This window comes from Silurus aristotelis (genome assembly GCF_946808225.1).
Source record: "Silurus aristotelis genome assembly, chromosome: 16".
In the NCBI taxonomy this organism is placed as follows: Eukaryota; Metazoa; Chordata; class Actinopteri; order Siluriformes; family Siluridae; genus Silurus; species Silurus aristotelis.
Window position 1 is genome coordinate 20,758,351 of NC_139589.1, and position 543,435 is coordinate 21,301,785.

Genomic DNA, 543,435 nt, shown 5'->3' on the forward strand with positions numbered 1-543,435 from the left:
TCTTCTACACTTCAATAAGCCTTTTTCCAATAAAGGAACCAGGACAAAAAGTAGCCATGTACAACATACGAGACCAAAACTTACGAAAAATGAAAACAGGCCTGTCCATACGTGCAAAAGTCAGCCCTATCAGTCTAATCTACAACTGTAAGCTTCAAATGAACTGAATATTCAATCCTACGCTTAAAGTAGGGATAATAATCTACCATAATCTCTTTGGCAGGATTTCCAACCAGTTCTCACTCGTGTTAAGGGAAAAAACAGCATCTAGCTTTAGTGCTTTAGTCATCTGTCCAAGTCTTGAGGCATGATTTAAACAAAACTATATTAAAAAAAAAATGGCGCAAACCTCTTTCCAATCCACACCTCCATTAGGTGCGGAGGGAAAACAAGCACCAAGAAAATGCCTCCCTTCTCTTCCTCATAGTTGCAGAAAATATGCAGCCATGCTGGTTAAGATCAGAACGTGTTGTCTCACATCTGACTCTTGCTGACGCAAGAAACCATTACGAAAACCCCTTTTCCCTTTTGAAGCAGGGTCACAGGAAGTGCAAGAAAATATCTGGTAGAGCCTGCAAACAGCCTCTGTCCAACAACTGCAAGAGGAGGAAAGGCCTTCTGATCAGATCCTGTACCCATGCACACATCAACTGAATCGGTCATCTGCAATCAAACAGAAAAGCCACAATCACAATGAAAATGCATTTCAAAAACACAAAGAGAGAAAGAGGGGAAAAAAAAGCAAACCCAGGATAGACCCTTGGCCGATATCTTTTTTTTTTTTTTTTTTTTTTTTGGGATCAAATAAATGATCAGCCATACATATATATATATATATATATATATATATATCTGGCAATGGCTTTCCCAAAAGAGAGAGGCAGCAAAACAGAGAAGCTAATAATCCTGCTGTTTTTATGTTGAGCCCTCCAGCAACATGGCAGTACCTGGCATAGCCTGTGGGTCTCCATTGATGGGGGAAGAGGAGGAAGAGGGCGAGAGTAAAGCTCCACTGACTAAAGTCTAGCTCCCCGCACAAGCACCGTCCCTTCTCAGGTCACATGATCAACTCTCTGTAGAAAGCATTGACATGGCGCTCTCTGGGCATGCTCAGTTGGAGCTTTGCTGGTCTTCACGAAGAAGGAAGAGCAGGAAGGGAAAAAAAAAGAAAAAAAAAAGAAAAAAAACAACACTGCAGCCATTTTCATGGAATGGTGTGTGGATCCAGTGGTGCTAACAGAACAGCATGCTTTATTCCATCTCATACTTTATGCATTTTGAAAATCCGATTTTCTGACTCAAAAGAAAAAAGGCCCAGCATACCAAATAAAGAGTCATGTCTGTGCTTAAGCATGCTGGAGTGCAGAAACACAGGGCTGGCTTCAAACCAAGTTGCTATTGTTAAAAATCCTGCTCTCGTCTGGCAACAGTCAAGAAATGACATAAAAACAAGTTTGATGCTCAATAGTAGATGAATGAATTGTGTATTGGCGTATTCGCTCTCCCAAAAGATCAACAGCAACATATTTTAAATGCTATTTAATTATATTCCTAATTTTAATATATGTTCCAGTACTGATGTGCCAGTATTGAGTTTTTAGCCCATGGTACCCCATGTTAATGGCTCCCTGTACAGTATGTGAAGCTTAACATATCAATGGAGGAAAAAAAATAAAAAATCTGTAGCTCGGTCCCGAATTCGTTTATTAGCTTGGCTACACAGAATAGAAAAGCTTTTATTTGTCAAATATACATACAGCACATACATTCTTTCCTCACAAATCCCAGCTTGCTTAGAAGCTGGGGTCAGAAAGCGGGGTCAGCCGTGATACGGCGCCCCCTGGAGCACAGAGCGTTAAGAGCCTTGCTCAAGGGCCCAAGGGTGGCGATACCGGGGCTTGATCCCAATCAGTAACCCAACACCTTAACCACTGAGCTACCACTCCCTTTAGCAATACAGTTTAGCAAACAGAAAAGATTGCGAACACAAACGCTATAGAACAGAAACTACCGTATTTTTTCCCACGCTTTGAACCCCGCGGCTTAAACAACGACGCGGCTAATTTATGGATTTTTCCTGGGTTTTTCCCGGTTTCACAAGCTACAAGCCAAAAAACTGAGCCCCATAACTTAAGACCAATGAAATTGCGAACGGGTTCAGGTGAACCAATGAAACTCTTTATATTAAATCATATGCGCTTCCACTGATTTGGGCCGCGAATCATTTGTCACGCTGAAAACAACCGGGCATGAAAAAACGCACTTAACCTGTGTTCTGAGCTGCACGGCATCGGGAGAAAAGCTTCACCGATGGTGATTTTTAAACGCACGACGATGCCAAAAGATAAACTCCCGAGAGAAATTGATGTGAAAGGAAGGAGGAAGACAGTGAACAATGACTTTCTTGGTAGGTTACTGTTTAGATACAAGCCGTTGTAACGCGTTGAGTCTGGGTAAAGGGAGAGCTCGCTAACTCCAGTTGCAACAGAAATCATATACGCACAGACAGGTTTCCAAAACTCGTGCTTATTTTTCTTGGCAACAGCGTTACGGGTTAGTCAAAGAAACTTAGAAATGAGCATCAGAAAATAATAAGGACATATTCCTCGGCCCTGCACACATGCAGTAATACCAGAAAAATGCGGCGGCAGGTTATGATTTCAAACTGAAAAGCCTTATTCAATCTATTTATTACAGCCTGCACGGACCATAAATTTCTGTTTATGACAATTAGTCAAAGTTTTGCTTTGGTATCTCTTGCTGATCTCATGAAGCAGCATAACCCAAAACTGTAATTAGCTGTGGCAGGTTTATTAAATTATGACGAAATAAAATTGACAAAACAACTGGCAAAACGACTAGAAATTTTAATAATGTCACTATATTATAAACGGTTTGCAAGATAATGTTTAGCTGAGGAGTCGAACCATGTAGAAAACCTTGCTAGCTAAGGCAGCCATTTTTTTTTGCTAGCCTTTTAAGTATTAAAATAATTGAGTATCACACGTTAAAACGAATTCTGGCTGTCCACAATGCTTCAGCATCATCAGATTATCATCCAAACAAAGAAGAGCACTTGTAAGGACCATCAGACCAATTTAGTCAACAGATTATTTCCACACTGATGTTACAGCGGAAATAGAGCAGATCAGCGCAGTATAAAGATGAGTTTAGTAAATTTGGGTAAAAAAAATACTAAGACAGCTGAAGCATCGTTCATTTGAAATGAATCCATTTCCAAGAGCTGGCCAGATGTGTCAGGGAGGTTTCGATATTAGTCTTCTGCATGAAGTAATGCCTGTATGTAAAATGCACACTACTTTGCATCACCATAGGAAAAAAAAATAAAAATAAAAGCGACAGAGCACTTCCTGACTAACTATAAATGTAGCTAAGGCAGAGGAACTACCAGAACCACACACCATAGCAACATTTGGAACCGGATTTCCAGCACATTTCAGAACATACTGCAATAGTAGAATTAATATTTTTATTTTTATACTATGGCTTATTCCATTCACATTTAAAACATATTAAAGATAAAGACAAAAGCATTCACAGCTTTATTACTTGTGTCCCACATGCAGATTCGCGTAATTTTGGAAGTGGCACGGCACACGCCAACCATGCGTGTTAAACCAGACTTATTTACATGCATGTCAGGTCAGAATATGGCTGATTAGTCTGGGAAGTCAGTGTTACGTTAGCAAAACTACATCATAGTTAAACAGCTATGAACAGATCAAACTAACCAGAACTCACGTTGTTTTTTAACGATTTCAACAGCACAGATTTTCTTGGGTTTATTTATTTATTAATTTTTTTTTTTTTTAGCTGTCTGAATACATAAATTTCTGAATATCGGTGTTAAACTTAGGGCAGAAATTTAAATGTACTACAAAAATGTACCACACAGTTGAATAATCAAAGTCTTATAAAAAAAAAAAAAAAATAATAATAAATAACTAAATAAAAAAATAATAATAATAAATGTGTAGAGACGCCAATGAATAAAGAATTAGTAATAAGATTATATTAGGGCTGCAACTGCAAATAAAATAATAATCGATAATGAAATTCGTCGTCAACGAATGCCGCTATCGAATAGTTGGGCTGCTCAATTTACAGCTAAGCATGCGAAATAGCGAACAGTACAGGGTCAACCGGCAGCAGGAAATAGTATAGTTTAATGAAGTGCTATTGTGTAAACAAGTTGTTTGCTAACGTCTGCTCTGGCGTGACTCGCAAGCACCAGGTTAGTCAAGCAGCTCGCTCGCGACATCGTGGATTCAATTAAAACGGTGCGAACTGATACAATCTAAAAGCATCAAATAACAGCAGCAGAAAACTATTATATGTTGTGGTTTCGGCGAATGCATTTGTACACCAATGCATATTTTTTCTGTTCTTTTTAAGCCGGTTAGCTTCCTTGCGTTTCTCCATTCCGTTCTCTTTTTATAGCGTTTGCTACTAGAGTAACTGATCCGTTTTCAAACGTGATTTACTGCGGCTTTACTACGTTCGAACGCTTGTTTTCAACGTTTGTATAATTTCATTTATTCATTTTAATTACTATACAAAATGTAATTACTTAGATTCCAGGTGCTTATATCGTCACAACTAAACAAAATAAAATTGGTTAAACTGTGGTTGTCAACTTGCCATCTGCAAGTATCATTAAAAACTAGGCAGATGTTGATTTATACGGTTTTTTGAGCGAATTCGTTTAAAGAAGAAATCCCGCATGCACTCCTCAACAAGCAGGCGTTTTAAAATGTCAAAATTAAAAACGTAGGTCAACTCAAAATCTGGCTTTTGCATGTTTTTAAAGTACACTTTTAAACACAAACACCCTGAATATGGTTCCATATAGTTACAATAAACAAAACAGCTCATTTAAAATGCAATCTGATTAACCGATTAATCGAAAAGAAAAACAAACAACCGACTATCGGATTAATCGACTATCGGAATAATCATTGGTTGCAGGCCCAAATGATATAACAAGTATACAAACACTGACTAGATGACAACAGACAATAGAGCAAACATAACAGATTCCTCAAGCTGGCTTAGGAGTCGTCATACAACACAATTTAACAGACAAACCAAGTTAAACAGACTCGAGAAATCCAACTAGACTTTCAATCAGAAAATTTTAATACAAACTTCTCCAAAAAGTCAGAGCATTTTATAATACTGAAGTAAAATGATATAGAATTATATAAAATTACACAACCATAGCAGTAAACTCGCCTAGCATAGCCTTACATTTCTCCGAGGTTATTCCTGTAAAAAACGACCTCCTATTCAGAACTTTGTGAGATCTTTGGAATGATTGAAACCTTTAGTTGATTCAAACTAAATTGGGTTCATCTAGAAAGTTGCCCAAACCTTAAAGGCAAATGTCTGATTAAACCCAACATGGTTTAGTTTGGAAAAATCTGAAATAATTGTTAAAATGAGCAACTGAAATATGCGTTTCGTTTATTTCATTGTTCATGTCAACAATGCTCTATGAAATTTTTTACGACTGAGGCAAGATACAATTCTAACAGACAACTGAGTAACAGAGGGTTCAACATTGGTTTTCTGGAACTGCTGGTCTATTAAGACCTTTAGCATATGCTGATCTTACGAGGTGAGCTACCATTTTCCACAGTTTAACCACATTTGGCTTGACTGAACAGTTCCTGGGATGTTACTCCTCATGTGTGTGTACAATACACCAAATCTACAAATTGCTGACAGAAATATCTGAAATGCGAGCACATGGTAGCTTAAAAGAAGATCTTCATAGCGAGAAGGAAAACGGGAAAACATTTTACCACAGAAACCAAAGCGTTTGCAGAGAAGACCACATTATACTAGCAGCATCAGTTCTGTAAGCACAATCGAGACCTTTTGTTTTCTATGGATGATTCACCAAACAGAGTTTCACAAATTTAGAGGCCAAATATTACTTTACCATATAAACACAAACTTCTTTTTTTTTATATTGGTTTTTTTTAACATTTCATGTCCTTCCCCATTCAGTGAAATGGGTTTTGTGGGAGGGGAATTTTGGGAAATCGTTCCTAGCATAAAACGCTACATCCGATAAATGTAGATGTTTTCACCGCAGACGAATTCACCAAAAAAACAAAAAAATCCTTCTACACTTCAGCTTCCAGTAGATGCGATTTGGGTTGCTTATCAAACTTTATAAATTATGGTACCAATCTTACCTGATTGTGACACAAAACTCTGAATTAACACTGGATTGGGTTTCACATTTATTGAACAAAATCCAGGAGACACAATGCCATGATTGCTGTTTAGCGTAACCTGGAAACAGAATCTAGCAGCTAGTAGAGTAGGTTGCTGAGAACTTTTAAAACGATCCGTATCGAGTATTGCTTGATAATCAATATCTACCACAGTCCTATTTCATTCTTAAACCTGATTGGTCAGAAGGTGTTGACTGATTTTCGATAACAAGAAAATGGATCATTGTAAATTAAACTTTGTGAGGTTATGATTATGTATGCTTATTTTTTAGCATTTATTTTTCGAGGCCCCAGGTTCAGTGACAATTAAGAGGTTTTCCACCACAAGAAAGACACAAGACTTTCCACAGTTCTGTGTTGCATTTTTCTTCTGAGGTTTAACAAAAAAAAAACAAGCAAGTTGTAGCTTTCAATGGTTTTAATGGGCTAGTAATCAGAAAGCCATAAGTTCAAATCGCAGGAGTTCCTGAACTGCTCAACTGTAAATGTATTTAATCTTTGTGTACAAAATTCTGATGGCTGATTGTTAGAAATCGTCGACTGTGATCACTGATTATTTGAAAACACCACCACACTCTCATCTTTTATTCCTTACATATCCATGACACAACCAACCATTAAACAACACAGGAAACCAGTTTCATAATGCAACTGGATACCTTTAGTAAATTTATTCAAATCTTATTTGGGTGTAATGTAGTCTAGAGGCTACATTACACCCTAATAAACTGTATTTCACCAACTGGATAACACAATCCACCACACTAGCATTAGGCCTTTTGCATTACCTCTGAGCAGCAGGAAGCCAATGGCTGCCCATAAACAAAAACTAAATCAATTCTCATTGCTCTCGACCAGAATGGAAAGTCACTTGAGGCTTGTGTATCTTACGAAACACTGACCCCGTCATTCTTCTGATGATGTATAATCCAAACAGACCACAATTGGCCACATGTACACTAAGCAGCATGACTGATCAGTGCATAGACTCCAAAAGCCCCAATGAAATGAACAAATCCAGCGTTATATGCTTTTAATCATAATACTCTTCACTATGACCAGATATTCTGCAGCCAAATGTGCGTGGGTTTGTGTGCAATTGGTTCCTTATAATGGACTGAACACCATGTGCTCCCAGGAAAGACTCTCGATCCACCACAACCCAGACCAGAATGAAGCAGTTATTAAAAAGAAATTCGAAGAAATGTTCTTCAAATGAAGCATCACCTTGGAGCAGGAACCAGGCTCCAGAATAGAATATGGCATGTGAAGTGCGCCCTCTACCGCCCGATTAGTGCAAATAACATCACATGAATGTAGATTTGTAGCACTGAATGGCAATTTCATGAAAGTATATAGCTCTATGATTTTATTTTATTTCTTTGCACGATCATTATTATTATTACAAATAATAAAAGAATAATTAAAGATCAATTTCAGTTACACGGATCACGAAACCGTCAGATAATGAAACCCAGCTTTGGCTTATTCACTCAAGGAATCGTTACAATAGCGAGTTAAATAAAGGCTGTAATAATAATACATTTATAGTATTATAAACTGAAATAGACAGATAGACAATAAAGACAGAAAAATCTTAACAACAGTTTACTTTCAGTTTAGGTGAAGATGAACACTTCTTAGCATCTACATAAGCGAAATCTAGTAATTTACCCACACAACATCGAAACACTGAAGGCAGCAAATATTAATAAAAGATTAACAAGATTAAAATGTATTTCCCCTGACTGATTTTCTAACTATTCAACAAATATACAAATGGTATTATAATGGCAATAAGGCAGCACCAGAAGCCGGAATGGATCAAGCCCCGGAACGAGCATAACACAAGTTTGTTCGTTGACACCATGCTTAAACTGTCGATTTTACAGGTTCCTTGGCGAACTGTTTTATTTTTCAAAACACCGCTTTTCGATCCATCATTATTACACACCTTTTGGAGAGTTTAAGGCTAATAAAATGAGGTCGTAAGTTCAGGAAATGTTTTATAAACCGAAAGAAGAAATCGAACCGCTATAAAAGGCACACTGAAGAACTGAAGTTGTTCATTAATGCGTAAGAAATGCGCATTCGAACCGACCCGTTCATATGAGTGCGACCTACAAACCCGAATTATTGCAAGAAGTGCATTTTACTGACATTGGAAACCTATTGTTGCATGCACTAATCTAAATTAAATAACTGTTTAGAAGATGTCTTACGTTTCAAAAAGCTTGCGAGCCCTTGTTTCCAGGTAATCCTGTGCGAATGTGTATCATGTTGTAGAGCTTTTTGTCCCTCTGTAGGAATGAGAGGGATTTGTCTTCTTCTGAGTTTCTGGCGCGTGGCAAACGACATGCGCAGAGCGCCACCTGCACAATGGAGTTTTTTCCTCCTCTGTGTGCTCAGCAGTCAGAAGTGTTTACAGAACTCAATGGGCATAAAACTAACATTGTTTCATTAGTATTAATTCATGTACTAATGAATAACAGTAATATTCTTGTCAAATGTAGCTTTTTTGGGACAACTTACTAAAGGTTTTGGTGAATTATTTTATAATCCCACATGGAAACTTGGTGTCCTTTTAGAAAACATACTACAGAAGATGTTAGGGTGATAAACAGTACCATTTTAATGTGATGTGTTGAATTGTTATTCCTGTTGCATGGCAGTAATACACACTTACAGTGCCTGTCAAATGTAGGGTAAATAGTGTGAGGAATACTAAACCAATATGGCTACCAGACCATATTTTAACACCATGCAACTCTATCTGGACTGCACTAGCTCAGTGGTTAAAGCTCTGGTTTACTGAAGGAAGGTTGGGTGTTCAAGCCAATCCAGTATTGCCAATCTGCCCCTCTTGGGCCCTTGAGCACAGCCCTTTGTGCTCCAGGGTAGTTGTATCATGGCTGATTCCAGCTTCCTAACATCGCTGGGATATGTGAAGAAAGAATTTCACTATGCTGTAATGTACATGTGATAACTAAAAAGCCCATTTTTACCCCTTTAAAGCCTAGTGGAATTAGCCCACTGCAGCCTTCAATACCACATAGATGTAATTTGCTATCACTTTTGAGTAAAAGGTGACAAATTGCTGGCAAATGACACCAGAAGTTCCAAGGTTTTTTGAGAGACACATGCATGTCCCTTTTGTTTCTATGCAACACCCCAGATCATTTAATGGTATAAAGGTTTACTCTGATATAACAAATATATACATTTACATTTTAAACATTATTTTAATATTAGAAAAAAAAAAAAAAAAAAAAAGAAAAAAGCATGAATAACAGCTTTGTACATTTATAGACAGCCTTGGTCATCCAGACAGTTAATTTCTCCAAACATTCATAAAGATAGAGAAGCTTTTATTTGTTGTTATAGACTATTTGCATAGCTTTTAAATCATTATACATGTCAATTGAAAAGACACAAACAGTAAATAACTTTCGAAAGATTTTTAGGCATTGGTGATCGGTTGTTGGGAATGGTGGGAATCAGAGATTGGTCACTGGGATGCATCACTGGGAATTACCTCTAAAATTGTATAACAAGTTTTAGAGATGTTAAGTAAAGAGTCCTATCACATGCAGGACAATCGTTAGCATCGGCTCTTGTCACTACGTTCTATTTCTTTCTTTATTTTAATTAACACACTAACATGGTCTAAATTTTGATAAAAAGTCACATTGTTTAAAATAATGGGTAGTTTTACATTTCTCTAGAGACACTAATCAACAAAGCATCTTTTATTAGTGCCATCATTAATACAATAGAATTATCTCATACATACAACTGAGCAGTTAAGTTCAAAGGCCTCGCTCAAGGGCGCAGTAGTGGCAGCTCGGTGGAGTTAGGATTAGAATTCACGATTTACATGCTTGATGGATTTGCTGAGCAGAAAATTCAGTGTTTTGAAATTCCTACATATCCCCGTTAAAGGCATTAAATAAAGACTCCAGACGCAACGCAAGAAAATATGAAGCGGTAGAGACAGATGAGATTTTATTAGTACAATGTACCAACAAAACAAAACAAATTTGTATTCGAATGTTTTTTGAAATACAACATTGATCCAAAGTGGTGGTACTGTATCCAATGCCTGCTGAAGAGGTTCAGATGACAGCACTGCTCGAAAGATCGGCAATACGCACATGGTTATCCATACCGACAGAAAAATACAAAAGTACAGACCATGTCAACATAGAAAAACAAAACAAATAAAGGATATTATAAAGCTGTTGAACCTTTGGTGATGGAAAGAGTAAATTAAAGGCTGAACACAGCATTTGAACAAATCTGAAATCCATTTTAAGAACCAGGATGTATTTTTGTCAAATGTAGAGGAGTCCTTTTTGTGAAAATATATGACATGTTTACAATTTATGTTGAATTCTCAAAACAGATTGATCAGGAGGTTTTTAATTCATTTTAAATAACTGTAATGGGTAATATGTTTTTTTTATATAAATTAAAATCTAATTATTGTTTCTAAAGCACCAGCTAATCCGTAGGAATCTTGTTGATGACTTGCTGAGCCAGTTTTAGTAAGGAAACTCCAGTTTTAATGCTTTGTATTGTTCCACAATGGACTTCATTCCTGTCTCATTAACTGTGAAAGGAAAAAGAGATCTTGGAGAAAGGACAACTTGTTTTTTTCGCAGATCTTCCACCACGTTAAAAGTACCAATAAACTGATAAAAAGAACAATGTATTGATTATTAAAAAATAAAATTATAACTGTTGGGAAAAACTGCAAACAGTTGGAAGGAATTAAAAAACAACTGGTTGTCCTGTTATTGGAAAAAAATCAACATCTGGACAGCAATAGCAACTCAATTTCACTTCTGGTTTATTTTTTTGTTTTCCTTTTAAAGTACATCCCCATCGTGATACTGATATATGTTTGAATTTGTCACAGTTACAATTTCGATTGTTTTTAAGGCATGTATTAGAGCAAAGACAGTGACACGTGCATCTCTGAATGAAAGTGAAACTCAGTTGGATGACAATTTGTCTTGTTTTGCTACATCAGGCAATTTAGAGGTTAGCACAGAAATGGAAGAACTGTCAAATGTTGTAGCATACTGAAGCCTAAGAGAGCACCATTATGATTCAAATCTGTTCGCTCCTACTTGAATATCTTCACTTTTTTTAACTCATACTTCATTTACTCTTAAGCTGTAAAAAAAAAAAAAAAAAGAGTTCCAGACATGCAAGAGAAACAGGTCGCTCTCTTGAATGGAATCTATTTAAAATATCTAAAACTATAAAAAGTTTTCCCATGCGTTATTTAATTTTCATTCTTATTCCATAACCAATCATCAAATTTTTTATTTACAATCTCGAGGAGATGTTCCTGTAGCACAGTGATTTCACTTAGACGATCATTGAACAAAGTTTTCAAAAAACGTGAGCGTTTCATTTACGCGATTTTTTTCACTCAGTACTCAAAATTATTCACACGGAAAAAAAGATCAGTGTCTTTCTTGCAATCTTTTTTGTTGGATCCTTAAAAAAAAAAAAAAAAAGGAGTAGCAACGATTAACATTCATGACTGAATAAGCAAGACGAAGGGTCGCTACATACTGTATAATGCCAGAAAATCACAGTAAAGTAAAGCTATAAACGATAGTGATACTACATTTGGGGATTGAAAGATGACGCACACACAAACAGTCAAATAAAATGTTAAAAAGTGCCATTTTGTGCTTCAATATTTTTTAAAAATGACTAAAGAATTAATAAAACATTAATGGAGAAACACCATCAGACCAGAGTTTTACACAGCAATCACAAGATAAGGCCTCGACTGGGAATTCAGGTTAAAACTCCATCGATTGTGGATTAATAAGTCAAGTCAAGAAGACTTAATAAGACAAAAGATCAGACAATAAGACAAAAGATCAGACCAAAATCAGACAAATAAAAAAAGTATCACAAAAAAAAAAAAACATCGTTCACAAACATTGCTATTTCATTCCAGCAAAAAAGAAGCATTTTCCTCATTCAGCACAGATATTCATTTTTTTTGAATACATGCAGAAAACACGTATTATGCCTGACCTACGAAAATGGTGAGGGGAATTTTATGATAAATATTTCTCTTTAAAATTAGGTTGTCTATACTTTATATACTCATTGTAAAGAAACGACATTTTCTAACATCCCAGAAACAGATTCATTCGATTTTAAACAGAGAAAGTCTACAATTTATTTCATACTACATAATCAAATCCAAATGAAACAACACTTAAGGGGTAAGAAAAGGCTTGGTCGAGAAGCAAAAGTAGTCAAAACACAGCAGAGGTGCCAACATTACTAACAAAACAATCCTCACAGGTTTTACCACAGAAAAACAACAACCTTTGTTTCATTGGAAGATGCAGCTTGTTTGTTTGTTTAGTCTCGGATGTGTACTCAGTAGCTCGGTGTTCTTCGTTTCTATTGGCTCATTAGTCAGAGTACAGGCCAATCAAGTCAGCGTTAAGCGAAGAGAATCGCTACCAGTAGGAAATGCGCACCTTTTACACCACGTGTCCTTTCCCCTTCAGTGTATCCCTTTTCGTTTGTTTTCATTAATTTGAAAATGGTTCACATCGGGCTCATGTGTTTCCGTTGCACAAAGTCACAAATTGTGCAATTTACATAGAATCATATTTATCAGGAGAATCTATTTAAAATAACTCAGGGCAGGGGGCAGTTTGATTTTGATATGATTTTCTTTTTACAGACTTAATAATACCATAATAATTGTCATAATAATACCAGCGATATTAAATAACAATAATGACAGCCATTTGCTATCAAACATGGTGGTAAAAGATTTGTCACAAAACCACGGTTATTTAAATTTACTCTTGTTTTAATTTATATTTAAACACTATGTATTTATTAGAATCAGAATTCTGATCGCACAAAGATTACAAATACTTGTAATTTTTTTTGTAAAAGCAGGCCATGTCTCTTTTACTGTCATTAAATTGAGCAGTGAGAATTGTAGACGCTCAGTACTCAGTTCTCGCAGAACTGAACTGCATCCATGCACAAGGGTTTCTGTCCATGCTCCTTTCACCGTGCTATACGTGAAAAAAACCTTGTGTTTTTACATTTACATGCGCTCTTATTCAGAGTCACTTACGATTATCTCATTTACACAACTGTGCAGCTAGGGGTTGAGGGCCATGCTCAGGGGCCCAGGAGAGGGAGGTTGATGTAACTGGGATTTGAACTCACAACCTTCAGATACAAAATCAAATGCCTTAAACACTAAGCTACCACCTCCCCATTGTGGATTTTGGATTAGCCCTATTTATTAAAGATGCTTTTAACAAAGCCTGTGCTCTGCCTACTAACAAAAGTGTGCAGATATTCATTATTTATTAGATTTTCCTAATGATAACTGCGTACCAGAACAGTACACGATGCCCCGTCCCACAAAGTGGCCTTCAACAGTCATGTTTCCAGAACAATCTGCAATACAATTACCATTAATATGTATGCCAACATGTTAAACAAGTCCATGATGTTCATTTTTGGGAATACTAGATTCGTTCTGAAATAAATCACTGAATAATCTTATCGTGAGTGCGTGTTGCTTTTTGCTATGTTGCTATGGCAACAATTAGACCATAGATGTTGGCACCTCTGATGCAGGGTTTCAATGTAACAAAAGCTGCTTCTCCTCGTTGACAAATGCCTTCGATATCGATGAAAACGAGCTACGATTTATATAGATGTAAAAATCGGAGAACAAACTAAGCGACCGCACAAAGTTCTGAATCGGATCAGAAGGCGAGAACAAAAACAAAAAGCCGTATCTTTCTCTGTGCTGATAAAAACCTAACGGGTCCTCCTTGAGCGACATTCCAGCCGCAGACTGACACTGCGAAAGCCTGAGGAAATGTTCACAGATCGACATCGGAGTGACCAGAGATCTTTCAAAGATGGCTCTGATTTGACAGCCTGTGTTCTGGGACAAGCGTGGCAGAAAGGCCAGCCTTGACTAACAAACGCACATCCTGTGTATATCGGCTGTCACTGCAACAAGAGGCAGGTTTACCAAATCTGTAGTAGTTCAGGAGTGCTACAATGATTAGGCACTGATCCAGAGACCCTTTCTCCAACACCAAGGAGTGAGGACTATATAGTTTTATATAAATCAAGTGAGAAGAAAAAATGACAAGATCCCTTTTTAAGTACGTTTGGTCCTATTCGGGGAGAAACGGCAATGCCTGGGAATGTCCAGCAGGGGAAGTTGCAGATTTACTGACAAGTATTATCCAGTGTCTTCATCTACGTCATGCTGGTGTTGAAACTCGAGTTGGTACTGCTGCAGCTTTCCTCATAAGTGGGAGGGGGTTCTGGGAAAAACAAAGCAAGAAAAATAAGAACTCACTTGTATGAATCTTTGAAACGTCAAATAGCTGGAAGTGCAGTACGATGTTAAAGCCATTTTACCTTTGGTCGTTAATTTGGACAATTGGCGAAATGTCCTCTGGATTCGACCGAATCGATAGGAACTACTCTGGAGACTACGGATCCAGCGTTCTCTGATGTGCACGTTTATCTTAAGTACTATTCGAGCGGTAGATTTTCCAGAAAGCGCTCGGTAATGTAATTTCGAAACTGATTGGCTGATTCAAACAGGATAAAGCATCTGTCTATCTAATTTGCCTGGGTCGTAATGAGCCTGAGCTATGCAGGTCAAAATTGTGACAGACATATCAACATATATCAATAACTCAATCAATACATATCAATTACAGTTATTTCATTTGAAGCTGAGCGATACTATTATTACGGGGGGGGGGGGGGGGGTTCTGTTTAGATAATATCATGACTTACACCAATCTTGAATTCTTGATACTGATTGGTCAGAAAGTGTTAATATAACAGGAAAGCTGTTAGTATTTCCAGCTTTGTGGTTTATACTGATGCAGTAGCTTTTAAAGAGCTGCTTTTTTTAAAGCAAAAACAGAAGTTATGGCTATTTCCTACATGACTTTCTATAGTGAGGGGAAAATTATTTTTAATAAATAACTGCACCATCTCCTTGTGTAAAAAAAAGTAACGTCTACAAATATGGCAACTATTGAATGCAACAAATTATTATTTTTTTTATCATGTCTACCATGTAAATCAGTAAAGTCACTCACCATGTGGATATTCCCAGCTGCTGTACTCTGGAGGCAGAATGAGAGGGCAGGTAGTGGGCACTGGCGTGGCGTTACTGTCGGAGAAAAAGGGAATGGTGGCCCCCGTGGAGACGCAGAAAAGTGGTGCAGTGCTTTCAGTTGACTGACCCTGCTGACCCTGAGGGACAGCTTGGGCCGGAGCGTGACTGAACGCCCCAGGGGACATGGAAATAGACTGGCACGAAGGGTCCTGCTGGGAATGACTCTTGGTTGGAATTTCCTCGCTGCTCAGTGCTGCTGCACCCTGCACGTCTTCCTCGTCGTCCTCAGCCGGGGGGGCGCTCGGCATCACCGGTCCAGGGACAGGCATGGGGGCCATCGCAGCTCCGTGCTGAAGTTGTGTCGGTGGATTCAGTCTTGTGGGGCTCAAGTTGACGGCGATGTTTCCAATGTAGATGGGCAGAGTGACCACTGTCTCAGGAGACTTTAATGAAATCTTTCATGAAAGAAGTGAGTTATAGTGATTAAAAGAAAGATTCAACTCTTTAAGCAATTACGTTGAACTTAGTGGATTCTTCAAGCAACAAGTTCCTCAGTTTGAACAGAAATAGTATACAATATATTTAGCATTAAATCACTATTCCTGAATTGGCTTTCAGGTTGCAATACTGCAAACTGTGGGTGCTAAAGGAATATATTTCCATATCCATATTTATTTGCACATTATATATATTGCTAGTAGAGCCTGACTAAAAAGTGAGTTCATTTGGTTTAAATGTGTTTAGTTTCTTCTTTACTTTGTGTTTGAGGTGACTTGCTCCTACCTGGATGAAATATTCAATGTCTATGAGGCTGCAGCCGGCAAGGACAGACTGAGGAAGAGGAGGAACGATGATCTGCTCCTTCCACTCGGCGTGTTTCCCTGCTTTTACGCCTGCTCCCTCTACCTCTGCTATGGTCCGTAAATCGGACAGCGGCCGTTTTGTCTTATAAGTGACTTTCTGCGTAAAAATAAAACAAAAAACAAATCTAATTGGAAAGGAGTTTAAAAAGAACCTACATACAGATATGTAATAACAAGAACTTTTACATCCTTAAGATAAAATTTAACTATCAGACCCACCTGTATAAGACTGGCCAGGATATAGCCTGTGTCTTTTCCTGATTTGTTGTGGATCTCTGTGGAGAGTTTGATGATTTGGCCTGGAGTGTACCCTCTTAGGTCACTGTGAGCCCTTAACACAAGAGTCCCCGTCTTCACCAGGAAGTAGGTAAACTTTTTAGATGTCACAGCGCTGCTCGGTTGCTGACAGAAAAAAAGATAAACTTTTATATATACAAAACTTTGTCTAAATAAATAATACATTATTCCTTGCAATGTAGATCCATTAAGAAACACACTTGGGATGGTAAGATTCGCATCGTTGCCTCGGCATAAAAGTTAACGATGCGTTGCACCGATTTAAAAAAGTGTGCCATATTTGCATTCCCCAAAAAATTTATTTATATAGAATTGTTAATAGATGCGCAATAGTTTTATTTCGAAAGTGACTAATAATTTGTGAAAAATATTTAAAATGTAGATTGTTTTCTCCTCACTAAACTGTTTCTAAAGCCCGTTTTCTGAGCACCGATGCGGCTACATGAATATGACGCAACACTACCGAGACCGAGGCGTGTCCTGAGAGTGACATAGAATGCAGATTAACATGGCAGAGGTAGAGCTGCATCTTCCCGGAGACAGAACAGGAAAAGAACGTCTGGTTTTATTTCATCTTTTTGTTTTGTTTTTAAATTTATAATTTGCTCTGTCTGAACTAAAGGAAAAAAGCAACTATCTGCACGTGAATTGTATCTGTAGCTGTTTCATATGTATCTTTAATTTATCGTAACGCTGGCTATGCATCTCGTTACGGAAATGCACATCCCTAGTATTAACAAATCTTAAATGTGTTGCTTTATTGATTAATGCTCTCTTTCTCAAACTCGTCACAGGTTCAAATGATATGATATAAATACAACTACAAAACAATTTGTTTGCAACTATGTGCTTTTTACATATACTACTAACGTGAGTGTATATATATATATATATATATATATATATATATATATATATATATATATATATATATATATATATTTATATTTATATATTTATATATATGCATAAATGCTTGTCGTTTTTTATTAACGGTTTACTTTTAACATTTGTGAACATCAACAGTTACATTTTTAAAACAATTTTAAAGAAAATGTTAATCATATTTTATAATTTTTTTTCAAATAAAATAGAATTAGTCTAATTAATGCATTACACTTTTTATTTTATTGATTAAACCAAATATTCAGTTAAATTGGCACAAATTAAATAATTAAATAAAATTCAATAAATGGAAAAATTCTATTAAATATGGAAGTCCGTTTCCGCAACACACACACAAAAAAAAAAAAAAGTTATTACAACTCTTTATCTTACAATTCTTTTGCGTGATACAAACTCGCAATTTTGACTTTTTTTTCTTAGAATTGGTAGATATAAACTTGCAAGAAAAAAGGACAGAATTGTGAGATTCCCAATAACCTTTTTTTTTTATTATTCAGTGGTGGAAACAAGCTTCCATAGTTAGACACCATTTGCGTAATACAGATTTACTGTGTGTGTGTGTGTGTGTGTGTGTGTGTGTGTTTTACCTTTATTATTTAATTTTCTAAAAATATATCTACTTAACTGTTTTACTTATTTCAGCATACATTTCATTACAGCATTACCAAATGTCTTCATTCATTCATTTATTCCCTCAATATGTGCAATTGTCAGGATTTTCTCTCTTTAAAATAAATTCTTGAAGCTGGTCATAAAACGCAAAAGAATCCACAGAGCTAACGTTAGCCGCTAGCCACTTCCTGATTCTTTAGCGTTTTCATGCATGCGCAAAACAAATCTTATTTCCGGTACCGAGTGCGCTAACTGTAGTTAATTTTTTTACCCTTGGCAGTGTTGTTGTGCATGTTTTCAAGTTCAATAATAATAATAAAGAAATACGTTCAAAGTGTGTGGCAGAGACTAAACAAACTTGCGGTCCTGAGGTACATTCCTGAGGTAACACAGATTTTAAATATGTTCCGCATGTAAAAAGGATTGCATTCAGAACACGTGTGCACGGAACCAAAAGTTCTGATCTGAAAAACTTTGGTACGAATACGTGCACCACTACACTCCTAATATATATATATATATATCAGTGAGGTGACTGCTGAATAGACTATTTATAACAAGACTAAGTGCTAAGACCTCTCACCTCCACATCAGGCAACTCATTGAGATTCAGGACTTTCAGTAGGTAAAAAGGTCTCTGAGCCTTGTAATCCTTGGAGAAGCGAGGAGTGTCTATTACAGCTCGGATTTTGTATAAGACCTTCCCAAAGGGGCCCTCAAATGAAGTGGGAGCATGTGCTAAAAAAAAAGGGTACAGTTAATTAATTTGAACAGCAGTCATAATTAAGCAACAAATCAAAAACATTCAACATTTTAATTTCACAAAAATACCACAAATACAATTAGTGAATGCAAAAAACTGCTGCCTGGGTCTCTTTTCTCATTTACTGATTCGCTTTAATAAAAAGAGACTGTGGATGTAGAAGACTAGGGTCAGACTAGGGCTAATTTGCCTGAGCTTTAGATTGCACTGTCAGTAAATGAGATCCGTGTGATTTAAGAGCTTTTTCCTCTGCCGTGCTAGGACAGTGACTAGCAGGGGCTCATTTAGTAGGGCTAATAATGGAAGCGGATGACAGAGACAAACAAGGGAAATGGAAAAAAAAAAGCACAGAGCACCAAGACCCGATTAAAATAACGAGGGAATGTGGATTTCATCCTGAATCAAGATTTTTTTCCAAAGATCTTTTTGCCAAAATAACATCCCATTGCAAATTTTGTCCCAATTTGATCTATAATAACCCCCACTCAGAATCAGAACCAGGGTTATTGGCCAAATATTGGACACTCTACTGGGAAGATATAGATAAGTGCATGCCTTCAGTTTCAATTAATCGCAATGGTGTTTAGGTTTGTGTTCAAAGCCCTATAATAGGCCATTTAAGATCTTCTACTCCAATCCATGTATCCTCATGAAGCTCCTTTTGTGTGCAGGGGCATTATCATGGGGGAACAGGTCTGGGTCTCCTAGTTCAAGTGAGGGGAAAAATGTTATGCCATAGCATCCAAAAGCATCCTACACTGTTGTTTGCCTCCTACTGATTGCTAATATTTTGGTCCATATATTCTAGATAGATAGTCCTGCATCCCCAACCATTACCGACATAGAAGGCTGTCTGTTCATTTTCTTACTTTTTTGAGAGAGAGAAAGAGAGAGAGAGAGAGAGAGAGAGAGAGAGAGAGAGAGAAATAAATAAAGACAATAGCATTGACGCACCCTAAATGAATTAAACGCTCTTTACATCAATTATGTCAAATTGACCAAATGATCAAATAAATGGCTAAAGATCTACTGGCTTCAAACAATACTAACTATACAATACATCTGATTACAGATAAAAAGAAACGAGAAGAAAATACATATTCACAACAAATTACCTATTATATAACATTTACAAATAGACCACATTAGAATAACGGTCAATTCTAATCGTTCAAATATTTTGCCATTTCTTGTCTGACTCCTTTTAAAATCCCAGTCTTGAAACATTTTTTTTTTTAATCATTAATCGATCACAGGTCAAAATAAAATTTCGCATTATAGCTCACTCGATCATATAACTTGAACCCATTTACTATGAAATATTTGGAATAGTTCATGACACAGTTTTCGAACACAGAAAGCTGCATCATCCAAATTTCCTGGAAAGGTTATGGGAAGATTAATGTTGAGTCTCTCGCTCATCTTTTTTATTAATAATTAATTTTTTACGTACGAGATATAAAGAAATCTTCCCGTGGGCTCACCACCTGCAGGAGGGACCATAAGGGACGGTGCTGTGAGAAATGGCCAGCAGTCGAAGGCGGGGGCCTGCTTAGACTGCTGCCCCCGCGACCCGAATTACGGATAAGCGGGAGAAAATGAATGAATGAATGAATATAAAGAAATTGTAGATATAACAAATTCTTGTGAGAAGCATTTCGAACAGATTAACTCCTGATGATCGTGCGATTAATCGTGATTAAATATTTTATATATTATATAAGATTTTATAAAAAAACTCCAAGAACACATCAGAAGCTTCAGATTGGTTTCAACTTGTCCACACTGACACACAAACCTAATTTTCTCCTACAAAGTTTAAAAATCTGTGACAATTTATACCAACACTCTGACAGCAGAGGGCACAACGTCCCATCACTAAACATTTTCTCATCATCCAGATCTGTAAAAGCTCAGATGTATTGCTCTAACACACCCAAGCGAAGTACTCGATGAGAACACTCACAGGAACTGAGTTACCACTATCAATCCATATGTCTATAATTCTAACGAATGAATCAAAAAACAAAGTTAAGTAACTACATAAGGTCATACGTGAGGTTTAATGCGACACTGGCACGTGTGTAACCTTTATGTAAACATACCACACCCTTGATGTCAACAGCGAAACCGGTAATCAGCTGACTGCCTGTCCAGAAATGTGTTAGCAAACATTTTTGGAACATAATGACTTTTTTTATGCATTAATTTCCAATGAGATCTCTAATAATGTTCTTAATGGACAGATGTTTTTGATCCCTACAGACTGTGTCCCTGGTTATCATTCAGGAACAAAGTTTCGGACTAATCAGATAACAAATTCCCTAGACTCCCAATAAAGGCCCTGGACTCCCAACAAAATTCCCGTTTATTTAACTACGGGTGCATTTTAAAAAACCCGACATCTCCTGGTGCTATGGAAGGAAAAAGACAGCGGGTACAAATTGTGGTAGGAAGAAACAAAAAGGAGTTTGTAGGAGCTACAATTGAGCTTCCACCTGTACTACACATAGCCATGTAGCAGTTTTAAAATGACACCACCCGTTCTTCAGACAGCAGAGATGCTCATCAGCTTCCGAATATACTCCAACTTATTAAACAGGAAAGCAAAAGAATGGAAGCTGTGCTACTAGCGAGCCATTAATGACCCTTAGACACATTGCAGTAAATCATCAGTAAATTATTACCTACGGTTTCAAACTGTGTGTACATCAACCAGGCTCAGAGATCTAATCAACACAAACTTGTCTAATGAATTGAAAGGATAATTAGCAGGAACAGTGTGAAGCTTACTTGGAATAAGAAACTGAAACGGAAAGCTGTGCTCCCCGGGGGGAAGGGTTCCTGGAAAAAAAAGAGAACAGGAGCGTTAACATCTGGGAAATTTTATGTGACTGAAATATAATGATTATTTATACAGTAATCATACGGCAATAAACGGACGCCACCCCAAAAAAATTATATTTTATGTATACAGTACTGTAAAAAATCTTTTTTACTCTATTTTATCATTAATAATTTAATGTTTATTCATACATTTCATTTTTTCAACATAAAACTCTGTATTTAAATTCAACACATTTCTTGTTATAATAATGTTTCCATCCAGGACAATTCAAAAGTGTGGCAAAATCCAGTCCAACCCGAATGTCACGTTTTTTTTCACGAATTTATGAAACATATTTGTAGAAATGTGTATAACAGTTTTATACACAGAAATAACATTTTGTTTCACAATACAGTGAGCAGTTACAGGACATGAATCGAGGACCAGCTAGACACAAAATGCACAAAATGGGGTAGCTGCTGTAGAGTTGCCATGTTGATTATTTTCCCCTAAAAAACCCCAACACATCCTGAAGATTTGTATTCCTCATATAACTCCTTCTATTTGTCCATTATTTATTTTCATTTTATTATTAAAAAAACTGAATATAGATACATCAGTTGTCATGGAATTTCCATTTTTAGCTTTTACTTATATGTTATAGGAAACATTCTATTACCAGCCTCTCTTGTTGTCTTACTTATTACTTTTCTTAAGGTAATAATGCGAAAATGAAAGGAAATAAGGATCGATCTTGAAAGCATGGCTATACAAACCGTTCTCCAGCTAGATGTGTAAAATGTTTTGCATTTAAGCCCACACATGCACCAAAAGTATGTTAGATTGATCCAGATACATTTGAAAACGCATCGTTTTTTGTATGTGTTGGGTTTCCGTCTACACTGATTGGGTGTTTTTTTCTGGAAAGAGATGAATTTGCACACAAGTTGTACTGAGATGAAAAAAGATGTATTTTTAGTCATGTGACACAGCCATGTGACTCAATCACTGTAGGCTTTTTCAGCTCTTCATCTGTCTATTTTAAAGACACTTCATTTCATCTCGAAAACAACACTTGGATTTAGACAGAGGGACATTTTATGATTCAATTAAATTTTTTCAACAGCTTGTAATGTTTCAGACCAAATTAGAAATAAACCTTTTTTTAATGTGACAATGCGCTGACACTGGAGACTTAAATAACAACGTCTTCCTGAAGTGTTCACCGTATCAATAATTCTTTGTTTAATAACAGCATGTTTTTGCTCGATTCATTAGACTTATATGATGGCGTGTATCTGTTATGCAGATATAGATATAGATATTGATATAAATATAGATATACACCAATCAGGCATAACATTATGACCATCTGCCTAATATTGTGCTGGTCTCTATTTTGCTGTCAATACAGTTCTGACCCATCGATCATTAACAGCATTAACTTCTTCAGCAATTTGTTCTACAGGAGCTCGTCTGTTGGATCGGACCACACGGACCAGACTTTGCTTCCAACGTGCATCAATGAGCCTCGGCCGCCCGTGACCCTGTCGCCGATTCACCACTGTTCCTTCCTTGGAGCACTTTTTATAGATACTGACCACTGCAGACCAGGAACATCCCACAAGAGCTTCAGTTTTGGAGATGCTCTGACCCATCACAACTTGGCCCTTGTCACACTCACTCAAATCCTTACACTTGCCCATTTTACCTGCTTCTAACACGTCAACTTTGAGGACAAAATGTTCCCATTTTCTATATATGCTTATACATAATACATATATATATATATACATATATATATATATATATATATATATATATATATATATATATATATATATATACATATATAAAATATTATAATTATAATTATCATGTATATAATATAATGACTTATACTGTAATGTGCATATAAATGTTATACATAATTGCAATCATTCTAACAACTCCCTCTCAAGAAGGGGACACTGTAAAATATGATATGTATAAAATATGTGTGTTTTGTGTGTGTGTGTGTGTACCTCATGGCATACTAGGACATGTCCTTGAGTTCAGTAGCATGTTCAGGTCAAAGTGATAAGACTATGACCAGGCAAGTGAGCAGTTCATGCTGGAAACTCGCTGCTCAAACGATGACTAACTTCTTGGTCTAGTGCTGCCACGTCATTTTATGCTGTCTAACACGAAGGCATATCTCTTATACTGTTTACATGAAGCTGTCTAACAGACAGGAAGAGGTCTGTTAAAGGAAATGATGAGGAGGAGCAGCTCTTGTCTAAAAAGCTCGGCTGTGAAACGACTCTCTGCTAAAGTCTGCTCACTCTCAATACCCAAATAAAAGCAGAAAAACGCTGTTATATGAAAATACGGGGAGAAATAGTGTTATCGTTTAGGTCATTTGGCCACCTGTTACTGTAATAAAGATCTGAAAATCATGTGAAATTAAAAGCAGTGGCAGCCAGCAGGGTGCATGCTGGGTAAACGGGTGAAAGTGTAAAAGGGAATGCAAACTAAATCAGATAAGAGCAATATGAGGCACGATCTTGCAGGTCTTCTAATTTAATTCAAGGCTGTTTTCAAGCCTTCTAAAAATCTATATGTTTTGTGAAAGACAGACAGTGAATTATTGGATTTGTCTTCTTTCGTAACTATGCATAAAAATACCACTTTGCATTAATGCCCCAAAATTTGAAATAAAATGTAAAAAAATCAATAAAAAAAACTAAATGATATAATGGACTGAATGTACGCTAAAGAATGTCATTAGTAAAGCGGAACCAGTGTCCACCAAAAGGTCTAGCACTTCACGACTCATCCGACCATCACTCAGTACAAGGAAGGAAAATGCCTCAAGAGTCTTCTCTGTTCTGGCACTGAGGTAATGGAGTCAATAGCGGTTTTCAAACAATGTCAAAGACGTACCTTCTCCAGAAATCCCTATTTGAATCGAAAGGTTTTGCGTTTCTAACTCTATTCTCCTCTTTCCTAACAGAGTTTGTAGCCTAATGGTATTCTTAGCCTGTGGCCTCCTAAACCAGTATTAGTATTTATTTATTAAGGGACATCCAAGCACTTCTGTGGGTAAGGGCATCTGCCAAAAGGCGTGAAAGTAAATCGTATCAGAGTAAAGCAAAGCGAAGCAGAAAAAAATGCAAAAGATGGCAATATTCTTTCAGTCGTTTATAAATGTAGTAGGCATCACATTGCCGATTTAACGTGTTCATGTTGATTTCACATTTATACCATCTGGCAAATTCTTCCTTTTACATTTATGGCATTTGGCAGACGCCCTGATCCGGAGCAACTTACAACTAAGCAATTTAAGGTTAAGTGCCTTGCTTGAGGGCCCAGCAGTGGCATTTGGGTGGTGCTGGGATTTGAGCTTGTGACATTCCGATCCAAAGTTCAATGTCTTAACTAGAGGTCGACTGATTCGTTGGTTCTGCTGATTAATCGGCACTGATAGGAAATTGCTGGAACTATTGTCAAAAATCCATACGGATAGTTTTTCTGGGTAGCGTCCCTTGCTGGAGCGGTTGAGAAAGTCCGCTGTCATTACGAGATCGGCCTCTAGAGGCAAATCACTGATGCCACGTGTTGTTTTATTTTTACATTGCTGTACGGTGCCTGAAACCTAATTATATTTATTAATATGATCCATATATTCATGTTTAATTAATTTAGCACATTTTCATGATTTAGTAATTTTTTTTTAAATAATGTTTTTTTTAATCCATTATAAATTTATTAAACTATCCGTTAATTAAATGATTAACGGCAAGTACGATCCAACCTAGCTATAGGTATCGGTAAAATCCACCATATGTCAACCTTCAGTCTTAACCACTGAACTCCCAGTTCCATATTTCTATCCACACTGGCGACTCAAGTACTTGTTCAATCAATCGTCATCTCCAGACAGAACAACTGCAACATTCTACTGGCAGGTCGGCCTCTAAAAGAGATTCAACCTTTGCAACTGAGCCAGCTGGACAACATGTCAACCTTTATGATTTTTACTACACCACCCCACAGCTATGCTCCCTCCACTGGTTTCCTGTAACTGCCCACATCAGACCCCCTCTACCTCACACCAGCTATCCCACCTATCTCTCACTGCACCATGCTCCTGCTGGTCAACCACTGCTTGACTGGTCTCTCAGAGTGCAAGGAAAACATGCTTTGAGAATTTTCTCTGTTCTAGCACCGAGAGGGTAAAACAGCTTCCACTTAATGTCGGAACAGCTGAGTCATTAGAAAACATATACAATGTCTAAAGACGTATTTCTATTAGCATTACTTAAATTAGCACTTCTCCTATTAGAAATAAAAAAATAAAGAGTCTTCTAACTACATTCTACCTCAACATCATTCAAATTTAAACTAAAATATGTAGTCGAAGTGTATGCATATGGGTAAATAGGTAAAAGTAGTGTATATGCTACAGACATTATCAACTGACACGCAATTAAACTCATATCCAACTGATAACCACATCAATGACCCTAGCTTCTCAGGTGAAACCAGTAGAGCTCAATTATACCTGCACCACACCCTACAAGTCATATTCCTGAAATTTACACTCACAGACTTCAATGCCCTTCCCTTACGGATATGACCTTTACATTGTGCTCATTAAGTGCCTTCGACTGACTGCATTTCCACCCGATCTGTTTCTTCCAACCTCTTTTAAACTTTACGTCCTGAAAATCCAGTTCAGTAGGGCTGATAAGATCTTTACACAAACAAAGCTATTAGTACACTGCTGTGTTACCTTGAGTAAGGAGTTTAATGTGATAGGGAGTGCCAATCTACTGTAAGATCGAACGGAAGTGACATATAAAATGCCTGTCGCAGAAAAACCTGAAAAATAATGTCTGAATTTTTCAATGAACATTGTTGTGGTTATAAAAATGGATATTAAAATATCAACCAAACCTTTTAAAGTATTGAACAGCACTGTCGGAATACTCGAATATGGCTGAAAATCTGGCATTCAACCTTATAAACAACTGGAATCACAGTAACATACAGTCACAGTGGCATACAGAGTGAGACAGCAATTTTACACATTTTCTAGTGACCTTAACTCCGTTTTGTTATTTAACTGATATGGTGATTATGGCAGTTTTGATAAATGGGCTAAGGCACAATATTGATTTGATTACCTGAAAAAGAAATGTTAAAATGGGAAATATAGCAAAAATGGCACAAAGTGTTTTCACCAACAGCTTCATTATTAGCAGAGAAGCAGCACAGTCACACAATACTCTCTCTTTCTTGTAACTTGTGGGTTTTTTCAGTTTTCCTTATGTCTGTATTATTTGTCAATGAAGGCTGCTTGGAGGATGATTTACAGAGTAAAAATTTAATTGTATGGTGTAACAGATTGTTTCCTGTACATACGATGATAGATTCTTTGAATCGAATCATCAAAACTTACTCAAAATTAAAATAATTGTAATCTAAAAACCATACTTTACCTCAGTATGTGATTTCCCAACATCACTGGCATCTTTACTACTCATCTATACTGACTAATGACATTTATATTAGCAGGATAATCTATTAGGTGGGGGTTTGTGTAACCCACATATAGCCCTAATTTTACCACAACCAATCCTGGATAGATCTCTTTCCCAATGAACCCATTTAGTTTGTCAATTCCACCACTTCTGGCATCTCATCACAGTTTAAGGAGTAGAATATTTGCATTTTTCACAAGATACCGTTAAGATAATACAGTATATACAATATCACCATGTCTTGCCATGTATTGATTTAGTTTTAGCTGGTTCAGGCTTTCAAACAAATGCAATATATAAGTAATACAAAAGTACTGTATTTTCTGGACTATAAGCTGCTACTTTTTTACCGTGGCTTAAACATCCATCCATCCATCCATCCAATATATGGCTAATATATGGATTTTTCCTGGGTTTTTCCTGGTTTCACCAGCTTCAAGCCAAAAAACTGAGCCCCATAACATTAGACCAATGAAATTGCCGAGCGGGTTCAGGTGAACCAATGAAACTCTTTATATTAAATCAGATGCGCTCCCACTGAATCGGGCCGCACCACATCATAAATATGGATGAGGTTCCTCTGAAGTTTGACCTGCCGCTCACTCGGACTGTCAACAGGAACAGAGTATCATTCGTCACGCTGAAAACAACCGGCATGAAAAAACACACTTCACCTGTGTTCTGAGCTGCACGGCATCGGGAGAAAAGCTTCACCGATGGTGATTTTTAAACGCACGACGATGCCAAAAGATAAACTCCCGAGAGGAATTGTTGTGAAAGGAAGGAGGAAGACAGTGAACAATGACTTTCTTGGTGGGCTACTGTTTAGATACAAGCCGTGTAACAGACACTGTCTTTCATTAAAGCCTGTGTAAAGTTCATTAGTTTCAGTGTAGACACCTGCGGCTTATAGACAGGTGCGGCTTATTTATGTTCAAAATAAAAATCTTTGTCAAATTCAGTGGGTGCAGCTTATATTTGGGTGCGCTAAATAGTCCGGAAATTACGGTACATTTGTGCAATGAGAATTGAATTGCACTGTATTTGAGAAGGCCGGGGCAAAGTTTACCTGATAAGAAGGGCATGTTCTGATAAATGAACCTACTACTCCATGCTTTATTCTAATCTCACAGAGAGAATAATTAAATGCTAATTTTATTGCTCTCTCTTCAACCTACCACTTCATTTAGCCAGTTACTGATGTTACAATGGTCAGGCGGTTTGAATGCATCAGTAAAGTATTTCTTTAAATTCCTACTTAAAAAGGAGGTATAAAAAACAAGAGGCCAACCAATTATCTAGTAAAACAAACAAAGACTCTTTCATTGTCAATACGCTGCAGTTGTTTAACGTAGAAAAAGAAAGGAAACCGCAACAAAACATGAAAGTTAAAAAGCAAGACATGGAGTAATACAGAAAGGAGGCCACAAAGAGAAACCAAGGAAGGAAGGAAAAAAAGAAGACAACAAGGGAAAAAAAAGACAAAGGTTAGCGTGAGAAAAAAGTGATTTGAGACAGTTGCAGTTTGTCTGATTGTGCTGATTATTTTCTACTGATACACATGTGGGGCATTAAATATGACAACAGCGAGTATAAATAAGCAGGACACACCACTCAAATCACTCTAATCTCACACACCTGTCACATTGCCACTGGTATAAGAGCATACAGAGTTTGGGTCTCTCTTTGCCACTATAATGACCTCCATTCTTCTAGGAAAGATTTTAGATAGATCTCGAAACTAGATCTCGAAACATGCCTTTGGGGATTTGTCCATTCAACTATTCAGCCAGATGATCAGCTTTCCAATTCATCCCAAAGCTGGTCACTGGGTCTGCAGCTAGGGTTCTGTTCAGAATACTCAACACACCAACCTTGCCAAACTCTTTCTTTATCGACTTCACTTTGTGGCAATGTATTTATGAGCGGTTACAAACCTGCAAAGTGAGACCACAGACAAAAAAGGATTTGCAGCTGCTTTATCTCTAGGACTCATTCATCCCATTAGGACACTCCTAGGACAAAATTATTTGCCTCTATGAATTTTATTCGAGGAATCGTTACAGCACTAGAGGTGCACAAATGTATCTTATTAGGGCCAAAAATTAAACATGATTGAGGTCCATGAGTCAAAGTTAGATGTTGCATGAAAATCAATGTTCTCGCCACTATACTTTGAAAAATCTAAGTTGCGATATGGCCTAAGCTACTCAGGAGTCTAAAAGAATTATCAGTATGGGGTAGTATACTGTAATTTGTTAATAATTGAACAAATTAAAGTACATAATTTAGTAAAACAGAGCAATTTACAGTACCGTACTGTATAAACTAAACAGTATATAAGTATGTGTCAGCGGTTCGCGAGTGGAGGGTGGAGCACAATTTTTGTACAATTGTGGCGTGACGTTTTCGCCATCGTTGGATCGATAAACGTAAATCGAACCTTCGAAACTCTGGGATCATCTGCATATTCTTTCAAAACTGCAGACAAATTCTTCTTGTCTGTTTGCCTTGTCAACTACCACCAAACATTAAATAAAAAATTTCAAATTCATTTAGATTCTCTACATTTCATTTTGATTTATTTGATTTTTTGTAGCTTCAAAATACAGCAAAATATGTTATGCTAAATTAGAAATGAAAATCTGTGTCAATGGCATTTCATTTTTCTTTGTTCTCACTTCTCATATGTGACATAGCAGACCAAATCAAAAGTCAACATAGGCCAACTTTGCCATAGATCACAGATTAGGGTCTGGGGCTAATGTTGCATCATCCAGGAGGAACCCAGATGTGTTTGTGTTTGGGTTAGAAAAGCAATAGTGGATGAAGTACAGCATCCTTGTAGTTGAGTACAAACATCCTGCTTAAATATTATTCTATTAAAAGTATAAATGTTTAGTTTTCTTTATTAAAATAACGAGCAGAAAATTCTCAAGCAAGCACCAAGTATAAAAAGTCAAAGTATGAGAACTATAGTTTAAAAACTTCTGCAATGCAAGTCAGTATTTACTTCTCCTACACATACGTTTTGAAGAGGAAAGTTTTCTATAGTTACAGTCTATTGACATCTTTACTTTACAACTACTGAGGTGCAGCATGTTTTTCTGAAATCTAGTAAAGTAAAAAGTAAGATATTACACATTCAAATGCAGTGAAGTAAACATTTCCCAAAAAAAAAAAACGTAGTACAGATACCAGAAAATGTACTTAAGTACGATAACAAATAAAAAAGTATTTTGTACAGCAACTGTAGGAAGTCATGTAGGAAAGTTTCCACAACTGTAGGAAAGTCGTGTGGTCATATGCCCCCACCCCCATCCGCCAATGCTTTGAGTTTGCAAGGCATCTCCAAGACGTGTCATACATGTACTTAATGCTGTGCACTAGTGCTGGGAAGATCGGATCATTTTAGTGACTTGGTTCTTTGAACCTCATTCATCAAAATGAACAAATCTTTTTTTGAGTCATTTAATTCCTTTCAATCCTTTGATCAGAAATTGAATAAAATGGTACATTTGCAAAAAGTAGATTCCACGACATGTCTTCAAACACAGACTGTGAGTATAGTTCCAATAATGAAAGTATGATAATGCATCTAAGGACAAATTATGATAAACAGAATGAGTTGCTCAGGTCTGTGCCATTAGTGTCTCGTGACGTCCTTCTGAGTCACATAAAAGACTCACACAAAATGAACGAATCATTCGTGAATGACTCATCACTACTGCGCACTAAGGATTGGATCACTCATGACTTGTACCAGAGATCCAGATAGCTCAGATAGATCTTATTAACCCTCTGAAAAATATTTGACTTTAGACCACACAGAGTCACTCAAAAGTGAGTGATATACAAATAAAACAGAATTTAGCTAAACGTATACGCTTCATATAAATCAGCTGAACCGTCAATAATTCAAGATGCAAAACTCCAGACAAACAAAAAGGGCTACCCAACATCAAATATTTATAAATGCTTCAAGTGAATGTTTCAGGCCCCGGAGCATGCATGAGTGCTTAGATTTTCGGTTTGATGATACATCCACTTGCTTTTTTAGAGAAAACACAGACAGAAAGAAGCCTTCTTCTTTACAGGTCATTTTCTCCAGTTGGAATATATGTCTCAACCTTTGCTTAAATGCACCTAAAGCTCAGCATGTCATTCATTCATCCATTGTCTTGGCTTTTCCTTTCGCAGCTATGCTACATTTCAGGTTCTTCACAAAAAAAAAACGTATTTTTTTAATGCCAGCTGCTTAAAGTCTATCATGAAAAAAATCATTGAACGTTCTTGACTGCGTTATGAGACTCGATGCAGTGTGGAATACATAATTCAAAAACGAGTTCACTCTAAAGCGAGCTGCAACTTAGAAGGCAAATCCTCTTAAATAGATATCTCTTAGATACAGCTGTGAATGTGTAAAAGGGTTGCATTTGTTTTTGCCATAACTCTGGGTAGTATTTAAAAAACTATATATATATGGGTCAATTGCACAAATTGATGAAACAAGTCCATCACGTTACCTTTGTCAGCTACAGAAAGCATGCTGCTGACATATTGCTCCTCCACCATCCACGATGTGTCATTCACCTTGGTCGAGATGCCACAAGAGCCCATGCAGTTCACCTTGATGGCTGAAGAGAGGAAAGAAAAAGACATCAACAGTCACTTGTCAGCTAGTTAAAGACATCCAGTAGACTGGATAAAAAAGATCATGAACAAAATGCCTATGTTGCTCTTAAATTTGTAATATATTTTTTTTACAGGATTATAAAAAAAAAACCTTCAGGCAGTTGCAACAACTCCACTTTGTCTGCTGGTCACATGACACCACACTGTTACTGATTATTTTCCTATGACAGCGTGGCCCATTGTGTTTTATTCAGACCAGCAGAGCCATTTAGATTATTGTGACATTTGAGTTGTGTTTATTAAACACACAGAGTTACTCAACCCGGATGTTCTCTGCTAAGCTCTTGACAAAAGACTATTAGGCCAACCAGGACAATAGTCCAAATATGGACTACTTTTGTCCTAATCATTAACACCATTCAAATCAAGCAGCATGAGAACAATTTTTTATAGTTTGATGGCCTGGAAAATCCACTCTACATAGTGAAGTTTAATTTTTTATCTTGTTTATACCCAGAAACAAAAAAAAACTACATTGAATTTACACTGAAGTGTTTTTATCAACTGGTATCTCATGAAAACCTGAATGTATCAGGCTTAAATCCTTTTTGTTAAATTTCTTGCTACTGTATGACACATTACTTTCCAACAACTTCAATTCTAACATGTAAAGAAAGCTCATTTAGCTAGCAAAACATCTTTATTAGGCATCTGTACATTCAGTTTTTTTAAAGCTGTGTTGTCATACAGAAAAGAAAAAAAACACGCCATTTTGTTTTGTCTGTGTACCAAAAAACCAGAAAGTCTGATGTGGTTTCTCGGATTTCTACACAAATACATAAATATGCAAATCTATTTCACAGCGGCGCAAGATAACGGCATGGCGGATTTCTTAATAAACCGCTGACTTGTTTATTCATAGAATGGTTTGCTGCCTGTTTACTTCAGAAGCAAAATGGTTTCATTCGAGAAAGTAAAAACAAAAAATCTATAATAATAATCTGATTGTCCTGTCGAGTAGTTTATTAGAGGATATTAAACAGGTTCCCACAAACAGTAACAAAGGAAAAGGCCAGTGAATGAAAAGATAGATAGATAGATAGATAGATAGATAGATAGATAGATAGATAGATAGATAGATAGATAGATAGATAGATAGATAGATAGATAGACAGACAGACAGACAGACAGACAGACAGACAGACAGACAGACAGACAGACAGACAGACAGACAGACAGACAGACACATACCTAGTTAGCCTTAACCCCCCAAACTCCCCCACAAATCTTCCCAGAGTTTCATGTTACCCACCCCCAGACACAAAGCAGCACTAAATTCTCCAGAGGAGAAAAAAAAATCTAACAAAGCGATGCCACATTCACAGGTGCTTCATTCTTCATCCATTCTGCTTTCTCAATGAAACCGAAGCTCGCCTGGTCTCGCTCCATAGGACTCTTTGTGGAAACGTGTGGAACACTCGAGTAAATGCATTCCAGTCAAAAAGTCGCAAGACCACAAATGTTCCAAAGTGCCTATTCAACACAATTCCAATCTGCCATACGCCTGTGGAATTTTAATACTTGTGGTGAGCCCAGAGGTTGGCACGGGGTCCTAAACGGCATCCTGTTGACACCACACACAAACACCAGTGGCAGATGGCAGCGCTTGCTGGCACCGAGGGCTCTGCCGCTCCGCTCTACGCAGGAATAATAGCTGAATGCTATGAAAGGGAGAAAAGCAAGAGAGGGTACGCAGGGATTTTTTTCAGCTTGGGGTATCTGCAGCAGTAAATTAACAGTTAGACCATCTGTGGTTTGCCATCTGATTCACCAAGTTTGTACTGAAACATCTGTAAGCATTACGTTAATCTTATCCTGTGGAAACATGCTAACATTTTGTCTAAAAAGGAACAATAAACAGTTGAGGATTTTGCAGTGGTGACAGAAAATAGTATAGAGACACACAAACCGTCCACTTCTTATGCCTGAGGATGTTCCTATGAGCAGGTGGGTGTAACCTGATAGAAGTGCAAATAAAACGTTGAGGTAACATAGAGCGAATTTACCAAGAACTTATATAGTCAACTAGCCATTTTTGCCTGTTAGACTATTTATGTCTGACAGCTGTCTAGATTCAAGTTTTTTTTGTCTGTTTGTCTGCATGTCCATCTATCTGTCTGACTGTTGACTGTTTATTTCTCTGTCAATATTTATTTGCCAGCTTGTCTTTTTATCTGCCGGTCTTTTGTTTGTTTGTCTACTTTTGTGTGTAATTTGTTTATTGACAGTTTGTTAGTCTAGTTGTTTGCCTGCATCTCTTTGTGTGTTTGTCTGTCAACCTTCTCTGTTTTTTTTCTGTCTGTTCAGGTTGTTGGTCTGTTTATTTGATTTCTGAGTTCACTTGTTTGTTAGCTAATGTTTGCTTATTTATCTTTTTGCCTTTCTATCTTTGGTTTGTCTGTTTAATTGTCTGTGTGTGGATGTTTATTACATTGTTTTGGTTTGTTTATTAGCCTTTTTGCCTGTCTCTCTCTGTTTATTTATCTTTTTGTTGGTCTGTATATTTGTCTTTTTGTTTGTTTGGGTTAATTTGTTTATCTGTATGTTGCCTTGTTTATTTATGTGTTTGTCTGAGTTTGGTTTGTTTGTCTGTTTGGCTATTTGTCTGGTATTCTTGTTTGTTTGTTTGTTTGTCTTCTACCAGTTCAGCTAGTTGTTTGCCTGCATGTGAATCTGACTCTGTGTTTGTCTGTTTATTTATGTGGGAAAGTGTCTAAAAAGAGGTTTTTTTCCCTCTAAAAATTTTTTCGACGTCCACACTATTGTTTTCAATCGTTTCCCAAAAGTTGCTCATTCACACCGAATGCATACGTCATGAGCAAATCACAAGACGCTTCGACCCGCTTATTTACGCCTGCCGTTCATTTACATTTTAGTTCTTTGAAACGTTGTGGCAATGACAAAAACATTCAGCATCTTTTTTTGAAAGCATCTGTTTTCACAGTTCACACTTTGATTCGGAAACAGCATTTCCACTTTGGAGAGCGTTTTCAAAAAGTTACATTTTTGTTGACTAAAAACAAAAAAGGTGTGAACAGAAGGCCAAAACGGAGAGAAAATTACTGTATGTGTTTTCAAACAAAAACATATTAGTGTGGACAGTGGGTAAGGCTCTGGGTTACTAATTGGAGGCCCCGAAAGCACAAAGCTGCCATTGTTGGGCCCTTGAGCAAGGCCCTTAACCCTCCAATCTGAGATATTCGAAGAAAGAATTTCTCTATGTTGAAATGTACAAGTCAGTAAATGCCTCTTATTTATCTGTGTGTATATTTCTTTAAAAACCTTTTTGGTTTGACAGTTTTTTTTTTTTATTTGCCCATTGATTTGTCTGATTCTTGGTGTATCTGTTTCTATTATTTGTGTTTGTTTGTCTGTTTATTCATCTGTCTTTTTTTGTCTTTGTCTGTCTATTGTTTGTTTGTCTGTTTATTTGTCAATTTCTTTGCCAGCTTGTGTTTGTCTGTTTATTTAACTGCTTGTCTGTCATTTTATTTGTACATCCTTCTGTGTGCTTGTCTGTGTATTTGTTTGTTTATTGATTTGTTTCTCTGTTTATATTTTCTGTCGGACAATTTTTTTTTATTAATTTGTGTGTGTGTGTGTGTGTGTGGGGGGGGGGGGGTCAGAGATAATAACAAAATCTGTCCTTTTCTAAATTTGAAACAGGTCATTTTGACACACACTGAACACAAAGATTAATTACTGTACTTCTAATGTGACCTTCTATAAATTTAGCTTGAATGGCTTAAAACACTCCCACATTCCAATACAGAAGGTTAACCTTAACCTTGTGTCTATAATCAGACCCTCTTTTCAGATAAGCAAAATAAAAACAGTCACACCCGTGGAGAGGAAGTAAGAACAGTGTATATGTGGTGTTCCTGTTGTCTGTTAGTTAAACAACAACTTCTTGATATAGGAAGAATGAATGATTCACTAAAACAAAAACAAAAAAAGACTGCAAATCCATATGTAAATGAGATGAAGCCTCAGATGAAGCTTAGTACATACCGGATAGAATGTATTCAACAAATCAGTGAAATTGTGGTCTGCATTGAACAGACTGACACGCGAATAAAGTACAAAACAAATTGATGACATTCCACTCTATTCTACACTCCCACCAGTTTCCTTTAAGCATTTCCCTTCTCAGCCCTTTGTCCCTATCGGCCATTGTGTTAAAGTCGCTACACAGGCTCTAAATGCTGAGTAATCCCACATCTTTTACATAACACCTCAATCTCAACAGATGCCGACCTACAAAATGGATTTTACAACAAATAGACCATAACCCAATAAAAAAATGACCAAAACATGAAATAAAACTTGCTGTTATAGAAAGATAATTAACAAAAACAGTTTGTCGCTCTACTAACTAGTGTTAACTAGTGTCTAAAACAGTACACACTTGGTGTTAATTTGTTTGATTTCTTATATATAAAAATGTTATAATGTGAACTGCTTCTTTATTAAAATAATAAAAAAACATTTTTTTCATTTATCCTGAGTTACATTAAAAATCCTTACTTCCCGTTACCACTTGCATTATCGCAACTACAAACAAAAATGTTTCTTCATAATGTGTGTGTGTGTGTGTGTGTGTGTGTGTGTGTGTGTGTGTGTGTGTGTGTGTGTGTGTGTGTGTGTGTATAAAATGTAAAAACTGTGGGTTGTTAATTCAGCACTGAGGATTTACTGTGTATATGTTGTGGTGCTCATCATCTTGCTTTGACATGTTGTATTGTGATGTTTTGTCATATCCCCAACCCCTACTGCAGACTCCTTCTAACATTGCTCAATAACCACGTTCCTCATACAAACCCTGTACACTGTTTCTATAGAAACGAGAACACACTTGACCATGCACATTAATATTAATACACCTTTCAGCATGATATATGGCTGAAGCCATGTTCTTAAAGTTCATTTAATTAATCAACACCATCCCACCAATCAAAATCAGCAACATTGTTTTATTTATTATGTTTCTTTTATTGGAAGTTGTTTGACAGAAGGAAAAACCACTGCTTAGGATTTCTGTCAGCAACAATTTCCTGAACAAAAGAAGTGCATCTGGAATCTCCCTGGCAACAGGCAGGCATCCTGTAGCCAATCAGAAGTGTGTTGTACAGCCATTTCGACAGAATTTGACCCCTGTGACTAGAACGCCATTTGACAATGAGTCAGCATGAAGGCAAGGCCACATCTGGTGGTTCTGATTCGAGGCGATACTTATACTGTATCTCCTTGTTCACCGACTGGCCATGGGAAGTAGTATATACACAGTCTGAAGCTGAAACTAGAATATAACAGATTGCTTTGTCCTCAGGCTAAAACAAGGAGGAGGCAAAGGTCCAGTAAAACAATAGAAAACTTGTTCACCCTAAGGAGAGTGTTTCAGCTGAAGTGGTGAAAGAGAAGGAGGAGAAGGAGAAAGAGGAGAAGGGGGAATCCCCCACCCTAACTCTTATAGAGTGCATAAGAGTGCCTTGTTAGCCACGTGCAGTGACGCAACACACGACTGCCTTGCATTCCAGGGCATTTCTTTAGTATGACGCAAAACATGAAACAGCAAAATGGAAGTTCCCTATGCTTTATCACTTGAGAACGGAACTACAAACAATGAAGCGAACATTAAAAACTGCAAAGCTTTGGAACTTAAAGTAAAAAAAATTGTAATATGTAACATTTTATTTCCTTATCTAGTAAAAAAGAATCTGACCTAATTTTTGAGGTACACATGTTACATGGAAGACTAAATTTATAACAAGAACAGATTCAAATCCCAAGCTAATGTGCTATGGATCCGTATAGGAGAAATTGCCTTTGGACGCAAATCTAAACTATTTGGAAAAACTAAGGCACCTAGCGAGCAAAACATACTGATTCTTTAATGTTAACATCTTAAAAGTCTTTCCAATTCGTACAGTTATTTCTATTCCATAATCTTGTTATTTTGCATAACCACCTGAAATGTTTTGCAGTATCGCTCGTTTGTGTTCTCAAATTCTACTTCCTTCTTCAAAATGGTTGCACCATTATTATCAGCAACATCATTGGCAGACATGTATTTATAGATATATGTAAATATATCTTTAGAAAAATATGAAAATATATGAAAATGAAAACATGTGAAAATATGAACTTCAGATAATGATTAAGTAAGGAAACATTTCCGACCGATTTTTACCAGAAGCATCTTTTTAATGGGAATGTACAAATCACTGACCTACTTCCTATAGCTACAAAAAAGAGAAAAGAAACCATAACTGTCGATTTCACTTTCAGAACTTAAAACCGACAGCTAGGGGAAAACAAGAATGCTTTCAATAATTTCGACTTCCAGTTACTGTGTAGCTCATAGCAAAATGCTTCAAACATCCAGCAAATCATGAAACTGAACCTGTAGACTGTGGTTTGCCCTCTAAGCAGGTTCAGATCAACTGAAACACTTAGCAGATTGTATCATACCAAGTATAGTCTTTCAGCTGAAATAAGGAAGAAAGCTTCACCCAAGGGACTTCCTTCACTCTGCCTCATAAACTACTGTTTCCACTGAGCTAACGCTGACCTATTAAGCGTCTTCTTCTTTTCTACCTGAGCAACTCAAACTTCTGGTCAGCTCAGAAAGAAAGATGTTACTATATAATCTCTAAGATTGAGATTGTTGGGGTTTTTTATGGAATCAACACATCATTACTACTGAGTTACTACATTACTACTAAGTGAGAATCTTTCAGTTCAGTTTTTAAGGTTCTACTGATTATGACTGTTATTCCACAGTAACATGGCTTGAACCAGGGTAAGCAAAAAATAATTGCTCAACCCTAAATGTTTTAAAACGTTGACGTGTTAGATTTAAGTTTACTCACAGAAAACATTATGGTCAAAAGGCAAGCATGAAGTGCACTACAGTCGATGAAGGAAATAAATAAAAAAATCACAAAAGCTGTGGGTTCCAATTACCGAGAGACAAAAACTTCACAGAAACTGTGTGTTCTCTGTGGTTAGCTCTAATGCATTCTCTATTTACTGACTCCACCAAACTAGATTACATGAGCTTCTGCTTCAGCTCAAACAGTTTTACATCAAACTCAAACAAGAGAAAGGTGTTGAGTTTGGAAAAAAGGGATCTGTTAGTCCGATATGAGCTGAAGTGACGCATGGTTAAATACAGCAGATCATTGCTGTAAATGATATGAAGAAAACCGGTTCCAGGTTTTGGTTAAAGTCAGCAATAAACCTGTGTGTATGAGAAGAAAGCATGGTTTCTCTCAGTCATTTCTACTAAAAATGCTGCACTGTTCCATTTTAATGCCGTTCAAAAAATTTCAAGGCTGTAGATTTCAAGTGAGTGAAAATAAAAGATAAAAAAAAAAAAAAGAATAGTTTACAGGTTGGAACAAAATACTCCAGTCACGATTCAATCTAATCTGATTTTGGCTTACGTTTTGATTCAATTTGGTTCTTAAAATTGTTTTAATTAGCATATTTTTAATGAAGAAAAATGCTTGTTTAGAAAAAGAGCTCCAAAGTTAGCTAAAATGACCAAGTTCCCTAAACCACATTCTCAGCCACTGTGGTTCACAGATGCATGAGTCTGGCATATTTTGTAGGGTCTTAAACCCATAACATATTTTAGAACTAATGGGAAGTTCAACATTTCAGATGATTTTCGTTAATCCGACAAACCCTCCACAAAAAATCTGACTACGTGACTGGTGTGGTTTGTATATATTTTAACTCTTGTCCAAATTGGAACCTCCAGTAAAATTAAAATACAACTGCAAGTTTATAACTTCACTTCCATTATGGAAATCACACATTTCCACAGTTCCACCCGCACAACATTGTTACATTCTTGCTAATTTCATCCATAATATTTATATTCTGCCCCTTTTATGAAAAATTTGACAAATAAGGTCAAGTACTAAACATAGTGTGCTATGTTTGGTAAAATAATGATATAATCCGAACCACTGAACTGAACCTATAACCATATACATTGTTAAACTGCAAATCCCCAAAACATTTTCTTGCTTCAGATAGTGATCAGCTCCCTTTTTGTTGGATCTTCTAAATGTCTTAATTTCAGGTTTAGTGTACTAGCTAAATCATTTTTTATTCCTCCATCCATGTCACATTTCTTGCTTATCAACATAAATGGAACTGTGCATATATGAAAATTGTACTCGACCTTTCCAGTATTATTGATCTGGCATTGTTGTCACTGACTAAAGGTGATCTTGACTTACATCTTTCTTTCCCTCTCTTACTATTTTTATAAAAGATTATTCTTTCTTTACAAACAAATTATATAAAGGGTTTATAGGAGATGTCTTCAATTTGCATAATGTCTCAGCAGACCCAACAGAGTACTTTCTAAATCAAGACAGTAAACATAAGGAAAAGAGCGGCCATCTGTCGCAGCTGTTTATTCAAATAAACTCATGCATAGTATGTAAATTATGTAGTTAATGGCAGCTCATCAGACCAAAAAGAAAGTGCAGTGCTAAAGTTTAGAAACGGAACGTTTTGAGACTTTCAATTGCATATCTTGTTTAAAAGAATTTTTGAAGGCGACTGGAAGGAGAAGAATGTACTTATTTTCTCTCTATCTCATTCAAATCAGTTGTCTCATCTGTACAGATTACCAATTTAATGTGTTCTATTTAAAACCATTAATTGTTAAGTATTACAAAGTCACTCGTGTCGCCATTTAGTCATGTTAGCTGCTTATCCATTACAAGGTAACTGGATCTGTGACAATGTATTTGATTCCCATTGCCACATAAATATTTATACTTTCTTTTATAAATTCTGTAAATTTGTGTTTATAATTTAGAAAGCATCACTTTCATTTCATTCATTTCAGCCTATGATAATAGTCATACGCATGCCCTAAAGAGAACAACACGTAATCTGGAGAGAAAATGGAGGAAAACTAAATTGGAGGTATTTAGAATTGCGTATAAAGACAGTATGCTTAGCTACAGACAGGCGCTAAAAGCTGCTAGAGCTAAACACCTGAGCAAACTCATAGAAAATAACAAAAACAATCCCAGGTTCCTTTTCAGTACAGTCGCTAAATTAACAACAAATCAGGGATCTGAAAAATGTGTTCCATCACAGTTTAGTAGTGAAGACTTTATGAATTTCTTCACTGAAAAAATAGATAACATTCGAAAAACAATTGTGGCAGTTCAACCTCTGACAGCATCTCCTGACACAATCGTACTTACAACCCCACAACTACACTGTTTTACATGTATAGGACAGGAAGAGCTGTATGATGCTATTATGAAAGCTAAATCAACAACATGTCAGTTAGATCCAATTCCCACTAAACTACTGAAGGAAGTGTTATATACAGCTGGTGAGCCTCTTTTAAATATTATTAACTCCTCACTATCGTTAGGTCATGTCCCTAAATCCCTCAAGTTAGCAGTTATTAAGCCCCTCATTAAAAAACCTAATCTGGATCCAAACACGCTATCGAATTACAGACCAATTTCAAATCTCCCATTTATGTCTAAGATTTTAGAAAAGATTGTCGCTGCCCAGTTATGTAACCACTTGCAGGAGAACAATATCTTTGAAGAGTTTCAGTCAGGTTTTAGGCCCCATCATAGCACAGAAACTGCTCTAGTTAAAATCACTAACGACCTGTTTTTAGCTTCAGACCAAGGCTACATCTCCCTATTAGTTTTACTAGATCTTAGTGCTGCGTTCGACACTATAGATCATGATCTTCTCCTCGATCGCTTACAGAATTACATCGGTATTCAGGGACAGGCATTAAGCTGGTTTAAATCCTACCTGTCCAATCGTTACCATTTCGTAGATTTAAATGGAGAGCTATCCAGGATAATGCTAGTAAATTATGGCGTGCCACAAGGGTCAGTTCTGGGACCCCTGCTTTTTACAATATACATGCTTCCATTAGGAAATATTATTAGAAGGCATGGAATTAGCTTCCATTGTTATGCTGATGATACCCAGCTATATATTTCATCCAAACCAGGCGATACAGCTCAATTAGCTCGCATAACTGAGTGTGTTGAAGAAATAAGAGATTGGATGACCCATAACTTTCTGCTATTAAATCCTGATAAAACGGAGATTTTGCTCATCGGCCCAAAAAATAGTACACAGAAGCTCCAGCATCTCAGCCTGCATTTAGATGGTTGTTCTGTAACTACTAGTTCAACGGTAAAAGACCTGGGAGTTATTTTAGACAGCAACTTATCTTTTAAAAATCACATCAATCAAGTTACAAAAACAGCCTTCTTTCACCTTAGAAATATTTCTAAGCTAAGAAATATGTTATCTATATCTGATGCAGAGAAGCTCGTCCATGCGTTTATGACCTCTAGAATAGACTACTGTAATGCATTACTAGGTGGATGTCCTGCATCATTAATAAACAAGCTTCAGTTAGTTCAGAATGCCGCAGCAAGAGTTCTTACTAGGTCAAGAAAATACGATCATATAACCCCAATCTTATCGTCCCTACATTGGCTTCCTATTAAGTTTCGAATAGACTACAAACTACTGCTACTCACTTATAAAGCACTAAATGGTTTGGCTCCCATGTATCTATCCAGTCTCTTAACACGCTATAATCCGTCACGCTCCCTGAGATCTCAAAACTCTGGGCTTCTAGTAGTTCCTAGAATAGCAAAGTCCACTAAAGGCGGTAGAGCATTTTCACATTTAGCTCCTAAACTCTGGAATAGTCTTCCTGACAGTGTTCGGGGTTCAGATACACTCTCCCAGTTTAAGTGTAGATTAAAAACATATCTTTTTAGCAAAGCCTACACATAACACACATCACGCACATCACATCACAACCTTGTGCTCCAGAACATCTGATCACATGCACATTATCAACTTGTGCTGTTAATATCATGAACAGCAGCTACGCTAATTCCTCTCCACTGCTTCTCTTTCTCTCCCCATCCCGAGGCTTCCTGAGGTTTGGCCAGCTCCAGTCACGTCCCACCTCGTGAAGATTATGGACCTATGGATGATCATGGAGAAGTAGATGCCGAGTGTTTAAAGGCCCTGGCATGGAGAAGCTGATGCTGGATCTATGATGATCACAAATTGTTCTGTATTGTTGAAAGATTTATGACCAAACTTTTGATGTCACCCATATGAGGATGGGTTCCCCTTTGAGTCTGGTTCCTCTCAAGGTTTCTTCCTCATATCATCTAAGGGAGTTTTTCCTTGCCACTGTCGCCACGGCTGCTCATCAGGGACAAACGCACACCATTCACCTTCACTGTTGTTTTCTGTAAAGCTGCTTTGAGACAATGTCTGTTGTGAAAAGCGCTATACAAATAAACTTGACTTGACTTGACTTGACTATGACTAATATAACGCATCCTAATAAGTCAAAACAATAGTCAGAAGTGTATATATATATATAAAATATTTTCAACTAGAATATTTTGATAACTTATTTTATAACTCATTTGACTGGGGCAAGTCAGTTCTGTTTTTGCACATCATTCTGTGCCATTTTTTGTTGGACATTCACAATAGCGAGAAAAACCTTTTGTCACATGAGCTTTAAAGGACAATGCTATGGGCACACTTTGCACCAAGAGAAATACAAGCTGTGTTAGAATAAAGAAAAAAAGCCAGACGTCAATCTATTAGTCATTGTGGATCTATCGCAGGTCACTAACTAAGAATGCAGGCAATGGAAACAACCCTTTTCCAATTTCCAGCCAGGAGGATTAGCGGGTGGGGATTTCCATAAACCAAAACCAAAAAACAATACAACAATGTAAAGGAATGAATTTTGGCAATTTTGTGTGTAGTCTCACATGCTAAGAGAATAATGAAGGAGAGTGGGAGAGGGCTTGGCATCTGATAACCTTGCTGTGGTTGTGGATCGTTCTCTTGTCTAGTTTTTGTTCAGGTTCTTTTCATATCATGACTGGCTTACTCCTAGTTGTTTCTGGCAGGCCTTCCCCAAACACCAAACCCCCACAACAAATCAAGAAGGCAGCTTCATTAATTTTCTTATTCGTCCGATACAAGAATTTACCAAATACCACCTGCCGAACAAAACTCCTGCATGCTACCTTCTCTACATTATGTCCATTTCAAGTCAAGTCTAAAGAACAGCTTAACTTGGCCCATTATCTCTCAAGACACAGAAACACAGACCTTCACCAAGTTTCTTTTACTGGAATGAGTTTCTCATCACTATCCAAACTTCTCCTTGTTGGTCATCTTCAACAAAAAAGAACGAAGCTCCCAAGTTAATTCCCAAGTCTATTCCCTGTCAAGCAACATTAGACAATCATCTTCGTCTGTAAGCTCATGTATGCGGAACAAGGCAGCTGGTAGTTTCTATAATTAAGCATAAATAGAATTTGTGCTAGCCTTCACTATCTCCATGAAGGTAACTGGAAAATGGGTGCCTAAATTTGTGCTTCTTTATTTTACTGAGCACTTAAATGATCACCAAGTAATATAAAAATGCTTAAAAATTATTAGTATTTTATTATAAGACCAAGTTGCCAGATACAGGTGGGATATTCCAGATTTATTTACTGCACCAAAATCTAGTATTTGTTTATCTGAATCTTGCCATAAACACTTTAAATGCAATTGTTAAAATTTTACTTTAAATAGTATCTGTCACCTTATCAGCTCGGGCAAAAATGCATCAAATATTTTCCTAATTATCACTAAAACTTTCCAGGGTACAACCTTGTCTGTGCATCAGCACTGATGAACAAATCAAAGGACTCTTTGTTCTGTCTGGTTCAGTATCTGTGTAAGTACCTGAACACAAAAGCTGAGAATCATGGCTGGGAAATTCCCATATATCTGTGGCATGGCAACAGCAGTCAGTATGAATCATGCAAAAAAAATGGCCTTGGTTAAATGCCACATTAAAGCCTGAGATTTGCTTCCAGGATCGTTTCTGGAACACTCCTATTATCATATTATTTAAATTATTTTAGCTTAGGCCTACTATTTTGCATCTTATTAAAATTGTACAAAAAAGACTAAGTAGAGCTGAATGAAAATTCTCCCCTGAATCACATTGAAAGTTTTATATGCCATGTGTTTAGGAAATCTGGTGGCAGTTTGTTGATTGGTTTTGCATTTTTCATTAATGACATAATCATATGGGGGTGGCTCCAGCGGTTAAGGCGCTGGGTTGCCGATCGGAAGGTCTGGGGTTCAAGCCCCGGTATCGCCAAGCTGCCACTCTTGGGCCCTTGAGCAAGGCCCTTAACCCTCTATGCTCCGGGGGTCCCTTACGAGGAAAATATCAAGGTCCGTGACGTCGAAGTGACGTGGGGCCACCTTCCCGTGGGCTCACCACCTGCAGGAGGGACCGTAAGGGACGGTGCTGTGAGGATTGGGCAGCAGTCGAAGGCGGGGGCCTGCTTAGACTGCTGCCCCCGCGACCCGAATTACGGATAAGCGGGAAAAAATGAATGAATGACATAATCATAGTGGCAGGTAAACATTTAACTAGGTTAAAATAGACAAATGTCAATAAACCCATGACACAAAAATCCAGATGTTAGTGTGCAGGTCATTCAGGGTAGAGTTTTCCTTTAAGTATCTAATAAACAGGCATGGTGTGAAAGGTCACAAAATTGACAGTGAGGACCAGTGAACCAAGGAAAGTATAAAATTCCAGGTTTCCCTATTTCATTAAGTATTTGCTGTGCAATGCTGCTACATAGTGTTTGGCCTTTTTTTTTTTTTTAAATATGCACCAGAAAAACAGATATGCATGATGTCTTAGGCACAATGGTCAAGACAGTTTCTTACACATTTTTGGTTTAGGGATTGGAAGCCAATGCAGGCAGAATTTTTTTAAGCCATTAAGGGTAGAAAAAAACAGACAGATGGACATAAAGTTCATTAGACTGTTGGTATTAGCAGCAATGATTAGCATCACAACCCAATATTGTATTTGATATAATATAATATATCACAACTCCAGCTGATTTCTAGATTTTCTGATTTTATTTAATTTATATTACAAGCCCAAAAATCCCACATTAAGATGCATAGTGGCCATCAACTGAAATGTTAAATAGTTTTCCTTTTTTTCTATTAACCATTAACTCTGTAACCATGATTAAACTCATGGCAAAATACAGAACAATGCAAAACTAGCACACAGCCCTCCTAATAGCATGCTAAGTGAAAATATAATCAAGACAAGAGCCAATTAAACATCAGCTCTTAGACTCTATAACAATGTACTTAACGCATTTAGCTTGTCGCACTCTGGAGTTCAATTACATTAGATACCACATTTTGACCTAGATAATTAAGTTTCTGGGTAACCTAAACATAGAACTGAGCAACACACTGGAGGTTTCACTTGTGGGCTAGTTAATAAAGTTAGTATTTGTCCATCATTGAGATATCACTTTAAGGCTGTTTTAAATTAACTAGAATCCCTGTGGGTCTCCGGCCAGTGGTCTGTAAAGCACAGTCACAGAACTTTAAATTTTTATAGTGAAAATAGCAACCCACCAGCAATTAATTTTTTTTTTGTTTAAACAAAAAACAAATTTGTATGTTTATACAATTTGTTAAATTGTATGCATCAAATTTAAATAATTAAATTATTTAAATATTACGCTAATTATGTAAATTTGTATAGCCAAAATCTGGTTATACAAATGTACATAATTAGCTTAATATTTAAATAATTTAATTATCTTCATAAATGCATGTTAATGTTTTATCATTAATTAATAAAAATAGAAAGACTAATTAAGTCATGTAATTTACTTTATTGAATGCAAATGGTTTGAATATCTCTGCTCAATTTAGTCATCAAACTGAAAGAAAATAGTGTATATTAGGAGCTCTTTTTTAAAACGCCAGGCTATAATAGGTTGAATGGCTCGTTTTAACCTGCTTTAAGTGAACACATGCACAGCAGCTGTTACTAATACTGATTAAGAAAACAGGCATCAAAATGATCACGTATCAATCCACAATGTCTGTCTGAAGATCACCAAGACAAAGCCGCAGACAGTGAGAAAGTTAAAGTAAAGCAGTGATTGGGAGTCTGGGCGTTTTGCCAGGCCTGCATGCTGAAATCCCCCATAAAGGGCAGCTGGTGGATTGGCAAAGTGGGCACAGTGCAGTAAAGCCAGGTCAAAAGGTGCCAGCGCCTTTGCACATGCCACAATACAATTCCTCTGCATGACTAAACAAGGAGAAAATACAGTAAATAAAGTCACAATAAAAATAATTGGATAAAAGGATATGATCGTCGGTTCAATCAAGTCAGTCTGATCAGATTTGAGAGTTCACTTTTAAATTAATATTATACCCCAATAAAAATAACAGAAACACTCTTTTGAAAAAACTACCATCCCCTCCTTTCTAACTTATATTGTTTTGTTATCATGTTTAATAGCAACACTGCTAACAACATCTGTTTACTGCAAAAGTCAGCTGTCCTGCTATTGTAACTGATTTCTGTTTTTATGTATTTGTGTTTTGTGTAAAGATATTTATCTTTGATATACAGTATATATTATTACTATATATATATATATATATATATATATATATATATATATATATATATATATATATATATATATATAAATTAAATATTTTGCTTTGCTATAACATTGTTTTTAGGATTTTAGGCCCTTGCTAGCCAAGTTAGCACTTTTTTCTGAGGTAAATTAATTGTATTTCCTGAGGTAAACAAACAGTATTTACCGACAAAGAAGGTACTTTTTATTTTTGTACTACTAACACTATCAAACATTCTACAATTACAAAGCTACGCCGCGAATTACCACCTACAGGCTTAACATCCTTTTTGCGATCCCACAATGAGCGTCTATTCTTGGTGCAGTTCTCTTGTGCAATTGTTTTTGCATAATCTTACTATAACCAAGCAATTACATGAATCCAAATTAATTCTGATCACGACAGAATTGACCATGAAGCTTGTGAATAAGCAAGAAGTGCTTTTAACAGTCTACCAATGATAAGGAATCTCAATAATCCCTCTCATGATTTCTGCACTCTAATATTATTTAATAATATCTCTCTATGTCCACCACAAACTGGTGCAATCCCTAGCAAACGTCTTTGTAAAGGTGGGAGAGATGCAGATGATGGTGCAGAATGAGTCGTGGTGCATGTGTTCAGTGTTAGATTGCTGAGGAGAAACATTGCTGCATGGATGTGTCTCAGCACTGCAAAGAAATTCATGATGGCACACTCAATCTATAATTCCCTGCAGCGGTGGCTGAGGCTCTGGGAAGCACTGCAGTGTGCTGCAAGCTGCAAAACAGCATTTATACAGCTTGGAAGCCACACTATGCTGAAGGAGCACCTTTCTCCAATTGCCTTCTTGCACTTTTTCCGACACACACTTCTTGACAATGTGCACTTTTCATTTTGCTTCTAACACTTGCAAAACTCGATAGAAATCCTTCGGTCCTCTTTAACTGAAAAATAAACCTTGATATGTAGAGTCATGATAATAATGAAATACATTAAAGATTCAAATGCAGCAACATTTTTTTTATTCAAGCAAAACCATAATACGGTCTACTTACAAAATACCTCAAATAAAATCATATAATTTGTTCATATTATTGTCCTTTAAAGTATGAAGCGTAAAAAGGTCTATCACATCAATATTTCCATCACAATCTCGGCAGCCTGGAATAGCTATCGATTTGTATTAAAGCCAAAATCATTAACAATGCATAAACCCAAATGAGAACACTGTTCTCTTTTATATATGTGCAAATAAAACAGTAAAAATCAGTAAAAGTAGGCCAAGGAACCGGTTTCCAGCAGCACAAAGCTTGGCCATGGCTAAAGCACATGTCTGGCAACAGTAAAAGCGGTGTCACCTTTCATGATCAAGCCTCTTGAGGCAGCGGCTAATGAAAAGAAGGGCTCCACTTAAGAGATGACAACAGACAATCCCATGAGCTTTTCGCTCATTACTTAGTAGTGTTTTATTCATAGATGCGTTTGCATAGTTCACATGCAAACATCACATGCAAAGAATTCTCTTATTGAATAGCTAATCATAATAAAAATACAACTTATTTATATGGCTTGATCTCAAGAAACCATTTATACTATATATAGAAACAGAAGGCTACGTGAGGTGGGTGGTTTAACAAATGCATTAGTATAAAATAAAAAGAGCAGAAGTAGCTGATTTTAGGTTCCATCCAAACCATATTGTCTACTTATATGTACTGTAAATAGGCTACTTGTTGTTTTTTTTTACACACAGCAGTACCGTAGCTTACTATATTCCTATATACTTCCTAGATTTACATTAGCAATGCGTAAAATAGGTGTTATGCTACATAACATACATATCAGGGAGAAAACTGTTTAAAGCCTGGGATCCGCTTGCTACAAAATTTTTTGCAAATATTTTTCATATCTGTTCATCACTGACGTTCACCTTTGGGAACTCTTGGCTGAACTGGTTATACGAATACAGAAGTGGGAAGTAAACCTGAATGAACCAGAAGCAGCGTTATGAAGAACATGGAAGAATGTGCTTCCCATTCTGCTGTTCTCAGTTACAGTATAAAAAAAATGAAATACCTATATACTTGTTTAGCAATACTGCCTGAGTAACATACAAGTTGACTGATTGGCACCAGTTGAAATGCTGCCAGTGAGGTTTATTAGTTTTTTCGATGATTGGCAGGTGGTTATGCCCCTTTAAGAGATCTCTCTATGATGACATGGAGAAGCCATTTGTAATCTAGACCTTTTGTTCCTTGGTTCTTAATTCTATCCCTCTATCCACAAATAAAGTATGTACTTACTAAAACAAAGCATATTAAAACACCTTTGATACACTCACAAACTCTCAGCAAAACAAAGCACAGACTTTTGCATATTTAAATTCTATATTTTTGGGTAAACACTGGATTTCAAAATGGCAGAATGATCATTTTAGTTTAGCTACATGCAAAAGAGCAAATCTGTTAATGCTCTCTCACTTTCTCTCTTGCTTCAAACTATTATTGTGAGTTCACTTGACAATTTTTTCCTTAAATGGCAGGTGGTTATGAGGTCCAGCCCCTTAGGAAGCAATGAAGAAGCCATGTGACCAGTTACCTTTTTTTTAACCCATAAGATCTTTGTCTCTCAGTTCTCAAATCTATTCCACTGTCCACAAATAAAGGGTGTACATATTAAAGCATATTAAAACATTAAAATGTGATTCTATATTAGTATACTATAATATTCTATATTAGTTGGTAGACACTGAACTTTAAAATGTTGTAATTGTACTTCTGTTTTAATTACCGGAAAAAGTTTTCAAGACTATATATATACTACAAAACGTCAACATTTGTACCTATTGTGAGTTCACTGGGAGCCCGTGGTTATAAAATCACCTACACTATTTGTCCTTGTCCAGTGTCTTTTTCGAACTGACTGAAAAAAGGCACCGTCTCATTAATAATGAAGCTCGGTATATCTCTAAGGGCTAAGGCTAGCTGGGCTCATTTCACTCGACGACCTTAGTTAGTCTGTTAGTAAGTCGATACACAGCCTGTCTAGTGTCCTGTAAATACAGGACAACTTTTCAACGAAAGAGCGTCATCGTATTCAGCCAGGAAAGCCAGCCACATGGACATGCTCACATAAAACAACATCCTCACAGACTCAACAAAACTGACAGGATGATAATGAACGGTTGGAAGGTGTAACCTGAGTGGATGGATTGTATTTCCACTGCACTAATAACATGAAATCAACTTGTCATTTAAAATTAGTGACAAATTACTTCCATGTAGACCGGCAAGCGGAAAAAATTAATAAATGTAATTGTAATGTCATTTAAAAATGGTATCTCTATAAATATATGCATATGAATATACTTTTTCCCCAAATAATATATCTGTATATCTCACTTGGCAAACCTTTATTTTGTATTTAATGTGTCATGCATAAAAAAAATATAAATTGGCATAAAAACTGCTTAAACCAGCAGTGTACTGCTGTGCTATACACTGATAAGAAAATTAATCTTATAATCTTTACATTTAATCTGAACAATTATAGTGTTCTAGTATAGAGTACCAAATCATAACAATTATATAATGATAGAATTATAGTATAGAATAGAGATAAATATAGTATAAGTATTATTCAATAAAATTGAAATGAATGAAGCCGGTACTGAGGTTATCGTGAACAAAGATAAAAATAACAACCCTGAACTTGTTTATTCAGCTCTAGTACAGCAGGAGAGACTGATGTTAATAGATTTGTTGCTTACAATGCTGTGTTCGATTATTTTTCTGCCTGAGTGTGTGTGTACTCTATGTGTATGTGTGCATTTACGCAGCTAAGCCTACCTTATACATTTTACATAGCCAACAGGCTATTTTAATGCAAATCAAGATAGGACCCAATAAGAGAAGTGGTCGCTTAGTGGTTAACATGTTGGACTTCTGGTTGAAAGGTTAAAACCCAGCACCACCAAGTAGCCATTGCTGGGCACTGATGTATAAATGCGTTAACTGCAAGTAGATCTGGATAAGTGCATCTGCCAAATGCTCTAAATGTCAATTAATCAATTGTTGAGCAAGGCAATGCAACTTCCTGCTGTATATAGGCCAGTGTCTTTATGATGCACTATAAAAAAGACAATGAAACCAATCTTTTACATTTACTTAGCAAGTCATCTCCCTGCATCTAATAAAAAAGAGAATATTTCAAAACTGTGGTTAATAAAGCCCAAGAAAATTCCACAAAACAAGATTTTTTCAGAATTGCATGATTTTCTACTCATGTAGGGGCTGCAGCTCTACGCTTAAAAAAAAGTGCAAAACAAATTGAGATTGCGACAACATGAGTCACACGCTTGCAGATACCGCTGGATAATTGCGGTGTTCGGAAGCAGATTTCACTCCACCCTATTCCATCTTTCCCAGATGTCTTTCGACAACTTAACATCTGGATGTACGATTTAAAATCAGACTTCTGTTGAAGATTTTCAAGCCGTTGTTTTACACTGAACTTGCCATGAGAAACTTTGTTAATGCGCTCGATCTTTGCTACTTTACTGTGTCTATAGTAACCAATCAAAACAACATATAATTTGATCCTAATAATACAACAGATTAAGAAATCTTTTGATGATTAAAAGTTTATAAGTTTAAAAGGTTTATAGAAGTATAACTGTAAGTGATACTAAAGCTGTCCTGTAAGTGGGAATGTGTATGTTGGAAAAAAAGTAATTTCCCACCTTGGCACAACTTTGGTTAGATTAACAGCTTCACGCCACACAAAACATATAGAAAGCTACTTAAACCACACTTTCGTAGGTAGAGGCATGTGTTCTGCTATACAGAACTACAAAAGTTCATGCAGCATAAGTAAGCCATCTAATCTAGCGATAAATGTAGATGAAACAGTTATAAGTATATATTAGTATCTATATTATAGATCCAACCACGTACCCTGTCTGTGTAGTAACTGGTCTAAACCGAAGAAAGGATTCTTTACACCGAACAAAAAGTGATTGCTCGTGTTGATGCCACTCTGTAAACAAGACAGAATTTGGTAGTTGAAAAGACTAAACTAAATTGAAATGATGGAGCCGTGTTATCGGATGTAGCAGCAAGTTGCAACTTCAGCTCGAATGCAGAGTATTCATGTATCAGAGTCATTCTTCAGCACTTGAATGGAACTATAAACAATGTCGCAATTGTCGGTACGTCAGCTCAAGACGCATAAAACACTGGGATGTGCTGGTTTAGGAAAATAATCTGCTTTGCTTTGCATTGAGGTCACGTGACATGCAAGAAGAAGAGAATGAGAACATTGTTACGTAACCATAAAGTGCCTTCACAGACAGCGAATCAAATGAGTGATACAGTGCATATTAGGAGAAAATGTGTCTCTTGCTAAGCTTTTTTAAACAAGCACACACACACACACACACACACACACACACACACACACACACACACACACTTCCTCTTGAGCAACTCTCTCTGCAGCTTCTCCCTTTCAGACAGTCAGGATGTGTAACTGAGAAGTGCTGAACGTATCTCATTTTATATAAGGTCATTCTGGGCCTTAGGTTTGTCAGTTTGGGCATAAATGTGAAAGGTGTTACATGAAAAATGATCTGGATGAACCACGGTGCAACGTCAGAGGAACGTTTTTTTCCCACTGGAAAATTCCATTCCCTCCCTTTTATTTATTGTCTCTCTGACCTGGAAGCAGCCGGTGTGCACACGCATCTTTAGCTGACACACTTGATTGCTGCAAAAAAGGTAATTTACCTTTTTGGGGGGATAAACAATAGTCAGAATACCATCTTAATTATTAATAGGGAAAAAAAAGCCTAAGGACTGGACTAGATTGTAGATATGCTATTTTCGGGACATTCAAATTTAATACAAGATGCAAGATATTCAAATTCAGACCACTGAGATAATGCATGCATGCGTGTATATATATGTGAATCAATATATATATATATATATATATATATATATATATATATATATATATATATATATATATATATATATATATATATATATATATATATATATATATATATATATAAGGGCTGTCAAAATTTATTTTAACGGCACAAATTTTATTAACGTTCAATGAATGCAGCTGGAAGTTCTGTTTGACCATTTTTATTACAAATATAAATAAATAAATATAAAACGCATTTATTTGCAACATCCCTCCTTTACTCAGATATAAAAAAAATGAATAAATAAACTCTTTTTAAAACGTATGTATTCATTTAATGTACAATTTGAACAGATAAAAAGTGTGCGATTAGGTTTCGATCAATAAAGCATGACAATCATGCGAATAAACGCAATTAAATATTTTAAATGTTCAACTGCTCTAATACAGACAGACAGACAGACAGACAGACAGACAGACAGACAGACAGACAGACAGACAGACAGACAGACAGACAGACAGACAGACAGACAGATAGATAGATAGATAGATAGATAGATAGATAGATAGATAGATAGATATAGATAGATGTCCTCAACTATTATGTACGTATGCATGTAAAAATACCTAATAATGCATGTCCAGCCCCTACTTTTCAGACCTGCCTAATTCATCCTAACGCCCCAACCTCTGGATGGAGTACTTTTCAAATGTAGACCACTCACTGCTGTTGAAAATGGTATCACATGAACAATCTAAAAATCCATTAGGTAACTAAGCAGGGTTACACTCAAGAACCATGACTGTAACAATGACTGTGTTTAAGGATTAAAGTTGTAATGAACAGTTTTTGCTTTTTAAGCATCCATCAGTAAACAGCAGATAACCTTAACAATGATAGAACTAAAATTGAATAGACATGTGGTTTCACCCAGATAAGGATGAGTTCCCTTCTGCGTCTGCTTCCTCTCAAGGTTTCTTCGTCATGCCACCTCATGTAGTTTATTCCGGCTACTGTTGCCATTGGCTGGTCATCAGGGATAAACTTATAAGGAAAAAACCTATATGGACGGGCTTATTAGTATTTGTGATCAATTTATTAGTATAAAGCTCCTGTTGGACAATGTCCATTGTTAAAAGCGCTATACAAATAATATGTTTGTATACTGTCTATTATTCCCCTCCGTTCTCAAGTCTACTTCTCTTTCCACCATTTAAATGTTAGTAGTCAACAAGCAACACTGTGAGCTTAAAGTAAACATTTCTAAGCGTCTAATTCTGCTGACTCATCATATATCACACAACACAGCACCGGCACTGAAAGGGTAAAGCCCATATCTCAAACTCATGATGTAAACACCACTAGCCACCAGCTAACACTTTCAGCTCAAAGTACATTTTGCTAGTAACAGGCCAACATGGCTACCGTATCGACACTGTTGATGTATTTTTAAAACAACTGCATGTCCCAAAGCCAAACCATAGCAAATCAGCTATTTATTATTAGGAACAGCATGTCGTACTTTTTACTTTTTATTACAGCTATGTTTGTGTACATGCTGCAGAACATCCATGAAATGACTCAGTTCCTGTTATCACTCACGCCATAGCAGATATAAACAGTTGTCCACACCAGCCTCTCTCTCCTCAAGATCAAAACACAACAAATGCAACTTATCTTGCAGCATTACTTTGCTCTGAAACCTCTTAGAAACTTACTTCGAAAAGACTGAATCTTATATTGTAAAATAAATACTGTCTTACAGAAAGCTGCTGTTATAGCAGAATTATCCATGCCAAAATAGCTACTCAGAATAGGTTTGTGTGCAGGTTTGCTTTTGGTTAAAAGACGGGAGTGTACATGGAATATTCAGATCAGGGCGAAGCTCGGATTTACATCAAAGTAAAACAAATATATCACAAAAACTTGTAAGCAAACAGTCCTAAAAGTGAAACCATACAGCAACGATATGGTAAGCTATTTTATAGGCAGAAAATCCATAGCAAAAATAATAATCGTTTCAGGCAATGTCTAAAACAGGACATCACACACACACACACACACACACACACGCGCACTTAAGCGTCCCAACATAAAGAAATTCACCTTAAGCTCAACCTGCTACTACTTTTTCAATGTGTACAGAGTTAGTGTCCATTAGTGCATACATACACAAATGCATTTCTTGCTCTACTGACAAAAAAAAAAAAAAAACAGCTACGCATGAACAATCCCAATGCTGGTAAAGCTGGTATTTATTTCCCTATTTTCACATAGTTCACCATCTAAAACAAAGGGTTGGTTAGGCAGGGTGTGCACTCATGCAAAAAAACTGCACTGAAAAGACAGGCGTTTATCCTGCCCTTTAATAAAATAAAATAAAAAGATTGAACTATTAAGCTGACCGATTGCTTAACATTTGCTTTAGTGGGAAATGGTGAAATTCACCAGTTCCCCTAAATCAATAATCGTCATTGTAATCTAATGCTTTGTCTCTGAACTGCACGATAATTATATTTCCACGAAGCACAACGCTATTTGTAGTTGAAGTTTCCGCTGCTCCACCCTTTTCTGATCATGTCATTTAGGGTTTTTTTTCTTGTTTCTAGGTGAAATGTCTTAAGCTTAGATGTCATGCATCACTTCATTCTCACTTACCTTTTTTTTTTCTTATACAACATGAAAGAAAATGAAAGAAAGAAGTAAGGAAAGAAACAAAGAAATAAAGAAAGAGAAAGAGAGAAGGAAATGAAGACCTGAAGGAATAATTTGAAAGTTAATTTCTCTCTTGTTTTCGGTTTGGAAACAGTTAACACGGGCCTCGTCACAGAATTTATCATGTTCGCCAAACTTGCTGAAACAGGTTTAATTATTCATGAACCGCAGAGCATTAACATCCAAATGAAAGAAGAGATTAATGTTGCTCTGCGATCCTGCGAGTGTTTTTACACTTTTAACTCTATACTGTCTTCATCCATTGGACATAATTATTCCTAAATAAATACACAAATATGAGTGAAATGCTAAATTCACAGTAACATCCCTATAGTAAGCACATTTGTATTTTGTACAACAGGCTAACGACAATAACGTAGTAAATCACTATGATTAACACTTAAAGCGCAACAACAACATGTTAGCATACTCAAGTGAACAATGCTAGTACCAGTCCAACACCGTTAGCTCAAAACAGCATTAAAAACAGGAAAATACTTCCTGCTCAAACAAAACCCTAGCAAATAAAACTGCTAGGTTGAAGCACAACACTAATAACACTAATAACAATCATAAATAAGTCAACAGAAACAGCATTAACAACTAAATAAACAAAACTAGCTAATAACACTACTGCTAGCTTAGGATGAGCTAGTTTACAAAATACATAGATACATTTTACATAGATACAAGAGTAACTTTACAGTTTTTATATACAATATTAAATCATTTAGAGCTAGATTCTTGTTCCAATTGAAATAATTTACAAGTATGTCTTCCGTCCAGTTTATATCTAGCACTTTCTGGTCATTTTACATCCATGCCATGATGATTTGATTTAGAAAAATCTACAAATACACACACTAACACTGGACATCCTTTTAAAAAAAATGTATAGCTTTTATATCTAAAAAAAATAAAAAAACACCAGACTCCTGCTTCATTGAATACATGCGCTTTGTTTGTATTCATGCCCCCAGTTTCCAGGCTTATTTGAGTGTGCACTGTGTATTAATTATGGATAGATCACTACACAGACACTGTGTGCTCACTCGCTCATTTACAAGTCTTTCATGGCGATTGTTCACGTCCTCGTGTTAAAACATGCTTTTACGTTTAAGAAAAGGCTGCTCTGAGTTGTAAAGCAGGGGTTATACATTCCTGTCCTGAGGGGTCAGAGTGATGCACAGCTTGCTGATGTGCCGGCTCAAACACACGTGAATCAACTCTAACAACCTAGAATCGTGTTTCCATAAGCTACAACTGGGAAATCATCACGACAAGAGCTGGCACTGGAACCAGCAATCACTCTTTGAATGTTACTGAGCTATATAACATAATAAATTATCTCTAACACAACACCCATAGGTCTATCTATCTATCTATCTATCTATCTATCTATCTATCTATCTATCTATCTATCTATCTATCTATCTATCTATCTATCTACATAGAATGTTTTTGAGCTATATGATAACAATAAATTATCCTTAACACAAAACCCATAGGTCGGTCGGTCGATCTGTCTGTCTGTCTGTCTGTCTGTCTGTCTGTCTGTCTGTCTGTCTGTCTGTCTATCTATCTACCTAGAATGTTATTGAGCTATATGATATAACATAATAAATTATCCTTAACACAAAACCCATAAGTTTATCTATCTATCTATCTATCTATCTATCTATCTATCTATCTATCTATCTATCATTATTATTATTATTATTATTATTATTATTAATAATTTATTTATATATTTATTTATTTATTTATTTTTTGCAAAGACACATCATGGATTCTATGGCGAAGCATTCTGTGAGGAAATGGCATTTCTAAATGTATAAAAACGAGTCTCCAGTGCAGTTGTCACAGATTTCTAGCAAGTTTTCCAACATGGGAATGTTTTTGAGACTGAGCAATTCACGAAATGTCCCCTTCCTCTTTCTCTCTTTCATCTTGCTCAATTCCAAATAAAGAAAAAAGAGGCTCATTTGATTTCCAAATCACTGTTGATAGCAGCTATTGCACAGCCATAACAGGAAGCCACACATTAACTGTAACTGTAAACAGATTAAAAAAATAAAATAGAAAACGATTAATAGTCAAGGATTTAGTTAGAATGAATAAACTGCTGTTCTATGTCCTGTAAAAAGGAGTAAACCAATAAAAGGAGGAACTGTTACTGGAAACTTTTAGGATAGTAACACTAGCTCTATGATTGTTTTCCTGTAATAGCATGATTCTGGTGGGGTTGCATTCTTTACCAAACACACTCCATTCTTTTTTTGATCTCAGTAGATCTGATAAAAAAAAGTAGAACTAAGCAGAAAGGTCTCCAAAGACAAGGTTAAACATGTTTTTCTTTCTTTTTTTTTTTTAGTATATAGTATTTTAATGGAATCATGTGCATTTGGAGAAGATGGAAACAGAAAGCTGGGCATCCTGCAATACGTGAAGGGCAAATGCATGGAAAGATCTTCAACCCCAAAATCCAGTTTGGAAGAACTCCACCCTGCTTGGTATCTCCTGACCATCGGGAACCGTGAGAACCGAGTAGAGAGAAGCGATCCGCTCACCCTTGTACTGCAACGAGTTGGCGGTGATGATCCTCAGCGTTCCCGAGATCGTCTCTCCAGGGCTGTAGACCACTTTGTTGTGGCTAAAAGAGATGTCAAATTCCTGCAGCTTTCCCATGATCTCGGTCGCGAGCCGAAACGCGTGAGATGCGCGTTTAATCCGAGTGCGGCTTTTGACGGCTGCGTGTGACGTCGCACCTGCAGCGTTCCCACCTCTCTCTCACTCTCTCTCTTCCACATGCACTCTCTTTTCTCTCTCTCTCTCTCTCTTTTTTTGCATGAACTCTCTCTCTATCTCTCTCTCTCTCTCTCTCTCTCACTCTCCACCCCGAGTTGTGACGTCATTCCCGACTACAGGCAAGCGCGTGCAGTGCAGTGCAGTGCAGTGGAGGCCTCACTAACCCATGCAGCATGTCCATGCAGCATTCTCAATTCATCTTTCATTCTGAAAATCTGTTTAGATGTATAATTGCATACGGGTGTTATTTAATAAAAGTAAAAAATGGCTTAATGCATATATATATATATATATATATATATATATATATATATATATATATATATATATATATATATATATATATATATATATGCATCCTGCATATGCTTTCTAGACTCTTCTTCTTCTGGTTTTTTATATTCAAGCAAAAATTAAATCACAGGCACTGTGCCTCGATTGTCCAAAAAAACAAAAACAAGCAAGGGTTATTGAGAGTTCTCACTTTGTTTCCTTTATTCATTTTTGCCTTAGACAAAGTTTTCACTGGATTAGAAGTTCTCAAGCTCTTTTCTTCTGATCAGGGACCTCTTTACGGGTCGAATATTCCTTCAGAATATCCCTGTTAGAACTTATTTCGTAATTTCAAATCAATAGAATAATATCTTTCTCAGAGCCATTCCTTGGTTATTTTTTCACCACCAGAACACATCAGGTTTGGGTAAATAATTATTTATAGATCATTATAAATATGATAGTTCAGTTAGTTGTGAATTGTTGGGGTTTGGATTGAATACATTCAGTCTAGGAAACCCGTCGAAGAGAATGTATTAACTTTTATAATGCAGATTTGTATTTTGTGCCATTGTATAAAAAAAAAAAAAAACACACACATTACAACATTTTCAAGAAATCTAACAATGGATTTGGACTGTAATTAATATCAACAGTCTACTACAATGGCTCAAACCCAAAAGTTGCATGTAATCAGTGCACACCTTAACAATGATGGAGCTGTAGTGAATGGACATTCTGTGCCACGAACGATGGATGACGATGAATTCCCCTTTGAGTCTGGTTCCTCTGAAGCCATCTGCCATCTCAGAGAGTTTAAAAGAACTTATACATTCTTTTATAGCCGTTTTATTAAAAAAAAAAACTATACAAATAAAAATGAATTGAAATTGAATTTAACAATTAAATGTAATAATGTAATTGTCCAATTGAATGTAAATTAAAAATAAAATCAACTTTTTTCTTTTCTGCTAATCTGCTTCTCCTGTGCAAGAAAGCAGAACACTTTACTCAACATGGCAATGGATTAAATCAAATCAACATCACCCATATTTTTCTTAAAAAAAACAAAAAACACACTTCAGTCTCCTGGGCATGTTGACAGCTGCAGTTTGTCTCTGCAGCAGACCTGGCTTATGTAGTCCGATTCAGTTCGGGCCAAGCGAGCACAGAGAGGATAACAAACAGCATCTAATTCATGTCATCTACAGACATTAATAATTCTGAAGTTTGTAATCTCTAGCACCGTTCACCAGCATCCCGTGAAGAAAGGATGAAGCAAAAGGAAGGATGATCATCCATGAGGGGCTCATTTTCTGATTTAACTATGATCCAGACTGCATCATTTCTTCATTATTACAATTTTCATTCTTTTATTTTCATTATTAATAGATAATTCCAAACTTTATTCATCTTGGCATGAGTAAAAGAAAAAGCTTATTGTAGTAACGTCAACGCAACGTCTATTTGTGATGTTTCATTTATAGACAAACACAAGATACAAAACATTTGATAACTATATGGTGTAATAATACAATTATATCATAGTTCAGGCCAAGTTGAAGGCCAGATGAAATATATATACTTTATATAAACACTAAACACTAAAAGTCTACACACATCACAAAAAATTTGATTTGTGACTGTAGAAGATAAAGAAAAAATAAATGCTTATATTACGCTATATTACATAATAAAATCCATATTGTACTTATAAGCTTTAAAATCTGTTTTAGTGTGAGCTGCACATTTTATATATTTAATACAAAGAAAGAAAACATTCTTACAGCCTGATCACTGATATGCACATTACAAGAAATACCAGATGTTTTACATGGCTGTAGTAATTCATTTCTACATAATAATAGCAAATACTATTGGATATCATGTTAAAAACACCAAACAACACTTAGAGATTAATAACTTTATTTTGAGGTTATAAACAGGAATACTCCATACCCCACCCTGCTTTCTGATATCACGCAGGGGCCCCAAAAAAATCTGTGCTTGCATGTGCTGCCCCCTTGTGAAATTTAATGTGAAATGAATTGAATGAATTATATACATGCACCTTTCATTTAATACATTTTTTTTTTTTTACTTTTTCATCCGCAGTGAAATTTTAATCCAAAACGAGATTCATTTATTACATGCCAAACTAAACCACAAAGTTAATAGCAAGCCTCCTGTTCTGTATCCTGTGTTTATACAGTAATTGCTGGCTAAAGCATTGTGTGATTTTTTTTTTTTTAAGCCCAGTCAATGATGTATAAATATAATTCACATTTGTCAGTTGATGTTTATTTACTCTCCCCATTAAGTGCAGCTGATTGTGCCCTGTGAGGCGTTGGCACCCTGTCCAGGGTTTCCACCACCCTGTGCCCCGAGTTCCCTGAGACTCTAGGCTGTTCTGCAAACATGTGTAGTATAAACACTTTAGAAAATAGTTAGATGGATGACTATTCATAAATAACTGCTTTATCGCTTTCGTTGTTGCATTTAATAATATACATACACTTACTCAAAGAGGACATGCTTTGGACAGGTTTTTTTGTATTGAATTCCTTTATAGTGGCTGGCAATGCATTTCACACCAAGGCCTTCATTGGTGTCCCACCTGAATCAACCCTTTTCTTAATACCATCTTTATGACACCATGGCAAGAGAAACCATTTAACACAATTTAACAAGCCACAGCTGCACCACTCACATATTTAATTTCTAGCAGAAGCATCGATATTAACCACATAAAATGCATTTTTTCCACATAAAATGAAAACTAAGTGTGTTTATTGTGCAAATTCTACAGGAAAGAATCTTTCATGAAAATCTTTCATTAAAAGACATTTAAAAAAAAGCTTAGCAACTGTTTTGAAAACAGTTTTTTCCTGAAAATGTGCAGCTTTTCTCGAAAAGTCCGTCTTGAAAACGGACTTATTAGTATATCTGCATCCAAATCAATTTCAGGCATTGTGGAATGAAAAAACAGCTTTTAAATCGACACAAATATGTTTGAGCATTTCAGGATGTGGTTTGAGATCTCTGACGAGTGCACTCTCGGACCATACCAACAAAGGATGTGAAAATGGCGACGTTATTATGTGCCAAGTGCCGTCAACTCGAAATCTGATTGGTTAAAGCTTCAAGCAACATGTAAATTATGCAACAGGCTCCTGCACTGTAGATTCTGAATCCTCATGGCAGATACCATTGACCTTTTTTACAAAACACGATGTGATGGCTGAAATATGATTGGATCAAAACTCCAACGTAAACAGACACTCCTAAAAGCGGTGCAACCGAGAGAAAAGCTATAAAATGAAGACAATAGACAACAGGGAATATTTTAACACATATTCATGTATTGACATAAATATGTTTAAATGTACGACACTTAATCTGATCCTTTTAGGCCAGCAGAGAAGTCCTTGCTGTCCCTGATGACCCCCAATGCTCCTTTTTATTTACTTATCTGGGCAGAATAACAAGAATTTCTGAAAAGCTGATGATATAGAGCAAGCCAAACTTATGCTTTTTTACATTTTCACAAAGTGGAATCGTACAAAGCTAAATAGACAGTGGTATCATTATATGCAAAGAACATCTCACCTAATATCTATCTAGTATTAGGAGTGTTTTACTCCAAATCATTAAAATCAAGCTCATTCAAGATATCCTCGTCCTCTTCCTCCATTAGGCAGGTCCGAGCGATAGCAGCGGTCACAGCATATGGGTCACAGTTGGCGGCAGGCCGGCGATCCTCCAAATATCCACGCTTGTCCTGGCCAACCTGCAGGGGAATGCGGATACTGGCTCCACGATCAGCTACTGCAGCTGAGAATGCATTAATATTGGAGGTCTCATGTAAACCTGTGAGTCTCCTCTGGTTGTCTTGGCCACCATGTGGATCTGAGACTCGGATGTGCTGGACGTGATGTGCTCGTAATTTTTCTATGATCCTCTCGATATGCCTAATATAGAGCAAGGAAGAAGAAGGTCATACATTTGGATATATCTGTTTGTTTTTGCAGATCTGTGTGTATTAGTGTACTCACTCCAGCCCTCCTTCTGCTCTAGTGGCCTCAGTGCTGAAGTTTGTGTGGCAGCCGGCTCCATTCCAGTTTCCTGGGACGGGTTTCGGGTCCAGAGTGGCAATTACACCAAAGTCTTCACAAACCCTGTGCAAAAGGAAACGCGCCATCCAAAGGTGATCTCCTGCTGCAATGCCTTCACATGGACCCACCTGGAACTCCCACTGTAACAGAAAATCAGAAAATGTACAGTCAGTTTAACATGCAGTACTCTGATTTGGTGACTTGATAAATATTGATATTTATATTTATATGAGACAATTTGCACATAATCAGACATGGTTTAAAAATCAGGGATAGAATCATAGAATGAAAAAGAAATGTAATTTCCTTTAAATGAAAATGTAAAAAAAAATTATATATTTACATATAAATAAGCATTAGAATAAATCCTACATTTAATAGTAGAGTATTTGGACAATTTGTTACTACATGGATGTCCTAATTGTAATTACCGCTTATAAAATAGCACTTGATGCAGCACATTATTTTCCATTTATTTGTGTTTGTTTTGTGCTGAACCCAATTCTTCCTCTCACTTGACCCAGTGTAATGCAAAAGGTCTGAACATCGACATCTGCATTGAGGTATTAAATCCTCCCCAAAACCCAGAATACAACCCAAAATCAATGAAATAAATAAAAATTGGAAAAATTACCTGAGACGGCTTCACCTCAGCATTGGAGCCAGAAATTTTAATGCCTGCATAAATGCACGCTTTATAGTGACTCTCTACAATGTCTCTGCCATAGGCCCTATCTGCACCCACACCACAATAATATGGACCTGATAAGGAAAAACACGAAACAACTTCTAAATATGATATTTATATAAACTGCAACATTAATCACAGTTTCAGATTTAAAAGTTATACTTTGTGTGGTAAAACATGCATTAATAGCTGTTAGAATAAATAGGAAAAACACTGCATACAATTTCTCACCCTGTGGTTTGGGGAAACCATTTGACGGCCAGGCATAAGGATGTCTATCTATACCCATTATAGTATACTCCTGCTCTAACCCAAACCATGGGTAGAAGTCCTTCACCTTCTCCATGATCTTCATACAGACATAACGTTGATTAGTGTCTATATTTTAAAACAAATCAAAAGACAGTTTTTAAAATCAATTCCGAAACCAATTAATTATTTAAATAATCTACATTTGGTTATACCTGCAGGTTTGCGGTTGGACTTGAGCACCTCACAAAGTACAAGTTTGTTGGGGTCCAAAGTAAAAGGGTCTCTGAACATACACACCGGGGCCAGGATCATGTCACTGTCAGAGCTCGAAGCCTGATCTGTGCTAGATCCATCAAAGTTCCACTCTGGAATATCTAGCACAAGTTGAAGTAGAGCTTCAGGATCTTTATTTTTATGTACAAAGAACATTAAAAACATCTAAGTCTCAAAACCTCGAAGGTTTCAACAAATAAATGTAACAATAGGTATTGAAGCTATGTGTTAAATTTTTATAAAGAATTATTTAATATATAGTTTAAAGTTTGATTTTTGCTGCAGGAAAAATTAATGTGTTCATTTAAAAAGGCTGATGAAAATGTATATCATTTCTTACGATACCCTTAATGCTGCTGGGTTCAGATTGCAAGGTTCTAGTTTTGCTCCGGAGGCCTTCCCCAGAGCCATCGATCCAAATATAGGTGACCATACAGACACCTTCTTGAGAAAGGCCGAGGTAGTAAGACCGCAGCATCTTATTCAGCTGCGAGCTGACAGACAGGGAGGACGACATGGCAGCACATGTGACAGTTGAGATAGACTGAAAATTAGAAAAGCACAGAGATGCTTTGAAAACAGAACACTGAAAATGCTAAGCAAGAAACGCTCAATGTTAGTATGATGTGGTCCAACACTAATTAGTGCCATTATTAACACCCAAAAGTGATTGAAAATCAACGAGTGCATGTCTTAAAATTTGTGAATCATCTATCATTCTAATGATAACATTAGGTCAAAACCATGTAAAACATTTCAATCGTTAGCAATAGAAATATAAATCCTACATAGCATATTCTTACACTAAATATGTAGATCAGGCAAAAAAACATTCTCAACACAAAGGAGACTTACTTTAGAAAGATATAGATTGTTTGTTTGATTCAAACTCTTGTTAACTGTACTCAAAACAGAGAAACAGCGAAACCTGATTAAGATTCTGAATCCTGCATTTAAATATCGACTGTGATGTAAAAAAAAAAAAACCCACACAAAAAGGCCACGCCTACTGCAGATTAATTACTGCTTATCTAAGTGGCTTAGATTGCTTATTCAAAGTCAACCCAAATGATTTATTCAGGTAGAACATTGTGTACATCTTATCTCTTTTTTTGTTGTTGTTGAAATCTTTGTGTACTATATTTGCTAATTTAAACCTTATGGCACATCCACCTTTACATAACACATAACGCTAGCTGGGTTCTCCAGTCACCATGAATCCATTCGAAGAGCTACGATCACTGATGCATGACTGTCAGCTGAAATACAAATGACTCTAATTTGCTGATGCTGGTTTATCCACCTTACTAAACACACAATTACATGCTATTCCAGGAGCCACTGAGTGTGATGAGAGCACTCAGTGTTATTGCAGAGCGTGGCAAGGACACCCAGTGAGGCCACAAAGGGACAGGACTGTTCATTAAGTCACAAATAAACAAGGCTGAAGTTCTGTAAGAAATGCTCACTAAGTTATGGTTAAGGCAGCAGTGCTCAGCCAATAGGAAAACTTGTGTGTGTGTGTGTGTGTGTGTGTGTGTGTGTGTGTGTGTGTGTGTGTGTGTGTGTGTGTGTGTGTGTGTGTGTGTGTGTGTGTGTGCATATCCATACTGTATGTGTATTACCATATTGTCACTGCTCGGATTGTATTGCATCAGTGTGACCAGCTGCTACTAAGCTAATGGATTATACATTCTATAACAGATTTTAATTATATTTGAAGTGTCAAAAGTTATTGAAAGATGCTGCAAGTGCAAGATTATAAAAGCAAAGTTTTCACAAATGAAATATTTATTTTGTAGAGTTCTTTATTAATACATCCTTAACTGTGAAAAGCGATTAAGTGTGGAACACTAAGGCTTTGTTAAAGACAATAAATTGTACTGAGACTTAAGTTGCATTGAACACACTTGAGTTGTGTTAAACACACTTAAGCTGAACTGGCACTTAAGTTGTACTGAATACGATAAAATTATACTGCCATTTAAATTGTATTGAGTACCCTGTTTGTCATAAACTTGGAATGTAAAATTAAGAGGTGTATTGCAAGTTATGTTTTACTAAGTACAATTGATTTCATTACATTTGGACTTAAGTTATACTAAAGACATTTCAATTTGAATATGTCATATTGACATATTGACATAAGTCATATTGGCTCTTTTGAATACACTTTAGCTGGGATGTATTGCCACTTAAGCTGTACATTTAAATTGAATGCACAAGAGCTGTATTAAATGCATTTGAGTTACATATACTTTACACTTGAGTTGAATTGTCATTTGATTTGTATTAATTAAATTTGAGTTAAATACACTTGGCATGAATTTATATTGTAAATTGGGTTGTATTGAATAGTTTTGGTTGTATTGCCGTTTGAGTTGAATACATTTCAGTAGCATATTCTTACACTAAATATGTAGATCAGACAAAAAAGACAGTTTTTCTTTAAATATATGAAATAATAAGAACATTGTCAACACAGGGGAGATGTAATGTCATTTGAGTTGTATAAATACATTTGAGTTAATTACACTTGCCATGAATTTATATTGTACATTGGGTTGTATTGAATATTTTTGGGTTGTATTGCTGTTTAAGTTGAATACATATGAGTAGCATATTCTTACACATATATTTATATTGTAAATTGGGTTGTATATTGAATAGTTTTGGGTTATATACATTTGAGTAGCATATTCTTACAAATGAATTTATATTATAAATTGGGTTGTATTAAATAGTTTTGGGTTGTATTGACGTTTGAGTTGAATACATTTGAGTAGCATGGGTTGTATTGCCATTTGAGTTGAATACATTTGAGTAGCATATTCTTACAAATGAATTTATATTATAAATTGGGTTGTATTGAATAGTTTTGGGTTGTATTGACGTTTGAGTTGAATACATTTGAGTTGTTGACAGAAAGATTAATACACTTGCCATGCATTTGTATCACATACAGATGAGTATAATTTTATTTAAAACTGAAACTTGTTATTGTTCTATGCTTTATTAAATACACTTAGGTTGAACACACTTAACTAGAAATAAATATTCATAGTTTGTTCAAATAATGTTACATTTTATTGAATCTTGAAACACACTTACAGTGAGGAAAATAAGTATTTGAACACCCTGCTTTTTTGCAAGTTCTTCCACTTAGAAATCATGGAGGGGTCTGAAATTGTCATCGTAGGTGCATGTCCACTGTGAGAGACATAATCTAAAAGAAAAAATCCAGAAATCACAATATATAATTTTTAAACTATTTATTTGTATGATACAGCTGCAAATAAGTATTTGAACACCTGAGAAAGTCAATGTTAATATTTGTTTGTTTGCAATTACAGAGGTCCAAAGTCTCTTTTCAAAGGTGTCTGTTTATTCATTATGCTTTATGCCATTGCTGCACAACTTCAACCCCAGTTAAAGACTATTCTCAAATCAGAGAAGTCTCGCTCATGTTAACCATGTGACTTTATTCTGTCAGCTCATATATCTCATATTTCCATCACTCAGCTCTTTTACTGTTGTGCATCTGTGGATCTGATGATGTGGTGCTTTGCTGATGTGCTTTGCAGTGCTGTTACAGACGAATAGCAGACTCAAGCCGAAGCAGCAGCCTTGGGACAAGAAGGGGTGAAAAGTAATTGTCACCACCTACTCAAAGACATCTGGAAGAGGACAGTGGGAAAGATGGTGGTGGTCATGGAGATGTTTGTTCATTCACTGGCTAAAGTAAAATTTTTAAGTGAAACCAATCAGCACAGATTTTACTGGTAATAACCCAATATTCTAGTGCAGTACTGGCATTGCTAAGGTATTGGCATCAGTTTGATTAATAAAGACGAAACATGTTCTTGCTGAGGTAGCACTTACAAAACACATGCTGTGTGGGTTGGACAGAAAGTGACTTACGATTCTCGTCACTTATGAGTCGACTGTGAATTTTAGGTGAGAAATCACCATTTACTAGAGCAGAAAGGAGTGGGTGGTAGTTGTTTCCGTTTTTTATGAGATATATTTCACAGTCTCACATTGGTTGACTTTTTATCGAAGATATAATATGCAGAGATGATATTACGATCTTAATATACACAGTGACCTTGCAGTTAAATATATAAAAAATAAAGATATTATTCATACCTTTTTTGTGTGAAATGAGGACAGAGGTATGAGTATACATTTACTAACTTAATAACCATAACCTTGGCTAAAGAGTTATTGTCAAGTCAGCAAAAAATACCGTCACATTGGGAACAATGTTATGTTTTTTTAGGAAAACATAATAAAAAAAGTATATTGATTAGCTTTCTTTGGCACTGTAAATATCTGTATCACTGTAGAATTTGATGAACTTTATGCTTCCTTATGTTAGTTTAAGCCTCCAGTAAAAATGCATTGTTTAACTCATTTCTATTGATATTGTTGACTTGTTTTATTGATTGTATATTCAATATAAGTGGCAAACTAGTCATTTTTAACCTAAATAGAACATGTAGTTACATCTACATTTAGTCATTTGGCAGACATTTTCATCAGGATCAACATACAACAACAATGCTGCAATTTTTTACTTAGTATTTAAATTGTATTTAAATAGACCACATTTGTGTAGCAGACAGAAGACATAAATCTAGTATGTACCGCAGAAATCCTTCTGACATTAAAAATAGCACTTCAATCTCTTGTCAAACACTTCAAATACATATTCATTACATATACATTACTCGCAAAACATTTACGTTAACAACATCTAAACATGACTGTTAATAAACAAAAACAATTACAATCATTGTCCCGGTAAAAGGCAGTGTGTGGTATAGTGTAAATTAAATTTACTTAATGTGATAACACAGAGTTCATTATAAAGTCCATAGCCATCCCATTTCATGCCTTCCTGACTATGCGGCATGTTTTCTTCCACCTGAGTCTATCTGACCTCACAGACTTGCTGCTGACTGTCCACTGGCCATGGCAGATGCGAGCGCTGAAAGAGAAGAGAAAAACACCCAAGGATTTAGGAATAGTGCATCATAGTTAAGCCAAAAAGCCTATCCATAGGACAGTAGGCAGACAAATAGCCACACACTCTTTCAAACGTTGAGAAACCAAAGCACCTACCGGAATGATATACCAGAAGGAAACAAGTGGAGGAACTCGGAGGAAACCATTCATAAGGACAAAACAGGACTGAACCAGTGACTCCAACACTGTAAGGTAGCGAGGCTACTTGCCACACCACCATGCTGCACTTGAGTTGTATTTTTCTATGTTTAAATCAATCTATATTTATTGTTTATTGAGTTCAATCAAAGCATTTGAATCTGAGGAATGATGAAATGCAGTGCATAAAATCACTATATACTGGGAGCTAATCATGAGCAACATCAGCACAAGAATGGTTCATCAGGTGCTTAGCAACAGAATTTTCATGGCTTAGCAGCCAGACACAAGCATAAGATCACGATGTGCAATGACAAGTGTTTTCCTAGTGAGGTAGACAAGTTCATCACTGTTAGAGTGAGTCATACTGTGCATCACTGTCTCCCAGTCTATCTGATGAGTCTGGGCTTGATGGATGTTTGGAGAACTCCAAAAGTCATGCAAACTGTTGGAAAGGATTTTTTACATAAATGTTTTGGACTTTGTTGACCCTAAAGAACAACTTTTACTGGAAGAACTTGACTATCCAGCCCAAAGCCTTGCTTTAAATTCCAGTAATTCATACATCTGACAAATGTTCTTACTATTAAACTCATGAACAAATCTAACTAAAGTGTTGTATAGTGAGAAGGAATATGCCAGGGATAAGATCTAATGAAATTGGTAGATGTCTGTTTTGGGTGGATTGAAGGGTTTTAATTTTGCAGTTTTTTTGTTTCTTGATATCTTTTAATAAACATATGACATTTTCCAAAACCAGTTTATTGCCATGGACATGTTTAAAGCATGATAACGGTGGCATGGTTTGAGGGATAATGTAATACACAGACCAGGCATAACATCATTACCAGTGAGTGAATAACACTGATTATCTCTTCATCATGGCACCTGTTAGTGGGTGGAATATATTAGGCAGCAAATGAACATTTTGTCCTCAAAGTTGACGTGTTAGAAGCAGGAAAAATAGGCAAGGGTAAGGATTCCAGCGAATTTGACAAGGGCCACGTTGTGACGGCTAGACGACTAGGTCAGAACATCTCTAAAACTGCAGTTAGTGTGGGATTTTCCCCGTCTGTAGTGGTCAGTAACAAACAGTGGTGAACCGGTGACAGGGTCATGGCCGACTGAGGCGCGAAGTCTGGCCCTTGTGGTCCGATCCAACAGATCCAATCTATCTCTTGGATAGACTTGTCCAAATGAGCAAAAATGAACACAATCATACAGAGCACTGGTTTCTAACTCTGGTCCTGGAGTACCTTCTGTTCTTCATCGTTTTCTACTTTAACTTTAACTCAGGAATGGATATTTTTAGAGCATTAGTTAAAACAGGTGAGTGATAGCAGGGAAAATTTAAATGTGTAGAGTTGCTACACAGGGCTGGGAATCAGTTAGATATGGTTTTGGTCTAGAAAAATGATTTATGTGATAATGCTAACAGAAAAAACAGTTGCTGTTGCATCCTAACATTTGGCTGCATGCAGGACAAGGTGCTTGCATTAAAGGACAAAAAAACTTTACCTGGAACGCCACGTCAGAGCAGCTATCTTGTGCGGTTGTTTGGCTGCCTGTGCCCGGTATTGTATCAGTCCGCACACTAGGTCGTGCGCAATCATCACGTACAGCAAGAAGATGAGCACTGCAGGGTCCATGACAGAGTCCAAGAGGTGCAGAGAGGTTGAAAGCCTCTGCACAGTGGACGATGTGTGCTTACAGGAGCGTGCTTATGGGAGCGTGGGCTGTTTTTGTGCTTGCAGGAAAGTGTCTTTTACTGTCTTCCCATCCCAGCCATTCTGCCTTCTTCTTTTGCTTCTCTCCAACCTGAACATTCCAGCGTGAGCACACACATGCACTTGTGGACCATTCCTGCATTGCTGTAGTGGATTTCCCCTGCTGGGTTCATGGTAGCTACTGATGCTGCTGAGGCGTGCGTGAGGAGGACGGAAGCGCAAAGATGTTGCCAAGGAGACATCACACCGTTGCTAGGGGTGTCGTCATAGAGAACAGTCTGTTTCAGCGTGCAGCACACTCAGACCTACAAATGATTTCTATGCACATTTTTTTTATAGATCATTTCTAGGCATTTGGGTGTCAAACATACAGTTTGGGTTCTGTACAACTGTATTGTTTAAAAATTTATAATCACACTCTTGATGTCACCCAAATGAGGATGAGGTTCCCCTTTTGAGTCTGGTTCTTCTCAAGGTTTCTTCCTCATAACATCTAAGGGAGTTTTTCTTGCCACAGTCACCATGGCTGCTCATAAGGGGTAAATACACATCGTTCACCTTTAACTGTTAAATGTCTGTTGTGAAATAAACTTGACTTGACTTGACTTTGGGTGTAAAATCATTTTATTCTATTTCAAAAACAATAAGAAAATATTAGTTATATTTAAACTTTTTTTTGCAAAAAAGGTAATTCATATTATGTTAAACATAAAGATATGTTTTTTCGACACAAAATGATTCCATATGCACTGTAAAAACTTTCACTTCAACCAGGCTGGGTTAATAATATGTTTGTCGATGAGGACCTGAAAGAGAACAGGCTCGTTGTGTCACAATTACTTGGATATTTAATTAAGATTTATTTAGGATTGATAGAAATTAAAATAAATATATTTCCCTCAATTTGTTTCTTGATTGTGCAATTTCTTTTTTATATTCATGTTTATTAAAAAATAGGTGTTTCATGGTGCATGTGCATTTTTATATATATATATATATTTTTTTTAAGTCAATTAAAAACAATTAGTGTTTATGATGTTTCTTAATATTTCTACAATTTATACATAAATGTCTTTTCTTAATATTTTTTGGTCTTTGTTTTATCATTTGCAACATTTATAGGATACATATAAAATAATATTTATGTTATTTTTCCATTTTCTTTTAAAGTCGTTATACTAAGGTGATGTCAAGGGTCCCCTGGTGGTCTAGTGGTTAAGATGCAGCGCTCCCACCGCTGCGACCCGGGTTCGATTCCCGGTCAGGGAACCATCCCCAGCCACTCTTAGTGCCGGTCCCAAGCCCGGATAAATTGGGGAGGGTTGCGTTAGGAAGGGCATCCAGCGTAAAACATGTGCCAATTCAAACGTGCGGAGGATCCGCTGTGGCGACCCCTAACGGGAGAAGCCGAAAAGACCGTTTTTTATACTAAGGTGATGTCACATTGTGGACTGACTGCATGACCCAGGTTGGGTTAATATTATGTTTGAAGATGCGGACCTGAAAGAGAACAGGCTCGTTGCATCACTATTATTTGGATGCTTATTTAAGGTACTTGTGCAATTAATACAATTAATACATCCTTCCTAAATTCGTTTCTTTACAGTCTTTTTTTGCAATTTTATAAAAAAGATTTTACTCAAAATTTATATTATATTCATTCTGGAATTTTCCACTACGCCTGTGAAGACACAGTAGTAGTCAGAAACAAATGTCTGAAGTAAAAGAAATCAGCTACAAATACAAAAATTAACATTTATATTTACAGTTAATTTAGTAATCAGTCATGGTTCTGTTCTTGAATATTTTGAATACCTTAGACCTCTATTAAAAGAAAAAAAAAAAACTCTATAAACTACTAATAACTACTAATTTTAGTTTTTTTTAATTGACAAAAAAAAAATGCAGTAATAAAAATTCATCTTGTTTCAAGTTAAAACCAATTTCTTCTCCAGAAAATGTTTTTGTAGAATATGGCCTTTAGTTTCTAAAAGTAAACATAGTCTATGAACTAATTCCTTCTTTAATTGAAAATGTTTATGTGAAAAAGTTATTACTGAGCTGAATAATATCTTGTGTGAAAATGAAGACATGCTGTTTCCATGATGCTAAATTGGATGTATCAGCTTCATTATTGCTTAAAAAATATTATATTTAAGATCAATTAGAAATTGTGTAAATTTAATTTATTACCTGAAATACCTGTACAGAAACAGTAAATTGTTTTTTTGTTTTTTAGAAATGCATTGAATTACAAATATAAAAATAAAAGCTACTTTAGTTAAAGTATTTAATTTTGGTATGTTTACAGTCAATTTTGTTGATAGGTAGCAAACAGTGAGGATTATTATCTACAAACAGATCTTTAAGTTTAAACTTGCTTATGCTTTTCCATATCCAGAAGGCTGATGCTCACTTATTGCTTATGGTACTACACTGGTTTCCAGAAACTTTCATTGTCAAAGTCTTGCAGATTATGCACTACAATTAAACTTTTAACATTAGGACTATAATTATTAATAGTAGTAGTAGTAGTAGTAGTAGTAGTAGTAGTAGTAGTAGTAGTAGTAGTAGTAGTAGTAATAATGGCAGCAGCATCAGTAGTAGTACAGTAGTAAAACTAAAAATTTGTTGGACTTTTTAAAATCCTTTTCTATACACTTTTTCCTAATGTTCCACTACTCATATCATAGGAGAATTTGAGGTAACTATATATTACCTTCTTTAGTAATTTATGGCTTTTTAACTTAATTTAATAACTTTTTAAAGTAATGCAGATTGTCATGAATTAAAGAAGGCATCTCCCTTGCAGGCTTTCCCATTAGCAACAACTTCAAAAAGCTCAGACTTTTACCAAGCACCAAAACTAAAGAACCTAAAATAATGTCTAAGCAGAGAAATCTTCTCATATCAACACCTGCAAACTTTTAAACATTTGTTTATACTGTATGGCGCATCAGCAATCAAAGTCTCTGGGTAAGTTGTTACTATAGAATTGGTAACGTATTAGAACGAGTGCATTAAGTTTAAACCTATACATTTGAATTTTAGATTTCAGGTAATCAAAAAAAAAAAAAAAAGAAAAGAATAGAAAATACTAACAGAACAAAGTAGCCTGCTTTATATTTCGACAGATGTGTTTATGAAACAATACAAGAAATTCTTCTAGTGTGGTATTGTATGATTTGCACATATTCCCTTCAGCAAGTTGGGCAATCACAACCACAGGTCATCTTATGCCACTTCCCGTTCATTCTCCTGCAAAACAGACATGTCAAACAGACAGTAAAGTAGGAACCACTTTATTCCAATATAAAAAAACTAAATACTTACCTGACCATAGATGGGAGGTAAAACAATATGAGCCTGTTGGGGTGAAAATAGAGTAATTAGTACACCAAGCATTTGTCTCTAATTGTTTTGTCAGTGTTGATTTTTGTTTTTGAGGGTTCAAACATGAAGTTTTATATAATCATACAGGATTTTTATTTCTCACTCTGTATGAATACACATAACTAGTTACCTATATAACCTACACTGGATTTACTTTTATACTATGTTCTATGAACTATGTTTTCTGTCTTATAAATAGCAGACTGAGAACTTTTTAATAAACGCGTACGTACCGGTTCATACAGATCATTTCCAAAGCCTGGATTAACCACATGATCAACCGAGTCCCTTGTCTGAGATCTGTTATGCTCACGTATCCTCAGGTAGAGGAACAGTATAACAGCCAGTGTCACCATCAACAGAATGGCTACTACCACCGAGGCAGCTATTACTCCTGAGTTGTTAGATGATGTTGGTGCTGAAGGTGAAAAATATTGATTGAAAGAAAAAAAAGAAACATTTGCTGTTATCATTAACAATTTTGATGACAACACTATAGGGCCAAATGTTTGTTGAAACTTGATCATTACATTTGTATGTGCTTGTCTCACTCCACATTTAGTCCCATGATGTTTTAATAACGTCCACTCTTCTGGGAAGGCTTTCTATTAGAATTTGGAGCATGTCTGTGGGGATTTTGCTCATTCAGTCAGTTGAACACTTAAGGGGAGTTGGTAGCTAAGTGGTTTAGCCGTGTGTTGCTAATCTGAAGGTCGGTGGTTCAAGCCTCACCTTTAATTGTCAGTGCACTAGGGGCGCTGTATCGTGGCTAAAGCTGCTCTCTGACCCCAGCTACTAACATCACTGGATTATGGAAAGAAAGAATTTCACTGTGCTGTAACGTACATGTGACAAAAAGAAAGCATCTTTCTTTCTTGAACATTAGGAGATTAGACACTAATGCTGGAAAAGGAGATCTGAAGACAATAAGTGTTCATGTTCATCCCAAGGGTGTCAATTAAAGTTGGGGTCAGGGTTTTTTTCAGCCCAATTTAGTTCTACTTTAGCCATGGCAAACCTTGTCTTTATAGAGCTTGGCATTAATATGCTAAAACATTTTTGCCATATAGTAAATATAAATCTGGGCACTTACTTGTCTGGTCTGTCTGCTCTCCTGCACAGTTTAACCCCACAGTGTAGCCAAAGTCATCCAAAGCAAGAACACCTTTTGTGCCTTTAAATCCCTCAAACACAATCTGTTACATAAATACACACACAATTATTGTGTCATATTGTAACACAACATGTAGGCATTTTACAGCATTTGCATCATTACAAAAACGGTCATGATACAAGGACTAGTAACTTACTTGGTAATCAGTCTCTGAAGTGACATTTAATTGGAAACGCTGCCATGTTTCTTCTGCCCAAGTGATGCTCAAAAGCTCAGTTTTGGCCCCTTTGGAAAGTGTCCACACTGCCAGTTTGCTGTCAGCTTCAGATGGCAAACAAACCAGCCAAGTTATTAAGATCAATAAATGACAGCATATCATGACATCCCAGCTAAACATGTTTAATAATTAATTAATTCGATAAAAATATATGAACTACAACATTATTATATAAGGTAAAATGAATTATCTCTGATTAATGGCCGAATTACAATGCAGAGACGGCTTACAGGCGACAGGTTGATAAACCCAAAAATACAAGCAGGTGCCTTTAGTGGGAGGAAGATAGGGACTCAGCAGCCAGGCATTCTGAGTAACAGAGTCCCGCAGAGTGTGTGGAAGGAAAAGGAAGTGACCTATAATTTAAAACAATAATGTTCACAATGGTGACAAAAACCTCACAGGATGGATTGAACGATGCATAAAAATAGCAAAATAGAAAAAACCTCTCTCGTTGTGCAGTGTGTGGTCGTATGGTGGGGTGGGGTAGTGTGTTTCAGACAGCAGGTTGCTTAGCTCCCAATCTAAATGATCCAGATGGTGGCTCTGAGCGTTGCTCCATCCACACAGGCCTCGTTCCAGATCACATACTTTGTCTGAAATATTAATCCCCCCCGAAAAATAGAAAACAGTTACCCTGCCTTTTCTTATTGATTATTACTTCATTTTTTTATTCAAACAAACCTGTATTCGGACAGCTGTTAGTTGAGAAGCTGATGTCGTCAATAGCGATATAAGTGTGTTTTCCACCTCCTCCTTCCACCACAAACTGCAACTGATGGACAAACAATATAGTTTACATTACATTTACATTTACGGCATTTCGCCCTTATACAGAGCGACGAACAAAAGTGCTTTGAGTCTCTATCAATAAATAAATCAAAGGGGTTTGCTAGATTAAGAATCTGTAAAAAGCTGTTCCCCCAATAATCTCTGTTTTATTTCTTTCTCGTTAATGTTAATAAGAGAAAAAAAATGCAGCTTGTCAGGTTACAGAGAAACTGTCGAGTGCACTGAAGATTTTTCAATGTTGAAAAATTCAACATTGCCTCAGGCTGTTACAAAGCATACAAAACTACTTAGATCAGTTTTATAAAAATTCTAAAATTATATCATCTGCTAAAAACCTCTGGTGCAGTAAACCAACCAAGCAATAAAAAACACAGTACCATTTATCGACCAGGTTACTAAATTAGCTTAAATTTCTTTGGCAGGTATTATTCCTTATGCAAACTTTTAGTGAAGCAGGACTTTTGCAATCTCTATTTGTAATATTATTAAAATATTTTTTTCATGACTACTCAATAGGACTTTTGGATATTGAGATAATTACCTGCCAGTCACCATGCCAGCTAACACTGCCCATGCCAAGGTGCCAGTCGTCTTCCTGATTCAGGTCGCTGGAGTAAATCAGAATCCTTTCCCCATCGACAGGCTTTACATTCACATGCAGAGTACCTGTGTGATATTCATTAGATCAGATATTTTTTCTTTCTGTCATGGGTTTGATTCCTGGTCAAGGAACCGACCCCAGCCATTAGGGTTGAACAAGTTAGTGCACTCTTAGTGCTGGTCCCAAGCCCGGATAAATTGGGGAGGGTTGCGTTAGGAAGGGCATCCAGCGTAAAAACATGTGCCAAATCAAACATGCGGATCATGAATACGGATGATCCACTGTGGCGACCCCTAATGGGAGAAGCCGAAAGAAAGTTTTATATCAGAAAATAATAAATATTTAACTAACCGGGGTTATGTCCTCCCATGTTGTACCAGAAATAAACACACTCATTGTGAGTCACACCATATCGTACAGGGGAGATCAGAGTAGTCACGCTGCCCTGGGGAAGGACATCCACACCGCTGTGGGCCAACATGTAGTAACCTGATGTGACATAAAATATCATTTATTTCACGCCATCAGAAACTAATTATTGTATTACTTTCACTTTTTCACTTTTTTTCTAACCCATTTCTGTCTCGAGACTGTGGTCGGTCTTAGGGCCTATCCTTGTTCCATCCCAAGTCTGGTGGACCCAGAGACCATCTCTATTGTTGGTGTAGCCACAACGCTGACCTTCAAAGGAGCACATAGTAGGCAGAGAGCACGAGCCTTTTACGAATGCCACGTCATCTATAGCCACCTGTCCATCAAAACCTGACCGCACTGCCTCAAAAACCAACTGTATGAGGACACAAAGTTGGAAAACAAAGAAATAAGAAAGAAACTTATTAGAAAATCTTATTTGCCATCGATAATATGCCTACTTATATTAGAGAAAAATTTGTATTCTAATAAAGGCTTAGGAAGATAACACACATCATTAAATATAATGAATATAGCATATAGTATTCTACATAAATACTGCTCTCCAACTTTTACCTGATAGGAAGACAGTTGTTGAGGCACCGGGCAGTGTCCTTCCTGCCACACATTTCCGTGAGCCCCAAACCGAGTCCATAACAACTGCTCCGAACCGTCTTTGAAAAGCAGCTTGACATTGAGCGCACCTAAAATAGAGAGATATACAAAACACTACATGCAGACTACCTTATTTAAAATATAAATTTAGGACTTTATTTCTATACATTTATAGTCAAACATTTAAGTTCAAGTTCTAATGTTACCTGTTTGGGGGCCGTAGAGTTTGTAGAAGAATGAGAGACAGTGCTCATCTAGTGAATTCTGGCTAAGTGAAAGAAGGCGACCAGATAGACCTCGTAGTGTCGAGTTCCACATATTCACTGCCAGACTTTTACCTAGATGGGGGAGTTATTTTATATGAGCAGGGGTTATAAATAATAAAAAAACAAGCAAGTTCAGACTCTGTTATTGTGACACACATCACACTTAACTTTTCTTTATTAATTGGCAACTATTGTTACTCTGTAACATTTATTAGATTTAATGGAGCGCATCAGTATCATTCAATTTAGAGCAGTGATGAAGTAGAACAGAATAGTTTTGATTTCACTTGTTTATACAGCAGCAATTATTACACAGGAAACTTGTGAAAATTGAATGCTTTCCGTACCCTTTCCAATAGTGTGGTCAAGGCCATTCTGGACACTCCAGTCATAGTTGTCCATTTGGTCTTGGTACCATCCACAGAAATCTGTCTCAAAGTTACACGATAGTCCTGTTGAATAATTTACACACACATCAAAACACATAAAACAAAAAGATATCTATGCGATCAGAAATAAAGATAGGAGGCATCAATGATATCTGTATAACTAGAAAATTCTATTAGAGATAGCGATTAGAATGTCTTTTATTCAAAATGTTATGGTTAGAATTTTCTATCCCAATTCAATTATTTCCTCTATGTTTTTGTGAAACAACAAAGCAAAAAAATAAACATCAAAACAACACTTATAATTTAACATTTTTCAATTTGTATCCATTGGAGTGTGGTGGGGGAACAAATGATACATTATTATATTATACATTATACAAATACATTCACTGTGCTCCAGACAAAAAAAATAGCTAGAGCTAGTTAGTTGTTATTACAGATTCATTCATGTTTGCACCCTATGCAAAAAGTCTATTAGATTAGCCTGTGTCTTAGCTACAAGCTGTGGTGTATGTAAAAGATATTACAGACTGGTTTGCATTTTCAGTTTCTTTTTGTAAGCGAAACCATGCAACATCGTCACATGGCATTTCGTTATATAGTATATTCGTGTTCATGGACACAAATCTCCCTCTTTTTTTCGAGGGCATGACTGCCTCCGTCCGTCTCCGTCTCTATAACAATGAAGGAAGAGGATCATGTGTAAAGCTGACAGAAATGCCAATGGTAATCTTTGTTTCCCATTTTTAATCAGAGAATAAGGAAGAAAATATAGGGTTAGGGTATATTGTAATTAATGTTTGTGATTCTAATTAACGTAGTCTCTTTAATTAACCGGGATAATATATTTACTGTACTGAAAGAAAACACTGACGATGGTTTATAATAGCAAATAGCTTAGAGAATATAAAGCAACAAAAACAAGGATTAAAAAAAACATCCTACTGAAATACATTACATAGAAAGTCGTTCTCAGTGACACGGAAAAAGAGAGAAATTCGTGTCCATGAACACGAATCGATAGATTACATTTCGTGACTATATCACTAAATGCCGTGAAACTGGGTTGTCCCATGTGGTGACATACTAAAAGTAAAAAATGCCAAGCAAAAGGAACAATGTACGTTCAGGATCCAGAGTTGTGGTGTGACTGTTTACCACAAAAATACAAATAACAGATGATAGAGAACATCATAATGCAAAAGGATGAAAAATACTAATCATACTACAACCATATTAACAGGAGAATTATTTAATAGATTTGCTCGAAAATTTGCTTGGTTTTACCAGTGTTCCCACGTGTCCCAACGTGTTATTGTTGTTACTGAATCTGCTTAATAAAAATGTTCCATCATCAGACAGATCATACACCAATGCAACAAAATGTTAAATGTAGGTATATAGCTTACATAATGAAAAGTTGCTTTATAAAAGACAGAAGTTATGTTGGTTTCTTGTTATTTTATCTACCTACCACTTATACAAAAAAATCTTGCTTCTAATAAAACCTACATTAAAAGTTTATGAACAGTAGAGATCAACCGATTGTGGATTGTACCAATGCCGATAGCTTGGTTGGATTGTACTTAATAATCGATTAATCAACAGATCATCAGTTGTCAATGGCTTATACTTACCGTCGATTGTAGACGGAATATACTGTGGGTTGCATTCGACATAATGAACATCCTTCACTGCTATTCTTGCGTCTGAGTGAGGATTTAAAGAATGTGCTCTGAACTCCAGCTAACAAGAGGCAAAGAAGAGAACGTATAAAAGTCAAATGCACTTAAACAGAAAAAAAAATGGAGTACTTTAGTTTAAACTATAGAAGTACTAACTAACACCTGAACTCTGTTGCTAAAATACATTAAATGCTAAAATACATTTATGTGATTACTTTCTAATCGCAGTGAGTTGAGCATGTGTGTGTGTGTGTGTGTGTGTGTGTGTGTGTGTGTGTGTGTGTGTGTGTGTGTGTGTGTGTGTGTGTGTGTGTAAGCAGAGAGTAAAAATTGGTGAGTGAAGACATTTATAATGTTTGACATTATTGACAGATGACCATTTCATGTGCATTTGGCTGAAAAGCTCACATGTGCTCTTACACTGGGCCTGCTGTCATAATTACAGTGTAAAATTAGAAATGGTAATACCTGGAAGCGACGATCTCGAGCACCAATATAGACCTCCTCATTAACCCATGATTCTGCCTCGTTTACACCTGTCCTCCCACCAAACTCCCACAGCCGAGGAAGAGTGCCCAAGACACTGTCCACTACAATTACAGACACTTCTCCTGGAAAAAGAGAGAGCGAGCACCCAGTGTGTTAGTGTAGAACATGTCTGTGTGTGAGACTATCAGACAGTTTCAGGGCCACAGTAGTTGATTGTGTGTATGCAGAAAGGTGTATTGTTGTAGTGTAGCTGTATAGGTGTAATGTTCTTGTACCTATGTGTTGGTTGCTGCCTGTGAGGCTGTAGGAGAACTTGAGAGTGCAGGCAAGGCCGGATGGGCCGAGTGGAGGGGTGCGTGTTTGAGCTTCTGTCAGCTGCTGACCAGCAGATTCACCCACATATAAGAACACCTCTGAAAATAAATAAATAAATGAACAGATATGTATATTTGCAGATTTATAGGATCGTACAGCCATCATTCTGTGGTTTCTTAGTGGCTTCCTTGATTACCTAGTCCTTATTTTCCAGTGCATTTTACACCTAGGCCTTCAGTGTTGTCCTACCTGAATCAGTCCAAATCTTAATACCATCGTTGCGATGCCACGCCATTAGAAACCATAAATAAGATAGAGAACGCAGTATAACAGTGCGCTGCATTCTTCTACTCACCTGCAGATGAGGCATTTTCCATAATCTTCCAGTTTTGGCTTCCGACACTGATGTCTGTCCAACCCTTGCTACCCTGCTTATATGAAAAGTCTCCTGTGGAAACCAGAAAATATTCAAAATATTCTAACATCTGTTTATATTCATTACATCACACCAGTAACTGCTCTTATTTGTTATATGTATTGTATTTATGAAACACATTATATACACGCTATTTAAAAACAACCCTCACCACACTGTGCTTCATCGTCTCCCTCTGGACAGTCATTCTTAAAGTCACAAATCTTGCTGGACTCCGCACAAGGTTTTTTTGGTGGCTTGGGAAATTTCTCTGGTGTTACTGACTCTGTTGTTAAAGAAACCAAGCTTAGAAATAAGCAACAAAATGGACAGTTTACCTCTGAGAGAATTGTACGATTGACACTGTTACTTCAAAATTATAAACATGATATTCCATCAAATTCCTACAGCCAAAGTATGGCTTGTGTTAGGAAATATTGGTCGATTTAGGGTAAAAGTTTGTCACTGATGTTTATTTCAATCCTAGTTTACCATTGGACAAACGGCATTCGGGGGAGAGTGAAATATCATCAACCGCAATGCCTCCATATGCTTGGTCTCGAATCGCAGCAACAAACAATATCTGCAGAAAAGCAAGTGTCCCAGGAAGAGATAGGAGCAGAAACGAAAAGGAAAATTAATGAGTGGCTTTAAAGTAAAGCAATTTGAAAGAAAAAATATTTACCTGAAATGTGCTATTGACTACAAATTCAATCTCTGCTTTCACCCACAGATCACCCAGTGAACCACCACGTTCCCACACTGGGTAAATCTGTTTCTCTGCCACCAGCACTGATAGACCCCCTGATATGCCACCAAACTGGTGCGTGTACATCACCATCTGCCAGGAAAAATCATAATTCAAATAGATCCAAATAAAGATAATAATTACAGAATCTGTGGAACATTCATATTTGGCAATATTAAATACATTATAAAGATACAATTCATTAATGTTGAATAAAATTGTGATATCCCAATCACATTATTAGTTTATGACCTGGGTTCGGTATATTGTGTCTTCATAACGTTCTGTACACAATTAACTGGAAAGTAATAGAATTAGCTGGATGAGGCACCAGGGTCATGCACAAACAGGATCATTTGTATTAACAAGCACCCACCCCCTTAATGCGCCTTTTTTCGGTTTGGGCCACTGCCCCTCAAAATGTCTGTGCATGGCCCGGTCAAGCACTATTTTAAAGCTGCCAAATCAAAGAACTTGTATTGTTAAATTAGACCAAATTTTCTTGAATGAATGTGATCATTTCTTAGACTTGGACAAATTATTTACAATATATTTCCAATCTATTAGATTGCTATTAAATGTTTATTTCACTGCTTGCTACTTTATATTTATGTATTTCGTCTGAATTTAATGTATGGTCTTTTTTAGGTATCCGTGCCTCCACTCCACAATTTCTAGCCTTCCATTGAAGATCTGAAATACATGTGTTTGTGTCTTAAACACCTCTAGGCAGAAAAATCTGGTAACTTGGATGGTGTGAACTATATATATATGAATATTATAATCTGAATGGTGAGCTTAATAAATTTCTGAACAAACAGCTTGATTACGATTATCTTTCCCATAATAAATATTGACATAATATTTCAGCGACTTTAAATATGACTATGTCGAATATTGAAATTGATTGAAAAAACAACCTACACGGCAAGGATGCGAGCTATTGGTCGGTTTCAGACGAGGACTTTGAAAAGATGCCCAATCATTCTTAAGCACATTTGGTTTGGTAACATACAGGAAATGTCCTGTGGAAAGAAACATGTCCATATATCAGTATTGCACAACCTGAAAAGGCATTGATGCATAATGACTGTAATTACAAATAACAGTTGCAGTTACCTGAAGCAGAATTGGAGGAATGGTCTCTCCCAGGGCCTCTTAGAGGTTCAGAGTTTGAGATATGCATCTGACTGGTCCTGTTCCAAACCAGTGATGAAAGTGATCTTAGGTCCCACCCACAAAGGTCTTTCTCGAAGTCACAACTCATAAAGCCATCTGTATGACCCAGCAGAACATTGAATATAGTATGAAAATATGGAACACTCTGTGAAAACTATGATCCTTCAAACAAATATTGATACAAAGTTGAAAGCACACATCTGTTTAACATGTTTTTGTATGATACTGAATTTTGATTGCGCTTCACTGGAACTAAGAGGCCAAACATGTTTTAGCTTTACAGTGTCACTGTGCACAAAGCAAGGTCCGTTATATAGACATGTTTTGGCAAGGTTGGTCTGGAATAACTCAAGTTTCCTGCACAAAACCTTGAACTCTTACAAGTATAAACACTGTCCAACTTCACCAATGTTCTTCTAAAATCTAGTAAAAACTCCAAGAAACGCACATCGTTATCAGTTCAGCAAGTTCATATGGGGGTGATGGTCAGGTGTCCACAAACTTTTATCTACTTAGAGTATTTATTTATTTACAGGATTCAAAATCCCAGAATTTTACAGTTTTCTTAATGTTTTAAAATAAGCTTTATTGTCATTATAAACTATTAATATAATATTTTGTGTGTATGCGAAATTCATTACACCTTATATCATCAATAGAAAAGAATCCCAGCTTTGCTTCAGAGAGGACATGATAAGACCTAATTTCATTTTATTCTTTTAGAATAAATTATTCAAGGAAAATTACGATTTGGTAGACATCACAGATTTTCTTTTTACCCACAGGTTACATTTCCTACATGCTTGTAGTAAATGCATCAATTGTTCATAACAAGAATTAGGTAATTATGTATAATATATATATATATATATATATATATATATATATATATATATATATATATATATATATATATATATATATATATATATATATATATATTGATATATTATACATAATATATACAATATATATAATAACTATATTTTATATATTATATATTATGTGTAATATTTAAAATATATCATATATATATAATATATAAAATATAGTTTTTCCACCTCCTTTTGGTATACAGACAAGAAAATGGTATACATAAGCAATATATCACATAGCTCTTGCAAAATATGGCCTTTTTAATGGTGTTTAAATCGCAAAATGTTATGCTTCATAACTAATTCATTCATGTACAAAGTCATTCAAACAATATAAAATGTTATGAATGCATTCATAGGTCATTAAATATACGATCTACATAAAAAAAGATAACTGTCATGGTTTATAGCACTTTATATGGAACATTATACCCATAGCTACCATAAAGTACTGGAGCATAACCATCAAAAGCATTATGATAAGGGCTTAGGGATGAACACACTAACCGCAGTTCTCCTCATCCGTTCTGTCTCCACAATCATCTGTGCCATCACACACTGCACGTTCTTCCACACAGCCTCCCTGTTTGCACTGGAAATGTCCATCCCCACAGCTCCCAGTGGCTACAGGCACCAGTTATAAAGAAAATCATTGCTCCTATTATTCATTGACACCAATCAACAGAAATAACATTATATTTTATTGTCTCGTCTTTTTTTTCTACTTCTTCCGCTGTACCTGGAAGTGCACAGTCCATGAACTCCAGTTGATCGATAGCTACGTCTCCACTCCCACCATCTTGACGCCGTGAGTGTATGTGTATTTGAAAGGGTCCAGGGATGCGTCCTAAGAAGACAATGCCTTTCCTCCATGAACGAACACTTGTGTTCTCAGGCCTCCACACTACAGAAGGTTGTCCCTCAGGAGTCCACACTTCTGCCCAAAGAGGGCTGTTTTCCAGCATGGTGTAACCTAGAAGAGATTATTACTTAGGACAAATATAAAGAATGCAAACAAACTAAACTACATCCCATCCATGTTAGAAAATGACATTTCTGAGATATGTGTGTGTGAGAACATGTGCATACCTGAGTCCCAGATAAAGTAATGGAGATGAAGGCGACAGGTCGGGGAAGACTGATTGATTGTAGGAGATGTCAGGACAGCTATTTTAGGAGATTCTGCATTCACTGCTGTCACGGCCATGAACCAACCTGCACACAACACACTGGAGATCAGATTCAATCCATCTATCTCGGCATCAGTTTCTCCATCTGTGAATCCTTAAATTCCTCTATCTGGCAACCCATTCACAATCAACTCATTAAACATTCTATGAATCCATTATCCATCAATCAATGAATCTATTACTTCAGTCACCAATCCATTTATTCATCCAGTAATCTGAATCCATTTATCCATCAATTAATCCATCATTCATCAACACATCTATTTATACATCAAACGTTTTATTAATTTTACTAGACTTTATTATTTAATAGAATTTTTTGCCATGCAAAGATCTTCATGCATGTTTAAACACTGAATATAATTTAAGAAGTTTCTCCACCTTCTGACCCCTTACAATCATATAATTACATCTGCTGATATTATTATGTTTTTCTAATAATTACGTTATTATAAAAGCATAAAAGTCAACAAAGTGCACAGTGTTAAGTGCATGTACCCGCTGATGTCCCGATTGTGTAATCAGACGAGGGTCCACTGTTGGGCAGAGGGTCTCCCCTCTGACGTCTCTCCCACATGTATCCTTTACCTTCGGTTGCCATATCCTTCCAGCCACACACACCTGCATCCTCGAAATCACATACAAAATCTCTCCCCCGATATCCTGGTTAAAATCCCCAAAAAAGTGCATGAAAACCACAAATAGAAATTCCTTTAAATGCTCTGAGTGTTAAAGAGAATCAAATGCATGTGTATCTCACCACAGTCCTGCTCATCGCTGCAGTCAGAGCAGTCACACACAAAATCACATCGTGACCCTGTGCACTTGCTATCCAGGGAAAACACTACAAAAAATAAATATATGTTCAGGATATAACGTGTAACATATCTTACACTTTTTGAATGTTTTAAAACAGTTTCCCAAAAGCGTTGCACAGTTTCGATCGTTTTAAATAGTAGCAGATGCTCACTCAAAAAATCATCTTTGTGTTGTGATCCAAATTGGAGACTGTGTGTCTGTCTAAGACCTCTATTCAATTATTTGATAATGTCTCTGTTAAAAAGCGCACATAGTTTTCGCTATTGTGGTAGATGATGTGGCACCTGAGGCGACATAGATCTTTCTTTACCCTCAGAATAAAACCCAAACATAAATATGTATCTCTAAATAGCAAAAACAACAATACCTCATCTGAAAGTTTTTCATTAAAAGATTATTTGCAAGCGTCTACTGTAGAAGTGGAAAAAGTCTCCTAATAAGATTGTTTTGAAGGTTACATCACTCATAATCATAACAAGGCCAAATCTTAGGCCAAAGGTCTTGGATATTAAACAGTAGATATCATGGATACATGTGCAAAGGCAAGATGACGTAAAGAAGGAGCGATCTAAAAAACATTTATTTTTTCATTACAGCTGTATATTAGCACTCATTTCTACTAAAAATAGACTTCAAATCGTAAAAAAGATTATTAGAAAATAGAAATATTTATACATACACTATAATCGAACCTACACTGCACCTAAACCTACAATTGTATGCATAATTGAATCATTAGTACATTTACAATATAACAATATAGTATATACCTAATAATAATGAGTTTATAGGATAAGCATAGATATCAGCATAGCCTACAACAACAATACATTTTTTTCTCATTCACTGGTCTCCAATCTTTCTCCTATATGCCCTAATCAACCACTTGATCCAGTTCAGCAATCAGGATATTGCTTAAATATATAAAACAATTAATAATTCTGTTTTGGGAGAGTAACTCTTACCCCACTGGACAGTAAGAAGCACTGTCAGGAGCTGAATGAAGTCCCTCTTCATTCCACAATAGAGAAGAAACAGTGTGCATATACCTGTTTCATCAGTTCTTCCAGCTTCTAAGCGAAGATAATGCTTGGACTTGTCCCTCTGATGTGTCATAAAACTGCAAAAAAAAGCACCAATGTCTGCTGTAGCAGATTACAGAAACTATAAATGTGAGTGCAACAGGAAACTGCAATTAGAAAAGGCGTGAGGACATGGAAGAGTGGAACGGAAAGAAATACACTGATGTGGGACTTAAAATATATTGATGGAAGCGTTCTTTATAAATCGAATGGTTGATTCAATATTTGAAGTCATCCTATATATAGAGAATGTACTGATGATACATTTATTCTGCCCTACATAATATGCAACATATAAAATAAATACAAATAAATAAAACGTGTATTTGATTAAATTCTGTTTATATCTTTTTGAAACTCCCAGTTGATTTCGATATGTTATCAATTCAAGGTTAAGAATGCTATGCAATAAAGCTGTGAACAGAAAATATTGACCTAACGGATATAAGCCATTAAATTCATTAGGCAGTTGAGTTTTTTATGACTTCTACATCATATAGCAATACATTTTTAGGAATATTTCTGTTTTACAACTGACAAGTCAGTGGGTTCATTCATCTTCAGTATCCGCTTTCTCCCCAGTAAGGTTTGAGGTGGATGTGGAGTTTAGTGCTAGTTTAGTCCAGTCTATTGCAGGGCATGTCACATGTACACGCTCATTCACAGGAAGGGGAAACTTAAAATAATGAGTCCACCTACCAATATGTTTTTGGGAGTGTTACAGTCACCACAAGCACTGCGATACTCTGCAGTGACCACTACATACATCTAATGAGTACGTGCAATGCTAATCTCCTAGCAATACAAGCAGAAAGATTCTACTTTTAGAAGTCTTCTGGGACACCACCTCTGGGTGCAAATATAAATCTTCCAGGTGTATGTGATCCACACGTCTGACATTTTCAGTTAATCTAGTTTCACCACATACTCCTATTCTAAATTCACTGTGAGACATAGTGGACATGTCCCAGGTGGCATGTTGCATTGGGGCACATAGTAGGCATCCAAATACGGCTGATTTCTCTGGCTTTCCTTCTTCAATCATGATTCTATCCAAGTGAAAAAAAAACTCTTGGGTCAGAGTAGCAAATTTGATGAAGGCTGGAGTTTGTTTGGACCTGTGTGTGTAGTCGTTGCACAATATGCAATGTTTTCATTGAGATGTAAATTTAATTGATTAATCTCTAATCACTGCATTGTGTGTGTAAAGCTGCTTTGAGACAATGTTCATTGTTAAAAGCGCTATACAAATAAAAATACATTGAATCATCCTGCTAACGCTAACTGCAGCTTTGAACCTTGAACCCCTGGAAACTAAAATATTTAGCAACATACAGTAAAACACAGACGTCAAATGCAATATAATTTTTTTTTCGTTCTTGTTTTCTTGTGATCATGACTTCGTTTTCTAGCGATCTCGACGTAACAAGTCGGTTTTCGTGAGCACAATTTTTTTTTCACATAACAAAAAGTTTGTCTTTCGGCTTCATTTTCTCACGATCTCGACCTACAGATGTTTTCTTAATATTTCAACTCGACAGCCTCCTTCCCAAGTGTCGAACATTTATGTGGAAGTTGTCAATCACTGACAGACACAGAGCTATTTCAGTGTGAGTGAAATCCCTGATCAAATACTGCGACGATGCGGCCTCTAAAACACGCTTTTATGCAGAATCACGGGAAAATTAAGTCGTGATAACAAGAAAACAACTTTTGTAATGTCGAGATCAGTCATGATCAAAGTCATGATCATGAGAAAGATAAAAAAAAAAATATTATAATGCATCTTTTCTGAGCTGTAGAGCTTTGCCATTTCCTTCCCAATGGGCAGTATGCATGGTGCCACACAATGTCCACCCAGGGTGTAATTTCACCTCATGTTCATTATTGGCAGTATCGTAGGTCCATTTATATGAATACTATGACGAATTATATGTTACACATCGTAGAAACAATGATGAATTCATTTCTCAGTTTCACAGATAGCTGGATGCTCCAATATAACCAGACCCATATAACTTAGACTAGCAGATTGGCTTCCTTTTGAAAATAGTATTTTGTGCATCTACAAAGTCACACTTATAATTTCACCACTTGTTATATTTGTAACCTTTCACTCAATTCCTTTCTTAGACACTGCCAGAGCAGTATTCTTTGCAACCGGATGGGTTTTTATGTGCAACCTATAAACATACTGCTGTTCCATAATTAAAGTGAGCATAATAAAAGGTTGTGTGTGTAACCGTGGTTGTAAAACTGAGCAAAAATGTGCAGTGGGATGGCAGTTATAGGTGATGCCTTGAAATATATATAAGATGCTTAAAAATAGAGCAATACTACAAGTGAGACGACTCTATTAAAGTCCTTTAATATACTTTGGACAGTTTCTTGCACCTGACTTACACGTACATATTATACATATACATACAGTTATATACATTTGTATATTTCCAAGTCATTTTGTGAATTTTCTCGTCTCAGGCTTTACTTAACGGACAGAGTGCTGATTCCAATGTCTCACCTTTTTTTTTTTTTTTTTCCACGTTTATAATGAATACAAAAGTAATCATTTATAAGACATACAATTGATTTCTTCTTATAAAGCTCATTGATGTACAGCATAATTCTGGTTTATTTATTTGTTAAACATTCTGCTATCAGTTCATTCAATTAAATTCCATTAGCTTTGTGTTGATTGGTCAAATATCGGGCAGCTCTTCAGTGGAAAGACATAAATAAAGAGCATAAATAAGGTGTAAACATTCATTTATCTGCTGTTAATGACCTTGATTTCAGCTTCTGAGACATCACACTTTGACGAGTCTGATTTTTGACGAGAACAAGCTGTTGTTTTATACAGCTCACGTCTAAAGATTGTGCATGAACAGGCTCTCGTTGGTAAAACCCTGGTCACTGGATCAGTAGCCTTCATTCGCCCATGTGATCTCATAATCTGGGTATCTCTTCTGCAGCTTTTCCGTCGAGGTGGCGTGATTGGCTCGGCCGAAGCCCTGAAACGGGAAATCCGTGAAACACGTGACAAAATATTCCTTTAATTGACCAAATCCCTGAAGCCTGTGATGTTTTTTGAGTAGCACTTACCATGGAATAGCCGTAGACATGGATCTTTTTGTCGGCGCTGTCATGTCTGATCCTGCCTCCTCCTATACACTCGCAGTCCACGCCGCCTTCTCTCTCCAACTCGCCAGAAACCTTGTCATAGATATCGGCTGTACAGGACGACACACAGAACAGCAGCAACAGCAGTCATGTAACTGGAAGACTCTCTATAATAGTCTCTATAAAAATGATAGACTTCGACCAAGTCTTGTCTTGTCATGTAAAAATTATTTTAACATTAGTGGGCGAAAGACATCTTTAAAATAAAAAAGTTTGAAAATCAATGGTTGATGTTTGAGATCTTCTGGCCCTCAGCCAGGACACCATCAGGCCTTAAAAAACAGGCTCCTGTCTGGATCCTGTAATGAAAAATCACAGGATGACCTTCAGAAATCATTGTCTGTGAACACAGCTCACCATTTCCTCTGCAAATGCTTGTTAAAGCTCTATCATGCAAAGAGAAAGCTATACGTGAACATGATTTAGAAACGCTGCCATCTTCTCTGGGCCAAAGCTCATTTAAAATTAAGTCAAAAAAAGAGTCAGTTATATCAGCCTGCGTCTCTGATTGTGTGTTGGTGCGTGAATGTATATTTAATGGACAGCCTTCACATCTGGAAAGGCACCATCCATACAGGGTTTTGTGAAGCGGATACCATTAAGGACCAATAATAAACCTAGGGCTTTGATAGACCACATGTTGGTCTATCAAAGATCTAGGTTTATTATGGGTCCTTAATGGTTTCCACGTCACATAATCGACCACCGACAGAAGTCAGTGTACATTAAAACCAACTCAGTTCCCTTTACAACCATTAAGGTGGAACGGGACCAACATTGGACAAACGCTGTTCACCATGTCATCCACAAACGCTGCTTAAATCTCCATCATGCAAAGAAGAAGCTGTATGTGAACATGATCCAGAACCATCTTCTCTGAGCCGAAGCTTATTTAAAAGTGGTCTGTGTCAGTGCTTAAAATTGTCAGAAGAATGGAAATTTGAAAATGCCGCATGTTTCAGACCAAAATACGAGAAGGATCAACCGGCTTGTTATCAGCGATCAGTTTATCTGTTATTAGCATTAGTACCTATGGAATGGGCAGCTTTCACATCTGGAAAGGAACCACCAAGGAATGCTTTCATCCAGATGTCATCTGCATATCATTGCTAAACTTCATACTGCATCTATTACAACAGCATGGCTTTGTAGTGAAAGAGTTCAGGTATAGCTGCTACAACGTAAGTGATCATGTAGATATTGATTTTCATTAAATAGACTTGATTGCATTGTTGATTAGTTTCCATTCTGCCTGTGCAGTGCATATGCCGTCTACAATAACCTTTATAATACACGTCATATTCCATACAGAGACATTTTGGACTTTACTGTTTGAGATCTGAGTGTATTTGATAGTTTGGTGAGCAGAAATCTGGAGGTAAAGCTCTGAGATCTGTACCGTGATACTCAGCCCACGCGTAGCCGCGCACTATGTCCACGTAAGACTCGTCGGTTTTGCTGTGGACGCGTATAAGCACGTATTTAAACACGCCGTTCGGGTCGATGTCAGCTTCAGGAATCTTGGCCAGATGGTCAGCAGACATGATCAGCTCTCTCTAGTTTCTGCAATGTCCCCTTCCACAACCGGTTTCACTCCTCCAGCCTGTTTTGCAGACGTTTGAATTGGATGGCGCTGTAGCGTTACTGCCACCTACCGGCGCGGAGCTGAAAATCAGCACCCTATAATCAACAAGTTACATTTGATTGTAGTTTTTAAATAATGAGAATATAAATTAATGAATTAGAACTTAATCAATTTAGACCATCTCTGGAGAAAGACACCCTTGTAAAAAAAAAAAAAAAAAAATTCGAATGGTTTCCTGTACAAATACTATTACAAACCATCAGTAATAATTAAAAATGACCAAATGTGTTTGTGTGCATCATTACATCTTAAAGGTGTCCTAATAGTTCCTACAGGTGTCCTGTAGATACCAGCATCAAAGATTAAGGTTTTCTACTGGTCCTTAATGGTAGCCACTAGACATAATGGAAGGCAACTAAATGTTGAGACCCACAGGAAGCATTTCAGGGAACTTTAAAATCATTTCAGTTCCCATCACAAGCATTAAGACCATTACAAATTCTATGATGTTTATTTTATTCCAGCAGTGATGTAAAAACATGTACGCGGTTCTTTGCACAAGTATTCACTTCATCCTGGTAAAAATTGTGATGGATGATTATCATAACATTATTGAAACTATGGCTCAATATAGGGTTGTGCGCAAAGCAGAAAAAGTTTTTATTTTTTTTTAATTATGTTAAAGCTGATATTTTCTATGAAAACAAATTAAATCAGAATAATGTGCTAGCAGGGGAAAAAACAAACAAAAAACCACATACAAGCACATGGCCCTATATTTACAACACACACACACACACACACACACACACACACACACACACACACACACACACACACACACACACACACACACACACACACACACACACACACACACACACACACACACACACACACACACACAAAAAACATATCGCCTAGTAAACATGGGTATTTCAAGATACAAGGATTTCAGAATTTCCTACATTCCACAATTAGACATTATTATAATTATAATTTTTTTCAAGTTTAAGCTAATTAAAGCTCATCTAAGTTAATTATATGAGCACAAATGTCTTACAGATCAACAAATTGGCAGATCCGCCAGAGGGTATAAGCGATTATGCATTATTATAATCACTCAATGTTAAATGTTTTTTTTTGTGCATTTATCAATTTTATAATCGTTTTTCAATGCTTTGACAACACTGTTGCTTCTGTAATGGTTAAACTAATACAGTTTAGAGAATTAAGCTCCATGGTTGTTGTACTGTGTACGGTTGTGTATGTAAGAAATAAACATTTATCACGTTCCCGAAGTTCTTATCAAGACTTTTAGTTGAGATTCAGTCACACATACTTTATATATCATTTTTTTTATTCTATTTCTTTTTCTCAATGTTGGAAAGCTAGTAAATGAAAAGAAAGACAGTGATAATAAAAAAGAGGTATTAGATTCCTATATATTGTATTAGTTACTCCAGAGAGAAGTGGAGCCCCAGCACTTCTCGAGGACTCTGAAGGAGACCGGTGACTGAATCGAACTCCAGTGGCACCGACTGGCTTTGGTTCTTCAGGTCTCGCTCCATCAGCTACAAAAACAGAGGAAACGTTAAACGCAAAATAGGAATCAAACGCCAGGTTATGGTGTGGGTTATAAAACGTGTTATGGCTCTAGGACACACCTCAAAAGTGGACAGTTCGAGCAGTTCGCTGATATCATCCTCCCGCTCGGGGAGAGCTTGGTTTATCGCTTTGGCTGCTTTAGAAACATCTGGATGGAAATGATTCTGTAGAGACTAAAGTAAAAAAATTGAAAAAATTGAAACCAAATAAAAGGGAATGTGGTGGTGTTTCCTAAATACAGGTAGTCCCAGACTTACTATGGAGTCCCAGACTAACTATTATATCGTAACTTGAAAATATCGTAAGTCGAGACATGGCCTACCCTACACAGGAGTCTTAAAGTATGGGGATCAATACAGAGCAATTCACGGTACCATAATATAGAAAATGTTTATATTTATAGTTTACAGTAAATATACACACAGTATATTAACATCCAGTTCACAAGTGGAGGGTGAAGCCGGACACGCTCTGTTCAGTGTCTGGTGACAGATTGAAATAAATTCTATACATTCTGGTAGCGTCCCAAAGTATTGTACAAAAATTTGAAAGGTGCGAGAACATTTTAATATTTTCCGTATCGATATGATAAGATCAGAAAGTCGCAAGTCGGGGACTACCTGTGATAACTTAGAACAAAATTTTATATACAATATTGTAGACAGCTATAAGAACAACAACACAGCAAGCAGTTATAATAAACGGTGAAGTCTTTAACTTCTTAAAATATAAAATCATTGCGGCACTTTTAAATATGAAACTCACCTTAATTTCCCACAGGCTGCTCTCTAGGGCATGGCACTGGGCCGGGTCCTCCTCCTCCAGCACATATGGATCACTACACATCTCTGAAAAACAATAATAAAACACTACAATGAGTTCATATATTTGAAAAGTTGTAAAAAATGATGAAAAGCATCGTCAATTCTTTTTTTATGTCATTCTTCACTCTGTTCTTTCGTCAATAAAAATATATATACATTATATCGCCAAAAGTACTGAATCCAAGTGAGCTCCATGAAGATCTGGTTTACAAGCTTTGGAGAGGAAGATCTTGCTATAGAGCTCTGATCTCATCCCTACTGAACACCTTTGGAATGAATGTGAACGCTGACTGCACCCCAGGCCTCCTCACCTACATCAGTACCTGCCTTTCATAATACCCTTGTGGCTGATAAACACAAATGTCCATAAGCACACACCAAAATCTAGTGGAACATCTTCCCAGAAGAGTGGAGGGAATAATAAGAGCAAATTGGGACTATATGTGGAATGCGATTCTCAAAAATCACATACCGTACTAATGACCAGGTGACCCAATACTTTTGGCGATATAGTGTGTGTGTGTGTGTGTGTGTGTGTGTGTCATTAGTGTCAGCAGGTCAACACAGTACCGCCGTCAGCGCTGGGTCTGTGGATGAGAACTCTGCACGATGGGTGTCTGCGAATCAGGTTGCAAATAAAGGGAAGTACTATGAGCAATCCGGTCGGGGGAGCGGTCAGGGCGAGTCGAGACAGTCGCTTAATAAACGCTGCTATGAGGTAGACTGGGAGATGGCTGCCGAAAGAAGAGACACGTATGAGCCTGTGCTTCAGCGTATTCACAGCAGAGCAGTCATTTGAAAGTGTACCTGGAGGACAGGAAGATGTTGGCCAGGTGAAAGAACCGTGCTCTGTACTTCACGTGGAATATAGAAGGGTCCATCAGGTTGTACAGCTTCTTATAAAAATCAGTGTACTCTCTGTTTCAATAAGAACAGATCTCATGATGAAGTGCGATAAATCGTGTGGTTTTATCTACTTTTTAGAGCACGGAGTTTGTCTGTACTTACAGATTGTGTTCGTGGATGAGGACAAAAAGGCCATTCAGAGCCAGTAAACTGATGGCACCACCTGAGGACCAACATAGTGGAAGATGGTGAGTATTACACTAAAAGGTTTAATTCAAAACCAGTTAAAAAAAAACAACAAAAACAAAAAAGTGAAAAAAGGAAAAGAGAAAAAAACTATAGAAAACAATAGCATGAAAAAGGCTAAAAGAAAGAAAGAAAGAAAGAAAGAAGTAATGAAAAAGTGAAAAAAGAACAAAAAGAAAGGGGAAGAAAAGGAAACAAAGGAAGGAAGTAATGAAAAGGGGAAAGAAAAGAAGGAAATGCGAGAGAGATAGAAAGGTTGGGAATGACAAGAAGGACTGGAAGGAAAAAGGGAAGGACTGGAAGGAAGGAAAAAAGAAAGAATACAAATTTTTGGACTTGTACGAAAAAAAAGAGGAGAAATGGACAAAAAAATAGACAAACACGGACGAAAGAAAAATATAGAGGAAAGGAACAAGGATGTTTTTCTCTAAGACTGTCGCACTCTGCCATAATTCCCTGAAACTCAACAAAATCTTTTCGGAACTACGCCGAGACACTGAGACGTCTGTAATGAAGCCGAACACGGACTCACCGACGTCATACGCTGCAGTCAGGAAGTCGATCATCAGCGTGGGGTCACTCATGTGAGGCAGAATAGAGTCATGCAGGATGACCAGCACCTTCTTATACATGCTCATGGGTAACTGCAGAAAAGCAGAACAACATTCATCCAAAACAAATATACAGGAGGGTCACAGTTCCAGTCTCGGGTCTATTAAGGAGTATTTCTGTTACCTTGTACTTCAGGAACGTCAACCACATCAGTTCAAATGCTCGCTTGTGTTCCTGCAGGAGAGCGTAAATATCATCACTTATTCCATATTCTACATTTAAACACCACACAGCTCTCAGCTTTTATACTCACTTTTAACTTGGCCACTTTCCAGTCCTCATATTTAGCTGGGAAAAGGTATTGATGTGTTAGTGAGTTATAAAGTACACATTAATAAACGACTGATAGAAAAAAAAAAAAAGGAAAAAGTTGGACTCACCCTCCTGCTTGACCAGGAAGTTGGTGATTTCTGAATTCTGGCTTGGCACGGTGATATTCGTGAGCAGCGTGAAGACGTTGGTTTGGTAGACGGACATCTCGGCCTGTCAAAGCCACACAAATCAGTAACCTGTACCCCGAGAGTATTTGTTTTTTACATTAAAACCCACCACAGCTCCCTCTGCAGGAGAGAGCAGGACTTTGTCGGCAGTTTACGAGGCGGTATCAAAACTTTTCGAGACAAACTCTGTTTACAAAAAAGTACTGTTTTTATCTATGTTTACACACTACCACCCTCAAAATAGTCCCCGTGCACAGCAATAGAGCGCTACCAGCGTTCCGGCAACTTCTGGAACGTGTCCTGCGAGTCTTCTTTCTTTTTTCGTAGAGTGTCAAGCATCTTCTGCGATTCGCAACGGATCTCCGCAATAGTGTCAAACCGGCGACCTTTGAGCCGGATTTTCATCTTCGGGAAGAGGGAGAAGTCCACAAAAAAACAAATCTGGTGAAAACGGTGGGTGCGGAAGTGAGATCATGAGAATTGTTCTCCGACGGTCCTCGTACACAAGCTGCCGAATGGTTTCAACTAATTCGTTGGTGGAGCTCGTTGAAGGTCACCGATGATCTTGAAGCGCCCATGTCACTCAAAAACGCCTCGCCTCTGTGGCGGATCTTCCCTGGTTTCGTGCAGGATTTCGCGTTTGCTCTTTTTTGAACTTCCTGTCCGCGATGAAGACGTGATAAAGCACGTGTTCAGAATAGCACCAGTGAGCATCATTAGTCTCAAAGCGTTTCGATAGCACCTTGACTAAGGGGAATAAAATCCACCTCTTCAGAGATAGAGAAAAAAAACAGGATGGGAGAAGAAGGAAAAGGGAAATTATGGTAATGGGAGGGAGGAAGGGAGAGAGGGAGGAGTAAAAAATAAAAATAATAATAAAGGTTGGAGGGAGAAAAAGATTAAAAGAATGCAAAAGGGGAAGAATGAAAGAAAATTAAGGAAGAGACAAAAACCAGCAGAGGAAGAAAAGGAAAGCAAAGTGAAAGGGAGGGAAAAAAAAAAGACAGGCATGCTGTCTACAAATAAAATAAGACTTTACACACCCGTTTGTTTCGCTCCATCACTCTGTGCATGTTGTCCCGCGCCGAATTCATGACGTAGTAGCGCACGTCATCCATTTCTAGGAACTCCTGAAACCTGGAGATCAGCAGAGCCATGTCCTGTTTCTCCGAGAGCAAAGCCCATACCAGTCCCTACACACAAACACACACTCGCTAAATCCAACACTCAGGACATACACTTCAGATAAACCTTACAGATGGAACTACTGCAAATACTGCCACTGTAGAAAATTATTCAACAGTTTCTGACCAGTCAGATGGGAAAATTCAACAGTAATGTACACAGAGATCACTCACCATTATACAGACACAATATTTGCTTTGAGAATGTTGATGGAGAAGTATAGAGAAGGTCAGAAGAAGTTGCATTGCGTGTCTGTGGATTTGGAGAAAGCGTACGACAGGGTGCAGAGAGAGGACTTGTGGTATTGTATGAGGAAGTCTGGTGTGTCAGAGAAGTATGTGAGGGTGGTGCAGGACATGTATGAGGACAGTGTGACAGCAGTGAAGTGTGCGGTAGGAACAACAGACTGGTTTAAGGTGGAGGTTGGACTGCATCAAGGATCGGCTCTGAGCCCTTTCCAGTTTGCAGTGGTGATAGACAGGTTTGAAGAACGAGGTCAGACAGGAGTCTCTGTGGACTATGATGTTTGTTGTTGATATTGTGATTTGTGGTGAGAGTAGGGAGCAGGTTGAGAAGAGCCTGGAAAGGTGGAGGTACACGCTGGAGAGAAGGGGAATGAAAGTCAGTAGGAGTAAGACAGAGTACATGTGTGTGAATGAGAGGGAGGGCAGTGGAGTGGTGCAGTTGCAGGGAGAAGAGGTGGAGAAGGTGGAGGAGTTTACATACCTGGGGTCAACAGTACAAAGTAATGGAGAGTGTGTTAGAGAAGTGAAGAAAAGAGTGCAGGCAGGGTGGAGTGGGTGGAGAAGAGTGATAGCAGGAGAGATTTGTGATAGAAGAGTATCTGCAAGAGTGAAAGAAAAAATTAATAGTACTGTAGTGAGACCTGCGATGTTGTATGGTTTAGAGACAGTGGCGTTGAGTAAAAGACAGGAGGTGGAGCTGGAGGTAGCAGAGCTGAAGATGTTGAGATGGTTATTGGGAGTAACTACGATGGACAGGATTAGAAATGAGTTTATTAGAGGGACAGGGCATGTAGGACGTTTTGGAGACAAGGTGAGGGGGCGAGATTGAGATGGTTTGGACATGTGTAGAGGAGGGACATGGGGTATATCAGTAAAAGAATGTTGAAGATGGAGCCACCAGGAAGGAGGAAAAGAGGAACCCAAGGAGGACATGCAGGTAGTTTGGTTGAAAGAGGCAGATGTAGAGCAGGGGGGTATGGAGACGTATGATCCGCTGTGGCGCCCCCTAATGGGAGCAGCTAAAAGAAGAAGAGGAAGAAGTCTCACTGATATAAGCTCTTTGGGAAAACTGTAATGCTGACTCCAGTCCTGTTTCTGCAAAGGATGCTTCCCCTCGGCTGCTGCAAACTTCATAACAGCACACAGCGAACTCTCCTGCAGTAACAAACACAAACGGTACAGGATACTGAGCACATACTGCATAAACATTGAGCCTGGATTAACAGATATAGACTTTTTTTAAAAAACCCAAGTTTTCTAACCTTTACTTGGTAAGATTCATGGCCGATGTTCTCCAGGAGCAGCTCAATACAGCTGTTATAGCGGTGTCTTATAAACATGTGGTATTTTTGATCTGCATTCCAGGCACCTGAAGGTATAAAGGAAAACTCAGAACGCTGTAATCTCGCTGTTCGATTCGACTGTGATCGTTTATACAATGAATACGACAACCAGAAAGCAGAATTTTTTTTGTGTAGTGAAAGAAACAAAATATACTATTATAAATAATTAAGTTCGGTAAGCACTTTTTTCCGGTCAGGGTTGTGGCGGATCCTGTCCTGAGAACACGAATTCTGCAGGACTTCCCACATGCATGTCGTATTTATCCATGCACATACTTTTGTTTCTTGCATTTTTACTATAGGAACTTTGTATACTTGCAATTTGTCATGCACCTTCTTTTTTTCATCACATGCATCTGGATGGATTCACGTAAGAATTTCACTAAAAGGTGTAACAGATGGTCATCTGTACACATGACAGTTTACTCTTGAATCAATATTGGTCCCTAATTCTAGTATCTTAGCAGGAATTTCCCCAGGATAAATAAACGTCTGTCTGTCTGTCTATCCATCCATCCATCCATCCATCCTGATTGGACAGTGTATGCAGAAAGATTAGGGCTAGATTCTATCTATTATGAGCAACATGTACATGTATTATGTGCTTACTGTGCTTAGTAAATGAAAGATTCTTCACATACCTTGGAGAAGCTCTTCTTCTTTTGGCAGCTGACCAACATACAGCTCTCCTCTCTCCAATAACTCGCAGAATAACCTCTGACAGGCGTTGATAGCACAAACGACCTCTTTCTCTTTTTCAGACTGCATGATAGAACGAATTACATTGAGTATCTCCAGACCAATGACTAGCAGAAGAGCTCATAGTATAGAGAAAGTGGGGAAAAAAACATTACCTGTAGGTACTCCAGCAGGTCGAATATATTGTTTGCATGCTTTCTGCTTTGTAATATGAGCTCTGTTTTCACGTTGATGGTTTGTTTAGGTGAAGTCTGGCTCTTTCCTGTGTCGCTCTTGCTCACGCTGGGCTTCTTGGACGGCGCCATGTTGCCTGTGTATCTGGCGGTGAGGGAGAAGCGCAGCACGCCGAGGTTCAGGGTGCACATATCGCCCCCGTGCGGTCGGAGGATATGAGGTGCTCAGATAGTCACCTCACCTCAAACCTCCTTATACCTTAATTTATTTAGAGATGTATTATATATTTTATAAATGTTTATATATATATATATATATATATATATATATATATATATATATATATATATATATATATATATTTTTTTTTTTTTTTCTTTTCTTTTCTTCTGATTTTAAGGTCAAATTGTCTTGTCTTTCTTTGTAAGTTAAAGACATCATGCACTGGAATGTCAAGATACGTTTGAAGTGTTTCACAGAGTTGAAGACCCTTAGCTTTCCTTCCGTCTTTCAATCCATCCATCAATTCTTTGTATTTATTCAACCCAAAATATCTCATCTATCCATCTCATGTATCTATTCATGTAACACAAAAAGCACAGAAACAGTTCAATAACTGTTTTACCTCTTTATGCTTTGTTTTTCAGCATTATGAAAATGTTTCCATTACCTTTAGCATTATGGTTCAGAAAATATCGATCCGTTCTTCTGGTAACTATTAAATCATTTAAACACCTCAGGAATGTAAAGAATACGTTATCTAAACCATGAGTTTCTATATGATAATGCGTCCATTTTAAAGAGTGGTTCAGACAATTATGTTCTGAGATATTGAAAACGTTCTGCACACAATCACTGGTTCCTACCATACCAATTTTCAGGTATTTAAATGAGAATATGAGAGAATAGAAATAAGACTAATACTAAACTTTTCAGGAACAAAAAAGAAAACACAATGATCTTATTTCATCTACAACGTTGGCTACATTAACCTGGCAGCAAATTGCAGGTATAACTTGGACAACTGAATAGAATTAGGGTTAAAATGTAAATGAGTTCAATGAGGTCAAACTTCAAATGTATTATTTATTATGTACAATTTATAACATGTATGTCAGAATAAAATATGAGGGGAACAAAAGCGGCGAATAAAATTAGAGGTTTATTTCAAAGGTTATATTGGAACATGGAAAAAAAAAAAAATTTAATGAAATGAGGAGAAAAACAAAAAAAAGCATTTGTCTCAGTCTGAAGTGTTTCCATCTTCATCTTCATCCTGGGGAAAAAAAAAAGAGAATATCCACTTTTAAGAAAAAGGTTTGGTACCATTATCACATATTTGTAAAAATGTGTGCAAAATTGAAAACAATGTGTAATCATAAAACACATTCATCATAATCATCGAACACATTATATGTTATGTTGAGATAAAATCGATTGGTCTTAAGGGAATGTAAACTTTGCACAAATTAAAACCTAATTAAAATTAGTTATTAAAAATAAAAAACAAAGACGGGCAGATAGCTGACCCTGAAAGTTTTATGTTGTTATAGAATGTATATGTAAATAAAATGTATGAAGGGGTTCATTCCTCAAAAATGATCATTTTCGTTCATTTTTAGTTACACGTACTTGTGTGGAAGGTTCCTGAGACTCTTACATTACAATATCAGATAAACAGTTGCAAGTGGAAAGAAAAACCTACTGACTGTAACAAAGTGTCATAATACTGGGGACTCCTTCCAAAAATGTAAATCTTTAGCATTATGTTGTTCAATGATGTTTAACAGTTTTGTATTTGCCTTAAATTATACAAACTGTCAGCAAAACAATTAAATGAGGTTGTTGCTACAGAAAGAAGTGACTTTCAGCCAGAACTACTGAAGATTATTAAGCATTTACCCTCTGACCAATGATCAGATTAGAGAATTCATTCATCCAATCCATTCATTTATCTATCTATCCATCCATCCATTGATCCATTCATTTATCTATCCATTCAACTAAACCATTCCAATCCATTTATCCATCCACCCATCTATGTATCCATTCAAATAAATCCTTCCAATCCATCCATCCATCCATCCATCCATCCATCCATCCATCCATCCATCCATTCATACATCTATACATACATCCATCCATGTATCCAATCAACTAAATCCTTCCAATCCATTCATCCATATATCTATGTATCAATTCAACCAAATCATTCCAATCTTTTCAAACCATCCATCTATCCAGTCAACCATTAACCCATATTCTTCCAATCCATCTATCCATCCATTCAACAAAATCCTTCCAATCCCTCCTTCCACTGAAACCAACCAAATCCCTCCAATCCATCCATCTATTTATCTATCCATCCATACATTCAACTCTATCCTTCCAATCCATCCATCCAACTAAATCTTTTCAAACCATATATCCATCCATCCATCCATCCATCCTTGTATCTATTTAACCAATTCTATCCAATCAAGTCCCCCCAATCCATCCGTCCGTCCACAGATTTACCAGACAACATAAACGTTGGGTATTTTTATTTCACGCACCTTGCGTTCTTGTTTGCCGGTTGCCGTGGCGGTAAAGTCATGAATAGGCAGTGTATTCATCCAGCTGACCATGGACTTCTCCTGACACTCCGTCTCCACTATACTGGGGTAAATGTGTGCTTCCTTAAAGGCGGATATAGCGTCCTCTTCTTGCCCCCACTCCAGTGTCTCGTGAAGCCCGTCTCCCCCGAAACGCTTGTTGTACCGGTCAAAGTGCACCCGCTCCAACACCAGGCCAAGCCCAGGAGCCTTGGGGACATCGACCTTCTCCTCGCCCCAGCTCCTTTCAATGATCTCCTCTTGCGCGTATCCTTTAACCACAGCAATCACCAATCCAATCATCTTCCGGATCTGGTGCATCATGAAGCTCTGGCCTCGCACTGTGATCACCGCAAACTCCGCCCCCTCCCTGACGAAGGGCTCGCCGCAGGACATCTGCGTGATGTAGCGCTTAGCGCTTGGGTCCCGAGGGCCCTTCTGTGACGTGAAGTTATGGAAATTATGGGTTCCTTTGTAGAGCGCAAAGAGCTTGTTGACTGTCTGAAGTGTCTCTGTGTTCAAGCGGAAGGACGTATCCTCTTGGTCGGTGTCTTTAGGAGAGAATGAGACTGTGGGAAGCATATACGAGTAGGTCCTGGCGTCGCAGTTGTTTTTGGAGTTGAAGCCGCCTGTGACTCTCTTTAAACCTGTCAAAGATTTTTATTAGATTAGATCAAGCAATTCTGACACACACACACAGAAAACAAATATAAAGATATTCTTTTATATATATATATATATATATATATATATATATATATATATATATATATATATATATATATATATATATATCACCTAAAACTCTAATCTGTGGTGGAAGGTGGGTGTTGATCTTTTCCAGAATGCCCTCGATCAGCCACAGCTTCAGAGATACGACCTGGCCAGCTGCAGACACACCCTGAAATATAATCAGAAAAGATCATGGGTATATATAAAATATAGCTCGGAGAATGACACACAGAATGACACAGATTTTAAGGATGCACAAACACTAGTACATGGCTTTGTTGTGCACAGAATAAACATCTTAGTGTATATTTAGTGTTTTTTTTTTTTTTTATCATTTCAGCACCTCATGTGCAGTCTACTACCCTGAAGACTCTCTTATAGCAAAAAAAACCCATACTAACACTTAAATGCTACCGCTGGAGTCTCCTTCCACACTTTAACTTAAACATCATGATTAGGATGATAGAAATGTCACCAGGTTTTGGTTACATCATCCACCCCTGAGCACTACACTATGATTTCCCGTCCTCACCTTGTCAGTCCTGGCACATCTCTGGAAAGACATCTTCTTCATATCATCTCCGTGATTTTCAGGAATACACCCGGCACTGATGAGCGCACTGACCAGTTCATCTTCAATAGTTTTAAACTGAGAATTTCCAGGATTCCTCTAATGGGAACAGAAAACCAAGTTTCAACAGGCAAGTTGAAACATTTTCAATATCAGCATTCTTTTGAAAGATCTTGCAACATACCTTAGTTGGCAGACGGTTGTTCTGTAACTACTAGTTCAACGGTAAAAGACCTGGGAGTTATTTTAGACAGCAACTTATCTTTTAAAAATCACATCAATCAAGTTACAAAAACAGCCTTCTTTCACCTTAGAAATATTTCTAAGCTAAGAAATATGTTATCTATATCTGATGCAGAGAAGCTCGTCCATGCGTTTATGACCTCTAGAATAGACTACTGTAATGCATTACTAGGTGGATGTCCTGCATCATTAATAAACAAGCTTCAGTTAGTTCAGAATGCCGCAGCAAGAGTTCTTACTAGGTCAAGAAAATACGATCATATAACCCCAATCTTATCGTCCCTACATTGGCTTCCTATTAAGTTTCGAATAGACTACAAACTACTGCTACTCACTTATAAAGCACTAAATGGTTTGGCTCCCATGTATCTATCCAGTCTCTTAACACGCTACAATCCGTCACGCTCCCTGAGATCTCAAAACTCTGGGCTTCTAGTAGTTCCTAGAATAGCAAAGTCCACTAAAGGCGGTAGAGCATTTTCACATTTAGCTCCTAAACTCTGGAATAGTCTTCCTGACAGTGTTCGGGGTTCAGATACACTCTCCCAGTTTAAGTGTAGATTAAAAACATATCTTTTTAGCAAAGCCTACACATAACACACATCACGCACATCACATCACAACCTTGTGCTCCAGAACATCTGATCACATGCACATTATCAACTTGTGCTGTTAATATCATGAACAGCAGCTACGCTAATTCCTCTCCACTGCTTCTCTTTCTCTTCCCATCCCGAGGCTTCCTGAGGTTTGGCCAGCTCCAGTCACGTCCCACCTCGTGAAGATTATGGACCTATGGATGATCATGGAGAAGTAGATGCCGAGTGTTTAAAGGCCCTGGCATGGAGAAGCTGATGCTGGATCTATGATGATCACAAATTGTTCTGTATTGTTGAAAGATTTATGACCAAACTTTTGATGTCACCCATATGAGGATGGGTTCCCCTTTGAGTCTGGTTCCTCTCAAGGTTTCTTCCTCATATCATCTAAGGGAGTTTTTCCTTGCCACTGTCGCCACGGCTGCTCATCAGGGACAAACGCACACCATTCACCTTCACTGTTGTTTTCTGTAAAGCTGCTTTGAGACAATGTCTGTTGTGAAAAGCGCTATACAAATAAACTTGACTTGACTTGACTTGACTTGGCAGAAGTCTGTATTCGGCAAACAAGGAAACCGAAATAGCTAGAATATATAACACAAGCAGCGTTTACTCCTGCCGTGATTCGTGTCGCTTTGTTCAATCATAGAGTAGTATTAAGTAATAAAACTGAATAGAAAAGCTTTTATTTGTCACGTATACATTACAGCACAGTGTTCGTTGCAAAGACAAGAGCAAGAATGACAACAGACGAGCGTCTGCACGTTCCCTCTTTAGTCCGTCTTTGTTTGCTTTCCGTTTTTTTTCTTGTGTGCTCATTCGCTAAGCTGAACGGCCAATCGGAATTCTCTTTCCTGCAGACAAGCTCCGCCACCTGCTGCTTAAAAAAACACCCGATGTGATGTTGCCCAGCGGACTGGCGTATCCTGAGCTTCAAGTTCTTAATCTCCGTTTTTATTCTAGCCTTATATTTTATTAGTTGCATATGATGCTACTTTTGGAGAGAGAATGAGAAGAACATTTGGAGAGTAGAACATTTGGAGAGAGAATGAGAAGAACATTTGGAGAGAGAATAAGAAAAACATTTGGAGAGAGAATGAGAAGAACATTTGGAGAGAGAATGAGAAGAACATTTGGAGAGAGAATGAGAAGAACATTTGGAGAGAAGAACATTTGGAGAGAATGAGAAGAACATTTGGAGAGAGAATGAGAAGAATATTTGGAGAGAGAATAAGAAAAACATTTGGAGAGAGAATGAGAAGAACATTTGGAGAGAGAATGAGAAGAACATTTGGAGAGAGAATGAGAAGAACATTTGGAGAGAGAATGAGAAGAACATTTGGAGAGAGAATGAGAAGAATATTTGGAGAGAGAATGAGAAGAACATTTGGAGAGAGAATGAGAAGAACATTTGGAGAGAGAATGAGAAGAATATTTGGAGAGAGAATGAGAAGAACATTTGGAGAGAGAATGAGAAGTACATTTGGAGAGAGAATGAGAAGTACATTTGGAGAGAGAATGAGAAGAACATTTGGAGAGAGAATGGGAGTAAACTTTTGGAACTGTATTGTTAGCAAGCGTTTAACCAGCTGTAGTTTAGCAACAGGTAGGCACAGGTACCAAAACCTGCTAAGTGCACTGATTGAAGAGGCTTGTGTTGGTCAATAAATGTTTCATTTAAGCAATTTTTTGTCACTTCTTTTTTAATAACTGTTAGATTTTATGAGCTGAAGGGGAGGAAAAAAGAAAATCCGCCAAACATATCGACCCAAATAATCTGTCATATATCGACCATCGGCTGCTCTGATTTCTAAACATCTGCATCGTCCAGAGAAATAATTATTAGGTCGACCTCTAATATGAATGTGGTAAATAGAAAAAAAACGTTGAACTACTCTATCCATAATCCATTTCCTGCATGTCAACATCACCATAATTTAAAAGCACATTCTGCTTCCTGAGAATTTTTAATAGAATCTGATGGAATCCTTGACAATCAGTGACCGTCCTTCAGATATTAAACATTCATGGATTCTACTTGAATACTTTCCCATTACTGTTTCATCATAATTTCAGGGAATTGTGTTAACTTCTGTTCAACCAGAATTGAAATAAGAGCGAGTGCCTCTACTTGATCATCTGTTCGACTGCTGGAACATGGTTTTGAGTGTAACATGATCCAGATGTGAGCGTGTACCAACAGATTACACACACAACCTTCTAACGAACAAATCCGATTTGAATAGGGCTATAAGGGGAAGCTCAGTGGGTACGATGTTGGAATTCTGAAGGTTGTGAGTTCAAATCCCAGCGCTACCAAGCTGCCACTATGTAAGACAGTTAATCCTCATTTGGTGCCATGACCCAGGACAAGAACGAGAGGAGACTAAAACTACATTCTTGATTTTGTATTAATCATCTCCGACTCTATACGTGGTGGAAACGTTTACAAGAAAGTATTTTATATGTTTACTCTTATGCTCGATTGTTATTGCGTATTTCGCTGAATTTGGGTTGATCTATCTATTTTGGGCGATCCCTAATTCTCTGGACATCCTGTCTCATGTTCCAAAGATGTTCTTTTACACTTTATTTACTTCAGTACTCCCAAAAATGTAGTTTCCTAATAGAAAGTCCATATCCATTATATTCCAACATGCAGAGTAGATCAGTGACGTCATCTGGAGACATCAAGCGCCATTTTAAACCTGGCAACACTGAGCATCACCAACTTGCCTGCATTCCATAGTATCCTTTTCCTGAATAAGCCATAAGGAGGACAACTTTTCTTTTGGGGAATCTCTTCTCCTCTTCGATTCTCAGCTTCTTCGTTTCATTTTCCACCTCGCTGCTTTCTGGAGCTCTTTTCAGCTTGGGCATGTTGCTGGGATTCTGGTTTTCCTCCCCAGACATCTTCTGCACAAACAGTCCACAAAACCTTCCGATCCTGCACTGACCTGTTCAAACACACAGAGACGGAAATGAGACGGAAATGAGACGGAAGTGTCCTTCTGCAGCGCTTTTCATGTTGAACGCATTGATCTCACCTCTGGGTTTAACTGCTGACTTGAAACGCTGACTACTAAAAACTCGGACAAAAGGACAGAATTTCAGCATCTCACGAATAATTTAATAAACTCGAGAAGCTCATCCTCTTTTTTTTTTTTCTCCTCACTTTTTATCTTTTCGCTTTTAAACGAACATGTAGCATCAACCGCATAGTTTCCGGGTTGCCTTCACACGAGCACATGGAGCGGTGATCTCTAACCTCTCGGAAAATATCGCGAGATCTCAGAAAGCCTGCAGTTCAGGGTCCTATATATAAGCTAGAAAAATAACACAATATATAATCTAAATATCCTCAATCACCAGTGTATGATCTTATTATGCTAATATCAGACATATCAGTGTATTTTATATGCGATCCATTAAAAAAAAGGAAAAAAAAATAAAAAAAAATATATATATATTGTTTTCTGCATCTAATGTACCTACGAAAGTCCAATGTGGCCACGCATTTTTGTATATTTTTCTTACTTCTTTTCTCTTGATCACGATTTAATCTTCTCATAATCTCGACATGTTGTTTTCTTGTTCTATTGTCGAAAACACAGAAAAACCGAGTACTGATGATCGTCAGGAAACAACGTTTGCTATGTCGAGACTATGAGAAAATTAAGTCGTGATCACGAGAAAACAAAAACAATACTATTAATCATGACCTCTTAGGACTCCTCACAATATACATGCTTCCGTTAGGAAATATTATTAGAAGGCATGGAATTAGCTTCTATTGTTATGCTGATGATAGCTATATATCTCATCTAAACCAGGCGATACAGCTCAATTAACTCGGATAACTGAGTGTGTTAAGGAAATAAGAGATTGGATGACCCATAACTTTCTACTTTTAAATTCTGATAAGACTGAGATTTTGTTCATCGGCCCAAAAACTAGTATACAGAAGCTCCAGCATCTCAACCTGCATTTAGACGGATGTTCTGTAACTACTAGTTCAACGGTAAAAGACCTGGGAGTTATTTTAGACAGCAACTTGTCTTTCAAATATCATATCAACCAAGTTACAAAAACAGCCTTCTTTCACCTTAGAAATATTTCTAAGTTAAGAAACATGGTGTCTATATCCGATGCAGAGAAGCTCATCCATGCGTTTATGACCTCCAGAATAGACTACTGTAATGCATTACTAGGTGGATGTCCTGCATCATTAATAAACAAGCTTCAGTTAGTCCAGAATGCAGCAGCCAGAGTTCTCACAAGGTCAAGAAAATATGATCATATAACCCCAATCCTATCGTCCTGGCTTCCTGTTAAGTTTCGAATAGACTACAAACTATTACTTCTCACTTATAAAGCACTAAATGGTTTGGCTCCTATGTATCTATCCAGTCTTTTAACACGCTACAATCCGCCACGCTCCCTGAGATCTCAAAACTCTGGGCTTCTAGTAGTTCTTAGAATAGCAAAGTCCACTAAAGGTGGTAGAGCATTTTCACATTTAGCTCCTAAACTCTGGAACAGTCTTCCTGACCGTGTTCGGGGCTCAGACACACTCACCCAGTTTAAGTGCAGATTAAAAACATATCTTTTTAGCAAAGCCTACACATAACACACATCACATATCATAACTTTGTGCTCCAGAACATCTGATCACATGCACATTATCAACTTGTGCTGTTAATATCATGAACAGCAGTTACGCTAATTCCTCTCTGCTTCTCTTTCTCTCCCCATCCCGAGACACCCTGAGGTTTGGCCAGCTCCAGTCACCTCCCACCTCGTGATGATTACGGACCTTTGAAGAAGTAGATGCCGAATTCGCAAACATCCCGAACCATCTAGAGACGTACCAGTGCCATTTGGATCCGGCTACATGTGTGGAGTTTGACATTGGACCTCCTGGAGTGTTTAAAGGCTCTGGCATGGAGAAGCTGATGCTGGATCTGTGATGATCACAAATGCTGAGCTTATAAAACTAGGAGCTACTGACCATATAGACTGTATAAGACTGCAGAAAGAACATCAATTATAATCTTATACTCCAGTAATCATGTTAGTTCTCACTCTCCAGTGTTCTGTATTGTTGAAAGATTTATGATCAAACTCTTGATGTCACCCAAATGAGGATGGGTTCCCCTTTTGAGTCTGGTTCCTCTCAAGGTTTCTTCCTCATTACATCTAAGGGAGTTTTTCCTTGCCACAGTCGCCACGGCTGCTCATCAGAGACAAATTCACACCATTCACCTTGACTGTTGATTTGTGTAAAGCTGCTTTGAGACAATGTCTGTTGTGAAAAGCGCTATACAAATAAACTTGACTTGACTCCTGTAGTCTACCACCCTTAAGACCCTCATAGCAGAAAAGAAATCTGACACTTAAATGCTGACACTGGATTCTCTATCTTCTTCATGATAAGGATCGCAGAATGTCAAAAGGTGGTGTTATATATATCTTTTGGTTACAGCATCCACCCCTGAGGACTACACAATATGATTTACTGCCCTCACCTTCACAATTTTCATGAATTTTTTGAAAAGAATGCTGCAATCATTGCATTCTTTGCTCAAGTGTACTCAGTTTACCTACTATGTATGTATGTATATATTTACATTTATATATATATATATATATATATATATATATATATATATATATATATATAATCACAATTAATCCCATGTTTGTCATGAGTTAACTCGTGATTAATCACAACTTTTATCGAACATTTTTATCTGTTCTAAATACCTTAAATTAATACTTTTCCAGTTTTTTTAAATACACTAATCAACCTTGGCATGGACAAATATGGCTGCGTTATGCAAATTATAAGTAAAACCAAATTCAACAGAGCATGAAGACAAAATATTCTTTTTTTTTTAATAATTATAATGTTATAAATTATATAAATCATCAGGATGCCAAACAGAAATTTTGTTATGTTTCCACACGGACGGTTTTAGTTGCCGGATGTGTGCATCCTATGAATTTTGGTGCTTCTTGTTGCATCAGTAAAAGAAATGTTTAGTGATTAAAAAATCTTTCCGGTGGAGTTTATTTAAATTTTTTTTATAACTTTGGGTATTTGCTAATTCCATGACAAAAATGTAATTGTGAATCACTGAAGGGAAAAATATAGCATAGAAACATCATTAAAATAAAAACATTATCATGGGATTAAAATGTAAAAAAAATGTAAAATCACCATTTTTGCTGGACTTCTAGCTGAAGCTGCTAAAAAAAAAAAAGTCGATTGATGGATTTTAAAAAGGCACACAAAAGCAATACCAAATCACTAATTTCTTCTCATTTATTTATGTTGTACCTTCAAAGCAAAAAACAACAACAAAAAAATAAAAATCAATCAATCACACCTTTATATTGACATGGAAACAGTGTGTTGTGTACAATTCCATAACTACAGAGTGGAGAGAGGTTTTGTGACAACTGGGACGTTCAGCATTTCACTCTTTGGTGGGTAAAAGAAAACAAAAAGACCGAAAATAAATCTTCATGCGTCCGCATGTCATATATACATGTTTGGCGCAATAACTTAATTTACAATCTCTATTTACAAGTGGTACTTAAGAGTTCAGGGGAAAGTCAATCACTTTTGTCGGACATATTCGGAGTAGAGAAGCAAACCTTAAAATTTTTTCCTTGAGAATAGACAATAATTCAGGGTTAGTGTCGTGGCAGCAGCAGCACAGGAGATAAAAACACAGCAGACAAAGTTCAATTAAATAAACATGTAATGAATTAGTATTCATATAATAAAAGGGACTGTTAAAGCAAAAAAAAATAAAAATAAAAATAAAAAAAAAATCACCCAAGAGTAGAAAAATTCTCCAAAACCAGCCCAACATCTGTGTAATTGTTGGAATGCAAAAGCAAAATTTGGTTGATACTGTAACTGGCCTTCTGATTGATATCTACAATAAAGCATTCATTAGAAAACATACTTGACTAGTAAATAAAAAATAGTTTAGGACTAAAGTTATGGCATATCCTAACAATCTCACACCCCCAACACACGATCCAAACACACACTAACACACTCGCAAAAAAAAGCCCCTGTCCTTCATCACACAGTCGAAAACACTCAAAAAGGCAAACAAACACGAGTATGAATCTATTAAGCTACTAGAAAATAATGGACAAACACAACAAAACTCTTTTCAGTGTTTCAATTTTTGCTTTTTTTTTAAAGGCACATTATTTAAATAGATTTACGCTTTATCTGACACAAGAAACCAAACCACTCAGCATACGTTAATAAAGTAAAAAAAAAAAAAAGCATTCAGCACAAACACTTAAAAAACAAACAAAAAAGGAACAAAAAAAACCGCGACACGGAAACAGTCGGAGCTCTGATGCGGCGTAGCGAACGCCCGAACGCCGTCGTTCCGTTCCCGTGTTCCAAACTCTCTCGAACGCGTTCAGGCGGCGTAATCAACAAGAAACGACCCCCTTTTACAGATTCTGTACGCAGAACTGGATATCGGTGAAATGGAGATCGAAAAAAGAAAAAAAAAAGGCAGATCATCTTAACTAGGAAATGATATCGCCTTACATCGCAGGGCCTGCTGCACACTAAGCCTAGACTCCTCCATAACGGCTAAAGCAGTAAACAAAAATGCACTGGACAACCTGCCTCCTGATCCAAAAAAAGGTGGTTTTCTCAAGAGCCTGTCCTTCTATCACTCAAACACATTTAAAACGTGAAAAACAATGATTGCTAAACACATTCTATGACGTAAAAATGCCAAAGAGATCACAATAGAGGATTAAAAAAAGGGGGCTCAGATCTCTGAAATATTTTTTTGGGGGGTGGGGTAATTTGGACATCTTGGTGGTCAGCATTCACTAAAGTGCTACACACGGCCTGACTGGTAATAAAAACTACGAAAGAAAAACAGGGAGGTAAGTAGAAGTTCTAAGTAAACTAAGATTACTATAGTCTGGGTTGCGCCAAGAAAGCTTTAACCTGGAATATGTCCATGTCTATTTGTAAATCCGGTTGCACCAAACTTAAAAATCCCTTTTAAAACAATCAAAACTGCATATAATCCTGATTTCAGTACTAAAAGTGTATTGATTTTTGATTGATTTCTTTAAACGAATCTCACACCCGTTTAATAAAAGTGTCTTAAATGTCAAAATACGACAATAATAATATTCCTCATGCTAGTTTTCAGGAAAGAATAATTGAAGTGATGCTGTTTTTGTCTATTAATAATCCCAAGTGAAATGTTGGCTATTCATTAATAACTGTTAAATACATATAACATATTATATTACATCATGATTACAATCTCAATCCATTTTTTATTTATTTTTTTTATGAAATGGTGCAACACAACTTATGAACAAATTTAACTCCAAGTACCTTCTTGATGTAACCCATTGTTTACTCCCTTTCCTGGTTTGTTACATTTATCTAGCGAAAAAAACGTATTCCTCAAACTCGAAAAAAAAAAAACTGGGAGGAAATAAAACTTAAAAAAGAAGATTAAAGTGTCTAGTCAATTCGGAGGTCCGGACGTCGTCCTCCACGAGCGACATTTTGGATTTTGGCGCCAAATTCGCCTTTGCGGCTCGGAACATGCTGATTATTAATATGAATTTCAACTTCTACTGTTGGCGACTGTATTAAACTGTGAGCTCCTTGAGGATGGATCCTTTCGTCCGTGTGGATATTAAGCTATTAAGGTACATCAATGAATCGTAATGCATACTGAAGATGCACCGTTCCCGAGATAAAAATTCAGTTTAATACCTTTTTCTTTAGGATGAATTCCAGCTGCTGATGAATATCAATCACCGGTGATTGCACAAACCCAGTATTAAAGGAAATCCGATCCCGACATAGTGTCACGTCTACGCAAAAACAACAAAAAAATTCTAATGTTTACACAGTGCAGCTTATAGGTTTTAAAAGATATCCACGAGAAGGTCATGGATTCAGCATCGGGGGTGATGCGATTGCCTGCAGCTCGTACGATTTATGATTCAAACACGATGCGATTGGAGGAAACTTCATTTCTCTATGTGCACTGAAGGCGTCATGTGTGTGACCACAAACTCAGGCCTCTCAGTCGTCATTTTCTTAGAAATGAAAAGAAGAAGAAGCGGTGAGAGGGATGAAGAGACGACGTGTTTACGGAATGTAATGGAAGGAACTTGGTTGAATCGCTATACACAAAGGCCTGATTGCAGCGCAGTGAGGCGACGCTTAATACACTCCTTACCTGCAAAAAAAAACCAAAACAAAGAAGTGAATGCCAAGTGAGCACACGTGTATGGAATAAAAAGAGGATAAACGCCGTATGAACGGAAGCACTCACACTTGCTGATGCTGACAATGTCAGACTGCTCAGTGAGGAGAAGCGACAGACCTTCCATTAACAGCAAGGCTTTGCGGTAGCGCTGAACTGAAGCCTCGCCCTGGTGGAACATCTCATCCAGAGCTGCAGCTTGCACCTTCGGGACACGTTTAATACACTTAACAAACATATCTTTCCTCAAGCTATGAAGAATTTAAATCCTAATGGTGATTGGGTTATGGCAGAACTGAATTGTGAGAGTATTATACAATTTTTGGAGGCATAGCAAAGGGGAATTTTCTCCAAGCTGCATAATTCAGGGCCTTATAATTCAGCTGCTAAGATGTATCATCTTCTTTCAGCTGCTCCCTTTAGGGGGCGCCACAGCGGATCATCCGTCTCCATACCCCCTGTCCTCTACATCTGCCTCTTTCAAACCAACTACCTGCATGTCTTTCCTCACCACATCCATAAACCTCCTCGTTGGTCTTCCTCTTTTCCTCCTTCCTGGTGGCTCCATCCTTAGCATTCTCCTACTGATATACCCCGTGTCCCTCCTCTGTACATGTCCAAACCATCTCAATCTCATCTCCCTCACCTTGTCTCCAAAACGTCCTACCTGGGCTGTCCCTCTAATAAACTAATTTCTAATCCTGTCCATCCTCTTTACTCCCAACGAAAACCTCAACATCTTCAGCTCTGCTACCTCCAGCTCCACCTCCTGTCTTTTACTCAATGCCACTGTCTCTAATCCATACAACATCACAGGTCTCACCACAGTCCTATAAACTTTCCCTTTCATTCTTACTCTTCTATCACAAATCACTTCTGCTATCACTCCTTTCCACCCACTCCACCCTGCCTGCACTCTTTTCTTCACTTCTCTAACACACTTTCCATTACTTTGCACTGTTGAGCCCAGGTACCTGAACTCCTCCACCTTCTCCACCTCTTCTCCCTGCAACCGCACCAGTTCACTGCCCTCCCTCTCATTCACACACGTGTACTCTGTCTTACTCCTACTGACTTTCATTCCCCTTCTCTCCAGTGCGTACCTCCACCTCTCCAGGCTCTTCTCAACCTGCTCCCTACTCTCACCACAAATTACAATATCAGACTCCTGTCTGACCTCATCTGTGATAAAATGTGTCTGCCAAATAAAAAAAATTAAACCAAAACTAATTTAAGACTTCACATAGCCGTGTTTTGGATCTGTGCTTTTCTCTGTATGCGAGTTTCAGGGCAAACAGCATAAAGTGATTCATCTTGAAATCACTGAAGGGGTTTGGTTTAACAGCTTTGGTTTATAACATCGTGCTTTCTTCGTACCATCTGCACAGTGTGGCTGAAGATCAGCCTTTCCGCGGTGATGGTGTCGATGTGGTCCATCAGCCGGTGCTTTCGAGAAAAGAACCGCTCCAGGCGTGCGTTCAGGGAGCGGCACGACGTCACGCTCGACTTGTACAGATCGTTTAGCCTCCTGATCACTGCGGGATAGAAGATCAAACCCGGCGTTTTAGTTCGATTCTGTTTACTACTACAAATTTGATGGAGAGACTCAAAAGACCGGGCTGGTATTATTGTGTCATTAAAAAAAAGAAAGAAGAGGAAGTCAGGATGATGCAGCTCACCTTGTTTGACTGTGGTAGAAGGATACAGTTTACCCTGTTTGATGCCCTCCATGGCGGTGTGCAAAGCATTGGACAAGAGCTCTGCAGTCTTCATATACAGCACTAACTGCTCAGCATAACTGAAACACACACATTCCACATGCATCCATCACACTCTGGAGTAGCAGTAAAAACGGGTATGGTACAGTCTTCGAGAAATTCCTTCTTTCAACTGAACTAATGTATAAATAAACAAAATAAATAAGATTTTTTTTTGACCCAAAGGATATTACACTGCAATTATTCTGGTTCGAATCTTACTGCTCAAGTGTCGCAATACATTGTCTCTTTGCTGGCTCTAAAAATAAAAATTGTGTGTGTGTGTGTGTGGGTGTGTGTGGGTGTGTGTGCACCGCAAAACACTCTGCTGAGGAAGCGGAATAGGTTCCAAAATATACTTCTCTTCTACACTCCTGTGTGTGGACTAGAAATGCATAGTGAGTAATGCAAAAACATGGTAAGAAATGCAGCTGAACTCCGTTATATGATTGGCCGGACAGTACTGACTGATCTTCTATGTCAACAGTTATAGCATCAACAACGTGCAGTTATGTAATGTAATTTTATTGTGTGAAAAATAAAGCGGTAAGTCAGTCAATGATTGATTATAACGTACAACCAAAACGGGGCAGTTTGAGTGTGAAATGAAACGTGACATCGTAAGAAAATATCATCACTGGTCACTGATTGGGTTCCTAGAAGAGCACATGTCTTCTGTTTTAACCTCTTACATGGGAGTTTCTCCTACTTTCAGATCAAATCAAATCTTATTTGATTTGAGAGTACATATACATATATATATATATATACACACACATATATATACACACATATTTACACACAGACTTACGAACGAGTTACGTTCCGAACGGCCGTGCGTAGCATGAATTTATTCGACTACGCATATCACCTAATAATGTAAGAGCAATAAATACTATCAAATAAACAATCAAATATACTAAAACAAATCAAAATACTGTATACAATATTTTGTATTAAGTAATAATAATAAAAATAATTATAAAAAAGCTAAATAACCACAAAAAAATTCATCCTTTGCATCGTTTTTTTTAACACATTTGCATTGCTAAAAGACGATTTGTTTATATTTTATTATTAGCAGATGTGCTATAATTGTATTATTTAGAAAGTCACCAATATTTGATATGTAGATCGATTTCTCCCCGCTAAACTGTTTCTCGAGCGCTAATCGATACGGATTAACATGGCAGAGGTAGAGCTGCATCCTCCTCGAAACAAAACAGGAAAAGAACGTCTGTTTTTATTTCATTTGTTTGCAAAACGCAGTCGTGTCTGTGAAAGGGCCACGTGTTAGAAGTCGGAAGGCACGTGAGTAAATCGGCGTTTATCTGCGCAATATCGAATTGCACAGCATCATAGTTTTTCATGGTGTCACGTTGTATTGAATCGAACCGAACTCGGATCACGCTGCATCTGGGGGGTGAATTGTATCGCATCGCACCGCACCGGTAGCTGCTTCATATGTATGTTTAAATGTAGCGTATGGTTGTACGCATCGAGATGCGAATCATATCGGGCTAGTATATGCGTGTATGTATATATTAGTGTGTATGTATTCATGTATATACCTCCACTCACGGCTCAGAGAGCTGATCTGATCAGCCACAACGCTTTCTTGCTGGTGCAGGCAGGTCGAGGACGGTTCCGCTTGCCTGTCCTCGCCCCCTCTCGACGCCGCCATGTCCACCATCCCACGAGCAAAGTTCAGAGTGAACCGGAGCCGCTGCAGAATCTCTGTGTGCTCCTGCTATAGGGGGGAAAAAAACACAACACTAAGCACAAACAACAACAGTTAGGATACTATTTAGTATGCTATATAAATATATGTATTTACAGTACAGTGCTATATACATAAACACATCACCACATATATATAAAACTGCATGCAAATGTAGTTATAACATTTCTTTAGTGAAGGTGAATCAACATGTCAGAGGTGCAGCTGTAATTAAGTTTTCTGACATCTTCAGGAAAGGGGGCTATTGGGGAATCTCAGAATCAAAAAACGGCTTCTCGAGTCGTTTATATAACTTGCTGTATGACGTACAACTGTACTGGTTGCCTCAAGAACTAATGAGAAAGACCTGTATCTTTTTTGTTTTTGAAACACACACATTTACCTCCATTAGTGTTTCTTCTGGGAGTTCAGGGGCCTCGAACATCACAGCTCCCTCCAAGTTGGCCGAAACGGGGTCTGCGAGACTGTAACGGGGGCTGGACGAGCACTCAAACCCATCCAAACACATGCCTGTCTGTGGGTAACGGGTGGTAAGTGACCCCACCGGGCTGATAGAGCTCGAGGAGCAAGCTAGAAGATAAATAACAATGAGTGATTAAAAAAGTTTTATAAACCAATATAGTAATATTAACAATAACATGGCAGAAGGACACAGAATGTCAATTGACTTTTACTCTGTTGTCTTTCACAAAGGGGGACACACACACAAAAAAATTTAGACTAACCGGAGAATTTTCGAGAACGGGAAGCGTGGGGTGGCGTTCCTCCACTAGGTGGCGAACCCACAGTGAACACCACTCGCGCTGGACTGCCTGATCCCACCACCATGGTCCCACCAGCAGAAGGCGCTGAAGAGCAATAGAACAAAAAAAATAAATAAAAAAATAATCATAATCCGGCATGCACACTCCTGCCATGGATTACGTGCCTGCTGTCAGGGTTTTCAGCACTAAAAACAACATGAAGGGAAAAAAAAAGTACAAAATAAATTTTGACCCAATATTTTAAAGTTCTTGCCAATTGCTCATTAATTAAGAAATTAGTTTTACTTTTAGTATAATTCCATTGAGAAATAATAGTTATGATATTTTATATATAAAACCCTTTGTCACGAAATCTTCCGCTGCTCCACCGAACTTCCCCGAAGGCTCACGCACAGCAAATATTCACTTGCGCAACCTACGTCTTGTGCAGTCTGATCAGGGGTTATGCAGCGTTCAGCCAAATGCACCTGCTTTACCGTAAGCGTTGACTGCTTTATCATTTAACCTTCTATTTACTCGTCATGCAGTTTCAACCGCTACATGTTCATCTCCGATAAAACGAAAACAAAAAGTGGAAAGGCGGTGTGCGAGTCCTAACCTGTGATGTCGATCGCTCTGTCGGCACTGAGGTTCTCCGTGCTGCCTCGATCTCCCATCTGTCCGCCGAACGCTGCCTTCAGAAGCATGTCTGACAGGCGGCCAGAGCTCTGAGACCTGAAAACAGAAAGGACAGGAATGAGTAAGGGAAAAGCGAGCTTTAAAAAAAAGACGTTTTCCAAAATTTTCAGTCTCTACCTCCCAAAATTCTTGGTGTCCTCAGACTGAAAAGCGCCAGGCACTCCGGATTCTACGTGGCACGGCCGACCGGCGGATGAGGGGAAAACGAAACCCTTCGGCGTCAGAAATGTCACCATGTTCGGCGAGCTGGGCGGCTTTGTGAATTCGAATGGGGACATAGCCTGGGGGGGAAAAACAAGAACAAAATTTTTAAAAATCCTAGCAGAAAGAAAGATGGAAAAGAACCCTCAGTGTATAAAAGTAAGAAACAGAAAGAAAGAAGGAAATATTACATGGTGACACACTACATATTCTGTCCTGTGCTTTCTTTTCCCTTTTTTTTTTAAAAACTTTCCAACTGGTGATTATGAACTCAAACATGCAAAACACCTTTACTTTTGTTTGGACTAAAATTCTCCAATTTACAGGTCAAAGTCCAAAGTCAGCATGAAGCCAAAGCAGAGCTGATGAGATGTAATAAAAATCTGAAAACATTGCATTATTATGACAGAATTAGAGAAATAAAAATGAACATTAAACAGCAGTAGGTGATTTAAAACATGGTGCTTCACGTTTGGGAGCTTGAGGGAAAACAAAAAAGACATACTCTTGAAGGTGATCCCAGGATGGTGGGTAGGGGACTGCGCTGTATCAGTTCACTGAGTCGGGGAGAGGAATGCAGGGTCCTCAGGGCCATCGCACCACCCTGAGGGTTCACAACGGGGTCCGAGTGCTGCTTCCTGATCGTCTGCCTGCAGCCGCCAGTGGCCTCCAGCAAGCAGGGGGCACTGTGGAGGCGTGAGCCCAACCCTTGCTGCCTGGATCTGGGCTTAGCATCGGGTTGCTGGAGAGCTGGGAAATAGGAGGAAAGAGAGAGAGAGAGAAAGAGGTTGAAATTGTGCTGATGTAAATAACAGCATGACGCATTTTACCATACTTTGGGAAATGCAGACCTTCTGTTTTTGCTTACATGGCAGTTTTTAAAACAACTGAAAAATGTTACAGTGGAGGTATGCAGTGCTTATAAAGAGCTAACGCAGGCATACCATACCAGGATACGGCCTCTCAGCATGACGTTAATATTGCAAAAACAGATGTCCAAAAAAAATAACAGCCCAAGATTAATTATTAAATGAGGAGGAGCTTCTTCACACAGGCAACTCGATCCCTCAACTAGGGGAACTCTATGGACTAGGGGGACAAGCGTCTGGACTTACTGCACAACATCCACCACATCATATCTTTTGCACACGCATACATTTGAAAATTCTTTATTTCATTATTATTTACATGTATAATAAATGATGCTAAATATTTGTATATACACCGAATAGTTTGTTTTTATTGTATCTTTTTCCATTTAATTTGTATTGTATTTCTTCAAATTTTTGATTTTCACCCTTTTTTTTTTTTTTGTTATGGAACAATTTTAAGAAGAATTTATTTTATTAGGTTTTTTTTAAAGAAGAAAAATCTTTTTTTTAAAGATATAGATGACTTTTTGTTGCATATACTGTATACTGCAGCACAGGAAAAATTATTTCTATAATATATATATATATATATATATATATATATATATATATATAGCTATAATAAATAAATGATCAATTATGTAGTGTGCAATATAGGGTTATAACACCTGTAGCTCACATGCGCATCTTAAAAATTGTTATTGTTGCAAAAACACTGGGTTGCCTTTTTAATCAATCAGAAAAAAACCCCACTTTGAATTAAGTTTAAGCGAATCTTTGACCAATTATTGATCAGCATTACTGTTTTACAGCCATATTCCCCAAATTGTTTGGTATGAATTGTAACTAAAGATTTAGAAGAGAGAACTAAAATCTATTCCTAGATTTCCAATCCAAATCTATTATAGTTAGACACTCGAAGGTAGTCCTTACCCTGTGGGGCGGGCTGGATGGGTTTGCTGCCCCCTATCGACAGTCTGCGTGTGTTAATGGCTGAGTGAAGAGGGGGAGATGGTCCTGTCCTGCCACAACCAAGGGGACTGCCACTGCTGCACCGCCGCATTGGAGTGCAGCTACCCAGCGTACACAAAGCACACTAAGCTCAAAAAGTTTATCATACATCACAGAATAATCGCTGTCTTCTAACCTGTCAAAAGGATCTCAAAAACGGAGAACCGTGGGAAACAGGGTACGAATGAAACAAAACTAAACGAGTAAAAGAACCCTTAAACACCCAGTGTGTTCCGTTTGCCTACAAATATTGTGAAACTTTGAAGAGAATTTGTTTGATATTCACCGTGGGGAGCTGTCCTGGCTGGGAGAGTGCAGGTTCTGCTCCAGGCGCTGATAGTTGTGAATCTGTGTGGGCACCGGAATGGGCACGGACTGTCCATAGTTACTACAGTTACTCAACGATTGTTCAGGGGGCCTGCTGAGAGTGAAAGATAAAGAAGGACCGAGAAAACAAATAAAAAAAAAATCAGGGCACAGTAAGACTCATGGGTCTAATCGATACAATCAAAACTCCTTTCAAGTGGCCTCACAGAAACCGGAAACGGTGGTCCATTTAACTACACACAGAGCACTGTGTTTCCACACAGACCATTATTACTGATGCACCACCCGCTAAACTCTGGATCGCTCTGAGATCTCATATGTAAACGTGGTGTATGCACAAAAAACGTGCGTACACCCTGTTTATAAATGAGACCCCTGAACAGGTAACACAGAAAAAAATATACGGAAAAAAAACCGAAATTGACACGGCTTACCCTGGTGGCGCTGCAGAGCCGCTGTAAGAGGGCGAACGTGGAAGAGACTTGGCCTGATTGCCCTGACTTCCAGAAGCGAGAAGAGAACTCCTGGTGAAGGGAGGAAACAAACCGCTTAAACCAATTTGAAGAATTTTCATTAAAGTTGATTGAAAAAATTATTTGATTTCATGTGTCTTGTATGAATTACAAAAAAAAGGTCACTACGTGGTCCTCTGTCAAGCATCGTAAGAGATAAGTTTCTTACCCACTAATTATAAGACTGTCCTGAAGCACCTTTCCTGAGGGCATTTCACACGTGAGCTCACCTAGACAGAGAAAAATAGAGAACATACAGAGAAGAGATGTTAAGATGGAGACAAGAGTCCTGTATTTCCACCTTTCATCCTTAAGGAGGAAAAAAGAGCAAGAGTAGAAGTTCACTTACTGGGGAAATTAGCGGGAACCATCACAAAGTCATCCGTGTCACAAGACGAGTTCTTACTGCTTCCTCCACCACCGGCTGAATCCTTCAGCAAGGAGCCTGGTGAATCCTGGGTAGGGGAGGCCAGCACTTTGGTTCGATTCTGCTGGCTCTCACCAAGAGACTGCTGCGAATTCAAAGAGATTATTAATTACATTGGCTTTTTTTTTTCTTTCTAAAAACAATATTTCTGGTATATTTGTCAATTTTCATATCACAAAAAATACAAATTTTAATACATGAAATAAAAGATCATGAATGCATCATCAGAACCATCTTTAAACTGCTACGAAAAAATGGTTCCCAAATCTTAAAAAAGCAACAACAATATAACGAGAATTTTATATATTAAAACAAAGGAGTTTCTATTTATCCATTATTTTAATTAATCATCATTCAAACACTTGTATATTTTCTGTGTACGTGAGATGAGCGCCTGCAGCGTCACACTGTATTGTGTTATAAAGAAATCGGACAAACGGACTGCTCTGAAACATTGTAAACACACACACACACACACACACACACACACAAACACACACACACTTACAGGAGGAGAAGCGAGGTGTGAGGTGGAGGAGCTGCTACATGAGCTTGCTGAACCTGAGCTGGGAAAGCAGGTCAGGGTCACCGGTGCAGCTGTAAACACACACACACACACACACACACACACACACACACACACACACACACACACACACACACACACACACACACAAGCACACAAACACACAAACACACAAACACACAAACACACAAACACACAAGCACGCACACAGATAGCACTATTACGATATTGCCTGTTTTGAAATAGATAAAAAAAATATATATAATACAAACGATACAAAAGTCTGCATCGAATCTACATTTATTTCCTCTTATTATTATTTTAATATACTATATATTATTATTAACAAATAGCATGTTCGATTAAACAGTAAACTGCAGAGATCTGCATGGACAGCAAAGAGACTCACACTTCTTCATGCTGGAGCTTGCCTCAAGGAAAGGGTGCTTGAAGAACTCATCTAAAAACCACACATCAAACAATAATTTAAATCATTTGGGTCAAAAAGCAGGAAAATATACACACACTTGAATATATGCAAATATCTGCATCGCAACACTGACCAAAGTCCATGCGGTCCTTATGGTTCCTCTGCAGCAGGCCCAGGAGCAAGTGTCTCAGATGGCTGGACGTCTCTCTGGGAATGCTGCACACATAGAAATAAAGAGAAAAAGAGAGAGAGAAGTGGTATAATCAGAGGACTAAACTGAACAAGGAGAAGCATGTTCCAGCCCAGACACTTACTTTGGACTGAGATTCTTATTCTTCTCATAAAACAAGCGGAGGTCCTGAGGACTGCTGGCCTAAAAAGTAGAAAAAAGTGACAGGCTGGTTTGTGTATTTTAGAAAGAGCTGATTGTCTTGGGCTTGTTTTACACACATCTGCACCAAAAACAAACATTCATCCAGTGAGTGGCAGCTCTGAGGCGGAAATTTCGGATGGTGGAGATCAAAGGAGAACAGCCAGACGGGTTCTCAAATTACCACAACCGTGGTGAAGAGAAAAAACATGTCAGAACGCAGAACACGTCAAACCTTGAGGCAGATAAGCAACAACAGTTTCTTCTTTCGGCTGCTCCCGTTAGGTCTCAATACTACTCTGTCCTCTACATCTGCCTCTTTTAAACCAACTACCTGCCTGAGCTAATAAACGTTATCTAAGGCTACATTGGACACCAACTGGCAAACGAAGCAGTTGAAGATTCAATATGCACAATTTTAGTAAGTCTGTTCCTACTGCCCTTCCCGTGGGCTCACCACCTGCAGGAGGGACCGTAAGGGACCGGTGCCGAGAGGATTGGGCAGCAGTCGAAGGCGGGGGCCTTGACAGCCCGATCCCTGGACACAGAGAAGTGTCTGGGAAATCTGCTTAGACTGCTGCCCCCGCGACCTGAATTACGGATAAGCGGGAGAAGATGAAATGAATGAAATGAATGTTTCTACTGTAGCCATAGAGTTCAATATCCTCATAGCTAATAATTGGCCAATGTATATCTGTATGCATTTTAAAATAATAATAAACACCAGCACTCACTTGAAATGGGGCTTTACCAGTCAGGCACTGAAACACAATGGTTCCTATACTCCACAGATCAGCCTTGGCATCATAGTTCTGCGACATGATGACCTCTGGAGCCTGGTGTGAAGAGCGTCCCAGGGTTAGAATATGCACGTGTGAATCAGGAAAACAAGCAGAAGATGGATAAAGGATACTTGCCATATACATGGGGGAGCCGCAAAGGGTGGCGGCCATCATGTTGTTCTGGAGGTGCCGTGCAAAGCCGAAGTCCGCTGCGGAGAGAGAGAGAAGCAAAAAGGCTGTTATTTTTTCGGAGATTCTTTTAAGAAGGCAATGAGTTTTAATTCATATACCAGAGCATAGACACATATCAGCCTATTTAATCACATTTAATAATGGGGGAAGGACCCCCATTCATCGTGGAGATACGATGAAGCTTTATATTTAATGGGGGGGGGGGACTTTATATTAGTGTGTATATAATTATATATATATATATATATATATATATATACACACACTAATATAAAGACTAAATAACCATTGTCAAATGGCCTCTACCTATTTTGATGCAGGTGTTGTTGGTGTGGGACTTGCGGCCAGCTGGGTGGGACAGCAGGATGTTCTGTGGTTTCAGGTCTCGATGTATAATGCCTTTGGTCTGCAGCACTCTCATAGCGCCTGCTATTTGCTGCAAGAACACACGGATGGTGTCCTCGCTCAGCGTGCCCTTGGCTGTGTGCGCCGGAAAAAGAGGATGTCAATAATTAGAGTTTATTTGCAGGGTATATATTTTCCCCCCACTTTTCTAAAAAAATGGGGCACTTGGGGCCAGCTGCACTGACTGGATTAATGTCAAATCAAAAACACAGTCTGGCCACAAAAAAAACCCCAGACGTAAACATGCGCCTAGATGGCAGCAGGTGTCGAGTCGGGTGTTTCTATGTTTAGCTAGTTTTTTACTCCCTCTTGCTTAGACACCTTTATATTGCTTGATTAAGCTTTACTCGTTTATTTTGTTCTGTATTGTATTCAGCGTATTTATGTCATTGTCTATTGCGCACCGCCGTTTGTCGGATTGTGTGCATTGCTGTCTTTGGCTTTGAAGAATGCTATTTTCTTTAGCTACACACTTTATCACTCAAATGAAAATGACAAAAGAACAGAATTTAATCCAATCTAAGGACTGAAGGTTTTCTACATTAAATTACTTTAAGGAATATGAAGTTTTTCATGCATTAAATAAATGCACTTGTGAAGCACACACTGGCTTTGCACAGTCTGTAATGGCTACATGGCTTTCCAACAATTGTTTCTATGCCGAACACTTATTTTCTCCTTTGAAGCTCGTCTTTACATGGAGTGCAATAGAGAGGAAACAAAGTGACGAACGATGCAATGCGTCATCAGCGGAGTTCGGTCAGACTGCACCCTAGTTTAAATGTGCACAGGAAATTGTTTGATTATGTATTATAACAAAATGTCCCCTGAGTGAAAGACCGTTTTTCAATTTTTTTTCATGATGTATTTGTCATTAGCCATGAACAAAGTTGTCATGACAGCAGTTTTATTGTGTATTTGAGAATAGTGTGTGCAAGATAATTAGGGTCTATTTTTTGCAACTTGACTGATAAACCAGACAGCATGTCTCTGTCCTGTCTCGAAAAGCACGATAGGTTTCGACTGTAGACTTCCTTTCGTCTGCAACTAAACAAACACACACACGCACACAGCCACCCACCACCCCCACCCCCAGCTCCACTTCCTGAGACGAGCCCTGAACCTGGTCTATTGAAAAGAAAACCAAATATCTTTTTATAATATACATAATGATACATAATGAGAAACTTTTGCCACTTAAAACTTGTGCTTTAAGAGAACTCAAGGCTTCAAGGCTTCTGTTTTCCCTCATGTATATACTCACAGTGCAGGTAGTCCGCCAGGTCTCCTCCATTACAGTACTGTTGGAAAGGAAACGAGAAACGCCTTTAATCTCGATAATAAAAACATAAAGCAAACACAAAATTCATTCAAATTGAGAATTGAGGATTTAAACAATAAACCGGTACACTGAGGCATTGAAATGCATACTGACTCCATTGCCTCACTTTTTATCACTTGCTCCCCACCGTGTGGTTTTTGAACCAGTCTGTAACCTCTGAAAATCTTAGTGATGTTTCAAAGAGGGCACATTGTATGTCTTAATCAGCTCTCTGGGTTGGGCACTGCTAAAGGCCATGCTTCACCACACTGTGACACTGGTGGCTCAATTTTCATTCATATGATTATTTACTGAAAAACCGGCAAGACAAATATTCCTTCATCAGTCACTGTAAAAACAAACATATCCCAAAGATACCAAATATATAAACTTATTATGTCATATAACCTTGTTAGCTCAATCAAACATGTTTTTCTCATGGCAGCTCAAGCAGGATCATAGGTAGCTAGAGGTTAAAAAGAAATGACCAACTTTAAAGTAGATTTGAACTCAAATAGTACAACAAATCAATGTAAAATATTGTTAATAAAACGAACAATTTGAGTTGTACAAAAAACTACAGTAAAACCCTGTTGTACGAACAACTAATAGTACGAGCAAACGAAGATACGAGGGACCTCGCTTTACAAGCAAATTTCGAAGGCACGAGCAAACCCACGCTGTCGGTTCCCCGTTTTTTTGTGCGTCTCACACTCGCAATCAACCACTACCACATGAGTAAGTGTTAAATTATGTTTACATTACGGTAATTTGCGGTGTATTTGTTTGTTAAAATAAGCTACAAATAGGTTTTAAGTGCAGAAATAAGCGATCGAATGACATCTCGGAACGGATTAAATCGCTTTTACATTAATTCTTATGGGGAAAATCAGTTCGGACCTACAAGCAATTTTCAAGAACTAATTGTGCTCGTACAACGGGGTTTTACTGTACTTACACTTTCCGCATTTTAGGATTATATTAGGATATACATATTATAGTAAAGTTTCACAAACTTTACAGTGCACTGGAAGGATCGGCGATTTCTGTTTAATGCCCTGACTAGTGAACAATAGCTGTTTGAGACGCACCAATGCGAGTTCTATGTACATTTACCATGCAGTTTTAGAGGGACCCACATGCCACACCTATAGGTCTGTTTTCAAGCCTGACAGCTGTCTACATTCCAGTCAATGTCTGGAAAAACTTTGGAGTAAAGGGCAAAAAAAAAAAAAAAGAAAACTTACCTCCATTACCAAATAAACAGAACTTGCTGTTTCCTACAAAAAAAATTAAAACACAAACAGTTTAACTCAAATGCACTTTCATGATGAACTGTATTATAAGAAAATAATCAACAGCTGGGTGCTGTGGCCCAGGCTGAAACAAAGAATTACTGAACAGGCCCAAGGTTGACTATTTTCTAGGGCTGCAGCTAACAATCATTCCATAATAAATTTATCGGACGATTAAGTTTTTCCTCGAATAATCTGTTTATCAAAAACAAAAAAGAAATAAAGATTTTATTCGATTTTGTGCTCATTGTAACTCTAAAATCCTAATGTAGGGTATTTATGTATAAAAGTGTACTTTAGAAAAATGCAAAAGCCACCATTTAAAAAAAAAAAAAAAAAAAAGCGTATAGTAGCTGCTTGTTGAGAAGTACATGGGTTATTTCAAATTCACTCATGCTGGGTTGTTTCCTACGGAAGCGCATTGCATTCACAAAGAAAAAAAAATTACTGAAAGGATCTCCTAATTATGACTTAATATCTCATAATTATGACTCATAATTACATTATCCTGATCTCATAACTATGACTTAGTATCTCAACATTTTAGTATGCAATGTGAAGCAATTTGTGTAAATCAACATGTGTATTGTGTTTACTGATAACAGCAGAGGTGTATACTTAGTATTATGTAACATTCTCAAGAAAGATGCAACTCTGGAAGTTACCAAAGAATTACAAAGTCCTGCCCTTGCTATGATGGAAAAACTACAAAGATTTTACAAAGACTAGATATTAAATATTAGGTCTTCTAAATAAATGAAATTGAAATAAGGGAATGTATTATATTGTATAAAATGTATTTCAATATTGTATTAAAAAATACTCATCATTAATTCTAAATATAATAATATTATATAAAATGTAAATTCTAAATATAATATTATATAAATGTGTTTATATATATATATATATATAGTGTGTGTGTGTGTGTGTGTGTGTGTTTTTATGTAAATTGAAAATTAAAATTATGAAACTGATGTGTACATGAAGGACTCAAACTGAGAGAAGCAAGTTATTTACAAAGAATTTATTACTCAAAATTGCTATATTTGCATTTAAATATTTGACAAAAGACAGACATCATCAGCTAAATAAAATGTATTTCTATTAAGGCTTGTTTTAGAAGTAACCTGTATATAAATAATGAATGAATGAATGATTGTGGTGACCAAAACTCTCATTTGTAATTGTGTTCTCTGTTAACAGGCTTGGCAAGAATCATATCCTATTTCTAATTCAATCATACAACTCTAAGTGTATTTTCCAGAACAAACCCACCCAGTGGACAGAACATCACAAAATCTACTTCTACTTAGCAACAACCAGCAATAAACCTGACTCTTTCTGAGCATTTAATGCAGCCAGCCCCTGCAGAGTCCAATGGCAAACAAAGTCCTTCATAAAAAAACAAAGCCATTCTACCACCATGGCACTTTAGCAACAGCTGACCTCACTTTACTTTTACTGAAGCCAATCAGACGTACCGGATCGGTCTGGTCTACTTCGGCTGACTCAGCGAAGTTTTTGTTTTTTTGTTCTGCTATTGTGGAGATTAGCCACTAACCACTTATCTGCCTCCTGTTCAGCCTGGCTCTATTCATTTGTACCGCAAAACAGATCTAAGAACTTATCTTTTATAGCGGCTAAGCTGTAAAATGATCTGTCCTTTGCTTGGAAAAACACACTGAGTACAGGGTGCCCAAACAGGCCATGTTGACCTGGTGATAAGCCACTAAAGGAGATGCATAAGCTAAACTCAAAATCTCAATTTATAAAAAGTTTCGTATATACAAATTTCCACAAACATAATAAAAGTAGGGTTTTTTTTGTTAATTTATTTAAAGGACACAAAACCTGAGATTGTACTATTTGAATGCCATTTGAATGTTTGTCATATTAAAGGCAAAAATTTACATTTCGAAATATTTTAAAATCTAAAAATGCCTCATGTAGAAAGTAACAGTACACGATATTCATTGTTCGATGTGTACCTCGGTTTTAAAGTCATGAAATGCAACACATTATTAACATTTGTGAATGAACAGTTAACTGTTTTATTTTTATAAAATATTATTTTATATATAATTACAAATATTTAATAAAAAATAAAACAGAACAAATCCAATTAATGCAATATTCTTTTTTTTTATTATATCGATTGCATTCAGTAATCAATTAAACTGCCACAATTAAATAAAATTCAATAAATGGAAAATTTTAATTCAATCGTTTACATTTGTTAGACCAGATTTGCGTAATACGGATGGGTATATAAGTGTGTGCTTTATATTTAATTTTTTTTAAATACATGATCTACTTCACTGTTCTAATTATTTTAGCATACTTTAACAAATGTCATCATTCCTTCCATCATTTATTTATTCACTCAATCGATATGCGAAATTGTCAGGATTTTCTCCTTTTAAGAAAATTTTTTGAAGCTGGATCTAAAACGCTAAAGAATCCATATAGCTAGTGTTAGCTTCTGGCCATTTCCTGGTTAGCAGCTAACGCTATTGCTATGGACTTTGACACATTGACACTGCGCTAACTGTAGTTTCTTTTACTGCATAAAATACAACATTCAAATACTACATGAAAGTACAAGTTTTTCCTCCAATGGTAGACATTTTTAACCTAAACTAGTTTCCTATTAACTCCCTCTCCTATATAGTACATTATATCGAGTGCCACCATTTTGTAGTGGTGTCTGAGTTCTGACTAAACAACTTAATTCCCCACATAATGCACTTTTATTTCAAGCAAACATTCAATTCAGCAGACTATTTCCTATACAACAATGCGACACGTCGCAAAAATTCTTCTCCTCAGGCAAAGAAGGTTTGGCAAAACTTTAAACCCGGCTTGAGAACAGTGACAGGAAACCTGGTGAAAATGCTCTGTGCATAGAGCATGTTTACATACTTATTTATTCTTGTTTTTCATCATTTTCATTTTATCATTTCTTTTACAATTTATGTATTGAATAAACATAACAGTGAATTAACCGGGCAACTAGTTGTTTTCCTCTTGATTATGAGCATATAATAAATATGTGACAGTGAAGAAAACGAATCTATTTTATGATCCACCACACAAGATAGGTGTAACATTTATGATGAAATTGCTTGCGACATCTTCTCTTCTATAAAGCATGACATTTTCGTCAGTGACCAAATTCTCTGACCTATTTTTTTTTTTTTTTTTTTTTTTTTTTTTTTTTTTTTTTTTTTACTTCACTGAATGTGCTTCACTGGTCCCCTGGTGGTCTAGTGGTTAAGATGCAGCGCTCCCACCGCTGCGACCCGGGTTCGATTCCCGGTCCGGGAACCATCCCCAGCCACTCTTAGTGCCGGTCCCAAGCCCGGATAAATTGGGGAGGGTTGCGTTAGGAAGGGCATCCAGCGTAAAACATGTGCCAAATCAAACGTGCGGAGGATCCGCTGTGGCGACCCCTAACGGGAGAAGCCGAAAAGAAACTTAACTGAATGTGCTTCACTGCTACGCACTATCGCACTAGTCGCCATGGCTGCTCATCAGGGATAAATACACATCGTTCACCGTAACTGTTAAATTCTGTAAAGCTGCTTTGAGACAATATCCGTTGTAAAAAAAAAAAAAAAAAAAAAAAGCGCTATAGAAATAAACTTGACTATATAGGGATTACTGAATGTTTTTAGGCACAGCCAGGATTATTGAAAATACAGCGCATTTGGTTAAATATTACAAAACACATGTTATGGGCTGTTATGGGAACTCTACTAATTAAACACCCTCAAGAGAGAGGTTTTCTCTCTTATATACAACTGCAAGTTGGCAACCATTTTTGTTTAGAACTAACATGGACTGGCTTTGGAGCAAGATCGCGTATCACTTACTTTACAATAGCTGGTTATTTTTCAGATTTTCAGATTAGTAAGACAAAAGTTTGTGTAGTTAAAAGGAAATCTAAAAGCTCTCCACTTTAAAGTGTATGTCAGAGGTCCTCAACCTTTTTTACACCACCGAAAATAAAATGATATTACCGGCATAAAAACTGGTATTTTCTAAATATAATTATAAACGTAAATCCACTGTGTTGTATTTTTTTTTGTTCATTTTGCAAGCTTGGGGTTTAAATTTAGCGGTAATGTATTATGTGTTAGCGGCCGGAGCAGCCCCTTTAAGAAGGTAGCGGATGGAGGTAAGACATGTGACCGAGGAAGGCATCTTAACATGCATCAAGTCATAGACAGATGTGGCAGAGAGAATCCGGTAATTTTCCAAAATAAAACAGCGTTCAGAAACAGATAATAAATAAAACTGAAATAATCAAAGTTATGTATTCTTTCTGTGCGGCCCGGTACTAAGTGACGGCCGGGGGTTTGGGACCACTGGTCTATGTCTCGTGTTACCCAAATAAATGAGCTCAAACTTATATATATATATTATAATAGATGTTTCTGTACAACTCCGCAAACACGTCTTACAAGTCTGTTGGCTTTTCAGGGACCTTTCAGTTACACCGGAAAGTTTAGTTTTATGACTCGCAGTGCAATAATATTTGATGCAAATTATTTGATGCTATCAATATGTAAATTCAGTGACAATAGTAAAAACTGTACTCTATGTTTTGTACTTTCTATTACTCTTTACAGCTAAAATGTACCTTCTCCTCTGTCTAGCTATCAGGTCACTTCTTTTCTTTCTTACTCTCTTTTTAAATTTTTTTTTTTTATAAATGTTCAACCTTTGAGATGATTGACAGGGACCTAGAACTTTATAAAACCAAGTTTGGAGATAGATCTTTTTCAAAACTTGGCTTTTCAACCAAAATGCCACATCGAACTTTTTAACCCTGAGGTGACTCAGTGCTTTAAGACCTTTCCAAAATTCAATCTAAAGGATCCACAAAATTAGATGACCTCTCTTAAGGTCATCCCAGTGCTTATATCTAATTCAAGAGGTGTACTTTCACTCCGTTCTCAATGCCTGGCTGCAGAAAGTCAACACACCTCTTTCATTTTCAATCATGTAATGAAGACATATCAGTGACACTACAGTGCTTCATGGTACCTGATACTTACAGTCAGGTCTAATGAACAAAGTCCATATATCCAACTATAAGAGGCAAACCAAATCACCAGTGGGAAAATGGAGGCTAAGAACCTTTGACACACCAAAGTGAAATATCTTGCATGTTTTTTGTTTGATTTTTTTAATAGCAATCGCACAAAATCTAACAGTGGCTGACATTAAATCTAGAAATAAAAATTCCAGTGCCATTAAGCTGAGGCACGTTCAGATCCCGACATCTACACGTTCAGTTACAGGCTTGGAGTTAGAATTACTTCCAGATCAAATTCATGCAAAACATAGAAGAGAGTGGTGTTACTTTCATATCTACGTTTCTGTTAAACAGGTCTGTCCAGACACGCAATTCCCTGAATTTTAATTGTTTCTTGATCATTTATACTCTCGGACTTCTTGTCTCTATGCTGTTCATTTAAAAGAACAGTGTATATCAGTTGAAAATCTTCCCAGATGTGCATCACACAACTCTGAGTTCTGGTGTGATGTTAATAATAAGCAACTACTTTTTTAGCAACCATCAAGACCAAAGCCATCTTCTATTGGCTATTGAATTATTCTATTGAATTCACAAATTATAGTAGATCAAGATAAAAAATTTAAATGCTACAAGAAAACCATTTCCTCCTGGAAATTATTATGAATTAATCTCGTTATGTATGTCAATATGAATGTGGGCAAAAATCTGTAAACACCTCACTTATCCCTTTCCAGATAATTCTGACTTTGCTATTATAAAAACAGCCATTCTTTAGTAAAGGTTTTGAACTATATTTGGAGTGAGGCTGTGTGAATTTTGCTCATTTAGCCACATTATTGAATTCAGGCTCTGATAAGAGATAAGGAGGTCTAGCACAGTGTTAGTTGCAATTTATCCCAAATGAGGTCAGGGCGACAGATTTGGCAACCCATGTGTTTAAGAAACCTCTGTTTGGGCACAGAGGCATTGCCATACTAGAACATGTTTGGACTCCTTATCTCCTGTGAAATTAATCTGTAATCTTTAAAGACATCATATATAACTTCATGCTTTATCCTGCAGCAACTAAATTTTGGCCATTTACTATAAATCAGGAATTAAACCCTGACGTGTGTTCTTGCAGGTGTGAACACAAAATCAAGCAGTATCCATAAAGATCTTGGTGCAGTTCCCTATAAATTCTAGCACATTTTGAATGCTGGGACGAATGCATTTATTAAACTAAATATGAAATGTGATTTTATTTATTTTTTTTTTTTTTTTATTGCGTTCAGCATTTTGCAGTCGTAGCTCTGAAGAACTGTTGCACACCCTGGTTGATGCAACAGAACCAAAAGAAAAAATGCTTCAAAGCAAATATTTAGCTTTGCCTCCATATTTTTAAGTAATATTACTGATTTTTATGCACATTTGACAAAAATGAAAAAAGAGGACCGTAACTTTTTCTTCTAACCAATGCATTTTCCTGAACCCTACACACACCGTTTTGTGCATTTCGACCAATTAAATGAGTATGAAACCGAAATGAAAAACGAAATTAAATTATGAAGTATGAAATCGAACCAAATGACATAGAAAGCCAAAGAATGTATGTAACTCTAATTCAGATATTATTACCATTAAGGTCTTATTCATATTAAAAAAAATGTCAATCTGCCAGAGAGAAAACAGAGACGTAAACAAAAACGTGGTTGTAATGACAGTAGATCATGTTCATTATGGTGAAGGCAGGTCTGTGAAGCATTTGACGTTGGGTAAATTCTTTTCCGTTTCTTCCTTCATGTATGCAAATGTTTATCTCAACTCCTGTCTGCTGTTAAACTGCCATCATTGTGCACCTGTATGGCTGTAGATATGAGCTTGTCAATCAGTTTAACATACTACTGTGTACTACTGGACTATTTTACTTCTGGAATAATAATTTGATGATTAATATCTAACATCCATATAAGTAGGGTTGGTGCTTTCGATTATTTTAGTAATCGGGTGTCCTAACGATTAATCGATTAATCAGATAAGAACTAGTTTTTCCTTTATTAAAGAGCAATCCTAAGTAAGAGAGAGAAAATAAGACAAACCTCTTAAAATGAACAAGTGATTTGTTTCCTTTTTACTGTTTTTTTTTATTATTGCTGACATTGCATAAAAGAATATCTGTGACTCATTAAGTTCATTTAATTGGCATGTTACATCGAAATACAAATACAGTGCGTTAAAAAACTCCCTCCGCAGTGCCCGTGTAGAGCAGGTTATGGATATTTGTTTAATCGAACGCGTTATTATTCTCACTCATGCATTTCTTTTTAAATCTCGAACCGTATCGTGACGTGGTTTTCTTGTCCCCGGAAAAACTGCTTAAAAGTTTCCACGCACCACTGCTGAGGGACTTTTCGATCGCACGGTATATAAATTAAAATATAAAAATCAAATGACTTTCAAATGGTAACCGCACTGTACGGTGTTTTCTTTGTTTTTGTTTAAATTGATCCCAAACTTTGGAAAATTTGTCGTTTTTCTTTCTGCTCGAATCTTCTCACCCCTCGCTGTTTTCTCAACGTTCCTCTATCCGTTTCAGCCCTACATATAACCAACCCAACCCCCCACAAAACTAATAACTCCCATGCTCCCTCTTCAAAAGGGTACAGAGACTCGTTTTTTTTTTCTCATCCTGCGCACATGTCATGTCAACATTAGCCACGTGCCAAAAACTGACCAATGGCAGACCGTTTCCGTTGTGATGTAACAATCATGACATGTGGGTGGAGTTTCAGTCTCCCTTGTATATAAAAATACAAGCTTATTGACTCACCTGAAAGTCGTGCAAGGCTACGATATTTTCATGCTTCAGTTCCTTTAGAAGAAAAAACACACGTGTCAAGTTTTACATGCATTTGTAAAAAAAAAATGAAAAAAACCGGAAACATATCCGCTTCATATCAAACTACATCTTACCTTTAATATTTTGATCTCCTTTCCCAGCAGAGTTTGGGATTTTGCTAGATTCTTTTTATTGATGCATTTCACAGCAACCTCCCAGTCATTCTTCTATTCAAACAAATAATTAGGGCAAATTAAATGTAATTAAAAAATGTTTTCAGATCAATTTTTCTGAAAACAGAGAAATCTGTACACATTATGTATGCATGCCTGGACATATCTATAATGCATTACAGTGCATTGCACATAGATTATAATAAAATTTAAAAAAATACAAAATACAAAAAATGGTTAGAAATCGGCGATTATTCACAAAATAGAAAAGAAATCAATGTAATTGATTGGCACCCATTGTGGTTGCTGTTGACTGTTTCAATGCATGAAAATTAACACTTCATTTTTACACATTAGAGCATATTAAATCATATTTAATGTTACAGGGGACACATGCAACAAACACTGCAATTAAACAAAAACAAACATTATTCTAGTTTATACTGTATTATGAGGCCCGTGTTTAAGGTGGACCGGTGTTCGTGCGCGCTCCCGCGGACGTGCACGAATCCCGGGCCTGCTGCGATTAGCAAATTCAGCATCCCACCGGGAGCGCGCACTAAAAACAAGGCTGTAATTAAGACGAAGGATTGTTTTGTTTTAGAAGATAATCGAAGCGTCGTTACCTCTCGATGCCTGCCTTTAAACACCACGGCGAAAGCCCCATGGCCTATGAGGTCCTTCCGGCTGAACTCAAATTTCCCGACCGTCTCCATCTCCGTCCAAAAATGAGCCCGAACCCGAACCGCCCCCACACCCCCCCGCGCCAATCGATTATTATTCGGGATCTCTTTCGATCCGCGCGATTCCTCCTCGTCCCGTTCGTGTCTCCGCGTCGTCAAGGCAGCTGCAGAGGTGAAGCCCGCGGTCGTGTTCCAGGCGCTGCCTTCGTAAACAGATCCTCCTTGCTTCTTGCATGGTAGCTCGATTAATCGAGAGACCGGCGGCTTTTGAAAATGTGTATTATTTTTTAACTCGCTTCATGACGCGATTATTTGTTGTTGTTCTTGTTGTCCCCGGTGCGCACCCACAAATCGCTGCTGGAACCACCTTAAACCCCAGACTCGGTTTTGTTTGTGTACATGGACGGAAAGCTTAGATTACATCAGTGCGATTTTTTTGCAGCACTTTCAGAAGTCCAGGGCGACTACTTTTTGTTCCTGCGTCGCCACCGTAATCCTTTGCAACGCCTAATTTATATAGACAAAAAAACAAAAACAAAAAAAAGAAGAAGACGCACCAAGCAGGTTCATCAGTTTTGTAGCGACAAAAGACTTCGCACCGTCAATGCGCATGCGCGACAAACAGGGAAAGCGCCTCCCTGTTGTTGCTCCTGATGACGTCGAAGAGCTCGGTCACCATTCCAGCCAATCACATTCCTCCAGGCTGGGCCATGTCTAAAATCATAACAAATATTCAGTGGAAAGGATTTACCTTAACTTACTGCTGATATACTATTTTTTGTCTGTGGAATATACCAGTGGCAGGCTGTGGATTTTACAACCTAGTCCCTTAGTGATGTCTTACCTGATTTAATATGATAACATATGATAAGATATACCTTTATTCGTCCCACAGTGGGGAAATTTCTTTGTTACAGCAGCAAAGGAAAGAAATAAAAATAAATGCAAATATATAAAAAGAATATACACATACTATAATATACAGTATATACACAGTACAATGTATAAATACCATAAGAGAAGAAAAAAGTACACATTGCAGGTAGTATTTCACACAGGTGGTATTGCACGTATTGCAGATAATACACCTCTTAAAACCATCATTATGACGCCACGGCTATAGAAACCATCAATATCAAACAGAAATGCAGTATAACAGAGTGCTGCATCACAGATAGATATCTCATACAGTAAGAATAAATGCCATTACTAAATCAAGAAACCTGATAAACACAATTCAACAAGTCTCCTTTCAATGCAGCCACAGCTGAACAGCCCACATACATCATCTCTAGCTGAAGCATCAATACTGACCTTATTAAACAACCCTGGCTTTTCCATGCGATGTTCATTTTTTCCGTGCAATACGGTTTTCCCAAAGGATTCGAGAATTCAAATAGTATGAAACAAGTAAAAAAAAATTTAAAGTTATAAAAAGTATAAATGGTTAGTACAAAAGTATAAATGTATAAAAGTATAAATGGTTCATTAAAAATCTTAACCACTGTTTTGGCTGACCTTTCCTCACAATGTATAGCAATGTATTTTTTTTTATATTTTTTTTCGAAAAGTTCATCTTGTAAATGTCCTTCTAAGTATATCTGCGGCCAAATCAATTTATTGTTTCTCTTCTGTCAGACATTGTGCAATATTAATAATAATAATAATAATAATAATAAAACAGCTAATAAATCAATTTTAATATGTTTGAGCTTGTGCAGAACCTGAGGGAAATGATATGAAATGAAGACTATTGGGGGTAATTTAACATATATTCATGGACAAAAATATATTAAAATGTAATTCAGTGACTCTGATAGAATTTTGACCAGTAAATAAAGACCTTGCTTGCCCTGACAGCCTGTCACTGTCACTTAATATGCTTTTGCATGAGCTGATAAGCTGTTCCATAAGGCTTTACTGTATGCTGTAAAAATATAATAAACTATACAACCAATATTTGTCAAAATACATGCAGGGCCTGTCAAAAAATGTGGACAAACCTTCTCCTTTAGTGTTTTTTCTTTATTTTTTATTATTTTCAACATTATACATTAATACTATAGATATCCAAACTATTAAAGAACACATAGTGAGTTATGTAGATAAACACAAAAAGTGTTAACCCAGAATATGTTTATATTTTAGATTGCCCTTGTCAAGAGTTCCTTTGAGACATTTCTTGCCTTTTTTAATCTGCTTTAGATCATTAGTTGTTTTGTGCAGAGATTAGACTACTACTAATGTACAAAGCCTTCTTATAGAAAGAAACTCTCAGCTAAGGCAAGATAAGAGAGAGTCCATCATTACTTCAGGAAATGAAGGTCGGTCATAACGAAAATCACAAGAACTTTGAATGTGTCCTCAAATGCAGTCTCTGAAACCATCAAACAGTATTATGAAACAGGCTCTCATGAGGACCATCACAGCAAGGGATGACCAAGAGCTACGTAAAGGATACGTTTATTAGATTCACCAGCCTCAATAATCGCTGAATTACATAATTGTTCTCTAGAGTGGCAGACATCTGCTGTTCAGAGGAGACTGCATGAGGCAGGCCTTCATGGTCAAACTGAGGCAGAAAAAAATTACTTTGAAAGAACAACAAGCAGAAGAGAATGGACATTAGATCAGTGGATGTTTTATTCTTATTGCTGTGTCTTTGTTAGACATTCAAAGGGTGAACTGACTGTTCCTGAATGTGTGGTTCCCACTGTGAAGCATGGAGGAGGAGGTGTGATGATGTGGGGGTGCTTTGCTGGTGACACTGTTGGTCGAGAGCACACTTAATCACCATGACTACCACAGCATTTTGCAGTGACATGCCATCCCATCTGGTTTGCACTTGGTTGGACCATAATTGGTTTTCCAGCAGTACAATGACCCCAAACACACCCTTAGGTTAAGTATGAGCTATTTGTCCAAGAAGGAGAGAGATAGAATGCTCCATCAGATGACTTGGCTTCCACAATCACCCCATCAAAATCCAGTTGAAATGATTTGGGTTGAGTTAGACCAAAGATTGAAGGAAAAGCAGCCAACAAGCACTCAACACTTCTGGGAACTCATCTAGATTGTTAAAAAAAAAAAAACATTCTAGGTGCCATTAGCTGACTGCAAGTATGTAAACATGTATGGAGTGGTTATTTGAGTTACCAGAGCCTTCCTGCCAACTTAAAAACCAGTCTCTTCATTCTCCTCTTACCTTATGTACAGCTGGACAAACTGCTGGACAAACTCTAGTTACTGACACATGTGTAAATACCAGAAGGACAGTAATTGTATTACTCAAATACTCAAGCTAGTACACCAAACACCTATGCCATGATCAAAACCACTAGAATTTGATGTTTATTGTAAACATTAACTGAAGCTCTTGGCCCATGTTTGGGTGATTTGATGCATTGCACAGCTGCCACACAACAATCTAATGGGATAACTGTATGAATACACAGAGCAACATGTGTTTCTATTAAAGTGTCCAGTAAATGCAGATTGCTTTATATTTGTACATATTACTCCTAGTGTTCAGGAAGCTAGTTTTCAATTGTATCTCATCAAGCTACAAACAATCAATTATTCAAAGTAGCCAAGAAAGACTTTTTAAAGGTAAAACAGCTAGCTACACTACAAGCTGCTATGAGCAAGCATACGGATCTAAGCGACTTTGTCAGGCGCCAATTGTGATTGCTCGTCAACGGTGGTTGAATTGCTGAAAAGGTTAATGCTGGATTTGGTAGAAAGATTTAGAACACACAGTCCAAAACAGCTTGCTCTGTATAGACCAGTCAGAATGCCCATGATTATCCCTGTCCATTGCTTAATGCACCTACAATGTGCTTGTGAGCATCAAAACGGGATCATGGAGCGTAGAAGAAAGTGGCATGGCCTGATGAGCCACATTTTCTTTTACATCATTTGGATGACTGAGTATGTGTGTGTCACTTACCCTGGAGAAGAGACAGAACCAGGATGCACTGTGAAAAGAAGGCAAGCCAGTGGACACAGTGTGATGCTCTGGGCAGTGCTCTGCTGGGAAAACATGGGTCCTTAAATTCATGTAAATGTTACTTTGATATGTTTCACCTACCTAAACAGACCAAATTGCAGACTAATCGCACTTTTTGCAGACCATACACCTTTTTTTGAACATCTGTGGGATGTACTGGACAAAACCACTGCTATTAATGAGGCTCTACCTTGCAACATGAAGGACTGGGGCAAACAGCTTGATGCTAGATATCAAAGCACACATTTAGATGTTTTGTGGAATCTATGCCTCGACAGGTCAGAGTTGTTTTGGTGGCACAAGTTTGGTGTAGGTCCCCCTTTTTCCACAAAAACAGCTTAGACTGTTTATTATTAATTTTGATCCACCATTGTTACTATTTTACAAAGGGCTTTGTGTCTTTTTTGTTAACACTGACAAGCTGCATTTAAACATTCACATTTAACATTTTATAATTTTTTTTTTTTTTTTTTTTTTATATTAAAGACATGATTATCTTGTAATTGTTGGCATATGATTTTAGTGTAAGAGGAAACAAAAATTTCGAGATGCTTTTATTGGAAAACATTCAACTTTAAGGGTAACTGTTTCATGTTAAGCCACATCACACCTCCCTGTCACTTATTATTTATCCCATAAGACCACACTCTCACATGTTACGTAATACAATATAATCCATACAAAATTTTTAGATAATACAAAAAAAATGCTTACATTATAATCTATAATAAGTATAAGTATATTTGTGCATGAGCCTCCTAAATGTAATCTATTAGACTTCCACATTCACATATTCACCACAAAACATGAGTGTACCAAAACAGAACAAAAGTTCAAGAGCTAATGTCATGTAATTAGTATAACAATAACATGAACACTGACGTCTTTTTCTCCAAGATTATCTGTGACTATCTGAATAGTACCCATTTTCTTTTCTTTAATTTTTTTCTAATATGGATTATTCCTGCATTATTATAGAAAAATGAAATAGAAACTGGCTATTGCGTTGCCCATTAGAAATAAACAGCATGGAATTATGCATAGTCGACAAAAGCTTCACAGAACGCTGACTTATCCACATATCCACTATGCAGCAATGCACTGTGCACTTCAGCATTAGGAAGTACATTTTTTTAACTATACTTAAAAAAAAAATCAGAGAGGGTTGTAAACATAATGTTTTAATAGGACGTCATGCAGATATGTCTATGTAACTTTAATAAAGTTTCCTCATCACAGATAGATAAGTAGCTAAAGAATACGATTGCTTATAGATTTTTGATCTACTTGTAATCTCCACTTGGAGGTGCTGCAGGTCTGCAGTAGAACTGAGACTTGGCAAAAGAGATGTAGTGTGTGAGTGTGTGTGGCTAATAAAATCAGAAGACGGGAATAGGTTTTAGAAGGAAGCTATCCTGAGAGTGATTAGACACATGTTTTTATAAGCTACTTATAGTGGCAGGTAGTGAAGTAGTGAAGCAGAAGATCAGTTTGTGTACAAAACACTCTGTTCGCTGGTCAATCCATGTCCGTGTACTTAGCTATCGCCAGAAGATGTGGGTAGTGACCGAAAGAATAAGGTCACAAGAACAGGCGGTGTAAATAAGGTCGGGAACGGTTAGGAAACCCCAGGAGATGCTGAAATTTGTGGTGTGGGATAGGCAAGCCTGGACTGACCTTCACAGCCTGTTGCCAGTGCAACCCCCACTGAAAGAAAAAACTAACAAATTATTGTGCTGGCAGATTCCAGATATTGAGTCTCGCCAGATTCCCACCCTGTATAGAGGGATCGGCTCAGCCACAAGATATATCCAATGGAGGGTCTGTGCAATATGTGCAAACCTCAATGGCACTATTCTCATGTGCCAAAACAACTCTATTCTCTCTACAGTGACTTACTATTTTCCACATCTGTCTGTAGTTCTTTGTTCCTTTTTTTTTTTTTTTTTTTTTTTTTTTACCACTCAGCATTTTCTGGAGCTTGCTCCCATGCAGAAACAACCCTTAATTATACATTTGATAAGTACTCAAACCATATTAACTCATAGGCTAATATGGGGTAAATTTTTTAGAGGAACCTAGTTATATGAATTGACAACATAAGGTCATATACATTATCAACTTGTGCTGTTAATATCATGAACAGCAGCTACGCTAATTTCTCTCCACTGCTTCTCTTTCTCTCCCCATCCTGAGGCATCCTGAGGTTTGGCCAGCTCCATTCATGTCCCACCTCATGAAGATTATGGACCTTTGAAGAAGTAGATGCCGAACTCGCAAACATCCCGAACCATCTAAAGACGTACCAGTGCCAATTGGATCCCACTACATGTGTGAAGTTTTGACATTGGACCTTCTGGAGTGTTTAAAGGCTCTGGCATGGAGAAGCTGTTGCTGGATCTGTGATGATCACAAATGTTGAGCTCAGTAGCTCCTAGTTTTATAACCATAAAGACTGTATAAGACTGTAGAAAGAACATTACTTATAATCTTATACTCCAGTACTCATGTTAGTTCTCACTCTCCAGTGTTCTGTATTGTTGAAAGATTTATGATCAAACTCTTGATGTCACCCAAATGAGGATGGGTTCCCCTTTTGAGTCTGGTTCCTCTCAAGGTTTCTTCCTCATTACATCTAAGGGAGTTTTTCCTTGCTACAGTCACCACGGCTACTCATCAGGGATAAATACACACCATTCACCTTCACTGTTGATTTCTGTAAAGCTGCTTTAAGACAATGTCTGCTGTGAAAAGCGCTATAGAAATAAACTTGACTTGACTTGATTTTGCATCTGTATTTAATGCAGCATGTGTTTCTGCAGAATCTCCAGTTCAGCTACTGTACATCTTAAAAAAATCCTGACCCCCACACCAAAATAAGGAATTAGAAAAATAAGATTACCTTTTTTTCCAGCATTTTTATTGGAAACCAGTGGTGCACACGCATTTAACCCACTACTAAACACATCCCCAATCTTTGTGCTACAGTATATAGAACAAGAGACAGTGTTCTGTACATCACACTTACCTGTTTTCATTTTATCTTAGTTTGTGGAAATGTATTAGATGTAATTCTATGTTTTTTAGTAAGATCCTGACAGCCATGCAGCCTTTCAATAAAACCCAATTTGGCCTTGAAATCTATTCTGTTTGCTGTTCTTCCTCTACTGTAAATGTTCATAGAGCAAACAGCACGATGCTTGCTTTCACCGGGATTAGTGTTTGTTGCAGTTCCTGAGGTGCAATGATAGTGCTACTGAACTGAACTGGACAGCACAACATTTACTGACTACAAAAAAAAAAAAAAATCATTTTCTGTAGCAGTTCTCAAGCTGTAGATGCCAGTTTTCAGTATCTCTTGTTTTTTTATGGGGGTTTTCTTTTCACGGTTCATAGACAGTGAAATAGTGCTACAAGTATTCACCAACTGACAAAGCTGGGAGTCACTGGGGTTGATGGGAAAGACAGATCAACGTCAGCCGGAGGATGACACAGGTTGAGCCAGAAGTGCTCATCCTGGAACTAGCGAGGGAAAATGAACTGTCTGCTTATCAACACTGGCTTCTCTCTTCAACTCCATCAGGGTTCATAGGTTATCAGGAGCTGCCAGGGAATCTGCAGCACTGCTTGTTGCCGGCTAAAGGAACATCAGCTGCCTGCCACCATTATCCATCAAACTGTTCAAAAAAAGAGCTGAATGGCAACCATCCCGCTGTATCTTTTTTGCTTTGAAGCACCAGGGTGCATCGTTGAACTCTTCCGCCACACCTCTTGCACTTTCTAACTTGCGTATACCACCAATAAACAACCCAGCCCACACAGGCTAATCATTTCAGCTCGTAATCAGATACTGTCTCGCAAAATGTCTGTGATGCTCCTGGGCTGCCACATCATTAAAACTGAGATGAGTGCTTACACCCCCCTGTACTCTCTGTACAGCCGACAGCGAACACACTTTTAAAGATATTTAAATGACCTGATCAAAAGGCATTAATAAAAAGACAGTGTACCGAATGGGCTGAATTAATCAGCGGCATTTTCCACACCGGAGTTCCCTATAAACAGGGATCAGTGGCACGAGTGACTTCAGGTGAGTTAACAGAAGCTGTTGTGAATGATGCTGCTAACCAGATCATAAACTCATCATAAACCACATTTTAAATGAGATCTTGGCCGTAATATTGTTCTTCCACAAACAAATTGGTTTCTAAATGTAGAAGTAAGACCAATGTTCTTGAATTGTCGTTAGGGGCAGCCTTTGTGCTATATAATAATATCATAACATCATTCATCTTTAGGATATTTAAAGGACGTCCTGAGGACGTTAATTTGTTACCTGAGCTCCCGCTACGCACCACAACCCCTGAGAACATTCACACTCTCCAGTTACTATAAAATATGTCTAGTTATATGGTGGCACAGGCATAACCTTGAAAATCTTCCTTCTAGATCAAACAATCTTAAGACTTTGAAGACACTTGCTTTAGAACAACGTTTGGCTGATTCTGAAAAATTCGATTACTGTACGCAAGCACAATGCTTGACTGTAATTATGAATGTTATTGACTTGGTGAACTTATTTGTGGTTGGAGATGGAATCTGGGTGTGATGACCATTTGAGCAAACCCTGCCAAGAACAAACAGAAGCCTGTGGTCTGGATTGCTGGCTGTATCTTTTGCTTATAGCAGCAATATTTCCTATTATTTACTGGAGTACATTATGGATTGCTACTCTAAGCAGAAGACACTGCCACAACCCAAATGAAATTAAACCTTCTGAGGTTTGGGGAACACTTTCGTATTTCGTATTGTCCAGTAAGTCATAGGCAAGTATGAAGGGTCGTGAGTAGTAACATTAACCACTAGTGTTTAAATAGGACAATTTTTTTTATTAATTATTATCATCGTCATCTTTATTTTTAGCTATTTGTTGTTGCTGAGTTCGTAAAGAAACCATGAATTACAAACCATGCAATACTTTATTATTTTATAAAGAGTAATTACTGGTGGAGGTCCCCTGGTGGTCTAGTGGTTAGGCTCTCACCGCTCGGGTTACAGACCCCAGCCACTCTTAGTGCCGGTCCCAAGCCCGGATAAATGGGGAGGGTTGCGTTAGGAAGGAAATCCATCGTAAAAACATGTGCCAAATCAAACTTGCGGATGATCCGCTGTGGCGACCCCTATTGAGAGATGCTGAAAGAATTACTGGTAGAGGAAAGTTTTGGACTCCATACTGTATACTTGTTTTATATACTGTATACTTTTATTTTAGAAAATAATAAAAAAAATGCCTTTCAGAAAAAACATAAGAAAAAAATAAGGAGCAGCTTCATGTCCTAAAGTTGTATTAGGCATTGAGCTCTACTGTTCAATTAATTAGATTGTTTCTCATTGTACTATATGTTCTACTAAACAAGAATTAAAAAATATATAAGTGCATTAGTTTAAGTAGATTACAAAAATAATGCTTTCTATTTTATTTTTGAAATATTATGCAATCATAAAGTAAAGGAAACCTACATTTGAATATAATGGCGTAATGCAAAGTTAGATTTTTGGCCTTTCACAGAAAAAGTTTGGGCACCACTTATTTATACATATTTATTCGTATTAATTCGATTATATTATATATGCTGGCGATATTTCATTTATGACCCCGATACAGAAACAAATCCAATTAAAAGAAAAAATGTGCTCTATATTTTCCGGCAAAAATTCTACACTTCAGGCACCAAATGCTTAGTCAGCAGCAACAATATCTGATACAGTGGAGCCAGAAAAGCGTCCCAGGCCCAGTTGATCTGTTTATCGGGTATCTTCTGTTTTTAAATGCATCACAATGAAACAGCATGATAATTATGTGCAAATGGTGCTAAGCCAAAAACTTGTGGAGCTTTCAACATTTCACAGCTCAAAATGCAAAAGCATTTACAGGCTAGCTGAGTCAGCTAGGGTAGCTAGCCAGATTTGTTTTTAAAGCTTCACAGTATAAAAGCTGTATAGAAGACTAGCATTAGTTCTTGGTATTAAACCGAAGACGTCGTGTTAATTTTATACATATATAAAGGTACTGCTTTGGTCTATAGGTAATAAATATTTGTAAGGGGCATCATTACTACATATTACATACATATTTTTTTGTACACAGAAACCAACCTAGCAAGCTGAAGCATTGGCTAAGTAAGCTAGCCAGCTAATGTTACTTTTCTTTATATACTGTTGCTAATCAGGGCTTTAGCATAACACAATGCATTCTTTGCATATGAAACATTTTTCGATTATTTGTACCAATACTAGACATAGTTTATAAAATAATGTTTAAAGTAATTACTCGTTTTTTTTTATATTTTTCGTGAAAAATCGTGGAACGATTCCATTTTCATTTACAATTCATTATTTTTTATGATGATTGTTGTTATTTTTTAATGCGTTGTGGATCACAGTATTCTGGTCAGACTTTTACGTGTTTATTACCACAAAAAAGGAGAAAGGTTTTGTGATCAGCCCAAAACAAAAATCCTGTATTTCTCTGGCAGACGTTTGTAACTGAAACTAATTGACTATGACATTTCTTATTTCCCAAATCAAGTTTCAAGAACCAACACTATTAGTAATTCTACTCGTCATGTTAGTATTTTGAACCTTCTACAACTACTTATGAGTACCCATTTGTACCTCATTAGGTGTTAATAAGGCATTTATTACATATTTATTCCTGCTTATTTCCTACATAGGTACCTAATAAAGCATCTCTCATGAACATGAACTAAAGAGCAATACGTTCTACTATTTATTCCTGTGAATGGGCAAGGAATCCAATACGACTATACAACTGAGACCCGTACGCCTGTTTTCATGAGCAGACCTTGTACGAGGTGAAATGGAAGCCCGTTTCCAAGGCGACGGATAGTTCACATACCTTTTGTCAGAAATGTATGCAGCGTGTACCGCCTTGCCGGCGTAGAGAAACTGAAGCGTCTCTGCACCCAAACAAAGTGCTCGTCTTGCAAGACGGGAAAATGTTCAGCCCGAGAACACGCTGTATGACAACAAAAAAACAACCCCCAAAGCAGACGCAGTAGGCAACTTTGATTGCTTGCGCTGTGCGTTTTTATTTGTGCGCTGACGGGAGAGAAACGGCGTAGCTACAGCGCCTGTCTTTCGCCGACAGCATCTGTAAACAACGGGGTGAAAAAATTTGCTTTAGGTTCGGACGCAGAAATCAACGGACAGCATACACATTGTCACGGCTCATACCAATCTTTATTTTTCTATAAAAATATTTCCCCTTTAGAAAAGACAGCTTGGAATTGAAATGTATTATTATTTTTTTTTTGCCATACAACCCTTGAAATTAAATATATCTGTATATATAATCCTACTGTATAGAAGTAAATACTTTTAAGCAATCATAACATGTCAGAGAAAGCTGTGAGTGTCCTCTCTGCTAGGCACGACTCAAATGTTCTCTCCGTCGAATTCCTCGGGAAAAAAATCCTTCTTCCTGGGTAGGATTCGAGCTCGAAAATGCTGAATCCCACAAACGAGGCTGTATGTTTCATGCCTGCAAATGCATACTCCAAAATATTGTTCCTTAGAAAAATACACATAGCTGTTATATTAATTAAGAGTCGTTGGTAACCACAAGTTGTTTGGAGGCTGTGTAAACTCTCAGCGAGGGAAATTTAAAAAATACGACACGAATAAAAAGACTTCCAGAAAGAACAAGCCCGGATCAGTGTTCATGGTCAGTTAAAGCACTTGAGGGTTAAGTATACTATCCATACGATGGTATTGTTATGCCTACCGTTATCATTATTTTCCAGACTATAAGATGCCTCCAATTTTTTCGCATCTTCACAGCTGCTGTGTATGACATGTAAATATTTGTAATTACCCACACAATGCATGAATATCTTTTAAAAATAGAAACCGAGAGAAAACCGACCCATCAGGTGAAGTCACATGCGTCAAGAATTAACACGCTTGCAATTAAACAGTAATAGCTGTTTAGAGCACAGCAGAAATGATGGCGAAATGATAAAAGTAACATTTCGCATGGATGAGAGATGTGCAGCTATGTACAGCCCGTTATCACAGATGGCCATTTAAAGAAGTTCCTTGCCTCGGAAAGCCCTTTGAATTGAACATTTATCGTGTGTGTGTGTGTGTGTGTGTGTGTGTGTGGGGGGGGGGGTCTGGGAAAACCTTTTCAATAGGCATCTTTTTTTCCCTATGTTTTTTTCAGGAATTTTGTCCCTCTTTTTTCTTTTTAAAAACTGAAATACCATTTGGAAACCGTGTTTTCGTGTTGTACTGTGGACTGGTGTTCAGAAATAATGGCGTGTTTTTAGTCATGTGATCCATTCAAACGAACAACTCTTCAGTCGTCTATTCTTCTATCGGTTGAAAATAAATAAATATAAAAAGCTGTTTATTACTGAAGTCTTAAGAGGCCGTGCGTTATAGTATTTATCATCTTACTGGTTTTCTCACGTTCACAACATAATTTTCTCGCCCTGAGAAAACAAACGATCGTGATCTCGAAATAACAAAAGTCATTTTCTCGTTATCGTGACTCAATTCGCTCGTGATCTCGACATATACACCCGTTTATATCTCACAGCATAATTGTATCGTGAGAAAATCTCGCGCCGTGTGAATGTTTCCGGTGAACTCTCTATCGAAGTTACTAATTTCCGCCAGCAAATATGGACTTTATCTCTGCATTGAGAGAGAGCAGTGTTTGAGAGTAGAACCTGACAAGAAAGTAGGAAGATAATGTAGGCCTATTGCTAATATTCTAGATTAAGGTTTGCTGTTCTTGTTTATTTGGTTACTGAAATGGTAACAATGCGTTTTATAGCAACTGTTATGACGTCGTAAGAAAACGGGTTTATACACTGAGGTCACGAGGTCAAGTCGCGATAACGAGAGAACACCTTTTGTTATGTTAAGATCACAAGATACGTTTTGTTATGGTGAGAAAATTGTCATGATGATGGGAAAACAACTCGTCATGTCGAGATCAAGAAAATGAGAAAAAAAACCTATTATAAAGCATGGCCGCTTACGACTTCAAACAGATGGAAATGACCTCAAGTTTTGGTGTGGACAAGCAATCAAACCATAAAGCAGTTTTTTTTTTATCTAACCGAATGTAGGAGTGGCGCATATTTCACCACAAAAAAAGTCCTTAATGATTTTTTTTTATTTAGTTAAAAGACTACATAAAAAAACAAAAGCCTAAAGAATACCATTTTCCATTATAATTCTCTGCTCTGGACGTGATTGTTGTCATGATCTGTTTCTCAAATCACAACCCGTTTTAGTAGTCACAAGATGCTACTGTATACCGTTTCAACCGTTTTCTGTTGGAATTGCGCAAAAACGGAAACGTGACATTAACCTCTGAGGACGAACACAAATGAGGTGCCAAACGAGCTCAGAATATGTGCCTTGGCCACCTTTAGTATGTGCACGTTTGAATAAAAGCTTGTTTAGCAAATGCATTGGTAAAAACAGTCTGTCTGGATACTATATCAAACCAGCTACATGCCGAACAGACTTAAGCCTAAATAACTGAAGCGCAGATAGAAAACCTCAGAGGGACGTTCAGGCTTTAGGGATAGAAAACCTGATCTGAACTAATCACAACTCATTGTGTTCAAGTCAGTCATGGAAACCAAAGTAAGCAACATTTGCAACATTATGGACGAACGGTGATTAAATGCATTTAAAACATCAGAAATTTGATTCCCCATGACATCAGAATTTGACTACGTTTTGGGATCTTGTTACACGTCTGCTGTCGTTATAACCAGCGTCTGACATTTTCCCTATATCAATTTAATTATTTTGGCGTATTGGACCTGCGGGTGACGGCGGCAGCATGCAGTGACTCCAATTCGTTCATTCACAGTACAGCTAAAGTTTTTCATTCCATGCTGCTATCATTTCGTAAAGTCCCTAATGTCAACAACGCTCCCTCTCAGCAGCTCGGAATGAAATCTTTAAATGAAATTTTCTTCTCCTTTAGTTTTCGGGGTAAGCGAGACCTTAAAAAGTCATAACTTTGAACAAGTTGTTATGCAAATGGAAAAATAGGAACACATTTCCTCAGTTCTCAAAACTAAAAAAAAAAAAAAAGGTTTCCCAGTCCCTCCACATGTATGGATCGTGCATGATGGGTCATGTAACAGGGTCTAAGTTGTATTTTTAACATTGGATATTATTCAAACAAGCCATTTCACATTGTTCTTAAAAAAAAAAAAAAAGAATAATGAGGGTTTTGACTTTAATAAACATTGCATCTATCGAATAACCCAACATATGAGTTCTTTTTAAACTTATATTAATGTGGGGGTGAGGCATGTTAAAAAAACTGGTGTGACTTTTTGTCTGGAAAATACAGATAAACATCTTTCGCTCTTTAAATGCTGAATATCCTTCTGATTGCACAAGGAAAGAATAAAGCATATGATATTTGACATGGATTTCACAAAGTGCTTGAAATAAACCTGTTTGGAGGCCCACAAAAGAAAAAAAGGAATTTCAATGCAGTTATAATAATAATAATAATAATAATAATAGTAATTATTCAATATAAAATAGCCCGATGTAAGCAATGATCACTGAATGGAGTGTAAGTTTGCCAAAGCATCACTGATTAGAGTGTAAGTTCGCCCCTCTGCTGTCCTTCCCACAAGCCGCTTGCATACGCACTCTCGGTGTCCATGTCCATGCCAGTGCAGGCCTGTGGTGTCCCCGTCATCAGAGTGCACCACATGTGAGGGTGTGTGTCAGTATTAAAAAGGCGATCAGCGGCCAGGCAGGTGCGAGCTGCAGGCGTGGGCTTGCAGACGAGCCGGAGTCGGAGGTACAGGAACACACCTCGTAACCGTTTTCGGCGTGGTCCGTGTGGTGCTGCCCGGTGAGCTGCGAGCCTGTCTCGTTGTTCCTTGTCTCCGGGGCGTCCGACTGCATGTCTTTGCAGATCAGCCAGTCTATTCCGATGGGGCGAGGATACCCTGCCTCGACCTCCATATCGCTTCCTACTACTCGCCAGTACTCCTTACCCTTGAAGAAGTATGAGGCACCTACAAGGACAAATAAACACAAACAAATGACGAGTCTGATCTTTGTTGTCATTACCTGACATTAGTCAAAAACTGCAATAGGAAAACCCAGTGTCCTATAATTCTACAGTGTAATGCTGTAGCATGAAGGAATTAAAAATAGGATGGTCTGTTATATGAAATACTGTTCAGCCCACTTTATTGTTCTACTTTATTGTCCTTTCCATTTTCCCCATGGTTATACTGTTTGTTATGCATGTTGCTTCATCCTAGGTATTTTTGCCGTGTTTATTTTGTTCTCGTGTCGAGACGCAGTGGCCCTGAATATAGAGATAAAAAGAGATAACAATAAAACAAATATTATTTAAAATGCATTTCGTCTATCAGAATATAAACATTTCTTACTGGTGAAATTGGAGATGACAGAAAAAAAATGGTTAATAAGATTGTGAGATGAAGTAGTTAATGGGCATGAAATCGAGAATTTTGTCATGTAAACATTTTTTTTTTTTTTTATGAGCATGAAATAACTTATTTCCAATAAGTCTATTCTTTTGATTTCATAGCTGAACTTTTTTATTGTTTGCATGTTCAGGTTCTATCCGGTCAGATTTCAGCGAAATCTACCGTGAGCCTTTCAGAATCAGCAGCGTGTGCACCCGTATCGCAAGTACATGTTGCTTGAAGCTGTGCCTTAAACCAATAATATTGTGACTTGGCATTGGGACCATCTAGTAGGTGTACAATACCGTCTGCATTTTCACGGCCTTTGATCGGATGGTCAGAGAGCGCACTAGTCAGAGCTCACAAACCGCATCTGTAGCAAACTGCACAAGCTTAAATACATACGTGTGACTGTTTTTTCATTCAACAATTGCAAACAGAGAAGAAGAAAAGTTTTGTTTTGCAGAAACACTTATAAGAACAGTTTCAAAACGAACTTTTTAATAAAAGCTGGACATCGCAAGGAGAGTTTAGCCAAAACAGTTCAAAGCAGCTGTTTTTTTTTCATGAAATATTTATAATTCAAAGTTTTCTTTCCTGTAGAATTTGCACAAAAACTCACAACTTGCCTTCATTTGAAATCCCCATGAAAATGGTAATGCACAGAAAATCCAGGGTCTTGGGGTTTGGGTGGGGGATTCGGGGGTGTGGACTTTCAGCTGTGGCTGCAGTTAAAGGAGACTTGTTGATTTGTGTTTATTGGTTTTCTTGCTTCAGTAATGGAATTCATTCTCGCTGCATGAGACACCGGTCTGTGATGCAGTGCGCTGTTATACTGCGTTTCACTATAAAATTGGATGTTTCTTTAGCTGTAGTGTCATAATGATGGTATTAATAGGTGGACTGAGGTGTGAAATGCACATCCCACCACTGCATGAATGCAATAAGAAGACAGTCTAGACTTTAGATAGACGTTGCTTCACAGAGAAAACATACAAATATTTGTATTTCTTGTTTTTTTTTCCTCTCTCTATGCAATGTAATTAAGAATAACGATCCGAATTTCCAGACAGAGGATGATGCAACAGGAACAACAGCAGCTAGAATGAAGAATGATAAATGCACATGCATGCAGTTTGTACACAATGGGGGCTAGAAATAAAAAGGCTCAGACAACAATCAGACACGCATATAAGAATTCTAATGAGGTCTATTATGAGGATTAAACGCGATCGATAGGTAAAGCGAAGCAGAGATGCACAGCGAGGCGAGTCTTACGCCGTACAAAATAGAACTGAAATAAAACTTTCTTCAAGTTCATCCAACTAGCTTCTAACGAATTCTCTGAAATATGCTGATACTGGATTTCTTGGTCTACCAACTGTCTCTGTCTGTTCCTGCTTTCACCCTTCTCTTTCAGTCCGGCTCCCTTTCCCCAGCTGTGAAGCCCCAGTGGGGTTTTGTCAGGCCGAAGGACTGTCACTTTTTAGCTCAACCTGGCACACAGTCGCACTTCAAACAGCTGTGTGAAACAACCTCTGGTGCTGGCAGTACCTCAAAGAGGCGTACTTCATAAACACACTTCTACAGTCTGGAAAAGAGGTTCAATATAAGAGTGTGATGCAGAGTGATTGTGTGGATGTGTTTGAGACAAAGTCAAAGACAGGAAGGTAGCAAAAGACAAGGAGTTTCAAGTAGACTGACAGCAAGGAAGACAACAACGTCGTGAAGGATGTGTGGTTGCTGGAGAAGTGATTTTTCTGTTCTGAAGAGAAAGATAAAAATTGAGGAAATGGCATGTTAGTGGAAAAAAATGAGTGAAAGAGAGAGAGAGAGAGAGAGAGAGAAGAGAGAGAGAGAGAGAGAGAGAGAGAGAGAGAGAGAGAGAGAGAGAGAGAGAGTGTTGGTCTGTGATGAACCCTGCAGTGTTATCTGGTCCACTCTGCTGAAATCCAGATTGCTGTTATGATTGAGTGATGGGCATGAGAACATGCTTGCCATATCTTATCAGCCTTGTATTATAACAAACACATATACAGAGGCACGATAATAATAGAAGAAGAATTATCTGAATTTGAAGATGGGCCCATGTGTACACAGGCAACGATTTATTTTTTCACTTACAAAATGTGTGTGTGTGTGTGTGTGTGTGTGTGTGTGTGTGTGTGTGTACTATAAAAACATCTTTCACCAAGTTGTGAAAATATAATCTTAAAACCTTATTCCTTTTTTTTTTTTATATATACTGTAACTCTAGAAGTAGTTTTATTGCTAGTCCTTTTGACTGTTTCTATGGTGACAAATACATTGTCACCATGTATATATATTGCACCAATACATTGTTACTTGACTGTGTTCACCTGTGTCATGTCTGTCCGATGGTATCAGATAATGTGTCTCAATCAGCTCCCTAGCTTCTAAGATTGTGAATTGGTAAAACCTATAACAGGGGTCACCAACATGGCACCAGATTGCCCGCAAGGACCACATGAGTCGCCTGCGGGCCTTTTCTAAAAATAGCTCACCATAGCACCACTTACTAGTGAGCTGCATCTAATTTTTGTTGCTATTCTTTTTAAAATCACACTTGCATTGGTAGAAAGTTATATAGTTATATAAGTTTATATATGTTATATAAATAAAATTTGCATATTGATATTGAACTCCCCTTATTTTAGCATTCGAGGTAACAGATGTGACACTTAATGTTATGTCTGTCAAACAAAATGTCACCTACTGTCTACCTGACACTGAGGCACTGACTGGCAGACTACACACTGTAACAGTGATGACTCTATTTCTGTTGACATGACTACGTAATCGGGTTTTAAAGCGTGACTATGGGAACGTAACAAAAACGTTAATAGCGCAAAACTACAAATTTCCTCATCAGTCACCGTAAAAAAACAAACTATGAAATATTTCAGTTTTCTAATAACATGTAGATTCGTTGGCGCAATCACAATTGTGTTTGTCACGGTACTACAAGTAGGTTGGTAGGCTAGCTAGTAGATTTTTTTTTAACAAACCAATACATATATATATATATATACATACAGTAGATCAAAAATTAATCATAGATGCAATATTATATAATTTGACCTACAATTTATAATCTGAGCTGAAAGGCTTCAGAAAATCTAAAATCATATTTAGAAAGAGAGCATAGGGAGCACTGATGTTCGCTCTGCTCAGTTTCGCACAGATTTTGCAATTTAGAAAGTCCTAAAACTGGATTGCCTCCCTAATGAGTGCCCTGATTAGTGAACGATAGAGCTGAATGAGAAGCACCTAGGAACGTCGCAATGTCTTGAAACCTTGTTTTTCTTGTCTCTTGTTTTCAGCCTGACAGGCTTATTTTCTCAAGCATTTCAATTAAAGGTAGCCGCAGTTATTTTCTGAAGCTGTTAGGATTCTGAAGACTTCAAAAGGTCGGAAAGGATACTGTGGGGAGGATGGTGGTGAGAGAAAAATCTCTCTGAAACTGGATGGATTAAAAGCTGAGTAAAACTGTACAAATAAAACAATCTAGGTTATCTTTAATCAATGGGACTATGCAGTTCCATGGAAAATACGCATTTGTGTAATTATTGGCTGGATGGTTGATGATGGCAGGTTTTTACTTCGCAGGAGAATTTATAATGGAGCTGGAGTGATTAGAAATTCGGTTTAAAACTATGTGAACCATGAGTTCAAGTGAGTTCAAATCATGTATAGTCTATGGAGAATTTCTTGTTAATATGGTTTCAATAAAATGCTTCCTATAAGATGCAATTTTTCATAGATAATATCACACTGAATTATAATTTTTTTTTACCTCAGATGAAGTGCCACCATTTTACCATCAACCAACCGAGGATACCTTTTACTACTTCCTGTTTTCAAATGTAAAACATATGTTTAAAAACTTTCTTGTTGTTCAAGCGGCTATCTGTAGCTTTTCGGTAGCAGAAATCAAACGCTAGTCAGGATATTTTTGTCATTTTTTGGCAAGGTTCCTCTCACAACCCCCACTGTTATTAAATTGTTAATATAAATCCGTTCACAGGAGAAACGCTGGTCTCTGTGGGTCGCCAACTCTCAGTCGTTTGAGGCAAAGCGTTGTCTGTACCGTCTGTCAATCATGTTGTGCGTACGCAGCACATAGCTCAAAAGTCATCGCCTTTCATGGTTTTTGAAAAAGCACCAAAGGGAGGTGCTGTACATGGACTCTGTGTTCCTAAATTGCTAGTTTCAGCCAATTTTCGTCAAATTTGCTGACTCTGCCTTCAACAGCTGCGATGAATGAAACTATGAAGAAAGCTGTTCACTGAGCAGAGGCGGGGCATCTCTAGGGAAGTTATTTTAAAAATGTTAAAAATATAACCTGTGGCCTAACATTTCTGCCTACATAAACAGCACAACCCTACGAAACCCACACAGTAAATGAGGTAGTGTTAATGCTAATGCCAGCTAACTAGACATTAGCCATGCTAGCAATAGACATTAACCATGCTCGCAATCAGCTAGCAAAGTTAACAATTGTGTACATAAATGTGTTAATGCATGACAAACATTTTGTCTATTTGGTTCTATAAGCAGATCTTATTTTTTATTTATTTTTTGTTCAACCACAATGCTCTATAGCGACTCACAAACCAAATACAGGATTTACAGGATATTATTAAACCTGCTGTAATACAAATTAGAAAGATGGAAAGAAATGTAACATGACTGACATGGGAAAACTTTTCTGTAAAAATTATGAAAGGAGTCTTTAGTGTTAGAGCTTTTTTAACTTAAAATCTTCTGTTACAGTAAAGTTTTACAGATCTAGGGCTTTTCAGTATCTCTGTAACATTTCTTGTTTAATGGATGTCAAAAGAGAGAAAGAAAGAAATATTTAATAAGGAACTATAAACAGGTAAAAAAAAAAGGTTCCCTGGTGGTCTAGTGGTTAGGATACGGCGCTCTCACCGATGCGGCCCGGGTTCGATCCCCCGTCAAAGAACTAACCCCAGCCATTAGGGTTGCACAAGCCTTAGTGCCGGTCTCAAGCCCGGATAAATGGGGAGGGTTGCGTTAGGCAGGGCATCCAGCGTAAAAACATGCCAAATCAAACATGCGGATGGTCCCCTAATGGGAGAAGCTGAAAGAAAGTTTAACTATAAAGAGGTAAATATTTTTTTATATTCATTAGTAAATTACTTTAAATGAACTGTAATAATTGGCAAACCAGGTTGTTAAAAGAACGACACGGTCGTTATATTGATTACATCATCACTCCTTCTGAAATGTACACATGGTGCTAAGTTATCGTCCTCTTCTACTGTTGTTGAACCAATGAAACCCACATCAAAACTGAATAAATGCCTTATTTGTCAATGACTAATTTGTTCAGAGTCGGTAAAGCACTAGTTCAGACTCAACAGCAAGTCTCGCCAAATCAGTTATGTACAGTCTTCTACAAGGGTGTGGATGAAATTTTTTCAAGATCATTCACCAGATTCGTACACGAATGAAACAACACTACAAGAATACTAGACATTTTTTCCCTTTTTTAAAAAAATCCTTTTTGTCTTTACGTCCATAATTAAGTTCTTAAAAGAAAGCCAAGTAAGCTCCTCACTATCTTGCCAACCAAAAAACATAATACAGAGAACTTTTTATATATAATCCACTCTCAGGAACTCCTCTTCGGGGCTCTTTGTTGAAATGCACTGTGAGCTGCAGAAAGTCCTGAAGGCTTGACTTTATCTTTATTCATAGTGTGACGAATACAAATTCAAGCGTATAAATATTGAATACTTTCAGTACAGCGTACTGTAAGAATATACAATGACCTCCTTAATGCACCTTCTCAAGCAAAACAAATAGAGCTTATACTGTACGCCTCAGAGTTTTTTTTCTCTCGCTATAATACAAAGAGACATTGGGAAAACCGTGCGTGGTTGTTCCAGAGACATCTAGAGACATGAGAACAAAGGGAGTCTGCTGTGTACTTCAAAGTCGTCATACTGAGAGTAGGCTATAAAAAAAAAAATTACAACACTCACTGTCAGACCAGCGCATGGCATCGTCTAGCTGAGATGGAATCCCTTTCCATAGCGACGTATCCTTTGGGTATCCCTGGTCCATATGCCGCAGATGGTCGTCATAGCGCCAGTAATGGTTGTCCTTAAAGAAGTACGTCTTGTCATTGTGCATCCAGACGAAGGCAGCGTCGACACCCTCTATAGGCAGGCCGAAATCACTGATTAGCCGTGGGTAGCCTTCTTCCACAATGTTGTCCTTGAATACCCAATACTTCATTCCTAATGGAGATACAGAGAACTAGAATACGTTAGCACTAGGACACGTTAAACCTGAGAGTAGACATTGCTCGTTCACAAGTTACAATGGGAAAACAGAGGGATTTTATTTAAAATTAATTCGCAAATTACAACGATCACGGTTGCCAAAAAACTGTCAACATTCTGGCACTTGTCATGTTGCATGTTGGCCACTAGATGCCCCCGTTTTCATGCCTGTTGTCTTTTGTTTTACTGTTTATTATGTCATTGATGCCACCTGTGTCTGACTCCCCTGTGTATATTTAATTCACTGAAGTCCTCACAAACCTCATTTGGTCTTTGATGGGACTTTGTTTTTTTGTTGGTCATGTAAGCTTTTCTGTTTTTTTTTTTTATTCCCATGGCAGTTTTTTGTGTTTGCATTTTTCCTGTGTTTTTTTTTTTGTGCTATTATGCTGTTTGCATTTATGGACATTGGACTTTGCATCCCTCTTCCATAGCTCACTGATAGAGTATCTGACTTTTATAAATTCGAGTCCTGCCAATGGTTACATAGTATAGTTAAATAGTACCATTATATATGACATATTCACATAAATCAGTATTAGATCCAAATCCATGTTTTTTTTTAAAAACTGGAGTCATTACAGTAGTTAATAAAATTCAAAAACCAGACCTTTAAAAAAGACGATCTTATGGTCTCCAGGCCTCTCATACACAGCATCAATGCTATCCAGGTTGGCAGGTAGACCTCTCCAGAAGCGTTGGATTTGGGTTGGCCTCAAAGACACCAAGTGCCTATCCCGAGTCAGCCGCCAAAAATACTTCCCTAAAAAAAAAGAGTGCATGGATTTAACCCATTATTTCTTTATGCGGAGGTCTGTGTTCAGCGATCGGATGAAACAGGAAGTTTATTTGTACCATAAAAAATTTGTACCAATAGTGATTGACTGATTAGTGATTAATTTATCAAAACATCAGTTTATTTTACTAGAGCAACAACTTATCTCGACAGACGCTCCAAATAAATGAACATTCACATTAATAGCATTTGGCAGACGCTCCTATCCAGAGCACTGTACAGTTATCAGAGTTATACAGCTGAGAACTCGAAGGTTACAGGGCTTGTTTAAGAGCCCAGCAGCGCCAGATTGGTGGGATTTAAACTCATGTCCTTCTGATCGGAAGTCCAACATCTTATCCACTGTGCTACCACTTCCTAAATAAAAGTCAATACAGTGTTTATTATTCGAATTTTTTTCAGTCCTCCAAGTCAATGCTTTGCAACAATTAGAAGTAAAGCTGTATTTTTCAGGTTTTCCAATTAAAGTCTAGACGATAGAGGGTTATGTGACATGCCATTTGATTACATTTAAAACAGAGGAAAGAAAAGGGCGCATGAAAAAACGACTTAATAGCTGCTATAACGTAAGTGATAAAAGGATGTTTGATAACATTAAATGTAACTAAAAATGGATAAAATACAATGCGCCTTCATAACAATCGAAAGAAAATTGTTAAAGAAAAATAGGCAGCTATGTAATGGTAACTGTCAAGCATCACAATGACACACTTTCCTTTTTTTCAGTTTCTTTTATCAGCATGCCCTGTCATCTTTTATTCCTTCTATATCGCCTAACAATCGTTTCCAATTCACTGTCTGATCAGGTAAGCAAGAATGCACCGTGTGGCTACGTGTATCGATTGTGCTCCGGTCCCACAGTGCAAGTCTTTACCTTTAAAAAAAAAGGCCTCCCCTCGGATTTGAGCCACTGCATCGAACTGACTGGTACATCTGTCAGGGGCATCACGTGCTGGCCTGAGAGATGGAGAAAAAAAAGAGAATGAACAAATGAGGGAATAAAAATAAAAAAAACAACACACCAAAGAGCCCCCTGCTAGCTATCAGATGACAGTAAAAAATATACAGCTCTTTTTTTTTCTATTGATCTCCTGTACTATAAACAGAGCCCGGTGTGTGTAAGTGTGTGCAACTGTGCAGTCAATTGTGCATTCATTCCAAGCTTAATATATTTGCCCAGATTTGATTGATCAAAACGTAAAGGGAGATGATATCACCTGCTTGCAGAAAAGGGTTTTTGCATTCGTGCATTATCCCGTCGGCTTAATGTTTCGCCGATTCGTCGTGTTTGTTTTGCTAATGACGCGAAGATTTTTTGTCAGACGGCGCTCACTGTGCACCTTATTAACAGCTCTCTTTATTCGCAGCTTATTTCAAAAGCTCTCAGGGATAAAAATATAAAAGCTCTTCGTCCGGATAACTTTATTCACCCACCATCTGTAAAGATGGAGGAAAAAGAAAAAAACGAGGAACTGCAAGCCAGTCTCGACGGGCCGAGCGTCCACGGACGGTGAGACGACGATTAAACCTTGCTTTCGTTCTGGAGATGAAGAAACCTCCCCTCGGGAACACATTACACATGACTGTATTGAAATATTAAGAATGTACTTAGTGATTCTAGTGCTAATTTGTTGACTGGGGTTGTGTTTTGCATCATTCTCATAGGAAATTAATGGTTATCTGTTGCTCTGAACTCACAGAAAGAGATTGGTCGCACATTCACAATGCAGTTTAATAAGAGAAAATAATTAAACGATCGCAAACGGAAGCGATAGCTGCTTGTTTTCGGCTGTTCGCTCCCGATAAGAAAAGAACAAGGATTCATTTTCTTGTCCAACATTTTTCAGAAACCTCATATCAATCCAACATAGGAACAGTTGACCTAAAGGTCCGGAATGCAATGCAGCTATGCAAACCGGTTGTGCTGAATTATGTCTAGTCAGCAAGCTATGAGACGTCCTGGTTGCCAGTGGTGCTACAATAATATGATCATAGGATTTAAAACGGAATGTGAGTAATGTATAAAAAGGGTTCTAAAAATATATATTGCAGAATAAAACAAATGTGTATATCTATGCATATGTATGTAGATTTGTAAAGCTGCAGGTGGACTCACGGCACTGTGGATTTGTTTTCCGGCAGGTCCATTAAAACAGGCGGATCATCTGTATGAGACGAAGCATCAGGACGAGCTGTGTGGGAGACCGAGTCCCTTACACCTGAGAAAAAAGTCCCAAATCGTTTTCAAATTCCATATCCCTTATACTGTTACCTCGAAGGTAACACACACACACACACACACACACACACACACACACACACACACACACACACACACACTATGGACTCTCAGTTACTTGTTTGATAAGCTGCCGATTAATGAAGACATACTGTAACATTAAACCATATTTACTAACATAATAATTAGGACTATGCATGAAGCGATATACTGACGGTGTACTAGACTTCTTTTTAAATGTGTTTTCATGTTTGCCGTCTTCATATGCGTTCTATTTTTAATCTCTCCTATTTTGAATGATCCTGCTTTTATGTTAGACTGTATTATATCTGACAGCAAATAAATCAAACACACACTTTCCTTTTTTTTTACATTTAAAAGTCCTCATGTCGTTCTCATTGTCTGTTTAAAGACATTGTTCTTGATGCTTGTGAAAAACCTTGGAGGCATGAAGAACGTGTAGCAGTGATCTGCATGATATAAATGACCAACTTTGAATACTCTACGTATTGTATATTTTACATAATACATTATATATATTGTACGTATTGTATATTGTACATAATACATTTTATTTATATATATATATATATATATATATATAGTGTAGCTTTTTCTGGTGTTCATCAATCTATCTGTCTAATTTTCTGTTTTATATATATATGTACAGTACAGACCAAAAGTTTGGACACACCTGCTCATTCAAAGAGTTTTCTTTATTTTCATGACTATGAAAATTGTAGAGTCACACTGAAGGCATCAAAACTATGAATTAGCACATGTGGAATTATATACATAACAAAAAATTGAACTGAAAATATGTCATATTGTAGGTTCTTCAAAGTAGGCATCAAGAGAATGTCAAGAGTGTTCAAAGCAGTAATCTAAGCAAAAGGTGGCTACTTTGAAGAACCTACAATATGACATATTTTCAGTTCACTTTTTTGTTATGTATATAATTCCACATGTGTTAATTCATAGTTTTGATGCCTTCAGTGTGACTCTACAATTTTCATAGTCATGAAAATAAAGAGAACTCTTTGAATGAGAAGGTGTGTCCAAACTTTTGGTCTGTACTGTATATATATATATATATATAGACTCTGCCCCACTCTATTTTGTTCTGCCAGTGTTCTGACCCCAGCCATGAACTTTTTATACGCTTATTGGATTTCTCTAAATAAACACATCAGTCTTACTTTCCACAAAATCTGAGCACTCTTATAAACAAACAAACAAAAAAAACCCACACACAACTTCAGCCCCTTATTTAATAGAAAATACATGCACATTTGATTTACAGCTAATTTGATTTAGCTACTCGGCATGCTTTAGGAGCGTGTAATTACGCTTCGCAGAAATGATGAATTCTCTAATAACAAATGAATATCAGGAAAGACTGGACAGCATTATGGAAATCAAATTACACTAACTGATCGCCATTTGATCTCATTTGTTGCTGGCTGTATCAGCGTTTTTCGGTATCTTCGAGGCATTTGCCTAATCGGTGTGACTGATGTGGACAAACTTTTATCCGAAAACAAACTTTATCTGTCACATTCAATTATTTTAAAGAAATACAGAGCCTCAGACAACGGCAGGGGTTAATGGCTTAACCTGAGTTCACTGGAGGTCTCAGGATCTCGCAGCTCATCATCCATCCCAGCCAGTCTTAATGTTTTTTTTCTTACCCTCCCTCTATTTCTCTTCCTCATTTCCTCCCTTTCTCCTCCTGTCTGCCGATGGCTGGGTGCACAGTGGCATACTGAGTTGTGAGAGGTTTGGTCCGGGGCTCCGAGCCGGCCCATTAAATCCCAGAGTTCTCCTTCTGTCACAGCACTGCCATGTAATTACATCAATAATCCCTTAATATAAAGAAATCCGTTCCTCAGTCTTCCTTGCTATTGTCAGTTCTCGCATCTTGGGTCTAAATGTTTACGCATTCTCTGTGTTCTCTGGTGTTGTTCAAAGAACCAATAGACATATTTGTAAATGACAGTGAACAGCAGTTTCTATAGTGTTTGCAGCAGTATAATGGTTGTATCCTTCTTTCATGCTCATGTCTTTTTTAATGGTGAATATTCAACCAGTCTCACTCGGAATCTAGTGCAATGTCTAATAATTACTTTTTGGTCATGTCTTGATTTCAGTATATGAAGAGCGGAAACATTTTTAGGCAGCTCAGTTTGGTTGACTGTCTTTTACTCTCTCACTGATTGGATTACTGATCGGAATGTCGGGGGTTCAAGCCCCAGGTATCGCCAAGATGCCACTCTTGGGGTTTTAAGCATGGCCTTTAACCATCTGTGCTCCAGGGGCACTGTATCATGGGTGACCCTGTGCTCTGACCCCAGCTTCCTAACATTGCTGGGATATACGAAGAAAGAATTTCACAATGCTGTAATGTACATGTGACAAGTATAAAATAGTTCTTTTCTTTTTACTTTCTTTTTCTTTCTTTTATATCCCATGCCTTAGAATTTGGATATGTCTCCAAGATTATGTCTTGGTTTTGCTTTATGACCGATTATGTCGACAAGTTCTCCGCATTTCTGCATGTCTTTCTTTTCAGGGTTTCCCGGCTTTCTCTGTCCTCCCAAAACTATGCGAACAGATGGGTTGTGGACTCAAAAAGGGCAACACATTTACTCCGGCCCTCACCGATTTTACACATTACCTCTGTCACCAGAACAGGTGCAGGTGTTAAATGCTATCGGATGTGCCTGCTGAGAGGCTTCCCACAATACCCACTGATTACTGCAAATACTTATGGAGGACAAAAAGGTTAAAGATATATACAGTTGCAGGTGCAACAGTGTGGGCCTGTTTGAAAATGTTCTTATAACATCCATTTATCCATCAACTATAACAACGTGTGCTTCCCCTCCTGTAATAGCGCTTTGGTCTCTCATCAGTTTCAATGAGATTTAAGATTTATGCAAAGATGGGCACCTGTCTCGTGAGGTTTACTGCACAGTTTTTGAGAAAGGACATTTTGCCTTTGGTTCAAACAAGTTGAGGGAAGAGGGGAAAATGGAAAGGGTCAGAAGAGAGAAGAAAAGGAATGAAGAAAGAAGAGAAAGAATATTTGAGTAGCCGTTTTAGTTATTTTTTGAAGTACTGATTTTTCCTGAGGTAATAAATGCTAATAAATGCTGAGGTAATAAATATGAACGTATTGTATGTTTATATTATAGATTTCTATAAAGGCTTAATAGAAAGTCTTACCAGTTAAAAACCTAGGACCTTTAGCCAATGGAAAGATTTCCTGGTGCAAGTTTTTGTGTATAAATATGAAGAAAAAAGAAATTCAGCAGGGAGTAGGAGCAAGAGAGTTAAAAGGTAGAAGATACTGTATGAGTCAGAAAGAGAAAGAGAGGAAGCAAAACAGTAAAGCAAGTGACTGCTTATTCTCACCATAAAGCTGCCAGACTCGCACTTTGTCCTCATAAGGGAGATCGTACTTCAGCGGGTCTCCCACTGGCCCTTGGTAGTACGGACGCATGATGGACTCAATGGCAGACGTATGCGCGAGTCCAATGGCGTGGCCAAACTCGTGTACCGCCACAGCAAACAGGTCCATGCCGTGCGAATCTACAGAGACAAAGCAATCGCACTGTTTCAAGATTAAGATGTTTCGGTTGGCTGCACTTCAAAATGACCTCCCCGATGAACAAAGGGTAAGTCAGGACCCAGAATGGCCGAAATTGGAATGCAGTGTGCTCGGATTTGATGGCGAGGACACTGCCATGCTCTCGTCTCTCGGAAAATTCTTTATTCTTAAATTAATCTCCATAGTCAGAGCGTTGAGAAAAGTGCAATCAGACATAAATGGCTTTCATTAAGTGGGTTTAGGCATAGCAAGATCATTGGGCTATCAATAAAATGCAAGGGCAGACTAGATAAAAGAGTGTGTATCATATTATATTAACAAAATACCAAACGTTATTTAGATTGAGCAGATAAGGTGCTATAAATGATAAACATTTGTAAAAACACGTACAAATTGGAGGTACTGTTGTGTCCCCCCCCCGAAATTGCTTTCTGTAATTCGGAATGCACCAATGGAAAAACAGATACGAGGCTTGCAGGACAAAAATGTCGCCCAATGCATTTAAACCATTTATTCATTTATCCTTTGTCACTGCCCCCGTCAGGAGAGATGCTGGGCCTCACATCTTGGTCTTATCATAATCTTAGTCAATCATCGTTATCATCCTCATCATAACCAGTTTTCAGTTATCATCTTAGTCTAATGACCTGGAATGATGTAGCTCAGTTTTAGATCAGGTTTAGAGTTTGAATCCATAGAGCATATTTTCAGCATATTTTTTGCCTTTGTTTTTCCCCCTGTTGAGTTTTTCCTCTCACCATAATGGTAGGTTTCATTTAATTCAAGAAAAAAAATAATAAAAAATTTGGGTTTAGACAATGCCCACATCTGCTTCGCATTTAAATACGGATATAGATATGAATATTTGTAACACTAAGCATTAAAAAATGTCTGTTAAAATAAATCTGAAAATATCCTCAACTAAATGTGTATCTCGCATTTTGTTTGAGCTCTGGCATTCACTCAGCACAAAAGAGTAAATTTACCAAAGCTCTGGAAGTCACCTGGATGACTTACGGGCACAATGCAGGCTCTAATCTACAGGCAGGCACACTCCAAAAGGCAAACGCGTGACTGAAGACGTGCACTGACTCGAGAGTTTTATATAATGCTTCTTCTATCGAGACCTTCTGCATCTATTTGTGCGTGTCGGCGGCCCATGCTTCTCAAACGATCACTTGGCAGCGGTAACACTTTCGTCAGGATGATTCTCTGAGGAAGGAGATGCACAACTTGCCAGATGAAGGTGTCTCTGTTGGCAAAGATAGCGTCGTGTATAACAGATGATGATTAGGAAAGAGGTGTTTCACAGCAGCAGAGTTCTGACTGTTGCACTTTGCTATGGGAATTTGATGGAATATGGTAAATGCTTTTGTGTAGAAATTGAACAAAATTTATGAATATTAGCAGGAAGGAAAGAAAGAAAGAAAGAAAGAAAGAAAGAAAGAAAGAAAGAAAGAAAGAAAGAAAGAAAGAAAGGTGTAAAATGATGGATGTGTGTAAAGTGAAGACATGGGGTAATATGGGTAATACTAGAAGGAAGAAGCAAGAAAGCAAGGAAGGAAGGAAGGAAGGAAGGAAGGAAGGAAGGAAGGAAGGAAGGAAGGAAGAGAAATGTTCAGTTTTTTCTACAGAGAACCTGATATATAGTGGATTTTTTTCAAAGCATGGACATGAGGTAATATTTATGATTCCATACAAAAAAAAAAGAAAGAAAGAAAGAAAGAAAGAAAAGAAAAAAAAAGGGTTTACCTTTGCCACAGAGAATCTGATATAACAGTGAATGGATTTTACGTAATATTTATTATAATTATATATGAATGAATAAAATGATTAACAGAGAAAGAAAGAAAGAAAGAAAGAAAGAAAGAAAGAAAGAAAGAAAGAAAGAAAGAAAGAAAGAAAGAAAGAAAGAAAGAAAGAAAGAAAGAAAATCTGGTGTAAAATAATGGATGTGTGTAAAGTGAGAACATGGGGTCATATGGGTAATACTGGAAGGAAGAAGCAAGAAAGCCTAGAAGAAAGGAAGGAAGGAAGGAAGGAAGGAAGGAAGGAAGAAAGGAAGAAAGGAAGAAAGGAAGGAAGGAAGAGAAATGATAATATTTTTTTACAGAGAATCTGATATATAGTGGATGTTTTTCAAAGCATGGACATGTAGTAATATTTATGATTCTATACGAAAGAAAGAAAGAAAGAAAGAAAGAAAGAAAGAAAGAAAGAAAGAAAGAAAGAAAGAAAGAAAGAAAGAAAGAAAGAAAGAAAGAAAGAAAGTGCTACAGAGAATCAGATGTAACATGGTGGAACTTTTTCATGGAGGTCATCTATATTCTCACACTAGCAAATTAATCTGCTGCTCCTTTGTTGTTTATTCAACTATTATCAAAAATTAAACAACCACCTTGTTAACTCTTTGGCTCTTGTTTCACTAAACGCATCATCAATCTGTCCAAATGCATTGTTTCTCATATAACAGCTTGGTTAATGAAGCTTCTTCCGTTTTAAATACTGAAAGATCAAGTAATGTGAGTCCCATCCATTTAAAAGGTGGTCAGAAAAGTAGCCGAAACCCAAGCAGTAGTAGTGACAGCTATGTAATATGAGTGATAATGGATGAGCGTAATTTCTTCTACCCACTCTCTGGCTCAGTGTGCCTCACACACACGCATAGACACAACACAAATGAGCGGCTGGTGCCAAATTGCAAAAGTCATCAAAAAACACACCTGCTTAATGAGGCTTTTCTTTGGGCCGCAATCATCCGTCTGCATTAGTGAGCAACCGGAGAGATAATTAATAAAAGCTATTTGCATGCTGTCAAAAACAGTGCAACCATCCTGCCATTCTGCTTAACTGACCTACCGGAGCACGTCAAACCCGCACCATAGGGCACTCCCAGCTGCCACTCAATCGACGAGAAGCCACCTACCGGCTTAAATGGAGCGTTTAACATTAGGCACTTCTTCTCAAGCTCCTTTTCACTTCAGTAATTACGTACATTAGCAGATGGTCCTCATTGGGGGAAGGTTCTTATGTCCTGCCAAGAACAATATGCCCCAAAGATGTCCCACGAAAAGCACAGTGCTAAAGAAGGAAATGGGACTATTGTTTCAACATAGGTGGCATGGAGAGGCATTGCTGCCTTGCAACACTAATAGTCCCTAGTTGGAGCATGAATTTTGCAGGTTCTAGCCATGTCTGCATGGGCTTCCTCCGGGTTCCCAGGAACTAACTAGAATTCCATCCAGAATATGAGATCATAAAAAGTCGTCTGTGATTTCATTATGGACACATAATATTACAATTGCTGTTGCAATAAAGCGTTCGAGATGTTTTGAGTGGCACGTGGAAGAACATCACTGGAAGACGACGAGAGATCAGGAAGACCTTTAACGAGGTCAGCCCCCTAAAACGTCGAGACCATTCGGCAATTTACATTTGTGGCATTCAGCAGACGCTGAATGGGAATGGGAATGGGAAGTTCATTCCACCACATTGGTGCCAGAACAGAGGAGAGCCTTGAAGTATACTTACCTCTTACCCTGAGAGGTGGCACCAGCCGAGCAGTGCTGGAGGACCTCAGGCAGCGTGTTGCATTGCGAGGAGTGTGAACTTGTTATGAGGTAACTTGTGCACGATAATCGTCGAAGAACAATCCCCATAACCTCACTTCCGCACACACCCTACTCGCCAGATTTAGCTCCTGTAGACCCTGCCCTCTTCCCAAAGATCCAGCCCAAAAATCACTATGTTGACACCATTATGGAGATCCAGCAGGAATGGCAGAAGGTGCTTGACAAGCTTCGAAAAGAAGACTTCCAGGACGTATTTGAGAAGTGGTTAGAACGCTGGGAGCATTTTAATGCTATGTAAGGGGAATATTTTAAGGGGATAGTGTGCAAACTTAGATAAATAAAGTACTTTCTTGGAAAGCAGTGGTAGTCTCGAAACTTTTTGGTATGACCTCTTAACTTCAAGTCCCGAGTCCTGAGTCTTAGAGATTAGTTTATTTATTAGTTACATCACTAGTTTAATCTTTCTAGGGTGACTGTGTATTCTAAATGTTAACTACTCTGTTCTAGTGTATTATACACAACAATAAAGGTTTCAACATACCCCGTATATCATTAGAAATCAATTATGAACCTGAATGAGCCCAAACCAGCATCCGGTCCAGAGTGAATTTCAGAAGTGTCCCAGAGGTTTGTTTTTTAGTGCTGTATTTAAAATGGGGTGATATTTTTTTGTAGCGTTTTACTTAGAACTTTATACGTTTCCTCCAAAAGGCAACATCACTTATGACTCAATTTTTTGCAACATCTCATGCTTGACGTTTTTGGTTTCAGGTATTGTTTAATAACTTAGAACGTTGTGTGAACAACTTTGTAAATACATTTGAAAGCAAGTCATTTATTAAAACAAATGGTTTTCTTTGTTCTTTTTTTTTTTTTTTTTTTTTTTTATATCTAAGGAACATTATTTAATTATATCAACTTTAGAAAAACCTGTCAAATATTTACTGACTGTTCTGATACTATTCTCTATTAGTTCCCAGACTGTTGCGAGATCTCTAATTCACAGTAGGCTCACAACAAACATCCTTTTATCACACGCAGGAACTGCTTGAATTTACAGTTACCAAATATGAGCAGATTATTAGAAATGAACAGATATTGTCTCATCATCACACAAAAACAAACACAATGCTCTTTTTCCTTTAACCCTTTAAGGACAAGGAAAAAAGGCTTGAGGAGGAGGTTTTTAGGTTTACACGGGCACGGCAAAGACCACATTCATTAACGTGCACGTATACCGTTCATTTATTCATTCTTAGTAAATGCCTGGTCAGAATCTTAGCAGTTTAAATTAGACTCCTGGTTTGTTCACTCTTTGGGAAATAGAGCTTTCAAAAGAAGGAAGGAAGGAAGGAAGGAAGGAAGGAAGGAAGGAAGGAAGGAAGGAAGGAAGGAAGGAAGGAAGGAAAGAAAGAAGGAAAGAAAGATAGAAAGAAAGAAAGAAAGAAAGAAAGAAAGAAAGAAAGAAAGAAAGAAAGAAAGAAAGAAAGAAAGAAAGAAAGAAAGAAAGAAAGAAGGAAGCAGACCTTCCAAAGAAAGAAAGGAAAGAAGGAAGAAAGAAAGGAATAATACTTTCCAAGGAATGAAAGAAAGGATGGAATAGAGGAAGGATGGAATTAACAAATTAGACATTCCAAAGGAAGGAAGGAAGGAAGGAAGGAAGGAAGGAAGGAAGGAAGGAAGGAAGGAAGGAAGGAAGGAAGGAAGGGAAAAAAAGGAAGGAATGAACGAAGAAAGGGAGGAAGGAAGGAAGGATGGTAGGAAGGAAGGAAGGAAGGAGTACTTCCAATATAAGGAAGAAAGAAAGGAATAATACTTTAAAAGAAATGGAAGAAAGGATGGAATAGAGAAAGGATGGAATGAAGAAATGAGACATTCCAAAGGCAGGAAGGAAGGAAGGAATAAAGGAAGGAAGGAAGGAAAAAAAGGAAGGAAGGAAGGAAGGAAGGAAGGAAGGAAGGAAGGAAGGAAGGAAGGAAGGAAGGAAGGAAGGAAGGAAGGGGGAAAAAAAAGCCTTTCAGAACTATTAATTTTCAGCCATGCCCACTTCAGGTTATACAGATACAGTATAGTAGCAATATAGTGGAACTATATGATATCTGGTAAAGGGAACAAGTTCTCTTTTCTCCAAGTCTTTTGTTCAGGACGTCCCCCTGCTTTTGTTGCTGGAATGCTAATTAAAAAGCTGAGTATATTTCTGTGGAGCTACTTTCTTACAGCATAAACACTTAAAAAAAAACTTTAAATAAGTTAATCCAAGTCAATCTGCTCTAATGCCATGTTTTAGGCAGAAAACTAATTTTGTCCACCTGCCCATTGAGAATGGCTACGGGTTTACTGACGTCATTTCATGTATGTCATCTGCACAAGATGACACAGCAACCACAAAATTCATTCGGAGAGAATTGAATAGAGAAGTTATTTTAAGGGCCATTAACTGCATTTACTACATTAACACACAGGGATTACTTATAATTTGTTATTTATAAAATTATAAATTTTAGGTACTTGAAAGAGAAGATATGAAGACCAATATATGAGGCATGACAGTGGGAACAAAGGAAGCACGAGGCAGAAATCGGTACTAAAATTTAATTATATTTATTTGACTCTGAGTAAGATTTTTGTAACTACTTACTGTAAAAGACTCCAGTGAAGTAGGATACTGTATTGTACACTGGAGAAACAGAAATGGTACAGGGGTTGTATTTTTCAGATGCAGAAGAGCTGACAAAATCTTTATCCTTTTTACAGACATACTCCTGCTAGCACCCCATGCAAACATAAGCTTTCTTGATCCGAGAAATTATACGTACAGGCCTCACATCTGTTTAGGAGCATATGGCCTCAGGCTGGCCAAAAAATATAATGGAAAGAGGGAGACACAGTTTGCTAAAACCCACAGGAAATCCAAGTGCAAGCTCCTTTTGCCCTACTGAGCCATGTCACACTCGGTTCAGAAAGGTGCAAGCAACAGGGATAAAGTACTCAGATGATAGCGAAGTGCATCTACCGCTCTAGCGATGTCTCCACGGGCCCGTACTAAAATGGCTTCGCCATGAGCGAAATGAGGTTCGAAAGTCAACACCGGCAGACCTGAACCTCTCACATAGTCTGACTCGTACCGCTCCACCTAGAGACCTGAAAATCCAGGCCTTGTTGTTAACATAAAGCACCCGGAATACTGCTTTCAATGGTTTAGTCGCAGCAAAATGGGGTCACAATCTCGAACGCTTCACTTTTCTTTTGCTTTTTGCCTGAAAACTGTTTCACACGTTATTAATGTTGAATAAAAGCTATTCCAAAAAAACGATTTGAGTTTTATTTTATGCAGGAAAGCACATTGGATTCATTTCTTTTGTCGTTTTGGAATAAGTAGCTGCATTTTGAATAACAATTTTGTGACCCCAGTATTGCAGGGCATTTTGGTTTTTGACACATTGACATCCTCAGCCCTCCTTTCTTGTGGTGTTATTATAAGGGGGCCAAGCAGCAACGGTGTGTAGGCACTAGGAGTGTAACGGTACGCAAAGGTCACAGTTCGGTACGTAGCTCGGTTTTCAAGTCAGGGTTCGCAAACATTTCGGTACGGTTAGTGGGAATTAATGCACTACAATTTTTTTTTTATTATATTGATTGTATTGAGCAATCAATGAAATTGATTCAATAAAATTAAGTTACTGGAAAAATATAATAGTTTACATTTGTTAAACCCCATTTAGGTAATACAGATGTGTATGTAAGTGTGTGAGTTCTATCTATCTATCTATCTATCTATCTATCTATCTATCTATCTATCTATCTATCTATCTATCTATCTATCTATCTATCTATCTATCTATCTATCTATCCATCCATCCATCCATCCATCCATCCATCCATCCATCCATCCATCCATCCATCCATCCATCCATCCATCCATCCATCCATCCATCCATCCATCTATCTATCTATCTATCTATCTATCTATCTATCTATCTATCTATCTATCATAAGCTATACATTTGTTAGATCTTAGTTCTCAGTTCTCGCAACTTATATAAAAAAAAAAAAGGATGATTATAATTGATCTTTTTATGCTCTTAATCAATCTTTTCCAGTCAGTTTTCTTTTTTTATATCACATTTATTATTTATTTCATAAAATGAAAAGATACAAGCCCTATAAAACCAAACAGCTTGAGCTTACCAAAATAAAAATTTGCGTTTGGTCACCGTTCCAAAAAAAATGGACTTTATAATTGGCTCAGGATTTTTGACAGGATTCCAATTTGATCTGCGTCGTTTGGACACTAATCGCATTTGCTCGCATGTACAAACAGCTTGTTACAATAAATGACAAAGACTTTTTTTTTCTCAGTGCATCGATTAAAATTCCCTTTGAGGCAAGCACATCAATCTAAGAAAAAAAATGATGTGAAGTGATAAAAAGATGTGATTGTAAAAGCAAAAAAATTCACAATAATTACATTCATTCATCCTTCATTCATTCATTCATTTTCTTCCGCTTATCCGTAATTCGGGTCGCGGGGGCAGCAGTCTAAGCAGGCCCCCGCCTTCGACTGCTGCCCAATCCTCACAGCACCGTCCCTTACGGTCCCTCCTGCAGGTGGTGAGCCCACGGGAAGGCGGCCCCACGTCACTCCGACATCACGGACCTTGACATTTCCCTCGTAAGGGACCCCCGGAGCATAGAGGGTTAAGGGCCTTGCTCAAGAGCCCAAGAGTGGCAGCCTGGCGATACCGTGGCTTGAAACCCAGACCTTCCGATCGGCAACCCAGCGCCTTAACCGCTGGAGCCACCACTCCCCCACAATAATTACAATTAATTGAATATATGAATTTCAACCAAAAACTTTTCCAATGCTGTGTATTACATTATTGTTTTTTAATTTCAGTCGTAATGTATGTGAATCACGGAGGAAAAGCCGAGCGAGCAAACTGTAAATGTGTCAAAGTCAAAGATATAGTCAAGAAATAGTACAACCAAACCGTTAACTGTTTTATGCACATTTTTATCCATGACACACCAGAAATCAGATTTTTTAAATATATATATATATATATATGTAAAAAAAAAAAAAAAACGATAAAAGACCGTGTTCTAATGCTTTCTACAAACTGTGCTATTTTATCTCGCAAAATATATAAAAACCATTCTGTGTGACACAAATCTAATAAACCTAAATAAAACAGCTATGTAGATAGTATGATGATGACACCTATTGAATTGTAGGTTACAAGAAAGTACAGTAATAAAATAAATAAAATAAATAAATAAATAAATAAAATAGTAATAAAATTTCAAAACCGCCCGCGATGAAAGAAAAACCGCGATAAATGGACGCCACCCCAAAAAAGCATTTTTATGTATACAGTACTGACCTGTATCAACATTTTACTTCATTATATAATGAATAATTATATTTTTTATAATACATCTCATTATTTCAACATAAAACTCCATAAAAACAATTCCATATAAGTTTTTTGGTCTATCGTGGTATCTGCGAGAGATCTGGAAAATCAGCGAATCAAAGTAGTTATGTGGCAAATGCAATTCCGCGATAAACCACGGGAGATTCGAACCGAGGTAGAGGGATTACTGTATAGTGCTAAACAAACAAAGCAAAATGAATTGTGCTTTGGCACTTGTGATGTGAACACTGTGGGTTAACAAAAAGGACAGCACTTGTACAGCTTGCTCTTCACCTGCAATTCAACCACTATTTACTTCTGTGCAGTATCCGTCTTGACTAGGTCAGGGTAACAGCTGGAGGACACGTCCTACAAGCAAGACCTCTGCTGCCACAACTCCACAAAATTTTATTTGGTATTCGTGTTTTAGCACCAGGTCACAAGGAGTCTTTTCATGTTGCACATTTGTTGGCTAGTCAGCATTGTTAGATGGTCATCCTAAACTGACACTCTAAGAAAATCTTTGGTTTCAAGACCATGACAATTGCAGAGTTTGAACCCTTTCTCACATTATGACATAAGACCCACTATAAGCCACAACCAAAGATTGCCACAGACGTTTCACGTTAGTTATGTTCCGTCCCATACAATGTATACTGGGTATAAGGGAATACATAACCCAAATTTGAACTCATCCTCAGAACCCACTCACACAGCCTTACCTGGAGACCTAAAAGTCCAAGCCTCATCATCATCAAAGTGCGTATCCCCTGCAGTGAAACGTTCTCCTGGGAAGAAGGCGTGAGCTACAGTCCCACCAGGGCCGTCAAATGGGTATCCGTCATTGTGGTCTGCTTTGGTAAAGTCGATCTGGATGTCCGCCTTGTTGCCCGCCACCTCGTGGAAGTTCAGCGGCGTGATGTCACTCCACACCTTCAGAGCGTAGTACATCAGGGCTCGCACGGTTTCCCTCCCTAGTACAGCTGACTCCTTGGGAAACGTCCGCACCCTTGGGGGCAGAAAGAAGTCCGTAAGGCTACTAGTATAAATCAAGAACTGGATGGTACAATAGTGCAGAGATTTTAGCACTGCTGCTACAAAGCTTTTGAGTTTGGGATGCCAGATTTGCCAGCTTGCATGCATTGTACACAGGGAGTCAGCATTTAAACATTTGAATAATCATTAGGAAATATTCGCAATAAAATGGTAGATGAGCCAATTAACAAATTTAACCGGGAATGTTATATCTGCTTAGCTTGCATATGAAATAAAATCTATCACTGTATAGTCCACTAAAATATACATAGCAAACATTAGATAAACTGCTATTACATCCATGAAGCATTCCCACTTTGTTACCAATGTCCCGAGGATACACCATAAACTTCTACAGAATAAAGTTGGCTACTAAAGGTGAATTTATAAGGCAATTTCCATTTCATGAGCAAACAACAGTACCAAAAAAACCACAAAATTGGGTTTAGCCTAAGCATTTAAAAAGAATTATTGTTAACAATAGTGCGAAATGCACAAAAGCACGGCAAGACTGTCTTCTAAAGCTGCCTCAACGGAGCCAGCCCAAATGTGGATTAGGTCATAATAGGATTTGTTCTTGCTCTCTTCCTCTTTTGCACGAAACGGATTCAGGGTAGTTTAAACACAAAACAGCCACCGTTTTATAGGCCAAGTGCCACTTAGAAACATCTTAATCTCTTTTACCAAGGGCAATTTGAGCCGTGCGACCTGACAGAGAAAGAAAAGAATCAATGGAAAATTCATTTTCAGGTGGCCCACTGAACAAGTGCCAAGGAGAAACCGAACCTTTGAAACAAAAAATAAAAACATATGCGTTAGCATGTCCAGGTTTAAGAATTGCACCGTGTTTGTGGACTTCACAAGATGTGAAGTGTTTGAAGGCTGGTACCTTGCACCTTGCTAGAGGGCACTACATCCCTCAGCAGTGATTTAAAGAGCAGGTCAATTCACAATGGGTCCTGAAGATGCAGAGTTGACATTCAAAGCGGTCTGTAGTGCATTAGAAATGAGCTGAGTAAGCTTGCTATGTTTACAGTGTTAACATTGATGGATCAGCTAGAGATCTATTACCTAGATCGCCTTGCCACTTTTCCGCATGACTTCACCTAGGAGTAGGATTGACATTCATTTAAATATTCCAGTTATATCATCTTACTGCAAGCTCCATGCTAGTATGCTCCATTCAACCCTAAAATGCTTATCTTGAAAAGAAACAGTTTACTCGAATCCACCTTCTTTTTTTTTTTTTTTGTAGAGACATTTTTATAGCGTACGTTTTGCGTTATATCTTTTCCACCACAAAGACCTCAGTAATACTGTATGCAAGTAAAGTTCTTTTAAAGATCAAATAATTAACAAGAGCTTTCAACCATATGCTATTTCTTGTGCCAAGCTGTATTTTGTAGCCCTTTATTGAAGGGGTTCATGAGTTCATATGGGATGTGGAAAATCTCAGTGCAATTATACAGTCCTACCAGTAATCATATAGCAGTTTTATATGTATAGAAAAAAAAACTAGAGACTATAAGAAAAATTGTTAGCCTGCCTGAAAGAAAAATGAAGTATATTCCATATAACTACATATGGTGTTTTGACAGTAGCTGACAGTAGTTCAGCTCACTGTATATAATCATTATACAAAAAGAACAAAATATTTACTGAGTTAATGATTTATAGTTATTCTCCTAATTCAAAATCTAATTAGACTCTTTATGTACATTATAGACTGTAAAACCATTATAGACTGAATAATGTACATATACATATACAGTCTCCTGCTCATGGACACATGCTTTAGTTGTAAAAATTATTTCACATCGTAACTGTTTCCTCCAAGCACTGTTTTACTGAACGAGGTGAAGCAGCTTGACTCAAATGCATGTACTGATTCCTATAACAAATAAAATTTGTTTCTATCGTATTATGTGTTAGTGGCCGGAGCAGCCCCTTTAAGAAGGTAGGGGATGGAGGTAAGACGTGACCAAGGCAAGTATCTTGACATGCATCAAGAGTGAGTCATAGACAGATGTGGCAGAGAGAATCCGGAAATTTTTTCGAAATGAATAAATAAAACGGAAATCATGTAAGTTATGTATTCTTTCTGTGGTCCCCTGGTGGTCTAGTGGTTAGGATGCGGCGCTCTCACTGCTGTGGCCCAGGTTCGATCCCCGGTCAGGGAACCAACCCCAGCCACTCTTAGTGCCGGTCCCAAGCCCGGATAAATGGGGAGGGTTGCGTTAGGAAGGGCATCCAGCATAAAAACATGTGCCAAATCAAACATGCGGATGATCCGCTGTGGCGACCCCTAATGGGAGAAGCCGAAAGAAAGTTTTTATGTATTCTTTTTGTGCGGCCCGGTACCAATTGACCCACAGACCAGTGCCCGGGGAGTTGGGGACCACTGTGTTAGGTGACATCAGTCAACAAAATGTGAATTATCTGCAGCTTCTAGAATGTCCAATCCAGTGTTTCAAGGAATTGTCATCACCAATATGTACGGTGATGTACATCACTGGAGTCCTTACTGGGCAATTTACTGCATTTCATTCTTCTCCAACACATCTCGACCTCACTGACTGAGCCTGAGAGCTCCTTTTCAGTTCACTTACATCCTTACCCTTATGATGTCTTGTTTCGTGATACTTTATAACTTGCTGTCAAATGCTAAGGACTTCATTCAAAGGAACATGTGAATCTCTGTGGCTCACAGCCAGCTGTGAAACTCGGGGCCAAAGGGTTAGAGATTGTATTCTATACTCACTTTCCTCATCCATTTTCTCTCGTGCACTCGCTCTCCACAGGCATTTCATCCCATTGTTCGCACATTTATCACTCTTTTAGTGAAGCTGTGTGAAAAAGGTTTTTGTAGGCCAAACCGATTTGGAAATTCTCACCTGATTTACAAAACAGTGTACCTTATAAAAGCCAAAATAGCTGAAACTCTGAAACAGTGGAAAAGTGCTTCCTAAGCTCAGCATGGGTAAATCTTCCAATAACACAGGTGAGCCACTAAACAGTGTGTATCTATGATAATCCTAACTCTTTTTTTGTTTTTAAAGGGTGCCTGTTCATGTTTTCTAATTGATTAGCAGTCTTATTTATCTTAATTTTTTGGATTTGTTTGATAATAATTCCTTGCAAGTCAATGACTTTTGTAAAACTTTTGTAAAATTTTGACATGAAATAAATACCGTAATTTTCGGACTATTCCGCACCCATATATAAGCCGCACCCACTGACAAATATTTAAATTTTTAACATAAATAAGCCGCACCTGTTTTTAAGCCGCTGTCTACGCTAATGTACTTTACACAGGCTTTAACGAAAGACACGTTACACACGGTGTAACGGGTGAAATATGTTGCGCTTCCTTTAGGAGCAGAGCGGTATTTTGGGAATAGCATGCCACTGCATTTTCCGCTATTACTGCGTGTGTTCAAGACAAGGAATATGTCCTTAACATTTTCTGATGCTGATTTCTAAGTTTCTTTGACTCACCCATAACCCTGATGCCAAGAAAAAAAAAAAAGCACGAGTTTTGGAAACCTGTCTGTGCTTATATGATTTCTGTTGCAAATGGAGTTAGCGAGCTCTCCCTTCACCCAGACTCAACGCGTTACAACGGCTTGTATCTAAACAGTAGCCCACCAAGAAAGTCATTGTTCACTGTCTTCCTCCTTCCTTTCACAACTATTTCTCTCGGGAGTTTTTCTTTTGGCATCGTCGTATGTTTAAAAATAAAAGTTTTTTCTCCTGAAGCCGTGCAGCTCAGAACACAGGCGAGGTGCGTTTTTTAGTTTCCGTTCGGAAATGTCATTGGTCTAATGTTTTGTCGCTCAGTTTTTTGGCTTGAAGTTTGTAAAACCGGGAAAAACCCAGGCAAAATTCATAAATTAGCCGCTTCGTTGTTTAAGCCGCGGGGTTCAAAACGTGGGAAAAAAGTAGCGGCTTATAGTCCGAAAAATACGGTAACCGTATTTGATGCATATCTGAATTTAATAACTTTTAATCAAGGAAATGGCCTGTTACTGCAATAGTTTATACAAATGTCTATATAATTAGCTCGGTTATTTATGTAGTCCTTGTTCTAAGTACATCTCCATTCTTCTACCGGAAGATTCCACTAGATGTAAAACATGGCTCATTCATCACAAAGGTGTTTTGAACAGACTGTACACATTTCTTGTGTAAACATTTGCGTGAACGATTTATGAATAAATTCGATAGTATCCAGCTTGATAAATGAAAGCCACTCATTTTAAAATGCCAGCTTTATCATTTCCAGTCACGGCCCTGTCCTTTGCCACTATGTGACATTGTGCAGATTAAGCAGACATAAGAGCATGTGGATAGGGAATGTACTGCATGCTGTTCTAATCATCCAGAACAGGCTAACCCATCCACAAACAAGCGAAAGACGAAAAAAACAAAAAAACAACAACTCAAAACCAAAACAAAACAAAAGACCCCAAAACAGAAGTATTATTCTATTCATCGTTCCTGTAGCAGCTCATATCGATTATCTTGCTTTGATCACTTCAACAAGAGCATCGAAGCTCTTAAAAACCTGATGGGAAAATCCGGATAGACGACATGCATAACAATCAGCGGCTCGGAGAAAGCCATCATCTGTCAGCCTCAGCCAAACACACCGCCCACATAGGTGTCCCGAAAGTAAATTGTTTGGAATTGTATTGTGCAGAAACCTTCCTGGAGCTCAGAATTGATAAAATCATGACAGATTTTATAGTTTAGTGTAAAAGCGTGTGTCACTTCTTAAAGTTCATGGGTAAAAGTTGGAATGGCTTTTAAAAAGGAAAGAACATTTTTATGTATCTAAGAAAAAAATAATTTCCAAAATGTTAAAAATGAAATCTTAAAGCAACTGAAAAATCTGTAAAAAAAGAATAATACTACTAAGAGATTTCAAGAGGAAAAGGTTTGCTAAGCAAATCTGGAGTTAAACTGGATACATTAGTAGGAATAACCAGGGTGAATATTATGATTTTGAGAAGAGCCAAAAAAATGCTAAAAGCATACCAAACAGGTTGCATGCTATTCTAAATGCATGAGCATATCTTCGGATAGCGCCAACATTTTGTCTTGAATGTGGCTGTAAATAATCAGACACTGCGAGTGGGTCTATATTAAGGATGTGCATCTCCATAACTGGGGCTGATGCGATTCGCATCCGGATGCACAACCATCGATACGTTAAAGATACATATAAAGCAGCTACCGATGCAATGCGATACGGTTCACCCCATTACGATGCGGATCTGATTTCGGTTTGAATGCGATTCAATGCAATACAATGAAAAATAAATATGACGCTATTTAATATGGTACAGATAATTCGCTTATATTTCTTTACTTCAGTCCACAAATCATCAATTTACTTAAGTGCCTTCTGACTTCTAATGCATGGCCCTTTACAGGCCTTTGTAGTTAAAAAAAAGATAAAAGTTATTTTCCTGTCTCCGGAAAGATGCAGCTCTACCTCTGCCATGTTAATCTGTATTCTAATTCTATGTGAATCTTTCTGAGAAGAAATCAACCTACATATGAAATATTGGTCACAAATTATTGGTAACTTTCTAAATAATAAAAAAATATATTACATCTAATAATTATATCTAAATAAATTGTTTTTACTGATGCAAATATGTTTTTTACTGATACAATGCATGGCGATACAAATACAAATACAAACTTGCACTTGATGCACACTGTTTTAAATTGCATCACATTGCACATTGTATATATATATTCATATATTCATGAACAAATGATCCAATCAGGCTGATTATCATCCAAGCGTTACAGAAACCTAAGACCTTAGTAGGCGCATTATATGTACATGCATCACTAACACAAACACACTATATGACCAAATGTTTGTAGACACCTGATCATCATACATGCTTGTTGAATATCCTTTTCCAGATTTAGTCTATGTTATGAATTTCCATTCTTTTGAGAAAACTTTTATAGAATAGCCTTGATTTGTCACATATACATTACAGCACCTTGAAATTCTTTCTTCCCATATCCCAGCTTGCTTGGAAGCTGGGGTCAGAGCGCAGGGTCAGCTACGATACGGCGCCCATGGAGCACAGAGGGTTAAGGGCCTTGCTCAAGGGCCCAAGAGTGGCAGCTTGGCGATACCAGGGCTTGAACCCCTGACCTTCCAATGAGTAACCCAACACCTTAACCACTGAACTACCACTCCCCTAGATAGTTCAATCGGTTTAGGAACAGTACAACAACGGTCACTGGGGTCAAAGTCCATGCTTTTCCACACAACCTTGGCAAACCATGTCTTCATGGATCCCTTAGTTCCAGTGAAGAGAAATTGTAACTATAGAAATACAATTGTGTGCATCCAGATTTGGAGACATATGGACGTGATGATGAAGTCATCACAAACTTTTGGTCATATAGCGTGAATACAATCGCTTGTCATTTCTAAAATGAAAAAAAAAAAGTTAATGGCCCTCTGGCAAAAAATGTTTTACTCTGCTACAAATCATTACACTTTGCTTTCTTTTTAAAGCTTTGTGACTGGAACCGGTACATAACACAGAATCAAATGATGCGCTTAAGACAAAGGCTGCGGAGATAACAAAATGGATGTATTTATTATTTACAGAGATTGAGAATGAGCCTATGGACAGATTTCTGGCTTTTTCTTTGCTTAATGATCTCTCTCATGTCATTACATTTCGAGCCTCTTATCCTAAATGGTGTATAGGTATTCATTCCAACTTTCCTTTCTGCACTATTTACTCAGGTCACCGCTTGAAACAAAAAGCAGCCATAATCTTTTTCCGTTTTTAGGAGGCTGTTCAAGTTAATTTTTATGTTATTGATATTGTGTATTGAGGGTGGAACGTAATAATACTACTGTATCTGTGTACTGTATCTAAAAAAAACGTTTAAAGAATAAATATCCTAGCACAGTATGAATGCATAACTGGGCTCATCTTGTCCATGAATATGTATAAAATTATTTCAAATATTTTAGTCTCTTAATTGCCTAGCGCTCCTTTGTAGATTGGAGTTTCTATCCAAAGGTAACTGCTGTGAGCTTTCACAGTCAGCACGGCAGATGCCTCTGGCAAAAAAATCCATGTTACTTGAAGGATGCTGCTTTAACCAATCAGATTTCATGTTGGTCCATTTAACCGCGTGGCACTGTGCTTCACACGGACCATTATTACTGACGCACCACCTGCTAAACTCTGAAGCGCTCTGGACAGGTAACACAGTAGACGCTGCAGAATGAAAAATGGAGGAATGGGAAGAAAACAGCGAGGGCCGAGGAGAAGATTCGTGCCAAAGAAAAAAGTTTTGAAAGTAATTTTTTATATTTTTATTTATATACCGTGCGATCAACAAGTCCCTCGGCAGTGTTCGTGCAGAGCAGGCAGTGAAACACGTTTTTACAGCTGGCGATTTTAGCTTTTTCGCAGACAAGAAAACCACATCACGATACTGTGCGAGATTTAATAATGTATGAATGGGAATAATTATAAGTTTTATTAAACAAATATTTTCCCATAACCTGCTCTACACGGCCACTGCGGAAATATATATATTGTGATGTAACATGGCTATTAAACTAAATGGGTTGAGTTTTCACAGATATTGTTGTGTGTGATTTCAGCAATAAAAATTTACATAAAAAAAAAGAAAACCAAATGACTTGTTCATTTTAAGAGCCCTGTCTCATTTTCTCTCTCTCATTTAATATTGTGCTTTAATAAAGAAAAAGTATTCCTATACGATTACTCGATTAATAATCGTTAGAATACTCGACTACTAAAATAAAGGACTGCAGCAGCCATCATTCGGGTATATTGTACATTACATTTTTTTTTTCATTCCAAGACACTAACAAGGACATTTTTAAGATGGACTTTAAAAATAAAAAAAAAACTGAAAGGAAATGTCAGCCATTCATGAGCTATTTATACTTCTGTGTACCTACTGAATTTGCATAAAAACACATAAATTGCCTTTCGAATCCCAAGGAAAACCATAATACTTGGAAAAATTCACAACAAAAAAATCGCCCGTGGTTTTTGAGACTTGTCAGAGACATGTTGAATTGTGTTCATTGGGTTTCTTGCTTTAGCAATTGCATTCGTTCTGGCTGTATGAGGTTTACATGATCCCCTGTCTTTGATACAGGGCTCTGTTATATGGTGTTTCTGTTTCTGTTTCTGTCTCGCAAACATCCCGAACCATCTAAAGACGTACCAGTGCCAATTGGATCCCACTACATGTGTGGAGTTTTGACATTGGACCTCCTGGAGTGTTTAAAGGCTCTGGCATGGAGAAGTTGGTGCTGGATCTGTGTTGATCACAAATGTTAAGGTCAGTAGCTCCTAGTTTTATAACCATAAAGACTGTATAAGACTGTTGAAAGAACATTACTTATAATCTTATACTCCAGTACTCATGTTAGTTCTCACTCTCCAGTGTTCTGTATTGTTGAAAGATTTATGATCAAACTCTTGATGTCACCCAAATGAGGATGGGTTCCCCTTTTGAGTCTGGTTCCTCTCAAGGTTTCTTCCTCATAACATCTAAGGGAGTTTTTCCTTGCTACAGTCGCCACGGCTACTCATCAGGGATAAATACACACCATTCACCTTGACTGTTGATTTCTGTAAAGCTGCTTTGAGACAATGTCTGTTGTGAAAAGCGCTACAGAAATAAACTTGACTTGACTTGACTTGTATAACATTGAGTTTTAACCCTACTCATGTAGTTAATATTATTAGAAGTTATTATTAGTGTCTGCACAACTTGCTTCATGTATTAGTACAAGTTCTAAAAAAAAGATATAAATATCAGTAGCCTATTATAAGCCACATTGGCCTGACCAGGCAGTTACTAAGAATAAACGAATGATTAATAAACACTAGCTGTATTACAATTATGTTTAAGGTTGTTAAAGACATTCTTATGGTCATGTTTTTGCCTTCATTTCCAATTGCTTGCGTCTTTAAGACACGAGAAACAAGACACGCGAGACTAAACACTTGCAACAAAACATAAAACAACCAAACATAAAACAACCATGAAGAAGGACCGAATCAGGGAACTGAAACACAGGCAAAACAAACAGTACGGAAAGACAAATGAGAGACAAAAGGTGCCTTGAGCGATGCGTTTAATTACAAGTGCTAATTGCTGTTAACATGAATCAGGTGCACAATCAAACACGTGATGCGGTACATAGAGGTGCAGTGGTCAAGAAACATAGTCCCTGTCCCCCAATCCCAATAAATCCCAGTCCCAATGCATGCCTTTAGTCTCAATTGCATTGCAAACATTTTTTGGAAACAGTTCATGATAACAATCAATCAATAAATCAACAAAAACAAATCGACCAATAAACAGCACCGCAATAAAAAAAAAAAAAAAAAGCTCCATATTCATATCTGTATTTGTATCTGTTTATTCAAAAATATTGTATTTGTCACAGTAATTGACGGCTTTTTTACAGCTCTCTTCCCAGTGCACTAAAACGCTTCTACTTCTTGCTACTTGCCACAATGCTAATAAAAACAACAACAACAACAAAACAAACGAACAAAAAGAACTCGGCTAACTTTGTCTACAAATCTAATTAGCATGTCGTTTTGATACGTATTGTAGAAAGAAAAGAAACACAACTTTCTTTAGCGTTTTTTTCACTTTGACATTCTAAATATGGTGTCTTTCAGTTAGCTTTTAGTGTATAAAAAAGACCCACTAGTACATCCTACAATTTTCGCTAGCTAAAATCCAGCTAGCTGTTGCCATGACACTAACATGCACAATTAAGCTAAACAATTAACATAAAATATCCCACTTTTTATATATATATATATATATATATATATATATATATATATATATATATATATATATATATATATATATATATATATATAGTGAGTGACAAGAAGATTAGAAATAAGTTCTGGGTCCTGTGTGTTGCAATGTGTAATCCAATATCCTTACTTTCTAGGAAGCTGCTTGAGATCCACCCCGAGACTGCGTATAGTCAAAGGGTCACCGTGTGTTTGTGAGTGTATTCAATTTTAAGGAACTGAAGGGTTAAAGTTTGAGCAGGATCTTATAGATAGAAAAATGATAGCGCGTAATGAAGGATAGCAAACAGTGAGATGCATATCGTAACTCCTTTTTATTCCAAACCTCAGTAATCAACAAGGGAAATCAAGAACACAATGGGACTGCAGGGAGAGAAAAAAAAAACACTTGCTTCTATGCAATCACTCCTAATCTATTTGGGTAATTATACTGAGTGTTAACAAGTGGGAGGCTGGTCTCCCGTGTGGTAGGGCACTAATGTGGAGCGATGAGCCTATCCTGAAGCTCTGTATCTGACTGGCACTGCCCGATGTACTGTGTGCCCATGAATCTCGTACACACTCACACGACTCGGAGTCTTGGATGTGGCTTTTCACTGGACAATCAATCAGCGCTCTCTCAATACCCACTGAGTGCCTGAGCACTATTTGAGTGTGCGCACCCACACCCACCCACACACACTCACACCTTCTACAGAGCCATTTCTCTGAACCAATTCGCTTTCTGACACTCTGCAGAGCACATTTTTCACTCATTTGTTTGCACACCCTGCATATTTACGCACTTTACAGGGTGATATACCAGATGCTATACATCATTTTTGTCAGCCTGTGAAGTACAGGCTTCAATACAAGCTTCTGCACATGCTTTCTTTTTTTTCTGTATGCAATATCACCCTTCATCCAGACTGCATGCATTACAGCCGAACCGAAGACACTCTATAGGCTCAAAAACTATTGTCACCTTCGGATCCTGAGTTTGCGTATATTTTGACACGAGACTCAATTAAAGAGGTTTTTAAAAAATCATGAGATTGACACCATTATTGTGCTTATTTAACCCCAAACCTGTTTCCCTTTGCCGGGAGGTTAACACGCGCCTATTGACAGACGTTTACACAGATCTTTAAGATGATTAGAAAAGAAAGATCAACAGAAATGAGAGCAGGAACCAAGAATGGAATCTAGTAATATTAAATATTAAAGCATTTCATTTAGATATCTTGCAGAGCTTTAAATAGTTTCGTTTGAATGGGTGGTCCAGAATCAATCTATGCCACGAACAGTACTACTGCACTACAAAAAAAAGAAAATGTATTGTTGAAAATGATTTTTTTTGTGTTAAAATAGTGTACAGTGGCAGCATTTACACATACAATTGTTAGGATTATTATATAATGTTTAATATAGTAATTTTGGTTTATTTTCATGAAGGAGGTCAATTATGCTGTAACTGTCAGCATGTATTTTCGTAACAGCGTACAATTCTGTCTCACTATTCCAATTCACTATCCTGACTCACTGTTCTGTCTCTCTATTCCACTTAACTGTCCCCCCCCCCCACTATTGTAACCCACTAATCCGACTTACAATTCCCATTTACTATTCTGTCTCACTATTCCGTCTCACTATTACGACTCACTATTCCGTCTCGCTATTCCGTCTCGCTATTCCGACTCACTATTCCGCCTCACTATTCCGTCTCACTATTCCGTCTCACTATTCCGCCTTACTATTCCGACTCACTATTCCGCCTCACTATTCCGTCTCACTATTCCGACTCACTCTTCTGCCTCACAATTCCGATTCACTTTTCTGTCTCACTATTCTGATTCACTATTTTGCCTGACTATTTTGACTCACTATTCTGATTCACAATTCTGCCTCACTATTCCAGCTCACTCCTCTGACTCATTATTCAAACTCATTAATCCAAGTCATAATTCCGATTCACTATTTAGCCTCACTATTCCAGCTCACTCCTCTAACTCATTATTCTGACTCACTATTTTACTTCACTAATCTGCCTCAATATTCTGACTCACTATTTCGAATCCCTAATTTGCCTCACTGTTTAGACTAACCAATCTTCAAGAGTCAGTCTTACTTTTCTGACTCTATTCTGATTCTGATTCTATTCTGATGCACAATTCTGCCTCACTATTCCAACTAACTATTCCAAATCACCATTCCGTCCCACTATTTACGTTCGAACCAAATATGACTTACATTCTAACTCAATAATCCGATTCCTTATTCTGCCTCACTCTTTAGTTCAGTTAATTTTTGATTTCATACAGCACTTTTAACATTGTTCCAAAGCAGCTTTATACAAATAGAGGTTATAAATATGAACTTGTAAGTTTAATGCCTATAAGTTTATCCCTAATGAGTGAGCCAGTGGCGAGATTAGAAAGAAAAAACTCCCTGAGATGGAAGAAACTTTGAGACGAACCAGACTTAAAAGGGAACTCGTCCTCATCTGGGTGACACTGAATGTCTATTCATTTCAGTTTGATCATTTCCGAGGTGTGCTGTTCAGTGATCAGTCCTTAAATGCAGAACTGTTTATGTATATTACAGTCCTAAACCAGTTACAGTCTAAATCCATCCGTATAGTTCTCAAGTTACTCAGTCATGTCTTGCATCTTTAGGCCATTCATGTAGCTCTTCCGACTCTTTCCAGGGGATTTTAAAAGCTTCTACCGTTTGACGTTTTTGGCTCCGGAAATAAACCCCAAAGCCAAGATAACTACAGAAATGAATTTAGCTATCTAGCTACTAGCTATAATACAGAGGCCCAGACAGTGAGCCAGAAGTAACTTTAGCAGGAAGTATAACACTTCAACAAAATAATGTTAACTACAGCCAACTCCTGCCTATATTTCCACCCTGTAATATTGATCTATTGATCCACTGCTCCTCCTGGGTCCGTATAATATATATTTCTTTCGAAGGAATCTGTAGAACAACAATTCACAGTGCTTGGCAGCTTCCAGTCCCTCTCTCTTTCTCTCTCTCTCTCTCTCTCTCTCTCTCTCTCTCTTTCTTCCCCCTCTCTGACTCTCTCTCATTCTCCCTCTTCATGCCTGCTCCATTACTCTATGATCAAATAAGGCTTTTATCATCGCTCCTAAAACAGACCATTACTTGAGTTATTACCGTGCCTGGCCTTTCACCTGGCTCATGTGTACTCCTCTGCTACTTCCTGCAGCCATCACACTCACACACACACACACACACACACACACACACACACACACACACACACACACACACACACACAAAACAGGTGCACCAGGGGATAAGGCTCAGCTGCATTCGGTCTACTGATTTACAATTTATAAGCTTTTGCTACACCATATATGTGCACATATCTGACTTTTAACCTAAATTTAAGAAAAAAACTTAAATTAGAACTAAATTCAATATGAACCCAACCACGACGGACACTTTTAAACATTTATATGAGACATTCAAATATTTATATTAAGCATTTATTAAATTGAACACATAAAATTAGTCATAAATCGTTAGCAGGAACATTTACACCATCTGGATTTATGGAAGTGAGCTTTGATTAAAACGCTTTTAATTCATATCACTGGCATCAGTGACCACACTTTGATTTATAGATTACGGTGTCAGGTTTAAACGGTTTCCAATCCAAATTTCTATTAGATTTTGGTGAACCTCAGTTGCTTCATATCCATGACCTTAAAGATCATTTAAACAAACCTTAAATTACCTTTAAAGTCATTTAAACAAATACAGGACAAACTGATAGGAATGAGGTTATCTACTTAAGTATTACTTGAGTATAAAAGTATTACTCGCTGTATAAAAGGGGGATGAGCCAGTGCCATTCCCAAGAAAAAGGATACTGGTGGAATGGAGATCCCCAAAACCATCCTCAACACCATCCAGAGCTTCAGTGTGGGTGTGTGATTTGATATCATTTTTAAAACTACAAAAAAAAAAAAAAAAATGAGAGAATCAATTTGAAATGTAGAAATTTCTAATTACATAGTTTGAAAAGATGAAGGCTTTCCGTCCTAATTGACTGTTAGAATGAAAATGTATTGAAAGCCAGATTAATCTAAATATGGCCACTTATGCCATCCTAAATTTTTTACATATGAAAGTTTTATTTCATGCAGACCACGAATGTGCCCATGGAACAGCATATGATCCTTCTTTCAATAGGAATGTAACATGTAATTGGTCTAGGGGTGAAGCTGAATAGTTCAAAACATCGATAGGATTTGGCCTTTCTGCGGTTACTTATTTGTTATTTTTTAGGTTACGTTTTCTTCAGTATCTTTGTTTGATGTTCGGTACGTTGTGGCTTTAAAACCTTATGAAAACGTGCCCCTAATTTGGTTTATTTGTTTTTATTTACTATTACGATTTAATTTTCACGGTTCATTGTTTATTTTATTTTGGTGCAGGAGGTAAATCTGGGAGAGTGGAAATAGTTTGGTGGATTATTGGCTGAGTCTTGGGGTAAACATGTACTGTAAGTGTAAAATTTTACTTTTTCAGTTGTTGAAAAACACGGAAAACAAATCTCGCCATTCCTATCATATGTATAAGCACTGAGCTTTTCTGATAACTGATTGTCTTGCTATATAACTTGCATTATCTGAAAATGGATTACAGTTTGGTGTCTCTTTGCCCATTATGAGTCATGAGCTTTACTAGAATTACAACTTTGATTTACATTTACATTTGCGGCATTTAGCAGATGCCCTTATTCAGAGCGACTTACAAAAGTGCTTAGAGTCTCTAGCAATGAATAAATCTACACTGGTACGCAAGATTACAAACTTAATATAATATAACTTTTGAATTCTACAAAGCAAACTTGGAAAGTGCTAACTGAAGTATTTCAGGAAGAGGAAGGTCTTCAATCGTCGCTTGAAGATAGTCAGGGACTCCGCTATACGGACATCTAGGTGAAGTTCATTCCAGCACCTCGGTGCCAGAACAGAGAAGAGCCTTGAAGTATATGTTCAAGTATATGTTATGCATATCATTTGCATGTGGATCTTCAGTTTGCATTAACAAGGAACTACCATGGAAAAACTTTGCCAGCCACCATTCTGTAGGTTGCATGAGATGGGGCTTTATGTACACAAGCATGGCTGGGATGATTCTGTAGTTCTTGTAACAGTTAGATTCCCTAATTCACCCCAAAGCGTTTTTTTTTTTTGGGGCCGTTTAATTACAACATGAATAAGAATGCCGTGTTGGAAATAAAATGGCCTTCCAATAAGCACACCCACTGGTCCTGATAATTCCCTAACAAAGCTTTTCGGTCTTCACACATTTGTCCTTACAGACAAGCACAGAGACCAAATTAACACCAAACCAGTGAGCTGTGAAATAAAGAAAAACAGAAGGAAAAAAAAAAAGTCCAGCAACTGAATTGACTCGTATGTTTGAGGAATCATACTGTGGCCCGAATCTGTTTCACAATAAGGAGGGATGAAGAATTTTGGTTGAGGCAAGACCAGAGCTGTAAGATCGGTACCGATGAATGTGTGAAATCTCAGCGGGATCTGATAATGAGAGAGAAGGAAGGATGAAAGAAAAAAAACACCAAAAAAAAAAAACCTCACAAGCCTGCCCAAAACCTCTACCATCAATAAAAGTGGTACAGCATTCACCGTGCCTATGGGAGACATGCGGAAACGTGCACACGTTTGCTCTCGCTACAGGAGCACAAACTCTCTAAATCAGTCTCCATCAGCACCCATCTGTGTTGATAAATTTGCAAAATCCATATGTTGCTCAGTGCTTTTTAATAAACTTCCCTTTCACGAGAGCAGCGAGACAGACGACTCTTGTTTTGTCACACATATCCGAAGCTCTGTCTCTGTCCCTGTGCAAACTGCAAGGCTATAATGGACAGTCCATGGTAAGTGTTCCACCAACACCCAGGCATGACAGTGTATAGCTTCAGCTACTATACCTCCAGGACAGGTGTCTCTTGGCCCACTTTTTCTGAGGCGTGAGGGCTCGCCTTCTCCTGCTAGACGTTGTCTCCGCCTCCGACATGTCTGGCAGTGAGCAGCGTGGCGTCTTCATTAAACCCAAGGTAGCCTGGTCTAAAAAAAAAGAAAAACATACACAATTGTTAGCATGTATAATACACTTCAATATATAATACAGGACTATTGATCATTTGTTGTAAAAGATTCTTTGTCAACTTTTTCTTTTCTAACAGATCATCTGAGTTTTCTAGAAATCTTAGAAAAAAGAATGTCGTCTTGTTACTTTTTGTTATATTTTTACCGCTGATACCGAGTGATGAATCACTTTAAAAGTGCAACCCTGATACATAGACCCTAGAGGGAAAACATAGATTTAATCATAGACATAATTCATTTATACAATACACACTGTATATCAACATGTATTGGCTAATTATATGGTAAGCACATGCCATTTTCTATCCCAAGACTAAAAAAAATTACCATCAGCTTCACTTTGACATTAGTGCTGAAATGCTAATGTGGGCAGGGAACCTACACGACCGGGGAACATCACTGACGGACATACGACCATCTTTAAAACCTTTACACAATACCAAATGTTTTACTGAGCGTCTCAGCGCTGTACTGATTGATAGTCTTCTAGATATGTGTCAGTTTTACGCTTTCGTTCACGAGAAACATCATCACGCACTATTGTCTGCCATCTTGATCAACAATCATTGGACTGGCCCAGCACAAGTGCGCCACCTATCAGTGATAAGACACTCTAGCCATTTACTACTGCTTGTAGTCCCACCACACTAGCATCTAATTTTATACCTGGTTTGACTTGAACGGCACTTGTATCCCTACGAATAACGCTAGCTTTTCGATTAGAACGGAAAGTTGCCGCTGTATGAAAGGACAAAGACCGAGTATGAACCTATATTTGCGCAATGAGGTGTGTGAATTCTAACACCAATTCCTGGTTCTGGAGTTTGCAAGCTGTAAGCTCGTTGCGAAGTCTTTGCCATTTCTAGCTTTTCTCATTGCCGATTGCCTTGTTGCTTATCTAACCCTTCTATTATCTTTGGATTACTTTTCAATACATTTCATAACTTCCATTTTATTCCACTTTAAATACCTGTGCTCGGCTATCATAAAAGTGGTGTGAAGCAGTCCTCTCAGAGATAATGATTCGAAGACGAGCGAGTCTGCATAACGAACCAGCACGCACACCTGGTGAGTGATATAAATAATAGCACAAGCCAATTTCCCACAGTAAATTAGCAGGCACGTAGAGTTCATAAATGAGTTTCTTGTTCTATGCAAAAAAATAACCGGCGCTCTTTTAACTTCCAAAACACTAGAAGGTGCGATGTTGCAAGCAGACGCTCACCAAACACTCCGGTTTCCTCCAGGCCTCCGAATCGCTGCATGGCTTTAATCGCCTTGGTCAAAGCCTCCTTAGTCTGCAGTTGGCCGGTCACAGGGTCAGCTGGTGGGAGATACCCGAACTTACTCAGCCAATCCTGTATACACAGAGAAGAGGGGGTTCTTAAGGGATTTGCTTTACTCTATAAGAATTTAGGCATGTATAAAGCATACTCAGCAGAAAATGCATCTCAAATACTTCGTATCATTATTTTGCCCTTCGGCTTATCATCGCTCTCGCTGCCGTCCCAGTCTTTCAGAGCAGCATATGCGTGCGCCCAAGCTTCATTGTCTCTCTGTGATATTTAAGTGACAGCCATCTGCTCGATTTTCCTCCACCTCTCAAACACACTCGGATTAACCGCAAAATGGACTTTATACCAATGGCAACAATTTCAACTTCTAAATAAACATTAAATAATAATTGATTTCGGTCTTTCATACACCATGCCGTCGGGGCATCTTTACTCGGCGGGCTGCCGTGTCTCGAATCTCAATGTTGTTTAGACAGGTATGTATAAATGTTGAATTACTCCGATCAATAACACAGGCCATCTTCAATGACACCGTCTCAACAAATCCCATTATTAAAATTGCTTTGTGTTTACACAGCAATCGCAGCAAAGCGTGGAAATGCTAAAGAAGTCAAATCTCTGCCTACGCTCTGAAGCATCTGGGAGGTCTTCTACCCACATCTCAGGCAAAAGTGTGGGCATGATTTCACAATTAATGTGCTTTCTCAAATATAAAAAAAAAAAAATCACTTTTTAATGCTGTGACTGGACCATTCTTCATCCAAAAAATGATTTTGTCTTCCATCCAGGTGTGACATCTCAGCTCAGTGGTTAAGATGCTGGGCTTCTGATTGCAGCACTGAAAAAAACTGCCCTTTGTGGGCTCTTGAGCAAGATGCTAAACCTTCAATGGCCCAGTCGAATAAAATAAAATAACTATAAGTTGCTGTAGATAAGAGTGTCTACCAAATGCACAAATGTGACCCATCTGTACAGTGTGTTTCTGAAATCTAAGCTCACAGTGAAATTTAAATCCAAAGGTTTCAAAAAACTGAAAAAGATTGTAAACAAACGTATCAACATTTTGAATGAACTTCTAGGAAAATTGTAAAATCCTTTATACAAAAAGGTGAGATTTTTCTTCGGTTCAAGTCCATCCATTGATTTAAATGTCAGGCATGTGCAATGTTTGCTTTTGTTAAAAAAAAGACAGGCAGACCGATCCAAAAACAGATCCACAAGAGCATGCTCACCAACAGGAAAATGCCAGGGCAATAAACAAACAGACTCGGCAAGAATAAAACCGATTCTAAGCATCCATGAAAAAAAAGGAACTGTGAGCATATAGTATAAAACAATAAAATTGCAATTTTACTAAAAAGTATAAAAGCCAATCAAGATTCACAAAAGAAAAAGATGTCTGTCACAAATCATACTGGCTTTAATTACTTTAACAGCAAATATGTGCATCTTTTACTCAGGAAATAAAGAAACGCATTATTCCCAATCTTATAAATGTTAGCTAGAATGATGAAATTTTGTGTTTTGATGACACTAAATCCTAATAGCTAGCTGTCACAATGCAAACTGAATACATCATGCATGTGGTAAATACAAAGTGCTTGTAGTCAGAGACATCTTTAGCTTTAGGGCAACAAACAAACAGACTTGGCAAGAATAAAACCGATTCTAAGCATCCATGAAAAAAAAGGAAAAACCAAATGAAGAATACTGTGCAAAAGAAAAAAAACAAAGAAAAAAAAAAAAGGTATGTGTAATATTGGGTAATATAATGGGTAAGTAATATTTCACTTATTTAGTTATTCTTCCAGGAGTCATTTATATCTTTAGTTCTATCTTTATGATAGATGCTTACGTTTGTACAAAGAAATAACCTTCAACAATGTTTTGGTTCGTCGTGTACTAATATGTAACGCAATGTTCTCATAGTCGTCATGGAGGACTTTATATGCATTCTTTCTTTCATAAAACTTTGGATAGCTTTCATACACATCCTGGCGTCTGTGTGACTAATATTCCCAGAGAAACAGAACAAGAACATAATTCACATAGTTTTAAAGATTCAAATTTTTTTATCACTTTTCATTCTAGTTTTAAGATACTACTTTTTCTACTCTTGTTTTTGCTGATATTATCATTTGCAAATAAAATTCAAATACATTATAGACAGAAAGAACACTAGATGTGGTGGAGTTGTTTATTGTTACAATCCTTGCACTGTTTGTAAGAACCAACTGCCCAATTATACAAAACTTTCCATTTTTCCAACCCTCTCCCAGCTGCACGTATATTTTCTGCCAACATGTGCTTTTACGCGTTATTATTTGCTCGTGCTGTTTAAGCTAATTAATGCTTACACCAATCAAAGGCTGGCAACATACTTTTGTAGTGTATAAAAACATCTGTATTTCTGCAAATAAACAAGAGTAAGACTAGTACGAACTGTCTGGTCTGTGCTTTTTTCTTCAAAGAACTGGTCCATTTCAACACACATAGAATTGCTAACAAGGAATGGACTCATACTTCTAAACCTCAGTGTATATAATTATAAGTCCTTTCTTTTTTTTTTTCCAAAAATCTCTGTAGGTTTTGTGTTGGGTTACTTTCTGTCAAAGCCTAATTTTAACATCTTAGCACTGAAGTTACATAGTTTGAGGATATAAGCTCTAGAATCTAATAAGGTTGGAAGTGTTAAAGTTATTACTCCAACCTAGTGGCATTTAATACTCTACTTAAAGTGGTTACCTTTTCAAAATATAATAAAAAGGTTATAAGTTTGAACGCGTGTAACAACCCTTTATTCGCCATAAATAGTAGTTTCAATGTGACCTTAAATTATTTATATTGTAAGGTCATGTTGAATCTCTGCTCCCGACTAACCCTGCTAATTAATATGGTCTTTAAAGAAAAACCTTACGTCGACTAATCTAGCTGCATGAATTGTCGAAAATCATCGACATAAGCGATTAAGAAGATGAGATGGTGATTGACCTCAGGAATTTACAGGGTCTCAAGCAAAGCAGGGACATAAATGATTGTTAAAAATGCTTTTTTTGTTGTTGCAAAGGTCACTTAGAAGCTTGAGGTTACAGATGACAAAACCTAACAGCAACAGTGGTTTAATGCAAGTTTATTTTTCCCCACAGAAATGAGAGGGATTAAAAAAATGCTACATCAGAGCATATAGTATAATACAATAAAATTGCAATTTTACTAAAAAGTATAAAAGCCAATCAAGATTCACAAAAGAAAAAGATGTCTGTCACAAATCATACTTTAATAGCAAATATGTGCATCTTTCACTCAGAAAATAAAGAAACGCATTATTCCCAATCTTTTAAATGTTAGCTAGAATGATGAAATTTTGTGTTTTGATGACACTAAATTCTAATAGCTGGCTGTCACAATGCAAACTAAATTCATCATGCATGTGGTAAATACAAAGTGCTTGTATTATGGCAGTCAGAGACATCTTTAGCTCAAGCTAGCTAACAACAGAGGTGGTCCTAATCTATTGGCTGTTCGCTAGCAGAAAACAAGCTAGCTGAATGGCCTTTGTATTGTAGCAGCTAGCTTTTAGTGTTCAGTTATACACCACATAACCACATTATATAAAATATAATATCAATCCTGCTTGCTAGGTTTACTCAAGCTTTACAGTAATTAGTTAAAACTAACTTTATATATAGTGAACTTCCACAAGTAGCCCTGCTCAGTTTTTTTCACTTAGGCAAATTTTACGCTCCATCCTGCTCATACAGTATATCTAATCTTCTAACTTTCTAACAATATTTAACAATTAAAGGCAAATCATAGGGACTATATTAACACATTTGCCGTATGTTATCGTATCTTTACTACCTGCTTATTCACATAGGAATGTATAGTGGTGTGTAGATGATTAACATTTATGAAAGAAGTCATGAAGGGTAGCTAAATGCATTTCACTAACTTAATTAATGTTTTAACTGTACTTCCACAAGTAGCCCCGTTTTACTTCTCTATGGTTTTCCAGCTCTATTCTTAGTTAAAATTTTACATGACTCCATTAATAAAATTTAATTTAATTTAATATATCTATATAATGTATATTATGATGATGAATATATCTATACATCTTCTGATTGGTCAAATGGGTTTGTTAATTTTCCACCAGTAATTATGATTTAAAGGCAACTTATAGGAATATATTAATGCATTTATCATCATATGCTATCATTTCTCCCTGGTCATTTACATAGGCATGTATAATGGTGTGTAGCATACACAATTCTTTATCATGTATGGATTACATGTAAGTTCACTCGAGCTACATTAATTTAACTCAATTGATGTGTTAACTGACTTCCACAAGTAACCCAGTTTTACTTCAGTGTCTTTTTCAGTTGTGTTTTAGTTTTATGCTCCTTCCATCTTAAATGTCTCCACTAATAGCATGTGGATGATGAACATGTTTATAGAGGAAACTACTGATGGAGTGGGTGGTGGGGGAGGTGTAGAGATGCTGGCTGTGCAGTCAAAATGTACTTTTCTTATAGACTGCTGGGAAATGTTTACATGTATTTGAACCACAACTGCAGCCTGCAGCTGTGGAAAATGAGTCCGTGACTGGTTTTCTACACTTAAAAGGAGTAAAAGAACCCATTTGCAACCCATCAAAACAAACAGTGTAAAGATCAACTTGTGTGTAATTCACACTGATAATGTAATCTGGGGATTTTTCTCTATTTTTGGCCTTTCTTCGTTCACTATTTTACAGATGTGTTTGCCACTGTGTTTGTAGCAGCCTATAGCATCTCTGCTTTTATTTACTTTGCAATGCGAAATAGCTCATTTAAAGCTTACCGTATGCTTAAAGAAGCAGTTTGTTTTCTCAAAGTTGTATATCAACCTGCAACTGCCCAGCATGACCCCTATGATTTGTTTAACCAGAGCTTGCCCAACTTCTGGGCAAAGCCACAACCACATGCTGATACACTTCGGAATTCTTTAGTTTTCCACTTTGAGGAAGTCCTAAAAAACTGAATGTCAACCCTTTTAACAGAGAGTTTCCTTTTCAGAACACGTTCCAAGTAAGACATCTTTAGAAAACTAGAACCATCCAAGCAACCACTGAGGAAAAGTGGTGTTTTAAAGTCAAAACATGATGGCTTGAATTTCGATTCTGAATGGTAAGATGTTGGTTAATATACAGTAGTTAATTATAGGAGCATATGAAGTCACTTTGTGGAATATGTTATAATTTCTATAGTACCAGCTCATTCACAAAGACTTGTATAATGGACATGCTTCATAAACAAAAGCTATGAAAAAAGAAAAGAGAAGTGATGATTATTTACCATTTATGGTCTCCAGCTTTCCACAATGGGAAAGTCTTCAGGAGTTTCACCAGTCATTAACATGCCGAGCTATGTTTTTGGGTTTTACTTCACCCTCAAATTTAGTGAAATTACTGCTTCTTCCCGAAGAAAAACTTTAGCTAATGCTAGCTACAAACAGCTTCATAATCAATGTTAGCTAGCATAATAAAGACCATGTTGACACAAACAATCTGAATGCTAATAGCTCTCTGTCCTAATACAAACTATCTTCATAGATACGAAGTAATCAAAGCAGGGCTGATGGGATATAAGTAAACATTCTCTCAGTCATTTTGTCTTTATAGGAATGTCTTCTGACTTTTTGATCACATTTTTTACTAAAATAACAACCTTTTTGTCTTAAACAAAAATTATAGAGTCTGGAGATGGATGACTGTTTATAGCTACTATAATGTATGTGTGAAAATGGACTAACTTGTTTCCAGGACATTCAGTAATATTTAATGTAATATTTAATGGCTGAAATACTTTAATTATTTTTCTAAATCAGTTTAGTGATCAAGGATTTGGATTTTGGAGCTGAAGGTCATAAGTTTAAATCCCAGCAACACCAAGTTGCCACTGTTGGGCCCCTGATTAAGTCCCTTAATCCCATAGATGCTTAGTTGTATGAATAAAATCTAAATCACTCTGATGTTAGCTCCAGACCATTTTGATTATTTTCCCAAAACAGCATATCCCCCCCATGTGTTTTATTTCATACAAGTTGCTTTAAATCTTATATTCTGTGTAATACGCTTCTTCACAAGACGGATTCTCCTTTTTTCTCAAGTAGCTATTTGGATGGTGACCTTTACTTGACTCATTCTTTAGAATAATAGTGCTCTGAATCGTTCTTCTCTTCTCAGCCTTTGATATACAGTGTAGTGCAGAAGTCTTACATGCAAAAAAAAAATAATAATCCCTATAATGTAAAATTGCCTTCATAAATTATTAAATTAAACATTTGTTCATACAAAGATCCAGTATTAACAACTGAAAAGAGTATTAAACTACAATACAAAATTAAACTAAAATACACCTCAGGTATTGTACAATTTATGGTTCAGTCAAAAAATAAAGAATAATAATAATAATGATAATAATAATAATAATAATAATAATAATAATAATAATAATAATAATAATAATATATTAGTAAATGTATGATTTGCTGTCTGTCTGTACCACAGAAATAAAAGCAAACTCTCAGAACCATAATGAAAATCATAGCATGTTCTCCTGGGTGTCATTTTTTCCCCCTGTAATATATAATTTTTTATTCGGAATGTTTATGTGTCTAATATCTATTTGAGAAATACTGATGCAAAAGTTATAAAATAAACATTTTATTTTAATTTTATTATAGTTATTAAAAGTATAACAAAAAAAAAAATAGAGTGTTTAAAGACTTTTGCACAGTGCTGTATATCTAACTTGAATTTCTTTTTACAAGAGACCATTTTTGGAGACCTTGAGCCAGACATCGCTGAACTCTGTAAGGCCGCGTCGATAATTACAGTAATGCGATTGCACAAAGACCAGTGTTTGACTCCCTGACACAGTGGACACTAAGGAGAAAGAACAGAGCTATTTCTGCCTGTCATTACAAAAGCTCCTTATTGCCTGTCTCTCACCACAAGTGCCGTCACCCAAAGAAATAAAAAAAAAAAAAATAGAGCTGGCATCTTCTTTAACACACTCCAAACCACAGAATGAAGTAAACAACTCCAAAAAGCTGTCTGCTGGCATAACGTGACCCTTGGCTGTGTGCACTGTGGGATTTGGAGCTCGAGCTTCGAGCTAACACAATTTGTGTGTTGACAAACTAGCCAGCTGTGGCAGAACGCAGAGAAAAGGGGCTTAGTGTGTTTGCGTGAGCTGTCCGTCCCGCTGTCATGAAAAATCAATACATGAAAACGAACAGTGCTCACCTCGTGCTTTGTCTGTCGTATTTTAATCTCCGACTTACGCACACACGCACAAATCTCACACATAAAAGGTGACACACCCGTGTTATTCATTTCCCTGATTTCGAAAGCCTTGCTTTTTATGTGGGAATTGAATCAAATGGATTATTGCATCGACCTCTCCAATGAAAAGATTTCCATGACAGATCTTTTACTCAAATTAACATTCCGGGGTTATTTATAGTTAAGTGGGGAGTCATATCTTGAGAAGCTTCATTAGCACCGCATTATAATAACGCAACGTCTCATTCGTGGCATCGTCTGGTAAGATGGAAAATTCGGAGAAAAGGCATGACTACTGCTGTATTTTTGCCTGTGCCTTTATTGTATTATCCAGCCATGGGAAGAGCTAAAATGATTCTGGTGCCTCTAGTGTCAGAGCTTGTCAGGGTGTCCCTGAGACAATATTTTATAAAATATCTCTTCCACCAAGGTGCTGGCTTTGTCCAAAGACTCTACACTCTCTCTCTTGTGCTCTCTCTCTTTTTCTAATGTTCCCAGGAAAGGTGAGTTGACTGCACTGTCAAAAGTCCTGAAGCCTGGCATCTATCTCAGTCCAAACAAGATTTTCCCTACTGATGGGAAAGCTGGCCTTAACTTTCTATGAACCCTTGAATTTATATGAAGCTTCCAATCTCAAATAAAAAAAAAAAAAGACCACGTCTGTGTGAGTGATGGACTCTGCTAACAAGCTGTAAACCACATCCAACGAAAAAAACTAACAAAAGAAATTGGTATTGCTCGAATCCGAACAGGTAGAACAGTGTGTCATGGAATATGAGCAGAAGAGAATAATGCAGGTGTGGTTCAATTTAATAAAGTGCAAACAAAATCCACACTAATGAACAAAATCTCCAAACAAAATGACAAAGAAACAACAACAGACCTGCACAGTGGAAATTGAAGCAAGGAAACATCTAGAAACAATAACCTCGCATGTCAAATGCGAGGCAAAGTGCGGAGGTGAGACGTAAATACACATGCTAATTAAGGCAGACTAGGAACAAGTGGTTGGTGATTACTGACAATGTGATGTGACATGCAAAGGCTGATGGGGGACATCATCTTATTGCTATAGGCCCGATCCTAGCACTTTTCCTTTAAACTTTCCTTCATAGGAACGTCTTCAAAACTTAACATACCCCAAAAGCGTTTAACCATTAAAACCATTGCAAAACAGTTTCCATGATGTACAGAAAATTGCTGAAAATTTGAATCTGGATCCTAGCGACATTCTAAATGTCCCCAAACTGCGATCTACGATTCCCCATTTGAGTACGAATGGTCTTTAAAAGCACTAGACATGACATTCCACCAAGAGAAGGCAATCAATTACTTGTACGGCCCCACATGGAGCGTTGATTGCAATTTTTAATCATCGCAAATACCTGTATTTCCAATAAAAATTTAAACCAACCAGTCTAGCTTAAGAGACGTGACCTGGAATTAAGCTGTGACTAAGAATAAATGACTGCTTTACACAAGCATCTTTACCGTTATGGCTGCACTAGCTCACCATGTAGCTTTGTGAAAATAAATGCCCAATTTGTGTTTGACGGATCAGCAGGAGCGTGCAAAAGTGCTGTCAAAATGGTGTAATCATGGATGTTGTGTAACTACATTCTGGTCACGGGAACTGTGCACTTAGTCCATGGTTGTTAACACAGGAAAGCATAAACACAACTTGAAAAAAAAAGAGAGAGAAAAAAAAAAAAGAAAAACCTTGAACAGGTTTAAGGTGAATAATTCTGCTGCCCCCTGAAGGTCTATTCAACACAGATGGAAACAAATTAGTCACTTGTAGAAATGCTTACCTTCAACTTAATGATTTATTACAAATTAGTGCAAATAAAAGCTGAATAAACCTTTAGGCATACATTAAATATGTACCCTGTTAATTAAATCAGCTGCTTTATTTCCTTTATTACCTTTGAGAGAGTGAGAAAAATGGCTGCTTGGGGAAAGAATGTTAACAGCTGCTGTGAATAAACAATGGCAGTGACGGACACTGTTTTTCTGGACATCCCACATCATCAGGGGCATTCTCACGTCACAAGGAAAATATTTGCACCATTTTTAGTATATTGTTTGTGGAATTACTGAGCCTGTGGTGTTAACAGGAAACACAGTAACACCAGTAACAACCGCCAAATGAACACAAATTCTGACTTTCTCGAAACGGCGGCTGCCAAAAGGATGATTTCAAGATCAACAGACATTTTAAAAATATTAATAAGATTCAAAAATGTAATAAAAAATGTCAGATCTGCAAGTTATCAGCATGACGCAACAGTGGAAAATAAAAGAAATGGTCCTATATTGATATTATTCTTATTATTATCATTATTATTGGCCTGTGGCTCGAACTATGGCGACTTGATGGATGAATATATTATCGATCCCGTGCAAGTCTAGTTAGGTCTGCCAGGGTCTTCTCCACCACCGTTATTGGAATTGTGTCGAGCCATCGAGCTGCTGGTCTTCCTTTTCGCCTTGTTCCTTCTGTTCTTCCAACCATGATGTCCTTATCCAGTGATTGCTCACTTTGTATAATGTGTCCAAAGTAGTCAAGTCGTAGCTTGTTGATCGTTGATTCGAGTGACATGGGAAGCGTGATTTGTTCCAAAATTGATTTGTTTGTTTTTCTGCCCGTCCATGGTATTGATACCATCCTTCTCCAGCACCACATTTCAAAGGCGTCGATTCGTCTTGTCTTGTTTCTTTATAGTCCATGTTTCACATCCGCATGCCACCACAGAAAAGACCAAACTATCTACGAGCCATGTCTTCGTCAAAGACCCTAAACCTCCCAATTTAACATCACCTGCAGTGACTTACAAACAGGAAGCAGTCCGCATAAAATTCCTATCATTTTTTATGATGCAACATCTGTTTCGGTAACCCATAAGGCATAAAAGGACACAGTTATTTTTTTAAACAAAATGTGTAGTAAAAAATATCAAATTGAACATACTTAATAAATTCTATAGTGACAATATGACCACACTAATTAGTGTTCCAGTTACACCCCAAGATGCCTCTTAGTTGTGTATTTTATTTAGCAGGACATTGCCAATTAAATATGCATTTTTAAAACAGAAATATAATTTTAATTTAACGCTGCACAAACTGGTTTCACTCAACAAAATACAAATATACAAAAAAAATGGTATTTTGATATTTAAAGTTTATTTCAACTGCTGCAAATTACATGCCGCATTGCAAATAAATGGCACATTAAATGCAACCATAAATTGACCAAAGGTCAACTGGTAAATACATTGACAACAAGTGAAATTTACCAAGTAACACCAGTAACATGGTAAACAATCAAACACACCGCTCAATCGCATCCAAAATCCTAATGTACAACTACAAAATATTTCAAATGAATAATAATATCGTAAATACGTGAATTTGCTGATTCTGATAAAAAAATAAGGATTATTAACACCCTCATAAACGCAGTGTAAATCTTTTATGAGGTGCTGCTAGAGGCTTAATGAGAGGCTTATTTAAAAATCAGGTGAATGCAATCTTTGTAGTCTTTATATGGAGAAAAAAAATAGAAAATAACCTATAATTATGGGTAAATTATAAAAAAAAATATATCTATAATCTATAATCTATAATTACTTGACCTCTAATTAGTCCCCCATTACCATGCATTTATAAAGCTTTTAGATCATCTGTAAGGTATTGTTTTTACTGGTACAGCTGATAGAATATAATATTTCCTACTTTGGAAGTGGTGGCACAGTGGTTAAGACTCTTGAATGGTTCTAATGGTTGAGAATTCAGATCTGAGCACCACCAGGCTGCCATTTGAAAACATTTTAATTACACAGAACAAATTATAAAAGAGAATGAATGTGTGTCATGAGATTCTAAGATTATGAAGTAAAGCCTAAAGCTATATATATGTCACGTCTTCTCTGTGCTCCACATAAAATACTAGCAGTCACATGATCTGCTACCTCGTTCTAGCCGGCGTAGATTTAGTGAATCTACACAAAGTCTTACCGAGAGCATTCGACTAGTGACGTGTAATTGTTTGCATTGATGCCGTCCCATTGTTGACCCTGTCCTTTTCTTTTTTTTTACTGGGTTCTCTAAAGCCTAGTTAGAGCCATTATCTGATCTAACCTCATACACTGCCAGTTTATTAGTTTTGATTTCTGCTTTGTCCTTTCAGAGCCCTTTTGTCCTGCTTGTGCTTTTGTTGACGTTTCATTTCGATCTCTGCCTCTATACTATCTTGCCGTTGGTTTGTTCTTGTTCTATATTTAGACCGTGATCTGATTGTCTATTTATGTCCCGCTCTTTCTTTGTCTCATTACAAGGTCTTATTGCGCTTTATGTCTGTATGTCTGAGCTCTAGCACTCTCTGCTACCAAGTCATGTTTTCCCAAGTGTCAGGTTTTCTAATTTCCTGGTTTTGTCTCTTAGTTTTGGTTTGGGTTATGATTCCAAGTAATCCTCAATCGCTGCTTCCTGCCTGTGTCTCGGAACCTACTATGTATTCTGACGCTGGTTTACGGATTACCCTAAATAAATATTACGTCAATCATCCTCATTGGATCAACCCCTTGGTGCATTGCATTTTATAATGGCTTTTAATGCAAATCAGCCAGCAAGAGTTTCATGCTCCTATATGGTTCACAAATGGTTTTCCACAGAGGTTTCTCAAAACGCAATGCTTTGTCAGTCAGTGACAGTAAACATATCAAACGTATGTCTCGCAGATATCACTCGCAAAATGCGTTCTCTGACACAACCGACTTCTGTGACAGCTTCTCACAAGCTATAATACTTTGGCAGAGCTTCCTAAAAAAGGATTTACAACCCTGCAAATAATATTAGATTGCATTGATTGTCTTTAGCAACCTAATTTTTTCCCCAAAGTAATAAACAGGTATTGTGATTTTCTCGTTTTAAACATAACTAATGATTTCTTCACACTTAGTACTACCTTAGTACTACACAAGACAAGGATTCGATTGAGCCAGCCATGTTTGAAGATGAAGAAGGCAGAAGGTTCTGAGTTCCATGTAATTCTTATACGACATAAGATGTTGCCTCAGTGGATATTTACTTCATTTACTTCAATTCAATTCATTTTTATTTGTATAGCGCTTTTAACAATGAACATTGTCTCATAGTTCCCGTGGGCTCACCACCTGCAGGAGGGACCGTAAGGGACGGTGCTGTGAGGGTTGGGCAGCAGTCGAAGGCGGGGGCCTGCTTAGACTGCTGCCCCCGCGACCCGAATTACGGATAAGCGGGTGAAAATGAATGAATGAATTGTCTCATAGTAGCTTTACACAGATAATGTGGTGACTAAAAGGGAATATGTTCTTTATAAGTAAGTTTGTCCCTGATGAGCAAGCCGGTGGCGACTGTGGCAAGGAAAAACTCCCTGAGATGGCATAAGGAAGAAACATTGAGAGGAACCCATTCTCATCTGGGTTGCACCGAATGTCCATTTATAGCAGATATAAGATGTTGCGGGGTGCAGTGATGATGATCAGAAGCGAAAAGTAGTCCTGAGTCAATGTAGGAAACTGTTGACATTAACTACTGTCCAATACATCCTCAAAGATTTTCTTTTCTTTGTATATAAATTTTTTCTCTTTGTTTACATACATATCTTTATATATATCCTTTATACCTTATATTTTATTTTATATAGTTTTTATACTTTATTTATCTGCTTTTTTTCTTTCTTCCCACCCTATTCCCCTTTTGCCGGACCGTCGTATAAAGCATTTCACTGCATGTCGTACCCTGTATGTTTGTGTATGTGATGAATAAAATTTGATTTGATTTGATTTGATTTGATTTGAAGCGCCCGTTCTTAGTCCGGAATTTCATGGAACCACCCATGGCGTTGATGAGAAATCGTCCCAAGCTGCAAAGAGTGGCCTCCAGTCGAAGAGAAGACTATCCAGATGCAGGCCTAGACGAATTGGGAAGATCCACGGAGGGGAGGGGAGCTTTTTTTGGTCTTTAGGCTTTAAAAAAAAGCCTGAATCTTGTTTATTTTGTGGACCATCAGCACTGCCTTTACAAAACGTAGCTGAAATCTCAACACTATTCGATATTTTATATATATCTGTAATTTGAACTCGCGATGATATAGCAATTTTTCACACATGTTCTAATTGCTATCAGTAGCAACTGTGTATTCATGTCAACTGTTCTTTTCCCTTTAGTACATTGTATTTTTTATTTGATTTTTTTGCTGCTTGGTCTCATCAGTACTTTTTCTGAAAAGGTAGAATTGCAAAGTTATCACGTGCCTCTTAAATCAAAGAAAATGGGCAAAAGTTATAAAAAGCACAGGCTAAAATGTAGATCTCAAATCCATTTATTTATGATACCTGTAGTTTCTTTCCTTACATACTCATATAAGGTCATATATATACTTCAAGATCTAAATGTATGGCATCTCACACAAACTTTTAATAAATCCTTCAGCAAACGCCATATAAAATATTTATTCGATTCTTATAAATATATTATGAAGGCCCCAATGTAGACACCCTTTAAACAGCAGTGCCCAATTTCTTTTTCTACTTTTTCTTCTCCCCACTTTCTGGAGTATGCTTTGCCGAGACTTGGTTAAAACCCGGCCAATTTGCTTGAACATACATATAATTGCAGATTCCCAACAGTACGCCAATTACACGATATCTTTAAACATTTCATTTGGATGCTGTAATAGGAAGGACTTGTTCAAACGTTCAAAATCTTTTCATGCCAATACAGCCAATTATATCACCCACCAGCATGTGCCTAAAAAAGCGGGTCACAAAGCACAGAACTGCTAAAACGGTTTAATTGACAGGAGTATGGACACAGACTTTGTTTACCACAAGCCACTGCTGAGGTTACATGACTTCAACACCTGTTTTCTCATTCGCATATAATAAACCTTAGTATTTAGATGATTCACAGCGCTTTTTGTCTCTTGTTTGTCTTTCCATATTGTCTGTATTGCCCTTGATCAGGTTTTGTAAATCTTATTTTAAAATATTTTGTTAATGGTTTACCTTTTAGTGTCTGTTGTATTTTTTTTTTTTTTAGATCTGCACCTACATGACAATAAATATAAAAAGAATTAAAGCTATACTTGCTAAAGGTGTCTTTTGGTCTGTTTTTTGAACCATTGATCTACACCATTAAACTTCCGTGAGAAAAGTATGACAGGTGAAGGCATCTAGTGAGGCTGAGAGTCTGAGGTACTGATCTGGCGCTGGCAATAAAAGTGATCATACAGGAAGCGTGGTGTAGAAGGTGAGAGGGCTGGAGTAGCACATCCTTCAAATAGGATTGTTGACTAAACAAAAAATATCATATTTGAAAGGAGAGCTTTTGAGATGGAAATGGGAGAAAAACAGCTTTTCGAGTTCCCCGTCTGGGGAGAGGCATCGCGATGAATCAGGCCCGGAAAAAAAAAAGTATACGAAATATTTAAGGTTTGACCTTTCTCTTTATCTAGTTCAGGTTCTTTTATTTTTTTCTTTGCCGATCTGAGTCGGTGCCTCCTGGAGTTCTATCCTCCGAGGACCATCCGCCCAATCCATCTGCAGCAGCCAGGTTTCCAGAGCAGCAGGACACCCACAGGGTAGACATTAAGACATTATGAGACATTAAAAGAGGCATGTTCTCCTGTTTGTCTACTCCGATCCATTTGCAAATTTCTAAAAGATTGCGCAAATACGCGTCTTTGTGTGAACCTGAGGGCTGTATGTTTGTTTTGGGCTTTTTTTTTTTTTTTTTTTTGCTATAATCCACCAGAGAGTAAGACAAAGTGGGGTATGCAGGAGACACCCATTAAACAAAGTGACAGGCCTGTTCTGCTCTCTGCCCACGTTCAAAACATGAAATGAAGGAGGAAGAGCTGAGTTTACGAGTAAATAGGAAATTCTACAAATTCACATACATGAGATGAAAGTATTGCTGATTTTTTCAGACATATGTAATTCTTCTGCAATATTTTACTATAGCTTTGGAGGAACACTATTAAACAGGATGACTTTGGATGAACTAGCATTAAATCTTTCCTTCAAACCCAAACCTATTTCAGTATGACAGTCTGTACATAGTGAGTTTCACAAAGATATGATTTACATGGGTTGGAATGAAAGTTTCCTTTCAGGAACTCGGGCTGCGTCAACAACGCTTTGGGAACGCTTCTTGCTCTGAATCAAGTGTGTAATCTGTCCAACGGAAAGACAATGAAAGTTCCTCCTCCTTTTCAGGTCCCTGACCAGGAGAAGCTTAACCGGGTGTGCTCATTGCGAGCACTGGACACATACGTCCACAGAACTGCCATGTGGAGAAAGTCAGACCAGTTTGCTATAAAACTGTTTGTCAGAGTGTTTTTGCCTTTGCCCACATTGCTCTGTCTGTCGGCTCTGAACTTTACACTGTTTCTGAACTTTGTTTTCTCTGCTAGCTACTTCCAATAAAGACGGTTTATTTATATTCTGGTTGTGTCCTGCATTTTGTGTCCTCCTTCCAGTCGCGTTCCTGACACTCTGATCTGATCCAGCTGCCCCAGGGTCTCAAACAAACCAAAAAAAAAATCTAAATGCTCCTTATCTTCCTGATTGGGGGCTAAATCTCCACAGGCCTGTTTTTTAATCCTGCTTCGAGCTGTTGTAGTCCAAAATAAGCTAAATTCATGTGAGGAAATGCGACATTAATAATCAGCTCTCCTCCTTGTTGTTTTTAGCACCAGGACATGTCTACTGGCAAACAGAGCTGGGAAGTAATGAAGTACAGATACTTCGTTACTGTACATAAGTAGATTCTATTCTTCACTATTTATTTTTTGCACACATCTGTATTTTCTACTTCTTACATTTTCAAACCAGGCTCATCACGTCAGTTTTAATCTATTTGGTTGTGCACCGTTTTCAGTCCATCAACCTATTTCTTGTCATTTGTTCGGCTTTTTTAACCTACCTGTATCATTACCTGGCTCTCACACAGCACAAATGTAGTCTAGTTTATGAAGCTAACAATGAGGCTAACAAGGCAGAAGGCAACAAGAAGTAGGGGTCTAACATGAGTGAGAACAGAGACATTCCTAATCTCCTGATAATTTTTTCTCTGCTTGCATTCTATATGGTGGATTTTCAACCTTAATACATTCATTAGGTAACAAAATTTGAAATTATTTTGTATTAATATATTAATATGAGGTGAGGTCCATGTACTAGCGAGACACTAAGACATGTAGTAATAATGGCTATTTATGAATTTTTCCTGGGTTTTCCCGGTTTCACAAACTTTAAGCCAAAAAACTGAACCCCAATAACATTAGACCAATGAAATTTCCGAACGTAAACGGAAAAAACGCACCTCACCTGTGTTCTGAGCTGCACGGCATTGGGAGAAAAACGCAAAACGCACGGCGACGCCAACAGATAAACTCCGTAGAGAAATAGTTGTGAAAGGAACGAGGAAGACAGTGAACAATGACTATCTTGGTCGGCTACTGTTTAAATACAAGCCGTTGTAACGCGTTGAGTCTGGCTGAAGGGAGAGCTCGTTTCTGGCAGGCTATTCCCAAAATACCACTATGCTCCTAAAGGAAGCGCATATTTCACCCGTTACACCGTGTGTAACGTGTCTTTCGTTAAAGCCTGTGTAAAGTACATTAGTGTAGACAGTGCGGCTTATAGACAGGTGCGGCTTATTTATGTTAAAAATGAAAATATTTGTAAAATTCAGTGGGTGCGGCTTATATATGGGTGGGCTTACTAGTACTTATCGTTTGATATATTTTGATAGAACTATATTTAGACAGTTTAATCTTTTTTTTTTTTTTCCGTAGTCACTTTGAAAATTCAGTGACCAAAATTTTCTTTTTTTACATTACGGGGTGTAATGATTCTCACCTGTGTTTTATTGCAGCTAGTTTATTCATGTCTGTCACTTTAGTGCAGAAAGTGGCTCAGCAAGGTAATCATACACACACACACACACACACAAACACACACACACACACACACACACACACACACACACACACACACACACACACACACACAGAGCAGAAGATGTAAATTTGCTTCTGTTGAAATGTTTCGTTTAGGTTAAGCGTTCTGTTCGTGTTCATGCTCAGCTCGACTGTCTCACAGAGTTTTCTACACCCTCACAACCAGGATTCTACGAGGGATTAAATACATTCGGCAAGCAAAAATCTAGTTGGAGTTAGAGGTGACCCTGAATAGTGGAAGATTCAATGCTTCGATAGGAGGAACCTGATTCGACTATCAAGCTCACAATCGAATCTTGTCAGAAGTGTTATAAAAACGAGGATCGTGCCATTTTGGTTATATGGGGGTGCGCAACGTCTGATTTCACATAGAACTACCATTTTTCTCTCAATAAGTTAATATACAGCCTATTATAATAATGGTGTAAACAAAAATGTGAAAAGAAAGAAGCTTTTGATGTCTTCCCATGACAAAAGTTTTACTTTTCATAATCTGTGACAGATACAGGAGCATCCTGAGGGCAGGAATTTAAATATTTAACAGTGTCTGGGTTATTCTGTGATGGTATATTCTGTTCTAATTTCATTCTGTAAATAAATTTTTTTTTTTTTTGGTGCATTCATTACATCGTGGTCACACAGGCAATTTAAGCTGATTTAATTTGATTTGTCGACATGTGAAATGCAGATCTTGTCTGCAGTTTGGCCTCCGTAGTATTATTTAATGTTTTATACATTTTCTTCTATGATGATCTTTACATCGTGGCTTTAAATCCGACCTTGTGTCGTTGTAGATTCCAACCAACCACACACACACAATTTGACTATCAGTTGACTATGGCAATGACTTGACAATTGATGATAAGATGTGAGAAGCTACAATCTGGGCTAGAAAGAAATCATCCCCATTGTCAGGGTACAGCCTGCCGCGCCTTCCCTCAACATTCCGCACGCTCGTAGCGTATCTCCATCATACTAAGTACCGGCACCTGGCGCTCATTACCACTCTGCCCTATATAAATGGCTTCTCTTCTCACAGTCATCGTCCGTTCTACTTCACGAAGGAGAACATTTTAGCACTTCTCACGTGGATATGCTCATTGACACTTTTCCTATCTCGGGGTTCCGAGATTCCATGGACTTCACATTTCCTGAAGATCCCCTGGCTTCATAAAGACTCTTATGGTACTATTTGCTCGGTGTCAGTGTGTATAAGCTTTCATAGTGCCGTCATTAAAAAACCTTAAACTTTGTTACTTCGGTTTTCGACTCCGTTTCTCCGAAAGCGTGACACCCATCCTCTACTTTATACCATTCTGTTTATTATAACTTGTGAACATTCTTTGTTTGTTGGTTCTTGATTTCAGAAAAGTAACAAAAGATATGTTTAACTATAATATGTCCCAAAACCACCATAAATTTTAAATAATATTTTGACAAAAAGAAGTGTTTATCCTGGTTGCCATGTATTACAACCGAAGAAAATGAAATCAAAGACGTTCTTCAGAAATTGACATTTTTATTTCCATCTTTTGACTATCATTTCCTCCAGAAAGACGTTCTAAAATACCCATGCCACGTGACAGGAAATTAAATTAGGCTTAAAAGAGAGAGAGCTTTCACTTTGGCTCCTAAAAGGTCACTATAAAAGTCAAATGTCAGGACATTTCCATTTCCTGCAGGCGGTCTCTCATCAAGAAAAAAAAGAAAGTCACTACGGTCAAGCATCTGCAGCTTTATTACTGTAAAGAGTGTGATTGTTTGTATCGATTTAAATATTTCCAAATTCAGCACGGATCTGCGAGACGATGCAACGGCTCTGACAGAGATCCTTCATATGCCATGCCGAGAGGAAGTGAGATGTTAGTCCAGCGTTTCCTGGCAACCTAAAGCCCCGTCTGGATTTTTTTTTTCTCCTTCTCTTCGTAGTTCCTCACGGCTAGTTTGAATTAAATAGTGTTTACACAGCACTAAATGTCAGACAGAAAGAGAGAGAGATGGAAGGCACAGATGACGCTACACACACACACTGGATGCAGGTGCATACCCTTTACATGGGGAACTCACATTTGAATAATCACGATACACACGTGAATCGTACACATGACTTCTTAAACTCAAATATATATTTTTGTATGTGACCAAAGAGATTTTTCACTATATCTTATTTACAATTTTTATGATGCCATTTAAAAACCACATAAAAAAAGAAGAAGAAGATTACGTTATTAAAGTCTTAGCAGCAAAAGAATAAAGTCAAAATATTTGAATAATAAGTAAAAATTACAAGCTTATCATATAAATCCATATCCCAAAACCCTGGGGTTGGGACCCCGGCTGAACTACAGGTGGTTGGAAACCTGGAGCGCTCTGGTGTTCAATTCCTTTAGGGTCAATTTCTCTGATCATTATACTCATAGTCTCGTGAGAAACAACATCTCCTCTTTGTATAGCACACATGTAACCATCAATATCTTCGGAGTCGACCACTGGCCGCCTTTTCATACCGCACAAAAATGCCAATTTCCTCAATGTTTGTCTGAATTATCCATTTTATGCAAAGCAGCGAAAGTTTTTGCGAAATTTTGTGATTTTTCTTCAAATATTAACACTTTAATCTCATACTGCTACAACTTTATTCTCAAAATGGTACGACTTTATTCTAATACTGCTATTACTTTAATCTTGTAAGTAAAATTATTTTTTTTTAAATACTATTTAATTCTCATATTGCTACGACTTTATTCTCAAAATTGTAGCTTTAAAAAAAAAAAAAAGAGCTTTTAAGTGGAAAAAAATACATTTGTTCGAAAAGTTTTAAATCAAATAGTAAGAGAAACAAACACAAATTTTTAAATGAGAAGAAAAGAAAAGTGCTTTGAAACGGAAAACAATGATTTTACAATCTCCATTCTGGTACAAATGTCCAGCAGAGGGCGGGGCTTAACGGTGCTTTACACTCATTCGCTAATTAGATTCAGCTTGACAGGTCCTGGAAGTAGAGACTTCAGCAAGAATTGGAAAATGCGTTAGATAAAGTTCTCAGTATAGTCAAAGTGTATTTCATTATGGAAATTACTTGCTTACTTAATGTATTAGTTCGTATTTAATAAATCAGCTAATACTGATAAATAGCCCGCATCCAGAACGCTCTCTAAAATTCATGCCACTGAAGTCTCATTATACGGTTCATTCATTAAAGTGAGTTGTATGAGTTTTACCCAAACCTTAAATATTAATTACAGACTATTATACTAAATAAATAAGTAAGGAAATAAGGAACACTAAAATTACAACAATACAAATAACCGAATCTAAATCTCGCTAGCCGAAGAGGTTCAATTTATTTTAAGCCCCGCCTACTCATAAAGGTCTTGGGCCACAATGTAAACTTGCATTTTCAGTAACAGAGTGCTTTTCATCGTTCTGGTTTTTGTTTGTTTGTTAAAAAAATACTTTTGGCTCGAATGCATTTCCATATAACATATTGAAAATACTGAAAAATAGTCTAGACAGCGAGAAATAACAGATTTTCAAAATTTTGAGTTAAACAGCATTACAGCTGTTTCCACATGCACGTTATGTCTCTCTGGAGACTCGTGTCCAGCTGTGTGACATGACGAAAGAGAGAATGAATCCCTGCCGTGGTATTGTCCATGTTTCTCTGTTGTTCTCTTCTGAAAACAAACTCGCAGAGGCAACACGAGTGCCTTGAGATCCTCCTGTCCCGTGCTGTAATGAATCAAAAGTTTCTGGATAAAAGTGTTTTACATTTTTCGCATGCCACCAATGGAAAATCTCCAAAAAGAAGAAAAGAAAGACTTGATGCAGGATATATATTTTGAGAAGCTCACTAAGCGAAGAGATCAGATGTGTGTTCTCAGGAAGAGAGGAGAAAAACAGTATAATAAACAGCTGCTCGTTCGTATTCAGACTGTCATTAGGACTTAATCTGGGGCCTTATTGCGGACGTGGCCTTTTTTTTAAGGCGGTGAGTAATTTGCTAAATGTCTGCTAAGGACTGAGTTGAGTAATCAGACAACCAGAATGGGAAATCAGATAATAATCCACACACTGACTCTTCCAAGAAAGCTATGTAGCATTGTAATACAATGCCACTATCTGTATTCCGATTTAAACCATGTCCTAACCCGGAGTATTGTTTTTCTATACCTTTAAAAACATCAAATAATCAATGAGAAGCTCGGACGGATAGATAGAAATGCCAGCAGTGTCAGAATGGTGTAGGAATGTTGGCTCTGACTGTTCTTCATACTCAAATACATCGCTCAAATTCATAACTGGCCTCAACTATAGGAGTTCACAGAATGTATTTATTTGTTTGGTTTTTGTTTTCATTCGTTTAATGGAGTTGCTGTTTTCGTTCAGATTTGTACCTGCAGAATTTTTCACATCTATTTTCAAATATAAATCTGTAGCCTGATTTAGCTTTAAATCACTATGGCTCTAATTAGGTAGTTACTAATGCTATAAATGCATGTTGTTTTCCTGTATCTGACAAGCATATCTTCATCGCTTTATACTGCTAGTTCATACAGTTTAATTAACAAAATCTATATAATAAATCAATTAAATAAATAACATTGGTCATTTCTCATACGATACCAGTACCTATTCTTTCAGTACCTTCTCTCGAACTAGGTGTTCTGTAAAACTTTTCTGGAAAGCATAAATTTTTTGCCTTCGCCTCATATAAGAAAAAAAAAAAGGAGTCTTAAACATGTATGAGGACTGTAAAAAACAGTCATGGGGTGAAAGCGAGAACACTGAATGAAACGGTAAAGGGTGTAACAAAGCCTGCAAGACCCAGGTGCATTTAAAATGAGTGCCGGTCTTTAAGGCACTTGAAAAGACAGACAGAATACACGTAAGCTATAAAAACGCCAGAGGCAAATTGAGTGAGAGTTTGGTGCACTTAGTTGGATGTGATTTGAAAGGGAGCGAGTGAACGAGCTGGAGAGCGAGAACTTGGGAATGGAAGGGAGGTGGAGGGCGGAGGATGGGGGTTGGGTTGGGGGGTGGTGGTGGTGTCTGAGAAGCGGTAAAGTGGAACTGTCTCTTGTTCCCTGGGCATCCATATTCAACAGGCGGATGTAGCACAAATGACAGGCGGGCTGAATCGATACACTAAAGCATTGAACTCATGACTGCTTTACTACACAGCGAAAGCCGATAGCTGATCATTCCGTTTCATCGCCATCCCGGATGCACCACCATGCACTGTACCGCATTTATTACACGGTAGCTTAAAGCCGGATTCAACAGGTAGGTTCCAGAATGTGGCACTTTCTTGTCAATAACATGACCAAGCAGCAATACTGACTGATGTCTCACATACAAGCCATGTTCAGGTTTAAACCTGGACTTAATCTCTTTATATGTTAATAGATTGTTCAATTATAGTCAAATGTGTGTCATTTGCACAATAGGGCATTTTTAAGTACACCATGACACTGATCCTGAGACTTCCTGTAGGAGATGGTCCAAGTTCTGTGAAGGCAGCTTGTACATTGGTGTGCATGTGTTTTCGCCAACGATGACGCAGGTGTACCTTTGTAGCTATCTCCTCAAAAAAACAACCAGCAATCAAAAACACTGACTTGGTTAACTCAGTCTCACAAGTCGCTGGGTTCTTCATGTACGTTTTTGATGACGTAAGATGATCGCAAATGAATCAAGGTTTGATGGAATCAAGCAAGTCTGACTGGTTGGTGGGAAGGCCTGGTATAAACACCACTTAAATGTTATTTTGGAAACCAAGCAGACACTGCAATTTGTAACTGAATGCCCTGGCACTGCAATTTTAAATTGAATCTACCTACTCCTAGGAGGTGTTCGGATTAAAAGAAAGAGAGAAAGAGAAAGAGAGTGTGTGTGTGAGAGAGAGAGAGAGAGAGAGAGAGAGAGAGAGAGAGAGAGAGAGAGAGAGAGAGAGAGAGAGAGAGAGAGAGAGAGGCACTGACCAAGATCTACAAATCCTCTCAGATATCATATACACCAGGGGTCTCCAATCTTTTCCAGAAAGGGCCAGTGTGGGTGCAGGTTTTTATTCCAACCAAGCAAGTCCACACCAAATTCTACCTGTTCAAATCTAATGATCTTCATTATTAATGACTATCAGGTGTGACCATTGATTGGTTGGAATGAAAACCTGCACCCACACTGGCCCTTTCTGGAAAAGATTGGAGACCCCTGATATACACAGTAGAATGCCTGGAGACGAATAAATGTGTGCATGAGTTATTTAGTTATAGTTGTTATGGGTGAAACAGCAATACTCCAATCTGCAAGAGTGGATCCCACTATGATGGTATAGAGTTAGAGGTGTACCTTGAGGTATATCATAGACGACCTGATGCAACATTGACTCCTTTATTACTTTATTATTAGCAATTCGACTACAGTCCCAGTAATAACAATGGAGAATATTTACCTCAAAATAAAACCTGTCTTTAATACATATTGAATATGTGGACACCTGTTTTTTGAACAGCTCATTCCCAATTTGCTGTTATTTGTGGAGATTTGTGCTCATTCAGCTACAAGGGTGTTAGTAAAGTCAGGTCCTGATGTAAGGTAAAGAGGCATAGGATTCAGTCAATTCAATAGTGTTCAATAGGGTTGAGGTCAGAGTTCTACAGCAGGCCACTCAAGATCCAACCCATATACACCATATGTTCATGGAGCTGGCTTTGTGCATTGTCATGCTGGAACAGGTTTGGGTTTCCTAGTTCGAGTGAAGGCAATATTCAACGTTACCGAATTCAAAGACATTCACATTTAAGTAATTGTTTGGGGGGAAGAATATAATGTCAATATAATGTACATTGAAACCATTTCTACTGTTTCATTTGTCTCCTCCATACCTTTATTGTATAACCCTTTCTGTTTTTTTCATCGTTTATTATCCCCAGAAGAGGACCTCGCTTCCTCTCAAGGTTTATCTTATGTCAGCACCAGCGAATCTTCAAAGTTCAAATCGGCAGGTAGAATTGTATAAAAAAAATAAAAAAATAAAAAATAAAGCAAAGGTCAATCAATTAAGCAAGCAGGGCAATACAGACAGAAAGCAAAGCGAAGGAAAAGCAAAAAAAAGGTCAAAAATACCATCCACCCGAGATGCAACATATAAAAGCCCTTGTGTGAACAGACCTAATTGAGCTGCTTGTTGCACTTTTTGTGTGAAATTTCAATTTTTATTTCTAAAGTGCTTTTCACATGTTGTTTCAAAGCTGCTTTACAGAATGTAAGAATAAGAATTGTAGAATAAAAAATTCAAATATGAGTGAATTATGTATATCATTTATCCGTGATAAGCAGCCTGGGGCGACTGTGGTAAGGAAAAACTCCCTTAGATGTTACGAGGAAGAAACCTTGAGAGGAACCAGACTCAAAAGTGAAACCCATCCTCCTTTAGGTGATATCAAGTGTGATTATAAATCTTTAAAAAAAACAGAACACCAGAAAGAGGAATACCATGAGCACCAGAGTGTGTGATTATGAGTACCGTATTTTCCGGACTATAAGTCGCTACTTTTTTCCCACGCTTTGAACCCCGCGGCTTAAACACCGAAGTGGCTAATATATGGATTTTTCCTGGGTTTTTCCCGGTTTCACAAGCTTCAAGACAAAAAACTGAGCCCTATAACCTTAGACCAATGAAATTGCCGAACGGGTTCAGGTTATCCAATGAAACTCTTTATATTAAATCAGATGCGCTCCCACTGAATCGGGCCGCACCACATCATAAATATGGATGATGTTCCTCTGACGTTTGACCTGCCGCTCACTCGGACTGTCTACAGGAAAAGCAAATCATTCAACACGCTAAAAACAACTGGGCATGAAAAAACCCACTTCACATGTGTTCTGAGCTGCACGGCATCGAGAGAAAAGCTTCACCGATGGTGATTTTTAAACGCACGACGATGCCAAAAGATAAACGCCTGAGAGAAATAGTTGTGAAAGGAAGGAGGAAGACAGTGAACAATGACTTTCTTGGTAGGCTACTGTTTAGATACAAGCCGTGTAACAGACACTGACTTTTGTTAAAGCCTGTGTAAAGTTCATTAGTTTTACACATTAGTTTCAGTGTAGACACCTGCGGCTTATAGACAGGCTTATTTATGCGGCTTTGTTTTTTCAAATTCAGTGGGTGCGGCTTATATTTGGGTGCGCTTAATAGTCCGGAAATTACGGTAGTCCATTACACGGTCTAATACAGTCGGTTGAAATTGTAGAACCAGGAGCTCCTGAGCAACTCATAAAATAGCCTAACAGCTTGCTTGTGCACCTGATTCAAGATCCAAGGTTGCTTTTAGACATCTTGTTCAAGTTTGTGTTTAGTGGTCATTTAGTCATTTTGGTCATTTCCATTTGCATGCATGCTATTAATATTTTCCCCACTTGCATTCGCTCCTGGGTTCCTCATCATTAGGGGGACATGTTAGGCCATACTAATACGTCCACACTAATACATTTTCGTTTGAAAACGCAGATTTTCCCAACCTTCCACACCGAGACAGCATTTTCCAGCTACGTCTACTGTAATCAAAAAATTCTCCGCATCCACTTCTATTTTCAAATGTTTCCCAAAAACTGGTCACACTGAAACATCTGAAAACGCTTCCGTCCCTGTACTGAGCACGAGCAAAACGTAAGACACTTCAATCTGCGTCATTTCTGCCTGGAAATTTACTTTCTAGCTCTTTGAAACGTGGCAACGTCTAAAAACGCGACATCGGTTTTCGAAAATCTCCGTTTTCACAATCCAGACGTAAAAATGCCATTTAAAAAAATATATGTACATATCACAAAGTCATGTGACACAGTTAGGAGACCAGTTCAACCTAGACGGTGGACGACGTTGCAGCAAACGTTTCGAAAAGTCGGAAAAGTCAATAAAGGGAAGACGGAAAAGATCGAAGCGACTTAACGTTTTGCTCGTGCTCAGTACAGGGACTGTACAGTAAACTCTTTCTGATGTTGGATGAACAATTTTTGGGTAACGGTTGAAAATGATAGTGTTTCGACAAAAATGCTGTTGTTTTTATTTATTTTTCTGGATTAGCCTTAGTGTCCAGATGAGTGTCTGGGGCTGGATTAGAATCTAAAAAAAAAAAACAAAGGTCTCAGGTGTGCCACATTCAAGATCGAAATCTATAAGGCTTCTTTGCTCCAAAGCCTGTCAGCTATTAAAATGCTCTACAAACATAATTGATTGAAATCAAGGTGCATCCGTGCATTATGTTATTTATGTTCCAAGCAAAAAAAGTGGAAAAAAATCTATCCAAAGGCTCTTCCTTAAGCTCCTTTAATCCAAAATCAGTGCAGAAAGGTGTGACCTTCACTGATCAGCTGCACTTATGGGACATTCTAAAGCCATAGTCTCAACAAGGGTTGAAAGCAGTGTGACCTCATTTATGCATGTCTTCAACATGTTAAAAAACAAAAAAAATCGCATTTGGGGATTTGGCAGCTTTTCTTATCCAGAGCATCTTGCAGAACAGCTGAACCCGCTGTGACACAAAGTTCTTGGAGAATCTGTTCCCTGCAGGCGACAGACTAAAGATGAAGACTAAAGCTTTAGACAAGTGCTAAGATGTGCTTATAACTAGGACCGACAATTGTGAATTGAAACGGGGGATAAATATTCGCTTGCTCAAGGAGAAACATAATTGTATTGTACACTTAACAGTTGCAATGAATCAACCGCCATGTAAAAAAAGAGGAGAGGCGCTACAGAGAATTTTAAATAAACAATTTATCTGAGCTATGTGAGATGTATAATGGTGCACAAATGGTGTAATGGCTCTCCATACTAGATCAGATCGACTAATACCAATGACACAGATGAATGTGCTTAAGTTAGCACAAGTTTCTTATAAAGCTGCATAGCATTCTGGAACGTTGAGTTCATTATTTTGTGTCTCCACCAGGACTCTTCATGGAAAATGGTGAGCGATAAAAGAAAGTTTAAAAGGAGCTAACAGCAAAAACTGGTAATTATCCTTTAAATCTAAGATTGCTTAAATCTATGCTAAGTTCTCCTGGGATGTAGCATGTAAATGAGAGATAGCAAAACATGCTGCACAGAGACTTTTAAAACATAATAATTTGATTATCTCAATGCGATTTCATACTGCTAACGATATCCAGTAATGCTCTAATCCTCTAATCATATTAGATATCCGCTATACCTGAGGTGCCCAAATGACGTTCAGTGAAACTATTAGTGCCACGAAAACCTAAAAACAATCCTATTTATAGTATAACAGATTTCTAAATTGGATATGAATATCTGTTTTTCCACTTTTCTTCCTTTTTTTCCTCATGAACCAGCCCAAAAGGCCTAATTTGCAAGTCACACACCTGTACATATTGTATTTGGATGTGTTGAATTGAATTTTCCAATCACTTGAACTAGGAGAGGCAAACATGTTCCAGCATGACAAGGGATTACATTACAAACAATGGAATGGGTTTTTCAAACAGTTGAAGAGAATGCAAATATCTTTGCAAGGGAACGTATGAAAATGACCAAGGACCACTAATTCGTTTTGCTGATTTTCACGGATCCGGGATAGACCAGAAAACTTATAGGGAATTGTTTTTATGGAGTTTTATGTTGAACTAATGAAGTCAAATGTTAATACAGTACAGTACTGTATACATAAAATAGCATTTTTTGGGGTGGCGTCCTTTTGTTGCGTTTTTCCGTTTATCACGGCCAGTTTTGGAAGGCAACCACCGCGATAAACGGGGGATTACTGTATAAACTTTCCTCCCATCTAATTTTTTTTAATCGCCATGTCTCCATTAAAAATCGCAATTTGGTTGTCGATGCTTTTTTTTTTACACCTAAAAAAGATAAATCATGTCCACAACCAAGTGTCATATCTAACACTTTACAAATAAACTAAATGGTTGTGATCATTAGAAATAAGTTAAATGCGCTACTTTGTGTATCCTCAGTGCTTTGAATAACAGAATTGAACACTGATGACGGCAGCCACATGGACATCGCTGACTTGTAAAAGGATGATGAAGAAAATGGGCAGTTATATAAATATATAAATGCCAGCAAGCGATTCCTGACCGTATTACGATTCCTGATCGTAAATTGCAAAACTCCATTAAAAACGGCACCCGTATTTCAACCTGAACACGTCCGGGCTGGACTTTCAACTCTGCAGCAGAGAACAGTGCTGCGATGGATATTGTACAAGCTTCATCTCTAGATTGACATTTGAGTGACGCAGAGCTCTTGCCTTGCGGCGTGAAGAAAATCACAGCTGGTTTTACAAGATCATATGCAATTAGATTATTTAGCGCTACCTCAAGGGGGAACATGAGCAGGGAATCAAAGACCTAATCTATGAGTAACACTGACAGTCTGACATGAAACCTGTTGCTCCCTAAAGGGGCTACACATAAACTCACACAGACACACACATGTATATACACATGCCACATAGTCGGATGATTAATAGGTGCGTGTGTGTGTGGGTGTCTGTTGTAGCACTAAGTGATCAGTAGAGCATGTGTGGTCGGTCCGAATCTGTAAAATGTGTCTTATCATATAAACCACATGTAGTGCACGGCTGAACCGTGTGCGACTTGTTTCCGGATGTATTTTGTCTGCAAAATGGCAAAATTGGCCTCTTTTATGCATCCTCATGCATTTCTGATGCGTGTCGGAGACGGAGTGAAGAAACTGGTATTAGATATTGGTTTTTAGAGTGTGAGGAGAGCTTCACTCTTTTGCCCCTTATCCATTTCTCATAACTTGACTCTGTCGGTCTGTTTCTCTCTTTTTTTTTTTTCCCCCGACACCCGCGCGTTCGCATCCGCAAGCACGACGGAAAAGTTGTGACCGGCAAAAAAGTCACTACAACTGAATGTACTACTTTTAATCCCGAAGTGCAGGATGCTGGTGAAGGTCTTGTGATATGGAGCGTAAATGCATCTAACTGAAGAGTAAGGCCTGCTGAGGCAACACAAAGCCTGCAAATGACTACCTAAGCTTCAACTGAGACGCTGCCAACAGTGGAAAGCAATTCTCATGCTGAGAATGAAGCTCAGCTAATACACATTTGGACTGCAAACAGAACACAGAGAGAGAGAGAGAAGAGAGAGAGAGAGAGAGAGAGAGAGAGAGAGAGAGAGAGAGAGAGAGAGAGAGAGAGAGAGCGACACAGCCCCTGAGACAAAAATCATAGTTCATCAAGATCATTAGTAGCCAGGGGATAATTGGCATCAGACTTCATCAAATGTGAGTGCTGACCCATGATGGACATGTGCAATGAGCTTCATTAAATCCATCAGGGGGATCGATCTGGCGGATCCAGATCGAAGAACATTCTCTTTCCGACTGTGGGCTTGGGTTAATCCTCTGCCAGTTACATGTAACAAAAGCTGTTTGGGGTGGTTGCGTTCGAAGAGGTTTAAATAGCGTTCAGGAACGGAGGAAACCTTCCAGATGATCAATAGGTTTCTATTCAAAAGTTCTTACACAAACTGCCTGCTGTTGGATTATAACAACAGAACTTATTGGTGAATAATTAGCAAATTGTCTGATCGTACTAAATAAAATGTGCGCCGATCAGGGAAGCACTGCAAATGTTTTTTTTAACAAGATACACAAACAAATTTTCATTACAATCATGTGACAGGATTCTTACTACCAATTTCCTTCTGTTTCTGAGGTTTTTTCCCATGTCCCAGTCGGGCTTCTAACAAAATCATGTTAAATTGCCTCTAAATGTGAGTGATAATAATTCATATTAACAGCATTTAACATGCACCCAATTATCAATATACAAATATCAATAAACATGTAGCTAGTGCCTGCTGGTTCACTGGAGCTCAGTGTGTTAACCGCGACTTGCTTTTCTCTCCCGCCGTGCAACACGACCCGGTCGAGAATCGCTGCATTACTGTCCATTCTGTATGCTTTCTCAAGCAAAGAAATTGGATCCTTCAACCGTTGTACATAAAAAAAAAAAAAAATGGAGTAAAATCAATTGAAAAATGCAAGTGCATGAAGGAGACATTCTGAATAGTCACTTTTGTGTTGTGCCGTGTCGCTTTTATTTCTATTATAGTCTCTCGACTTTAGACTCTTGTTCCCCTCCCTTGCTTAATCACCAAGAGATTGTGAACAACATCCGGCACATTCTGCTCGACAGAGCTTGCTGTGCTCAACTTCAGCTCTGGCATATGGTGCTCTGGAATAGTTGTACGATCAAATACTTCGCTGCAATAAAAAAAACAAAAAAAAAACAAGGCAAAACGCGCCACATTATGTATGCGTATGTGCATTTTTGGGGGGTTTCTAGCCACAAGATAGCAAAATAAGAGGCAGTTCGAAGTTTTAAAATATACAACCACCCCCGAAGTCGAGAGCAATTTTTCAGATGTTGTTTTACAACGGTTAAATTTAACTGCCAGAGTGAGCCAAAAACCCCAGCAACCATTTGATCTTGGGCACGTCTTGGCAACCGTTTTCAAAGGGCAAAGCGCCAGAGCCCTCAAATAAAGAAAGTGACTAAGTCTAGAAAAGTGCCCCTGCAGTGATATTTATTACATATGACACACAGTGCATGCTGGGAGAATGAGATACGCAGCAGTTTCATACAGCTCTCTGTACAAATTTGGTCTTAAAACAAAAAAAAAAAGCCCCAGAACAGTACAATATAGTTAAACTACAGGAAGCTATAAACTAAGTGTGACCTAAGGTGGGTGTTTCATTTTCTGTAGGGGTGCCATTGGTTTCCTGCTGATGTTACATTATTTTTAATTATGTATGGATAGGAAAAGGGAAAAGACATTGTAAACCTGGTTTCTTGACATCAACAACCCAAAGACTACTATCTATTTATATATGTATATTCACTATATTGCCACAAGTATTGGGTCACCTGACCTTTCCTGCTATATGTGGTTCTTTTCCAAACTGTTACCACAAAGTTGGAGGCACTCACTTGTACAGGACATCTTTAGATACGCTGTAATAAAACTTTGCATTCACTCGAATTTGGAAACCCAAACCTGTTCTAGCATGGCAGTACACAAAGTGAGCTTCTTGAAGATCTGGGTTACATGCTTTGGAGAGGAAGATCTGGAGTGGCCTGCTATAGAGCTCTGATCTCATCCCTACTGAACACCTTTGGGATAAATGTGAAAGCTGACTGCACCCCAGGCCTCCTCACCTCACCGACATCACTACCTGCCTTTCGTAATACCCTTGTGGCTGATAAACACAAATATCCATTAGCACAATCCAAAATCTAGCGGAACATCTTCCCAGAATAGAGTGGAGGGAATTATAAGAGCAAATTGGCACTAAATGTGGTATGTAATGCTCAAAAATCACATACCATCCTTATGACCCAATACTTTTGGCGATATAGTGTATACATATACAGTATATATAGTTTTCAGCCATGTGTTTAATTTTGAAAGCACACAATTGCACAGGATTCCTTTAGGAGAAGTAGAATACAGTTTTCCAGCATGACCTCGACCCTATTCATCAGAATTGAAATCAGAATCACCTTGTCATATATAAAAATCTAAAAAAAAATATATAAAATCTAAAAAAAATAAAAATACATTTGGGATGAATTGGAGTACTGACTGCACCCCAGGCCTCCTCACCCTAAATCAGTACCTAACTTTACTAACACCATTATGGCTGAAGGAGAACAAATTTAGTGGAACATCTTTCCACAAGAATGTGGGTTATTATACAGTTACATTTGGCAAATGCCCTTGTCCACAGTGACTTACAGTTATCTCTGTTATATAGTTAAGCAATTGAGGGTTAAGGGCTTTGCACAAGGGTCGAGCAATGGCAACTTGGTGCTTCTGGGATTTCAAATAATCGCCTTCCGATCAGATGTCCAACACCTTAGCCACTAAGCTACCACTTAACAGCAAATATATCCTATATCAAATTAATCTTATGGTGAGGTGTCCAAGAGTTATAGGTTTAACAGGAGGTTAAATTTCCAGGCAGATAATTAAGAGGGAAAAAAAAGTTTTTCATTCTTTTAAAACAAAAATGTGTGTAACTTTTGACCCTGTTTCACACAAGTATGTTTAATATGCAGCCATTATAATTGACTTGTAAACCAGTGTAATTAATTGCATGTTTCCATTTTCAGTGTTGGAAAATTTTTTATGGTACCATGTCTCTGAAATCATCCTTTACCAATGCGAAAATGGGCAGTGTTGCGAAGGGTAAGATAAAGATTACAACGCATTAAATCTACATTTCGAGGAAATGTACAGTAGCTAACTGATAAAAAAAAAAAAAAGAGCTAAGGGAGTTGAACTATAAGCATTGAGGATGTCTTTTCCATTTTTCTACATCATGCTCCAAAACACTTAGTAAAACCTTAAAAAACAACTATAACCAATGCTGTTTTCCCTTAATCAATCTTGTTAGCAAAACCTGGCAGGATGACACATCCCCTCTGACATGACTACCCTTCTAGAAATAGCAAAGTGCTAAAATTATCTAGTTGTAAACGTTTAGAGGATCTGACCTTCACCCTTGTTGACCTGGACTCACAAGGGCACTCATCCAATTAATTTATTTACATTTCACACAAACCATTTCGGAGAAAAAAGCATTAAGGTCATTGGAAGAAGGAGCAGATTAAAAGCCAGTACCCTTGAATCGCTCTACCCAACTGCAAATAAACAGTGCCACTTTACCACTTGGTCTGTATAACAGTCTACCCACTAAATTGTCAAATTAAAATGTAGAGCTAGCAACTCGCTAGCTCAGCAATAGCTTTGTCCTATACATATAAAATCTCTGACTTTCATATTCTGCTTGTTAACAGCTAGCCAGCTGCCCTACATATCTATTGTCATGAAGATAATTTACACCATAGCTTCTGTAACAGAGCTGAAGTATGCTGGCAACTGGCCTCAAACCCACCAATGCACTACTAGCGAGGGACACGCGTTAAAGCTCTCAAGTTTTTTTTTTTTTAGTGACAATTTAAACAGAACAGCACTTCAAGAACAAGTAGACCACATATGACCTGATTCATTAATACCCAAGTAAGAAAGCTTAGCCAAGCATTAATTCCTGACGCAAAAAAATTATATAAAATACAATCCCCCTGCATGGAATTCTTAAAGGGAACGGGTGCTGACCAGACTTTGCCACTGATATGTATTTTGGTGTTGAGGCCAAGCTGGACAATTTGGTAGACTGTTAATATAGAAGTACTTTTTGAATTACTGCAATGAATGCTAAACAAAAAAAGCTAATCCAACCTTACTTTTTAAATAGAATTATAAAAAATTAAAGGAATTTTAAGTTATTAGGAAGTAATAAGGAAGCTGAGAAAAATTGGTTTGCTAGCTTGTTTTGTCAGATGGAAGCTACTCAAACCAAACTGAACTGTTAGCAAATTCTAATTTAGCTGAGAATCTCGGTTGCTGTCTAACTGCACGGATTAGCTGATGACCTGCCAATCCAAAAGAGGGATAAGCTGGAACAAACACACTACCTCTGATCCTTTTACAAATCACTTAAGATCTCTAACAGAAACGGAAATATTACAGTATTTAGATTGAAGATTTAGGAGTTTGTTATATTGAGATTGTTATATTTATATGAAACAAGTCTGTTACCATACAATGAATTTATTACTCTGTAAATACTCTGAACAGGCTTAACAAATTACACAAATTAAGAACATATAGAAAACAGATAAAGGCACAACAAATAAATTACAAATATCCAAAGTTATGATATAAAGTTGCAATTTAAATTGTGCAGTCTGCAATGAAACATCATAGAAAGGCATAAAATGTCCTGCAGAGGTCGATTGGGTCCATGTTGGTATTCCCATTGTTAAGCAGTTTATGTGTGTAGGCAAAATATGCAGAGGTAGATTGGGTCCATGTTAGTTCATTGTACAGGAATGTAGTGTGCAAAATACAAAAAAATAACATTTTCACTATTGATTTGCTACTTGAACAGTTTGAGAGTGACAAAGAAGCAAACGAATCAGCATTTGAATGCTTCTCTTTCTAATAAAAATGCTGTTTTGACCATTTTCTGTGGCATCCAAAATAAATGTAGTTTACTAGGATTGTCGGTAGTATATTCCATTTCAGTCAAAAGTTTGGGCACACCTTCTTTCAGGGGGTCGCAACATTGGACATGAATACTGAAGACAACCAAACTATGAAAGAAAATGTATTGAATTATGTAGTAAACCAAAAGGTGTGAAATAACCCAGAATACGTTTTATAATTTCTATTTTTTAAAGTAGCAACCTTTTGTTTTCATGACAGCTTTGCACACTCTTTGCATTGTCTCAGTAGTCACCTCAGGATATATATATATATATATATACACAGTGCAACCTCGATACGCGTGTGGGTTACATTGTATGACCCCCCCACTAGACTCTCTTCTTTTAATGGTTCCTTTTTCACCGGGAATGGTACATGTAATCTACTGTAAACTCAACAGAAACTGTGAATTACTTGTCATAAATGTTTTATAAACTACTTTATATGAATATTACAAGAATAAAATAGTTTTTCAAACATTTTTATGTTATTTATTAGTACAAACTCTGTTTTGAAATGTTACTTCGAACTTTTGAGCCACTCGCAGCTTCTCGCCAACTATTTTTAAGTTACTCTTAATCTGGTTCCACTGTATGTGTGTCCTAAAGTTTTTAAGTACATGCTACATTTTATTACTTATATTAGATAGCATAAATAATTTCCAATGCCGAAATTCCTGTGAGTTTCAGGCTACACTAATCTGGATAAATTTGAAAACGGCATTTTCGTCGACCAAATGCTCCGCGTCCATACTATCGTTTTTAATCGTTCCCCGAAAGTTGCTCATCCACAATGAAATGTCTGAAAATGTCTGAAGATGTCGTCATCGTTTTTGAAAGCCTCAGTTTTTGAAAACTGTATCCACTTTGGAGAGCGTTTCCAAAAAGCTACGTTTTCATTAAAAAAACACCGTCTGAGTGTGGAAGGAAGGCCAAAACAGAAAGAAAAAATCTGAGTTTCCAAATGAAAACATATTGGTGTGGACATGGCTTCAAACTGATAACTCATAGCTGCATTCCACAAAACGCACAGCGGGTCGGCAGTTGCTTTGAAAAAAAAAAGATATTAAGATGTGAGCTGTTACATGTAGGTAGTACTACCATATAAGATAGATTAGACAATGTATACATTGGGGAAATAAGTATTTGACAGCTCATCTCGAGTTTGGCAGTCCTAATTCACCCCCCGCCCCCCCCGACCAAAAATCTCCTAAAAGATAATAACTCTGGCTGAATCTCCTATTTTGCTTCCCTTGCTGTTCACTGACTCAATTCCTCCTCCATCCTTCATGCTCGCCTCACCACTTAAGCTAAATTAGATTTCCATTTTCTATCAGCAGCGCTGCTACGTGCCATATAATCACAATGACCACTACAAAGAGGGCATCTCTGTCCCACTTGTGTTTGGCGCAGTCCAGGATGCTCTGTGCTGCTAATGACTGCTAATTAGCCCCCAAGTCACTGTTCTCTCGAGGCCAGACTGATAGCGCTGTAAGAAATGAAAGGAGAGTCTTGCCTGGGGGTATATTAACAAATCTTAAACCTTGACGCTGATGCTCTGACACATCTAATAAAGCGTCGGAAAGCCGGCAGAACAAGCGTAACAGTGTAGCGGGCACACGACAGTCTCTCAAAAGATGCATTTCCAAATCAACAATGGACTCGGTGAGGTTGCTGACATAGTCACCTTGGAAAATGTTCAGGAAATTCAGTTATATATCACACATGGGGGAAAAGTACTGAGACATCTTCAGGATCTGAAAGAGCTAGGAGAATTAACGCTTACATTTCCTAGCAAGTCAAGATTCATGGCTAGGATAATCTGCGCAAAAGGATTTAAAGTGAGAAGTGGAAAACAAAGTTAAACCAGTGAAACGGTTTCTTCAACTACTGATAGGTTTAATGGGTGTAGAGCCACCATGATAACATAGATAACAATTTCAGATTTGCACATAAACGTCCAAGTCCGTGCATAAGAGACGGTTGAACTCTACACTAGAGTTCAACATCGATAACCGATTAATCGACTAATTATGAATCTTCATCATAATGGATACAGAATAGAAACAAAAACAAACAGTACCACACAAGCACCAAACTTGAACAAAAAATGTAATCGCTAAAAAAAAATTACGGAATCATGAAAATTTTCTTAACGATATAAATATATTTATTATATTAATACAATTGAAGGAAAATAAAAGACTTTAAAATTCAAACTGAAACAAGAAGTAACACTCCAAATAGATAAAAACAGTCATATCCGAAAAAACTAATAAAAACAGTCATAGCAACCCAGAAAAACTATCTTTATGAATTTTTGTCAATAGTTCCAGCAATTAAATATCGATTAATTGGCAAAACCGATGAATCGGTTGACCTCCACTCTACAATTTGCGAAAAAGAAAAGCACTATTGCTCATGTCCAGTTAATGATGAACATACTGCTCATTATTGGAGGTCACTGTAATAAGCATTATAGCGAAAAACTGCCCCCCCACTAACTTCCTAACTCCATAGTTGCTGCCGATTTTTTTTTTCCAGCGATCAGCAAACACAAACGTGTAAAACAATGATAAATGACGATGCAGCGAGCTTATGAAACCGTACCAAATTCGGTATAATGTGTCTGTTCATAACTCAGTGCGCATATTTAATTTTGCGAGAAGCCTTAAGAAAGTTTACTCGTTTCTCAAACTAATGTATTTGCGTTCTTGCATATTGGCACTTAGTGAAACAGAACCATTTTAATTCCCAGAGTGATGCAGTGTCTTATTAATATATTATAGTGTGAGGAAGCGTATTAAGCCTGGGAAATGGAGAAGGCGGCTGGTCATGGGCAAGTTGATAATAACACAGCGACTGCAGCCTGTTTCTCCACTCTATTATTTTAATACAACACAGACAATTGGGATTAAGCTCAGTAGAGACAGTCTACCGTAGTGCCACAGTGACTAAGTGGAACGTTTCAGCTGTCTGCAGGAGCAGGGTTAGAAGATTTACAGCTCCGCCACTGCCACTATTACTGTGGCCGAATAACAAGATGTACGAGCTCATAACTCTGTCCAGGTAACTTCACACATCTCCACAAAAGATCGTGTTCGAATTCACTATTCAAAAAGCTGTCCAGCTCGATAATAAGCTATTTGTTTCTTGCAAGTTATGTTCTCTTCATGTTGAAAAACGAAACACTTCAGGAGATACTGTTATATGCACAAAAAATAAAACATTCTTCGAAATGGGAATAGTGACTCAGCTTCTATGATTGTTATTATAACAGAACTCCTTGTCATGTTTTATTCTGCACATTTCTTCCACGAGCACGCTATGGAAGGCATGAACCGCCTGAGTTATGATTTGAGCAGATTTCGCTTCTCAAATGTAGCTTTGAGAAAGCAATAAAAAAGCAATACATTTATCTGATGTCAGACCCTTTTTGTATTCGATTGTTAAATGGACCCAGATTGAATTTTCTTTTACGATTTTAACAACTTACACAACATCGCATTTCGTTCGCATGTGTTTCGGAGTGACATAAATCCATTTCCACTTACATGATATGGATTTGGTTTGTTCCGTACATTATCCACATATGTATTCTCGATACTCGAGCGGCACGAAACGACCAGGCGTAGATGAATAACTAACGGGATACGAATGCGTTCGGCTTCCCAAGCCACGATTACCAAAAAAGACCTTTCATTATATCATAACGCATGTGGTCCACGCTGAAATTGGCACCTTAAAGAACATTTTAAACGACGCATTTTCATGTGGCTACCATTCTTTTTTTCCCCACAAAACTGGAAAACCCTCAAAGGGAGTTATGCAAAAACCACCGGCACGAATAAACGCATGTGGTTCTAATCTTAAATACGATCCAGATACAACAAAGTGTAAATGAAGTTGTGGATAATCCCCATATAATCCTGGCTCTCAAGGCTCAAAGCACTCAAGATCTCTGCACAAAACATCTGCACCACATCTCACACACAGAGTTTTGTGAACAAGCCCCTTTCTCTATCTACCTCTTTTGCAACTAAACTGGACCACGGTCTTCTCGATAATGAAGAATGCAGTCATATAGCCTTTGCTAAATAAAAAAAACCACACCCACTTTATCAGTGCATGGGTCATTTCAGAGAGTCCCAGCCATGCCAATACCCACCCATCACATAAAGGCTAAACTAGTGAAATAATAATGAGTAAAAGCAGAAGTGACTGATGATGCAGTAGCCAAATTAACGATCAACCATTAAGGTCGCATTGATTTGTGACATTTATAAAGTGGAAGGCGTCTGTTCAGAGCCAGTTTTTTAGAAAGCCTCCAAACTCAGCTGAGGTGCAAAATCACAAAGCAGGGATGGTACATGCAACTAGTTTAATAGGCTTAGGTTCCCTATTTAAAGACCAAGTAAGGTTTTAGCATTCTTTTTGGTTGTGGATGGACCATAAGAAAAAAATAAACAAAACGAAATACACAGTCTGGTATGTAGAAGAGGGAGACGAATTCGCGAATAATTTTTTATTACCCCTGACTATTATGTATGAACTGAACGAATCTATAGTCATGTCAGGGTATTACACAGAATGAACGAAATTTTGATTTCTAGTTAGGCTGCTATTTTTCATTCTGCTTCACTAAGATGAATGTTTCATATCTTCCGTTGCCATTGAGAAGATGCATTTGGACAGCAATTAGTATGAAGTTCTGCTACAATGGATTCGGACTACAATTGCAATAAACAGTTTTGCACTCAAGTCTTCATCAGTAAACAGTCGATTTCAGATATTTCAACCGGATGAGGTTGGATTCTCTTTTAAATCTGATTCCTCTCGATATTTCGCTCATATAACGTAGGGGTTTTTTTCTCTCAGAACTGTTGAGTTGCTCATTATGGATAAATGTATACTAATTAGGGATGTGCATCTCCGTAACTGAGGCCAATGTGATTCGCAACTCGATGCATATTTGGTTCAGACAGACAGCAAATCATACATTTATTTAAATGTCTTCTGACTAATAAATTGCCCCTTTACAAACAGGCCCCTGTATTGCAAAAGAGAAAATGCAGCTCGACCTCTGCCATGTTAATCTAAATTCTATGTGACACCCAGGACATGCCTCGGTCTCCGTAGTGTTGTAAAATATCAAATTGAATTAGGTGAAATAAAATCAATCCACAAATATTGCTCACTTGTGCTACAAATGCCAACTTTATTTCAATGCACACTTTTGGAAATCGATGCATCACTTCGCTAATTTTTATGCCGATGCACTGATGTGAATCACCGAATCATAGCATCTCTAATAGGTATAAAGTTATAGGGTTACACATTTGTTAAGTTATAGTTACAAATGACATATAATTATAAAGTTGTATAGTTGCAAATAAACCTATTTTTATATATATATATATATATATATATATATATATATATATATATATATATATATATATATATATATGTGATAATGTCTATTGTTAAAAGTTCTATAGGAATACAACTGAAATGAACTGAATTAAAATAGAATTAATACAAACAAAGGTGTATTTTCATGTTTAGATTTTTTAGAAGAGAAAACTAAAAAATGTTTAAAATCGGCATGAATTATAAAAATTTGTCGTAAACAAAAACAAAGCAGCACCAAAAACCAATTCCTTTTTCCCGTCATTTCTATTACGCCATTGATGAGATCTCACGACATAACTCATTGCTCGCCCCAAATAGTATCTATAGTGTTCTTTTTTTTAATATTCTATTTCAGCCCTTCTATCTAATATCACAACCAGTCATCACTTATGGTGCCAAACTTGAAATGTAGATAAGAGGTGACAGGATCGTCTTATTGCTTAGCCCTGAGCATCCGTTTGCATAACACCTCTATCTCTAAAATGAACAAGTTTCCTTCATGCTTATCACAAGGTCATGTTTAAAACTGCCACCAATCTCTATAACAGCTGAGCTTTTTCAGTGCTACCACTCACCTTCTGGGAAACGTATCACTAGAACCCTGTAATATTTATACTGCACCTACAAGCCTGTTTACTTTAAATGGGAAACGTTCGCCGTTGCCAACGCATGGTGAATGAGGAAAAATCATACCTTATTCGTCCTCTTAAAGACTGCGTTTCAAGGTGAATTCCCCCTGACAAACGCTTTTATTGGATCTAGTTAACTAAGAGCTGAGAGGCGTGTCATGGTAAACAAGGAGACAACAGAGGATTAAAAAAAAGAGACAACAGCCTTTAAAAAAAAATTCTAAACGTTCCATATTGTACAAGGTGACTTTAGCAAATGATGCTATTATTGATATAATTGTTTGCAAAAAAAAAAAGCATTCGCATTATTGGAAATCTGGCGTTTTGCATATTTCGTAAACTCAAATCCTCTAAGAACAGATTTCCTATTATGTCGTTTCATCTCAAGTCACTTAAAGCGTATCCGTGCACTTTTCCCTAAAAGTGAATGCCGCGTCTGAATGACTGAAACTAATAATCAAGCTTGAGAACATAGCTTTGGCACGATCTGTTGTTCAGCCGCCCCACTGTCATGAGCGATCACACTAAGAAACAGCCACATCCATTAAGCATTATGCAAAAAAGCTTAAAGTGAATTCTTTGCTACACATTAAAAGCCTACACTTTGGCCAGAATGGATTTCTTGGCACAACGTGCTTGCAGGCTAAGCGTTTTCTTTTGTCTCTGCCATCTTGTTAGGGACTGACGGATGCAAATGAGAAACAAACTTCAGGAGCGGACAGAGTTTCGGTGTGTATGCCGGCTGTTTGCCGAAACAGGTCGCGGTGCCTTTTTAAAGAATCGTTTTTGGCCAGAGACCAGGCGTTTAAAATAAGAATGGCAGTTCTCGTCAGACACGTTAGCTCCTCAGAACATTTTGCAATTGCTTAAACTGTTAAACTGCGAAGCCGTTCGGAAAGCAGAGCGTCGCTTTTTGGGTTTACTGCCTGCCTCGTGGGTTATTTTGAGCTACAATCCAAAGCCCAACACCAAAACTACACTAATTACAAGCTTTGTACGGATGCTTGGACAGGAGCTGCACAGTGCCTCGGATCTCCAATTGAACAAAGATGAAGGGTTGAGACAAGGCAGGGTTGCACATGGACCAGTTTTAGTGGGGTTTTTTTTTTCTTCTTTGGCAAATGGAAAATGGAAAAGCTTTGGTTTGAACCCCTTCAAGCTGCTGAATCTGAACCAGCCACATTGCGTGCAGCTTCGCTGTGGGAAAGAGGTCTTGCTTTTTCTATAGGCCACACAAATTGATCCATTACTGCTGGAAGTTATCTGATGCGCTGCCATTTTTTCCAGTCATATATATTTAACTTATTAAGAAATGCTTCTTAGTTTGATTCAGTGAGTCTTCTGGGATTTCCAGTATAATTGCTGCCTTGGTCCAGTGAGATATAATGTATAGCTCATAATTATAGCCTTGCTATAGAGAGAGAGAGACACTCGCATATGTTATAAATGTGTATGAAAGCATGGGATAATATGGAATAGAGCTCCTTTTTAAGAACAAGCTGCTTTCATACTGTAAATGCAATAGGAAGTCTCTTTGAATTAAACTCTAATGCAATTTCAAGTGATTTTGAACAATTGCAGTCGGAAGACGATTCGACCCCAGTCTTATTTTCAGATTCTCCAATTATGGCTCGAAGAGTTTGTGCTGTTTTTCTCCATCAGCTTTGAACTTCGGCTCTGCTCACTTCCGTAATTCATTGGGCTTTTTGAAATAACATATTGCAAGTGGATTGGAATCCTTAAGCTATCTTGCGCTTTACGTTTTGTGCAGTATTCGGTTGCAATTAAACATTATACTCATTCAGTTGTTGCAGATTAGCTCCAGAAAGATCTGTAAGTGGTTGTCAGTCAAGTAGTATTTTCCTGTGTAAGTTGGTGGCTTCTATTTACATCAAGTGAAAACGGCACCAGCAAATCCTAGAAGACTGACATACGAAATTAGATCTGAGTCAAATGCAGTAAACAAACCAAATGATCCATGTATTATAGATGCTTAAACATGAATGATTACCCTGTGTACCCGGGCTACTGCTTCGCCCACTCTGGTCTTATCAATACAGAAAAAAATCTCAGCCATGTTGTAAAAAAATTCCTTTAGTATAAATGCCAACATGTATCATATCTTCAGTGCAAGATCTATGCTATGTCTGGCAACCTGTTCAGTGTGTGTTCCCACCTTGTTTTTAGAGCTCCTGGGATCTTGATGCACCTCACTCTTAGTCAAGATAAAACACTTTCGGAAGATGGTAGTGGAAGCTTTGGGGGCATTGGTAGCTCAGGAGGCAGTGAAAGCCTTGTGGGCAGTTGGTTGATCAGGGTGCTCTGGAAGCTTTTGGGGCATTTCAGCTTTGGGGGCAGTGGAAGCTTTTGGGGCAGTAGTAACTCAGGAGGCATTGGAAACTTTGGGGCAGTGGAAGCTCAGGAGGCAGTGGAAGCCGTGTGGGCAGCCTGTAGATCAGGGTGCACTGAAAGCTTTTGGGGCAGTTCAGCTTTGGGGGCAGTAGTAACCCAGGGGGCATTGGAAGCTTTGGGGCAGTGGTAGCTCAGGAGGCAGTGGAAGCTTCGGGGGCAGTGTTAGCTCAAGTGGCAGTGGTGTTTTACTTAGGGGGAATTATTATCTTAGGGGGCAGTGGTAGCTTAAGGGCAGCGGTAGCTTCATGTTTAAGTCAATAAATCTTTGATTGGATTTTTCAAAAGCTGCTATTTGGCCCTTGAGCAAGGCACTTTATCCTCACCTGCTCAGTTGTAGAGGATTAGGTATTTGCAATTTGCAAGGTTATGGTTTTCTGCCCAATGTCATAAATGTAAATGCATTTCTACTTTCCATATTTATAGCCAATGAATTAAAGACATTTACAAACATGGTTTCATTTTAATGCTTTATTTTTCTTGTTTTGTTTTCTGAACTTTGTACACTTCTGCAATGCGAAACCCTATCATAAGCAGAAAGCGAATCAAAACGATCCATTCGGCTATGATGAAGGATTCATAGCTGGCTATTCTTAGCCATGTCGAATAGGTGAAACAGCATCCTTTTAGTGAACCCTGGTGAAGCTTTTCAACCACGTATTGTGACTCTGAAATAGCCTTTTTGTTTAATCTGTGAAAGGGTTCGTATCCCAGCTTTGTGCTCCTCTGCCACAAGCAGAATCATGAATCAGGCCTTCTTCTGCACCATAAGGTTAGAAAAGCGTGGGAAGTAGGTAGAATGATGTGCTCATTACCCAACTTCTCTCCATCTTCCACAAGGTGCGCTTTGACTCTGTTCTGTTTACTGCACATCTCTCGAACTCTGCGTAAATTTTTCTCGGCTTCTCTCTGGTCACGTCCCTGCAGACAACGTTCCTGAAATAATGTCCTCGATCTGAACACCTGAGACGTTTGCCTGTGCGTAAGAGGTCACACAAATCCAGAGTGTCTCCTCCAAGTAGGACGAGCGTCAACGTCGAGCGACAATTCACTCGGAGGTAGAGGAAATCGAGGACGTTTACTCCAAGCTACATTGTTACATCTTTTTTCCTTTGGTGGGAGATTCAGAAATAAGATCATATTTTTTTCTGATACAATAAGGGGGAAAAATGAAGCAACCTCTTCAACCTCGACCTCTTTCAACCAGGGGTGATGGTGTGTTTCTCTCTGGTGCATTATCCCTGAGAGACAGGTCTATCACAGGCTGAAAAGGAGGTGTATTGATTTCATGTTTGCTACTTGTTTAAATGGCCTCTCTTTGGCGTTCTTTCCACCTTCCATTCGTCCTCTTTTCCTTTCTCTTTGATTACTTTTCTCAGCACTAACTCTAAGTCTCACCCACTTCCTGTTAGCCATCAATCATCGCTCCCTATCCCCCGTTGTACCGCCGCTCCAAATAATTAGAAGTGAAATCCAGCGAAATTCAAAGTGAAAAGCATTCGCATGGACAGAATGCGAGAGATTGGGAGTTGCACATAACAAAACACGGCCATGCTTGAGCCTTTGGAACGGGGATGGACGGTAGAGCAGAAGGCTAATATTCACGGTATGCTGCAATATGTGTGTGTGTCTGTGTATCTGGCAGAGTGTGAGATGCTCGAACCTTTTTGGGAGGATAAGGTTTGCTCTGTGCTGCCCTGCTGCTGATGGGACCAGATGGTGCTCTCATTAAAGAAATTACAGTAAAGCTTGATTCAGAAAGTGGCACGTGACGCACGGGATCGTTATGCCATGCCAAGTCCAAAGAGCTTGGATACTGTGCGACTGTTTGTAATGTGATGAATTATTCAGCCGATACCTTCGGAAAACACTGAGTTTTCTTCGTCGTGACGATCCCGAACGGCCTATTCCATTAATTATGGAGCACATTCCCATGAAAATTTGTATTCTCTTAACGTCTCTTGTCCCGAAGGAAATATTCGACTATGTTCAAAGAATAAAGCAGGTTGCAATGGCTCACCCATCACCTAGATTGTAGGAATATCATAAATGCACAACGACTTCTCAAAAAACCCAAGCATCCACCTTATATATGATTCATTAATGTTCGGAGTTGCTGCTGCAGCACTGCTTGTGATACAGAAAAGACAAAAAACAGAAAGGAAAGATATCATTTACCTGTACAGAGCTAAGGCACACAAAAAAAGATTGTGGATTGTTCAGAATTTTCGCGACCTTTTGATACGCCCCTTCCAACCCAGTAAAAACCCAAAGAACACTATACGAAATCGATTCAAACGAGTAAATAACACTTCACTCCATAACACTAAATTATTAGACTATTTTAACAACACTTTATGTAAATTAACAGCAATTACAATGCTTAATTAAAAAAAATAAAGTACAGGTACAGTAAAGTATGCAGTAGAGAAGTACAGTATAATAATACATAATAAAAATAGTTTTAAAGCATTTTTTAGACAATTTTAATGAGATAAACCTTGAGTAGAAATGTTAAAACTAGTGTTTTGAGCAGCTCTCGGTTGCTCACGAGCCGATCTGAATGAGAGGCGCCGGTCGGAATGAAAGTCGCGAGCATGCGAGGTCACGAGCGCTGAGGCCGCGAGCTCCGAGGTTCCACTGTATATACAAAAGTATTGAGACTTTTTTCCAGCCGTATGCGATTCGTCCCCCAAACCGTTTCCTACAATGTTAGAGGCACGCAATTGTACAGGATGTCTATGGAAGGCTTTGTGTTCGATTTTCCTCTCACATGAACTAGCGGACCCAAATTTTTTCCACCATAACAGTGCAACTGTGCACAAAGCCAGCTCCAAAAACGTACAATTTACCTGGGTTGGAGTGGAAGATCTTGAGTGGCTTGCTATAAAGCTCCAAACTCAATCCTACTAAACACCTTCAGGATAAATAAGAACACTGACTGCACTCCAGGACTCCTCACATCACCTGCATCAGTATATGACTTTAAAATATGGCTGGATGCTTTTCAAATGTCATGTTTTTGTAAGCAATTGGTTGAAATGAAAAATCATTACAGTGTGGATTTTCCATCGGGTGGCTGTTGACGAAACTGAGCGTGGCCTTTCGTCTGTAATTTAATCGCAGACGATATAAACTGATGCAAACAGTCGATCGGATAATAAAACACTGTTAAACCAGGCACTTCTTACACGGAGAACACGAAGTTGCTCCACAATGTAAATCATTATTCTCAAATTTGGTGACGTAATTAAACAGAATTATATTAATAAAATTCAAAGAAAAAAAAAACTATCAATGGATTTCCTATCCACCAGCTTCAAGAGCCCAATCAATGCACCATGTGCTGCCATATTCTCCTACTTAACACCAATCAGTGTGGACGGGACATACCGCACCATCTGTCCCTCAATTAACAGTCTCTTGCCCTTATGAGCCCCGCCAACCACCAGGTGCCACCATGCCAAATCCCCCTAATGGCCTTAATCAAAATGTCAAAAGTCCAGCTGGCTCAAGGACTCCTCAGGAAAGTGAGATGATCCTGTAGGTGCTGAGGAAGAAGAGTGTCAGCTTTGACCAAGCGCCCTGACTGCAACAACTAGAACTAGAACAAGAGTCTGTGGTTAAAAATCCCAATCGCTGCATTGCAGCCACAATTTCAGAAGTTGTACTCCTCTAAAAGTACCTCAGGGCTCTAAAGAGGTCAGACTATTTATGGTGGCGCTCATTAGTTCAGGTGTTCGACACTGAAGAAGCACCTATAGATATAGGCTCTGTGGTCCACCATCAACCATGCACAGCAGCCAGCTTTTCTCCCAGCAGGTCATAGAAGTGGATAAGATTTATATCGAAAGCAGTCTTGATGATACGAACAGAAACAATACACTTTCAACTCCTTACAAATCAAAGCGAGCATTTGCGACATTGAAAAAGAGAGGGTTTGTTTTATTCATTTATTTGAAAGCTCGAATGCGGTCTATTAAATGGAAACGATTTTCCTGCTTTGATATAAAATGAAAAACTCTTCCTGTCGTGTCTTTTTTGAAAACAATGAACTATTTAGGGAAGCATTTTATCGGTGTTTGCCGAGAGACACAATGTAACCAATTGATTTGTTTTGTATCAAGCATTAAAAAAATGTTAATTAGATTTTAGGGCTTTACAAATGCTTTTTTTTTCATTTCTTTTTTTTCATTCAATTGCCTTTTTCTACCTGGCTGGAACTGATTAGACACTTTAGTGGAGCTGTTCTTCTCGCTCTTCAAAACCCTGGAATGTACAAATATCATTTGTATTGAAACCCGTAATGCATATACACACACATACAACACCAGATTGAGAAACATTCCATTGATCCGTGATATAATTTCTAATACAAAACATGCACTGGTGTATATATTGCCACTGCAAAAACTGATGCAACTGATTCAACCATATATTATGCAAGACTTAATCCTAAAAGTTGCATATGCTTAGATAAATAGAATGATAATAGGCACATCATTATAATCTCTACTATTCAAGTTGCTGTGATTTGTACATTAAATGCTGTCTAAACACACAGCACGTGCACAAGACAGGATTTAGTATGCAACATGTTTATTTCATTATGCAATGATCTATAAAAATGGATTGATCGTGCATTTTATGAAGTAAAAGTAATTCGGGATGGATGTGGCAGTGTTGGCAAACTAGCTTTGTCTTCAGGGAGCGTGCACGAAGTCGATACAGGAAATAAATGCAAATTAATAAATGATCGAATTAAGCACTGGGACGTTTAAAGGAGACCGGGTTGCCAGATCGCGATCAATTGCTCTATAGACCAGGCATCTTTGAAATGGTTCTATCACATTTTTAATAAACAAGAATCTAATGCAAAGTGATTCATCATTCATTTCCTATTGTTGGAAGTGGAAAAAAGAAAAACAGAATCTGGCAACCTTTCCAACTGTTCTTTCTTTGCATCTTTCTTTTTTTCTGCAACTTGCACGAGATACCAGTTGGTCAATACAATTTAATGTAAATTTATATAAATAAATAAGCTCTTACCACCCCCATGTCCATCTGCTCGGTTGTGAGAGATGGAGCCGCGCGAGCCTGCGACGCCAACACGAGGACGGGCACGAGGAGCATCGCGAGATGATGCACGATCCAAACGCTCCACTTGCGAAACGAACAGTGTGAACGCAAATCCATATCCAGTGCAGTTCACATACACATCCAAAGCTCTTGCATGCAGGATGCACACCCCGGATCAAGCGTGCATTACGGAATCTGATAGATACTGGACTACCTGACTGTGGCGCGCGAACTCGTAAAGCCCATATCACGCAGAGCTGAGCCGAGAAAGAGCACAAAACAATTCATATCCAAGAGTGAGGGAAAAAATAGATTTGCTCTCTATATGTCAAGGAGTGCACGTGAAGACTCTCCGGAGCATGCATGAGGAATTCTTATTGAGATTCTTCTCTATAAGGATACTTTTTCCCCCCTACACACACACACTCCCCCGCACACGGATAGTCAGCGCGTGCAGGCGGCAGTGAGGAGGCAGATGCAGGTCCAATCTCGACCTGAACCGAACTGAAGTGTAGGCGCAGCTGCGCTCGAGCTCTTTTCCGTGCGCGCGGCGAAGAGCGACTGGCGCGCGCGCTGAGCGGGATCTCACACACATACACATAGACGCACGCACACACACACACACACACACACACACAGAGCACACAGTCCGCGCGCGTGTAGGGGGGATTTCTTGTGGGGACCAGCGACCATCACGAAGATCAAAACTGTCAAACACGATAATAACTAAGATACCAATACACACACACACACACACACACACACACACACACATACATGCGCGCGCACACACATGACCTTATTTGGCGCTTTTAATTATTATAAATGCTCCAGTTTATTAGTTCATGTGGGGGAAAGTGTTGTATTTTTTAATGGGGACCAGCCATACGACCCCACAAGGTCATTGAGGGAGTCCCCATAATCCACTGAGTCCAACATGCAAAACACTTTCCCTTATTTTCATGCGATTGATAGGATTATTAGTGTAGCTAATTAATGCTGTGCTGAAGGGAGGGAGAGAAAGAGAGGGAGGTAGAGGGTAAAAGAAAGAGGGGACCAGAGAGAGCGAGAGAGAGAGAGAGAGAGAGAGAGAGAGAGAGAGAGAGAGAGAGAGAGAGAGAGAGAGAGAGAGAGAGAAAGGAAGGAAGGAAGGAAGGAAGGAAGAAATAGAGAGAAAGAGTGAGAGAGACAAAAAGAGAGGGGGAGGAAGAGAGAGAGAATGTTTGTGGAAAAAAGTGAAAGAGAGGGATGAAGAGGAAGCGAGAGTGAAAGAGAGAGCGAGAGAGAGAGAGAGAGAGAGAGAGAGAGAGAGAGAGAGAGAGAGAGAGAGAGAGAGAGAAATAGAAAGAGACAGGAAGAAACAGAGAGGGGAATAGTGAAAAAAAGAATGATAGGAAGAGATGGGGGGGAAAGGGAGGAAGAAAAAAGAGAAAGAAAGAAAGAGTAAGAGAGACAAAAAGAGAGGAGGAGGAAGAGAGAGAGAATGTTTGTGGAAAAAAAGTGAAAGAGAGGGATGAAGAGAAAGCGAGAGAGAGAGAGAGAGAGAGAGAGAGAGAGAGAGAGAGAGAGAGAGAGAGAGAGAGAGAGAGAGAGAGAGAGAGAGAGAGAGAGAGAGAGAGAGAGAGAGAGAGAGAGATAAAGAGGAAGAAAGGGAGAGGGGGAAGAGTGAAAAGAGTGATAGCAAGAGTTGGAGGGAAAGGGAGGAAGAAAAAAGAGAAAGAAAGAGTGAGAGAGAGAGACAAAAAGAGAGGGGGAGGAGGAAAGAGAGAATGTTTGTGTATGTTTGTGTGTGGGTTTTGTGTGTGTGTGTGTGTGTATGTGTGTGTGTGTGTGTGTGTGTGTGTGTGTGTGTGTGTGTGTGTTTCAGGTGACACCGTGAGGAGGCAGCCATTCCTCGTAAAGCAGGCCTTAAATTTAATCTGTGAAAGGAAAAAAAATCAGATGTCCCCTCTCATCAAGGGTAAACCTGTAACCAGTGAGGTCATTGCAGAGTGGGCTGTAGTGAAATGGCCTCGGCAGGGCTTATGGTGGAGGGGCCTGGACTACACAGCATATACAATTACTAACTGCCGACTCGCCGCCATGTGCATGTGTCTTTGCCCAATCCATCAATGTAAAAGACCACAGCTGACAAGATGTTATTTAGGTGCTGGATCATTTTCAGGACAGCAGTAACCCTGACCTGGTAGGCAATGCTTTGCTGGTACAAGTGTGTCAGGTGCAGAACCATGGCTGCCGTATGTAAACACTGTATACAGGTTACACACTTTTTCATTTAAATTCATGGCATTTATTCATGGCAACTTACAATTATAAAGTAATTTATAAAGTTAAAAAACTGAGCTTTTAAGGGTTAAAAGTCCTGCTCAAGGGTTATCCAATGAGATTAGAACTCAAGACCTTCTAAACAAAAGTGTCCCAATAAGCTACAACTTCTCCAGACCGAACTTGTTGGTCAGCTTGTAGCAGGTCGTTTTTTTACCCTGAAAAATGTATGCTTCACATCTTTATAGGTAGCAGATGCGAAAAAGAGCTATATAATAAAATACATGAAGATGAAATCATGAAGGAAGAGCAGTTCTGAATAAATTACACAGGAGAATATACTAATATATTGCCCCAAGCAATCAGTGAAAGGCTACTGCAGTGTTTCTGTCATCTGTGTTGTCTGTTGTGGCTGCTATATCTAGGATAAAATTTCTGCCTTCCCGTGCAGAATGCAAATGAGGAGAATGATGGCCCATTTTACCTCGGAATAGAATAAATGCTTAAATCGATCAAATAAACTATGATCGTTACACACTAGTTCCTGATCTGCTGCGTTCGACTTTCCAAAGTTTTGCTATAAAATCCACCTCACTGTGGAACCTGTACACTTGCACAATAAAGTCTTGATTCAGCCGTCAGTCATGTGACAGCAGAAATCATAGAGGTCAAAAGTTACAGTCTTTAATATGTCCACATCAGGTATAGGAATGAAAACAGAAATATGATGTCAACGCCTTTGTGGTAATGTTTTTTTTTTCAGAAACTGCTGATTTAGATGGATTTACAAAAAAAACAAATAATGTGAAAAGCCCAAAACAAACATAAAAAAAGCATCCATTGAGTAGCAGTTCAGTGGACAGGAACACCCTGATGATGAGAGAGATCAGACAGAAGAAAATGTCTAAATTTAAATAACCACACAACCATGGTGAGCTCAATATGCTGAAACCTGAGAGAATGCACCAAAGGTTATGGACACCTGAACATATGATTCTTATGTGCTCTTTCCCGTTTCACAATTACTCCCCCTATAGATGCACTTCACTCTTTAACCTCTTTTCTTCTGGGAAGATGTTTCACTAGATATTGAAGTGTGCTTGTGGAGATTTTAGCCATAGGGGCATTTATAATCCCAGGTAGGTGAAGTGAGGTGAGGAGGTCTGGGGTGCAGTCAGCGTTCCAAAACATCCCAAAGGTGTTCAATAAGGATGAGGTCAGTTCTCTATAAGAGGCCACTTAAGGTGATTCACTCGAAACCATGTGAACCATATCTTCATGGACCTGTGGCAAAGGGGCATTGTCATTGAAAATTGAATTGTCCTATACAGGACCTCCATTTTTGTGGTAACAGTTTGGGGAAGAACCGCATGTGACTACAGTATATGTGTCTGTCTGTCTGTCTATCTGTCTGTCTGTCTGTCTGTCTGTCTGTCTGTCTGTCTGTCTGTCTGTCTGTCTATCTATCTATCTATCTATCTATCTATCTATCTATCTATCTATCTATCTATCTATCTATCTATCTATCTATCTATCTATCTATCTATCTATGCATTCAGTCACATAAGTCCACTAAACAAATGATTCATTTAAAAATAATTAATTAATAATTAAAGACATAATGGAGTCTACTGAAAAAAAAACAAATTCTGATCTCATAAATACCAGGTTACATTTTTGCCCAACTTGCTGTGTTAATCAAACGACCCTGTTATTAAGAGTTGCAAGAATTTTAGTTCGGTTTCAGAGAAACCTTTTGGACCATATAGAATCCCCTCATCGCAACATCATCATTTTCATCCTATGAAATCAATCGAGTCCTCCGAATGTGACGAACATAATGAGAAATGTTCGTTCTAAGCGAAAGGATGAGGATTTAACAACAGCCAAAGACACTAAATTGCCTGCTTGTGAGATTCACTATTATCTTCATTTCGAATGAAGTCCATTATGAGCTTCTATGAGCCAGAATTTAATAACTTTGTATTAATTTTCAGTAGTGACAGTTTATCTAATGAACACCGTGAGAGACACAGAGAATTAGCCGCCAGTCTTCGAGGACTGAACAAAAAAACCCCGGAACAGTTGCCGCCGATGAAGAAAAATTATCGGCTGATGCCAAATCGGCGGATGCCAAATTACACCCAGACAACAGAGAGGCGACGTGGCTCCAAACCGACTTAATGATGATCGGCACTGGTGAAATAGTGATGATATGTACAAGCGAAGAGATTAACTGTAGCCTAAAAGCAACGGTATTCGACTCGGGAGAGGTATGAGTAAGGAATGCTGGCGTCGCACGATTCGCCGCTCTGCTGGTGAAGAGTGGGGCCTAATCAATGCATGCTCATGCTGCCATTGAACATCCTTCAAAAAAAAGTGCAGCAACATCACTATTATTTTCTTCCCTGGGTTCTAATTTAAACAGATTAAGCCCATTTCCTGTGCCATTAGAAACCTCAGAGCTGATGTATTGGTGGACTACTTAGATGCTAGAGAGGCAAACATAGTTTAGAGACAGGCTTTGCAGAGCAAGCCATCACTGATGGGAATTAATTTCAGCTATTTCATTTCCTTTGAGTGTCTGAGCATGGGCAACTTTCATCTTATGTCTCTTTGTAGTGATGGAAATGTAGCAGACGACGTATCTGACGCCGCATGCTCTGGAAGTAGCAATTATTTACCATGATATGTCTGCGCTGTGACAAAAATATACTTCTCACACTTAAAAAAACAACAACTTATCAGTACACTAAAAAGTCTAATTATTACAGGGCATTTATTTATTTCTTTTTTGCCTGGCTCTGATGAGAGTAAATATTCAGAAACAAACGAAGAATTTCTTGATATACTGGGTTGCAAAACAGAATAGCATGATGATCACCAAACTGAGATTTAAGCCTTCTGTACAGTATGTATGATAAGATCTAATTGAAACTACATGGACAAAAGTTTGTGAACACCTGAATATAAGGTTCATATGTGGTCTTTGATCATCCCATTCCACATTTAGTCCCCTTTTCCTGAATAACCTCCACTCTTCTGGGAAGATGTTACACTGGATTTTGGAGGGGCATATGGTGATTTTCTCATTCAGCTGCAAGGTTGTTACTAAATCAGGTTCTGATGTAGGTGATGTGAGAGGGCCTGGGGTGCAATCAGCCTTCCAATTCATCCCAAAAGTGTTCAATAGGGTTGAGGTCAGAGGTCTGTAGCTGGCCAATCAAGAGCTTTCATGTAAACCATATCTTCATAGAGCTTACATTGTCGACAGGTTCATTGTCATGCTGGAACAGGTTTGGGTCTCTTAGTGAAAGAAACGATTTATGCAACTTTATTCAAAGACATCATATACATTTGTCCATCTTTGGGGTAACAGTTTTGGGGAAGAGCCACATATGGTGTCTCAATATTTTTGTCCATTCACTGTTTAATCAGAATCAGAAAGAGCTTTATTGGCAAGTATGTTTGCACTTACAAGGAATTTGTTTTGGTGACATAAGAATCCAGTTGCACATTTTCTAAAGTAAAAAAATAAGGAAATAAAAAAGCAAAATAAATAAAAAAGAATACAAGTATAAAAATGATTATTCATTTTATACTATTATTAGTATTATTGCACAAAAAAAGTACAGATTTACATTAGTAAAAGTGGTATTGTATGTATGTTTTATTTAATTGCACAACGGGGAGAGCGAATAAAAGTTCATAAGGTAGTTCATAATGGTGTTTGCTATTTCTGAAAATAATATTAATAATCTTGCCTAATATTGTGTTGATCCCCCTTTTACTAACAAAACAGTCCTGAACCTTCGAGCATTACCATTAACTTCTTCTAAATTAGCTCATCTATTGGATCGGACCACACAGGCCAGCCTTCGCTCCCCACGTCCATCACTGACCTTGGCAGCCCATGACCCTGACACCGGATTACCAGCCACTACAAACCAGGAACACCCCACAAGAGCTGCAGTTTTGGAGATGCTCTGACCCAGTGGTCTAGACGTCACAATTTGGCCCTCAAATCCTTACACTTGCCCATTTTTCCTGTTTTTAACACATCAACTTTGAGGACAAAATTTTCACATGCTGCCTAATATTTCCACCCACTAACAGCTGTCATAATAAAGATATAATCAGTTATTCACTTCACTGCTTATAATGTTATAATGTCATTGTTATGCCTGGTTGGTGGCAGGCTGACTTTCATATAACTGCCCTAATGTTTTTTTTATTCTTTTTATACTACAGCAGTTTATTAAAGAATTACCTTTTTTTTTATAGTTACCATAAATGCTATGAATCTAGTTAGTTATGGTATTTATTTACTCAATAGCAGCTGGAATCTGTGGTTTCACACACCCTTCTTTTTCTGTCTCGTTTGTAGCTAATAAGACAAAAAAAAACCAAACTACTGTTTGTCATTTTAAGAGGAACCCACAAAGCCCTCCATCCTGATCAATTTTCAGCCAATTACAGCTTTACCTCCGACTATTAGAAAGTGCTGACTCTGGAGATGCTTTAAAAAAATATTAGATCAACACATCCTCACAAAAAAATAAATAAATAAACCCTCCACCAAATAAGCACAATGATTTGTATTCAGTTTATGAGGAGCATCTGTCCTAGAATTCCATGTATACTTTTATATTATTGTTACCAGTGGTGAAAAGTAACAAACTACATGTGCTCCCATTACAATACTTAAAGTCATGGTTGACAGACTTCACATTTTTCAGTATAATTAAAATCATTCAACTTCAAATTGTACCCAGCAACCACTGCAATTCCATTTCTGGCTCACATGTCACCAATCAGTCACAGCTGTTCATTGTAACCTTGAATAACGCATGTATTTAAGCCTCAGTTTGAACCACATCACATGGATGTCCTTTTGTAGTTCACACTGTCATTTTACTCGGTGTAATGTTTAAATTTATACCTGTGGCATATGGGAGATGTCCTTATCCAGAGGGACTTACAAATACCGCTGAGTAGGGTTTAGAGCCTTACTCAAGGAACCAGATGTGGTAAAAGTGCTGTTGGTGGAGCCATGCTTGGAAGTCTAATGTCTTAACCTCTGAGCTACAACATCGCTGCGTTTTGATTCTTTGTTTTGTGTTTTTGCACTTGCAGCCACTACCCACTTACTAGATCTGGTAAAATAACAGAATGCAATGTAACAATGGATGCACCAAATTCTTTTTGCAATACGAGAAACCCACCTGGAGAGAAACCGCAAGGTCTAGTAGCAACAGGAACATCAGAATCCTTAAAGAACATCAACAACGTACAAAAGCAAAGTCTATAAAGGACATCAAAATCCATGTCATTTAGTGTTTTGATTCTTACTTTTTTGTTTTGTATATTTGCATTTCGATGAAAACGATCTGCACTTGCAGCCACTCCTTACTTCCTTGTTTTCGTAACATGACAGAATGTAAACCTAATGATGGATGAACCAGAATGAATTTTTTTGCAAAGCATTGGATTGGGACTGCAGGCTTTGGGAACTACAGGAAAGGGGACATATGATTGTGTAAACATATCTAAGTGTACTATAGCCTATTCAGAAGTATCACCGAAAAAGGCCATTATAATCCAAAATGAACATGACCAAGAACTTTAGAATGTAACCAAATAAAAAACATTAATAAAACAACAGCAAAATATATAAAGAGCATGGTAAAGACCATCAGAATGCATGTTATTTATTTTCATTATTTACACTCATTGGGGATAAACATATAGGGACAAATAAATTAATTTAAGATGTATATATGTAATCCATTTATTTCTGAAAGTGCTAAATAAAATGTCATTGAATAAATTAGATTGTGTAATATTCCCATCACTGGTCGTTATGGTATAAACAAAACTTAGTAGCCCTGCGGTGGTTCCTGAATTAACTACTTTATTAAAATCTTTCATCATTTTAGCTCTTTGGAACTGGTAATCAGCAGCTGTTAAACCCCCCACCCCCCGTCTTCCCCCCTCCACACACACACACACACACACACACACACTCACACACACACACACACACACACACACACACACACACACACACACACACACACACACACACACACACACACACAATATATAAACAGGAAAAAGATTCTTTCAGAATTCAGGATTCTTCATTCTTAATGCATTACCCAATCTCAATGTTTCTCTGTAGCATGCCAAAAAAATTGAAGATGAAAATGTAGAGTTCAAATGTAAAAAAAATTTTTTACGCAATTATTTTTAAACATTTGTGTTAGAACACCAGTTTAAGTGGATTTTGGTTGTAAAGGCCAAGCGTTTTCGGGAATGTACAAGTGAACAATCGTGAGGAATAAACTGACATGTAATTAAATATGCATATATTGCCAGAAGCAAAAATCCTTCAAATAAAACGACTGCGCATGCTTTGAACACAGAGCTTTTTTGCTGCTCATTACTGCACCATTTCAAAAGACATCACAGAGCTGGATACTCTTCTTTATAAAAAAGGATCAGAACTGTTACCGAAATACATCAAACATCACACTTGCCATCAAAAAATGTGTCAACTTGCTCTATTTTTAAAATATGCTGTACTGATTATAAAGTGTTGACGTGATGTTTACTAATTAATCATTAGATATCACTGGAGTTATGGGGTTGTTAGAGGACTGGTACAGCTACTCTACATTGACAAAAGCATTCCAACTATAAGTAGCTTTCACCCAAACCTTTACAACACGGTTGGAGGCACACAATAGGATGTCTTTGGATGCAATATCATTCCATTTTTCCCTCACAGTGCTGAGACGCAAACCTGTTTTAGCAGGACAGTGTTTAATGGAACAATCCATTGATCATTATAAAGACTTAAAGTTCTCAAAACAAACAAAAAAAACTTTAAAAACTACAAGAACATCAGCAAGAATAGCACAATTTTTAAAAGTAGTTCATAATTTAGAATCCACAACAAGAAAAACTCAAAAAAGAACACCAGTATCCATGAAAAAGAAAGGAACATTAGAATCCTAATAGTCTTACAAAAGACTATTAGAATCCACAATGAGCATCATCACGGATTCTAAAATGTACAAAAATCCAAAAAGGAACACCAAAATCTGAGAAGAAGTCAAGTAGTAAATCAAATTAAACAATATAAGCTAAAAAAAAAAAAATAAATAAATAAAAATTAGAATCCTTGAAGAACATCAACAAGTACAGCAAAATCACATTCCTCAAAACCCACCAAAAAATATTATTCAATGGAACATTAGAAATTCACAAAAAAACATCAGAAAAAATGCCAAAATGCACATAGAACATAAAGAAATCAACAGCGTTCTCAAGAAAAAAAACACCAAGAACAACCAGAAGATCAGAACATCATCAACAAGAACAGCATAATCCAACTATACCATCAATAAATACATTAGAATATAGAGGAACTAAGGAGTTGATGCTAGTGAAGAAGGTGTTATGTTTTGAAGTTAAGAACGCTGTAACCTAGAACATTGTTAATCTGAATGCTAGATTCAAGATGCCCATGTTTTTCTAGAATTATTCTTTTAATTATTTTCTAGAATTATTCAGAGATTATTCAGAGAAACTCATAACTAAGCAGTTGAGAGGTTGAGGTCCTTGCTAGTGCTGCTGGAATTTTGAACTTGTGACCTTCTGATCCACACTCCAATGCCTTAACCACTAAACTACCACCTCCTTTCCCTATACCTCTACTAACCATTGTACACCTCCGACACAAATCCGTTGTTCATCCTTTTCTCAAATGCACTGTGTGGACAGGTAGCTTGAATGCACTGAAGTTTAGATCCTTTTTTTGGCTAGGTTTCTTAGCCATTGGCCAGTATATAGGCAGGAAAGATTATTTGTAATTTTCACTGATTTGGCAGAAACACAAAAAAGCACGACAGAAAGCGATGTCTAAAGGCGAAAGCTACTGTCTAGCCTTCAGTCTAATCTAATGTCATATATAATTGAAAATAGACATGTGACGCTCAGAAATTAATCACCATCACGGTAAATTGATTAGTCGGGGAGGTTTATATTTACCCGAGAGCGAGTCAATGACGCAAATCAACAAATCAAACCTGCCTCACCATCTCTGTGGAGGCACAAACTGTGTCTGGAAATAAACCTTCTAGCTTGTGTTCAATCTGATTAAGCACTCATCCTCTAAAAAATTAAAGACTTTTTCTCTCAATGCAACATCTCAGTGATCCACAAGTGTCTAATATTTAGTTTACAATGCAATTTCTCCTTCCAAAATAGTAGTAGCAGCAAAAATAAGAAAAACTGATGATCCCCTACAGCAATAACAGCACTACTGAATTCTCCAATCTGACTGGTGAAACGTTTTAATTTTGATTTCACAGAGGTGCGTATGGTGAGCACTCCAAAGAGTCTCCAGTGTTTTACATTGAATTCACAGGATAGGACTTTTTTTGCTTCAGACTTATTTTGAATTGCAAAATCCATGGTTGTGATGCCAAAAGATTGACTTTATTAAAAAGAAACAAAGTCACAGTCTGAGCATGACCTTATAAACCCTTATCTCTTCCTTGACACCCACTGTTTTATATGGATATCTGTTCTTTCATTAGCCACCCTTATCTGTTCACCAAACCTAAGTTTCTTCCCAATTTTGTAACCTAATGGCGGCATGCGCTGTCCCGTTCTAATGTTTTTTTAATAAGCTCAATCGTTTCAGACATATTCACAGGTCCTGGTTTTGACCAGTAGTAAACCCTGCACATATGCACCAGAAACTATTATGAAAAGCCTCAATCAGTACTGTGCTCCTGTTTAGAAAAACTAAAACAAACTAAAACAATTAACATCAATTACTCAAATATATTTCCACTCGCATTTATATCATTAAAATCATTGTGTTTAGAGAATAATAGGTGGATAAATGATAAAATGTACCATAAAGTTTATGAAACTGCATTTGTTTTTCATTAGCTGGCAAGGAATTAACTTCACTTCAGAAGCAACTTGTTATATTCCTTGTATGGACACTTCTCCCAGAAAAGCAGTGTGCAACCATATCAACAGCAAGAGCACACCCATTGTGCTTCATCTAGTTACGGAGGTCTTCAGCAGTGCTGAAGTCAAGTCAAGTTTATTTCTATAGCGCTTTTCACAACAGACATTGGCTCAAAGCAGCTTTACAGAATTTACCAGTTAAAGGTGAATGATGTGTATTTACCCCTGATGAGCAGCCATGGTGACTGTGGCAAGGGAAAACTCCCTTAGATGTTATATGGAAGAAACCTTGAGAGGAACCAGACTCAAAAGGGAGCCCATCCTCATTTGGGTGATATCAAGAGTGTGATTATAGTCTTTAAACAATACGAAACACTGGAGAGTGAGAACTAATTTCATGAGCACTGAAGTGTGTGATTATGAGTAAAATGTCCTTCCTACAGTCCTATACAGTCATATGAGATTATGGAACCAGGAGCAACTGAGCAACTCATAAAATAGCTCAACATTTGCGATAATCACAGATCCAACACCAGCTTTTCCATGCCGGAGCCTTTAAACACTCAAAGAGGTCCAATGTCTAAATCCCACATGAAGTGGGATCCAAATGGCGCTGGTACGTCTCTGAGTGGTTCGGGATGTTTGCGGGGTCGGCATCTACTTCTTTAGAGGTCCACAATCTTCATGAGGTGAACAGGACTTGCTCAAGAAGAATTTTCCAACAAGTATGTTCTTGAATGTGAGGGAAGGAGAACCTTGTTCATCTTGTTGGATGCAAGGATGCAATACTATGCTATAGGTACTTAAGATTAACATGAGATTGGCTTAAGCTGTGGTGTTATGTCCACTTTAAGGTTTCGGAATTTGGACCGGAAGGTTGTGTGTTCAAATCCAGGTACAGGTGAGTATAGCCCTTACTAAAGCCCTATTATAGCCTAGACTGCTCTGTGTATATATAAGATAATTGTGTGGATCAAGGCATCTGCCAAATGCTGTAAATGTAGTGCAAAACGCACGAGTGCATAAAAAATCACAGTATATAAAATAACTTTCATTACTTGTTTGATATACGGATCGTTGACTTGTTGGATTTAGACTTCTGCCCGCTCAAAATCATCCACATGGAAAATAAGTGTAAGGATTACAATTATTTGAATTACTGTAATAAACAATAATAAAAAGAAAGAATGTAGGAGAGCAAGAGAGAGAGAGAAAGATTGTGTGTCTGTGAGTTATTTCAGTCTATGTGCATGTCAGCTGTCTTATTCTGCAACTGTCTGTTACTATGGATACAGTTGTTTATAGACAGCAAATTAATTTAGAACAGTGATTAAACTACCTGTGGATTTAAAAGTTCGAACTCACACCATACAGCCATTTAGTGTTCAGACAGACAATAGTATAATATTTAATAACAAGAGCAGTTCTCACAGTTAAACATAACTAAATATGGTCAAAATTATAAATAGGTAATTAATAAATCAATTTACAAATGGAATTCTTAATGAAATGCTTTTTGGGCTGGTTACTGTAACCTGTTGGCTTGCATAATACCACTAGGATAAAATCTAAACATCAAATGTAAAAAGTGTAAATGCATAAAATGTAGAGAAACATATCTATTGTATGATTTTATTGTTTGCTTGGGATACATGATATTTTAGAGCCAATGATGGCCAAACCAAGCAAGAACCAATGATACAGCAAATCAGAAATGTGTGCACACCACAGTCTACTTGTTTCCATAAACTAGAAAAATGCAAAGTCACCATCAATATCTAGCTGAGCAAAACTTTTGCTGAGACCTGGCAACCCTGACCTTGGCTAATATTAACCACTTAAATGTAAAGCAGCTAAATAAAGGCTGTACCAAACATGTATCTGCAGCTGCTACTCTATATGCAGTAAACGCATACCTCTCTGTGTATGTTTCTTCTTTCATTCATAATAGCCTCTATTTACATTCAGTCCTATGTAGTGCTGAAAAAAAAGACACTTTATCTTAAAACAACAACTAGCTCTCAAGCTCTGGTTTGGATGTGTGTTTTTTTTATATGTACTATAGCAGATTGAAAGAAGGCTATTGTTACCAAGCTGTCAGACTTTCCATTTCGTTTATCCAAACCTTTCCAAAAATGAAGGGAAGTAGGAGTGTGAAGGCAGCAGGAGGGTGTCTTTTGGACAAGTGTGGAAGTATAATATCTAGCCATTATCAAAAGCACAGAAGAATGGATTTCATTCTACCATATAGTATCTGCCAAAAATGTTTATAGTAGAGGAATAAAAATACGACATACCATGCAGTTGTGAGCAAATGATCCGTGACAGATGTTGCTACTTTCCTGTAACAGCATGTCCCACGCAACCATGGCAACTTATCATCATTGATGAGCCTTTTTTCATTTATCAATGAACAACACATTGGACTTTAGATCAGGCGCTGGGTTACTGATAGGAAGGTCGGGGGTTAAAGCCAAGCTGCCAGTCTTGGGCCCTTAGCCCTTTGTGATCCTGGGGCACTGTATTATGGCTGACCCTGTGCTCTGACCCCAGCTTCCTAACAAGCAGGGGTATGCGAAGAAAAGTATTTCACTGCGCTGTAATGTATATGTGACCCTAAACAAAAAAAAAAATAATCACAGCTTGTCAAGTTACCAAGAAATAGCAAAACAGGAAGTCATCTGTACCGAAGACTTTTTAATAGTGCAAAACTTGGAGCAAGATTCTCCAAGTGTTGAATAAACATCTGATTACAACATAAAAAGGTTCACAATGTAAAGGATTGGACTCTGTCTGGCCAAAGTTGAACAATTTTAATTTTATTACACTGCCTTTAAGTGCATTGTTCTGACGACCTTGACAACTCCACATTTCCATCCAGAGCTGCATTCATTTTAGCCAGGATCTTGTACTAAGGACAGGAGAGTCTAGGTGCTTTGTGAAAGTCTTCTCCCAAACATTTTAAAAACTTTCAATGAGGTGAAGGTCAGGACTCTGTGATGGCCAGTTAATGTTTGGAAATGATGTGTTCTTGAACAGACTCATTCACAATATGAGCTTGATGAATCCTGGCGTTGACATCCTGAAATTTCGCTCTGCCGTCAGAGAAGAACAAAAATCCATTAATAGGATAACTTGGCCATTTAATACATTGGGGTACTCTCGACTTCATTATATCGCTGTGTAATGATGCTGAGCTGAAACCTGACCAACTGAAGCTACCTCATATTGTAACACTTTCCCCAGAGACTTGTACATTAGGAACTATGGAGGATGTGTGCATTGCTTCATTCCATTTTTTCTAGGGTAATCTGGACTCATCAGATCATGTTCTTCATTCATTGTTCTGCAGCCCAATCTTCACAAATCTCTGCTCCATAGCAAATCAGTTTTTTCAGTTCGCCTTACTAGCTTTTACTAGGTTTCTGTTGCTTTGTGTGTTAATGCTTTTACTTTTACTATTAAATATAGCCATGAGTTTTATTGTTCTAATTAATTTGTGTGATGTGACTTTTTAAAGATCGCTAATAATGATTATTGAAGATTTCGGTGTTAAAACAATTATTGTCAGCTGATTTATACTCTATATGGAAAACATTTCTGGACACCTTACCTTACAATTGGTATGTACTTTTGGAACGTCCCATTTCCAGTGGTGGATGGTGATGAATTAAATGCACTTAAGAAGCTTTTTCATGTATCTGTACTTTACTGAAGTATTTCCATTCAGGTAACTTTTTCTTTAACTTTATTTCTTTATTTCAAAGTCAAATATCTTAATTTTTACTTAATTACATTTCCTTATTTCGTTTTTTTTTTTTTTATAGTTAAAATATTTGTTTATTAGATATCAATGTGTTTGACTCATTAATATCATTCTATTAATAGATTGGTTTTCTAAAAGTATTATTAGAGTCATTATAGTCTTTTCACATAAACTAAGTTGATCAGTCGAAAATCTCGTGGCAAAAATGATAAAAGAAACATTATTGCCATAATAAATCATAGTATCTAAGTACATTCGAAGGCAAATATTTAGTAAAAAGTACAAAAAGAATTTCAATTAAGCACTTTTACTTTTACTCGAGTATCATTTTACCGACCGTATCGCTACTTTAACTCAAGTTACTTTGTCCAACACTGCCCATTTCACAGTTAGATGCCTTTTGATGTTTTAAAAACCTCCACTCTTTTGGGAAGATAAAAACTATATAAACATTAATTAATGTAAAGTATAAACTGTCATCAACTTGCTGCACAAGCATCAGAATGTCCTCCACAATTTTGCCGGCTACCCTCATTGTTAAAACATTTCAGCTAAATCGTCGATTACTGGCATTTTCCCTGTTAGCTGTAGACTGTGAGTAAAGTCAATTACAAATACAAAAATGCCATAAAATATAATCCCACCCCTGACATTTGATTGACAGCTTTCAGTGCAAGGCATCGGAAATGCAAACGCAAACCATGCAAGGCTTTGGAAATTCAAATACAAAAGGAATTGCGATTCTATTGTTGTTTTGGCAGGCTACATACACGACACTGAGAAAAAGAAAAAGAAAATATGGTAATTAATATTTCTATTTAAATACAGCATGACATGGTCATAACCCGAAAAACACGGGAAATACAGTTGCAAATGGACTTGAAATTTTCCAGTCACTGTGCATTTGCAAAATCGAAAAAAAAAACGCACAAAATGCGTTTGGATTATATCACAATTTATGCATCCACATTTCGAAAACTCAACTGCAAAAACAATTTGCAATGCCTTTTAAATATTTTCTGGAATATCCTTCCATAACAATTTATTACCCAAATTATCAAGTAAGAATTCAGGAATTTTTAGAAAAAATTATGTAAAAAATAATTTTATTGTTGAACGATTACACTGATCAAAGAATACACTGATCAAAGAATCACCACGTTCTTCCCACATTATTATTGTGTACATTGCAGAACATAATTAAAAAACTTCTACATATTAGCATGCAGGCTGAGCCAGATGTGAATCCATAGAAAGTGAGGCCTGGAAAGGTGCTTTGTCTGCACTCAACCTGATTCATGACTGCAGTATACACCTCCCACATTCTCCATCAATGTCACCCCATAGCCTGTCTCTGATAATTCACCAAGCAGCTAGTGTTAGAGAAGCAGGAATGAAACCAGAGTGGCCTCACACAGTGGATTCATCACAATAGAGCTGCTTCTAAAATTGACTGCCCAATCAATACGTGAACAGAATTAGGATTTCTTTCTGAGATGACGCAAATACGTCTCAGGTAATATTTGACCTGAGACATCAGGAGATTTCAAACTGACATCAAGTCCTTGTAGAACATTTAGTCGGCAGCCTAAGCCAGAGGTTAGACCATCTTTATAGATTATTGCTTCTCACACACTGCAAGAGTTGACTGAAGATGCTTCTTTTCTAACGATAGACCTATGATTAACAAAAATGGATACATTACAATTGTGTCATCGTTCAACCGAATCAGGTTCATGCACTGAGAAACAAAAAATTATAAAATCTTAGATCTAACAAAGAATGTGATTTGAATTACAAGCAAAGGAAAGAAAAAGTGTAAGTGCAGGCAGGGTATCTTCAGTATACAGAGCCTTTTCTGCTATAAGATAAATTGCAAAGTCTGGAAGAGGAAAATGCGATTACAGAGTGGATCATGGCCAAACCAGGCACGAATCACTGATACTGCAAATAAGAAATGCGTGCGCACCACCACAGTGAACTTGTTTCCAAAGTATAAACGAAAATGTAACGGAGCTCACGTCTATAAATCAACACGTTTCAATTAAGAGCAAAATTTCCAGGCGGGTTATTAAAAAGAAAGTTAAACTAAATCAAATCAAAACGCAAGGACAGAATCCGCCAACAGTTAATGGTCAGACAATTGGCGAACACAATATAGCTAGTCAGGACGGAATCGAAGATTTGAAAAAAAACAAGGTCCGAAAAAAATCGCAAGGTAAACACTGATAAGAAGACTTGGCAATGATAGATTCAAACATACAAGTGAGCGTAAACTTCGCACCGTTTTAAAGTGTGGCTTTTGGTGTACCAGGGGTACGCAATCAGTGAGTTGATGACTGAAAGCACTGTGGAATGTATCAAGTGTAGTCTATGACAACAATGTTAGAAGTTCATAGTGACAGCTAGGAATTGGCATTTATTTATTGTACTGTTACATGAATTATGTCCGTTATATGGACATGTAAAAGCTACATTAGGCCATAATCACTTACAAGGTGGTATTAAAAAGTGGTTTTCAAGACTAGCACTGTTTACAAAAAAAACTTTATTTATCTACTTTCTACTTCACCTTCAAAATAGTCCTCTTGCACAACACTCAGCATCCTGGCGTTCTCTCCACTTCTGGAATGTGTCCTGGAAGCATGTCGAGCACCTTCTTCGATTCGTGCTAGATCTCTGCAATGGTGTCTAAACGGTGACCTTTCAGCTGGATCTTCATCTTTGGGAAGCGGGCGAAATCTGCAGGAGACAAATCTGGCAAGTAGTGTGGAAGCAGAGGTGAGATCTTGTGGATTGTTCTCCGACGATCATCATGCACAAGTTGCCGAATGGTTTCATCATTTTCGGGGATTGAGCTCATTGACGGTCTTCCTGATCTCTATTCGTCTTCCAGTAATGTTCTCCAGCTCTTCAAGCGCGTGTGCCACTCAAAATACCTCGAAAAACTCATTGCAGCATCGGCGTATGTAAAATGTATGTCGTGTCAAACGTCTCTGTGGCAGATTTGTCCAGTTTCATGCAGAATTTCACGTATGCTCTTTGTTCTAATTTGCTTTCCATGATAAAATCGCAGACGTGGTAACGCACGTGGTCAGAATAGCACAACACCATTAGTCTTTAACTTTTTGATACCTCGTATTGAAGTAAGCATATGGAAAATGATGTTACGAAACTGCAAGTTTCTGCGTTTCTGTCCATTAGCAAGTATGATTGTTTTGTTTTGCCTTTATAGTTGTCCTTTGAGTTTTGTGTATTCTCATAGTGTCTTCCCATTGATAGGCATTTAAGGATTTATAGTGTAGTCTAGAGTTTTCAGCCTGATTTTGTTGTCACCAACAAAAAGCCCACATACTAAATTTTTTAAATGTTTTAGTTTATACAACCTGACAGATTTAGACAGATGACCTGAACGGGAAGTAGATATTCTTTCTTATATGAGGATTATATAATCTGATCTGGAGGATTCATTACTGACCATACTGTTACAGAATCCAGCAAAGGTTTTATTGGGATTATATTATACATCATGACAAGTAATCATTTTAAAAGGTAGCTGAAATGGTATTGAATAAACCTGAGTTAAGGTGTGTGTCATAGCATGAGTTCCACTCTGAGATTCTGAGACTGCAAATCTCAAGACCAAAAGAATTATTTCCAGCAGCAACATCCAGACACAAATCGTACAGTGTACAAGCCATTTCCTTTTACTGTTTATTTCTTGCTTTGTTTATTCGGACGCTGCCCACAGAATGACTGGAATTACACACACTTGTACACGCATATACACACTTGTATGTGCAATAAGAAAACAGGATGTTAAAATTGTATTCAAGTCTGTACACCACAAAATAAATAAAAAAATAAAAAAAAATTGCATCTTTACAGCAGTCTTTTATGATTAACACACCCCAGGTAAAGCCCAAACAACAAAAGTTTTTTTTTTTTTTATTTAGAAAAGGCAGCGGAAATAGAAAAATAATCAGGAAAAGATCTGAATAAATGAACAAAAACTAACACTGATTTTCCTTTGATTAATACTCTAATTAATATAATTAGGATTTAGGCGAATTTATTGCATGGTGCAGATTTATAATGATGAAATCCATGACAACACATTGTGACAAGCAATTTATTTTTGGGTTTGCTCAATTTTTTATTCTATACCAAACATTTCCTTTTTTTTTTGCAAAAAAAACCCAAAAAATCCACATTGATGGTTGTCATTATAGAAAATCTGACATGTAAAATTCACATTTAAAATTTATAAACGTAATTTCCCAACACAGGCCAAATGTGTCTTTTTTTTTTTTTTTTGCTTTCATTAATAAATGATTAAATCATCAACCATTGGCAACCTTTTCCACAAACAGGACAAGGCGATTTATTTGTTGAGACACATGATTTCTCTGACAATTTATATTTTCACATATTCTATACGGTTTCATGAATAATTCTTTGACCTATGGCTCGTTCTATCACATGAGGGAAAACGTGTATGTAACGGATGAGCTCCTTGCTTCGAGTCTTGAGCAAAATGATTTGTTGACTGATGAAATCGCCATCGCGATTCTTTTGAGAGGAGTTTGCATAATGAAATCTGATAGATTGCCTGCACTGAGCTGAGATAACATCAGTGCTTTGTGGAGGCAGATTAAATTTTTATGGTGCTGATGATTTGCCACTGTTGTTTTATCAATTTGATGGTGATGTGGTCTTGGGAGATTAAAAAAAAAAAAAAAAAAAAAAGGTTGTTGTGATGCTACAGAGATTCAGATGTTTTACAAGATGGCCTTTTCCATTTGCCAGTCCAATATTCCAGACAGATCTTGCTCCTAACAGGTTGATGTTCCTGCTTGGGTGTGACGCCCATCTGAATCTATCGCTTGAAATCTAATCATGCTGTGTGAGCACCGTTATTCCTCATGAACATGGCCAAAATGATGTCTATTCTTGTACAGAGTGCTGACTCCATCCGTTTAATGTATGGAGAGTTTATTTTATTTGTAGGCTCACCTACAGTATATCTGCTGTTTGACGTTATTTGGGTTGTGTAGCAAAAAGAAAAAAAAATGATGTGAGTGGCTTTCTAGATAACAAACAGCCCCACAGCAAGGGTTGGTAGAATCGAATGTGTCTTGGGAATTAATGGCAAAGCCCCCACCCTCCCTTAGTTCCTCCTGCAGGATCCTACTATCATTATCAGGCTTTAAAAGCACTGCAGGACAAACAGTTAAGAAAACCAAAAAACAAAGAAAATACAAACAAATTTATAGCCACGCATTCCCACAAAGGCTTTATAAATGAGAATCAATCTCACGCATGTATATTTGAAGACACAGACAAGCTAAATCTTTGTTACACCCCGAGCTTTGCTTTTATCTCAGAAGGAATAGTGGATCGATCGAAAAAACAAAGCTAAACAAATAACAAAATATCCAAAATGAAAAGAAGGGGCGGCCTGTCATGTCTGGTCCTCAGAATTCTGTTTGCCGTCTGCTCATGAGAGTAAATAAATTCTGATCCGCGCCATATTGACAGCCTGTTATTTACAACGAGCTCGGTCAAAGCCAAAGATTTGCTAATATCCCGGCTCAAGTTTGGAACGAGGCCATTGAGTGCTCCAATTAAGTCAGGCTAATATTAGGGTTCATCATTGAAAGAAAAAAAAAAGAAGAAGAAAAAGCTTGCGAGGTTAATAGCTTTGTAGTTTTTCGGCTAATTACCAGCGTATAACCTCCTTAGAGCTGAACAGTTCTCGGGCCTGAGGTATTCTTAAAAAAGAAGCCTAATTATGTCAGCACACTGGATTTTTTGGCACCGACTGGAGAACTGGATAGCAGGGAGATTCTGCTCCTTTGCACCATTATTCATAAAGGTTTTTTTATTGCATGCATGTGTGTTTTGAAATCTCATCATTAAAAACAGTGACAGCTGGAACCCAGCTATTAGGGGGGCACAAGCCAGTGTACTCTTAGTGCCGGTCCCAAGCCCGGGTAAATGGGGAGGGTTGCGTTAGGAAGGGCATCCAGCGTAAAACATGTGCCAAATCAAATATGCGGATCACAAATGAGAATTTCATACCGGATCGGTCGAGGCCCGGGTTAACAACGACCGCCACAGGTATCGTTAGCCGACAGGGTACCGGTGGAAATTGGGCTACTGTTGGCCGAAGGAGGAGAAGGAGAGGAGGAAGGCGTCTACAGAGACGGCAGGAAAAGGAGCAGTGTAGGAGAGTAGAGGTTCAGGGTTGGTACTTTAAATGTTGGTACTATGACGGGTAAAGGGAGAGAGATAGCTGATATGATGGAGAGGAGAAAGGTAGATGTGTTGTGTGTTCAGGAGACCAAGTGGAAAGGGAGTAAGGCCAGGAACATTGGAGGTGGGTTTAAACTGTTTTATCATGGTGTGGATGGGAAGAGAAATGGTGTAGGGGTGATTCTGAAGGAAGAGTACAGTAAGAGTGTAGTGGAGGTGAAGAGAGTTTCTGATAGGGTGATGATCGTGAAGGTGGAAGTTGAAGGGATGATGATAAATGTCATCAGTGCCTATGCTCCACAAGTTGGCTGTGAGATGGAGGAGAAGGAAAGATTCTGGAGTGAATTAGATGAAGTGGTAGATAGTGTACCTAGGAAAGAACGATTGGTGATTGGGGCAGACTTTAATGGGCATGTAGGTGAAGGGAACAGAGGTGATGAGGAGGTGATGGGTAGGTATGGTTTTAAGGAGAGGAATGTGGAAGGGCAGATGGTGGTAGATTTTGCTAAAAGGATGGAAATGGCAGTGGTGAACACGTATTTTAAGAAGAAGGAGGATCATAGGGTGACATATAAGAGTGGAGGAAGGTGCACACAGGTGGATTATCTTCTGTGTAGGAGATGCAACCTGAAGGAGATTGGAGACTGTAAGGTGTTGGCGGGGGACAGTGTAGCTAGACAGCATCGAATGGTGGTCTGTAGGATGGTTTTGGAGGCGAAGAAGAAGAGGAGGAAAGTAAGGTTTGAAAGAAGAATAAGATGGTGGAAACTGAAGGAGGAAGAGTGTAGTGTGAGGTTCAGGGAAGAGGTCAGACAGGGGCTTGGTGGTGGTGAAGAGGTGCCGGATGATTGGGCAACTACTGCAGGAGTGATGAGGGAGGCAGCTAGAAAAGTACTTGGTGTGACATCTGGAAATAGAAAGCAAGACAAGGAGACGTGGTGGTGGAATGAGGAAGTGCAGGAGAGCATTAGGGGAAAGAGATTGGCAAAACAGAAGTGGGATCGACAGAGTGATGAGAAAAGTAGGCAGGAGTACAAGGAGATGCGGCAGCAGGTTAAAAGGGATGTGGCGAAAGCCAAGGAAAAGGCATATGAGGAACTGTATAAGAGGTTGGACACTAAGGAAGGAGAAAAGGATTTATACCGATTGGCCAAGCAGAGGGACCGAGCTGGGAAGGATGTACTGCAAGTTAGAGCAATAAAGGATGGAGAGGGAAATGTGTTGACTAGTGAGGAGAGTGTGTTGAGAAGATGGAGGGAGTATTTTGAGCAGCTGATGAATGAGGAAAATCAGAGAGAGAGAAGGTTGGAGGATGTGGAGTTGGTGAAGCAGGATGTAGATAGGATTAGTAAGGAGGAAGTGAGAGCAGCGATTAAAAGTATAAAGAGTGGAAAGTCTGTTGGACCAGATGACATACCGGTAGAAGCGTGGAGATGTTTAGGAGAGATGGCAGTGGAGTTTTTAACCAGATTGTTTAACAGGATTCTGGAAGGGGAGAGGATGCCTGAGGAATGGAGAAGGAGTGTGCTGGTACCGATCTTTAAGCATAAGGGAGATGTGCAAACCTGCAGTAACTACAGGGGAATTAAGTTGATCGGTCACACCATGAAGTTATGGGAAAGAGTAGTGGAAGCCAGGCTGAGAGAAGAGGTGACCATCTGTGAGCAACAGTATGGTTTCATGCCGAGGAAGAGCACCACAGATGCCTTATTTGCTTTGAGGATGTTGATGGAGAAGTATAGAGAAGGACAGAAGGAGCTGCATTGTGTATTTGTGGATTTAGAGAAAGCGTACGACAGGGTGCCGAGAGAGGAGTTGTGGTATTGTATGAGGAAGTCAGGTGTGTCAGAGAAGTATTTGAGGGTGGTGCAGGACATGTATGAGGACAGTGTGACGGCAGTAAAGTGTGCAGTAGGTACGACAGACTGGTTCAGGGTGAAGGTTGGACTACATCAAGGATCGGCCCTGAGCCCTTTCCTGTTTGCAGTGGTGATGGACAGGTTGACGGACGAGGTCAGACAGGAGTCTCCCTGGACTATGATGTTTGCAGATGATATTGTGATTTGTGGTGAGAGTAGAGAGCAGGTTGAGAAGAGCCTGGAGAGGTGGAGATATGCGCTGGAGAGAAGGGGAATGAAAGTCAGTAGGAGTAAGACAGAGTACATGTGTGTGAATGAGAGGGAGGGCAGTGGAGTGATGCGGTTGCAGGGTGAAGAGGTGAAGAAGGTGGAGGAGTTCAGGTACCTGGGGTCAACAGTGCAAAGTAATGGAGAGTGTGTTAGGGAAGTAAAGAAAAGAGTGCAGGCAGGGTGGAGTGGGTGGAGAAGAGTGACAGGAGTGATTTGTGATAGAAGAGTATCTGCAAGAATGAAAGGGAAAGTTTATAGGACTGTGGTGAGACCTGCGATGTTGTATGGATTAGAGACAGTGGCATTGAGTAAAAGACAGGAGGTGGAGCTGGAGGTAGCAGAGCTGAAGATGTTGAGGTTTTCGTTGGGAGTGACGAGGATGGACAAGATTAGAAATGAGTTTATTAGAGGGACAGCACATGTAGGATGTTGTGGTGACAAGGTGAGGGAGGCGAGATTGAGATGGTTTGGACATGTGCAGAGAAGGGACATGAATTATATTGGTAGAAAAATGCTGAAGATGGAGCCACCAGGTAGGAGGAAAAGAGGAAGGCCAAGGAGGAGGTTCATGGATGTGGTGAGGGAAGACATGCAGGTAGTTGGTGTAAAAGAGGCAGATGTAGAGGACAGGGTGGTATGGAGACGGATGATCCGCTGTGGCGACCCCTAATGGGAGCAGCCGAAAGAAGAAGAAGAAGAAGAAGAAGAAGAAAAACAGTGACAGCTGGATTAAATAATACAAACTACATCTCTACTAATAAAGAGCTTATGGTTGAACCTCATTAATAGCAGACAATTATTACACATACACATTTAGAGACACCATTAATTAATGGTATTATGTCGTTAAGTGGCAACTCTTTTTGTTTAAACTGCACAAAAGGGATTTGTAATTGGAAAAATATTGCTATAGTCTATTTAGTTTTTCCTCTAGACGTAGATTGACGTGATCATATGCATAAACCAGGTAAGATTTTTTACATTTTATTATTCTATAATAATATCCTTATTACATGTAATGGTGTTGTGCCCCTGAAATTAATATATGGTTTTTCACCACTACCCCTTAATCTTATAGATTTAGTTTTAGGTTTTTGACGATTTTTTACATTTGATTTTATATTTTATCACCCTGTAGAAACTGGACAGCTTTATAAACTCTTTTCCAGCTATATGTGATTCTTACCAAAACAGTTACTACATAGTTGGAGGCACACAATAATATAGGATGCCATTGGATGTAGTAACTTAACATTTTTACTTCACTTCATTTGCACTTGAAGACCCAAACCTTTACCAGCATTTAAATGCCCGTGTGCACAAAATAAAAAAAGTGCTTTACTTTAGTTGTAGTGGAACTTGAGTGGCCACAACCACAGCACACTCCACTTTCCCAATCTAATCAGAATCAGAATCAGAATCAGGTTTATTAGCATAGTGTGTTGACACGCACAAGGAATTTGGTTCCAGCTGTTATTGACTCTCAATGTAGTGGGATATCTTTCCAGAAGAGTGTAAGCAAATGGAGACAAAATTAATGGGAACCAATGGTCAGGTGTCCACAAGTGTTTAATATACTATATTCATTATGTTCCAATTAGTTATCTATCTATCTATCTATCTATCTGTCTGTCTGTCTGTCTGTCTGTCCGTCCGTCCGTCTGTCCGTCCGTCCGTCCGTCCGTCCGTCCGTCCGTCCGTCCGTCCGTCCGTCCGACTTATTCTACATATTTTTTATTGAGAACAAGGAAGTCTTAGCCATCTTGGCCCATTTATACCAGTCAGCCCTGATGAAACCTGTGAGAAACCAAAAAAGAAAAAGAAAGCTGTTACCTGTGTTAAAGGAGTTTATTCACCACCAGGGACGATGGCGACAGGTTTGTGGGCACCGCTGAGAATCTCCTAAGGCCTATTCAGGGATTTTATTTCCTTTTCCCGCCATGCTGCCTGTTCCATACAATCTCACATGGTCTTTTCATTTCTTTGGTGGCCTCATTCGCTTTCGATACTCTTCTAGCAGGCTGCGTCTCTCTGCAAATGACAATTATTTGCTCTAATGAGCTAGTGGCTGAATTGTAGTTTTAGATCACTGCTCATTCTGACCATCTAATTAAAGCTGCGATGCTAAATGGCTTTAATTAAATCAAAGTTTCCCAGCTGAATTAATCAGACGGATTGCAAAAAAACAAAACAACAAAACAACAAAAAACAAAACATCTAATCAAGGCCATCTGGTAAAGGTTTTCCTGGTCTCCACTCCTTAAACAGAATAAAAAGGATCTGATGCTACTGATATAGTGACCAAATACATCAAATGGCCATAAGACCTATGAGTATTAATTACACAATCTTATTAAAAGTTTATTAAAATATTTACTGTAATCTCAGAGCAACAAGCAACACACGGTTTCTTTAAATCCCAGGTCCTTGATGAAAGCAGCTTTCAATAATTTAGTCAAGTTTTATTTCTTTACAAAATAGTTTATATTGCACAAGGATTCACAAGCTCTATTCTGTGCTACTTTAAAACAATCCTGTGATAATTAGCTGATGATTTGTGGAAGGTGTTACAGCACTATCCAGAATCCTTGGAGCAAACTGTTAATGAATCTCAATAGGAATCCACAATCCCTCATTTGTTCTGCGATCATTTAAACTTTCTTAGTTTTACATGGGCAGTTCGTGCTGATCCGAATCACAGACTATGTAATGAATACAGGCTATAATGAGTTTGAGACTCTTTTTTTTTTACAGTTGTTAGCAAGAAATAATCCTTACCAAGCATTTTCATACATCAAGTCTAAAAGTTAGCCAAACTGTAAACTTTCAGTCATTCCTCTGAGCCATTTCTCTCCACAGCGCAAATTACACAGATTTACATTCGTGTCAAATAAGGATGTAATGAACCTGAATGTAATGTCTGTGTAAGTAGGATTGAAAACAGTTCTACACATGCCTAATCGTATTTGAGTGTATATATAGGTACAAATAAAAAATTATAATAAATAGTAGCACTTTGTTGCATCCATATTAATAAACCTAACTTTTGAATAATCAAATGAGTTTGAATGTCAGTATGGACAGCAGCTAGTTGGGTAAAAAATAGCATAATAAAATAAATCACACCTCAAATAGGACTTACGTATCATACAATATCTTCTGAATTGACCTTTAATATACAGATACAATACTTCATCTTTTTTCAATGATCTCTATAAAAGCCTAGAAGGGACAAAGTGGGACATGAGACAGTTCATCGTCCTCGTGTGGTCAGACTAATTTACTGTCCTTTCGAAGACTGTGTCAGAATGCATAATGTGACATTCTCAGGAGCGGCCGTTTTATCGGCTGATATGACATTTGTCAAAAGCCATCGAGAGGATGACGGTACAGGATTATGCAAAACAAATGAGAGGGCTACAGATATGGGAGTGGAAATGGTAAAGCATAAACCAGACATGCTAATGGACAAAAAGAATCGTATTACCTTAAGATCATGTATCGATTGTGCTGATTGTTCATTAATAAATATTTCTGCTAATCAGAGGTCTTTTATTTGACACACATAATTGTATGATTTGATGTGTTAAACAAATCGTCCCATTTGTTTGTTATTCAGGGCAGATTTTATTGCAGTCATCTTCTATAGTGTGACAAATAATAATAATAATAATAATTTTAAAAAGCAGCTGAAAACCCAGTGTAAAAGAGATGTAGTCATGCCTTGGCCACTCACTGTTAAGAATACTAATGAGCCTTTTGCTTCTTAAAGATCAGAAGCATAAATACTTTGTTGTTCTCTGACCTGGTGGCAACTGGCCATATAATCAGAAGCTTCTCAAAATTGTACAGGTTTGCATGCATATGCTGTTGGACTGATAATAAGACCATCCGCCCTGCAGTGATCCCATTCTGGCATTCTGCTTTTGAACATCTAATATGGTGTCACAAACAAATCAAAAACCTCTACCTCAGACTTCCTGAGACTCTGACATTCCACTCTACACATGGATGGTTTGTTGGTCACAATTTGAGGGTTACCGAACCGATGGCTTTGGAGGTGTTCCTGGCATAGCGGACAGCGAATCACGTTAGAGGTGTGAAAAGCTCTCTGGCACATGTGAAGGAGATGGAAATTCCGCCAGTGAAATCTGGGCCACCATCTCACATTGTTCGAATGATGTCATAACTCGGTCCGCGATGTCTCGCAGATGATCGATGAGTATAAACATGCAACGGTCCACAGGTTTATTCTTAACTTGGACTTAATTACACAAGGAATATACAAGCCTTCGCTTCAAATGTAGCCGGCACTCTGTTGTAATGCAACAAATGTGACAAGGAGTACACTGTTGTGTAATTAGAAGTGAACTTTCCATGCTGGATAACACATTTCTTACTTTCTGCCTTTAATCACCTCATGACCTTTGGATTCCATCAAATAAAAGCCATGTGGTGTCTTATAGTGAGAGGACCATTTATTTGGACGTGCCATTTCTTTGAATAAACACAAAGCATTACTCCATCTCTAGCTCTGTCTGGCTCTCCAGAGGGGAAAGGCTGATAAGGAATGGCAGAAGGGAGGGAAAAGGGGGAAGAAAATCAATACACCAGTTCACTCTAATCAGTTTGAGAGGAATTCTACATAAACTAGTGTCTTTACTCAACTGTCACAGCCGGGATTGGACTGGGAGATTTGTTTACTGGGCCAGCTCTTTTAATTTTGCACAACAAAAAAGACAAAAGATGATGTGATGATGTTGGAATGATGCCTTTTTAAGGCATTGGCAAACCACAATGACACAAATCCACTTTGTAAGATTTGAAAACCAATGTAATATTTCCTGTGGTAAATGTTTTATGAAAAATACTGTTCAATCATTTCCGTTTTATTTATATTACACAATTTGGATAAACCTTGTTACAAAGCTTCTTTAAGAAATCTGGATTAAATTTAGTTTCCCACTGAGCAAAGCAACAAGTGGTGAGGCTTGTTGAGCAACCTTCAGATAACGCATAAACGTATATGAATCATTACTGTTCTACAACCGTATACTGTAAATCAGTGGCGTAATATATTTGAGTGAGTCAACTACATTCAATATATGTGCTTTTTACTTCATTATGTTTTAATTAACAATGAACGTTACCAATTACCCTATGCTGCATGACTTATTTATTCTGCAGAACAGGCCATATTTTTGGTCTGTTGAATACTAATGGATATTTTACGTTGCGACATTATACTGTAATTTTGTTTGTTAATCAAAGATACCTTTTTAAAAGATTGTTTTACTACTTTGTATTTTTTTTGACCAACTTGTTTGACCTTTGTTTCATCCTGGCATGTTAAAGAGGCTGCTGTGTTGATGGTTAATGCATTATTGAGGTGTTCAATTTGATTTGTATTTTAGGAAATAAAACCTGATAAATCAACTGTTTTTGGCTTTTCACTAACATGTGTCTTGGTGTTGAGGACTAGTGCATCGATAAACCCACATACAATATGAGTCAAATACTCAAGTACTGTTCAAATCAGGCAGACTTTTGGAATACGTGACTTTTGCCTTGTAATGGAGTAAGTTTAGCAGAAAGGTATCGTTACTTTCTCTAGTGTGATTTTTAGTTAGTCTTTACACCTATGCTGTAAAGACAAACAGTACCAATTATGCAAAAAATATGTTCAATATGAGAATATTGTTTCATAAATTCAGAAAAATGTATGAAACAATGAGAATGCTTCCCAATCCTTTTTCTCTCTCCCTGTCACCCCTCTACTCTCCTTCTTTATCTGATGTACAAGTGGCCAGTGTTCTCTCCTCATTCTCTCCCAATTCATCTTGATGCCCTACCTTTGGATGGAGTTCTCTCCAATGAATTAAACCACATTGAAACCTGTAATAAATTGTCATTATGGTAGTCATAATGACAATTCAATACAGGTTTCAATGTGGTTTAATTCAATGAAGAGATCTCCATCCAGAGGTAAGTTTTAGGTTCAGCAGTTTTTAGGTTCAATCTATCTGTTTTTGGGATGATAATATCTGTCATATGTTGAACTACAAAGTGTAGAAATAAAGGGAGATGTGTTACACTATGTGTGGTTGAGCTTATAGTAAAGAAGTAAAGAAATAAGAGTTAGTGTAGAGTAGAGTAGATAAATTGAACAGAATGGGATGACTTCCCTTTTATTGGAGTTTTTTTTATTCCTCAGCAAGTCATATGTTTACCGAAATAATTCATAAGACGGCTGTGTTGTTAAAACTTTACACGTTCCCTGATACAACGACGGTACCGCTCTGCACTTTTATAATTAGAATGATGCCCTGCGGCAGGCCAAAATGTGAGCTGGACAGATTTACAACCAACTCTCCAACCTCAGCTTTTAGAGCTTTGCGGCATCTCGACCGAGCGGGACAGGACGAATAAATAACCCTGCGAATCAGACCAGTGTTTTTAATCACCCCCGATGGCACAATTTAAACCGCTAAAATTTGCAGTGCCTTCTCCCAAAGAGCACACAGAGGTAAGTGACACAATCTGAGGTTGTTAAATTCTATCCCTATTGTATAATGTCACCATTTCTCTTTACTGTGAGCAGAAAGAGGCTTGAGTACTTGACGTGGGTGCAGTCTATACTATAAGTCAGCTGTCGTGTTGACATGCTGAGGGTATTTGTCATGGTTAGGTGCCTTCAGCCGTCCCTCACCTCTTGTATCTGAGTAAAATCTGATGAAGGCCATACTCCATGACTGAGACAGTCTGCTACTTTGGCAGACACCCTAGGGACATCGCTTTGCTCCTGAAATACAGTATATCTATACATTGCACAGTGTGAGTTCACAGCCCCTTCTGTATTTTTACATGAAAACCGGTTGAAGTTGCAAAGCAACAAAACTGTCAATAATTCAAATGCATCTGGAAACTTACTGGAGCAGCAAGAATATCAGTTGTAATCACTTTAGCCATTAGTGTGCATTAATCTTCGGATGGATAAATGCAGATAAATGGGGATCCATTGACGTTCGCATTTCTCATTCTATCTGGATGATCTTTCTTATATGCCTCAGTGAGTTTCTGCGACAATCCTGCCGTACATTTGACCAAATTATCCGGTATTTTTCTCCCCACAAGGGGCCCAAAACACCCCGCTTCCCTTAGCTAAGTAACACAAGTCTGAGGAAACATTAGTGTACTCTCTGCCTCTTCACCCCTCCTCTATCTTATGCCCTTTTGTCCTCATCTCTACTATCTAATCCATTTGGCTAATAACTATGTCCCAGGCTCCGACGCACCACAGTCGCCCCATATGGATGACTGACAGGGTCCAGTGCATGTCTGACTCACCATGGCCGTCCAGATGCCGCCTCTACAGGGAAGCAGACAAGTGAATGAGGCTTGATTTATGGATCCCAATGGATAGGCCTCATAACCCTTTCAAAGCACTCCATTAATTAGCTACTGGATCAGCACAGGAGGCTGACTGGGAAGCTTTTCCCTTGATTACTGAGGCTTAGCCTTCAGAAAGCATGAGAGAAGCTTCTGGACATGCTTTGTTTCATAATATTCTCTGTTCCTCACGTGCCTTGCAGGAGTTGTCTGGTGCCGTTGTCTCCTCACGCTAATAAGCGGCACCTACTGTAGCTGCAGACACATGGATCCCTGAATAAAACATATGGGTTTTGGTTCTATCCCAGACTCATGGCTGTGCAGCATGCTGGACACTTTCCTTTGAGGTGGCATGTAATTTTCCACATGAAAGGAGTAGAGATGCAGATTAGCATGCCAGCTGGCTCCAACAATAAACTGAATGAGCCAGAAGGGATTGAGACTGATAAAGGAATAAGGTTGAGGGAAAATGTAGATTTTAGCCCAAGTTCTTTAAGATTGAAGTGTGACTAAGGCCTGAATGCAAAACTTCTTATGCCAGTGATTGGTATGATCTCATTATTGGCTGAAGGGGAAACAATGCCACCGATCCTCTAATCACGGAGAACAATAGATGTGTTTAAAATAGCCTTCTTGTAAATGGTGCTAGGTGTACTATATAATGCAATACATATGCTAAAAGGCAGTTTACAGTCATTGTTGTTTAGCTAACGTTTCCTTCATCATTTTGAGGAAAACCTACTGCAGAACAATTTATTTATTATTGCCCAGACCATGTTAAATTTTGGAAAGCGGTACCATGAAATCGAGCACATCATCCTGGTGTCATTGGCAAACCAGAATGAATTATAGTGTTTAGATAAAATGTAATAAAAGCATTTAAATAAGGCGATGAGTGTGGAACTGAGTGTTACACAAGCCTCTCAGCACAGCAAACCATTCCCATGTTTCACAGTGGCCTTGCTTATGTGTTCTCATATTCAGTAAGCTGCAATTGCTAGCTCTGAATGGCTCATATCTATCGATCTGTTTACTTCAGCACCTTGAGAAACACGTGGAAACGGCGGTTCACGGGAGCCCCCGGCGCAGCCACCAAAGTGAGTCCTTCATTCCAGCTTTGTCACCAGCTGAACTCTGATTAGTGCATTTCCATCAATTGGAAACGAGATGAAAACAGATGGCTTTGATGACAACGTTGATGCGAATGTAGCAAAATCCTGCTTTCTTGAGCAGCCGGCTAATTAAAACGACACTAAACCTACAATGAGAAGCAAGTGAAAGAGACCAGAAAACAAACAAGTGACAGACATGTATAATTGAGCTGATATGCAAGGAAATAATTAATTGGGGACTTGAAGAGAAATGTGGTTGGGTTGAGCCTCAGGATGAGAAAATTACACCCAACCTCTTTTGGTTTCAACAACAGTTCCAGACCAACCATTTAAAAATATTTAAAACAACATGCCTAAAACAAGCCTGACAGTTTATACATCGTTAAAGACACGCATGTATGCTGTGTTATTCTCAGTCCTTGGACAGGTTCCATAGTTTGTGTGCATTTCAAAATTCTACAAATTAAAAAAAAAAGCAGCGTTAACAAATCAGAAGGCATCAGAACATATATATTTTTTCGTAATAAAATGTCAATTTGTGCAATTATTTAAGAGTATAAATAGGTGAGTATATTGTTAACCAATTGAAATAAGATGATAAGTAGATAAAGATGTTTTGCATAGCATTCTAACAGAATTTCAGGTACAGAAATTCATGGAATCAATAAAGATTAGTTTAAGTCTTATACCTGTATTGTTTGTAGCACAAACAAAAAACGATTTTGTGCACTATTGAGACACTTTCTGCTCTTGCTTTATTTCTTTGTTTGTTGAAATTGGTTTGAATAATTTTTTTTGATGTTTTGCATTGAAAAATAAGTCCTTGCAGAATTTTTTACACTGAGTTAATAAGAGCATAGAAAGAGTTTAGAAACCAATTTTTAATTTTCTCTAAAAGAGTTTAGAGAATTCTGTGCAACTATCAAAAACAATGCCTATGTTTACTGAATCAAAAATGCTTGAAATGTAGTTACAGGCCCACATACCTCCTATTGCCAGGCTTATTCTAAGCTTGTCTCGAGTTTCGCAACAATCAGAACTGAATGTCAACTGCATCCGAAGCTGTACTCAACCTGTAACTAGAGCGAGCCTCTATTGTGGATTTGTGGATAAACATGCTTCAACGGCGGTCATCAAAAAAAAGGCCAATGCACTTGAGTGATCCCAGACATTAGCCTGCTCAGCTTTGAAGAGCTGTTTGGCGAGAGAAAATGAGTCCTTGAGGTTATTATGCAAAGAAAAAAAAAAGAAAGAAAGAAAAAAAAGTTGTTACAGTCCATCACCCAACAATAAGGTGCACTCAGAATGATGGGGTGCACTGAAAAGACTGACATGGTCCACAAAGGATTGATCTATTCAATTATAGTCGAGGTGCAGCATAAGTGGAATTGGGAACAGAATTTGGTGCCTTTGGGCATTTATTATAACAATTATAACCATCAATGCAATTAAGCAGAGATTAGAAAAAAAAGAATAATGGACTTGCCATTTCTTTATAACAAGGTACAGCTTGCTTTTTTTTTTAATCTGAATTATGCTTCATGGTTTGGTTTAAATTAATTTCAAATCAGGGTCACAGTGTCTTGATTCAATGTGCAATCCAATTTCCCTCTCCATGATGTGGAGGCACCAATAATGCTAAGAAGAAAATCCTAACCTACGCTATGGACATATCAGGGAGCCACCAGCTACACCTTCTCTCAGCACACAGCACGCTCGCAGCGTCTCGCCCACTCACTAACCACCTTCACCTGTTTCCCATAATCTCTCCCCCGTCTTTAAACCCCCCGTTCACACTCACTCACCGTCCGTTTTATAGTTTACTCTGGAGATCATTCCTGGACTACCCGTACAAAGGACTGTACCCGTTTTCTGGTACTACTAAGGACTATACCAGGTTTCTGGTACTGTTACTTCCTGGCTTGTGTTTGTTCTCTGAAAGACTATTAAACCTCGTTCATGGTACTTCGGTTTCTGCCCCCTTTATCACCCCGTGACAGAACAGAAGTTTGTGGACACCTGATTATAAGATTTATTTGTCCTTTTAAAACAACCTGTTTCACATTTAGTCACCATTAACTATTATAACAGTTTCCAGTTTTCTGGGAGTGTAGTTGTGCAGTTCTGTAGTTGTAGTTGTAAACTTTGTGCTCTAGGAAAAAAATGCAAAAAATACAAATAAATAAATGTAACTGGCTCATTTTGAGTCTCTGCTTCTTTTCATTATCGTTTGATTGCATTAGCATTTCAAACAAAAAACATTTTTATAGAACTTGGACTCGCTACACAGTGACACTAGATGCAATAACGGTGCTCCAATGCAATGTGTGACAACAGCACATAATCACTTTCATTCGGGGGCTTTTTATATACGATCGTCTGAGCTTATTTTAAAACGTGGTCCATGCTGTGAGAACAGTCGAGAATTTCATTAGCTGCCTTTCTTCCTTTCTTTCTCTCACCTCTCACATGTCTTTCTTTTACCCTCTCAATGCTGTTAGGGTCTGCCACAGTTTTGAGGAAAACAGAAATGAATGAATGTGTACTGACATGAACTGATTTTATCTCATGTGTTGTGGTTTACAAAGCAGTAATAACCACTAGTTGTATTCCGACACTAATTACACCCATTCGGCTGCTTTATACAATATGCTTGTTTGTGAAACCGCTACTGTTAGAGGTTTGAGATGTATTTTAGCCATATTTCAAATATTGCAAACCAGATTTCGATTGATGTTTCTCACGTATCTAAAGAATCAATCCATGACACACAATCTTACATAAAAGTGTGCTCTCGGCTTACATTTTCCAGTATTAACAATGATAGCATTGTGGAATTTGGCTACAGTAACTTGTGGTAATCATAAAGAAATTTGGTATGTCCTAATTAAAAATTGGGAAAATATATCATACAATGTTTTTCTCTAGTCAGGGTCAAAGTGGATCTGGAACCTTGCATCCCAAAGGTGTTTAATAGGTTTGAGGTCAGAGCTCTAAAGCAGGCCACTCGAGACCTTGGTTTGTCCTTTGGATTTGTTTTTTTGGACATGGTATTCCACATTTATTCCCCATTAGCTGTTATGCTAACCTCCACTCTTCTGAGATTAGGTTTTGAAGTGTGATTATGGAGATTTGTGTCACTTTCAGTTGCAAGGGCGTTAGTAAAATCAGGTCCTGATCTAGGTGAGGTGTGGAGGCATGAGGGTGTGCTCAGCATTCTGATTCATCCCAAAGTTTTTAAATGGGGATGAGGCTAAATTGTATGGCAAGCCAGTCAAGATTTACCATTTCAACCCATGTAAACCAATTTTATATTGAGCTCACTTTGTATACAGGAGCATTGTCATGCTGAAACAGTTTGAAGTTTCAGAGTTTAAATGAAGGGAAAATATTATGCTTCCACTTCCAAAGACATCATATAGAATTGTGTCTATCGTGTCAACTTGCATAAATTAGTAATCAGTATTTTAAAAAGCCATTAGGAATAATTGAAGCATATGTTAAAAAAACTAATAAAACATCTTGACCTGTTAAAATCTGACTGATTTGTGGGATTTGTGAAGTAAAAAAACCTATTAAAAAACTTATGATTATACGTTTTAATAAGTTATATAGTAGGCACAACTTGTAAAATACAGCATTAGACTTACAACCGTCAATGTGTGTTACAAGTAATCTATTTTGAATATTAAACATAACAGAGCAACAGTCTAAATCGTACAGGGCATTCAAAATATGCAAATCTGAAAAAATAACATACAACGGATCTTAAAATGTGTCTAGATGAAGGTCATAGATCCTTTTACTAGTGCTTCCAATTTTGTTAGGCATTATATTCAAAGGGTCAGTTATGTTATTATTCCTAAGGTAGGTATCACCATAGACACAACCTATCTGGAGGGTGCCAATACTTTTAAAAGCACATTTCAACACTATTTAAGCGCATAATTTCTTTGCATATTATACATTTTTGGTCATATTCACAAATGGTTCAAATATTTCTGTCTGCCAAAACATCAAATTCTGGATAACGACCCTCAGAGCCATTATGTTAATGCAAGAACGTGCTCACACCCCCCCCCCTCCCCTAACATTCTCCAACAATTCACAAAAGCCTCCAATATTCGGTCACAAATAGAGCGTGGGTCGAATCCCATTAGACAGTTCTAGCCTTTGTGCTCTGATAGCGAAGTAATAAATGGTACATTTTTGTGTCATTCCAAGCGCCTGTGATTTCAAGAATAAAAGTAAAAAAAAATGAAAAAAGCCATTTCAGGTTTGATGCATGATCAGACCAGACAGACTTGGTGCGAAATTCAAATGACATATTTATTTGTCTCTCGAGAAGATCAAACTGATTCCAACGGGAAGTGTATTTCGAGATTGCAGCCCCATGGGAAGCAATAATTGGGCCATTCTGTGAGCGGTAACTGTGCAACACTTTACTCTTTTCATCGCCTGCATCTTTTACTGATCAGAAATCTCAGGATTTCTTTGTATGTTGGAAGCTGAGATTTAGGATTTATTTATTTTTTTGGTGACTTACGTAAATAAGTTATCACTTATTATTGTCACATAATAACAAGGAATTAGAGCAATAAAAGGTGGAGATGGAAGTACATTGACTAGTGAGGAGCGTGTGTTGAGAAGATGGAGTCTTTTTGAGCAGCTGATGAATAAGGAAAATAAGAGAGGTTGGATGGTGTGGAAGGTTGGAAGGTTGGATGGTGTGGAGATGGTGAAGCAGGAAGTGAATAGGATTAGTAAGGAGGACGTGAGAGCAGCTATTATGAGGATGAAGAGTGGAAACTCGGTTGGACCAGATGACATACCAGTAGAAGCATGGAGATGTTTAAGAGAGATGGCAGTGGAGTTTTTAACCAGATTCTGAAAGGTGAGAGGATGCCTGAGGAATGGAGAAGGAGTGTGCTGGTACCGGTTTTTAAGAATAAGGGAGCTGTGCAGACCTGAAGTAACTGCAGTGACATCATGGAGCTGCTGGATGTTAGACACATGGCGCTAATCAACCTTCTGCTTGAGGATGCCCCACAGCTGCTTAATAGGGTTCAGGTACGAAGAATATAGAATACTTGGCCACTCCATCATCTTCACCAGCCCCAGACCATGATGCTACCACCACCATGCTTGACTGTAAGAAAGATAAAATTTCTTGGTACTCCTCTCTAAGGTGTCACCTCACATATTGGACACCATCTGAGCCAAATAGCTTTATCTTAGTCTCATTAGACCACATGTTTCCAGTAATTCATGCTTTTGGACATGTTGTCTTCAGCAAACTGTTTGTGGGCTTTTTGTAAGCCCTTGCTTCCGGGAAGATGGCCATGCCAACCGACTTGTTGCAGTGTGCAGCGTATGGTCTGAGCACTGAAAAGCAGACTTTCCTCTTCTGCAATTTCTAAAGCAATGCTGGCAGCACTTTGTCTGTTTTTTGAAGCAGCTTCTGCATCTGACGCACAGCACAAGCACTCAATTTCTTTAATGAACCCTTGCGAGGCCTGTTCCGAATGAAACCCGCCTTGGAAAACCTCTGTATGACACTGGCCACTGTACTGTTACCCAGTTTTAGGGTTTTACCGAACTTCTTATAGCCCTTGCCAAGAGCAACAATTCTTATTCTTAAATCCTCAGAGAGTTCTTTAAAATGAGGTGCCATGTTGAACATCCAGGGGTCAGTATAAGAGAATTTGTCTAGTCCTGTCAACAGACAAAAACATGAACATAATGCACAGGACATGACTTTGCATGGTTAACCGACGCACAGCATACAAAAGTGAGTACATCCTAAGTGATGATCTGCAACAGCTTAATCTGTTTTCCAATCTTGTTCACATGTTTTATCTTTAATCTTTTACTAGTTCATTATAACAAAAAACACAGGAATAAATGCAGTGCTGGAAGGCTTTCATTGTCAATTGTAACCCACACATTTCCAACAGTGAATCATTTTTCCTGTTTAATAATTAACAAGTAAATATATTTATACTGTATGATTATATTGTAAAAAAAAAAAAATCAAACAAAACAAGAGCCTTTGTTGTGGAAGATAGGAAGCGATAAAAAACCAGCAGCATTATCTTGACTGTTAAAATTAGGTCAAATTATGTGTAGAGAAACAAAAGAGAGACAAAAAAAATCTCATGCCAGTAGACGCATTGTGCACCATTTTACTTTAACTTTGACCTTAAAAAACTTAGGAGAAACCTTGCTTTCACTTTGAATTACTGTCATCCAAACATACGTTCTCAACCTGAAAGGTATACAAGTGGGTCATTTACCTGGCTGTGGTAGGCATGGTGCAGCAATATGATGGAGTGTCTACATTTCTAAATGGCCGAACAGCAGACATTCAAAACCAGCTGCTATGTAAAAGCCTTTAAACAATAGTCAGCAAAACGTACAGCGTATCTCACGGGGCTTACGTTAGTACGGAAACAAAAACAGCTCCATTTCTCAGCCTAACAGAAATCCGACTGCTCTTGCTTCATGATGCAAACAAAAGCCCCAGAAATGGCCTAGCTAGCCCACTGAGAGCCTCTTGTCCTCAAACCTTGCTGTACAAAAGAACATTTAAAAAAAAAAAAAAAAAAAAAAAAAAAAAAAAAAAAAAAAAACCTTCTGTTCACTTCACTGTTGTTTCAGGAATTCATTTTTGGAAACTGAGAGTATGGGGAAATATGCTCAATTGAATTTAATTCACTTTCATTCTGTATTTCTGTAGTGCATTTAATAGACAATAAACAACATTATGAAGCAGTTTTTCACAAACAATGAACAAGAAATCTTAATAATAATAATAATAATAATAATAATAGTAGTAGTAATAATGATAATAATACATTTTATTTATGGCACCTTATATGACACATAAAGGATATCTTACATACAATTAAAACACAAAACATTAATTCAGCACTATAGAAGCATGCATACAGTATCACTGCATTGATATGACTTCCTGAGAGGATGCAATTTCAAACGAGATTTGAAAGTAGAGTCACTGTTGCAAATATCATGAGGAAATAGATGTTACAAATAAGAAGCAGCGCAGCTAAAAAACTTGAGATCCCATAGATGCCAAATGCATACAAGGAATAGCTAAAGACAACGAGGACATTGATCTTAGAGTTGGAGAAGGGGTATAAGATAAAAGGCGGTCAGGTAAATGAAATAATGTAATGCCTTATTTACAAAAATTTGGATTTTAAATTCAATGCGCTGTTTAACAGAAAGCCATTGCAGCCAAAGAACTGGATGATACGGGGTCTATCATAGGAGATCTAGTGATTATTCAAGTAGCTGAATTCCACACCAATCGTAACTTGTGTATGAGCTTAAAAAAAGGCATTGCAATAGTCCATGTGTGAAATGACAAGAATGTGAACTATAATGGCAGTGTTCCTCATTGCATCCATTTTGTGTTAATATTTTGTCAAAAATACTATTATAATAAAAAGAAAGAACGCTCAGTACATTGGAAATGACATTGTACCTTAAAATAAAATAAGTCAAGTCAAGTCAAGTCAAGTTTATTTCTGTAGCGCTTTTCACAACAGACATTGTCTCAAAGCAGCTTTACAGAAATCAACAGTCAAGGTGAATGGTGTGTATTTATCCCTGATGAGTAGCCGTGGCGACTGTGGCAAGGAAAAACTCCCTTAGATGTTATGCGGAAGAAACCTTGAGAGGAACCAGACTCAAAAGGGGAACCCATCCTCATTTGGGTGACATCAAGAGTTTGATCATAAATCTTTCAACAATACAGAACACTGGAGAGAGAGAGAACTAACATGATTACTGGAGTATAAGATTATAAGTAAATGTTCTTTCAACAGTCTTTGGTATAAAAGTAGGAGCTACTGAGCTCAACATTTGTGATCATCACAGATCCAGCATCAGCTTCTAATAAGCCATAACCTTCTTTTTTTGTCATCCTGCATAATCATTCAGTACTTCATCAGCGGTCAGGTTATTCTCAGGACAAATTCTCATTACTTAGCCCTGTTTCTTCTCAAAGCAGCTAGTAGTTGATAAAATATCATTGAATAAACTGTGGAACTCTTTCATTTGACATCTTAAATATGGCTGCTGCGTCCATGAGGTACAACAGAAAAGGGCAGGATTTAAACCCGACTCTCGTGCATGACGTACTTTCACCTCTGTCACTTACAGAGAGTCAGTAATGGATGTCTGTGTGGGTGAGAGTGAGAATTGACCAAATTAAGTCTGTCGTTATGGCAGAATTACCAAACAAAATGTTTTTAATCATCTACAATGTATCTGTGTGCTAACGACCCACAAATTAGCATTTGGAACTCTCAAAAAAAGAATGATTTGTCTGGAGAGTGCACCTCTGCTGCAATTACATGCAATTAAGAAATTGAATGTAATTGTTTTTTTTAATGAGCAATAAATGATGAAGTGAAAAGTAACACAACAGAGTCAAAGCTAGGCAGTAGTACTACTAAGCAGATTTCTTTAAAACTACACTATACAGTGTAAACAGAAGTTTGTGGACACCTGACCAAAAAATTTCATAGGTGCTTTTTTGCTTTTTTTTTTTTTTTACATCCCATTCCACAGTTAGTCTCAATTTTGCTTTTATTCTGACCTCTACTCTCCTGGGAAGATGCACCACCAGAATTTGTGCTTTGGAGATTTGTGCTAATTCAGACACAAGGGTGTTAGTAAAGCCAGGTACTGCTGTAGGTGAGGTGAGGAGGCCTGGGGTGCAGTCAGCACTCAAATTCATTCAAAGCGTACAATAGGGTTGAGGCCAGAGCTCTATAGCAAGTCACTCCCATTGGAGCAACAGCTTAACACAGGAAAAGAAACATCCACTTTTAAGATAGTAAAACAGCACAAATTAAGATCTGTAAAATCATTAAAACTGCTCTTTGGAGTTGGAATTTCTGTTATTTTATTCATTTTATTTCTTATTTTATATGTAATAATATTATAGTTATAGTTAACTGTTTTGTTTTGGAGACGTGAAGAAAGTTGCAATACAAATGCTTTGTTAGGATGCACTTTGCCTCTACCCACCATACCTTTCATTTTGTTATCTGGTTGCCTTTGTTGGTACAATAGACAGGTGGGACTGTCATTCATGCATCTTTGACATGTGTGTAACATGAACTTCTGCAAACACAGACAAACATGTCAATTCACCTTCACAGCACAAGCAGAATGGCTTAGGGCAGGTCAGGACACAAACATGCAATAAAATCCTAAAGCATGGCCATTATGGAATATGAGCCATTCCTGAAGGACACAGGGAGAATATACTGGCTAAATAGACTACTGAAGTCTGGTTGTCCATAAAATGTCTTTCAGTCTGTGTTAGCTTGAATAGCAAATGTGCAAATAGTCTTGCCTAACCTTCAATTTGTATTTTACTGATTAACATTTTTTTCACGTTTGATGTTTTACATCAAAAAGGGTGTACATGTGGAATTGGATGTTTAGAAAGCACAGATGGTTGATGTTCACTTGCTATGATTGATTTCTTTTTTAGACTGATTTATACAACAGCAAATATTGTTAGAAATACTTAAGGCTCCTGCTGAATCTAATGCTGCATTACCTCAGGTGGATATATCATTTTTGACTACAAAAAGTGAAAATGTGTCTATGTTTGTACTTGTGCAAATCAGTGGCAGGCCATGCATTTGGTACCTGGGCCTTCAGTGGGGACTTACCCGACTTAATTCACTTCTTTATACCACCACTAATCACGATGCAATTATAGAACCCATCAATACTATACAAAAATGCATTATAACAACGCATGGCATCACAGAGCAATAGGCATCTCACATATGGAGGGTGAATACCATTTTACTAAAGCAAGAAACCCATTTAAGACTCCAACCTCTACACTACAACCACAACTGTGCCACCTACATCATCTGGAGCAGTTTAGAATTAATATTTGTCTAATAACATGACAAAAACATGAAAAATTAAATCAAATACAACCTACTCACTAGAGATGAGGACTCATAATGTGCACCGCTCCTCAGAGGATGTAATCTAGTGGTACGCTCGTATTCACTGGTCTGGAAGTGGTGAACAAACCCTTTCCCGGGCTGAGACAAGCTAGCTAGCTTCAGGTTTGGCCAAGCTCTCCTCACAATGTCTAGCTTTTCTTAAAAATTTATTTTTAAGTATGTCCGAGACCAAATCAATTTCTCTTTCTCCATAGGCATAAAAAAGTCTAACTCAGATGTATTCATGTGTGCAGAGCTACACACATGTGTTTGCCAGTAAAACTTGGCTGCAACAGCTTCCATCTGACCAACAAATCAAAGGATGGGAAAATGCTGACGCTATTTTGGGCCAGCTAGCTGCCCTGTGAGGCGTATATGAAATCTAATTGGTTGAAGAAACAGACCCATTGCTAATAGAGACTAAGGTAAAAGAGCCAGCGGTACTGACTTTGAAGGCCCTGGGCAGATTAGATTGACATGGCAGCACATAGAGCCTGAAATCTGATTGGACAAAAATGTAACATCCACATACACGTACTGAAAGCAGTGCAGCCAAGAGAAACACTACGAAATGAAGAGAATAAACTGTTGGGAATAAAGTAATACAATTTAATCGAACAAATATCAGAATTTATGTTGTAAATGTAGGTCAGTGCAACTGGTGCAAATACTCATTTGATTAAAAAACACCATTATTTGTTGGATTTCTAGAATTCAGCCACACTGACATTTATCTTCTTTGCTACCTTCATAAATCTTCATAAATTAAACAAAAATCTACATCTGTGATGAACAACAGTACTCATGTACACATCTTATAAAGTTATTTAGTGCTCTAGAAGTGAGCTGCTTCAATTTCATACTGTAGTATTGTGCATTCTTGATAAGATTCATGGATTAACAGGAAATCCAGTAAGTGCTTTAAAAGGTCTTGACTTTTGATCTTTTGTTTTAAAGCAGGACAAAAACCTGAGAGAGAAAATGGTAAAGTTGAGCAGATCCTAGTACACCGCCTGATTGACAGTAAGAGATTGAAATCCTGCTACAAAATCTTCCTTAGTGTGTAGACAGACACACAGTGTCTTAGATGAGCGTACCGCTCAAGGCACACAAGAGCAGAGAGCCAATACTAAAGGTTGGCAGAAGTCCTCCTCCAATAATACATGGTGGTTTCAAACTCCCTCAACACTCATAATGTCAAAGTAAAAAAATCTCCACATAACAAGCCGGGCTGCACTCTTGTTTTTAAAACTTACCCGATCATGACCCCTTTCTTGTAGCATTAAAATTAGATTCCCTCGTACTAAAGCGGTGTAATCCATTTATGTGTGCCGGGATTTTGTGTCTCTTTTATTCAAGGCTAGGTGTATCTCTTTGTACAAATCCCTTCATCTGGTCCTCTCAGGAAATATTACATTTGGCTTCTACTACCATCTGGGGGGCTTAAGTAATGTCACACTTATTAAACAGCATGTCTACAGACTTCCTTTGCTACTATAATTACTTCTGCAAAGTTCGTTTGAACCCAGGGATGTGGGGTGAAGTGGATGGATTTCAGAAAACCCACCACCGACACACTGCAAGTCTCATACCTCCAGATGTACACCAGGAGCAAGTCTAATAATAATATGATCAGAATGTTATAGGGGATAAAAATCAGCTCAAAAGAACAGGCCCAGAGAGCCATTTTGAATGTTAATTGTGGATGGAACCAAATACAAATACATTATACACAAGGAACAAAAAGTTAATATTGTCAATAAGAGTAGAGGTGCTTTATTCCAGCTTGCATCTGGTTAAGACCAGATTGGGAATGTACATTAGGACTGGGAGAAGGAAAAATGCCAAAAAAGTTGACCAAATTAAAAAACTTTCTTTCGGCTTCTCCCACTAGGGGTCGCCACAGCGGATCATCCGTATTCATGATCCGCATGTTTGATTTGGCACATGTTTTTACGCTGGATGCCCTTCCTAACGCAACCCTCCCCATTTATCCCAGCTTGGGACCGGCACTAAGAGTGCACTGGCTTGTGCAACCCTAATGGCTGGGGTTGGTTCCCTGACATCGGATCAAACATTAAAATTGGTTTTTAAGGCATGCTCAGTACAGTCTAAGTACTAAGTGGTGAAACAAGAAAATTAGGCTACTTCTCTCTAATTGAGGAAAGAAATTGATAGATCTGTGTGTGTTATAAGCTGGATGTTTGATTGCTGAGTGCTGGAAGAATGCTTAATATCATATTTGGCTCTTGAGAAACATGTAAGAAAAAAAAGCATCCAAATTTATAATGTAATAAACTAATCCATTGTGAAGAATATATACCATATGCTGCCATGTGTTTGTAAGATGAAATGAGATGAGGCATGAACTTGAGTGATGAAGCTGAGGTTGAGAAACTGCTACAGATTTCACACACTGTGTTGACACCACTGGTGTTTCTACCTCTGGCATTTTTTTTACCCTAATGTTTCTGATGTGGTTCATATCTCATATAAATCTGAATACAGACATTACATCGTTACTGTTTTCCTTATTACAATAGAAATCTGACTGTTGTATTTTATGTTGCCATGTTCCATCAAATAGTTGTCGTGAAACAAAAAATGCAGAGCACGGTCTGGGAAAAAATTGTCACAATACTTCACACTTGATTTTCCACTCCACTCTTTCAACGTTGAGATATTGTACTAGCAAAACAAGACCTCCATCATAAAGAATTGTAACCCTGCTCAATAATAGACTGCATATATTTCGAGGGCTAACAATAATACAGCATTAATCAGGCATGTGTAGCACACCTACAGTTCAGTTATGAGCAGTTACTCTTAGAGTTTCTATATGCTAAAGTCTTTTTATCCTGCATGCGCCAGGAACTATGTACTGTACAGTACTAAAACAATACAGATTGTCTAACATACTGAATAACACAGACGGAAAACATTAATATTGTTCAGTTCTAGATGTATCAGCATCAATGAATTAGCTCTACAGTTACATATTTTCACTCCCTCTGGTATTGGCAAAGATTGATTTTTAGAACATGTGATAAATTTGCAATACCAGTAATTCAACGCTGAATGTTGAAGAGTCGGTATCATGTCTGATGGGTGGTCTAGATGTTATACTGTGTACAAAAAGCATTTTACTCGAAATAGCAAGCTGTAGCGATCAAATGCTCCAAGATGTCACAATAAGATAGGTATTTAGGTATGTGTATTTGCCTATCCAGATTGGTATTTCACATCCCACTTAAATAAAAAATCGAATATTCTTACATCTTGTACAACATTGGAATAAAATTAAGATTTAACAGCAATAAGGCAGCAAATGCTAATCAGACCAAGATTAAACAAGAGGTGGTATCAAAAAGTTTCGAGACTCGCTCTGTTTACAAAAACAAGTGCTTTATTTATCTAAATTTACACACGATCATCTTCAAAATAGTTCCCTTGCACAGCAATACATCGCTCCCTGCATTCCTGCTACTTCTGGACTATGTCCTGGAAGTCTTTTTTTTAACCTGTCAAGCACCTTCTGCAGTTCATGCCGGATCTCCGCAGTAGTGTCAAAATGGTGACCTGAGGGCGAAGTCTGCAAGAGTCAAATCCAGCGAGTAGGATGGGTGCGAAAGTGAGATCCTGTAGACTGTTCTCCAACAATCTTTATGCACAAGTTGCCGAACGGTTTTGTTGAAAGTCTTCCTGAATTCTCGTCATCTTCCAGTGATGTACTTCTCAGCATGCCACTTAACGGGGTTAGGGTTAGGGTTAGGTAACCCTAACCCTAACCCTAACCCTAACCCTAACCCTAACCCTAACCCAACGACTCGTTGCAGCATCTCGGTGACAGATTTGGCCAGTTTCATGCAGAATTTCAAGTTTTCTCTAACAGTCTCGAAACCTTTTTGATACCACCTCGTGGGATAGTGTTAGATTAGGTTCAACTTTATTACACTGTCACATTACAAGTACAATGGAATGGATTCAGCCAGTAGTGCAACCCTGTACGTGTAAAGGTGAAGCGTATGGTGAAAATAAATAAGAATTGTGTTGCAGTGGGTTGAAGTAGAGGTAACAGTATGATGCATGCAATACAATGCAGTAGATGCAGAGCTGCAAATAACAATGTAATATAAAAATAATGACAGATATTTGCAGCAACATTTAGTACAGCTGAAAGGAAATCCACTTATGAAGAAAAGACAAGATGTTGATTGAAAAGCATATATATTAGTTTCTGGTGAGGGATACCAGGGCACCAAAACAATATAAAGCAAGTGTGCAGAGTTATGACCCCCGGGTGGTAAAATCACAAAGTATTATGTGCTCTTTACATGCTGTTATCTGTTTATTTAGCAAAAACGTAACAACACTGCTAAAAGTGGTCATTTTTTTTCCCCTTCTGCCTATTATAAGTTTTGTGTTGCAATGTTAACACCTTAGCATATATTCAACATTCTTCTATGCAATCTAGCTTCATCTTTTAATACAACAGCTGTAGAGATGAGTTTGGACAAACGTCAACCTAACCCCTAGACACCACCCACCTATTTGAATCTCTGTCCATCCAACAAAACCTCAATTAAAAATGAGAGCAAATGAATGAAATCCTCCAGGCAATCAGAAATGTAAAATGAAGGGTTCCAGCTGTGGGGATTTGTCCTCAGGTTGCCAATTCCAAACAGAACCACAATGGGCAATTATGTGAAGGGGATTAGCTCATTCTGGAAGTGCGGTACATTGGATACGGCAATCCTTAGCAGAACAAGCTAAATATACATTACAGTAAAGATCTACAGCCACAATTCCAAAAGAGTTGGGACACTATGAGATTTGCAAATAATTGCATTCTGGTTTTATTTCCATTTAACATTTTTAATTAAGGTGGTATGGACGGACAGATAGATAGATACTGTTTGCATCAAATTTACTTTTTTTTTTATAATAACCGAAACATCTGAAGATGTCAGGAAAATGTGGTGACTTTATTTGTGCGCCGAACATGCCACGCGAGTCCTCCTTGTGGCGTGGCCAGCCAGGGCTCTTTTGTCCCTGTTTCACCTTTTCTGTGCGTAGAGGGAACACAGAGGGGTTAAAACGATTCCTGACATTTTGGAGCTGCTAACTCGGTTCTCAGCACTGGCTGCAGTTGATGAGGCCATTCTTCACCTTGATAAAAGAAAGGTGTGTGGCATGGGCCGAACACAATGGCACACTTTGCAGGTAAATTATGCCTCACGCCGTTCGGTAATCATGCCGCAGTCACGGCTCGCTAAGATTGCAACTCTCTGTGGCATGTTGCTGAATGACCACTTTTCTCAGTCCTAGATCGGGGTCTTTTCTTTTTTCCTGTAACATACCAGTTCAGCCAACGTTTTTTTGTTGGACAGTGCTTGGCACACAGGCATTTAATTTGAGGCAGGGTTAAGGGGGTGTGGTACTGAACGTCTGGCACTGTCTCATTTCTGTAGCATTTCCCTCAATCAACTGAAATGGGTTAATGGTTTATATAAAAAACAAACAATATCTAGAAAATAGAAGTGAGGCAGTAAAGGTGAAGAAGTCTCTTTTTAATGAAACATGAGCCCAATGTAAACATACACATTATGAACAAAAGTATTGGGACACCCAGCCATATGTAGTTCTTCCCCAAACATTTATAGCACAAAGATAGAGGCACACAATAGTAACAAAGGTCTTTAGATGCACTAGAATTTTTCCATTCACTTGAACTAGGAGACTGTCTGTCTGTCTGTCTGTCTCTGTCTGTCTGTCTGTCTGTCTGTCTGTCTGTCTGTCTGTCTGTCTGTCTGCCTGCCTGCCTGCCTGCCTGCCTGCCTGCCTGCCTTCTTTCCTTCCTGTCTGTCTGTCTGTCTGTCTGTCTGTCTGTCTGTCTGTCTGTCTGTCTGTCTGTCTGTCTGTCTGTCTGTCTGTCTGTCTGTCTGTCTGTCTGTCTGTCCTTTCTTTCTTCCTTTCTTGCTTGCTTGCTTGCTAAGGAAGTCTGGAATTTATCTTCTTATCTAAAGTACAATGGCTTAACCACAAAGCTTCCAGTTCCCCTCTTATCCGTCCGTCCGTCCGTCCGTCCATCCATCCATCCATCCATCCATCCATCGCTAAATGTAATGCACTCATTCTGAATTATATTTTTATATATTTATAACAAAATGCACAAGCCCTTGTATAATAGATGCTCCATAACCAATTAAACAATATGAACTTGCTAACATATAGAGACATTGTTTGTAAGTAGCATTTTACATAATGAGTCTCCAATGTCAGCGGGTTGGAACGCTCAGAAGTAAAGCTGTAGCTGAAAGTTTTCCACCAGAGGACTTTCTTTCCACTTTCTCTGTAAGATGCCATTTTCTTATGATATTGCTTTGAAAACAGAAAGACAAATGATATACTGGTAAGGGAACAACACTATTTTATGGCTGTTATTATGTATGTATTAACAGGTTATGGATGTTTCATAACGATAAGTGTATCACACCACCTTGACACTGATGCTTCATTGTGTTTTCCTTTATACCTGGCTAATATTCCACGGATACTGCTCTTCGCTCAATCCCTTTTGCCTCTTTATCGCTCTGAGGGCCAGCCCAACTCAAAGCATCTAAAAGATTTGTGATAATTAGGTCATAACCTTGTTTTATCCATACAGGGCTATATCGCAGCAGCTATGCTAAGGCGATGGGATAAAATAAACAAATGCATTTGTTTTCCACCATTGCATTATGCTGAGAGGCAGTTCCTCAGAGAGACTTGCACATGGAGGTTAGATTCCACAATTATTACATCCATCACTCACAGCTGAGCTCCTGCGCAACCTTCCTCCATTTCTCTCCACTGGCCTGCGTGGTAAATGGAGGCTGTTATTGCCATCCGAAATGGGCTCCGGGGGTCACTCGCTCCTGTCTGTGACTAAGGCGAAGTGAAGGCAGCGACAGATTGCACATAGTTGTCTTAGTGGAAGGAAAACATCTCCGGTAGCTTGCCTGCCTGTGAGATCAGACGAAATATCCACAGATATGCCACAGAGATGGCATCAAATGCACCATTTATTCGTTTGGATTTTTTCCTCTCCTTTTTTTTTTATTACTGTGTACCAATAGTGCTAGTGCAGGAGACCAAAAGACCTATGGATGCAATTGGATTGGGGGGTCTTGCATTCTGATTGTTGTGGATGAAATACATCGCTCTTGTACTTTATTAAAGTTTACATCTTCTTCTTAAATATCACTCTATTAAAAATAAAAATACTCCTTAGAGTAAAAAAATACAAAAGTACAGTATTTGCTTTTGAATGCACTCAAGTATTAAAAGTAAAAGTACAGATTTATGGGAGCTACTGTTCATTTTCTGTTCCATTCTCCTGTGCTTCATACCTTTTTTTATGGACAGATTTTTTATTGTCACAGACACACAGTGAGAGAACATTTACTCCATACACACTTTCTGTCTCAGCCTTCCAATAAGGCAGTGGAAGGGTGACTGGTACATTGACTAAAGTTCAACTAAAATGAACACAAAAACGAATTTCGCTCCGAAGAAAAGTTTTACAACAAAAAAAAACATTATGTGAAGCGTGTACCAAACTAACCCACTACCAAGTTTCCAGGCCTTATTGAAAAGCCGAAACAGAGAGTGTTTGGAGTAACGGTTCTCTTGCTGTATGTCTATGACAATAAAAAAAACTGGCCATAAAAATTAGGAAGCACAGGAGAATGGAACATCACCCAACTCTGGTTTTAACCAATATTTGTTTTGAACCCATATTTTTCCATGACCCGATTATCCCATTAGGGGAGATGCGATTTATTTTTTTAAAATACCAAATGCATTAATTACACTAAATATTAACTCCTTTTTTTTTTTTTTTTTTTTTTAATACATAAATAACAAACTAAATGAATTGTCTTTAATGGCTGCAACACTCTCAAAAGAACCGTGGTGTTACAGTTTTTCTCAATTGCTAAAACACTAAACCCTATTGTCTGAACCAAATGCTCAGTTGCCTGAACCCACTGATTGAATCAATCACTCTTTTGGCAAAACCATAAGCACTTTTCACCTGTTTAGGCACAACTTGCCAACACATTTTCATTGTGATGCACCCGTGCTGCATAATGGTGAGCACAGGTGACAAAAGTCAAACACAATTAAAGCACAAGTTTCACCACTTGAACACTACAACTCAAAATGGATCACACTTGTGGCTAATGATGTGAGGGAACATATAAAGTAAGCCAGTTCAGAGAGCACTGGTTTGTGAGACCCTACAATGGATAGAAATCTGAGAGTGGATTCACACACGAATCTGTAGTGTTGGTTCGTGTGAGAGGAGGTCAAGGTGGTCAGCGAAGACAAAGAACAGTAATATCTGATAAAATCAGAGCTACTGTGATTGACCATGTTCTTGTCCATGGTATAAGCATGAGGGAGGCTGGACAAAGGGTACAACCAAACATCAATAGATTCACTGTGTCCACCATAATCCGAAGATTTAGAGAAGAGAACAGGTAATTACCTTTTTTGACATTATAGTACAGTATGTAAATGTTGACAGCAATTACTCTATGACATACTATATACTGTACCACAGTATACTGTAAGTAAATATATGTTTCAGACCATCACTGTACCAATGTACTGTAGTATTGTCATGGAGAGTTGGTCTAACTGTTTGTAGGCCTAGTATTCCATGTATATTTTTTGTAACTCCATGTTCTCTTTTTGTAGAATTGAAAGACTGCCACATGGGGGTGGGAGGACAGGTATGTTCTCCCCCCACCAAGAAATATGGTCCGTGAGAACAATGCCATTAAACTGAGTGAAATTCAGCAGAAGATCATTGAGGACCATGTACATTTTGAGGGTTTTATCAGTGTCAGCCTCTCTACTGTTGATCGTGTCCTCAAACGCAACAGACTGCGCATGAAACAGCTATACAAAGTGCCCTTTGATCGCAACTCAGACAGAGTCAGAGAGCAACGATTCCAGTATGTACAGGTTGGCAAATATCCAGACACATTCGATGTTGATTACTCTAAGTAGTGATTTACTGTAGTGGCCTAAATCACTTTTTCCGTATCACTTACAAAACTATATCTATTTCTATAGAGGGTTCTTCAACTGGATGCAATGGAAAGACCCCATGAATACGTGTACATGAATGAAGCTGGGTTTAATCTTACCAAATCTCACTCAATCACAAGCGAGATGCTCTGTAGGGCAGCAGGATGAGCATCCCATTTATGTTGTTGTTTGGGACAATGTGAGTTTTCACAGAGCCCTCCAGGTTAGAGAGTGGTTCAATATGAACCAAGGTTTTATCAATCTTTGCCTTCCACCGTACTCCCCTTTCCTAAACCCCATTGAGGAATTCTTCTCCTCATGGCGATGGAAGGTATATGAACGCCAACCCTACACCAGAGTAAATCTTCTGCAAGCCATGGGACTTGCCTGTGATGACATAGGTGTGGAGGCATGCCAAGCCTGGATACGGCATGCCAGGGTTTTTTCCCCCGTTGCCTGGCCAGACAAAATGTGCCCTGTGATGTGGATGAAGCCCTGTGGCATGACCCAGTATGGAGACATGATGCTGGGCTGAGTAATGCACTTATTTGTATATATTTTTACATGGGCTTACTGTACACAAGTGGCAAACTCATAAGATTTCTGTTTTGTCTTTTTGTACAAGTGCAAAATGCACAGGTTTTTTTTGTTTTGCAACATGCATTTAGCCTACAGTGAACAATAAACATTTATTTCTCCAGCTTCATGTCCTGAGCATTGTGTTTTCTATTTTTCTACATAGTGTTTAGTGACTGTTCCGTAGTGATTTTAATTTTGATTGACTCGGGGCATGATTTGACAACATAGTTCAGTTTTGAGCACAGATTGAACTGTTTTGAGGTGAAAGTTTGGTTTTGCAAGAAGAGTCTGAGGTTTTGTGAATGTAGCTTGAGAATTGGGTTTTGTGTTCACAGTTTAGAGAAAAGGAGAGCAGCTTTCAAGAAATGTGTCTTAGCAATCGAGAAAAACTGTAATGTTGTGGTCAAGACACATTCATTTTACAAAATTTCCATTTTACAAAAAAAAAAGTAGAAAGGAACATGTTCTATAATGTAGTGGAGTAAAACTTAAGATATTATTCATAAAGCATAAAAAGCATCTGACAAAGAACAAACTTAAAAAAATATACTTAATACAGTAACAAAGTAAAAATGCTTCCTCACTGTCCAACAATGTCAGATATTTAAAAACATAGCTATCATGTCACTAGCTATCAAATTATTGCTGGAAAACTTTCAGGCCATTCTGGAAGTTTCATTAATTTTAATAAATATAAAATGATGATGAGCAATCAATGATTTTTCTGTAATATTAATGTTATAACACTACAGCAAAAAAAAAAAAACGTAAATATTCTGATACAGTGAAAGATGCTTCCTTAATGTCCACCATTGGCAGATATTAGAAACCATAAATATCAAATAAATAAATCCGTTTTTGCATTTCAACGTGTATAGCACACTTAATAGCGCACTTAATAAAAAAAGAAAGACTTTGAAATTATTCAAAAACTATTACAAAGATCATTTTTTTATTTTAAAAACTGATTTACACTACCGAACAGATTTAAATGAGAACAATTACAATGTAGATGGACCTTAACTCTTTCAATCAAGTGTGTCTGATTCAGTGTGTCTGATTCAGAATTCCATGGTATTTAAATAATGATATTTCCAGACTTGATTGCAGACCCACAGTCTCTTCTCTTCTTTTATTTCTTTTCCAGCGAGTCAGAAGTAAGTACCGCCAAAAGAATTTATGAGCACACAGGGAATGTGGAAAGTGATATGAGAGACAGCCGTCAAACGGTTGTTTGTCAGTCTGTACAAGTGAGTGGGGCACAGCGCTGGTGGCCATCATTAACCTTCAAGTGGTGGCTGGTCCCTGTGTGATGTCTGTCAGGCAGAAACGTAACAAGAGCAACCAGGTTCTGCCTCAAGCCTCGTCACAGTGTCAGCAATGCCACGCTAAAGTGAGATGAGGGAGCGAGCCTAAAGGTAATTCGCACTGCTTGATCCGTCTCAATCTCCAAAAGTAACTTTTGGTCCTCGTTGCAAATCAGAAAAACAGCTCTGTTTCTTTTCGCTGCAATAAACACACCGACAAAAAACATTTCAATCAATGATAAATAATTGTGAAGGTGAATTAAGCGAGGAAAAGGGGACACACTAACCAAACACGCTGCCTCAGGGAAAGTTCTTCATCTCGCGCTGGAAATTAAAACCTTTCAGGCGTCACAATCCAGAGTCAACCAAATTTGTGCGGGAGTGATGAAGTCATTCCTATTGACTCCGTCTTTTCTAAGCCGACCGGTCTTCAGAGATAAGCCAGTGCACTCACTTCATCTCTGGGAACATGTAAAATGCGATTCTCCCTCCATTTCTCTTTATTCCTTTGTTTATTCCTGCACGTCTAATCTGATCAATCTGACAAGGCCATCATACCAGAGTCAATGTGAAGTATAGAATGATAAGAAAGGAGCGACAAAGGTTCAGACAAGTGCCATTAAACATAATGCCAGTTGCTCGCACAACATCCCATTCCAAATTAGACTTTCAAATGGTCACTGAGCAAGCCTTGTGGAATATATGGATGAAATATTCTTACACTGAGTTTTCTTGACAGCCCAAATTGGTAGCCAATAAACCGCACAAGCCAAACTAACACGATGAAGAAAATATCCTTGAAAGGAGACTGCCAGAAAGGAATACATTCGGGTAGCTTGAACCTGACCTGAAATGTGGTTTTCGGTAATTATTCTATCATTTGTGTTCACAATAAGAACAAAGCCTAGCTCCAGAACATTGAGTGTGGCTGAAACACTAATAATGTGGAAGTAACACCAGTGTATCAGTGCAATATTCATCCCAGAACCACCATGTGTAAGGCAGAACATACTATGTCTGAGCTGGATGGTAAGTCTTTCACACTTGTTCATATCCATCGGCAAGTAACCGAGACACCTTGGAAAGTTTTCTGAGAGGTGAGAAGAAACTTGAGAACCTAGAGGATACAAGAACATTTAAAACACTACATAGGGGCAGTGGTGGTTCAGTGGTTATGGTTTTGGGTTACTGATTATAAGGTCAGGGGTTCAAGCCACAGCAATGCCAAACTGGTGCTGTTGGGCTCTTGAGCAAGGTGCTTAACCCTATTTGCTCCAGGGGTGCCATACCATGGCTGACCCTGACAAGCTGGGGTATATGAAGTTGGGGAGGTGGTCCAGTAGCTTAGTGGATAAGGCTCTGGGCTACTGATCAGAAGGTCACGGGTACAAGCCCTGGTATAACTAAGCTGTCACTCTTGGGGCCCTTGAGTAAGGCCCTTAACCCTCTGTGCTCTAGGGCGGGTTTGCTGTATCATGACTGACCCTGCACTCTAATTCTAGTTATCTAACATTGCTGGGATATGCAAAGAAAGGATTTCACAGTGCTGTAAAGGTACATGTGACAAGCATAACACACTTTTTCTAGCTAAGTCTGGGAGGCCAAACATCAAGGTCATCAAGACACTTAAACTAGCTATTAGCATCTGCTAATAGCAAAAAGGTATTGATGAAAAATCATATTATATTTGATTTGTGCTTGGAGCTGAGAACCAACAGCCCTCTTAGCTTTATGTATACATAAGCAGAGAATAAATACATTCTTCCCATCCATCAGATGAAAGGAGAGGCTTTGGAATTATTTCCAGGATTTGAAATCATAGTTTCCTGGATCGATCCTGAACTAATTTCTATTTTTGGGCAGTTTGTTATGTTTTCCGTACCCCAGAAAATTTACTCCAGGTTCTTGTTTTCTCACACTCTCCCAACAACATGACACTGGCTAATCAAAATGCCCCTAAGCATGAGTGCCTGGTGGCATGTAAGGGTCTGGCATCCACTCATTCATGATGTACATACCTTGTGCACAATGTTCTGGGATGGGATCCATATCCAGAGCAGGAAGAAAAAGCTTTTACTTTAGATGGATGGACAAATGAATTATCTCCTGATAAGTCTTGCTCATTTTCAAACCATTCCAGATGTGAAGCAGTGGTGGGTAAATAAACTCCCTCTAGTAATTTATTGGTAGTTTCATTTATCAAATGTGCCCCATAAATCGCAAGGTTGCAATTTTGCGAAGTGATTACATCAGGGGTTTGCTGGTTAGGAAATAAAAACGGTGCAATTAAAAACAGAGGAAAATGATTTACCGACCGCCTCGAACCGCCAAACTTAAGCACAGCGACGAGGGGTGAAATACACCAGATGACCCTAAATCAACTCCATGCTTTGGAAATGCTAATGAACACAGACATCTACGCAAATATTATTACATAATGGAACTTAGTACAGCTGAAGAGAGTAAAATCAGCAGCAGTTCTGGGTGAGAGTCCCCTCCCTTGTGGGAAACCTAAATGCCTGAAATGGTTTGGCCGGTATTTGAAAGCAGTCAGAAAAACTCCGCATCTATGAACCACATCAGGAGTTGGTTTTCGATGACACATCACGAGCCCTTTAATTTTCTCTCGAAGCCCTGGCAGATTTAAAGCCTGTGGTGCTGCCATTTTGCAGCTTATTGCCTGGTTTAGTTCCTACAGCTGTAAGAATACAGCGAGGACGGAGAGAACCCACAACAGAGCGCAATCGCGTGCTAGTCTCGAACCACCCAGAGTTCTTCCCAAGGCTTTTCGGCACATACAACTGTGTCGACAGTGTGCATCATTGCTGGCGCACATAGATATTATTCTTCGGTTAATACAAATGATGAATCAGCAGGGTTTTTTCAGGATTTGTGCAGTCTGTGATCTGTGTGGGCTGTAAAAAAAATAAATCGTTTGCTTAAACATATGGCAAAAATACGTACATTTTGGGTGTTCAGAAAGCCAGGGTTTAGGTCAGGGCTGATAAAGCATAACATTGATGATAGACTAATAAATAGCCTGCTTTCTATTTGTTAATGATTGTAGCCTTTACCTAAGCAAGGTTGCCTGGGTCATGGCTGAAACAAAATAACATAGAAAAACCCAGTTTATCTGTAAAAACAGAGTCTTTGGAAAGAGAAGAGAATGTGTAAGTACATCGTAGATACACTATCTGTTTTCTTCTTCTTTCAGGTTCTCCCAGAATGGGTCGCCACATTGGATCATCCGTCTCCATACCACCCCTGTCTTCTACATCTTCCTCTTTTAAACTAACCACCTGCATGTCTTCCATCACCACATCCATAAACCTCCTCTTTGGCCTTCCTCTTTTCCTCCTTCCTGGTGGCTCCATCCTCAGCATTATCCTACTGATATACCCCATGTCCCTCCTCTGCACATGTCCAAACCATCTCAATCTCGCCTCCCTCACCTTGTCTCCAAAATGTCGTACATGCTCTGTCCCTCTTATAAACTCATTTCAAATCCTGTCCATCGTCATCACTCCCAACAAAAACCTCAACATCTTCAGCTCTGCTACCTCCAGCTCCACCTCCTGTCTTTTACTCAATGCCACTGTCTCTAAACCATAAAACATCTGTGCAGAACGATTTCTGTTTTAAGATAAAATTTAAGGATTGGCAATAGGAGAATGTCTGCGTGTTAAAGAGACTGTAAATGACTGTAAATGCATGCACACCACTGTTCAACTCCTACAAAAATTTCAGATCATGTTTTTTTTTTTTAAGAATTAATACCCACAGAATTTAAGCCTTACATATTGAAATTTGCAAGCTATTTCTGAAATGTAAACAAAATCGAATAATGCACCTCATGTTTATTGCTGTATTTTTCTTAATTTAGAACACATATAATCAATCTGGATTATTCTTATTCATTTACATTCTGAATGGACACGGACATATTGCGTTCTCTCGTCTTGCTAGCGTGGGGGAATGAAGTTTAATACTCTGGGCAGCTACGTGAAATGTAATCAGTGCTGAAGTAAAGAGGGCCATTTATTTCAGTGTAAATTGTTATATATTGCACCCAAAGAATTCTTCCAAACCAAACACTAATTAACCTTTTTTTCTCCAGGTATCTTTTCAGTATTACTGATTATCGCAAAATGCCTTTAAGGCAAACATTTATGACAACAGGGCAACGATGATTCACAAGCAGCTAAATAGTCTTCAGGAGACTGCCTGCCTCGGTCCCACGAAAAGCATTTAATCCAAATTAATAACTTAATTAGCAATACCCATAAAATTCTAATTATTTATGGCTACCATGCTGCAAAATAAATGTATTACTGCCAAAACATAAAAAAAAAAAATTCTTTCGCAGTCATTAGCATTTAATCTAACAAATTACAGAAGACAATTTGCAGTATGCTTTTTGCTTTTTGTAATACATTTAAGCAAGCCCCCTCGGCAGGAACTCTCACGTCTGTGTTTTCTGGGAACTACTTAAGGTTCTTGAGAATATTTCTGAGACCAGGTCTCAAAATTTGGTGTGTGAAGGAAAGCCAAAGGTCAGCGAAATTGAATTGGATAGATTGGGAAAAAAACACAGACCAAACAGTGATTACTGGTTCTATAAATAACCAAAATATTATGGTTAATGTTTTAATAACGTCTAGTATTTAAATAGTTGGTTCCTTGTCTTGAAATGAAGATATACTGAAGCACTTTGTGGATTTTTTGACCAGTTAAAAAGACTCCTGGTTTGCTTTTAGTCCTATTAGAGTGATATAAGCTCTGGTATGGGTAGTGTGGGTAGAAAAATAATAATAATTAAAAAAAACGAGCATTGGGAAACTGCTCCATATTTTTTCTCCTCGTCCGACCAAACCGGCGATATAAAATTAACCGCAATTTATATAATAGGATTAGATTTCATATTTCTTTGAAATCAATAGGCATCACGAACGTGGCAATTCCATTTCAGGCATTCAGAAGGCATGCGCCACTGAGGACTCGGCATTCAAACGTAAAAGCATAATTAACGTTCCATTCATCGCCTGTGGTTTGAAATGCAGAGGAGAGGCATCTCTTTGTGTAATTGAATATTGGCAGCACGCGAGCTAAAGAGTCTGCGTAAACAAATCATTAACCCCTGATTAAGGAAATGCCTTCAAGCACCGTTGTACAGTTTGGCAAACCAGACTAACTCAGTCACTTTCGGCACACCGATTTACTCAAAGATCGTAGGGTTTTTGGGCTGTTTAGACATACAATACAATGACGCAATGCCTTTAGCAACACACAGAATGCTTTTAAACAGTGCAGGGATTCTGGGAAGTCAGAATTTCAGTGGTTAAGTGTGTTGGAAATTAGAAATTACTGCACTTATAGATATAATTGGGATACCTGCCAGGTAAATCCATCCACCAGCCATCATCTAACATCTACCACTCTGGAAATGGTGATGGCCAACACAGGGTCCCTCTGGTACACACAAAAGCAGCAATGGCATCTTTCGAAAACATCTAAAAGCACTTGGAGAGGGCAATCTGCTTTTTGTGTGTACACACTCCAGGGTTTGATAAGGGAAAGAGGAATGCTATCCTTCCGAACCTGACAGCAGGGATTTTTGGTTCAGCCATGCGTAGTCGAGATTCCATCATGCCCTTAGTGTTCAAGGTCTTCTTTATAAACTCAGAAATGTTTAAGGAAGACAGCTGAAAGAAAGCTGGTTGTGACACCGAGGTCAATCCTCAAGCCCGGTTTAAAGGTGCAAAAAAAAAAGCTTTCTCAAGGGCGCGGAAAAAAGCTGAGCCCTATTCTTCAAATGCGGATTATCTGGATCGGATTGTTGACAATTGGACGCGAGGCTGGATTTTTCTGTTCTTTGAAGCCGCCGAGCTGAGAAAGTCCGGCGAGTCAGACCAGCTTGGGATCAGGATTATTTAACCTAAACACGATTAGCTATGGATTTCGGCAGATTATGTATACAAAGGGATTGTGTGCTATATGTGGTTTAATTGGGATTATACATGTCATGAACCTACACACATTAACCCATAATGCTGAAGCAATGGGGAAATCAATGCAGCTGGGGAAAAAAACTAACAAATGTGACTGTATAAGTTTGCACACATCCCCATCCTCATGCCACTGAATTTTTTTTTGGGTATTAAAAAATTGAATTATATGGGGGTCCGCAAAGTCTGATTTCACATAAAACTACCAGTTTTCTCCCAATAAAAGTTAAGTTAAAATACAGTTTATAATGCTAATGATTTAAATAAAAATGTAAAAAGAAAGAAGCTTTTCATGATTCTTTTTAACGTCTAACTGTGAATAAATCCAAACCCCCTGTGACAGGTTTAAGTTTCACTTTCCATTTCTTTTCAGGAGCATCTTGGCAGCAGGGATTTAAATATTTAACAACGTCTGGGAGATTCTGTAAAGGTATATTCTGCTCTAATTTAATTTTGTAAAATATTTTTTTTTTTTACTATTGAATGCTGAATCATTAGGACACCGACTAAGAAAACCATTAGTCTAAAATCTCTTTAAAGGTTTTTCTTTTTTCAAGAAAAGTGCTAATTTAATAAAAGCTTATGGTACAACCTCAACTTCATCAATAGTCTGTGGCATATTAATTAAAAAAAATCATAATAATGAATGTCATAAAAAGGACTGAAAGAGGTGCTTTATTATGCAACACATAAAAAAAAAATTATATATATTTTTTATTTAATCCTCACTTTTGTCAAATAAGGAAAACGTTTTTTTTTTTTAAGCAAATAAAATATATAGAATTAATAAATGCTTTTTGATTTTCACTTAGGAGTGAATATAAAAATTCAATTAATGAATATTAGAGCAATTTCTCAGTAATTGTCTACTGAAAAACCCATTAATCGGTGTTAGCATGTTGCCATGGAGACTGTTCCTGTACACTATTGACAATAAAATGATCATGTGCAAATGTAATTTAGTTTCCCCATAACCACTTTACATACACATTATACAGAGGACAGTTTGTGGACACCTGACTGTAAGATCCGTATGTGTTTTTATAACATCTAATTCCACATTTAATCCCCGTTTGCACTTATAATACCATCCACTCTTCTGAGATGATGTTCCACTAGATTTTTTTGTGTGTTTGTGAAGATTTGTGGTCATTCAGCTACAAGTGTGTTAGTAAAGTCAGGTACTGATGTAGGTGAGGTGAGGAGACCTGGGGTGCAGCCAGTGTTCACATTCATCCCAAACTCTATAGCAGGCCACTCAAGATCTTTAACGCCAACCCATGGACACTATATCTAGACACACAGACACACACACACTTCGACATAATTCATAGACACACTCATGATCACAGTTTGTGAATCAAATTTTATTGACTGTTCAGTTTTACAAAGCAGATGCAAACTTACAGCATGAAGGCCACATTAGTTTAAAAAAAACAAACAAAAAAAAAACAATCTTGAGCAGCCGAAGGCTTTAGGAAAACAAACCTGCCTGGAAATGATAAAAAAAAAAAAGAAAAAAAAAAAAAAAAAAAAGAACCGAGACGGAAGAACAGGAAATATTGTAATCCTTCACAGAAGGATTTAACACTGCCCCGTGGTAGAAGCCTAATCACACAAGATGGGGTCCTGTTATAAAGTTAGTCAAATGGTCTAATTCGTTAGTAAAATAAACATGTTTACGTTTTCAGACTTTTACACTTTCTTTTGCAATAGAACCTCCTGGGGAAAGGAAAAAAAAAAACACTGGGAAAACCTTAAGCCCACAGAATCAGTAAACCCTACATGCTGCCTGGCTCATCACAAAGCTTGAGCTTCGTTACATTAAAGGGAATCACTGGTGATGCTTAATTGAAAAGATCCAGAGGAGTATACGTAAAGGGAAAAAAGCGTATCGGTACAGCGCTGCACTGCGGTCCTGCAGGTTAAAGTTTGGTGGCTGGTTCAATCGTCGGTCTGCTCCTTTTTACATGTCTCAGGACGGGTTGGGCTGCAGGCCTTTGGCCAACATTGCTCGTACTTTAGCCATGAGGTCCTGTATTAGGGAAAGAAAAAAGAAGAGGCAAGTTACACATTGGAGTCTTAGGGGCGATGGAATGAGAACATCAGTAAGATGGTCAGTAAAAAAATTTTTTTAAGTAAACCAGACGACAGAAAAGATTTATACAAAAAAAACTAAACAGGTTAACCTACTAATCTACTAACCAACCAACCAATCAAAATAACTCAACTCAATCAACACACCAAGCAAGCAAAAGCAACCAAACCCGAAAACATATAAATAAACCAAATAAACAAACCAACTCACCAACCGACTAAATATATTTAAGAATCAACCTACCAACAACCAACCAAACAACTAACTACCCAAATAAACCAACCAACTAACCAAATAAATACACTGACTAAATAATACCAAACAAAAAAAAAACCACTTTAACCAACCAAATTAACCAACCAATAAAAAAATAACTAACTAAACAAACCCACTAACCAGTTAAATAAATCAACCAGCTTACCAAACAAAATATAACCAACCAAGTAACCCCACCAACCAACCAACCAACCAAAATATAACCAACCAAGTAACCACACTAACCAACCAACCAACCAACCAACCGAAATACAACCAACCAAGTAACCCACCAACCAACTAAACCAATAAACAAAACAAAAAAAAATCCATCCAAACAACCATATAGCAGCATAATCCATAAAAACATCAAGAGCCTCAACCAATATTCACATTAAACATCAAAATAAGAAAAAAGGGTTATCGGTGCTCATAGAAGCCCTGCTTCAAACTAATTTAAAACACTGCTGATCTCCTAGCACACAACAACAGTCAAATTTTACACAATGGTTAGAAAACCCCCCAACAAAAAACATCCAATAAATGGTGGTCGTGCAAGTGGATCTGCCTCTTTGCTGAAGGGGGTCAGAGATGAACAAAAATGCTCTGGTTGGCTCAAAAAAGCACTCTTTACAACCGCGGTAAGCAGAAAAGCATCTTGAAGACCATTGACTGTTCTACTTCTTTCATTTATTTATGTCGGAATGATTTGCATTTTTTCCTTTTTTTTCTTTTTTTATCAACCCAAGGAGAGTCCTGACAGCGAAGAGCTCCGTGTAAATACATGAATGTAAGGAGACTGAATGGAGATGGCCATGACATACTTCAGAGGCTCTTCTCTTTGCTGCAGTAAAGTAAACACATTACCAGGACGAAAGTTTCTGCACCAAATCGCTAATGAGGTCACAGATCGCATGGAAGTAGCTGCCGATTTTCACAACACACAATACAATACAGCTGGCCTCGTTTTGACTTCTTATGCCACCTCATCTGCATATGTCACATAAGCTTCCTTCTCGACTTGCACATGCAGAATGCACACAAATGCATGAGAATTGTGTCTCTTTGCTTGAATATTCGCCTGGGGAAAGGTTTTCACGCAAGGACATTTTCTGACAAAAAAAAACAAAAAACGAAAAGATCTCCCGGAGTGAAATACATTTTTATATTTTTTCCTCCCTTGTGCATGCATCTCGATCGCAAGTAAAAGGTATAGCGTTTCAAATCATGCTTTACCCCCAAATATAAGAAAAAGAAGATTTCACCACCATTTCAGACAAGACAAACCCCTAGCAATTAGGTAAATGAGGCGAGTGTAGAGCTCAGAGACAGAACTGTCTCCACAAGGATCTGTATTAGGCCCACTAACTTTTCCCTTTATATATGCTGCTTCTGTATTATACTTAAACATGGTATTAGCTTCCATTGCTGTGCTGATGATACACAGTTGTATATTTCAGCAAAGCCAGATTAGAGAGATCAGCTTAACAATGTTCAATAGTGTGTAAAGGAAATTAGTCAGTGGATGTTTGATTACTTCTTTCTGCTCAACTCGGATCAGACGGAAGTACAGTGTGATAAGTGACCCTAGTCTTTCCTTTGAGTCTCATGTGAATAACATATACCAGAATCGCCTCCTTTCACCCTTAGAAATATTGTTAAAATTAGAAATATGATGTTACTGGATGCAGAAAAACTATTTCATGCTTCTGTTAGATGAGACTAGTGTAATGCTTTACTGTTTGGGTGTTCGAGTAAGTGCATAAATAAGCTTCAGTTAGTCCAGAATGCAGCAGCAAGAGTCCTCACTAGATCTAGAAAATATGACCACTGTTTTAATCAGTCTACACTCCCCATCAAATCTCACATTGATTATAAAATACTCCTACTGTATCTGAGTGAACTTCTGTACCAATATAACCCCCCACACCTACTTAGATCAAAAGGTGCAGGCTATTTGTTGGTACCTCAAATAAAGAAAACTACAGCTGGGGGCAGATCTTTCTCTTATAAAGCCCCACAGTTATGGATCATCCTTCCAATCAGTGTTTGGGACCCAAGTCTTTTATCAGTAGGTTTTTCTTAGGTAAAAGAGCAGCTCTGAAGGAATCATGGGTATTGAGTGTTCGGTGAACTGGGATATTTGTATGTTGTCATCCCCTCACTCTCACACGTTCATTTAGGGTGTTGACGGTGGTGTGAAGGCATCTCTTATCTCAGAGATGTCTGTGTTACCTTCTGGATCTCCCTTTTAGTTATGCTGCCATAGCAAGTCTTGCCGGAGTCCCCAACTTCACAGTGTCCTGAACTTTTATACAACAATAAGGATCCATTATATTACGGAGTAACACAGGAGAATGGAGATTGGACTCTATTCCTGGGTCAGTGTAACAGACTGTTGACATTAAGTACAGTTTGCATCTGATCATCACTGAACACCTCAACATCGTTTAGCTGTAAGAAAATGGAGATTCCGATGAGGATGGGTTTTCTCTCGAGTCTGGTTCCTCTTAAGGTTGCTTTCTTATACTTCCTTATCTCAGAGAGGTTTTCCTTCCCACAGTCGCCACCAGCTTGCTCGTTAGGGACAAAATTACACTCATAACAAACAGTCTTATATATTCTTTTTTACCACATGATCAGAGTGAAGCTGCTTTGAGAAAATATCCATTGTTAAAAGCGCTATACAAATAAAAATGAATGAAACTGAATTGAATAGAATTGTGTTGAGAAACAGATCTGCGTTGTGCATTTTCACCTCCATGATGCTTAAATGGAAGAGGTTTGGAATAACCAGGACTCATGCTAGGGAGAAAGACCTTGGTAAGAGATGTGACTGAAAAGTCGATGGTCATCTTTACCATCACTGGAACATCCTACAGATCTGGGGCTTTATCATTGAGAAGAAGCATTTATCTTACTTAGGTTTCTGTAGCCAACTAGACATCAAAAACTGCACTTGAAATGATGTAAACTTAAATATAAAAATTGACAGAATTTATAACAGAGCAATTATATTTCATTTGTATAATACAGAAATGTAATACAAAGGATAAAGCTTAAGGCCACAGACAGAAAATAGATAAGGATGCTACATTCCTGTAGATAAGAGAACATTTCTAATTAGGAGTCCACAGCAGAGGAGTGTGTATACTGTGTATAATAGTCACTGTGTGTTTTTTTTTTTTACGCCTCTGGACATGCCCGTGTGGCTGACAGGGTCACAGAGTCTTTTCAGCACATCTAAGCCTGCTGTCACTAATGCAGTTTAAATCCAGCGCACTGCACACTCCTGTGCTTCTTCTACAGCTCTGCCTATTCACTTGTGCATTACATTTATTAATGCTGAGAAGAGTTCTGTGTCAGGAGATCGCACACGTTCCGGCTTTACATGGTACCGTACCAGGAGACGAGGCGTACTGAAATGTCAGCTGCTGCGTCTGGTGCTGATCGAAGATATACGCGCCGAGCGCTTTCCGCTCGCGATCTGATCAAGCTAATGTTTCACCGGTGACAGCTTAATGCGCCGTGCTTATTTACGAGCGTGCCGCCTTCAGCACCTTTCTGCTGAACTGCTCAGCATGGACGCAGTCCAACCTGGAAGGTATGCGTCACGTGTCACGAAGATAATCAATCTCTCAGAGCAGGAGACATTTTCGTAGGAGGTCGACCAAGATGAGCTATCGCCCCGGCCCTTGCCTCGAATCCCCTCGCCTCGCCTCGCCTGCCACGGCTGAGATATCGATTCAGAAAATTTCCAATAAAAAGCCCACCGAAAATAATCATAAAACAATCCGACCAATGAACGAATGCAAACATGCTCGTCAGCACGCTCGCGCACGGAGGCGGATAAATAGAGCACTCGCTGCTGCGGGGGCAGGCGGCCCGAGCGCCGAATAATACCGAACACTAGCAGTACAGTATAACATGCTAGCTCACGTGCAAAAGGAAAGCATAAAAGCACAGGAGCAGACAGTGAAAAGGCTCTTCTGACCGCTTTTTGTCTCAAGCTTGATTTTTTTTTTTACCACGTATTCAAATGACAGCATCGGTCAGCAAAACGTACAATGCTGTACATTAACTACTTCTAAAGCTATACAGCAATTGAAATAAATATAGCAAAGACAATGATGAAAAATCCCAACCAAGAAGTTTTAATACTACCGTAATTAGACCACCAGTTTCATCCACATTAGTCCGCCTCATTACCTGAGGTAAAAATCACTCACAGCATTATTCACAAACATGAACCTTATGGTGATTTCTTCACTTGTTTATTCAACGTTCCAAAAGTGCTTATCAAAAACAACTTACAATTATTTATTCTTTCCATTTTAACAGTTGAGGGTTAAAGCCTTGCTCAAAAGTCCAAACTCAGAAACCAACCTCCGAATCAAAAGTCCAAGGTCTTAACCATTGAAATACAATTTTCAGCTGTTAGACACTATATATATATATATATATTACGATTTAATAGATTGATCAGTGGTAAAAAGTGTTTAAAATCTTGGACTTTTGGGAAGTTTGTCAATTCTTCAGGACATCTGGACTGCTGATCCCAGCTTCTGACCACCACGATTCCACTGCTGGGATTTTAAAGCTGCGCCATACACTGACCAGGCATAACGTTACAGCCATCAGTTAACAGTTCTTCAACAGTTTGAGCTACAGGAGCTTGTCTGTTCGACGGACACGGGCCGGTCTTCGCTCCTCAAGTGCATAATCAGCCTTTTCATCACTGTTCCTTCCTTGGAGCACTTTTAATAGATACTGACCACTGCAGACCAGGAACATCCCACAAGAGCTTCAGTTTTGGAGAAGCTCTGACCCAGTCGTCTAGCCATCGCAATTCGGCCCTTTTCAAACTCGCTCAAATCCTTACGCTTGCCCATTTTTCCTGCTTTTAACACGTCACTTTTAGGACAAAATGTTCACTTGCTGCCTAATATTTCCCACATACTAACAAGTGCCATGAAGAAGAGATAATCAGTGTTATTCACTTCACCGCTCATAATGCTACAATGTTATGCTGGGTTGATGTAAAAATCATAAAAATAAAATCAGTGGCCTGTTAAATTTTTATATATTTTTTTGATGGGATTCATTTGCAAATGTTCTTATAAAAGACTCATACACTATTCAGACACAAGTACTGGAACACTTGATTTCTCCAAACATATGTAGTGTAGTTCCCCAAACTGTTACCACTAAATTGTATAGCGTGTCTTTGCATGATTTAGCATCAAATCTTTACTTCACTTGTTCTAAGACAGTAGAACCTGTACCAGCATGACAATACCCCTAAGCCAGCTCCATGAAGATGTAGTTTTCAGGGGTTGGAGTGGAAGATCTCCAACCCCTGAAAACTACATCTTCAGGGGTTGGCGTGGAAGATCTCCTGTTATAGAGCTCTGAGCTCCACCCCAATGAACCGCTTTGGGATGAATCATAACCCCAGGCATTTACACGCTACACCATAGTCACTGAGCTTAAATCTCCACAAGCACACTCCAAAATCATGTTCAGCATCTTCCCAAAAGAATAGAGGTTACTATAAGAGCAAATAGGGCCTCAATGTGTAACGAAATGTTTAGAAAGCATGTCTGATTTTTATCATCAGGTGTCCACAAACTTTTATCCATATAGTGTATATGAGACATGGTGTGGAACATTGCATCGGCAAGCTGGGAATCTCAGCATGATGTTCTACAGCACCTAGATCCCTCAATAAGCTGAGATAAAGAGCTTCGCGTGATACAGCGAGTCATTACGACTAACTGGATTGCGCCGAAATCTTCAGTGTCATTAAAGCGCGTCGAATAAACACAGCTGCATGGCTCGGAGAGCTCAAAGTGGTCACAGGGAAGAAAAAATAAACCCTAAAATATTCAGCTCCGCACATGGATGCTGCAGCTGTCTGGAAGAAAGAGTTCTCACACACACTTTGCTTCACTCCAGGATTGCACACTCGGCCGTGAACAATCCTGGTTCCGGTCTATATTATATTTACTCTGCTAATGGAAATTCATTTGCTCCACTGTTTATCCGAGCCACAAAAACTCCACAGGATTCCACCAGGGTGGAATTTGGGTCTCTTTCCACCCAAGCGCATTTTCGTATATATCGCGTTATGTGCTAGTTAGTCGAAATCACCAGACACAAGCGGTGTTTGGGGAAAGCGGTCTTCAAAATACCGCCCACTTTCCTGCTAACAGCCTTGATTCACACAAGGCCTCATGACCGTGTTTTTTTTTTTATTTCCTTTGTTTTTTTTCTCAGCAATTGTTTTACCCTACTTCCCAAAAGTAGTTTCAATCGTTCAGGAATCTACACCGTGTCTTGTGTTCAAGTTATCACCTTGCTAATTACTTTGTTTTGCATCGCATGTTGTGTGGGTGCGATAGAAGAGAAGGAGGACGGAGATTTGTTCATGTAAATGCTCCGGAGACACTCCAGTTTGTTTCTTTTCACACACTCGCATTTGAGCACAACATAACTGTTACAGCAGATTGTTTTACGCAAGCTGAAAGTAAAAAACCCGTACAAATGATCTCGCTGAACAATCGCAAAGTTTTGTGCCATGCTAGCGCATGTAAATCTGGTCAAAATAATTAGTGTTGAAGTTTCACAGGGGGGGGGGGAATGACATTTATTTAAAAAAAAAAAAAACAAACATGCATTTTCTACACCACTTTAAGGAGTTCTTGAGTGTTTACACGTCTTATTCAAATCCACGATCGCAAATGTGAAACCTGTCTAAAAAAATAAAATAAAAACAGACGGCTTTATGCCCTTTGGCTTGTGAAATGCCTTTGTTTGCTCGTGTCGTCGTGCCGAACCTTCAGAAAACCCATTGATATGCATTGCAGGCGTGATGCAAGCTTTTTTGCGGACGGAGATCGATATCAGGTGAAATTTAGTTTGTGCTATGATGTGACACTTGCGCAAACACACCGGCTGTGTTGGAGGCGTGGCTCGCCAGGGGCTGACGTCCCCTTTAAAAGCAAAAAGGATGACTGAAGCCTCGCTAAGATCATTTCATTTGTGCACCCTGTGAACTTTGTATCACACAACGGCGTATAATTAGGATTTACTGGTGCGATCTGTACGGCATAGTCTTTCCGAAAAGTGTGACCTTGTCCCTATTGAGTGCACTTAAAGGCTCATTTCCTGGCTGAAGACAATCGCAAGCTCCTATCGGCTCAGACCTATAACCTCTGAGGTCACCATAAAAAAAAAAAAAAAAATGCATTCCCTGTCCGTTCCCCTTCAGTTAAATGGCTTTCTGATAGGTTGTATCTGTTGTGCAAGACATTCCTCAAGAAACGTTCAGAACTAGGAGTTGGGCGATTTTGATTGGATGCCAAAATTCCCTTTCTGCAGCATTCACTATAACCATTTTTATAAAACAGCAAACAAGTTGTGCACCACTGCACTACTCCGCTGTAACTTATGGCAAGAAGTCCGAAACAAGATCGCACTGGTTTCAAATAATTTGCGACTCTAAGGTTCCTAAATTTCCTGATCCCCTGCATGAACCTGTAGATCATAAATAAAGTATCTTACACTCACTTGTCTATCTATACTAGAGGTCGGCCAATGGATCGACTAATTATGCTGCAAATTAGGTTGATTATTTGGAAGGCGGCTCTGAGGAAAGCTGTTGCTGGCATCTCCTCTCATCGCCGGGGCAAAAAAAGTTGCACTAGAACAGATTACATCCGACAGCCAACTAGCATGTACGTTCTTGCGCTTGTGTGAGAGAACATAACTGTCCCATGCCAGCAGGTGGCAGTAGCCTGTATTCCCATCCAAAAATGGGAAGACCTAGAACATATAGAATATATAAAGCAAGCAGCGTTCATACCTGCCATATCCGTATTTTCTGTTTCACTTCTTATTATCTAACTGATATATTTTATGAGATGAAAGGAAATAAAAAAGAAAATCAGCCAAACATATCAGACAAAAAAAAAAAGAAAATAGTCATCATATATCAACTGCCCTGAAAAAAAAAAATATTGGTCGACCTCTAATCTGTACCTCGCACACCTTCTTAATGCTCCCTCATTCTGTTACACTAATGGCGAATAAACGAGACCCTTCGGTCATCCTTAAACACTTGCTGATTATCTCCATCTAATCACACCATCAGTCCCTCGCCGTGCCCCGATCTCCCTGCACGTGAAATAAGCCGGAATGAAATCCAAATACATTTTAAAATCCAGTCCGACATGCAGAGAATCGCGTAAAAACACTTGCTTCTTAGCATTGATAAGTGCTTTTTAGGTGGAAAGAGATTCAGACACTCATTCTTTCACACAAGCACACACTCCAACAATGTGCCTATTTCAAGCCTCCTGCGTGTACAAGTATTCGTGTGCGTTATCAGCAGCAGCACTACGTTCTGTCAGTAGCTGCTGGTTTTAACAGCGAGCGTCCCTTCGCTCAAAGATCCGGGTTCATTGGTGTCAGCATCGCTACGTAACGGAAAAAAAAAAAAACTCCAAAGCTCTGCGGCTCGATCGACAACAGGATATTGCTTCAAGCCAGAATAAAAGCGTGCTTAGCAGAGCGAATTTGCCTTCTGTGTGCGATCCGGGTGACACTTGTACAAGAACTGGCAGCTAAGCAACAAGCGCCACGCTGGAATTATGAGGTTTCGGTGAGCCGTTACATCCGCCCCAGAGGATAACCGAACACGTACGTAGCATTATGAGGGCAGGGATCAGTCGAAAGCTGTTGAGGGGGACAGATGCGTGCTGAAATGACACACTTTGTCTTCTCGCTTATAAACACACATTAAATAGGCAATAGATTGTGGACACTGGACCATAAGGTTGGTATGTGCTTTTAGTTTTGCTGTTAGAATTTGGAGTGTGCTTGTGGAGATTTGGGTTTAGCCACAAGGGTGTTAGTAAACTCAGGTACACTATATCGCCAAAAGTATTGGGTCACCTGGTCAAAAGTACGGTATGTGGTTTTTGAGCATTGCATTCCACATTTAGTCTCAATTTGCACATATAATTCCATCCACTCCTCTGAGAAGATGTTCTACTAGATTTTGGAGTGTTAATGGATATTTGTGTTCATCAGCCACCATTACGAAGGGCAGGTACAGATGTAGGTCAGGAGGCCTGGGGTGCAGTCAGCGTTCCAAATCATCCCTAAGGTGTTCAGTAGGGGTGAGGTCAGGCCATTCAAGATCTTCCACTCCTTCTTTTTCTTCCACTTGCTCCATACCACTCTGTCCTCTACATCTGCCTCTTTCAATCCAACCACTTCCAAGTCTTTCCTCACCACATCCACAAACCTCCTTCCTCAGCATTCTTCCACCGACATACCCCATGTCCCTCCTCTGCACATGTCCAAACCATTTTAATGTCCAAACCATCTCGATCTCGCCTCACCTCTTCTCCAAAACGTCCTACATGCACTGTCCCTCGTTTCTAATCCTGTCCATCCTCTTTACTCCCAACGAAAACCTCAACATCTTCACCTCTGCTACCTCCTGCTCCACCTCCTGTCTTTTACTCAATGCCACTGTCTCTAAACCATACAACATCTCAGGTCTCACCACAGTCCTAAACTTTCCCTTACACTCTTGCAGATACTCCTCTATCACAAATGATCACATATCACTCCTGTTATCATTTTTCTCCATGAACTTCTTCACTGCTCTAACACACGCTTAACTACTTTGCACAGTCGACCACAGATACATAAACTCACAAGATCTTGTAAACCCTATCATGGAGCTTCCTTTGTGCACAGTGGCATTAACATGCCTGAACACGTTTGAATCTTAGTTCAAGTGACAGGAAAATTTTGTTACCACATCCAAGTTCATCTAATACAATTATATACCTCCAACTTAGTGGAGACTAAGTTTGGGGAAGAACCACGTGTGGCTGAAAAATATACAATATATGGTATTTGTACTCCAATAACATACACATACATCCTGCTTTCACTGCACAATTTTAAGCCTCATGACATTTCCTGAGTACAGTTCGTCAAATTTGCCCACATACCTGAGTGATTTTGTTTTGAACGGAAGAAATGATGGTCGACGAGACCTGCTTGTCTTTTTCCTGCGATGCGTCCCTGTAAAAGCAAAAGGCAAAAAAACATAAGATATGCATCACCAATCGACAGGGACTAATACAGCATTTGTAAAAGTAAAAAAAAAAAAAAAAAAACTGGCCTGTATTAAAAGCTGCAAGGACAGACTTGGGAAAACAAGGAAGTCCAGATCTCTGACAGGTAAAATAAAGAACTATACAATGAAATGTATGAAATATTCATCCAGCCGCAGAAGAACTGAGACAGGAGCGTCACAAATCACCCTACGGGTTTAACTTTCTTTTCTTTTCTTCCTTTTTCCTTTTTTTACGGAACCTGAGAAATTCTGACAGACTACTTTCATACCCAGATGTCCCCTGTGGTGATTTGAATAAAACAATCAATAATGGGGAAGGAACAACAATAACAAACACAGTGTGTTCTCTTCATTCCTTTCTCCTTGTGTGTCACAAAAAAAAAAGAGGGGAAAAAAAAAAGACAGGAAATCGGAAATCGCTCTGTGACTCAACGCTTTCATGTTTCATTCAACAGGTCATTAGTCTAGATGTCAAATCACGCCAAAACTGCAGGAAACTCGCAAAGGAAAGTGACTACTTTTCTTGTGATGGTAATGTGAGATTCACTAAGAACACTGTGGGACACTGCTGTGAGTCAGGAGAGGGGGGGGCATAAAAAAGAAGCATAGCCATATAAATACACCTCAGTTTTCAAAAAAAGTCCCTAGCATGAGATTACGTTACCTGGAGCTTCGTAAGCTAGAGGTAGGGCTAGATGTTGGGGAGGAGTTCGCAGTGTGGGCGGAGACTTTCCTGTTTGCTCTTCCCCTATCTGGCGACTTGGAGGAAGTCTTTGAATGATGGACAGACTTTGACGACTTCTTCTTTCTCCTTTCCCGAGGTGATCTGAAACACATTTACATACAGGTTCAAAACGACTAAGAATAATTCAGAAGCTAGTAGATGCAATAACTTCTAACAATGACACTCATTCATTTCCAGCTAGGTACAAATCAGCATACAAGTTTGGAAAATCGGCTGAAATACAGCTGACGCCGTCCAACTAGAGCCAACGATGTGAAAAAATAAATCGACCGACCCTCAAAAAACGCCAGACATTTAAGTTCTTAAACAAGCCATACATGTTTCATTGGTTAAATATGATGCTAATTTTTGAAAGAGAATAAGAACATTTGGAGAGAGAAAAGAAGTAACTTTTTGAAAATGTATTGTTAGTGAGCCTTCAACCGGCTGTAGTTTAGGCTACAGATAGACGACGAATCCTTTCGTCTTCTCCTATTAGAGGTCGCCACAGCAGATCATCTGTCTTCATACCCCCCTGTCCTCTACATGTGCCTCTTTCAACCCAACTACGTGTATGTCTTCCCGCACCACAGTCATGAAACTCCTCCTTGGTCTTCCTCTTTTCCTCCTTCCTGATGGCTCCATCCTCAGCATTCTCCTACCGATATACCCCATGTCCCTCCTCTGCACATGTCCAAACCATCTCAATTGCGACTCACCTTCACCTCACCTTGTCTCCAAAACGTCTTACATGCGCCGTCACTCTAATAAACTTGTTTCTAATCCTGTCCATCCTCATCACTCCCAACGAAAACCTCAACATCTTCAGCTCTGCTACCTCCAGCTCCAGTCTTTTACTCAATGCCACTGTCTCTAAACTAAACAACATCGCAGGTCTGACCACAGTTCTATAAACTTTCCCTTTCAGGCTTGCAGATACTCTTCTATCACAAATCATTCCTGCCATCTTCTCCACCCACTTCACCCTGCCTGCACTCTTTTCTTTACTTCTCTAACACACAGACACGGGGACCAAACTGATTGAAGAGGCTTGTTTTGTTCAAAATGTTGAGGTATTTCTATCAGAAATGCTCTGACAGTAACCAAGAACAAGCACTTATATAAGATAAATGAACGATAAACCGCCAGTTCATGCTGCCAATTGCCAGGACTATTTCTATTTCTGCATAGAACCAGACACAGGAATCATACACAACTTATAGCAATTAACAAACGCGGGTCAAATTTTGCTTGAATGAACGTCGTCATTTAGACTGGAATTCTTCAGCTTAATTTCCCCCTGGAATTCAGGCTGTTATATGTAATAAGAAACTTAAAGACTGACTTTTATTAATATTCTTAACAGTAAGTCCAAACTGGCATGGGAGTGTTTTGTTTTTTCACAAAAACGTCAAACTCAGATGCTTGATAGCCATTAGCGAGTCAGCAGGTGGCCAAAAAGCTCGCATCTATTTTTAAAATATTACCAGCGGCAAATGCAAAAGAAAAGAAAAGAAAAGAAAAAAAAAGCCATGGAACTAGGAAAAGCATTACTTTTCTACTTTCTTTCTACATAGAATCTGTGGCTCTGAGCAGAATGAAGAGTTAGCAGGAGTGTGTAATACACACTACATAGCAGTTTAATCAACGGGAAGGAACACAGTGCCACGGTGCACTCGCTGTAAAAGCTCTGGAGCAATGATGTGCAGTGCAGTCAATTAACTAATTTCCAAGTTTGATGCAAACGAATATGACTTGTGCGGATGAGTTTGGCCCGTTCTCGCCCTTTTAATGGCAGATCGTAAGTGTGCTTTGTGAAAACGAAGAGAAGTCGTTCGCCAAGCGGCAGCAGTTCAGGCAGTCCATAATTGAGTTTCTATCAAATAACACTTGGCATGAACTTAGACACCTTGTTCACACACTTGTTAGTGTACTCAAGAAAAATTTAAGTTGCTCCAGCACAACCTGTGATACTGGGGGATGAAACATGGAAGACAGTGAATATGGTTAGTCTCTAGAAGTGATGTGAAGATCGGATCATTTTAGTGACATTGTTTTATTATTATTTTTTGAGTCATTTGATTCATTTCGTTCCTTTGATTCATTTCTCAAAGTTGATGTGTTAGAAGCAGGAAAAATGGGCAAGCGTAAGGATTTGAGTGAGTTTCTCGAGGGCCAAATTGTGATGGCTAGTCTACTGGGTCAGAGCATCTCCAAAACTGCAGTTCTTGTCGGATGTTCCTGGGCTGCAGAGGTCAGTATCTATTAAAAGTAGGCCAAAAAATGAAACAGTGGTGAACCGGCGACAGGGTCATGGGCGGCCGAGGCTCATTGATGCACGAGGGGAGCGAAGTCTGGGAGTCACATGATAAAAGAATAAACGACTTGAACCAGAGGACACATGAAAACTACTCTATTCTGTTTCCTGTACATAACCTACAGAAATTTGCTCAGTCATGTCTAGTTTGAGGGTACTCGTTCTTCTAAAATGTATTAAATGAACGAATTGCTCATGAACGACCAACCATTGATGTCCAGGAAAGTATAGCCTTCATATTGGTGGATGATAAGGTCACTATAGTTTAGCAGGACCGGGATTTTCCGCTACTCAACAAAATATTTTGAGCGGGCAGTTTTTACAAGCAAGAGTAAGAGGTAAGATTCGAAGTGTTACTTTGTGAGTGGGCCGGAATGTTCACAATTCGGTCAAAAGGAGGAAATTGGGGGGGATGTAATGTACAGGATGCTGGCAAAATCTTTCCTCCATGGTTACAGTGGTTCTAAAAGCATAAGAGGCTGAAGGACCACCCCAATGATGACATATAGCTTTTATATTTTTAAAAACGCCGCTCACCTGCTGCAAACAACATTACTTTGCGGGGGCGAATCTCCAAAATGACATACAAGTGATGCGATCTAGGGATATAGATGTTATAAGAAACGTTTTAGTGCTGTGTGCAGGATGCTGGCAAACACCGCAGGAGTCATGCTCTCAGCTGCTATTCCTGGCCCTTTTCTCTTGCATTACACATGCTGAGAAACAGATTCTTGGGTGCAGAGGAAACAGAGGGTTTAATGACACTTTTCAAAAGTGAGGACTCTGGGCTGTCCATCCAGTAGAACTTTGAATGAGAAACGAAATTTAGGGGGAGGTTTCTAGGACAATTCATTGTGAAGCATAATTAACAGGGGCAAAAAAGAAGGGGGCTACCTCTCGGATGTTACCATGACCTTTAGTTACTGTAAAAATGAGAAATTATTCTTTAATAATTTAAAATGACTGCCAGGTCATCTTGGGAGAATGGTGAAATGATAGTTTGGACGACTCTTAAAGTATCCATTTATTGCGAGCTGCATTTGAAATATACCATAACAGCTGCCTATAGAATTAGAGCATACAATCACACCCACTGAAATTCTAAGGCTAATCAGGGGGCTGTCAATCAAGTGGGTCCCACTTTCTCTTCATTCCCACTGTTTGATTGATAGACTCTATGGATCGGTTCATGTTTGTGTCGTCTATGTCATTGTTTCAGCGCCTACATAACTTCTTTTAGCCTCTTGTGACCCCTAAATAGACAGGCACACATTCAGGCCTCTAGCTGTCACTTGAGTGCCGTACATTCACTCGGTGTACTGGGCCCTAAACAGCCCTCGCCTACCACTTAAAGGTGTCGTAAAGCCTGCTCATGAAACCGGCTGTCTTCAGAGTGTTTTACAGCCCTAAACCTGCTGGTTCATTGGCTAGCAAATATACCACTAGTGCTGAACGTACAATCTTTAGTTTCGCTGATCTCAGGGCTGTCGGGACCTTGTCAATATCAGTCCTGATGAAGTTTGCAGCATGGGCTGAAGAATTTTGTTCCTTCTTAGTTAGAAAAATGAATCCATATTCCAGTTGCATACAGAGAGAAGACACAAAGCGACATCGTGTCGCATCGTGTCTTCTCTCCGTATGCATCTGGGAACTGAGGAGACCAGCTACTGAAGTTTTGGGAAAGGAATGTGTGTTTAATACAGGATTCTAGCTGCTCAGAACCAGAATCAAGTGTGTTGACACCAGTGGTGGACAGTAACGAAGTAAATGTAATTCGTTGCGGTACTTAGCTTTTTTCATGCATCTGAAAAACTTTTACTTTAAACTTCACTTCATTTTGAAGTCAAATATTTTACTTAATACTCAACTACATTTAGCAAAATCACTCGTTCCTTTGTATTTACAAGGGTATAAAAATGGGTCAAACACGCAGCAAGCCACCAATCAGGATAGAACATGCGTTCTTTTTTAAACTTGTTGCTGCTTGGCAGTGGCGGATTTAGGCAGAGGCGGCAAAAAAACCTAACGTTTTTGATTATATCATGTCACGGTCAAGAAACCTGGTCAGGACTCGGAGTGTGCCACCACCGCCCGAAGAAGTTTCCTCACTCATACACTCAGAAAGAGTTTGGGTGACCTTAACCTTCAGGGTTTCCAGTGGGAGAACTGACAAGACCTGAAGTGACATGACGCCAGTAAGAAGAGCTGAATCCAAAAAAAAAAAAAAAAGGTTTAAAAAAAAAAATAAAAAAAAAGGTCTAAGGAGCCCAATGCAGAAAATGGAGAAAAGAAGTAATGGGTAAACGATCAAAAGATATTGACCTCTGTCACTCGTTATGAGGATAGTAAAGGCTAATGAATTTAATAAAACAGGCTAACAATTGTACATATCACTTAGGTAATGATATGTTGCCTGCTGTAGTTATACACAGAGAGCGACAATATTTCTTTCAGCTGAATAACATTATATTTATAGTGTGTAGCTTATCATAATGTGTGTAGCAACAAAACAATTATAACCAAACTAGTCTAGTTGGATTGTAATTAAAATAGCACTTATTGATTGGTTACCTTTAATTGAGTTGATGTCATAAAGGCTTTCTGTGATTGAGTTCAGTAGGGCAGAAGGCCTTAAAAGGCTAATTTAAAAGACATAAGGATATAGATGTTGTATTTATCTTATGGCTACAATTAGACAAGGAGTTGTTTGGTTCTTGGTTCTGAGAGTTTGATAAATTGTCTTACTCATCCAGTGGCAGTAGCTGAAGCATAGAGGAGCTTTTTAAAGCTGAAACTAATCAATGGGGAAGACGTTGGGTCATGGCGCGGTTCACCCAGGACATCATTCAAGCTGGAACCGCCATTGCCGTCGGTGGTATCAACTTAGCCCTGACTTACAGTTCAACAGCAAGCAAAACATTTGGAAAGAGAGTTCCGGGCTCATGCTAATTTAACACATATCAGTGTTTGACTCATTAATATCATTGTATTAATAGATCGGCGTGCTCACAGTAACATTAGAGTCTTTTCCCATATACTGAGTTGATTAAGCAAGAATCCTGTGATAACTATGGTGACATTATAGCCATAATAAATCATAGTACTTGGATACTTTTGATACATTTGAAGGCAAATACTTTTGGCCTTTTACTCAAGTGAAAGTGTAAAGGGAGCACTTTGACATTTTTTGGAGTCATATTATATCTACTGTAGCGCTACTTTTACTCAAGTACATGTGCTGTTTATTTCGTGCTCCACTGGTTGACACACACAGGGACTTTGGTTCCAGCTGTTAGTGACTGCAGGCCTTGCAGTTCAGCACCAGGGGTTGTGTAAAAAATTTAATATGCTGATTTGAAATTTTCTATGTTCTTTTATGAATAAAATATGGGTTTATGAGATTTGCAAATTACTGCATTCTGTTTTTATTTACATTTTGCATTTGCCTCCTAAAGACAGGCACTTGAGTTTAGATGCCTCAAAGAACCTTCAGCCTCTCTCTAGCTCCACATCACTGAGACATTTGCAGACTTTTAATGCCCAGAGACATGAGGATACAGAAATATTTAGAGGAGCAGACCATCTGGTGGTGATACAGTACTCAAATCGTGATCTTATAATGAACCCGGGAAAGTGTTCTTCATACCGAAACAGGGCGGCAAAAATGTTTAGGATGTTGATTTGGCTGTGGTTATGGCAGACCATAATGCCATGAAGGCTTTCTTTAACTGGTTAACCATTGGTAAGCCAGATTTAGCACAGTAATCCACAGAGAGCAGTGTACGAGGTGTTATAAAAAGGTTAAGATACTAGTTTTGCATCACGTCAACAGATGGCATCACAAGGCTGCACGCACAGTAACAGGGAGCACCGACCTTCATAAGTGTCAGTGTGCATCGGGGGCTGCGCAACTGGTACTGTTTTGACCACATCTAAAATACATACCAGATTTGGCTCCTCCAGCTCAAAGGTCACCGTTATGACACCACTGCGGAAATCGCAGAAGGTGCTCGACACGCTTTGAAAAGTACTTCCAGGACATAGTCCAGAAGTGGCCATGCAAGGGGACTATTTTGAAACATAGATAAATAAAGTACTTTCTTGTAAATGAACCTAGCTTTTTGATACCTCCTCGCAGATAAGTTGTAACTAGACATCTAATGTAACGTTGCATTTTCAGACAAACAGCTGAAGATATCTGCGCTTTTAGCCGTTCTATTATTACACCTTTTACAACGTGTTAAAGCATCCTTAATAACAATACAAATCTGAGTAATTGTGTGTCTCTAGAGTTTACTCCTATTGTTACCATAAATATGCTGTCTTTCCACTAATAGGAAGTGTCTATATGCTAAGCCACATGGATTTTACAATTCTTGGATTGCTTAGGATAATTGTAGTAAATATGCTGTTGTATTTTCATAGGCTTTAGACAAATCAAAGCACTTTAACTTGATAAAACAATACAAAAAAAAAACCTAAACCAAATGTGTCACTTTGTCTACTCCAGGTGTTCGACAGTTCTTTAGTTTTTCCTGCAACTGTCTTCAACAGAAAGATGATACCTTGTCTAAATAATCTTGTCAGCAATACAAAATACTCTGAAAGTGTAAAATGTATGTATGCGCACCTGGATCTGGACCTTGAGCGCTTCCTGCCCTGGCCTGGACTGTTAGCGTGGCGGTAGTTGCTGCCTCCGTAGCGATCTCGCTCTCGTTCTTTTTCATCACGTCGACGCTCTCTCTTGTTGGGAGAATGGGATTGGGATCTGACAATTAAAAAAAATAAAATACAAATAAAAAAGTGCAAACAAGTACAGAATTAGCCACAGATTCACGGTAAGGCAAACATCCAATGCACATTATATGTATGTATCCTAAATCCACCCAAATGATGCTGACTTTGGAGGGCCTTAGGGAACCTTTTTGATTTGCGCTTCAGTCCATCACTTTCTTTGACTAACCGTACAACACTTTTTCCATAGTTAAAGGCTCGTGAAAAGGTGAAAAAGGCAACGTTACAACCTTGTAGATGCAAAATACAAAGCTCTTGATCTTTAATTCAAGTTCTTACAATGAGTTGTGCTCGAAATTCCTCAACTCGTAGAATATAAAACCATATCACAACTGTTACCCGCCACTTTCGGACCAAATCGGAAAAGCCGAGGCATGATTTAAACTTTTCCATTAGCCTCGGTGGCAAAGTGCTAATCTCGCTTGGGTAATAGTGACAATTTTCCCAGGGGGTCACACACATTTAAATTGATGGCCACAATAGAGTACATCCAGCTTCGCTGAATGGCCTGTCCACATCATTTAGTGCATAGATCAGATTTAGCAGTGTAAGAACACGCCGCATTTCCTATTAGTCCTCTAGCTGGGGGAGAGCGAGAGAAGGATTTCTGCTGCCGTACCTTCGTGCCTCGGGCTCAAATAATCGTCCTTATTATAATACGAAATGTGTTCCAATTTTTATTTGAGCGCGGTACGAAATAACTCCTGGAAAGCTTAAAATGTTCGTTTTTTTTTTTCCCGCCAACGGACTTGGAGAAACGCCACAAAAGTAATGAAGTAATGTCAGGTATACATCCACACTCACCCCCACACACCCAATTGCCCATTTATAACCTCCTCGCAATGAGATTACACTTAGAGAAAGGGATACATGAGAGACGAGGGTGTCATTTATTCCCAAATAAAGCAATAAACAATGACAAATGGAATTTAACTGCTGAATGTCTCTAAGCCACTCTGGAGATTAACTCCAGGAAACTTTAGTTGACGAACACAAATTCAGACTGGAGCCACGACCAAACTTGGGCTTTGCTCATCATATTCTTCTTCTTCTTCTTCTTCTTCTTTCGGCTGCTCCCATTAGGGGTCGCCACAGCGGATCATCCGTCTCCATACCACCCTGTCCTCTTTATCTGCCTCTTTTACACCAACTACCTGCATGTCTTCCCTCACCACATCCATGAACCTCCTCCTTGGCCTTCCTCTTTTCCTCCTACCTGGTGGCTCCATCTTCAGCATTTTTCTACCAATATAATTCATGTCCCTTCTCTGCACATGTCCAAACCATCTCAATCTCGCCTCCCTCACCTTGTCACCAAAACATCCTACATGTGCTGTCCCTCTAATAAACTCATTTCTAATCTTGTCCATCCTCGTCACTCCCAATGAAAACCTCAACATCTTCAGCTCTGCTACCTCCAGCTCCACCTCCTGTCTTTTACTCAATGCCACTGTCTCTAATCCATACAACATCGCAGGTCTCACCACAGTCCTATAAACTTTCCCTTTCATTCTTGCAGATACTCTTCTATCACAAATCACTCCTGTCACTCTTCTCCACCCACTCCACCCTGCCTGCACTCTTTTCTTTACTTCCCTAACACACTCTCCATTACTTTGCACTGTTGACCCCAGGTACCTGAACTCCTCCACCTTCTCCACCTCTTCTCCCTGCAACCGCATCACTCCACTGCCCTCCCTCTCATTCACACACACGTACTCTGTCTTACTCCTACTGACTTTCATTCCCCTTCTCTCCAGCGCATATCTCCACCTCTCCAGGCTCTTCTCAACCTGCTCTCTACTCCCACCACAAATCACAATATCATCTGCAAACATCATAGTCCAGGGAGACTTCTGTCTGACCTCGTCCGTCAACCTGTCCATCACCACTGCAAACAGGAAAGGGCTCAGGGCCGATCCTTGATGCAGTCCAACCTTCACCCTGAACCAGTCTGTCGTACCTACTGCAAACTTTACTGCCGTCACACTGTCCTCATACATGTCCTGCACCACCCTCACATACTTCTCTGACACACCTGACTTCCTCATACAATACCACAACTCCTCTCTCGGCACCCTGTCGTACGCTTTCTCTAAATCCACAAATACACAATGCAGCTCCTTCTGTCCTTCTCTATACTTCTCCATCAACATCCTTAAAGCAAATAAGGCATCTGTGGTGCTCTTCCTCGGCATGAAACCATACTGTTGCTCACAGATGGTCACCTCTTCTCTCAACCTGGCTTCCACTACTCTTTCCCATAACTTCATGGTGTGTCTGATCAACTTAATTCCCCTGTAGTTACTGCAGGTCTGCACATCTCCCTTATGCTTAAAGATCGGTACCAGCACACTCCTTCTCCATTCCTTAGGCATCCTGTCCCCTTCCAGAATCCTGTTAAACAATCTGGTTAAAAACTCCACTGCCATCTCTCCTAAACATCTCCACGCTTCTACCGGTATGTCATCTGGTCCAACCGACTTTCCATTCTTCATCCTCTTAATCGCTGCTCTCACTTCCTCCTTACTAATCCTATCTACATCCTGCTTCACCAACTCCACATCCTCCAACCTTCTCTCTCTCTGATTTTCCTCATTCATCAGCTGCTCAAAATACTCCCTCCATCTTCTCAACACACTCTCCTCACTAGTCAACACATTTCCCTCTCCATCCTTTATTGCTCTAACTTGCAGTACATCCTTCCCAGCTCGGTCCCTCTGCTTGGCCAATCGGTATAAATCCTTTTCTCCTTCCTTAGTGTCCAACCTCTTATACAGTTCCTCATATGCCTTTTCCTTGGCTTTCGCCACATCCCTTTTAACCTGCTGCCGCATCTCCTTGTACTCCTGCCTACTTTTCTCATCACTCTGTCGATCCCACTTCTGTTTTGCCAACCTCTTTCCCCTAATGCTCTCCTGCACTTCCTCATTCCACCACCACGTCTCCTTGTCTTGCGTTCTATTTCCAGATGTCACACCAAGTACTTTTCTAGCTGCCTTCCTCATCACTCCTGCAGTAGTTGCCCAATCATCCGGCACCTCTTCACCACCACCGAGCCCCTGTCTGACCTCTTCCCTGAACCTCACACTACACTCTTCCTCCTTCAGTTTCCACCATCTTATTCTTCTTTCAAACCTTACTTTCCTCCTCTTCTTCTTCGCCTCCAAAACCATCCTACAGACCACCATCCGATGCTGTCTAGCTACACTGTCCCCCGCCAACACCTTACAGTCTCCAATCTCCTTCAGGTTGCATCTCCTACACAGAAGATAATCCACCTGTGTGCACCTTCCTCCACTCTTATATGTCACCCTATGATCCTCCTTCTTCTTAAAATACGTGTTCACCACTGCCATTTCCATCCTTTTAGCAAAATCTACCACCATCTGCCCTTCCACATTCCTCTCCTTAAAACCATACCTACCCATCACCTCCTCATCACCTCTGTTCCCTTCACCTACATGCCCATTAAAGTCTGCCCCAATCACCAATCGTTCTTTCCTAGGTACACCATCTACCACTTCATCTAATTCACTCCAGAATCTTTCTTTCTCCTTCATCTCACAGCCAACTTGTGGAGCATAGGCACTGATGACATTTATCATCATCCCTTTAACTTCCACCTTCACGATCATCACCCTATCAGAAACTCTCTTCACCTCCACTACACTCTTACTGTACGCTTCCTTCAGAATCACCCCTACACCATTTCTTTTCCCATCCACACCATGATAAAACAGTTTAAACCCACCTCCAATGTTCCTGGCCTTACTCCCTTTCCACTTGGTCTCCTGAACACACAACACATCTACCTTTCTCCTCTCCATCATATCAGCTATCTCTCTCCCTTTACCCGTCATAGTACCAACATTTAAAGTACCAACCCGAACCTCTACTCTCCTACACTGCTCCTTTTCCTGCCGTCTCTGTAGACGCCTTCCTCCTCTCCTTCTCCTTCTTCGGCCAACAGTAGCCCAATTTCCACCGGTACCCTGTCGGCTAACGATACCTGTGGCGGTCGTTGTTAACCCGGGCCTCGACCGATCCGGTATGAAATTCTCATTTGTGATCCGCATATTTGATTTGGCACGTTTTACGCTGGATGCCCTTCCTAACGCAACCCTCCCCATTTACCCGGGCTTTGGACCGGCACTACACTGGCTTGTGCCCCCATCATATTCATCCTATGAAAAAGACAGTGGGAAAAGGGGGGTGGGGGGGGGGGTCGAAATGGCGTAAACTTCAAACAATTCGATATAAATCGACGTTTTATAGGTAGCATTTTCAGTATTTACGGCGGGTTGAAGCGTAGCTCCACTGACTGGAAACCGAGCCGCGCTGTTTGTCACGTTCTAATTTGCATTAGCAGTGTTTGACTTATGCGTTTTCTCATTCTCTATTTAATTACAGAAAGTGATGTATATTTTGGAAGTGAGATCGACACAAGTTGGATCTTTCAGGATGTTTAATTCAATTCAATTCGATTTGATTCGTCTAGCACTTTTAGCATTGTCCCAAAGCAGCTTTAGACAGTTAAATAGATTGCAAATATAAATTGTAGGGTCATAAATTATGCTTTCATCATGTAGTCAGTAGCTACATGGAAAAACTCTGAGATGGTCCCAAAAAAAACCAAAAACAGAACAGACTAAAAAAAGAAACCTGGGTGACACGATGTCCATATATTATAGTTCCAACATTTTTGAGGTCATCACCTGTTCGCTGACAGACACCTGAATGCAGAACTGCTCATTACAATTGTAGCCCTAAGCCATTGTAGCAAAGTGTTTATATCAATTACAGTCCGAAGCCATGTTCATGGTTCTTGAGTTTAACTTTCCAGAGGAACTCTTTATCCGGTTTATGTGGAAGCATCCACATGAGTGCTCTTTGATTGGATATAAGTTACTGGGTTGAAGTTTAAAATGCATATAGGCAACTGTCAGTCATTTCATACCAACCCATCGATTGGCTCACATGCCGTTTTCATTAATTTGTGTGATAGAACAATGCTCTTTTGCCAAATTTTTGAGTGATGGCTCATATAGCATACTCCGATGTTAAACTCCTTAGCAAAATGTTTGAAAATGTTTGTCAGCATGCCTGCGAATAGCCTTTTATTATTATTTTTAATCGCACTCTTATCCAAGAGGTGTTACGACCCATTCTGTTGTCCCTGTGTTCTTTCTGAAGTGGTTGAACATGACTGGAAAAACAAAAAAGATGCTTAGCCTTAGCCTGTTGATAAATGCAGTGTGGTGAAGCTGAAGTAGTCGAGGATTGGCTTTAGAGTAGGGTCAACTTTTCTGTCGAAAATGATAAGCGGTGAAAAGTTACGCAGAAATAAAAGGCTCTGCTGGTGAGCTAGAACAAACAAATCCGAAGCATTGTATAACCTGCCTCTCTGGTGTGTTTGGGGAGGAATCTACCAATATATATCACCGGATTTTCTTTCTCCAGGTCCGGGTTCTGGGGATCAGTCTTTATCACGTGATACAATTGGACTATAATGAAGTGCTATTGTGCCAACAACTAGATAACGAAATAAGGGCAATCAGTCCTTTTCATTTCTATAATTAATAATATTTTTAAAAGTAATTACCGTATTTTCCGGACTATAAGCCGCTACTTTTTTCCCTCTCTTTGAACCCCGCGGCTTAAACAATGAAGAGGCTAATTTATGGATTTTTCCCGGTTTCACAAGCTTCAAGCCAAAAAACTGAGCCCCATAACATTAGACCAATGAAATTGCCGAACAGGTTCTGGTGAACCAATGAAACTCTTTATATTAAATCAGATGCGCTCCCACTGAATCGGGCCGCACCACATCATAAATATGGATGATGTTCCTCTGAAGTTTGACCTGCCGCTCACTCGGACTGTCTACAGGAAATGCGAATCATTCGTCACGCTGAAAACAACCGGGCATGAAAAAACACACTTCACATGTGTTCTGAGCTGCACAGCATCGGGAGAAAAGCTTCACCGATGGTGATTTTTAAACGCACGATGATGCCAAAATATAAACTCTCGAAAGAAATAGTTGTGAAAGGAAGAAGAAAGACAGTGAACAATGACTTTCTTGGTGGGCTACAGTTTAGATAAAAGCCGTGTAACAGACACTGACTTTCATTAAAGCCTGTGTAAAGTTCATTAGTTTCAGTGTAGACACCTGCGTCTTATAGACAGGTGAGGCGTTTTTATGTTTGAAATAAAAATCTTTGTAAAATCCAGCGGGTGCATCTTATATTTGGGTGCGTAGTCCGTAAATTACGGTACATACCCCAAATTCCATTGCGATTCTTTTTACTCAATATAACTCAAATCCGGCTGGGAATTTGGAAATCTTTGCTGTATACTCTATCAAAGACAGAACTTGAAATATCTTGCAATTACTTTCTCGTCCCTTTATATTACATAAGTTAATATTTTTTGTATCCTCACGCTCTAAAAACGTCCTTGTACTCACGTTGAATAAAATAAATGCCATTGATGCATCTGTAATTCTTACATCATTAAATATACTACTATACAATTCAGAAAATCACCATGGAAACTAGAATTTCTTTTTTTCCAATTGGTATCAGCTTTGGAAAGAGGACGGAGCGACTTAAGCAGGGTCCGGACCCTGGAGAATCGAAAACTAGAGCATGTTCGCACCAGCTGTGTGTTAACTGCAGGAACCAGCTCATTTTCTTTCGCTTGCTCATTGTAGTTTCCACTTTTGACTGAGCCTGTCAGCCGAAATCCAAGAGGCAGACATGCTCATGCGGAGATAAGCTAAAGGTGAAGCCTTGTGTGTCCATTCTCTTCGCATCAGAAGGTCAAGTGGGGGCCCGGATTTTAATTTTGCTCCTTCATGGGGGGAAAAGAAAACGAGGATACCATCAGTGACTATTTCAGAGATCCACAGAGTGAATCTGAACCAACTGAAGCAGATTAACACTCAAAAACTCGTCGTTTTAGTCCCATAGAGATGAGGATTGAGCTGGCTGAAAACCATTAAACCATTTTCTTTTCTTTTCTTTTTTATACTCTGGGTATTAGGTGAAGCCGGTTTAGTCCTTGCTTTCTTACGCTCATTGAACTGGAAGGCGTTTCTTAAAACGCCAAGGTCATACAAAGTGAGGAAAGAAAGAAAGAGAAAAATTGGCGAAAAAAAGGGGGAGGTGAGAAAGAAAGAAAGAAAGAAAGAGAGACCTCAATTCCGGTCTTTAATTTGCACTGTAAGTGATTTGAAGCCGGGGGCAGAAATGATTCAATCTGCAGAAAATATATCAAGGCATGTCAAAATGCCAAGATGAGACGAGTGTAATTACTGCAACTTCAGCAGCTGATAAGGACAAATTGGCGAGTCATGAGAAGTGAAATGACAAGAGTGGAGTACCTTTTTTTTGAAAGAAAGAAAGAAAAAAAAAGGACCGAAAATGTGGTAGAGGTGTGAGGGATTCTATCTCTGAACCTTTGTGAGGCATGTCGTCGATTAATCACATTTCTTTTTTTTTTTTTTATAAAGGGCATGTCGTAAACAAACATATGGATGGAGAAAACTCATATAAAGTTACCTTTCGGTAAGAAATGCCTTTGGGGATCTGTAATGAACTGTAATGGGGAAAAAAAAAAGAAAAAGAAGATGGATATTCATTTCATACCTGGACCTTTTGTAGCTGCGGTACGCGCTCGGGAGCGAGTGCTTGGTTTTGGATTTGGAACGTGACCTGGACCGGGACCTTCTTTTGTGCTTTTTCTTTTTCTTGTCTCGCTCTCGATTCCTGTCGCGTTCCCGAGCAGTGGAGCAGGAGGTAGATGAGGAAGAAAGGGGCAGGATGGTAGCCGGGGGGTGGACGCTCTTCACTGAGGGGTCTGGAGGCGGATATTCGGAGAGAGGCATCTGCAGGACGGGCCCATCTGGCACGTTGGACACGTCTGGCTGCGGGCAGAAAAAAAAATGCAGATGCAAATGGGATTAGAAAATGGAGGAGTGTACGGCGGTGCCCGTTGGGAAAAACATTGACGAAATGAAAGAGCGTGGTAGTCGGCAAAGTCCGACAAAGCGCCTTTGACGGCCGAGATGAAAGGAAGCGCCCAGATTTGTGATCTTCAAAAAAAACCTAAAAATCAATAATGAAGCAGCTGGTTTGGTGGAGAACACACACACACACACACACACACACTTTTAGTCTGCATGAGTGATAAGCAGTGGACAGGCTCAGATGTGGTGTGTGTATATGCAGTACCAGTGGTGGACAGCTTTTTCACGTATCTGTACTTTACTGAAGTGTTTCTATTTGGAGAGATTTCTACTGTAACTTCACTACATTTCAAAGTCAACTAACTTTCTTTTCACTCGAATACATGTTACATCTTTTTATTTATGAGTGGATCATTTTATAGAACTTTGCACAGTTATACTGCATATTACTGTATAGATCCTTATTACTATATACCATATATTATTACCTACTGCACCTTCTGTACATGAAACACTCTCACCCCTGTACCCCATACCCTTATTTATCATACTGCTATTTATTGTAAACTTATGCACTTCTAGTTAGATGCTAACTGTATTTTATTGGCTCTGTACATGTACCTTCACAATGACAATAAAGTTAAATCTAATCTAAAAACGTAACTGGTCAAACATGCAGCAAGTCGCTAAGCACGCTCTGTTTTAAACTTTTTTTGATTGCCGTTTGGTGGCATCTACTTAGCACCAACATACAGTTCAGCAACACCCACTGCCTTATTTGTGTGATTTTATTTTATTTTTTTCTTTCAAGTAGTTCAAAAGTAGGTTTTGGGTTAATGATCATTTGAATAGATATCAATCAGGGTTTGACTCATTAATATAATTTTATTAATAGATTGGTGTTGCCAAGAGTGACAGAGTCTTTTCACATAAACTGAGTTGATTAAACAAAGAGTTTTGTGACAAAAATGAAACTATCAAATGACAGACCCATTTCAAATCTTCCGTTTATGTCTAAGATTTTAGAAGAGATTGTGTCTGCTCAGTTAGGCTCCTTCTTACAAGAAAACAACATCTTTGAAGAGTCCCAGTCAGGTTTTAGGCCCCATCACAGCACAGAAACTGCACTAGTTAAAATCACAAATTAAATGTTTTTAGCTTCAGACCAAAGCTACATCTCTCTGTTGTATTAGATCTTAGTGCTGCATTCAACACTATAGATCATGACTTCCTCCTGGATTGCTTACAGAATTACATCGCCATTCAGGGACAGGCATTAAGCTTGTTTAAATCCTACCTGTCTGAGCGTTACGATTTTGTACATTTAAATGGAGAACTATCCAGCTTAATACAAGTAAATAACGGGGTGCCACAAGGTTCAGTTCTAGGACCCCTGCTTTTCACAATATACATGCTTCCCTTGGTAAATATTATTAGAAGGCATGGGATTAGCTTCCACTGCTATGCTAATGATATCCAGCTATATAGCTTCTCAAATCCAGACGATACAGCTCAATTGGCTCGGTTAACTGAGTGTGTTAGAGAATAAAAAGATTGGATGACGCATAACTTTCTATTATAAAATTCTGATGACAGATTTTGCTTAGATTGGCCCAAAAATCAGTACACAGAAGCTCCAGCATTTATAACCTGCATTTTAGAAGGATGTCCTCTAACTACTAGTTCAACAGTAAAAGACCTCATGTGGAATTGCATGCTGACGAAACTTCTTAAGAACAACATCAGCACACCCGTCAATTTTTTACTATAAGAACGGGAGAACGATTTTAAAAATTGGCCACGCATAACTATGGTTTTTAGCTACTTTGTTGATTCAATTGCTTGTGACTATAAGGCAATTTGCAATACAGTGGAAGGTCAGTAAATTAAGAAATCAGTCAGTAATTAAAAAATCACTTTAAAGTGTGTTCAACGGCTATCTACGAACATTCATATTAATGATTTGTTCACTGACATTCTGTAAAGCTGCTTAGAGACAATGTCCGTTGTAAAAAGCGCTACAGAAATCTAATTTAATCGAATAACATTCACACACAAAATCTCGTTTCGTCTGTATACAGTAATCTCCGCTTTACTGCGGTTCCAATCTCGTGCCCACGGTTTATCGAATTGCATTTGCCAAATTACTAATTGGTTTTTCCCGGTCTCTCGCGGATAGCACGACAGACCAAAAAACTTATGGGGAATTGTTATGAGTTTTGTGTTGAAATAATGACAATAATCAATAAAAAAAGAATTATAAAGTAAAATGTTAATACAGTACGAAAAAAGTAAAGAATGCGGTGAGACTGGACAGTACATGTACTTACTATAAATATGATTATTTCTGTATTTTTACCAATTTACACAATTCATCTTGCTACATTTTAGCAAAAGTTTTCTGTGTGTTTAAAGTGTGTGGGAGGATAATTTACGGCTTAAACAGTAAATAATGTTTTTTTTTAAAGCATTTTTGGGGTGGCGTTCGTTTATCGCATTTTTTTCATTTATCACGGGCCGTTTTGAAACGTTACCACCCTGATAAACAAAGGATTACTGTACATTCGAATAAATATAACTATCACATTATTCAAATGTATAATATAGCATTCATACGAACATCAAACCTTTGGCTTGTCAGCACTGGCAAATGCCCTTGGTATAAGTGGGATAATCCATGGATTGATGTGTGTGCAGTAGAAGTAAAGCCTAGAAGTTTTGTGCCAGGTCATAATAACTCAACCTCATTCGTATGAGCAGTCCCTACACTCTCCCAAACCTATAATTAAAGGATTCTGAAGGCTTCTCAGGAAAAAAGAAATGCAGTCCTTCAATGGGCTTTTCGGATCTGATGCTCAATTACCTCAACATCAGAGTGTGTGATTAAAGGAAACGACTTTCCGTTAACGCCGAGCCCTAAAACAATCAGGCTGACTCGCGCGATCAACCACGTAACCCTTCCGTTCCGCTTTCAGACAATTCATCTTCCGAGAACACAGAATGAGCGGCGCGGGAAGCTTCCGAGTTCGCCTGAAACGCAGGGGAGCAGAGGCTGCGCAGAGATCCCAAACACGGCCCGATTCATTCTAGTGCGTGGTGTGAATAGCTGCCGGTACTGTAGCTCACATGGAAAGAAGCGCAGTCCCTCGAACGGAAGGGGATCACAAGCCGAGATGTATGAAAAGAAAATGCGAGGGAGAGATGAAGAAAAAGACAGAAAACCGATTGGGTGTAACTGTTGCATATTAACGCTAATATACAAAAAATAATAATAATAATTTTATGATTTTATGATACTTTTTATGATTTGTTCAGTAAGAAAATCCAAAACTGGCAGTGTGTGTAAAAAATCTTTTAAATAAAAAATATAAATAAATAAAAATATTATTAATATTATATATAAATTTTTTTATTTTTATTTTGATTAATCAGCAATATATCCTACATAGTCGACAGTATGGGGACACCAGACATTTCCGGTCACATGTGGTTCTTTCCCAAACTTTAACCACCACATTAGAGGCACACAATTGCACACATTGATCTGAATGCACTAGCAGTACATTTTCCCTTTACTTGAACTGACAATGTTCCTGTACACAAAGGCAGTTCCATAAATACCGGGGGCGTTTAAGTCAAACCGGGACTTGTATTGTCACAGGCATAAAAATAGATGCTAAGGTGGCGGTACTACACGTAATAGTAAGTGCTGAGTACACGTCTCCGGTCAGTTCGAATAAGATGGCAGACGACAGCTTTAGTGAGTGCATGGAACAGCGTGAAGTTTCTTCGCAACAAAGGCGTCAAACCCGCAGCTCTTTACAGAATGCTTCAAGCGCGGTATGGTGATGAGACGCTCGGTCGCGGTAAAACATTTGAACGGTGTGAATGCTACAAAGACGCCAGTAGGTCTGTTAGTTTCCATCTTTGTCATGGTGATTCTCTGATGCTGAAGTGAAGCAGGCTGTTCCAGGACGGTTCCGGCCTACTGACAAATCTTTTTATTCCAAATCTTTCCAGGTTGTTAGTTAAACGCAGGAATACGTGCCTAAATATAGCAGGAGAGTATGTCGAAAACGTTCCACTCCTTGAAATTTACATGAGTTGGACTGAAAGATCTTGAGTAGCCTGCTATAGAGCTCTGACTTCAACCCTATTGAAAACCTTTGGAATGAACTGAAACGCTGACTGCACTCCAAGCCTCCTCACCTACATCAGTACCAGACCTTACCAACACCCTTGTAGCTAAATGAACCCAAATCTCCACTACAAAGTCTAGTGGAATGACTTCCTAGAAGAATGGTGGTTGTTATAACAGCAAATTGGAACTAGATATGCAATGGGATGTTCAAAAAGCACCTTCGAATCTTGGTCAGATGTCCACAAACTTTTGCCTATACAGTGTAACCAATTCCACTCGAACCTGATGGTCAGTTAGCTTTAATAAATCTGTGTTCAATACAATTAAACTACTGCTTTTGGTGGAGCTTGGTAAAAGAGAGGAAGAGGAAGAGGAGTGGGAGAGAGGGAGAAGAAGAGAAGTGAGAGAAAGAGAGAAGAACAGGAGTGAGAGAGATGAAGATGAGCATGGCGGATTCTGTTTGATAAGCGAGCTCTTGGGAAAGTCCGCGATAGCCGAAAGCTGGATAATAAGAGGCAGAGGCCGGGTTTGATTTCAAACGCTCAGGGTAAAAATAGGTTGACATTCGGGAGACTAATTCTCTCCGCTCTCCTGAGATATGGGCAGAGAGACGAGTCACAATCGCACACTTCCAACACACTGACCTGCTCACGGAGGCACACAGATTGTGTCTCAAACATACACACATGCACACACACACAGGGACTCACACACAGTTATACAGTTTCATTCATAAAACACACACACAGTCATACACACATACAGTGTCCCACTCAAGCAGGTTCAACCACACACATATAAATACACACACACACACACAGTATCAAATACTCACACACAGTGTTATACACACAGATAGTGTCCCACCCAAGCAGGTTCAACCCCACACACACACACACACACACACACACACACACACACACACACACACACACACACACACACACACACACACACACACACACACAGTCATACACAAGCTGTATTAAAACACACATACGCACACTCGTACTGTTTCATTCATAAAACACAGTTACACTGTTTTTCTGTCTCAGACACACACACACACACAATGTTATACAGAAAGATAGCACCATACACAAGCAGCATCAACCCCACACACAAACACACACACACACACACACACAGATAATGTCAGACACACACACACACACACACACACACACACACACACACACACACACACACTGTCAAAGACAGTGTCATACACAAGCAGTAAACATTCAAGCACACATTTGTACATATAAAAAGCATCCACACACACACACTGTTACACAATGTCTTGCACACACAGTTATACAGTTTCTCTGACAACACACACGGGGAGTTACACTGTGTGTCTCTCTCTCTCTCTCACGCACACCCACACTCCTCTATTACGTTTTAACATCTTTGGTTTTTCCACCATAACGAAAGTCCGAAACGGTTCAGTTTGAAAACATGTACCTTACGAAGGCCCCTAAATATCACTCTGATATGTAGTTCTGCTGCCAGAAAGTTTACAATTTTCCTTTATTGGAATTACAGGGAGCAAACAGGGTCCAGCATAACCATGTCCCTGCAAGGCAAAGCAAGATCCATGGAGACATGGTTTTCACCTTTGGGATGAATTGGAATACCGGCTTCTCCTGTCGATTTCCTGATCTCACCGATGTTCTTGTGACCGAATGGGCAAATCCCAATCTACTTGCTTCAAAACCTAATGCCAAGTCTTGCTTCGTCCTAATTTGCCAGCATCGAACAGCCAGTGGTCTAACAGTACTGGTTTGTTACACTTACACTTTGTGCAATATTCTGTAAAGTTTCTCACCTCATAAGTGAAAGCACTAACTGGAAATAAGTTGAAGGAAATAAATACGTAAAAATTGTGCCTATAAACTCCACTCACTTTTCTGGAGCAATTCCCAGAAAGTTTACTGTGGAAGTTTTATGAAAACTTCCATTGTTTGAAAAAATAAATAATAAAAAAATACGTCTGAACTCTAAGCAGCACCAAAAAAAATAAATAAATTAGATGGTCTCCTGTAAGACTTAGTCACTCGACGCTGTTCCTTAGAAAAGCAACATAAAAGCTTAAGGAGCTGCATCTTTTCCTCGTTTGCTTTGGTTCTTTCATCTCTGTGAGGATTACTGCACTTCTCCAGGGATTCCTTAGGTTCATTAGGAGCTTCTGGAGTTGACACTAAAGACCGGAACATGGTAATTAAGAAGAAGCTATGCCATAAGGGTGGCCCTGAAGAACCCGTCAAGAGTCAATTGACAAAATTGTAGCCTTTCAGTTTACATTTCAAACTGATTCCATGGCTCATAAACAAGAAAATGCTAGACAAATAATGTGAAATTTACGAGTTCAATTTGAGGCTCCCGACCCTCATTCCGTCATCTTCCGGTGAAGTACTGGCAGATAGAAGCACTCGCAGGGGTGTTGGTGCGTTCAGGGAAGTAGAAATGCTTAAGCCGGTCTAGCTTTAATCTCGCACTTCGGGGCAATCTTTTCCTCCCCATCTCTCATTTATACTCTTTAGAGCTCCCGGGCAGTCTGCTGATTGGGGTCAGCAGATGATGAGAGGACTTGAGTGAGAGTTTCGTGTATGCATAAGGGCAAGTAACCCCTGGGCTGACCCTGTTACCAATGTGGAATTGAGTGTGGATAAAATAAAGATGGGAGAAGGGAGATGGGAGGCTGTTCAGGGGGAAACACCATCTGAAGATAGTTCAACATTAAAAGTAACTATTGATGCCTCAAATGTATAACAATTTTTTATTTTTTTTTGCTTATAAGAAAAAGAGAATTGTGGTATAAAAAGGACAAGTTATTGGTTATGAGGTTAAAACAAAAGAGGAATGAATAGAAGAAAGGGGATTGGGGTTATGGGTATACTGGAGTAGGAGCAGGAGTGGTAGGAAGTGTGGAGGGGTGAATGTGGTAGTACTGTGGTAGAATGTGGTAGTACTAGCAGGGATGGAGAGGAGGGAGTGGTAGGATGGGTTTTGGGGGAGGTGGGTTAGGGAGTTAAGAGTTGGGAGCAGTTATGGGGAAATGGATATTGTGGAGTGGAAGCAAGGTGTGTAAAGGTGGATGTGGTGGGGTAGTAGTAGGTATCAAGAGGAGGGAGTGGTTGCCTGTGTGGTAGCAGGTGTGGAGGGGTGGAAATGGCAGAAGACGGATCTGGAGTAGTAGGGTGGTTTTGGTGGTAGCTGGATAACATACTGGTACCCCTTCATTAACATGTGAGGCTGCAGAGAAAATGTAGAATGCTTCTTTCACTAGAAGCAATGGATTATGGAGGCCATAATCAAAATTAAAACACGTTTATATCAGGGCACTCATTTTAATATTATGATAATTTTTTATACATAAAAACAAGGAGTTGTAGTGTAGATGCTGCTCAGGAACAGATGTAAGGAGTCTCCAGTGTCAGTGACTTGTTATAATCAAAGGTAAAGATGTTACTAAGCTTGCAAACAGTGCAAAGTCTTAAGAAAGAAAGGGGGTCTTTCAAGAGGATTTGCTCGTTTTTGCAGCCTGGCCGAGGGAGTTTAGGTTGTTTCAGACGGGAAAAGAAAATCTTGGTGTATGAGGTAGTATCAAAAAGTTTTGAAGTACAGTAATCCGCCGCTTTACCGTGGTTCGAATCTGGCGCCCCAGGTTTATCGCGGAATTGCGTTTGCCGCATAACTAATTTGTCTCAGCCTATTTTTTGACGTCATAAGACACTTCAACCAATAAACAAGCAGAGAAACTGCTATGCTACTACAGAACTGTATACTGTACAGTACATGTACTCACTATAAATGTAATACAGTGTACTGCATTTCTACAAATTTAACCATCACAATCTCGCTATATTCCTGCAAAAGTTTTTAAAGCATGTTTGGGGTGGCGTCCGTTTATCGCCTTCAAAATAGTCCCCTTGCATGGCAATACAGCGCTACCAGGGTACCTGCCACTTCTGGAATGTGTCCTGACAATCTTTATTTTCGAAGCATGTCAAGCACCTTCTGCGATTCGCACCGGATGTTTGCAATGGTGTCAAAAGGCGGCGTTTGAGCTATATCTTCATCTTCGGAAATAGGGCGAAGTCTGCAGAGCCTAATCTGGCGATTAGAATGGGTGTGGAAGTGAGATCATGTTGTTTCCTGCGAAAAAACTCACATTTGAGAAGAGCTCGGTGACGGAATAGCACCAGTTGCACAGCCCCCGACGTTTACAGGAGGACTTCTTTCAGCACAGCGACTTTTGAATGTCGGTGCTTCCTGTGACTGTGCGTGCAGCCTTGTGCTGCCATCTGCTGGCGTGTTACAAAACAAGTCTCTGAATCCACACCACATACACCCTCTTTGTTGAAAACGTTCGCTAGAACACCACAACCTGTTGCGTTTTATTCCTTGCTAAATATATATAGCTTCCGTGAACAGAGCTTCAAAGAATGTGGGTCAGAAAGACTACAGACAGAGGGCAAAATATCAAAAAGAAACGGATTAAAAAGCAATCCTGAGGATCGATTTAGCTTAAGAGGTGACGAAAATTTCAGAAAGGAACTGGACATTTTAAAGCGATATCATTTCCTCCACCGTACAAGATGCGACTCTCTTTCCAGTAAGGCATGATCGTACAAAAAAAATTAAAGATTATATGCAAACTTTTGCACTCGGGTGCCTCTGTCCTTGCAGCATGCATAAAACATTTGAGAAATGGGGTAGATGGTCAGCTCGGTACTTGGCTCTGTCCTTAATTGGCAGGAACTTTCCCATGATGGCTGCCTGTCTTATTAAACCAGGCCTTGACGGATAGTCCTCTCTCCCTAGAGAAAGGTGCTTTAGAACAGATAGCATCAGTTTGGAGACTAAGAGCCCAATCAATTTGGGAGCAAAGTACACATCAGAGCAGGAGAAGCTAGTGGCCCAGGGGGGGTGTAATCCTATATCCCAACATGACACTTGGGAGAAAGGAGGACTAATGGAAGACACCAGAAGGGACCTGGGCTTAATCATGGCTATTTAAGTTGTGTGTGAGTGAGAGAGAAACACGGCAAAGCTCAGAGACACATCAACTGACTGAGACGGAACTCAAAAAAGAGGAATAAAAAAAAGAAAGACAGAGTGATCCTTTTTTTTCTGTTTAATAAATACTTCTCTAACATGATGTACTGGAGTTAATATCTATAATGAGGTACAGGACGGAAGCAAAGGGCGTATCGATAAAAAGGGCCGGAGATTGATGGTTGAAGCACGTCAATGCCCCAGGCTTAAGGGTCGCTGGAGAGCCGTCCGTCCGCCCGCCATGAACAATTTATGCCTTTATTCATCAGTTGAGAGCGCACAAGGCAGCCAGCTGGCACGGCGGCGGCTGCCGCAGCCGCACAATTTCCTTAATTAGCCTAAGAACCCTCAAGGTGAAAAATATAACCGTAATGATTACGCACTGTTTGTTTATCCGGAGCAAAGCAATATTTGTATCAACACAGTGAGCAAGAGCCAAACCTTTCCTGCTGGTATGCAAAAAAAAAAAAAAAAAAAAGTAAAAATTTTTATTTTTTTTTAATTCAATAAATAAATCACACAAGAACACCGTTTGCGGTTAAAATGTCGGGAGAACATTGACCAAAAACTACTTTATGTTAGCGTTGCATTTAGGGTGCTTTCGCATACGCAACATTTAATCCATTTGAAATGAACCCTAGTTACATTTTGTCGGAAAAAAAAAAACGCTGTCTCTGTGTGGACGGAAAAAAAACGGTTCTTACCGCTCATTTTTTCCGGCTCCGCCCTCCACTAGTAAACTTTCAAATTTACACATTATGGTAAAGTAAATTGCTCTGTTTTGCCAAACATGTACTTAAATTACAGAACATCACCCTATACTGACCAGCATTCTTTAAGACTCCTAGGCCTTTTCAAGTTACAATGGGGTCATAGAAAAGCTTTGCCATCAAAGGTCTGGGACTACCTGTATATAAGAACACCTATAAACCTTCTTATAAACAATCTGGAAAAAGGCTCGACTGATTGCTTCAAACAACACTGCGACTTTACTATAAGATTGAGAGAGAAACAAACGTTTGATGATACTGTTCAGCCGAACGGAAACTATTCTACCGGATTTCGTACATCACAACCCTGAGTGCAAGTAGGCCATTCGGTTTAGACTCAGACTTGTTACTCAGTAAACGGACTAATGGATGTCAAAACTGCTATACGCTGTCAGTTGCTTTTGCTAGAACTGAACTGGGTAAGAAATCTTTTGTGTATGCAGCACTATTTGACTGGAATCTTATCCAATCGAAATTAAAGTTGCAAAATCTTCTCTCCATGGACCAGTTCAAAGTAACTATCTGGTACCTGGAAGATGACTCTGTGAAATCTAACTTTGTTTGTGAAATGTAACTGTTTTAACTGTGTTTGTGATGTGTAAGTCTGTAACTGAATGTATTGCTGCTCATCTTGGCCAGGTCACTCCTGTGAATGAGATTTTTAATCTGTGAGTTTCTACCTGGTTAAATAAAGGTAATATAAAGTGCCCTGAATCTACTCTGACATCAACAAAGCTGGTTGATGGAGGTTAACCTTTTTTTTTTTTCATTGAATGTTCTTAGTTTGAAGAATAAAAACGCCCAAATCACTGTGACAACTGGAAAAGGTTCTTCGAATGTTAACGATCTGCATGTCAAGCATGGGCGAGAAATTGCATTTGGGAAAGACACATGGCTTTCAAAACACATTATGTGTCTGTTCTTTTATTATTATTAGTTTAGTAAAGACAAACAAAGACTTTCCTTCTCTGAAACTCAATCTAGTACCACAACATAATAGAATCTACATGAGCCATGCAAAGGCAAAAGTCCAAATGACATATTTGAATCAAATACTCGGTCTCCACATGACAGTAGATTCCCTGCTGCCCCATGCCTGCTAGTCGTGTCGACTTGAAATTCAGCTTTTCTACACAATTACAATTCTAAAATTCCATACTTCTCCACATTTAAATATGCAGACTTCCATAAAGATTTTTAAGACCATGTTTAATCTCAAATAATGATTTAAAATTCCAACTATAACGTGCGTTACGATACAATATCGGAGTCAGAATCTTGGGTGCTTTGCATGTCTTTAGTCGCAACCAATCACAGCTGGGCAGATCCAATCCAGTCTCAATACTAATAGATTTTCCTTTTCTTCCCGTTTTGGCCTTCGGTCAACAAAAACGCTTTCCGAAGTGGATACGTTTGAAAATGTCCAGCGTGGACTGAAAACGGATGCTTTCGAATGTTTTGTTATTCCCGTATCGAGTAAACGTTTCCCAGTGGATGCACAACTTTTGGGAAACGAGTGAAATCAAAAGTGTGGACACTGAGCATTTTTTAGATGAATACACAGTTTTCTAATGCATTACAAAACTCAATTTTATATTCTAGAAAACCGAATAGGGCAATAGTATGGATAACCAAATATTTTTCAATACGCCGTGTTCTTTCCCCACCCTAATACAAATCCAGACTTTTCCAAAATGCGTAGGAACCCTGACAATTAATAGGAACAATCTGCTTTATTGGTTTAAAGATACAAATTAGATGAACAGTTCTGCATTCAAGTGTATCAATGAACAGGTGATAATCTCAACGAAGATGGAACTACAATGAATGGTCATCCGGTGAAGGCCAGATGAAGATGAACTTCCTCTTTGCGTCTGGTTTTTCCTTAAGGTTTTTTCCCTCATACCATACCATCTCAGAGAGTTTTTCCTTGCTTCTCTCTCTCCAATCGCTCGCTCATTAGGGCTGAAGGTTAAGGGACTAATTCATGATGCTAAACTTTATATTGGTAAAGCTGCTTCTGGGTAATATCAATTGTAAAAAACTGCCATACGGATCAAATCAAATTCAGGCAAGCGTTATTATGAAATAATCTCTGATTCTGCACGGGATTTTCCAACAAGAAAGGCAAACAAACCATCCGAACCCCTTTAGCTGAAGAAAGCTCATGAACATATACGGCCAAACTTTCCAGTGTAAACCCATTTTCTCGGGCTCTGTTGACTCTATTCTGTTCTTTCATTGCTTGAATAAAAAAAAGAGAAAAACTGAAGTTAACAAAAAAAAAAAAAAGGCGCTCCACTTCAAATGTTAGTCCTGCTGCAGGGTCTGCAAGGTTCTGCTTGCTTTCATTAGGTCCAGCTTGGCAATAAATGTCCAATAAAAGAAGAAGGAAACACAGCTAAGTAATGTCTCTGTGGTCTTATAGAGATCCTATTGGGTCCTGGAGCATGAGCAGGACACACTTTACACAATCTAGGCTTTGGAATGAAAGGACCTCATGGAGACGTGTTGTTTCCTGTGTGATTAAATGCGCGGGACACTTTCGTTAACGCGGGAGTCGGAAGGTCTGGCTTATTTATTTATTTAAAAAAAAAAAATAGTAATTTACTCTAGCCTTCTGTTTGTTACGCGGATGTGTGGGAAGGAAGATGGAGATTAGTTACGGCTCATTGCTCAGTTACGTTTCATTTACCAGATGTTTACAAGTCATGAGGAATCTGGTAGCTGAGCAGATGCTGGTTAAGGGGCTTGCTAAAGGCTACACGCTGGCTCTGTGGCACTGCTGGAACATTAGCTTACAACCTCTATACCACTTGCACTATATTGTCACCAACGCACGAATGAAGTCAGTGTACGATCTGACATTTACCTCAGTACTGACTTTCTGTCACATCATGGCTCCTCATAAAAAAAAAAAAACTTCTTTGGCATTTAGGTATATTCCCAACATTTATATTAGTTAATTGTATACCATGGTCTATCTGAGAACTCAATTCTGATTGGCTGGAGGGTGTGTTAAAAGAGTCATTACAGTCAGTTTATTCGGCGCTCGAAATGAGTTACCACTGTAACCATGGTAACACCGTCACAGTTTCATACAGAGTAAAGCATGTTAACTATCCATCCACTTTAATTAAAATATTTAATCGTGATTATTCCCATGATTGTCATGAATTAATTTACGATTAACCACAACTTAATTGCACATTTTTATCTGTTTAAAATGTACCTTAAATAAATACTTTTCAAGATTTTTATTATCTAATCAACATAGTCAACATAATTAACAAATATGAATGCTTTTGCTATGTTTCCACATGGACGGTTTTAATTGCCGGATGTGTGCATCAGTAAAATAAATGTTTATTGATTATGAATTATTTTTTTAATATAATTTATATTAAAAAAATTGTATATCAGAGTAAAGAGGTTGTGTTGAAGGTTTTAATTGAATTTTTATTTATTGATCACTTCCAACCCATGTAAAGCATATCTTCATGGAGCTGGCTTTGTGCACAGGGGCAAGCCATGCTGGAACAGGTTTAGGCCTCCTAGTGAAGGAAAATGTTTAATGCTACCACATCTAAAGACCCTTCTACAGAATAGGAAAACAAACATGGCTGGGAACTTCTTCAAAGTATTTCTGTCCGTAGAGTTTACAAAAGCTGAGCTAAAAAACTAAATACTAAAAACCTGGAGGACTGGGTTTGTGGTGCATAATTGTAATTTTTTTCTACAGTTGTAAGAAATAAACTACCGCCACATCAATCTGTTGGACGATCGGAACCTTAGCTCAAAAGCCCATTCAGCTCAAATGCCCATAATTATGATTCATACTTATATATAAAAAAAAAAAAATAAAAAAAAAAGGGTGCAAGTATGCAAACTCCTGGCAGGTGGAAGAACCTAAATACCACTGCTGATTTACAGCATAAAAAATGCTGAAAGAACTTGTGTATAATATGTATGGCCTCATTGAATTTCAGAAATTGAACTAGACTTTCTACAGATTTTTTTTTCCCTCTCTGGCATTCTCGCTAAGCTGACAGAAAAGTCCTTTATTCAAGAAAACGCAAACTGTGTGAGACTTGATGAGATGTGACATTTCTGTCTTCAGGTTATGAAGAATAACGTTCAGCCAGCTCTCTTCAAATGATGCTCGACTACAGCATTCGATACTGCACGAAAAAACGATGGTTTTATGTGTAATGTATGTTTTGGGACATTGGGGCAATTTCCCATTACATTATTGTAATTATTACAATTTCACCTCCTGTAGTGCTGATGGATGGATGGATGGATAAACACAGTTAACACAGACAGATAATTGAACAGACAGACAGAGAGAGCCAGACAAATAGACATAGTTTAACAGATAGACACATCAACAGACAGATAATTAAACAGAAAATTGAACAGACAGACAGACAGACAATGTGTTGCAGACAAATGCAGACAAATATTTAGAAAGACAGACAAAGACAGATAAACAGACATTTATACATATAAGTAGTCAGACATACAGCTAGCTAGCTGGCTAGACAGACAGACAGACAGACAGACAGACAGACAGGCGGCTTTTTTTTTTTTTTTTAAAGACAGTAAGACCACAAGGAAATACACTGGTCAATTAATTGTGCATGGATTACTCAATTAGCTGGATTTGATTGTTAATTATTTAATCCAGGATTGTTTGGTCCTTCAGAGCTCATCCTAATGTTGTTGCAGGCTGATTTCCCAAAACAGGATTCATGGCTTTCTAAGCAGCGGTGAAAAGGGAATTCTGTTGCAACCAGGTCCACTGCGACCTGCTGTAGAAGGAGCAAGAATAATACGGCGAGCTTCCTGAATTCTACACGTTATGTGGGATAGATTGGATGCAGCACAATGGTTTACTTACTCGGGAGGGAATTATTTATCTGATCCATTTGTTAGAGCCTTATAATAAAAGTTCGCCTCGTTAAGTGGCTATGAATAGTAAAACAAAAATTAATAATTTTTCTTTTGTAGAATTTATTTCTCCTGCTTTGAGAGTGTCTATAGTTAAAGGTGCCACATTAATAAAAAACTGAATTGAATATTTTGTATTTAACTTGTTCCCAAGCTCATGTGGTGGCTCTGACATTAAGAAAGTAATATATGGTGAGAGAAAAAAAAAATCAATGGGGGGGGGGGGGGATGTTGATTACAACAGGGGGGACATTTACGCATTTCATTTGTCAGAAACCTTCAACCAGTGCACTTTCCTTGTTTCGCAGCTTTCCAGCTGTTCCCTGGTGTTTTGATGAAGTTCTTTATAACCGTAGAGCAATAACTCTTCCTCTGCAATAGATGCATGCTCTTTGGTCATTGGACCACTTCTGATTTATAAAATCAACATACATATAGCTTGTTTTAAGCTACGTGTGAACGCGTCATTTAATATCACCTGAACGAAGAACAGGTCGGATATTGATTACGCTCCATTCCACTAGACAGAAAGAATTGCCCATTACGGTGTAACCCTTTTTACACCCCCTGCTAATCTACTGTAGAGCAAAAGGCGGAGCTTTCGAGTCACTCGGACTCGTTAGAGAAGGCGGCTAAGTGGAGATGACTGCGGTAGAAAGCGAGCAGTATTTATAACTTCAAGAGGCCTTTTTCGAGGGCCAGATGTTCGCTCGTTATTATTAGCGGTATGATTCCTTCTCGGAATTACGTGTCGGCTTCCACGTTTCACCCTTCACTCTGTGGCAGTATATTAAACGAGTAAGTTCGAGGTTGGAAGTGGCACAGACTTTAAATAAAGGAGCCGAACGACTTTTCCGTGCGTGCTTCCTGCCGAGATTTTTAATGAGTGGCTTCGGCAGTAAAGCACAACTTGTATTAACCTGAACTTCTTTATCTTGGCGTGATGTGTTTGTTTTGGCTCATCTGGATAACTGTTGCGTCTGCAAAAACCCCTCTGTTTTTACACTGGATGAATTTTCGGGAAATGATCACGGTTAATGATGTGGTGATGTTTTGTTTATCAGGGCATTAGGACGCTTTGAGACATAAATATTGTTACACAAACAACGTGGAATTGCTTTTATTTTGGCTAGATTCTAACCTTAGATTGTGTCTGCCTAAAAAAAGATCATGTAGGTGAAGGGTTAGGGTTACAACTATCCATAACTACATCCTGTTGGTCTAATGCTTTTCTCATGATGTTTTATATATTGTACAGTGTACTCGATTTATGAACTTGGAAATATCAAGTCGAGATATGTACTGTCATTTTTAATTGACCAAATTACAGCAGAATATATGGCAAAACAAAGCAATTTATTGTACCTTTCTAGGTAAACTATACAAAATATATGTGTCAAAGATGGTGGTATGACTGTGACAGTCTTTCCTGCCTCATGCTGATTTATAATTTTCATTTTCTGCTCTAAACTGAAGGCTTTCCGCTTCCCTAAAAGCAGGAGACATACTTGGGCGCTTGGAAGACATGCTTTTATCATTAAAATTGCTGTTTGAAACCGTGTGAAACCGAAAAAAAAAAACAACACACACTGAGACAACTTTACAGTGTGAATTATTCATTCATCAAAACCATCAAAATCCTTTGCCATTTATAGCAACTAATTTTTGCTAAATCCACTTAATGACTTTTTCAATGCCATGAGGAAACCATCAAAATGAACATGCACCGACTCAGTTCATCAGATACCAATCCCGTCACTTTTTCATCATCAAAACAAAAAGCACCTACACAATAATTAAAGGATTAATTAAGAGTAATTAAACTCGCAGAAATGACGTTTGTTTTTATACCAGGCACATTTACACAGGCCCGATTGTTTTCAGCACCTCCTGCAGCGTTGGTCTGGTTTCAGAATCGCTTTGTTTTATCAAACCCTGGTGCATTGGGAAAAAACAGCAAGATATATATATTTATTAATTTTTTTACCGATGCAAATATATAATTAGACATAGAGCTACATCACACAACCTAGAGCTACATCAAACGTATATCTACATCACACAACATACAGCTACATCAAATGTACACCTACATCACACAACCTAGAGCTACATCACACAACCTAGAGCTACATCACCTAGCCTACATCTACATCACACAACCTAGATCTACATCAGACAAGATACAGCTACATCACACAACCTAGATCTACATCACCTAACATATCTAATTCACACAACATAGAGCTTCGTCACACAACCTAGAGCTTCGTCACACAACCTAGATCTACATCACAATGCATCGTGTGCAACCAGAGCAGACAAAAGAAAGACAACACAAGACGATGTGGGACAGATACACAAAACAGCTCCGACCAGTAAACCTACTGTAACTGTGTCATACAGTGCAATGTGCAAAAGAGCTATAAACAAGAGTGTATTAGTAAACATATAGACACACAGAAGATACATAGAGTAGGATCTCTTCTACTTTTTTCAGCTGCTCCCATCAGCAGATTATGAGTCTTCATTTAACCTGTCGTCATATCGGAACTTCTGCATGGTGTAACCACTTACTGTTACCTCTGTAATTCCAAGCAAACATTTTCATTGCTGAATTCACAACTTTTTTCTCATTCAAATATAAAAAGGGCCTCAGTAAAACCAACATCTACTTATAAAGCTTTTAACCGGATCTGCACGTGAACGCTTCTTCTGTTGCTCACACCACCACCTGGCCACCCAGATGCCTCCTCCACTAAGCTTCCCTCCAACTTCAATTAGAGAAGACAAGAAACCCTTTTTGGCTGAATGTTTGTGGGCACCTGACCGTAAGATTGGTATGAGCACAAACTTCACGCAACTTCTACTTTCTTGTTGGTATAATTAAGCTCTCTGCATCGCTGGAAGAGCCGATACAAAAATGGCCCTATTGTTTTCTACAGGCTCGTGTTTCCGGGGCCAGTAGGAAACAAAAGAGCAACAATTCTTGGATTGCAAATTTGTTTATGCTCACCTAAATAAACTTGGAACAAACAGAAAATGAAAATCACTGCCAGGAGCAAATTTGCTTTTTTGAAATACGGCGTCCTAATTGGGATTTCATTTTTCTAATAGGAAAAATTATTAATGTTCGCTCTGAGCGATCCTGGCTTGCGAGAAGCTCGCTGTAAGAAAAATCGACATTATCGCCACGCCAGCTCCACATTGTGTGAAAGGAAAGTCCTGCAAAAAGTCCACCACCCGATGTATCACTGGCACACAACTACTTCAACTACAAAATCATCACAGTCTGAACATATATATACATATATATATACATACACACACACACACACACACACACACACACACACACACACAGGCATATAGGCATAGTAAGTTTCACTGATTCGTGTCGGTGCATCGGCATAAAAGTTAAGGATGTATCGCGATGCGAAAACTATTTATTTATATTATAATTATTAGCAGATGCTCTACTATACGTTTATTATTTCGAAAGTGACCAATAAATTGTTAACAATATTTGATGTCGAACGATTTCTCCTCACTAAACAGTTTCTCGAGCGCGTTCTCTCAGCACCGCCGCCGCTACCTGAATATCAAGTCGAGTTTATTCCTATAGGACATTGTCTCAACTCATCTTTACACAATTTAACAGTTAAGGTAAACGATGTGTATTTACCCCCTGATGAGCAGCATCAGGGGGTATCAGTCCACAAGCATTTCCTTGTGGACTGTGGCAAGGAAAAACTCCCTTAGATGTTATGAGGAAGAAACCTTGAGAGGACTCAAAAAGGGGACCCATCCTCATTTGGGTGACATCAAGAGTGTGATTATAGTCTTTAAACAATACAGAACACTGGAGAGTGAGAACTAACATAAGCACTGGAATGTAAGATTATGAGTAATGATCTTTCTACAGTCATTTGAGGTTATGGAACCAGGAGCCACTGAGCAACTCACAAAATAAATCATCAGAAATAGAACACTACGGAGACCGAGGCGTGTCGTGAAAGTCACATAGAATATGGATTAACGTGGCAGAGGTAGAGCTGCATCTTCCTGCAGACAGACCAGGAAAAGAACATCTGGCTTTATTTTATTGTTTTCTTTTGCACTACAAAGCCGTGTTTGTGAAATTCAGAAGGCACTTAAGTAAATTGGAGATTTGCTGTTTGTCTAAACCAGAAATAAAAGCCAACTATCTGCATCATATTGAATTGCGCAGCATCAGATTTTTTCCATTGCAATGAATCACATTGTGTTGAATCAAAATCATATACACACAAAAAAAATTAGCTAGGTTGGGGAAAAGATTTGCCTCTTTTCCTTAAGATAATCTCACCCCTCTCTGTGCCCTGCTGAATGTACACGTCCATGCAACTGTGCAGAAGTATGAATCAGCGCTTCGCTGAGAAACTTCAGCTGCCATATAAACCACGGTGAGCGAGCGATGATTCACTTTTTGAAGACTTGTATAAATTCCGGAGCAAAAGTACATGGCTTCTCGAACAAACCAGATCATCTTTCATTACCGAGCTGTAGAGTGCGATGAAGCTCTACAAAAGGCTCTGGAGGCTCGATGCAGTGTCGTACTTCATCTCTGAGGCATATATTTCCATTATTATGAAATATTACTGTATATTAATGTTTAGTATTCCAAGGGGAGAAAAAAAAAAATCCCCCAATGGTTTTGAAAGGGGTTAAAAAATATTGGCTTGTATTTTCTGACATCGACAGTAAAGTTCTGGAAAAGGTCTATAGGGGGAAAAGCAAAGCAAATCCATTCTAATCAGAATCGAGTTGGTTCTCAAACCAGAGGTGGTGATGACGTGTGGAAGTGCAAGTTACAGTCCTTCCACCAGGTGCTTGCGGAGAGAATCAAACGTCGTAGACGCAACAAACGTTAACATGCAGAAAAGTCGATAGTAAAACAAATTTCTATCATTCCTTCTTTTCTCATTTATTCTCTCCCCCTCTCACATTCTCTTTTACTTGCATCCTCATTCTCTCTCATTTGCTCTCATACTCTTTCTTTCATGCTCCCTCACTCGCTCTCTTATTCCACTCATCCTCTCGTGCACACACTCATTCTCTAATCCTTTCTTGTTTGCTCTCATTCTCTTTTAATTGCTCTCTCTCTCGTCCTCTCTTAATTTTTTCCCACTCCCTGTCAATCGCTCTCACGCTCTTTGTCTCTCATACTCTCTCACTTTCATTCTCTGACGCTCATTCTGTCAATCGCTCGCTCACGCCGTCAATTGCTCTCTCATTCACTCTCTCACTCTTATTCTCTCTCTCATGGCCTCTGTCAATTGCTCTCTCACTCCCCCGTCCATCACTCTCTCACTCCCTCAGTCAATCTCTTTCTTTTCCACTCACTCATTCTCTCATCTACTCATTCATATTCCCTCTCTCACACACACACACTCATGCTCTCCTATTTACTCACTCTTATTCTCTCACACTCCCTCTTTTATTCCCACCCTCACACTCACTCTCATTCTCTCTCACAGTCACTCTCAATCTCTCTCACTCCCTCTCACACACACACACTCTTATTCCCTCCCTCACACTTACTCTTATTCTCTCCTATTTACTCACTCTCATTCTCTCACTCCCCGTCTCACACACTCTCTTATTCCCTCTCTCACACTCGCTCTCATTTTCTCTCACTCCCTCACACTTACTCTCATTCTCTCCTATTTACTCACTCTCATTACCTCACTCCCCGTCTCACACACTCTCTTATTCCCTCTCTCACACACACTCATTTTCTCTCACTCTCTCTTATTCCCTCACTCACACTCTCTCTCATTTTCTCTCACTCCCACTTGCTCACTCATTCATTTTCACTCTCACATTAAATCTTATTCCCTCACTCGCTCTCATTCTCTCTCGCTTGCTCTCATCACGCTTTATTAAAATCCATTCAATCAGCGTAACTAATCCATATATAAAACAATTTCGCATAACCAAGCAGTGTTTTTATGATATCGGTCGCTGCAGCGCAAACACCAAAGGCAGCTTTGACTAGTTGACCCTGCCGAGTGACCTGGCATAAGCGAGATCATCTACGATGTCAATTCAATGCATGACGTCTAAAGCACACAAGCAGTGAATCATCCCATTTGCACGCGCACACAAAAACACACACACTTTCCCATATTGTACCAAAGATGCTAATTTAACATGAGGCTTAATAGTTGATATATTTATATGCATTTGGATCCCAATGTTGGTGTGGCGTGATTATTAAAACTGGCAAACAATTGTTAAGCAGCTAAATAACAAACTACATACGTACAATCACGATCTCCTCCCTGTAGATCAGGCGTCTCCAAACTACAACCCGCCCCCACATTTGAAACAACACTGGACAATGCCAGTGACCTATTTAGAAAATTGTATTTTAAATTATTCATATCTGTATTTGAAAAGGTCGGCTTTTGAACTAAAATTTCCCTCAGTTATTAACAGAGGTCAAGGCACCAATAGTTGATCGCTGGAACCATCGACTATTGGCAAAAATCCATACCACGGCACCAATAGTTGATCGCTGGAACCATCGACTATTGGCAAAAATCCATACCGATAGTTTTTCCGGTCCGCTGTCGTTTCGAGAGCGGCCTCTCAAGGCGAATCGGGGCGTACACGTTTTTACGTTTAAGACTGTGTGCTGCACGGACAGCGCTATATTTATTCATTTATAATTTGTTAATTGGATGTATATTCTTTTTAATGAATACATTCATATATGAATATGAAAAAAAATGTCTATGACCGTAATAATGCTCTTTTAATAGGCGATCTATCTTTTGGAAAGTAAACATCATTTGTCTGTACCGTGCAAAACAATAGAACTAATCTAGTATTAATTGGCCTAATAAATACATTTAAAATGTAAATAACATCTCCATAATAATACTGGATGTCACTCTGACCCATGTAATTTTCTGTTACAGACCGACCCCTATTAAAGAAAGATTATATGCCCCCCTCCCAAAACACAGAAAAAAGGTTTGCAGACCCCTGCTATAGATCATAATTTAAAATTAATTGCACGCCATATAGTAAGTGTACTTCTGCGATTTTAATGGATTGTGTGTGTGTGTGTGTGTGTGTGTGTGTGTGTGTGTGTGTGTGTGTAAAAAGAGAAAAAAAAAAAAAAAAACAACAGACAAAATATAAACCAGGGGCGTGAGTATGATGCACCCCGGCCTGGAATCCGTATTAATATGTAAGCGCATATGGTCTTGACAAGCTGTACTGTGATCAACATTCTGCGGATCACACTTGTCAGAATTGCGATTTTGTTGCTGCGAGATGATAATAGGAGCGGAGGCTCCGCCGCGGATGCTGAACACATACCCGGCATATGTCCTGCGTTTGCCACCTGCATGTCTGATACGCATCATCGTGAGAAGGAAATGGAAAAAGGAAAACCAAGAGGCTGCTAATGAGAGCGAACCAGCTGCACCGCTACAACCCATGAAATGACACCGGGATGACAGCAGCGGCTGAGTGAATGAGGCAGCGAGACGGCAATGAGGAGAGGAGTGACGTAGCGGTCATGAGTAGGATAAAAAAAAACAAAACAACAGATGACTGATCGCTGGGAGGACAAGATTTGAGTCAGGGATGACAAGTAGGTTTGGAGGAATGAAACACAGCATGGTGAGTAATCCAGAGAAAGCCAGTCAATGACAAGTGTAAGAGTCCTCAGGTAGAAATCATGAGGACAAAAAATAAATGAAAATGGACCGTCAGCACATTTGTGTTAAACATTAAACATACCATTCAAAATTTTGTCCTTGTTTTTTGTCATATTAATGGTCACTCTTTCAGGAAGATGTTGATGTAGGAGGTCTGAGCTCGACAGCAGGCCATTCAAGGTCCACGCTCCAACCCACATAAACCATATTTTTTAATGGTTGCTGAGGTTTGGGGAGGTGGTAACGTAGTGGTTAAGGTATTGGTCATGAGTTCATGCCACACCAAGCTGCCACTCCTGAGCCCCTGAGCAAAGCCCTTAAACCCCATAGCTGTTTGGTTGTATGAATAAAATAAATGTAAGTTGTAAGTCTGCTAAATGCCATATGTGTAAACTCACAACAATTTATACGAATGCTTTTAGCAGGAAAACATCTAAATCGTTGTCAAAATGTTCGTTACGTTTCATTTTAGCACCACGGCAGCCGACTCAGGGTTAAGTTGCCGGCTTGGCGTACGCTGGCTCTGTAGCTAGCTGTGTCAGTTGTGTGCCCATATTTCAACTGCACACTGCCAAAGAAAAAACATGGCAAAGCACAGTTGGAACTCTCACTGGGCAACAAGCACTAAGAGACTCGAGCAATGTGTAAGAAACATTTTTTTATAACATACGACTACTATTTATATAGGACCATATGTTAGATATGCAAGCTAGGCTAAAATGTGATGAATGGACAATCTGGGGGAGGGGGAAATAGTTCATTCAATTTAGAGAAAAATAAATAAATAAATAATTTTGGTTGTTTTCCTCATAAATTTCAAATCTTTTACGTATAGCATATCTGCTTAGCGAAATCGCATCGATTGCTCTATATTACATCATTGTATGTACTGTGTATTAAAAGGCACTTCAGGGAGCACTATTGGTATTGTTCTATTGATTTCCTCACAGTTCAGTGGTTTCATGTTCATGTTTTAGCTGCAGTCTTTCCATTAACTGTTTTGTCAAGCCTTGATATTTTTATTTATTTAAATTTATTTTTAGCAGTTTATAATGTCCATATTAGGGATGGTAAGATTCACTGATTCAGCATATAAGTGAAAAAAACTGATGCATCGAATTTTAAAAAGTGTGCGATTCCTATAAAGTCCTGGTAAGCGTCCAACTTGGAATATTTCCAAAATTCAACCGATAAAGTTCCCATAGAAAGTTTCCGGAAATTGTCCACCTCTTTGCAACCCTATCTACATACTAGCTGTGTTGCATGCTGAAATGATTTAGCCAATCAGAATCGAGCAATCAGACAGACTAGAAATGTTATGGCCAGTATGCATGCTAGTTGTTCCAAATCCCACCACCTGCTGCGCTACGCACATTGGCTTTCACCAGTCGAATGCGTGCTCAGGTGACATACAATCCATTAGTTAGAAATGGGTTCATCTCTGATCGGCCCTCTGACTCTAATCAGATTACCTTGAAGCCAAACAATGACCGATGACATGCTGACCTTTGGTCAAGTGTGCTAAAAAAACAAACAAAAAAAAAACACTACATCAAACTAAAGGATAACATCCACGACTCATTGAGTATTGAAGAATTGTTCAATAAATAGCTTGTTATTGACATTTTATTCCATTTCTAGCCTAGTCAATTAGGTTTCCAGGCAACCAGGCAAAAAAATTAAATGGAATGAGAACTAAACTACTTATTGCCATGGCTAGCAAATGGATTTATGACTTGTCCAATGCGGCAGAGTATATAATCTAGTATGAATCACAGAAGTAGAATCATTTAGTAAGGTTAAGTGCCCTGTTAAAGCCTGGTTTACACGTCAATCAAGATCATTGAGCCCACTGGGGGTTTGGGGACATGTTGAATGAGTTGAGTAAAGCCTGAATGTGTAAGATGTGAGAGTGTGTTAGGCGTGGGTCCGTGCTCAGAGACAAACACTGCTCAAAATTTGCCACTCCGCCGAACGTGTTAATACAACTCGCCGAAGAGAAGCATAACAAAAGTCTTCTTTTTGGTGATGCCCTTTTTTCAACCACTCGAGGGACCCCCAAGCGACAAGACGGGAAGAAGGCCGGCACGTTGTCACCGTACACGTTATCGCAAGGGAAATTGGGGCTTGTTGGCGACAAAACAAGTCAAGATTAAGAGCTTGCATTTAATCCCAGCAGACGCAGTGTAGAAAACTTTACACTCTCACGGATGTAGAAGTGCGAAGGAGTCAGGAAAGATATCCAGATACAGAGCCTTTTAAAAAGTTTGGAAACACCTAGTCTAAGTGTCTCCAGACTATTGCCCTCAAGCCAAATAGGGCCCTTGTTCACATTCAGAACGGCCCTCTGAACAGTGCAAGTGACATATTTAAAAAAAAAAAAATAATCCAGTCCACTGTCAATACTGGTTTGGCGAATCACTGAAGCTACATGCTCAATGTTTTTACACGTGAGACTGCACGCTGCACAGAGAGCGCTTTATTATATATATTGTTAATAATTGGTTAATTAGATAATTATATTTAGTAATGAATACATTCAAATGTATTCCCTTTAGCACATTTTCATGATTCAATCCTTTTTTTTTTTTTGTAATAGAATTCAGTACTATTTTACATGGAGGTTTTTTTTTTTTTTTTATAAGTCGATTATTCTGCAAATACGATCCAACCTAGCGTTTAGTGAAATCGGTCGACCTCTAGTTATTAACATAGCCTAATCATTTGTTAGATTCATCCACCAACCATAGGCCTAAGTAAATGTTTTGATTTCAGTAGCAATAAAGATGAAAAAATTTCTTTATGATCGTAATAATGCTCTTTTAAAAGGAGATAAATCTCTTGAAAATTAAGGCTCATTTGTCTGTATATCGGCCCATGATATTTTCTGTTACAGACCGACCTGCCCTCATTAAAGGAATGTAAAAATATGTCAATGTCTTCATGAATCTTCATACGGTTAAATGACCTTATTTTTGCATATAAACTAAAGTATCTTGCATGTGCCTCTTATTAAAAGACTATGTTTCTCCACATTTTTCTTCACAGGCGCTATACAGAACGTATAGACTTGTTTAAGGGGTAAAACTTTCACTGATTTCGCCTGCTATTTTGTTTGCTTTGGTTTCACACAGCCTTGGATACTTCTTTGTTAGGTTCCTAAAGGACCCCAGTGGCCCAGGAGAGATACATTACTCCTCTACGCTTCGTTTGCAGGCCCAGCACGGCAAGCGCAATCCTTTCCAGAGGGGGTTCTTATACAGTGGTCCGTGACAGCTATAAAATTTTTCCACCAAGCCAAGACAGATGCTTACAGTCTATTGGAAAAAAAAAATGTGCTTGAGCCATAACGCAATAGTAAAGACAATAAAATAGCCGAATCTAATAAAATTTCGAAAGTGGCGCCGGGTTTGAAGCTAAAAATAAACGGTGCTGGCAATACATTTTTTTCAAACACACCACACCACTATGTAGTACAGCGTTGGAGCAGAATGCATAAGCATACCTCGGCAGGGGCGAAGGTCTCGCCGGCCCGTTTGTGCTCAGGCTCCGGACCTCGCAGTGTCTGCAGAAACAGAGCGGCTTTACGCTTGCGTTCAGCCTGCAGCTGCTTCTCCTTCCACTCTTTGGAAGCCTGAGCCAGCTTCTCGCGGGCCGCAGCTGCCAAACGGTCCTCCAGTTTCTGCTTGGCTGTGAGGCAAGGAAAGAGAACAAGGGTTAGAAGTGCTACTGATGAAGATTAAGTTTGGAATTCAGAAGCAGCTCAAGTGAATGATCAAAGATTTCCACTTTGCTGAGGCTTTGGTTCAACGTTAATCCCGCTCCAAGATAACCACTAAAAACATTTCCAAACCGCAAAGTAGGAATTTACCTGTATATCGAAACCTCACTTATGATAGAAGCCAGTTGTATTTAGAAAGTTTACATGTGCTGACCCTCTTAGATACTATTTGCACAAGCCAAGACTTGTGCAAATAGTCTTTGCTCAATCCGCAGTCTTTGCTCAATGCTAACTACCTTAAACAAATGTCAAACCTTTTTAAAACCTAAAATGCTCAGGAGAAAACAAACAAACAAAAACACAAAGTGCAAAATATACAAGCTGCTTCCCCTTCCCCATTGCAGTGCTGCTTATCAATCAGAATGCAACCAAGGATTCTGGAGCTTGTTACCAGAAAAGTGTACAACATATCAAACAGAGCAACGTTTTACAATTTAAACGCGTTACAAAAGTCGTGTAAACGCATTCAATATTTTGTGTAAATAAAATAACTTGGTATTGAAAGTTCCTCCTTTATAACCTCAGCAGGATTCAGAAATGTTACTCGAGCAAGGTGTTGGGTTCAGTGCCTTGGCATCTCAACTGCAAGCCACTTCTGGCAAGTATTTCTGGGGTCTAACCAGATCTGTGTAGCTGATCCACCTTTCCCAGTTCTTCCAATAGTACAGTAGATCATCAAAGGTATGAATACACGTGACCAAATGTATAAAAGTCTTTCCCAAAAAGTTGCCACACAATTAGAAGTGCATGATTTGAACTAAGAGGCTTACAAACTTATGGCCAAATAGAGTCCCAGTTACTGTCACCCTGTAGCTCCATGGAATATTCCTCCAATCTGCATCGTGATGCTTATGATCCATTCCTAACTTAGCAACTTAGCAAGCTCGAGACAGGTATGTTGATCTTAGAGGTCAACCTATGGTGGATTTTACTACTACTCAGTACTTATGGCTTGGATGGATCGTACTTGCAGATTAATTGACCGATAGTTTTTTAAATTGATACTGGTTTAAAAACGAACAAACAAATATAAAACAATGTAATACAATACTGAACTTACAAAAAAAAAAAAAAAAAAAAAAAAAAATCTGAAAATGTGCTAAATGAAAACCATGAATATATAAATTTTATCAATAAATATACATTTTCAATTTAAAACAAAAAGGAACATTCCAAATAAAAACAGTTCAACAAACAGCACGTGGCATCAGTGATTCGCCTCTAGAGGCCGCTCTCATACTGTCTAATAACAGTGGACTTTCTCTTCCGCAGACGCAACCTGGAAAAACTATCCATATGGATTTTTTGCTGCCAGTTCCAGCATCAACTATCGGCGCCGATTCGTCGACAAAACCGATGAATCGGTCAAACTCTAATCTGAACCGTTCTATTATGGCTGCAAAAATCTGACAAAACAAAAGTCATTATGTAGCAGCATTTAATTGCCTTTTGTTGCCTTGTACCATAACTTGTGTAATGACAAAGTTGAATCTAATCATCACTACTGTTAGTAGGGAGATAATGGGATCCTCAGTATGGGATTAGCCCCAGTATAATGGCAGTGTTAATTTCCCATATGGTGGCTCAAACTACCAGTAACTGCAATGCAATGAAGAAAAAAAAAAATCCACTCTAACAGATGATACAATCAGCTGGTACATTTGACTGCACCACTGTATTAGTCACAGCATGGGGAAGACAGATTCATGGTCACCCCATATCCTTCCCTGACTGATAAACAAGAGAACAGCTTATACAGTTGCAAAAACCCATGATTGGGCTTTTAAGAGCTTGCCAGCAAAAGTGAAAACGACTTGAAGGAGGTCGAAGTAAAATTTCTCAATTGAGCTGAAGTTCAATTCCGTTTGGTAGCATGTAGGAAGCGCTCGTTCGGCGGTCTTCTTGAAAACGGAGGGAAAACGAGGTGATTACACAAGGGTGGCAAAACACTGTGCTTATCCTCCGGGTTAAAAATAGGACTTCCGCCAAGCAGCGTTATATGAAACGCAGTGGGAAGGGTATAGGTAAGCGAAAAAACACACAACCCTCACAAAAGAGGGAAGGTGTGGAGAAACAGACAGGGGTGGACAGAAAAACAGGACAAATTGCAAGACTTGCTCTGACATGTCCCGAAAAGCAGTTTTGTAAAAACGACTCATAAAAGAAAAACAGCCTTTTTGGTCCTTAACATCAGGTCACTGATAGATGGCCGAGTGCCTGCTGAATAATTTTGTACTTTATTATTATTTGAATGTTCACATTAGAAAATAAATGATAGTCGACAAATCGGTGGCCATGGGAAGATGAAAAGTATTTAAATTACATAGTCAAAACTATGCACAGCCCTAAAGCCACAAGGGGCTTGTTGTACATAGATAAAGTAGATCAGTTTGTAGCTGTGGTGTTCATTTAGACCCCATAAAATGATGTTAAAGACAATTGTTTGCTTCGGACATTTTGTGAAACTCTCATGTATCGCAAGATGCAATGGGCATGTGCCCAGGTATATTTAGATATATAGTGTTGGTTTAAACGTAACAATTTTGACTGGTGTATTATCTTGTAGCAAAACATCAGCCTTGCTAACTTGCTAACTCTTTGTAGACACAATATCATGCCATTACAGTAACTTTATCCTACTCCAGCAGATTTTTGGGCAAAATTTGGGATCAGGTACTATACAGGAGCTTTAGCTAAAATTATAAACAATGTTATTGATTGTTTTTTCCCTCTTTTGGTACAGTATATTGAAATTTTGGCACAACCATCTGTATCACATATATAATGATACGACATTCAAAGCCTTCATCAATAACTGGCCCACCTCATACAGGTAACCCGTCAGTCCATGTACCAGGAGAACATCTAATTATCCATCAATGAATTTGACAGAACAGAATGTAGGCCATAAAAGGAACTAATATATACAGTACAGACCAAAAGTTTGGACACACCTTCTCATTCAAAAAAGTTTTCTTTATTTTCATGACTATAAAAATTGTAGATTCACACTGAAGGCATCAAGGGCTATTTGACCAAAAAGGAGAGTGATGGGGTGCTGTGCCAGATGACCTGGCCTCCACAGTCACCGGACCTGAACCCAATCGAGATGGTTTAGGGGTGAGCTGGACCGCAGAGTGAAGGCAAAAGGGCCAACAAGTGCCAAGCATCTCTTGGGGAACTCCTTCAAGACTGTTGGAAGACCATTTCAGGTGACTACCTCTTGAAGCTCATCAAGAGAATGCCAAGAGTGTGCAAAGCAGTAATCAAAGCAAAAGGTGGCTACTTTGAAGAACCTAGAATATGACATTTTTCAGTTGTTTCACACTTTTTTGTTATGTATATAATTCCATATATAATTCCACGTGCTAATTCATTTTTTTGATGCCTTCAGTGTGAATCTACAATTTTCATAGTCATGAAAATAAAGAAAACTCTTTGAATGAGAAGGTGTGTCCAAACATTTGGTCTGTACTATATATATATATATATATATATATATATATATATATATATATATATATATATATATATATATATATATATATATATATATATATATAGAGCCAAAAGAAAATCTGAGAGAAAATAATAACTATTTCAAACACTACCAAGGATCATGACAAAACGTAAGGTTTCCAAACCTTGTGTGAATGTTACCGAAATAATTTGGCTCTATATATGAAAGAACCACATTTAGCTGCGATTACTGAAGCAAGACTAGTCTCCATCACCTTTGTCTATGTTGATTCTGATCTTTCTGACTCTTCCTAATGGCTCTGTCGGATTAGTCTTGCCTACTGCTGTGGATTTCTCTGCCGGTAGAGAAGCAATTTCAGCTGAAGACATTAATCAGGTCTCCCTTCTAACTGTTTGATCAATCAATGGTCCGCCCTATTTATAGTTCCACCTGGTGAGGCTTGCGTGATACCTGTGTGAGACTGCTAACCAGATCCAGCACGGGTTCTCGAGTATCACATGGCTTGCATGGCGGTGGAGAACAAACACTATTAGGGATAAGGTAATTTGTGGAGCTCAGCCGAAGCGACGCTGTCTTGTGGAAAGGTGTTATCTAGTCGGAAGATTGGATGACCTTTTCAAATAAGCTGAGACGAAAGACGACCCGTCTGCTCGCCGTGCTCAGCTGGACGGAACGGTGTGCATATGACATATTTACAGTCACAGTAAAGTGTATACTGTTTTCCTGAGCAGTAGTAGAGCTCCTTAAGATCTCCTGGACAAAAAGAAAATGACAAAAGGACAGTTATTTTGGAAGACGCCTGGTGCGCAGTGGTACGTTCCGTCTTCATCTAGGACTCCAAGATTCTGACAACGTGCTGCATTTTTATCATTTATAATATATATAACAAACTTTTCAAAGTGACTTATGCTCCTCGGTTTTGCAAATAGAGCATGATAAAAGCTGGAGCAAGATCTGGGACGAACGAAACATCTGAACCAATTCGAAATGCTAAATGGAATTGGGGGGTGTCCCTCGGATCTAGCATCTAGTAAAAAAAAATGTTTAACTATATATGTGAAAGTATTTGTGCATATTTCACTGAAATACATAATTTTTTTTTAAATAGTACAATTAAATAAGACAGGTTTATAACTCGAGTCAAGAAGGAAGAAAAAAAAAACTTTTTAAAAAAGGTACTACAGTATGGGGGGGGATTATATACATATGCACATGCTTTAAAATTAATGAAAAATCAAGGAAATGTGCATAAAATATTACAAAGGTATGCAAATACAGAGAGCTGATGGTTTTCCTGCTTTTCCCATTCAGATTATGCAAATGAAAGTTTCTAAGCTTCCTGTTCAGATTGGGCTAATTAAATTTGGAGGCTTCCAATTCAAATTATGCAAATCTCCTCGGTCTTAAAGCTGCCAGGTTTTTCTTGACCAGAGTTTTTGGAGATCTGTGTTACACATGGGGCATTCTTTTACAGGTATAAAAAATAGGCGCTGACGGTACTACACGCAGTCGTGACTGCTGATGGGCGGTGCACACGTCGCGGGCCAGTCCAGAGACGTTAAGCAAGATGGCAGACAACAGTGTTCCAGGCACAACAGTGTTCCTTGGCAGACCAAGCATCCATCTGCAATGCTTACGTCTCACTTTTAACACTACCTGTCTATTTTTGTTTATTCTTCATTTTTTGGAGAATATTTTCCCAAATCCCACATCAAGAAGTTACAGTATGTCAGACAGCACTGATGTCTGTAGTCGAGTTTGCTGAAGCAGTCCTGAGAAAAGTAAAAACCCTCTTGTATTTGGGAAGTAGTGCAAAAGCTCTGAAAAGAGTCACGAGAACGGAAAAAGTGCTCTTTGCTCAATCCTGGCGCCGATAATCACACCAGGGCTCTGTGATCCTTTTACAGCCAATCGATACAGAATAGGACGCTTCAAACCAACCGATATCCACATGGAGTATCCCAGAATGCCGCTGACCGAACTGTACTGCCGTCTATTCCACGCTCCCCATGCGGTATTCGCTGTATGAAGTCTAGGCTTTTTGTAGTCTAACGGGCCTCACGTTTCTTTAGCCAACAATTTACAATCTGAACCACATAATGGAAGTCAGTTCAGGTTAAAAAAAAACGACTTGTTCTACAAAAAAAAACGGTGAGAAAATCTTATGCACTTTTAGAAATACTCTAATACGATATCATTGAACCCACATATATACACACACACACACACTAAATGTAGTGATGCAATCGATATCTTGACACAGTTGAGACACCACAAACCAAACCGGCAAAAATAAATAAAAAAAAAGCAGCTTTATATTCTTAACACCCTGTTAAAAAAAATCTGTCCAATTATTTCCAATCTGGTGTTATTTTGTCTGTCGTGTGGATTTCGAGATGCTCACAGCTGCTCGGTTTTACAGTGTGATTGAAAGCCGCGGCTAATTTATGCTTGATGAATGCGCGCTGACACAAGGGGCTGTCATCAAAGCGCTATAATCACAGTTCTAAGCGTAGCAACGGTCACTGTGTCTTCCACAAGGAAAGATTTGTACCCAATCCTTGAAGCCAGTACCTGAGGTGGATATCTAAAAGTTGCCATGATTGTCAGGTGACTTGTTTAACAGTCGTTGAAGTAAAGCCCGGTGGTGGCTGCATCCTACTCTTGGGATGTGTTCTTTCAGCAGGAACTAGGAATCTTCGTTTAAGGTTGAGGAAACAGAGATACAAACAAATCTTCAATCACAGATTGTTCTAGAGTGTAAGAGAAGCTTGTGGAGAGCAAGAGCACCACATAAAGATACACCAAAGAGCCTCAGAAAGCAATGTCCTGGAATCTCAATCCAAATGAGGATTTTTCAGCAAGACTAATCCAACAGAGCTATTAAGAGAGTTACTAAAGCAAGACTTGTCTCTTTCATATTTGGTCACTGAAATAATCTGGCAGGTTTGGAAACCATGGCCCTTGGAAAACTTGCCGAAGGCGTTCTTCACTATTTGGAATTTTCTTCTGACCTTGTGATCCAGTTAATCCCAGAGCAGTTCAATAAGATTTGGTAACTGGGCAGGCTATTCCAATGATAGATAACAGTCCATCCAACCATATGGTGAAGTTTCAATTAGCTCCAGTCCGGATGGAATTGAATGGCGCTGAAGTATGGACTGGTAGTCATGTTAGTTCCTTTCACCCAGAATGATCTCCAAGCTTTCCTGCTACAAAACAACCCCAAACCATCAAGTATCCACCTCCATGTTTGTGGGGGTGAGGCAGTCTGCTAGCATCATCTCTCCTGTTCTCTATCTTACAGACGTCCTTCTGTTAGAGCCAAAAATGTCACATTTGGATTCTCCATAGAACCAGGTATTCACCATCTAATTCTTTCTCCTTTATCTTAGTTTGTTGCGTATAAATAAAAGGAACACTCGTGTGTCTCAAAAAACGATCAAAGACTAGGTGTTCCCAGAACTTTTGACAGGCGCTGTACCTTATTACCGTGTTTTTGCGCCCACACTTTTTTACATAAATGAAAAGCTAAAAAAAATACCTCATTCGCTAGAGAGAATTTGTCATTGAAACATGCTACGCATTAGCCTACAGAAGCTCAAACAGGACCTAATCTCAAAAGCAGACTCCACGAATGACAAGCATGGCTCATTCTGTGGAGAGTAAAACGTCCATCAACGTGTCCTTCCCATCCCTTAACCCTGATATAAACTTTCCCTTGATTAAACAGGATGAACATAAATCACTCACGCTGATGGTCTGATCACGGGCATCAAGAGCACGCGCTGACGTTTTATTAAATGCATTGTCGGGCAAGGAGGACATGTCGAAAAGCAGGTCAGCAACTCTAGATATATTCGATCACAACTGGATAGATGTGACCATGGAGATTTACATGACGGAAAAGATTGTTTTTTTTATTTTGTTAATTTAAAGAAGGATGTGTTTCGGGGGAAATGGAGCAAATGGGTTGAATATGTACAGGGCTGCAAGAACTAATCGATAAAATATAATATTTGATAATTAAATTCATTGTCAACTGATTAGTTAGGCTGCTCAGGTTACCGGTTAGAGTGACGGCAGGGTAACAGTTCCTCGCAAAAGGGCGGAGAGTACAGGGTCAACCGGCAGCAGGAAAAAGTCATCCAAAGCATTAAATGCAACAAAGAAGACTGCAACCTGCAAGTTATTCAAAGCTGAGATTGTGTGGGATGGCTGTACCACAGTGATGCACGAGCATGTGGAAAAAAAACAAAAAAAAACAACACACTGGTGTAACGGGGTGAGCAAAAATTGTATAATCCTAATTATGTGAAAATTGTACTGTTTAATAAAGTGCTATTGTGTAAACTGTTTGTTAACTTCAAGACAGTCGCACTGGATCTGTTCTGACTCGCGAGCATCAGGGTGCGCGATCGGCTCGCTCGAGACATCGTATATAATATATCATCGAAGTAATAATATATTCTAGATGCTTACATCTATAACGATATGTCTGCGTATTGTTTATAACAGAAACTGCAAAAACAATATTGTATTTGTATTTTATATAGATTTTTCTAAGCATGGTTGTCAACTTGCCATCTGCAATCATCATTAAAAACAATACGAATGGTGATTTACACAAATTGCTTCATCTTGCATACTCAAATTCGGTGTTTTGTTTTTTTCTAGAAAGAAACAACCCAGCATGAGTGAATTTTTTTTTTCCCAAGGAGAAATTTCCCATGTACTCAACAAACAGCTACTGTAAAAATGAAAGCCAGTTGAACTCGATATGTTGCTTTTGCATTTGTTATAGTACACTTTTATACATAAATACCTTGAATTTGGGTTGTATATAGTTTTATATAGAATTTGGGTTTTATAAGCAAAACATCTCATTTCAAGTTACGATCAACCAATTAATTAATTAATTATCGTCCGATTATCCGATTATCAAGATACTTGTTCGTTGCAGCCCTAAAAAAACTTCGGAAAGAAGATCTGATTTAGTTGCTTTAAGTGAACAGATGATTGATATAGAGATAAATATATGTATATTATATATGCTTGTGTGTTATTCGAACAGCAAATGGGGACTAAATGTGAAATGGGATTTTTCAATAATGGCATATGAATCTGATGGTCAGGTGTCCAAACAATTTTGTCCTATACTGTATGTACGAATAAGAGATAGATAGATAGAGAGAGAGAGAGAGAGAGAGAGAGAGAGAGAGAGAGAGAGAGAGAGTGTGTTAAATAAAGTCCCTGATTGCTCTATATGATGCTGATTAATTATTTCAGTATGGTTCAGTGCAGCTAAATTAAACGGCAGTAGGTTTCCAGTTAGTTCTAAATCACCACAGTCCTTTTCTGAGAACAGAAATTCAATGCAAAGCAAAATAAGGCTTTATGACCTCCATGTACACTTTCTTATCCCTCTGAGAAAAGCTCTGTCTATGATTAAAGAATTGACATTAAGCTCATATAACTTCCTGGTCAGAAAAAAGCATGAAATCACACCTGAATGAATGAGAAGAGGAAAAAAAAAAAAAAAAAAAAAAAAAAAAACCGAAATCAAGGCTTGAAAGTGGTCAAGTCCCGGACAGCAATTACGCCGACAGTGCTACGTTGCATCATTCATGGTAGCTTCCAGACTCTTCTCTTCAACACCAAGTGAGGCATTTTCACTGAATTACAGTTTTGGGATCGCTGATTGCTGAAGATTCTGGCGAGCACCGCAAATTTATCCCCAATTTCCTCCTTCCAAGTAAACTGTGTGGAGCCCAAAACTATAGGGTAGGTGAAGAAACCTGTGTTATACGCCTCGTCTCAAAATGATCCTTTTTTTTCCTCCACACAACATGAACAAACACCTGAAAAGTGCTGCTGTTTCATCTGCTTTATCCGAGGCAGACCAACAAATGATTTCAGTCTGGTTTTTGAGTACGCCGAGAGTTCTTTTCTTTACTCTCTTTTTACTCTTTATTTTTTGGAAATCCCAGCCCACATTTAGTCCCCATTTACTGTTATAAATCCCTCCACTCTTCAGAGATGTTCCACTAGATTTTGGAGTGTGCTTGGGGAGAGATTTGTCGCTCATCCAGCCTCGACGGTGTTACAAAGTCTGATACCTACTGATAGGTGAGGTACGGCGAGGTGAGGAGGCCTGGGGTGCAGTCAGTGTTCCAATTCATTCCAAAGGTGTTTAATAGGGTTGAGGCCAGAGCGCGAGAGCAGGCTACTCAAGATCTTTGAATCCAAACAATGTAAAAATCAAGGAGTTCGGAGCGTGTGCAGGACATTGTCATCCTGAAACAGGTTTGGGTCTCGTAGTTCAAGTGAAGGGAAAATGTATCGGATGCCATTGGATGCTTTGCCATTACAAGTGTGAAACTCCAACTTTGTGGGAACAGTTTGGGGAAAAAACACACAAGGTTGGAAGTCAATGTCCCAGTAGTGTAAAACTTTCTTTCGGCTTCTCCCATTAGGGGTCGCCACAGCGGATAATCCGTATTCGAGAGCCGCATGTTCGATTTGGCATGTTTTTACACTGGATGCCCTTTCTAATGCAACCCTCCCCATTTATCCGGGCTTGGGACCGGCAATAGGAGTGCACTGGCTTGTGCAACCCTAATGGCAATGTCCCAATAGTTTACTATGGTTATAACCCACTAGAAGGTATGGTCACCTTCCCAAAAAACAGCCTGGGGAACAAAATTAGTGGGAACAGTTTGAGAAAGAACCACATTTGGCTGGACCCATGTAAAGCATAATGTATAGAAATAACACAAAGAAAAGCTGAAATGTGATAATAAGTGTGTTTACGGTTACATTTTGAACAACGTTTTCAAGATTACATGATCGGTACTGGTTCCATACTATTTTGCTAATGTGTCCCTACAAAGAGAGGGTTAGGGGTGATTTATTTTATGCTATTATTTCAATTCCTGCTGTTTTGTATAGCTAAGTGCTTTTGAATACTGTGTTCTCAACTACATCGAATATCAACTAGCAACTTCCCAATGGCTGGTTAATATGGTTTAAATCCACCAGGAAAGAATGTAACAAAACAAAACAAAAAAACCCAAGCTGTTAGCTAACAAAATTTCACTGCTGTACAGGTTACTTCCAGATCGTAGTAACGAATAAAAAGCAGTTTCCTAAAAAAAATAAAAAATAATAATTGTGTTTCACCCTGATTCATATGAAGAAACATCTATTTCCGAGGAGGGAATTCGGTTTGATTACAACGAAATGTTCATTCCAAATTGGGTAATATAAGCCGTAATTATGACAAATTCCCATTACAGGCGTATCAAATCAATTGACAACTGATACAACAATCCATAAAAGAGCTTTTATGCTAGCTAGTGTTTAAATATTACTTAGCTTTAGTAGAGTCTCTGGTGTTCCTCAATCAAATTTGGGGTGAAAGGCATTTATTTACAATAATCTACAAAACCATTCTAAAAACTTATATTCCATGCTTCATTTCCATGTTAATGAACTACTGTTAAGAAAATATAAATTCCTACTTGTCTGTTATTTTGCAGACTTTTTTTTATGAAGGTATAGGAATCCGGATACGAGGTGCTGCTCGTCTGCGTTTGTTCGTGCAGTTTACACCCCATTATGTCGACAGATTAGAGGGAAATGTGCTGGGTAATGTGCGACATGTGTCAGACAATTGTGGAGCGGAAGCAGTTGAGGGATTTCCAAACACATGGGCTGCTGGATACGCGAACTGAAAACGCGGTCGAGCAAATACTTTACGTAAAATGTCAATTAAGACCGCAAACATATTATACTCCGATCTGAGTTTACTACCCCATGGAAGGCTTCATTCCAACATTACACAGCTGTCGGTGCTGTTGCACTGGTACCAGAAGCAGCCTGGTACTCACACTGCGTCCCTTTTAAATGATATTTTGATGCTATTGCAACATGCTAAGTGCAACATGCTGTATATTACTGAATGTTCTAATATTTCTAAACGGGAAATATCTTTGGACTATAAGAATTTTTTTTTCAGGAATGTAATCGCTATTTTATATTTAGGTGGCAGTTCAGTGGTTTAGGCATTGGATCGGAAGGTCACAATTTCAAGCACCGGCAAGCTGCCACTGTTGGCTCCTTGTGCGTAAATGTAATTTGTTACTGTATTTGTGCAGCTTTTTTTCGTGTATTTTTTTACGTTTCTGAAGTATTTCCATTTGGCGAGACTTTTACTGTAAACTCCACTAAATTTAAAATATATATTTTTACTCAACTATATTTTGCGATAAAGTCGTTCCTTTTTATTTAGGAGCGGATAAAAACGTAACAAGCAGAACAATTGATGGAAGAAACTCCTGACTCTGATTTGCCTCAAAACCCATGGCCTTACCTGCGTGATCTTTTTTATTTTAAGTTGCTGAAAGGACGGTTTTGGGCTCATGATGTTAGTAAAAGATGTCAGTGTTTGCATCATTAATATCATTCTATTAATAGACTGATGTGCTGAAAGTCTTTTCACATAAACTGAATTGATTAAACAAAGAGTTTCGTGATCAAAAAAATCATAATAGGAACATTATAGCCATAATAAATCATAGTATTTTAGATACTTAAATACATTTCTACTTTAATTCATTGGTTTGTGTACTTCACCACTGGTTGTAAGACACTCTGGAAAAGGGCGACTGCCAAATGCCATGAATGTAAATGTATTTAGTCCTGCCCACTTTCTTTTTATTAGCTCATACACCTAAGATTGGTGTTGGGAGAAATAAATGCTTATATCCACCCATCTTGCCCTGAACCCTACCCTGTTTCTCAGAGCAAAGCTTCCACCACCATGCTTCTCTGTATAGTGTTCCGAAGTTTGAGTTGCACCAATTCATAGCACTGCTTTAAAAGAATTGTAGTATGAATAATAGACAGACATTTTATTTTTGCCCAAACTAGAAAAAAAAGAAAACTGCTTTGCGGTCACACCACCTTGCTTGGCCTCCAGCTCTTCCTGTGACAAAGGAGGCTTTTTCTCCTCAGGCGGTAGAGGAGGACCCTCACTGTGTTGCTCCACCCGAGTCATGTTCGGCTCCACCCCCCCCTGCCCTTCCTCTTTCCCCTTGTCCTCGTCAGAGTCGTCGTCCAAACGTACGCGGTTCTTTTCCAGAGGCAGCATGTCGTTCTCTTTGGACTTGATAGCAAAGCAGATGGGGGCAAACGACGCTGAGGGGAAAAACAAGACAAGCAGAGGTCGGAAGCCAATTCTGATCTGTTTCACTTTGTTATAGACATTAACCCAGCCACCATCACCCCCACCCCTTCCTCCCAGGGCAGGAAATTCATCTAGTGCTGATGGTCATTAGGGTTGAAGACAGGATCATTAGGGCCTGGAGACACCAGAACGAGTGAAATCACTGCACCACGATTCCCGGCTCACCACTTTCAGGAGCAACAATGATTAGAAGACTAATTGCTGCAATGTGGTTTTCCTTTTTTTTTTTACATATTTAATTTCTTTCTGACTACTTGGTCCCAGAGCTCAAATTCATAGAGACACAATGACCCAACCATACCTTTAATGAGTTTGCCCTCATTAGACTGCTTTTCAGAGGAACAGTTTGCAGTGCTGTCGTCCTTGTGGACTGCAGAGCCCTAAAAAAGAGAATAAAAACAGCACAAGAGTCATGCAATCCATCTGCAAAAAAAATAAAAAATAAAATCACGCGGCACAAATAACTGCATGCTCGATACAAAAACAGTCTGTGACTAGTCGCAAGGATTCCATTGTAAGGCTGCTTTTATAATGAAGCCTAAAGCATAAGCAAGAGCGAGGCTTTACTCAATATCTTCATGGCTTTGGGGGTGGTTTAAGCACAAAGCCGAGATACAAAATTTGTATGACTGCGAGTACAATACTGCTTTTATGCAACAGTTCTGGAACTAATATTTTGGACACGGTATTGACAAACGTTCTGTTCACATTTGCAGAATCAACTTTATCTTAACCGCAACCTCCTTAACTGCTCAGCTGTATGAATGAGAATTTGATCTGCCAAATACCATAAATGTAAATGCTCCTGTTAAAGGTGCTTCCAATAAAGATGGCACCCTTTCTTCCTTTACATCTTTTTACATTTGAGAGAGAAAATAAATAGTAGTCATTAACAACCATTGTTGCACAAATACTTTAAATACCTCTGAAGGGGAATAAAAAGAAGACAAAGAAAAAGTAGAAGAACAAGAAGAAGACAAACAGGAGAAAGAAGAAAAAACAATAAAGGAAGATGTGCAAAGAGAATAAAAATAAAGAGGAAACAACAAGTAGTACAAGAAGTTTAAGAAGAAAAAGACAAAGAAGAGGAAAAATTTGAAACAGAGAGAAATAAAAAGACAAAAAAAATAAGAAACATTAAGAGGAGAAACAAGAAGACGTAGTAGGGAACGAGAACAAAAAGAAGAGGAAAAAGGACAACAAGGAGAACAAGAAAAAGCAAAAACAAGGAAAGGAAGAAGAGAAGCAAAATGGGAAGAATAAAAACCAAAAGAAAAAGAAGCAAAAGAACAAGAACAACAAGACATATAAGAAGAAAAACAAGATGATGAAGGAAAGAGAAAAAAAGAGGGAAAGAATAGTGGAAGAAAAACAAAAATAAAAAGGAAGAGGAAAAAGAGTAAGAAGAACAGAACGATGAAGAAGAGGAACAAGAAAAAGCAAAATGAAGAATAGGAGAAAACAAAAGGAAAAGAAGGGAAAGACATGGAAGATGTGGAAAGGATAAGGAACAATATGAAGAAGAAGAAATTAAAAAGGGAACAAGAAAAAAAAACAAGAAGACAAAGAAGGAGAAAAAGAACAAGACACGAGGGGGCAAAAGAAAAACACAGGTGAAAAGGGAGCAGCATCAGCAACAGAAGAAGAAGAAGAAGAAGAAGAAGGGAAACAAGAAGAAGAGACACCATGGTTTGGCCCTCTAAATATCAACATGCCCTGCAATGTCCTGCTTTGTCCAATGTCCCTAGATTTCTTCTTTATCCCGCCGTCCACATGCCACTGGTGCACGTTAAACACCACACTGTATTAAATTCATGGTTCAACTCGAAATAAGGGATAATTTTCTCCCAGACATGTTCCTTCATTCGGTTCTGATTCAGGGTTTACGTAAGTCCCACCGTTTCCTCCCCGCCTGGTCTGAGCGGCGGATAAATATCCCTTTTCTGGTCAATTCGCGCGGACGGCTGTTGCGTAATCGCTCGTGTGAACGCGAGAGAAAAACATGCGCAAGGCCGTTCGACTGATTCGTAAGCGACAGGTATAAATGCCAAGCGGCCGTTAACTTGTGTGGTCCAACATCGTGAATTGTGCCTCCAGTTGCTGAACTTTGCGCAAGGTTGTGAAGAAAGAGCGCTGGAGAGACCTACAGAGTAGGAGGCAGGAGAGCGTGAGTCAGCAGTTATGTCACTAATCGGAACGGTTTCATATAAAAGAAATGCCGCCGCGGATACAGAGATGTTATAATGCGATGGGTCACGACTAAAAAACAACAAAAAAAAAAAAGATAAGGAAATACTTTCTTCGACGACTTACAGTAGAAGGAAAGCGATTTAACTGCTGAGAATTACAGAGGCACTTTAGAGCTGCTGATCGTTTGGTTCTGCCTTTTATTTCGTTCCACTTTTCAGTGGATTTTCTGAGCAAGTCATTAAAAGTGCATTAATGCCATATTACGTTGCATATTTTTTTTTAGCTCACATACATCCTAAAGGAAGTATAAAGATTTGCGTAAGGATGGAAATGGTTAAGCGAGATAAAGGAGAAGAAGAAAAATGGACAAAAAGAGGAAAAGGGAGAAAAGAGAAGAGCAAGAAGCGAAAAAGAACACGAACAAACAAAGAAGAAAAGAAAAAGATAAAACAAGGAGATGCAGAACACAAACTATGACAAAAAATTAAAAGAACAAAAGCAGTAATAAAAAAAAAAAAAGCAAAAAATAAAAAAAAGCAAAAAAAGGAAAACCTTCACCAACCCCACCCTGCTCCACCAGGCCACACTCCCCTACCCTGCTCCACCAGCACCCCCCCCAACCCGAACCTGCTCCACCAGGCCACGCTCCCCTACCCTGCTCCACCAGCACCTCCCCCAACCCCACCCTACTCCACCAGGCCACGCTCCCCTACCCTGCTCCACCAGCACCTCCCCCAACCCCAACCTGCTCCACCAGGCCACGCTCCCCTACCCTGCTCCACCAGCACCTCCCCCAACCCCAACCTGCTCCACCAGGCCACGCTCCCCTACCCTGCTCCACCAGCACCTCCCCCAACCCCAACCTGCTCCACCAGGCCACGCTCCCCTACCCTGCTCCACCAGCACCTCCCCCAACCCCAACCTGCTCCACCAGGCCACGCTCCCCTACCCTGCTCCACCAGCACCTCCCCCAACCCCAACCTGCTCCACCAGGCCACGCTCCCCTACCCTGCTCCACCAGCACCAACCCCACCCTGCTCCACCAGGCCACGCCTGCTGGCATTTATTTACTTTCCGCCTCTTTTGAACTGTCAAAGAAAAGACACCGTCACCTTTACCAAAGATGCTTCATCGTTTTCGAAAGCCTCCATTTTCTAAGTCCAAACCACGTTTTTCCAATTTTATTCACTTTGTTTTCAAAAAATTTCATAAATGAATGAAAATGCCATCTCAGTGTGGACAAAAGGCCAAACCGTATTGGAACTTTTACGTGTAGACATGGCCCAAAGCAAATTACAATCACAACGGAGATGCTGAGGGTTGAGTGCCTTGCTCAGGGGCCCTGGGAGCGGTAGCTTGGCGGTTCTGGGATTTGAAGGTCCATTATCTAAACAACTGATAAAGTACAATGCTGGAACTCTTCGGACCATGTCGCTCGTTCGAACAAGTGAAGTAAGAGTAAGACAAGGCTGTTCGGCCAAATCCGAAGAAACACCGACACGTTAATTGATGTTTGACGTGCGCCGAAAGTCGTCCACTTTAAAAGCTGCACGCTTCCTGCCACCCACTGTTTCGAAGTCTATTTCAGCAGGCTGTGTGCTGATCGACTTCCAACCCACACTTACAAAACAGCAGCACTTTAACACCACTTCTACAATCCAACTCCGATTTACACGCAATTCTTCCTCTAGTTCTTTTTTTATTCCCTGAAATGAATGATCAGACGCCCTCTTGTGGAAGTTTTTATTTTAATTTTTTTTTTTTTTACAGATTTCTGTATTAATATTAAAAATAAAATAAGTGCTTGAAAATTAAGGATGAAATTATAAAAGTTATAATACCTACTTTAGAAATATAAATATAGATATAATATATAGTATGTTTTCAGAAAAAGAGACAGAGAGACAGACAGACAGACAGACAGACAGACAGAGTATTTATCTGCAGGCAGTATTGGACTAAAACCCATAATAATCCTATGCATAATGAATGAAGGTACTTCAACCCAAAGAGTGTAAGACAGAAAGAGAAAGTCGAAAAGAGAGAAAGAAAAAGGGAAAGAGAGAGAAACAGATATAGAGAGTATTGATCTGTAGGCAGTATGAAACTCAACCCCTCTAAAAAATCCTGTTTAATGAATAAAAAAAACCTCTCGTTTATGGTCCCAGTCTTTATTCTCTGTCTCACTCTTTCACGATTTCACTCCCTTTATGTCTCACTTCTCTCCTTCACTCTTCAGACACTGTCTCATTCTCTTTCAGGATCTCAGTCTCTCTCTCTTTCTTTCTCTCTCGTCTTTTATTCTCTGAGATGGAGATTCCATTCTGTCTGTCTGTCTGTCTGTCTCTCTCTCTCTATTATGATCTCTCTCACTCTCTCTCTCTCACTCTCTCCCCCCCCCCCAGTCTTTCATTCTGTCTGACTCTTCCGTTCGGTCTTACTCTCTTGCTGTTTTATGATGTCTTTTATTCTGAATCTCACTCTCTGTTTTATGATCTCAGTCTTTCTCTCCCCAGTATCACTCTGCCCCACTCTCTTTTCATGATCTCTCTCTCTCTCTCTCTCTCTCTCTCTCTCTCCTCTCCTCTCTCCACTCTCCACTGAGTTCATTGTCCGTCTTCCCCTAGCCGTCTCTCTCACTTGGTCCATCTTTCATGATCTCAGTCGCTCTCTCTTTGGTTTCTCTTTCAGAATCTCAACATCTCTCTCTTTTTTTTTTTTTGCTCACCTTCTCTTTCGCATCCCCGCTATGTCTCACTTCCCTCAGTCACTCTCACTCACTCCATACACTCCGTGTCTGACATTCATACGCCACCTCTTTCTGCTTCCTTCCTTCTCACTTACTCGCTCTCACACTGAAAGCCCGTATTAAGCGGTACACAAATCTGTCACGTTCTGCTGTCGAACAGAACCACGTCTTTTCGGAGGATCCACGGCGTGTGCGCGCGTCACTCGTCCTGGGATAAATGTCAAAATCCAAGTGTGACCTTCATTATTCTGAGATACTCGGAGAGACCAAGAACGAGACAATCCTATAAAGAAGGAACATGAATTTCTGATACCAGTGGTATTGTACAGTTTTCATATTTCAAATAAATTTGTACCTTCCCTCAGACTTCAAGCATAATAATATTATTTCCTTGTTTTTTGAATCTAGTTTAAGTGACACTGCAACACTGGCACTTTCCTGAGGTGAAATATTGTGAGAACAGAATCGAGCAGTAATTAAAAAGCAGAGGGGAGGAAAGGGGGGGGGGGGGTGAAGAAGGACACCGAGTGAGTCACGACACTCACAGCTCACTGGCTTCTGTAGATGAACAATGTTCCGATTTGTTTTTCTTGCTTTTCTTCTTATCTAAATTGTTGCCACGGTATGAAAGCTGAGATTTGATTTGATCAGCAGCTGGTGGTGTTTTAAAAAGAAAGAAAAGAAAAGAAAGCACAGTAGAGTAGAGTAGAGTAGAGACCTCATTTGCGATTTGATTTGGTTTGGGGCTGAAAGTAAAGTATATACACAACACTATTTACAGAACCCCATCAGATGCATTTGGGTTGATTAATGTTTTTTTTTTTTTTTTTTTGCCACCACTAAAAAAAAAAAAAAAAACTGTTTCTGTGGAAAGATTTTTCTTCTTGCTCCCTTTAGAAGGCACCACAGCGGATCGTCCGTCTCCATACCACCCATACACCCACCCCTCTTTCAAAAATCCCCTCACCTAATTAATAAACCTCCTCGTTGGCCTTCCTGTTTTTTTCCTGCCTGGCAGCTCCTTCACTCCAGGCCTCCTCACCTCACCTTCATCAGTACCTGACTTTACTTACACCGAAATAAGCCCAAATCTCTACAACACACTCCAGAATTTAGTGGATCACAAACCCAGACAAGTGAATATCATCATCGGTACTTAAAAATGGAACTGGATGTTCAAAAATTCACTGCATACATGTCCATCTTGAACATTCACACTATCTGACCTATTTGCATATTTTAGGCAGTTTGAGGAAACCAGAAAAATCTGAGGAAACTCATACAAGCTCTGTAGACAGAAAGGCGTGAAAGGGAAAAGCGGAAGCTGAGCAGTACAGAGCGATGTGTGTGTGTGTGTATATAGAGATATATGTGAACGATAAAACTAAAGAGGCCCTATAGAGTTTTCAAAATCCTGCCTCCCGCCTCCACGGTTCCCAAACAGCACGTGAAGAGCCACATAGTAGTAGTCAAATCTGCCAGATTCTGTTAGGAAATGACCCACAACTAGGGTTGCAAAATTTGCAAGACTGGAAAATTTCCACAGAAATTTACAGGAATAAACTGGGAATTTTACAAAATAGCAGTTTAGCCTATATACCAGAGAACTTAAATGCAGGATAATCTCGGTTAAAACAACCAGATTGAATGCGATTTCAGTTGAATTCAAATGACGTGCACACAGCACACCTGCTGCACGGTGACTGAGGCCACGCCCCTACACGCACAGTGCATTGTTCCATAACATAACACGCCTCATTTCTTGAATCCTGCACACAAAATAACGTAGAATTACATGAATGCTACATACGCTTATGTCTGAAACCTCCTGTGTGTGCGAGCTGTCGCGCAACAAAATTATACTAACCATTAGATCGAAGACAGAAATGCCTTTTTTTTTTATCTGTATTTGTTTGCATGCATGTCCGCTCATGTCCAATCAAAAGGTTTATATGTTCGTATATGATACAGTTTAAATAAATTGCCACAAATTTCTAATTTATTCCCATACATTTCTTGCACGTTTCCAACTTGGAATATTTCCAAAATTCCCCAACTGAAGTTCCCATTGAAAGTTTCCAGAAATTGCCCCTTTGCAACCCACAGCACGAAAATAAAGCTTCAGAATATCCTAGAGGAACTGGCAACATCAGTGAAACAGTCCTAGTAAAAAACGGCCATATTCAGTAGTAGTAGGTCTGTAATACCTCCATATTCATAAAAAAAAAAAAAAAAAAAAAAAGTGGGTTCAATGTTGAGGGGAATGTTGGTTCGAGGCCTATCTCAGCGGTTTTAATCCGCATCTGGTCAAGTACGGCTAAGTGCGTGTGTGTTGCGATTCGCAGGCTTTTGTAACAGAGCAGAACTAGCGGCGTAAATAACGAGCTCGGCGGCGGCACGAGCGTCTCGGGCGCTCGGTTCAAGTCACATTTAATAAGTTTTGTGCGTTTGCATTTGCTCGTTTGCTGACGGAAGTGTGCACGCGAGGTTTACTCCTGTCCTGTCGATACGTCCCCGATTGAACCGTATATGCGGAAATCCATCTCAAATAGGAACAATTAAAATACAGAGTGATGCAGTGATTCATAGAAGGTGAAGGCCATGTATGTCTCCAGACCCGAACCCTATTGAGCAACTGTGGGGGGGGGGGGGGGGGGGGGAAGGAGGAGAAGCCGAAGGAGGAGAAGCGCCACCTGTCTAACATCCAGCAGCTCCGTGATGTCGTTATAGAGGAGTGGAAGAGGATCCCAGCAACAACCTGTGCAGCTCTGGTGAATTCCATGCCCAGGAGTATTAAGACAGTGCTGGATATCAATGGTGCTCACACTCAAGATTTTGAGATCTTGACACTGCAGACACAGTTTTGGCATGTTCACTTAGGGTGTACTCACTTTTATTGCCAGCTATTTAGTAATTATAATAATTAATTATGGCTGTATGTTGACTGACTTTTTTTTTTTTTTTTTTTTTACTGCTATACAAGCTGCACATTTACTACTCTAAAATATATGGATCAGCCTTGAAACATATGCATAACATTTTCCATTAAAAGCCACTAGACAGGGCATTTCACTTGGGCCAAACCTCACGAGTCTCGATCGTACAAAACCGGAAAAAAAAACAAGATGATTTATTAAGAGACTGGAAGCTTCCCGACAGCTTGATTATTTATTGCAGGGAAGATTAATGATGCAACCGAGAAAGCAGTCTGCACACTACTTCATCAACAAATGCTTCATTAGAACCGGAAGAGCCATCAAGAACAGTGTAACGAAAAGGAGAGGAAAAAGGTCTCCTAGTGGAGAATCTTTGACCAGAAGCCTCAACTAATTGCTTGTTTATGACTCTGGAATAGTTAATAAAGAGACATCTGGGTATTAAACCCGAACTGGTGTGTGTTTTTTCTGAAACTCTATTGCCTAAGACGTTATGGACTGATGCTGGTCTTCGTCTTGTGCCTTTCCTGCATTTCTGCATGTTCTCAGAAGTCAAAACAAATCACTTTACAGCCATTTTTAAAGAGAAAGAAAAAGAAAGTAGGTCAGACTGATCTGATACACTACTGATTTTTTTTCTTTCATGTACATTTGAAGGATTCATTAAAAAAAAAAAAATACTGGTTTCCAAGCCTTTGAAAAATAAAATCAATAAAAGCAAACGTGCCCGGATATTTACGTGAGGGAAGAGTCACTGAAGACCCTTTGTATAGTGTGTATTTTTTTGTTGATTCCCAAACACATTTATATATAACAAAAAATAGGGTAATAAAAGCAATAATGACCAGTGTGCCTGGATATCCATGTTAATTAGACATTAATTATGAAACAATTTCAAGTGTGTTTTCTTCCCCATATAAAAAAAAAAATAAAAAATGTATATATGTAGCTTAAAAAAAAAAAAATAATAAACAAAAAAAAAAAAAAAAAATCGCTGCTATGTATATATACACACACAAAAATTATAAAAAAAATAAATAAAAAACTAATAAATCTAATTTCCAAGCATAAAAAAAACCCTAAAGAAAAATGTGCCTGTATATTCCAGTGGATTTGACATTAGAAAAAAAGGACACGTTTATTGTAAGACTCTTTCGAGAGCACCTATTCTTTTAATTCTTTTGGTAATTCCCAAATGGACACATTTATATATAAAAAAAAATAAATAAAAATAATAATAATAATGTGTATAATCAAAAAGCATGAAAGTTCCACTACTGAGAGCAGGTGAGGGTTTGGTATTGAAACCCATATCAAACTGCAATTAAAAGAAAGTACAAAGTTTTATGACCTGCATAATTCTCCGGGTCACGGTAATTACCATGGTGTCAAATATAAATCGATTTTTACTCAATGAAAATTTCAATCAATGTTCTTCAAAGTTGCACACGAGCAGCCTTAAATACTGTGACGAATGAATAGCGCATTCATATTCACTCTCCATAAGCCAAGTGTTTGTAAACAGAACTGCAGGGCTGGGGGTTCAGAAAGAAAATCTATATCCTGATATCAAATTTACATTTGCGGCATTTAGCATTTAGCCCGTGTAAAGAGCGACGTACAAAAGTGCTTCGAGTCTCTAGCGATGAATAAATCCACACTCGTACACCGGATTACAAACCTAATATAAAATCAGACAATAACTCTTGATTTTTACAAAGCAAACTTGTAAAGTGCTAATTCAAGTGTTTCAGGAAGAGGAAGGTCTTTGACAGTCACTTAAAGATAACCAGGGACTCCCCTGTATGAACATCTAGGGAAGTTCTTTCTACCACCTCGGTGGAAAATCATATCTAGGGCTGCGTTTACACTTGGTATCAACATGACTGTATACGGATGTTGTCCAAATATGCGTTGAAAAGACAAGTGTCCTGATAAGCGTGTCCTGTTCCAAAGAAAGTGGAGGACGCATTGTGATCGGAACTCGGTGTTAGGTAAACGCCATCCAGCTGTCGTGTCTGCATTCGCAGGCCGACCCCACGCAAAACCCCGCCTCCTTTCTACCGCCGTCCGGTTTTGCGGTTCAATCGAGGGCGGAGTACATCGCAAATACAGCGATAATTTTGCGGAAACTATCCACCTTATTACTAATCGCAGCCTCCTGATCTTCCTCGTTCGCAGGATTTCTAAAAATGTCCCATGACTGAAAATGGTTTAGAAAAAGAAAACCCACCCCCCTGGGTCGACTCTGGGCCCTTTTCTGCAGAATTGTGCGGAAAAAACATACAGATAAAAACGAGAGTTGATGTTGCCAAGCGTAAGCGTATCGTGTCCTATTTGACCGATCCGATCTGCAAGTGTAAACGCAGCTCAGGACACTTGGATGCAATCACACGTTCAAAGTCAAGAAACCTGTACCGATTCGCATCATTGTGTTCGTCAGTAATGAGAAGAGCGGAAATGTGTTTCGGCCGTACACAGTAAACTAATCCATGTTGGCTTAAGGCTCGCTTTGTCCTTCGCGGCGCTTCTCTTTATCAAACCCACAGAAAACTTTTCTGATACACCGCGAATTCTGAATGGATTTTTATTTCCTCCGGCTCATTGATGAGTGCGAATGAGAACGCAAACAATAAAGCTATTTCACGCTCATATAAAGAAGCCTGGGGATAAGGGGGAAAAAAATTAAACGTTTACATGTCGGTGTTGTTTTGGGAATTAGTCATAGGACTATTAACTATCCTGAGTAGAAGTGATAATAGTTTTTGTTAGAAAGAGCAGGAATAAAACATACTCTGGAAAACTAAATCAAACCCTAGGAGGAATAGTAGAAGAAAAAAAGAGTAGTAAGAAGTAATAGAAAGTGCTACTGCTACATACTATGACTACTACTACTGAAAGTAGAAAAAGGGTCATCCTAGGCTCACTGGGTGAAACCCTATAACCTTGAGATTATTAGTAACACACTATATGGACACCATGTGTGGACACACAAAATTATTATGTGCTTTTCGAACACCCCGTTCGACATCTAGTCCCGATTTGCCTTTCTAATGACCTCCATTCTTCCTGGAAGACGTTCCACTAGATACTAGATACTACTCCAGAGATTCATGCTCCTTTACCTACAAGGGTGTTAGTAAAGTCAGGAAAAAAGTATAAACTCTATAACTAAAGCTGATTTGATTCGCATCTCGATGCATAGCCAAAAATATGATACATTGAAGCTACATATGAGGCAGCTACCGAATCCGACGCGACAAGATGCGATTTTATCAGTTCGATTCTATTCAGCGCTGTTTAACAAACAGGCCTTTGTAGTGCAAACAAAATAAACAAATAAAAATAAAACCAGATGTTCTTCTCCTGTTCTGTTTGAGAAAGTTACAGCTCTGCCTCTGCCATGTTAATCTGTAGTCTATGTGACTCTTGGGACACGCCTCCGTCTTCGTAGTGTTGGGATTATTCAAGTTTGAGCAACAATTTAGCGAGAAAAATCAATCAAGCGAAATCAATCGAAATATCAAATATTGCCCACAAATTATAATTAAATAATACATTACATTTTTAATGATACAAATATGTTAAATCGATGCATCACATATACAGTGAGGAAAATAAGTATTTGAACACCCTGCTATTTTGCAAGTTCTCCCACTTAGAAATCATGGAGGGGTCTGAAATTGTCATCGTAGGTGCATGTCCACTGTGAGAGACATAATCTAAAAAAAAAAAATCCAGAAATCACAATGTATGATTTTTAAACTATTTATTTGTATGATACAGCTGCAAATAAGTATGTGAACACCTGAGAAAGTGAATGTTAATATTTGGTACAGTAGCCTTTGTTTGCAATTACAGAGGTCAAACGTTTCCTGTAGTTTTTCACCAGGTTTGCACACACTGTAGGAGGGATTTTGGCCCACTCCTCCACACAGATCTTCTCTAGATCAGTCAGGTTTCTGGCCTGTCGCTGAGAAACACGGAGTTTGAGCTCCCTCCAAAGATTCTCTATTAGGTTTAGGTCTGGAGACTGGCTAGGCCATGCCAGAACCTTGATATGCTTCTTACAGAGCCACGCCTTGGTTATCCTGGCTGTGTGCTTCGGGTCATTGTCATGTTGGAAGACCCAGCCTCGACCCATCTTCAATACTCTAACTGAGGGAAGGAGGTTGTTCCCCAAAATCTCACAATACATGGCCCCGGTCATCCTCTCCTTAATACAGTGCAGTCGCCCTGTCCCATGTGCAGAAAAACACCCCAAAGCATGATGCTACCACCCCCATGCTTCACAGTAGGGATGGTGTTCTTGGGATGGTACTCATCATTCTTCTTCCTCCAAACACGTTTAGTGGAATTATGACCCAAAAGTTCTATTTTGGTCTCATCTGACCACATGACTTTCTCCCATGACTCCTCTGGATCATCCAAATGGTCATTGGCAAACTTAAGACGTGCCTGGACATGTGCTGGTTTAAGCAGGGGAACCTTCCGTGCCATGCATGATTTCAAACCATGACGTCTTAGTGTATTACCAACAGTAACCTTGGAAATGGTGGTCCCAGCTTTTTTCAGGTCATTGACCAGCTTCTCCCGTGTAGTTCTGGGCTGATTTCTCACCTTCCTTAGGATCACTGAGACCCCACGAGGTGCGATCTTGCATGGAGCCCCAGTCTGAGGGAGATTGGCAGTCATGTTTAGCTTCTTCCATTTTCTAATTATTGCTCCAACAGTGGACCTTTTTTCACCAAGCTGCTTGGCAATTTCCCTGTAGCCCTTTCCAGCCTTGTGGAGGTGTACAATTTTGTCTCTAGTGCCTTTGGACAGCTCTTTGGTCTTGGCCATGTTAGTAGTTGGATTCTTACTGATTGTATGGGGTGGACAGGGGTCTTTATGCAGCTAACAACCTCAAACAGGTGCATGTAAATTAGGATAATAAATGTAGTGGAGGTGGACATTTTAAAGGCGGACTAACAGGTCTTTAAGTGTCAGAATTCTAGCTGATAGACAGGTGTTCAAATACTTATTTGCAGCCGTGTCATACAAATAAATAGTTTAAAAATCATATATTGTGATTTCTGGATTTTTTTTTTTTAGATTATGTCTCTCACAGTGGACATGCACCTACAATGACCATTTCAGACCCCTTCATGATTTCTAAGTGGGAGAACTTGCAAAATAGAAGGGTGTTCAAATACTTATTTTTCTCACTGTACATACGTATACTTATATAAACATACACATTATTTAAAAGAATCATAGCAAATCTATTTGCTTGTATGTTCCTGGTGCCACTTTCAGCACTGGCATCAGTACATCAGCACAATCTGTTCTGTAATCTATGGTGTGTTTTGGCGCCCAACACAGGGCTGCTATAAAGAGTGTGATTTCACCGATAAGAGTTTCACCCATGAATGGAAGAAAACCCGGTTCTGTTTTATCAACCCGTGAAAGAAGCTTCGTTCTCGCAAACCAGCTTCAAACGCCCGCGAAATTACTTGCGGAATAAAGACATGAAAAAGATGGCAGAACTGAAAAGGTGCGCGTGGTCTGATGAAACGGGTATCTAACGCGACCGCGACTCTATTGACGCGAGGTTTAATCGAGCCAGACGTCCAATTTTGCGCGGGGAGAGACGCGGAGAGCAAATTACACTGATTAAGCTTTAAAAGGCGGGGGACATGGGAGGAAATGAACCAAAGCAGAATTGCTGGACAAAAGAACCCGTCACATCACAGCCTCGGAAATGGGAGGATCAACAAATAAAAGCCAACGTGTTTGCTGCTGCGATGGAGCTCTAAAACAAAGGACGGTCGATTCGTCTCGTTAACTGGTTAATATAACTGTTCACATTTACGCTCCGACTCCCTCGTGTTCAATGGAAGCTTAGAAGCTGCGGGATGTAATGTCTGATATCTAGTCAAGGTGATGGTCCTACTAGGGCTTTGTATCCGGACATGACCTTTGTGGCGCATCAGGAAACAGAACTAATTAGTTATAGGGTCAGATAGCGACCCTAAATCACCTTTTACCTACAGCAATCTCTTCACCTTAAACCCAGCCTCCTGGCAATCGAAGCCCTGGGGTCAGACAGTGGGACTGTAGGAGGATGGCTGCATTTGTAAGTGTTTTTAACAGCTAGTTCCTGTTATTACATTCTTTCCTGCAGTATGCAGCGGAGGAAGCGTCGTAGCTAGTGATGCAACACTCGGCAGCCATTCTAGAAAATAAACAGCATCCCCTCCATGACCTACTGATGAAACTGTGGCGCTCCTTTGGCAGAAGACTCACTTCTGCTCTGCTGTACATAAAAAGGTACAGGAGGTCATTGCACTGTACAAGTGTGTACAACTACACTGCTCTGAGCCATATCTTGAGTAGGTTCTACCAACATACATTATTCATAATGCACTGGCATTTCAATGTTACACTGGATACAATGCATATGCAGTACCGCATGAAGCTTGTGAAACCGGGAAAAAAACGGAAAAATCCATTAATTAGCCGCTTCATTGTTTAAGCCGCGGGGTTCAAAACGTGGGGAAAAAATAGCTGGTTATAGTCCGGAAAATACGGTACTACTATTTCTACTTCTAGTACTACTGAACATTACTAACGCTACTATTTCTACTAGTCATATTATTATTATTAGTACGACTACTGATATTACTACGACTCACATTTCTATTACTAGTAATACTGCTATTTCTACTGCTACTACTTCTTGTAGGTCAGCGGATAAGCTGCTGGGTTACTGATCGGATAACTTGGGGTTCAAGCCCCTAACCCTCTGTGCACCAGAAGGGGGCCGTGTCATGGTTGACCCTGCGCTCAGACCCCAATTTCACTGTGCTGTAATGTATATGTGACAAATAAAGTCTACTCTAATCTCTATTCTACTACTACTGCGCCTACTAGAATTAGGTATTGAAACCAGTATTTTGATTATTACTGGTGTTTCTTGCATTCTAACCATTGCTACAAATGCCAATATGAGTAGTATCAACTCCTGCTACTACTAGAACTACAGTTTCACCCACTATCACCATTACTGCTACTAATCCGCCTCCTTCTATATGACTTCTAATCCTTTTAGCTTCCATCCGCCTGCTGTCGCTATAGAAACTAAGATTTACGTCAAGAAACACATTAACGTATTAGAGCGAGTGCATTAAGCGATGACGGGAACGAACGTTTATCCCGACATACGTTTGACGCTTAATAAATAAAGTGAAACTGTTCATAAAAGGCTCTGTGACACGGACTAACACGATTTCTCTTTCAACTAATAGCAAAATAAAAATATATGACCAAGATAAATAGCTGAATGTCTGAAAAATTTATCATTTGGCTGTTTACATCCAACAGACTGCGGATGGTGCAGCTTTCAAAACGTGTGCTGGACGAGGATTCGAGCGTGGATGAAAACAAAACAACAACAAAATAAAAAATTATATCAGGGTTCCAATACATTTCACTTTTCCTGACAAATATGCAGACTTCACTAAACATTTGACATATTTAATATAAAACAATGGTTTTTCAATTCGAACTATAACACGTGTTACCATCTCTGATGCAAGTCAGAATCGCTGATGTTTTCAATGTGTTTAGTCGGCCAGTCGGGGGCGTTGTACTGTACGGTAATGGCAACTACAACTCCAAGGAAAAAATTTTTTTTTTTTTTTTTATGTCTACACTGATAAGTTTTTGTTTGAAAGCACATTTTTCTTTCCGTCTTGGCCTCCGTGTTGTTCGGTCAACGAAAAGTAGCTTTTCTGCAAAGTGGAAAAATTAGAACACGGCGTTTTCGCGTCACAATGTGGACTGTGAAAACGGACGCTTTCGAAAACTATGATGGGTTTTTATTCGTTGCCGTGATGTTTTAAAGAGCCGGGGATGGGGGTTCTTACGAAGCGTCTTACATTTTGAACACGTGCAGTACAGGGACGCGTCGTTTTTCAGACGTTTCGTTGCGGATGAGCAACTTTTGGGAAACGATTGAAAACGAAAGTGTGGACGCCGAAATTCTTTTAGACGAAAATGCTGTTTTAAAATGTTTGTGTGGGCGCATTCTCGATAGCATATACACCATCGGAAGTAGGAGTACATTCAGTAACTTTCAGGGTTTCCAAATAAAACTAAACAAAACCAAAAAAAAACCTACTCACCTATTTGGCTCGCTTGTTTATTTACTATGGCATTATTAGTTCTGGCTGCTGCGTGTGCGGAATATAAATTGGCCACTTATCGCACTTTAAGCAAATGGTTTTATAAATCTGTCCGCGTGTCGCACTTAAACCTTAATATTTAGCTTTACGGTCTCAAGTGCCAAAAAGAAGTTCATGTTCCTGCTACATCCATTAAGAAAAACGAGCGAGCTGAAGGACACTAATGAAATGGAAATGACCGGGATGCCGAGCGTAAAGAATTTTGGAATGTCATATTTGCAATGTCTTATGCACAGATGTTATGTGTAGAAATAAACCCCCCGGGGGGGGGGGGGGGGGGGCCTAAGATTACACATGCATTCAACCAGGGAACAAAATGAGATTTCAGACGCCGTATATAAAGCGCTGTCCATCAAACGCGATACAGAGACATAAAGAGCTGAGAGAAGGGGACGTGGTTCAGTCTAAAGACTGGCTTCGGAGGTCACACGGCCCATTCGATGGCAGCTGATCGGCGTGTGTCGCATGACGTGACACTCTGAATGCGCTAGGTTTTCAAAACTAATACGCGGTTACTGGGAAGATGATAGATTTTCGACTGTTTGACACAATTTTTATGCTGAATAAGCAATTATATATGAGACCTTGTTCATTCATTCATTCTTAGTACCTGCCTGGTCACGAGCGATGGATTATATAACGCTTCGGGTTTGCTGGAGTTTGAGAAATAGAATTTTGTTACCAAGATTGAACAAGTGATGATTCTAAAGCAATCCAAATACAAAAAATGGAGAAAGGGGCAGAATAGTGCTACTGGAAGGATTATGGATTCTAGATTAATATCCTGTTGGACAGAACAGGGGGGAAAAAAAGCTACAAATGTTTCTCTCCTGTTTGGTTTTGTGCGAAAGAGAAATGTAGGGATTCGAACACGCATCATGTGGGATTTCGAAGGCTGAAAGAAAGAACGTTTAGTGCGGGAACCTTGTGCGATCCCTTGTGCTGTGTGTGCACACCGTCTACACTGTGTGTACGCTCCACAATGCGGCACTCGTGTTAGCTGTGAGCGGTACGGGGTCCAGCAGTGTCCACTAGGCATTGCAGGATGCAGATTTAGATGTCTAATGAGCGAGCCGGAGGCGACGGGGCAAGGAAAAACTCGATAATGATAAGGAACGAGGAACCTTAAGAGAAAACATACTCTTCAAGAGAAAACTACTCAGGAATCATTAGTCTTCTATAAGGGTGCAGTATGAAGGCAAATTGAATATGAAAGTATTTTTCATTTATTAAAAAAAAAAAAAAAAAAAAAACACTGCACAGGAACAAAAAATATCTATATATTATATCGGAAATATTAAGTGCCTTCAGACTTCTAGCACACGGCCCTTTCACGAACACACCTTTGTAGTGCTTTTCCTGTTCTGTCTGCAGGAAGTTACAGCTCTGCCTCTGCCATGTTAATCTGTATTCTAGGTCACTGTCAGGACACGCCTCGGTCTCCGTAGTGTTGTGATACGTCATATTCATGTAGCAGCAGCGGTGCTAAGAGAACGCGCTCGAGAAACGTTTTTTATATTTATATATATTTATATATATATATATATATATATATATATATATATATATATATATATATATATATATATATATATATACATACACACTATATTGTTAAACATATTGGGTCACCTGACCTGCAATATGTGGTTCTTTTCCAAACAGTTACCACAAAACTGGAGGCACTCAATTGTCTTTAGATGCGCTATAATAAAATGTAGCATTTTCTTGAAGTTGGAAAACCCAAAACCTGTTCCAGCATGGCGATGCCCCTGTGCGCCATGAAGATCTGGTTTACAAGCTTTGGAGAGAAAGCTCTGGAGTGGCCTGCTATAGAGCGCTGATCTCATCCCTACTGAACACCTTTGGGATGAATGTGAACGCTGACTGCACCCCAGGTCTCCTCACCTCACCTACATCACTACCTGCCTTTCTTAATACCCTTGTGGCTGATGAACACAAATATCCATAAGCACTATTCAAAATCCGGTTGAACATCTTCCCGGAAGGGTGGAGGAAACTATAAGAGCAAAATGGGACTAAATGTGGAATGCGATGCTCAAAAATCACATACTTTTGCCAATATAGTATATGGATATTCATATTAGAGAACACAGAAGAAGCATAAGAAAGAATAATGGGAAAAAATACCTGAGGCAAATTTGAGGCTTCCTTCTGCATGAAGTAGTGCTTCTTGAATTCGTAGTAAGTGTTGTACTGGTTCCAAGACTGCAGGAAGTCAAACCTTTGGACACACAACAGACACGCGGTTTTAACGGCGCCGTTTCTATGGCAACAATGAACGCTCGCACATGCAACGGCAACTTCCTGTGGTGGAGGAGTCATGAGAGGGATGGGTCGCTTACCGTGGGTCGTTTTTCGCCCGTACGCTGCTCTCGAACTTCGCACCGTTTCTCACTACGTATTCGGCCAGCTTATCGATGACGGGCTGGATGTCTGGGGGTGGAGGGATGATCGCCGCCGCTGAAGACGACGATGACGACTGCGCCGGCTGGCTGACGGTCGCCTGAGAAGCGGGAGAGCTGAGCGAGAGAGAGACGGAGGGAAAGACGAAATATTTTATGTAAATAATAGATAATCTGCTGTGTTATTAAACTAAGCTAAACGACGCTACATTAACATAAAGGTGCATGTTTAATGTGTTTGAGAGTTGAGTTCTAAGCAATCTAGGATGCTGCTATGGCAACGGTGATGTACGGTGAAGAGGCCTGGGCTGTAGTCAGCGTTCTCATTCATCTATGGGATTGAGGTCCGAGCTTTAGAGCAGGCCACTCAAGATCTTGGAGCTGGCTATGGCACGGGAACATAGTCATGCTGGAACTGGTTTCGGTCTCCTAGTTCAATTGAAGGGAAAATTCATGCTACTGCGTTCAAAGATACACGTATACAATTTTTGTGGTAACATTTTGGAGACGAAACCACATATGGCTGGAAAAGACAGGTGTCCAAATACTTGTCCACATAATGCAGTTGCTATAGAATAATTGCTAAAAGTCATTTTATCGATTTTTTCTTTTTATGGTCTGAAAACGGCTTTGAAGTTTAGGTGGAGGCAAAGAAAACAAAAACTTTGGATAAAGTTAGATGTTTTTATGATTAGCTCAATCATCATCATGCAGCATTATTATGATTATGATAACAGTATGAAGCTCTGGACCACTCAGGAACCCATACAAGACCAAATTTACATCAAGATTCACTTCAGATAAAAGTGCAGAAATCCTTGAGGCTATATCTTACCACAAGACTGGAGAGTCTGGAGTCAGACCCACATACCTAGTGCTGTAGAAACCAGAAGGAGCAGCGTGAGACACGGAAGCAGACGCAGGGACTAGAGCGGTGGCAGCTGTTGGGACTGCAGGGGCTGATGGGGCTGCAGGAGCTGCAGGAGCTGATGGGGCTGTAATGACATGGTCGGGAGGAGGTGTAGTGCCTGGTGGCGGAGGAGCCAGGGACGCCGAGTGAGCCGCCATCATGCCAGCAGGCAATGTGTTGTAATAGGAGGTGGCATCGACGCCAGGCGGCGGTGGTGCCAAGCAGTACGTCCCATCGGGGAGCATGCAGTACCCATAATACAGCGCTGCCATGTTTGCTGTGAATGGACACCAACATGGGAATTAAATATGAAGCAATACTTGGATAATGACAGACAGACAGGCAGACAGATTCTTTACAAATTAATTCTAATTCTTTACATAATAATGGATTTATTACAAGATTTAACAGGCAAAAAATATATAAAATTAATACAATATGTTATTAATATCCAAACAGAAGAATTTATATAAATAAAATAAAATAAATGATTATTTCATCTCCTGCAAAAAAGAGGAAACATATTTAGGCAGCTGCTAAAAAGGCGTTCCAAATAAAAAAATTTTTTTAAACAAAATCATATCTGATCATCCTGTAAAAATGTTTTGAAGATTCGGCAAATATATATATATAATGTATAGTTGCTACACAGGTTAACTGATCAATCAGATTCAAACGTAACCCCGTTCAGGAAAAATAATTTATTAAACCGAAAGAGCCATCTCTTTGCAACCAGTAAATTATGAAAATATTAAAATAGTATTGTACTAATTTAAACAATGTGCTTAATATTGGAAAATGCAAGCAGAAACGCATCTAAAAATCATCCCTAGGTAGAGAACTGGACCTAAATAGGTGTATAAAAAAAAATGAAGAGGGTGGAGAAAAAAAAAAAACTGCAATGAGATACGAAAGGCCCTGCGGTGATGGTAACAGTGGTGATAAATCCTGAACAGCATTCAGGTTCGAATCAGGGCCCCTTGAGTGCCCGAATGCCAGGTTGATTTCAGTCTGATTGCAGCCTTGTATCAAAGGTAGTTGTATTAAAAAAGAAAGAGAGCAAGAAAGAGAGCAAGAAAGAGAGCAAGAAGGAGAGAAAGAGAGCAAGAAAGAGAGCAAGAAAGAAAGAGAGCAAGAAAGAAAGAAAGAAAGAAAGAAAGAAAGAAAGAAAGAAAGAAAGAAAGAAAGAAAGAAAGAAAGAAAAAGAAAGAAATTCCATTGATGATTAACCACATTAAACACAGCATTAAGAATCATCTCATTTACTAAAAAAACAGACAGACAGGCTTGAAATTCAATTCTACTCAATATTATAGTGTCATGGTGTCCAGTGATTCTGAAAACATGTTGAAGTGCTTAAGAATTCTGCTTTTTTTTTTTTAGGACCAATTGGACTCTGAGACGTGACGTGTTGACAGCCCACGCCTCAGTATCATCATAAAGCCAGATGACGTCATAGGATAATGTTGGATGTTGGGCAGAGGTGGTAATTCTCTCATCCTGGTGTCTCATTTCATTGCTTGCTGGTTGTAAGCGCAGATGCTGGGCTCATCAATCATTAGGCAGCTTGGAGAAGTTAAACTAGTGGCGTGTGCAGATCTGAAAACAGGCCTGCTGATGATGGTAAGATTTATATAGTGCTTTCTGGAATATAGACACCTTATCTTCTGTATGGCATGTTTAATAAATGAGACCGTGGAGTGGTCCAGAGTTTAGCGAGTGGTGCGTCAGTAATAATGGTCTGTGGGGAAACGCAGTGCTCAGCGTGTAGTTAAATGGACAAAACAAAGCATTGAGGCAAGTTGTGCTTTATGATGCTTTTTTGTATGCAAATTACTCGAGTTACTTGGGGAATCGTTTCAGCCCTGTAGTGAAGTAAAAGTTCCCCAAATGGAAATACTTTGGAAAAAGTACAGATCGGCAAAAAAGCTACTTAAGTACAGTGACGAATTACATTTACTTGGTTACTGTTCACCACTGAAACGAACAAACGTATTGGGAAACTTGACGACCCCCCCAAACTGTTACCACATAGTCGGAAGCACACAATTGTATAGGACGCGAAAGATCTTTAGTTGCCTTCTATAGAGCTCTGACCTCAAACCTATTCGTGCCTTTTGGGATTAATTGGAATGCCGAGTGCAGCCCAGGCCTTCTCACCTCATCTACACCAGTAGCTGACTTTACTAAAGATCCTTGTGGGCTAAATGAGCACAAATCAAATTATAGGAGCAAATGGTGGAGGTGGAGTTGTGGCTACTCAAAATTGTCAGGAAAAAGGTTAAGCTGCAGGCCGGCACATCCTCAAGGACATCACACAGGAGCACTACTGCAGTTTATAAAAAAAAAAAAAAAAGCCATTTCCAGGCCAGTAACATCCTATTTAATTGAGTGCAAAATCTACTCTGTACTCCTGCACAAACACAGAGCTCATCAGCGCTCCACAGAGCAGAAACCTGATGACTCGGAGTCGATTGGAGGCGACATGTGCGGCGCTAAAAGGCCGAAACGACAAAACCCTCACAACGTCTTCTGGGTTGAAAATAGCCTGGTAAACCTAAAGCGCGAATGGAATCGTGTAAGCAGCTTTATTTACCGCCGTCCTGACCAAAGAATTGCTTTAATAAAGAAGCGAACGCACTCGAAACATCAGAACCATGTCAACAAGGCAGATACGGTCGTTTGCTGTGTGGAATAAAGGTGAACTGTTGGTCATGAGGAGTGCAGGACGGAATAAAAGCGTGACGTAGCCTGGACTAAAAAAACAATCCCACACGAATCGTACAGTGCTCCTAGACTTTACATTCCATTCATACCCTATTTAACATCTGAAAAATGTCTAATTCCAACTAAAACATGCGTTACGTTACCATCTCTGATGCATGTAATCTTTACAAAATGCTATTAAAATTCCAATCGGATTGACTGAATAGATCTGAAAAAATGTAAATAATTTTTTTCCCCATTAATGAATTTAATACCATTTGAGCCCATTTTTATACAATTAGCCCAATCTTCAAAATAATCCTTTTTGTTTTTACATTTCTTTTTGTAGTTTTTTGTCATTTGTAAATAAGATGATTCTTAATGCCGATGGGGTTAATCGTTTTATGCTTTGTGATGGTTGTTCAAAATTCCCCTTATTCGTCCTGTTTTCCATGTCTTTAGTCGCACTGACAGGGGCGCTGTACTGTAACGTCATGGCAACTGCTGCCTCATGACGGAAACAACCAATCACAGCTGTGCAGATCCGGTCTAGCGCAGACCTTTCGCCAATGCTGAGAGTCTGCTCCTGACTCCACAAAGACGCTAATACATTTGCGGTCAAAAACCCATCTTTTTCTTCGGGATTTGACCTTCAGTCCGCACTGCGAGGGCGATTTCATTCAACGAAACAGAACTTTTTTTTTAAAACGATCTTCAAAGTGGATGCATGCAAAAATCGCGTCGCAAATGTGGACTGTGAAAATGGAGGGTTTCGGAAAAGGAGGACACGATTTTTGTTTGTTTGTATATTAAACTTTAATCTCGTGTCGGCTTCAGGGCTATAAACATGACGGACATGGGTCATCATCAAATCCATTACATTGAAATAACTATATAAGAAATTTCAGCTTCACGCGAGACAAAAATACTGCAAACACATTCAGGTGATACCTCATGAAAGATCCCTTGTAAACCTGTTTCTGAGTAAAATTGTTTCTTAGCAGTATTGTAAAAGTTACTGTGTGTTTAATAGCACGTATCTCCGCGACGCTTCAAAGAGCCGGAAAGTAAATAAAACGCAGGCGGAAATAACGCAGGCCGCAGCGCCTTGCGTATTCGCTCGTGCGCCATTTTCAGATTTAAATCGATTAGTTGTGCCTTTGTTTTTCTAAATGATATTTATACAAATTCTTAATTTTATAGTTGAGAAAAGTGAATAGGGCACTAGTATAGAAAAACAAATATTTGTTCAATACTTTCCCCTCCCCCCAGTACTAACCCACACCTAGATAATCACTCAAATAAAAATTATATAAGTTTTCTCACTTTTTCAAAATGCTTAGGAACCCTGATAGTAGCTGGGACTGATGATCTCTGCATATTTTACCAGTGACGACAAATCTGGAACTCAAACTTGAGTCCTGCTGTGTTTGGACAAAACCGTTTCCTTTACAGAATTAAAAACTCCTTTACCCATCTCACGCAACATAAAGAAAAAAACCTTCAGGAAGCAACACAAATTCCTGAGTGGTCCACTTTATTTTCCGTGTTTGGAGCCTCGTGAATAAGTCATGGTTATATGATGCAACACGCATCAATTCGAGAACCAGACGAGAACATATGCTTTCTGAGAGCAGGAACAGTGATGCAATAAATGATAAACAAGCAGATGCTTGAACATCATAAATCAGTGAATTAGGAAAATGGGTTGTCCGAGCCGTACCTTCAATCGAGTCACCATTTCTATGCACAAAGTTCACCTGTGGCTGATTATATACCTCTTCCTTCTCTAAACACAACGCGAGCTCCATGAAGACGTGGTTTACGTGGGTTAGAGTGGAACATCTTTAGTGGCCTGCTACAGAGTTCTGATCTCAAACCTACTGAACACCAAACATGAAAACCCACAACAGGCAATGACTCCCACCCAGAGAACACAACCAGATTAGCCTCCTTGGCTCTCCAGACGGATAATCAGGTTTCTCTTTAATCCCCATTAATATACTTTGCTAGCTACAGTATTATATTATGGGTGTAAGAAAGTATTGGTACGCAGGAGTATGTTTCGTTTATATCCCAACCTCTAGATACATTACAGTCAACCTCCGATAATTGGCTGTTCGGAACTCGCGGCTTTCTAAAAAGAATTTGCGGGTTCTCGTTTGGAAGCTGACTAACAGCGAGTTGCGGATTTTCTTAAAATTCGCTGGAATCCGCAGCGAAACCGAACGTTAGGAATAACATTATAAACTATGTTTTCACTAACACATTAAAAAAACACATTAACGTATTAAAGTGACGATGTCTAGATTAATTTACTAAAGGTACCATAGGGGCTTCCATATACAGTGGTCCTACGGAACTTGCGGGGGTTACATTGTAGGACCCCCAAAAATAAAATATATACCAATATATTGCCTTGCTTACAGTAAGGCAAAATATCGTATCGCAACAACTGTATCGTGATGCGTATCGTATCGCCAAATTCTTTCCGATACACGGCCCTATCTTATATCATATATTAGCGATCAAGGCCTAGCCAAGACGCTCAGAATTCTGAGCTACCAAAACAAAACTGGGTCGTACGACAGAGGTTTTACTTCCGTGGTGTTTGAAAGAAGGCCTCTACTGTATTTTTTCCAGCATGGCTCGAACATCTGTGGATGCACAACGTTAAAACATTAACGCACTGTACAAACCATTAACGTTATCTATAGGCCTTGGTTCTTTCTGCAATATATAGCTGAGGAATTGGAAGTGAAATGCAGTGTCTATACGCTTAAATCAAATTTAATAAATACATAATGAAATAGTTGCATAAATAAATAAATAAATCTGAGAACACCGCCTGATCCTGACACCAGACCGAAGTGTGACAAAAGCCTGCCCACAATTACACACATCTTAACACACCCTTTCACCCTCCTTGCATCATTCATCTGGTCTTAGACAACAAGTCGCTGAAATATTTATTAAAGAAATTCCACGGCACAAAAATCCGATAATCGCGGGAGCCCATGATGCTTCTTTTTAAAGCTTTGGACAGGATCTTAATTATTCGGCTTAGTAATAAACTGTACAATGATGAATTTCTCAGGTTTCTCAATTCGACTGCTAATCAGCTCTTCCCTATTATCTACAGCTCTTCTCCACCAGCTTACACCGGTCACGGAGGGTGAATTCTTGCAAATACACGCTTTGAACTTCACTACATGCTTCACTATTAAAATGTATTACTACTAAAATGATGAGGATTATGACTATTATTAATATTATTATTATTGGTGTCCCGATAGGAGTGACCAAACCAAATGTTTAGTTTAAGCATACTTAGGAAACCTGTAAGTCAAGTTATTGTCATGGACCCCCGATTCCAGAGCGGTACCGGCGGCTCGGCGGTTTAAGATTTCTGATCAAAAGCAGGAATAATCCTCAGGGGTACACAGTAGCTCTGGAAATTGTTAAGAAGCAGAGCACATGAGGTGATGATCTTGTCCATCAGTCACAGTGCTTACAACCTGTATGAACCGGATGATCAGCCACGTTCGGCAAGGTGTACGCCGCTCTTCAAACCCATCCTCGAAAATCGCTCTGAATACCTCAATGACTTCCTACAGTCTTATAGAACTCGTATTGAAATAGGAAAGAAAAAGGTTTAATTGGACAGTTCATCGGGACTTCAGCGCTACGCTGTTTAATTGATTTTATTTGTAGAGCATGGGTAAGGTCAGAAGGAAAGCCAGATGGGATATAATTAAGCGAAGCCAGAGGTGACGATGACAATGCGAAACTTATGAAGAAAAAAACAAGCGGTCCCTTTTTAGGGAGAAAAATTAAGATTACTAAATCATTACTGTGTTATTTAGACCAGTGGTGGACTAATTAGACTGGTGGTTCCCATAAAGTGTGGTGTGGAATATATAATCTACACAAATTATTCTATCATCCTCCTTAAGGGGCATTTCCAAAAAACGAAATATTCAAAAAAATTTAATAAAATTAAAATATCAAAAATAAACAAATAATAATGATTAATATATATGTAACTGTTATATAACTGTTTGATGTCCTATAATTATTATTATTAATTATTAAAAATTTCTCTCAAATCTATCTGGATTTTTTTGTTTGCTATTACACCATTATTTCCCAATAACTGGCTAAAACATTACGCATTGTACTTACGATCAGAAGAGTAGTCTGCAACTGGTGCTTGTACCACCTCGTCCGCAGGCTTGGCGGCGATGGCTAGGTTTCCGTTCTTCTCCTGCTGGGCTTTGCGAACTAGCGCAGCCAGCGGGTGATCTGGGTCCATGACCTGTAAGGGCTGCAATGCAAAAAAATGCATAATGCATAAATAAAATATGCAGACATGGCGCAAAAGTAAACTGGAATAATTTTAATGATTAGCATTAAAACATTATATAAATGAGCTTTGGGACTCTGGATTGACGGATGACAGAAAGAACACTAGTCCCAAGGGCCAGGTTTATAATAACCCTCTTAAATGACTGTTTCTATAGAAATACCTTACAAAGGGAGTGGTTTTGGTTGGCATCCGCCATTAACATTAACATGTAGTGTTGATGCAGTATGTGGACAACACTGACCATTAGATTCGTATATGATTTTAAACATCCCATTCCACATTTAGATCTCCAGTTGCTATTATAGTAACCTGCACTCTTTTGGGAAGACGTTCAACCAGATTTTGGAGTGTGCTTGTGGAGATTTCTGATCATTCAGCAACAAGGGTGTGAGTAAAAATCCAAATGTGTCGGTGCTCATGATGAGTAGGGTATTGAAAAGGTTTAGAACAGATAAAAATGTGAGTTAAACTCATGACAATCATGCAATTAATCGCGATTAAGTATTTTAAACAAATGTCAGCCCTACTTCATATTTATTTCATCTAGCACATTTATATGATTTGGTACTGTTTTTTTTTTTCTGTTGTTGTTTAACTTAAAAATTTTTGTTATAAGGTTAAGTATTATTTTACATAGAGTGTGTATTTTTTTTTTGTTTTTGTTTTTAATCCAGTATCCACTTTAAAATCTGTTGATTATTTTTGGTCAGTATGATTCATACTAGCTATTGGTAAAATCCGCTAACAACCATCCCTCTATTTAAGGCATTTTCTTCGCCTTCTCGAAGGAGTCTCCAATGATGGTAATTTACAGCAGAGGTTTCGCTCTAACCAAGTTTCAGCGTTTTTGTGTGTCGGACTCCCACATACGATCCTTTGTGAAGTACAATCTGACTTAGCAAATGTACAAAGATAAAACCGTACTTTATGGCTCCCTAGGGTATCGTTTCCTATCGTACCGCCTATGAGTCCATTTCCTCCAGCAACACAAGTTCGTAACAAATGTAAGCCCTGGTTATCGGCATCTTACAGCTTGATTATTAATCTCTTTTGCAGTCTTGGGGCTGAAACACAACAGGCATATGGAACAGAACGAGGAGCATGAGACCTATAAACCTCTCGAGCAACAGTACATCTTGCTGAAGTTGCTGAGCTAGAAGGCGATTCACTTTGTTTGCCATCTAGCGGGCGCTGGAACAAAGTTCTGCAGCAAAGTGACGCAAGAATCATCTTTGGATTATCTCGTCCTTAAGGATGCGTCAGTGCACTGCAGCAATAGTTCTATCAACAGTGTTTCAAACACCATGGCAGGGCAAGTAATTCTTGCTAGAGGCAAAGATCAGAATAAGCAGCTTTCTATACCCGTACCTATTTTATTCTAAAGGGTGGAAAGAGGACATTTTGGAAGTAGGAGTTGGCAACCCTAGGGGATCTGTTCGGAACCAGTGTGACCTTGTCTAGAAGCCCTTCACTGTAAAACCTTTTATAAGAATGGTGATAGTGTGAGTGCTGCACCAAGGGAATTTCAGCCTCATTACCAGTTAGGACTAGAAGTCGACCAATAGTGGATTTTATCGATACCGGGAAGGTAGGTTGGATCGTACTTGCCGATACCTGATTAAACAAACGATAATTTAGAAAATGGATACTGGATTAAAAAACAAACATAACACAGAAGTCTCGCTTGATAAAAAGAAACAGCACGTGGCATTTGCTCTTCATCTATAGAGGCCGCTGTTGTGCTGTATAATGACAGCAGACCTTCACCGTCTCTCCAGCACAGATGCAACCCGGAAAAACTACCTGTATGGATTAATCGGCAAAATCCATACATCTGTCGACCCCTAGTTAGAACCTCATGATTGGGTCCTGTCTGCTCATGTGATTATAACAAGGGTTTGTAATTTAGAAGAATATGATGTTGAATGATAAAAATGAAAACACAAATGTGAATAGTTTTGTTTTTCAGCAAAACCCGACTGTTACATGTCTGGTCTTATGCTCGAAATCGCCGAACTCCTACCTGCTGAATTCTTCCATTAAACACCATTACAACTATACCAGCTATGAAACAATGCATTACAACAATTCAAAAGAAGCACCTGTGTTACCGTATGTGTGCAAACTCAAAACGCCTGCCATTTTAAGACTTCAACAGTGAAGGACCACATTGATTTTCTTTCACTCTATACAGACAAAAGGAGTGTCGAGTCTGAAAACGCTGGTAATTGTTTAGGAAAAAATCATACCACTTTACTTTTTCTTTTTGTTAAAGGTTGTTTTAATTACTAAATGGATTACTTTGAATTCCGTGCTGCCAAAATAAAAAAAAATAAAAAAGTGTGAAGAAAACTTCACAAGTTGGCTGAAGAATTGTTAGTGTTATAAGGCGTCGTCTTATGTATCTTTTCACGGAAATCTGTCGCTGCTCACTTTAAATGCTTCCCTGCCACACAGATCACAAAACCTACAGAATATTTGATCAGGTAATCAAATTGAAAAATTACTCGCTGTCACATACACATACATATAATTTTTTTATTTTATTATGTATGTATGTCATTATTTCTAAAGCACTTTGATGTCAGATGCCTTCAGAGCAATTATAGCAGAAAATGTAATATCTTTTCTGAAAGACATTTCAACAGCAGGCGGCTTTTAAACGCTGGAACTGAGGAAGGTTTAAATATTAGGACGCATGCGGAGATGAACACATTCTCTCAATGAGTGCATTAGTGGCTTCTTTTGAAAGCGTCCACACAGCCCTTTATCATGTCGGGAATAATTTCTGAAACTTACTGTGGTGCGTATGAATGAATGGAACGTTGTTACAATAGAAAAAATATTGTCATCGGACTATGAAATCCCTCCTCTTTGAATTCTATGGTTGTTCAGGACATAATAATAAAAAAAAAAAAAAAAAAAAGTCATCTGGTCCTTATCGGGTTTTCGAATTCGGATTCATCGCAACCTCGGATGAACAACACGATTATTAGTATTTTTTACAGAAATCAAGCCGGAATAGAGAAACCACGTGAGTACGACTTTATTGTTTCCATATGAATCGAGGAGGCTAATAAGCAGCCATGTGCTGCTAAATAAAACGCTCTTGATTAATTGATCGTCAGCAAATATGTCCACCGCTATAAATGCCCAAGTTTTAGCAATTTGTTGGTTTGAAGCATTCAGGTATGTGTTAACACAATGCCAATTGTTGCTACCCAACAATCTGGGAAGGGTTATAAGGCCGTTTTTTTTTTCTTTCAGACCCTACAACCGCTACCATGCAAAAAGAAAAGCTAAATTCTCAGTCATACCTTTATTATTTCCTCTAGGCGAGAACTCTTCGCTGATGCAAACAAACTGGGATGGAGGTAATTGCCATCGTCACTGTCATCGTCGTCCTCGTCTTCCTCCTCCTGGTTGGAATTTCCAAACTTGGTTTCTGCAGGTCCAAAAAGAAAATAATACAACTACTACTAATAATAATCAATCGCCTTTTTTTAAAAACTATTGAGCATATATCACATATTGAGGGAATATTTTGTGTAGTGATTTTGCGGGAACTTGCCCCGGGTCTGGTCCTGCTTGCTTTCCGAGGCAGGTGTGTATCGTCCCTCCTTCATGGCTCGAAGGATGTGTTTGTAGTAAGGGTTCAGGTAATGGTCGAAGCGCAGGAAGTCGAACTGCGAGTTCCCGGATTGCTTCGCCTTCAGCACGATCTCGAACTGGGCTCCTTGCTTGCACACGAAGTTCGCGGTGCGCTCGATGATGGCGTGGGTCTTGATGGTGGCAGGCTAAAATATAATAAAAAAAAAAAAAACAAATAAAAAATTTTGCAAACAAACTCGTACGTTTAATACCAGATACCGACCAGAACTAGCTTGCTGTAACTTTTTTAGTCATAAATCTATAGCAGATTATATTTGTCTCCCCCCCCTTTTTTTTTGTAAGTTTTTGATCAATTGCAAAAAAAAAAAAAAAAAAAAAAAAAAAAAAAAAAAAGCCACAGATTGCAGCATTGCATTTTTTTGGTCTTTTATTACATTATAAATCCCATCACATAAATAAACATGGCTAGAACCCAATTGTCTAAAAGAAGCCCAAACCAAAAAACTCATAAAATTTATTCCTTGGACAGGCCCGGGAAGCCAAAAAAAGACAAATTCCACACCATGACAAAAAACCACGAATTACGAAGGCAAAGAGCGAACGCGAAAGCCGCAGAATCGGTCCTCCCCGGTGCTTGTTGCGGAAAGGCCGTGCAACTTAACACAAAAATAAAGAAGGTGAAGAGAGCAGAGAAGATTAATAAATTATTCAGCCGAGCTGCTCAAAGACCTGAGCTGAGTGACTTAAAATTAATTGGGAGTTTCAAGCTGGAAGGACTGAAGGTTTTTTTTTTTTTTTTTGTCATCGAGCTGGCATTAGGAGAAAGCGCAAGGGGAAAAAAAAAAAGAATTGGGGCGGGTGACTGAAAATAGGGGATGTGGTAAATAGGACATGTGTCCTTGGAATCCCGGCGGCGAAAGATGCGATTTGATTCCATTTGCTTTAAAAAAACGACTGATTCCGTGATCAAGTGCCGGCTGATTTGCGCAATCGAGGTACGGAGAGTTTATAGTCATATCCTAGCTAACAAATTATGAGCTTAAAATGAGGTCAATCATTTGCATCAAGGGGTCCAAGATGACTAAATTTGCCCCGCTGGATAAAAAGGTGTGGTTCTGCCCTCTCTGAAGTCAATCACAATCTCAATGTGCATGTCTGCGAGCTGATGCATGTGGAGGTAAAGTGCTTTACGCCATCCTGCGATTGTGCACTTGGTTGTTCTCAGAAGGAGCTCCTTATGGTTCTGTGGTAAGGAAGTAAAAATGTTGAATCTTTAAACGAAAACTCTGCAACACCAATCTGATGCATCAGAGCAGGAGTCCCTGAACTTTATTTTCTGTGAGGGCCACATCATTTTTCCTTCTATAAAGGACTACCAGTATTATTGTGAAGATTTTATCATTTTTAAATGTATTTATCACGCCTCCTAATGCTAGATTAGTTTATTATATTGTTTTGCATCATACAGACAAATGTGCTTTACTTTGCAAGAGCTGTATCACCTATTAAAAAGAGCATTATTACTATCATAATGACATTTTTCATATTCATTGCCATTTTAATCAAAACATTTACTTATGCATATGGTCGGTGTGTGAATCGAACAAATAAGTTTAATAACTAGAGGTCAAGCAATGGATTTCACCGATACTGAAAGCTGGGTTGGATTGTAGTTTCCATTTTCGATAAAAAAAAAAAATAGTAACAGTAAAATAGTAATGCAAAATTCAATTGTTAATAAATAATAAATATTGCGATCTCCGTGCAACGCGCAGGCTCAAGTTTAAAACCAAACAGCATGTGGTGTCAGTGATTTGCCTGTAGAGGCCGCTCTCATAATGACGGCGGACCAGAAGCCGGAAAAACTATTGGTGTGGATTTTTGCAGATAGCCGGAGCAATCTACTATAAGTGCCTCAAACTCTATTAATAACTAAGGGAAATTCTAGTATGAAAGCAAACCTTTCTTATCAAATATGAGGGGAAAAAAATTACATTTTCAAAATATGTCTGGCATAGTTTAGAGGGCTATTTCAAATGTGAGGGTGGGCCGTAGTTTGGGGATCCCTTACATTAGATCATATGCATGGCGAGAATCATCCTTAGCGAGGTGAAAGCAAGCCGTCGACTACATCCTGTTGTTATGAATGGGGCGGTGCATTCTGCCCATGCTAGTACGTGACAAATACGACCACTTAAAAAGAAAGGAATGAATTTCAGACACTCAGCAAATATCTTCATCAGAAGCCTGGGGTTTTGTGAAAAAAGTTATATGAGGGGCCTCTTTTGGAAGCACCCAAGCTTCATTTTTGAAAAGTTCACATTATGTCCAGATGAGTATTTAAACTCTAGCATGGATCTCAAAGAGAGGAAAAAAACGTAAACTAACTGGCAAAATTTCAAAAGATATAGCTATAATTGGATAGCTTTGAAATTTCGCCAACGGAAATCTACATTTTGACATTTTTCACACTGTTTAAATATCCCTCTTTTAAATGGATGTGGCACAGGCTCGGTTTCAGTAAGTAGTTTCCGTCCTGATAGAATTCAGCAGATGGACAATTACTTATACAACACCACAGCTGAGTGCAAGAGTTTGCATCCCACTTGGCTGCTAGGTGTAAACTAAGTGCCTATACTTAACAATCTACCCATAAACAGGATACATGCTCGTGGTGAAAACTTATCAGAATGTGATATTTAGAAATTTGATCTTCATCTGTTTGAAAATTTGTCCCTTTTTGGCATTCATTTACTCCTTCCTTGGAGAACTTTTTTGATAGATACTGACCACTTCAGACCGGGAACATCCCACAAGAACTGCAGTTTTGGAGAAACTCTGACCCAGTCGTCTAGACATCACAATTTGGCCCACGTGAAACTCACTCAAATCCTTACGCTTGCCCAATTTCCCTGCTTCCAACTTTGAGGACAAAATGTAATATTTATGCCCCATAGAAACCATTACTAAAATGGTGGAAAGACTTTCCTGTGAAGGAGAACCTGCTCCAAAGCACTGATCTTTTTTTCCTAAGAACAAATCCCAAAAATCATCAACAGGACACTGACTAGAGCTCGTTTAAACACCTCGCACGTCTGATGTACACGTTTCTGCGAACCACCTGTTACTACAGAAACAGTACTATATTAGAGTGAGTGCGAAAACATAAACCTGTGATTAGCTTTGCAGCCAGAACGATTCTCGGAGCTGCTGTGATAGAAAATTAACCTTCACCTTCAATTCGACTGTAAACGCAACATCTCTGCAGTAGGAGATTAAAAACAGTGCACTGTTACACGTTGCCTGCATTAAATAATAGCGTGTGTAGCGCTTTGCTACGGTGCCACGTTCTTAAAGCGCTTCAGCGAACAAGTATTCATTTAAATTCAGACTGGATTTATAGATATTTCCAAGGTTAGTTATCTTACAGGAGTGGCCTTTGAGCGTGGTCATTGTGCCTGTTTAGGAGAAATGTACGGAACGCTCACTTGAATGCAGCCTCTAAAATACAATAGATGCTTCGTGGTTTCTTGTATGAGGGGATTCGGGGGAGGTCATTTAAACACGTTCTTTAACCTCAAAGTTAGGGGAAGAAACAATATTTTTGTCCATATAGCAGGGTTTCTGCAGGTTTAAGATCATCAGGAATAATATTTAAGACCTAGATCACCGCATCAAAAACGTTGTTAGCATGTTTTCAAGCTGAGAATCGCTTAGCTTGCGTTTCCCCATAATGAAATAAATTCTGTTTAACGTCTGTGGTACAATCCAAGAGAAATTCACACTAATAACAGAAAGCTGATTGGCTGTTGCAGGTTGGTCTCATTAGAAGTCGTGATACGGCGAAGTATAATTGGATTAGCAAAAGAAAGAACTGCAACGCCACAGAAACCAACAACGGAAAAAAACATTCAAGTGCTACTGGAGCATTTCCATGGGCTTTAGAGGTAGAAAATTAAGACCTGTTTAAAATTAAGACCTAAAACAGCAAAGAAAAGCCTACAAGTTATGTTTCTTTTATTTTAGACTTTCTAAGACCCCTCAGAAACCCTGTATAGCATATTTGAGCAACGAAATTGTGTACTTTTCATCAAGTACAGGAATGTTGTCCTTCATTTTCCTCAGATATTAAAGAATAATAAAGGGATTTTAAAGTACAGGGGAAAGTTCACTGTGTTGATTTGACTGCAGAAACAAGAAAAGAACTGATTATAGTGAATTTGTTGACATCACGAAGGTTTTACTGCTTGTAACGGGGGAAATAAAATACTACCTTAAACACATTACTACCGACTCATTACACAGCAGACATTTGCAAGCATTTGTTGCTATTCCAGAATGCCCTTGTTTCAATTAAAAGTCAACCACAATCCCTTTAGAGCAAGCAGTTGACTTCTGTAAGCTGTGAGCATTCAAAGAATAAGAAATGACCAAAAAAATATATATAAATATGCTGTTCAAACTTATAAACCATTCGTTCAAACCATTTCGATTTAAAAACAAGAGAAAATAACAATAAAACTATTCCTCTATGTAAAAGACAAAGATATTAGTTTATATTCAGTCCCTGCATCTGTTCACATTTTTGGGACACGTTTAAATCTTACCAGCTCTACATCGGAGGGAATGATCAAACCAGGGGGCGCTACGAACGGTTCTTCTCCATCTTCTTCCTGAGGTTCGGGCTCTGAAGGGATGAGAGGATGTGGAGTTAAGAGAAAGAACAAGAGCAAGGGAACACAAAGCATAAGGTTGCCTCTAGCACTAGAGCCATTTAACAGTTTATTCTTCTATTCTATTAGACGGGTTCCTTCTTGCCTATCAAGCCATGAAATATGACGATATTGTACGAATGTCAGTAATATTTGATTGTATTTTATTTTATTTTCTCTTTTTAAAATACCTTCTTCACTAATCCAAAGGAAACTGTAGCCCATGTGAAGTTCTGTAACGACCAGCTATTATTTCTAACAACTTGACAGAGTGCAATACAATGATATGAGCCGACACGGCTGCCTAGACGTCTGCCGAAGAACATTTATTTCACTGGCGAGGCAGTGACTCAGTGCGGTCAACCTTTTCTTGCCCTAAATCAATAATTTACGAACGTGGAAAAAGAAGTGCTTCGGTTCGCTGCCATTACGGCCAAAAAATAAATAAATAATACAAATCTGGAAAACGTTGTATTTAGGCCGCACTTGGTACAATGCCATGAGCCTTGCCTGTGTGAAGTTAATGCGGATGAATAGAACCGACCCTGAAACCTTTCTAAGCTTTCTTAAAAAAAAAAAAAAAAAAGAAGAAAAAAAAAAAAAAAAAAAAAAAAAAAAAAGAAAAGCGCAGTTGTATTGGTCTAACAAAGAAAAAAGAAAAAAGAAAAAAAAAACGATCCAAGAACACTTGTTTGACAAAAAAGCCACATCAGAGCTGGTTGTACCTGCAAAATCGCAGATGTACAGCAAATCAAATTAAAATAAAAAAAAAAAACAACAATAACATTAAGCAATTTCAAGTCAGTTTTCAAAAATATGCCTATGCTCCTGTATAAAAACTAGGGATGAACAGCTCCCTAACTGAGGCTGATGCGATTCGCATTTCGATGCATAGCCAAAGGTACGATACAACAAAAATATGAAGCAGCTACTTTACTACGATGCAGCGTGATCCGATTTTGCTTTAACACAATGCGATTCAATAAGTTGCAGATGGTCTGTGTTTATTTCTTCAGTTCAGACACACAGCAAATTATACATTCACTTAAACGCTCTCTGACTCCTAGAAAAAAAAAAAGAAATAGATTTAATAAAACCAGACGTTCTTTTCCTGTTCTGTCTGCAGGAAGATGCAGCTCTACCTCTGCCATGTTAATCTGTATACTATGTAACTCTCAGGACACCGATTGTGAAACGTCGTTCACGTTTAGCGAGGAGAAATCGAACTACATATCAAATATTGGTCACAAATGATTGGTCAATTTTCTGATAAATAAAAGTACAATGCACCTACTAACGGTTATACACAAACAAATTGGTTTTTACCGATGCAAAGATCAAAATCTGTTTTGCAACGTGATGCAAATGAAAATGTGCATCCGATGCACATACTTTGAAGAAGTAGATGCCGAACTCGCAAACATCCCGAACCATCTAGGGACTTACCAGTGCCAATTGGATCCCACTACATGTGTGAAGTTTTGACATTGGACCTCCTGGAGTGTTTAAAGGCTCTGGCATGGAGAAGCTGATGCTGGATCTGTGATGATCACAAATGTTGAGCTCTGTAGCTCCTAGTTTTATAACCATTAAGACTGTATGAGACTGTAGAAAGAACATTACTTATAATCTTATACTCCAGTACTCATGTTAGTTCTCACTCTCCAGTGTTCTGTATTGTTGAAAGATTTATGATCAAACTCTTGATGTCACCCAAATGAGGATGGATTCCGGTTTTGTGTCTGGTTCCTCTCAAGGTTTCTTCCTCATTACATCTAGGGGGTTTTTTCCTTGCCACAGTCGCCACGGCTGCTCATCAGGGATAAATGCACAACGTTCACCTTGACTATAGATCTCTGTAAAGCTGCTTTGAGACAATGTCTGCTGTGAAAAGCGCTATAGAAATAAACTTGACTCACTTTTTTTTAAATCTATGCGTCGCAGCGTTAAACTTTCGAATCGGCGAATTTGACCAACACAAATACAAAAACTCTTTATTCAACATGCGGGTGGGTGAACAGCGCGTTTCTGCGTACAGCCGTCCTCTTTAACTCGGGCCACAGAAAACCTCGGCTGATTTTTTTTTCCTTTTAAACCTTTGAAATGACACCTCTTTTGACTTTGGAGCATCTGAATATTTCATCCCGGTCGGAGTATATGCATGGGCAAATCTGCATGTTTTCAAGGCCTGGTAGCTGTTTATCGAATGAGACATGACCTAGAGACTAGTTTGAAAAGTTTGGGATCAGGGCAAGACTGTTAAAATCGTCCCTGAAATCATAATGGCTTTTATAATATAATTGAAGTCTAAAAAGCGTTTAGCAGTGGTGAGGTAAGAGCTCTAGGCCGGAAAATACCGTTTTTCCGCTTTAATCTTGGCGCTTGTGTATATATAGATGGAGGGCATGGTAGAACATGTTTCGACTCCTTGGTTCCAGTAAACCGTAGCATTCAACATCATCCTGAACCACTCTGCGCTTCCGTATGGGTCAAAGGACCATGTATGGATGTTGTGATTAGGATTGAAAAGTGGAAACTTTTCATAGAAATTAACAGAAATGAATAGGACTGAACTTTGAATTTACAAAATTGCAGGTTAACTGAGAACTGGGAACTTGAATTTAGATTAAAACAACCGGTTTCAATGCAATTTCAGATTAATTTCTACATATTACATAAATATAACATACATTTCTGATTTACATTTGCGGTATTTAGCCGACGCCCTTATCCGGAGCGACGTACAAAAGTGCTTTGAGTCTCTAGCAATGAATGAATCTACACTGGTACACAAGATTACAAACTTAATATAAATATAACTCTTGAATTCTACAAAGCAAACTTGGAAAGTGCTAATTGTTTAAACTTCATCAATGTCTTTCTTTTTTTGGGTTTGGTTTGCATGCATGTCGGCTTATGACCAAACTAAACGTTTATTTATTTATTTATATATATTTGTGTATGGTACAGTTTATATAAATGTTTATAGAAAATTTCTTATTAATTCCCATCATTTCCTCAGAAGTTTCCAACTCGGAATGTTTACCAAATTCCCCTTGGAAAGATTTCCGATAGTTTTCAGAAATGTACTGGAAATGGCAGTTCTGGTCAAGTATCTGTATAGTTTTAGCTGTCTGACTCCCAGGAGGTGGTTTTGCTCTACATTAGCAGCTCTGCAGTGCATTGGTGTGTTTCCGTGGTGCGCACTCTTCCCTTTTCCGGCTGTTCCTTGGCGCGGAATTAAAATGGTTGCCGTGGAATTTGGTGCGGTTTTTCAACAACTTGGAGCAGTTTATTATGCTTAGATTAAGTGGTTTATCTCAAGTTGTTTGCAAATCATTAAATCATTTTAACACTTTAATTCTCACACTTTCTGTTCCAAAAGAATCACAGTTCTTTCATCAATACTCCTCATTTTTTACTAGTTGACTGGTGACCCAAGTAAAAAAAAAAAAAAGCAGTTGATTTTAGAACCGAGTGTGGCAGCGGTGAATCTGGCGAATCTGAGTAGCGTATAACCTGTGGCAAGGGATGTACTTTAGATTCGGCATTAAAGCGCTAAACAGTACACCTCAATAATGATGAGTTCCCGTCACTGTCCGTTGTTAAAAGTGCTATACAAATTAAAAAATAAATATATTCGGTAAATGCATTGGCTGGACAGTCTCTTGCGAAGTTTTGTGTGTCCATGTGTGTGCGTGAGCCCACCTTTGTTTTTGTTGGCATCCTCTTCCTCAGTGGGCTGCGAAGGGTCGTAGTAATCAGCGCTGTAGCGGAAAGCCACTGCGTTGTAGGAACCTTCATCGGCCAAAGCCTCGCTTAGCCTTTTATATTCTTCTTCTGCAACACCATACGGGAAAAAAAATAAAATAAATAAATAATAATAAAAAAATAATAAAAGAAAAAAAAGAAAACACAATGAATGAAATGAATTCCGCATTGAAAATTCTTATCTACAAACTGAACTCTGAATGTCTGCTTTGCGTTCCGAGTTGAATTAAGTGTAAAAAAGTAGCGAGGAGACAATACTGCAATTAAACACATTACTATTCAAACCTCGGAATTGATCTGGAATCAAGCTGTGGGTATGCGGCGCCTGTGGGAGTCATGTGTCCGTTCTGCTCCGAGTGTAAAGTACAACAAAATACTGATGTAACTACAAAAGTTTTCAGGCTTGAACACGTTTATTATGGTTCATTCATTTTAATTATTTTTTTCGATTTTCGCCAATCTGAGCAGCCGATCGTTTTGAAAATGTTTGAAACAAACTGATCGAGATATATACGATTATATAAATTAATGATTGCCTAAAACGACAAACTAGTGTGTAAAAACTATTATTTTAAAAGATTAGACGGGTTATATGATTTCAGGTTACATGGCTGCAAAGCCAAATCTAACCAGCCAATCAGAAGAAGAAAAATCTTAAAACACCCCCAAACACTAGACCTACACCGGGAACTGCATCACCAAATTTAAACCCACTGAAGTCAGTCAGGTCAAGCAGCTGTCAATCCTAATCTCACAAGCCAACGAGGGCAAGCATTATTAAGCCCCGCCCACCATGAAAGACTAGATAACATAAATGAATACTATGGAAATGTAATTTGGAATTTGGGCACTGCTTTCGTGATTCTGGAATAGAGTAATAGAGAAGGGGAAATCTCCAGGAGCATACTCCAAAATCTAGTGGAACAACATCTCACAAGAGTGGAGGTCATCTTATAGTTAGGTGTCCACAAACTTTTGTTCTAATAGTGTTCTGTACTTTAATAAACCCCTGGATGCCTCTGCATTAAGGTACCTTGCCTGGCCTCCTCTTCCAGCAGGTCAGTGTGCAAGGCCAGGTATCTCTCCTCATCGCACAGCGCTTCGATCCTGGCTTCTTCTTCAGAAAGCTGGTAGCTCTGGTTCCACGAGCCTGCATCGTACTCCGAAAGGTCATGTAAATGACCGCGCCCGTCGTATCTGCAAAATAAGTCGCTTGATTAGACGGAAAAATCGGCCGGGACGCCTGCACCGAACAAATACTCACCGCGTGGGTGGAAGAGAGCCTGAAGGTAAAAGCGAAACTATTTCTCTTACAAGGCAACTGCACAATCCCTTGGAGGCAAAAGAAATAAGCATCGCTACTGCAACACTTTAGGTGTACAGACCAAGGAAAAAATAAAAATAAAAATAAAATAAACACATTGCAGTAATTTTTCTTACTATAGACGTACAATCCAATTCTCGACTATGCACTTTAAAAGTTTCAAAAAGCCCTGAAGTCGAACGTAATGAAACAACTTTCCTCTTACCTTACACGCTTTCAAAAATATGACACCTTGTACCCACGTCACTCAAGCCTTTCTCGTTTGTTATGATATCTGCAGTCATCGTTCTTACTTTTTACGGTAAAATGGCACATCCACACAAACCCGAGCACATAAATACCTATCCGCAAGAACCCATATGGACGGTTTTTTTCCTGCGCTTGCTCCTCTATTCCACTTCTCAGTTCCAGTCTCTTCGTCGAAAGAGAGAAGTGGGCGCTGTGGTGGCAATCGGGGCCTGGCAGGACCCCTAAGCCTTAATTGCTGGGGAAAATAAGGTCTGGGTTACGTGATAAAGAGAGACACAGACATACACATTTGGAAACAGGGAACAGATTCCGGCGTCTATTAAGGTGGCTCCTTTTGCGAGTGCCATAGGCCGATCAATGCGTTGCATCAGAACCACCTTAATAAACAGTCTGATTTCACAAAGTTGCAGTTCCAGCTGAGGAATTCGCTCCGGTTTTAAAAATTCCCTCGCACGAAAAGTCATGTTGCGCTTTCCCAAAAGCATCTCACCTTCAAACCAAGACGACTTTTTCAACCTGGGGTCAGGGCCCTAGTCCTAATATACTGTACATACCGCATTAATGCTAGTATCAGCATGCAGGACCGTAGTCAAGGCGACGTTATTAACAATGTAGACCAAAGTAAAATTAAGTTAGGAGGCTACTAAACCTCTATCCAGCGCGACTTGGCGGCGATGGATACCTTCAGAACACCTTCTGATCAAAAGTATGATTCGAATAAATCAAATCAATTCTTTTTTCACATAATGCAGCATTAGGAAGCTGTAATCAGGGTCAGCTATGATACGACGCCCCTGAAACAAGGGTTAAGGGCCTTTCTGAAGGGCCCAAGAGTGATACTCAGGTTTGAACCACCTACCTTCCAATCATTAACCAATCAGAGCCTTAAGCAATGAGCTTTCACAAGGGAAACTAGATTACATATTTGATAATAGAATTAATTCTAGAAATCATAGACACGGTGTTTGTATTTACGGCTTAAAGCAATTGGTTTAGCTATTCCGATACTGGTTATTTGCTATAAAACAAGATCTTGGTAGCCATAAAACAATAAATACAAACCATCTCAATCTGGCAAGTAGGACGGCATTTTAGTGCAACAAAAAAAACAATCCAAGATAACGAGATTAAGGTCGTAGCAATACGAGAGTAAAATCGAAATATTTCAAAAATAAAGTCGCACTATTTCATAAATAGTGGTTTTGTGGATAATTTGGTTAAATCCTACTTTAGGTTATTATTAAGCAATAAGAAAAATCTTTGTCTTTTGTAGTTATAATTAGTAAACAAACACTGCAGGTTATGTAGGTAACTTAATTTATTCAGACGAAAAAAAAATCTGTGAGTCCCTCTGTTTTGCAGTCTGGATATCGATGGGTACGTGTGCGTGCTATTCGTAGAAGGTATGTCCTTTCTCAAGCGTTAAAGGATTATGATAGAAGAATTTCCACCCTTAAAAAGTTGCCTGCGACCTTTTTTCTTATTACGACATTAACCTCGTAATCTTCATTTCTTTTTTTTTTATAACGTAGCACTAAAATCCCCGTCAGAGGCAAGCCTACAATGGCTGTGTTAGACGATCAGGAAGTGAGCATGGGGGCAGCGGAATACCTGCCCCACTGGCAATCAATTGTACTTTTGGGAAAATGAGTGCTTTAGTTTTCTCCGTAGCAAATTCCTCATGCACTGAGATGCACAGGCTTCCCTTCAACCACATCTAATAACAAAGGCATCTTAATAAAACATCTCAAAGATTTGAGGATCTGTTGAGGGAGGACTGTGCATCTTCTGGATGTCATATGTCTTGGAAAGAAAAAAAAACATTTTCAAACTCCTTTGGTAGAAAAGCATGACAAGTAAATAAAAACAAAAAAACAATCCTAGTTATATCGAAGAGCAGTCGGTTTATTTAGTTTTTCATTCTGATGGATGTCACATGAGGCCTCCAGCTGCAACAAGCAACATCCGAGAGAGTCTTCGGAAGACACTTAAAACTGAGGTGGGGAAGGGGGTTATAAAAAGAAGGAGAAGAAGAAGCAAGCATTCCCTTTTAAGGTTTGTTCAACCGACCTATCGATCATGAGCTTGTTGTCTCCCATCCACGGGATCAGATGCTTGCACTGCTCGTGGTACATGGCCCGCTCATCGTCCCGAAACAGCTTGCACGCGTAGCCGAACACCAGCAGCTCGGCGTACTTGCCGCCCGCGCTCTCCTCCTTCGGCGCCTTGTCCACTTTCCCCGGTCCTCTGCGATACATTCCGGCCGACGTGCAAGCCCGAACCGCGCATAAATCACAACCTCGGCCGCAAATGGCTTCGGTTTCAACACGAAAACACAGCTAGCAAAGACTAGCCAGCTGGCGCTAGGGCTAATTTTCAAAACACTGCAGTTGTCGTCTTGAGCATATCGCGCGTCTATTCACTCCCTCGCAGATTCGATATTTTCCGCTTACTTTTTCTTTCTTTCTCATTCTACACCGCTGCGTTACTTGCAAAATATTCTACTGGAATATAAAATCTTATAAAAATACGACAAGTTGGAAATGGTATTCTGTACTTGAGTTTTAAACGCATTTCCGTGTCGAAAGTGCTATTGTTAAATCAAGCAGGCACATTATGGGCATCCATGTGGCCTTTCAGGGATGATTGACAGGAGGAGGGGCAAGAGTATGTCAGAGTACTATTGTAGAATTATTATTATTATTATTATTATATGAGGTACAACTATTTTATTCATATTTATGTTTGACTATGTCAATGTACATAGTAATCATATAACTTTTTGTTATTATCATGTGCTAATTTTGTGCACAGGTTGATGAAGAATCACATATGGTTGGAAGGGTTTCCCAAAACAAGTGCTCATTTAGTGCTCCATTCTACTGTCAAAATCAATCCGCAAACCAATATCTACATTTATTTTTAAGATTAAAGCGTGTAGCTCAGCAAGTAAGTTTCCTACTTACATAGAGGAAATATTCAAGTATTTCTATTCGGATTTATGCCTCAATAAAGTATATAAACAGTTTGCATACCTCACAATTCTTCTAAATCATACAGAAAAAGTAAATGTTATTTTTGTAGCTTAGATCTTATTTTATCTTACCGTTTGCAAATATTAATAATGGCTTCTCTACACATACAGTTAAAAAAAAAAGTTCACTTTGATCCACATCAATTCTCTATTCACTGGCAACTGCCCCAACCCCTGGGTGAACATGCTATTAGTTTTTCACTGGCATGCCATGGACACAGCTTTGTGTGTTTCTGCAAAACCAGATGACAAATTCCAGCTTTAAAAAGCAGAACGCTAAATAATACATACAGTGTAACTTTCCACCATTTAATTCTGATGCTTCTGTGAGAAAAAATTTATGAGGACGACGATGATCGTAATGAAGAAGTTTATAACAGCGTAGCAGTGACAAAATACATGAAGTACTTTGGGTTTATCAAACTGCCCGGTTATTTTAGATTGTTCGTCCCTTTGAAGTGTAGACAGGATTTAGCTTTTAAATGTAAATTAAAACTTTTTTTCAGCTTCTCCCATTAGGGGTCGCCACAGCGGACCATCCACATGTTTGATTTGGCACATGTTTTTACGCTGGATGCCCTTCCTAACGCAACCCTCCCCATTTTTATCTGGGACCGGCATTAAGGCTTGTGCAGCCTTAATGACTGGGGTTGATTCCCTGACCGGGGATCGAACCCGGGCCGCAGCGGTGAGACCGCCGCATCCTAACCACTAGACTACCAGGGAACCTAGCTTTTAAATGTAAATTAAGTGTAGGAAATGAGTAAAGGAACACATGGCTGGGTGATACCACTATCAAGCCGGAGGTCAGCAGGTGGTATTTACACCTTTGCTGGTGCCGGTCCCCTGGCAGATCGGGTCAGGGTAATATTGTTTAAATGATATTCATGGTCTCGGACACCTTTTGGTTAGAGATGGTCATTGATGGCTTGATAAATGGCTTTGATATAGTGTGGGGTGGAATCTGGGTTGAAGCAGTCTGTAAATTCTTACACTCCTGTAGATAATTTTACTATCTAAAAAAACATTGCCAGAAAAATATCAAGTCATTTCACAAGGCTGAATAACTGGTTCATGTTGTTGTTATGTCTAGGTTGAGCTATTGTGATTTCTTGCTGTCTGGATGTTTTAGTAGGTACATAAACAAGCTCCAATTAGCCCAGATTGTAGCTTAACTAGGGCTATCTCTTTTGTTACACATGGTTTGCTGGCTTTCAATATGTCCCAATATGTCTAAAAATGTCCCATTATTCATTAAATAGCAAAGTAATAGCCCGTTTATCATTTATACCGCCTGCGATAAACGAAAAACCGCGATAAACGGACCCCAAAAATGCTATTTTATGTATACAGTACTGTACTGTATTAGCATTTTACTTCATTTTATATTTAACAATCGAACATGCGGATCATGAATACGGAGGATCCGCTGTGGCGACCCCTAATGGGAGAAGCCAAAAGAAAGTTTTTTTATATTTAATAATTATATTTTTATGATTACATTTCATTATTTCAACATAAAAATCGGCTTAATAAATTGTGGCAATTGCAATTCCGCGATAAACCGTGGCACGAGATTCGAATTACTGTACTAATGTCCTGAAGTACTGAATGGTCTAATTCTGTAGTACCTGAATTAAGATTTGATCAAAAGGTGCAGGTCCTTTTGCTTTCAACAGACTTCATAAAAAATTACAATAGGATCTAATAAACTTTGGTATGACACCTATATAGAGGAAACCGATTGAATTGTAGTCTAAGATGCAAGTTATGTTGTATTATTTTTGGCTAAAGAATTTCTGACACTGAGGTGTATTTGGTTCTCAAATATTTACTTTTTTTTAATTATTATTTATTTATTTGTTGGACTCCACGCAAGTGTGTTAGTTGTAAAAAAAAAAAGAAATTCAAGTACAAAAATGTATTTCAGTAAATAAATATAATAAACTAATACTTATTAGTTATATGTACATTTTACTTAATAATGTTATGTTACATTTACTAACTTTCAATACGTAAGGTGAGGTAACTTTTTTCTACAAGTGGGAAACTTGAATAATCATAAACATATTTTTAAACTTTATTTTCTTTGCGAAATCTTGTAATATAAAACTGTGTAGATATTGTGAAACAATTTCAATTTCACAGGTCCTTAGAAACAATTGGCCACAACAACATCATTTTGGTTAATAGTAAAAATTCTTCACAAGGTCTAACGATATGCAACTGCCTTCAAATATTGTAATAAATCATTTTATGTAGAAATATAATACAAAAAAAATAAAAGTTTATTCAAGCACTCAATTTTTGATATTTGAAATCTTTTGAGCCATCGTAAAGGAAACTGGCCTCCCACAACCACAAACAATTTAAAATTCACAGTTTCTAAAATCAATAAAACCACAGTCTGTTCAGTACAGCCAGCATGCCCCACAAAGCTGCAGAACTCCTAACTCCATCAACAAAGGGTTGTGCCGTGTGCTTTCTTCTGTATTCATGCCATTCTGTTCTGTTGCTCTGCATTGCCATGAGCAGCTATTGTCCCCCAATTTTATTGGGATTTGCGTTTTACTCAACGTTAATTTGACCAATCAACGACTTGTTAAGTGAAGCTGACTGTATTACATTTTAAAGTGATGGGCGGTTAGGAAAGCCAGCAAAGCCTTTTCTGCTGGCCTAAACACTATCAGAAGCACCGACCTACATTTACAACCTAAATTCTAATATTTGTTTCATGAAATTGTATTAAATCATTCCCAACAGTTTACGCTCTTCATTTCGTAGTGTTTGTCTTGGCTGCACTGCTTCCGGTATGTGTATGTGGATGTTAGATTTTTTTGTCCAATCAGATTTCAGCCTCTATGTGCTGCCATGTCAATCTAATCTGCCCAGCGCCTTCAAAGTCGGTACTGCTGGCATTTTACCATAGAGAATATTAGCAATAGGTCTTTAACCAATCAGATTACAAATTCGCCTCACATTGCCTCAGAATCGCCTCAGCATTTTTTCGTCCTCTGAGTAGTTGGTCAGAATGAACTGTTACAGCAAAAGTTGTGTAACGCTCTGCACACAATAATACATCCAAGTTAGACTTTTTTATGCCCACAATGGCTGACTGAGGAAAATAAATTTATTTGGTCTCGGACATTCCCAAAAATACATTTTCAAGAAAAGCTAGACATCGTGAGGAGGTCGGCCAACCCCGAAGATAGCGAGCTTGTCTCTGGGGAGCGGTGCAAACTATGAGGATGCATCTCTGGTGAGTAGGTTGTATTTTATTTACATTTTAAATGATTTTGTCATGTTATTAAACAAATATTGATTCTGAACTGCTCCAGATGATGTAGGTGGCAAAGTTGCGGTTGTAGTGTAGAGGTTTGGAGTCTTAACTGGGTTTCTTGCTTTAGTGAAATGGTTTTCACGCTCCATATGTAAAATGCCTTTCTCTCTGTAATGCCACGTGTTGTTATATTGCGTTTTTGTATAGTATTGATGGTTTCTATAATTGCGACGTGAAAGTGGTGGTATTAAGAGGTAAATTAAGTCAGGTAAGTCCCCACTGACATTTTAGTAGAAATAACATAGTTGACTTTAATTGCATTCTTTATGTACTGTAAACAAGGGTGGGCTTAGTAAAACTAACAATAGTGTCAAAAGTGTAGGGAATGCTTGTTATATACTTTGTTTTCGTTTAGGTAAAAGCACAGCTATTGGGGGTTCATGGAAATAATTGTTCTGGTAAATCAGGGTGGTATTTCGTTGTTGCCACGGAAACACTTTCTCCTGATCACTTAAGTGTTTCGATGCTGATGAAGAGGGTATATAGTTTATATAGTCTATAGACATTTATTTCAAGTGTCTAAAATGGCCTAGTTAAATGTTAGCTATTATGGTAATATCTAATTCCTAATATACATTCAATTAGGACAGAGAGTTGACATATTCTAATAGACTTGAATACAATATTTTTGTATAAGGCTTCCTTAGTTTGGATTTTTTTAAGTCATTGTAATCACACCAGTCTTTTAGAAAAAGCCACACAAATATTATCCAAATGATCTAAAAAAACATAAAGCGAAATGGTGTAGTATTTCCACTGAACTGTGCTTAACACTGTTGCCTCTGACAGACCCTGTATTCACAAAATCTGTTTTTATTTTATTAATGACATTAGACACTAGATCTTCCAATTCTATTATAACTTTACCACCTTTCCCTTTCCATTAAGACACCTAGCCCTCACACTGAATGCTCCAGCAATATCTCACATAGTCTGTTAAACTGGGAAATTAAATTGTTCACAAGGGTTATTGTGTCTTGCCCAGAGCACGTAATGTCTTTTTTTTTTTTAGTGCACATTGATCCAGCTGGCTTTATTAAGTCCAAATTCGCCTCAGATAATGTCTGCTGCTTATTCCATATTGCTAATGCTTTTGAATCAGGCCCAGTTAGCACTGTATTTTATTAGACATGGAAAAAGATCATCACTGGAGTAATATATGGAATGAAATTTGTAAAAAAAAAAAAAAAAAAAAAAAAAAAAAAAAAGAAAATACTGTTAGGAAAGACTTTTTCCCTTTTCTTTCTTTCTTTCTTTCTTTCTTTCTTTCTTTCTTTCTTTCTTTCTTTCTTTCTTTCTTTCTTTTTTTCTTTCTTTCTTTCTCCTTTCCATCTGTTGACTTTTGTCATCAAAATCATATTAATTACTTTTTAAGTACTTTTTTATTCATTTAATCTATACAGGTATAATAGCTAATGGGTAATGCATTAATTATAATTAGGAAGTCTCAGACAATTCCTGTTAATGCTAATATTAACAGGGTCACTAAAAGAACCTTTAGAAGTTCTGGTACTCAAAGGGAGACATTTAAAGAACTTACAGAAGTTCTGTACTTAAAGGGTAACTTGAACATTTAAGTACAGAAACCTTTAGAAAGTCTGATCCTCAAATGGTCACTTGAAGAACCTCTAGACGTTCTGGTCCCCAAAGGGTTACCTGAAGAACCTTAAAAACTCTGGAATCAAAGGATTGCTTATAGAACCATTAGAAGGTCCAGCCCCCAAAGTGTCACTTGAAGTACCGTCTGCACACAATAAAAGCTTTTTGGCAGTCTTGTAAAAATGAAAAACTAGGCCAGAAGCTCACACTGTGATGTTTGTTTTCTTCTTCAGGAACAGTAACTCAGGTTTCAAACCACACCCAGGTAACAAACTGAATACCACATGTAGTTCTACAACATACATTCAGGTTTCAGATAACAGAGCTGGCCAGTGATCCAATACGGAAACTTTAAACTATTTAACAGATCAGATAGATAGATAGATAGATAGATAGATAGATAGATAGATAGATAGATAGATAGATAGATAGATAGATAGATAGATAGATAGATAGATAGATAGATAGATAGATAGAGCAGGGAAGGTTAAGGGCCTTTCTCAAGGGCCCAACTATGGCAGATGGTGGATTTATATAGCACTGGTTCTGGTTATGAAGATCAACAAACACAATCTGTGTTCCAAATTTGGAATTTGGAATTGGGGCCAGATTTAAGAAAACTGATCCAAATCAGTGAAGAAATGTTTTCAGTTACTACTACCTCAATCTATATGTTATAATCTGCTTTATCTATCGTTTTCCAGTTTTACATACTACAACTTAATTTGTTTTCTAACAATTGTCTAATAATTACTGTATATCTCCAGTATCTAATCACACTTTTGAACTTTTTCACATTCTAGACATTGTATTCTAATTTACAAGGTTGAATTTAATTAGCCTCAATGGTTTATTTTACAACAAAAAAACATTGTATGCCATTAACCGCCGCTTGCCTGAGCTTAGTACAGGAGCCGGGACACTTTCATTTCTCCCATCAGGGACACATTTTCATTAACACAGAATGATGGAATTGTTGGAAGTATTTGGGAGTAATTATTAGTATTGATTCATTAGTAATGAAGATATTATTTTATAAAAATTTGACTTTATCAAATTTGATTTGAACCAAATGAGTCAGTTTAACAATGACTGAGGACCCCAACATTACTATTCAAAACACTTATGACCTTATTAGAGAAACTACGGCTTTCATCAAAACATCAACTAATAAAATATCTGGTGCTTATTGCTTCGATATAGTTCTGGAAGCTCATGCTGGTCCACTCATTACTCACCACTCATAGACATTCTGGTCCCCGAATGGTCACTTGAAAAGCCTATAAAAGTTCTGGTCCTCAAAGGGTGATTTGAAGAACCTATAGGAGTTCTGGTCCCCAAAAGAGTCACCTAAAGAACCTTTTGAAAATCTGGATTTAACCATTCTAGACATGTGCATATACAGAAAAAAACAGCTTTAAGTGTTTTAGATGACATGGAGTTTTGTGATGTATAAACAGCATTAGTCCTGGTAACTGATATTAGCTAGAAAGCACTTAAAAATACTAACAAGTGGTAAGCTTGAAAGTTTGTGACCTTTAGAATAGTCTAAATGTCTCCATAAATGACCTACAATTTTAATTTTTTATTAAAATATTATAAAATATTATTTTATGTCATTTATACAAGCAGGCATTTTATTTAAAATTGTTCTAAAAATGTAAACTGTTAATGTCAAAACCCGAGGTACCATGAATTTTGTGTACTGTTACACCCCTATTTGACAGCACCTAGAGATTGACTTAGTTTTGCAACTTACATATCTGTCATATTCGGAAATAATATTCCCTCAATAAATATATGACCAATATAATGTACAATAAGTTTTTCGTCTCATTTGCTTAACTGGGTTTGTCTACGCTTCTACTTCTGGCGGGTTCACATACTTTTGAGCACGGCAGGTCAGTGGAACTTCATAAAGGTTTTTTTTCCTTGCTTTAATACTTGCCAACATTTTTTCATTTACACCCATTACTTAATTAATCACTATCTGATAAAGCAACATGACTCAACAGAGCAGTGTCTCATCCCATTTTATTTTTTCCTTCATCTTAGGTTTCTGCTCACTCAGGCATCTTCGCATATGTTTCCCAGCCACATCCATTTCCACAACCTTGAATAATGTGAGAACTGCGCATTGATTTTTTCTTCCCCCTACACATTTATTTTCCATGCATGAAACCCATTTCTTCTGGAAAACTCCGAAAGGCCACGTTCTGACAGTAAAATTAATGAAGCTGTGAATCTGGTACATTCTAATCCACTCGTTTTATATATTCAATATATATATACTTAAAAAAAGGCATAAATAGTGTCGTTTCTGGTATAGAGAAATGTGTGCATAAGTAGACACTACACTATATACACTATATGGGACATTTTACATTATAATGGAGACACATTGTATAGGTGCTATATAGGTGCTTTCTGAACATCCAATTTTACATTTAGTCCCCATTTGCTGTTATTATATCCCACCAATTTTATGGGAAGATAGAAGCGTGTGTGGAGATTTATGCTCAAGTCGTAGCTCAGTGTTTAAGATGTTGGACTTTTAATTGGAAGGTTCTGAGTTCAAATCCCAGCACTACTAATCTGCCTTGAGCAAGTCCCCTGACCCTTACCTGCTGGATAAAGGCTATGATCAAACTCGTGATGTCACCCAAATGAGGATGGGTTCCCCTTTTGAGTCTGGTTACTCTTAAGGTTTCTTCCTCATTACATCTAAGGGAGTTTTTCCTTGCCACAGTCACCACGGCTGCTCATCAGGGATAAATACACACCATTCACCTTGACTGATTTCTGTAAAGCTGCTTTGAGACAATGTCTGTTGTGAAAAGCGCTATAGAAATAAACTTGACTTCACTTGATAAAGGTGTCTGAGAAATGCTACAATTATAAAGCTAATTTTAGCCGCTGACAAGATGTTCCAATTTATCCCAAAGGTGAACAATTAGTTCATTTCGAATAAGTCTTTAAGGTGACTCAGAAGAACGAGTCACCTCAAAAAGTGATTCGTTCATTTTCTACTGGACGCACATGAGCAAAGCATCGCAAACTCTCCGAAGATTATGTATAGGAAACAGAATTGAGTTGTTCACCTCTCAAATCTTCATTTTTTAGACTGTTATATAGGTAATGCAGGGCATTACACAGGAAACAGAATTGAGTCGTTCGTCTTTTTGCCATGTGACTCCTTTATACGCTATGCAGGTGATTAACGGATTAAAGGAACAAAATGAACTCAACCTTACTACGCTCATTCCCCTCCCACTTATATCTTCATAGAGCTGGCTTTGTGCACAGGAATTGGAAATGGTCAGGTAGGAACAGGTTTGGTTCTCTTAGTTCAAGTGAAGGGAATCATCTAAAGGCATCCTATACAATTTTGTGCCTCCAAATTAGGGGTAACAGAGATATCAAAACAGTCAGGTGCCCCAATATTTTTGTATTTAGTCTATTATGTTTAGTGTGTTTACACAATTTTGACCACCTTACCATTTGCCTTGTCCTATAGTATTATCATCAGCAAAATAAAGAAAAAAGATAAAGAAAGATATAAAGAAAGAAAGCTCATCAATAGAATGCAAAACAAAACCAAGTTTTTGAACAGATTTAGTTATAGAAGTTAATGAGTCACAATGGGAATTTCATGTATTCTCATGATGCCATGATGCATTGGAGGGATACCTGTTAAATTCCCTGGAATCGATTGGAGTCGGCAAGCTGTCCACTAAATACCCCAGATCAGTACCAGGACATTTCATTTAAATTATGATTCAATTTTTAAAACATTTATTTTTATTTCTATAACATCTACTGTATACTTAATAGACATCAGGAAGTTTCTGCATGCCAATTTGCATCCTTAATCTTAATAAAAGATATTATCTAATAGTCTATGATGGGATAATGTCCCAACGTATGGTATATATTAACGTTTTAGTGCCATGAAGCGGTGAAGTAATAAATAGAAAAGGTATGTATTTTTGCATGAAAGTGTGTGTGTGCAGATACTAATCACAGAAGGCCTGGAGCAGCCCTCAAGGCATGCCTTATCCATACAACACTCCCTCTGGCATTAACTCATTTACTCTGTTCTCTCTCTTCCTAACCGTCTGTCACTCACCCTTTTATTTTCTCTCACTCTTTATTTTTTGCACTTCAATTTTATCTCTGCAATCCTTTCATTTCCCCTACTTGACCCATTACTTCCTTTTCATTATTCCTCACCCTCTTGCTATCTATTTTTCCCCACCTCGATAAATGTGGCCTGAACGCCTCTCCTCTCCTACAACAATGAGACTTGACAGCTTGAACCTCCCAAGGGGACTAAACATTGTGCCTGGATACCAGATTAAGCCATTCCTGATATCATCTTATTTGGAGAGACGGAGAGATACAGTCTCAGTCGATAAATAAATCACATGCTTGGGATATGGCACACCAGCCTTTCTCACGTCTTCTTCCTTCTGCAATTCTTTCTAATCTGATCAAATTCCTTATTCGGTTTCATAACGCTGTCAGAAATGAACAGTTTAAAAAAATATCTATATAAAACATTGTCAATGTCATCTACCCTGAAATCAACATCAATCTACAGCTCCCAAGATACAGCATGTGTGTAAAATATAAGACCTTTAGTTCACACTTACTTTATGAAGTATACGCTCTTTTCCCCAGTCGTTACCAAGCCGGTGAATATCGTTAGTTATCCTGTTTTTTTTTTTTTTATCTTGTTTCTGGTTTTCTTAACTTGCTCTTGTCTGCCCTAGTTAATGCTGTTTCTTGATTCATTACCTGCACCACAACCTTGATTTTGAATCTCATACTTTTATGATTGCCACGATTATTAAACACCTCACAACCTGCCCTTGCGTCCTTTTCTGCTAACCTCATAGCAAACATACTAGCTTTCAATAATGGCAGAATCATCAATAGTATCAATCCAACTTGGATCTTATATCTTTTCTTTATATTTCAGCTTCTCCCATTAGGGGTCGCCAAAGTGGATCATCCGTCTTCATTCCCTCCTGTCCTCTACATCTGCCTCTTTCAACCCAACTACCTGCATGTCTTCCCTCACCACATTCATAAACCTCCTCGTTGGTCTTCCTCTTTTCCTACTTCCTGGTGGCTCCATCCTCAGCATTCTCCTACTGATATACCCCATGATCCTCCTCTGAACATGTCCAAACCATCTCAATCACACCTCCCTCACCTTGTCTACAAAACGTCCTACATGCCCTGTCCCTCTAATAAACTCGTTTCTAATCCTGTCCAGTGTCATCACTCCCAACGAAAACCTCAACATCTTCAGCTCTGCTACCCCCAGCTCCACCTCCTGTCTTTTACTCAATACCTCTGTCTCTAAACCATACAACATCACAGATCTCACTACAGTCCTATAAACTTTCCCTTTTACTCCCGCAAATATCCTTCTATCACAAATCACTCCTGGTATCACTCTTCTCCACCTCCACCTGGGACCTCCACCTGTTTTAAATACACTAGAATTCCCAGCCCCACCCTCCACAAAACTCGCAAAACAATTATATATTTTAAATAAGCTGCTTTTTACTTTTACTCAAAGTTGTAAAGTAACAAAATACATTTGCTTGCATTACTGTAATTGAGTCGTTTTTTAATGTACTTTTACTTTTTAAAGTAGGTTTTAAAATCTGTAATTTAGCTTTTACAGAAGTATGTTTTGTTTGAAGAAGTGTTGTTGTTTTTTTTAAATGGATAGTTTTTCATTATAAATTTTTTTTTTTCCCAACTCTTTTTATTGAAAAATCAACAATCACAGATACAAAAATGTAAACAGAATTTCTAAATTTTTCCTTTTTAAGAATGAACAGTACTTTTACATGAGTAGAATATTTTATTACTCTTTCCACCTCTGCTAGCAGCATACTCTGATGTTAGAATATAGAGTCCCTATGCAAAAAGTCAAATAAGAAGCATAATTTTGTAATAAAATCGCATTACATATGATTGATCTCTCATTAACGGCCAAATGCAGACACTTGATTGTGATTGGAAAGAGTCTCAAATAGACGGTTTCCTTTGTCCACTGATAAGAAATGAAACCATGAAGGCTTATTAGTGAAAGAATACTTATTCACACATCATTTCACCATCTTTGATTTGCTCTCTTTATGCATCCAGGCTGGTATTTCCTATTTAATTCACACAGTCTCTAACAAGACACCTATTCATTCGTCATCCCCCTCGTTTGTTTCATTACCATCTAATCAAAAGTTCTTAGAGAGGGCCTTCTCGAATCTAAAACCTTAAAAGAAACTAGAGTGTCCGTAATCAGGATAAAGAAGAAGACGAAGAATAGCCTCGCAAATCATTCCGAGTATAAACGAATCCTTTGTGGAATTGTATAAAAGCAATTTCCGCAATCGGTTGCCACAGAGGATGAATAATAAAATAGAACAGATGGACAATTCAGAGAGCCAGGGCATGGCAAGACCCAGACGCTTGCATCAAATATGATCCAAAAGCAGCAACTGTGATTGTTGAGATTTCTCTTCTGATCATTTAAACTGACTTCTTGGCACGCTAGTCTATGGAAATGTACACTATGTAATGGAACTGTAAAATTCCGCCCTAAAAGACTTGTATATTAATATTCATGATAATCTTCAGTGGCTTCTTCGACTCATTTTTCTAAATGGAATACTGGGTTGATGATTTTTTTTCTTAAGAGCTTACATTGATGCACTTATCTCTACTTTGGACCAAATTGAGTTGGAGTTGTTTCATTGGTCACATTGGGTAGTCTCATAAGGGCCCATGATTTCATGACGCAATCAATGGATAATGATGAAATTCTCAGAAATCTATGGGATTTCACAAGCTGTCCACTAAATACCCATGAACACCAATTACAGTATTGGGACCCCAGTCTTAAATGATAGCATTGACTATTCTATTAGAGTAAGTATCCAAGCACCAATGGCAGCATGTATTATTATCATTATGATTACTATATATTATTTTTTATTTATATGTGCTTTTTCTTTATTGATAATTTGAAGCATTGGGACACCTCACTTTTCCAGCCATATGTGGTTCTTTCCAATACTATTTACACAAAGTTGGAGGCACACAACTGTATGCCTTTTTTCCACTTGAACTACAGTAGAAGACTCAATCCTTTTCCAGCATGACAATGCACCTGTCCACAAAGCCAGCTTCATGAAGATATCTTAAGTGGCCTGCTATAAAGCCCTGACCGCAACCCTACTGATGACCTTTGAAATGAATTGGAATGCTGACTGCATCCCAGGCCTCCTCACCTCACCTACATCAGCACCTGCCTTTTTTAATGTCCTTGTAGCTGAATGAACACAAAGCACATTCTAAAATCTGGTGAAACATCTTCCCAAAAGAGTGGAGGGGACTAAATGTGGAATAGGATGTTTGATAAGCACATATGAATCTAATGGTCTGGTGTCCACAAACATTTGTCTATGTAGTCTTCTATACATAATAGTCCTCTATGTTTCAATGCTGATATGAAGATTGTGGCGTTCATACTGACAAACTTGTACTAAGCTGTATGTCTCTATGGCCTTAAATTCCAGCCCTTGATCTTGATGTTGGATATATATATATACAGTATATCCAACTACATGATTATTATAATAGTTTGGTTGAAGGTTTTCTGCACTACCCACAAGTTTCTAGTCACATGCAAAACTGGTTACCACAATTAAACAGCAAAAAACCTCTAAAGCTAAAAGGCTTAGTAAATTATTCCATTTTTATTTTTGCACACAAAGAACACTTTCAATGGTTAACCTCATATAATTTATACGAATCCATGGGTCACCACAGGAGCTCCACGCATTTTCATATTAATAAGGTATCCTGAAATCCATGCGATTTTGCAGGTTCTCCACTAAATGCTTATTATTACTCATTAAAATATTGGTTACAAGATTCCTGTATTAACCAGGCAGAATTTCACACAAAGACTTTGACGCAAAAGTGGTTTCATCTATCCAGCTCTTTCATCTAATCGGTTTAATCATCATATTGAAAAAGTACAACAATCAACACCATTGTACTTGTCATCTCAAATTTTGCTGTCTTGAGGATACTCTATCATAAATCATAAATGCCAAAGCTTCTTTATTGTGTCAGGTGATCAGTCTTGGGAAATGTTAAGTGATTATATAATTATTAAAACATGTATTGCCTGGCTACGTAAGATAATTAGCTAAAACATAATTAACTAGCATACAAAACCACACTGGCTAGTTTTGCTTAGCTAGTCAACAGAACAAAACCAAACAAAGGAGAAGAAATAAAAAATTCAACTGTTTGTAGTCAAGTTAGCAGGTATTAGCGATCCTAAAACCTAGCTAACTTTCACCTTTCATAGGTTCATTGTTTAGCTGCACTGCATTCTTCCAAATTTTGTTATCTTCTGTATGTTGGTTTTCTTTTTAATTCATTGTTAAGTGTAGCAAAAAGAAAATAAATTATAGGAGTTAATGTAGCATTCAGGCCACAATGACATGACAACGAAATCCTTCAGTCAGAACATAACCAAATAAGATCGCTTCATGCTTAATTCCACATGGCAAGAAATACTAAGCCTGTCTAAATGTTTTCATTCTTTTTCCGTAAAATCACAAAAAGAAAGTTATTCATGCTTGCTGAGCCTGAACTCATTTTGATTCAGTTAAGCTGCCATGTCACTGGTTGCTAATTATTCCCTGTCACATATGCCGCCTAATTAACTACAAAGTAGTGGAAAGATAGCGGGAGTTAAGTATAATCTTTACATGCTGAATTTATCCAAACTCTGCATTACAGCTGTATATTTAATGTAATGTGTAATATATATATATATATTTTTAAGGCTGTTGTGAGAAATTAGTCACTTATTTTATGTAAAAGGTTTTCTTCTGTGTGATTTCCTGAAGTAGCAAGCAATCCAGGAATTTCAAATGCATTAGAAGAAATTATCTGCACAGTGTCCTTGGTATTTAAAGTGTCATTCAATTATTTACATAATGAATTTAATCTTCATAATTTTTTTTTTGTAATTATGTCAGATTGATTTTTTTTAGATAATATTTTACCATGCCTGTGATTTTAACTTAATACACACTTAAAAAAAAAAAATAAATGCAAAAAAAGTAAATTAAAAACCTCATAAACCCGTATTTTTCATCATATTAGAAAAATCTTTAGAAAAAAACTGTCACTTTGAATTTGGTAGCTGCACTGTGTAGCATTTTCCCTTCTTTTAACAAGAGGAATGTTGTTCCATTACCCGATTAAGGATTCTAGCTACTCAACAGTAAGTAACACTTAGTCTTTTTTTTTTTTTTTGAGATGTGTTGCAGCTAATAAATTCAAAATGACTGTTTTTCTTCTTAAAATGGTACATTTCCTCAATATAAACATTTGATATGTTTTTTATGTTCTTTTGTGAATAAAATACTGGTTTATGAGATTTGCAAATCATTGTATTTTATTTTTATTTACACTTTAAACAGTGGACTATTTATTTTTATTTAGCATAATTTAATTAATTAATAAGTTTATTAATGTAATATAATAATAATAATAATTATTATTATTAAATAGGGATTTTTTTCAGGATAATAATAATAATAATAATAATAATAATAATAATAATAATAATAATAATAATAATAATAATAAAAACAATAAAAGCTGTGAAAAAACAAAATGAAACATCATCCATACCTTTAAATAATAATTTCTGGTGGGAATTTCGCTAAATTATACATTTGTTTATAACCATCTGCAACACCCATCTGATGTATCTGGTTTCATGGTGTATTTTGCATGTTTCCTTCTCAATTTCCACCAGGCAACATTAGCAGTTTGTGAGAATGGAATGGGTACACAGCTCTGAGATAAACTACACAATCAAGGTCTGTATAGAGATTCATAAATTCTTTATTAATGTCAAGTTTCAGTTTATACATCTGAATATTATGCTTAGGTTGCATTATATAGCAGGGTACCCATAAAAATGATGTATGGGTTCTGATGTAACTGTATCTCATACTTTCCCTGCTATGTCTCAAGGCTTCAGGAAAGATCTCTGACACGATCATGGAGATACTGAGCTAGCACTTTTTGGCTGCTCTGTTAATATAGCCACCGCCAATGTTGCTCATTTTCAGCAATGGTTGTGGCCAAGAGGATCATTTTTATAGGATGATAATTATGTCTATGTTGGTTTAATGAGTTTGTTTCTTCTCTATTCATTAAAAAAAACAACGCTCTTTAATATTTCCCCAAATGACAGCACTCCATCACCCTTTCAAAATTCAGACAATAATAATTTATTTCTAATTAATCATCAGTGCATTTCATTTCCTGTGTACCAGCTGGCCAAATGTCACACATCAATAATCAGCTTAATAATAATAATATATCAATCCCTGTTTATCATTTATTACTGAACAGGCACCGTACTGCGGCGTTGTTATTGCTATTTAGCAGTGTGCTGCTGTAATGTAATGTCTGATGCGATAAATAAAGGCCCTGTAGCCATCCATTGGCAGACTTGAGAAGCAGCGAAGGGGAAAATGAGCATCCATAATCTCGCTGTTCAGCCATGCTTCGGGGGCTCGTCAATTAACACGACTGCCACGAGTCGCAAGATTTGTCTTGGAACAAAGCACTATCAGGGCCAAGGAAGGCTTGCTGGAAAGTCAGCGAAAAATAAAGTCAGCAAAAATGTTGTGAGTCATAAGTTCAAGTGGTGGCGGCTAGCAAGGTCTTCTCTGCTGGCCTAAAGTCAGAATAAACTTCTCTAACTGAACCACTGACTTATGTTTTATTATGTTTTTGTCCATGAATATGTATTAGGTCTTCCAGGGAAGTTTATGTCCTGAATTTATCAGCATAGTATCCTGTCCTGGACAACATCTCGTGCAGGCTTTGGCTACTTCTCTGGTGTGAGAATTAACAATGCTGAAGGTAAAGAACATCAACATCTTGTTCAGCAGGAAGTGTGGGCAGGTTGAGGAAGTAAGAGCTAGCCAGATGGTGTAATGGGGACAGCAAGGAGCTTGGCCTAGATGGGTCAATATACGGCAACGTAAGATCACCTGGGCTGATATCTGGAAAGCAGATTTCCATTGAATCAGGTTCTTACTCCAAACCGTCTATGTCCTACAGAGACCTGCAAACCTCCACCTCTGGGGTAAAAGCAAGACACCTTCCAGTCTCCTTTGTTCAGGAAGGGGATTTCTAGAACATGTCCTTAGCAGCTCCCCAAAAGCCCTTGGAGACGGGCGTTATCGATAGCACCACGACCAAGTGCTTAAGGCAGTTGCTGAGAGTTTAGTCATAGCCATTAATGCCAACAAAGGCTAAAGACCATCAGGTTTGTTAGAGCTGGAGAAGACTCACCCACAACCTAGAGTAAAGTCTGATCTTCTTACTTTTTGGAGAAAAGCTGAAGAAAAAGGACATTGTGAGGAAAATGGTCGGCCAAAACACATTAAAACTGTTTTTGAAAAAATACTTTTAATTTTCCTTCCTACAAAATTTGCCTTGATTTTAAATCCTCAGAATTTGATTTACAAAAATGTATGGAAATCCCATGGTCATTTTGTGAGGTAAATATTGATGCTTCTGCTGGAGATGATGTATGCGGATGGTGCAGTTGTGGCTGCAGTGAAAGGAGACTTGTTAAATTGTGGTTATTGATTTTATAGCTTTAGTAATGGCATTCATTCTTTCTCTATGCCATACCTGTCTGTAATGCAGCGCTCTGTTATACTGCGTTTCTTTATCATAGTGATGGTTTCTATAGCCGTGCCATCATAATGATGGTATTAAGAGACCACTGATGCCCTAGGTGTGAAATGCACAGCCCACCAGTTCAAGGAAGTCATGTTCACGTCCAGGGTCTCTTTATTTTTTTTATTTTCATCATTAAACTAAAGTAATGTGGAAATTTTTTTTATGATACTAGCATGATTTAGCTATATAGACCATATACAACCATATATAATGTATTTTTAGGCTTGTGAAATATGATACACACATGGAAATAAATAGATCATGCTGGATAACAATAAACAAAAAATTGCTGAAAAAATTTAACGAATATGAAATCTACACAATAGATTTTTTCTTTCCATTTCAATGTGGAAATAGAGCAGGTGGCTTTTGTACGTAACCTCCATCCATGTGTACACATGTGTAGATGTGACACATAACTCTCTTCACAGGTCAAGGCAACCCACCCATGCTCTGTGAAAGAGGTAAGAAAGAAGAGAATTCTCATGTGCTTGCACAAGCACAGTCCTTCAGGTTTCTCCATAGACCTGGCATAGTGTCTGGAGTGTTTTTCTTTCCTAATCATGCCTTGGCCAACTTCTAACAAACAGCAAGATTGTGAACAAGAAGTACAGCTAGCACTAGTCCAAGAAGGGCAGCATAGAAACCTCCATCAAAGACACTACAACAAGGAAAAAAAGAAAAAAAGACAAGAGTCAAGCACACCTTCCGAATGAAACTCAGTCACCAGGTGCCAGTGACCTAGTTGCTGCTCTTGAGAGAAAAATGGGTTGAGTGCCTCCCAGCATTAAATGACACAAAGGGAATAAGCTAATCAGTAACCTGACTAGAGGGGACAGCCTGTGCCACAAAGCAACAAGGAAACCATTAACTGAGCATGAGACATCGAATACAATTATCAAAAACATTAGCGGAGGACTAATACAAGACAACCAATGCACTGCAAGGTGAGACATTTACTGCCACTTATTATCTGTGAACGTAAATCCGGTGCAATGATCATGTGACATAGTGCAATGGATTATGAATTTTGGCTTTGAATCAATAGCCAACCATACCATACCACTGTGGACATGTTCAAGAAGTATAACAAATGTACCAACTATAAAAATCAATATTGGATGCCGGAGATATTCGGGTCACTCAAGCACTACTGTGTTTAAAACAGTCATTATTCTGTCATGGAGATCACTGCATAGGCTCATTTAAACTTCCTGAAATCATTAGCAGTGAACACAGTTCACAAAATGCCATGTCATTTACAAATGCAGGTTAAATCTGTATTATGCAAAGAAGAAGGCATGCATCAAAATGACCCAGAAATGCTGCCATCCTCTCTGGGCCAAAGCTCATCTAAAATGTACTGAGGAAGTGGAAATCCATTCTGTATTCAGACGAATCAAAATGTAAATTTCCTTTTGAAAACCATGGACACCATCTCCTCCAGACTATAGAGGGACTATCTGGCTTGTTATCAGCGCTTAGTTAAAAAAGCAGTATCTGTGATTGTATGGGATTGCATTAGTACCTGTGGAATGAGCAGCTTGCACATTTGGAAAGGATCCATCAATGATCTAATAAATCCATCAAAGGATCCATCAAATCATATTTGAGCAAGAAAATGCTAACTGCATAGTGCATCTATTCCAGTAGCATGACTTTGTAGTAGGAGAGTAGAGTCGCTGAACTGGCTTGCCTGCAGTTTAGACCTTTCACCATTTAAAAACATTTCACGGATCATGAAATGAAAAATACAACAAAGAACACCCAGAACTGTTGAGCAGCTGGAATCCTATATCAGACACATATAGGACAACATTTCTCTCCCAAAATTTCAGCAACTGCTTTCCTCAGTTTCCTGTTGACCTGTTGACAGCCAACAAATTCAAAATAACCTTAATGTTTCCTCAAAATGGTACATTAAAATGTATAAATAGAATATGGATTTAGGAGATTTGTGAATCATTACATTGTACTTTTATTTACATTTCATGTTCAGTTGGAACAGCCATTGGGGTTGTATATGTGTTTGCAAAAACCCTTCACAGAAAATCTCAACATTTCTCTACATTCCTGGAGAGTTCTCAGAATCAGAATCAGAATGTACCTTGTGTAACATTGTACAACAAAATTTTAAGTACACTCAGGATGTGGAATTCTGTAGATTTTATATTGAGATCTGTGCAAGTGGAAAGTAGTGCATTGTGGGGAATTGTGGCAGTGTAATAAATAATAAAGAGACAATAATTATACTGTATATTGCACATTTACATAATGCACCAAAATTTATCCCATGAAGTTTATGCCTAATGAGCCGCCAGAGGCAACGGTGGTGAGGAAAACCTCCCTGAGAGGAGGTAACTGCAATGTTTATGCGATTATATATTATAAATCCCTTCTATAAGTGCTTAAAACCAGAACTGAACTGCTTTTCAATTTTCATGCATTTATGCATTTCATTGCAAATTAAATTGATTTGGGTTGCTTCCATTTCACTATGGCACATACAGTAAATACCCAACAACTCCAACATAGTGGCTGTCACTGTGTGGGGAAATCTAACACAGCTGTCAATCACAACTGGTTCCTGATATAACAGGCAGAAAGCCTAAATCAAAATCAAGATTTTCACTGCATTTTGCTAAAAATGATTTCAGGATTTGGGAAATATCAAACAATTCCAAAGCAGAAATCTAATTACGGCACGAACCGGAATCTTTGGCCAAAATCCCACACAATTTATTTATTAACTTATCGTCAAAAAATGCTCAGTTTTTATTCCTCTGCTTATTCCCAATTCAAATGCTGAAAGCTATTTATCCTCATCAGAAAGCATCTGAACTACTACTAAGCACTAAGGTTCAGCTCACAAAAAATGTATTCACATTTTATCTCACATTTCCCCCTATTTGCTGTGTGTCTCCGTGGACTTCTCATTTCCAGTAATTCCAAGCCTTAATTTCCTTTTATACTTTTTTTGGTAGGTGTTTCATGGATGTTCTATTTGCCTCATAATTTTCTCATTTAGATTGTGATAAACATTTATTTGTGGTTAATTCAATCTTTATATAGTGATGTGGCAATAAAACCTTACATTAAAACATTATTTCTGTTTAATTGTGAAACACATTTATTTATTTAATGAATTACTTAGTCACTTATGTAGTTAGTTGTTTTTGCTCCATTATTAGTCCAATGTGTGTCATATTTTGTGTTTTTTACCCAAAAACTCGAAGCCATACACTTCTAAAGGACATCTTTGGATGAAGTAGCATTACATTTTCCCTTCAGTTGGACTAGTAGACCCAAACCTGTGCCAGCACTGTACTTGTGCACAAAGCAAATTACATGAACATATGATTTGCATGAGTTGAGGTAAAAGATCCCACTATAGAGCTCTGACCTCAACACTATTGAAGATCTTCGGAATAAATTGTAACTTTGACTCAGACCTCCTCACCCCACCTCCATCAGTACAAACTACTTACTAACACCTTTTTGGCTAAAAACCACAAATCTCCCCAAACACACTCCAAAATTTTTATTTTTTTAAAATTTATAATAATCTTTAGAAAAGAGTGGAGGGAATTATAACAGAAACTAGAGATTAAATATACAATGGGATGTTCAAAAAGAGCATGCTAATCTCATGATCTGGTGTCCACAAACATTTGTCCATATAATGTAAATAGGGAACTTCCTTACAGTGTTTCTGCGGGTTTCACAAAGACAAATTTAAAGACCAGTAAGAATTAAATAAAAGACATCACAACATCAAAAACACCCCCAAATACGTTGTTAGCAACTAACATTAATCAAGCCCGAAATTATTATTTTTTCAAGCCAAGTATCGCTAAACTGTAGCAAAATATATTCAGACTAGTGAAAGAAAGAACTACAACATGAAAGAAACTAAAATATACATTTCTAAAGTGCTGTAGCAGCGTTTTGATAAACATGAGAGGTAGCGTTACATGGACACCGGAAAATTATGGATTGTTTAAAATGATTTAAGACGTAGAACAACAAATTTAAGACTGGTTTTAAGACTCTGCTGAAACCCTGTACAAGTACAGTTATTCCAGTAAATTCAGGCCACTGTTGATTACCATCCTTACGACTCTCTCCTTCAGATATTCTAATGTTTGTTTCAATGCTAAAATACTTCTTTGTTATAAATGTTTTAAAATTTCCATCATATCACTTTTTGTAGTATAAGATATTTGGACTTTACTTTTTTAATACTTCAATGATCATAGAATACTTTCTTCTTACTTGGCATAGTTTATTGTGATGATAGTGTTGCAAAGATGAAGAACCAGTTTGTCCACCACCCACCAGATCCCTCCCACATCCCCTGAAACTTATCCAGGCTTCTTACGAATATGTTATTCAGTTTTATTCGGGCGATGCTCTCGATTGTTGGAAAGGAAAGGAGAGGACATGGCAAAAGGCACAACTGTAAGGTATATATATTTTTTAAAGGACACTACATTTGTACCATTTTTACCGATATGGCTATGTTGAATAATCTATGTAAAGCATGTGTTACCATGTGTATCAATACTTACTCTTATTTCATAAGAACTTGGCTGTCAGATTTGCCGTACCTTAGATAATAGCCTATAGTTTTTGTGTTTACAAGCTCAACAGCCCAAACCACAACAAAATAACACTTTATTTGTCACATATGCATTATAGCACAGTTAAACCTTTTTCTTCGCATATCCCAGCTTGTTTTGAAATTTGGGGTCAGACATGATACAGCGCCCCCTGGAGCACAGAGTGTTAAGTGCCTTGCTCAAGGGCCCAAGAGTGATACTATGGCTTGAACCCCCAACCTTCCAATTAGTAATCCAGCACTTTATACACTGACCTACCATTGCCATCTGAATCTATACAACATATACCATGCAGTGAACATTTCAATCAATGATGCTAGTAATACTTTAAGAAAAACTACAATTAAGAGCAAAATGTATAGAGGTAGTCGTCGACTTAGGCCCTATAAAACTTACGACCATTCGACTTTACGACCACAATCGCTAGCCGCGGCGTACGACAGTGCGTACCAGCTTCCGGCATCATTTTACAGTACTGTAAATATAGCCTACTCTACTTACGACTAAATCGTGTTACGACCGGTCTGTCGGTCGAAATCGTGGTCGTAAGTCGATGACTACCTGTATAATACGAAGAATTTGTTGCTGTTTGCTTCATGTCTGCCCCATGTCTTGAGTTCAGAATTTTAAATTATCCAGTTTATTTCATTTAAATATACAATTTTTTTTGTGAAATATTCACCATATCTATTACAATATCACATGGCGTATATCTGCATCCATATGTCTATTAACCAATTATTTTTTCTGTATTTTTTTCAGAGCCATGCTTCATCTGTTCCTGCATTTAGGTCAGTGAGCTAAAATGTACATACATACATACATACAGAAATATAAATCTGTGTACCATGGTGGAACATCAGTATAATTACTTCATCAATGATTCTCAAATACAGTCACCATCCACTTTATTAGGAATACCTGTATGCCGGTTCACTTTTTCATTTACTTAAACAGCAAATGCAATGATTCAATGCCGATACCGGACAAGAACAGTCATAAGAAACAACAAAAATATGTTTTAAAAAATTCAAGTTTATTTCTATAGCGCTAGGCATGGCAATGCCCCTTTGCACAAAGCGAGAAGATCTGGTTTACATGGTTTGTAAAGAATGATCTTGAGCGGCCTGCTACAAAGCTCTGATCTCAACCCTACTGAGTACCTTTGCGATGAATTGGAACACAGCACTGCACACCAGGAGTCCTCTCCTTACATGGGGAGACAATACAATACAATACCCAATACCCTTACACAATACTCTTGTGGCTGATAAACACAAATGTCCACAAGCACACTCCAAAATCTGGTGGAACATTTTTTTAGAAGAGTGAAGGGACTTCTAAGTGCAAATTTGGATTAGGCACATACACACTTATTATAAACATTTTGCAATACAATGTATCTGGTTTCAGTCAGTCCACCATAGAGAACACAAGAACACAAGATGATGATCAGGTGATCAGAAATGTCTCTGTTCTCAGTCATGTTTACATCGCTGACTACCTCTGTCTCATCCACGTTTACCCTAGACTTTGTGTTGTTTTCTGTCTTGCTTGTTTGTTGTTAGCTTCGTAGGCTAGCCTACATCTGTGGTGCGTGATAGACAGGAAATGATACACGGAAGCTGAAAAAGACGCACAATGAAAAGAAATAGGTTGTTTGATGAAAATTGCAAAATTGGTTTGACAATGTAAGAAGTTGAAAGTACAGATATTTGTGTAAAAAATGTAATGAAAGCAAAAACTTGTCTGAAAAATAAACATTGAAGTAAAGTACTGATACCGGAAAAATCTACTTAAGTACAGTATCGAAGTATTTGAAAGTATATATAATTATTAGTTAATTATATACATTCTATACTTTCATTATTAAGAAAGTGACAATTTCTAACCAATATTTGATATGTAGATCAATTTCTTCTCGCTAAGCTGTTTCTCGAGCGCGTTTTCTCAGCCGCTACGTGAATATTACGTATCACACCACTATGGAGACCGAGGCGTGTCCTGAGAGTCTCATAGAATACAGATTAACATGGCAGAGGTAGAGCTGCATCTGAACAGGAAAAGAACAACTGCTTTTATTGAGTCTTTTTTTAAAAATGGCCTGTTTGTGAAGAGCCTTGCATTAGAATTCAGAAGGCACTTCAGTTTATTTATTTATTTATTTATTTGCTGTCTGTCTGCAGCAAGGAAAGAAAAGCAACCTATCTGTATTATATTGAATTGGCGAGCATGATGTATTTTCCATTGAATCAAATTGTGCTGGATCGAAATCGGTCTGCACTGCATTGCAATAGGGTTTAATCTTATTGCATCGCATCCAGATGTGAATCGCATCGGCCTCAGTTATAAAGATCTCTACCGTAAAGTGTCTAATAACGAGAATGGAGAAAAATACACTTTCAAGCACTTATACCTCTACATGATGCTATTGTATTATGGATGCATACTGTATCTTTCAAATTGGATTCAGAATGCAAATCTGCCATTGTGTCTCCAGGGTTTTGCACCTCCAGGTTCTGTCTCTCTCGCCACTATCACTTCATCAACGAGTATAAAACGTGGGCTGAAGCACAGAGATACTGCCGAGAGAATTATGTTGACTTAGCCAGTGTTGATAATGCTGAAGAAGAGCTGGCCCTTATTAAATCAACAGACATCAGGAGCAGCAAGCAAACCTGGATTGGACTTTATGATGATCGGACAAGCTGGAAATGGTCTCTGGATGATGATAATAATGATGATGATGCTTTTTACCAGGGAGATGAAGAGAAATGCTTCAGAAACTGGTTTATACAGAAACCAGGGAAATGGGATGAAAACAAATTATGTGCAATCTTTTTAAGTTTTAACGGAGCATGGCAGGAGAATGACTGCTCTCAGGTGCTTCATTTCGTTTGTTTTGATGGTGAGTACAGCAGACAGGAAGATACACTGATCAACCATAACATTAAAACCATCTGCCTGATATTGGGTAGTTCACCGTTGTGCCACTTAAACAACTAAATGGTCTAAGGCCTGGACGTTTTAAGATTCCTGAAGGTATGCTTTGGTCTCTGGTACCAAAACCTTGAGTCCTGCAAGCTGCGATGTAGATTGGACTTTTGTTACAGGCACTTGATCAGACTGAGGATTGTGGAATTTGGAGATCGAAACCTTGAATTTCTGTCATGTTTTTTGCAGTGGAATGGGGAATATTATCCTGCTGGATGATATTGGGAGTTCAGTAGCACAGAAGGAGTGTACCTTGGTGTAACAAGATAATTAATGCTATTCATGTCACCTGACGGTGCTTTTAATGTTATGGCTGATAAGTGTATATTTTTCAGAGATGGCAAAAGTATACACATCCTTCACTCAAGTAGAAGTACAGATACTTATGTTTTAGAGACTCTGGTAAAAGTTGAAGTTCTGACTACACTTTTTTACTCAAGTTAAAGTAAAGATTTTTGGGTTCTGACATGTACTTAAGTGACAGTCATTATTACTACCTGTTTTAGTGTCCCGCTGGTAACTGAACCTCACATCATATTAATATATTGATTTAAAAGAATTTAACATTTTGTTACCTAATGAATGTATCCAGGCTGAACATCCACTATATAGAACACAAGCAGAGAAAAGATGATGGTGATCAGGAATGTCTCTGTTCTCAGTCATGTTTACATCACTGACTCCCTCTGTCTCATCCACGTTGATTAGAAAGAAAAAAGTTGACAAAAAATAAATTGTGAAATAAAGAAAAAAGAAAGAAAATCTACTTAATTGCAGTAACAAAGTAACTTCATTAATTCCCATCTCTGATATTTATTATTAAAAATCTGACTGATGTAGTACCCGATCTTCAGTTGTTAAACATTACAATTAAATGTCTTTCAGAAAGCAGAAGCACCAGTGAAGAGTACGTCGTGGTTAATCAGTACATGACCTGGACTGAAGCTCAGAGATTCTGCAGAGAACATTACACAGATCTGGCAAGCGTGAGGAACGAAAATGAGAACCAGAACATAAGATCATTATTGTCGAATTATTTTACATATTATAACGTCGTTTGGATCGGCCTGTACAGAACCAGGTCTTGGTCAGATAAAAGCAACTCTACTTTCAGCAACTGGAAAACAGGACAACCAGATAATTATATACAGAGTGAATATTGTACTGCGGTGTCTTTTATTGATTCCGATAGTGGGAAATGGACAGATGAAAACTGTAATCAGACGATCCCATTCCTTTGCTACAGTAGTGAGTAGATTTCTGTTGTTTACATTTGAACACAATGAATGCCAATTATTTATATAATATCACATTTTCCAACAAAGAGGAAAATAATTGACTTTTTTTTTTCTAGAATCATCATCAGCATCCACCCATGTGTACCACTTTGTGAATAAAAGTAAAACCTGGCTGGATGCACAAAGTTACTGCCGAGGGATTTACACTGACCTGGCTACCATTAATAACATGGAGGAAATGACCACACTACTTAAAACAGTAAATGCTAGCTACTCAGGTTTGGCATGGATTGGACTGTATGATGATTTGGACAGCTGGAGATGGTCTCTGGATGATGATAGTTTCTACAATGAAGGAGAGAAACTGTACAGGGGGTGGTACCAGGAACCCAATAACTACAATGGAAAAGAGCTGTGTGTTTTTATACAGTCTGATGGGACATGGGCTGATGGAGACTGTAACAATTATATGACTTTTGTTTGCTATGATGGTGAGAATATATCATGAATGAACTAACTTTTATAGATGTTACCCTGTTTTAATCAGCACAACATTCCTCTATTACAGGAAGAAATAGAACAAACGATTACATCTGGGTTAATCAGAATATGAACTGGGCACAAGCTCAGCATTACTGCAGGCAATATCACAAAGACCTGGCCAGTGTGAGAAATCAAGCAGATAATAATAAAATCCACAACCTCGTATTGAGCTCTCAGGCATGGATCGGCTTACACAGGACCAGGCTGTGGTCAGACCAGCATGGTTCTACATATGAAAACTGGAGACAAGCCACCCCTTATATTCCTGAACAACCAGACAATGGTTTATATGACGATTGGAAACATGGCATTCAGCAATGTACAGCTGTATCACTTGAAGATTCAGGGCAGTGGACAGATGAAGATTGCTTAGCAACGCTCCCTTTCATCTGCTATAACAGTAAGTTCATGTTTTCCGTGTCTCTTACAACAAGTCTCCATGTCTTCTCCATAAATATCCATGAATGGCCAATTTGGCATTAGATCTTTATTTTGCACACATAGGAAACACCAGCTGGTCAGTAGTTTATATTATGCAGTCTGCTCAGCTGTAAGAATACCAGTCAATAATAATAATGATAATAAAATCTTTTTTGATTAAAATAACAACAGATTTTATTTGTGTTTATGCCACAAGCTTTCACTGTTGGGTCCTTGAGCAAGGCACTTAACTCTATCTGCCCCAGGGTGCCACTGACCCATTTACCCATAAGTTAAACAATGTTTAGTAATAAAAAATATTACTATTTTTTTTAATCTAAGTTAAGAAAGGGCATCGTGAATAAATGTGTTGCATTAATAAAGCAAAAATATGACAGCTATAACTATATATATACTGCATATACACACATTCAGAAAGTATTCAGACCCCTTCACTTTTTCTATTTTGTTATGTTGCAGCCTGATACAATAGCTTAAATTAATTATAATGACAAACGTAAAAACATATTTCTAAAAAAATGTTTAATGCAGAAACCTGGCTCCCCCTCATCACACAAACAAACATCCCAAAAGTGAAGCATAATGGTGGTAGAATCATGCTGTGAGTGCTACTACATGACAACACCCCTAAGCATGCAGCTAAGACAACACATAAGTGGCTTAGGGACAACTCTGCAAATGTCCTAGAGTGTCCCCGCTTGAGCTCACTGATGGTCCCCGTCCAACCTGGTGTTAATCTTTTTTATAATGTACTGTATATCTGTCAGGCTGCAGACGCGGAAGCAGATAAAGTCCAATCATGTTCTTTATTGAGGTGCAAAAAACAAAACACTCATACACCAATGAAAACAAAAGCAAACCCAGACATCCGCTCGTAACGAAGTATCCACTATGAGCGCGAATGTCAAACGCCTAATCCCAATGCAAGTAAAGCTTTCGGCAATGAGTACTTCAATAAGGAAATGGAGTTCGGAGAAATAGCCAGCGGTGAATCCCGGCGTTTGAGCAGCCACGCGATTTACCTGCATGACAATACAACGACCGACAGCCTGTGACTCAAGAACGTGAGTTTATGTAGTCTGATCCTTCATGAGCCACAGCTGTCGGTAATCTTGGGAAGCAGCGTGACTGCTATCGAGGGGGGCGTGGCAGGGTGGATCTCTGACAGCTACAGACGGGGGCGTGGCAGGGTGAATCCCTGACAGCTTCAGAGGGGGGCGTGGCAGGGTGAATCCCTGACAGCTACAGAGGGGGGCGTGGCAGGGTGAATCCCTGACAATATCAAGTTGCACATATAAACAAAAGGATTTCATTATCATTCAACAGTTCCAGTTAGTCCAAAAATGTTTTATAAGTTGTTCAGGATTGTGCCTGAATGTCATGTGTTTTCTTGCGTACCTGTTTTATGTTAATGATAATTAGCACACGTATATACTCGCGTCTCCTATTACTCTTCTGTCGTTTGTTGTTACTGTCTCTCATTTTAAGCTCTTAGTTGGCTGCCTCGCTCCATGTTCTTCTTATGGATTTTTGCGTTATGTTATACATTGTTTTTTGTTTTTTTTCGGCTTCATAAGTTTTTGTTGATTCATTTATTTATCTGCACTTGCAACTGCTTCCTGATTAATTAGAATAAAAGTTTATGATTAAAAAAATAAAAAAATACAATACTACAATACGCCTACAATAATACTACATAATTCCATAGATGTAAATGACTTCCAAATGTTTTCAATAAGCCCAAAAGAAGGTAGTTATTAATACACAATAATAAGTATAAAATACAATTCACACAACATTCAACTGAATCTAATAGACACAGGTTTGATATTAAAGTACAAAGTTTGCACGTGTAACAAAATCATTTAACTTTAGATTAACTTTAAAGAAACAAATCCAAAATGTTATTTTTGTTACAATTTTTCCAAATTTATTTAACGTTGCAAGAACTATAATAATTATGCTTTTTTCCTCCTAAGAATACTGTGCAGGGTCATCATGCAAGCATCAGTATCATTTTGTTCCTGACAGTAAGATATGGACTGAAGCGCAGAGTTACTGCAGAGAGAACTACACTGACCTGGCCACCATTAATAACATGGCAGACATGGGGAAGCTGCTTGACACAGTATATGGCACCTATTCTGGTTCAGCCTGGATTGGACTGTATGATGATTTGAATAGCTGGAAATGGTCTCTGGAGGATGATCTTTTCTACAAGGAGGAAGAACGAAGCTTTAGAAACTGGTTTCAATACAAACAGAGGAATTGGTTTGGAAATAGCTTGTGTGTATACTTTTCAGGTTTGGATGCAATCTGGTGGGGAGCTTCGTGTTATACCCAAATGGCGTTTATATGCTTTGATGGTAAGTACATCAGTCGTACATTTCCTACAGTAGAAACAAGCATTTAAAAGGAATATGTTCAGCACCCTTTCCATAATACAACTGTCTATTTTAGCGAGGACTTATGCCGGTGAAAGACATGTCTTTGTTAATCAGTACCTGAATTGGACCGAAGCTCAGAGATACTGCCGAGATCATTTCACAGACCTAATCAGTGTGAGGAATGAGACCGAAAACCAGAAAATAAGATCCCTATTATTTATTTATAATTATGCTGGCAGCGTGTGGATTGGCTTGTACAGTACAATGTTTTGGTCAGATAAGAGCGACTCTTCTTTCAGCAACTGGTATCCAGGGAAACCTGATAATTACGGACAGGTTAAATACTGTACTGCTGTTTACACTAAATCTGGGAAATGGACAGATGAAGACTGTGTTCAAGCATTTCCTTTCGTTTGCTACATTTGTGAGTAGTTTTTAGCTTCATAATTAATAGTATATCTTTTATTATTTAACTGTAAAGTCTAATTCATAGATTTGCTGCACTTTATAGCAACAGCATCAATCTCCCACAATTATCAGTTCGTCAATGAAAATAAGACGTGGACTGAAGCCCAGAGATACTGCAAAGAGTATTACACTGACCTGGCTACCATTGATAACATGGATGAAATGAACAGCCTCTTCGACACAGTAAAAGACAGCAATTCCGCTTTAGCCTGGATTGGACTCTATGATAATCAGGATGACTGGAGGTGGTCTCTTGATGATGATAATTTCTATAGGGAGGGTGAGAAAGAGTTCAGAGGATGGTACCATGAACCCAATAACAACAACGGAAAAGAACTTTGCGTTTCCATGTACAAGACGGGAGAATGGTTCGATCAGCCATGTATTAAAAAACAGGGATTTGTGTGCTTTAATGGTAAGTGCAGAAAATTCTTTTTCTCCTATCGATTTTTTCTTTTATTATTTCGATGATAAATGAGTGGATTACAAGTCAAGCCAAAAATGGTTTGTCAATAGACAGCAAAAATAGAGAATATTTGCTCTCGATCATGCCAGATATTGGTTCCAGAACATTTTATGACTTTTAGCAACATTACTTCTGATTGCACATTGTTCATGTTTTTTATCATGTTTTTTTGCCAGAGTTAATGTGGAAATTGCTTTTATAGAACTGGGCCTGGTAATAATGAAAAATTTGTCATTTATGTTGAATACAAAACCCCTCACATGGAGTAAATAAATATTGTCAGAAAGTCAGAAATTACACCTCATTTTTATGCATTTTAAATAAACATGACAACTTTTTAAATAAACATGCTAATGTCACATGAATTAATTCACGAAATTGACCATATCGTAACAGCTTGAATTGAATCAGGTGTGTAATTCATATATTTTTTACTAAAAAAATCTTGGGGACCCCATAAATCTATTTTCTACTTGTCATGGGGGTCCCTAATGCCTTATGAGGGGTCCAGGATCCCCCCAATCTCCCCTCAATTCGAGCACTGTTCTTTACACAAAAGAATTACAATAGTTAAACATAATAGACACTCCAAATAGGGAAAAGTTTGTGGCCACATTAGGTTCTATTTGCTGTTATGTAAATGGCCATTCTTCTGGGAAGTTGTTGCACTAGAATTTAGAGTGTGCTTGCAGAGATTTGTGCTCATTTAGCCATAAGGGTGTTAACATTCAACATTCAACAGTATAGGGTTGAGATCAGAGCTTTATAGGTGCATTGTCATGCTGCAACTAGTTTGGGTCTACTAGTTCAAGTTCAATTAAATGCTACCACATCCAAAGACTTCCAGATTGAAGAACTGAAGAACCACATTTGACTGAAAGAGTCAGCATGCCAATACTTTTGTCCATATCATTTAGCTGCATTTTACAATCTTAAAACCTTACATTTACCAAATAATTATGACACGGGGAGAGTCCTAACATGTGTAACCACTGTTTCATATACTTAACAAAACATACATTATACAAGTTTTCAAGATCTAACTATTACATTGCTCACTACTTTAGGCACAAACAACACATACGTATGGATTTCCGAGGGAATGACCTGGGAAGAAGCACAGAGATACTGTAGAGCAAAGCACACAGACCTGGCCAGTGTGAGGAATGAATCTGAGCTTCAGCAGATACTGAACATCACACAGGGCTTTGATGTATGGATAGGTCTTTATAGGAACCGGTTATGGTCAGATCAAAGCAACTCAACTTTTACATATTGGAGACCGGAGTCTCAACCACATATAATAGCAGAACCCGATAATGGTTTGTATTCCTATGGACAATTCGGAAATGAGCACTGCATCGCTATGGATTCAACCGGCAAATGGACTGATGAAAACTGCTTCTCCAGTTTCCCTTTCTTCTGCTACAGCGGTGAGTTCATCTCTATTCTGTCAAACAATTAGAAATGAATAAGAACAATTTGAAATGAAGGAATATATATTAATTATTTATAATAATATTACTAATAATCTATTAGTCGTGTAGTTATGAACTAAAAACCTGCTATTAAATTTGACCATCGACTTTATGCTGACACTGAAGATGAAGTTGCACATGTTCTCAATATCGTTTTTCTTTTACTCTTGCAGTGTCCACCCCAGGTTAGTTTCACCTTTCAACTGAGAAAATTGCAGTTTTAATAAGTAGTTAAGATTCAGTAACAATGTAGTGACAAATATGATTATGTTCATTCTGTAATACTATTTCATCTTCTTCTTATTGTTTTATTCATAATTTATACAAATTTATTTAAAAGATTTAAAAAAACTATATCATAGGTGAGGTGACAATATGTTTCTGATTCTATACTTTATTTACAGATGCTGTAATTGGACTGCAAATGAAAATAAATGTGCGAGGAAACTTGCCGGACTCACAGATTAAAACCCGGGTATTGATTCAAGTGAGTAACTGTTCTCCTATAAAGGTTATTAATGTCATAAGAACTGAGGTTATATTCTCTCCTTTATAGAGTAAAGGTTATATTATCCAATTAATGTCCTTCAGATTGGATTTTGTCTACTGATAATAAACCTGTAATGTAATATTTGTTAAATAAACGTTGAAAACTGCAGTGAAATTTATGAAAAAAGAAGCTTTTCAGTGTCTTATTTTTCCCATTCTTTTGCCAGCTTCAACAAGAATTGACCAGACTGGGGATGTCGGAGAAAATCACTCTGAAAGTGAGAAACATCCATAAGATCAGCCCGTAAAGGAGAAAGGCATTCGGAAGCAATTTAATGTCAGAATACTAAACTCAGAACTGTACAAGGGTTCATGCAGATTAGTCATTCATTCGTTTGTTTCATTTGGGTCAGGTATACTGTGTGCTGCAATACTTTTTCATTAGATACTTAATAAAGTCTTAATATAAAAATTATGGATATACAGTATGTGTGTGTATGTGTGTGTGTGTGTGTGTGTGTGTGTGTGTGTGTGTGTGTGTGTGTGTGTGTGTGCATAATGCATATTTGGTCAAATAATTAATAAAAAGATTTTCAAATAATTATTTTAATAGAAGCTTAGATTGGTGTTATTTCTTCTTCTCTCACTCTCTTTTTCTTTCTACAGAAGAAAAAAGGATTTATTAATTTTATCAAAGTTTTGGTGTCACATTATTGACTAAAGAAATAGATATATAGACTAATAGACTAAAAAGATATTTTTTTGGAATTGCATAATTGTGAATTCAGTTGCTATAAATATTTGTGTATACTAAAAATAAAAATAAAATTGAAATAAAAATATATTTTTTTTCCATATGCCATGAACATCATACAGAATCTTATATTATTTAAATGGAAATTCTGACTTTCATTTAATTTTGTTGAGGTTTTTTAGTCAGGATTTTCAGTTTTTTGTTTGTTTTTTTTTTAAAGTGAAATACGTACATCTTTGCAGACAGCCAGCCAGAGAGCCAGCCAGCCAGAGAGCCAGCCAGACAGACAGACAGACAGACCGATCGATAGATAGATAGAAATGGCATTAAGGTTTCAGTGCATGTGTTAGTGTATAGTGGATTCTGAGCTGATCCTGGTTTAAAGACTGGTTTAGAGCACTGTTATGTCGATGTATAAGTTGAGGATTATTTTTGAAAGCATGCACGTACACTCATTCACATGCACTTTTTTTTAAAGCTGCCTGCATTCTTTAGTCAGATAAAGTAACTTTATTGCCCTTTTATATATATAACAGTATACACTGAAACAAAACAATGTTCCTTCAGGACCAGGATGCCTTATAAAACAATACAAATTAATACACAAAATCAATAAGAACTAACAAACCTACACATTTTAGTACATAAGTACAATAAAATGTCAATAACACAGTAACAGTCCAGCTTCAAGTGGAATATTCATATAATAATAAATACTGTACATGTACCTTTTTCTTAAATGCACTATGGTAACAACGCCATATGCTTTGTGGTTTACTCATAGTTCCTATTGCATTTTTAAGGGTCTAAAGCCATTATCCACTTGGTTCACTTCACTTATTGTATTCGCTTCTCTCGTTACAACCTCTTCAGGTTTTTCCCATGCTTATGTCCTGTAATTCCAAGCCTTATTGTTTTCTTTTCTAGTCTCAGATTCTAATTGCCAATTTCCCAAGGTGCATTCATTGCCTTTAAGGTGCAACATGGCTATAAAACTGTGTGTAATTTTACACGTAATCTAATCCAGGAATTCTTGGCTGGACTGCTTGCCTTGTACGTTTTTCATTTCCAAAAGCCATGCTTTAATTTTTTTGCTTTACGGTTGGATCTTCTGAATGTGTGTCCTTTTACACATTCTGCAAGTGGATTATGTTACAACTTAAATCGGCCAAAACAACACTAATAACAATAGACTTTTTAAAATATAAAGCAGCTTTGGCGAATTATAATCTCAGACTTATAAAATAGAATAGAAATAGAATAAAATAATGAATGGGGAACTTGACGCCAATGACACTTAAGTACCGTTGTGCAGGCCACCCAAGACTGCCTTCCTCATGCCTTACTATTTCTGTATGTCTGAATAGGTTTTTTCACATTAAAATATGTTTGATATATTCTTCTTATCTAAAAATTTCATATTAATATACTATATATATATATATATATATATATATATATATATATATATATATATATATATATATATATATATATATATATATATATATATATATATATATATAGTACTTGGTCATGGGCTCTTTCTCTTCACCTGACACCTTTATTGTGATGTTCATGTTGCTATGATTAACAACCAGTCTGTCCACATCCAAAAAAAAACTACTCCCACATCCTACGGTACTTATACAGGCTGGTTCACAGTACAGTTGATTCAGTTTTATCACTGCTATATATCCAACTGGTGTGAAGGAAAGCAAAGAACATGATCCAGGGAAGGAAATCTATGAGGTAAACTTCTAATTACTTACATTATTTTTGGATTTTCATCAAAGCTGTTCAGTAGGGTTTATACCAGAGCTCTGTTTAAGCTCCTGAAGTTCTACCACACCAGGAGCATTGCCAGGCTACGTTCAGATCCCTTAGTTCTATTGAAAAGAAGCTGCAGGATGCAAAGATATTTTGAAAAATCATGTGTTTCGACAATATTGGTGTAATGGTTAGGTGTCCAGGTATACTTGTGGCTATATAGTTTAGCATGTACCCTCTTATAATCAGAAATTATATTGGAACATACTCAGTTGTATTGCATAGTCTGAATGCTGAAAAGTATTAGCGTAAATAAACTTGGTTTCTGTATTTGAGTACATTTGTGGCTTACTTTCTAGTTTTACTGAGTATCAAAGATAAAAACAACTTTTACTCTCTACTCAACTACATTTATGATTCGATATATATATATGTATGTATGTTACACCATTATATTCTAATTGACAATGACCTTCACAAATTACATTTTGCACCTCTGATGAAGATTTGTGAGACTTTTTAGACAACTCTTAATCTTTAAACAGCTAGTTTTCATAAACTCTTAAGACTTTGAGAACCAGCTTTTGTTGAAGTTGAATAAAAATATTGCCCGTCTCTGAGACTGAGAGGTGCATCAAATCACTTTATCTAAAATTATTTACTTAAATTTTATTTGTTCAATAAATACTTGTGTTTTTTCTACTTTTTGACATTATACTGCAATTTTATTTGTGAATTTTAAATACCTTTTGGAAAGATTGCTTTACTACTTGGTTGTTGAAGAAAGGCTGTTTTGATGGTTAATGCAGTGTTCAATTAGAGGTGTACAATTTGTATTTTGTATTTTAGGAAATAAAACCACTCAAATCAATTGCGTTTTGCTTTTCACTAACATGTGTCTTGGTGTTAAGGACTAGTGCATCTTTAAGCCTAGGTTCAATATGAGTCAAATACTCAAGCACTATCGAAATCATATACTCTTATCGATGAATTTGACTCAAGTCATATTGGTAGTGACTTTTAACTTGTAATGGAGTAAGTTTTGCAGTAAGGAATCTATAGTTTCATTCATGTATAATTTCCAGCTACTATTTACACCTCTGTTACTACTTTCAAATGTATTCCCATTCCTATTTCTCACAACCATAAATTTAGTTTTTTCTTCACAGAGCCATGTTTCATCTCTTGCTGCTCTTAGGTCAGTAAGCTAAACCATGTATGAGTTACTAAACACATTTTTATACTTTATTGCTACTTCTACTCTCAAAATCATTATTATTTATCTTTAATATAAGTAAACCTTCAGATGTTGTTATATACTATACACTAGATTTTTTCAAACTGAATTTAAAACGCATTGTGTCTTAAACAGGGTTTTACACCACTGGGTTCTGTCTCTCCCGTCAGTATCACTTCATTAACGAAAATAAAACGTGGGCTGAAGCGCAGAGACACTGCCGAGAGAATTATGTTGACTTAGCAAGTGTTGATAATGCTGAAGAAGAGCTGGCGCTTATCAAATCAACAGACTTCAGGAGCAGCAAGCAAACCTGGATTGGACTTTATGACGATCTGACAAGCTGGAAATGGTCTTTGGATGATGATACTTTTTATGCGGGAGAGAGAAATTTTAGAAACTGGTACATACAGAAACCAACCAACTTGAATGGAAACAATTTGTGTGCATTTATGGCTGTTTATAGTGGAGATTGGTATGAGTTTGTATGCTCTGCAACGATGTCGTTCGTTTGCTTTGATGGTGAGTTCAGAACATACTTGTGAAAGCAGATGTTTACATTACAAAGCTTTCTGTATAACATGTTAAACAAAGCAACCATATCTTTTAGGGAAAGCTAATGCCAGCGAAACATATATCCTGGTTTATTGGCACATGAATTGGAATGATGCTCAGAGATACTGCAGAGAGCATTACACTGACCTGGCCAGTGTAAGAAATGAGACTGAGAACCAAAAGATCAGACGTTTGATACATAAGAGCTTTAATTATTATGAAAACATTTGGATCGGTCTGTACAGAACCAGGTCTTGGTCAGATAAAAGCAACTCTTCTTTCAGCAACTGGAAAACAGGACAACCAGATAATTATGGACAGAGTGAATATTGTACTGCGGTGTCATTTAATAATTCAGATTCTGGAAATTGGACAGATGAAAACTGTAATCAAACGCTCCCATTCCTTTGCTACAATAGTGAGTAGATTTCTTTTCACCAAACATTTTCGATCCACTTTTACTACTCATATATACGACTATTACTTCCATAAAAAATTCATTAATTCATTTAACATTTTCATTTTGCTTTTCTAGAATCATCATCAGCATCCACCCATGTGTACCACTTTTTAAATAAAAGTAAAACCTGGCTGGATGCACAAAGTTACTGCCGAGGGATTTACACTGACCTGGCTACCATTAATAACATGGAGGAAATGACCACACTACTTAAAACAGTAAATGCTAGCTACTCAGGTTTGGCATGGATTGGACTGTATGATGATTTGGACAGCTGGAGATGGTCTCTGGATGATGATAGTTTCTACAATGAAGGAGAGAAACTGTACAGGGGGTGGTACCAGGAACCCAATAACTACAATGGAAAAGAGCTGTGTGTTTTTATACAGTCTGATGGGACATGGGCTGATGGAGACTGTAACAATTATATGACTTTTGTTTGCTATGATGGTGAGAATATATCATGAATGAACTAACTTTTATAGATGTTACCCTGTTTTAATCAGCACAACATTCCTCTATTACAGGAAGAAATAGAACAAACGATTACATCTGGGTTAATCAGAATATGAACTGGGCACAAGCTCAGCATTACTGCAGGCAATATCACAAAGACCTGGCCAGTGTGAGAAATCAAGCAGATAATAATAAAATCCACAACCTCGTATTGAGCTCTCAGGCATGGATCGGCTTACACAGGACCAGGCTGTGGTCAGACCAGCATGGTTCTACATATGAAAACTGGAGACAAGCCACCCCTTATATTCCTGAACAACCAGACAATGGTTTATATGACTATTGGAAACATGGCATTCAGCAATGTACAGCTGTATCACTTAAAGATTCAGGGCAGTGGACAGATGAAGATTGCTTAGCAACGCTCCCTTTCATCTGCTATAACAGTAAGTTCATGTTTTGTCTCATGTACTTTATATCTCCTTTACTTCCGGCATCTACAGCTTTGTTTAACTGAACAAAATATAATAAGTATTGAATAATGATTAGAAGATCAGCATTAATCAATCAAACAACGGGCTTTTTTGGTTAAAATATCTGCAGTTATAATAAATACTCCTTTAATTATTGCTTTTTGTTAAACATTATTTTCTCAAACTTTATATAAACCGATGTTTTTAAAATTTGTTCAGCCATAAATGCAATGTCTTCAGTATTAGTATATAATGTTGAAAACAATAAAGAGGAATAAAAAACATTAAAAAATAACTTTCGACTGATAGTGTCCACACAGAGAAAAAAATATGAACTTAATTCCCATATATATAATAATAAAAGGAAAATTGAATTTAAATTCTAGTGCACCAGTTCACTGCATTTAAATAAAACAAGTACAATGTAAAATAGAAAACTTTTATGGATAACATTGATCCAGAATCCTTTACCCTTCACAGTTACTAAATGTATTAAATGTCAATTCCATATGCTGTCAATGTTTATAATGCAAAAAATATAATTTCTTTGTTTTTCTTTTTGTCAATCGTTTTGAAAGAATTTTGTACAGGATCATCATGCACCCTTCAGTATCATTATGTTACTGAGAATAAAACCTGGATTGAAGCCCAGGGCTACTGCAGACAGAACTACACTGACCTGGCCACCATTAATAACATGGAAGACGTGGGAAATCTGCTTGACACAGTATATGGCAAATATTCAGGTTCAGCCTGGATTGGACTGTATGATGATCTGAACAGCTGGAAATGGTCTCTGGATGATGATCTTTTATACAAGAATGGAGAGAGAGACTTTAGGAACTGGTATATATACAAACCGACAAACTGGCTTGAAAATAATATGTGTGTATACTTTTCAGTGTATTATGACACATGGTGGGAAACCTATTGTCAAGCCACACTGCCATTCATTTGCTTTGATGGTGAGCACAGCAGTTAAACTTTTTCAGTAAAGTGCAATATCCCTTTGAATTGGTAATTCGTTGTTAACGCTGCTGTCTATTTTAGGAAGGAGGAATGCTAGTGAAATGTACATCTTTGTTTATCAATACATGAACTGGACTGACGCTCAGAGATACTGCAGAGATCATTACACAGACCTAATCAGTGTAAGGAGCAAGACTGAGAACCAGAAAATCAGATCATTATTGCAAGGTTATTATATCATTGTATGGATTGGACTATACCGAACTTCCAAGTCTTGGTCAGATAACAGCAGCTACTTATTCAGCAACTGGAATCCTGGACAGCTATATAATTATGGAGAGAGAAAATACTGCACTGCTGCTTCAACTGGGTCTGGGAAATGGACAAATGAAAACTGTGAACAAACCTTTCCGTTCTTCTGCTACAGGAGTAAGTAGTTTTATGTTTTGTAATATTTACAAAAGTTTGTGTGGAGACCTCGCTATAAGATTCTCTGTAAACTCTATAGTTGATATGTTTAATATAGTTTAATATAGTTGAGGTCGGAGCTCTATATTGCAGGCCACTCAAGATGTTCCATTCCAACCCATGTAAACCATATCTACATGCACAGACGCATTGTCATGTCATTCATACATAACTGTGCATACATGTATATTTATGTAATCTTATTTGTTATGCCTCTCTAGAAACATCATCCATCTCTCATCAGTTTTACTTCATTAATGAGAATAAGACCTGGAATAAAGCACAGAAATTCTGCAGAGAAAATTACACTGACCTGGCTACCATTAATCACATGGAGGACATACACTCACTCCTTAACACAACAAAAGGCAACTACACTGGTTTGGCCTGGATTGGACTCTATGCTGATGTGGAAAACTGGAGATGGTCTCTGGAAGATGATGCTTTTTATAAGGAGGGTGAGAGAGAGTTCAGAGGATGGTACCATCAACCTGATAACTACAATGGCAAAGAAATGTGCGTTTCCATGTCGCATAATGGGGAATGGTTTGATCAGCCATGTGTTTGGAGATTGGGATTTGTTTGCTATAATAGTAAGTGCAAAAAATGTTTGTTGTTGTATTTATGTAATGCTTTACATGGATGTATTTCATTAAAGAGTCTTGAAGAATAGAAAGTTAGAGGTACCACTTCAGCATTTATCAGGCAAATGAAGATGTGAGTAACATATTTATGTTACATTTATGACATGTAACAGACACCCTTATCTAGACTTACTTAGTTATTTCATTTATACAACTGAGCAGTTAAGGGTTAGGGACTTATTCAAGGGCCCAGGAGGGGCCGCTTCGCAGTAGTGGGATTTCTCATAACCTTTCTATCAAAAAGCTAATGCCTTGCCCACTAAGTTACCACTCATACAGTACTTATGATGATCTTAAATGTTGAGCTATGTTATGATTTGCTCAGTAGCTCCTGGTTCCACAACATTAACTGACTGTAGAAAGGACATTACTCATAATCACACACATGCCGGTATTAATGTTAGTTCTCACTCTCCAGTGTTTTAAGATTTATAATCACACCCTTGATATCCCCCAAATGAGGATGGGTTCTCCTTTTGTGTCTGGTTCCTCTCAAGGTTTCTTCCTCATCGATCTAGGGAGTTTTTCCTTTCCACAGTCGCCTCAGGCTTCATCATCAGGGATAAATAAACATCATTCACTTTAATTCTTAAGTTCTGTAAAGCTGCTTTGAGACAATGTGCATTGTGAAAAGAAATAAACTTGAACTCATACATTCATCTCAACCTCAGGTACAAACAACACATACGTACGGATTTCCGAGGGAATTACCTGGGAAGAAGCACAGAGATACTGTAGAGCAAAGCACACAGACCTGGCCAGTGTGAGGAATGAATCTGAGCTTCAGCAGATACTGAACATCACACAGGGCTTTGAAGTTTGGATAGGTCTTTATAGGAACCGGTTATGGTCAGATCGGCGCAACTCAACCTTTACATATTGGAGACCAGAGATCCAAAACTATTACATAGCAGAACCCAATAATGGTTTGTATTCATATGGACAATCTGGAGCACAACACTGCACCGCTTTGGATTCTTCTGGCAAATGGACTGATGAAAACTGCTTCTCCAGTTTCCCTTTCTTTTGCTACAGTGGTGAGTTCATCTGTGAAATAATAGGAATAAATACATTATTAACATTTGAAGTGATTTACAATGCATTCTAATCAATGCTTTTTTATTTTTTACTCTTCTAGCGTCCATTCCAGGTAAGAAAATCCATTTAGTCTATATATCTTCATTTTTTTTATCATAACAAGTTTAACATTTACCTGAGAAAATTTGACAAAACAGTGTAAAAATCAATTAATAATGAATAACTTGAAATTTCCAAATATAAAAGTATACACATAAAAATATATTGTGTAAATTGTACACAATGCTTTTATCTCAGGTGCTGTAATAGGACTGCGAATGAAAGTTACAGCACCAGGAAACATGCTGGAATCACAAATTAAAGAACTGGTTTTGATGGAAGTAAGTAAACTTTCTACATTCATTTATTTAATAGTTACTCTGATTTTAATGACACTTTGTATGTAAGAGAGTCGGGCAAATGCCGTAAATGTAAATGTAATGCAGCCCCTTTTGTCCAATTGTCCATTATTTAACATATCAATTGTCTAACATATTAAAAATGTAATCAAATACATATAAGATGTGATTTAGAGTGCTTTAATATGAACAATTCACATTTTATCAGCTTAAAAAAGAATTGATCAGACTGGGGATGCCAAGGAACTTCAATCTTAGAGTTAGAAACATCTGGAAGATCAGCCCCTGAGAGAAAGTTTTGTTTTCATTTCTCATTTATTCCATCCTTCATTCATTTATTGTTCTTTTGTTGTTTGGTTTATAAGTGAATGAGAAATGCTAGGTAACTCTCTTTGTAGAGATCTGTTAAATAAAATAATACACACTACATAATCAAAATCAACAAAGCTAACAAAATAAAGATCCATTTTAGATTAAACACTGCTTGGAATGCTTCTTACAATAAAAATCTCTGTAATTACAAGAATAAACATAGGACTTTTAACCATTTTGCAAATATTAAAAGCGATTGTAATTAGAGTTATACAATACGTTGTGACGAGTTTGAAAGGCAACCTATTTTACATGGTGTTTTGGTTGCATATACTTCGATACAATGTATTTATATCAATACCATGTGTAGATACACTGAATAAAAGACTGATTTTGTTTATCTGTGTGGAGGAAAAAAAACAGGTAGATTTTAATGTTTTAAAATCTTTTACAATAAACAGTCTTAATTTCTATTATGAATACCAGAAGACGACTGAGAAAAACATATAAATGTTTGTTGATTTACTGAGATTTCTGTTGTTCAGGTCTTTTTTTTATTTAACTTTGTTCTCAATGTTCTCATAAAAAAGCTGTATTTTATATGACAAACTTCAGTAGATAATTTATATGCATAAATTCTTTGGAAATTCACCGTAAATATGAGCAAATTGTCACTTATTTGCAGTCATTTGTAAGCATTTGTAGTTGCATGACAATCACTTAAAAGGTTATTCATTACTAGTTATCTTGTTATGACTTTAATTCAAAATTGTTTCCTTGTCAATTTGGGGCCTTATTAATTAGGTCTTTTTTTGGTCATTAATTATATTCACATGAACACAACGGGTTCATAATTTTCCTAATCAAAGAACCCAAAATAGACAAATACCACATTAATCCTTTAATTTCTATTTGTGAATAATTGCCAGCTCTCATTTATTTTTCAGAAATAATAACACATGGTGCAAGAGTACTTTTTTCTCCATGGTGTACCAAGCATGCAGTTTCACTTAGGTGAATATATGGATATGATGATTTAAGGTGGCAGGCATGCATTTTTGTAACACTGACAGACATTCTGGATCTAATTTAAATCACAGGCTTTATTATTATATTGATGCACTCATTCTTATACTGTCATTATTTCTGTAGTAAAACCTTATTTACAGATGGATCCACCACATCTATATAAATCTAACACTAATAAAATATGAATTTTTTTTTTAGTTATTTAACAAAGAATGGCAAGTAATTGTTAATATAGTGAGGCATATTTATGTTATGCAACATAAAATGGCTAGCAAAAACAAACACCCAGTAACAATACAGGATGGAAATAAATTGAGCAAAAAGTCGAAAAACCAAAAAAGGACAAATGTGAGACAAAGTGTTCTGTGAAAGGTGAAACTTTCAGGTGTGAGTAATTAAAGACGACATGTTATCAATTCATGTTATGGCTCAGAGGCTGAAAGTACACACTAAGCACAAAAAAGGCCCTTCTGGAGGGGTCCTGGCCAGCGAAAGGAGCACTCCCTGCTTTGTGTGGGTCCATGGGATTGACAGCCACTGCAAAGCATACATGAAGAACAAAGTTTGAGGTGGAACTCATGGGGGGAGTATTCTCAGTCAAGCAGGCAAGCCGAGGGATGTCCTCAGGCAAGCAGGCAGGCTGAAAGATGGCCTCGGGCAGGCTGGCAAACAAGCCGAATGAGGACCTCAGCTGAGCAGGCAGTCCAAGACACGCCTTCAGCCAAGCATACAGGTCCAGCAATGTCCTCAGGTGGGCATAGAGGCAGAGTGGCATCCTTTTTTTGCAAGGGAGGTACATCAGTGTCCTTTGCTGAGCAGGGAGGTGGATTTACATCGTCTTTTTTAGCATAGAACCAGAGAGGTAGAGCAATGTCCTCCACTGGGAAGGGGGACAGTGCAACATCCTCAGATGTTGGTATATAGGGTCAGCCAGAAATGTAAACAATTCCCTCAATGGCTGCATGATGTCAAGCCACACCTGTGTGACTCTTAACAAACGTCCCCATAACAATTATCTACAGTCGCACTTCAAAATCTAGTGGAAAGCCTTCCCTTAAGAGTGGGGGATACAAGGTAGTATCAAAAAGTTTTCAGACTAGCTCTGTTTACAAAAAAGTACTACATCTATCACCTTCAAAATAGTCACCCTGCACAGCAACACAGTGCTCCCAGCATCCCTGCCACTTCTAGAATGTGCCCTGGAAGTCTTTTTAAACCGCGTCAAGCACCTTCTCGCCAGTGGTATCAGAACGGCAACCTTTGTGCTGGGTCTTGGGCTGGGCGAAGTCTGCAGGAGCCAAATCTGGCCAGTAGGATAGGTGCAGCAGGGAGATACTGTGGATTGTTCTCTGACGATCATCATGCACAAGTTGGCGAATGATTTCGACATTTTCGGTGGTTGACCGCGTTGGAGGTCTTCCTGATCTCTTGTTGTCTTCCAGTGATTTCAGTCGTTCTTCTTGAAGCGAGCGTGCCACTCAAAATACCTCAAACAACTTGTTGCAGCATTGCCGTATGTCAAACATATGTAATGTCAAACGTCTCTGTTGGAAATTTGCCTAGTTTAATGCAGATATTCTCTTCGTTTTAATTCATTCACTCTTTGCTCTAACTTGCTGTCTATAATCACATTGCAGACATGGTAATGCACATGGACAGACTAGCAGCAGTTAGCACAATTTGTCTAGACACTTTTTGATACCACCTTGTATTGTAATAGCAAAATGAGGCCCAAGTCTGGGAATTATGGCTAGTTTGTTTTTAGTCAGAATATTCCAAGCACTTTGGTTGATCTACTGTGCCTGCCATTTGAAAGCCCCGCAAACTACATAATGTACTACTTAGACGAGGAAGTGAAACTTATATTTGTTATAGTGCTTTTGTGAAAATATAAGCAGAGAATTGAGAAAGCCTAAACCCTTTAATACAAAGTCTCACTCTTATAGTACTTTGTAGCAAGCCACTTAACACCTCATCTGTTCATCTATATGTGCGTAGATTACATCCTGAAGCTTTGACTAGATGTCAGACTGGGTAATAAGTGTAAAAATATAGGAGTATTGATTGTCGTTATGCCGAGCGTCTGTCTAGCAGATTAGTACAGGGTGCCACTGCAACTGTCAGTATGGTTTGAGTGAACTCAATTAGGGCTAAGGTAGACAGCCTCACAAAGCAGGAGAACGAGAAAGTAGTTGGGCATAAAGGATTTAATAATGCCTGTCGCCCGGAAATTGCCTCACTGCTAAATCCCGCCGTCCTATTTCCAAGAGATGGTGTGCTATTTATCGTAATTTCATACTACACTCCACTACAAGAGCTTTTCAATTTGCTCTATGAGTGAATCTCTGCGGAGGTATTCAACAAATAAATTCTGCTCGCTGACATACATAGAACTGTAAAAATATGCAATAGGACATCATATTTTGCCAGAATCCAGCAGTATCAAATGGATTCGGTTTGTTTGTCTGCTCCACATAATTCAATGACTTATTTACTATTTTTTTTCCACCCAAAACACAGTGGTTTCCTTTTGGTCGCAAAAATGTTGGAGATATAATGAACGAATAAGAATATAACACGTAAACAAAAGAACTCTTGAATAATGGAACAATTGATTCAATTGAAAAACTGATCAATACAATGAGTTAAATCATTTCATATATTGTAATTACCAATCATATATTTCTATTTACACATTTTCAGAAAGTGACTTTTTCCTTGTCAGGGTTTTTGTATTCTGAGTGAGAGTTTGGAGAGTTTGTTTTTCAACAGAATTTTCATTAAGTCGACGTTGCTATCGATGTCGAATTCACAGAACACAGCAAGGCCTGCAAACACATGGCCATCACAAACACGCTGAAGTTTCATTCACCCGACTATTAATTTCATTTGATCACTTACACATCATTTATGCACTTTTATTGCTCATTAATTTTATAAAAATAGATAGATAGATAGATAGATAGATAGATAGATAGATAGATAGATAGATAGATAGATAGATAGATAGAATGTAAAGGACTATATGTATATATATATATATATATATATATATATATATATATATATATATATATATATATATATATATATATATATATATAAAGGTAAGCTTGTGAACACAGACCACAGAAATACATTTACATACAGAATTCAGTTTGAAAAAGAAGAAAATGAATTACAACTTCAGGGAGAAGGACTGAAATGCAGAAACAGTGCTGTATATGGAAGCTTTAATCTTCTTTGAATACAGTCTTAGGACATAATACTGTTTTGCCAATCCATTTATCTGTGTTAACATGACAGGTTTTGAGAGAGTGGGAACTGCCTGAAACCCATTGGCCCTAAGAGATACATGCACTTCTCATTCTAGAGAATTAAAAATAAACCAGATTCTTATCAGGGAATCAGAGACCCAAAGAGGTCTCTTAACAAATGGTAGTTCTATCTCAATTGGCAATAGGATACTGAATAGGGATTCGGGGATAGAAAGCTGAGTGTGCATTTCAGTTTTCATTTAGAACCTTTACTCCGTCTGCATTATGGTGTTTCTTTATTTGGAAATATACATTATGGGTATTTGTGTGAATGTGGTGAATGTGGTGTGTGTGTATGTGTGTGTGTGTGTGTGTGTGTGTGTGTGTGTGTGTGTGTGTGTGTGTGTGCGTGTGTGTGTGTGTGTGTGTGTGTTTGCGTGTGTAGAGGCATGCACAAAATTGAAAGCAAATACCCAAATAATGTATGGTAAATGTTCAGTTTTTTTTCTGCACTGGGTTTGAAAAAATAAGTATGAATCACTCAACACACTGCTTGATATTTTGTAGTTCCCATTTCTTAAGCCTGAAGTTGTTGCTTGCAAAACTGCAAAGTTTTCCTAAATATTCAACCTGCATTATAAGCTGAATCAGTTAGCCGACTTTTGTTCGAAGATGCATCAATATTTATGTATGGATTTTTGTATTGCCTCATTCAGATTATAAAATATCAGGGGTTGCCAGATTTCTGTTGTAAATAAACTCCCCAAAAATTAAATGAAAAGAAACACTGACAGATTATGCAGGTGCTATATATATATATATATATATATATATATATATATATATATATATATATATATATATATATATGTATGTGTGTGTGTGTGTGTGTATGTGGTTCTTCCCCAAACTGTTTTCACTAAGTTGGAGTCAAACAATTGTAGGATTTCCTTGGATGTGGTAGCATTTATTTTTTTACTTCACTTGAACTTTGAGACCCAAACTTGTCATAGCATGATGATGCCTCTATGCACAAATCCAGCTCCATGAAATATCTTGAGTAATCTTGAGGAAGATCTTGAGTAGCCTGCTATAGAGCTCTGTCCTCAACCTCATTGAACACCTTTGGGATGAATTGGAACGCTGACTTTTACTACTATTATCCTTGTGGCTAAATAATCACAAATCTCCACAAGGATGCTCCAAAATCTATCGGACCAACTTCCCAGAAGAGTGAAGGTTATTATAATGACAAATGGAGATATGATTTGCGGTTGGAGTGGAAGATCTTTAGTGGCCTGCTATGACCCCCAACCTATTAAAAATCTTTTGGGATGAATTGGAAGGTTGATATATTTTTCCGTGTGATAAGATATTCCAATCTCCATCATGCCCAAATAGAAATCATATTTATTTGTTTTAAAAATATATATTAAATGGTAATTATATATATCATTATATGTATATAACATATACACCCACAAACCCTTGCTAGAATAATATATTTTGTAATATAAGTCTGTAAAGGAATCTACCTTTATCCTGTCAGTTTTTGATTGTTGTCAGTCTTCAAATGAAGTACAACCATTTTCTCACTGATCTTTAAGGTATTGCCCACATTTTCACTTCTAATTTCTCTATCTCCAGCAATTAATCATTTTAAACATAAGATTTCGGCGTCTTAATTCTCTGGTATGTATCTATCAAAAAGGAAATGTCAGAGCCTTCGCATATCTGACGCTGTTCTAAAAAGTAAATAGGAAATCTTCACACTTGAGTAGAGCAAACAACTGCATTAAGAAATGAAACTTTTGCATCATTAATCATTTATGCTTTGCGTTCTAATGTCAGAACAATCATGCTAGCATCTGTTCAGAACATAAGCTCAGACGCAAACAAATCCACGTTAGTTTTTGGAAAGCGAGGCGTAATGATGGAACGATCTCAAAGTCTGAGAAAACAGAATGATTTAACTGATGCTTTTGATGAATTATGAACTTTGTAACTTTAAACAGCCAGCTGGGAGAATAAATCAATTCAGCTCAGTTTGATGTATATGATCGGCTGTACTGGGTGATTTATATTACTTGGTATGCCACTGACTGGTGAAGTTTTGTTTTTTATTTCACGCTATGGTGTTACATAATATAGAAAACCTGCATATGGCTATACGCAACAGTGATCACTCCTGATTCTGAGGATTATGGAGAAAACATGTCCTACATACAAAAGTTCTTTTTATGTATTATAATAATAATAATAATAATAATAATAATAATAATAATAAAAAATCTCTACACTCAAGACATTCATTCATTCATTCATTCATTCATTCATTCATTTTCTCCCGCTTATCCGTAATTCGGGTCGCGGGGGCAGCAGTCTAAGCAGACCCCCGCCTTCGACTGCTGCCCAATCCTCACAGCACCGTCCCTCATGGCTCAAGACATTCATTATATAATTTCAGTACATGCTCTACACTTGGAAAACACAAGTAATGTAAGGTGTCCTAGGCAGGCGATCATATCGAACAAAGTGTTTAAAAATGCAACAAATTAAAAAATAGAAGAAGTTTATGAGATTAAATCGTAGGGTTCGAACATCCCATTCCATGTTTAGTAAAAGTAAAAACAAGTAAAAAGTTGTAAAAAATTAAATAGTGAAATAAAGTAGTGATTCCAGAAAAACCTCTTAAGTACAGTAACAAAGTATTTATTCTTCCACCTCTGCACATAATTATATACAAGGACACACCACCATGAACTGTTCTTAAGTAGCACCAGGCTTTTTTTTTTCTATCACAGAACAAAAAAAAATAATCCCAAATCCTGCATCCAGCAGCTTCAACAGCTTTCTATTTCTCCTTGTTTACTTCAGCAGCCGTGGACAAAAATCGGAGCTGGCAGACATTTTTTTTAGCATTCTGTGTTTATATGTTAGCCCCCTCCTGAGGGTTGCCTCATTTTATGCACTGACTACATAATTCTCTTCTCATCATTTTCATATCTGCCAGTAAAAATATAGCTAGGGGGTACCTTTCTGTCCTCGAAAATTCAAACAATCTTCTTTTTTCCTCTGCCTATGTTTAAAAGTACCCATGTAACTAATACAGGAAATAACTGGTGGTGAGACTCTTTTGCTACTTGAATATTTGGACACTTTTTTGGGACACGGTTTAGTTTGGAAAATTATTTGGGATAGTAATCTGTCCAAATGTAGCTGTACAGCACAGAATTGATATGCACTAACACACATCTGCTACACTGGTCGGTGCTGCACTGTCACTGTATTTGTTTGATTGTGTTGTGTAGTTCGCGCTAAAAGATGTTTAGACGTCCACTTTATGTAGTGTTCTGGTTAGTTTGATGTCTCAAGGTTTTTTTCTTGAACTATCACTGGAAATTTTTTTCATATCCTTTGGACCACTGGATTACCTTCTAGAGATGAGGTACTAATTTCTGATATTCAAGGTGTTTTAGGACAATGTCTATTGTTAAAAGCGCCATGCAAATCAAATTCAATTTAATTTAATGAAACACCTTTGTAATTTTTCAACTAAATATGCTTTCACACAATTATAAAAGAAGGCATATTAACTAGGGTTTATTGTAACTGAGGGTTCATTATACTGATTTCCTTTGTAGCAAACCACACAAACACAGAATTAGCATCAGTGGTGCTTGCCTCTCCTCTCTAAAAGGGTTGCTTTTTGCTCTTATAATTCCCTCCACTCTTCTGGGAAGATGTTTCACTAGATTTTGGATTGTGCTCATGGATATTTGTGTTCATCAGCCACAATGGTGTTACGAAAGGCAGGTACTGATGTAGGAGACCTGGGGTGCAGTCAGCGTTCACATTCATCAATATAGCAGGACACTCATGATCTTCCTCTCCAAAGCATATAAACCAGATCCTCAAGAAGCATGCTTTGTGCACAGGGATATATGTGTGTGTTTGCATTCAAATCATGAGAGTCACATTAAGTTCAGATGTGTGGCGATTACTTTCTATCACTGGACAGAGGAAAACTTGGCTTCTTGTCTGTCATATCATAGACACACTTCTAACGATTATTATCCTCCTAAACTGTTCCTATGAGAAATAATTAATTCGTTGCACTGGAATGTCCAAATGTGCTAACGATCCACACGTATACTAACTCTAACCAGTATGCTAATCACCAAAAATTCATAATTATTTCAAGCATAGTGGCTCGGTCGCTTCGATTCTGCCCAGAGGCTGATCCTAAATCATGCTTAGAAACTTAACATAATCGAAAAACATGCAGACTTCCTATGACTTTTGCATGACCTTGCTTTGTATGTGAATTAATGCATACAAATTGCTATGAATTGTAAATGAGCTAATGAATAGTGGGAGGAAAACTGACTAATGGAATCCAGGTCATGCTCTCTGTCAGAACATGCTGTTTTCACATTAACATGTAAAGTGCATATACCGCTTATATACTGATTGATTATGATTGTATTTTTAAATGAATGAGAAAACAAACACAGCCAGAGCTTTTAGAATGCTGTTCATAATCCAGACAGATGGTTGCTGAAATACATTTGAGCCTGACTGACTAATTAGACTCAGATATTATTACACTGTGAAGTATGCATGATCTGATAATCACAAAATTACTACTTATATAGTACTTAGGAAAGAGGCTATTATTATTATTATTATTATTATTATTATTATTATTATTATTATTATTATTATTATTATTATTATTGCTGTTATTTATTTATTTATTTGTATTTTTACATTGATAAGCAGCAGACATGGAGCAAAAATTCTCCAAAATCAATTCTAAGCCAGTGTCTCTGAATCTCATGTTTAAGTCATTTGGCCTACGGGACCATAAGGTGAAGAATGATGTTCATTATGAAGATTTCACATCCATAAAATTATTATGGATTTCCATTTCCTATGACCTTTGTCATTAAATTGAAGTTTTAACCCTCATAGGACCCTTGTGAATCTGGAACGAATAGTCATCGGTGGTGCACTTGACATTTTTATTACAAATTAACATGGTGTATTGAAATAAAAGTAAATGAACAGGAATTGCCTGCTTTTTTTTTTCCTTTCAGTTATGCGTTCATCTACGGGGCATAGCATCCAACTTCGGCTGGTCAATGCAAAGAAAATTCAAATTGCAGTATACATGCAAAACATTAAAATAAAAAAAAAAAACTCAAATAACTATAACTTTGTTTTTGTATTTGGATTGGACTCTTGTCACTTATTTTAAAGACATGCAAGTAGTATTTCATTTTCATGAACTTTTCTGAGCATGCTAACGGTTTTTACTAATAGTAACTCTAATTAGCATGCTAACTCTAGTTATGTTTTGTAGGCAGGGCTTTGTGTACATTTGCAAATGGATAATATTATAATAGCTAGTAGTACCAAATACTTTAGGTAATATTTACTCAAATGAAAAATCCATAAAAATATTGCATCCAGCAGCTTTTGTAAAATCCTTTAAAAAAAATCTAAAATACTAAGAACTGTAAAGTGATTAAAAAATATTTTAGACTGTAATATGCAATATATGAACAAAGGTTTGTTGTTATAGTAACGTCCACTCTTTCAAGATGTTCCACTAGATTTTGAAGTGCGGTTGTAGAGATTTGTGGTCATTCAGCCACAAGGGTGGTATTAAAGTCAGGTACTGATTACATTCAACAATGTTGAGGTCAGGGGTCTATAACAGGCTACTCAAGATCTTCTTTACAATTGCTTTGGGCATTGCCATGCTGGAACAAGTTTGGAGCTCCTGGAGTCTCTCTCTCTCTCTCTCTCTCTCTCTCTCTCTCTCTCTCTCTCTCTATATATATATATATATATATATATATATATATATATATATATATATATATATATATATATATATATATATATATATACATATATATAGTATATACAATATGCATTTCTTCTTCTTTCGGCTTCTCCTATTAGGGGTCGCCACAGCGGATCATCCGTCTCCACACCCCCCTGTCCTCTTCATCTGCCTCTTTCGAACCAACTACCTGCATGTCTTCCCTCACCACATCCATAAACCTCCTCCTTGGTCTTCCTCTTTTCCTCCTCCCCTCCCTGGTGGCGCATTCTCCTACCGATAAACCCCATGTCCCTCCTCTACACATGTCCAAACATCTCAATCTCGCCTCCTTTACCTTGTCCCTAAAGCGTCCTACATGCGCTGTCCTATATTATACAGTATGGAATTATACAAATAAAATAAATGAATTAAATAATAAATGAACATAAACAACATGAATAAACTCATGCTTTAGCACACACTGTTACCCTCAGACTGACATCCAACATTTATTCTAAACTAAGATACCAAGCTGTTTGCTTGAGCAGTTGCTTACAGATCAAATGTTGAATCAACAAATGTCTTTTTTTCACAATCCAGAAAAGAACATTCGGGAAGCTAATTAGTTTTCTCTAATAAAGAATTATTATCCATTATCTGTTTTAGCAATTTAATTTAAAGATCTCATTACTTTCTGAACCCAGACTCTATAAGCCAATTACCAACTGATTTGGTGCGACTCGGACACACACGTTCGACACAGAACAACAAATCAGTATAACCCCTGTTTTTTGTTATTGCGTTATCTAATAAAGCGTGACAGGAGCTGAAGGTCGAGCTGTGCGTGATGCGTGCTCGTTCATCTCTGCCGGCGTATATTTGATTCATATCAGCTCTCCTGGTCCTTTCATGATCATCAGCCACGTGTATCTTTTATGAGTATAAATGAGCGTGCCTGTGGACATTATTCATGTGCAGAGCGAATATTTTAAATCAAGCGTACACTGAAAGGCAGAAGAAAAGATTCTAAAAACAGGCGAGACCGAGGGACTGATGGAGGTCAGGTTCAACAGAACGTCATTAAGGAATCTATTGGGAATTGGTACTGGAATCTATGCACAGGAGCAAAGTTCAGAACCGAATTATAGTCAATTACAGTGTCTTTAACCGAGCTCGGGGCAAACTGTGCTTTGGATTAATGATTCATTAACCCCCTATATGCATATCTCAGATCAGCATTGAACCCTGACCTCATTTTCCCTCCTACTACCTTGACCTCATACAACATTTATGCTTTGAAGACATAATTACTACATGATTTTTCTTTATTATTATATATATATATTTTTTTGTAGAACCTTAGTTCTAGATATCACATGTGATGACAAGATTCATGTTTTAAATGAATTATTAATTCCTTCTCACTCATAGCTCGTAAAAAAATCAAGGAGAATCGTTCTACTGAAATTGTGGCTTTTATACTTTTATTTAATCATCACTTTTTGTACTATTTTTCTTAAAATCTATTAAATTATATATATATATATATATATATATATATATATATATATATATATATATATATATATATATATATATATATATGTATTAGTTGTATTAGATGTTGGACACTAAGGAAGGAGAAAAGGATTTTTACCGATTGTCCAGGTAGAGGGACCGAGCTGGGAAGAAGCAAATCAGAGCAATAAAGAATGGAGATGGAAATGTGTTGACTAGTGAGGAGAGTGTGTTGAGAAGGTGGAGAAAGTATTTTGAGCAGTTGATAAAGGAGGAAAATGAGAGAAAGAGAAGATGGTGTGGAGATGGTGAAGCAGGAAGTGGATAGGATTAGTAAGAAAGAAGTGAGAGCAGCGATTACGAGGATGAAGAGTGGAAAGTCGGTTGACCCAGATGAGGGGAGTGATGCCAGTGGAGTTTTTAACCAGATTGTTTAAATAAATTCTGGAAAGTGATAGGAATGGAGGAGGAGTGTGCTGGTACCCTTTTTAAGAATAAGGGAGATGTAGAGACCTGCAGTAACTACAAGGGAATAAAGTTGATCAGTCACACCATGAAGTTATGAGAAAAAGTAGTGGAAGCCTGGCTGAGAGAAGAGGTGACCATCTGTGAGCAACAGAACGGTTTTATGCTAAAGAAGAGCACCACAGACACAATGTTCGCTTTGAGTATGTTGATAGAGAAGTATAGAGAAGGTCAGAAGGAGTTGCATTAGGTGTTTGTGGATTTAGAGAAAGCGTATGACAGGGTGGAGTGAGAGGAGTTGTGGTATTGTATGGGGAAGTCTGGTGTGGCAGAGAAGTATGTGAGGGTGGTGCAGGACATGTATGAGGTTCAAGGTGGAGGTGGGACCGCATCAAGGATTGGCTCTGAGCCCTATTCTGTTTGCAGTGCTGATAAACAGGTTGACAGACAAGGACAGACAGGAGTCTCCATGAAATATGATGTTTGTGGATGATATTGTGATTTGTGGTGAGAGTAGTGAGCAGGTGGAGAAGAGCCTGGAGAGGTGGAGGTACACGCTGGAGAGAAGAAGAATGAAAGTCAGTAGGACTAAGACAGAGTACATGTGTGTAAATGAGAGGAAGGGCAGTGGAGTGGTGCAGTTGCAGAAAGAAGAGGTGGAGAAGGTTAAAGAGTTCGGATACCTGCGGTCAACAGCGCAAAGTAATGGAAAGTCTGTTAGAGAAGTGAAGAAAAGAGTGCAGGCAGGGTGGAGTGGGTGGAAAAGATTGGCAGGAGTGAGGGAGGTGTGATTGAGATTTTTTGGACATGTGCAGAGGAGGGACATGTAGAAAATCGGTCGAAGAATGCTGAGGCCGGAAGGAGCTAAAGAGGAAGGCCAAGGAGGAGGTTTATGGATGTGGTCAGGGAAGACATGCAGATAGTTGGTCTGAAAAATATACACACACACACACACACACACACACACACACACACACACACACACACACACACACACACACACACACACACACACACACACAGAAGTAGAGATTTAAAGTGTTCCATCTTCTTAGAAGAGTCAAGGTTATTACAAAAGCAAATGGGGACTAAAAGTGAAATGGGATGTATCGTTTGTGTGTGTGTGTGTGTGTGTGTGTGTGTGTGTGTGTGTGTGTGTGTGTGTGTGTGTGTGTGTGTCTTTAATCAGATTTACAAAATCACCTGGTTTTCAATTCACTGGTGTGCTTTGTCAAGAGATAATTTGTCCAGAAGAAATGATGAGTACAGAGTCATTACCCCTATTTGTGCTACTATATCTACTCTACAAATCCTTATTATGGCAAGAAACATTTAGTTAAGTAAAGAGAAAAAAGCATTATTACCTTAAGAAATTAAGGTCAGTCGGTTGTGATAAAAAATCTCAAGAATACATCAAACATTATGAAGAAACAAGCTCTTATGAGGACCATCACGGCAAAGAAAGACTATTAGCTACATCTGCTGCAGAGGATACATTTATTAAAATAACCAGCTTCAGAACCCTCTTATTTACATTAATGAATCGCTGAGTTCAAGTACTGGACATATTTCAACATCCACTGTTCAGAGGAGAATCAGGCCTTCATGGACAAACTGTGAGAAAGGAAGCATTGCTTTAGAAGAACAACAAGCAGAAAAGATTCGCTTGGGGAAAGAAACACAAGGAGGAAAATCAGCCAACAAGCACTCAACACCTCTCCACAAGATTGTTGGAAACCATTCCAGGTGACTACCTCATGAGGGTGACTGGGAAAATGCCAAGAGTGTGCAAAGCTGTAATAGAAACAAAGGTGGTTAGTTTAAAGAATTTAAAATAGTGAATTGTGAGTATATACACAAGTGGTACATGAAATGTAAAGGTGCAGTAGATGTAAATGTGCAGGACATGCAGTAATGTAGTTCATGTATTAGGGCATACTCATTGCAAATAAATGAATTGGCAAAATAAAATTTTATAGTATCATACAAAGCAAATGTTTAGAATGCTACATGCATGGGATCAAATATAAGCAAAATCCTAAAATTCTGAGTCCATGCACAAAAAAAACCCTTTCTTTCGGCTTCTTCCATTAGGGGTCGCCACAGCGGATCATCCGCATGTTTGATTTGGCACATGTTTTTACGCTGGATGCCCTTCCTAACGCAACCCTCCCCATTTATCCGGGTTTGGGACCCTTATGGCTGGGGTTGGTTCCCTGACCGGGGATCAAACCCAGGCCGCAGTGGTTAGAGCGCCGCATCCTAAACACTAGACCACCAGGGAACCCCATACACAAAAAAATATTGACCCATTAAACTTTGCAGGAACGTTGAGGAACTTGCAACTTTGCTCAATTACAAATTTTCTTATTTTATTAAAACTGGGGTTTGAAAATACTATTTTTTAACAAACTGCCCATACATCCCTCGTGCTCGTTCGAGTTTATCGTGAGATCAGCTCGGTGAGTTTCATTGCAAAATACTTTTTTTTTAAACTTTTTTTCTTATGAAGCAATTAATCAAGTCACTAACACCGGAAAATACTGTTGAACAAACCTCAAACGTATTGTTTCTCTTTGATGAGAAACTCCGATTAGACATAAAAGGCAAAACTCTGATATCTTTAGAGTGGCTAAGACGATATAATCTTTCATATAGTCAGAGAAACTCAACCGAAACTTGCATTTCTTAGTAAAAAAAAAAAAAGATGAAAGTATGAAATAAGTGTCAATTTGATTATTATATAATGTGAAAATATCGACTTTAGTACTTTAAAAAAATGCATTGTGTGTAGGTTGTCTTTTATTTGATCACAGAGTGTGGTTCGGGGAACTGGATATATTTGCAATGAAAGCGAGAAGCACTAAAATCTAAGAATGTATAAATCAGTCAATGTACAGTATGATGTCTCAGGGGCAAGTTTTCAACACTTCGAAAAAACAGTTACTTCTACTATACAAAAACGCAAGTAGGGAAAGAACATCTTTAATATTTGCCCTGATCTGTAATAAAGGAGGTGGAAGTTCAATGGTTAAGGCATTGGATTTTGGCTCAGAAAGTCACAGGTTAAAAACCCACCACCACCGAGCTGCTGCTGCTGCCGGGCCCTTGAGCAAGGCCCTTAACCCTCCCTTTGCTCAGTTGTGAATGGCTCTGGATAAGACTGACCGCCAATTGCCATAAATTTAATAGTTTTTTTTAGGGTTCAAGTGATAAAAAAGATATATAAATATAAGATACAATTCCATTTCATCCTAAAGGTGTTCAATAGGTTTAAAATGTTGGCGAAATTCATAATAAAAACCGAATGTTACATTAACTTCTGGTTGTATAATAAATTTAACTGTGTAATCATTCAATTTGATTTGTACAGCACTTTAACAGTAGACATTATCCCAAAGCAGCTTTACAGAATCGAATCGATTGCAAATATACATTTTATCAGAATAATTAAGCCCCTATATGTTTATCCCTAATGATCCAGAGGAAAAACCCTATTAGATGGTATGAGGAAGAATCCTTGAGAGGAACCTGACTAAAAGTCTGGGTGACATCGAACATTGTTGAGCTTATCAACCGTTCACTGAGAATTGAAGCCCTGAGACATTCTAGCAGATTGTTTATATTCATTATAATTCCAAATCCAACTTCATGTGTTCTTCAGTGTTATCCTCCACAGGAACCTTACACCACACGCTGCATCCGCAAAGCCAACAGCAGTGTATCACACCCCCCTCACACACACTCTTCACTCTCCTACCATCAGGAAAGAGGTTCCGAAGCATTCGGGCTTCACATCCAGACTGTGCAACAGTTTTTTCCCTCAAGCCATCAGGTTGTTCAACACACAGAATTGAACTTTTACAAAACACACACACACTCACTTAACTGTGTGTTACTGAACTGTACAACCTAAACTCAACACACACTCATTACTCATCTCAATCCATTCCACCACTATTATTCATATTTATATGTATTCATATTAGACTGTTTACATGCTGCTTTGCACCTCTCAACTGCTGCTTTTGCTGTTTTTCCACACCTTTGTGCTTATGTTAACAAATACACTCTTGTTTATAGTCCTCTTTTGCACATTACTGTATGATCATATTATAGAATAGGTTTGTATATTGTGTATTTGTCCCACACTGTCTTATGTTGTCTGTCTGCACTCGGTTGCACACGATGCACTTTATGGGGCGAGGACACTAACTTTAGTCCTCGCCCTGAGTTCTGTTATGTAGATTTATGTTGTTTAATGTGGCACCAGGGTTCTGGAGGAACATTGTCTCATTTGACTGTATACTGTGTCAGCAATATATGGTAAAAATGACAATAAGAGCTTCTTTACTTGACTTGACTTGTGGATCTTTGGGTTGTTCATGTGGAACCGTCGACATGCAGTGAGTGGTCTTCAATTAAAGTAAACTTCATCCAGAATTGGGGTGTCAGGATGAATCACACAGGTCCGGTAAGATGAAGAGGACAGAATCACTGGACTTCAGGAGCATGTGTAGCTCAAAAGAGAGAGAGAAAACAAAGAGAGAGAGAAGTGAAGAACATAGATTATTAGGTATCCTTGCTGTTAATAAGAGTTCACACACACACACACACACACACATATATATATATATATATATATATATATATATATATATATATATATATATATATATATATATATATATATATATATATATTAAACTTTGGTTTTATTTTATTGATCGCACAGCGAGCAGTATAATGTCAGCTAACTAGCAATCAAAAACATGGGTAATTATATTTTTACACAGTTTACATATAACATTATTTCAACATGCTAGGTGCAGTACTAGCAAACAGCTCTAGCATAACTATTAATCACACAGTGGCTAGTGTAGCAAGAACTCAAACAAACATGGCTAATTTTATTATTTACACAATGGTTAGTTTAACGTTAGCGCAATCTTACTAGCTAAACATAGCAAATTTTGAAATGTAAAAACTTTAAATAGGTTTAGCTAGCATTACGATAGCAATGACAATACTCACAGTGGAAATACAGTATTTGTACTATTCGCACTCTTTACAAATACAGATTAGCGTAACGTTCAAAAATTTATAACTCATGTTACTAGCACAACACATCTGATTTTATTTATCATACAGCATTTAGGGCAACTATTTCTTCAGATGAACAAAGAAGTGCAAACAAAGGCTTAAATGTATAACCTATCCGAGAGGGTTATGAGGAAGAATGAAATCAGAAGACTGATACTAGACTTAAAACCACATCGTACAATATTGCAAACGACGGCAGAGTAACATTTCCGAAAGGTCAACCATGCACTCCGTTAGAGCTAAGTGTCAATCAAATACATAATGTGCATACAAATAACCTGGCACGTAGACCTGCCAATGCAAACTGTTCACTGAGTTATATCAAGTCCTTATGTTTCCAATAGATTATTTTAATTATTTTGGGGAAAAGCTGACATGTAGCCAAAAAGCCAATGAAGCTTTGAAATCTTGCTGCCAGAACACTAATAAGCTAGTGGCCTGTCAGATCAACTCTTGCTTTCTACATTTGCTCTGTAAGCTGGTCTTGCCAATAGGAACACAAACCCTGGTTTAGTCTTGAACATTTTCTACATTTGCTCCGTCATCTGGTCTTGCTAATAGGAACACAGACCTTGAGCACAATGTCAGATTTTCAATGCAGACCCCTGATAAGTGCACAAAGCTGACATCTTTAAATCAGCCCAAAGCTGTTTTGAAATGTTAAAACACCACAGATTAGAGCTTGAATACTGAAATCTGACTGCCTGTGTAAAGAAAAAGGTGGGGGTGGTCCTCTTAGACCTTCAAAACTAAGCCACTATGTTCTGCTTAGAGGGTTTCCACAGCAGCAGATAAGGAGGAAAAGAATGATTTTAAGCCCTACTTGAATAAGCAGTCCTGCCAACACAGAGACGTGAAAGACAGCTGGAGATTGTCCAAAGACAAATAGCTTGGCAGTGCACTTTAATCCTCTGGGAGTCATACCCTTTCACTGAGGCTATAAAGGGGAAGTGTTAGCTATTGCAGTTTTATCTCTAATGTCTAAGAAAAAATCAGGGAAAGGCCAAAAGTTGGTGCGAAACATTGTGTATTCATATACAAAAGTAAACAATTTAAATAAAACACTATGTCCTTTAAGAAGAGTGCTGACATATTGGATGGTACCCAGAATGTCTCCAAATATTTGATTATAATTATAAATGTGACCACTCTTAAAATATCACATATGGTGGAAGATTGTATTGCAGTTTAGTTGCTGTGTCTGCCAAGAAACAGTCCTAGCCAGCGTCATGGCAAATCATACCTTTAACTCCAGAAAATCAGTCATGATCTTGGTACTCATGCACCTCATTGCACCTCACTGAATAATGTGTTACCGATTTTGTGGCAACTATTTTACACTTTTAGGTGATTAGCACTTGAGTCGAACTATTTGTAGTTTATCCCTCGTTCACATTTCAAGTTATGGACTATTGATTTTTTGTTGCATCATTTGGTGTCTTGTTCATTTTGGAGATTTATGCTCTAAAAATGTAAAAAAAAAAAATGTACCTCTAAAACCTCTAAAACATGACTACCAATAAGTGATCAGCCAATAGGTTTTCAGTAGTGATTAAGTTAGCATTTACCGACCAGAATACTGGCAGATTAGAGCATAAATCAGTCATCTTTGTTTGTGGGTTTGAATCCTGTAGCGGTTTCATGTTCTCTCTGCACTTCGGGGTCTTTTCTGTGTAGTCCAGAACCACCCCCACCTCGTCCAGTGACTGATTTTGTTGTTGAGTCTGCCAGCTGGATATTATTATTCAGGTAAATTTCAAGTCATTATTCTTACTGTCATGGAAAACCTTGCCATACAAAACTTTTCCCTACAATGAGATAACTATTGACAAGGTCACATTGAGGCTCTTAACAGTTTGCAGACACAATAACTGGTAGGCTGACTGGCATTTTTAAATTGTCCATAGTGTGTTTGTGATTGGTTGGCACCTTGTCCAGGTTGTCCAATGCCTTGCGGCCAAAGTTATCCTGGACAGTCTCTGGGCTCCTCTGCCACCTTTAAGAATAAGCAGTATAGAAAATGGATAGACAGTCATGTGTCTGTATGTGCCTAAGCCTGTGCAAGCCTAAACATAGCTTAAAGTTCTATGTGGTAAATAAAAAAAAATAAAAACCTGGCTTGACTTGATTCTTTTCAGGTCCTACAGAATCTTAAATTAGATTATTAACTGATTGTTAGGTTCATCTTTTAACCAGCAAAGACTTAAATTCTCATCCCACTCGTTCCTGTTTAGTCTCTCTGATGGGGGTCTGGGAATATTAGTCACACAGTCGCCAAAAGGTGTATGAAAGATATCCAAAGTTTGTTGACAGAGAGAATGCAAATTAAGACTCACTATGAGACAATGGAGATACATATCAGTATGTGATGCACAAAAACAATTTTGAAGGCCATTATGTTCATGGTACATATGTAAGCATCAATTATAAAGATCTGGCACTTCACTGAGTCATGATGAAAATAAATTTCACAGTAGGTTATGATCTTTAGGACTGGGCAGTATTTCCCCCATATTGGAGTCGCAATTAAACAGGCTAGCATCTGAAATATAAAGGGCTCCAATAATGTTGTGACCTTTTGTCAGACAGCAAAGCATGTTTGTAGATTACTCAGTAAACTAGTGCTTGGATATCTGTAAAAAGTTTCTCTGCGTGCTGTAAAGGAAATGGCACATAATAATCGCATGTGCAATCTTACACACCTGGTACTTGGTAATTGGCTTCAGGAGCGAAAGATTGGTAGCTGAGTGGTAAAGCATGGGATGTTAGATGAAAACAAATTGCTACACTCTGTATTCCCTACAATCATTTATAAACAGGATGGCATTGGTGTTTAAATGAGAAGGCCAAGCTAGGGCAGTCCATAGAGGAGAAAAGAAGACTGCTAAAAAACTGCTAAGCTAATCCTGATCTGGAAGCGCAATGCTTGGGGGAGTCATTAAAATGTTCCTGTAGCGATGCCGAAGCGGTGTTTATATCTACTGCTATCAGCGATGGGCTCGAATAATGTTCTTCGGTTCCAGAAAATGAAAGATTTCAATGATTGTAGTACTGTTTGTGTCTGACTGATATTGCATTCACGAACAAGTATGTAAAGTCACTGTGCTTAGCTATAAACAATATGCATTTTTAATATAAATAACTTATACCCATTAATAAAACATACCTACAACACCTACAAAATGCTGGTCCCAGAGCACTGTGGCTACACTTGACCTTGGAAAATAATTGTTAAGATTAATATTTGAGCATCTTTTATTGTAGGTAATCCATTGTAGGTTATGGAAAACGGATATTTTAGCCATGAACCACAATGTTCAGTAAAATCTTTTAGTTGAAAATAAGATGGCCTAGTGATTGTAAGTCATTATTCAAATCCCAGTATTGCGAAAATGCTATAGTTAGGCCATGGGCAGGCGTCAAGGGGGCGGGGGGACGGCCCACAACAACCAAGAAATGCAGTAGAGAATATAGGAAAGCATTAAATTCGAGATTATTTAAGGGAAGAAAGATAGAAAATGCCGACACAAATGCGAAATTCACTGCAAACAAATCAACAACAGGAAACTGCGTCACCTGATGTTGGCAGTGATAGTGGTCTAGAAAAGACCAGTAACATTTCATAAGTAAGATCTGATATACAGTATAACCTTAGGCAGGTTAAAATTATAGGAATATTGATGTGGTAAAAGTAAATAATTTAATTACAGGTCTATTGGGACGCACACACACCTCATCCACTGAAGACTTATTCTTGATAATTAATGCATAATACCTCAGGTTCGGAGCACAGTTTTGAATAAGGACCTTGGTGCAGTATTTTTTTCCCCCCACTGGTGTACAAAAGAAAGGTAACCTAGAGTGGAGGAAATTGGAAGAGACTGCAGTCAGGCATGATGTTGCAGTAAATTAATCCCGCCTAGAACATTCGGACATTTTTACAGAGCTTTTCAGAATATAGCTATGTTTATAGGCTACGGTTTAAAAGCCAAGTCAAATGGAACATGGTATATAAGCCGATGTAGTACAAAGTGCACTGGTGGAAAAAGGAAATAATTTCAATAGGCTTCTTGCCCTTTTGCATAATTGTTACCGACACAGAATATAAAATCTGCATCTGATTAATGAATGTGCTACATTTTTGAGGGCACGCCCACATACCTGTACAGTGACAGTAAAGTTGTATCTTATCTGATATGATGTCTTTAACAAACCACTGCAACTAAGCTACAAAAAAAACACATTTATAGAAAGTCTAGCATGCTGTAATGTTATAATTTTCTTTATAGACCGTAACCTGCTACAACAGGAAAATGCCCCTGTGCTTAAAGCAAGTTCCATGAAAATATTGTGTGTTAGAATGGACGATCTCAAGTGTCCTTCACAGAGCTCTGGGCTCAACCTCAATGAACATCTTTCAAATGAATTGACAGTCATGCCAGATGTTTTTGCCTAACATTGCCTGATCTAACTAATGATCTTCTAGTGAATGATTCCTCACATTCACACACCAAAATCGAGTGGAGGTTATTACAGCAAAAACAAGACTAAATCTGAAATATTATGTCATTACACGTTGAAAGCGAAAGGAAAATAACTTTTGATATAGAAAGAAAATATATGCACAGAAGACATTGAAATCTCCATATGCCACATGCCGTTGATTTACATTGAACACTTCATATGTTAAACATGAAGATTTTACTCAAAACTTTACTGTGAATAAATAAATGAATAAATCCACAGTTGATAAAATTTAAATAATAAGTAGGTAAATACATTTATAAAGCTATATGCAATATACAACGGTACACCGAAAGGCAGTTGGTAAAATCCCACAAGCAATATATCCCCTAAATAGAAACCTCTGAGAAATATTCTCTACAAGCATTAAAGGCACTCTTCAGTGTCTTAAACGTGCTTTTATTTTTTTTTTCACTTTTTTTATTTAACTGCATTAATTCTACGGTTTGCTAAATCCCATGTGCGGTTAACTCAGGATTTAATAAAGACCTTAAAGAGTAACTAATGATCTCTGTGGGTAGCAAGACTTTATATGCTGCGGTAAAGGAAATGAAATAAAATAAAAAAGAACTAAAAAAAAAAAAAAAGTGCAGAAAGCCTTACAGAGGTTTAAGTTACAAAATAGTGCATGAAATCTCTTCAGGCATTGTGTTTTCATGTTCTGGGTTTGGTTGTTACTGTTTACATTATAAACCTCCATTGAGATCGAGAGTCTGATGTTAATTAAGAGATACATATTGGCTACATTTACATTTATGCCATTTGGCAGACGCCAGTATTCAGTGTGACTTACAGATATCTCACTTATACAACTGAGCAGTTGAGCGTTAAGGGCCTTGTTCAAGGGTCCAGCAGTGGCAGCTTGGTGCTGGGGTTTGAACCCATGAATTTCCAATCAGAAGTCCAGCATCTTACTGGTTGAGGAAGAGAGCTAGCAGCATAATGAATGACTAATACTATGGTTCAGATAACAATTTGAGGTTTTGGTTTAAAAATTTGAGACAAATATAAAGATACATGTTGAGCACAATATTATCACAACAATAGCTGGCAACTAACCAACGAACTGGTCAACATATTAAATGCTATTTAGAAGAAATTAAATATACTAAAAAAGTGTACGAATATTTCCATAAACTCTGCTATGTTTATGCAATCACACTAAAAGTTTGAAGATTTGAGGTGCCACTCAAAACTGAAGTGGACACCTGTGTTCCCTTTACTTCAACTAAGGGAAGTGGCAGTTTAGTGGTTAAGACTTTGGACTTCTGATCAGATGGTCATGGGTTCAAAGTCTTAACCACTTAACTGCCTGGGATCCTGAGCAAGACCCTTAACCCCTTAGGTGCTCAGTTGTGTTCTAGCATGACACTGCCCCTGTGCACAAAGCACATGGGTTGGAGTGGGAGATCTTGAGTTGCCCGCTATAGAGCTCTGACCTCAACTCTGATAAACCCTTTGGGATGCATTGGAACTCTGACAGAAATACATGCCTCCTCACCCTACATCAGAATTTTAGAGAATGTCTTTGGATGAGGTGGGATTCAATTTCACTTTACTTGAACTACAAGACCCGAACCTGTTCCAGCATGACAATGTTACTGTGTAAAAAGCCAGGCACATGAAGATATGCTTTACATGGGACAGAACCCTATTGAGATGAATCTGAACACTGAACACTGACTGCAAACACTGACTGCAAAAATCTAGTGCCAAATCTTTTCAGTAGAATTAATGTTTTTTTAACAGCAAGTGGGGACTAAATGTGGAAAGGGACGTTCCACAATCACATACTAATCTTATAGTCAGATGTCCACAAACGTTTGTCCATATAGCATATGTTGATGTGAGAATTATGACACTGGCTAAGTGCTGCCCAATTGGGTTGAAAACGTGTTACACACATAAGATTACTGGAGCCTATGGGGTACATTTACATTAGATGTTGTACCCCACATTGATACTGAACATTTTCTGTTTCATTTTTGCACAGCAGAAATCTGTTAGAGGCTATATCAAATTTTTATGAGATTAGGAATCACCTAATTACATTGACACAATTTTCCCTTTGCATTTCTACCCTGAGGTTTTTTGTAATAAACATCGAAATGTGTTGAACATCTGGTTATTAGTGAACAAATTGGGTGACCAGGCTTTAACCCGTAAACACTGTACTGATTAAGCTCCATAGTGCCAAATGCTGTTCAAAACTGTGTATATAATTGTAACTCTAATCTGCCCTGAAATATATGTATTCAGACCCTCGAGTTTACCAGTTCAGATTAAGAACGAGTTACGTTCTGAACGACCGTTCGTACCATGAATTTGTTCATAAGTTGTTACTGTGTTCGTTATTGACTACGCATATCTCCTAATGATGTAAAAGCTATAAATACTATCAAATAAACAATTAAATATACTAAAACAAATCTGAAATAATCGAAATGCTAAATACAATATTTTGTATTAAGTAATAATAATAATAAAAAAAAATAATAGAAAAATTATTTCAATTCAATTGAAGCAGCGGCTCTCCTCTGTTTTTTATTTTTTCTCTGAAAACAAATTTCACTTAGAGAACAGGTTTGTTTGTATCCGTGAAAGTTTGTAAAGTGAATGTTCGTAAAGTGGGGAGCGTCTGTATACTCAAACTTTTAAATGCCTTGAAGCATTGTGTTCTCCTTGACACCCTTACAATCACCACATTGTGGAATGTACAAAAGATCACCACATTGTGAAATGTACAAAAGTGCAAACACTCTCCTATCTACATCAATGGATTAGAGTGTATCTCCAGCTTCAGTTTCCACATGGCTGAGGATCCATCATGGCAAAAGAAGACTTCTGATTTGTTGTCAAAAATGTATTATGACAGCATGTTAAAGAAACATCTAGAGTGGCTAATGATTATATGTGAGCATAGCATAGGAGTTTAATACTGATCCTTTAAAAGGTTTTTGGTCATAAGATTAAGGTAGCCCTTAAAATGTAATAGCTTCAAGTAAAACCATTTTAGAAAGACTTTTCCCAATTTTCTCCCTCACTCCAGTCAATCTTCATTTTGACTTATTTGACAAACGGGACACGCCGGTACGAATTAATGAACAGATTGCATTTCAACTGCGTCTTTCTTCATTTTCTTTTTTTAAACCAATTACGTAGCAATCCCCCTGCCATGATAGCGAGTTTGCTAATGAGAAATCCTTGAAGGGACAAAAAAGTCAAATGACGAGGAACCTCGAGTGTTAACAGAAGTATTGGAGGAGCCGGGAGGAATGTGGAATTTATTCTCATCCAATCATAGCGAGGTTTTGATCCATGACCAAGCTGATCAGTGCTGCCTTAAAAAACTCAATCCTTCACTGTAGCCTCACATGCACTCCAACTCTCATGAGCCCAGGATGTCTGACTAACTCTACAGATACCCGTAATGGTGTCTGGTTCAGCAATGGGCTCTTTGTAAACAAACCTGTTTGCGCTTTTTTATTTCTTTAACTTATTGCCTTTGATATTTGTAGTTATTCTAATATTCTAACATAGACTATATGGAAAACAAAGTATTTTATACACAATTACGATGTGTTATTCTTCCCTAAACTGTTATCATTAAGTTGAAGGCACACAATTGTATAGGATATCTTTGGATCTGGTAGCACTGAATTTTCCCAACACTTGAATTAGGAGACCCAAACCTATTCCAGCATGCACAAAGCAAGAGTGGAAGATCTTGAGTGGCCTGCAATTATGCTCTTTGCTCAACCCTACTGAGGCCTCCTCACCTCACCTACATTAGTACCTGAATTTACCAACACTTTTACATTTAAATGAGCACAAATATCCAGAACGACACTCCAAAAATTTAGTAAAACATCTTTCCAGAAGAGTGGATGTTACACTCACAGGACCTAGGGATTATATATGGAATTGGGTGTTCAGAAAGCACATTTGAATCTTATGATCAGATGTCCACAAACTTTCATCCATATAATGTATTTCATTCCCTCTTATAAATTGATGTAACACAAATCTTGGCTTAGCACAACTTCTACTTTAATATTGTTCTTAAAGTAAAAAAAAAACAATAACAAAAGTAAGAATTAAGTTTGTATTTGGAGTTCACATATTCAGTTACAACCCAGTATGTTTAATGGTTTCCAATAATCTATTGATTGCAATTACTTGTTTCTGTGATACAAAAAAAAAAAAAAAGGCAGCATTTTAGTCCTTTTAGCAACTGAAGTCTGTCTCTCACAGCCCTCTCATCTGTCACTCTACTCACAAACCGTATTCCAAAACAATTGGCACACTGTGTAAAATGTAACTAAAAACAGAATGCAATGATTGGCAAATCGCATAAACCCATATTTTTTCACAATTGAACATAGAAAAAATATCAAATGTTTAAGCTAAGTAAATGTTTAAAGAGATTTTAAGGAAAAAAGGAAAAATCTAAATTTGAATTGTTTTTGGAAACCATAGACACCATGTTCTCCTGACTAAAAAGGATAGGGACTATCTGCCTTGTTGCCAGCACTTAGGTCAAAAAGCTGTACCTCTGATGGTACTGGAGTACAATTTAAGCCTGTTAAATGGGCAGCTTGCACATTTGAAAAGATTTCATCAATACTAAAAGGTAATACAGGTTTTAGATCAACAAATGCTCCCATCCAGAAAACGTCTTTTCTAGAGAAAGCCTTGCATATTTAAACGAGACAATGCTAACTGCATACGGCATCTATTACACTAGCATGATTTTTTGTCCAGATGTGTCCAGCTGCTGATCTGGCCTGCCTACTGTTTAGATCTTCCATCATTTGAAAACAATTGGTGCATCATGAAACGAAAGGTGTCCCAGTTCATTTGTCCATACAGTGTATTCATTTGCTATTAGGTAAAACACCTGAACTCCTTGAACAGATTTGAATAAATAAGTCATTTGTCTGTCTCCTATGTATTTATTAAACCCATTAAAATGATTGAAATAATTTTTTCCTTAGACATTATTAGACAACCAACACCTCGAAAGTATGGTTCATTGACGTCTGTTCGAATTTCTTATTTTTCAACGACCCTAAGGCATCACAAAATCCCTACTGTGGTTTTGATGAAACGAAATAAAAAAAACAAGCAAGCTGGTGTAACATATGTGACAGTCATAACTTAGGGAGTCAAACTGATACTCCTGGGCACTTTCAAATGTGCGAGACGTCTGGCTGACAAGCAAAAAAATCGGTTAATCAACTTTGCCAGTCTGATGCGGTTGAAAGCCTTGCGATGATTCAGGAGCACTTTATTCGAAGCGTACCTACATAACACTTTCAGGAGCATCACATACATCTAGTAGAAAGCAATAATAGAGGAATTATGGAAAGGCTTATGTCACGACCTGTGAGCTGGAAACCTAATGGTATAGCCCATATCCAAAAGTCATCAGAAATGATGTATAGATTTTATATACTCTTATAATGACCAATATAACACCCATAACGTGCCATAAGTCATTCCTTTATAACTCATTTTTAGTTGTTCATTATAATGCCGTGCTTTACTGGATGATACATGATAAAAATTTAAATATGTCTAATTTTCAGAATTGTTTACTAACGCTTACTAATTACTGGAACTAGATAGATGTGAACTGTAGTATTTAATGTGATCAGAGAAGCTTGTTTATCTTCTGATCAGAAGGTCAGGAGTTCAAATCCCAGCACAACTGAGCAACCACTAATAGGCACTTGAATGCCCTCAACCCTCAACTGCTCAATTGTATAAATAGATAATTGTAAGTCACTCTGGATTAGGGCGTCTCTAAAAAAATGGCAAACAAATCCAAATCTGGAATCCAGGTCAAACTTTAAAAAACAGAAAAAGAAAAGTTTTCATGTTTTATTTGTAATAGGTAGCAAAAGTTTTCCTTTCCTTAAATAGGGGCACCCAATAAAACCTGAACTACTTGAATTCAAAACAAAAGTATTAAAACACCTGTCTTTTCCTGCCTTATGTGGTTCTCTCCTAAACATTTACCATAATGTTGGAGACAATTGTGTATGGATGTTGTGTCCCACCTCATTGGGGGGATTACGGACCTTCAAAGAAGTAGATGCCGACCCCACAAACATCTCAAACCATCTGGAGATGTACCAGCGCCGTTTCTCTCAAGGTTTCTTCCTTACAATATCTAATGTAGTAGTTCCATGCCACATTTGTTCTGGGCTTTATCATTAGGGATAAAACACACATCATTCCCTTTAATTCTTAAGTTCTGCAAATTGTTCTGCTTTGAGACAATGTCCATTGTGAAAAATGCTATGGAAGTGAACTGTGATGTCTTTTGATATGGTAGCATCAAATCTTCCCTTTACTTGAACTAGGAGACCCAAATCTCTTCCAGCAAGACAATGCTATTGTTCACGAAAGTAAGCTTCATGAACATCTGCTTTTCATGGGCTTGAGTGGAAGATCTTGAGTGGCCTGCTAGAGAGCACTGACCTCATCCCTATTAAACACCTTTGGGTTGAATTGGAACTCTGTATGCACCCCAGGCCTCCTCTTGGCTGAATAATCACAAATCTCCACAATATACTCCAAAATATAGAACATCTTCCCATAAAAGTTGAGGTTATTCAAGCAGGAGATTATATGTGGAATGGGAGGTTCAAAAAGCAAATGAATCTTTGTATGTGTATATCTTTGGTGCACAATGTATATTTTCTACAAATACATTCCATAATACCAACCTCAATGATGACTGAGTCTCCTCATTCATTTGACTATATTTTAAGCCTTGAGCATTGCTTAGTAGCCAGATTTATGCTTCGCTTGTATGTCTTATAAATACCTTGTTGAAGTAACCTTCAAATAAAGTAGTACTGATAAAATGGTTTTATGCAGAATATGCAGAATAGGCGACATGGGTTGCGTAATGATTTACAACAAACATGACTGGATAAACACAATGACAAAATAATAAAACCTGAAGCTTGACATAAAGCACCAAAAACACTGCTGATCCTTGCAAAACATATGGGTTGAATCTGTAACCCGTAATGAAACGATCATGATCAATTTCTCCTCACTATAAGATCAACAACGAATCTTCGATTTGAAAGATGCTCTCCAGTAGATGGGAAGTGAATGAAGAGTAAAGACTCATGCCAGAGCATATTTTTTAAACGTTTTGAATTATGCAAAGGAACATCTCGTAGCATGACATAAGGAAGACCGGGATTCACGTCGTCATTCTTCCGTATGACGTGCCAAAAGAATGAGACGCCTTTTACTGAACGGACTGATATCAATCTCTAGGATCCATCTGCAGTCAACAGATGGCCGTGGATCAAAAAGATTTGGAGGTTTCACTGAACCATTTCTAATGTGACAAACAGAAACTTTTTGCACGTGTCTGGAATCTCTGATTATAAGGAACACGAACGTTCTGCTCAGTTAAGACTATTTATCTGACAAGTCATAGAAAGGCCATAATAGACACAAAGTCAGACCAACCAGCGATATGGTATTAGACCATACTATAAGCTTTCATTGCTATCATTTATACTTTATGCTCTGTAATACTCTCTCTCTCTCTCTCTCTCTCTCTCTCTCTCTCTCTCTCTCTCTCTCTGTAAATTGTTCGTTACTGTACTTAAGTAGTTTTTTTGTGTATCTGTACTTTACTCAAGTATTTCCATTCGGGGAGACTTTAACTTTAAACTTCACTACATTTCAAAGTCAACTGCCTCAGGTCCGAGGACTGGTTTGTCACAATAGATCTGAAAGATGTATACTTCTATGTATCCATCCTTCCAGCTCACAGAAAGTTCCTGAGCTTTGCTTTCGGAACTGAAGCTTACCAATATTGGTTTCTTCCAATTGGTCTTGCCCTCTCACCCCGCACCTTCAAAAAGTGTGTTGTAAATTATATCGAAGATTGTTTGATATTGGCTTAGTCAAAGCAGCTGGAAGTCCGGCATTGAGATGTCGTTCTTGCCCACATGTAGGAGCAGGGGATAAGGCTGAACCCAAAAAGAGTGTGTTCTCCATTACAGAGAACCACCTATTTAGGCGTAGTTTGGGATTAGACCCTTATGCGGGTGCAGTTGTCACCTGCTCATGTCGAATCCATGCTTGTGTTTATCAAGAGAACTGGAGAAGGCCAGTCACTCACTGTGAAGTAGTGCCTTAGATGTGTGGAGAGATTCCTGAAGGGGTTCCTGTCTCAGGGCCCCATGCTGGGAGTTCCTAGTCGTCGCGTAATGCTTACGACAGAGGCGGTCCAGAGAGGCCGCTCCACCCAAGGTCTTTGGGGAAGGCTCCATCACATGTAGCATATCAATTGCCTAGAGATGCTGGCCGTGCTTTGAGCTCTGAAGCATTTCCTTCCAGACATCAGAGGCCACCATGTGTCATTAAAAAGGAGGTTTCGCGCTCATGATAATTTATTAGAAGTCTTTTTACATAAGCTAAGATGATTAAACAAAGAGTCTTGTAATAAAAATGAAAAAGTAATTTTTTTATTTATACATGTACAAATACCCTTCAAAACGCCCCTTCAATCCACCCTTATCCCACTAGAAATCAGTAAGCGCCCAGTATAACCGGATAATTCTCCAAAACCATGAAAGTTATTTGCATAATCAGAATGCGGAGTCCAGAACATTCGAATTGAGCAGGTGCGTAACCCGACTCTGAATACGCCAAACATCCCCTGTCTATAAATATTGACAGAACTTTTGGACTCATGAAGTTGTCACATACACCCTGCTAATTTGTCTACTAACTTACTAGAACCACTTTTAATAGATACTGACCACTGCAGACCAGGAACAGCCCACAAGAGCTGCAGCTTTGGAGATGCTCTGGCCCACTAGTATTGCTATCACAACTTGGTGCTCATCAAACTCGTTCAAATCGTTACGCTTTCCCATTTTTCCTGCTTCTAACACGTCAACTTTGATGACAAAATTTACTTGCTGCCTAATAAATAAATTCCACACACTAACAGGTGGCATGATGAAGAGATTATCAGTGCCATTATTCAGTCATAATGTCATAATGTTATGTCTGATCGGTGTATAGTGTAAATATAGTACAATTGTACAATGCCCTCACAGTGATTATACAAGCAGATTTGTTCTACTGTCTATAACTTCATCTCTTCACAAGAACTTTTGAAAACGTTTATAAATATTATGACTGCTATGTCACTGTGACTCATTAGTAACATGCAAGGAGGTTCAAAAGATTGGGAATAGTTTCAAATGTAAAGTTTATTTAAACATTTAAAGTTAACCCATTATTGAGATAATTAGCCTGAAATCATCAGGGTTCATTAGTCTTTCCTACACTTCGAATGGGAAATGTTTGAACAAGAGGCTGTTCAATGGAACAATGCAACTTTTTTGCCGGCTAAACTGCAGAGAGTTCTGTATTTGTACTCTGTCAGTGATTTCCATTTCCTTGAGAACTGACGCTTTAGTCGGGAGGGAAAGCTGTTTGAAAAGAAAAGAGTGAAGACAAGAGCGGACACCTCCATTTTTCACGCTATTTCTTCTTCATACATTTCCTTCACAGTGCTATTAATATTCTGTATGTGTGTGTAAGTGTGTGTGTTCTTTGTTCTTTTTTGACATTTGTATTAGTTATGAAATGCCTACCGCTTTTATATGCCCTAAATAAAAGATTTTGGGGAAACTATGATGATGATGATTGATAATTTTGAATGATCATAATGATTGATGACGCAAATACTTTTATACTTGAGTTTAAACAGAGAACTTTTACTTTTGCTGAAGTAATATTTCATCGAGTGTGTCTTTACTTTTACTCAAATACATGGTTTGCTTACTTCGTCCACCACTGGTGATTATATTTGATGGATAATGATGATGATGATGATGATGATGATAGTGTGCTGTCAGACCATTTACTAAAAACGTCAACTCATGTATATATATATATATATATATATATATATATATATATATATATATATATATATATATATATATATATTTGAGATTATAATCCATGTGCCATTGATGCATGGGGGCTCGGATGCTCATATAGGTTTATTTGCGAAGTAGACAAATCCGAAGGCAAAGCCAGACACAAAATCGAAAGTGCAAGCGATCAATACAGAGATTAGCCTCGGACAAGCAAATCCAATAACATAAACAATTCAAGGTCAAAGGCAGAATAAAGTACTAGAAACGCTACTTTGCAACAAACAGATTTGTGGTGGGCCTTCAATGTTATAAGATGTGTGGTAGACACACAATGTTATAAGATGCCTTTGGATGTGTTGGTATTACATTTTACCTACACTTGAGCTCGGAAACCCAAACCTGTTCCAGGATGACAATGCCTTGAAGATATCCATGAGGATATACTTTACATGGGTTGGAGTATAAGATTGTCTGCTATAAAGCTCTGATTCCAACCACATTGAACACCTTTGGGATGAATGTGAACACCCCAGGCCTCCTCACCTCAACTACATCAGTAATTGACTTTACAAGCACCATTGTAGCTGAATGAGCAGAAATCTCCACTCCAAACTCTAGTGGAACATCTTCCCAGAAGTGTGGAGGGTTTTATAACAGAAAACAGAGACTAAATGTGGAATGGGATGATTAAAAAGCAAATACCAATGATCCGATCGCCACAAATTTGTCCATATAGTGTATTACAGCTTGCAAATGTTTTTTTGTAGTCAGGTAGTATTCATCAAGGATTCTGAGATATATTTTAGATACTTGTACTTTTGTAGAAGCCAATCTTTTTTAAATTACAGTACCTTGAATGACTGTGTCACCCAGGTTTCTTCCACATATCACCTCAGGAAGTTATTCCTCACCACACTCGCCTCTGGCAGTCACATTACAGGAAAGCTTAAAGGGATAACGTTAGGGACGAATGAATGAGTTTAAAATTGATATTCTTAATCTATTTATTTCTGTTAAGCTGCTATGTGACAACGTATATTTTTAAAATTCAAATCAAAATGAACTGTTCTTGATATCCATTCAAATTACTTAAATGTCATGTGCTACAAATTGCCTGTGATACAAACCCAAAAAATAATGCTTACACCTACATTCTTAACTATTATTCTAATGTTTGCATTTCCCTGTCTGTGAGTATGTATTAACATTGTTTCCAGTTAAGTTTCAGCCTGGCAGTGGCTTCCGGCTACAGTCTCACTACTGGCACGATGGCCATCTTAACATGGTATAAATGTATGCCAGCTCTTTTAGTCCCTCGCCAGATTGTCTATTAGGCTCTGCATTTCTTAAAGACCTTCCAGCCCCTTTTTCCTGTCAGGAATTCTTTACATTAGTTTTTTTGTGGACTCCCGGTTTCCTGGACCCAAAGGCAGCTTTGTTTGCTTTGTTTTTCCTGGGGTTGACCAACATTTTCGGCGGTTCATCTGAGGTTACAGTTCGGTAGATGCCTCGCTTCACCAACTGACCGCCACTCACCAACCTTTCTCATGACCCGCGAGGCTGAGCAGGCCTTTACCAGACTCAAGGACCTCTTCACCTTTGCCCCTGTCCTGGCCTTCCCTGATCCCTCCTGCCAGTTCATTGTCAAGGTTGATGCCTCCGACCAAGGGGTGGGCGGCGAGCTGTCCCAGAGCGGTACTACTAATAGTATGCCTTCTTCTCCCACCGTCTTAGCCCAGCGGAACGTAACTACCCTATCGGGGAGCGGGAACTCTTGGCCGCGAAGTTGGCCCTTGAGGAATGGCATCACTGGTTAGAGGGGGCTAAGACCCCTTTTTTAGTCTGGACTGATTACCAGAACCTGGATTTATTCTGTCCTCTAGTGTCCAAGTTTTTTGACAGAAGGGAATTTCTGCTCTGCTCCTTGCCCTCATTAAAGACTGGTATAATTCCATCTTTGGCGTCCAGCATTTGGGTCCTTCCAGTCTCCATCCCTGACAAACACATTACATGTTCACTAGAGAATGGTTCATAGAATTTTATTTTGAGCTTTAACTCGAGGATAAAAAATGTCAGTGGTTAGTTTGGGCTTTCCGCAAAAAACAGCATGGATTACCTTTCTCACTCATGGTAATGTCTTGAAATGTAGGCTATAGGGTTCTGACCTCAACCCTATTAAACAACATTTTGGATTGAATCGCTCGACTGCACCCCAAGGCCTCTTCACCCTACATCAGTACTTGACTTTACTACCACCCTTGTGTCTGAATGAGCACAGATCTCCACAAGCACACTCCAAAATCTAGTGGAACCTTTTATCCACTAGATGTTATAATAATTGCAAAGGGAACAGGGACTAAATGTGGAATGCGACATACAGATGTGAAAAGGAAACTTACAGATCTTTTGTCAGGTGTCAATCTACCTATAACTTTTGTCAAGTCAGGACGCTATAATTGTCATTCCAACCACATAAAGCTGAAGCAGTACACAAAAGAACCCTGGTGCTACATCATACAACATAGAGCTACATACAGGACACAGAGCTAAGAGTTAAAGTAAGTGTCCTTGCCACATAAAGTGCATCGTGTGGAACCTATTTTATACCATTTTTATGCAGTACAATGTGCAAAAGAGAGTTTGCTTGTAATAAACATCCAACTGTAAACACAAAAGGTTGTAGAAAACAGTAACAGGAGCAGTCAAGAATATTAAAAAACTGCATGTTAACAGTTATATAGGTATAATAAAATAAAAGATTAATATAAGGAATATAAAAGGTCCATAGAGTGTATCACAGCTTGTAAATGCTTTCCATAGCCATCTAGAACTCCTCATGGATTCTGAGGTCCTTGTTTGAATTCTTGTCCTTACAATCATACTCGTGTTCATTTGCACACAGCACCTTACATTGTTATTGTCACTGTTACTGTTTTTGGTTTATAATTGTTATACCTCATTACATATTGTACTTCCTTTTAAAAAAATAATAATTCTCTGAGGAATGCAAATTGGATTATATAATTTTTAAAACAGGAAAATAAAATTTTTTTTTTGGTTTCTTGTAGATACTTGCAAAGTTATGAAAATATACAATTCTATGTAGCTAGTTATTTTTATTCATATTTGATAATGCTATAAGAAGGCAAAATCAGATATAAAAACAAATGTGCTAGAACGGCGGGCTTGAAAAACGAGTTTGGAATACCATATAAATAGCTATTATAGTGTAAGTAGGAGTCGGCTGTTATAGAAAAACCATCACGGATAAGGTAATGTAATGTGTGCTTTCAGTTATAACAGCTACAGTATAAACTGTAGCTGTTATAACTGAAAGCACACATTACATTACCTTATCCGTGATGGTAATGTAATGTGTGCTTTCAGTTATAACAGCTACAGTATAAACTGTAGTTGTTCCTCCATTATGTTCCTTCTCTCCTGACGTTAATAAGACAAATAATGTACTTCGGTAGAGAAAACAGCTTTTTCTCAGACTGTTACAAAGTGCTGACATTGCAGACTTCCCGAAATGTTCAGCTCCTCACAGAAAACTTCGCCATCTCAACTATTTCACTGTTCTTTTCTATCTGGACAATCTATTAAATGAGTTTATGAGTTTAAGTTGTTCTTATAGAAATGGTAACGTTAGAATGAGGGCGTCACTGTATGGTATAACTTGCAGCTGGAACGGCTGTTAGGGCTGCTGTAGAAAATGAACCAATATTGAAACGTTCTGAGTAATCAAGTATTAATGTCACATGACATAAGAGGTGATAGTGAATGCAAGTGCAGATTTTTATTAGTAACTGTGCAAATACACAAGGGTGTTAAACCTGTTTGCGCTCTCTTTTGAATCCTCTCAAGGTTTGTCCTTGATGGTTGTTGTTATATCTCTTGGTCTCTTGGCTCCTGTGTATTTTATGTGTTGTTGTATGTACAGTATATATAAATAAAATCTCACAAAAGTGAGTACACCTCTCACATTTCAACAACCATTGTAGTATATCTTCTCACATATATGTATATCTTCTTCATCAATACTATAGAAGTGAAACTTGGATATATTTTAGAGTAGTCAATATGTAGTTTGTACAGCAGCATTTACTTTCCTCTAAAAATAACTCAACATACAGCCATTATTGTCTAAATAACTGGCAACAAAAGTGAGTACACCCTACTGTAAGTGATAACAGCTGTACATTGCTTAACCATGCAAAGCCACACGTCCTATTCATCATGTTCATGTGTTTGTCTGCTTGACAGGACCATACAAATTTGTGTATCGTGTATAAGAGCAGTTAAAATTTGGTGCTTTGAGTACAATTCTCTCATACCGACCACTGGATGTTTAACATGGCACCTCATGGCAAAGAACTGTCTGAGAATTTGAGAATTAGAATTGTTGCTCCCCACAAATATGCTCTAGGCTATAAGAAGATTGGTAACACCCTGAAACTAAGTTACAGTACAGTGGCCAGGGTTATGCAGAGGTTTTCCAAGACAGGGTTCTTTGGCGGAACAGACCTCAGAAGGGTCCATCAAAGAATCCTTGTGATGTGCGTCATGTGCAGAAGCTGGCTTCAAAAAACAGGTGCATGAGTGCTGCAGCATTGATTTATGTTGTGTTTGAACATGTAATTGCACATTTGCCACTTTAATGAGGTTTTTAACAGAAGAAGTAAGTAAAGTTATTGGCTAAAAGCTCTGACTGTGTCTGTCTCCATTATTAATAAAGGCAACGCCACAAATTGATGACGAAGATGAGCTTTACAGTGTTGAGCCCACCTCTGTTTCTTCCTACTGCGAGTGAGCAGACCATTCATTATTGCTTTCGCAGTTCAGACATTATCAGCAACAGAATGGAAGCACTTCATGGTTGAAAAAGAGGCACGAGAAAATGAGAAGAAATAAGAAATGTGTTGAGTAAAAGGAGAGATGTTGTGTTTGTACGTTATTGCACATTTGAAGATTGAGGAGGGATGTGTGAGTTTTTAGGAGAACAATTAAGTAAAGATACTGGCTAAAAAATACGACTATGTATGTTTCCATTATTAATAAGGGCAACACCACACTTTAGAGGTTTCAGAAGCAGAAGGTCCACTTGTCAGTACTTGTCACATATCCAGTATACATACATCTACCTGAATCCACTCCCTGCTCAACATCTGTTACACTATTCATTTTATCAAATGCTTTTTTTCCTCTAAACATAATGTACTTTTGGACAAAGACCCTCATTAGTCCATTATCCTCAGTGCTAAGCTCCAAAATGAATCTTGCTTATCTATGTTTTTGCATACGTGGAACGTTTGTGAATTAAGGTGTCCTTCTACTGATTCGATGCAACTCTTCAGCTAGAAGCATGACAAATATAAACATGGCAAGGAACAGATTAGACATTAAGGTTTGGCCAGTTTCAGCATGTTAAACAGTGCTGTGAATTAATTGTTTTAGGGTTAAGCTCGTTCACCAAGGCTACAATTTTTTAAATAAACGTATATACATACATATACGAATATGTACTTAATCAAATGGATAAGTGAAGCTGAGAAAAAAAGTTCCGTATTGTCATCATCATTAGGAATGATATATACATTAATTAAAATTGTAATTAAAGTTTTATCTTAACATAATTGCAGCATAGAAAACTTCATTAAACTTCATTATACAGTTACTGTGTACAAAAGAAGACAATACTTGCAATAAACTTTATGCTCCAGAAGTCGTAATCATTATGCACTCAGGCTTAGTGTGTTATTTTCCACTCTTAATGACATTCATGCCTGGAGAAACTCGAGAATACTGTACACATTCGAGTGATAATATACCTTCTGGCATCTTATGTGCTCTTGGCTTATGCATATTTGGGATATGAAATGGCACAGACTGTATTAATTACTTAAAAATCACCTCTACATTAATTTCTCCCCGTCTATGGAGATCGCTTGAATGGTTCTCATCTCTGACCCTCATCCTAAATGAAGAAATCAGCTGATTCTACAACAAATGAACATCCAAATAAATAAAAGTAGGTTGTTGAATTCATGTCTATATATAAAATTGAACGGATCGGTTCATTCCAATAGAGCAGGCAGGAGGACAGGACAATTGACTGAGCATCTACCACACCCGCAATTATGTCCGACAAAGAAAGAGTGAAGCAGGCTGTTGTTCCAGTCTGTTCTTGCACTTCATATTGGTAATAAACATGAATCTATTAGAGCATGCTTTACAGCTTCAACCTCTATCTGTTCACAGACTATAAATGAGAGTTCCCCGGAAAGCTTGTAATGATGCATACGCTCTGTCTCTCGCCAAATTGAGCTTGTGTTTCTCGGCTCCACAGGTATGCTCTCTGACTTACAGGAATACATCCAGCAATGCATCAAGTCTGTTCAATAAGTACTGTAATATAATTAGCAGGGTCCTATTTGGCGTATATCACAGCCAGCAAATGGGGTTTTACAACCAGCTAGTGGATTTTGAGATATGCTTTAGAACTTTGTTTTGTTCTAAAACCTGAAATTTTTTCTTCCAGGTCCAGTATCTTGACTGACTCTTTGTGAGATCTCTGGCTTTCACGTTTGTTTCTAGAATTTAATGGAATTCATCCATTGGTTGCCAAGAAAGTGCAAAGTGCTCCTCTTTTTTTTCTCCAAACATAATGTACCATAGATGATCGTAGCATTTTTGCTCCATTTCCCACAATGTATGTTTAAAAAAAAACACATTTAGTTTATCTAGATATGTTTTTTCCATGCATTATTCATTCACTTTAGTGAAGGGAACGTGCCTTCTTATGACTCCTCCATCCAGATTTTGCAAAAGTGGTAGCGCTGCTACTCCTGTGTCAGCTAATCCTTCCTGCATTTCCTTACTGTTGTATACAGGATTTGCTTTGACATTTTACCCAGAATATGAGAAGGTGTATTTGACAGCGTCCTATATTATGCCCTGATGTTCCAAAATCTCATATAGTTAGGTCGACACTAAACTTTTGTCCATATTGTATATGCTGTAGAAAGCTCCAGGATGCAATCGGATAGATTCTGAGTTCTGGCTCTCCAGCATCTATGTTCCAACAGGAGCAAGCGGTTCTGTGTGTTATTCTCCAGTGTGTGTTTGAGTTGCTCCTGAGTGCTTGAAGCAACAACAGACAGATGCTTGGCATTCTCTGTATATGAATCTCCGAACCATAATTAGAAAAACATTTCATTGCTATCCTTCCAGACCAGTTTAAGCATGTAGCATATTGGTATAATAAACATGACACATAAAAGAAATAGTATAATCAAATCCTGCCATTGTAGAATGTAGACTTTTTAAACCTTAGATACAGTTTATGAATATAATTCTGGCCATATTCAAAGCTAAGTTCTACACAATTAGTGTGAAATGAATACTCAGTATGCAGATCTATAGAAAAATAAACAAAATACACAGACCTAATAATTTGCCTTAAAGATGCACATGTATCATGTTCACATGGGTCTAAAGGAGAATATGCCAAGTAATGCATACATACAACACATGAAAATGACCACTAGATTATAGGTTGTGATCATCTATGGTGCCATAGTTCTGAAAAGACCACCAGAGTGGTGATTATCGAACACAATAAATAGCGATAAATATCAATTATAAAGATCACAGGATACTGTTAGTACTAATAATACCAAGCCAGCAACAAACATGCTACACTATATTGCCGAAAGTTTGCGGACACCTGGTCATAAGCACTGTATGGTATGCGCTTTTTGAGTATCGCATTCCACATTTACCGTAATTTCCGGACTATAAAGCGCACCCATATAAAAGCCGCACCCACTGAATTTTACAAATATTTTTTATTTTTAACATAAATAAGCCGCACGTGTCTATAAGCCGCAGGTGTCTACACTAATGTACTTTACACAGGCTTTAACGAAAGACACGTTCCTTTAGGAGCATAGTGGTATTTTGGGAATAGGCTGACACTGCATTTTTTCTGGTATTACTGCGTGTGTTTAAGACGAGGAATATGTCCTTATTATTTTCTGATGCTCATTTCTAAGTCTCTTTGACTAACCTGTAACGCTGTTGCCAAGAATTATAAAAAAGCACGAGTTTTGGAAACCTGTCTGTGCTTATATGATTTCTGTTTCAACTGGAGTTAGCGAGCTCTCCCTTCACCCAGACTCAACGCGTTACAACGACTTGTATCTAAACAGTAGCCGACCAAGAAAGTCATTGTTCACCGTCTTCCTCCTTCCTTTCACAACTATTTCTTTTGGGAGTTTATCTTTTGGCATCGTCGTGCGTTTAAAAATCACCCGATGGAAGTTTTCTCTACCGATGCCGTGCAGCTCAGAACACAGGTGAGGTGCGTTTTTTCGTTTATGTTATGTCGCTCAGTTTTTTGACTTGAAGTTTGTGAAACTGGGAAAAACCCAGGAAAAATTCATAATTAAGACTTATAGTCCGAAAAATACGGTAGTCACAATTTGCTCTTGAATTCCCTCCACTCTTCTGCAAAGTTGTTCCACTAGATTTAAAGAGTGTGCTTGTAGACATTTGTGTTCATCAGCCACAAGTGTACTTATAAAGTCAGATACTGATGTAGGTTAAGGAGATCTGGGGTGCAGTCAGTGTTTCAATTTATCCCAAAGGTGTTCAGTAGGTGTTCAGGTGATTCACAAAGCTAGCCTGGAAGATCAGAAAACAAATGCGAAACTGGTTGGGAAGACAATTAACATGTGTCATGGTGTTGAGGACTAGTGCACCTTTGAGCTTATGTTCAATATGAGTCAAATACTGAGTAAAGTACTTTTCAAATCAGACACTCTAAGACTTTTACTTAAGTTATTTTGGAAACTTGTAATAAAGTAAGTTTTGCATCGAGGTATCTAAACTTTTACTAAAGAATGATTTTCAAGTTCTCTTTACACCTTTGGCTGGGTGTTTGAACAGGTACTCCTGTGGCAATGAATATACTGTATACACCGATCAGACATAACAATATGACCACATGCCTAATATTGTGTTGGTCCCCCTTTCGCTGCCAAAACAGTCCTGACCTATCGAGCAATAACAGCATGAACTTCTTCAGCAATTTGAGCTAAAGGAGCTCGTCTGCTGGATCGGACCACACGGGTCAGCCCCCGAAGTGCATCATTTAGCCCTGGCTGCCCATGACCCTGTCACCGGTTCACCACTGTTCTTTCCTTCGACCACTTTTAATATATATAGTGACCACTGCAGACTCGGAAAATCCCTTACGACCTGCAGCTCTGACCCAGACGTCTAGCCGTCCCAATTTGGTGTTTGTCAAACTCACTCAAATCCTTACACTCGCCTATTTTGTCTGCTTCTAACACGTCAACTTTAAGGACAAAATGTTCACTTGCTGCCTAGTATATCCCACCTACTTACAGGTGTCATGGTGAACAGAGAATCAGTGTTATTCACTCAGTCATAATGTTATAATGTCATAATGTTATTTCTGGTTAGTTAATAATGTACTTTACATTGACAGTTATTCTGAATGCGAATCTGAAATCTAAAAACTTCTCTGGGCCTCTTACTTTGTAGTTGGAATAAAGGACAACTCACAAGAGACGATTATGAGGAGTTGTTAATTATATCATATCAAGTTAAATATCTTGGATTATAATGTTTTTTATATTCAAGAGTGATTAAAACTCATTTAAATACACTTTTGATTGTAGACTGAACTTATTCGAGCAGCTGGTATTAATATGTATTAGTTGATCGTAATTGCTGTCATCAAGATAAAGTGATTCATTATTTTGAGAGGACGTGGGGATTGTCTGCAGGCGAGTACCTTGTTTAACCCAGCATACAGTTCATGAGGCACAAGAGATAACAACAGCATGCATATTATTCAAGTGTGACTACATGTGCATGGCCATGAATTCACACACACACACACACACACACAAACACACACACACACACACACACACACACACACACACACACACACACGCGCGCGCGCACACGCGCACGCGCACACGCACACGCACACGCACACACACACACACACACACACACACACACACACACACATACCCACACACACACACACACACTTTTCATATTCATAGTTAATTAAGCACAATGCTCCAGCAATTCAAACACTACATCACATGAGCTCAGAGCTCATAAGGCCCTAGGCCTTTTATAAAATCTGTATAATCAGATAAGTCATGAGTGAAAGGGCAGGCATATCATCATAAACAAATGGCCTGGGAAGGATTTTTTTCCCCATACATGCTTGAATAAAATCTCAGAAAGAATCCACTTCTTCCATACATCAAAAAATCGTTATGGAATAAGTTGGATATGTATATCTCTGGAAACTGCAAAAACAAAAGTTTGCTAGTGTACTTTTAGGGAGCAAAGATTTACTCTCAGGACTTTACTGTTTACAGTTTACTGGGGTGTTCTTTATGAATGTCCATTGCATGAGTCAGAGGATTGTCAGGCCATCAGGGGGAGCAGGGACTTCTCTGCTGGCCTAAACTCTTCCAGCATCACTGAGTTATTTTTAATATATTTTTTTGTCCATAAATATGTATTTAATTCTTCCCAATAGTCTTTTTTTCTACATTTCATATCGTTTCTCTCGGCTGCACAGTGTAGAGACCCGCAAGGGACGGATTCTTCAGTCCCGCTCCCACCCACTCCCACAAGGTTTTGCTCCCGCAAAAATATTATTTTGTCCCGATTTCGCTCGCAAAAGCCTGCAGGTGAAATGCATAAGGATTTTTTTTAATGCACTGACTGCTTTTTCCTGTTACTCTGTTTTTTTGTTTTACTTGTGTCCATTTTGATTATGAATAAAAAAAATAACTGGAAAATAAACAAACGTTTACATTTTTTTGAGTTTTATTGGTGTAAATGATGAGCATGGACATGAACAAGGAACTTTTCAGAACCTAGAACATCAACTGAAACAATATAAAAAAAATATATCTTTTCCCGTGAGTGCAGGTTTCTAGCACAGTGCACCCGAGCGTAAGTTTATGTTTTTATCCAATCAGATTTCAGCGATCACATCACATCTCTATCTGCCTTGAGCCTTCACTGTGAACACTGCAGACGTCCTGTAGCTTACAATCCATGTTCCTTGAAGCTGTGGCTTTAACCAATTCGATTTTAACTTGCTGACTCCGAGGTTCTCTAGGAGGTATCCAATAGCGTCTGTAGTTTCACATCCTCTGTTTGGATGATCGAAGAGTGCACTAGTCAGAGTTCGCAAACTGCACAAGCAGTTTATGAGGTTAATATCGAGGCTTCTGCTAGAGATGATGTATCCGGGTGGTGCAGTTGTGGCTGCAGTGAAAGGAGACTTGTTGAGTTTATTGGGTTTCTTGCTTTAGTAATCAAAGCAAGAATCACATCTTGCTGCATAGGATACCTGTCTGTGATGCAGTGCTCTGTTTTACTGGATTTCTGTATAGTATTAATGGTCTAATACATCATAACGATAATTTCATAAGTGTTTAAATTTTTTACTTAGTACTAACTTGAAGCAAATTTGGCAGCAATTACAGCCTCGAGACGTTTTCGGTGTGATGCAACACGCTTTCTACACCTGTATCGGGGCATTTTCTGCTATTCTTTTTTCAACTCAATTCAAGTTTAATTCATTTGCGCATTTCACAATGAACATTGTCTCAAAGCTGCTTTACACAATCTAAAAATTATAGAACAAAAATGTTAACAAGTGAACTGTGTGTATTCACAGGAAAGATCCTGTAGAGCTTCTTTGCATGAGCTCCAGTTTAACCTGAAAATTCCAAAGCACTTACTAGTCAGTGAGCTCTTTCCCCTTTGTGCCAGCTTTGATATTTATCTCAATTAATGGATAAATGAATGAATCATTAAGCTGTTGGTCAAATAAATAGTTGCTGTGCAAATTGTAATTAACTGTGTCCTTAGCTTAATTACACTTGATATTATGCCTGAGGGGTATTAAAATTATCGCACAGCTTGCTATGTCTCACATTTCATTGTTATAACTATTCTCTCTTTTTTTTTCATATTGATTATGTATACAATAATGGCTTTTACTGTCCCATATCAAGGACAGACTAAATCGATTTTTTGAATGCGCTGATGCAAAATATAGACATACAAGAACCGAAGGACCTTCTACCCACCCACACACCACCATCACCACCATTGTCTCCACAGCTCCTTATCTGTTTGTCTATGACAAAAATGTCTGTCTGACAGTGTCTTAATGGACACTTGATGCTATTACTAATAACCCTGAGGCATTTTTGTTCGTCATTGCGTTCTGCTGGACAGGATATTTAGCTTTTTTTTTATCTTTCTTTCTTAAAAAAAAAAAAAAAAAAAGCACAAGCCTCAGTACTGTCATTGAGTATTATTCAGGACTGGTGCTATTGTTTAATATTGTCTGTCTGTCTGTCTGTCTGTCTGTCTGTCTGTCTGTCTGTCTGTCTGTCTGTCTGTCTGTCTGTCTGTCTATCTATCTATCTATCTATCTATCTATCTATCTATCTATCTATCTATCTATCTATCTATCTATCTATCTATCTATCACAGCAGTTCTATATCTGAATTTTGACCCATTACCTCACACATTACATACATAGTGCACATATTTCTACATACCATTCAAAAATACAAAATACCTTTTCCTTAAAATGAAAAATGAAAAAAGTCGTAAATAACTAAATATACAAAGTCTAAATAATTAACAATATCTGTCTGCGAAAAGAATAAACATAGACATTGACATACTGTAAATTTTCATCATCAGAAAAATACAAGTAAAAATTTTAAATAAGAAAAAGACTAAGATAATAAGTAAAAACACTATATATAGAAAGGTTTGTGGACACTTCACCATAAGATTTAATGTGTTTTGTGACCATTCCTTTACACAACCTGAAGTGTGGGTGTGAAGCTCTATGGTCATTCATCCACATGGGTGTTGGTAAAGTCCAGTTCTGATGTAGGTGAGTGATTCATCCCAGAAGAGTTCAGTAAAGCTTTCACTCCAACCCATGCAATGCATGTCTTCATGGAGCTGGTTTGTGCAAAGGGGCATGCCATGCTGAAAAAGGTTTGGGTCTCCTAGTTCAAGTGAAGGTATATTTTGATGCTAAGACAGATTAGGGAAGCGGGACATATGCATGGAAAAGACAGGTGTCCCAGGCATCCATATAGTGTTTGTAGATGAAAAACACAGTATGTACATAACAATGATTTGAACAGTGACTTGCATCAAATAAATAAAGAACCAGCCAAGTGAGATTGGCTGATATGGCTAACCAGATATGGATGGAAAAGTCAGGGGTCCCAATAGTTTTGTTCATATAGTTTACCTTGAGATGTAATGAAACTTAAAATAAAACTTTATACAGGTCTGTTCAATTATATTGAGCTCCTGTCAGCTCACGTACAACGTTGTATGTAGAAGAGGGCAGATAGCGCTTTCTTCCTAATGTCTTAACTTTCCTGTGATACATTGGAGGTGTCTCAGATGGAAGATAATACATTTGATTCCTGCAGCTGTTAAAAATAAAGTGAAAAATATGCTATGCAATGCTTATGATTCTAGATGGATGAAATTGCCATTCAAAGTCTTTTAATTCTTGCCTTGAAAGTGGAATTAAACATGATGTTGATGGAGCTGGAGTGGTGACACTCTGAGGGTTCTAATATACATCAGTAAGGCAGAAACATTAGTCAATACTAAGAATCTCATGGGTATGAAGGATGCTTATTCTTTGTACCATTGTTCTTAAAATTGTCTTATTGTCTTTATTTTTTGTATGGCTTGTACTGATTATTAAGAATCATGAGATCAGGGTAAGTGAGCTGACACACACATATGCACGTGCACACATGCGTTAATCCCCCATCAACACGCCCACCATCATCACAAAGAAGCTGCCAATCACTGGGATTTGTTCTGACAGCTGTGTCCAAGTCTCTCGTCTCTGCCAGAGCAGGAAAATGGAGCCAAATGAACTAAAGATATGAAAAATCATTGCACTAAAAGCTTTTCTAATTGGATTAGATAATGGCCAATTCCAGAGAATCAAACAGTGAAATACTCTAATGTGAAACAAAGAATGTTTCATTTCGAAAAAAAAAAAAAAAGGAATATTTCTGAATTTAGAACAGCGATGCAATATAACAAATCGAAAGTATAATTAATGCACTCATTACATACATTTTACTTAATTGTAAATTTCCATAATATTAAGGATTTTATTTTAATGAGAAGCAAAATGTGATTGTGCTGATTTTATGCCTATTCATCGTCGCAGTTCATGGCTTGTTAGATTTGCGTGAAGCAAAGCGTTCAAATATTCATGAATATAAACTCGAAATGGATGGCAACCCTCAAAACTGTTTACAAAAAGCATAATATTCTCTAATATAATCTCTCAATTGCAAAAGAGTGTCCACACTTTCATTAGATTGGAGATTATTTTAGGTTTCAGGAAAAACAAACAAACAAAAAACTGTATATTGAGTTTGAAAAGAAAGTAAATAATTGATCAAAAAAAAAAAAAAAACCATGCTTTATCAACCCCCAAAATCAAATTACTTTGATCCCAAAGTTTGACTAAAATCAGATGAAAGATTTTCATATAAATAATATTTTGCTATTTAATTATATATTTCTGCTTGGCATAGCCTGGTACTAATTCAGCACGAGCTGGCCATCAAAGAGAACTTGATATTTATTATGGAGACGGTTTTATTGAGATACAAATACATTGACATTCAAGACCCTGTGAAAACTCTATACTGCTACTCTGAAATATCATGGGGATCAATACAAAGTTGGAGAACCTTTGGTGAATGCACCTTCAAAAAACTCTTTGTTCTATATTTTAGGTTTTCTAGATTCCTCAAAAGAAATCCTTTTGTAACCATTAGGGGTTTCTGGATAGGACAAACCAGTAACATCAAAAGTTGTATAGTTTAATTGTCTTTTAAAATTAATTTAAGTGTATTCTACTCCCAGAGGCTTCCAGTTACCTCAACTCTGTAGATTGCCCCTAGATTTACCCCTTGTATAGGATTGTATTTGTGCATAGTGTCCTGCAATGGACTAGCAACCCATTCACATGTATGATCCTGGTATAAACCCTGGATCTGCAAAAAGACCCAACAGTAGCTGGCAATGCTGAGGTTTCTCATAACCTTTAACCACAGAGCCGCCATACCCTAAAAAGTATCCCATGACAAAGACACTTAAAAGAACTTTTCAGCATTACACAGTGAATGAAGCCAAGATAGTTTTAAGCCAGATCTTGTAACCATCACTCTGTGCCATGATTTACGTTTCCATCAAATTATACTGATGGAGGCTCACTTGCCTTTGCTATTTATATAAACCGAAGGGTGTTGTGTCCTCTAATGTAACATATGATTATTCACTAATGGAATGCTATACCATGCTCTTAATCTCAAATTTCTTAAAAGGCTAAACTTAAAAAAAAGTACAAAATCACTTGACCTTCCTTGGACTTAAACAATTGATGATGCCTCTAATTAAGTAAAGCATTTAAAAAAACATGTAAATTTTAATACGTGTGATTTCAGTAGTATATTGCAGGTGATCGTTGTTAGTGCCAGGCTCTAAGATTTGGGCATATTGGTGTAAATCAAATTTAGAATCAGAATACTTTATTGATGCCTTAGGGAAATTCTTAGGTTGCAATTGCTCACAGTGAAATTAAAGTAAAGATTAAAATTAAATAAAAAAAAGTTTTAAACACTACTAAGTTATATAGTAAGTGAAATGAAATGTGTGGCACCAGTGAACCAGATTGCAGAAAAGTCAGACTAAAATGATAACTATACAAGTTAATACACAGTAACAATTATAATTATATCTATAATAATAGTTATTATTATTAATATAATAATAGAAACACAACATCAACAGAAAAAAACTCTGCTAAACTAAAAGTTTCCATGTACAGTATTTATTTTTGATTTGTATATAGACAATCCCTTTTGCACAACCTTCTGTACTATATTTTTGCACAATCTTTTTGCACACAACTTTCATCTTAATAATGTATATTGACAATCCTTTATGCACAATTTACTGTACCCGTCAGCGCTATGTATATGCGATATGTATGAGTTTATCACTGAATGTACTTTTCAGACTGATCAATTAAAAAAAAACAATAATCAACCAATTCTGTGGGCAAAGTACCTTGTTGGTCCAAAAGAATGCTTAGGAGGTTGACCAGTAGGCTTTTTTTTGTTTTGTTTTTTACAAAGGTGTGAAGCAAAATTTTAGAATTCCAAACCATGGAGGCAGATGGTCTACAAAGGAGGAAGACCCCACTTTCAGCCAAGAACTGTGATGCTACAAAGGGTGCAGGCTAATTTCTGTTTGAATTTCCCCTTGACAGCATGAATATGCCTTGTATCGTTAGTTGACCTGGTTGGTAGTGGAGTAACAGTGTTGGGAATATTTTCATGAGACACATTAGGTCTAAACCAATATCAATTCACACAGCTTACATAGAGAATTGTTGCCATATCATGCCCATGGTATACGAGGTGGTATCAAAAAGTTTACAAGAAGTGCTTTATTTGTCACCTTTATATAGTCCCCTCTGGAATATGTCCTGGAAGTCTTCTTTTCGAAGTGTGTCTTTCTGTGACTTTCTTTGATTCGTGCTGGATCTCCGCAATAGTGTCAAAAAGGCAACCTTTTGTTCTGGATCATCATCTTCGGGAAGAGGGTGAAGTCCGCTGGAGCCAAATCTGGTGAGTAAAGCGGTTGCGGAAGTGAGATAATGTGGATTGTTCTTTGACGATCATCATGCAAGGCTGCAGAATGGTTTAGACATTGTTAGGGATTGAGCTTGTTGAAGGGCTTCCTAATCTCTCATTGTTTTCCAGTGATGGTTATCCACTCTTAAAGCGTGCGTTTTTCGTTTAGAATTTGTGTTAATCCTGGGGTTAGGTTAAGAGTTAGGAGTAACCATGGGGTCATTGTTAGGTTTAGGGTTAGTGGTAACCATGAGGCTATGGTTAGGTTTCGATCAAAGTTAGAGGTAACCTTAGAGATAGATCGTAGATAGTAGAAGGTTTACATTTAGGTTATGTGGTGACCCTGGATTTAGGGTTAGTTTTAGAGTTTGGGGTAACCCTGGGCTAAAGGTTAGGTTTTAGGTTTAGTGGTAATCCTGGGGTTAGAGTGAGATTTAGGTATAGGATTTGTGGTAGCCCTGGGTTTAGGGCTAGGTTAAGGTTTAGATTTAGAATTAGCAGGGGGTTAAATTTGTCGTCACTGTTAGATTCATTCATGCCCAAACAAAACTTAATTCTTGGAGAGGTGCCCGTGGTGTCTTTTCTGATCAGGGAAGAATCACACAGCACACAGAATGGCGCATATGTTCTTCTTCAGTTTAATGCAGATAACAAACAAGTCTATATATACACACTGGAAAACAACTGAACTAAAACTGTTGCTGATTGAAGACATAGTAACTAGAGATGTGTGAGCCCAGACAAAGACTTTCTGTGTACCTTACATACTCATCATAAAGATCCTATAGACACTAAACAGGCAACATAGAAATGTGTTTAGAGAACCAGTGTCAGGCCCATCTTAATACTAACAGCCACATAATTTATATAATCAGTCAGATTATGGTCTCAGTTGATGTTTGTAGTGCAGCAGTTGGTCATTAGCAGAGAATATAGTTATAAGTGTGTTGCATCAGTACAAAGTTTAAAAATGTTCACCAAATGAAATAATTTCTCCTGAGCACATCGGAAAAAATAGTTTTTCTTTTCTTACTTTCTCTAGTTGTTGACCCTTAAAATGAAATCAGAATGTCCTTATTGCCAAGGCTCAAGCCTACACCCTTAATATACATTTCAAAAAATATCTATTTATCTATCAGAAGAGACATCTGCCAAATAGAAAAGAGTTGACTTCAAAATGAACCTTAACAGCTTATAGTCCAATATAATGTTCAATAAAAACTTCAGGTTAAAAAAATATATTAAGGACGCTCAAAGCAGAAAGCAGGAGTGGGAGAGGAGAGTAGCTGAGGCAGGGCTACGGTGACAAGGACAGATAAGAGAGGATAGAAGGGCCTTGTGGATGTTTAGCGCTTAATTGAACTCTATAAAGATAAGAGATAAAACAGCTAATGCAGATCATGCAGGGCATAGCCAAACACAAAACCCCACACATTAGACCTTCAGCACTTGCTTCATTCATCAAAACAACCTTCTTTTAAGCTCATCATTAGAGCAAAGCCAAGCTGTCCCTAGCTGTTTTGTATATTTAAAAAAAAGACCTTTAAAGATGTGTTTGCACTTAATCACGAAGCTAAATAGATATGAAAGGGACGTAAAAACTAAATAGCTGGGTAAAGTCTGACTGCGTTTGTGTCAAATTCAGAGCTTTCTTTAGTCTAGTTCACACTAGGCATAGGGCATTTAGAAAGTGTTTTCAAATGGAAATGTGATGGCCATCTTTTTTACTTGGGTTAGCTGTCATAATCATCTTTCATAGAATAAAAAAGCAAAGCATTGCATTAGTCAAGAGAAAACAAAAGTGAATATTGGATGTTTTCTCTGTATGAGCGATTACAGTGTCAACTGGTGGACAGTGGACTGGTTATTGGTGGTAGACAAATTGTTGGTTCTTGTACTTGCGTAAAAGGTAAAATTTTATAAACATTATATTAGTACAAGTACATGGAACCTATAATATTATTTGTATTATTAATATTATAATTACTATAAACAGTGCAGGTATGAGGACGTAAGTGGAGATCAGCTCAGTACAAATTGCATTATGAATATATATATATATATATATATATATATATATATATATATATATATATATATATAAAACAATATATAATGGTATATTATAAATATGTTATATAAATAAAACATTTGACTATAATAGTAGTAGTATTAGTAGTAATAATAGTAGTAGTAGTAGTAATAATAGTAGTAGTAATAATAGTAGTAGTAATAATAGTAGTAGTAGTAATAGTAGTAGTAGTAGCAGTAGTAGTAGTAGTGGTAGTGGTAGTAGTAGTAGTAGTTGTAGTAGTAGTAATAATAATAATAGTAGTAGTAGTAGTAGTAGTAGTAATATTGGTAGTAGTAGTAGTAGTAATAGTAGTGGTGGTAGTAGTAGTAGTATTAGTAGTAATAGTGGTAGTGGTAGTAGTAGTAGTAGTAGTAATAATAATAATAATAGTAGTAGTAGTAGTAGTATTAGTAGTAATATTGGTAGTAGTAGTAGTAGTAATAGTAGTGGTGGTAGTAGTAGTAGTATTAGTAGTAATAGTGGTAGTGGTAGTAGTAGTAGTAATAATAGTAGTAGTAGTAGTAGTACTAATAGTAGTAGTGGTAGTGGTAGTATTAGTAGTAGTTTTAGTAGTAGTAGTGGTAGTAGTAGTATTGGTAGTACTAATGGTAGTAGTAGTAGTAGTAGTAGTAGTAGTAGTAGTAGTAGTAGTAATGGTAGTAGTAGTAGTAGTAATAGTAGTAGTAGTATTAGTAGTAATAGTGGTAGTGGTAGTAGTAGTAGTAATAATAGTAGTAGTAGTAGTAGTAGTAGTAGTACTAATATTAGTAGTGGTAGTGGTAGTATTAGTAGTAGTAGTGGTAGTAGTAGTATTGGTAGTACTAATGGTAGTAGTAGTAGTAGTAGTAATAATAGTAGTAGTAGTAGTAGTAGTAGTAGTAGTAGTAGTAGTAGTAGTAGTAGTAGTATTGGTAGTAATAATGGTAGTAGTAGTAGTAGTATTAGTAGTAATAGTGGTAGTGGTAGTAGTAGTAGTAATAATAGTAGTAGTAGTAGTAGTAGTAGTAGTAGTAGTAATAGTACTAATAGTAGTAGTAGTAGTAGTAGTAGTAGTAGTAGTACTAATAGTAGTAGTGGTAGTGGTAGTATTAGTAGTAATAATGGTAGTAGTAGTAGTAGTAGTAGTAATGGTAGTGGTAGTAGTAGTATTGGTAGTAATAATGGTAGTAGTAGTAGTAGTTGTTGTATTAGTAGTTATAATGGTAGTAGTAGTAGTAGTAGTAGTAGTAGTAGTAGTAGTAGTAGTAGTAATAGTAGTAGTGGTAGTAGTAGTAGTATTAGTGGTAATAGTGGTAGTGGTAGTAGTAGTAGTAGTAGTAGTAGTAGTCACACAGGGCTAGAACATTAATGTTAAAGTTATTGAAATTGTCATGTAAAGAATGCTAAGCAGATGAAAATGCAGGTTGAAAGAAATATTTGATAAACACCAACAGCTTGATAGCACAGTCGTATGAGTAGTGAGGTGGCAGGCCACTGGTTTTAGTTTGCTAAAGACCTCCATTATGTCAAAGTATTTAGGGGGCATACAAACAGACCTGCGTATCAGCTTTCAACTGAAGTGGTGGCTAGTAATAGCTTTCAGCTATGGGGTCAATGATGGATACAAAACTAAGATGTTAGTAAGATGTTAAAACCAAAGCCAAGATGTTGTTTGTTGATTTATCATCATCAAACATTTCTGCAACTGGACCCTGGATTTCCTTACGAACAAACCACAGTCTGTATGACTGGATACTGTCACCTCCTCTAGTCTCACCCTCAGCACTGGGATTCCTCAGGGATGTGTATTGTCTCCCCTTTTCTTCTTCCCTTTTCACCTATGACTGCGTTCTTGCCTATGTGGCAAACAGCATCGTTAGTTTTACAGATGGCACCACGGTGGTAGGCCTGTTCAGATGTAACGATGAGATGGCTTATACAGAGGAGATGCAGCACCTAGTAGCATGATGTGAGTACAATAACCTGTTTCATTGTGGATTACAGATGAGCTGGCAATCACAGTCTCGCTCCCATTCACATCAATGGAGCTTCTGTTAAGCGTGTACACAGCTTTAAGTTCCTTGGAGTCCACATCTCTGAGGATCTCACCGGGATCTCACTCTTCTATCCTGATCAGGGAGGCACAACAGCGCCTGTTTTTTTTCTGAGCAGACTTAAAAAGTCCCATCTGTGCTACAGGATACTGGAGAACTTCTACTGATGTGCTATTGAGAGCATCCTTACTAACTGCATCTCAGTGTTGTACAGCAACCGCACAATCATTGGCACTCAGCTACCCACTTTGGAGAACCCACTTTGGAGAACCCACTTTGGAGAACCCACTTTGGAGAACATTTACAGTAAATGCTGTCTGCAAAGGGCGAGGGGCATTATCAAAGATACCTCTCACCCCAACCATGGACTATTCACCCTTCTCCCATCAGACAGACGCCACAGGTGCCTCAGACCCGCACAAACAGATTGAAGTATAGCTTTTTTCCTGTGGCTGTTACTGCACTGAACAGCTGATTCAATACTGCATTGTCACTTTCTGTGTATTTTGCACTGCTTTTCCACTACACATTTTTTTGCACCATCCATAACTAACATTTGCACCACTGTACATTTCACCCATATTTACACTGTATATACTGTATCATACATACATTCATACTTGTACATAACTATATCATGCCATTGAGTAAATTATCTGTGTGTCTATGCATAATCTTTGCACGGTATATTGTATATTACTATATATACCATATATTATTACCTACTGCATCTCTGTACATTAATTACCCGTATCCCTGTATATATGGACCTCATACCCTGATGATCTTACTGTTATTTATCGTCAATATGCCACTTATGCACTTCTGGTTAGATGCTAACTGTATTTCATTGACTCTGTACATGGACCTTCACAATGACAATAAAGTTTAATCTAATCTAATCTAATCTAATCTAATATACAATTAGAAGGCTGGATGGGGATCATTTTATACCATGCGACTGGTTGTAAACTTTAAAAACTCTTGCAATTATATAATGATAGGTATAATAACGCCTTACCTGAAATATAAATATAACTTTTAAATCAAACGTGCAACTTATAAACAGTTTCAAGGTTTCTACTTTTCTGTAGCCTGAATAGCATTCTTATCCCTTTTGTTGTCATGTCCTTTTCCATGAATGCACAGAAATGGGATTCTGTCCCATTCAATTTTTATTTTTTTGTAAGTAAAAAAAAAAAAAAAACTGGCATGTTCAAAGCGAGCTGCTATTCGCCTCATCATGCAATGGTTTATCTCATTAGTTTCGCTATGAAAGGTCAGTGGCAAGCCGTGTCAAACAAAGCCGAATGTGACTGATGTTTGAGCGTGGTGGCAAAGTGTAAAATCCGAACAAAATGTAGTGCCCAAGGCAGCATTGCTCTATCTCTCTTTCTCTTTTTTTCTCCCTCTCTGTCTCTCTCCCACACTCTGCTCTCACTCTCTGTCTCAACAGTTGAACCGCTGAAGCAAAGCAATTTTTTCATTTATCTGTCAGCAGCTCGGGGTGACTTATCCACCCATCCAATCTTAACCCGATCCATAAATCAGTCAAATAGTAATCGCTGAAGCCGATGCTAGTTTTTAAGGCGATAATAACGTTAGGGGAGGAACGTTACACCATACCTCAGTTTCTTCAACCCCACCTTCATAGCGCTTATTGTAGTGAAAACCGTGAAGTATGGTTTTAACAATAGTTATATTAATATTAGATAATATTTATAAATTTCTCAAATAGGGTTGTTGGAGATTTCTAGTCTCCAGTTACATTAGCAAAGAAAAACACATCGAGTAGAAGTAATATGAGTGTGCAAAGGGACTTCCAGTAATTTGTTGGTCTTTATTCAAGTGTAGGTGGAATATTAAGCATGTATGATTAGTCCAAAAATGTAACCAATATCAAGATTTAGGGTTTATTCAGGAGTATTATTTTATTCAGATCTAGTATGAGGAAACCATCTGGTAGACAACCTCGGAAAAATAGACAAGGGTCAAACTCAGGAAGAGCAAATAAAATGGCAAATTCGGAAGAAGACTTTTAAAACTTTGTGACCAAACACAGAACAGGTGAGCACATTAAGGTAACGACTAAATGTAAATTCAGGGACCTGGCCCAAACCCAAATCAGAATACCTTAAAGCAGTCCTGGTCATGCTGCAGACTATGATGCATGCTGAGAGAAGGGATTTGTGACAGGCACACAGTATGCAGTTTATTTTTTTTATTTGAACATGATACTGCTACAAAGCGATCAATGAAGTTAGACAACACTGATATCAGAATGAAAACTATACCAGTGGTATCAAATATTTTTAAGACTAGCTCTGTTTATTAAAGAGATTTATGATATCTATGTTTACACACTATCACCGTTAAAATAGTCCCCTTGCACAGCAATACAGTGCTCCCAGCGTTCCAGACACTTTTGGAATTTGTACTGGAAATCTTCTTCTCTAAGTTTATTGAGCACCTTCTGCAATTCGTGCTGAAACTCCACAATGGTGTCATAATACCAACTTTTGAGCTGGATCTTCATCTTCGTTAAAAGAGAGAAGTCCACAGGAGCAAAATCTGGTAAATAGAGTGGGTGTGGAAGTAAGATTATAAGGATTGTTCTCTGACAATCGTCATTTTTGGGGTTGAGCTTGTTGAAGGTCCTTTTGAACCCTCGATGAATTCCAGTGATTTTCTTCGGCTTTTGAAGAGCCTGTGCCACACAAAACACCTCGAACGACTCATTGCAGCATCGCCGTATGTCAAACATATGTCATGTCAAACTTCTCAGTGGCAGATTTTCCCTGTTCCACACAAAATGTCACGTTTGCCCTTTGTTCTAACTTGCTGTCCATGATAAAATCAAAGGCTTGGTAACACGTGTTCAAAATAGCACCATTTAGCACTATTAGTCTTGAGGCTTTTCGATACCACCTCGTAGATTCATTAAAAAAACTGTGGTAGAATGGACCATGATATCAAAAACCAGGAGGAACGAACGATATGGAAAACTTCCAGCAAGGCTTAGGCTCAACATGCAAATAAATTCAAAATAAGACATTGTGACCAAACACATAACAGGTGAACACATTAAGGTAACAACATTAAGAACATGAGATTGTGAAGAATATAAAAACGTTTTGATCAAATGTAACTGCAATCACAAACCAGGTGTTTACCAAATGCCTTGTCCTTCGCTGTCAGTTACACTAAGTGAAGCAGAAATCTCATGAATTATAGGTTCAGAAAAAAAAAAAATCAATACAATTATGTAAATTCTTTTTGAGAAGTATCTATCCTTTAGCATACAGAATAATGCATGTGTGTAGAATGGGTTGTTGTAGTATTTAATAGCTACTGACTAATTTATGAGCAAACACACAATTGCAAGGCGGCTGTACACATGGCTGGAGTTTACTCTGTGAAAAAATAAAGGGTAAAAAAAACAAAAAACAGATTAAATCCATGCCCTATGATGTGCATCCACAAGAAAGCACAGCATGCCTGCTTCCATCTGCAACCTGAGATGGGAAATGCAAGTTCTAGCAAACAGTATAAAGTTTGCTTGTAACTTCTTGTGATGGAAAGTTCAGGAAAGAAAAGATTCTGAAAGGAAAAAGAAAGAAAATGTTTTCTGAGAGAGAAGATGCTGAGATAGTGGAGGAAGCTTGGGTAACTGCACACACAGAGACATAACGCTGACCCTCATCACTCGCTTCATCAAATCCACCGCTGCCTATTCGGATTATTTGTTGCGCTCATTATAACACTGATGAGTCAAGCGATGGTGCTCGCAAAGCAGAGTTGTCCTTGGCTATCCACAGCAAGCCTGCATTAATCATCATGTATAGAAATGAATGTTTGAAGGTAAAAGACTTACTCTGTTTTGAGACAGAAACTAAGACTTAAGATGTTCAAAAACAATGCTCGTATAATATGAGGCATGTTTGGGGGGAATAATAATAATATATATATATACAGTGAGGAAAATAAGTATTTGAACACCCTGCTATTTTGCAAGTTCTCCCACTTAAAAATCATGGAGGGGTCTGAAATTGTCATCGTAGGTGCATGTCCACTGTGAGAGACATAATCTAAAAAAAAAAAATCCAGAAATCACAATATATGATTTGTATGATACAGCTGCAAATAAGTATTTGAACACCTGTCTATCAGCTAGAATTCTGACCCTCAAAGACCTGTTAGTCTGCCTTTAAAATGTCCACCTCCACTACATTTATTATCCTAAATTAGATGCACCTGTTTGAGGTCGTTAGCTGCATAAAGACACCTGTCCACCCCATACAATCAGTAAGAATCCAACTACTAACTTGGCCAAGACCAAAGAGCTGTCCAAAGACACTAGAGACAAAATTGTACACCGCCACAAGGCTGGAAAGGGCTACGGGGAAATTGCAAAGCAGCTTGGTGAAAAAAGGTCCACTGTTGGAGCAATCATTAGAAAATGGAAGAAGCTAAACATGACTGTCAATCTCCCTCGGACTGGGGCTCCATGCAAGATCTCACCTCGTGGGGTCTCAATGATCCTAAGGAAGGTGAGAAATCAGCCCAGAACTACACTGGAGGAGCTGGTCAATGACCTGAAAAGAGCTGGGACCACCGTTTCCAAGGTTACTGTTGGTAATACACTAAGACGTCATGGTTTGAAATCATGCATGGCACGGAAGGTTCCCCTGCTTAAACCAGCACATGTCCAGGCACGTCTTAAGTTTGCCAATGACCATTTGGATGATCCAGAGGAGTCATGGGAGAAAGTCATGTGGTCAGATGAGACCAAAATAGAACTTTTGGGTCATAATTCCACTAAACGTGTTTGGAGGAAGAAGACTGATGAGTACCATCCCAAGAACACCATCCCTACTGTGAAGCATAGGGGTGGTAGCATCATGCTTTGGGGATGTTTTTCTGCACATGGGACAGGGCGACTGCACTGTATTAAGGAGAGGATGACCGGGGCCATGTATTGGGAGATTTTGGGGAACAACCTCCTTCCCTCATACAGAGCATTAAAGATGGGTCGAGGCTGGGTCTTCCAACATGACAATGACCCGAAGCACACAGCCAGGATAACCAAGCAGTGGCTCTGTAAGAAGCATATCAAGGTTCTGGCGTGGCCTAGCCAGTCTCCAGACCTAAACCAAATAGAGAATCTTTGGAGGGAGCTCAAACTCCGTGTTTTTTCAGCGACAGGCCAGAAACCTGACTGATCTAGAGAAGATCTGTGTGGAGGAGTGGCCCAAAATCCCTCCTGCAGTGTGTGCAAACCTGGTGAAAAACTACAGAAAACGTAATTGCAAACAAAGGCTTCTGTACCAAATATTAACATTGACTTTCTCAGGTGTTCAAATACTTATTTGTATCATACAAATAAATAGTTAAAAATCATATATTGTGATTTCTGGATTTTTTTCTTTTAGATTATGTCTCTCACAGTGGACATGCACCTACGATGACAATTTCAGACCCCTCCATGATTTCTAAGTGGGAGAACTTGCAAAATAGCAGGGTGTTCAAATACTTATTTTCCTCACTGTATATATATATATATATTCTATAGATTTATTTAAATTGCTTTTTACACTTTTGCTTGGATGCTAACTGCATTTTATTGGCTATGAACTTGTGCTCTGAATAATGATAAATAATGAAATAATGGTCTCCCAAATGCCATAAATGGCTTTCAAATGCAATAAAAACTAACGTATTGGGACACTTGATTTTTCCACACTTAGAGTATAGGATGTCTTTTGATGTGCTTGCATCAAACTTTTCCATAACTGCCCCCTTTACACAAAGCCCACTCCATGTAAATATGCTGTACATCGGTTTGAGTGGATGATCTGGAGTGGATTGCTATAGAAGTCTGACCTCAACCCTACTGAACTCCTTTGGAATGAATTGGAACACTGACTGCACCCCAGCTCTCCTCACCCACATCAGTACTTGACTTTTAATAACCCTGTCGGATGTCAGAATGAGTTCTCACAAATCTCCACTCCAAAATCTAGTCAAACATCTTCCCAGAAGAATGGAAGCAAATCGGGTAAATGCGGACTAAATGTGCGGGATGTTCAAAAAGCAGATACAAATCTTATGGTCAGGTTTCCACAAAATGTATTTTAATTCACATAAAAAAACCTCAGGTACAGTAAAAGTATGATACCTATTAATGAGAGAAATAATTATTTCAGAGAAAAAGGAATTCTTTACATTATGGGTACAGTGTGATTTCTCTCTTCCCCTGTCCTATTATTGGTCTGTAGCCATTCACCTGTTTGCTGTTTACTCTTCTTTATGTTTTATATCCTCCCCTCAAATGCTATTTTTTATCTCATTGTTCAAGCCATGATTACTTATTGGTCTAAGTTTGAAATTTCACATTTCTAAGTCTTGTCTCTTGCTACTTTCCCGACTGCAATTATGACGTGTCCGACTGTTGTGTATCAGATTTCATATCACTATGAGGGTGTTAGTAGGATATCACATGAAATATATAATGTTTTCTGAATAAGAACAATACGAGGTTGCAGAGATGAACATGAAAATGACAACCCCCCCAGGTTAATTTTGGCTCAGATGACAAATCCAGAAACTTTTTTTTTTAATTTCTGTGTGTCTCAGTGTGCCATTTCCATAATATTCACAGATCAGAAAGGATGTCAGGATCTAACTCGAATCTGTGCAGACGCTTGATCAAACAGAGCTGTGATCACAGACTATGTGCTTGACTAAACACTGTACTTCACTGTCAGTTAAAGTTTGTGAAGTAGAAATGCATTGCTTGTGAATTATGGGTTACTGCAAATTTTGTACATGTTGATGCATACTGTATGTGTCATACTGTATGAGGCACATATGAGTAGCACAGTGAAATGCTTGAACTGCAGTTAATAGTTGATGTTTAAAGTAGTTATTTGTGAGCAAATAAACAGGACTTTATATAGGATATTTGTTAAAGGGCAAATCTTTAGTGTTACAGGATTCGATTTGATGATATACAATAGGAATTTGTAATGAGACACAGAATAGGTGAACACATTAATGTAACAAGGGAGTGTAGATTGAGGCACATGATGCAAACCCAAAACAAAATCTGATATTGCAATTTTGCATTTTGATAGTTACACAAGAAGCCTTTGTAGTTAAAGAACACTGAATTTTTGTTGCCAGTTATCTGACTGAAAAATTTCCCAATTTCTCTTAAAAATATGAATTCAACTATTTTGAATGGCATTTTGTTAGGCAAACAGTTTCTATGCTTCTCTGTGATTTATAGAAAATTAAACAGTTGATGAAACGGATTTTAAATTAGATATTTGTTGAAGGAAACTAAGGGCAAATGTAGGCTCTTCAAAGGCTTAGGGTCAATGAAGTCACAACAAGAATTTGCCATGAAACACAAAATAGGTGAACACATCAAGGTAACAAGAGAAAAAATAATTTGTGGCATAGTACAAACCCAAAACAAAATTACCCCAAAACTGTGCTCATCTTAAACCATAAAGTCCAGTCAGAGGATAACTTTCATTACAAGATTGGATTAGATGCAGTTTTCCATTTTAATATAACGTAGTTACACAAAGGGCCTTTGCAGTTAAACAACATTGGATTCAATGTTGTAACTGTTTCCTGTTAGTTGACTGGAAAACATCTCCAATTCTCTCAACGCTATTAATTCAATGTTATGAATTGTAAACATATTCTATGCTTTTCTGTGTGTTATAGCAAATTGAATAGTTGATGTTTAATTTAGTAATTTGTGAGTTAATAAACCGGATTGAAAATTGGATATTTGTAGAAGCAAATGAAGTGCAAATGTAAGCTTTTCATTAACTTAGGGTTAATGAATTATAACAAGAATTTGTGATGAAACACAGAACAGGTGAAATTATTAAGATAATAAATGTGAATTCAGGGCAATTTATGAGCAAGATAGTAAATTAGATATTTATTAAAAGAAGTGTCAAAGGAAAATCTCCACTCTTCGTACGTCTAAAATACATCAAAAAAGTTATATAGTATTAACATAAGCAGCATAAACCCGTATTTTGTCTGCTGATTTTTTTACAACTAAAAAGCAAAACTGTGTCTCTTTAATTTCTTTAAATGCCTGCATATCAAATCACACAAATGAATGCAATATCTACATCTATTAGAGGCAATAAAAATATATAAACACTGTAGTGATACATAAAACAATACATATTACACAAACAAGTTATGCAGAACAAACCACAGGCTACTTAAATGCAATTACACAAAAATCTAATTGCCTTCGTTTGCACAGTAATATAGTTTTTCCACCAGTGTGTAACATGCTGAATAGTGGTGCTTATCCATATCCAGGCTGTTATATTGCTTCTTGTTCTATAGAGGATCTGAACTAATATATAGTGGTCTGCATGTTCGCTTTTGTATCGGAGAAATATGTAAGAGGCTTCTTTCATTTACGCCGACCCCAGCCGATTCAGATTAGTCGGAACTCATTAAAGCCCGAACAATGGCAGATCATTTGCATCCTTGCAATCCATTCTAATTACTTATGAGAAATAAAAGCAAAGAAGAACCCCCTGTTCATACTCGGCTGATAGGTATATGGCACTTCCCTTGTGCTACCCAGTCTCATTTGCCTTTACTCTGTCAGATTAACGAGGATATGGACATTCACAAGAGACTGAAGCATAGACTTGAATAAAAAATAAACATACCTGCGATGGCGTGTGTAGATGCTACCAAAGTCTGAAACAGCTTTTTTGAATTGATTCACATTGTAAAGATTCCTGGACAGTTCAGAATTGGTATTTAGTGTCCGGGTCTGCTTTTGCAAGGGGACAGATACTATTAAACCCACAGTGTCTAAATAGTCAACATCTTTAAGGTTGGCTTTGACACAATTTAGAAGTATCTCCTCAATCAAAAGCAATAGTTAGTTCAATAACTGTAATTATCATATTCTGTATGACAGTAGGACAATGTTCATCAATAGGACAAATGTCCTCAAAATGAAGCATGATGGAAACATTAGGTGAGATTCCCTGTAGGTGTTTTATTGCACATACGCAAACATATTTAATGGAAAATAATAAACAAAGCTATTTGAAATCATTTCGTAACACAAATTTAAGGTTTTTGAATTGATTTTACAGACCTGCTATGATTTGTGTCCATGTCAGATTCGTCCAGGTTCTCCAGTTTCCTCCCACCTTCAATTTACTATATTTACAACATAGCTCTCTCAAGACCATTAGAATTGCCCAAATATAATGAAAATATTTTGTAACCCAATTTAAGGATCTTTGAATCGATTTCGCAGACCTGGTAGGATTTGCGTCCATGTCAGATTTGTCCAGGTTCTCCAATGTCTTCCCAATTTCCTGAAAATGCAAATCAATTTGCACTATTTACAACATTGCTCTCTCAAGAACATAAGCATTGACTGAATATAATGAATACAATGAATGAATAATGAATATAATTTATACTTTGGTTCCCACCCAGACAGAATATTGACTAAATATAATATAATGACTTGGGAGGCTGTAATTTGTCTTTTTTTTTTCTGAAAATTCAAACAGACTTAACAGATAATAGTAGAATTTGATTACAAGGAGTTATACAGTCCCAGATTATAGTGCATCTTATGCATGTACGAATTAAAAAGTGAAATTATAAAAAAAATTATAATAATTTCAATAATGTATATATTGATACAATAAGAACTAAGTAGAAAAATTGTAGATCTGCAATTAGACATGAAAAAAAAGGACGTGTTAGTTTTTATTTGATTTAGTATTTCATGCACCCACAAAGAAATTCCTTGCTTTTCCGTAGTTTGGTTATGGAGTAAAGTTTTCTATCACTTTCTCACATTTCCTTTTTAAATGTTAATTAAATGACCTTAACTGTATACATGAGACTAAAAATTTTTTTTAAATGGAAAAACTGAAAAGTGCTGATGGACGAAAAAAAAAAAAAAAAAAACGTATTACCTTAAACTCACTTTGAATAATGATCCCATTTTCTGCATCATGCTGACTGATGATGTAAGCACTAGTAATCACCGGTCTATTGTTCGAGGCTATAATCTGCTGTAGAGAACACAGGTCCACTATAGAATCTTGAAAAGCTTTCATTGTGAATAATGCCAGTAATAATCAACAAGGTTGATTATCCAGTGGTGGAAATGTCAGTTTGGTTTCCACTGTATAATCCGTTAGAGACAAATGAGCTTCCACTTCACATTATACTGTATCGCTTTGTTATTTACATCTCTGGCACCTTTGTTCCTGCCCTGGGATTGCGCCTAATTAGCATGACCACTTGAATTATGCACAAGCAACAAGCTCTTTGACCATCAGACCATTTGGTGGTGATGAAGGAAAAATACTATAATTACATTTGTCAATATCAAACATGATCCAAATACATTGTGGCATTAGATCTTTTTTTTTTTAAGAAATAACCTAAATTATTATTTCTTAGGAATAAAGGTTGCAGAGAGAAACCCTGATGGATCTAAGAAGTAATTTACACTCATATAATGACTTCCCATTCCCATTTAAATGTGTTTTGTTTTTATCCCAGGGTCTCCCATTTGCATCTCAATTATGGGTTATAAAAGGAAATGATGGTTTCTGTAATGATGCAAAATTACAGAAAGGATATGTTAATGGGATGGGTTTGTAGCGCACCACGGAGAACTTCCGTCTCTCGCTTAGAGTCTTTGCTCAGACAGAGCGCAGGACTAAAACAATTACTCCCATTTAATGAAGGGAGTTAGCAATCAGTCATGTGATATCCGCTGCTAAGCTCCTTTCTCTCCCTACGACACTTCTTGGATGTATTTTTAGGCCGCCTCATTGCAAGTTCATTTTCATTTTTCGAATAAAAGCAAAGAAAACATGGACACATGGACAGAGATAGAGAACACATAATGACGGCGATTACGCATGATTGGTAGAAGAATTGTGTTTTAAAATAAAAGAAGATGAGAGAGACATCATGGGAGGGTAAATGCTGTTGCCAGTTAAATTTCCCATTCTGCACTCTGGGTCATTTCCAAAAAAATATATATAAATCAAGCAACTAAATGGATTGACAAAGATAATTGTAATAATTTGTGCATGGGATTTAACAGACTCACAGTTAGGCTGGGTTTACGTGGTATGATTTTTTTGCATAAAAAAAAAATTTTTCATTAAAAGAAAGAAAATCTTTCTTTTTTGTTTTGTTGTGATTTGAGATCAGTGGGAAAAAATCTGACATTGTTGAGGAAATTACAACATATTGTGTTGTTGTGTCCAATAACAAAGTAATGCAGTCCACCAATCTGGAGCTAAAATTGTCAAAGCTGGAACTTTGAACCTGGGTCTTTTAAAGTTCAAAAGAGAAATGAATGAATTAAAAAAAAGAATAAAAAAATTGGCATAAAAAAATGGAAGGGATGAAGGGAGAATAATAATAATAAAAAAAATAATAATAAAAAAATAAGGTTATCTCATACAGTTCAGTCAATACATTCAAAAATTCGAGCCCCAAGGCAAAAAAGAAAAACACAAAAAGATAGAAAAATACAAAAACAGAAGCCAAGGCCTTAGCATAACCAAACCCCAAGAAATTAGCTAAACATGGCAACCTAAATAAGACAGGTTACAGCAATAACACTACTAACAACCAGAGCGAAAACAACATGAAAAGCGAAGACCTCTAGTGACTGAAACACAAACTTCAAATTTCAAGGTTCAAGATAGTACTAGTGATGGTCCACTATTGATCACACAATGCAACATCAAACATAGAATCTAGACACACACAATAAACTCAAATGTAATATATACTAAAACATGCTTTTGTTTACAATTCCACACCATTGGTCTGTTACCTGATTGTGTTCACCTGTTCTGTGTTTAGACTCATTAATGTCTTTGATTGTGAAATCGTATCATTCGTTAGTTAACAGTGTCATTAACAGTAACAGAGTAAATGTAATTATTTACTGTATTTAAGTAGCTTTTTTATGTATCTGTACTTTACTGAAGAGTTTCCATTTGGGGAAACTTTTACTGTAACTTCACTACATTTCAAAGTTACATTTCTTACTTTTTACTCAACAACATTTTGTGAAATCAGTCGTTCCTTTTTATTTGAGTCGATAAAAACCCTGTAAAAAAAAAACCCCTAATAACTTAATTCATATCATTATATTAATAGCTTTTTGTGCTCAGAGTAACATTAGAGTCTTTTCACATAAACTGAGTTGATTAAGCGAAGAGTCTTGTGACAAAAATGATGATAGGAACATAATAGCCATAATAAATCATAGTACTCTTTTACTCAAGAGAAAGTTTATAGCAAGCACTTTTACTCTTACTGGAGTCATATTTTGCCTACTATATCTCTACTTTCACCTCAAGTACATGGTTTGTGTCCACCACTGGTCCATATTTCCTGCTTTTCACAGTTGTTTGTTCTTTGGTGCATGAATATGGATATCGCGCCTTTATTTCTTGTGTATCAACAAACACTATAGACTTTGTGATTCTTGGTTTCTTTACAATAAATCACATTGTGCCATGTTGTAGCAATGACGAATTGTAATTTCTTCACTCATGGTTCAGTCAGAAGATGCTGACAGAACCATGTCCTTATATTCTGATAAACAAAGTTTTTGCACAGCTTGTTATACAATTCATTTTATTGAGATCTTTTGGAGGACGTGTCTTGAAGGAAGCACGTTAGCATTCCCTCTCTGAGTTGGCTAATGAAGGGAATTGCTGCAAATTTAGGGAGAAAATAAAGAGAAAAAAAGAATAATCAGGTACATCAAACTTTTTGCAAATTAGGGGAGGAGACAATATTAAAATGAGGATTTTGCAAATGAAAAAACTGAACCTGAACCTGCCATTTGTATACGCCGAGATATCTAAACTGGTTAAGTGTGGTTAGATGCATCAAAATATGGATAAATAGTCTTTTTTTTTTCATTTATATGAAAAGCAAGCCGTTTAATAGGCACATCAACGTGGGAAATATCTCATTTGGAAGCAACCTTACCAAGGTCATTCAGATAAATCTACTCATTATTTTGAAATACCGAGACATAATGTATAAAGACGTGGATATAATACTCAATATAATCTTTTTTTTTTCTTTTTTCATTTATTCATTTACCTTCCATTTTTTCCTCTTGAGGGTCAGTCCAAAGTTAAACTCTCTTTATCATGTAAAGCGTGTTCAGATGGGTGAGATGGATGCAAGTACTGTAAAAGACATATTTAGAAAAATAAAAAAGTTTTTTTTTTTTTTTTTGGCTTTACACAGGCATTGGTCAGGTGATCTACAAACAGAACATCACAGAACAGGCTAGAATCAAGAACATCAGGTGAAAACAGGTGGAGATCTACAGTAAGTAGCGAGCTCTATTAAAACGGCTTGGTAAAGGCAGAGGTCAGCTGAGAGTATTTAAATACACAAACAGACACACTGTAAAATTAGGAAAAGCCATTTTTCCTGGACTCTAATGTTTACAGCTTGTATCTTTGAGCCTCTTACTTTTGCCAAAATTGTTTCTTTTCTTTATTTCTGTTTTCTAAGATCCCAAAAAAGATGCTTACATTCAGAACTGACTGAAGACACTTGAGCAACAAACAACTCTGTGTTTTCGAACGATCCTTATGTTCTTAACTTTGAACGTAGGCCGAAGTCACGAACAAACATTTCCTCAACAGATTAATAAACCTTACAGGATTATGTAATTAGAGGTTTAATTTATTAATTATCATTAGCGACCTGCTGAAATGAGCCATTGTGCTCATTAAGATGTAATTACTGACAGTTTAGGTCTATTTCACAGCCGAATAGACAGCTAAGCCCAGAGGCTGATAAACATTTGCTATGGCCTAACGGTGTTTAAATACGGAGAGAGGATCAGTGCGTACTCACGTTACTGCATTACTGATCAGGGAAGACAATTAAAAACATACTGCATGTGTTACACACAGATGCTGTAGACGCACACAAATTTTTTTTTTACTTTTGAAAGAACAGTGATAGATAGAAAACACACACACATACACACACACACACACACACACACACACACACACACACGCACACACACACGCACACACACACACACACACACACACACACACACAGCAATGTTGTAATATATGCTCTGTGATTTTAACAATAGCAATAAATAGAACAGATAGGACATAAATATATATAAATAAATATATAGCTGGCTAGCTGAATAGATCATTCCATTCTATAGATCATTTCAACTGTACCCAGATTTAGAAAAATCTCAGCCATCTGAAAGAAGATAATCACAAAGCAACTTGCTGAATAGTAATATTCATATTCTGAGTAGTGGCTACAAGCAGCAAGATTTCGGTCCATGAAATTTTAATTGCTGTAATGCATTAAGTGGTAATGTTCAAGTTTGTTGTTTGTATAATCATTTACAAAGTACATCATACAGCACGGGTTGCCATCCACTAATTCGATCATACAGTTTAAATAAAAATCTTGTACTTGCCAGTGAGTCTGTCTCTGCGCATGGGTTCACCTGTTCTGCTGAGAAATATCGAGAAGGTCTGACTATCATTCCATAAACCCCCATTCAAGTCTCAGGTCCTGACAGTATCTAATGCGTGTCATACTGTCACCTCTGGCAACATTCTTATTTAATTGATTTGACCTATTTCCATTTGCACTACTGACATGCATCATGCTGTTAACCTTTACATGTACAGTGTTATCTCGGGTTACTTTTTCGTTCAGTGGCAGGCCATCAGGGCCAGCAAGACCTTCTTTGCTGGTCTAAACTCTTATCAGAATCACTGAAGTTCGTTTTAATATATTTTTGTCCATGAATATGGTTTTAATTAAAACTTAAACAGTGCACCCGAGTTTCTGTATACGTTGGAGTTTCTAACGTCAGATTTCAGCCATCACATTACGTGTTCAGTTAGCTTGAAGCTGTTGCTTTAACCATTTAGACTGTGACTTGTTAACTCCAAGGCCCCTAAAAGGCATCCAAAAACATCAGCATTTTCTATTTTTTCTTCGATTGTATTGTCAAAGCGCACGCTAGACAGAGCCAGCAAACCGCATCAAACTGCACAAGCTCAGATATATTCTTGTGGATTTAATAGCTGTTTTCTCTATTCCACAATGACTGACAAGGAAATTTTCAAGAAAAGCTTGAGATCGTGAGAGAAGTTCGGCCAAAACAGTTCAAAACAGTTAAGCTTTTTCACGAACTATTTATACTTTTCTTTCCTGTAAAAATTGCACAAAAACACACGTTGCCTTCATTTCAAATCGCCAGGAAAACCATTATGCCCGGAAAACCCGAGGTTAATATTGATGCATCTGCTAGAGATGATGTATGCATGTGGTGCAGCTGTGACTGGAGTGAAAGGAGACTTGTTGAATTGTGTTCATTGGGTTTCGTGCTTTAGTAATGCCATTTATTCTTACTGTATGAGATTCCTGTCTGTGATGCAGCGCTCTGTTATACTGCGTTTCTCTGTAACATTGATAATTTTCTATAGCCGTGGGATCATGATGGTTTGAAGAGGTGGATTGACTCAGATAGGACACCAATGAAGGACTAGGTGTGAAATGCACAGCCTGCCACTGATCTTGTTTAATGTATTTGCACTGCTAATTACTGCTAACTGAAATTCATTGTTTCTGTACTTGTATTCTGAGAGTGACAATAAAGTTAAATGAAATCTAAGCTAAAATTATACATGTGTAATTACATTAGGAAGCAAAATAAGAAGGAAGTTCCAGAGAAATTGTCCAGTCATCCTGATACCCTCTCTCTGGATGGAGTTCTCTTCAATTGGAGACCACTTTGACTCATGTGAGAATGGGTCTACATTAACAGTCTGAAGATCCATTTGGTTACTGTGATGAGTTTTACCCAAGATTTATGAAGGCAGGTTTGGACTGTAATTAATATAAACTAAAACAGAGATGAAATTGATATATTTTTACTGTCTGTATCATTGTCTGTATTACTAATCGAATTAGTTTACTTTACTTTTCTGCACTTTTCTGCATGATGTCAATCATTTTGTGTGCAACGCTCTATCCAGCTGTGGTGTTTTTTTGGAAAATTTTCACCAACGGTGCTAAAAAAAAAAAATAGGTCATGTCAGGTATTCAATTAAAAGCAAACACAAAATATCGCTTGGGTAAACAAATTATCTGGTGCTTTTATATTTGTAGTCATCTTTCCTGTGGATAATATTAATAACAATGCACGATGTGTTGCGTTTCTATAGATCACACTTCAGTTCGAATTATTATCAATAAACCAACAACAAAAGTTCAGTTAATGGGGACTGACAAGAGAGAATCTTCCATTAATGAATTGCATGCGCCAATTTTTAGTCATGGTTCTAAATATCTGTTCGCTTTTAAATAAAGTAAATAATTGAGGTCGCCGTCTCTCCCAGGGAGGAAACGCTATTCGATAAAACAGTAAAGAATATGACTCATATCCTTAAATATTTCTGTAATAAAATGCCCATTAAACGCCATCCAATCTTGCATCATGGTACTATGACAAATAATAGCTATCATTAGCCAAGAGGCACAGCTCCAAAAAACTCAATAAAGTATTTTCTGAGATCACTATGAAATAGGAGTCTGGCTTCCATCGGCAACAGCTGCCTTCAAAGAGGCTTTGCGAAATTAAATTTCACATCATGCCCGAATGAGAATGGAGCATCTATCACTTCAAATGACTCTAGAATGTTCGAGAACAAATTGGATTGAAATCGTGGCTCGACAAATCGCCTCTTCAGACAAGAAAGTCAGCAGAGAGCAAATAAAAGGGAAGCCTTTTGAGTGCTGGAGGAAAAAAAATAAATTGTGGTATCCATATGAGTCCAGGAATTCATCGCTGGTTGAGATTGAAACAGGAAAACATTTGCGCAATAAAGCAAAAGATCGTTCAGGTGCGACTGACATGTCTGAAAAGGAGAAAGGAGATGAAAGGACAGGAGGAAAACGCGTGTGAGTCGCATCGCTGAGTCCTGAGATGGGGGGTAGCTGCTTGATCAGCATTTTTGCAAGGCGAGTTGAAATACGTGAAGCACGTAGACTGTGACAGGTTTTGTTTGAGAGCGCCTAATAAATTATTTGCTTCAATGACATGCAGAGCTCGAATGACCCGTGTGTAGTTGTTGATAGGGATGGTAAAGCTTTCAAGAAGCTAGACAGGTTGTTTCACTACCATTCTTAGACCATCCAAATTTTCTGAGAGTGTCCTGCATATTTATTTCTGTTCCCTGACACATGGAAATGTTATACAATATCCCAGAAATCGAGTTTTTAGAGAGATTGAGAGCCAGAAAACGATAAAGACCAGAGAATTTCTATTAATAGAAAGGCTTTGGAAAAGCTGAGTGACAAGACAATGTGACAGAGGACACATTTTGATTAGTCTAGATCAGTTTTCTCTGTGGGTGGGCTTTAGAGCTGATCTCTTTTTCTCTTGAGTTACTCCATCAGTTCAGTGTAACACTGTGTCCTCTACTACTGTGCCAGAGTGTCCACAAGTAGAAAAACACATAACACACTTTAATTAAAGCATACCTTTGCTTCCTAAAGGTAAAAAAAAAGACTTTCTGCTTAATGTTTGTAACATTAACTTTTCCATTGCCAGTAGTGGGACAAATGCTTGTGAAAAACATGTTTAGATCAGTTTAACAAGTGCAATTCATTTTCTATGACAGCTATTTAGTATGACTAACTGGCTAGATGCTAAGGTGCTTCTTCAATAATGTCTCACGTTATTAACTCACTGTAGACTTGTTTAAAGTTATACAACTTATAAATCCTCATTGCCATGCCTTCAGGGGTGTCCTACTTGGATCAATGCAGCTCTTAATATGATCATTATGACTCAGCTCCAGAAACCATCAATATTATAAGAAAACACAGAGCGCTGCATCACAGACAGGTATCTCATATAGTGAGAATAAATGCCATTACTAAAGCAAGAAACCCAATGAACACAATTTAAGATGTTTCCTTTCACTGCAGCCACAGCTGCACCATATACATCATCTCAATCCAAAGGAAAGAAAATGCAAAAGTATAAATGGTTCTTGAAAAAGCTTAACAACTGTTTTGAATTGTTTTGGCTGACCTGCTTTTCTTGAAAAGTCCGTCTCGTAAATGTCTTTGTAAGTGTATCTGCCACCAAATGACCTCTGACCATCCAATCAAAGTATGTGAAAATGCACACAAGCCTGTGAAGGACCCTCTAAGTGGACAGATGACAAACTGATTGGTTAAAGCAACAACTTTAGGCATATTATAGTTTATAATTAAAAAAGGCTTCTGTTATGTAATGGCTGAAATCTGATTGGATAGAAACTCCAACATAAACTTTCAACTCGTGGACCTGCCTCTAGAAGCAGTGCATCCAAGAAAAAAACGCTATGAAATGAAGAGAATAGACTATTGGGAATCATTTAATACATATAAATGAACAAGTCACTGATTCTCAGTTTAGGCCAGCAGAGAAGGCTTTGCTATCTCTGACGGCCCACCACTGTGAATTCTTATTTGTTAACTAATACGTTATATTACAGACAATACTGTCTGTCTTTATGCAAAGTCTTACCCATTGCATTGTGAGCTTTGTTTAATATGTTTCTTATCTGTTTATTTGCATTACTTTTGGCTCATGAATTCTCTGTTTGTTTGTGTTCTGTCTTCTGACCCCTCTATTGGAAAGCCGTTAATAAAGATTTCACCATGCATACACGTTAACATCCTGCTTCATTATGCCTCACAATACAACTTTCTCTCATTTTATTTCCTGTATATTTTGGCTAAACACTCCATTTATTTCAGCTTCATCTTCAGGAAATTTAATATTTAACTACCCGGAAAAAAAAAAAATCTAATTACCATGTACTTTGGAGTGAGCATCTTTATTTCATTACTAGCATCATGAGCGTGACTCAGTCCTGCGTTCAATAACAATAGAGTTTATCACAGCAACTTACATTAGAGAGCTTTCTTTGCAGTGTTATCAGTCCCTGGAGGAGGACGCACTGGAGACCATGACTTTGGGCTTTAATTAAGAGTTTGACACTCTGGTCTGTGTCGTACTTACAGAAAGCACCTCTCTTATCTAACAAAGAAGCATTATGCAAAGACAAAATGGAGGCTTGGCTCATTATGAGCTCTGGCAGGCACCAAATTTCTAAAGGATTATGTTTATTGTTGTCCCACCTATACTGAATTCTGAATATTATTAAAAAGTACTCACTTGAAACTCACCAACTTGCAAATCACTTTGTGGCCATTGTTTGTGGTGCGGTTTTCTCTAAGGAAACCTGTCCTTTGAATTTATTAAAGGAGCCTCCAGTTTCAGAGCTGTGTAACAATAAAAAGAAATATTGCTCTTTCGATTGTACACACATGGGACACACATTTACAATTTTCTCAACATTTTGCTACGCATTTTTGTCTTATTTACTTTAAAATAATGAGACGTTATGCAAGGATTTGCATGATTGGACAATAGTTTCTATCATTAGCATAAATGAACATTTTATTTCCAATTTCAATTTATTTTCTAGACTTTTCAACTTCAAGAATTTTAACTTCAGCTCTTGATGTGCTGTAGTAGGATCAGTTTTGAACCATACCATTGGTTCAAAAAACATGGCCCTGTCCCAATTTCTTTTTTCCTTATTCTCAGTTTAAACATTTGATGTTTTTTGGGTTTTTTTGTGAATAAAATATGGATTTATAAGATTTGTGAATCATTGTTTTTCCTTACATATAATACAATGTCCCATGAGACAGCAAATGGGAATCTGACACACGTCCTCTTCTTAAGATGTAATATTATGTCCAAAATCTTTCAACACTACATACTGAATATTGAAAATTCTTATTTATCTCTTGTAACTGCTCGTCTAATTGATTAGCAACACTGGCAAATGCCGAGGGTTCCCAGAGGTTCATTAGCATGTCGCTTCTTATTATTCTTAACCATGTGCCCAAAGGAGAAGATGTCAATCAAATCAAGTGCTATTCAGACAATTACACATGAACCCACATCGAGAGAAGCTTCTGCTGCACCACGTCACTTGTTCTGGACCCAATCATTGACCAAATAAGAAAAAAAAAAGAATCATTCAATTTGATGCATAGATTCAACAATAACAACAAAACAAAATGTATTTTTCTTTTTCAGTCACTTTAACATATTGAATGAAAAGAAATAAGAATTTTATTGGATTAACAATCTTTGTGAGATAAAATATTGAGTCATAATCCAGATTAGTCAGAACACTAACTTCAACAATATGGATAAAAAATGTGTATGTTTTTGAACATCCCATTTTACACTTACTCCACATTTGCTTTTATAATAACCTCCACTCTTATAGGAAGATGTTCCACTAGATTATGAGGATTTTGTCCATTTTGTCACTCTTTAATCTGGATTACGACTTCATATTTGATCTCACAAAGCATGTTATTCCAATGAAATTCTTACTTCCACATACTGTGTGCTGTACTGTTTAATAACATTCTGAGTTTGAGTTATTATTTTCAATAACATTTTTATGCTCTATTGTACATAACGGTTGAGGGAAAAAACTCCTGAAGTTCATTCCATATCTCAGGAGATCCCACGTTTGTCGAAAATCAGGACCCCAAGGTTGAGAAACTATAACATAAATCAAAACTGACTTCTTTTACACAGTATTGCAGGAAAGGAAAAAATGTTTTGGAAGGGTTTTTTTTAGCTGCACTATGTGCTCACATACACACTCAATGAACGATGAGAGTCCTCTGTACTCACCTTTGCTCCTCATTTTGCAGGCTATGCGAACACTGTGCCTCTTAGAATAAGCGGATTGCGGGGTTCATATATTTTCCAGAGTATAAAAACCTGGTGCCCTTTAGTTGCCCATTTTCAATATATGTCTTATCCCTGGCTTTGAAAGTGACAAGTGGTTGAAAAGAAGCAGGATGACTGTTTATACACCTTAAAGCCATTACACATGCTCCCTAATGCATACTGAACAGCTTGCACAGGGGCTGTTATAAAAAAATAGCTGTTTTTTTCAATACTTTGGCTATTTTTTACTCAACTTGTATTACTGAAGAACAGATATTACACTCTTAAGGCAACTTCTGTCCATTTTATACTACGTGCCTATGAGGTAAAAGGATTTTAGCTTTTGAAAGTGTATCGTAAAATAATGTAAGGCAATAAATAAATAAACAAGCAAACAAACAAATACATTAATTTAATCTTATAAAGAAATCTTTGCCAAATTGGTGACAGAAGATGGTACCATAAGTAAATAACTACTCTTTACAAATTTGGTAAAAAAAAAATGACATAATAAATACATAATACATCTAGAAGGCTGTTGGAAATGCTGAATATCACACAGGCTTCTCTCTATTTGTGTTTGGTTTGTGAACGAATCTGGGCACGTACCAACTATTCCATGAACCGACTCAAATCTTTTATTTACATTGGTTCGACTTGCGATTTTTAAAAGTAAATACAATTAAACCCCATTTTTATATATATATATACAGTACAGACCAAAAGTTTGGACACACCTTCTCATTCAAAGAGTTTTCTTTATTTTCATGACTATGAAAATTGTAGATTCACATTGAAGGCATCAAGGGCTATTTGACCAAGAAGGAGAGTGATGGGGTGCTGTGCCAGATGACCTGGCCTCCACAGTCACCGGACCTGAACCGAATCGAGATGGTTTAGGGGTGAGCTGGACCGCAGAGTGAAGGCAAAAGAGCCAACAAGTGCCAAGCATCTCTCTGGGAACTCCTTCAAGACTGCTGGAAGACCATTTCAGGTGACTACCTCTTGAAGCTCATCAAGAGAATGCCAAGAGTGTGCAAAAGGTGGCTACTTTGAAGAACCTAGAATATGACATTTTTCAGTTGTTTCACACTTTTTTGTTATGTATATAATTCCATATATAATTCCACATGTGTTAATTCATAGTTTTGATGCCTTCAGTGTGAATCTACAATTTTCATAGTCATGAAAATAAAGAAAACTCTTTGAATGAGAAGGTGTGTCCAAACATTTGGTCTGTACTGTATATATATATCCAATCTACACTCCCCTTTATAAGTAAAGTAAATGTATATGTATGTTTTCACTTTTTATATTTATGTGGCTTGTTTATTTTGCCACCATTTTAATAAGAAAGGAATCTGGACAAAACATCACCTGTTTAGACAAATCTTTTGGATTTCTGCTGCAACATGTAGATGTTTAGATTCCCATCATGAACACGTAAGACGCTTAAAGGACCGAACAATGAGAAAATCCTCATATTGCAAGGTTTAAAGACGACAAACGAGCATCCGCAGCTGCATCGAGTCGTTCTGGTTATTTAGCGGAAATTTGATTTGCTCATAAAACACAATTACAGAGCGCCAATACATTTACAATCATTACCAACTACACAGTAGTGACATTCACAGCTGGGTCTAAAACTAATCTGCACCTAATGAGCTAAGAGTTTTCCCCAAGGAACTTCTGCTCTCTAGGAAAACCCTGACAGAGCTCAGCGCCTTCCTTTTTTTTTGGTCCTCATTATCTCATTTGGCTCACCTTTTATTTTAATGGGTTCACCATGGCCTGGTCACCAGCATTAATCATCTTTAGGCTCAATTGTTCCAAGTCTTTAGCTCCGTTGCCAAAGCAAATAAAAGTCCTTATGGTCTGAGATAATGATTGTGATCCTGGCTGGGAACAATATCAGGACCCTGGTAGTTAAAGGAAAATTTACCCTGAGATACAATGCATATATATTTGTACAGATGTGTTGGGCAATTTTGATGCCAAGTTGCTGGTTGGTGATGTTTTTGGTTATCACTGTAAGAAGATACAGTAATGACATCACCAAAAAAACAATAGGGATTCAGTCAGGATTAACAGTTAAAACAAATGAGCAAGAGATTTCTTTCTCAGGATGTTCTGGTTGATGAAAAATCCAATATAGATGGAGTAAAAAGCAAACAATTGGCTCAAACATTAGGAATGCAATGCAAAGTGGTACCCCAGTGGTTAAACTTTTGGACGTTTGGAAGGCTATAAGTTCAAATCCCAGCACCAGCAAACTACCACTTCTGGGCTTTTGAGCAAGGTTCTTAATCCTCAACTGCTTGAGTCACTCTGGATAAGGGCATCTGCTAAAAGAATTAAATGTCATTGTAAATGACAAGCATGATGGTCCTGATGCTGATATTATCATGGAGTTTAAAAAGCATGTACAGATTAGGAGCTGAGAGAACCAAGACGACTAAAAAAGCCACCAACTCACTCTAGATCGATCTGAATACTGTCTGTCAACACTGTTTTTTTTTTTTTTTTTTATATTTTCCAAAAATTACTCACTTACAACAAAATTCGTCTAAATGAAATGCTTAAATGTATGTACTGTGCATTCATAAACAGTAACAAAGTCCATCCAGTATTTTGGCCAAAAGTAAGTCGAAATAGTGCAACATGCTTGAATTAAAAAAACTTTTATTGTTAAATAAATCTCGAACCCCTCTGAGAACTTCCAGGATGGATATTTGTTAGATATTTTTTATATTTAAGAAGCTGCTTGAGAAGCACCAGCAACTCTATTTACCCTCCATGAAATCGCTTTAGAAATGGGGCAGGTGTTTGAGCTTTGTTGTGACTCAAAGTTGTGCCTTCAAATTACCAATGAAAATGAAGGGCTTGCCGCTCCAGTGCTGCAGCAGCGCTCTCTTTCAGAGTGGCTCAGGTGGAGAAGCAAAAGATGCATCGTGCAGGCTGATCGATTGGCAAGGAGCATGACTGACTGGCCGAGTGACGCTCTGTAGGAGCAGAAGACTACAATAACTAACAAATCTGTACTCAGCAAAATGGCTATTGCTTGTTTGAGGATGGCCCTGATGCTTAATAAATGTTAATAGTTAACATAGATGCTAAATAAAAATGCCTAAACACAATGCAAAAAAAAAGGAATAATATGGAAAAAATCCCTTGCCTTCATGATGCAGTCACTCTCTAAATTTAAGAATAACCCGACCTCTAGCGCAATGAGCATGTTAATGCGAAACCATTCAATTTGGAATTCCCGTTTTCCAGAAAAACATTTCAAACACTTTCTATTATTTTCTATCTGTTTAACCTAATATGTAGATTTTGTGTTGTGCAGTGGTGTCAAAACATAACAACTCGCTAATCTGTAATATAATTCTATTCAGTTGGATTTAACGAAAACCTCATGAACATGTATTTTCCTGGATATCAATTTATGACCTAGGTTACTTTTGCTATGGACAGCTTGTCTGGACAATTAGTGTTTTTTTGCCAAGTTTTATGTCAATAATTCTGTCAATAATGGTGACGTGTGTATTGTTTCTGTTTTTAAATTAACTGAAAAAAAAAAAGCTTGATAATTTTAGTAATCTGGAAGTCACATCTCTGGATTGACAACATTGATTGTGTCCTTACTTTAAGTGGTTCCCCAGGAACTAATGCCAGGGTGGTGTGGTCGTGCAGCACATCTAGCCTGCTAGAATATTAATAACAGTGTTATAATACTACAGTGTTACCTTCTGGCATAGTTGGTCATAATTTATTTTCAGTCATTCACAGTCCAATTCTTGTGTTTTTCCCTTTAACTAGGTTGTTGACTTTAACCAAAAGAAACATTCATGTGTCTCAAAAATGATAAAAGGCTGTGTTTCCAATCACTATATATACATGTGTCAATTACAATGAACATTAAATCAGGCACGCAAGCAAACGCGTGACACGGTATGTTGAGGTGCAGTGGCTTGTGGGAAACATTTCCTTGCCAATAATCCTGGCATCAAAACAAACCCACAATCCATAAAAACTAATTAGATAAACTATTAAGTTAGTGGGGGAGTTTCACTGTATAAGACGAGAAGGAATAGTTAAGTATCTGTGACAGCTGATGTGCTGCAATGGCTGAGCTGCATTGTTGGACTATTAAGTGAAGACCAAGTTTCAGCAATTTTTTTATTATTAGTGTTGATGTATCATTTGAAGCTTGCAGCACTCAGAAAGCTTATCTTTTTGCATTTTTGTAGAGTCTTGGTGGTCAGTAAGTTGAAACATACTTGGTAATGTTGTAAGCATTTCTCAACATGTGAACTGTGAGACTGTTTTAAAGCATCTCTGAGAACTCTACTACCCAGAACACAGCATGAATATGACAGAATATGACTGCTGGAGAGTACATTTCCCAACATAAAATGATTGCTAATCATCCACACCTGTTGACTAATCGCACACATCTGAGAGCAGTCGCACTTCACAGTATTTAAATAGCATAGTTTTCACCAGTCCTTTGTGAAGAACTGAACTTATGCATTACAATTTGGTTTACTGTATTGGATTTGTTTGCCTGTGCTGCACCTAATAAATTACTCCCCCGGATTTCCATTTGTCTGCTCTCACCTCCTGTGAGATACTTTTATTTTTGTTCAGCCTAGGAAAACATTTTACATGTACATGTTACTTAATTGAAGCCTAATGCCTAAAGTGTTTTTCTAGAATTGCAAGGCATCTATGGGTCTGGGAATGAAACCCTTCCTCGCAGAATGCATGATACATTTATTACAACAGAGCTGGAAAAATAATATTAAGTATAATAATATCTAGTTTAGCGGAATCCCTGTAGCTTAGAAGAAAACAAGTCATAAGTGCGTGTCACCATTAATTCCCGTTTGTTAAGTTTGATGTCGTTTGACTCGGTCGCTGCAGAGGAAATGAAATGCTCTGCCAATGCAATAACTATAATGGATTCTTGAATTTCCTGAGCGCCAATGGGGGGGCCGTTTGACCTCCATTGCTTCATGCTAACAAAGTGCAAGGGGGTGGCCTTGGTTTCAAAGCTTCGGAAAACATGTATTTAGAGAAATGAAATTTGGGGCTATAAATACTGACAAATAAACCCATCAAACGCAGCCTTATTACTAACATCTTCGTAATTCAGTAAATCCTATTTAGAATACAATGCGCAACACAAAAGCTGAAGCATTTAGAGCTAGCATAATCCCTGTGAACTGCACACAAGGCAGTTGATAAGAGTCATAAAAAAGCAATCGCAAATGCTTTCCCATAGCAGAACTACACACTATGTAAATAATGTTTCTTAGTACGTTTGAATCATAGAAACTGCATCCCAGTAAATTACTAGGCAGTGATCGCTTTCAATTGATAGACCTTTGCTTGGAAGAAATTCCTCTCGCTTATAGTGCCTTTCCTTTTTTTTCTGAAACTGAGCTGTTTGTGGGAAAATTGTTCTCCCGGGAGCATCTCTCCAGGTTTTTAATCTCCTAAAGGCAGGCCGTCTCATCTCGAGCTGGAAGTGGCCACACAGTTATATGTGTAAAGTGAGTACAGCAGGGGGCATGGGGATCTTTGGGTCTTCTTTTTCGCTATAATTACATTTTCTGCAAAAACAATTTCTTCAAAATTTCACAACACATTTTGTCAATAAGACTTGCGGCGATTTAGGTTGGTTTGTTTGTTTCTTTTTACTTTTGTATGAGAAATGACTTCTGTCTAGTCACCCTACCCCATAACCCAGACATAAAGAATACCACACATGCAGCTAGTAATACTGTAGTTTAAAAAAATTTACTCATAAGGACGAACATATTTGTAGACCTGAGTTCCTGATGCATAGCGTGATGCTGCCACCACCATGCTTCACAGTGGGCATTGTGACCTTTGGGTATTTGACTTGTTCTTGCTCTGATAAAACATTCTATGCTTAGAAATTCCCACACCGGCCTCATCAGATTGTAACAAATCCAGACATATGAATTGGGGTTATTTAGGCAGGCTTATATGTTTTATTTATGTATGTATGTATTTATTTATTTATCTATATATGGGAAACAGCTTTTCCATAGTCACCCAGACCTGAAGAATGCTACAGATTGGTGCTTCATGCTGCTAGCAATAGTGTACAGTAGCTGACAAAATGTTTTGTGTGTGATGCAGTTTGATGAGTTTGTACATTGCCCAAAGTAAACTCAGTTCTGCTTTCGGATTTTGCACCTTTAAAGCCTGGGGTAAGAAATCAAATTGTGATGTAAAGTATGTAAAATCCAACAAGTCATTAAGCTCACCCTTGTCTCCTTGAAATTAGTTTAAAAACATTGGGGAACAAAATCCTTCCTGCCTTCTCTGGATTATGGACCGTGTAGTAAAGAGGTTGTCAGACACATGACAGATGTATATCTGACAGCAAGATGAAACAGGAATACAAAAAAAGACAGAGGAATCTCAGACTGCTTGAGCAATTTTTTGCAGATACATTCTTGTTCGGCGTGTCACTTGTTTTTGTGTCTGTCTCTCTTCTGTGGTACTTTATTTCTTTCCATTGCTTTGTTTCTACAACTAGTATGTGGTCTTGTTTATTTATTACCACAATATATTTTATTTGCATGTAGTTCAGTATTTGAAAGTTCGCAAAGTAAAGTTGAAATCTTGGCTTTCTAGTTAAAAGTGAGAGCATTCCACAGAATAGCGGTTAAAATGTTAGCATTATACCATCAAGATACAATCATGTATGCTAATTAATTGGACAAGCTGTAGCTCCACGGTTGAGATGTTCGACTTTGAGTCTGAAGGTCATGAATTCAAATGCCAGCACAACCAAATGTCCACTGCTGGACCTGTGAGCAAGACCTTTACCCCCTTAACTGCTTAGTTACATAAATAAAGTAAGTTGTCTGATTAAATGCTGTAAATATAATAAAAGATATATATATATATATATATATATATATATATATATATATATATATATATATATATATATATATATATATATATATATATATTTGTCCTTTGTACTCTCTTTGGTAGATTTGCCAGAGATCTGTTGTGGCAAAACAGATTGGATTTGGAGTTATCTATGTTTCCCAGTATCTCGCATCGAGTGCAAGGCCCAAGTGCATAGCACCATGCTACCACCACCATGCTTCACTGTAGATAAAACAGACACACTTTAGAATCCTACCTTTCCAACAGCCCAGACATGAAGAATACTACTTGTCTTCTAACCAAATCCGCTCCCAACAGAGTGTTTAGACTGATGGTATTCTTAGTAAGTCAGTCTGGTAAGGGCATCTGATATAATAATAACTGATATAATCATAAATGTAAGATTAAATTTACTACAGATAATTTACTACAGTTGCCAAATTTTTGCAGACACCTGGTCATAAGTGGGAAGATGTTCCACTCGATTTTGGAGTATGTAGAGATTTGTGCTCATTCAAACAGTGGTGTTTGTAAAGTCTGATGTAGGTTAGGTGAGGCCTGGGGTGCAGTCAGTGTCCAATTAATTCCAAAGGTGTTCAACAGGGTATCCCATGCAAAGCATATCTTAATTGTGTTTGCTTTGTGCACAGGGGCATTTCCATGCTGGGGCAGGTTTGGGTCTTCTAGTTCAAGTAAAGGGAAAATGTCATGATATTGCGAAGACACCCTATATTATTGTGTGCCTTCACCTTTGTGGTAACAATTTGGGAAAGAAACCACATATGACTGAGAAAGTCAGGTGTCCCAATACTTTTGTCCATATAGTATAGCTTTGGTATCCTCAGGAACAAAGTTGACTCAAGTTGGAGAAAAGTTGACTCAACCTTTGTGTTGTGTGTCACATGGAGAAACAGAAGAAGTGTAAAAAGTTGTCTGTGGATTTGAGAGAAAAATTGTGGAAAAACATGGACAATCTCAAGGCTAGAAGTCCATCTCCAGAGATCTTGATGTTCTTTAGTCCACTGTGCACAATATTATTAAGAGGTTTACAGCCCATGGCACCGTAGCTAACCTCCCTGTGTCTCCCGCAGACACGGGGTACAACAGTATTCCGCACTATCCATCACCATCTGAATGAAAAGGGTAGGAGACCCAGGAGGACACCACTGCTAAAACAAAGGTATAAAAAAGCAAAAATGGAGTTTGCCAAAACTTATGTGACAAAAACGCAATCCTTCCGAGAGAACGTACTGTGCACAGATGAGGCAAAAGTAGAGCTTTTTGTTAAAGGACATCATGGCACTGTTTACATAAAAAGAAATCAGGCCTTCAAAGAAAAGAACACAGCCCCTACAGTCAAACACGGTGGAGATTCAAAGACGTTTTGGAGATGCTCTGCTGCTTCAGGCACTGGATGCCTTGACTGTGTGAACGGTATCATGAAATCTGTTGATTACCGAAGAATTTTGTGGTGCAACGTTCAAAGATCATTAGTCTTCCAGCAGGACAATGACCCGAAACACACTTTAAAAAGCACTCAGTAATGGTTACAAACAAAACGGTGAAGAGTTCTGAAATAGCCAGCAATGAGTTTCATAGAACACCTGTGGAGAGACCTGAAAACCGCAAATGGGAGAAAGCATCCTTCAAATCTGAATGACCTGGAGCAGTTTGCAAAAGAAGAGTGGTTCAAATTTACAGTAGAAAGGTGGTTCATGGTTACAAGTTTTTTTTGTTGTTGCCCGAGTGCAACCAAAAAAAAAAAAAAAACCGTGAGTACCAAAAAACCTGCAACAAATATATGAGACAAGGGTTGCATTTTCTGACAGAATTGCAAGGGTGCCGATATTTTTGGCCATGACTATATATATATATATATATATATATATATATATATATATATATATATATATATATATATATATATATATATTCTGTTATGTCTTGTTTCACATGTCTTGTATATCTTCACATGGCATACTGCATTATCCTTGTTTTTTGGTTGCACCATCATAATTATGCAGCATTCATAATCCCATTTTTGTTTTTCCACTCCGTAACCTGAAGGTTATTTGTGGTCTGACCTTGTTATCCACTTGAGTCTGACTTGTCCTACTGGTGTTCATTTTTTTTCTGATAGATTTATGAGCCTGTGTACAATGACCCATCCCTTTGGACAATCCTAATAAATAAATCCTAATACCTTAACAAAACCAGCTCACACTTGCGTATTTTCTCTCTCCCCAAAACTAACAAAGTTGGAATAAAAGCCAAAAAAACATGATTTGTACAGGATGTACAAACAGATACTTTAATGACCCCATAAGGGAAATTGTCTTGTTACAAGAAACAAACAAAACATAATGCACAAAGAAAGAGTGCTGTGCATACATAAGCTGAAATGAAACAAACCAATGATATGGCTCAGACACCTTTTTTCAGGAACATTTGGCAACCCTTTAAGACTGAATAGAGATACCAGAGAATTGGATTCAACAGGCGAGAAAGCTAAATCTGAATATGAGTAATTTTGTCTTTGTAATTTGAGTTGTGTGGGGTTTCGTCTACATGTGTGTGTTCTTGTGTTCACGTTTAATATTTTTTATGTAAGGAAAGGACGATGTGTATAAATGTAGGTTGCACGCCTGTTTTATATTTATTCATTTATTTGTCTATGCAAAATTGTGAAACAGAAATGCGCGCTGCATTAATTGCACGTGAATAAAATTAGTGCTGTTAAATTATATTTGTGTTAATGTGTTATTAAAATGTGTTATTAATGTGTTATTAAAGCGTTACTATAGTTATATATTGTGTATATACCTGTATCAACATGGCTGTGCACAAAGCAAACTTCATGAAGATATGCTTCCCATGGGTTGGAGTGGAAGATCTCCTGCTTTAAAGCTCTGACCTCAACCCTATTGTACATCTTTGGGATTAATTGGAACACAGACTGCACCCCAGTTTTCCTCACCTGACCTACATCAGTACCAGACTTTACTAACACCCTTGTGTCTGAATGAGCACAAATCTCCACAACATCTAGTGGAACATTTTCTCAGAAGAGTGGAAGAAATTATAAAAGCAAATTGGGATTGTATGATGTAATGTAGAATGTAATGCTTAAAAAGCACATACCATACTCATGACCAGGTGTCTGCAAACCTTTGGCAATATAGTGTATATATACATATATACAGTATATATACACACACACAACCATAAATATATTCTGAGCCACAGGATTTCAGGACTTTCAGGACATGAGTGGGACGAGCACGTGGCTCAAGAGCCTGAACTTTTAAACTAATTAAACTGTCATGTCAGTGGAGCAAAGTATGTCATTGATGCTGATGCTAAAATTATATTATAAGGCCATTGGTTTAGTCTGAACTTTTCCTGTGAACAGTATTATTAATGCTACATGCAACTTCAAAGAGACAGGATCGAGAGCGGTAGACGATACATCTGATTATATGTCATTATTCTTCTAACACGACCCTCTTAGTCTATTGCTCACTTGTATTTCCATCAGCTATGCAAAAACTAAGAACACGTGTTAATGTTTGTTTTGCTAAACCTTATGGTTGAGCCTTTAGGAAAATAGGATTAAATTAGATTGAATTCAGCCTTCTGTCTTCCCAAAAAAAAAAGAAAAGATTAACTTGCCGTGCCTTTATTAAACACAGCGGTGCCACTGCTAGCACACTGCTACAAAAATATTTTATATTTACACAGTTACCCCCAGTAGGCCTGCTCAATGATAAATCCAGCAGTCAAATAAATTGGGAATGCAGCATGGCACTTCAAGCTTAGTTTGTTTTATCTATTTAATGAGCAGTATGAAGTAAAAAGGACTGCACATTGTCTTATTTACTTACTTAACCTGTTGAAACTGAACCTCCGGAACCATGATTCATGGTGCGTGTGATGACTATAATGTACATTCTCATCCTCCAAGGTGATACAGTTAATGTAAAAAGTGAAATGGGGTTATAAATGGACCCATAAAATAACTTAATTTTTTTTTTGTAGATTTTGTCTAGACTGTCTAGGACTAGTCAAACTAATACTAATATTTAATACACTATATGGACAAAGGTTTATGATTCATAGAAATTATAGATTTTAATAAAATTTACAAATGCACTTACAGTATAAAAAAGGCAATGATAAGAAAGTTATGAACAAAGTTCAGAGAGCAGACAAATAATAAAAAAAAAAAATGGTCAATAATTATTTTTTTGTTTAGAACCAAATTCCTTTATTTATAGTTAATGGCATTTTACATTTTGCTTTCCAACCCTATTTAATAGCTAATTTTACATTTACTGTATTTCCCATTCAAGTACTTCAGGATTAGGGGGCCTTGTTAAGTGGCCCATACGTTGCACCTTGGCGATCCTGGAATCTGAACACACAACCTTCCAATCTAGTCAAACATCTCAACCATTGAACTACCAGTTCCCACTTCCACAAGCTTATTTCTCAGTATGTTATTTATATATTATTTTCGATAGATATTTTCGATAGGTTTAAGCTTTATTAAGCTAATACCTACGCTTATTTATTTAAAAAAGTAGCCAATGGTTTGTGCCAGTGGTAATTATCTTAATAAAACCATAAATTGTTCATTTATTTATTTTTTTTTTACCAAACATCTACATTTGTGGTTGTATAAAATATGCATATTGCCACAAATCTAAATAGATGAGACATCATTTGCTTACACACAAAATAAAGTTTTCTATTGTATTTTAAAATAAAAATCACCTATATTTCCTTGTCTGTGGTTGCTGCTGGTCTTCAGGATGTGAAATCTTTGACTTTGCCATCTACTTTTAACAAAAATATTGGGATATCTGAATTTCCCAGCAATATGTCGTCCCTTTTTCCAAAACTTTTACCACAAAGTGGGAAGCACACAATTCTATACATCCTTTGTATAGACTTCACCCCAGGCCTCCTCGCCTCACCTACATCAATACCTGACTTTACTAACACCCTTGTGGCTGAATAATAATAAATCTGCATGTTCACTCTTGAAAGTCTAGTGGAACATCTTCACAGTAGAGTGGAGGATATTATAACAGCAAATGAGAAGTAAATGTGGAATGACATGTTCAGAAAAAACAAATCTTATGGTCAGGTGTCTGCAAAGTGTCTAGAATCCTTATCAAAAGATTTCACCATGAGGCAGGTCTTAAAATGGGTCTGATGATAAATCAGAGAAGCTATAGTGATTATTGTAAGCTGCAGCAGCTACAACCAGGGACTGTCTCAGTCTTCTACATAAAGACAAAAACCAGACGTGATTCAGGGTTGCACAAGTTTGCCATCTAACGTCAAGTGAATGCAACAGCAGACTATAACTTCAGGTTGATGTCGATGTGGCATAATATAGGGACGGCATAATAAAAGGCAGGAGTTTTAATAACAAAGCCTGATTACAGCTATTAGAGTGGATGGATCACTCAAATATGACACCAGTTACGAGACGCCAAGCATCTCAATTGCTTTGTTTTGGTTTTTTTTACCTCAGAGACAAGCATTTAACTATAATAGCTTTGGTAAATACGTTGTTTTAAAAGGGATCATTTGAGACTAAGAACCTGTTACCAAACGTGTCATGGAAACAAGTTGATAATAAAGCGTGGCAAATTTTTTACACAGATGAAATACAGTATGCTGTCATTTTATTTAGATTCAATGACTGACTTGAATATTAAAGAGTTGGAGTTTAATGAGATTGAATCAGAATGGACCGTTGAGGTCTGTACCGATTAAGTTAGAGCAATAAATGGATGAGATGGAAATGTGTTGACTAACGAGGAGAGTGTGTTGAAGAAGATAGAGGGAGTATTTTAAGCAGCTGATGTATGAGGAAAATGAGAGAAAGGGAGAGAGAGGGTTGGATGACGTGGAGATGGTGAAGCAGGAAGTGGATAGGATTAGTAAGGAGGAAGTGAGAGCAGCGATTTGGAGGATGAAGAGTGGAAAGTCAGTAGGATCAGATGACATACCAAGTAGAAGAATGGAGATGTTTGGGAGAGATGGGAGTGGAGTTTTTTACCAGGATGTTCAACAAGATTTTGGAAGGTGAGAGGATGCCTGAGGAATGGAGAAGGAGTGTGCTGGTACTGAGTTGTAAGAATAAGGGAGATGTGCAGATCTGCAGTAACTACAGGGGAATTAAGTCAATCAGTCACACCATGAAGTTATGGAAAAGAGCAGTGGAAGCCAGGTTGAGAGAAGAGGTGACATCTGTGAGCAACAGTATGGTTTCATGCTAAGGAAGAGCACCACAGACACAATGTTTGCGTTGAGTATGTTGATAGAGAAGTATAGAGAAGGTCAGAAGGAGTTGCATTGTGTGTTTGTGGATTTAGAGAAAGCGTATGACAGGGTGCTGAGAGAGGAGTTGTGGTATTGTATGAGGAAGTCTGATGTGGCAGAGAAGTATGTGAGGGTGGTGCAGGACATGTATGAGGACATTGTGACAGCAGTGAAGTGTGCAGTAGGAACAACAGACTGGTTTAAGGTGGAGGTTGGATTGCATCAAGGATCAGCTCTGAGCCCTTTTCTGTTTGCAGTGGTGATGGACAGGTTAAAGGACGAGGTTAGACAGGAGTGGACTATGATGTTTGTGGATGATATAGTGATTTGTGGTGAGAGTAGGGAGAGTAGGTTGAGAAGAACCTGGAGAATTGGAGGTATGCGCTGGAGAGAAGGGGAATGAAAGTCAGACAGAGTACATGTGTGTTAATGAGAGGGAGGGCAGTGGAGTGGTGTGGTTGCAGCGAGAAGAGGTGGAGAAGGTGGAGGAGTTTATGTACCTGGGGTCATCAGTGCAAAGTAATGGAGATTGTGTTAGATAAGTGAAGAAAACAGTGCAGGCAGGGTGGAGTGGGTGGAGAAGAGTGATGGCAGGAGTGATTTGACTTGACAATATTCTTTATTAAGTAGAAGCAGAAGGCTGATGTTAGCAAAGGCTGATGTCAGACAAATTCTAATGATTTTATTGTAAGTATTGTGTAAACTCATTAAAAAAATCTATTTGTTTAAATGATTATTATTATTATTATTTCATTTTTTTTTTTTACAATACAAGAATTTCTTTTCTGACAATGGCAGCATTTTGCTCTTAGACAAACAACAGGGTTGGTTTTTTAAGCATAGAAATGGCAAATATATGCAATTTTGAAAGCCACTCAATATCCTAATATGAATATAGGAAAAAAGACCATAATTTCTTTTCTTCTCAAGATGTTCAGGAGAATTTGAACACATGGCTTGTGGAATATTTTGAATCTTTCATAAGGGGGAATGTATTCAGGCAATATGGTTGAGCAAATGTTAACTAATTACATGTTTTTTTCATAACCTATACTGGATGCCTGATGGGAAAGAGTGGATAAGCGTGAATTGTAAATTGGATTCACATATTCAAGATTCAACAAAATTGTGCGTTAGATAAAATTATTATAAAATATGAGAAAATATTTTAGATAATATTTTAGATATTTATCCAAGTTGATACAATAAATTGGTGATAAAAATGTCTCCCGTGCATTTTTGTAACTGTACTATAATTGGGAAACAAATGCCAGCCTAATCATGGACTAACCAAGCTAGAAATCTAACATTTAAGAGCAGTGGTGCTAAAACTTTTGTTTATAAAGGGCCTAAAATCAGACTTGATTGAGGGACATAGACTAACAGTAAATGCTGCATTATAATAAAATGTGAAAATATTACGAGCAAATGAAAGTTGTCATAGTTTTCCCCATTTATGATTTCCTAAGAAAGAAAGGTGCTTTATGCTCATCACATGTACTTTACAGCACAGTGAATTTCTTTCTTTGCAAATCCCAGTGATGTGACTAAGCTTTGGTCAGACCACATTGTCAGCCATGAGGCAGTGCCCCCTGGAGCACAGAGTGTTAAGGGCCTTGCTCAAGGGCCCCAAGGGTGATGCCCAGCCCTAAAGCCCTGTTTGTCTGGTCAGTAACCACTGAGTTACCACATTCTCCAATTCTTTAGATTTAAGAACCAAACAAATAAATACGTAAATAGGAAATATGACTGAATCTGGGTAACTAATGCAGTTATATTTTCTAAGTTTTCTAGCTCAATAAAACTTGTAGTACAATGAAAACATAGGAACAACAATAAGCGTATATACAACAATAAAGTGGCATGTTTAATAGATCTAGCTAAGAAATACAGCCATACTGTTTTTTCAAATTGGGTTATGTCAAATTCATAAGCGAGTACAATAAAGTCGCATATAGTCCTACACGACACACTTGAAATTCCAGTAGGATTTTTTGACAAGCAAACGTCTAAACCCCACATGAAATACCAATTTCGCTACCTGCAAATACAGAGGGTTTTTTTTTATGTAAATTTCCCTTGTAAATGGTTCCTCTCTTTGTTATGTAGCAAAACTGTTTCCTAAAGCTGTCCCAAGTGTATGATTAAGCGGCTTCCAGAATGCGTATCGTCGAGCTCATTACTGTTAATGAAGACAGCTTAATGTACCATCCTAATATTTGTGCTTTGTTTGATGAGCAGGCGTGATACGGCGTTTTGTTAAATGTGCCATTTTAAGACATTTCGCCAAACACCAGATTGCGACCTGTTGAGCATGTCAGCCTCCATTAGGTTTTAATGGATCCTAATCTTTGAACGAATCTCTATAATTATTTAACCCTACAGAAAATTTCTGTCTGCTGATGGATTTGATGAACATTTCGTACTGCATCTCAAAGTTCAATGAGTTTTCATTTGTACCACAGAAATGTTCATTGGTTACAGCTCATTCACATGAATGATGGGAGGCTAAATAAATGAATTCATACTGTTATTTAGCAAAAATAAACAAAAAAACATTATATTTATTGCTATGGAGGAGATTAATGGAAGGGGCCTTCAGTGTCTACACGTTGTACAACACAGTGGGTTTTTCCACCTCAGTAAAATCAGGGCTAAGAACCTTTGTAGTTTCTATGTAGCATAAAAACTATTTAAGATGGACTGTTTTGGGTCAGTTCTAATAGTAATTTCAACCTGAGAATGGAAACAGTAACCGCAAATTGCATCAGGCTGCATTGCTCCTTTTAAAGAAACTTTATTAGTTCACATGCCACTGCATTTATATGCATATATATTTATATAAAATTATCTTGGTAATGTCGATATAATGAATCGGTATTAGAAAGTGAATCAAGAAATGTTGAATATTACACATTTAATGTGGAGAATTCACTCAAACTGAAAAGATTGATTGTGATCAGAATAAAAAGAAACTCTTTATACATTTAATTAAGAATGTGTGATAATAGATATTGTATAATTATGTGTTATGGTAAATACTAACACTGCTTATTAGAATTCTTTGCTTTAATATGACAATCATTTGGAGTTTCCTGGGGATCTGTGGGAAATCCTTTTTTTTTTTTTTTTTTTTAAAGAAAAACGTAGCCTAGATGGCACTCTTTACATCCATAATCTTTCTTTCAGAACTCCCATTAGGCGTTCCCACAGCGGACCATCCACATGCTTTTACGCTGGATGCCCTTCCTAACGCAACCCTCCCCATTTATCGGGGGTGGGACCGGCACTAAGGCTTGTGCAAACCTAACGGCTGGGGTTGGTTCCCTGACCGGGGATCGAACCCGGGCCGCAGCGTTGAGAGCGCCGCATCCTAACCACTAGACCACCAGGGAATCTTGCACGCTTTACATCCATGATGAGCAGAAAAGCATTTTAGGATTCAGAACACTCTAAAACCTTGAAGCCAAACAGGCTACAACAGAAGAAGTTGTTCCAATTTTATTAACCAAAAAAGTAAGTGGGAGTGTTTGTGGTTCTGGTTGTGTATTGAGTGTTTGTGTTGTGGTTGTGTTTCTGGTTGTGTATTGAGAGTCTTCAAAGTAATTAAAGCTCTCCATGCTTCTGAGCAAATCTCCACTGTGTATAGCCATCTTTAATGAAAGTATGAGCATTGAGATGCGAGACCTATAGCTGCTTTCCACCCACAGCAGAAGTGTCAGAGGAATAGTCCTATATCACACAAATAGTTGAAATACTTCTCATGAGTGAAAACAGAGATTGAATTCAACCTGCTTGACCTGGATTTTTTTAGACCCTTTTTTTAAACAGTGTTAGTTTGGCTTCCGTTGCTCTCTGTTGAAGTAAACTCAGAGAACTGTGTATGAGACAGAAGCAGTAGACATCTTAGCTGCTGTGACACTGTGATTTGCTCACACACCTCTATCAGGAATTGAAATGGAAATTATGCTGCAGATTTACTGGATGTCAGAGGTGAGGTTCAGAACGGCATTCTTTCAGCCACTCCAGACAATCTTGTTGCTGTTAACCAGAGACAGAATCGAATGCTCACAAGTGCAAGATGTTCGAGTTTGAGAGTTGAAGATATAGACTGCTATGTAAACAGTTTCTGTAAATAGAGCATGACCTGGATGCCTAGATAAGATGATAGAGTCTGAGGATTCACAAAGACAGTGTTTCGACTGTTTTAATAAATATTGTCTAGCACTGGTATGTCTAGCACTGGTATCACTCACAAGCTGGAGCGTTGGGTGTCTGGCTTTGGGTGTCTGGAAAG

General features: G+C 38.0%; 10 protein-coding genes and 2 long non-coding RNA genes across 18 annotated transcripts; 2 read left to right on the forward strand and 10 right to left on the reverse strand.

The window, feature by feature from the left end:
* Positions 1-10,257: 10,257 nt before the first annotated feature.
* Positions 10,258-59,035, reverse strand: arrdc1b (arrestin domain containing 1b). Its single transcript, XM_083564295.1, has 8 exons — positions 58,699-59,035; positions 31,770-31,880; positions 21,682-21,732; positions 18,709-18,863; positions 16,530-16,712; positions 16,231-16,407; positions 15,428-15,902; positions 10,258-14,632 (listed from the first exon to the last, which is right to left on the reverse strand). Exons 1-8 carry the CDS (start codon positions 58,814-58,816, stop codon positions 14,565-14,567), a joined length of 1,338 nt encoding a protein of 445 aa, XP_083420421.1. The 5' UTR covers positions 58,817-59,035; the 3' UTR covers positions 10,258-14,564.
* A 3,803-nt stretch (positions 59,036-62,838) lies between these two features.
* On the reverse strand, positions 62,839-65,443 carry LOC310739566 (glutamine synthetase-like). The gene is made up of 7 exons (XM_083565558.1): positions 65,393-65,443; positions 64,883-65,081; positions 64,477-64,638; positions 64,244-64,390; positions 63,959-64,086; positions 63,265-63,464; positions 62,839-63,180 (listed from the first exon to the last, which is right to left on the reverse strand). Exons 2-7 carry the CDS (start codon positions 65,052-65,054, stop codon positions 62,847-62,849), a joined length of 1,143 nt encoding a protein of 380 aa, XP_083421684.1. The 5' UTR covers positions 65,055-65,081; positions 65,393-65,443; the 3' UTR covers positions 62,839-62,846.
* A 2,457-nt stretch (positions 65,444-67,900) lies between these two features.
* LOC310738858 lies at positions 67,901-71,611 on the reverse strand. The gene is made up of 2 exons (XR_014537176.1): positions 71,225-71,611; positions 67,901-69,530 (listed from the first exon to the last, which is right to left on the reverse strand). It is a non-coding gene; the product is annotated as an uncharacterized lncRNA (long non-coding RNA).
* Positions 71,612-72,518: 907 nt separating this feature from the next.
* LOC310738809 lies at positions 72,519-73,254 on the forward strand. The gene is made up of 2 exons (XR_014537161.1): positions 72,519-72,616; positions 72,867-73,254. It is a non-coding gene; the product is annotated as an uncharacterized lncRNA (long non-coding RNA).
* Positions 73,255-73,645: 391 nt separating this feature from the next.
* Positions 73,646-88,080, reverse strand: mamdc4 (MAM domain containing 4). Its single transcript, XM_083563957.1, has 29 exons — positions 87,975-88,080; positions 86,951-87,034; positions 86,689-86,853; positions 86,090-86,215; positions 85,740-85,973; positions 85,508-85,624; positions 84,066-84,221; positions 83,871-83,971; positions 82,884-83,039; positions 82,691-82,781; positions 82,371-82,484; positions 82,139-82,231; positions 81,744-81,881; positions 81,448-81,590; positions 80,932-81,040; positions 79,250-79,354; positions 78,843-78,974; positions 78,598-78,725; positions 78,184-78,397; positions 77,962-78,099; positions 77,551-77,675; positions 76,902-76,992; positions 76,664-76,813; positions 76,448-76,573; positions 76,137-76,261; positions 75,920-76,022; positions 75,060-75,244; positions 74,767-74,799; positions 73,646-74,691 (listed from the first exon to the last, which is right to left on the reverse strand). The coding sequence occupies exons 1-29, from the start codon at positions 88,024-88,026 to the stop codon at positions 74,668-74,670; spliced, it is 3,558 nt and encodes a 1,185-aa protein (XP_083420083.1). The 5' UTR covers positions 88,027-88,080; the 3' UTR covers positions 73,646-74,667.
* A 2,600-nt stretch (positions 88,081-90,680) lies between these two features.
* Positions 90,681-92,895, reverse strand: phpt1 (phosphohistidine phosphatase 1). Its single transcript, XM_083565366.1, has 3 exons — positions 92,671-92,895; positions 91,194-91,321; positions 90,681-91,102 (listed from the first exon to the last, which is right to left on the reverse strand). Exons 1-3 carry the CDS (start codon positions 92,813-92,815, stop codon positions 91,010-91,012), a joined length of 366 nt encoding a protein of 121 aa, XP_083421492.1. The 5' UTR covers positions 92,816-92,895; the 3' UTR covers positions 90,681-91,009.
* Positions 92,896-94,158: 1,263 nt separating this feature from the next.
* On the reverse strand, positions 94,159-101,293 carry noc4l (nucleolar complex associated 4 homolog). The gene is made up of 15 exons (XM_083565609.1): positions 101,060-101,293; positions 100,847-100,967; positions 100,125-100,231; positions 99,910-100,017; positions 98,476-98,625; positions 97,373-97,475; positions 97,246-97,280; positions 97,116-97,166; positions 96,913-97,024; positions 96,297-96,357; positions 96,096-96,206; positions 95,859-96,022; positions 95,230-95,312; positions 94,524-94,637; positions 94,159-94,430 (listed from the first exon to the last, which is right to left on the reverse strand). Exons 1-15 carry the CDS (start codon positions 101,267-101,269, stop codon positions 94,314-94,316), a joined length of 1,647 nt encoding a protein of 548 aa, XP_083421735.1. The 5' UTR covers positions 101,270-101,293; the 3' UTR covers positions 94,159-94,313.
* An 854-nt stretch (positions 101,294-102,147) lies between these two features.
* On the reverse strand, positions 102,148-109,112 carry pus1 (pseudouridine synthase 1). The gene is made up of 6 exons (XM_083564171.1): positions 108,865-109,112; positions 108,554-108,774; positions 104,937-105,074; positions 104,471-104,573; positions 103,634-104,319; positions 102,148-102,354 (listed from the first exon to the last, which is right to left on the reverse strand). Exons 1-6 carry the CDS (start codon positions 108,932-108,934, stop codon positions 102,322-102,324), a joined length of 1,251 nt encoding a protein of 416 aa, XP_083420297.1. The 5' UTR covers positions 108,935-109,112; the 3' UTR covers positions 102,148-102,321.
* Positions 109,113-112,131: 3,019 nt separating this feature from the next.
* On the reverse strand, positions 112,132-138,088 carry ulk1b (unc-51 like autophagy activating kinase 1). 2 transcript variants are annotated; one of them, XM_083563988.1, is made up of 27 exons: positions 137,392-138,088; positions 136,727-136,819; positions 136,584-136,625; positions 128,677-128,709; positions 127,373-127,409; positions 126,010-126,183; positions 125,647-125,720; positions 125,464-125,565; positions 124,674-124,732; positions 124,493-124,575; positions 124,339-124,389; positions 123,912-124,000; positions 123,326-123,488; positions 123,146-123,206; positions 122,899-122,988; positions 122,424-122,555; positions 122,060-122,199; positions 120,760-121,004; positions 120,171-120,334; positions 119,974-120,089; positions 119,337-119,459; positions 118,994-119,181; positions 118,442-118,620; positions 116,793-116,911; positions 116,491-116,648; positions 115,183-115,318; positions 112,132-115,086 (listed from the first exon to the last, which is right to left on the reverse strand). In XM_083563988.1, exons 1-27 carry the CDS (start codon positions 137,479-137,481, stop codon positions 115,031-115,033), a joined length of 2,997 nt encoding a protein of 998 aa, XP_083420114.1. In that variant the 5' UTR covers positions 137,482-138,088; the 3' UTR covers positions 112,132-115,030. The 2 variants fall into 2 exon arrangements, with proteins under 2 accessions (XP_083420114.1, XP_083420113.1); XM_083563987.1 differs by having other exon boundaries at positions 122,424-122,558.
* Positions 138,089-148,698: 10,610 nt separating this feature from the next.
* On the reverse strand, positions 148,699-241,926 carry mmp17a (matrix metallopeptidase 17a). Of its 2 annotated transcripts, none has more exons than XM_083564124.1 (10): positions 241,306-241,926; positions 193,260-193,392; positions 191,857-191,992; positions 175,677-175,963; positions 165,770-165,946; positions 162,230-162,332; positions 160,988-161,070; positions 159,928-160,080; positions 159,015-159,272; positions 148,699-152,556 (listed from the first exon to the last, which is right to left on the reverse strand). In XM_083564124.1, exons 1-10 carry the CDS (start codon positions 241,450-241,452, stop codon positions 152,231-152,233), a joined length of 1,803 nt encoding a protein of 600 aa, XP_083420250.1. In that variant the 5' UTR covers positions 241,453-241,926; the 3' UTR covers positions 148,699-152,230. The 2 variants fall into 2 exon arrangements, with proteins under 2 accessions (XP_083420250.1, XP_083420251.1); XM_083564125.1 differs by lacking the exon at positions 241,306-241,926 and adding an exon at positions 193,494-193,570.
* Positions 241,927-301,576: 59,650 nt separating this feature from the next.
* Positions 301,577-410,476, reverse strand: sfswap (splicing factor SWAP). Its single transcript, XM_083564042.1, has 18 exons — positions 409,969-410,476; positions 407,359-407,522; positions 406,263-406,394; positions 402,450-402,529; positions 397,802-398,027; positions 397,548-397,675; positions 394,047-394,188; positions 387,117-387,432; positions 386,186-386,362; positions 385,971-386,064; positions 368,015-368,093; positions 367,431-367,664; positions 354,707-354,891; positions 328,236-328,513; positions 320,417-320,554; positions 313,410-313,571; positions 312,618-312,690; positions 301,577-302,265 (listed from the first exon to the last, which is right to left on the reverse strand). The coding sequence occupies exons 1-18, from the start codon at positions 410,154-410,156 to the stop codon at positions 302,206-302,208; spliced, it is 2,856 nt and encodes a 951-aa protein (XP_083420168.1). The 5' UTR covers positions 410,157-410,476; the 3' UTR covers positions 301,577-302,205.
* A 24,626-nt stretch (positions 410,477-435,102) lies between these two features.
* LOC310738722 (C-type mannose receptor 2-like) lies at positions 435,103-452,752 on the forward strand. Of its 5 annotated transcripts, XR_014537142.1 has the most exons (13): positions 446,437-446,542; positions 446,717-447,103; positions 447,192-447,554; positions 447,672-448,046; positions 448,124-448,498; positions 449,104-449,490; positions 449,576-449,923; positions 450,184-450,555; positions 451,278-451,643; positions 451,745-451,756; positions 451,942-452,024; positions 452,251-452,612; positions 452,645-452,752. XR_014537142.1 is itself a non-coding variant. In XM_083563981.1 (12 exons), exons 1-12 carry the CDS (start codon positions 446,518-446,520, stop codon positions 452,329-452,331), a joined length of 3,174 nt encoding a protein of 1,057 aa, XP_083420107.1. In that variant the 5' UTR covers positions 446,437-446,517; the 3' UTR covers positions 452,332-452,729. The 5 variants fall into 5 exon arrangements, 3 of the variants coding, with proteins under 3 accessions (XP_083420109.1, XP_083420107.1, XP_083420108.1); XM_083563981.1 differs by having other exon boundaries at positions 452,251-452,729; XM_083563983.1 differs by lacking the exons at positions 446,437-446,542; positions 446,717-447,103; positions 447,192-447,554; ... (4 more) ...; positions 450,184-450,555; positions 451,278-451,643 and adding exons at positions 435,103-435,224; positions 436,196-436,558; positions 436,665-437,039; ... (3 more) ...; positions 440,431-440,802; positions 441,921-442,286 and having other exon boundaries at positions 452,251-452,729.
* The last annotated feature ends 90,683 nt before the right edge of the window (positions 452,753-543,435 follow it).

What these genes read in the sequence shown, in the direction of transcription:
- arrdc1b (XM_083564295.1), bottom strand. Translation starts at nt 58,816, where the DNA reads ATGGGAAAGCTGCAGGAATTTGACATCTCTTTTAGCCACAACAAAGTG. An exon ending in ATGAGTTGCCTGATGTGGAG is followed by an intron (nt 16,713 to 18,708) that starts GTGAGAGGTCTT and finishes TTTTTCTGTCAG; the next exon opens with CAACCGAGCAGCGCTGTGAC. An exon ending in ACATTGAATATTTCATCCAG is followed by an intron (nt 15,903 to 16,230) that starts GTAGGAGCAAGT and finishes CTTTCATGAAAG; the next exon opens with ATTTCATTAAAGTCTCCTGA.
- LOC310739566 (XM_083565558.1), bottom strand. Translation starts at nt 65,054, where the DNA reads ATGTCGTCCTCCCTGTCTGTCAGCTCGCAGCTGAATAAGATGCTGCGG. An exon ending in TGAACCCAGCAGCATTAAGG is followed by an intron (nt 64,639 to 64,882) that starts GTATCGTAAGAA and finishes AACTTGTGCTAG; the next exon opens with ATATTCCAGAGTGGAACTTT. An exon ending in AGAGCAGAAGGAGGGCTGGA is followed by an intron (nt 63,181 to 63,264) that starts GTGAGTACACTA and finishes GCTCTATATTAG; the next exon opens with GCATATCGAGAGGATCATAG.
- mamdc4 (XM_083563957.1), bottom strand. Translation starts at nt 88,026, where the DNA reads ATGAAGAGGGACTTCATTCAGCTCCTGACAGTGCTTCTTACTGTCCAG. An exon ending in TTACTTTATCTGGGACTCAG is followed by an intron (nt 85,974 to 86,089) that starts GTATGCACATGT and finishes AATCTCTTCTAG; the next exon opens with GTTACACCATGCTGGAAAAC. An exon ending in TATTCCGTCTACAATCGACG is followed by an intron (nt 79,355 to 80,931) that starts GTAAGTATAAGC and finishes ATTATTCAACAG; the next exon opens with GACTATCGTGTAACTTTGAG.
- phpt1 (XM_083565366.1), bottom strand. Translation starts at nt 92,815, where the DNA reads ATGTCTGCTGACCATCTGGCCAAGATTCCTGAAGCTGACATCGACCCG. An exon ending in CGCGTGGGCTGAGTATCACG is followed by an intron (nt 91,322 to 92,670) that starts GTACAGATCTCA and finishes CGTCCTGTACAG; the next exon opens with CCGATATCTATGACAAGGTT. An exon ending in ATGTCTACGGCTATTCCATG is followed by an intron (nt 91,103 to 91,193) that starts GTAAGTGCTACT and finishes TTCCCGTTTCAG; the next exon opens with GGCTTCGGCCGAGCCAATCA.
- noc4l (XM_083565609.1), bottom strand. Translation starts at nt 101,269, where the DNA reads ATGTGCACCCTGAACCTCGGCGTGCTGCGCTTCTCCCTCACCGCCAGA. An exon ending in TGACGTTCCTGAAGTACAAG is followed by an intron (nt 97,025 to 97,115) that starts GTAACAGAAATA and finishes GCTTTTCTGCAG; the next exon opens with TTACCCATGAGCATGTATAA. An exon ending in CAGACCCAGCGCTGACGGCG is followed by an intron (nt 95,313 to 95,858) that starts GTACTGTGTTGA and finishes ATTGTTTTTCAG; the next exon opens with AGATGTGTAGTGATCCATAT.
- pus1 (XM_083564171.1), bottom strand. Translation starts at nt 108,934, where the DNA reads ATGCTGAAATTCTGTCCTTTTGTCCGAGTTTTTAGTAGTCAGCGTTTC. An exon ending in GTCAGCAGTTAAACCCAGAG is followed by an intron (nt 108,775 to 108,864) that starts GTGAGATCAATG and finishes GTGTTTGAACAG; the next exon opens with GTCAGTGCAGGATCGGAAGG. An exon ending in GATGTGCCAGGACTGACAAG is followed by an intron (nt 104,574 to 104,936) that starts GTGAGGACGGGA and finishes ATTATATTTCAG; the next exon opens with GGTGTGTCTGCAGCTGGCCA.
- ulk1b (XM_083563987.1), bottom strand. Translation starts at nt 137,481, where the DNA reads ATGGAGACGGTCGGGAAATTTGAGTTCAGCCGGAAGGACCTCATAGGC. An exon ending in CACACCTCGCTTCTCCTCCT is followed by an intron (nt 123,489 to 123,911) that starts GTAAGTGTGTGT and finishes TTGAATTCGCAG; the next exon opens with CAGTCTCTTGGTGAGAGCCA. An exon ending in GGCTCTGCAGCGCCACCAGG is followed by an intron (nt 122,559 to 122,898) that starts GTAAGCCGTGTC and finishes TTTCACTCTCAG; the next exon opens with CAGGCCCCCTGAACAATCGT.
- mmp17a (XM_083564124.1), bottom strand. Translation starts at nt 241,452, where the DNA reads ATGGATTTGCGTTCACACTGTTCGTTTCGCAAGTGGAGCGTTTGGATC. An exon ending in TTGGACTTTTAGGTCTCCAG is followed by an intron (nt 165,947 to 175,676) that starts GTAAGGCTGTGT and finishes TTGTCTCTGTAG; the next exon opens with ATTCGCACGGCATGGACCTG. An exon ending in GCGAGTCTGGCAGCTTTATG is followed by an intron (nt 162,333 to 165,769) that starts GTGAGAATAAGC and finishes CTTTTTTCTCAG; the next exon opens with GTGTAAGGGACTCGGTCTCC.
- sfswap (XM_083564042.1), bottom strand. Translation starts at nt 410,156, where the DNA reads ATGTATCGCAGAGGACCGGGGAAAGTGGACAAGGCGCCGAAGGAGGAG. An exon ending in GGAAGAGGAGGCCAGGCAAG is followed by an intron (nt 406,395 to 407,358) that starts GTACCTTAATGC and finishes ATGGTGTTGCAG; the next exon opens with AAGAAGAATATAAAAGGCTA. An exon ending in GGATGCCAACAAAAACAAAG is followed by an intron (nt 402,530 to 406,262) that starts GTGGGCTCACGC and finishes TCATCCCTTCAG; the next exon opens with AGCCCGAACCTCAGGAAGAA.
- LOC310738722 (XM_083563982.1), top strand. Translation starts at nt 446,518, where the DNA reads ATGTTTCATCTCTTGCTGCTCTTAG. An exon ending in TCATCTCTTGCTGCTCTTAG is followed by an intron (nt 446,543 to 446,716) that starts GTCAGTAAGCTA and finishes TGTCTTAAACAG; the next exon opens with GGTTTTACACCACTGGGTTC. An exon ending in GGGATTTGTTTGCTATAATA is followed by an intron (nt 450,556 to 451,277) that starts GTAAGTGCAAAA and finishes TCTCAACCTCAG; the next exon opens with GTACAAACAACACATACGTA.